This window comes from Plodia interpunctella, chromosome 6 (assembly GCF_027563975.2).
Source record: "Plodia interpunctella isolate USDA-ARS_2022_Savannah chromosome 6, ilPloInte3.2, whole genome shotgun sequence".
NCBI lineage: Eukaryota > Metazoa > Arthropoda > Insecta > Lepidoptera > Pyralidae > Plodia > Plodia interpunctella.
This window is the reverse complement of record NC_071299.1, coordinates 2,264,808-2,741,683: the sequence shown is the minus strand read 5'-3', so window position 1 is coordinate 2,741,683 and position 476,876 is coordinate 2,264,808. Positions and strand designations below refer to the sequence as shown.

General features: G+C 34.5%; 27 protein-coding genes and 1 long non-coding RNA gene across 57 annotated transcripts; 14 read left to right on the top strand and 14 right to left on the bottom strand.

Moving 5' to 3' along the window:
* Positions 1 to 434: 434 nt before the first annotated feature.
* Cpr73D (Cuticular protein 73D) lies at positions 435 to 6,709 on the bottom strand. 2 transcript variants are annotated; one of them, XM_053747121.2, is made up of 8 exons: positions 6,478 to 6,709; positions 4,629 to 4,766; positions 4,031 to 4,212; positions 3,015 to 3,219; positions 2,623 to 2,724; positions 1,989 to 2,170; positions 1,224 to 1,748; positions 435 to 875 (listed from the first exon to the last, which is right to left on the bottom strand). In XM_053747121.2, the coding sequence occupies exons 1-8, from the start codon at positions 6,606 to 6,608 to the stop codon at positions 544 to 546; spliced, it is 1,797 nt and encodes a 598-aa protein (XP_053603096.1). In that variant the 5' UTR covers positions 6,609 to 6,709; the 3' UTR covers positions 435 to 543. The 2 variants fall into 2 exon arrangements, with proteins under 2 accessions (XP_053603096.1, XP_053603098.1); XM_053747123.2 differs by having other exon boundaries at positions 1,647 to 1,748; positions 6,478 to 6,702.
* Positions 6,710 to 13,935: 7,226 nt separating this feature from the next.
* Positions 13,936 to 40,261, bottom strand: Obp73a (Odorant-binding protein 73a). Its single transcript, XM_053746846.2, has 6 exons — positions 40,049 to 40,261; positions 30,805 to 30,898; positions 20,003 to 20,103; positions 19,078 to 19,113; positions 16,622 to 16,772; positions 13,936 to 15,256 (listed from the first exon to the last, which is right to left on the bottom strand). Exons 1-6 carry the CDS (start codon positions 40,130 to 40,132, stop codon positions 15,168 to 15,170), a joined length of 555 nt encoding a protein of 184 aa, XP_053602821.1. The 5' UTR covers positions 40,133 to 40,261; the 3' UTR covers positions 13,936 to 15,167.
* A 711-nt stretch (positions 40,262 to 40,972) lies between these two features.
* Positions 40,973 to 48,450, top strand: LOC128670970 (aminoacylase-1-like). The gene is made up of 9 exons (XM_053747023.1): positions 40,973 to 41,158; positions 41,494 to 41,663; positions 42,968 to 43,139; positions 43,566 to 43,712; positions 45,886 to 45,956; positions 46,319 to 46,429; positions 46,535 to 46,630; positions 46,931 to 47,064; positions 47,827 to 48,450. Exons 1-9 carry the CDS (start codon positions 41,071 to 41,073, stop codon positions 48,029 to 48,031), a joined length of 1,194 nt encoding a protein of 397 aa, XP_053602998.1. The 5' UTR covers positions 40,973 to 41,070; the 3' UTR covers positions 48,032 to 48,450.
* A 1,434-nt stretch (positions 48,451 to 49,884) lies between these two features.
* Positions 49,885 to 77,407, bottom strand: LOC128670966 (facilitated trehalose transporter Tret1-like). 4 transcript variants are annotated; one of them, XM_053747010.1, is made up of 11 exons: positions 71,892 to 71,983; positions 68,222 to 68,281; positions 63,220 to 63,479; positions 62,723 to 62,881; positions 60,626 to 60,765; positions 55,982 to 56,214; positions 55,390 to 55,531; positions 54,766 to 54,892; positions 53,245 to 53,435; positions 52,589 to 52,727; positions 49,885 to 52,127 (listed from the first exon to the last, which is right to left on the bottom strand). In XM_053747010.1, exons 1-11 carry the CDS (start codon positions 71,960 to 71,962, stop codon positions 52,006 to 52,008), a joined length of 1,644 nt encoding a protein of 547 aa, XP_053602985.1. In that variant the 5' UTR covers positions 71,963 to 71,983; the 3' UTR covers positions 49,885 to 52,005. The 4 variants fall into 4 exon arrangements, with proteins under 4 accessions (XP_053602985.1, XP_053602987.1, XP_053602988.1 ...); XM_053747012.2 differs by lacking the exons at positions 68,222 to 68,281; positions 71,892 to 71,983 and adding an exon at positions 77,225 to 77,407; XM_053747013.1 differs by lacking the exons at positions 68,222 to 68,281; positions 71,892 to 71,983 and adding an exon at positions 77,047 to 77,195.
* A 4,482-nt stretch (positions 77,408 to 81,889) lies between these two features.
* Ctns (Cystinosin) lies at positions 81,890 to 123,661 on the bottom strand. Of its 10 annotated transcripts, XM_053747019.1 has the most exons (12): positions 123,473 to 123,661; positions 120,963 to 121,050; positions 119,170 to 119,269; positions 95,704 to 95,829; positions 93,871 to 93,970; positions 93,503 to 93,703; positions 91,853 to 92,093; positions 90,655 to 90,774; positions 89,891 to 90,061; positions 89,335 to 89,555; positions 87,570 to 87,665; positions 85,878 to 87,122 (listed from the first exon to the last, which is right to left on the bottom strand). In XM_053747019.1, the coding sequence occupies exons 4-12, from the start codon at positions 95,807 to 95,809 to the stop codon at positions 87,080 to 87,082; spliced, it is 1,299 nt and encodes a 432-aa protein (XP_053602994.1). In that variant the 5' UTR covers positions 95,810 to 95,829; positions 119,170 to 119,269; positions 120,963 to 121,050; positions 123,473 to 123,661; the 3' UTR covers positions 85,878 to 87,079. The 10 variants fall into 10 exon arrangements, with proteins under 10 accessions (XP_053602990.1, XP_053602994.1, XP_064292103.1 ...); XM_064436033.1 differs by lacking the exon at positions 87,570 to 87,665 and having other exon boundaries at positions 123,473 to 123,659; XM_064436035.1 differs by lacking the exon at positions 87,570 to 87,665 and having other exon boundaries at positions 123,525 to 123,652.
* Positions 107,320 to 109,855, top strand: LOC128670971 (transcription factor Adf-1-like). The gene is made up of 2 exons (XM_053747025.1): positions 107,320 to 107,906; positions 109,207 to 109,855. The coding sequence occupies exons 1-2, from the start codon at positions 107,559 to 107,561 to the stop codon at positions 109,750 to 109,752; spliced, it is 894 nt and encodes a 297-aa protein (XP_053603000.1). The 5' UTR covers positions 107,320 to 107,558; the 3' UTR covers positions 109,753 to 109,855.
* On the bottom strand, positions 108,211 to 110,381 carry LOC128670969 (uncharacterized). Its single transcript, XM_053747022.1, has 2 exons — positions 109,854 to 110,381; positions 108,211 to 109,054 (listed from the first exon to the last, which is right to left on the bottom strand). Exons 1-2 carry the CDS (start codon positions 110,379 to 110,381, stop codon positions 108,236 to 108,238), a joined length of 1,347 nt encoding a protein of 448 aa, XP_053602997.1. The 3' UTR covers positions 108,211 to 108,235.
* Positions 123,662 to 124,214: 553 nt separating the features above from the next.
* On the bottom strand, positions 124,215 to 126,280 carry phr6-4 ((6-4)-photolyase). Its single transcript, XM_053747028.2, has 2 exons — positions 125,886 to 126,280; positions 124,215 to 125,700 (listed from the first exon to the last, which is right to left on the bottom strand). The coding sequence occupies exons 1-2, from the start codon at positions 125,970 to 125,972 to the stop codon at positions 124,285 to 124,287; spliced, it is 1,503 nt and encodes a 500-aa protein (XP_053603003.1). The 5' UTR covers positions 125,973 to 126,280; the 3' UTR covers positions 124,215 to 124,284.
* Positions 126,281 to 127,290: 1,010 nt separating this feature from the next.
* LOC128670650 (uncharacterized protein) lies at positions 127,291 to 132,300 on the top strand. Of its 5 annotated transcripts, none has more exons than XM_053746480.2 (7): positions 127,291 to 127,501; positions 127,862 to 128,045; positions 128,336 to 128,505; positions 128,802 to 128,968; positions 129,458 to 129,577; positions 130,313 to 130,489; positions 131,384 to 132,300. In XM_053746480.2, the coding sequence occupies exons 1-7, from the start codon at positions 127,457 to 127,459 to the stop codon at positions 131,391 to 131,393; spliced, it is 873 nt and encodes a 290-aa protein (XP_053602455.1). In that variant the 5' UTR covers positions 127,291 to 127,456; the 3' UTR covers positions 131,394 to 132,300. The 5 variants fall into 5 exon arrangements, with proteins under 5 accessions (XP_053602455.1, XP_053602452.1, XP_053602456.1 ...); XM_053746477.2 differs by having other exon boundaries at positions 131,257 to 132,300; XM_053746481.2 differs by having other exon boundaries at positions 130,313 to 130,498.
* On the bottom strand, positions 132,292 to 178,736 carry LOC128670649 (uncharacterized protein). 3 transcript variants are annotated; one of them, XM_053746474.1, is made up of 19 exons: positions 178,498 to 178,736; positions 155,876 to 155,932; positions 142,986 to 143,062; positions 142,579 to 142,720; positions 141,094 to 141,225; positions 140,452 to 140,592; positions 140,099 to 140,243; positions 139,562 to 139,737; positions 139,015 to 139,165; positions 138,474 to 138,629; positions 138,097 to 138,288; positions 137,492 to 137,761; positions 137,261 to 137,378; positions 136,565 to 136,751; positions 136,007 to 136,130; positions 135,517 to 135,681; positions 134,919 to 135,039; positions 134,260 to 134,543; positions 132,292 to 133,707 (listed from the first exon to the last, which is right to left on the bottom strand). In XM_053746474.1, exons 4-19 carry the CDS (start codon positions 142,692 to 142,694, stop codon positions 133,450 to 133,452), a joined length of 2,736 nt encoding a protein of 911 aa, XP_053602449.1. In that variant the 5' UTR covers positions 142,695 to 142,720; positions 142,986 to 143,062; positions 155,876 to 155,932; positions 178,498 to 178,736; the 3' UTR covers positions 132,292 to 133,449. The 3 variants fall into 3 exon arrangements, with proteins under 3 accessions (XP_053602449.1, XP_053602450.1, XP_053602451.1); XM_053746475.2 differs by lacking the exon at positions 178,498 to 178,736 and adding an exon at positions 167,191 to 167,256; XM_053746476.1 differs by lacking the exon at positions 155,876 to 155,932.
* Positions 178,737 to 179,706: 970 nt separating this feature from the next.
* LOC128670727 (uncharacterized protein) lies at positions 179,707 to 189,505 on the top strand. The gene is made up of 13 exons (XM_053746671.2): positions 179,707 to 179,876; positions 181,389 to 181,506; positions 182,281 to 182,465; positions 183,237 to 183,299; positions 183,417 to 183,498; positions 184,467 to 184,598; positions 185,752 to 185,892; positions 186,751 to 186,958; positions 187,300 to 187,417; positions 187,511 to 187,604; positions 187,914 to 188,052; positions 188,334 to 188,519; positions 188,939 to 189,505. Exons 1-13 carry the CDS (start codon positions 179,823 to 179,825, stop codon positions 189,339 to 189,341), a joined length of 1,923 nt encoding a protein of 640 aa, XP_053602646.1. The 5' UTR covers positions 179,707 to 179,822; the 3' UTR covers positions 189,342 to 189,505.
* Positions 189,506 to 189,556: 51 nt separating this feature from the next.
* Nf-YB (Nuclear factor Y-box B) lies at positions 189,557 to 192,335 on the bottom strand. Its single transcript, XM_053746672.2, has 6 exons — positions 192,149 to 192,335; positions 191,963 to 192,058; positions 191,536 to 191,666; positions 190,902 to 191,114; positions 190,408 to 190,450; positions 189,557 to 190,278 (listed from the first exon to the last, which is right to left on the bottom strand). Exons 2-6 carry the CDS (start codon positions 192,039 to 192,041, stop codon positions 190,193 to 190,195), a joined length of 552 nt encoding a protein of 183 aa, XP_053602647.1. The 5' UTR covers positions 192,042 to 192,058; positions 192,149 to 192,335; the 3' UTR covers positions 189,557 to 190,192.
* A 914-nt stretch (positions 192,336 to 193,249) lies between these two features.
* On the top strand, positions 193,250 to 221,740 carry pcm (pacman). Of its 4 annotated transcripts, XM_053747099.1 has the most exons (33): positions 193,250 to 193,590; positions 194,120 to 194,346; positions 194,948 to 195,000; positions 195,237 to 195,397; positions 195,512 to 195,676; positions 196,015 to 196,297; positions 196,878 to 197,038; positions 197,344 to 197,448; positions 197,920 to 197,971; positions 198,056 to 198,137; positions 198,419 to 198,611; positions 198,975 to 199,148; positions 199,709 to 199,820; positions 200,180 to 200,358; positions 200,817 to 200,986; positions 201,303 to 201,452; positions 201,594 to 201,661; positions 202,299 to 202,513; positions 202,993 to 203,122; positions 203,498 to 203,625; positions 206,303 to 206,484; positions 206,836 to 207,034; positions 207,663 to 207,922; positions 208,179 to 208,322; positions 209,468 to 209,552; positions 210,051 to 210,119; positions 210,301 to 210,365; positions 211,039 to 211,074; positions 211,634 to 211,727; positions 212,990 to 213,235; positions 213,736 to 213,842; positions 214,841 to 214,937; positions 220,287 to 221,740. In XM_053747099.1, exons 1-33 carry the CDS (start codon positions 193,516 to 193,518, stop codon positions 220,368 to 220,370), a joined length of 4,551 nt encoding a protein of 1,516 aa, XP_053603074.1. In that variant the 5' UTR covers positions 193,250 to 193,515; the 3' UTR covers positions 220,371 to 221,740. The 4 variants fall into 4 exon arrangements, with proteins under 4 accessions (XP_053603074.1, XP_053603077.1, XP_053603078.1 ...); XM_053747102.1 differs by lacking the exon at positions 211,039 to 211,074; XM_053747103.1 differs by lacking the exons at positions 213,736 to 213,842; positions 214,841 to 214,937; positions 220,287 to 221,740 and adding an exon at positions 212,232 to 212,300 and having other exon boundaries at positions 212,990 to 213,110.
* Positions 221,741 to 222,533: 793 nt separating this feature from the next.
* On the top strand, positions 222,534 to 231,622 carry LOC128671023 (maltase A1-like). Of its 5 annotated transcripts, none has more exons than XM_053747105.1 (12): positions 222,534 to 222,663; positions 223,059 to 223,230; positions 223,813 to 223,992; positions 224,950 to 225,113; positions 225,718 to 225,843; positions 227,013 to 227,133; positions 227,643 to 227,974; positions 228,340 to 228,447; positions 229,337 to 229,588; positions 230,121 to 230,218; positions 230,919 to 231,059; positions 231,470 to 231,622. In XM_053747105.1, exons 2-12 carry the CDS (start codon positions 223,086 to 223,088, stop codon positions 231,546 to 231,548), a joined length of 1,746 nt encoding a protein of 581 aa, XP_053603080.1. In that variant the 5' UTR covers positions 222,534 to 222,663; positions 223,059 to 223,085; the 3' UTR covers positions 231,549 to 231,622. The 5 variants fall into 5 exon arrangements, with proteins under 5 accessions (XP_053603080.1, XP_053603084.1, XP_053603082.1 ...); XM_053747107.1 differs by having other exon boundaries at positions 222,549 to 222,663; positions 223,081 to 223,230; XM_053747108.1 differs by having other exon boundaries at positions 222,642 to 222,694; positions 223,081 to 223,230.
* A 419-nt stretch (positions 231,623 to 232,041) lies between these two features.
* PolE4 (DNA polymerase epsilon subunit 4) lies at positions 232,042 to 233,082 on the bottom strand. The gene is made up of 2 exons (XM_053747110.2): positions 232,661 to 233,082; positions 232,042 to 232,541 (listed from the first exon to the last, which is right to left on the bottom strand). Exons 1-2 carry the CDS (start codon positions 232,967 to 232,969, stop codon positions 232,398 to 232,400), a joined length of 453 nt encoding a protein of 150 aa, XP_053603085.1. The 5' UTR covers positions 232,970 to 233,082; the 3' UTR covers positions 232,042 to 232,397.
* An 845-nt stretch (positions 233,083 to 233,927) lies between these two features.
* Positions 233,928 to 268,702, bottom strand: LOC128671062 (ras and EF-hand domain-containing protein-like). Its single transcript, XM_053747182.2, has 4 exons — positions 267,614 to 268,702; positions 240,509 to 240,567; positions 235,968 to 236,168; positions 233,928 to 235,602 (listed from the first exon to the last, which is right to left on the bottom strand). Exons 1-4 carry the CDS (start codon positions 268,422 to 268,424, stop codon positions 235,411 to 235,413), a joined length of 1,263 nt encoding a protein of 420 aa, XP_053603157.1. The 5' UTR covers positions 268,425 to 268,702; the 3' UTR covers positions 233,928 to 235,410.
* A 1,043-nt stretch (positions 268,703 to 269,745) lies between these two features.
* Ns1 (Nucleostemin 1) lies at positions 269,746 to 275,788 on the top strand. The gene is made up of 9 exons (XM_053747181.2): positions 269,746 to 269,916; positions 270,028 to 270,317; positions 271,027 to 271,216; positions 272,251 to 272,475; positions 272,860 to 273,043; positions 273,727 to 273,949; positions 274,228 to 274,335; positions 274,843 to 275,010; positions 275,404 to 275,788. Exons 1-9 carry the CDS (start codon positions 269,898 to 269,900, stop codon positions 275,731 to 275,733), a joined length of 1,737 nt encoding a protein of 578 aa, XP_053603156.1. The 5' UTR covers positions 269,746 to 269,897; the 3' UTR covers positions 275,734 to 275,788.
* A 1,705-nt stretch (positions 275,789 to 277,493) lies between these two features.
* Calr (Calreticulin) lies at positions 277,494 to 284,810 on the top strand. The gene is made up of 7 exons (XM_053747180.1): positions 277,494 to 277,685; positions 277,845 to 277,949; positions 278,203 to 278,438; positions 280,739 to 280,936; positions 281,288 to 281,497; positions 282,846 to 283,190; positions 284,005 to 284,810. The coding sequence occupies exons 1-7, from the start codon at positions 277,598 to 277,600 to the stop codon at positions 284,023 to 284,025; spliced, it is 1,203 nt and encodes a 400-aa protein (XP_053603155.1). The 5' UTR covers positions 277,494 to 277,597; the 3' UTR covers positions 284,026 to 284,810.
* Positions 284,811 to 289,137: 4,327 nt separating this feature from the next.
* Positions 289,138 to 339,549, top strand: LOC128670686 (uncharacterized). Of its 2 annotated transcripts, XM_053746549.1 has the most exons (5): positions 289,138 to 289,273; positions 301,786 to 301,817; positions 310,858 to 310,882; positions 328,499 to 328,568; positions 337,662 to 339,549. In XM_053746549.1, the coding sequence occupies exon 5, from the start codon at positions 337,719 to 337,721 to the stop codon at positions 338,175 to 338,177; it is 459 nt and encodes a 152-aa protein (XP_053602524.1). In that variant the 5' UTR covers positions 289,138 to 289,273; positions 301,786 to 301,817; positions 310,858 to 310,882; positions 328,499 to 328,568; positions 337,662 to 337,718; the 3' UTR covers positions 338,178 to 339,549. The 2 variants fall into 2 exon arrangements, with proteins under 2 accessions (XP_053602524.1, XP_053602525.1); XM_053746550.1 differs by lacking the exon at positions 310,858 to 310,882.
* LOC128670887 (uncharacterized) lies at positions 322,509 to 326,250 on the bottom strand. Its single transcript, XM_053746903.2, has 2 exons — positions 325,990 to 326,250; positions 322,509 to 324,860 (listed from the first exon to the last, which is right to left on the bottom strand). Exon 2 carries the CDS (start codon positions 324,768 to 324,770, stop codon positions 322,509 to 322,511), a length of 2,262 nt encoding a protein of 753 aa, XP_053602878.2. The 5' UTR covers positions 324,771 to 324,860; positions 325,990 to 326,250.
* A 21,730-nt stretch (positions 339,550 to 361,279) lies between the features above and the next one.
* LOC128670493 (uncharacterized) lies at positions 361,280 to 371,968 on the bottom strand. Its single transcript, XR_008404773.1, has 4 exons — positions 371,954 to 371,968; positions 366,779 to 367,249; positions 365,976 to 366,085; positions 361,280 to 365,638 (listed from the first exon to the last, which is right to left on the bottom strand). It is a non-coding gene; the product is annotated as an uncharacterized LOC128670493 (long non-coding RNA).
* Positions 368,853 to 371,072, top strand: LOC128670492 (major heat shock 70 kDa protein Ba-like). The gene has a single exon (XM_053746193.2). The coding sequence runs from the start codon at positions 369,013 to 369,015 to the stop codon at positions 370,909 to 370,911; it is 1,899 nt and encodes a 632-aa protein (XP_053602168.1). The 5' UTR covers positions 368,853 to 369,012; the 3' UTR covers positions 370,912 to 371,072.
* A 381-nt stretch (positions 371,969 to 372,349) lies between the features above and the next one.
* Positions 372,350 to 393,907, top strand: Abcd3 (ATP binding cassette subfamily D member 3). 2 transcript variants are annotated; one of them, XM_053746192.2, is made up of 15 exons: positions 372,350 to 372,580; positions 373,163 to 373,420; positions 374,246 to 374,315; positions 374,961 to 375,058; positions 380,070 to 380,250; positions 382,015 to 382,084; positions 382,514 to 382,608; positions 383,759 to 383,876; positions 385,530 to 385,627; positions 386,423 to 386,603; positions 388,045 to 388,174; positions 388,264 to 388,438; positions 388,917 to 389,090; positions 389,743 to 389,847; positions 390,945 to 393,907. In XM_053746192.2, exons 1-15 carry the CDS (start codon positions 372,474 to 372,476, stop codon positions 391,077 to 391,079), a joined length of 1,995 nt encoding a protein of 664 aa, XP_053602167.1. In that variant the 5' UTR covers positions 372,350 to 372,473; the 3' UTR covers positions 391,080 to 393,907. The 2 variants fall into 2 exon arrangements, with proteins under 2 accessions (XP_053602167.1, XP_053602166.1); XM_053746191.2 differs by having other exon boundaries at positions 386,423 to 386,615.
* A 1,394-nt stretch (positions 393,908 to 395,301) lies between these two features.
* stx (stuxnet) lies at positions 395,302 to 401,085 on the top strand. Its single transcript, XM_053746259.2, has 5 exons — positions 395,302 to 395,676; positions 395,802 to 395,889; positions 396,062 to 397,542; positions 397,768 to 397,855; positions 397,998 to 401,085. The coding sequence occupies exons 1-5, from the start codon at positions 395,477 to 395,479 to the stop codon at positions 398,340 to 398,342; spliced, it is 2,202 nt and encodes a 733-aa protein (XP_053602234.1). The 5' UTR covers positions 395,302 to 395,476; the 3' UTR covers positions 398,343 to 401,085.
* A 436-nt stretch (positions 401,086 to 401,521) lies between these two features.
* On the bottom strand, positions 401,522 to 407,129 carry Sec61alpha (Sec61 alpha subunit). Its single transcript, XM_053746260.1, has 10 exons — positions 406,969 to 407,129; positions 406,760 to 406,827; positions 406,465 to 406,530; positions 405,683 to 405,893; positions 404,576 to 404,737; positions 403,967 to 404,062; positions 403,729 to 403,895; positions 403,040 to 403,180; positions 402,314 to 402,562; positions 401,522 to 402,044 (listed from the first exon to the last, which is right to left on the bottom strand). Exons 1-10 carry the CDS (start codon positions 406,973 to 406,975, stop codon positions 401,781 to 401,783), a joined length of 1,431 nt encoding a protein of 476 aa, XP_053602235.1. The 5' UTR covers positions 406,976 to 407,129; the 3' UTR covers positions 401,522 to 401,780.
* A 1,017-nt stretch (positions 407,130 to 408,146) lies between these two features.
* Tsr1 (Tsr1 ribosome assembly factor) lies at positions 408,147 to 412,908 on the top strand. Its single transcript, XM_053746254.1, has 10 exons — positions 408,147 to 408,350; positions 408,415 to 408,685; positions 408,806 to 409,550; positions 409,873 to 410,193; positions 410,432 to 410,623; positions 410,810 to 411,076; positions 411,371 to 411,460; positions 411,855 to 411,962; positions 412,523 to 412,643; positions 412,730 to 412,908. Exons 1-10 carry the CDS (start codon positions 408,254 to 408,256, stop codon positions 412,885 to 412,887), a joined length of 2,370 nt encoding a protein of 789 aa, XP_053602229.1. The 5' UTR covers positions 408,147 to 408,253; the 3' UTR covers positions 412,888 to 412,908.
* Positions 412,909 to 413,070: 162 nt separating this feature from the next.
* Positions 413,071 to 422,794, bottom strand: LOC128670523 (uncharacterized protein). Its single transcript, XM_053746253.1, has 9 exons — positions 421,045 to 422,794; positions 420,362 to 420,528; positions 420,118 to 420,235; positions 419,430 to 419,583; positions 418,916 to 419,040; positions 418,068 to 418,170; positions 417,464 to 417,565; positions 416,687 to 416,790; positions 413,071 to 416,242 (listed from the first exon to the last, which is right to left on the bottom strand). The coding sequence occupies exons 1-9, from the start codon at positions 422,598 to 422,600 to the stop codon at positions 416,143 to 416,145; spliced, it is 2,529 nt and encodes an 842-aa protein (XP_053602228.1). The 5' UTR covers positions 422,601 to 422,794; the 3' UTR covers positions 413,071 to 416,142.
* Positions 422,795 to 424,509: 1,715 nt separating this feature from the next.
* On the top strand, positions 424,510 to 430,503 carry LOC128670829 (catalase-like). Of its 2 annotated transcripts, none has more exons than XM_053746827.1 (3): positions 424,510 to 424,730; positions 426,032 to 426,238; positions 428,922 to 430,503. In XM_053746827.1, exons 2-3 carry the CDS (start codon positions 426,140 to 426,142, stop codon positions 430,362 to 430,364), a joined length of 1,542 nt encoding a protein of 513 aa, XP_053602802.1. In that variant the 5' UTR covers positions 424,510 to 424,730; positions 426,032 to 426,139; the 3' UTR covers positions 430,365 to 430,503. The 2 variants fall into 2 exon arrangements, with proteins under 2 accessions (XP_053602802.1, XP_053602801.1); XM_053746826.1 differs by having other exon boundaries at positions 424,510 to 424,810.
* The last annotated feature ends 46,373 nt before the right edge of the window (positions 430,504 to 476,876 follow it).

The following is a 476,876-nucleotide window of genomic DNA, read 5'->3' as shown; positions in this document are numbered from 1 at the left end:
CTTGCGTTTGGAAATATTAAAAATAAATTAATTTAACCACACTATCTTTCCTGTTAATATTCACTTATGAAATTGCCAAAAAATCTACCCTTCCAAATTCTTGTTAACTTTGTTACACTCTAACTTTTCATTATTAACCCTATTAATAGTTATTATGGAGTGACGGTGTGTAGGCATGAATGTTAGCACAAACTAACAAATAGCCCGTCTCCTTATAACAGTTACTATTTTGCATTTTGTTAAATTTACAGTCGTGTTGTTCAAATAAATTTGTAAAAAATATATGTTTGTGTTTGTTAATTTCTATCATATTCATGTCCTGTTCTATCACCAATGTGCATGCGTTTTTTAAGTTTGTTATTAGTAAAAAGGTATTGTAATCTCATATGTTTTTAACGTTTTCTAATCAGCCTGTCAAATCAAACGCTTCACAATCTTTACTTAAACCTTTATTCGTTCAATAATTTATGTGTAATAAAGCTTGTATATTTTACAGTAATTGTGATATTACATTTCTATTAGTGCTTTGTACATCAAGTGAGGTTATGTTTTGTCCTTTTCCATCACTTCGGACGGTGTGAGAGGTTGAGAGTCGTACGGATATAGGTCGATGCTTTGTACGTGAGCCCTGACCGATACTCCCGGCGGAACCCCGAAGTAGTCCCTCCCTATGTTTCTAATGATTGTGGTGCCTGGCCTATTGTGGTGTATATTAAATCCTATAGCGAATTGTGGAGTGTTATTGTCGTTTGTTCCGTCATCATAACCGCCGTCGTCATCTTTATTATTCGTCGGCTTGAAAGGCTTTAGTGGCACAATAGGTTTCTTCGTTGGCCTACTAGGCTTGGACGGTCTGGACGGTCGCCATGGTTTGCCTGGAAATTTGTAATATTTCAAAATTCTTATGCTGTGCTGTTTGCGCGTGCTCAGTGCCGAGAGGTGTTGGTGTAATAAAAACCAAATTGGTTGTGAATAATATTTATTGCGTTCAAGCAATTCTTATAATTTGTTTAAATATGCCTATACTAGTGCTCACTTAACCTCAGGGCAAGTCGATTGAGACTTGTGATCTTGCATTTATAATCGCTAGTAAAAAAAGCTTCATTATGTTTTCTTATGAGGTAAAATAAAGCATTTAATTATCCTATGCGACCTTTTAAGTCTGAATAAAATTACAAGATCACTAAAGTCAATCACCTTGCCATCTCCGTATTAGTCATCACCTGGTCCTTTGGTTGGTTTGGCTCCTCCTCCTCCAAATATTTCTTCGTCGACGTAAGTTATGTCACCAGTTCCCAAATCCGGGGTGAATTCTGGAGTTGGATATCCAATTTCTGCACTGTCACCACCCGAGCTACCGCTATTGGCACTCCCACTACCACTAACTGTGCCTCCTGGACCACCACCAAAGGTACCACTGCCGGTACCACTGCCAAAAGTACCGCTATTGGAACCACCGTAATTGTCATTATTTTCGAAGTTATTCCCTGAACTAACAAAGCCACTACCAAAGGTGCTACTTCCACTACTACCACTTCCGAAAGTGCCACTGGAAGGCCGACTACTGAAGGTGCCGTCAGCACCGCCACCGAACCCACTGATCCCACTCCCACTGGACCCGCTGGGACTATTCGAACTGCTTGTACCAGGGGATCCTGAGCTCGGTTTGCTAGGTCCTTCTCTGTCTTTATCTTTTGACGGGAAAGGAGGCGGTTTTACGTGTCCTGATGCCGCTGTGCCTTCGGGGGCTGAAAAAGAAATATCGATGATTTTATTTTCTTGTGTACTGAATTAGTAATGTTTAAATCAAAATCTGTACAACTTTGACTAATTCTAGATCGTTATACCTACTACCATAGCTGGATAGACACAAATACAGAAACGGGGACGACATACTCAGAACAACAAATAAATATCTGTGATCCCAATTACAAATATTTGCCTGTGGGAATCTAACCCTGGAGTTTCATTTGCGATGGTGAACTTACTTTTGAAGACGTCATCACTTCCACTATCGTCTGGCGAGAAGTTGGTGACGGCGGCGGCAGCGTTGACAAAATCTGGGTCGTACGCGCTGGGGATGGTGGGAAATGATGAGGGGATGTAGGGATCCTTGTTGTTCTTGACGATACGGTAGCCGATCCCTGGACCAGCGATGTAGTTAACTGTCCTGTTGGCGAGATAGTAAAAATTGTAGTTAGTAAACGGGTTATTTACGTATGAATATCGACGGAAAAGTAAATTATAGTTTCAGTCTTGTAATTTGTAGCTTAGGAAAAATATTATTAGTATAATTTCTTGACGTGAAAAAGTGTCTTGTAAAGGTCAAATTTCTGAATGTAATTGAATATTGCTGAGTCGTTATTCCGTTGAATGCTTGTTTGTTGCCGTGATCTTTGGTTTTATCAGTTTGTCGACTTTCTTTTCAAGTGTGTTAATTGCATGGATTTAAGTACTTCGTACAAGTACCTACTAATTCCATGGTTAAATGCTAACACTGGTGTCCGAGAAATTGCTTGTTACTATATAGTTTCCATCAACACTAGGTAGGTACCATGACTTTTAATATTCGCGTTATATTTTGAAGGACCTAATAAGGCAAGGAAGATTTATCTTTCTAACCTTTGAATTCCTTTGTCGTCCAAGAAAGTGTAGGATCCTCTGACGTTACCATGTGAGTCGCTGCTTTCAGTCCTTCTCTGGTCTGGACCCGCTGATATAAATCTGCATCATAAAAGTTCATGTATAAGTCTAAATTTAGTTGTATGAAGAACAAAGCTAAAAATAAGAGAAGAGCCACTGATTCAAAGTGCTCGTTGAGCATTTTCTGGGTTACCTAGTTCCTCAGCCGATGAGCTTTTTTTTCACTTCGGCATCCTTAGTAGTCAGACCATTGGCATCTCGTTAAATACTAATTGACTCAAAGTACAACTTGAAATATTACTGCGAAAAGTTTGTCACCACATTCACTCGAATATTATGGATTCCCGATACAACTATGCAGAAATTCCTACCTGTACGATCCATCCAGCCCTCTCTGCACTGCAGTTCGGCCTCGTGGTTTGGTCTCTCCTCGCACCAAGGGTGACCGGTGGAAGGGAGCTCCGATTAGGTTGGGGCTGTCAGGATGAGCAGATGACACGTGAAAACCAGTGTCTCTGCCGGCTATGTAGGACACGTCGTGGCGCTCTCCCACATCGTCCACGTAGGAGTAGTGGCCTGAAGAGAAGAATATTATTACATTAAAACAATTTACACTAAAAATATTAATTGAAATTTAGTCCATGTACCTGGATCAAAGGTTTCCATCACACTAACCGCATTTCCTCTGAATAGCCATGGATATTGTCATGACCATGGCCAAACCTTTATTAATTTATTTTATTGTTATTATGAATAAAAGGAAAAAAATACATAATTTAACTACACGATTCCGCTAATATAGTCATCTAGAGGTGACGTCAATTGGCATTGGAAATGGGCCAAGGACAATCAATATATATGTATGTACATATCAAGTATGTAAACATAAAGGGAGTAAGTACATCTATCATTGGTATGGCGGTCGACGGCGGTAATGGTTATGGTGAGCGGCGCCGGTGATCCTTCATAGTCGTATTCCTCATGGCTGAGGGTCTTGGTCGTTATGTAGAATTAATGGAATGGTTTGCCATTGCCTTCTCCATTTCACACACAAGTTGATAACCAGAGTGCAGATTTCCTCACGATGTTTTCATTCAACGGAAGTGGTGGTCGATTAAAACTACACGAGTCAGATTGATATACAGCTCATGTGATATTAGGGTTCGAACCTACTGACTTTTCAGTCCACAGGCGATCTTAACCATTACACCACCGGTGCTAGCACCGGTGATGTAATATTATTACTACAATTAAGTTTGTGAGTCTTTAGAGACACACAAACTTAATTGTAGTTAATTTAGTCTTTTGTTTCATGTTCTTAATTGTGGTTTATTGTTTTTCTGACAACATATCCACACATACAACTAATTTAACGAATTAGTCATACCTTTGACATCGCCTCTACTGTCAGCATTTTCGTTCTTCGAATACGACCTCGTCTCAAATTTGAAGGCGTAGCTCGGATCTTCATTAGGATCGAAGTAAGGATCATCCTTATTTCCAATGGGACCCCTTGGCCTCTGGTCCAAATCCATCTTTCTGTGTACATTCGGACCTTTCGCTCGGAACCTGAAAGTTAAATGTAACTCATTATAAGCTTTAAAAACAGATACTCAAAAATAAGCTTGAGATTGGCTTTTTGAACACATTTCTAAGTCCATTTGTATTAATTAGGCAATAATCAATGGCTTGGGTTATTGATTATTGCCTATTTAATACATAATAATAAAGCACTAAGTTTGTGTCCATGTTACCCGCGATACAAATAGCCCGTCCCAAATACAGATACGGACACAACACACCCAAGCCGCAGACAAACATTTGTGATGACTATTTAAAATTTTTGTCCGCTCTACAAATTTATTGCATACAGTGACTCCAAAATGGACGCGAACAATTAATTGTTATGAAATGAAATGTAAATTCGGCAGCGTTGTTCCAGCTGTCTCATAAGTACCTACTTATAAACAAAGTGATCCACTTACCCCCTAGGTCCGGCGGTGTAGATGGTCTCCTTGACGGTATCGGTCGCGGGATCCTTGGCGCCGAAGCGACCGCCCACCAGCCCATTGGAGTTCCCATGTGCTAAGTGATAGCTTTGACCGCGGTCTGGATTCGCGTACCTTTAACAATAAGTTTAACGAATATGTTAATGTAGTTAATTAAGATTTTAAATGAAAACATTGTAAGCGTACATACTTTAAGTTAATAAAAAAGTTGGAGCTCTATAAATGTTATGTCAAATAAATAAACTTTAAATGGCTTGAGTAATCAAGCCGCTTCATTATATATCTCTTATCGTTTTCTGAGAATTTCTTTTAAGAAAATATTCTATAGGTATATTCTTAAGGAAATATCAGAAATTTATCAAGTGATAATTTTTAATCTTCTGGCAGGAATTGTCCTACTATTATTAGGTACACATTTTTAATCAGAAGAGATAATTTCTCAAACAAAACAATATGCAAAGAGACAGCACAGAGGAATGTAGCTTATAATTACTAGTAATACTATGTCTATGGAGCTATGTAGGTGCTTAGGTAACATTTACATTTTATTTTGTATAAAATAAAGAAACATTTGACAGCTATGTCCAAGTCAAAAACTACTTTTAAATTTCGAATTTGAGATGAGACCTATGTGTAATATAGGTATTTTAATTTCTTAATTCACATAAAAATATAATAAATTGACAATTCATTTTAAATGACAATGGCAGTTTATAATACAGAACAATATTGTAAATAAATTTAGTAGTAACAATACATTGTTTAATTTATGTAAGAGAAAATATTAGTTTTAAAATGAAAGAAAAGTGTGATCTATTGGATTTCATGATAAATATTTCTACCTACCTCGGACCATAACGATCGATACCGATCCTTATACCTATGAGAATTTTCCGTTTTCATTTTATGAAACAAATAAAGAAAAAGTTTTAAAAAATATAAGTAGGTACCAAATTTTGGAAGAAACTAATATTGATGGAAAATCCGAAAATCGAAGCCGAAAAGGCAACCAGCTCAGTTATATGCAGTGGCGTGAGCCACATCATTGATTTTCTTATGTATACCATATTTTCTTATATATACCATTCTTATGTATAGCGATAATAAATTTTTAGCAAGCGGGTAACAATCTTGAACTTCAAAGAAAAAGTTGGACTCTAGTGCTGTACCTAATAAATAAATAGGCACTACATAGAAAACTTTATTGGATAAAGATCCCGATTTAAATTTAAAAAAAAAAATGAAAATAAAACTAAATAAGTACACAGTCGAAGAATTATTAATTCTAACGTTAATGTTCTTTTCAGTTTTGTATCGAAAGTATTGTACATTAGAAAAACATTATACTTGTAAGGGCTACGTGATGACATAGCCATATGCAATATAGACAAAACTATTTTTTTTTAATTACCCAAACCCATGAAATAACAAAATAAGTTTAAATATACTACTTATTCCTCCACACCGGTTTACCAAAACGAGTGAACTATTTAAAATCAATGATATTTAGGATTTTTTATTTTTTCATTACACGTAACGTTATTGTGAAAAAGCTTTTGATAATTTTCAGATGAGTTTAATTATAAGTATAACTATAATATCCACTAATTTGTATTAGGGCTATAACATTTAAATCTTTTCTACTTTCGTTTATAAAAATATAATTAGATAAAATTATACCTACTTAGGATTTCTTTATGACTACGGTGACAATGTTTATTGGAAGAAATGACACCGATGACATTAGTAAGTGTCTATGTTAATTTACCTCATGTTTACCTCAAAGTACTATTTAGCTCGATAAAACGTAATTTTAGGTAATTACCCGAAATCGAAGGATCCATCCGTGTTCACAGTGTTATAGTCCCCATCACTTGTCCTGGCCTTCCCGGGGATCACTTGAGTCCTGACTAACGCACACACACACACAAACACGGCACAACGAGTCCAGGCCATTTTACACTAAATATCAAACACTATTTCTCATGTCTTACTGTACTACACGCCTGTGTGTTTCGGGCTTGACTGTGCTGTTAAAAAACAAAGGTTCTCTTTATATATGGCGCTAAAAACAGCCATACAGCAGACTCAAAACGCGTGAAAACGGCCGGACGTCATTGTTATTATTATTAGGCTTGTATTCCACTGGCTAAGGAACCTTCGAGCGATAAATTTCTATATTAAAAAACCTACCAATGTTGTGCTGTAATAGGCTTGGTTTTCAATCGTCTTTAATATACAAGTATGTCCCTTCATTCTCTCCTTCTATATATCTACAGTTTGAATACGAATGCGAATGTTACCAAAGCCGAAAGCATTAACACAGTGCCTGCTGCCACAACAGTGTTTCATAAATTAGAACTTCACAGGTCTCTTTCACCATCAAATTATAGTAAAAATATATATAAATAGTACTGTAATGCTAAAAACTATAGTAGCTGATGAGAAGCATCGAAACAAACTTAACAGCGTTGGCCCCTGACTCCCAAGGCGATGTTAGTTGCTATGGATACTAGACCGTACCAGGCCGGAGTGACTGAACCATAAACCACGAAGTTTTAAATAAATATTAATTAGAAACTTAAATACTACCGCTTATTGCAGATATTTTACTGATTACGATCGATGGATTAACTTTTAAGACTAGAGAAACTCTAACTTGGGATACAATTTAATATTAACACACTCTCATAATATATTTCATTGCTTGTAGTGTGCGCAAGCGCAACGCGTGGAGATGCAGCAAGCAGAGATACGAGGGCCGCCACATCCTATGTTCCGACTACCAGGAACACATAGCTAACAGCTGTTATTAACTAAAACGTAATAATTGATGATTGTTCTTACGTCTAATGATGAGTTTGCTCCTATGTAGAGAAGGATTCTACTCACTACACACCCGCGGCAAAAAATGTTTTTTATACAACTGGCATTCATTATTTTAAAGATTTTTCTTTATAATTCATATTACCAATATAAGTATATTAATCTATAGAATAAGTATAAATATTTTTTAATAATCCATATTACCGAAATAATAGTGTAACAAGAGTGTACACTTGTTGAGACTAGCACGGAAGGTACCGTTTAACTCTTTATACAGTTAAGAAAACAACATGCCGAATGACCCTATATGACGGAAAATAAGCATGAGTGTGGTAATTCAGTAGGTATTAGGTATATATTATACAGCCCAACGAACTGGGTTTCTTATTAGTTTATTGTTTTAACCACACGAAATTTCAGCTATACATTAATTAAGTACTACACATAAGTACACAACAAAGCCAAATCGTATTGTAACATCATCATCAATCAGATAAGTACTTTGGGGTTTTGACATGTTGCTACCAGATAAATGGCCCACAAACACTCATAAACTTCACACTAAACGCTAAGCTTATATCTTGGATCCTATGGACACATACACAGAAACGGGCATAAGACTTCCAGAACCACGATAAATATGTACAAATTGTATAATTGCCCGCGCTGGAAATCGAACCCAAGACGTAATAATTGCGGACGGGCGTGGTGACCATTACGCCACGGAGGTCACCAATTAATTTGGGAACAATCCTAGCAATCACGTCGATATCTCGGCTATTCATTACTTCGACTTAATTAATTTTCGCGTCCGGCGTTTGTTCAGCTTCCTTGTACGTCTGTGGATGTACAATGCTGTAATAATCGTCTGATTCTGGCTGGAGACCTTTGTTGCCCCTGTATCCATTGTACAAAGGAGAAGGTAAAACGAGATTGACGTAGCATGGCAAAGTAATTGTGAGACGATAATTATTATTTGGTTGTAAATCTAGGAGCTGTAAATGACACTGAACGTCAAATTACTTGCATACTATATTTTTTTCATATATACTGTTTATAGTAAATATTTTTATCCATATCGTAAAATAGTGATTTAAATTATGATTAAACTATTTGTGTTCGCGGCATCATCGCTCCGTTAGGAATAACGGATAAAAAGTGCTATATACAATTGAAGGTATTTTACCCTCATACCAAATTTCGTTGTAATCTCTAGTCGAATTTTCGTGATTGATCAAAATATATTCACTATCACAGTATCATTGTTTGTTGTTATTTGTTTCTGTTTGTTGTAACTCGTACATAATGCTCGTATTTAGCTTTAAGTCCACCATAAGTAATTTTTTACACAAAAAAAATACCATAAGAAAAATAAAGTTCAGCAACGTAAAATGGAAACGCGCTATCTGAAGCTCGTTCCGGCGCGGTCATCTTGTATTATAGTGTCGAATTGTAGTCACTGGTCTGTGACTTGGACTCCGCCATGCACCTCACAAAAACGATTACTGCCATCAATCACGGGTCAACTTACGCCGGTGATTGCCATATATTTGCATGCGTCCTTCTGCTGAAGACCATTGTTTTCGGAACGATATATTAGTTGTGCATTGCCGAAGATGCGTACTGATAGGAAAGCGGGGGCAGAAACAAGACAATTGTTGTTGAGAGCTACTTACATTTGATAAGTAATATATACACTATGAGCTGTGTCCCACAGCTCCGTTCAATATATATTTTTCCCCAATTTCGTCAAAATCAGCAAAACGGTTTAGCCGCGAAAGCGTGCCTTTCGCATGTTCTTCATTATGGAAGCAAACATTTTTTGTATGGCTTTTTTTCTCTAGTGTATCCTGCGTATTAATAAATACCTTCTAAAGACCTCACATTTCATTTGTGGTCTTTGGTCAGGTTTTTTTATGGTACTAACAAGGCACTATTACAGCTTTGGCACATTTAGTTCAATCCCTAAATAATAAGAAAGACTAGCTTTTATTTAAACAAAATATAGAGTTAAATCACCTAGTGTCTGATTTTACTTTTAGGAATCACACTACGGCCAGTTGAAAGCACCAGTAGTGCGAAAGTAGAATTGGCATCATGACAATAGGCCTTCTCTTTCTTTCACCTAAACCTGACCAAAGTAGAAATATCCTCATTAACACTAATACCGAAACATACGAACCTAATAAATGATGCTCGCAAATTAATGCCTATACTATCCTCTCTCTCATTTGTTCCCGGTTACTTCCTCAGCCGTTGAGTCTAGCTACTATCCTCTATTGCTTCACAAATATATTGCTTTTCTAAAATAAGCAATTTTGACCAAAGACCTTCTGGATACAATTCAATATCAACTACTTGCGCCTCCAGCCGAGCGTGTAGCAGTTAGTTTAACATTGAATGGGGGTAGTATACTTCCAGAGGATGTTGCCAAACCGAATTCTATAGAAATATGATCGTGTGATCAGAAATGATAAATGGTGTTGACCTCTTGTTTTTAAAGTTGTCTTATACTTTGATCCTTTCAAATTTTAACAATAGCGTTTTCAAGGGATACGAGTATCATTAGGCACAATTCAGATTTTATATAGCTGTTAGATTTTGATTTGTTCCTTTCGATTTTAATTAGTCTAAATATATACCTTCCTCTTTTGCTAATAATAATCAAGTAGAATGATATCTTTCTTGTTTATGTATTCATAGCCTCTAGTCAAGTGCATGGAATCACAACGGGTGGGACGTATATGTTCAGTTCATTTATATTTTCTTTGCGGATAACATCATCAGAATATTACTTTTCTTCTTAGAATATTTCAGTCTACCGTTGCATTCATTTTGATTATTGTATGAACTCCAGTTTAATTAACTGTTGACTTTCATTTGGTGTCCTTCAAAATTACACTATCATTTCTATCATCAGCAATTCTGAGATGAGTTTATAATGTGTTTACGCTAGCTACTTAGGTGGTGACCGTTAATTCTTAAGGGAGTGTATGTCCGTATGCTTGAGGTCACAGGGCACAATGGAGTGCCGAAGGGCATCTCTCATCTTCACGGTAGTTGCTCGCGGATGTACCCTACTACTGCTTCTTTCGGTAAGATTTTTGTTAGATCGGTTATTAATATTTTCATATAGCTTTACTGCACACAACACGACATAAAAAGTATAGAAATTCGAGAGAAAACTTAATCTCAACGGCGCATTTCAACGGCCACGTATTTGTTGTATATCTTTTGTACTTAACGCCCACGACACAGGCCTAGTTTCGTGTGGGATTATTTTGACATCATGTAATGTGCATGCGTTCGATAAATATTCTTATTTACCGATTACTATCTCCAGAGAAGAGATGCAAGAACGCTAACAGAGAAAGAATAGGTTAAAAGTGTAATATTTTTATAGCATTGAGCGAAAAAATTCCGATGTATCTGTGGCAGTTTAATTGTCACAGATTGTGAATTAAATTAATAAATCACAGGTAGACTGTGACCCAGGCTTGATATTCATTATTCTAGATTACAATTTCTGGTATAGAATGCACCCGGGGTAACTAGTACCTATGGTACTTTTTAATCTCCTTGTATAATTCCTTCCAGGAAGATGCTATAAAATTAGTTTAACTAACTTTTGTATGTTGTATATGCCTTGAACAAGGTCTGAGACCATCGTCAGCATTAATATACTCCTTATGATGAGTTATTTATGTTGTTAGAATACAATTTTTGTTATTCGCTAAGTACCTAAATTTTCATTCCAATTTGAAGTAAAAACCTTGTTTCAATCCCGGATCTACCAGTTAGGAAAAACCTAAATAAGTACCTAATTAATGTTTTAGAGTTACAATCGCATAGACAATTGAATTCAGCAGGTGCGGAGGTCGTGGGACCGTGGACATGGAGATATCATCGTCAATTTCGTCCTCATTGTGTGTTATGAGTAAGTAGGAAACTCATAATTTACTTCCGAAAGTTCATTACGTGAATATGTTAATTGAGCAATAAATCACAGCCTGGTAGTCATTCTTTTAAAATAAACGTACTTACTATAATAAAGATATCTGATTTATGTGTTCTTCTACTGCGTCCACACCATGACTTGATCTCTGCGACTTCTATAATATGTATTATAGAAGTCAAAGATCAACTTTAGATATTCATTTCTTCTTACAGTAGAAAGAAGTACTTATCAAATTTCTTTTGTATCAAACAAAGCATTCGTTTTTTGTTTGTACCTATTTTCTGTATTTGAATTTTGTCTTTGCTAAGTTTTTATTACAGCAGTCATCCAGGCGATATAGGTACTTATACATAAAGTAGATTTTTACATGCAACGTTTTTAGTATCATCGGTCCCGATAGTTGTTTGTTTGTCTGTAATCGAATCTTGCAAATTAAATTTCACTTGTTCGCTTGTCCTACACAGTTAAAATTTTACACGTTGCGGATTCTTTTGCCATATTGAATGCAACAAAATCTCTCAGGGGACAATAAAAGGTTGTGGCAAAATGTGATTAAAAATGGCATAGGTAAAAGCCTTGTTTTGATATGAACATACAGAGGATAATCTATGGTCATTAGATGAGGTCTACATTTTCATACGAAGATGCTTCCTTACTGCATTGTCTACGATCCACCAAGTACTATACAATTTATATGGAAAATCCTTACGTCCTGACCGAGTTCCGTCAAGCGTGGTATCTAACTTTTAAGGTCAATTAGTACTTTAATTTTTAATTACTTAGGCCACGTGCATTATATTTAGTCTCCCACGAGTTTTTGCTTCCTGTTATAGACATAGGTACTGTCGTTATCCATGTAATATCGCGGTAAAATATTTAAATTGCTTAATTTCTGCTTTAACTGATTATTTAATGTCAGTAATTGAGACATTAAAAGTAGATGTCTTCTCTTTCTCTCTCGGAGCTGTGACGCCCCATTTGCCATAAAATTTGGAATAAATGGCTATGATTTTACAATATTGATGCCTATCAGCTGTTAAGGCTTTAATTCATCCTCTTTTTTCCTTTATCGTCAACAATCATCGTAATTTAAGCGTTTACAATAGCATTTTTTAAGAATTAATCAAATAAATAGCTCGATTATTTAAAAAAATACCTAATATTTAGCATTTTATCATTAAAAATAATCTACCTTAAATTTGAACTCTTATCTGTTGTTTTTATAATTTTGTATACTTACCTATTTTTGTCATCTCATCTGAGAGTTTTTTCGGTTGCTTCCTCCGTAATATTGTACATACCTACCTACATTCTCATTCCTTTTCGAATCTAATTTGTTTAACGCCTAATCACTTCGAATGGCAAACATTATTTAGTGCATCTTTGTAAACTTTAATACGTGACTTGATTGAAAAATAATAAACTCCGGTACAAATTTATCATCTTGAATAAATATTATACATACCTGGTATTTACTACTTCTTTATTATTATAATAGTATTCGATTTAATAATCCCAACTAATATTACAAATGCGAAAGTAAGTTTATTTGTTACTCTTCCCACTAAACAATATTCTTGTACAAGATGGACACAAGTAGGTAGATAGGCTTTTTATTTCTGTGAAATGTTCCGTGGAAAATTTACATGGGCGAAGCCGCGGGTAAAAGCTAGTATCACAGCGAAACTGAAAATGGCAAATTTTCAGTTTTGCTATACACTCAGGTATTTATTTTTTTTTACAATCGGTTGAAGATATCTGAGTTGCAAGATTCCACATAGGGACATAGTGACATTACATTGCAAGTTAAATAAAAGCTTAAAAAATTGTGGATGCATGACGTGCTGCGTGTTCAATGTTTCACGGTAGCCTCCAGATCGTAAGTCTAGATAATGTGTTACTGTAAATATTTTTTACATCTCTCATATTCGGTAAGTAGGTCCTTATTACCCCCAAATGGGGCTTGGAAGTGACCAATTAGCGCTCTAGGGTAATAATGTAGCTAGAAAGGCTCCGGGGCGGTAAGTAATTAAGAAAAACACTTCACTCTTTCAAAAACTTCGCGTACATCTAACCATCATACTGGCAATAGACATCATGCATTCAGCCCAATGACCAAAGAGGTAGCTTCGCTAGTCAGCCTTGTCTTCGTATAAATATAATACCAAGTTATCAATTTTAAATAGGTATCGAACGGCGAAGTTCAATATCATTCCTGAAAAAAAAAGTTCTTTACTTGGTACTTTTTAATGAAAAAATGCGGGAATAGAAAACTTTTACTTTAAATATTGTTTGTTTTGGGGTTTTTTTTTATAATTACGTTTCTTTCTACTTACGTCACAATCGAAATTTAAAGCAGAGTACTAAGCTCGGGTGTAAGCTTCAATTGCACCCTCGAACTATATCCTAAACATCTCGGGCTGCACTTGATGCCTACCAATCTACTATTTATATTTCAGTAGCAGCGGTATGGGGTGTGGTGCACTTAAAATAACAACATTGTAAGGTATTTATACATTTATTAATCTACTTAAAACTACATATTAATCTATCAGTTCGTTAAGATTTCACTAATTTAAGACTTTAATAAGTAGTGGCAGTATAGTTTGTCATTTACAGTAGAGTGTTGACATTTTTGAAAAAAAATAATTTTATTTTTAATCACATATCAATAGGAATTTACGCATATATTTAGCTCTTTTTAATTACACCGATCTTAACATTAAGAGAATACTAATAAAATACAAAACCACCAAAATAATTAAACAAATTAAAACGATTGATATTTTTTGGAAAATCGTGGAAATCGATTAATAACAACCAATTTTGGTAACACGTCTGTAATATCTACAAATTATCATATAATGGTATTAATTGTTAACAATTACTGAGCATCACATATTATGTTAATAGGTATTTACAATTTCTTACATAGAATTCGTCAAAAGGCCGGGGCACACGTGCGCTCTTTGGCAGGAAATTGTAACGCATAATGCCACAGGAGTTCGGTGTGCACAGACCTTTAAAATTATAGTTATTGGTTGGTAACTTATCATAGGGGTATTATAAAATAAGTTGAAAAATAAACTGAATGATTTCAGAAGAATTCGTGAACATACAAAAACAAATTATATAACTTGATTTATTGATAGAATATGAATAGGTACAAATTCTATTTAAACTATTAAACGACGATACGAGCAATTTTAGCACTCCATACAAAATGTGCTTAATTAGTGCGATTATTACTTATTTTCGAGATTTTCGTTTCATTTACGATTGTTACAAATTGGAAAAATATAAATTAACAATTTAGCTTTTTTAGCTTTTTTTTTATGTTAATAGTCGGTTTAAAAGCTATGAGACAAGTTTATTGGTCGATTGACGCAAGTCGATGAGTACACCTATAAAATTAACAAGAAAATATTTCTAAAAAAACAATCGAACTAAGTACATTTGTGCCCATTTACAAATCCACAACCAACGACCTCACATTCCCTTATAACCTAACGCTGATTCCACACTATCGGCAAACATTTCGCCAAACTTTGCCTTTGAATCAACGTACATTGCTGGTTAAAAAAACACATACGAACGAACGCAATGTAAAATTTATGGAAGATATTATGGAAGAGCCACAATGATGGCTATAGGTACCTACACTATCAACGAGTAGTATCGCTGGTTTTTCCTTGCAGTAAAAAAGAAGAAACACAAAGTACAGAATGTAGTCAGAGCCCGGCGCCGCCGCAGTACTCGCCGATGCGGTCCGAGATGCACTCGAAGATGTCGAACGATATGTCGCAGTTGCGTCCATTATCTGAAAAAAAAAGAATATAATATTTAATTACGGTTCCAACAAAATTTTTCAAAGGCTTTAGCGTTGCAATAAAATGGACAATGCCCCAAATTCTGTAAGCAGTACTTAATCTTATGGCCTGTTAGGCCTACTTTGGGCGAGTTTCACCACTTGCTGATAAATTTCTGATAGTCTTTAAGTAACATATCGAACAGATAGCGTTATAGTGATGGATACGGCTAACTAGCCAATAACATCAGGGATACCTAGCAGATTATTTTATCTGTCAGATTAATGATTTTATCAGAAAATTGTGTGACAAGCCCATGATGTTGGTTCGATCTAAATTTTCCTGTATCTTTCTGTTTAGGTTATTTCTAGTAATGCACTTATTTTAAAAAGGACTCGATTTTTATTTTGTTTTAAATTTAAAGTTCTTCTCTGGAAGATATATTTAAAGAATACAAAATTGAAACTTGTTAAATATGACTTGACTTGGTAAATTTAGCTTGCTTTAAACTTTTAGTCCACTCGTTACGCATGTGATCTAATATAGATGTACCAAGCATCGACCTTTCCGTTGCTTAGCGATGTAAATATACGTTATATAATGCATTCAGACATTTTGTAACTTAAATGCGAGCAAGTTTCTATTAATATCTAACTCTGGTTTACAAATAGTTGTAATTAAATATATTTTTGGAACAACTTTTGTTATGGTTATAACATAAATTAGCATTAAAATTTGGCCAGATTCACACTATCACGTGTTTGTGCCACGTGAGTTTAAAGTTAACCAATATATTGTGTAGGAGTCTCTCTCTCGTTTTTGCGTCTGTGTCGCCCAAAGCCCCAGGATTGGCGGAAAAAATGACTGTAAAATTTTGAAGATTTGGCTACGATTTTACGGCCGGCCGCCTGCCTGACGTCAACCCTCTTTGGGAATGCTATTGTTGCCTATCTGCTATGTGTTTATTAGTTGATTCATACGACATGCGGATATGGAGTGGTACTATACTAAGGCAGGACCACAGTCCGCAAAAATTTTGTAGGAGTAATTAATTAAATTAGTAGGAGTTTGGAGGAGGAGGAATTGTGTTGGAACTGATTCTGGAAAATCGCGACCACGTTTGTATGTAGTCCAATCTTCCAGCATATTTTCTATCATATTAATTAAGTACTTTACTGTATGCTTTGTGCTAAAATATTAATTTTTAAGTTATTATTTCAATAAATTATATATTAAATGTTTACCTTACAATATTATCACGCCTCTTTATCGAGGGAAATTACAGAAACTGGCAGAAACTAAGGATTTCCACTTTTAACTGCCTGAGCAAACGGAGTGTAGTTATATTGTACAACTACGTATTATTGTATAATTACCCATGGGTGTAGTCCTAGAGAATTTGTCGTGGTTCCTCATGAGGCACTCCCTGGAAGCTTCCAGAACGGCCATGAAGTACCCGCGTTCGTTGACCCCGTCCGAGTACAGTCCAACCAGACCTTCTAACGTTGGGAACCCAAAACCGTCCACCTGAAATTGGAAAATAAAATATTTTGATTAACTACAAAGTAATTTTATCAACCAATGTCACACTTTGGAACCCACAGTGTAGCTTGGTTTATAACTTCTTCCCGTGTACTCTGAGATTGTAGATTGAGCTCCCTGCAATGGTTTTCCCCATCAGTAGCAGTGCAAGATCATAATTTAATATAGGCAAGATACATTTTGCTAAATGCTCTACGGTAACCTGTGTCGATCGATTTTAGATTTTCATTATTTGTTCTATTTATTTTGACCATCAGGATTGGCTGGTATGAAGAAGGATCGGTTGCGTGTAGTCCGTATATTCATGTGGAATATAAATTAATATTAAAGTAAAAATTAATCAACTATTGCATTAGAGGAAATTTCAAAACGACGTGACATTTCCTTTTTATGTACACATTTTGTAAGAACTGTATTTAATGGAGCATTAAACATTACACACTTGTACAATCTTGTAGAAAAACAAAATATAAAAAAATATTTTTGTAATAATGTAAACCCATTTGTTCTCTGTTTATAGTAATTATGCGTTTTAAACTTTTGTCATTTTTATAAATACTTATGAAAAAAAATATATTGCCTTCGTACATTTTTATAGCAATGTAATCGGTTACGGAGAGACAAGTACTAGTTTTAATAAAATGCACCTTACATTTTTATTACAATGTGTGGGAATGTCGTAAAAAATCAATTAAGTACCTATATAAATATTTTCTCCAACTCAAGTACCTAAATCCACCAAGCTTCGAAGGTAAGCCTATTTAGAAGATTAAGCGTAGTAAGACGCTTTTGAAAATTAAAAAATTCTTAACATATAGTTTGTTTGTCATATCTTTATTAAAAAATGTCATGAAATATGCATAATGGCGGACTTATTACTACTACTATTTTATACTCTACCAGCCAACTGAATATCTGAATGAAGTTATGCCTAACTATACTGAACAAAATTACAAAAATAAAATATAATCAATACTTACATACTTGTGTATAGGTATTCTCGTACTGAATTTTTGACATTAAATTCATTGAATGTAAGCGTTATAACTCAGAATATTCTCATAAAAAATACAAAAGCCGATCAAAGGAGTAAAAGTGAGCGTTGAAATTGACGAATGCCCGTGGGCTGGGGCTATTAATAATAGGTACTCGAAAATAAAATTAATATTACCCCATGTTCGCTCGGTTTTATGACTGTTATAATTCTGTTCAAGAGATTTTTTAACAATCACAAATAGGCGATGGATTTTTCCTTTTTTAATTTACGATTGTACAGGCAACAATTCATCAACGTATTCATCGCATATCCGTCGCTATTACTACCGCTAAGAGGGTCATGTAGGGTAACCTAATTTGCAGGTGACTGTACAACGTTTATATTTAACGAATTGGAGCCATCAGCTCGCGACACTGCAATAAAACATTAAAACTTGATTTTAAATGAATTTCGTTATATACCTGAATAAATAATCGGACATGCGTTTTATGGTTTAGTAGGCCATGTCAGTTAAAAGTAACTAAATGAAATTAATTTGCAAGGGACGGTTACACGGTTTATGGGCGATAAATTTATTGGTTTAGTTTAAACGTACAAATAAACACGACCCTTAAAAAATAGGACTCAAAAGTAAATATTAATTAGTTGGACTGAGAATGTAATTAGTGTTCGTCTATTATACTTCGTCCGGAAAGAAATAATGACCCATAAAGATATATTTAAATAATTTAAACAAGTGTAAAAATTTTAATAATCTTTACTGGCGTTCTCAATTCAGTTCAGTTTCGTTCAACAAATTTTCAAAGTTAGTACATAGTTAGTAATAAAGTTGTATATTGTAAATTTTTGTGATCACCTTTTTAAAACCCTTCAACCCTTCAGGGGAATATAGTCCGCCATATTGTTTTTATAATGACGTTACATGTGCCACCCGGAGTAATGTAATCATAAAATCTAATGATAAGTACCTCATACATCGTTATCTGTTAAGCCATAAAGTACAGGCATACATTCAATTCAAACATGACTACTGAAAAACATAACACTCCTTTTTTAAGCAATTGTGTAAAAATCATGTATAAAGTAGTTACTATTCGTAGAAATTCATCTACTGCCTTATAACCAATATGATCTGGTTTCAGAATTTAGTAAATCAGTAAAGATAAAGAAAATGTCATAAAGTAGATTCCTGGCACGCAATGCTTTGCGTTAAAGTTATAGGTATTATTATGAAATGCATTTTTGAATGCAAAGTTCAATCAACTTTAAATAAATATATAAATGGATACTTACAGCTTTGACTTTTCTGTACACGCACTGCAGCAAGCACTGAAATTGAAAATACACTAGAATTACTAGTAAAAACAGCCACGAAGTCTAAGTGTGAAGTAAACATAAATAAATCTGTTCCAATCTAGCTTTTATCCCTTTTTGAAGATTCGACAGTGATTTTACGCGCGGCCTACCTGACGTCAACCCATGGAGAATATTGTTGTTGACTATCAGATGGATTTATCGGTTGGAATATTACCTTATAAGTACAAGAACAAAAAATTCTAGTAAAAATAGTTCCCTCGCGAGTGCAATTTCTCACTTTCCATGCTCGCTCGCATTAGACCGGCTTTCCCCATCGTGTCGTGTCACACTTGATCAATCACCAACGACCCGCAGTTATATTACGATGCACGAATTATAGACTAATTGCAAATGTTAATTCAAAGATTGTTTTTATTGGACTAGATATGTTTGTCTTTGTCTAGAAAAGAATCTTGAGATTATCTTCATATCATATAATATCATAGATATCTCGTCAAAGAATTAATACCTTTAAGTAGGTATAATTTTGAATAGTGTCCTTTTCTATACCCCTATGCATATTTATTGGGGCGTAAATTCGGTGATTAAATATACTATGATTTAAAATCATTATTGATGAATAATAATTATTACGAAAAATTTAATTGTGATTCCCGCCCTATTATAGGACCACTGCATATCCTTCCGTGGAAGATGTACGAAGCGACTAGTTGTATAAAGTCTTGATATCTGATCAACATTCCCAAAGATGATTGTTAAAGCTATAAAATTACAGACGAATCTTCAAAATTTTAAGAATATTTTTACCACATCTCCGGGCTTCAAGTGTACATGACAATAGCCTGCAATAAGTGGAGATGAGAGAGATCGATATATATATTAAACAATTAAAAAACGTTACTCCAGCTATCCTCTTCTCGTCGTGCGTGAAGGGCACCTCTCGCTTGTTCCTCCTCCGCTGCGCCGGCATCGTGTGCTCCTCTTTGATCACGTCCAGGGCCTCTGAAATATGCAATAGGAAATCGTTTAGGATTTGTCGACCTCCGTGGCCTAATGGTCATCATGCCGGACATTGCTACACTGGAGGATTTCTGGATTTTCCATGTCAAAACGGAAAATTATCATCTGTCAATAGTCTTCTGGGGGCTTAAGATAAATTTAAAAACAACATCGAAGTTCTAAAATAATAAAACTGATCAATTTTGGTAACAGTTCCGTTTATACGGGACGTATGACAGCCTATCTATAACCTACATTAAACGATTATATACATTGCTGATTTATCATTGAGATAAATAAAAAGCACTCATACAAACTAAGCAATGTTTATGCATTCGCGTCGGTATCCTACATAAGACCAAGTCTAGTAAATCTTGTAATCTTATATAATAATTTGTATATATAGGAATGCTACCTGGCAACTAGTGCCACTCTCTGGTTCAACATACTTTCAGCAAGCTATAATGTTACTACGTCAGTCATTAGGACAATGTTACTGGTATTAGCTGTGTGTACTAATTTCAAGGAAGTAAATTCATTGAATGAACTTCAATTTATTCGAGTTGTTGATCGGGCATTCGGACGCATGCGTAAGGGCATCGATGGAATCATTATTTATGCAACTATATGAGTCGCATCACATTATTTGTCTGAATGTGCTTCTAATAGTATTTATTTTGGTTAGTTGCTGAGGTTAAACAACTTACCGCATATTTTGCATTCATTGCGTTAAATAAAACATAATTGTAAATGCTTCAAGGTCGACAAGTATCAATCTGATCACTTCAAGCTGGATATCGTTAAGTAATAAATAATCACGTGACTGTTTCCAAGTATAGACTCTTTTTGTCTCCTTTCTCGGCTGTTGGCAGTTATAAAACCATTTAGTCGTAAGTCGTAGCCGATATAATAAGGGCATACTTACTTATAAAAGAATTTTAAAGAACTTTATTTTTAAATTATTTTATAAGATCCATAAATAAATACCTAAGTATTTTACCACAATTTATTGGGATTCAAATAACTAAAAGTTCTTAAAATGTGACGCATGGTGAAAAAAACGCAGGCTGCATTTCCGAATAATTTAATAAATAGTAGTACCAATAAAAGACGAATGAAAGAAACCCACACGACTCTCAAGCATTCTTTTAGGATGAACCTCCAAAATAAACGACTTAATTTTAAGTTAAATATTTCAGTCATATAATTTTTAATGTATAAATTCCTAGCGCCCCAGGAATCCGTTCACGTGGGAATTAGTATTTTTTCCTTTTTTTATTTCTTATTTTAGAAAAATATTCATATAAAACGACCTGTTTAAAAACAGTAACTTAATAAAAAATATTTCCACCAAAACTACAATACAAAATTCAAAGAATTTGTGGTTAGTTACGAAACGAAGGTTCTATGCGAGTACAGCATAAATTTTATTGAATGGGGTCTTTAGGTCACCAGGAAGACTAATCATACTTACGTATAGCCTTATGACCTAAAGACCAAGTGGGAAATGTGAACTGAGAATATATTATTATAATATCTACAACAAATAATGCAGAAACATCAAACAGCAATAACGCAGTCGTTCGACCTAGTTGGTTCCTAATTATAGTGGTTTATCGAGGGGAAATCGTGGGGACTGAGGTGCGGGGCGGGTGGATCCAATTCTTCCTTGTGGCCACATTTGGTCGCTCCCGTACGGTTTGTTCCCATTGTGTCTCATCGCGATTGGTAACACTAAGCTACACAACGGGAATTTTTCTCCCGAAGTGTCTACAAATCGCGGTGTGACACATTGGGAGCACTAATTTATCGAACCGGAATGTCCCGAGTTCATAGTCAGGCCAGAGTCACTTCGTCTACACTAGTGGTTGTCTGTCTAATCTATATAATCGAGATAGACAATAGTTCAATCGTGCCAACATATTAAGATCAGCAACGTGCGCGTGAGACTCTTAGTTTTGCAGACGATGCGAGCATAGGATGCAGTAACCTCTTTCCCTAAAATACCATAATTTGCCCTGAGAATGTAAAGACTTCGCTTAATAAACTCAAGGCAATACCTGTAAATGTTAACCGGGAGTTCTGTTTTATATCGATTTCAAAATGCGTTTGCAATATAGGAAAGTTGCATCAGTGCAGTGCACTGGAGGATATTGTAACACGATTGCAGCCACTGTCTACATTAATCCCACGATTTTGCATGTTAATTGGTTAAAAAGCTAAACTTTCATCGATAAAAATTGTTACTGAATTGTATTACGCGTAATATGATTATGGTTTTGAATTTGTAATGAATTTGAGTATAGTTTTGATATGTTGTGACTATACATATGTGTAGTCAATGACATTAATTAAATTTACTGGCAAAGAAATGGAAGGCGATGGGGGATACCTTTGTCCAGCAGTGGGACTATAGAAATCAAAAGTAGATAAGTACTTAAGTATTTTTATTAATTCTTACATTGACTTTAAAATATGAACACAAAATCATGTTTGAATAAACGTCAAATGTATTTTACAATAAACTTGCGGCCCGTCCCGCCCTACTTCGCTTCGTTAAAAACATAATACTCGTAAATTATGCACCTAAACCCTCCTCAGAAATATCTATTGGTGATAACCGCATGAAAATCCGTGCAGTAGTTTTTGAGTTCATTGCGAATAGACAGACATACGCGGTAGAGGTATCGTGTATTACAACAACAAAGCCGACCTTGTCCACATTCACGGTACGACATTGAAATTAAACTTGCAATACACACACACAAATATGTTTTAATAAAATGTTTAATACAAGAGCACTATCTAAATAACTATGCCATCTGAGTCTGTCTGTACATACATTCGCGATAAAAACTGAAATACGTGCGTCATTATTATAAAATCGAGATGCACCCTAATTACTTCCGATGTCAAGTGGAAAACATTATATGAAGCCAGCTGTTTCTCCTCCCGCGCAGATTGTAAAAGTCAACCAAGAGAAAAGGGAAAAGACAAACTAAAGATTCTTCCTTAAGTACCTATGACTATTGAATCTAAATTCACCAACGAGCCATAAAATTCAATCGCAAAAGTCATGTCAGATGCCTTTCGATGACTTGAATAAAATCTGTCAATAGTGTTAGCAATTAACACACTTGAAAATAAATCAATAAGGAGCCACACAGCTAAATTTGGTTTTCTAATTTAGCAACTCCAGGCTCAGTCTACCTCGTAGAGATAAAGAAGTGTTACTGTATATGTATAAGATACGCCCTAAAATTGATCCTTTTAATGCAATATCGTAAAAGTGCATAGTCGAATGAGCACTAAACATCGCATGCGCTTCTTATGCAAGTGTTATGCAAGCTCAGGCCGCATATGGGTCAGTGGTGGCGATTGCACTGCGCCCGGCAGCCGGCGATTAGTGCAATTGATGGTTTAAGACGATAATTTTTAATTAACAATTCATTTATTATTGGCTATTAATTAGTCAACGAACACATCAAACGTGAAAATATAATTGCGATCGATACCTACTTTTTTAATGAACAATTATAAGTCTTCTAAAAATGAATGATTTGTAATCACGAATTTATAGCATTCTCCAGAATTTACAATACTTTCTGTATGTAGATGCAATCGGTGATTGTATAGAACAAGTTAATATTTATTAAATATAGTAACTCACATTGAAACAATTAAAATCTTTGCTTTAATATAACATGTTGAAATGTGGTTCTTCTTCGAAATCTTCCCACGTTATGTGTGCATTACGAAAATAAGTTGATGTAGATTTGCCCTTCGCCGTTTTGCCTTGACGTAATGTGAAGGTGATCTTAATACACATTTACTTAAAACAATCGTTTTAAACTAAGTTTGAACGCGCCTATTCATATTAGGATGAATTTCACGAGTATTTATTAAATTGTATCATACACGGTAATCAATTTAATTATCCTATTTTATAAATAGGCAAAGGTACAGGTACCGTGTTGATTTTATAAATGATGAATTAAAAAAAATATTCTTTATTTAAAAAAAATGTCGGACAATAATGAAACGCTACACGCGAAATTCAAGATTCAAACGCTCGTGAAATCCACCCATTAACGGTTATTTATTATCGTCGATTTCGTGATAATTCTCGGTGGCCAACTAGGAAACTAGTCTTCGAAAGAAGTAAGTCTTAACTTTGTTTTACTTCTAACTACGTTTTATACACAACTAATAAAATTCGAAAGTAAACTGTTTGTTACCTCATCATGTCTTATCAATTCAACCAATCTGCTAGAAAATTTACATACGTATAGTTTTAAGTATATAGAAGGACGTAGGTAGGCCATTCATCGCGGAAAAATAATAGTTCCCGCAGGCGGACCCGGGTGCAAAAGCTAGTAATGTATACAGCAAAAAAGAAAGACAAATGTACATTTTTCTATTCGACCTATTATTTCAACGTATGTCAGTACCGTGTGAGAGCATATATATGAACCCTACAATAAACATGACTCACTTATGCAATGATGGCTGGGAACATAACAAAAGCAAGTGAAACAAACAAGCACGTGTACACGCAGAGGTTGATAATAGACATTCGACACGGCCGATTTCCATTCTACCTCTATAGGTACCAATAGCCGAATGTCTACTATGAGCTAAACTACCATAGCAAAAATGATGCCGGCTAAACGACGAAATCTGGTTGTGCTATCCTTAGCAAAACCAGATTTCGTCATTTAGCTGGCATCATTTTTCAGCTTTCATGCAATTCAGCTTTAGATGCAAATTATATATGCTTAAAGTGTGAGTGTGAGTGGAGAAAAAAGTGTGAGCTTTTGTAAGTTTCAAGCGCTGTATGCTTTGCATAGTCAACATACAACGGTGACCACCAATATCAGTATAGTAAATTGGGGCTACATTGTATAAGGAAAAACTGTAATGCTTTATAATGCAATCCTTATCTCGCATAACATTAATAAATAAAATAAATCTGATGGTGGCGTCAGTGTGCCTCAAGGCACCCTTAACTCTGTACTTACTTACTTTACACACACATGTAATATTACCAAAATCCAGTTCGTACCGGAATTTAGGCGGTAAGTCTTTGTGAAAAACTGTCGCAATATGGAATGGCAATAACACAATAATAAGGAAAAATTACGCAACTCAATTATAAACAGATAATAACGGGTAAGGTATTCGGCAAGATGGCTGCGTTAGACCTTTTTTGGGACAGGCCTTTGACCATATGACAGTCCCATTTTGTCTTTCTTTAAATCAAAGTTAAAATTCTGTCATAACAAGATATTTATTACTTTTTTAATACCTATATATATATATATATATGTATGTATACCTCATAATGTGTGGTGACCTAGTAACCTGCAATACAGGTTCCTGATAACTAAAGCAGCAAATGTCTGCGTCGATATTAATATTACCTAACTAACTGTTGTCTGCAGCTTCGCCCACGGTAGCCTATGTTTCACCTCTGATCATTAATTCTAAATTTCGTCAAAGTTGGCCCAGCGGTTTAGCCGTGAAAGCATAAGTGATAGACAGGTTTTCACATTTATATTACCTAATAAATGTTTTATTGAGGAGCAAATAAACATTTATGTTATTACATCACGTAAGGAAGTTGTGAATTCAAAGTTTTAATTTAACATCAAAATGTTCAAAATATAAATAGATACCTAACTATGATGCCTAATTTAAGTACAGCATTTTAGGTGAACAATACTAGAGCACCACCAAACTGATGTATTGCCTCTAAACGTAATTTATCGCAGGACACTGATTTATATAATGTCAATTATTATTTAGTATCAACGAGTTGCTAAGCGAGTTGAGTCATAGTGATCTCACGTAGTACAGTTAATTTTCAACCTTCCTTATAAGTTAAACACAGTCAATACACACTAATGCATCGAGGACAACAGTTTTACTGAATTTTGGAAACTGCCGTTAGTATGTTTGCTTTGAAAAAACTGAGTTTCGAGTGACTTTAACAATGTTTGTTCGAAAATTCTTAAAAGAAGTAAGTACCTACTCACATAGTCAGTTTCAGTTTGGCTTCAGTTTGGCTTTGGTCTTATTATGTAATATATGGTGTCGTCTCTCATCTGAGCATTTTCCCTGTTTCTTCTTCAGTGTTGAAGCCCAGTGACCGCTTTCCTAGCGGAGTCGAGTGTCTAGTTGTCAGACATCAAGCCAGCATCTTCTTGGGTTTGCCCCTTCTGCCAGGGCCAGGCGGGAGCTGCATAGCCAGTCATTGTTTCTTAAATATTTTTCATGTAGAAATTTAAATTCCATATAAACGTTTGAAAACACAGCTCATAAATATGCTCAGACAAAAGACAACAGTTATTTTCTCTACGCATTATTATTCGTTTTGTCCCTAACCAATTAATCGATTTGAAGTTCCTAAAAGTAGTTTGTTTCCTAAAAGTGGGTTTAACATATTCTCAATATCTATTTCAAACACAGTTTACCAGCTTTTTGCAATATTGCCACAGTGTAGCTATTTAGCCCACCGCAGCGCACCATAAAAGGCCAACTGTTTGACCATTTACGTCTAATCTGTGACACTTGCACGCCTCATTCATATCATATCCTGTTTCACATTGCTAAGACTGTTTTGTTTATGTTGTAAGTCAAATAGGACGAGACAGCACCATATGTCCATAAATCCGAAAGTACCATATCTACTTATAACAATAATACATGTCTATCTGTTCATTACACTTTTACGCCTAAAGATACAGTTGATTTGCCTTAGCCATGTTTGTACTAATATGGGATGGGATAGGATACTAACTCAACGATACTAGATAATATGAGCCATGATCTCATAGCAAAGGACAATTTTTGAAAATTTTCTCAAACGGCAAAAGATTGACGGCAAAACACAGATAAAAGTAGAGTAGAGAAAATATATAACAATCAATTATAAGGAAGGAACATTCCCTGCTCGAGTTTAATTTTGATTTGATTTTCCTATCAGTTGTGTTGAAATTATGATGTCCTTCCCAATTAGACAATAAGATCATTGGGAACTTTGGTCTCACAGTAAAACAACGATCTGGTATTGAATCAGTCTTAATTTTAAAACACCCGCATGAAAAAGTCGCGTTAAAGACATATAAAAAGTTGCTTAATCATCAAATTTGTACCAATCCGATTGGACTGTACAGGGGGCTTACCATCATCTCTTAACGCGATCCACTTTACGACTTAATTTTTAATATGAATGCGATTCATTTTAGGTTCCTAAATTGAACTTAGTTGCTTTGGAATCGTTCTGTAAAAGTTGATGGTTGGCCTGCAATAGTATACAGACAGTACATAACTACAGTGGACATCATACAACAACATCGGCGACTCGATCCAAATCACTTTCACCGGTGCGTGACCTTGACAACGTGCGACCCTCCGATCGAGTAACATTCGATTGTACGATGTTTTGTGCATTCGATATCGATAAGATGCAGGTGATATTAAAACAATAATAAAGTTAAGAGATTTTAATTGTAGAAAAATGTTGACGTAGGATTCAGTAAAAGTAAAAAAATATATATTTTATGTTGTGATCATGACATCAAATTAATTTTATGACCTTTACCTAGAAAGGATCTAAAAATATATATCGAAATCTAGTTTTATAAAAAAAAATATAAACAACTGACATTTTCAATGCGCAAAGGAAAAGTAGGCGAATAATAAAATTTATTGCAACAGTTAAAGAAAGTGTAACGGATAAATTATTGTGCATTTGCCTTTGCATTTTAAACAAAGTCAGACGAGTCAAGCTATATGCCACTTTTCGCTTTAAGTAGAGCTTAACTTGATAAATAAATTATGATGTTGCGAACATGTAAATATTTTCTCCTTTTTTGAACGCTAATTTCTGTATTTGTATGATGCATAAGAATTCATATATTTATCTAAGCGATATACAGCCTAGGCGTGTAGACAGATAGGCAACAATAGCATTCCCAGGGAGGGTTGTCGTCAGGCAGGCGGCCGGTTGCAATATGACAGCCGAATCTTCAAAATTTTAAGGTTTTTTTACACTGACCCTTGACCGGGTTCACTGATCTATGTCATATAACAAAATATAGTAACTTCTATTTCTAATTCATTCGTCTTCATAGACGTATTCCCTCATAGCTGAAGGTCGTGGTAATAATGTGGAATGAAACACTAACAACGACTTTCTTGGCACTATTCATCGAGTGGTTTGCCATTGCCTTCTCCATTACATACACAGATTGATAATCAACCATCAACCAGATTGTTGGTTTCCACACGTTGTTTTCCTTCACCGCAAGGTAGTGGTGGTCGATGCAAACTAGTATAAGTACTGTCAGATTGGTATACAAAAAACTTATATGGCACGAGTAGAATTCGAACCTGGGACCTTTTGGTTCACAAGCTTCTTAACCATTACATCACCACTGCTTCGTAATCTATATCATAGACTGGTTACAAATTTTTTTGTCAATCACCATGTTAATTACACCTATAGTGTTTATAAAATGCATCGAACACAATTCTCATGCGCTCGCCATCTTCAATGAGAAAGTCTATTGTAATACTTCATAAGTAGGTCTACAATAAGATGTTAAGTTATATCATGATTGCAATATTACCACAATTTTGTAAGAAGTTTTCACAGCTGTTTGCACCGCTTTTGTTGTTTAATTTGGCAATTTGGTTTGAAAATGGTTATTACTTAATTCAGAGACTCATTTTGTATTAGAAGCATTCAATTTGCATGTTATATAAGGATTTTCAAATTACAATATAAATATAACGCATTATTTTATTTTAGCCATTAATTTTAGTTTAATCTTCATCTTTTCGAATGTGTTCTTACTAACACTGGTGTCAAATTTTTATTTAAGCCGCCTAAAGGCATCTGGCATGCCTTTTAAGACCACCTGCCGACATGGACGTAATAAGTAGCCGTATACAAAGTCATGTGGCATGAGTAGGATTCGAACTTGGGACATATCGACCACAGGTGGATGGTCTTAACCACAGAACCGTTATAATAAAGTTGAAGAAACAACAATACCTACTTACATATTTATTTTTTACAATTTATAACTATACTATTATTATAAAGAGGTAAGCATTTGTGAGTTTGTATGTTTGAGGCGGGTAATCTCCGAAACTACCGAACCGATTTCAAAAATTATTTCACCATTAGAAATGTACATTATCTAAGATTGCTATAGGCTATATTTTATCTCAAAATTCCCACGGGAGCGAAGACCCGGGCAACATCTAGTATTTTATATATACATACGACAACAACATGTGGACAAACAGCCTTAGAGAGTTAAGCAATAATCATAAAATACTACATTACATAAAAATATTATAACTATTGGATACAAGTTTTTATTATAATCAGAATATTAAAATTTGTAATACTTTACAACATTATAAACCGACTCCAGTATTAATCCCTAATGAAACTAAAAATATACAAGTAGTAATTTGTACATTTTATATTTTAATTGTGATGGGATTATATTGTTGTGATAATAGGCTCCTTACAGTCGTATTCCTCATTGCTGACGTACGTGGTTATTAAATGGAATGAAACACACTCAACGATCGAATTTATTAGCAATATTGATGAAGTGATGAACTATTCAACTAGAATACAGATTGTATTCTCACCATGTTTTCTTTACCAGAAGTAATTGGCGGTCTATGTAAAACTACTAAACACGAGCCAGATTGGCATACAAACTTATGTGACACAAGTAGGATTCGAACCTTGGACCCTTCGATCACAGGAGAACGGTCTTAACCGCTGAGCCACCACCGCTTCAATAACGTGATAGATTAGATAATATATTTCGGGTCTTTATAAGTATATATAATATTATCAATTACTGAAGCATTTCGTTGCTCAATTTAACTGCGTGTGATACGTGTTTTTTTTTTGTTTCTACACTATTTCGTTAACTGCTATTAAAGAACTCAAGTTCGTTCAACTCATTAGTTAGGATATAACGTACTTCAGTTTACATGAAATGTAATCAATGTACATTTAGAAATATTCATTCTATATGAAATTTTAAAATATGAAATTATATTGAAATTTATAGAAATATGAAATTTTATTTTCATATATGTTTTTAGTTACCATCTTGTCATGTATGTATAATTAAAAAAATATACGGTACGTGGTACCTATTATAGATTATGATATTACCTATATTATAGCTTATTATATGACCGCCCTATATCTTCCAATGGATATCGTACGAGTGTTAAGAGATTGCCTTGAAAGTTAGACCACACGACGCATGTCATAAAACCTCAGCCGAAACATAAACATGTTTGAAATTTGTTTCTTTATCGGACCCTAGGCTTCGAGGCGTCACAACCTAAAATGACACCTGGAATACGCTGAGATGAGAGAGAACAAGTACAATTTTACAATACACAATATTTTCTTGTTTTTATTTGCTACCTCAGTTACTCGTAAATATTTAACTCGTTGATGTCTTTTCACCTAGAAATTTGCAGCGGTGTTAAAAATTTTAAGTTTCTAATTATTTATTGTAAAATTACGTTATATTATGTATTGTAATTCGGAAAATTATAAAAGAAACTAAGGAAAAGATTTGTTGCTTTCCTAAATTGTGTCGAGATTTTAAGAGCATTATAAATGCTACAAGACGATTTTTGACTTACCTCTAAGAATGGACAATTTAATTTCATCTTGACAGAGTGTAATGACCCTCTCGATCTTCTGTGGAGCTGTGGGTGGGTTTCTGCATCTCTTTTCCTGGAAAAAAAAACGCGAAGTATTAATACAATTTTTTTTGTTTATACATTTTTCTTAATATTCGCAATGAGGGAGTTAAAATTGAGCCTTTTAAGCAAGTCTAGTCTAACCGTTAACTTTTGCTTAAACTTACTTTTGAATAAAGTATATGTAAACGCGATTTGATATTAGATGTAAATCTGACAATGTGGTGCCACATGGCACACTTACTGTGATGCTCTGCGTACCCTGCCACCTGTTGTACATTGAAAGATCTGTTTGACGTCACAGATAATGCTGTATCGGTGTCGTCGAATTGGACCTCACAAATTGGCTACTTGACTGGATACAAAATAAAATGAATATATACTAGGTATTTCAGTAACCAAATACTATTATTAAATGTCATTTTAATTGATCAGTTTATTAATTACGAGGCTCTGTGATTACGATATTTACCATTTTTTGGGTCGCATTTAATTATATTAGAATTGGTTTTCGACTACAAAATCCGTGACGTCACAATACATTATTGTCATACAAGCTAAATATAAAATTTAGTTTTTGGCATAAGAAAAAAATAATCGATTTGTCTAGTTAGAAAGACAATTTAGACGAGTCGACACGCTCAGAAAAACAGAGGTATACCTCGAAGCGCTCAAAACAAAAGTGCGCTTCAAGGAATACCTCGTTTGAAATAATAGGAAAGTACCTCGTTTGAAATAAGTTTGGGATTGTTATAGATATCGAAGTAATGACGAGTTGACAGAAGCTAAATATCTGGATTTCTTAACATTTGGAATTGATCATTGGCCAATCAAAATCTCTGACATACAAAACATTATAATGTTATACAATTATCTTGTTGTTATCTAAATGTCACGCATAAATTTGTGTAATAAAAACCAAGCACCGAGATTAAATCTTCATTGCTCTATTCTAATGTTTTCAAATGATTTTTTATTTATGTAATTATTTCTGAAACAAAACTATAAACTTTAATAACAGGTTTGTATGTGGTAATTATAATATGTAATTTTCATCGAAGTGTTTCAATTCAAACTCAAGATGTTACACTTTACACTACGAGTAATACTTATTCGTATAGTAAATTATGTATACTGCTTAAATAAAATGCAAAATTTTAAATGTTAAATCTATAAAACGAATTATGGCAATTATTTTATTATATCAATAATAAGGTTAACAAATGTATTGACAGTCACACAGAATGTTAATATTATATTAAGCAATAAAGTAATGATATATTACATTTGTAAATCTGATATTCGACTTCTAAGATGATTTTTTGACTATACCAAGCTAACAATTTAGACATATATTTTGTATCCTCACAGAAATCGATAAATGGTTTGATAGAAACCATATAATGATATCTTAATGGGCACGTATTTATCGCTAATAAACAATAGCCATATAGCCGCCATGGGAGATTGGTCAGGGTTGTTACAACATAATTTGACAATACTTTTAAACCTTTTTTAAACAATAGATTTTGATTTTGCGGTTGTTTCTTGGTTAAACCTTCATTATTAGGCGTTATTGCGACATTCAACCTAATTTGACCAACTATCAGATATTTTATTTATCTTGTAAGTTTGTTGTTCTAATAAATTAAGCCGTTGAATGAAATAAGGAATTTTAAATACAAGATACTATTTAAATCAAGTAGCAATGTTAGAGAAGCTTTTTTCGAGAAATGTAATAAACAAATTTATATAAGTATATATTATTTTATAGTAACTCCGTATATTTCCTGTAGGTTTTTTATTTAATTTTTCTTTAAAACGAACAATCAAAACGCAATGAATGAATGATGAATACATTTTACGCCAGAGAAACCATCCGAACAATTGACATGAAATTACAAGGAAAGTAAATAGTTTATTTCCATTTGATATTCAAGGACCTAGAGAAACTACTCAACCGATGTAAGTGCAATAAAAACAAATAACTTTGACCTAGGCCTATAGACAACAGAGCAACCATTACTCAAAGTTACTCATGGCGAAATTTTACTGGTGCTTAAGTTTACTTTCGCAATATGTAATTTACGATACGTTTTGCGAAAAAATTGTAGTTTTTGAAAGAACTGTGACGAACATGTATTTATTTACATAGGTCTTTTGTGTTCTTGACATCTGTATGCAATAATACACATATACATGTCAGCAATGTTTCATTACAATACTATCTCGCAATTTGAATGAAATTATGACTTGGTTATTTTTATGGTAAACTTTAATTATAGTTTTGTAACTTCCTTTTGGTTACATAGCCGTTGGTGACACATAGTTTTACTATTGTTAATAAGTAAGACGTCGTTATTTTTATATAAATGTAAAGAAGTCCAAGTTACACGAGTATATTTTTTAATTTTGTTGGCAAAAACAAATGGGAATATTTTATATAAAAAAGGATTTTAAAGATACAGTCGTAGGAATGGAGAAAGATTTCAAATTCTTACATTTTTCAAAAGCCGCCATGATTCCCACGGGAATAATACCCGCAGCCATAATATAAGGACTTCATAAAACGATGTAAAATTTTAATCATACACAGCTATGAAAATAAAGAGATTTGACCCGTCATAAAATGGAATTGTAAGTACTCTCGATCGAGAGATACAGCGGTGTTAACGCATTAGATATCAGAGAAAGTCATCTTAATCGAGAGATTTCTACTTTATTCACTGGTGCTAGAGCATTTGGACTTGAATGAATGTATTCACATATAAAGTATATTTTTAGTAAAAATTTAAAGATACCTGGTAAAACTTCTTTTAAAAAGATTATTCATATATATATATAATTTATTCAGAAATTACTAATACTACAAGCATTTCTAGCATTACTACTATTTGGTGTTTCGAACGATCACTGCTGAGGAGAAATGCTTAAAGAAACTCATTTAAATAGGGATATAATAATTGTTTTGTATATTATTTCACTCTCTGTTCAGAGGATCTTATGTACCTACGAGTATATGCTCGTCGCTGCTGTTGAAAAATATTAATTTGAGTAGTGTAAACTGTACTTTGAGTGGAAATAAGCCAAAAGTAAAGTTTTCTGTCGATTAATGATTAAAATTCCTATCTAATGAAATGACATTTCTGTAGCTTTTCTACAAATAACTTTTAACTTATTTAACATCTATGAAATACAATCGATATTCCCTATCGTAATCTTTATGTAATGTTTATCGGTACTTATACTAGTTGGATGCGGCTTAGTAAACCTTACCCAAGAGGCAGGGTTCAAACTCGCTTGTGTAAATGATAGGTAAGGTTCATCTTGTGTAAACTGTATTGACATTATACGCTGCTATTGCAAAATATTAATCTTTGTTGAACTTTATACTAAATTCTGTATTTTACAAAAAAACGTACAGTACTAGTTGTTTTCCTTTCGCTGTTAGTTGTTCTACATAATATGCGTTTTATAAGATTATCATTAGGAGCTTAAATAATAATGTTGATCAGTCAAAAGGTGAAATTACTACACATATAAAGCTGTTTTTTTCTTGACAATGCATTATTATGATAAGCATGACCTGATGGTGCAACCAGAATCGCCCCCTGAAGAGGGAACTCCACAATGGTTTAGTTCACGTACATATTTTTTATGACATATGAATTTTGGACATAGTTTGTAGGGAGGGGATTTCCCGAAATTCCCGCGGGAATGTGAAAAAACGATGTTATTATTCGCTTGCGAATTTGCCAACAAAAGCAAGTACAATACAAAGTGCCCTTTTATTCCATGTTCACTTAATTGTTACAGCTTATTGGATATATGAATCAGAACGTTTAAGTTTGACTCATCATGCATCGGTTAGTTACACCAGAACATTATTTTTTAAATATAAAACAGTCTAGTGATCATCAGTGAATCGTAGCATTAAATCGTCACATACCATTGCTTTGTTCGCCTTGTCCTATTTAATGAAAAATATTGATCATGGTCAATAATTAATCAATAAAAACATAAAGCTACATAAATGTAGATATTTTATGCTAACCTACTCTGGCTAGTATAGGAAACAAAATGTTATGGTATGTAGTCTCCATTAAAATTTAAATCCGATTTATGAGTCTTGAGATATCCTACGTAGTATTCGGTGTTTGAAAATAGATAAAGATTAGCGAATATCAACAAAGCTGAATTTTAACGCCTTAACCTCAGTTTTACCGGGCCATTTCATATGGCAGTTCTAATAGTTGTAATTGAGTCACCATGCAGTGGGCAGACTCAACCTTGCCGACCGAACACGCTGTATATGGAGACGTGTAGGCCGCGATGAGGCTATTTGATTTGTCGGCTTGTCCTTAACAGCTATGAGCTCACAATGGCGAAACATCCAACTAAATTCGTTCACACATTGCCTCAGAATCTTCCGTTTCATTTTGAAGAGGTTTAGTCAATCATTTTTAATTATTTTGTATAATCTATTCTTTTTATAAGTCAAATATTTTTTTAGAAATTAGATTTTGCACATTTTCACGCCAAATTTTAAATAATATTATGAAAAATTATTATCAACTGCGTGTAATTCTTTTGAATATGGTACAAGAGTAGTATATCCTGAAATAGCACATAATATGATAGGTACTTTTCATCCCAAAATGTCTATGGGAGCATTTCCAGGGCGCTGATAGTTCATATATCTCACATACTTATACATAATATTATAAATGCGACAGTCTGTCTGTCACGCTTTCACGGCTAAACTTTTGATCTGATTTCAATGAAATTTGGTAAATGACCCAAGGTCAAACATGTACTACGGAATTTCGGGCAACAGCTATTTAAATATAGTTTTTACAAACATGTTTCATGTTGCAAACAATTTATTTATCTTCTATCATATAATATACGATTTTTGCAATTCCTTACGTCAGTGCCTGCAAACCTAGTGGCGTCTTCCTGTAACTCAAATTGTCATTACTATTACGCCTCATAATAAATTGGTTACTCGGTTTGTGCGGTTAAAATATCATTCGTAATCTCCGCACTTGTATAATCGTATGTTAAACTAAGTATTTATTTTAGTTTTATAAGACGTGTCATATAGGAAACCTTTTTCAGCCTATTTTAGTATTTTGACGACCTCGGTGGCGCAGTGGTAAAGTGCTTGCCTCTGAACCGTGAGGTCCCGGGTTCGATCCCGGGTCGGGTCATGATGGAAAATGATCTTTTTCTGATTGACCCGGGTCTATAACACAAGTCTAGAACTTACTTTGGGGTTAGCTCAATCTGTGTGATTTGTCCTGATATATTTATTTTTATTTATTTATTTAGTGAATGTGGAATTAATTATTTGTCAAATGTCGTAAGATATGTTACTCTTTAAGAGCACGCTATAGGCTAAATTGCTTAGCATGAACATCTATAATACCAATATTATTGGTATACTTAATTTGAAAAAAAAATGCAGCTATGTTCAGGACTTAATCTAGTGACCACTCAAAAACACGATTGCAAAAAATTACACTAAGTTTTAAATTAATCTTTTTTTTTTCAGTGGAGATTATCATAGCGTTTTGTTGTGAAGACTATCATGGAACCGAATCGGCTGGATCCAACTAGTTGTGTTCAGAAGTCTAATCTACGCAACTTTATGTGTCATGATTGCACTGGGCTACAAGGATTGAGGACCTCATAAGCTATGTGCTGAAGAAGACCAAATTGACGCTGAAAGTTGCTATCTCGCCATAAAATAAACTTTATAGTTCGGTTTGTAATGGGAGTGCCGGTCCAACATCTCGAGTCTGTCATGAAGGAGGACTTCTGGCCGCAAGAAGTCGTGTACTGGATTGAAAATGTGATTCCTGAGTGAGGTTTAGGTAATTTATCATGGTTTCACCTGAACGGAGCCGAGATGGACCGCTAGTATATACTAACTTAATTTAACTATGAGAGAACACATTAGATATGTTGAAAAGTACTTTTCTTTTTAAAGCTAAGTCGGTATCTCTCATTACGTTGCTTAGCATGTAGATGCAGATGTTTGCGTAAACAAAATTAGCATACACCATAACAAAAGTTACTAGAACACATCACTTTCTCCGTCGTCGTCGTGTAGCGAACCAAGTAGCGCACCAATTGTTGGTGAGGCCTATATCGTAACCGAACCAGCTGGTGGTATTTCCAAGAGCGATCAGATCGCCGAGGCCGCGCTGTTAAAGTTTTTTTTAAATTTTAACAAAGACAAGAATGACAAAGATACGTACGATAAGGGGTAATTTCGTTTGAGTGGCGTAAGTTCCAATTGTTCTTGTGGACACCATCAACCGAAGAAAGCTGCAATACTTTGATCATGTTATGAGTAACACCAAATACAGGATTTTTTATGATCCAGGGCAAAATCCAAGGCAAAAGAATCCTGGTTAAGAAACCTGCGCGACTTGTTCGGCCAAATAAAAAAAAATAGCTATGAAGCTGTCCACCCTCCGATACGAGAGGAATACAAAGAATAAGTATATGATTTCTTTCTCAAGAAAGTTGACCGATCGTTGACAGCGCGGCCGCAGCGGTCGAAACGCTCTAGAAACCACCCTGGTATGGCACCACCGCACTGATTTCTACAAAGCGTTATTGTGTCAAACGATATGGTTTGTTACCTCATAATACCGGTAGTCCTTATTTGTAACTTTTTTGACGTCGCGTCAGAGTGCTAACATTGATTCTATTAAATTGCAAAACTATATATACTTTCAGTAGCAAAACAGACTTTTTAAATGACAACAATTTTTGGTCCAACATTTGACGATGTGGTAAATAAAAGATACTATAAATTGAAACTAGATAAATGTACCCTATCCTACATAACGCTATTTATCTCTGAAAAAAACGCCTAATTCTTGAAAAATAAATTTTAAACAGTTTCAATAAGAATTATCATTTACAAAAATTCCATACTGAAAATAGCAATAATTTTCCAAAATACATTATTAAAGTTTCAATGCAAATTACCTACAAAAGTGCACAGTCCAACGTTTAGTGTGTCGATGTTACACAAAATAATATCAGCAAGGTTACAGTTTTCCTAATACCTCTAGCATTGGAAGTAATTGCATATTCATATACATATGCAGCAATGTATATCTTGCAATACCTAATGAACTAGACGCAGGTCTTACACAGGCCGGGGTCTAGTATCATATGATAATGGGCAACGAACATTTTGTTTGTGTATTTGTTTGTGAAATGCATCTATATATATAACTGTAAGTGGGTAGTCTGTAGATAGGGGAAATTCCCACGGGAGCGAAGCCCCGGGGCGGAGCTAGTACTTTATACTTAGGTCATGTTGTATCTGGCCTAGAATAGCATCACTCCATTCTTCCTGAGAATGTCACAACAGAGAATGGTGCGCATTTTATATCACTGAACATTATGTAAGTAAATCCAGAACATTTCGTCAGGAAATAGGTATTTTAGATTCAGAAATCTTACTTTGTAGAATTTTGCCATGGCCATTAACTGTAATTCTAAGTAACCCCAGTCTCAGTGTCTTCATCTACACCCACATCTTAACCTATGCTAAATTACAGGCTTAAATTAAAATTTCTCCATTAAACATAGCCTCTGGGAAAATATTTTCAAATATAAGAAAGAATAAAATATTGAAAATCTCTGTTATCTTCGCTCGTTTTACTACTTTCGCAGCTGTGACGCCTCAAAGCCGGTTTTGAGGCAATAAAATATGCAAAAATATTTTACTTTATTGCCTTCAATATTTACAACATTTTTTGTTATTAATATAGCATATCTCACCTATTTATTATAGCTGAGTAATGCAAACTTATTTTTTTAATTTATATTAACTAGAGTAACATTACCAGATACGGATACCAGATACGGATACCAGATACGGTCTACGGATTTTACCATTATTAGCCCACAGAAAAAGCTGTGTCGTTTACGCATAATCGAGACACAATAGATAAACAACTGTTTGACCTACGCATTTGCATCGGTCCGTAAGATAGACATACAGTAATAGACGGAAGAGTAGCAACTCAAATTATTATAATACATAACTAAGATTAAGTATGTAGGTAGCTATAACACATAAATATACGTATATCAATCAATATACCACCAAAAGATCACTGGTTGTGTAACAATTGCATAATATTTGCTCCTTCGCTTTGAGTTGGAGGTTGACATGCGCCTCGTAACACGTAATCTCGTCATACAAGTTGTCAAGGCTATAAACTGGAGTACAATATCTTGTGAATTGGCGTGGAACGAAGGAAACACTTCTTTTAATATCGATTGTTTTGACATATCTTTTCATAATCCTACTTAATGCGAAAGTTTGTGAGGTATGTTTGTTACTTTTTCACGCAAAATCTATTGGACCGATTGTTGTAAAATTTGGTACACGGCTAGAATATAACCTGGTATAACAGAGGATACCTTTATCCCGAAATTCTCACTGGACCGAAACCCCGGGGCGCTGCCAGTACTCAATAATTATATTCACAAATAAAACTGCAATGTCTCAAATATGGAGCATTTGTTTTCTCATAACTGCTTTAGAAAATAATAAACATTCATACGACGACCAAGTATTGTTGATAATGATGATGATATAAATAATCCCTAATACTGTATTTTTTAATTTTGGTAATGATTTTCGTAGACTTTTTCTTCTTGACTTTATTCCCACATTCACACATTATTATGTAATGTGAGGTCCGCACCTAGGTTTTACTAATATGTTTATTATACCTGATTTTACTATTTTTTCGGGTAGTTACTTTTTCTATTTTACGCTAAGTGATCATCTATAGCCAAAACTAATAACAGAATTCCTCCATCCATCCGGAAATTATATTAAACAAATATACTTACCTTGATACGAATGCTGTAAAAGTAAAGTTTATATGGTAAAAGGTCTGTTATGTTATAAAGTATCTATCTAATAATTCGTTTAATGGATAATGTAAGTGTACCTAATCGGTTTTATTACCTACGAGTCGAAACTTACGAGACCTTACTTTTACTTTCGTGTCGTTCGTTCTTGATATATTTTTATCGATATTAAAGTTTTGAATGCAATATTTTTTTATGAATTGTTAGATATGTAGTGCAATAATTAATTGAAGTTAAAGTGAATGATATGTAAATAGCAACTCACAGTTTCAGTGGAAATGGCACTGTCGCTCAGCGAAATACCAAAAACGCATAGACAACACAGAAGCGCACTGATTTTGCGAACCATTTTCACACAGCACAAGTAAAATTTAAGAACACAAGATAATTTAAATTTGGAATTTCTTTTTTTTTTTATTCGCAGACAAGGCGTGCGGCAAAGGGTACGCGACCAAGTGCAGTATGGAACACGAGTCGTGAATGTGGCGATTTTTGAAAGGCCCGCGTAGGAGGGTTTCGCGCCGATTTCTGCAGGCACGTTCCGTTTTGCGCGCGTTGATTTCATTAATCGTATTCGCATTTTTTGTGTTTATATTTTTTTATAATGATATATATGGTCATAAACATTATTGGCAATTATGATTGAACAGTGTTTAATTATACTAATGAATTCTTTAAAAGTTTGTAAATGATCATACAGTATGTATTATTTATTTGATTAGGTACAGTTCTTCACTCATTTTAAGAACATGCAATAAAATCAATAAATATAAATATGTAAATATATTAGGACGAATCACACAGATTGAGCTAGCCCCAAAGTACGTTCGAGACTTGTGTTATGGGATATTAACTCAACGATACTATATTTTATAACAAATATATATACAAATAAACATCCAAGACCCGGGCCAATTAGAAAAAGATGATTTTCCATCATGACCCGACCGGGGATCGAACCCAGGACATCTCGGTTCAGTGGCAAGAACCTTACCACACCGAGGTCGTCAATAAGCAATAAAAAAAGATATGAAATAATTTTATTTTACGAAATATACTTAAATTTAGTATAAGTAATTAATATACTAATATATAAACAAAAATACACCTTTTCCCACAGCGTGAATAATGTAAGATAACTAATCAAATGTGTTTAATAACAGAGATAGTCCAAGCACTTAATATATTTATTGTATCTCAGAGTTCGGTCGCGTTAGCACGCACACATCTCTCTTATCAGTAATATCATATGTATTATACACACTAGTGTTTATATTTACATAAATCATGTGTACCAAGTGGATGGATGACCCTGAAATCCAAAGGTTTAGGGAATATTTGAAAATACCCAGTGTGCATCCTGATATCGACTATGGTAAGTTAATGAAATTGTCGCAAAACACAGATTCTTTGCATAGGTACATTTTTTTGTTTTTAAAAATGTATGCAATATATATGTAAATTCGCCGTACTTTGGCGGATTCGGTATACATTGCTGATATTGCGGTAAATGAAAGCACTTATACATACTATGCAATATTCGCGCATTCGCGTCGGCATGTGTCTGAGTTCGGCGAAAGCATGGAGCTGATATTAGACTATTTTCTTGTTTGTTCATTTCCTATTTTCGGTAGGTTTATGCTGTTATACTCTGGTCAACATTGGGTTTTGTATATTTGTAAAAAAAAACGAATTTATATTGTGCCTTAGACGACTGCGTGGCCTTCTTAATGAAGCAAGCGTTAGAGCTCGACCTCCCTATAGCTGTATACGAGGTGGTACCAAGCAAACCAGTGGTGGTGATCACGTGGGCCGGCACGGAACCCAATCTACCTTCCATCCTGCTCAACTCTCATATGGATGTGGTGCCTATTTACGAGGTAATGGAGGAATAATTAGGGTTTAACTCAAAAAGTTCTGGGTTGATATCATCAAGAGAATATGTGTGCTTAGGTACGAAGAAGAACCGATAAAAAAATGCTAGGTAGTTATGATATGGCTACGATATTATTACTGTATTAAAACCAGCCAGTAGGTATCATTAAAAAATAAGCGGGCCTGTGTCGCTATGTGTCATACATCAACAAAAAGAAAAAAAATAAGTATGTCTATAAACCGTAATCACAGTTTTTTCTTAATACTTCGTTGAATGCACCATACGCAACCAATGGTTGTTTACAAAAAAATTTGGACGCACGAACCGCTACTAGGCCGTCTATAGTTTAATTTAAAGGAATTGGGAAATTTCTCGTCAAATATCGAATCTTGAAGGTTTGAATCTTTGGGGTGAAATGTTGTTATAATATGGTTTCGTCTAAAAATGAAACTTAGTTATCTATTTTCTTCGCCTTCAGTTTGTCTTTGTCTCTCATATGATAACACACGGGCGATAAATATAATAAATCATCAAATTGAGACTACTTATATCCAGCTTCATAACATCTAAAAACGCAGTTGAGATACAATAAATACGTACGTACTTATTATATAAATGTAATTCTAAACGCTAAAATATATTAATCTCAATTTTACCCGGAGACTGGGACAGAACGCTTTTGGCATTGTGTTAGACCTAACCTTTGCACCAACTTTGTAAAGAAAATCAAATAAGTACCTAACTAAACATAGTCAACAACACACCTAGGTACATCTTCTTACTAATTAGGATCTATATGACATTGAAAATACCTACGTAAACAAATGTGAAAAATAAATTAAATGTGTTTATTTTCTACAGGTTATTGTGTAACCATAACAAGGTAATATAAAATAATCTATGGATATAATCTAGTCGCTACCAGGCAAATAAGACCACATCAACGTTATCATGACAATAGATATTACGAATGACAACATACACTGTAAATAACTAGCGGCCTGTTCCGACTTCGCTCGGGTAAAATCATTATAAATTAACCTTCCTAAAGGAATCTATGTCTAATAAAATAACTATATATTCAAAAAAAAACAACAAACACAGGCACATAGCCTAACCTTAACAGCTGACAGACAGCAACAGTTATCCTAAAAAGGGTTGAAATCAAGCAGACGGCCGGTAATAAAATAATACCCATCTCTTGGAAATCTGATGAATATTTTTTGCGATCTTTAAACTTGGGGATTTCACAGCTAGTAATGCAACTAATACGCCTAAATTAGCGTGATTAACAAGACCCACTTGTAGGAACATTGGACCCATCCTCCGTTCGCAGCAACCCTCACGGAAGATGGCTTCATCTTCGCCCGGGGGACCCAAGACATGAAGGGCATAGGGATGATGCACCTAGAAGCTGTGAGGAGGCTGAAGAGTGCCGCAGTCAGGCTTAAGAGGACCGTGCATATCAGTTTTGTACCAGGTAATGGTGATTTTTTTGTTACCAGGCCAGGAAGTACCGAACTCCTACCGCCTAAAGCTCCGTACACACCAAAGCTGTAGAACAATTTTGTGGCACGGTTGTATGGAGTTTATACACGTGTGTATGTACACGTTCATCTTTCCATTCAATTTCGTGCGTGGATACGCGTTCGGTGTGCACGGGCCTTAAAACTCCTTCTCTGCACTTTTTCTCCGATACTCTCCAGACTCTTGATTTACAATTATTGATATTATTACTTTTTCTATTGGTAAATAGGATGACTTTATATGATTTAGATTGTTAGAAATTTTAGCGTTCCCTCTCTAAGTACCTAAATCAGGATTTAATATAACGGAGAGGTGGTCAACAACCACCCGACCGTTGTCAGGTAGCTCAATATTGTATATGATTTGAAATCTATTTCAGATGAAGAAATCGGCGGTGTGGTCGGCATGAAGAGTTTTACCGAAACAGAGGATTTTAAGTCATTAAATGTTGGTTTTTGTTTGGATGAGAGCATGCCCTGCGATGACAACGCGATTTATGCGTTCAATGGAGAGAGAACCAATCGAGGTGAGATAATACATATCACTCTCAAAATAGCAAATAACTATTCAAGATGATCAAAAATATTGCTCTTGTATTGCTGTAAGGCGCACATTTCGCACTTAAATAAATCATAAAATTAAAAAGCCATACGTACGTAGTACCCTATTTTTTTTTACTGGCGTGGTAATTATAAATAAATAAATATATATTATGACAAATCACACAGATTGAGCTAGCCCCAAAGTAAGTTCGAGACTTGTGTTATGGGATACTAACTCAACGATACTAATATTTTATAACAAATACATATATAGATAAACATCCAAGACCCGGGCCAATCAGAAAAAGATCATTTTCCATCATGACCCGACCGGGGATCGAACCCGGGACCTCTCGGTTCAGCGGCAAGAACTTTACCACTGCGCCACCGAGGTCGTCAATTATTGTAAAAAGTTTGGCAAATAGAACAATGAAAATAATTATTTCAAACAAGTGATAATGTAGAGTAGGCTCATAACAATTGCGAGATGCATTACAAAGCCACAATCATCGTGCTCTGAAAGTGTTTCATGAAGTGACGTTACCTACAATAATTTTAATTGGTCGAATAGTCAACAAAGGCATCTTAATAATTAACACGAAATGTCACTGAATTCGAAATAAGTAACACAGAAATATTAAGCAACAAAGGCCGGTCCCGGCTTCGCTCGGGTAAAACCATATTAAATTATACTAGCTAGACATCTAAACCTTCCTTAGGAATCGCACTATCTATTAGTGAAAACCATGCAGTCATCCGTCCGGTAGTTTTATGTGACTTAATATGTAACTGTGGGTGACTGTGAGTGAGTTATTCTAACATTCACTGAATAGGTTTATTTTTAAATAATTTCCCCCTTCTTTGTCTTCTTTGTCCCACTTCTGGGCAGGCTGGGCATGTCTCCCCGTCACCTTCCAATCCTGTCTATTCAGAGCAACCTTTCTCCTTCTTTTCAAATGGTCATTCGAAAAGAAGGAGAAAGGTTGCTCTCATATAGCCATTCCATCTCGTCCGTGGTCATCCTCTCGTTCAGTCTTGTAATTCGAATGTTTCTATCTTTATTCGGCTTATCTCAAATAGGGCATGTTTCACTAGATGCTGATAAAGTATCTGATAGTCTACACTATACTATTATGTATAGACTATCAGATACTGGGCTAACTGGGAAATAACTTTAGATTCATCTAGCGGTTACTTCACCTGTCAGGTTACAATATGATATTCTATCAGAAGGTAATGAAACAAGCGAATAGGCTTCTATAGTTTTATTATTATTCTATTTATTCCGATGTCTGTGCAAATGTTTATCATCCAAGTAGGTATCTGTTGCAATCGTCACAGTGCGAGTTAACTGTTTAATTATAGCAGTTAGCCACATTAACAATACGCCATCAGTGTTTCAAAATAAATGAGTTAATTTGGTTTTAACGTGCGAGATATTTCACAAAAGAAAGACACACAAACACATAAACCTTGTCTTCGGTACGTAGATATATGTATATGGTATGTATGGCATATATGGTACCTACGTAGATAGATACAAATAAATTCTTTTGGTAGCTCCTGTTCTAGCGTAGCGTTTTCTAGCGTAGCTTTTGTTTATTTGTATACAGGATTATTTTTTAAGTAACAGCTAAATTTTATCTGTATGCTCAGTAAATAGAATCTTATCTTCTACTTTATCATCTATAATTATAAGGTTTAAAGACATATGTATTCTCAAAAAAGATACAAAAATCACTTACGTGAGAACACTGGTTACATGATTGGGTATTATTAATGTCGCTCGCATAGTTAGACACATACACATACACATACACATTTATTACATTCACTCACTTTTTTTCTGTTCACAAAGTATTAAGTCTACACCGGAGTTAATAATGTTCAACAATGTAAGACTGTGCAAGTTTTGTTTTAAATCCGTGAAATGGGTTAAAAAAAATTATAAAGAGAAAGTAAGTTTGTGTGTAGGTATAGTCTTCGGAAGGTCGGGTCAGTAGGAAGCTACATTATTTCATAATAATTTTTATTTCGATATTTCGACGGGAGCAAAATCTCAGAAAATTAAACAAATAGCTAAACTGTAAGGTTAAACATATTTTAGGACGTAGATTTACATTTCTTATAACAGCGTTTTTCGTATTTTTATTATAGAAATCAAAGTAACCTGCAGAGGGACACCCATGCATGGAGCTGAACTTTTACCAGGCACTGCTGGGGAGAAGGTATGTACTTCAATTAATTGAAAAATAGGAATATCTGCCACGATTTTCCCTAGATACTACAACAAAGAGTTCTTTAAAAATTTCAAATCGAATATTCTAGGTACCTATTCAAATTCAAAATTCTCTATTCAAATTAGATTGATATACTTCATATAATGATGTCAAAAATTATGCATGATTTATTCTGGTAGTGAGTTTGTGGATGATACACATTGTAATTAGTTATGGAAGTAATAAAAATAAAACGGATTAAATTAACGATACAGGTAAAGGCATAGAAACGATTTTATAGATTTTGTATCGCCATTTCTTCTGACATTTGAAACGCAACCATGTGATTGAATTAGGTATTTCCTTTTCAGTTACATTTCATAATAGACAAGTTCATGAAGTTCCGTGAAGAGGAGAGGAAAAAAGTGGCCGCAGGTACACCGCTGGGGGAAGTCACGACTGTTAACTTGACTCAAGTAGAGGTATAGTTTTGTTTAGATTTAAAACATTAATATTACTTAGGTACATTCTACCTACTCGTACAATACTTCACACTTCAAGTGTGTAATTGTGAAATTGTATTCCAGGGTGGAGTGCAAATAAATGTAATACCAGAAAATTTGTCAGTATCGTTTGACATAAGAGTTGCACCAGAAAGGGACCATGACGAATTTGAGGAAATGGTAAGACTAATCAACTCAATTAAAATTCAATTTTGGAACAAAAGAAATTCTTAATTTTAATTTTGAAAGTGATAATGGAAAATCAAAGTCAGGAGAAACTGCGAAATATTTGAATAGGCGCCTTAGTTAAGTTCTTAAAATTATTTTTTTTATGTTCTTCTTCGTAAAACAAACACATGACAACTGAATGACAGATTTTATAGAACTCCTCTAAAGTCACCTAACATGGCTTTTACGAATACCGTTTTTTTTTCATTTAATTTTAAAAGTGCCCATATTTTTTTAATCTCCAACTTTTAGATAACCAGATGGTGTAAGGAGGCAGGAGAGGGGGTCACTTTCGAATATTTTGTCAAGAATCCCTTAGTGAAAAGTACTAGGACAGATGAAAGTGTACCCTTTTGGGCAGCCCTTAAGGAAACTGTTGAACATATGTAAGTTTCTTATAGAAATAATAACTAAGAAAATGAACGAGAATAACAACCTAAATGTAATGAAATCTGAAAGTTATCTATACTCTATACATAGGAAATATTCAAGAAAAAATACCATCCAATCTTATTTATAGTTTTTTAGGTATATTATATGTATGTTCTTTAGAGAAGTATAAAGAAGTTGAGAAGAAGAAGAGAGTTTGTGCAAAAACAGCGTGAAATGATTCATTCAGGGTCGGCAAAACCCCTAGTATTGCAGGCGTACATCATTTGCGGTGACCATTTTTCAACAGTGGGAGTGGAACCACATTACTGCATGCTTAGTAGCAGAAAAAAAATATTTCCAGGGATATCACTTTTTTAAATTTAAAAGATTGTTGCCATTACTTTTCGGTTCTAAGGTTTGACTGGCAAAGAATGCCTCATGGCATTACCAATTATTACCTTTTATTATCTGCAATACAGTATAAATAAATAAAAATATAATCGCAACAGAACAATTTCTCATCAGCTGGGTCATAAATCTGTTTGTTTGCCTGCATCCTACTACTATTATAAATGTAAAAGTTCGTGAGGATGTGTGTATGAATTGTATGTTTTTTACTCTTTCACGCAAAATTTACTGAACGAATTATTATGAAATTTGATACACGTGTAGAATATAACCTGGAATAACACATAGGGCAACCTTTTATCCAGAAATGCCAACGGCAGCCAAGCCCCGGGGCGAAGCTAGTATTAGTATAAAATATATATTACCAGGGGCATAGAACTTCGTTGCATCATCTGCCCGGGAGCAACAGACGCGCGCTACGTGCGCCGCCGGGGTATCCCCGCTATCGGCTTCTCTCCCATCTCCAGCACGCCCATGCTGCTGCACGCTCATGATGAGAGGATACACGTGAAGGTCTTCAAACGAGGGATTGACGTTATGGAGAAGACAGTGTTAGCCGTGGCTAATGTGTAATCTATTTCTAAGTTTCATCGTCATTTGCTCATTGAGACTTGCTTATTATATTTTTTTGTTTAATTGATTTAATGCTATCAAGTACACTGCACCCTCTTACATCACTTCTTTCTGTTTCATCCAAACGCTGGAATAATTTAGTGATAAGTCCGTCTTTGCCCTCATTTATGTTCGAATACTTTGTCATTATTTATGTTTTTCTGTAACTGGTGCAATAATGAGTTCATTTCTCTATTTGCAATTATGCTTATTTACAATATTTTTACTGACGTTACATTCAACTTGAAGAGCTTAATGAATATATGAGCAGAGAACATAATATTCAGCCTTTTCTAGAAACCCAATAAAACGCTATCAATAAAACCCAATAAAAAGCTTTATTATGTGCCATGTGTATTAAATAAACCACTATTGTTTTTCAACATAGTATTTAATTTAACCTGTCGTTCCAATATTGTGACCATGACAAGTGGTGAAGAGACATTGTCTGGCTATCATTAGTAAAATTTAAAAAAACAATTATGTTTAAAAATCACACGTGGATCCGGTGAGGTCTTACCTCAAAATTGGGTAATTACTGAAGTGTTTCTATCCCATGATTTTTTCTGGATAAACAAACTTCTTGGTGTACTTGTTGACGGCAAAGTTGGCATTGAAGGAGCTCTTGACGGGTCGCCCCATAGGTCTTCCCCTCCTGAAGTGTTTCTCAAAAGCCGCCAGGATCTTCAATAGTCGGGATCGTGACAAGCCATCAAACTCCATTCCATTCACCAGTTCTGGAATTTGTAAAAACATTAGGGTGGGTTACATGTACCAGTCAACTTTGACATTAACTTTAACCTTCGCAGAAAGACGTAAAGTACCTACGCTATTTTATCTAATTGACGGCGGCAGATTAAAGCTAACTGATGAACTAAGTTAAATGATGCAACTGACCCTAAATGACAGGTCTTCTAAAATTGTGGTAGATAAAACATCATTTTGCTAAGTCCTGAAAATTCTTATTATATTAAATTGTTCTTATGCTGCATGTAGGTACGCCGTCCATATAGCTCTTTTGTCCATGAATATCTGGCACTATAATTGCTTCCCTACGTTATATAAAGTTAGTCATATTAGTGAGATTGATTTACATATTCACAAAACAAATTATACTCACTAAAATATGATTTTACGTAAAACGGTAGCTATAAAAAGAAGTGCCTTGTTCTTACCCACACTGTTTCTATTGAAGCTAAGTACGTGATGAAACATTAGTAACCAGCAAATACAGAGCACGAACATTTTCGCAAATCACACACTCCGAACGTTAGTCGTTTACTAACATTATTGATTAGGATCATAAGGGCTTATTCCACAAATCAAAATTAATTTTTACAAGCTATATATTATTTAGTTTCATCCGTCTTGTTGTCTGTCTGTAATCGAATCATGCAAGTTAGATTTCTCCCACTTCCATTTGGCCTACAGAGTTGAAATTTCCCACATCGCTTCAGTTTCCATGACAATGCATTATTGTGATAAGCGTGACCAGATAGATGGTGCAGCCCATCGGCTCTAAACGAGGGAACTCCTCAACCGTTTACAGCACGGACGTGGGTTTTTGTTAGCCATTGAATGCCATAAGATCTCTCTGACGACAATAAAAACTTGTAGCAAAAATGTCATTTTCATGAAAAACGTGTTTGACATATTTAATTTCAACCAATAGCGATAATAAACTTATAGCGTCTGATGAGTGACGCATATGTCTCCCTTTATAATATTATATGTTCTAGTTAGTCATTTTAAATAATTTCCTTTTAAAAGTAGACAAGTAGCTGCGGCGAAAGAAAGGTAACAAAAGACGAGCATGTAATTAAATACATTTTAATTACCTAAATCAGATATGTATAACACTTGGCTTTCTACCTGGTAACTATCACAAATGCTTTAAAAAACTACTTACATTAACACTTAAAATTAAATGCTTTGCACGTTTTAATAAACTGGCGATTGATATAAATATGAGCAAATAAACAATTCAAGTTATTTTGAACTTGTGAGATGATAATATTTTGTTTCATAAGGTAAAGCTGGCATAAAAAAATATATATTTCTTAGCAACTTTGAGAAAGTCGATCACTGATATTCTATGTCTATTGTAACAATATTGACAAGTCCATTCTTAGACGATCTACAAAAAATAAATAATGAAAAATTCATAAATACATAAGTACTACCTACTTAAAATTTAAATGTACATACAATTGCAATAATGAAGCAGTGTGTAGATGCCCTAATATCCTATCACACAATTGTGGCTAGGTGATATGAGATTGACTATTAACACGTTATATCAAATGGCACATTTTTGTATTTGACAATATACAGTCTGTAAAGAAATGAATGAAAACGGATTTTTAACGAAGTACATTTTTTGCTATTGCAACACCAAATAGAATAAGAATATAATAGAAGGTTATGATTGGTTGATAAACACGCAGTGTTGCCAGCCAACAAGAGACAGCGCCAACATTAATTTTCTTCACTTTCTTGACGGACTGTATGTTTCTATAAACTACTAAACACTAGCTTTAGCCCGAGGCTTCACCCGCATAGTTACGATATTCTGCAAACGCGTAACAGACATGATTTTCATACAAACTTTCACCCCTCATTATAGCCAATTGGGGGTTTATTCTTGAAAAAAAGTAGCCTATGTTTGAACGGGGTTCTTTAAAATCGGTCTTGTGGTCCAGCCGTGAAAACGTAACAGACAGACTTTTGCATTTACAATATTAGTATGGAAGTATGGATTTCATATATTACACTAAGAACGTATTTTTAATACTTAAAATCCAAAATCTGAATTTATTCTAATATTTATTTCGGTAACATTTTTTTAAAATAGATACCTAATTAAATATCTAAAACTCACTTATTATATTGTTATAGTTGATATATTATCATGATTTTACATTTAAAGGCACTTCGCTTTTATTATTTCCTTGTAATGTTCAAAAAGAAAATATAACTGATATTATCTTAATTATCTATTTACTTACTATTTTGAAAAGTGAGACTAGAAATTACTATTTTGAAAAGCTGAGTCTTATTATATCTAAGTAGAAAACTTGTATATAAGAAGCCTTTTAAATAGCAATCTTTTATTAGCAAATCCTAATTTTATTGACGAAACCTGTTGATCATTAATTTGACGAAGCGTGTGAATATTTGAGTTCTGTGAATTTTTCAATGACGACGTGATGCGGTTTTTTCCATATCATTTGATTAAAACAGTAATTTTATTAAAATGATGTGTAGTTAGGTATACAGACATATTATGAAGACAAACTTAAAATAAAAAGACTAAAAAATTAATAAAAACATAGTGTTTCTAACAAACACTTTGTAAATTAACAACAATGCAGAATCAATTTACATCATAATAATACAATAATGTACTTAATTTATAACAATTTCGTCATATTACACTGAGTGGGTCTTAAACAATTGAAAATAAAGAATTCTCTAACTAAAAAGCAATTTAATAAACCTAATATTTACAAATTAAATTATGCTTAGCATTTCGAAACCCCATTGTAGTGCTGCGCTCCAAAATTATCATAAATAAATGTTTACCAAATCAGTTACTCTACCAAAATCGGTAAAGTTTTAAATCCAAACACGTTTTATGAGACTCTTTTCCCAATCGATCCATTATTTACGTTTAAAACATCCGTTCGATAATTCTAATGCAGATTCTACAAAAAAATCTACAATTTTTACTTTATAATAAATTTTATACACTGGTATTTGAAATTGATTGAATTCTAAAATTTTGTACATATTCCTTTTGCATTTATAATACTGGAATGAGTGATAGAAATTATTTCAACTGTTCTAAAATGCATAAAAAATATTATTTCAATAAAAATATCAGAATTCAACATTTGTATATCGATTCCTAAATTATATATTTATATTAATTCCTAGGCTGTGCTTGTTATACTTTGTTTTTTAAGTGTTTTCGTTCTTCCGCAGAAATAGTCTTCAATCTCCTGTAAAGTCCTTCCTTTAGTCTCTGGCAGGCAGAAGTAGAAGAATATAGTGCCTGGAAAATTATAATTACTATTACACTGAGCCTGTTACATCCTTTAATTACATTTTTCAAGTGAAAACTTCTTTAGCGGCGTTGTGCACTTTTTGTGATGGGTAAAATATGTTAAACTCGCGCCAGGACACGTGACCCTGAACGAAAAATCGTAAGACATCACAAATGCACAACGTTAATATTCAAGTTTTCACTTCTGCCAGCACTTCCGGAGCGCAACCAGTTTTTTTTGGTAAGACGCTACAACACGACATAATGCAATCTAGGGGTTTCTTTACATATGAGAAAAACACCATATAGTTTTGCGATTTATATAAACAGGATTCAAAGAGCCTGCTGTTTTTGGACCCATAAATAGGTAAAAAATTGATTTTATTTTCAAAATAAGTTCTTTTTAAAATAATTAACTCCCAAACATCATAACATCGCATTGTAATTAAAACAAGTACTAAACTACTTACCAAATATAGTAATAGCGCCATATAAAGCGAAGGCACCGTAGAAGTCGATCAAGGATCGCAGTTGCGGGAACGTCTTCACCACGGAGAACACTGACAGATGAGCGGCACACGTCGTCATCCCTCCGATAACACCTCGCACCTTTGATAAAAAATAAGCTTCGATTAAGTATATAAGGTAATTTGTTATTGACAACACAAATTTTATGAGCAGATTTGGTCGATGGAATTGAAAGTTTCCAAAGAAACCTATTATAAAACAAATACATATTAAACCTATTATTATTAACCTATTTTTCGATGTCAATTTTTTGTGTTCTTCTATTCTAGTCAATTTGACTGAACAGCTGATTTGCTGTAGAAAGTCGAAATTTTATATTCTTCTTTGACTTTATATTCCATGTAATGATCATAATGAAAAACAATAGTGTGCTATTAAAGAAATCCAATAATCAAAGAAAACAAGACTGCTTAGTAAGCTGCTTAGGAAGCTCCGATGGAGCAGTCGGTCATTATGACAATACAACTACTGAGATCATAAACAGATACTGGAGAAAGGCAACCAAAACCTGTCACTCTTTAAAGTGTTAAGAGGACCTTTACCAGAAAAGAGACGCCTATATTTGTTAGACGCCCTCAAAAATAAATTTTCCAAGTACCTGCGTAGGGTAGACCTCCCCAATCATGACCCAGGGCACGATGAGGTACCCGATGGTGCAGGAGATCACAAACAGGTAGATGCAGGCGGGGGGCAGCCAGGACAGCGCGGGTTCCTGTTCATTTTCGTGCCACACCTTCACGAAGTACATGTAGACTGCTAACGTCACCATAGTCACAGAACAGCCAACCGCTGCAAATTTTTAATTAGACTAATAAACAATAATACAATTTTTCTTCCATAATTACAGACCACAGTTGAGCAACTGGGTTAGGTATTTGCACATAATCTCATAAGAGCACCGGCAAATGGGTGCATCTCCTGTCCAGAAAGGAAGTAAAAGTACATTAAATAGAAATAAACAACATATATTTTACCCATCAGAATCAGCGGGTATATTGTGTGTAAATGCAGATGCACCTCCCTGAATCCTGGTGGCGTCTGATAAAAGACCAAAGCCTGTGTGTTACCACTCAACAAGTCTCAATCCTAATACTGGCAGTTAAGTCAAGATTTAAGATAAAACAAAATAATTATTGTTAGACTACTAACAATAGCGTTATAATATACTAATAATAGCGTTCGTACAGTTAACGTTACATGCCAAGTCCCAGTCAAGGAATTAAAAACTTGATGGGGTTGGGTCGTTTATTTTAGCTCGGTATCATAATCAAACGAACACTCATTGTAATCCGTTACATATTATCATGGTAAACATAAGAATATTTCAACACAACTAAAGGGAAATTATTATGATTCAATTTGAGTTGTAACTATGTATTCAAAACATGAGGAAATAGAAATGGTTATAAATAGACATTACGAAACAGAATTCACATTATGTGAATTGCGAAATTCAATAGGTACTAAACAAAATATTAATGCTACATTGTCACAAGCAGTAATAACAGTAACATTATTGGTACATTAGCCAACTAATACACCTCACTAATTAAAATGTTGTCATGGTTTATGCATTAAAAATAACGTAAAACTTTTAAATTATCTGCGGTTGTAACCAGAATTTATGGGTTTCTTGACAAATACAGGTACCTAGAGTAATTCTCATTACACGGCATGTTCTTAGACACTACCAATATCTTCAAATGATTTTCTCAATCATTTACTTTACTTGACTAAATATACAAGAGTGAATGATTTATCATCTCTGATCCAGTCAACTTGGCGCAGATTCTAGAGAAGACAAAATGTATAAATACATGATATTCAAAATAAGACTTAACAACTAATTAAAGCTGCTATTTTGGGGATCCAAACAAAGATAGAAAATATAATATTACGAACGATGAAACAACCACACGATTGGCGGCAGCTGCAGCGTACAAATCTAAAAATAGTAGAAGAAGCACATGTTCAGTAGCTGATACAAATAAACTTCTCTTTGCGTATCACGGCAGTTGACAGTGGGAACAGATCAATCATCAGTCAGTGTTTTTCGAAAACCCAACCACCACAATTACTTCTCATTCTCTCACAACTAAACTGAGACAAAGATACTTACAAGACACAAACGTGAGCGGCCGACGTCCGAATCTCCTGCAGAGTACGCAGCCGACGACGGTGAAGATTAAGCGGACAATACCCAGGGATATCGCAAATGTTGTCTTGCTCATCGTTGATCCAGATGCCTGAGAATAGTCACGTTATACGTTATGTAACTGAGAGTAGAGTATTATTATTTAAGTCATTGTGAGCTTTGTGATTCTTAGTAATGCAATTAAAAGCGAATATTGGATAAAGGTTGAATTGCGACATACTTTAAACGATATATGAATAGATAACTATTTATTTTTTTATTCAAATTCAAAATAAGCAAGCGATTTACATTATAATAAAACAGAGGTATCTCAAGAACGTTGCTGGCCTTTCAAGAAGTCGTAAAAGCATTTGTCAATTACCAAGTTGGTACTGTTGGTGTAATAATATTCTAGGTATCTACACAAGTAGCACCTATCTACAATATTATAGGATACTTGGTTCCTTAGCTCAGCAATTCAGCATTAAATAGGAACACCCTCTCGAGTGATGGGAAGCTCCACGAAGAATTAGTTAAGTATTATGCTAAAAAAATTATATGAATACAAAAATATAGATAACGTATAATGTTATAAAAGACAAAACTTACTTGAAATATTTCAATAGCATAGAATGTGATAGTGTTGATGCCACACCACTGGTAGATGAGGAAATACAAGGCCAGGATGAGGAATGGCTTTAAGGCAGAAGGCGCTATCACAGCTTTGAAGATTTCCTTTGGAGACTTCAACCTGATGAAGGAGAAAAATAAGTAAACTAATATGCTATAATTATCCAAATAAGCCACCTCGTCATCGACATAAGCGAAATAGGAAAATAGTTTTTAATCATTACTCGATCGATTTGATTAATTTTTGTGTCTTTTTGAGTAATATGCAAAACGAACAAAAATATATGTGTAAAAGAATGAACCTTAAAATCTTAGTTATAGAGTAGTGTTACTTGGTCGAAAGCATTTTCAGTTAGGAGTCAAGAGTAAGAATCAAACGTTGAAGAAGACAAATATTTCTACTTGCGATCATAGATATTTATCTGTAGTTCTATCGTCGTCTCTATATAGGGCCATTTGGCTGTTTAGTGTTGTCCATTAAAGTGTTTTACAAAAATTAGCCCCAGACGAAATTATAATAATGCCATTTAATTCATACATAATGTCGTCCAGGTTTCTAAAAGTAACTCACGGCTCGACATGATTCTTCTCTTTGAACGTTATCATCCTCTGTATTTCCTCCTGGAGGTCGCACGAGCCTCCCCTCAGCTTAGCAAGGGAGCTCTCGGCCCTCTCCCTCTTGTCTTGCTGCAGGAGGTAGTTGGGAGTCTCCGGGAGGAACATCATGGTCAGGAAGGACAGAATGGGGATGGACGCGCTGATACCAGCCAACACATTCCAAGTGGTCATGCTGCCTATCACGTACTGAAAATAAAATTAACGGATACGATTAGATCCCCTTTGGAAAAAAGGCGGCGGTTAAGTTGCCCGCTTCTTCTTCACCTGCGCCGTGGAAGTCGACAGGATACTTAGTTTTGAGTATTTTTTATGCATTGAGTGAAGAAAATGTTCATAAGTGTAATAATTTTTATATAATGATGATATGTTAAAATTCGTGAGACATGTGTTTCCCGACCATGGTATGGACATGTATGGTGTGGTATAGGACCACACCATATTTAACTGTTGATGTTGTACAGGACGACTAAGGAATTGAGCTTATTGGCAACGACAGCATTCGTAAAAAGAGTTCAGGTTAGGCAACCTAGTGTTTCAACCGTAATACGCGATGATGAGAGAGAAAAACTCGGGTTCGAGATTTCAATTAGATTTTTCCTTACGTGGTTTTCAAAAAATAAACGTTTTTTTCTCATTGTCATATCTAGTTCATACTATGCTCATACTACGCAACACTATGATTTATAATAACAAAACACGGACAGCATTGATTGATGGCTGCTAATAATTCAACAAGTATATAGTCAACCACATGCCAAGATACCCTGCATGGACCTTCTCATGGCGGTAATAAGGGCCAATTTGCAATGAATTTGGGCGGCTCGATTTGCAGTCGACGATGCCTCTTCAGACGATCGTAACATTCCAGTTATCACTGATAAGCGATAATTGAGAGGCATATGTTTGATTTATGTAAAAATAGATCTGTCAAACATGTGTGAAATAAACATGTTGTTCACATCGTTACGTTGCAATTACAATAGAATAGGCAGATGATATAAAAATACGAGTATGTATAATCTTAAAAATATTATGGATAGGGAGAAGAAAACTTTATCCTATCTCAATATGATTTTCTTTAAGACTAAACTTTCAGACTTAATTTTCTTATTATTAAAATTTTATGAGAATATATTTGTGGTGTATTTCGGATGAACCGAAATTCATTTTTCTCCATGCTTCAATGCTATCATTTTTCAGCTTTCAAGAAGCACTTAGAGCCAGGCCCTCCTGAACTCCTAAGAGTGGGTTGCACACGTCAAATTTGACGTTCGCTGTAATCTGCGCACCGCCGTCGTCGTTTAGACAAAACTTGTCAAAGTTGACTGGTAAAACCCACCCTAAATGATGTATAACATGTCAGAAGTAAACATAGCCTGCCGACATGTCACCTCCTCCTAATCACTTTTATCACATCTCCAAATACACGTCACACATCGTGACACAATAATTATAGATATATTTATATTCGCTGTCATAACACAATGTGATAAATCTCGTGCTTATTATCATGTCACACTCGTTATCAATCTTGGACCTGAATATCCTTATGTTGATCACCGTAAACCCAAGATTTCTCTTCTTAAATAGCATCATTTAAAAAGAGAAATTTTGTTCATTCAATGCATGACATCAAAATCATGTCCGTTCAGTTCCATCGTTGGAAACTGACCTTGAATACTAGGTTATATATACATGCCTATCAAGAATACATTGTCATGCGAAAGACGGGAAAAATATGAAATCTATATCAGATGTACGTGAAATTTAATTACTAGATCGACTGGACGTCCTTCGTATTGTACTTTAGCTCATGTAGGTACCGCCCGAAAGCCCGAAGTCATCAAAAGGCACCATCTAGACTCCAGGTGGTACCTTTTGATAACTAATCTCTAGGTCCTAGTGTAGTAGAGGCACCTATACAACTACATAAAACAGTTATTAAGGACACTCAACTTGGATTATGTTATACATGATCTGTGACGTCACGTTGTTTTAATTATGAATGGAAAATTGCCTGTTTGCGCATTGTTTTTGTGAATGGGAACCGTGTAAATACTTAATGCGTGGCAATTTGAATAAAATATAATAGACTATTATATATATAAGTAAATGTTGTGTATGATGATAACCCAGTATTACATTACTAGTTCACCGATACACTCTGTGTTTTGAGGCTAGTCTTGCGATCCTATTTAAATTAAATTTAAAATATGTATTTAGAAAACACATGCTATCTCTACCGCGGTGGAAAATGCAAATTGTAATAATGCATATTTTTTTGATAAAATTTCCATTTCAAGAGAAAACGTTTTCCAAAAATTAAATCATGACGTGGTTCATCACAATTTGATTTGTATAAAACGTCTGATTTTGATGTCCATCGTTTTAGCATTACTGAATTCTAGTTTTTGATTTTTTTATAATATTTTTTTATGAATAAACGGCTAAGTTGAAGAATTTGTCACAAAATGATTTTCATGCACCAATAAACTTTAGTCTGTTCTTGGAAACCAAGTCTTTTATGATGTCAATAAAACAGAAAAACGTATACATTTACGTCCTGCTTCCTCAGAATAGCCACATAATCATTAGATTATGAGAAAATATCAATTAACTTAACACTTAATCTTTAATTACAAGAGTCAGATCACCAACAATTCAAGTCAAGAGTCAAGTCAACATTTAGAGTCTCACTTTATGGTCAAACTTAACTAAACTCACGTTTTGGCGATATGTTAAAAACATTAAAGAAATAAGTCATTAAATCGTGAGTAATAAGTTTACGCTTGACTATAGAAACTCGCCTAAACTAGGTCTGATAAATAAGACCACAGTGACCACACAATTTCGAAATTTAATAAAGCATAGTTAATACCACTAATTCAAGATTACAGCACATAGTATGCAAGCATCGAGGCTATAGCGATATCTAGACTTGACTACAAAGTCTACAAACAAAAATTGGAGGTGAAACTGCGGTACATGTGTATGAATAGGGTAGTTGACAAGGTCAGAGTATTGTAAAAAATATGTATAATCAAGGTAAAATACGAGATTATTTTCCTAAATAATCTAAATGATCCTTCATTACGATCATAGATTGTAACAATGCAGCTGCATCATTAGATCAAGATTCCATTTTCAAAAAGTGCGATGTTATAAAAACAAACTCAGCCATCATAAAAAACTAAAATTTTGTAAAAATTACTGTATTTTATTAGAAAGTTATCACCATAAACTTAATATTTAATGTGGCTGTCGAACAAACATATTTTCGTAAAACAAATTGCTATCAATTTGTAACGTTACTTGTTCCTGTCAATTAATATGGAGCGTTTGGACGAGTCCAAAAATGCGTGATATTATTTTTGTCATATCTCTTTGAAAGCATTGTGATTATTACAGGAATTTTTCATTGGTGATTCTACTAATTTAAGGGTCTTGAATATAGTCATCGAAACAAAAATTTGACAACTAATATAATCAAGTAGTACTTACATGTACAGATTTACTTTAGTTGTTAAGAAATGTTTGTATAAATGTAAATGACGTACCTTGATTGAGTGTTGCAAGTTTTTGTCTATAAAATCATAAGGATGGATATAGGTGTAAAATCATAACAATGCGCGTCGCGTCTGTATGAACGCGATGAACTCAAAAACTACCGGACGGTCTTTGGAATAGATAGTGTGAATCCTGAGGCAGATTTAGGTGTATAATTAATTAAAGTTTTACTCGAGCGAAGCCAGGACGGGCCGCTAGTTTCGTGAATAAAATTCTTTAGGGAAAATGAAAACCTCGTCCAACCTTAACTTTCTAGACTACCTTGGATAAGTATTTTAAGCGTACGGTAACTTATTGGTATTCAATTGAAAAAAAAAACGATGTCAATGTCGGAATATTGGCTACTTTCCAAAGGTTACCCAAAATCTAAGTAGGTACTTTTGATTAAAAATAGGTATATATGGCTTTAAAACAATGTCTGCATAAATTCTTGTTTTGAAGGTTACCTACTCGCTGTAGACACGGTAATTATGTGTGGTGACAACTTGGTGCACCTCACAAATCAATGATCAGTGAAAAAAATAATTTAGTATCCTAAGTATTTCCAAAAAACAATTCACATTTTTGGACGATTTTTTGACTTACCAAAACGCCCCATACTACCTGTACCTTATGATGTCATTGGAAAGAAAATATACTTTCCCATAAAGTTTGTAGGCTAGTTAACTAACCCTCTGAGTTAACTTATTAGTTGAGCGGAAATAAATTTGAGCTGATGATTTGAGTCTTTAATTTATACAAATTGCATATTTTGGAAAACTGACATATTTTGTGTGATCTCCTATTACATAAAACTCTTCTTTTTGTGAAGAACGGTTTTATGCATCTTTTTACATTGAACAGATTAAGATTATTGATAATTATCGAAACAACTGAATTTTCATTCAGTCACGAGGAATTTTTAAGGTTAGGTGAATCATACTTGAATATTATGTCGTAGATATAAACTTTATGTATGGCATGATTTTATGTCTCACATTTCTTTAGCGCTATATCCAGGCAGATTAGTGTTGGAAAAAGAAGTGGGTACCTGGATGAGTACGCCAGTGGAGACGCCTACGGAAGCCAGGGCTCCCAGCATGCCTCTCAGGTGAGGCTGCGATACTTCAGCTGTGTACACCCTGGCTGGAGCGCCCACCATACCCGACCCGAACCCCACCAGGAGTCTGCCTGTAATCAATCAATTTCAAAATTAATTATTATTGAAGTCAAAAATATACTTTAAAACTCCTTAGTTTAGGGGTGCCTTATACCAGTCAACTGCGACCTGACAGAAAAACGCAAAGTACGCCATTTTATATTAACTATGACTGGTGCTAGATACTACTGCCGAAAAGCCTCCAAAGATCCGCTTCTTCTTCAGCTGCGCTTTGAAAGTCGGCAGTAGACATAGATTTTATAAATACATTTTAGACATCTAAGTGATGTACATACCTAAATCATCGTAATTAATTTTCATCGTACTGACTTTGAGTTAAGTGTTTTTTATAGGTAAGTAATCGTCGTATTTTGATACGAGAGGTCGCTAGGACATCGATTGCACTCGGGTGCTAGCTATATGGGCTGTCATACTAATACATTATAATATAATACTTCCCCTGTGAATGAGTATTTATTTAGGCAAAAGTTGGCAATTATATACTAGTTATTCGTTTTGATAGTTCGTGTTTATCAATTTATGTTAGCTTTTATCTAGTTTTCGTGTAAATTATTCTGTGTCACGTTAATTACACCGTTTCACGATCCAACGGTAAATTTTATTTCCTGTACAACAATATTCAATATTGTGTCCAAATTAGTCCATCTTATACATTATTAGCGGCTCGCCTCGGCTTCGCACGGATAAAATATGCATGTTATAAACCTCTGGAAACACTCCGTCTATTAAAAAATTTCGTAGTTTTAAAGAACTAAGCATACATAGGGATAGACAGCGGGAAGCGACTTTGTTTTATACTGTGTAATTATGAACAATTCAGTTAAGCATTTAATTAAAATCATAGTAGTAGAAGCTCTATCTTTAGTTTTTTAGTAGTACCACAGATTATATAATACTTCCAGTTGTAGTAGTAGAACCACGTTATTAGGTTCTTCAAATCAAGCATTTAAAATGTCGAATCATATTTTTTCGTGTAGGGATAATTACGAACTATCTTGGGGATAGTATGAAAACAAAAATGGCGCGAAAAACTTGATGCTACTATCGTATTCTTGACACTAACGCCTCACCGGACTAACAACCGAACTACTGCTAATAGGACGCTCACGCCCATAATGCGGCCAGACCAATAAGATGACGGCTAGATTAATGTTGGCAACAAGGAAATATCGCTCAGATTAGTAGAGTTATTATTAAATTTCGAAATATACCCATTTTCGGATTTACCCCAATGCACTATAGTACCTAGCAGTGCTGCTTATTTTAAAAAAATACTGGTTGTTGATAAATTAGTGCACCTGCACTTAAAGCACATAATGTCCGTGCAATGAGATAAAAGTTGTTTATTTGGCTGACTATCAAAAATATTTATGAAACTGGCAATAGTTTCAGTCTTTTCCCTAGCGCCCACACTTCATATCTAGGATGTTACATTTGATGATAATAACAAATATTATTAGAAACTTCTCGTGTCCTAAAGCAAAAAGCTAGTCTAAATTTAAAACCTTGTTTTAGGGCACACCTTTTAAAACTCTACGTAATGCCAGATTTGCACGATCGGTGAATCTGTATCGTGGTAAATTCGACGTAATACATTGCTGGTTTTTCCTTATGTGGATATAAAAAAACTCATATCGAAACTACACAATGTACGTTGATGCCATATTCGCCTCTTTATTATATAACTAGATGTTGCCCCGGTCTTCGCTTCGCAATTTTGAGATAAAATATAACCTATAGCAATTTTGGATTGTGCCTTTCTAAAAATCAAAGAATTTTTGAAATCGGTTCGATTGTTTCGGAGATTACGTGCCTCAAATATACAAAATCACAAATTCACAAACACAATTTAACAAAATACTATATAGATACTAGATACATTTTATCTCTCTCTCTCTTAAATGTTTTGTCTGTAGGTAAAACTGTAGGTAGATTGAAAACTTTTATACTATTTATCTAGCAACTCACCAACATAGATCATGGGTACATTCTGAGCGACTGCGATGAGGAGCCAGCCGCATATGAGAGGTACCTCTGTGAGGACCAGCGTCAGCTTACGACCGAAGCTGTCCATCATGTAGCCGCTCACGATACAGCCAACGGGCGTGCCCGCTGCGCTCAAACTGGCTGGAATGAAACATATATATAATAATACATACGAAAAGATTAAGAAAAAAATCTGCTCAAAGATGGACTATTTGGCATGCTACTGTAAACACGACTTCTTGCCAATAGATGGCGGTGTTCGTAAAAATCATGATAAATTAATTTGAGTCTTAAATAAATTCTGTCGGCAATAACACACGCGATAAGAGAAAATAATACCTTTTTCAACAATTAGTAACAAGAACTATGTGAAATAACACACAGAAACATAATTCAGACACGATTAAGTATTAACGTTAGCGGAATCGATTCTTGGATGGAATCACAAATTGACGTGGACAAAAAAGTGGAATGAATACCTATCCAACCAGCCTGGTCGTCGTTGATGTGCACCGTGGAATTTGGATCCTTCATCTGTGGCAGAGAAGTGGCTGAGAAACCAAATGCCATGCCAGTGTTGATGGTACCCAGGTTGGCGAGGAAACACGCCAGGACTTGTCTCCAGGCAACCCCTCTCCCCGCCTTGGAATCCTTTTTAAGGGGGGGCTTTTCCGGCGTCTTGGCGATGGTCGCGCCATTGGTTTGACTGCCATTCTTGATGAACGGTGTCGAGTCGTTTCTGGGAAAGATTGTTGAGCTTAGAAATTATGACACATTTTCCATAATTAATTCTCGATAATCGATAATAGTTATATTCTATAGTTATATATATTATAGTTATATTCATATTCTTTTTTCAGATTTTGTCGAAGATTTTAAGAAAATTCACATTCATAAAATATTCTACGGTTAGTAAAAGGTTCTGGATGACGTTCTACAGGTAAAACATTAATGCAGCAGCATTAACAGCAATTATTTGCAAGCTACAAAAATCAACAACCTATACAACACCTAGGTACTTATAACGAAAGAAAACTTTTATATCGATTTATAGATACATAATCACATTAATTAAATCACTAGATAATATATTTTATCAATGCTTTCAATAATATGGCAACACCTCTAAAGTCAAGATAATAAAAGTTCATAAGTTATCTCTTTATTTATTCAATAACACAACACAACATTTGTGCACAGGAGTAGAGAATCGGAACAGAGGCTTTCCATTCTCTGCCTGGCCTAGAATATTAAGCAGCTCACACCATTCCATATAGAAGGTATTCTTGGTAATTTGTATTAATGTATAACCATGTTTGTTAATTTCAACATAAGGTAAAGTCATCCGACGAGTCAAGAATTAATTATCAATACCTACTTACTTAGTTCAGTTTAATTGAAAAACTTTAACATATAATTGTATCTCCATGTGCGTTAATAGTTACCTGACCAAAAAATCTACATACTATTTTAACCAAATCAACGAAACCAAGTCGTGTCTTCATATCTGTTTATATGCAAAAGATTTTGTTTTTTTTTTAGTATATTTAGTACTATTAATATTTTATTTATTTTTATAAAACATTAAAAAATTGCATATTTTTTATAAAATTGATAATTATAAATAATAAGGAAACTCCAGCTCGTCGCCGCTTGGAAAGGTTCCAAGAAGGCTGGCAGCATTACGCCTCTGAACCGCTATGGCAATACGTATATTTAGTTACATCATGTCTTATAATCCATTTCATAACCATGGGAAGTCACAGCGGGTCACCAGTTTATTAATTATTATTAATTAAGGAGCCCTGTAGGTAGACTAACCCAAAACAAGATAAAGCAATATTTTGTCTAGTTTTGTCAATTTCAAATACACCAACGGGCGATAATGACTAAACACTGTTAGCTAGGGTGCTGCCTTTTTATGAATAATCTTATAAGATACCTACCAACCAACCTTGTAACAAGCTGTTTTAATCTAACCTACAAATAAGTAGGTACATAACTTTGTATCATACTTACATCAAGAATCAGTCTTTCGCAATCTTGTTATAATCTTAGATTAATAAAGACCTAAATAATAATCATGTACACTATTTTTATTGTACAGAAATAAATAAATAATTGATGCGTTTAGTGAACCGCCTAAACGCGTGGAGTACGTAGTTGAGGTAGTTTGTAGGGCTGTAAGGTTTCCTTACTCCTTCGAATAACTACTAAATTTCCCTATTGGGCCCATATTAATATAGAACCATAAAAAGCAATTGGAATAATAGTAATGGCTCCCGCAGTGTTACTTAGTTATGTTATAACCGGCACACCCTTATCTTACTTAGGGTGATAAAACTCATATCTATTTAGTAACTAGCTGATGCCCGCAGCGCTGTACATGGCATTAAATAGACTATGTCAATCTCCAACTATCTCCACACCAATAACACCAAGTTCACTTTCACTTCTAGATATCTATTACCTAGTTGGTATGGAAGTACTCGTATCATCTAGACATTTGACATTCTAAAATTATAGTAAAAAAATGCAAAATGAGTTTGAAATTACCATGAAATTTTACATATTCCTCTTGACCCATCAAGTAAAAAGGAAATGCCCTGAGAGAAGAAATCATTGTAATAAATCGAAATAGACATATGTAGGTCGCAGGTCCGACCTCACTTGTACGTAGCCTAAATGGCAATTAGTCTTTAATGTCATTGCTTTGTGATGAATAAATTTAGGGCCCTTTGGCGGACGCTCGGCGTGACACAAAAGAATTTTAATTATTAATGCTATAGTACTTAATAGTCGGATGACGGTCACACCACAAGAACTGAGGCCCTAACCAACCGCCGTCTTTCGTTGTGTTTACGTCCGTCGACGGACAACGACGAGATTGTATAATATTCTACGTATGTCAATGTCAAAACCTATGACTGTATGATTGCCGTGTGATAACGATAAAAAATAAAGTCGCTTATGAGAGTCAGCAGATGGTATTACCTGAAGGGCCATTCAGTAGCTCCTTCATAGCATTTATTCAAATGGGAATCAATTTCTTTTTGTTCCTGTTTACAAGGAAATAGAATATGCTGAAAGTACAATACAGTCCTTTAAAATTTACATAGTTCGTGATAGTTCACATGTCCTATTCATGTACCTACTGTATAGTTCAATGGCAGAGAACTAGAATAAACTCTATCACGTGAATAAGCCGAGAGTAAACAGTCTTGTGCGCATATATTTACATAGTTATTGGGTTAGAGATTAAGTGTATAAAATTGTTGACTTCAGACGTTCACATTTGATACAGAGCATGTTTTAGTTTGACAATCCTTCAATTAAAGATAAAATATGAGAACTGTTTTTTTTTTTTCTTATTTATGTCCTTCATTATATTATATTGATTTAAGTAAAATTTTAAAGGGTATTACTTTTTCTTCCAGAGAATAAAAAAAATAAAATTAACAAAATTCTTATGATGATTAGGTTGGTTAATTTGCTACGAAATAAATAAAATGGTTGTTGTGTTTTTTTTTTCTCAATAAATACCCTTGGAGTTTGCAATGTTTTAGATAAATATGATGATTCATGTGATCAAAGTACACACGCATACGACAATTTTGGCAATTGTCTTACTATTGTCAAAGAAGTCGTTGCGTGCTGCATGCTGCTATTGCCTTCTCCATATCACTAAATCTTCAACTCAAGTACAGATTTCATCATAATGTTTTCCATAAAATTGACGACCATCGTCTACTTAAAGAAAACATCGTGACGCATATTTCCATGGATTTAGTGATGATCTCGAGATAAAATCAATGTCTCCTACGTATTTATGAAAACAGTAAGGGAAAAAAACCGTCGACAACATAATATGGAAATTGTCGTAAAATATGTATGAAAAAGTATGCCAAAGCCACAATTTTATTACACTTGCGGGCACGACACAAACAACATTGTTATGATATTTTAATTCCTTTCACCTTAGGAAAGGACGAGTTTTGTATGCGAAATTATCATTCAGGTAAATTTAGAGTTTGTTTGATAAACAATTACCTACACGAGTATTTTCATTACATGAAAATTTATAACTGTGAAGTGACTGACTGGCTTTGACTACTTGTACGTAGCAGCAGTTGTCGAGTTAAATTGCGTTTATAACAATAAACTTGAAACTTCACATAAAGATGCTGCCATACATACAAGAAAATGGATTCTGCCTAAAGTAGCACTTCGTATACCTATACGTACATTGAAACGTCCTGTACATTATTTATCGAATAAAAAATTGCCGCATCTTCCGATTGTACAAATTAGAAAAGAAAGAGGAAACGACCGAATTGCGTAAACCAATTGACCAAATTGTACGTCAATCGCTAAGAGAATTGAAGTCTATTAAGTATTGGGTAGGTATAGTATAAATCTAAATTTACTAGCCAATAAGAATCTGTGAGACAATATGCATGACTTGATACTGAACACTTAGGTACTTTATTGAAAATAAATTCACAAATTTAATTTTCATTGGTGTGATGAATGTGCATGTAAAATAATCTCCGCTTAGAGCTCCGATTTGGAAGAGCCAGAAAGACTCAAATCTTGAATGCTTGAAAGATGCGAAAATGTAGAAAGGAATAATAGATCAGGAGAGCAGACAATGAATTCTTAGTGAATCATACTTAAGCAGAAATAAGAAATTTTATTTCTTTAACACAGCTAAAACAAAGTTTGCAGTATCATACGGTACCCGCTTATTGGCAATCAGAACACGAATCATTTTCTTTTGTTTTTAAAATAAGCAGCGGTAATTACTATTTAACGAGCGTGACGTCATTCCCAAACAAATGTCATTCGGACGTCAGCGCCAGCTTCCAGATTAAGGGGGCTGGTAATCGCAATCAGGAATACATGCGCAAAACATTTTGATTGTCGTCATGTTAAAAACGCAACTGACTATTAATGGCGCTAATGTACGTACTTATGCCCATGCGTACTGGTTGCCGAAAATGTATTTATGGTTCAAACTGAAATTTGAATTTATGATAGTTTTTGGAACATCATAATATTATATCGATCGCTGGCCTTGGATCCAGTCAAGTCAGTTTGAAAAACGTGACGAGTAAATTGAAAATGTAGAAACGATTCGGATATTTTGATGACGTAGTTTGGAAATTATGATCTAGACAGACAAAAAAACGCGATGCCTCCTTCGGTATATTATTACTTCAGGAAAATAAAGAAATTAGCGTCATTTCGTTTCAAGAACTGAAGCAAACTGTGGAAGTTAATGGGTCATACATGGCCCATGCTCCTTATCCATCCATATGGAAAGCCTGTGCCCCAGCAGTGGGGTCGATTAAATGGCTGTTAACGATGATGATGAAAAAAGAGTAATAGAAATAACTCCATCGACAGCATAACTCTTAATTTTGAAATTGATGATAATGTCATAACAAAACAAAATAATAAAAGCCAAATAAAACTTACTGCGTTGAGCCATAAAAATACGTGTGCGCTGAGGTTTGATCTTGTGCTGTCAAGCAGGACCTGTTAGTTGGTACAATTAATGAAGTTAGTATAAGCAAAAGTATCATTAGTTAAAGAGAGTTGCTTAGAATGAAGCAACTATTGATATGATAGCATTACATGAATTATTTGGGTTAGCAGCCAGCAAATTGAACACAATAAAAAAAATATTGAGTCTACAAAATATTTTTAGATATAAATTTAATATGAAAAGTTTTACTATCACATATAACTTGTATAGTAAATGATGATTGTGATGAATTATTAAAAATGGTTTTGTTATACATATCAACCATGCTTTTTAACTTTTTTGAAAATAATAATGACATGAAAAAAGTCTGGAATCGAACGGGAATTGAACCCGCGCCCCTGTCTATCCTATAATATCCTATAGCTATGGTCTCGATAGCTCTGTGGTCAAGAGCACTGTCCCGGAAAGACAGGGGCGCGGATTCAATTCCCGCTCGATTCCAGATTTTTTTCATCACATTATTATTTTCATAAATGATGAAAAAGTAAATAAAAGTACAATATTGAAAACGGGAGTGATTTGATCTAAAGTTATTACAAGCGCGTGTAAATCCGTTTGTATTGTTACACTGATTCTCTCTCCTCACTTTCTCAGTTGCCATATACTTAGCGTCGGAGCCCAGGTTCAGAGTTCTCTGTTTCCCTACATTGTCATTTCCCATTAGCATGCATATCCTCCTTGACAACATAGAAATCATTTGTGACTTAACAAATTAAAATACAGTGCACTCACGTGTCATCACATCGTCGGGGGCGTCGACTTTTGTCTCGATCTTTTATGCCAGCTCCACACTGTCGTGAACAATGCGTAATTTGTATGAGAGCTTTTATTTACCGCAATAAACTTCAACGACAGTGTGAAGCCGGCATTAGACGATCATTCTCAAGACAAGTACAACTCGGCTCGCGCCGCAGCATAACCTACTTGTCTACCTGGGTCTATTCCACACAATATTTAATCAAATTAATTTGTGACATTTATATTAACATACAGGAGTAGTATCAGTTAATTCCCTAAGTAACTATAGGTATATTTTGTTTACTACAAACAATTCTAATTCCCACCTCGGCAGCAGTATTTGCTTATAGTGTGACAAATTAGTTATCACAGTAAATATCGCGTAAAAGTAAATAAATAATTTATATCGTGGAGTCACGTCCACATCTCGTGATGTTTGCTATCGATTCTCACTTGAACGGCAATAATTGATAGAAGCCACTTAACCGATGGGAGATTTAATATGGTGACGTGTATTACACACAAAATATACCTATTATTCGCACATAAAAGAAAACACAAAAGAGGGGTGTTATAAGTTTAACGTGTCTGTGTATCTGTCTGTTGCATCGTAGCTCCCAAACGGATGGACCGATTTTCGTTTAGTTTTTCTTTGTGCCATAGATAATTTTGTCCCGAGTGTTCTTAGACATGTTTCATGAAAATCGGTTCAGCTGTTCGTTCAAAAGTTGTAGCGAAATTAATATTGAAAGTCGGGGTTTTTTCAATTTATCTAACAAATAAACTTGTTAAGGTTCCGAAGAATGCATGTACTTAATTTCGTCATGTCTGTTGTCTGTAGTGTTAGTTTACTAAGAAGACTGTAATTTTGTGGAACCATGAGAGAAGCTTAGAGAAAGACACTTAACCTGCTTTATGAAAGTCGGCAGTAGACTTAGTTTTAAGTAACTTTTTGACGACCATATTAGTATCATCCTATGTTGAATTAAATATTTTTGACAATAATCGAAAAGAGAGTTTCATAACTCGAAAGCCACAATACAGACACACTACTGCTATAGCAGCAGTGTCGCGTCGAGTACCCGCGCTGTATGGCGAGTTTATTGGGGAATTGAGATTAAATACTGATGTTTAACCATGTCGTCGTCGTGATCTAAGTAATTCGGTATCACAAGTCAGCCTAAACGTCGTCGGGCTGTACTATAATAATGTTACTGTAGGTCTTTTTATAGATCTTTATTTATGATAAAAGTATCATGCTTGTTATTTATTGAACTTTAAATTGTTTTGGATATAAGTAGTCTAGATAACTTCTCTAAGTTCGCATGTTCACACATCTTTGTGGAATGCAATTTAGTTTTAAATTCTTGTTTTGTACCTATATGTTGTTTAGTTATAGTTGTAATCTATTGTATTTGATAATAAAATAAATAAATTATGTACTTATTTTATACTTACGAGTATTAAATCGATTATTAGTATTATTATGTACCTATAATTTATAGTGTTAGGTATTACTCAGAGATTCACGATTTTATTAGTCATGACAAACATCAATATTAAAATGTGTTTTATTATATCTGTATTACATTACAATACGCAACATTAATTTTATCTCACAGTATTGAGATATCAGTCATGTGACTGCAATTAGAAAGTATTTATTATGACAATTTGTCCCTATGTCCGATAAAATAAATTGCAGAGAATACTTTTAGTTCATAAAGGACACAGAAATTTATCTAGATTGACTCTGTTCCAAAGGATGATCATAAAATATTAACCACACATTATTTGCTCCAATAAATAATTTGTAAATAACATTGTTTACTCTAGTGTTGCCGCTCGATAGTCAACTATCGATAGCGTTTACCATAGACTATCGATACCGGTAAGTAGTTATCGAAAGCCGGTTTTTTTTACCTTTTCGGTATTTTCTTATCGATCGCCGTTATTTTTCACTTTATCTACTTAGTGACCGTGACGAATTTGCCAACAAAAATAAGCAGCGAAGTGAGAGCAAATGATACACGGGTAAAAATCACGCTAGAATAGTTACCAACTTTCCGAAGCATATGTTTCCGCCCCAAATAACCTCCCATGGTCGGTACGTAATATGAAGCGTTGACGGCTGATAGCCTGCGACAGCATTCCCAAAGAGTATTGACGTCAGACAGGTGGCCGGTCTGTCTAACTGAATACCTATTCGCATGGTTCAACAACAAAAAAACATTAAAACGCTGCCTATTCAACGTTTTTAACGCAGAGCCTGGACTTTGGGTGTCACAGCCGCGAATGCAAGCGGGAAAATATGAGGAGGAGATGTAAGAGTACCTACAGTAATTAATTGGAATTAAGTAAATACTCTACCGTACAGTACAGTACAATAAAGTAGGAACTAACTCGAATATTCAAAATAAACGAAATATTTAACATTGTGAATTGATGCACTATACGTAGGTATTGCACAATTACTCAAAATTAAAGTGTGACCGATGTGTGATATTAGCGTGATTATATTCATTATCAAAATACGTATACTAAAGATGTTTAACCAATTGATAAGATATCTAGATCGTATATCTACAGTGCAGACTCTAACACGATCAAAAAAATAGGGACATTATGGACTGAAAAAGGTATGAAAATATTGAAAATATGCAACAAATACTGTACTTTTAGCATACTTTAGTATAAAAACATACTCAAATATGGGAAAAGGATATAACACAAAAAGTAAACATACAAATGCGGACTTATCCCATGAAGGGATTTCTGTTCTAGACGTACGGCAAATACGGCAATATCAAAAGCAGGTGCCATTTAATGATGAATTTAATTTACATATTTGTATATTTTTACCTTTTATTTGTCTGTTGCGGCTGACGTATCAACAAAGTTGTATCATCATCATCATCATCACTAGATGCCATAATTATGTGTTAGATGTGCGAAAGTATAAAAAATACTGATAATTAATTTATGATCTAACTCTATCGCCGGCGTGGTATCTAAGTATTACCTATTATTCTTATCAACTAGATACGCGAGTATCCGATGAGATGATCTTTTGATTAAACAATGCCATTATTGACGATAAGACTATAAAGAAAGCCTCTTCAGCTAAAACATGTGTTGTTCCGTTACACATCATTACGTAATGTTAATACTCTTATCCAGTATTAACATTATATACATTATATACTCCGGGGTAGGTAGATCTTAGTTTTGTTCAACTTTGTTAGTAAATTGTATTAAGGGTTCGAAATTGGCCGGAATTGCTTCGAGAAAAGGCTTGTACGGCCGTGCCGCTTTTTTTGCTCGATTTGGCGGAGACACCGCTGTGCCCCCAGATATAATAACTATAAAAATCTTTACAATCCCGTAACTAATTTAAATTAGTACCAAATGGAAATAATGGAGGGAGGCGTTTACCCAGCAGTGGGACACTTAATGGCTCGTAATAAAACAGGTTAAAGCATGTTTATACGGTATAGGAGTATTAGTGTCCACTAAACTAGGATCTAAATTATAATTCTTTGAATAAATAATCAAATAAATGAAGGAATCAATTACAGCATGACACAAAACGTTTCATAGATAAATGTCACTGCTTAAAATCTTAAGTTTAGTAGTAAGTTTACTAAAACTATTTTTGAAGGAAAGGTGAAAGGAAGAAGAGGTCCAGGGAGACCGAGAAAGAGTTTGCGAGCCAACTGAAAGAGAAGGCAGGCGTTGTGTCGTATCGAGACCTTAAAAGCAAAGCCGAGGATAGAGAGGCGTGGCGTATACTCCACCGACAAGAGCATTAGTTCTTAAATAAGAAGAAAAGTTAAAATCAGAACCATCCTGTAGAAATTTAGAATTTAACTACCATTATAGTACAGTTTTAACACCAGTCAAATTTAGAAAATTTGCTCAGTATAATAAATACAGTACAATTAAAAATATCGCTATAGTTAAGTTATAAAATAATAACATTCAACTTTCTGTACTAAAGTTAGGCTCGTATCAGTAGCGCGCGCAATCGGTCAACATTTTATGTGATAATTTTTTTTATCCTTGGAATATATGCATAAATGCACTATTTCATTATCAAAACCAGCTAGTGTTTTAAAAGCCCTTCACTCCTAATGCAATTTCATATTAAAAAGCATTAGCTTTCAAAATTTGTATATCATCTTTATTACCAGCAGTCTTATTATGTTTAAGATAAAATTAAATACCAACTTATAAATATACGTACGAGTACATTTACCTAGTAACAAAGTCGTCTCATTGAAAAAATATCAACAAAAACTTTATCTTAATCAAGTCCGTAGAAGTCAACACATGTAAAGGATTAGCCGTTTAATTTGCATAGAGAAATATTCCACTAGCCTATAGAATAATTTAGTGACATTTCAACACATTTTTGGACTCTACCGGACTTACTTTTTCATGGTAAATATATTAGGTATCTAGATGTTTTAGGTAATAATCCACATTTCTTGTGTTTCTTTTTTATCTAAATCGAATTACCAGAAAATAAATCAAGGTCACTACATAAGTACATTAACACATTTACAAATAAAGTTGCCAGTTAAAATAAAATGCGTCTCCAACATGGAAATAATACTAAGATCGCCGTTGCCGTTAATTATCTTTGTAATTTGCACTTGATTGTGCTTTATTGTGTGCAATAAACTGCAATTAACATTTCCTTACATCTCTCTTATCTCTGCATGTTCCCAATTGCGTTCGGGGTTGTGAAGCCGCGAATCCAATGGTCGGTATATAAACAAACTTAAATTTTTTTGAAATTCGGCTGTGACCGTCCGCCTGCCTGACGTCAACCCTTTTTGGGAATGCTATAGTCGCCTATCAGCTGCCTATGCTGTATGTTCCTTAGACGCCTCGTACGACATTCACGGGGGGATATGGAGTGGTCTACGAGTGGTCCCATTCTAGGGTGAAACCACACGCAACTTTACGTTTTCTTACATAACAGGCCATTTCTAATATTCAACTCATAGGTACATACAGGGAATCCGTGCGGTGCCAATAAATATTGGAAAGATTTCATAATCTATTTCAGGCGCTGCACGTGAGTGCTACATGCTTTCTGTCGGAATGTAAGATGTACTTTTAGCAAGGTCAGTTTTATAGTTGGTTCTAATAATATGTTGTAGCTTTACTACTTCCTTAGAGATAATAAAGCAGAAGTTTAAATTGGATCACTGAGATAGAATCATCGGCAAACTGTTGGCATACCTACGTGAATGGGCCCCTCATGAGCGTTATGTCTATGCTTAGATCTTTAAAACTATACGCAACGAACACGATTTGACGTCAGTGTTAGCAATAACACACTCGATAAGAAGTAAATAAGATATGAAGCTTCCTGACTGATTGAAAAAAAGTGTCTTTCTGATAGCCATATAATAATATGAGCATTGGCTATCCAAAATGTCGAAATTTTCCGGCAGAGCATAGTCGTAGGTAATGGAACAATCGTCATGCTCGACTTGAAATATTACACAATAATTTCAGCATTCAGATTACATGCCTAAATTTAAATTTAATTAACTCTCTTTATATACAGACTCAATGTGATAATTTGTACTAATGTCTCAATTTTGTACAACAATGTATTTAAATCTAAAGATTTTTTTAACGTGATATTTAGCTATTTCTTTTTTCGTAACAAATCATTTGTCATTTTGTGCCTTCAATTCATAACTACGACTGAGTCAATTTTAACCTTTTTGAAACGACTAGTCTATTTACAGTTTTATTTGATTGTTTCAGAAAATTGTATACCTATATTATATTCTAGAGATTATATATATCTCGAGCTATCAACGACAACACAACCATTTGATTTCCCAAAGAAAGCAAAAACAGACATCAACTAAGTGGCCAATCCGTTTTTCATAGCTTCATTGCCACAGGACTTCGTGGTGCAGGCCATCTTATCATAACTAACGTATCATCATAACGGACGTATCGTGAAGCGGACATCATTACCGCCGTGGTTGCAGCCAGACTGGAGTATTGTCGTATTTAAAACAACGAAGATTAGAATAATGCCAGTTACATAAAATAAATACTTGAAAAATGAATGACAAAGGTTGATGACCGACGGCAAATGAGTAGTTTGGCGTCCGCCCAGCCCTTCGCCTTGCTAATCTTGCATGTGGTTGATTTGGTCTGCAGAGGTCGTTATATCTATTAACATTTATATTTTATGACTAATGATATTTATGTACACAACTATTTGAGTAATGATATTGTTTTTAACATGTTAGGATATATTTTCATTCAATATATGCGTATAAGTTGTTAGGATTGTTCCCAATGATTTTATGCAACCATAGTCAACAAAAAAATATTCACGTTTTGTTTTATGAAGATCTAGATTGAGCCTGAATTTACTGTCACATCCAGAAATTACAATCACTATTTTTCTTATGTGCCTTTTTGAGTACCACATACATTAACATTATTTCCATAATCAGTAATGCAATGTCGAGAACAGAATCTATATGACCCCACAGATATTGCTGTATCGGTGGCGTCTTATTGGTCTTCACAAATATGATTCGCCGAGTCGACATGCTGGGAAGAAGAGGAAGAATGTCGAGAATACCTACTTAGGTATTACGTACGTACAGTAGTGCACAAATAAAAATAAGACACCATTAGTGGGTTCATTGTTCTTTTAATCGTTAATCGATAATTGATGATAGCTATATATTTATATAATAAAATAATTTTTATTTAATATCCATAATACAGATATTTCCCCATTCCGCAAGTATGAAATGAAAATGTTTAAGAATGTAGGTATTTAGTTTTAAGTGGAATCGTAAGTACGTTCTATGTTCCAAAAAAATGTTTTGGAAATATACCTACTGCCATTTTAGAATAAAACTAGTAAACACGACATATTTACCTCTAGTAGGTGAATTACACACATACTTAATGTAATTTTATTGTATATTTGGTTGCGTTATCAATGAATACTAACTTCCCACATATTTAAATACAATTGACACTACAATACAGTTGTCGTTGTTTGATAAAACAGAATTACACTTATGGAAAATTCGTTATTTTTTCTATTTACAGTTGCCATGACTGTGATTGAATAATTATAATACTATTGTTAGTACATGCGAATAGTTAATGTAAACACGTGCTTCATTTTTATTATTTTGTTTTTCTTAGCTCCTGACACTTGAGCAAATACTTTAAGCTATAACATATATTGTGTCTTCCTGACACTTCAGCGGACACTATAAGCTATTAGATATATATACGTTTACATTAACTAAGTATTCACATTTTTATTCTAACAATAATAAAATAATGTTATATTGTTATAGATAATAAGTAATAATGAGTAGTAATAATAAAACTGTTACAGCAGTATTGTGTTCGTAAAAATATTAAATATAGATTGATATTTGATTACACGGCCCTGGTCTTGTATGCCATTCAGCAAGTAGGTATGATTTGTAGATACCTATCGAAATACTTATTTAAAAAGTCAAACTTTGTAACTTGTTACTCTTACATGCAAGAACTATGAATCGAATTTATTTATAGCAGTAAGTATTGGAATAGAGTGCAACCTGGCATAACATTTATGACCACACTGACTGTTGAGCTATAATGTTCAGTTTCCACTATTACGAGCTAAGTGACAGGTCCTGGTTCTACTTAGCGTTGTAAATGGGGAATGAAAAACAACAAATTTGTTTTTTTCCGCGATTACAACGTGAAAACAAAGTGAAGTAAACGAAATAAACGCTGCAAGAGCTCAGGATTTATATCTGAAAGAAAATTTTGATAAAACGACCACATATTCTGGTAGCACGGTCAAACGTCCACGCGCACGCCTTATTTCGGTGGTCATAGGAAATATGTCAAAAGTACTAAGTACTTTATAAAAAAAATTAACTTTACTTACTTTATAACAAATCTTAAACATGATATCTAAAATCTGCCGAAAATAAATTACTATACTTACATAATATTATAATGAAACCGCACACGTGTTTACGTGAACTTTTCGCATTTATTATTTAACCATATACTGAATAATTCATAACGAACGGCTTTAGTATAACTTTATTTCTCTATTTAAATAATAAATAATGGGATTTGATAAACCAGTCAATAAAACGCTCTTTATATAAAAAACTTACTTTTGTTCCCCCATTATTCTAATATAAAATTGCACAAAAGTTCACAATATCACAGTTTGAAATACTGACTAATATCACATTATTTTTTTAAATATATTGAAGGCACTAATTTTGTTTTTATTTTTTTAATTACATCCTACCGCGCGCGCGATTCCTGCGTTAGATGCGTTTGAACTGAGTAAGCGAAGAGCCGGCAGTTATCTAAGTATGTCCCTACCATAAAGATTTTCGCGCGCAAAATTTTCTTCACACGCTTATTTCCCTTGTTTGGTTGTAAATTTAATATGACAAAGATCATAAAGCTGTAAAAGGAACTCAACATATTTGATGCCGACATTAAACTTGCACATAAATGACAGGTACCTAAGTGCATATGAATATCGGCATTCATATTCATTTAATTTACATGTGTTTATTTTATGTATCGATGTTTAATAAATATATTTTTATAACTAATGATGAAGAAATATGAGAGGCATAAAGTACAAATGAAACTTATTTTATTTATAATATTTATTTATTGTCAGATGTAAGACATTGTTCCGTGTATGTAAAATTTGTAGACACAGATGTTTCATAAGTGTACCTATTATATAATAAACGTAGACTAGGCCTATTGAAATTAAATCTACTTACAAATGTGTTTTAAAATTCCGACGTTAAGGTCGGAAAATTGAAACTTCAAGTAAGTACACCAATCTTCGTACTTTTGTTCCAACTAATTATAGACATGAACCGATTTTTAGTTAATTACTTCTTTATCGCACGAGCGTTTTATATTGCATGTTGACTGGGTTTTAATCTCTTTTTCGAACAATTTAAAACATTCTCAAGGCCAATAAATAAATATGAAAGTTGCCCTTCTTTCACGTCAAAACGATTGAGGTTTTTTTTGGTGTGAAGACTGAAGATACCACACCATATGATATCTTGAGAGCTGGAATGTTAATAGGATAATTGTATATAATATTGGCCCAGACAAAGCCGCGGGCAATAGCTTGTTTTGAAAAAGCTGAAAGAAACCCATTTTTGAAGATTCGGCTATGATTTTACGATCGGCCACCTGCCTAACGTTAGCACTGTTTGGTAATTTGTCCTGTGCCTTAATTATGTAAATTTGGCACTCTATATATTAATATACTCACTGACTGCCAAATTTACATAATTAAGGCACAGATAATTCTGTGGCCGAGACATTGAACAGTAGCCCTTATCCAAGGCCGGGTAGTGTACATAGAGCACAATTTCGTTTGTTCAGCCAATATAGAGTGACTGTACACACTACACAGATAGTCAATATAATTATAAATGGAAGCAATATTGCCTAAAATCTGTATGTCTATCGGTCACGCTAACACGGCAAAAATTTTAAATAGATACTTATAGATTATAATATAACGTAGATATAATAAACCTAAGCTAATAAATGTAAGCTTTTACATTTGACCGCGGGCAGAGCTACAGGCAACAGCTAATATATTACTATTATTTGTAAATAGTTATCGTTATTTCTAAAAAGATACACCTCACTTAGATTTTATGATTTTTAAATTGTCTTGGGTTCTTACTTACAGAAAATTAAAAAAAAAAGTTTTTCGAACAAAACGATGTGATAAATAAAATTATTGGACACCTATTAGTTATTTCGTTACAGGATTTAAATTTCTAGGAGTATTTGATTATAGTTTGTATTAACTACGTACTTTTCCGAAATTCCCACGAGAGCAAAGCCCCGGGGCGCAGCTAGTTATATGCCAGCTCCACACACTGTCGCCGAACTAAGACACATGCAGTCGCGAATGCGTGAATAATGTCCCACTATTGGACAAAGAAATTACAAAAAAAAATCTTTTCTTTAAAAATAAATTACCAAGTACCCAGCTGTTCCGTAAAACCATCTATTTTTCCTGTTAGAAGCGACACATCTGACTGTACAGTTTGGACAGTGGCCAAGTAGTCATAGTGTCTTATAAATAAAATACTATGTCTCGGTCGTTGTGCCATTTCATCTGTTTGTATACAAAGTCGATCAAAGTCCAAACTTAAATAGACTATTAGTTAAAATGGAATGAAACTACTTAGAAATCTCCTATGATACTAATAGTTAGGCTTAATACATGAATTATAAAGTCAACACTCTAAATCAACAGGACATCTGTTTTATGAACGCTTTCCCGGTTCCATCTTCCGTCATCCATCCAGACATGAAATATCGAAGCCCAGAGTCCGCTTACCTACTTTTTCTTCTCTAGTTCCCGAGGTCTTCGGCGTCCTTAACAGTCAACAAACCATCGGCACTGATAACGGCTCAGAACTTCTTAGATTTGCCCCTTCTATCAAGATTTGCCCTTCTATCAAGATCTGCCGTACATTTTAAGCAATAGGGTAGTCAGATAGGTACTATTTATTTCCGTGTGTCAAAAAATAAAAAAAACATGTGGGGCTTGTATGAAAGTGAAAGCACGTGTGACGTCACAAATTTTGGAGTAAAAAAGCGTTTTAATTATACTTTTATGAGATCAAAAATATACTTAACGTTAGTATACATAAAATTGATCAATTAAAGTGACATTTGATTATCGTGTTTCATTTCATATGTGAATGCATTTATAAGCACACTTTATTTTATACACAGGCAACTATCCTTTTTGTCGCTGCCTCAATTTAAAGCAATATCACCACCGCTTAAAGATGCATGCTAAACAAAAATAACCGGTATAAAAACGGAATACCATGCACGTGCCGTGCACTTTCATGTCATGCAGCAAGATATATCTTTATATTCAAATGCCGAATGCGATAATAGAATTATCAAAACTGTTAGTTGAGATCAAATAACAGAAAAAAGAGATTGCATTCATATCATATGACAATGATGTCACAAAAGTATATTGCGGATAAAAGTCCGTTTATCGTAAGTAAATACGTATATAAGACAAGCCATGGGGTGGCTTCGTGCATTGGTAGTGACTAATTTACTTAATTCATTACTGGACAGGGCATAGTTTAATACCTGACTTTAGATGAGAATCAGTCAATGGCTACATGCGAAGAGCAAACAATGAATGTGTTTTTTTTAATGAATTACTTATTTATGTATCGGCAAGACCAGTGACTATGATCACTACACATCCCAAATGTGCCAATCCAAAAGTGATGAAAAACTCGTGATGAGTAAGATTGTAATTGAATAACAGTTGAATTCAACGATTCAAATCTCGAGTTCTAATAGCCAATAATAGCGTTACTTCCCTAATCATAGGTCTAACTGAACTGAACACACACTTTTGGCTGTTGTAAATGCAGATGTGTTTTAATTGTCGCGAATTTGTTAAGTCAATGTGTTAATTTATCATTATCCTAATTACTTCATGTGAAATTTTGCAGCATATTAGAAAAAAAGTAAAAATCTGCTATTCTTTCAAAGTTCGCTGGATATAATCATAGTCACATGTAGATATTACTATGAGCATATCCAGCGAATTGATACACACATGTCAGTGGTACACAATGTACACTCAACAATTTGTTGATAAGGGGATTATAACGCTATTTAGAGTGCAATAAAGATATATTGTTGACATGAAATGAGATTATTTTCGAGAGTAAATTGTCATTGAATATAGATAAGATTTTTTTTTTGCAAATATTAAGTAGTTACTATTTGATAATTAAACAAATAGTAAATATTTTCACATTACAAAAAAAAAATAAGAATCAAAGTCTATGTTGTCTCTAAAACAGACTTTAATAACGTGCCGGATGCTTTTTTTCGAGTTGTACATTCACTAATTTTGAAAATAATAATGACATTAAAAAAATCTGAACCTGTCAGACTGACGATGACGGTGCTCTTAACCACTGAGATTTCCAGACAAAATTAGTTAAAAAAACATTTGTGACATTTTTAACAAAATCTTTTAAATAATACATATAAATATACCGCAGGTATGTAGAAACATAAAAGCATAATAATTTTCCTTTGCTAAATTTGATTCTACTCATCTACTCAAAATATGCAGCAATATACTAACTCTAATCTATAGGTACTTATTATGTCGATTACATAGTTTAATCCTCAATTTAATATTTTCAACTTTTCTAAATGTAGGTAAGTAATTCAATAAACATGACTGAAAGTTTGTTTATATTCGATGTGTACATGCCAGCGTGAAGATAAACGTTAACCAGAACAACTTCCTACAAACTATATGAGCTGTAAATAATTGAGCCGCAAATAAATAATTTTCCCTGACATCAAGAATATTTTCGAAAGTCGATATGTAAAATTAAATGTACTTAGGTGTATACTTAATATGGGTATATGTATATAGGGTAGTTTCGTGAATTCTTCTTTTCGAGTGTACTATTATTGCTAACACTGGTTTAACACTGGTTTTGGTATTTTATTCAAATTGCCTAGAGGCATACCGACATCGTAAATAAAAATAATCGAAATATGCTTTGATTAAATTGAATACAATAGTATTGACTAAGTATAGACACAGTCTTATTCCAAAACACGGACCATCTTTAATACCAGGACTAAACCCGGTTTAAACCATACACTAAATTAGCGTTGTTGCTTCATTGTGAGACCATATCGAATTTAAAAACAAAAAATCGGAAAATTTCTGTGTTCAATATGCAAAAAAGAAACTATGATTTATGATAATCATGTTAATTTATTAGAAACACTTGTAACACACATAGATACGCCATATGCAAGACAAGCAATTAAATTATGTAGAAAAATAACTTTGATACATAAAATAATTAACTATACATATAAATGTGCTATAAACTACACTATGCCAAAAATAGTAAAACTTGGAACTAAGGCTAAATGCTTTTTAGCGAGATTATTTTTATAACAAATAATGTATATTTCCGCCATGGTTATAGTTCATATTTAGAATATTTTTCGCAATCCAGTTTACGAATTGCACATATCATTTCGAATTAAAAATCTTTCTACCTAATTACGTACAATCAGATGCATTAATTTTATTCACATTGGTTAGTCTACATTGTTGAATATAATACAGTTGTATATATTTATCAATGCACGTGACTATACACAAAATACACAGATATAATAATAATAAAAATGCAAGCCACAAAGGATTTGAAAGTACGCTCTACGAAACAAAGCACGGGCAATATCTGTAACTTTAAATAACACATCGACCACGTTTTTGTTGTCATTAATAACTACGTTTGTGGCACGCACTCCAATTACCATTTTTGTTTTTTTTTTTATAAAGTCGAAAAATCTTACATAGTCTTACATAAATTTTAAACGATTCATTTAAAAGGTAAATTCAAAAGTATATACTTTATACAAAACTCTACCATTGTACTAAAAATAATACCCGACCGAAACTATAGCAATCTTTGTCATTGAAAGATTTTTAGCCGAAACAGAACCTACGGCTCCACAATTGTCTTTTTCACCAAGATTTTTTTATATATTTTTTATTCTGAAGTAAAATAAACTTTCAAACAAATATTCAGTCGGATACTAAAAATAATACTTAAGTTATAATGCGTCATGTTTGATGATGATTTTTTATAATAACTGTAAATTATATTTTTAAAATCCCTTTCAGTAATCAAAACTGTGTAAACATGAACGTCGTCATGTGACGGAAATACTTAAATAATACACATTATCCACCGGTATATACATTAAGTATATTGTATTGTATTAAATAAAGCCCTTATACAAATACACGATATAAGCGAACTAGTTACTGCCCGCGGTTCCGCCCGCAAAAACATATTGCCCATGTCCCTCCTCTCTTCAATTATCTCCACACCAATTCAATTCAATGCTCCATTTTGATATGAAAGACGGTCAAACAAACACATTTTCACGTTTGCAATATTAAGTATGGATGACAGAAATTAGTTATAATTAAAAAAATGGTTACATCATTTATTCACTATATTATATACTCCTTCCGGCACGACACAACTCAACGGCCCAATCAGTTTTACCGTGGGTAATTGTAATTCCCGTCTACACATCTGATTGGGCCATTGAAAAAAAAACATGTAGCTATAGCCCAAAACAATAGTTCGTCTCGTAGTTGTGTACCAGCTTTTGTTAAAAATTCGAAGCCTTCATATAAATTTACACACTGTACAAATGCACAAATAATATTTTAAGCGTTTATCACCACTACGAATTTTCGTATGTTTCAATATCTTGTCCATGAACACTTAAAATCACTTTTTTAATCACTTGCACTTCACTACTGTCATTTACTTTTAGTATTGTTCATAATTATTAATTTATTGCTATGCAGTCTTATAACACTTATCATGTTATACGTAACATTACATAAAGTTGCATGCTTGCAAGTAACATATTACACTCAATTGCATATTACATATATGATTAATGTTATATATTGTTGGCATTGTATCTACCTAAGTACATAATTATATCTTACTATTACTATCCTATACATACTGCGCTGTATAAAACCAAAACTTTTTTTTATCAACTATATAATACTTATATTTGATTTTTAACAGCCGAAATGTCGCAGGACTACAGAAGCGCGAAATAATTCCACGTTTTCAAATACCTGACTGCTTTAGAGGCGGATTAAAAAGAAAAGAAATTTCCTTTTTTCCCTCAAATTACCTTTTTCCAAAGATAATATGGAACATCGTTTTCCACTTCCTGTTTGTTTATATAATTTTATTGAACAAAAAAACAGGAGTTCACCGGCACAATGGTTCGCGCAGTTAAGCCTCTTTCACCATGGTCGGTCATTGGATGGGTGACCTAAAATGTAATAACTAGAGCTCTTCCGTGTTTCGGATGACAAGTTAATCCTTAGAACATGGCCATACTTCTTATCCATCTATAAGGAAGGCCAGTGCCTCAGCAGTGGGTCATTAAAATGGCTGATAACAATGAATTAAACAAAAATGTTCATAATGTAAATAAAATGTATATTCCTTCTTTGTAAGCACCATTTTGTGGCAGTAAATTACTTAAATATGACATTCTGGAATGTATGTATTAACTCAAGGTACTTTATCGCATTTCTGAATAAATAAGGCTTCTTAATCCTCATTAACGGTTTTAGGTCGAGAGACCGGTTTTCGATACCCGTATTTTAAATGCAAACGCTTAAAAATAATACTATCTGAACTCTCTTCTCACTTGTAAATTGGAATGGTTTATCCTGGCTTCCTCAAATCTGATTCTAATACTGAATTTAAAGTCGTTTAATATTATTTTATTTACAATCAGCCTCTATAGATCTCGATGACATATTATTCTTTTCATAATCTGGCCGAAAGACATCTCAATTTATAATGCACACATAGAATTTGCATACAGCTTTCCCGGTAATGTTATGTTTGAGAGATCTCAAAACAAACCACTTTATTGTATCAATATTATCTATGATCTCGAAGTCATAATTTTGGAATAAACTTACTCACAAAATGTTCATATTCACAAATCAGTGATCTAGCCTTTATCAGAGTCCACCTATGTATTCATCTAGAAGGTAGATATTTATTTATTTATTTTCTGGTTTAGTCCTCTATAATTTGATAAAGTTCTAAGTACGAGGCATGCTACGCTGGCGCCCCCTGGTACGGGGTTTCTGAACTCGTCTCTTCGACTTCATCCGGATCATCTGCAGTACTACTGGCCCCGGGCAGGAGAATGTAGCGGGCCTCCCTGTGCGGATAAAAATATATAATGTAGGTATAGTCTGTTTCTAATGTGATCCCGCCCTAGAATAGGACCACCCAATATCGTATACTCCCGTGGATGTCGTGCGAGGCGACCAAGGAACTAAGGAACATATGACCTTAACAACTGATAGGCAATAATAACATTACCATAGAGGTGTGACGTCAGGCAGACGGCCAGTCGTAAAATCACAGCCGAATCTTCAAAATTGTACGGTTTAGTTTTATATGCAGGCACTAGACTTCTCGACTCTAACTGCACTCAAGGATGATACAGAATGAGTTTCTATTGTGATAACTAAGAAAATCAGTCAAAAAAATGGTTCATTTCTATGGAAATATACTATCTCTAATGAATTGCTTTGTGAGAATCGAATTACAGGTATTTTTCATACGTGATATGAATCATTGTATTTTACTGTCTTTCGACAAGGCTAGACATATTATATATTAGATATTTATTACCATACATTACGTATGTACGAATCTTCCATTAATGTCTGCAATACTTACAAAAATGTTTTGTTTTTCACACAGCATCCAAACTATTATCGTCACAGCATTTACACCTAACATAATTCAGTACCTATTTTAATATATTAATACTATATAATACATATATATGTTATTTGTTTTATATTAAGTATATATTTTAAAGTATCTGTGTTACTTTGATTTGCAATGATTTTCTCTGTCGTTCGTATGAAAACATATCGCTGTCTCGATCCAACAATGCTGGCCAGCGAACTTGTTAGAGCGAAAGAGATATATTCGCATACAAACTATATTCTCCTCACTATATTCAGACATTGATCATACTTATCAATTTATGTGCAATTTTTCATCTTATATGTGTACATACATATAAAGTTTAAAGTCTTCTGCGAGATAAATAAGAAATGAGGGAGAAAAATAAAAGACAGCAAAACCAAGATTCGTTTATTAAATACCATAGACAAATGCTTATTCACTAATTATAAACTGGACCTTAAAATATAAATATATTAAAGCTAATAATATGTAAAATCTAATTGCATTATTCAACTAAGTATTTGGAAATGAAAAAGGAGAAAATTATTGGAGATTAGTGGTCATACTTGAGACTAAACTTTAGATTCATTCTGTTTTATGGGTTACTTTGAAATCGAGAAAAGTAAGAGCATTTAAAAATGATCTTTGCTACATATACATGTTAAAGTATGAAATTTGATTAATCGACCTGAATTTTGTACCTACTTTGAAAATAATAAAATACTGTGAAATGTAATCAAAAACAAAAATATATATATTGAAATGCGAGTAACGAGGGTGGAAATCAAAAATGCAGTGATTAATTTATACACATTTTAATATAAAATGTGTTTGTACATCACAGATTTTGAGAAAATGACTTTCGTCATTTACAATATAATTTTAACAATCACGCGTATTGCGTGTTATTTACAATATCGTATCTTTTAAACATAGATTTTTGTACGATACATCAGTCTGGTTAAGCTAGCAATGAACAGAATAAATTAATAAAGGAGAAAGTTTTTTTTATGTACTTACTAAGGCCTGTATCTTTTTTTATAATTTACAAATACTTTAGATTTTTAAGTCATACAAAAGCAGATCGTAATGTCCTCGCATGACAATAACTCCAGTATTTTTTTAACATAGTTATTAACTTTTTAGAATTGGTAAGTACAACACACAAAAGATAAGACAACAGCAAAAAATAGATATATATGGCAAAGAAAATGGCGAGGATCTCTGGCTAATTAAATCTGACTAATACTAAAATAATATGTTAAGTATGCTCTATTGGAACTGGGAAAAAGGGCAATGACCCGTTCTCTCCAACTAAAAATATATATGGTACAAGGTACCAATACGCAAACGAGAGATTATATTAAAAGAAAATTATTATTCCTACTTGTAATGATATTAGCTCAAAAATCCAGCAAGTATAAAATATCAGATTGGAACAATATCTGCATTGTTATTTGAAGCAATCTCTCATGTTATAGAGACGAATCATAACAGGTCATTGACCTTTTTTCGCCATACACAGGAACACACTTTACATTTAAATTTAAAATAAAGTATCTTGATTAAGTTTCTGATAATGCCGCGTGGCCGTCATCACGCCTTCTCGTTGATGTTGTATTTCTTTTCTGACGCATTCCTAAAAAGATAGCTATTCTCAATATGTTTTATTAATGCTAAAATTACCTTTATATATGGCTCAAATTTGAAGAATATTAGGCTAGTTCGCCTGGTGAAGTTGTGCGATATTAAGATTTTGATAAAAAAACAGTTTCGAAAGTTTTCCTGTACTTTTATTTATCAAAACAACGGACGAACTCTGTTCTTGACTCATATTCAATTGGTAATTTTTGCAAAAAGTTTCTCTGGGACCTCTTACGAGATAGTTAAAAGTTACCAAGATTTTATGCAAATTTCACAACTTCACACAACTCCATCCATCCACCCTAATATATGTCATAAAAACACACCAAGAATATAGCAATCAATATATACCTGATATGTTCATACATTATATATATATAGCATATACAGGAAGACAAGTATCCTTACCGACATGAGTTACAAAATAAGGCTAGATACATACCAAGTGCGGATCAAAAAATATTCCCTTTCACCACTGCTCGTCATTTGCGACCCCTCACTATCGTCACTATTGACTATCTTAAATTTCTTCCCCCTTCTGAAATAATCAATCACAAAAAAACATCTATATTATCCATTTTTTTAATTTCCCCCATTCGTCGAAGCGTCGTAGCGTCGAAGCAAAGCGGCGTCTATTTTTCTAGTCTATGGTTATTGCTTTATGGTTGATGGGAAGCGGAGATTATTGCTTGCAACACGGTTGAAAATTGCAAATAATATTGTGCGTTTTTTAATTTTATTAATAGTGTTTTTAAACGGTTTCTGGTGGAATTTCGTCTTAAATCTTCAAATTATATCAATGCTGTGGCATCTCTATTATGTGGCGTCTTCAGATTATCATCTTTTTCTTACTTTTTGTCACATGTACATAAAGTACAAAGGCACATTTTTTACTCTGTGTTACATTTATGTTCTTGTGTTTTTCTGTTTGCCCTTATTATAGAATTTTTCTTTTTCAAGATTAACAGGACTTTAGAACATGCATATTCAGCCAATATATATTTACTATATATGTCAGTACCAATGATGTGCCGTAGACATTTTCATTATCTTTGTTCATTTGTCTATTTTCTTTGGTTCTTCACGGCAGAAATAATAATTTATTTTATAATAACCCAGATCAGTTTCTTAAGCATAATATTCTCCATTGTAAATTTGTCCAATTTGTTTTCTCATATCCACTTGAATTGGATAAACATAAATGTATCATCGATATTTAATTTGTTGTCCAAATAATCATATCCTTAAATTTCATCTTGATCGTTTGTATTTTACGACTTACGAGTATTTGCGTAAAAGTATAAATAGAGAATGAAGCGTTAGTGGAAAATTTTAAGCTATATTAGTTTTGCCCCAAGACACAACACGGAAAAAGAAACAAATATTGGTATATCTAAATTAAGTTTAGAGTAATGATATGATACATAGGTCGTGTCGGAAATATAATTTGTGAGAGTTCTTTTTAATATAAATTTCAATAAAAAATAATAATATGCAATAATATTAAGAAATAAAGCTTCAATTAACTCGTAGTAAAAGTTTTCAGGTCTGTTATTAAAAGTAACATATAAAACCATATTATATGAGCATTTAGATCGATTTTTAAACGATATATTTAACGTGGTATTGTTTGTGTACCCACTACCGTCGATAACATATAATGGTATATAGACACATAGGTTATGTTGTGCTACAAGTAGTAATAGGATCCAAATTAAAAATCGTCAACTCTTTTAAAGAGGATTACAACACATTAAAACTGTCAACAAATTTTCTAGGAATTTAGACGTCATTTTGTATTTCGCATCCTGACTTCAAATAATAATTATATAGTATTTTTTACAATACTATGTAGTACAAATAAACAGGTGTGTGACCAAATGGAATATTATCACTAAAGCCCAGAAATATATCGTGAAGTACCCGTCCTATGACCATTCCTTATTCTCAACTGGTAAGCAGCAACAGCATTCCCAAAAAGAGTTGACGTCAGCCGTACGTAAGGTTTAAGGTTAAATATTTTTTCGCGGCCCGCGTGCTTCGTGACGTCACAGATAACAATGAAACACACAGGAGGAGATTCTATAAATATACCTATCGATTATAAAGATATCTTTACGCCTGAATAAAATCCAACATATTCTTTATTATACACATTTCTCACAAATTGTATCTGCGAACACGAGCTCCCCCCTCGTACCACATACCTGTAGAAGACATAGTGCTGCAGGATGAAGAACACGTCGAAGATCAAGCTGAAGAGCCCGAGGCCGAACTTGGTCGCGTCCCCGAAGAAGGAGACCCAGTCGTGGTAGTTGTAGGCGTTGAGCGCCATCTGCAGCACGGACAGGAAGCCGCCCACGAAGTCCAGGAAGATGTTGCCGATGGACCAGCCCACGGTCGATTTGCGCTTGTAGTTCATGTAGGCCTAGAATCGATGGGTTGTTTACTGTGACTTTTTATGTTAGTGGCGCCCTCATCTGAACAGAGTGATTTATTTATACATTTGCAATATTTTGTCTACACACTCAGTCCGAGATAGTGAACAACTTTTCGTATGGCGGGAAATTAACTAAAAACGTTAACGAAAAAAGCTATGTGCGACAACTATCTCAAATATAGCGTTTAAGTTTTCATTTAGTTTTTTACGATGGTTGAGTTTATTTTTATAATTTTTTTAAAACGTACTTTCCAACCAAATTCATATGTTCGTATAACAATCCAGCAACATTGTTATATTATTATTTTCATATTAAGTTTTACCTGCGGAACGTATTTGATGAGAGTGATGCAGAGTTTGATGTAACTGCAGTAGTAGAGGAAGTCCAGCCAATGCATGACAGAGAACCCGGCCAGCGCCAGCGTCACCGCCACCACTGCACTGAACGCGCCCAGGATCCCTCTAGCGGTGATCGATACTCTTTGATCTTCACGCTGGAATATTGTAACATTCTTTTGTATCGTCGATATACATTACCACGGGCTTCGGAACGCCTCAGACGCGAACGGCTAAGGAAAAGAACAGCGTGTCTCTTTCATGAAGTAAGAGATTTTGATTCAAATTCATAATACAATTCTATAATGTCCCACTGCTGAGCAAATGCATCCCCTTTGCTTCGCCATTAGTCCCTATTCATTGAGTAACTCTTCAAATTCTTATCTATCGCATCTAGATTTTATTTTTCTTCTTTTTTACATATCGATGGGAAAGGCTACACCATTGGATACTAAATATTTTCTTGCAAGAACTGAGCCACTTCGATGGATTCATCAGAAGATAACATCAAGTCAATCCAAGGTGGATTTATTTCGATAAACACAATAGATACATAAACATTACAAAAGTTCTTTAAAATCATTATAAATTGTATAAATTATTTAACATTATAATAGATTAATTTAAACTTGAAAAGTAACAGATCGGTAAACATCAGACAGGGAAAAGTGAAGGAGACTCATATGCAGTGTACCAACCCCACATAAAGTGAGATAAGGGTAGGCGGATGATGAATTTAAAACAAACTCACCTCGTACAGGAAGCACTGTGCGATGGTGATAAGGGTGGCGAAGGCGGCGTGAAGTGAGAAGAACACGTCGTTCAGTTGTACGGGGTTGAGACCGCGGGGGTGGCGGTTGAAATATTCACCCTGAAAAGACGTATAAGTAATACATACTTAAAAGAAACACAAAAAGATAAACATAATTAATTTATATAATATAATTTTGTTTGCGGCTTCGCCCGCGTAATTTCCCACGTGAACAGTAATTTTTCCGGGATAAAGGTACCCTATGTCCTTCTCCATACTTCAAACTATATGTATGCAAAATTTCAAGAAGATTGGTTGAGTAAGTTGAGTTAATTGATTGGTGAACATGAAGAGGTAACAAACAAACGCATTTATAAAATTAGGATATTTTGTATATAGTTTACATAAGAGTAGAAAGCGGAATATTTTAAAACACTCCCATACAGAAGCCCTAGAATTGGTCACTCGACCCCTTGTTCCAGCAGCTAACAGGTAACAATAATATTCCCAAGGAGGGTCTAATTAGGCGGCAGGTTGTAAAATCATAGCTGAATCTTCCAAGGTAAAAAAACAAAAATCATCACATTAACGCCTTATTGTATTGAATTATGAAATACACGAAGCACAAATAGACAATTCCTTAATAAAGATAAAGCTAATCTAACTTGTTCAATAACTAACGTTGACTGATTATATTTAGTTAAACAAGTTACCACATAAATATTGTGTATGAAGATTTATATTACAATTGAAAACTGAGTAATGATAATGACTTCAGTGTTATTCACTGACTTGAGGAAATAACATATTAATTCATCGCACATATTGTACAGTAATTTGGAACTGTAAACAATTAAAGCATGTAATTATTTTAAGAATTAGTTCGAATCGTTAATAACGATTAACTAATTGGTGGAATGAAAAACACATAGAGAAATTAGAATATATGGTTTACGCTTTATAAAATTACAATCATCATCAGGCATTTTTAAGTTAGTGTAGTTTGTACGAGAGCTTTTATTCACAGCAATGAAAAAGATGCAATGCATGCCATATCCGCCAAACTTTAAAGCCGCAAAGCCGGCATTAAAAACTTCAACTACGCGTTCAAAACTTGTTGGTTTATACTGTGATTCGACCGTAACGCCATCTCTCCGTAGTGTTTGTTTGTTTAGTTGGCCTTGTGTCTTAAACATACCTGGATTTCCTTGGAGAAGTACAATCCGCAATTGAAAAGCGAATACATAGTGAAGCCCATGATGTTGAGTGCCAGAAAGTCGAAGTTAAGACCGACTACGCTTTTCCTCTTGAAGTTGATGTAGATTTGAGGGTAGAAAGAGACGGACCACGCCGCGAAGTAGATCCAGCCCATGATGTATGAGATCACGTTTATAGCGTGGGAATGCATCACTGTTATACGTAGGAACACTGTGTCGAGACTGCAATGAACACATAATTTCTTTAAAAACAACTAGAGAAGTTAATCATAACTTTCATTTTGAAAATGTCAACATTTTGTATCATTTATCTTCGTCTTCTGATAAATGTGAATGTGTGGTTTGTACGGATCAGCGTTGCCAATCGTCCCGATTTTTGAGTCCAAAATTTAATGGCCCGCGCGAGACTGCGATTTTTTGGATTTGCAGAGTCACCAAGTAAAAAAAAACACGACATCCCGCATACTTTTGCACAAAGGGTAAATGTATAAATTTCAAATTTTCAAGCTATTTAACTAGTTATATTAATTTGCGTTATTTTTTTCTATTATGTCCTGCGTTTGGTGGATAAATCGCGCTTTTTACTCATTAGGATCAGATCCCACTTTGCCTAAAAAAATTCTGGCAACGCTGGCACGGATGCAAATATTCGATGTTCTTTGACACACAGGGTTTTAATAAAATAATTATTAGGAATTAATCTTAACAAGAAATCTGCCATAGAGCCACTCCATATCCTCCTGTGGATGTCATACCAGGCCGCATTCCCAAAAAGTGTTGATGTCAGGCTAGCGGCCGGTAGTAATCTCAGACCCAAATCTCCAAAATTTATAGGATTAGTATTACGCGGATCCCGGACTCAAGCGCCACAGCCGTAAACCGGGAACACGCGAATATGAGAAAGAGAAAGCTAGACAAAACAACAAATAACAATTCTAACATTTTATTACTTATATTACGATGTACAATTTAGCATTGTGTTTTCAATAAGTAGGCACTTGACAAAGTTTATCGCATTTCATTTACACAAACGATTCGTTTTCCATTCACCGTGGCCAATTGATAAGGCTCAGTAATGGCATTCAGGCGAAACACTAGTACAGAACAAAAGGCAGTAATAACCATTTACATAAACCACACACACTACACGATTCGCTTATGGTTCCCGCAATAAATAAATATATAAGGACAAATCACACAGATTAATTTAGCCCCAAAGTTAGTTTGAGACTTGTGGTATGGGATACTACTCAACAATACTATATTTTATAACGTATAAAGATAAACATCCAAGACCCAGGCCTATTTGAAAAAGATATTTTTTCCTTAATATCTTGAACCGACCGGGGATCGAACCCGGGACCTCCAGTGTAGCAATCCGACATAATGACCATTGAGCTAGAGAAGCAGTGTAAATAAAATCACTCCATCATTAAATGCCATGACAGGCAACAACAGCCTTCCCATAGGTGATTGATGTCGGAGCTAAATCTTTAAAATTAAGCATGTATTTTTTACGATGACCAATCACAGCCAAATCTTTAAAATTGAAGAATATATATTTTCGCTGACCCCAGGCCTAGAGGAACACGCGAGACTATGAAAAAGAAGTAATGCCATGCCGTACTTACTTGACGAAACCACTGGGTGTAACATTGAACGTGACCTCAGAATGACCTGGACTTTTCCCATATGCGCAGATATCATACGAGTTTTGTATGGTCGTGTTCGGTTCTTTGGAACCAGGTATTTCTACAGTTTGTGGCACTAATTGCACGATGTCTGGATGCTGGATCTGAGCTGATATTTGTAGGGTGGTGTTGTATTCTCCACTTTGAACATAAAATAAAATATTATTTATTATATATATATATATATATATATATATAGACAAATCATACAGAATGAGTAGTCATACAGTAACTTCGAAACTTGGAAGTTATGGAATACTAACACAAATAAAAGTAACGAAGTTATTTTTATTTCACTCTAAACTTACATTTGTATCAATTTCATGAGATGCGTCTCATCCACCAACAGTTCTAAATCGGTTGTGTCGAGGTACATTTTTTCGATTTGACTGTGTGCACTGGGAAAATCTGAAATTTAAAAAATCGATGAAATATTATCAAAAGTGGCAAAACTTTTGTTATTTGGACTAAGTGGATATAGTTTTACATGGAACTAGCTTTTGCTCGCGGCTCTGTCTAACCTGTAAGATAGTGGATAAAGAAGTGATATTGTAACCCTATCTCTCTCTATTATAATAGAAATATAGGTCCACTAGTAAAGACATTACACATTACATAGACATTAGACCATCCACACCTTAAATAATGGGAGTCTTGTTTGTATTTAGGGTTAGATTTTTTATTTTATTACCAGCACCTACCACATCGCAAATATTTTGAATGGATGACCTTAAACCTTAAATAAGTTTCTCGTCATGCACGTGTGAATAATTTCTAAATTACATAGAATACTGTATTGTGAAGGCCGACGGAAGACATGAAAAATGACTACATGAATTATAATGAAAAACAGTTAATAACTTAACTAGACTGATCATATTGTAGTCAGAGCTCTGTTTTTGTTATTGCAAATTATGACGCAGAAGAAAGAGCTATTATGAAAACAATAAATGGATAAAATATCAATGCATTATTGCAAATATTTTGCATAGTAATACTGCATATGCAAGGTCAAACACGCAATCACCATAATAATATGTTGATGGAATAAAAGCCAACGTAAGCATTATTGAAAATTTGTTATGAAAGGTTATTAAATTCCATAAATTTACACAGCTAGTCAAATGCGAGATTAATATCTAAACTATAGCTTTGACTCGCGGATTCAAATATGTGAAATTCCTTCGGGAACACTTCTCAGTAATTATAACTATTTATATGAGATCTTTCACAACGATTGGTTTAGTAGATAAAGCGCGAAGAGGTAACGAACATTTATAATATTACAAGTTTATTTGTTAGACAAATTAAAAAAAACCCCGACTTTCAATATTCATTTCGCTACAACTTTTGAACTGCTGAACCGATTTTGATCAAACATATATTAGATATCAAATAAAAAAAACGCATCCAAATCAGTTCACCCGTTGATGAGCTAAGGTGCCACGTACTCAGACTCAGACAGACACACTTAACGGTCAAACTTTTTGCGTCGGGGTTTAAAAATATGATTTTATAGTTGGGAATGAGATTGGAAAATGAATGCCGATCTATATTCAATATGTCTTGCATCATTCTATATTACATGCAATAAAATGGTAAATACCCAGCCCAAAACAGGTACTACATAGAGGCTGACCTCGGCTAGAATATGGGGTCCAATCACAGCTTAAATTTTACGACAATTGGTCACCTCCGTCCGTCTGGGCATTATTATTATGAATTACTATAATGCGTATTATCACACTGTGTCCGCTTTGCGAAACTACGTCGAGTTTATTGTTAAATTTAAAAAGTATACTTCTTTTTGGGATTAAACTTGAAAAATACTGGACGTAAACAAATCTCTGATAGAGAGACATGCGTCTATTGTTATATAGAGAGACATGCGTATATGTTATATTGTTTGTTTGCTTGTTTGTTTGTAATCATAGAAACAAATCAAGAAGGATAGGTACAACAAAGGCGGAGTTATCCCATGAAGGGATCTCTTTTTTGTTTGACACAGTTGAGTACTATGATATATGTTATTTAATAAATTTTCGATTCGTGTATTCACTCAAGCTAAAACTATTTCGGCAAAGTATAGGTTATATACTCGTATATGTATACAATGTTTTTTGACCCATTAGTGCACTTACCTAATAATAACAAGAGGACGATATGTACAAAACAATAGCTTATCCTATGACTAGATGAGGTGCCCACAGCTCCGCTGGGTTTGAATACTGTCCTACCGCGCGCCATTATAGGTACCCTGGTTTTATCTGAAACAAAAACACATCTTAATTAAATGAAAGAATCTTATTTAATTTTTTGTTTAATTTTTCACAACGTGATATTTAATTTTTTTATTACTCTCTCTATCTCTCTCTTTCATCTTTTTGTGATCTCTGTTGTTCGGGCTATGACAAGGTGAAACCCATTATTAATGTAAAAATCATCATCATCAATTAATTAAGAACATTATGTTCTTGTCGGTGGAGCATTTTCCATCTTTATTCTAAATTAAATGGAATGTAATGTAAAAATAAAACATTTTTTTTATTTGGCTAAGATTTTACAATCTGACTGACGACGACCCTCCTTGGAAATTAAATGTATATATTTATGAATTTATAATTTGACAAAAGCTTCACCAATATTTCATAAACACAAACTAAATTTCTAAATGACACTTAATATTTTCTAGAGCCACATACAGCGCACAGCAAATGAGTGATGCGGTAAATAAATATCTAAATAAAAAAGCGTGCTACTATTTACAATTCTTCGATGTAGTCCAGTGATCTAGAAAGAGGAAACTGGTCCTTCGAGCCGGATACGCGTTGACCTATTGACTGATTTGTGAGATGGTCTATTTGCGACACCTTACCACACTGACCACAGACTAGGTATTAATATTACTATCGTGTGGTGAACAAAACAGGCTTACAACACTTTTGTTACTGAAACCAATACTGCGACCACAGGGGAGACGTAAATTATAAAACAATAATATAAACAATGACATAATTTTGGTACATATATCAATAAATTATGCATTAGCTTTAGCTCCAATTTTCACTTGTATATAAACTTAAACGTTTTATTTAATTTATTTGAATAATACGGCGTCAATTTTTATTTCTGATTAATACGATTAAAATCTGATTATTCAAGGCTCCAAATAATTGACAAATTGACAGATATTAAATCTTTCCTTTCCAAAAGCCAACTTCTATCCAACAATATTATTATTAAGATCTACATGTATAGATAAAAATATACTTTGTTATTGACTGTAGACTACGGGCCAGAAGGTGAGCAGGTGCTTGTTGAATGGTGTTCAAAACACATGTTTAATAAATGTAATACTATACTTTTTTACCTACTAGCTACACCCCGCGGTGTTACCCGCGCTTTATTATTCGTTATAATTGTGGAGTTGCATCATCTACATGTTAAAGGGCCTTTGACTAGAAGATTTTTTGACCAAATCCTACGGGACTCGCGTACTTAAGGGATAAAAGTATCCTATTTGCTAATGCAAGATATCAGCTACCTTAATACCAAATTTAAAAAAAATTGGCCCAGCCAACTTTCTCACCTTTATAATATTAGTGGGATTCAAAATACTGATTTTTACTACACTGCAAAAAATTATTTCAGTTAAACATGGCATTATCTAGCTGTCAATAAAAATTCATTCTGGGTAGACCATGTATTTAGTAAGTACTTCGATCTCAGTACCTACTAATTCCATGGGGTAGATAAGTTAGATTGAGTTTAGATATTATTTTGAAGTAAAATAAACATTTTAAATTATCCTCGAAGCAACAAAGAGGCTATCGGTATATCCGTTTGTGACTAAATACGATTGGGAAATGTGACATAAGCGCTTTATATATGATATGAAACAAATGAATAATAAATTTAAAAAATTACCGTCGCAAGTTACGCGAAGAGCTGATACATTTAAGGACGAAGGGCGAACTAACGATATGGTTGCCCACTGGTTGCTAAACAAAGACATACAAATTTCTACGGAACTCCGTACGTGTGCGACTGCACTTGACCGATTTATTAAACTGAAATACACCAATATTCTAAACTTCCCAAGACTGAATAAAGCAAAAGTAAAATATCAACAAAAAAATATATAAACAATAGCATAAAATATACATACATTCACTTCCGAGTACAATCCACACACCACGATATGTAAAATTAATTAAGATTGTGTAAAATGAGTTATTTTATGACCCGGTCAGTTATTAGATGCGGGAGATAACAATAGTACAGACTACAGCACATAAACATCTCCGTATTACAATCGCACAGAGCTCCGTGCAGGGTAACTAAGTATGTAGAGTGAACTGTACCTAACCAATGTTATGAGAACTCTGATTGAAAATTCCTCCATACACGATCATATAATAGCAGTCACGTGCCCTTTTGGAATTTCAGGTATGTGTGAATCCTCTTATATAATAATACCTACACACAGACTCTCATAACCGATTTGGCGCTCAAGTGAGATCAGAATGTGACGGTTCGAAGTACGAGGTCCACAAAAAATCCATACTTCCAAACCAATATTATAAATTCGAAATCTGAATCTGAAATTTGATATGCCACGTAGTTAAAGACCTCCGTTCAAACATAGGCCTCTTTTTTAAATCATCCCCTAAGTGACATTATTATGTGGTGAAAGTTTGTATGAAAATCAAATCGGTTCCGTTTTCGCAGATAAATGGGGCTGGTACTGGGGCGAGGCCGCAGACAAAAGCTAGTGACCTGCTTATACATCCCATCGCTCTGTCACAGACGAACAGAAAATGATATAACCACATATATATCGGGTCCTTCACTATATTTGGTCCGTGGTCCTACTTGAATCATAAACTTGATGGAAAATGTGAGATATATCCGCAAGTAGCTGTAAAAGTCCTCAAGGAACCAGGTTATGGGAGATCGTGGCAAGGTGTAATTATGTAAATTACAGTGTCCAGTAGGCCTTAGGAATATAAACGGCTTTATTATGGACAGGGTAAAGAGGTCTAATTAAGGTTAACTGTAATCAGGGAGTTTTTTTTAAAGAATTTAAAAACTGTTAAGCAGTATTTTTCTGAACTTTTCATTATTCCCATAAGTAGTATTTCTCCGGTAATTTAGTTACTGATTGCAACCGTAGATAAGTACAACTTCAATATAAGCGATACCTGTTGTTTAATTACTAGTTGTACTTGCTAATGACAAGCATACCTAAAGTAGAATGTAACTAATATCGGACGGGTTTCCTCGCGGCCTCTGGGAAACTTTAAAAACATGTCAGAGTGAAAACAAACCGGCCACATGAACGAAAAATGGTCGGAAACTGTTTTTTTTGAAAAGGTCCACATTCTGAATAATTACAATTCTATAATAAAGATATATTCCTTTCTAATCTTTCTTCAATTGCTAACTGATTCACTTCTTGATACTATACGACGAGTTGACTTTTTTCTTGTATTTGACACGTATAACTTATTCTTGGTCTTCCTGGATCCCTTCATGAAAAGCAGTGCATGAGCTCATCTAATTTTAAAATAAATGCTCTGCATTTTAAGATATGCAAATGCACTGCGATCTGCAAACCTTCTTAACAGAAAGCCCCCATATCAGACGACTGTATAAAGATAATTAAAGATGAGTAAGGACTTAGGTTCACTAACGAAGTGGGAGAGGTATTTTTGCCCACCCTCATAAGAACAGTTGTGATAATATTTATGCATCAAAAAAGTCCAGTATTGATCTGGGCCTTTGCCCACCTCCGGCCACATTAACTGGCACAATTGTACAAAAAACTGGTCAATGTATAAGTGGCAAGTGCTACGGGGTCGAGACTAATTATGCAACGGACGTACTAAACGAGGCATCGGAATTTTAATAAAGGGACGTTGTTCTTGCTACGACAACGGCAACTTCATTGGTGAAAGAGTTTGTTGTTTTGGGCGTTCTGATATTCGGTGTATTTGTGGTTAAATCAAGGATGAATTATTAAGAGATAATGTTAGGACGACGTGGCTAATGTAGGGCATTCACCAACTAGGTGGTCTGGAAAAAGTCGCAAGCAGCAGAGGCTGGACGTAGGCTGCTTACAACAGGTCCTATTTGAGATGATTATAACATGTCGAATGGGGGATCTTGCAGCTGATATTGGATGAATTGGATTTCGGTGTCATGTCTCCCCTGACGACTCCCTTATGGAAGCCATCTGGTGTAAGGACGTACAGGTTGAAGGATCACAGTAGTAAGAGATAACGTAGGAGGCTGACCAAAGATCATGCTTAGATCAAAATGTCATGCTTAGATTAGAAAACTAACAAGGTCGATTTTATCTGTTTTTTACAAGTGTGGAAGCTTGAAGTGGAATCTTGCAACTTAATATTGAAGCAGATATCTATGGTCGATTGCGCTGCATTTTATTTTATGTATAAATGATACCAACAACTTTAGAAACATGATGGCTAGTAGCTGGCTAGTAGTTTGTAACTTTGGTAAACATCATTTAATTTAGAATATGAAGCGAAAAAGTGCCTGTGAAGGCCTAATTTCTGAAATGTGCGTGTGCTCTGAGGGCCACTCTCTCGAATTTCTTTGAAAACATGTTCAGGATTTAGTGAAGATTCCCAAAGAATTGTGAAAGTTGGAACCAGATTTTGTGAAAATCAAATAAGGGAATTATGGGCTTTAAAGTTGGACCCTCAATCCGCACATAGAGGATTGAGGGTCCACTTGTACCGGATAAACTAAGGGCACTAAAGAAAAAGTCTTTACGCCAAAATGTAAGATAATGCCAAGCAAAAATTGCGGACACAAGAAATTACAAGAAAAACATTGTATTATTTTCCATACCTGCGTTCAAAATGGACCCTCACGTGGAAAGATTATTACGCTTATAATAACAAAACCATTAACTTCTGGCTACTCTTTGAAACCCTATATTATAGTATATAAATTGTGACATTTTGTGAAAGAAATAACAGATCACGATATCATGTTGGTTAAAAATTATCACCTAGTTAAAATTCGGACCCTCAGTCGTCCACTTTTTGGTTTTCGTTTTGTTTCGCTTAACGTATGATAGCTAACAAAAACACAAAATTGTCTCCTTTTGTGGAAAAAAATGTGCTACAAATACAGTACCATTGGTTAATAAAAACATCTTTTATTGTATAAGAAAATCAATTTTAATTTAGTATGAAAATAATGAAATAGGGTGACAACATTTTGCATAACTTACTAAAAATTATTACTAAAAATAGCTTTTTCAGAATGTTTTTTTTTAAATGTCTAAAATTTGTAATGGAAGCAGCGTTGGACTTCATTTACCCTTTTAAATAATTGATATAATTTGTTAATAATAATAATTACGTTAAAACAACAAATTTTAATTTACACTGAATTGACTATTAATGTATGTGGGTAGGGTGACATTAATTTTGTTTTTGCCCACCTTTAATTTTTAATGTAGGTAGTGTTAATTCTGAGTGATGTTTTTGTGTTACACAATAGTCGCTATTAGTTTAGTAAGCAATATCGTTTATGTGAGTGCATCGGAAGTGATTGGTGATAAGGATTTGTTGCGAGTTCTATGAAACAGTGATAATTACGTTAATGCATTTATAAATATTTAATGTGCAATCGTATCTTTGTACAAGCAAGACACTCGCGTTCAAGGAAATCAAACTTTTGATTTAAAGTAAGTCTGATTTCGATATGTACCTACCTAGTCTTATAATTTAACAACTACTATTAGGTACACACTAATTAAATTTCTCCTAAAGTTGAATATACTGCTATGATATTGATTTTTTTCACGTGTATATCTGACCTACACTGATGTCAGATTTTTCTCGCCCAGCTATCTATAATGTTTTAACGCATAAGTGCCTGTTATAGTGTACTATTGTAATTTACCAGATGTATGATGTCTTTATTATGAAATTTGATTAAAATCTTCTCTAAATTATTGATAACGTATATTTTATTTAATAATATAATAGGGATTTTTCTCAACAGACCTATAACCATGCCAAGAGGACGCATACCATCTGTTCCAATAGAAGAACAAATATCATTATTTACAAAATATATAGCTAATCTGCAAGATGTACACATTAAATATAACAATCCAATATTTTTAAAAATGTCTCAAGAAATTAATGGAAGAATGTCTAGTAAAGCTCTGCACATGTCATTCTTGCGGCATCGCTGTTCTATAAGTACAGAAAACCTGTCCAGCGATGTTATCGACACCAACCCTTCAATAGACACCACAACAACTGCTGATTCTGTGTCTGCTAAAGAGTCGGTCAATAATTCTTCATCATTCTCGTTTGATATTGATGTACATGAGTGGGAAAAAATTAAACCCGTTCGATCTATCAAGAAACGGTGTGATTCTAACCGCTACAGGACTTATTTAACTTTACCTAAATTTAAATGGTCGACAATGCTAAAAGAAAATATTTGGCTGAATTCAAAATTACCGTGCACATGGGTTCTAAAGACGAGCAAAATTTCAAGTGAACAAGTCGTAGTTAAAGGCCACTGTTCTCAGTGCAATGCACAAATCAATGTTAATATTTTTAAAAGGACTCACAATTTTCATACAGCCTCCTGCAGTGTATCGAACTTTTGTCTCGAAAACAAACACAATGTCTTAAAAAAATCTAAGCTGAGCCCGTATAAGCGACAAAAGTTAGCGAAGATATTAAAACACAGACCGGCTATCGCAGTGCACAAAGATTTAGCTTCTGAGCTATTATCTGAGGGACCTGATGATTTAAAAAATGTATCATCTCCACCGGTATTACCAACTATTAGTGCCCTACGGAAAATTAAGTCAGATGAAAGGATTGGCCGGCAATTTCACAATGATGTAGTTTTATCTTTGTTGACTATGTCTCATGACGACAAATACAAAAATTTATTTCGCCAAATTATTACATTTCCAAATTTTACTGTCCACTTTTGGAGCCAACAACAAGTTGATTTCTACAAAGTGTACTGTGAAACAACAAATAGGTCAACAATAACTATTGATGCTACAGGCTCAATTTTTAAAGCAGTTTCTCTTCCAAATGGTGCAACTATTACCAAACGTCTGTTTTTGTACCAAGGACTAATCACGTGCGATAAAAATTTGCGTTCCGTCCCAATTTTTCAGATGGTAACTGATTCTCATAGCCATGTATCTATTTGTAATTGGTTAAGGATCTGGAATTATAGTGTAGATGGGATGAAGCCTCAAGAAGTCATAACTGATGATTGTGCAGCATTAATATCAGCTGTGATCACAACTTTTACTGAATTCACTTCTACTAAAACATACATTGAACATTTATTTTATATTTTGAGTGGAACCAATCTAGAAATGCCACCTGTTTATGTTAGACTCGATACGAGCCACTTCATCAAAACGTTGCACAATTTACCATGTCTACAAGGAATTGACAATGAAATCAAATTATTCTATATTAGATGCATATATTATTTAAAAAAATGTGAAGATTTTGATAATTTGAAAAGTACTATTAAGGACATATTAGACGTGTGCTACAGTAAAAAAATATCTTTTACAAAAAGAAAACTCGACAGCATTTTAAAAAATAAAGACGTTTGTTCTCCACCATTAGATGATAATGAACACACCGAGAGTATAGATTTTGTAATTGAGGAACATGAAGTTAATAACGATTTCTTTTCTTAGTTTGATAAAGAAGTTCTTTTAAAAAAAAAACAATAACGATAATCACGATACTGATGCTAGAGAAGACAATCCATTCTATTTGCCGACAATTGCGGCTACACTGCGTAGGATATTATTCAAACTTCCACTATGGTCTAATATATTAGTTTCTCATTTTAAATCTGACAATCTGACTCCATCGTCTGCGGGTGTGGAAAGCTTTTTTAAAACAATTAAACATTTAATCTTCAAAACTAAAACACAGAAATACAGAATAGATGAATTCATTCAGATTTTTGCACAATATATAGAAGGTGACCTTAAGTCCTCAAAAGTTGACCTAGAAAATGGAGTTACCAATAAAGTTGTGAAGAAAACAGGTGTTAATAGAAGAAAAAGGAAACATTCTCAGAAAAAACAAATTATAAAAAAGGCCAAGTTAGTTAAAGTACTTAATGAGGACTCCGTTTTTTCAGATAAGCCTTCATTAGTTGAAAATTGGAGAGGAGAAGGTACAGATGACGATACAGCTACTAAAATACTTAAACAAATTAAACATATGCAAAACGGTAACTTATGTTCTACTGTTGAAGTTAGTAATAGACAAACAAAAATTATAAATACGTGCGGACTAGATTCAACATTTTTTCTTTTGTGTTTCGGTTATATTCAAAATCAATATATACATGATTTGATTAACATGTTCAGCTCTGAATTAATCTCAATGTACATTAAATGTTTGGCAGGTACAACAATAAGTTACGATCCATACAAAATCCGAGCAGATTTAGCACTCAAACATTACTTTAAAGAATCTTTACTAAAATTAAATAACGACGTCGTTATTGTTGATTGCCAAAGTAATGTGGCAAGTTTTCATGAAACTGTTCTTTTGAATCATTTTTATAGTGCCTTATTTTCAAAACGATGTGTTAACGAGTTTTGTACATCGATTTCAATTGAAAGACAATTTGCTTTCTTACCACTCAATTTGGATATGTTATCCGTTTTTGGGATTGAGTCTTTGGAGGACGCGATTTGTTTTGACGAATCATCGAAGTTATGTCTTCATTGTGGCTCTAACGTATCTGTAAATTACGAATTACACGTTATAATTACAGTTGACTTAAACGGTACCGGTGAGCATTGCTTATTGAATATTCCATATACAATAAGAATAAAATCAAAGGTATATGAACTCATCGGAGCTATTGAATTTGTTCCTCCACCCTTTTCAGATAGTATTGGTCATTACAAATGTCATGTTTTAATAAATAGTAATTTCCAATGTTATGATGATAATAAGAGAAAAATCGAACCAAGTTTATTAATACCGATAACTCTACATTTATTAATCTATGCTGAAATTTAAAAGGGTAAATGAAGTCCAACGCTGCTTCCATTACAAATTTTAGACATTAAAAAAAAAACATTCTGAAAAAGCTATTTTTAGTAATAATGTTTAGTAAGTTATGCAAAATGTTGTCACCCTATTTCATTATTTTCATACTAAATTAAAATTGATTTTCTTATACAATAAAAGATGTTTTTATTAACCAATGGTACTGTATTTGTAGCACATTTTTTTCCACAAAAGGAGACAATTTTGTGTTTTTGTTAGCTATCATACGTTAAGCGAAACAAAACGAAAACCAAAAAGTGGACGACTGAGGGTCCGAATTTTAACTAGGTGATAATTTTTAACCAACATGATATCGTGATCTGTTATTTCTTTCACAAAATGTCACAATTTATATACTATAATATAGGGTTTCAAAGAGTAGCCAGAAGTTAATGGTTTTGTTATTATAAGCGTAATAATCTTTCCACGTGAGGGTCCATTTTGAACGCAGGTATGGAAAATAATACAATGTTTTTCTTGTAATTTCTTGTGTCCGCAATTTTTGCTTGGCATTATCTTACATTTTGGCGTAAAGACTTTTTCTTTAGTGCCCTTAGTTTATCCGGTACAAGTGGACCCTCAATCCTCTATGTGCGGATTGAGGGTCCAACTTTAAAGCCCATAATTCCCTTATTTGATTTTCACAAAATCTGGTTCCAACTTTCACAATTCTTTGGGAATCTTCACTAAATCCTGAACATGTTTTCAAAGAAATTCGAGAGAGTGGCCCTCAGAGCACACGCACATTTTCTGAATAAATGATTTTGATTTTGATGAGAATCAAAAGTCGAAAAAGTTTATTTTTTTACTTATTTAAGCTCATTGAAAACGCATTTATGTTTTTTTTTATTTAAAAAAATGGTATTTTAACGCTATTTTCCATATCTAAAAAGGAAGCAATGAGAAGCTAAAAATACTTTTCTGATGTGACGATAATGACACTGTATCCATTATTTACATAACACAAGCCAAGGAAATAGAACACTGGAGTTATAGTTAAAAATAGTAAATATGAAAATTTATACACGGATAATGTTACTGTCTTGAATTTTATACCTATTGGATAAAATTCAAATGGCTCATTAATATACCTACTGTGTAGAGATGTGGTATTTGGAGAGTGATAAGACATTTTGATAAGAATAAAATAAGGTAGATCACGATGATGTTTGATGATGGTTTCTTCATAACTTATCTAAAAAATGTGGGTGATTTTTTTTTCAAATGCAAATATTTTATTTAGTTATATTATATAAGATCAAATTAATAATAAGTAATTTTTAATCTGTTCAAAAATATTTACATACAAAATTAAAATTTATTTACTGATGGATTACGGACATTCAAGGAATTCGTTTATTGGTTTTTATTATAGGTTTATGCTTGAAAGCTTTCGTTGAAACACTACACAACGCGGGGCGCAACTGGCACTAACAAACAGAAAATATGCAATTGTAACATACCTTTAATAAATATGTCCTTTACAACGACTAAACAAAACCACATGCAACACGACTATGCGTAATTAAATGAATCTAAAAACCGAACCGATGGAATTGGGATTTTCCGTCCTTTTTCCTACAAGTCTTGAGGAAGGTTGCGTCAGAGAATTTATAAACTTCACCGGTAGGTACAGTCAAAGTCATATTTACACTTCCTTATCGACCCGCGTAGCGCGTGCTAACCGAATAATAAACTGGCGATTAAAAAAAGTTACGGCCATAAAACTGATAAGTGCAAGTTGTATTTCAAGTTTTCTACTTCCACTGTACACCTAATATTTCTATAGTGCTTGGCGTGTGGCCCCGCCCTAGAATAGAACCACTCCATACCATCCCGTGGATGTCATACGAGGATAGCCTAGGCAGCTGATAGGCAACTAATAGCATTCCCAAGAAAGGTTGATGTCGGACAGGCGGCCAGTTGTAAAATCACAGCTGGATCTTTAAAGTTAATTTTTAAGCTGATCCCGGTCTTCGCGGTATCAGAGCCTCAGAAGTAAAAGGGAACACGCAGAAATGAGAGAGATTCTGAAGTTATGATGGCAAATTAGCCGTAATTACCACCGCATAGAGGTCTATCTATAAATGGTAGTGCTGCAATTTGTTGATCAATCAGAGGTGAAATTAATTTGCACATGATATTTTTTTAACAAATCAAAATAAAATATACTTTATGCAATTAATTCTTAATAAACCAGCTGATTTCCTGACCGTCCATATCGCAAATAAAAGTAGACACGTCACTAAAAACATTATTACTTCGTAATTATAAAGCGGGAACATTTTTATTTCAGTACAGAATATAAATCAATTAGCCCCTTTTATTGCTGTATTCGTTTAAATTAGTTATAAAAGTAACGAACCCGGTGTATTACAAAACAAGAGTGTTATCGAATGTATGTACACAAGTAACATATACTTTTTACTCAGTTTCCACGTTATTAATTTTACGGGAGTATTTAACAACTAAATAGTTGTTCACAACATTTATTCTTACGCCGATACAATTCGCGATACAATTCGCCAAATTTGGCACATTCGGCATACATTGCTGGTTTTTCATTGCGGTAAATAACAGCTGTCATACAAACTACGCGTTGTTCGTGCAATCGCATCGGCGTTTCACCGAGATCGACGATGGTGTAGCATAAAGCCCCGGATACACTAGGGAACATTTTGTCCCGCAACATGACGCGCAACACAAAATATACGTGACGCTGCAACGTTGCATAGTGTCCCGCAACATGACCCACAACATTGTACGTGACGCGGGGCATGTTGCTTGCTCCCGCCTCGTGAGCGAGCGCATGTGTCCCGCGTCAGTGTTGCGGCATTTGTCACCGAGTATAGTCGCGTACGCAACGTGCCTTTAAAATGTCTGTTGTGTGGGGAAATGATACCGTGCTTTTGCTTATTGAGCTTTACGAAAGTCGTGACTTGTTATGGGATACTTCACACCGTGACTATCGAAATAAAATAAAGAAAAATGATGCATGGGAGGATATTGCCAAGGCGCTTAAATTGCCTAGAAAAGAAATAGAAGCCAAAGTACATACCCTGCGTTCGCAATTTGTCCGAGAAAGGAAGAAAGTGAAATCGTCAAAAACTACTGGCAGTGGACGAGAGGACGTGAAGTCCAGTGCATGGTTTGCGTATGATGCAATGAAATTTTTGCTAAAGGGAGCCACAACGTCTGGAAGCTTGGACACTTTGGACACAAACGTAAGTTATGCTTTTTTATTTCTAATTTATTTATATTTACTAGCGGCCCGCCCCGGCTTCGCACGGGTAGCTAAATTTATACATACTTAATTTATTAATTTAAACTTTCTTCTATTTCTATTTCCTTTTTTCTGCCCATATGATGCTGTATTTTTTTATCTTATCACTTATTTTATTATTATTTCACCTTATCACTACTAATATAATATGTATTATTTACATTAACTAAGATTTGTACACACCTCACCCACAAGACTTCACTTCTAAAAGGATTGACGTTGTTCAATAACATTAAAAGAAAAAATATAGTACAATACTAGTTTATTCATTTAAAAATTATTCTGCCAGGGAACACGTCCTTCTTCACTCATGAAATATTCAGCAAATTTGTTTCTTATTTCCATAGCAGATTCAGGGTAGCGTCGTCCCATAGCATTTAAATTCGACATATTAACAGAGCCAGCTTCTCTGCGCCAAGATCCTTCTAAAATATCGTGATCCACATTTTCAGAATCAAAAGTTCCATGTGGGTTGTACAGTGATCTCGATTGACTATTTCGCCTTAAAAAATTATGGAGGTATATGCACGCCATTACAACAAGTTCAGCATTACAGGGTAGGATGGTTATGGGAGTTCGGAATATACGAAATACAACACCTAAGATACCGAACACATTTTCGACAATTCTTCTAGCTCTTGACAGTCGATAGTTGAAAATGCGTCTTGTTGTACCCACGTCATGATTACCGGGATATGGCTTCATCATGTTTTCTGTCAGTGCAAAGGCGCTGTCTCCTACAAGTACGTAAGGCATATTCGGCCCATCTTGTCGTATTGGGTCTGGAGTCGGCCAGTTGAGTTGGTTATCAGCCAAAGCTTTATAAAAAGCAGTCTCTTGGAATACTCCACTGTCAGAAGATTTTCCTTTAGCACCACAATTTGCATAGATAAAATTGTAATTTGCATCGACAATACCCAATAGGACAATACTAAATTGTTCTTTATAGTTAAAATAGTCACTTCCAGAATTCGAAGGAGCTTGGATCAAAACGTGTTTACCGTCTATAGATCCAACGCAATGCGGAAAATTCCATATATTTTCAAAGCTTCTAGCCTTGGCTTTCCATTCATTTGCAGTAGCTGGGACCTGTAAAGAAATTATTAAACATTAAATACTATTTTTACGTACTAATAATTAAGGATTCATGTCTAACAGATGTTTGAAATAATACAATACGTGTTTTATAGTCTATCCTTATTATAATAATTGATTTAATATTTATATCATTAATTTTTCAGAGTCCACAAAGCCAAAACACGATTTCGTCTCCGGATGAAGATGTCGTTCTACAGTCTCAATCTACCGTTCCAGAATTTCAATCTCCTCATCAACTAGAATCGCAATCTACCATTGATCAAGCAGAGCAACCTACAACCCCTGCACCAACACCTTCATCGTCGCGACCAACTCGCAAGAGGAGCCACCCCAATGAAGATAGATTAGAGGAGGCTTATGAAGTTCTGCATGCTGCTAAAAACAGAATGATGTCCCGAGATGAATTCGATGTTTATGGACAGTACGTAGGAACTGAGTTACGTGCATTAAATGACGAACACAGTGTAATTATGGCTAAATATTATATTAATAATATTTTATTAGATGCACGCTTAGGAAAATACCGTACAATTTATAATAATCAAAGCCAGCCAGTTGTTCAACAGGGCTATAGCACTGCATCCAGTGATATTAGCCCCGAGCCTTCTGAAGAGCATATTATACAAGATATACTTGAAACTATGGATTCCTCGAACACTAATAGCATTGATGGCACTAATACTAATTAATTTACGTTGGTCGCTATATCCATCTCGTACTCTTTAAAATTTATTTTACTGAAGATTAAAATACAATTATAAATAAAATATATGCGTTTTCTTTAACTTACCTTTACACATATCTTCAATTTATTTATCAGTTCTTTACAAACTTCTGGTACTATTTTACGTATCAGTTGTTTTGACACTCGAAAAGTGTACGACAAAGAAGCATAAGAATCTCCAGTCGACAAGTACCTCAATGTAATGGCAAGTCTGATATGAGGACTAATAGCGTTTCGTAATATTGTATCCTGTTTGGCTATGGAAGATGCGATCATTTGCAACAAAGTTTCAAAATCAGATGATGACATGCGAGTAAAATTCACAAACGATCCGTCAGACATTCGGAGATCACTTAGAATATTTACTCTTCTTTCTCGTTGTAATAAGAAATTCCGCATCCACCACCTTCTCTTTCTCTTACGTTTCAACACACTCGATATAATTACTATGTACGCAGCACTAATAGCCACAACCTCCTCGGGCGACATTTCTATAAACACTGAGAAGTGTGGTCGACAAAATGTTCCGCGACATGTATCTCGGCACATTCCACGTAGTTGTTGAGCAACATGTTCCGCAACATGTTGCTCCATTTGTCCCCTAGTGTATCCGTGGCTTTATACTCACAAAACAAACCACGTCTGGAATGTTACAGCCGTCATACGGAAAAAATATGCATCTTGCATTTTCTCATTTAAAAATATCCCAGCAAAATGCACGATTTCAAACATGGTATGTAAAAATGTAATCAATATTCATTTCAATGATAGCAATGAAACAAACAACGCGGACATTTGCTGTTTTACGACAAATAAATTGTAATAACATACATTTATGTATGTACTTTCTAATTAATAGCTACCGACCGTCATTATCTAAATACCTTAAATAATATCACGATTTAATGATTTTTTTTTTCTAATAATGATTGTTTGTGGTTCCTAGTTATTTCTAGCCTCTTTCAAAGAAATTTGTGTGTTGAAAGCCTTATGAAAATTCTGCAAATTAAGTCTCTCGTCTGACCGTTATCCCGGTTCCTTCCTCAGCCGTTGAGCATCAGAGCCTAGGGTCCACTTTCCTACTTTTTTTGTCTCCACTTCGCACGGTCGTTGGCATCCATAGATTTCAGATCATTGCATAAATAAAAATGCACAAATTGTATACATTTTATTTTTTGAGTAGACCTTATCATAAGAGTAGATTCATAAAATCAGATTCAGGTCATGTTGTCTGATAATAACTATAATAATTAACAAATGCAATTGAAAGGGATTATGGACGTCTTAGTTGTACTTTTATAGATACAAATATAAGATTATTTCATTAGTATTACCAAAGACACACAGTAGTTACGTGGGAGTGGAAACCTTAGAACCTTTACAATATACTATTATAATATTTTACAATATATAATATTTTAATACATTGTGATTGTGATTAGTTATTTTAAATAAAGGACATTAAGAGGGAGATCGAGGAAGAGCTATGCAAGCCAACTGAAAGAGAAGGCAGGCGCTGTGTCGTATCGAGACCTTAAAAGCAAAGCCGAGGATAGAGGCGTGGCGTATACTCCACCGACAAGGGCATAGCTCTTAAATAAGAAGAAGAAGAAGAAGTATTCAACTTCAACTAGCGTCCTGGCTTCGTTCAGTTAAAACCATAATAAATTACATACAAACCTTCGTCAGGAATTCCTATTTGTGAAAACCGTATAAAAAACGTTCGATAGTTTTTGAGTTTATCGTGTTCATACAAACAGGGGACTTCTTTGTATAATAATGTAGGGATAAGGATGCGTAAGTTTGGATGTGAGTGAATACGTTTGTTACTCATCTCGCTAAATCTACTGGATGGATTTCAATTAAATTTGTTACACGAGTAGAATATATCCTGGAGCGACGGGGAGCAGCTAGCTAGACTATCCTTCTTGAGTATATGAGATAACAAATATCACTACATAGTATAAAACAAAGTTGCTTCCCGCTGTCTGTCTGTATATGTCCCTATGTATGCATAGATCTTTCAAACTACGCAACGGATTTTGATACGGGTCAACCCCCAAATGATATGGGGGGGTGAGAGTTTGTATGAAAATAATGTCTGTTCCGCTTTCGCAGTGTGTTATAAAACTAAGTAAGAACTGACCGTGTCATCGCAAAGCGGTCACTTTCGCGACATGTTAGGTGCACCTACATTGAGATCTCACATGCCCTTGCTATAGGAGCATTGACCTGTCAGTATTAATTGCTGGAGAAATCACTTGGTCTGCCAGGCTAGTTTAGTAGCGGAGAAAAACTTATGTGCAGGCAAATATCGCCTATACGGTTAGCTTCTAAAACGTCAGCTCATTATTATATTATATTGCAGCTCTATATTTTTTAATGATTCGTCTTTTATGAAACATCTTGTACCTACTTCCACAATACCTATACTATTTACTTGTACTTTGATTTACGGAAAATGTTTTATGATAAAAAAACACTTGTAAAATCATAAAAATATAAATTTCACTTTCTATATATATTTTATGGGATATAAAAAATTATATAACCAAAATATTACTAGTAACGTAAATATAAAATATGCATGAGGCTTACGTATTATGTTTATATTAAATGACAAAATGTTATGCATTTATTATAAGTTGTTTGTATTGGAACAAGGACAAGGACAAAAACTACCTACAAAGTTGCAGGGCCTCCCGTTCTATAGGTTTGGTTTGGAGTTTGGACTACACAAACTATCCTTACTAATAGCCATACTTTTCTATACTAATATTGTAAATGCGAAAGTCTGTCTATCTAGCTGTCTTGATCGAAACCTGCTGTCTCGAAACCGCTGGATCGATTTTGATGAAATTTGGTATGCATGTAGTTATATTAATGCATAACCATGTTTAAACATAGAATACTTTATTTCGAAATTCAACCCCCAAATGATTATAATGGGGGGGTATAAGTTTGTATCAAAATCATGTCTATTGCGCTTTCGCAGAGAAATGGACGCGGGCGAAGACGCGGGCAAAAATAGCTTTTGCCTATAACTAGAAAAGTGAAAAAAAAAAGTAATACATTGTTTAATTTCGCAAATATCCGCAGAATGAGTATACCGTCAACTGACCCCGCTAAATCTGACCCCACGGGACCAATTGCTAGTATCTTTCATATAATTTTCCCAACTGGAACAGTAGAACGTAAAAACTATTTGACATTTAAATGAAAGTAATTTATGGCCTACTTATACTACATAAAAAGAATCACTAACTCTGCACGTGCTGTCTAAGTATATAGACGGACGAAAAAAAGTTTCCTCATTAAATCAATTGAATACAAGAATCAGTACACCCGATAATCGTATGTTAATCAATGCTAATCGATCTATATTCGTAGCTAATCGATTAAAAAACGCTACTTCCCGACAATGAATACTATTGTATCGGCGCATATCGACCAAACCTACTCAAATTGTTCTTCCCATTACCACGATTTATAAATGAAAGATTTCTACTCTACAACTATTCTACGAACGTATTTCCAAAATATAATTGCTGATTTTATGATCCGTATATTTCTTAATATTGATTTTTAAAAATGCTAAATCTATTAGCTAATTATAAGACCGTCGAGTTATTAACCGGTTCGTATTGAGATTTTTGTTTAATTTATGGTGTCTTAATTTGTTACTATTTTTACATACATTGTTCTTAAAATTCGTTAAAGTATAGTCACATTCATGAACATTCTGAAATACCCACGAGAACGAAGTCCCAAGCTAAAGTCACATCTAGTTTAACATATCGATGTAACAGAACTGATTATCAGCTCGGCTAGTTTAAAATAGAATATGATGCTAAAGGAGCAATGAAACTACACAGCAATGATTATCCAAACCCACACGGTTACGTTAATTCGCAAGTTGAAACTAGATATTGTTTAGGAGGTACTGCAAATTGTTTTGAAATCATCGTTGGCTATGCAAACGTTTACAAACACGTATCACATCAGTAGATTCCCTAGGACGTCTAATAGCAACACGATTCGATGCGTCAAGATTAAATGTGAATATTATACTTGTGATAATGCCGTCATCATACGCACTGCGTCGAATAGCACACCGTTGCTCACCTAGAACGCCGTAATAGCGGTTAGTGGCAAAAATATTTAGCAGATTCGGAACATCCGTGAGAGCTGATAGGAAAAAAACAAACTTTCTGAACGAATGGGAACCGCGAAAATTTTGTGTACACAGAGGATTTGAGGATGTTGTGGCTACTTTACTACAACTAAAATAGCATAAACATATTTGTTCTCAGTAGTAAAACATAGTCTTTCCACGATGGTGCCTTTTCTACTTTGTCGTCGAGTATTTTGCCTTCAATTATTCCTATCGAGTATTTATCTCTTGGATTTTCATTAAAATGAATATAACGAATATCCAATATTTACATTGCCGTAATTTGTCCTTAAATATATTTATAACGTAGGCAATTTAGTTTAAACAATTAGACGGTCTATCGACCTCAGGTTGTAGCTTACTATACAAAAACGCCTTTGTATCTATAGCATCAAAGACTATTGAATAAGTTGATGGCAATGACACTACAATTATATCGTAGCATGATCATTTGATTTGCTTGATCGTGCATAGTAAAAAATGACGATTTGTGTTGATCGACGAGAGATGATTGGTTATATAACTATAGTGTTGTCAACCAGTGAAAATTGTAGGTTTAACAAGTCGAAATAGTTTCATGAGTTTTTTTTATCGCCAAGCTAGACATTTTACTAACGAGGGGTCACTACCCGACTGTGATACATTAATTTTACTAACGCAGCAAATCGGTTGGAAGTGTAATCTAAATAACAAGTTAAAAAAAAATATATAACTATTGTTGTACTCATTAAATTTTTGATGTAATGATATATGCTCCATAAATACATAAATAAAACTGCACATTAGTGTTGGAAGTGTAGTGTAGTGTGAACATGGCGGCACTGATATCAATGGCAAAAGTATGGAAATAAATAAGCTATTTCAATCATCACATCAAGTACCACTTATTAATTCCCATTCAGATATTCATAAAATAAATTAAAAACTATATTATATATTTTATATTGTCTTTGTTGTGTTTCTTCTATTACTATCCTCAACAGAGACATAAACGTCCATTAACAACCTTGTATGAGATTCGAAAGTTTTTCTTTGCATGGCTGTAATATATACGATAAACAAAACCACTTGAATTTTCTAGAAAACTTTCACACTATTTTAATATAATAAGACATTTCTTTTCTGTCATCTCATCCCGCATCAAGCTTATCTCATGAGATGAGTTGATTTTATTATTTTTTTATACAAAAGTATTTATTACGTATGTTTATTTATTTGTTAGAGTAATTTTTCATACTTTATCGCGATATTATATAACAGTTTGTTGACAAAACCATATGCACTAGCTCCATATTTTATGTTTAAATTTTTTATCTCAATATTTAACTCATCCCACTTTAAAAAGCGGAATTCAATCTACGCGTTCTATGAATGTATTGTAAATAAGTAATTTTTTCTGGAATCTGGAATATTTATGCGGCTTAATATATAAGTATTTGTCTATAGAATCATAATCTGCTGTGAAAATATTCACGTGAGATTCTAAATAAATCGAATAGTTCATGTTAGCTGCAACATATCGCGGTCAACTTTATTTTTAGCGAAGCATATCTCGCGGGTCATGGACGCAGGGAACATTTTCAAAAATAACTCTCTCTCTCTCGACCTCACGTGTTTCATTCGCGGCTATTCGACCCGAAACTCGGGATCCGTTTAAAAAAAAACATTAAAATTTGTAGATTCGGCTGATTCTTTATATTTATTTATTACCTCGTACGTCATATACGTATTTGAACCACTAATCTATCAAAAAAATATTTTACACTTTACTTACTGACGTCAGGTGACGATGATGTAAAATATCTGTCAGTTTGTCATTGTTGTTTTAGCCTAAAACTGTCAAATTCTGAAAATATATGTATCTCGGATAAGATAACTTTGAGGAATACTAAATTAATTTATAGTACAGTTTGAATATTTTCACCCATGTAATTGTATTGGTATTTTTAATATAAACAACTAACGGCCCGTGCCGGCTTCGTTAGGGTAAAACCTTAATAAATTATACACCTAAACCTTCCTCAGGTGTCACACTATTTGTGAAAAAAAAACCGCATCAAAATCCGTTGCGTAGTTTTAAAGATCTAAGCATACGTAGGGACAGTGACTTTGTTTTATATTATATAATGATGTATGTTTTATATTATATAATGATGTATAAAAGTAATTCAGATGATTGCAACATGCTGTTATAATTGTAATTTTGATTGTCACTTTAGATCTATTTGCGTATGACCATATTATAAAGTACAGTCACCAACACTACAAGCTACCCGCATTGCAAATCCGTCACTTTACTACAGCATAGAGATCCGAGCATGGTAACTTGACGTGCGTTTGACTGTACACAGGTACTTACAACATACAAATTTAAGTATATTAGTCTCCTATGATGATAGTAGGTAAATGGTGCTTACGGTAGGTACAGCAGGTTAAGTTTTAGTAGCAAATAGCCATTCGTTTCTATTCACTCTAAAATACATTTCTCTTATTTCCATAACATAATTATATTTTAGCCATTGGAATTAATGCTTAAATCAACAATTCGACCAAAAAAATCAAATTATCATTTGTTTTAGCAATGTTGACCTTTAAAGACCGGTCTCTAGCTGGACACAGGTCAATGTATCGTTGACACAGCTGACACTGTAATTGAGACTAGAATACAATTTCATACTAGGTTAGACATTTGCAATTTGGCATCGTGTCGGTTTTCAACTGTTATTCCAATTCCAATTTTGTTTTACACAACCTTTTGTATGATACTAATTGTTTTGCACGATCTACTTTTACTATAATATGATATTTTTAACTATGTATTTATTTATTTATGAAGTATGTAAAAAAATCAGAATTCAGGAGAAAACAAAGAATGTGTGGAGAAAGTTAGGGGAGGCTTTTGCCCAGCAGTGGGACTTAAACAGCTAATAAAAAAAAGTATGTATTTTGATTTTCCCAAATTGTCATCATTAAAACATTACGAAATCAATAATAATGATCGATATTAATGTCATATATAATAGCAAGACATTTAATTAATTTTTGTAATGCCACTTGCTTCATATTATTGTTTTTAGTTTCTATAGGCTATATTTTATTTCAAAATTCAGCGGGAGCGAAGCCCCGGGCAACATCTAGTTAAAATATAATGTCTTCGACAAAACAATGAGTGAATAAAAAAATACTTACAATAAAATTAACCGGACCGGTATCACGAGCCACGACCGGCCACAAAAACACAGCAGGAAAAAAAATACTTCCGTAAAATGTCAAAAGGCGGCGGGAAAATATTTTTTTTTTTATAGTAAGGCGCGCACGTCCTCTCAGGCCGCTTGTCGCGGTATGATAACAGTTTTCGAAGGCGATATTGTTATATCAAACCGACTCGATGGCTCGTTTAACCAGGTGGTGAAGTCATTAATCGAGTGACTGTAAGTTTTATCTACAAGCCGGCAGGATAAAATGCAGCGTCATGCATGCCTGATGATTTGTAGTCATCATATACCTACATCACCGTTTCGTAGTCGCAGAATAATGACAGCTAATTTAATTGCCAATATCAGTGAGCTGTGTAGGAATTGAGGTAGGTGGAAATTAATATTTGCATTATCGATAGACATAAAATGCAACGAAAATTAAATTACTTTTCATAAAAAAGAAACTTAATTTGTTTTTGATAATTTATTTTATAAATTTTGAATTTCCCTGTATTTTTTTACGGTTCAAGGGATAAAAGCCTTCACAGCTAACCTGCAATATCAGCATTCCCAACGAGGATTGTCATCAGCCTGGCGTCCTGTCATACAATGACAGCCAAATCATAGAATCTAATTTTTTTTTATGTACTGTATCCCTGATTTCTGTACGTCACAAACAACTGAGAAAACACACTCAGAGAAATAGAACAAAACCGTAAAGAGCAGAAATTTGCCTATAGCCTATCAGCATTAGCAAATACCAAAACAAAATAAAAGTATAACTTAAATATCGTCGATGTACTTACACGTAATATTTAGCGTCATCAATTGTAACAACGACTGCATGTAATATTAAAATATCTCAGAGCGCGTAATATACTATCTAAATCTTAGTTGATATATTAATTCTTGTAAATACGTACTGCGCCTATATTTTAATTCTAGTTTAATTTTATGACAAACATAAATACATGCAAAACAGGCCAGGGTAACCAAATATATAAATGTTCACACATTCCGAATAATTTGTATAGAAAACAAATAAATGTGATATGAAGAGATTACGCGAGTGCACGTTCACATCATGATTAGATATAATTTAATAATGAGTAAGTTCAAGTAATTTATATAAATCAAAGTGAACTTATAATTAAAAAGATTCTATTTTCACACGGAACTATAACAATGAAAAATATGTATCAGTTTACTAAGAAACATATTACTTTTTACTTTCATAATTAAAGGGCGACCAAATACACATTTAATAATTTCATAAAATAAAATAAATATGTTAGATACATATTTATTTTATTTTATTAAATAATTATATATAATATATAAGATTTCTTGGAATAATCAATTATAGGATTTGATTTTAAGTGCTATAAATCAAAAATATTTCAAGAATTGAACAATCTCTCATTTATTAATGAAACAATCATTCAATTGAACCCATATCATGGGGACTGATACACTATAGCTAATTGAATGATGTCATACACCATTACAAGGCGATTTTCATAGTGAAACGTTTCAGAGAACTTCATTGCAAAATCTTACGCAATAATCCCTATTAATATAATACACGTTACGCATAACATGGGTGATATTTTTGAAAAAGAAAACTGGTAACACAAGTTATTTATATACATATTACGTATATTTTGTACAAATTTTATACAGTCCACATCCATATATATATATATATATATATATGGATGTGGACTGTATAAAATTTAATCAAACTGATATAAAATATTTTTGGGATATTATCCAAATCACATAAACTACGTAAAATTAAAAAAAAAAACATTGCATGATAATAATAAAGGAATAGACAGCTCGAGAAGGCTCTTGGACAAGATTCGCATTGTGGGTAGTTTTCTCTCGCTGGAGCCCTGTCGATCATCAGGAGCTTGGGTCTGGGCCCCGCAAACAATTGAGCTACTATTTTTTTAAGAAAACAAAAGTAAAAAACAAAACATTAAAAGTAATAGAAAATAAAACTTACCACTAGCCAGTTGGAAACACCTGAAGCTCAGCCATCGAGGCCAGAACGGTGAATTTTCCTTAGCGACATTTGATACACCTTTTCTCCTATCGCCGACATCCTATGAAAACCAATATACCTACATAAAAATAGATACTTATCATATATGAAGTGAACAGGATATTTATTACTGTTCATATCGATTAATCTTAACAAAAGTCAATTATGACATGATACTTGTATGTACATATTAGTAAATATTGTACGAATTTTCTATTTTATTTGAAATGACGCTGAAATTCATGAACATAACAATTGATAATAATATTATTAACTTCCTTATTACGTATACAATAACGGAATATTATAATGAACTAGCTGCGCCCCGGGGCTTCGCTCCCGTGGGAATTTCCGGATAAACAATGTTATTCCAGGTTATTTTCAACCCGTGTACCAAATACAAATAGTAACGAGTTATATTGTATTAAAATGAAAATGACGAGCTAATCAATCGTAAGTATAAGAAAACCGCGTGTTTATAAAAACAAAAGTGAAACGAAGCAACATATCATTCGTTCCGGCGATTGATGCGTGACGTCACATGCGCGTGAATGATCTCGTAGCTTCATGTAATGATCAACTGTTTATTACAAGGTAATATGCTGTAATACGACTGGTTCACGCGTATACATATAGGACCGTATGTACTATGTACTTTTCTTCTTTTTTAATTACAAAGAATTTGAAAAAGAATATATATTTTTGGTATAGATATTATAATAGGTAGATACCTTGACAAAAGTCTAAAGATACTTTTTAGCCATGAAAATTCCATGATTGCCAACAATAATCCTTAGATTGCCTAACTCATCATCCTACGCGGTTTAGGTACAGCAGGGACATTATGTTCTTGGCACGTGTGATGCAATCAGATATAAAAATATCATTTCTATAAGAAAACTTATCCTACTTTTTATAAAGAAAGATCGTAGTCCGCCCTTGACCTATATATTTGTTTATCTATTTGCCGAAGATATTACCTAATGGCGATGATAAGTTAATAATACATTCATTTGTGTGATAAATAAATAAACGTGCTACGATAATAAGTATCCTCCATGTCCGATAACAATTGATGCAATAGACACCAATGAATCATCACATTTTTAATAGGAAAATAAATCGAAAAGGAAAACGGTGCCTAGGAAATCCGACAGCTATAGGTGTCGATGTGAAGATTTTCTGGGCCATACTTATCCAGTTATTTTTATAGTATAGTGCAAACGAACGAGCATGCCTGATGGTAAGCAAACACCGCAGTCCACGGAGACCGACAACCCATCAACGGTGTATTGTCGACTTTTAGTGAAAGTCATCATCATCATATCGAGTGTGTTATTGCTAACACTGGTGTCAGATCTTATTAAAGTCGCCTAAAGGCATCTGACATGATTTTTAGTAGGTACATACACACTAGGGAAGTAAACTGTCAACCAGTGAGCATGTTTCCTCACGATGTTTTCCTTCACCGGATGCAAGTGGTGGTCTATGAAAACTACTATATCTGAATCAGACTGATATACTGACTCATATGGCACGAGTAGAATACGAACTTGAGACCTTTCGATCCACAGGATTCTTAACGTCGTGCGTCGTATTAACCATATACTTACAGACTCTTTTCTTGAAAGCCCCAAATTGGAAACTATTACGAAGCAATTATTACATAGTTTAGTACAGTACAGGAAGAATTTACGTAAAATCGGACTGTAGTTGAGTTCTCCTGACATTCAAGCGATAAAATTAGTGTTTACCTCAACCTATGCTTTCATAGTGCATATCGCCCTTACTCTGCCTGCTCTTCATAATGCCAATCTGTTCTTCTGGTTCGCCTTGTTTAATCTGAAACAATCAACAGCTTTGTAATTGTAAACCCCAACGAAAAAAGCGTGTACCAAAGTGAGTTTGCGTACCTAGCAAATGCGCCGCTCAAATAATTGTTTAGGTAGGTACCTATCTATTGTGTCTCGATTCTGCGCTAAAGAATTTTGAATCAGATATACTATGTACATAATACCAAATTGAATATGAGAATGTTTATTTATAAAGTGTTTTCTAACAATTGTTATGATTTAATAACAGTGTTCGTTGGCAATCAATATACCTAAACAATGTAGTAGTAGTGCGCGACAAAAGTGTCCAATTTTAATCTATGGTTCGTAGCAAACTTTAATCTTGAAAACTAGTAACTGAATACAAATATCCTTATCACAGTCACTGACCTCTCCAACAACAAGGAAATAGCAGTCGGTTGCGAATATCGAGTGAGTTATCCCATTATCCTATAAAATTAGAGAGTCTACTCACAATTGGACAATTGTGGGATCGTTGAGACACTGTTCATGTTCGACACTATGGGTGGATCAGAGGGAGATCAGTCACGTGGCTCAACCACGTGACTGGACCTTTTTGATATCGGCTTCCGGCTACACACTATCGCCGAACTCAGACCGATGCCGTTGCGAGTGAATGAATAGGTATTGCGTAGTTTGTATGAGATCTTTTATTTACCGCAAGGAATGTGTGCAATGTGCGTCAAAACCGCAAAATTTGGCGAACTGTTTGCCGATATTGTGGAACCGGCGTGAGATCTGCTAGACGTGTACGTGTATATCACGTCTACCCAAGTAGGCTGGGCCTCTTTGCATATCTCATCCCAACCTTTTTTCCATTCATCTTTTTTCCGGCCGTTCATTCAAAAGTTATGAAAAAAATATTGTAGGAACCTTAATGCAGTTTTTAAAGATAACTGTGTCCCAATATTTTGGAACAAAATGGCAGTGACATTCAGACAGAATAAATCCCTAAAAAGTATACATGTGTATAAGTAACAAAGTATAGAAAGAAAATTAACGGTAACTAAGTATACTGGTTTCCACAACCACTGAATTTATAACAATGTCCTAATTATCATTAATTAAAGAATTACTAAAACGCAATAAACTTTTACAATGTCAGTAGCAATACGCAGTTCAAATACAATAGGTTACGTAATACATGTCTTGAACTGATTTGCAATCTTGTTTAGCTGCACAATGCTTTTACTTTGAATAATTTATGGTGATTTTATTCAAAGAAAACAGACTGATAACCCCTATAAGAATGACGTGTATTGAGTTGAGTAGCATGGTATTTTTAGACAATGTTTACGCACCATGTAAATACTTATAGAAAGTACATGTATAAACGAAAGTACTGTGTATGCAAACAAATGTTTGAATAGGTACAATTTACTTTTTGAATTGTGTAGTTCGAAACTGGGAATGAGAAAGGCAGAGAGACATGTGACAAAAATGGTGATTAATGTGAATGTGCTGAGGAAGAAGATAGATGAAACGATAAAAGGACAGCATCAAGAATAATATGCAGTTTTAAAAATTAATGAAGGTATGATAGAAAACACTGAAACCCATTTAAAAGGGATTTTAAAGGGCAAAAGAAGAGTTCAACTTAATGTCTTCACTGCACCTTCAGTCAACAATTATAAGAACAGATTAATAAAAATCTACCAAACTTCAAAACACACACTCCAGCTTAATTAGCTAGGTACTTACTTAATAAAATCTACATGTATCTATAATATTTTTCTTTTTCCTATTAGCTAAGGTTGATGATACTTGCACTGATGGCACTCTTTTCTTAATGTCAAGTGAGATGGGCTCCAATACTGTATGGCTCAGGAACTAACCATAAAAATACTCAGATGAGGAAGAGGTGGCGATTAGAGCTAGTGTTATATTATATCTAAGTACTATGCATGTATTGAGTTGAGTGATTAATGCTTTAGGTATCTAATGGGAGCATAATCTCATGTGGTATGTTATTTTTTGTTCTCATAATCAATTGTATTGAAGAAATTGAAAAAATGTTATGGTGACGTTAGTGTACAGTTTAAAACAAATAGAAGTTAGAAATTATATGGTAGCCAGTGTATGACATCCTAGCGAACAACCCTTTTATTTTACAGTCTCCTTATTTCTTATTTATATATTTATTTATGTTTTATATAAAGTAAGTAAGTATAAAGAATAGTCTATATGTGTAAGTGTGTTATGTTTATCCTTCTTGCACGTCACAACGGAACATTTTATTGAGCAGATTTTTTGTATGAATACTACAGACTAGGCTACTAGTCCGCGGGAAGAACGGCTTGCGCTCAATGTCATCTAAGTAAATAAATGTATTGTTAGACCATTACTTAGTCACTCTACTCTATAACCAAGCGACACTATTCAAAAGATATTTAGAACTTAAACCAACTTACTAATAAACAATGTCCACTTCAGAAAATGTTATTTGGTTGGGAAGTAGTTTACCTATTTTCCTACATCATGATTAGGTCAATCAATTATTATGCTTATATCACAGCAGAGAAAGTAAGTGAAGTAATGTTTTCAATAACAGTGGAAAAAAATCAAATCGTGTACCACCAAAATCACAAAACAAAATAAGGGGGCGGACGGGCGGAGCTACAAATGTCAATGTCACATTGACATCTACGTATTGACAGTTGACGTTTTGAAGTTTTTATTGCATTCAATTTTTATCATTAATAGTTCACTAGGTGCGTTCGATGAAGTTAAATATTATATATCTTAAACTCCGAAAAGACAACCATGGAATTAGTAGCCGAGTACCTACTAATTTCATGAAGACAACATACTATAAACAGAGAAAGCTATAGATTTTGTCATATTTTACGACAGATATAAGAAATTTACAGAACTGTTCTTATATCTGTGCCATGGAATTGGTAGGTTGAACATACGAAGTACTTATTAAATCCATGATATTTTACGGTAAATCTTTTATCTCATTTGAATACGCCAGCTCGTCTTTAGTTTTCTGTTTCGGAACATAAGTATGTTCACACCAAGAAAATTTCAACGGATTTTCATGCAGTTATCTGGAAAAAGTTTTGATAATATAATGTCTTGGCAGTAATGACATTACTGCCAAGACATTACTGCCAACTATTTTGAGCTAATGTACACATGAACAAAAAATATTTTAAACATTATCTTTTATTTGTACTTTTTAATTTTGTTAACATAATTTAAATTAAGTATGGAAATTTTAAGATCTTGGTCTTTTTAGAGATTTCTTCTCCTTATTGGCTTTATATGCTACAGACATTTTTTGCATATTCTCTTTGTGTATTTTGTCATGATCTACAATTCTTTGAGGATACCCCTCACCAATGATACAGTCAGCAGCCTTTTGTACATTTTGAGGTGCTTTCCATGGCTCATAAATATATTCAGTTGGATATTTTTTCAATTCAGGCACATATTTTCTTATATACAAACCTTCTTTGTCAGTTTTCTTACCAAATGCCACTGGACTATATACTCTGAAATATTTATAGAAGAATGCTGAAGCTGACAGCCACATCCAATTCCCAGCATTTAATGACCAATCATAATCCAATAAATAGCCTTCAAATACTTTAGCTCCTTCTTCCCAAGAGATCCATAAATCACCTCTAGTCAGGAAACAGGCAACCATGTGCCGGGCCAAATGATGAATCCAGCCTTCCTCTTTTAGTTGACGCATTATAGCATCCACAAACGGGTATCCGGTCCTGCCTTCTGCCCAAGCCTTCAATTGTTCATCATTGCTAGCCCAAGGTATCTGTGTACACAGTTTGTTTCCAACCATCTTATCAAAATTTTCAGTTCCAGTACCTGCTGTGTAATAAAACTCCCTCCACATTAACTGACCCATAAGAGACACTGGTGGCATTGTATGGGGTATACCATTCTCCACCTCCTTCAACTTGTGATAGAACAGCTTGGAAGACACACATCCGTGGCTTATGTACGGACTCAGAACTGTAGTACTAGGTTCAATACTGTTAGGTGAAGAATTAGGCTTTTCAAATTTACAAACCCACTGTTTTTTTGCCATATACATGTGCAATCTCTTCAGGCCTTCTGTTTCTCCTCCTGGATATTTACATGCGGTCAACATGGATTCATCTATACCCAACTCACTTAACAGAGGTACATTATTGTTATCGCAGTAATCTGAAGGTTTACAATGATCTGATAAACTCTTTGTAATTTCTATTGTATCTTTTACTTGAATTTCCTGGACCAGTGACAAAAATTTTTGGTATGTCAATGGAACACAATCATTATTCTTTTTTAAAACACTTTGTGTATCAAACACTGTATGTTGAACTCGCTTAACTATAAATATATCCTTTTCATTGGCAACCTTTTCTACTATTTCTTCTTCCTTGAGTATTTCTGGATCTATATCAACTTGGGTAGTCAAATATTTGACTTGCCATTCATCAAACAGCTTTGGTAACAATTCTGAAGCTTTTCCTCTCAGAATAAACAAACATGAATTGAGTTTCCGTAAATTGGTATCAAGATCTTGCAAACTTTGTATGAGAAATCTTAGTCTATTTGCTCCAACTTTGCTTGCTATATCAGGGTCCAGGACATAAACTGGTCTCAACAAATATTTTCTGTTTTCAGCCTGAAATTGAAAATAATAATAGTTAGATAAAGATAAATAGATGATAGAAAATGAGATTTGTGTTCCCATATTAGAATAGGACTCCATATACGATAGACGCAACTACAGGTTTTAATACTATATATGTATAATGGATATAATACTGGATGGATACAATACTATTTATAATGTTAAAGTGAACTTACCTCATTGATAGCGTTGCGAAGTGCAAGGTTATCATGGATACGCAAATCTAAACGAAACCAATGTACCACTGATGGTATCTTAGCCATGATTTAGGTACGTTGTATCTTGACTTATATTGTTATTGCGTGAGACCTTCACTCTTCACACGCCACAGAGCGGAACAAAACAAGTAAACTTCGAAAGTCGAAATTATTGAAATGACTCCCAGCAATAACATAGCGAGATAAATAAACACACACTGCGAGCATTAATGCGCCAGATTATTTAGTGAAGTTTTCTTGATCTTTCTTTGATATAGCGTTCCCTTATCCCGTCACTTTAACTTTGCTCTTTTATTTAGCCACGATTTAGCGCCTTGGTGGAATAGTTCGTGGTTCGTCCGTTTGTTTACTTTATTTGACTTTTGTACTATGACATTGACAGCTGGTAATATTCCACATCGAATTTCAAAATTGATCCACAAAAACTAGAATTACCACATGGCTATGATGATAAATGTATTGCTAAAATTGTGAACACTTTTTTGACATCACTACATAGTATATAACAAAGTCGCTTCCCGCTGTCTGTCTGTCCTTATCGCAATAGATTTTGGGGGTTTTTTAAATAGGCAGTGTGATTCCTGGGGAAGGCATATCTATAATTGTCTGTAATTATCTATTACAAATAATAAAACTGTAACTGCTTCTATTCAGTTTATTATTATTGTTAAAATTTTATTCAATTTAGGATGATATACATCACTTATTGACGTCAAAAAAATTACTTAAACTAAGTCTACTGCCGGCTTCCAAAGCGCAAGTGAAGAAGAAGCGGCGCACCAAACTTCACCACAGCCTTTTCTCCAAGAACGTCAATTAACAAATATAGGTTTTATATATATATTAAAAATTAGGAGGACGAATTTACATCATTACTAAAAATGTCAAAATTTGAATAAATAAATAAAATAAAAGTTGTATTTCCAATAAAATTATTGAAAATTGTCACACAAAATATGTATATAAATAAAAAGCTAAATGTACAAAAAGATGTGTTAGTAAACAAACAAGATAGACATATTAGTGATGTTGCAAAATTTACGCACCTATATAATGATATATAATGGTTTGCTTTTTAGAAAAAGATGTGGAGAAATGAATCGTTGCCAAACCTTGTTACCCTGTGTCGCCATAAGAAATATAAGAAAATCACACTAAAATTTCATAATGTTTGCATACATGGAAGAAAATTTTAGTATTAACTAGCCAAGACACCTGCCAAAACATTCACCACCAACTGTCAATATTCGTGCCGCAATGTGTCATGGTTTTTCAGTCAATATAAAGATCTAGTAGTAGTAGTACTGTTCCATTGTCTAAGGATACCTACTTTCGGCGTTTCACTGTTGCTATAGGAACTGTCACTGTCAAAATCACAACATGAAACACAAAATAATATGTGCGATTGTTGAATAGAACTTTCAAATTAATTTTAAGTTTGTATTTATATCAAAATAATGTTTTTTTAGTTCAAAAAAAGATATGATAGTTAGTTAGAAATATTTTCTTGTGCCTAACGTCGATGCAAAATGCCTAAAATTATCGAGTTAACAGTAGAAATAGATATTGAAAGAGTAAGTAGTAAAAGTTTAATTTAGGTTTAATAGCTTGTATTATTTATACACATAAAATATCATATGCCATCATAAAATACACATACACAAGCGAACATGTCGATATAGCTAGAATATGTCTTTCAAAAATAATTGTACATATTAAAACATGAACATGAAAAACCTTGTTGGATGTATTTAAGTATTCATGTTTTTGTATATGCGATGATGCACTTTTATTTAGAAAAATGTGACGTGATAATACAACATTTTTTTATAGAATAGGTACAATTTATATTTTTTACTGTATATTGTGTGACTTGCTCACTCCATTTAAGTAGGTCACTGTGGAACTATAGGAATGCTTATTACATTTTACAGGTATCATGTCCCGGAGTATGGCTGTGTCAAGACGGCCGTGTGTCTCTCACAATATTTGCGTTGGGCACAAGTTACCAAACCTGCCTGTTACCCCCACTTTTTCCGCTGATGTTCAAAGATATATTTTATTTCCGCAAGCGTTTCCAAGAAACATGTGCTTTAAATAATATATGCTGTCTTTTGAGTAAGTTTAATTTTGTTTTTACCATCTCTGATGAATTTTTAAATCTCTCTTCTGTTAATTAAAATGAAAATATGTCTATGAAGGTTAATTTTTTAAATAAATGCTTTGATTTTGACTTCGATAAAAATGTCCCCACTAATATAAAATTCAAAATTATATGTTTTCAAAAAATGACTACATTTCGAGTTTGTCAATTAATTGTACAACAGAATATATGAAATGAGCCCAATATAATTTAAATACTAGCTTAAGTAAAAATATTTAAAACCAAGAAAATATCTTTATTTCAGAAGAAGAAACCATATACTGTGAACTAGTGCAGTGGTGTGATGATTGCGGTGTAACCGACTGTAAGGTCCTGGCGCAGTACTTGGGAGCCCTAAATGATGTCCTGTTCCCTCCAAACATGTGCTCCAATGATGGAGTGGATCTGCTCATGAGGAGATCCAAGGATTTTCCTGTAAATATTAATCTGATATTTTTGATTTTAATTTTTAGCTACTGGTCTATAAGAATCAATTTTGCAAATTTATTATGGTTCTTTGAGTGATTGAGTAAAATAGTTTAGACTTTAGTTTTAGACTAAGCAATGAATTTTTCAAGTGCAAAAGTTTAGTAATTTTTTTTTGGATAATTTTTACCACACAGTACAAAAAATTGTAATTGTAAGTTTTGTCTCTATAAACTTATTTTCATTCTCCTTCAAATAGATGTTTCATAAAATTTATCATTTTTAATCTAAATTTATTTACACAGGGCATACTTTCTCCGAAGATAGAGATAACAACAAAAGTGCGGATAGACGAAATCTGGGATCAGGCAGCAAAAATAAATAATATCAAAGCTATCCCGTGTTCGTGCATTCCACGTGAACTGGAGGCGACCAGACAGAAGCAAGTCTGTCATTCGGCACAGTACCACCGGTAAGTTACTAAGTACATTGTTATATGTAAGTATTTTATGAGCATTTTCAACTTATGTAATGTCAGCAACACATATGTGAGTTTTGTTCTGTCACTTACCGTGTTTTCGTGCAAATAAATGTATTTTATTTCATTTCACTTTCAATTTATACTATTTTCCTATTCATAACTTGGCGGATTAACACAATTGCCATCAGTAGGCAATTTAAATTTTGCCGCTCCTTCTAATGCCCCTTCGCGGATCTGTTGTCTCTCATTTCGGCCTGGCATTATTTAACGAAAGGTCATGACATTCCCGCACCGAAATTCAAATGTAATTTCATAAATATGTAATACAAATAAAAGTATTTGCTGGTAGACAAACTTTTTGGCAGACAATTTTTTTGAGCCAAATTTGCCGCACTAGGCTCCAGCCTACAGGTAAATCTTTAGTGTAGTTTGCCTTTTTTTACGAACGACGGTAGAATATACCTCTTACGTTATATTCAGGTCAAAGTGTTATTCGGGCAGAAGAGACCCGTGTGTAACGCGGTCGCTGTCTCGCTCGCGCTCCTGCTCGCGATCATGTTGCAGCTTCACGCAGGCGCCGGACCCGTGCGCTTGCCCCAAGTGAGTTTACCTTTTACAACTAGCTGCGCCCCGTAGCATCGCTCCCGTGGGAATTTCGGGATAAAAAGTATGTATTACTCCGGGTTATATTCTATCCTTGTAGGTATTACATTTAATAACGATCTGTCTAGTAGATTAATAAATATATAGGGACAAATCACCAAAGTTGAAGAAACTTGTGTAATGGGATACTAACTCCAAAACCCAGGTCGATTTGAAAAGATAATTTTCCATCTTGACTTGACCAAGCCAAGGATCGAATCCAGGACTTCTTGTGTAGCAGTCCGGCTAGATGACCATTAGGCTATAAAGGTCGTCAAAATCAAGAAGAAAATATTGTCTATCTATGAAGAGTAGAAAATAAAATGAAGGCGCTATGCCTATTTCTTTCCCTCTTGGTTGACTGGAAGAGATCCCTATATGGGATAAGTCTGCGGTTGCTAACACTATTTCTGTTTCCTGTGTCTTTGTGTTGTCTCATGCAAAAAAATAAGCATATTAAAGAAACAAACTTGATTATTTATCGACTAATCTTGAATATCTTGGTATTGCAATGGCAAAAAATGTAATAAAAATAATATATAGCTTAATAGTAAATAATAGGCACAAATCACACAGTCGGAGTTAGCCCCAAAGTATGTTCCAAACTTGTCTTATGTCGGTAATAGCCCAAACAGCTATCAGAGGCATACAACACAAATGCCTGTCCAACATATATCAAATGAATGCTTATAGCCCATTGCCGCGTGCACCTCGTTGCCGCTCCCCGCGTCGCTCGCCCAAAAACCGTTGCGGGCGTTCTAGAAGCCGTCAGTTTTGCGTGTACAATGTGCAGACTGAGAATGCGTGGCGAAGCGCCGCTTCCACTCCATTCCCCAGCGAGACCAGCGATCTCGATGACGAATTGATAAGGTTCAAATGGTAGTTTCATTTTTGGTAGTTCATTATTTATTTGGTAGAATATATACTTTTAGTAATAGGTACTCAATTTTTTTTCGGAAGCAGAATCAATTTTATTAAAAGTAATAAATAAAACTGCCATCATAACGCCTCAGTTGTGATATATATAATATAGCTATTTGGAAGCGAGCGATGTAGTTATGTGAAATTGTAGTTAATTTAGGTAGAGGGTACATTTCATATACCTATTTGTAGTTCCTGTTTTGTAGTTTTATAATTGCACAAATTATTGAGTAGTAGGTTCATGATTTTTAGAAAGTATACGAATAGTTATATATATTATATAATTTAGTTTAATTATGGAGCTAATTTTTCATAAATGTCTATTACATCCTTTTCACATAAATGTCTATTACATTTATGTGAAAATGTATACGACGATGTAGATGATCTCGACTGTATGCAGCCATTAAAACCATCATTCCACATATTGGGTCCGCATTGATAGATCATCGCGTACTTTTTATATATGTATGAGGAAGCCAGTGCCTAGCAGTGGGGACATGAAAATAGCTGATGATGAAAATTAGTTTTCATAGACCACCAGTCGCTTTCGGTGAAGGAAAACATCGTGAGGATACGTGCCCATTTCTTGCCTGTTTAGTTCACTTCTGACACCAGGATTGGCAACACTCGACCAGAAAGAGAATACCAGCTTGCAAATAAAGCCAGATTATCAAAAGGGCTACGAAAATGTTTTTTTTTTTTTTTTGCTTTAGATCGAGCACCGAAACTGACAAACCCGACCAGCGTACGTCAGATCCACAGAAGGTGATTCTAGAGAGTCGTTACATTGACGTGGACAAATTCCACGAACACAACACCAAGCGCCCTAAATATTTTCAGAGCCAACTGATGCCATGCGTGTGTGAAATATGCAAGAGATACCACGAATTGTTCCACACTGACGTCCCCAGCTAACAAAGTGTATGTATGAATTTATTTTTGAGTACATATTGTTGACAACAAATTCAACTTTGCGATAATAATGTACAGTCAACAGCACGTCAAGTTACCCTGCATGAACCTCTATGGCGCGGTAATAGCGGCGAGTTTGCAATGAATTTGGATAGGTTGATGTGCTGTTGACTGTACTTATGAAAAAGTCGCGATACATTTGTAACTAGTTACAGTATTTATTGTACGTGTTGTAACGACTTATTGCAAAGTGAAATTTAATGATTTATCTTTCCTTAGTGCTACAGATGTAAAATTGTAAAAAGCTGTGCTATGATCGATTATATATATTTTGATAAATTTATCTCTCGTCTATTTTCAATAATTTTAATATTAACTTTTATAAAGGAAACAAACGACAAAGTAGCAATAAATATACGTTAATTGTTTATACCTCATTTTGATAAATGTACTATTTTCGGTATTTGTATAAATATTTCAGTGAAACATGAATATTTAAATTAGGTATTAGTGTTAATTTGGTCAATAATAACTAAAGTTAATTGTTGGCTAAAAAGTCATGTTATAGTCAAGTAAATCATGTTTCCCCAGAGTTAATTACGTGCACAAGTTAAAATATTAGCCACTACTAGACAAATGTCACGTTTTCTTATTACATTAAATATTTTCTATATTTATGTTATACAAACTATGCAATGTATAGAAAATAGATATATTTTTGTTACATATGAAATGTATTGTGTTCAAATTTAATTTATTATATTTATTGCAATTAATTTAAGTGTATTTGAAATGTTTGTTATACAGTTTTCTTATACTAAAATAAAACCACCACGATAATACAATTATTTCTTTTATTATTCATGATCATAATTATATCCAACATTAGGGTAACTTAACAATAGGTTTTTTTTTCTATATTTAAGTGATATGGCTCCACTTTTATTTCAAACTACACTATACTCTTTTTGATCTTATTTATTAAACTTAAAATACTTTAATGAAAATGTATAATTTTGCTTAAAACCAAAATGAGCATTAGGCCAAGGCAGTGATCTAGTTTGTAATTTCGCGTAATATTTACAAAAATATAAAGGGTTAGTGCTTACGTCACTTTTCTGCAATCAAAAGTGGCGAAAAGAAAAAAAGACATTCTGTAGTCACCACATTCCATTTTAAAATGTGCGTAGAATGAGAAAAATATATTAAGAATTATTAAATAAATTGTGATTTCGAACTTTATTGACTACAATAGGCACCATGGGGCACGAAATTATCTACATTAAATAACTAAGGTATATAATAAGCAAATTATACTTGGATAATTTAAGTTATACAACATTTTCTGTCACATTTTCAAAACAATTATTTAGATATGTGCAGAAAACGGTATATTACATGCAGTACATGCAAAATTTTCTAACATTATCTAAATATACAAATATGCGACTGATAAAATTCATATGGACGGAAGACGTTAATTAAGTCAGCCTTTCGATTCACATTTTTCATTTATAACTATTATTATGATCGTTAATTTTGTACATTCACTCAATCTTAACAAATTTATAATCTCCTAGCTAATTTATTATAAAGAAATATTATGCCATAATTTCCTTACATGCAAAACATTTTTTTTTTCTAAAATGAATATAACATTTTTTTTGTGATTCACATACAAAGGTGTAAATTATAATAAAATATTATACCTACATAAGCATATATCATATGAAAAATAATATTATTTATGTACTCCGGATCTGGACTATAATGGATTAAACTGATATTATGATCTTTACCTCTATCACAATAAAAAAAACTATGCATGCATGGGAAACAGATAATCACATCCTCAAACACAGTTATATTTTTTTTATATTCGAAGATATTGCACGAATAGCGCTCATAGACTTCAACACTATTTTCACAGATTTTTATATTAATTCTTATGCATAGAATTGCATCTAGAAAAAAACATTCTTCTATACAAATACCTATGGTGTATTAGCTGTAATCTTATGACCCTTCATAGCGGCTCGCTCCTTTCTCTTAACATATTTTGTACAGTCGAACACAAAAGCGAACATACCGACTAAAGCAAAGACGCCGTAGAAAATCGCTAGTGCTATGAGGAAAGTTTCCTCATTGGTCTCCCAAATGTTGTTTGATCTCCTGTACTCGAAGTTGGATAATACTTGAGTGCCGTCTGGAGGAGGGCAAGGCGATTGTACTATGATGTCTTGGTATGGTCTCTGAAAATTAATCACTAATTATAATACGCATTTTCTATGTAGATAATATATAGAGCTTCAACCAATCTTTTATTGACGTATCCATTTAGTATCACATTCTATGGAGCGTTTGATAGGGTCTCGCTTTTGATTTTTTTTTAAACCTAGCATTTATACCATGTTTTATTATGGACCAGTTGATTAATTATAACATTATTAATAATGCCCGGGCACTTTGAATATGGACAAGCCATTTCGGGCGAAATAAATTGAACTATTAAATGTATCATATTGCCTGCAAATTATGAATATTATCGAGTGGCTGTTGGACAATAATTTGAGAGATTAATAAGAATCACCCACGTTTACTCGGTTTTTAGGAGTTTGTATTGAATACGGAAACAAATTTTTATTGTAATAAAGGAGGCTTCGCAGGCCAGCTTCAGCCTCGGCGACGAGCGTTAAAACCAGTTGCTCCTAAGCTCGCGGGCCGCCTCACCCCTCTGCGCCTACGCAGGTAGAAATAACACTCGCTACTATCGCCATATACCTCGCTATAGTTTTGAACCTCACCTGCTTATTAGTGCACCGCATCTCCTTGCTAATACTGTTTTTAAGCGCTGTGTCACTCAACTCCCTCTGCAGTAGTTCCGCAATCGTCCACCTAGATGGCGACACATACTCCAGCCACTTGACGTAGTAAGGCAAGTCTTGCTGGTGCAGCATCACTCCGTTCACAAGTGTGCTCAGTAGGAGACATAATCCTGATATCATTGACGCTGTCTTCTCCATCGGTACCACGAATATAGTCGCGCGGCACAACATTTGTATACTTATTAAGTATAGCAGCATATATCCTGAAAATATATGTCAATGTAAGTACCAAGTACCAAGATAGATAACATATCGCGGATAACGGAACGCAGATATTCCGTTACACGCTAAAACGACTCAGTCATAAGGAAGACAACTATGAAAAAAAAGAAGTGTAGCATAATATTCTGTGGTTTACTTTTTTAATTTTCGCTATTGATTATATAAGTAAGAAAGTAATAAAATAGGTGGCGCTAGTGTGCTGGCTAAACCAGTCTTAACACCTATTATATGGTACCTTCATAGCCTATCATATGCAGCCCTTTTTTTACCAATTCGTAAACATTGAGACTGCTCGTTTATATAACGATCTTGCTGATTTAAGATTGTTTCGTTTTAATATTTTAGTTTAGTTTTACCTATATAAATATAGAATCCATCCAAGGAGGCGGCCGACTGTGCGTACAAACCCGACATGGCGTAGCTGGGCACTATAAATGCTAGCCACGTCAACGCTGCAGACCAGAGCTCCACGAATTGCTGCAACAGCACCAAAGATACTATAGCCCTAGTGTTACCAATCGATAGTGTCGATAGTATAGTATATTAGACTATCGATACTATAACCTGTATTGGAAGATGTAAAATTATTGTGAAATAAATGAATATTAGGGCGTGAATGATTTACATCTTTAATGGAAATAGTAAATGACTCTGTTATTGATAAGGTGATATGTTACTGAATGACACCAAAGGTTTTGATTTCCAATGATAATCTAATATTTTAATCGTCTAATTGCTGCTAAAACACAGCTTGTATCTATCGAAGATATAATGAATGAATTAAAAAATATTGAAGTGACCAAAACTCATATAAAGAAAGGACCTTATAAATTACCCGCGACAATACTGGGTCTTAGTGCAGAAGGGAAAAAATATTCCCCACGTCACTACCTATAGTTTGTCTTGCGACCCGCCTGAATGTGAGATTGCAATAACTAATTAAATACAACTTACATCAAACAAAATGAACACAGTCCTCGAATAGAGTCCTACAGCGATGTCTCTCTCCACGTGATGCCGTATCGAGCTGGCTTCTCTTGCACTCAGCCACAGCAGTAGAGGCCATACAGTCAAGCACATCACCGAGTAGTGATAGCCTATTCTGTCGTTTTGGGTTAGCTGCGTGACAGAAACATTTACTTATTTTTAAAAGTTTATCCACACAGATGTACAAGAAAAGGACAGATAGTAAATAGCAAAGGGTACTTCTTATTTCAAATGATATTTCTTCTAGCAGACCCACGAAACGTGAGTTGAAAAGTAAAGCAAACAAGGTGTAACAGAAAAAGATCAACATTGACAATATGATTACTTTATGCGTCTCACTACAAAATAATTTACTTAATTAACGTAAAGATCTACACATACATAAAGAACTTCGTTGTGTTTAATTCCACTTAATGACCACGACTCTCAGCCATGAAGAATACGACGGAACTTATACCTTAGCATCGGTGGCTGGTAAATCCCAAAATATTGTGCCAGTGACGATGGACATGATAGCGGCTATGAGGATGCGGGTGATCACGTTGGACAGTGTTGTCATTAGTGTGAAGACCAGGCACTTTCTGAAACAGAAGAATAGTTCAGTAATAGTCACTCTCTCGGTGGCTTTGTATAGGTTGAAGTCATTGAATTTTGGATGTGACAAATCAAGGATCGCCGCGAAAATACCTAATACCTAACATAATATATACCTACATATACAGTATTTTTTATATTGTTTTCTCTTGAATATTGTGTTTAAAAAGATGAGTAAGATGCAGCGGCGTCATCAAATCGCAACATTTTCTCCCAAAAAAATAATACTTTCTTATCGAGTGTGTATTTTATTAACACTGGTGTTACTATAGGTATTTATTATTTAAGTATAACGATTCTTTAAAAGTGGGAGATTATTTATTGAACCGTTTAGGATATGTACAGAGTTAGAAGAAAGAGACAGACAATAAAAAGGAAAGTAAGTACAAAGTGGGCATTTGAATAACAAAATGATACTAACTCAACGAGAGCAAAGACCTGTACGGCCACGCTCGGCGCGTGGAGGGAGTCGGGCGCGGGGAGCGGCACGGGCGGCGGCGCGTCGGGCGGCGCGTGCGCGGACGCGAACACGCCCGCCAGCGCCTCGATGCGGCCCGACGACTCCAACATGGCCGCCGCTGATAGGTCGTCCAGCGTTACCAGGTCCACTGTAAGGAGAAATAAATATATTTTCTATTTTTGCGCATGATTTTCATCATAAGAGGAAGTACTATAAATAATTCGGGAAGATCTAATCCTGATATTGTTGGAGAGTGTCGATACGCAAACAAGTGGGACTCCTCTTCCGATTTTCTTATAAGCTAACTATTGGTTTAGTGTGCATTCAGTGATGATATTCTTCTTCTTCTTCGTCGAGTCGACGGTTCTAATTGCAACTTGTAACATTATATCTTATTTAGTGATATTAAAATGCATAGGTAGGTAGGTACACCATTTATTCTGCCCTACTAGATGAAAAAAACAACCAGCGGGGTTTAAATTTACTTACTGGCAAAAGGACTTTTTGTTTGTTTGAGGTTGAATTTATGAGAAGTTAAAGGATTCATTGCATGTCTTAATGAAAATTGTAGTTTTGACGATTACAGTTGGTAAAGTAAATTAAGAAAGTAATGTAGTTTTAATACTAAAAATAAGCGTAGTATTATATTGTACTCACGGTAGTAATCTGATGGATTCTTAAATGCTGGACAAGGATAGTCGATTGACGCGAAATATGGCAACATGTCTCTTCTGTACCCGCTGAACATTGTTCTACCCGCCGATATTAATACAACCTTAAAAAAATATTCATTCATAAAAAAAATTGGTCAACGATATAAGTCGATAATAGGTATATCTACTTTTCTTAAGGTAGCCTCGAAAGACGAATGAAAATAAAATATCTCACCTTCGTCAGCATCGCAAAAATTTCGTAAGTCGGTGGATGCAAGGACATAATAACCACTCTCCCAGTGCTGGCCCAGTTCCTCAGGTATTCCACCAGGAAGAATGTGTCGAAGATGTCCATTTCCTTCGTAGGTTGGTCCAGGATCAGCACAGCCATGTCCAGTAACAATTGGCAGGCTACGTTGAGTCTTCTGACTTCGGAGCGGGTCAGTCTCCCTACTATTGTGTCTCTGACTTGCTCGAGGCCTAATTCTTCTATCAATAAATTAATCTGCAATTATTAATGTACTATTAGAGTACTTTCTCATTCCACTTACTCTTTTGTTATCAATTTTATTTTTAGAATATCATGCTACATAAGTTATGTATTTTCTGTAAATGGTGTAATTCAGCGTTCATCTATCTAGACTAGGGTCAATTTGCTTTTGAAAATTCTAAAATGAAAGGAACTGCTTATACGGGCCTATATAGAAGGTATACCGATTTAAATGGATTTGTTATACATGTCACACATGCTTAGGTATACGATTGTTTGCCGTCTCGACTCTCAATTTTTTTTATCTTAATAGCATTTTTAGCTAAACAAACAATATAGAGGTCACTCACTCTATCCCTATCGTCCATCTTGACCTGGCTGTGATGAGTCCTAGGCCTCCGCAACGCCGCGTGGAACCGCAGCGTGTGTTCCACAGTCATAGAAGGGCATAAAGACGTGTCCTTCCTGACGTAAGCTGCCACCTTCCGAAGCGTGGAGGACGCCACTGGCTGACCGTTGAGAACTATGTCGCCGGATAGTTTCTGACAAATAGGAATTCTTTATGAACACATGTTATAGTGACTCATCTTCACACTGAGCCTTCAGCCGGTGTCAAGTTGGGGAACTTTTGCCAGTTCGCACCTTCTTCTTAATCTTCTACTACACGGACAAACGTCAGAACGAAATCATCAGAAGTACTAGGAATGATATAGTTAGTCTACTGTACCTTTCTGACGCCAGCCAAAACATCCAAAAGTCCGGTGGCCTCATGTTGTGATGTTGCTAGAACTGCTAATATTTCTCCCGACTTCACCTCGAAACTCAGCCCTGACACTAACAGAGTCGATTTGTTTTCCGGCGATGTGATTTCTAAACTGTTTACCTGGAACAGGAAAATGGAACTTGAAACAATCTGGTCGTCTGACGTCTCCTCTCATATTTTAATTTTAACACCAGAATCTGCCATTTTCAAGCCTCCATTGGCTCAAAAGTATTTTAGTATTTATACTTGCCCGTTACTCATAAAATAGTTAAAACATTCTTTGAGCTAAAATAATTTCATTAATAATATTTTTTAAATATTTTTTGATGTTTACTCTCTCCATCTCATCTTAGCCTTTTCCAAGTTACTTTCTCTTGCCATAAATCATCGAAGCTCAAGGTATTTATCGCCAGAATTTGTTCCCTATGTAATTTACCGGTTTAAGCAATGCATAACAATACCAGCGCGTTTATCAGCTATGCCAACTGATGATGACCATACTTACATAATAATTAGGATAAATATACGCTGAATGTGTGTATCCGTCCAAGTGGTCTCCCGGCCTGAGCGTGGAGTGCTTCCTGGACTGCGGCGCCGACAGATGGCTACCGGCTTTCGACATGCGGCCGCCGAGGTGGGACGATGGCATTAAATAACTGGAACAAGGCATTAGTGAATAAAGCACTGGTAGAATTGTCACAGAAAGAGGCAACTTTCTATGGGCCAGTAAAACAGAGAACGAGATACCCTATTGCTATTTCTCTAACAAAAATTCTGTGACGATATGCGGGGTGGAAAGCATGGTAAACTCCGTACCGTTGCTCGCTCCCCTAATGTAGTACCTAACAAACCTAACAATGGATGCACGAAAAATGAAATAAGCTCCGCTCCCTTCTGTGGCGTCTGTGCAAAAGTGATCGTCGCTGTTCAAAACTGGTCCAGGCTCCAAGCGTCCCTTTACTACGGTGACCACTTCCGGTGACCACTTCCCATCAGGTAGACGCATGCCTGTTTGCCAACTCAGTAGTATAAACAATATGTGTCTTGCTCACCTGTGATGATCATTATCAGGCACGAAGTCGGCGACACTACTTCTCCTGTTGTAATGGCGGGGTCTGGCGTCGATGCCCAGAAGGTTGGCCTCACTGACTGACTTGTGACGACTACTCGTCCACTCTCCGCGGATGCCAGCCTGCTGCATCGCTACGAGGGGCACTCCTGTACTGGCCTGGGGAAATACATACTAATACTATAAGGAAGACGCTGAACGCGAGCTGCTTTCAATCGATTAGGTGTGGACTTCTTATGGCTGAGGTGATAATGAATGCTTTTATTTGTCCTGAATTGTAACCATGCGTCTACGCTGGCTGCGTACCACAATTCCATAAAAATAATGTCGTCCGTTGTTTTCTTAGGCAAACGAAAAGATGAAGAAGGAGACTGTGACTATCAAGAGGAATATTAAATCCCGTTAATCCATAACATGATGGGAGATGATGAAATTCTTAATGAAGGCCAGTTTTAATTGAAAATGATTAATGTAAAAGATAAATATCTCAATAAACCTACTAGGAACGGGGAGATAGTACCTGATAGGAAGTGTGTAGGTTCTGCATCCTGAAGTCAGGGTCGGAGCGGTACTTGCGACTGTGTTTATAGTTTGTGGTGGTCTCGTTGTCTGAACTGTCGTACCCGGATGAAGTTTCGCGCACGCCTCTGCTTTGTCTATGTATCCTGCAATAATATTCAGGCACCCGTAAATAACTTTTAGGCTCCTTTGAATTGGACCACACCAGTGAATATATACTTATTTTTCTAATGGACATAATTATTTGACAGTTGACAGTTTTTGTTTTATTGTACGTTTACTAGCACTGGCTATTCAGGAACTATAGTTACTAACAAATTATGAAGAAATTTAAAATAAATTATAATATATTACCTAGGCGCCGGTTTCATGCCACTGCCGATGGAGTTTTTCGGCTTGGGCGTGCCGGATCGCTGGGAGCCGTTGTGATTCGGTGGGAAGACGCGCGGCAGCCCAAACTTCAAGTAGGTGTACATGTTCGACCCCAGAGCTGATCTGGAAATAAATGATAACTTTATTTTGATGATATTATCATTTGTACCATTCCGAAGGGTGGACATCATAGATGAGATTTATATTAAGCATTTTTATACAACCCTTGCTGCGCAATGACTACACACACTACAGGCACCAAAGGCTTAAAGTTAGAATTGTCATCCGGCTCGTAGAACCATAAATAATGTACGGTTTGTTACCGTACACTATTATTTGATAGTATGATAGTTTGATAGTCTATTGACAGAAAAGCATCAAATTGGCGTATTTAACACTGATAATTTGGCTGGAAAATAACGATAGTAAAATTAAGAGCGGAAAATCTGATAGAAAATGATACTGAGAACAATTATGAAAAATTGCTAAGAATCGGACGTGATCGTACCTATTGGAAGCGAACGCCGCGATATATTAATTTGTTGGCGCTGTCGAATTGTTGTGATTTGTCAGTTTACGCAAGTTCCTCTGATCTAGATATAGGACGTGCGTAATTGCACTTACTTGGGTCCATATCTCGGATGGGACAGTATGGACTGCACAGTGGTGTCCCGCAGCTGAAAGTTTCCGTATGGGAGCGGGCTCTTGTCGGTGCTACCCAGCGCGCTGTCCGTGAAGTCAGAGTTCAGATTTTGTCTGAAAAAATCATCAGTTTACTCTAATATTTTTTGAAGATTTTAACTTCGTTTCTCCATTCGTAGAAAATTATAATCGAAAAAGTTCAATTCATCGCATCGATTAATCGTAGGTACTTTTTCGATTGTGAATCTGTTTAAAATCTTATAAAAATATTGAGAACATTTAAATTTATATACTTTATATATAAATTCGATCGAACCCCAGGCACCTTAGGTAACTAGGTAATTTGATTGAACAAGGAAGCCACTAAACAGCTATTTTTGATCTCGATAGAAAGATGACTAATATAAAAAATAAAATCAATTTCACATATACTCGCACGCAAGCAAGCATAAGCTGTGTTAACAAACCAACCAGCTTGCCAACCAACTAGCCTGCTACCTCTACGGTTGACTGTAAGAGATCCTTACATGGGATAAGTCCGCCGTTGTACATGTATCTTTCTTGTATCAAATTTAATTTATGTAATAAATAAATAAATACTAAATATATTAGGACAAATCATACAGATTGAGCTAGCCCCAAAGTAAGTTGGAGACTTTTGTTATGGGATACTAACTCAACGATACTATATTGTATAACAAATACATATATAGATAAACATCCAAGACCCGGGCCAATCAGAAAAATATCATTTTCCATCATGACCCGAACGGGGATCGAATCCGGGACCTCTCGGTTCAGAGGCTGCGCCACCGTGGTCGTCAAATTTATTTAGGTCGTTATGTATTTATTTTTAGTGCAATAAAGTTATTACAGACAACCCAGCACATTATTTACCTAACACATCACACTAGTATATTAAGTACAGATATTTGGTTTAATTTATCATCTTTATTTATTGCGTCAACTATTTCACAGCACTACACAAATATTTTCACTGGAGCTTTGTTTAACACTGTCGACTGTGTCAATTTGCACAGGCATGAGATCACAGTGACACACATGACGTCAGTGTACGCCACGCGTGAAGGTCCTCGAAAAAGTTTTTAGGGCATGCGCATGAATGAACGAACAACCACTTGGAAATGGACAACATTTGCTAAGTAGTCTTTCAGAATGTGAACACCACAGGCAGGACTCTGGCAACAACGGTGCGTTGTCGATTTTTTTAGAAACACACTCTTTTCTTGAAAGCCCTACCCCGTTATTCACAAAAAAGTTAAGGAAGCATTCTTTAAGCTAAAATATGATTTGTCACTATCGCACTTTATAACATTTGCTATTGACAAAAAGAGACAAAACATACTAACTTTTTTTATGAATAACAGAGCCAATGTCGAAACTATTAGGGAACATAGCTGAGGGTACGTATAATGTGTAAAATTGGTAAAAGAAGGTAAAATTTACCTGTAAATAGACCAGGCATGGAGATCCTCGGAGTGCATGCCGCGAGGGTCGTGCATGAGGGGGTTGGAGGGCACGGAGTACCGCCGCTCCCCGCCCAGGCCTAGCGACTGCGACATTGTTACTGGCTATACTTGACAGGATCCTGGAACGCGAAAGAAAACATATGTCTAATTATATATATATAATAGCTAGCTTTTGCCCGAGGCTCGCGTGAATTTCCCACGGGAGCAGTTATTTTTTCTGAATGAAAGGTACCATAAATGTCCTCCGTACTCCAAACTGCTTATGCAAATTTCAAGAAGATTGGTTGAGAAGATAAAACGTGTAGAGGTGACAAACTAAACTTACTTTCGCATTTATAATAGGATATGTCGATTATAACTTGTAAATAAACAACTATTTGTTACCTGTGTCATCCCACGACTAGGAAAGTCATCTTTTCCAACCGGCACATCATGATTCAGTATGTGAGCTCCTTGTTCATCTGTAACAATAGAAAATGTTGGTTTATTCATATAGCTAAGGCAGTATTTTAGCAACTTGCACCACTAAATAACATAACAAAGAAGAATTATGCGCGCTGTAATATTTTTCAGTTCACGCAATATTTCCGTACTTTACTATGTAACCATTACTAGGTAATAATTCATCGTACATACATGGCAGTAATGAAGATGAATGGTGGTTAGTGAGAAACATTTGTTTCATAAAAATGTAGATTAGAACAGAAACAGTACTTAGAAAAATTTGAAATCACAATTGTAATTTTTAGAATATTGAGAATTTTAAAATGATCAGACGTTTGTTGAAAATAAGTAATCAGTGCACTGTATGTACGATAATTACATGCATACCTAACTGTAACAGTTCTTACAAAACGTCTAGCATCATATATCATACAGTCAGTACCCTTGCGCCCATAACGGTTTTCATTCAAATAATACAATGCAACATTACGCATTTATTAGCAACAAAGAACTCATTAAAATTACGAATGAGCTATTAAATGTAGGGAAATGTTCGCCGCCTGACACACTGACGCGCTGAGAATGCCTGGCATGCGATCTCGGAAGTTGATACAATCGTCCCACGGTCGCACGCTTGCTGGAGTTAGGTCTAGTTCAAGTCTACGTGGGTGACAGAATAACAGCATCACATGTGTATTTTGCATTGTTATTTCGTATTCAACAAGCAAAAAGTTGTATTTAGTAGCAGGAAGGAAACGTATAACACTAAATTTACCAACCGTTCGCCTGGATTGTAATGATAACTAATATTTTTATTTAATTATTCATTCACAATCGCTTACATGTACAGCATATAAATAGAAGATGTTTACAAAATTTGAAGTCAAATTTTTTTCTTACTATATTTATACTGCTGCACGTATATGAATGCGTATATATGTGTGTACCCATACATGCATGCAAATACACGGGTTCATGATTATATTCTCAGCTTTTAATAGTAGGCTTAGAAGTAAGTATATTAAATTAATTAGCAGTAACGAAATGACAAAGTCGTAATGTATTCGATAATTGCGTGATTACGACATTAATGCATGCGAGACAAACCCGCCGAGCTGGTTTATTGAGGTGAGGGTCTACCAGCGGCTTCCAGGAGCACAAAGACAATAAACCACGCGTTTAATTGACGCAATAGTGAGACTACCGGTTTCAGTTTATTGCAATGTAAACTAGAGACATTTGCTTGGTTTTATAGATAAACTTATTAGTAAATCATCAAACATGTACGTAAATAGGCGCGAGAAGAGAAAGCCAAGTAGCTCATACAGACTGATAATGGAGAAGACCAAGAGTCACGTCATAAAAGAGTGTCGAAAGAATAGCTGAAGATAGGGAGATATAGATCATTTTCACGGAAGCAGTTATTTTTCAGGGATGAAAGATACCAGACTATGTCCTTCTCCATACTCTTAATTATATATATGCGAAATTTCAAGAAGATTGCTTAAGTAGATAGAGCGTGAAGAGGTAACAAACTTACTTTCGCATTTATAATAGTTTGGATTAGGATAGTCATCGAAAAGAACAATGTTCTTAAATTAAAATTTTATGAAGTAAAAGAAGAATGGATCGCCACTTTAAAACGAATCCAGAGGTTATTAGCATTTTTTCCTAGGCTCCACCTTATTGTATGAAAGCGTGAAAGACAGACTTTCGTATTTACAATATTAGTATGCATTATTATAAACCACCATTGACCCCAGTTGAACGAGACATTTTACCACGCTATAATCGACATTGGTCTAGTCGGATGCTGCAGAGACCGCCATGTTACGTCACGTGCCGGACGCAAACGCGACAGTCAATGCAGGACAATCGCACCATCTCATTGTTGCCAAACATGTGTCACCGAGCATTTGTTTAATTGAGTTATGAGGTTGGCTGGACATTATTAGGTTTTGCAATTAAGTGAAAGTAGAAGTTCATTCTTTTTTAGTATTGAAGGATGCCGACGACCGTGCGAAGTGCAGAAGAAAATGTATGTAGGGAAGCGGACCCTGAGTACCGACACTCACAGGCTGAGGAAGTAACCGGGATAATGCTCAGATGAGAGAGAGACTATCTATGTCCATACTTATATTATAAGTATATAAGTCCTTATTCTGTTACGTGATTATTTTTAGTGTGGATTTAAAGCTGAAGCATTCTTCAGCTCTAATGTCATTACATAGGATACTTTCTGCCGATCACAGGCTGATGGTCTTAACCACTGGGCCACCACCGCTTTATATCCTCAAGATTTAAAGCCAATATTAGGATGGATCGATTGAAATTCCAGTCAAGTGAGTCTGACATGAATCGTGGTCGTGGTGCGAGCGGTGGGCGATGCAGGCTTTGTATGCTAATTGATGGCTTGCAGTGCCTACACGAGATTGTCGTGATGTGCCTACATGAATGGCCTAAGGTATAGAGTATTAAGAAGGTCATGGTGTTTTACAAGTACGAGGTGAATCGGCTGTTGACTGGGAAAAAGATTTATCAGCAAGTTAAGCGATGATGGTCGGCGATATAATGAAAAATTTGTCTAGTAGAATATTTAAAAATTAGTTTAGTAAAATAAATCGACTGGACTGATTTCGTTGAAACATTGTACAAATATTTAATATAATCTAGGCTATTTCCTACGGGGTTACGTTAACTTTAGCCCGAAATTTCTACACAAGTTGGATTTACTGGTAGCGCAAATAACATTTAGTTTTGATTTAAGTTTCAAAAATGAGTGAAAGAATTTCGATGAAATTCCTTGAACTCTCTTTGTAATATATGCGTGTTCACGGTTGCATTCGTGGCTTTGACGCCTCGAATCTCGGACCTCATGTACTCTTACTAAAAGCTTAGTTAGAAAACCAAAAGAAACAACCCACAAAATATACAAAAAAAATATTAATCATGATAGTTAAAACCGCTGATCAAACCAATAACAAAGCTATAAACGGCCGTGTTCAATCACCATTGCTGATTGCGGTCTCATTATTTTTAATGCTCATCTCGTATCATTATCGGAACGTAATGGACTTTTCATAGCTACCATTAATCTTAGGAGAATAGCCACCTTGTCATTTTTACTCATAATAGATGTGTATCGAGGTCTGTCACGCAATAATAGGCCTTTCACGCATTTAACTGGGACTTTAAGCAGATATCTTCAACCGAATCGCTGAAATTTTATACATACGTTTAGTTTGGACGATTATGAAGTATTACGATGAAGGAACGACTTCAGTCTTGGAAACTCCTCAACAGCAGTTGAGGAATTTCCACGCACTGACTTGATTTTTTTCTCACACATTGAACGCAATTCGATCTCTCTGACAATAATAAAATCTTGTGTCGAGAATTCCATTGGATGATGAATAATTATATTAGATGAGCATAAACAAATCACGGCCAAAAAACTTAGTGCTTATTTTTGTCAAATCAAATTTACATTTATATAAAAAATTAAACGAAGTAAATAGTGTAAACACTAGAAATAAGCACAAACTTTGTATGAATAGATTCAGGCTTAAAAAGGTTCGGCGGTCTTTCGTGGGTCAAAGTGTAAAATTATTCAATAAACTCCCTGCAGAGGCTATTAATCTGCCAATGAAAAATTTTAAAACTTATGTTAAGAAAAAATTAATGTATAAAGCGTATTACACAATTAACGCCTATTTGACTGATAAAAACGCTTGGATCCTCCCGACAACTTTGCCACTCCACACATGATCTCCTAATTTTTATTTTACTGTTTTTTATTATTTTATTCATAATTTTTATTTTTGTTATAATAATTCATATATACATTTAAATTTTATTTGTAAAACATGTACGTGATTTGTGATCTTCAAGTCTCTGAATTATACTTCTATTTCGACGAATAATATTTGTAATTATGAAGTCATGGGAATCGAGTGTGTCATGCTCATTCAAATGGTCAATCTGGTGGTGGCGTCGTGGGCCGGGTCGTGAGGTTCCCTCTATTATGGTTGAACTACGCGATGGCTGTCCCATGCGTCAACTCGTGAACGGGTGCTGCCAGAGGGAACTGATCATCTCGTTTCTCATATATTTTCATGTGTTTCACATCGATATATATATATATATATATATATATATATATATATATATATATATATATATATATATATATATATATATATATATATATATATATATATATATATATATATATATATATAATATTATAATCAGCACTCGGATCACAATCATAACCTGTTTTGATATACCTTTTGACTATGTACATTATGTACTTTTATATATTATTAGAAAAAAAAACATTGTAAGAAACAATAACGGTAAGCTGATCTGGCATGATAGGGACCAACACTGTTCAAATGAGTTTCTTTCGGCATTTCTTCTCAGCAGTGGTCGTTCCGAAATGCCATTAGTTTGTAGCATGTGAGAAATAACTATAAATAAAAAATGCCTGTGAATGTCTAATTTCTGAATAAATGATTTGAATTTGAATTTCAAATCATTCAAATAGTTATTTACTCGCTGGAACACTTGTACCATTACAACTGATACCAATTTTTCCAATACCTATGTACAATTTATCGTACAATTGGTAATTTACTATACTAATTCATCGAGTAGTTAAATCGCGTCGTGTTGTGCGTGTCATACATATCCTCCAAACAGAATTTTAGCACTTCCATCCAGCTGTTAACAAGCTAAACCTTGTAGAACGCTAAACGATTTATAAATAGTCGTGATAAAATATTTTATTTTATTCCGGTTTATTATTTTTTGTTAATCCTCTGTATAGAAACACAAGCTTTTGACCGCGGCTTCCCCCGCGTGATTTCCCACGGGAGTAGTTATTTTTTCCGGGATGAAAGGTAACCTATGTCCTTCTCCGTACTTCAAACTATATGTATGCAAAATTTCAAGAAGATTGGTTGAGTACCTAGTAAGATATGGGTTTCTTCAAATAGATAGAGTGATTTAATAGGATCGTGTATAGGTATATAACATGCATAATATTACACACGTGCGAAGATAGTCAAATATTATTTAAAGTAGGTATATCTATGCTATTATTATAAAGAGGTAGCCGTTGGATGTTTGAGGCGAATAATCTCCGAAACTACCGAACCGATTTCAAAAATTCTTTCACCTACATTATTCAAGATTGCTATAGGCTACATTTTATCTCAAAATTCCCACGGGAGCGAAGCCCAGGGCAACATCTAGTGTATATACTGCAAGTCCACATAAGTGTGCAGGTGCACATAAGTACGTAAGTGGCTAAGCTCAGGGCTATTTTTACCCTGAGGCATGCGAGCCGGCGCCCGGGGCCGATGACCCGGTCGTCGCCCGGCTATTGTACCCTTGGCCAATTGCTAAATGGACCTCTGAAGTCTCTTTTAGATAACACACGACACGACCATTGTGAGAATTTCTTTGAAAGAATTCTATAAATTAGTCTTTGTTTCAAGTTTCTATAATTTGGAAAATCTTTTTAAATATCTATAAATTATTTTTATCTATAAATTAGTCTTTGTTTCAAGTTTCTATAATTTGGAAAAGCTTTTAAAATAACAATAAGAGTAATTTTTGAGCTTGATTTGAATTTTTGCTTCACTAGACATCTTTGCTTCTCATCAGGCTAGACTTAGATCAAAGGCACTAAATTTTTTTCATATGTATGTTGACGTCATGTAGGTAGTAAGTATGTACAAAAAACATTTTCAACATCATTATATCATTAAAGTATATCTACCTACCTGTAACTGTTACATTGCGAATAACATTTCAACACAAATGCAACAATAAATAAACAAGCTCTTACATCCCGCTTTCTACAACAAAATGTCCACAACGCGAGATAAAGTTGTATACGTTTAGCAGGAACTTTCGATTCAACTGAACATGTACTCTTGGTTTTGTACAGCCTCCTCAGTTTGCCAGAGAACAGAGTTGAGCAAAATGTAGTCATGATTAATTGTTGATCGATTTGATAATATTTTGACCGAATATTCCTATTTTAAATGGCAAAAAGCATACGTACTCTCTTTATCCTCCTTTTTTATTTATTTATTTTTATCTGCTGTTTATTCAAAACTTGTGCTTTACACAGAAATGAGCCGAGGGGTGACCAAATAATTTAATTCAAAGTTAAAGTTTGCTAAATATTATAAATTAAGTTAATATTTAGGTAAAACATATTTTAAAAATGTATTATTTTAGATTAATAAGAAACTATTACACAAAGCACATGCAGCATTATTAAAAATATTAAAGCAGCAGTAACTAATCAAAAGATGTCTAGGGGGAAAAAATACATCTACTCGTATCTGTTCAATCTATTAAATCACAGTTAATTAACATGGTAATTCCATTCATTCATTGAAACAGCTGTATCTCAGGCGTTGAAGCGAATCTAAGGAAATGTAATTACATTAACGATGATTTATGTATTTGTGTATACAAATTAGTTCAGTAGGTTATCGTGAATTTCTCTATATCATCTCTTATTTTCCCGTTGTTTGTAATGTGTGTTGTTTGTAACATATTAATTTTGAAAATTCGGCTGTGATTATGAAATTTTTCGAACTAACCCCGAACTTCCTATCTTAGGGCAAAATATATTGCTAGCAGTTCTTAGGAGACGGAGTCGTCAAAAAAAAAATTGCCAATCGCAATGCTCAAAATACAATTCTTTTATTATCTTTCTGAACGGTCTTTGTAGGTGTTGATATTGTACGAAATTAATACGTGGGTTTTCTATGTCAAGTAAATTATAGCGAATGATTCGCTAATCTTTATTTACAAATTGCAATAGCCAGCTACAGTAAAAGAACAATATATTTTGTATTTTTCATAAATTGATTCGTTGTGCGTTAAATCATTTTGGGCCAAGCAATATTTTACTAAGGTTTACTAAGGACAGCTGAACAATTTCAACTAAAGGGGAAAATACTTCATTATGGTACGTAATCAATTTTCAGTAAAGTAATATTTTTATTATATATACTTATTTGTATTCAAAGTTTAAAAAAATTATGTCCATTTTCGACATCGTGACACAGCGGAAAGTAATATATGTAATCTTTGTCGTTGCGTCGAAGCGTATCAACCGCAGAAGAGCGTAAACATAACCCACTCAGCAAAGGTTAGGTTATAAGAACCGTTACGCTAATTTCTTAGGAACCGCTCACAATCGCTCTGATAACACGCACGTGCAGTGCCACAATGTATTTTTTTTTGCGTTGTTTTTACCTCGTGTGCTAGCCAGTTCTCATCTTAAACGTAGGTATATAGTTTTTCCTGCCAAGAAAATGGGTGTATATTTATGGTAAACGTGTAGCGATTTAGCTAACATTGTACTTACTTTTCATCAGATGAACAGCAAGTTCAGTTATGTTTTCATAAATATGATAATTGCCTACAAATATTGCCTAAATTAAGTAAGTAGAAATGTTGACGAATCTAACAAATATAAAGAATCGAATTAGATATATGAGAACAATATGACAATGATAGAAAAACAATAATTTCTTTGTAACTATCCAATTTTGTCGTGTATTGGCCAGTTGGAAAATTATAGGAAATTAAAACTACATCATTCAGACACGGAATTGTAGTCATTTCTTGCGATTTTCTACTTAACTGTAAGGAAATATCTGTCTTTCAAGTTGATGTTAATGTAAATGTTTGCAGCAATCAATATGTATGGTCATTTGCGAAATATTTTGAGTTATGTATTGAATGTCTATGTAATTTACACGTTACTACGTGCTTTCAATAATATTAATACTAATAAGATTAATTAGAAAATTATTGACAAGAAATCATTTGAGTTAGATGAAATAAAGTTAGTGTGGACACGATAAAGACCGTGAAATACATTTTGAGAAATAGAAAGATAAGAAAAGATAATAGATTTTTAGATTTTATATCTCAATACCAAGAAACATTTCAATAGCCATCAATTTAAATCGTATTTCCCTGTTTGTTGGATAAAATTACGACAACCAGCTATCAAAACCAAATTTAGTATTTCCTTTTCTACAATTCGTGTCAAGGCTCGGGAGTATTAATATCGTCAGCAAATCTAACAACCTTCGACAAATCATTATATGCGATGACTGATGTCTTGGCTCATTGTTTACCGCCCACCGGACATATAATTTAATTTACAACACCAATCACAGGTGGGAATATTTCCCTTTTGTTTCTTTTGTGGTCAGAATCATCATCATCATCATCAGGAACAGTCATGATTTCTCATTCATCATCGGTTATAGTTATTGCTAGTGGCATCATTGATAGTGGCACGTGTTTTTTATCACTCACAATTTATTTTAGGGCACTCTCTCTTACGCTAATGTTAGCGTGTTGTTGTTGTTTTCAAATTGAAATTTTCGCAAAATGAATGACTCAACATTCGGATGTATCTCATTGTTGTATTTGTTTTATTCGTGCCTATATTTTTGCTAACTCTTGGCAACCTCTCTCAGCAACTAAATAAAAAAAAAAAATAAAAAAAAATAATAATAAATAATAAAAACGAAATAAAAAAATTATAACTTATTGGAAATACTTTATTTTCCGTTGTATTATCCAATAGATGTTTATATATCTGAAGACCTTAGTTTAGCCAGGAGTGACTGACATGTACATTACATATTTATTCGGTCTTAGTTACCTGAAATTTGCTATTTTATTATTATATTATTTCTTTCTAGCAATATCAGTTATAGTATTTCTTTCTAGCAATAACAGTTGAGACTCAAATCTTCCATTCGAAAATAAGAGGAATTGGTGATATCATGTCACGGAGGTATGTAAGGTGACCAAGTCACCAAACATCCTGGCACTGGTAATAATTTTATTTATTTATTTAGCTAAATACAATGATACATATTATGTATTTAGTAAAAAAAAAATAGGGACTTACAAAAATTTCTTAGAGAAACAAAATATTATCATCCTAAACAGGTTGTATTATATAGTCTATTCTTTATATATTATATAAGTAGTAAAAAAAAAAACAAATTAAATCAATCAGGAGATCCAGGAGATGAGAGCTGCAAAGAACTCTTTGTTAGTACTTACATTAAATTTACCAAACTTTTTTTTGCATTTCGAGAATTTAGAAAAATAAAATCATATCGTCTGATCTGTCGGATAAAGGAAGTCGGACTATATGGCGGGAGCGAAAAATTCTATGAAATCTGTTTCCTTAAAGTGGGACGTAAAAGTTGCTTCAGAATCAGCGAAATTTATTTAGAAATATGTAAAAAGATGAAACCATCTCGCCCACACATATTTCCTTGGCTTAGTCACGATCTTGACTGGGTCTACGTTTTCACTTTCTGTACTTGCACCATTGTTTACAAGTTAGTAATTATGTAAAGGAGATGTTTATTCTTTGCTCAACGTCTAATAGTCAAGTAAACAAAGTCTAGCGGAGTGTCACCTAATGAATACCACTCACTTCTAAACATTTTCAAAAACTCATGTCTTTAAAATTATGCAGGTAAGCCTTATAATGATTTCAGCTACTGCCTATAGTTCATTATTTTAGCATAAAATATATTAGTTTCTACCTTGCTTACATAATGTACCTATTGCTTCTGGATGATATTAAAGTTATGTGCTTATTTTTTATGTCCTTAATATGATGTCTCTCTGATCTGAGCATTTTTTGAAGTATGAGTATTAGATAAGATTGATGCCTTCAAATGCCTAATATTTTTCTATTAAATCTATTCTATTAGCTTTTGGGCTGAGTGCAGAAAAGACACCAGTCCGTATAAAAATGTTTATTATAATGTCACCTTAACCTCAAAATACTACTATTTAAATGTTAGGTTCATAGACCAAATTCTTAACATTACTATTATTCAGATTGTTGTAAAAGTTTTTACCTGAAATAAAATTATTTATCTTTTTATTGGTTACTACTACTAGAGGCGAATCAACCGAGTTGACTATGGTTTAATTCACAGATTTCTTTCACCGAAACTCCTATTCTGTCCGCTTCATCTTACCGCGTGCTCCAAACTGAGTCGTGATTGCGCAAACTAAAATATTGTTCACGCACCGGGAATGTCGTTATAGCTAGCTAGCCGGACGTGAGCAGGGAAACGACGCTTATGATTCCACAGCATCAAACTGCGCATTTATTGCAAAAGAACCGCTAATACGGCGGCATAAATGTCCATACAAGGTTTGACATGCACTCGGCTCTATTTAAATTTTAAATAATGTTGTAGAGATTCCGGTGCAAGTAGATTTAGATTTTGTTGGAAAGACGTCGTTTTTTTGTTACTTTGTCTATGGTTATTAAATAAAAGTTCTAATTGAAACTTATTTGTTACTTTGTCTATGGTTATTAAACAAGATAAACAGAAAATTAGTTCTTATTGAAACTAGTTGTTAAACTACAACTAAAATTGATGCAATAAACGACCAACATCACCCTATTTATTGAAGTTCAAGTGTGTCAAAGAAATTAGTGTTTTAAAGGGTCATTATTTCAATGAAACATTAATAAAAGCCTTCACATTTATATTTATAGTTACACATTATTTACGAGTAAAAACGCAATCGGTTAATTATACATTTAATCTTATTGTGGTTATTAAATATTTAACCAAAGAATGTAAATTTCACACATTTAAGTGGGCCGAAACGTTATCCATGGTCACAGTTTGGTAGCCACATTAAAAAAGATCAAGCTTGTGGTAAACCGAAAAACTGCGTAAAAATAGATTATTCTATATTTCTGTACGAACTCATTTCCATGCTTTTGCATTTATTTACGCTGTTGACTTTTTATATTTCGTGGCTAAGGCGATAAGTCATATATTTCTGAAAAAATATTTTTTATTTTCAGAAATACATTTCCATGCTTTTCGTACATACAAAATGCAAAGATATACGTGCATTTTAGTCCATATTTATCAATGACGACTCACACAGGGCCTATCATACCTGTTACTCAAAGTACCGCACGCCCAAACCAAATACTGGGTCAGCCAGTTTTTGCCTCTCCGAACAGACAGACTGACTTGACAAGGCTGAGTAAGCATTATTATGCTGGAACGGTTGCAATTCTTCTTGTTTTAGATAGCGATCGCGTTTTTTGAATGATCATTGTGAAGATTTGTACAGTTAACAACAGATATACCCATAGTCATTGCAAAAGATGGACCTCTGTGTTATTAAAAGAAAAGATTTAGATTTGTATTTTTGGTATTTCGTACACATAATACTTACTTGACATGCGTTAAATGTGTTGAAGATTCTACCTATTTTTCGATTGTCAATTTCTTTTTCGATTGTCAATTTCTTTTTCGATTGTCAATTTCTTTTTCGATTGTCAATTTTCAATGTTATCATTGTAAGCGTTTCTAATTTAGCTGGACGATTGCAAAAGGAAGAAGTGTTGAAATATTATTAAAATATAATTAGGGTCTAACTCCAACAATTAATTCATGCAGCGTATTCAACATTACTGTTGCAATTGTTTCCTCACTTTTGGATTAAGTAAATACTGCCAGGAATGTACATTTTAATGCAATTTACTTTCATGGATTTCCGACATTGATCAACGCCGCTTCCTTAATAGCCAAGAGCACGCATTCGACCAACTTACGAATAAATTGATGAAATTAATGTTTTATCTATGTCATATATTAGAGATTATTAGATTAGTAAGGATAATGACTATTATATTAACATGTCCGTGGCCGCTTTCGGCCACAGTAACTAGCTATAATTGTTTCGATTTGCATTTTTAATCCATGTATGTATTTGCCCTAAATATTTTGAGACGAAACGACGTATCAAGAATTCAGGAACCATTAATATAATAGAAAGCTATATAGAGACAGGTGATCTTGCCATCCTTATTACATCATTACAGTTCGTCTATTCTGTATTACTCAAACAAAAATATGAACTAACAAAAATGAACTTTTTTATGCAACGAGCTTCTCTGTTTAGTCTCGATAGTGACAAAAGTTTCCAAAACTCGCACACAACAATGTTGGGATAAGGATTAGTTCTTTTCAAAGGTTATCGATGAAAAAATACCAATGTTTGTTTTCTGAATAATAGTCTGTTGTGTTTGTCAATAATTATCATTCGAGTAAATTTAAATAAATTGACTCAAAAAATAAATTATTTTGTTAGTTAAAAGAGTGGTCAACTACATTTATTTCTAGCGCATATAATTAAATTCCACGCGCATTAACATCGTTGATTCGCTCCAACGAATCGATGATACTAATCGATTGATCATTACCGCAATTCGAGTAACATTACATTCTCACATTCACATTAGATAATGGATCGCGTATTATGGATATAATTATAGGTTCTGAGATTATTGTAGCGATAGAAATTATTTAAGTATTGGTACTATACTATTTGACATAGGAATTATGTTTTAATAAGCAAAGGGCAGGCTCTGCTATCCGCAATACGTGTTCCATCTAATATTCTCATATTTGTAATGTTACTAAAAATGCGTTAATGATCAATCGATTAGTATCATCGATTACTCAAGAAAGACATAGTAAAATTGTTGATGCTGGTGATATATTTAGAAAGCGTTATTAAGTACCGCTTTTCTGATATTGACCTCGTCAAATTAGGTAATACTTGATTTTTTCTGTGGTTAATTCGGCTTGATTTAAATATATGAAGCTTTTTGAAAAGTGTTATTACCGACTTAAACTTACCTAAATTATTTATTTTTAATAATACACAAGATTGGTATAACCTAGATTGATTTTATAAACACTTACCTTGCAACAAATTCACACCGCATTCAACTACCGCTAAAACAGATAGCTAGTGCTTTTCTGAAACAAAAATAATAAAATGTTATGACGAGAGAAAAATAAAAGTTATAATAATTTAATAAAATTGTCTTGTCTTGGTCTAGTTTTCCAATTTTCTGGATAATGTTGTGAAAGCTAATATAACAATCGCTTGCAACGGTCATGAACATAACCTATACTGACTCCATTCTTCACGTACGAGCCGATTTTACGCTAATCCAGAGAAAATACAACAAACGGCGAATTCTTTCTTATACCTTTGTAATAAGACTGAAAATTGATTGGGTTTGGTCATGCAAAATCTGTCGCCAAGTGCATAATACTTAACTTTCTTTCATTATCTATGGAAAGCTGTACATCGGGTAGATGTTGATGCTTATATCACTCGTTATATAAATTATCGTTATATGGAAGAGACGATTCTACAAGTAAGTAGATTTTATTAGTTATATTTTTACTACAACACACTACAAGTGCAGCGCCCCATCGCATCTGTGTATCTAGACGTATGGTACTAAATTAATATTTGTGTCCAGCCATTAGGAGCACGCTCACAGATTGTTCTATTTTCTTTTTATCTACCCTGTCGACGTGTCCCACTGCTGGGAAAAGGCCTCCCCTTCCTTCTTCCATAAATCCCTGTCGAGGGCTGCATGTTGCCACCCCCGCAGGAACCCATCAATATCGACATAACTTTCGAGATTTCCCTCTGTGCCGTTGCCCTTCTGGCATCCATAGGGTAGCCAGTCGTAGCAACTCTCCGGCGGCATAATAAAAAGAAAAAAAAGACTTCGAAGTTTATGAATAGCAAGAATGTGCGATGATCAAATCTTACGATGAAAGCAGTTATATGGTTAACTGTGTCTTTATGGTTAAACTTAACTATGATACTAAGTTATCCAGACAGGTAGTCATTAACTAGGCCTAGGCAAAAGCAGGCTTATCTACTTAGTATCACCGTTCTAAAATTCCAAGTATTCGCCAAGTATGCTTGCATAGCCATAATACTATGGCTAAGCAAGCTCTACCGTACTATAATCAGGTCAGGCCAGCCAATTTGATTTGTCTTGGGAAACAAATTGACGACGACGACGCATACATCCATGATCCCAAGTACATCACTGTCATCACTATATACAGTAAAAAACGCTGTCTCTCGGTCCCTATGTGTGTTTAGATCTTCTCTTTTTTTAATAAGTAGATTGAGTAAATCAAGAGGAAGATTTAGGCGTAAGTATAATTTATTAGTTTTAAACGAGCGAAGCCCGAACGGGTCACTATTATTTTGTATAATATTTATATTATAGTGCATAAAAGAGAAGTGGTGTTAAGATCCGTTTCGTTTTGGCTATTCAGACAATGAAATGAAATCTGACTTTCTAAGTTAACTTCAAGAACCTGTCCCGCATATATTCCAACTTAAACACGTTATGTCAAACAGGTTCCTTGCTTATTTATGTTATTATCTTGTCTGCATTGTGGTAAATATATACTTAACTATTTCTTTGTTATTTGCAATGGTACTTAAGTTATTCTGATTGGTTCTGATTGATTGGTTCTGATTTTAAAATTTGTTTGTTTTTAAGCGTTTTATTATCGTCCTTATAGACGGTATAAGGAAGGTTAGCTCCAGTAGTATGTCTAATAGCTGATGGTATGCTGTGGTATGCTACATTCTCTTCTTATTAGTCATTCACTCTTGACAGAATGGTCGTTATTATAGGTGGGTCTTTTCTGGAATGTTGCTCTTGCGAGGACTCTCCAGTCTATGGCTTTTCTTGAGCATTCTATCCTTAGCTGGACACTGTGTAGCACTTTAAATGAGATCGAGCCATCTGGTATTTGATTAAACACGTGACCGCTTGCCTTCAATATGGCCTTGATTAACTACTGAAAGTGTTATATAATCTGTGCCCTGGATAGACGCTCCATCGCATCTTTGCGTGTCCGAAGAATTTCAGGAATTTATGTTTTAATAAATATCGATGAAAAAATTTCGGTAGGTATTAAAATAATTTCGTTGTTATTATTTTTTTCATCGTCACGAAATCTATGAAATAGACACAGTTGATCTTTCCTTGCAAGTTACAACGATATGTATCAACTAAAACTCATACTTATTAGTCTTAGACTTGTCACTGTGTTGAAACTTTGACAGCTATCGCTTCGAGCACTATCCATCATTGTAAATCTATTGAGTCTGAGTCGACACCATTGTTTCATAATACCATCGATAATTTAGACAGCAAAAGGCAAACTAGTTTGCAATAGTTCCAATAAATGGTCCAGTTGGTAGAACGTGAAAAAATCGAGATAAATTCTTCGCGCACGTCCTTTGTCAAATCAAATAGTTCTTTCTCAGCTGTCGATTACACAATTCCATTTTTTTTTCACATAATCTCGCCAGATTACAGGAAACTCTGAGGACTTCTTTTGAGAACAGATTCTCAATAGGATATGTTTTAAAATCTGCCTTTTTGAAAAGCTGTTATATGAGAATATTATAAGAAAATGCCCGTATCGCATCCGTCTGTCTTTATGAGCGCGATGAACTCAAAAATTCCCGGACGGGTTTTTATACAATTTTTACCAATAGATGATGTGATTACTGAGGAAAGTTTCGGTCCCGAGAGAAGGACGGGCCCTTAGTCAAGGATATATTGTAAGCCAAAATCTGACTTTTTACCATCGTTCTAAATAAATTTGAGAGACAATGACTTTTTCCAACCTTTTCTCAAAGTTCCAGTGGATGCTCCCAACTAAATGTAGTCATAACAGCTTCCGATAATTGCTATATTGCCGCTAACTATGATTTAAGCAATAGAGTAATTGGTTAGAACAGATTGCTCAGTGGAGGAGAACGATTATTATCGAGACTTCAATGATTTACTATGAGAAACAACCATCTATGCAGCTATGAGCTACCAGATATTATATACATAAATATTTATATAATATCTGGTAGGTATTCCATGTTATTACAACCCGTGTATCAAATTTTGATCGAATACCGTCGTTTTGCGTACTCACGTCTTCATTTTACGTTTATAAGAAGCGTGTATAATACAACAATATTAGGACAAGAAGGAAATATAACCTCAAAAGTAGAACAGAATGACACTGAGGAACGAATTATAAAATTACAGTAACGTTCAACGTTCAACCGTAAATTATGTGTGTAAATTTAAGCGTTTTTGAAATTATGTTTAAAATACACTACAATACTACGAAAAAGAAAAAATATATACGTACTGTAAATAGGTACCTATAGTGAGATGTCTTTAGATTTATAGTTACATTATTTCCCGTGGTTTTAAGCACATACCAATGTGATGTGTTTAGATGTATTTTGTATGAACGTTTACAGTACTTGACAGATATAATGTTAACTACGATGTGATTACGAAGATGACACAATTACCATGACCGGGGTTAACCTCGTGATACAATCTCATTCATCATATCTTCGGTCTCACGTTCGTAACATAACACCTGCGCCTGACAGTCATCTAGTGCGTGACCATAGATCAGGGAAATAAGGAGATGCAACTTTTAATCCCACAGAAGACGACAGAATGATGAGAGTTATTCTGTATAGTCTGTCTGTGGCATCGTATAGCAGCCAAACAGCTAAACCGATATCGATCTAGATTTTTATTTTTATCTGACAGAGAATTCTCTGAATTTGGAAAATACAAAAAGTATAATTATCATTTTTGTATTTTCAAAAATGACTTTCTTACTACCGTTGATAAATAATCGCTGTTATAAGATTCAGTTACATAAGGAATAACAAAAGGTAAGATAAAAATTCCTCAAAACGTAGGTATAAGCGTAACCGTAACCTACCCAAACGCAATAACGAATGATAGGTTTACCTTTTTCTGATATGTTTATCTATCTCCTTTTTCTGTTATCGCAAGTGTATAACTGAAACCGAGCTCTCATTATGTTATTAAACCGTAAAATTAAATTGTATTATCGACTGCAATAATTAACATCTTCCGAGGGGCATTTTACATTTTTGCCAAATATTTTTTAAAATAATAGTCTCTTTTCATTTTGCTGTGTTGAATGTTTAAAAAACTATTTTGAAAATAATCTGAATTATATTTGGTATATATCTACAGTTTTTTTCATTTGCCTGCGGTAGGCTATGATTCATTCGGGCTATATCACTGTCCTCGAACAGTTTGCCAAACTTTGCCTGATTCTGTACACATTGCTGGTCAGTCATTGCGGTAAATAAATACACTCATATTAAAATAAATGCACACATTCGCCAAACTTAGACACATGCAAGTGCATGTGTCTAAGTTTGGCTACAGTGTGGAGCTGGCATAATATAATTTAAAAACATGTTCGTCATTTCTTGTAAATTGTATTGTAAGGCTATTTTACCTCTGTCGAAGTTTCCACGATTAGGCAATCCTCATTGTCTACCAATTACAAGAGATAGAGTATTGGCTCAGTATCCGGTTTGCGCTGGTTATAAAAACGAAACAGATAGAAGGCAATTTGCCGAGGGAAGCCGGGGCAAAAAGTGACACTGTTGTGCCGACCTCGTGGGAGACGCGGTTTCTATGCACAGAGTTTGCAAAATTATTATGCAACAGATGTATAACCAGGGAAGAGAAAAAAAAACAACAAATGAAAGCCATAGTTATCTAGTTAGACCTGCTCATCGGACCAGACTAGATATTTCCAAATACATTTTTAGAAGGGTACAATTGGTCCACGGGTAAAACGTTTAGTGGTAGTACTATTATTGTGGAGCATGCTACTAAAAAATTATAAACATAAATCGATAGCAAAAAATTTTTATCAGAAATGTTTTTTTTTCTTAGACGACAGAAATAAGGAAATCAGACTATCAAAACCAGAAGTATATTTAATTTTATTTAAACAGCCCGAAAGAGCCCTAGATCTGCAGATACTGCTTAAAAATAAGATCAAATTCAGGCCCATCACAATCTATCGGGAAGACTAACCTTCACAGCAAAGATTTAGAAAAGGCATCGGGGAAAGGAGCGCGTGTCCGCTTCACACTCTATCGTGTGTCAATTAGCTCTGGAAATCGTTTAGAAACTTCATCCGCCGGTCTTGGCAGAAGTGACAAAACGTGCTGGCTTGATGATATGAGTGTTAATGTTCCGACAAGGATGCCGAAGACCATAAGAAGCAATAGTTCTCCACCAGGATCACGAATCCCCAATGTGGAGAGAAAAAGTAGTAAAGCCGAATCTGGGCTATGCTTTATGGATGACACAAATAGGGATAGAAACGTTTGGGTTCATATCATGATTTTCCGAAATATAAAGGTGCTAACCTTAATATTTCGGAACGAACCCGTTATTTTACGGTAACAAACTATTATTTTTAAACTTCAAGCTTATTACTCGACGACTAACAATGAAATTATGCCGTCATCTTTTGTGTTAGAACTGGCTCCACCACGTCCCACTTTTCATTACAGTTGTTCTAGTATATTGTTGATTGTGTTATTATGTTTAATTGTAATTGTAAGTAACTAATATATTTTCAAGAAAATATCTGAAGTGTTCGCTTTGAAATATTTGCGGTAACCACTGCAGTTGAATACTTTACTTGCAAAGAGTACCTACAAAACAGAATACAAATCAGAGATATATATTATTCGACTTGTTAGCGTCCCACCGCCGGGCAAAAGCCTCCGCTAGCATTGTTCACACGTCTTTTCATTCCAATTCTTATCATATAGATATTCGTAAATCATCAGATCATATCAAAGAGATTTAATTAGCTATATAATTTCGTTTTATATTTGATGAGCTAATGTAGGTAGGTAGTACTAGATACATAAGTTTAGCAGTTGTTCCTTGGGTCCGAAAGGAGCCTCAACATTATCAAAGCAATATAGAATTATGATTGTGTATCGTATTTATTTTTGTTGCCTTGTTCGTCGTAATTAGATTAGTTATTGTGAAGGTTAAATATACCATGTTAGGTATAAATATACCATGATGTGCAAACCCAAAAAAACTAAACTAGCCAATAGGAAAACAACACGTCACAAAATATGCAATCTATTGATCGGACGACCCTCGTAATGCGTTTACCAAGCGTAAAGGTCATTTACACGAATGATTAGACACAGAACATAAAATAAACCGGCTATAGAATTGCACTTTCTATGATCGTGGCTCATTCATGACTTTGTACAGTCAGCTGCACGTGTTATCTTACATATAGGTACGTAACTTAAAGATGCGCAGTGATAGACGGCGATTTATGAATGCTTTAAGGAAGGATGTATTCATAACAATGTGAACATCACTTCTTCGTCAACGATGATATGTATGAATATTCCTTGTTCAGATTTATCCCATAATAGGCATTTCAGTAAGACCACGTACAGATGATTTCTATTCTATTCTATTCGTCTATTGAGAAGGAAATTCCCAGTAGTTCAACTAGTAAGACTACTCGGTAGGAGTACTAGAAACAACCGAAAAGAAAATTACACTGGACAGCTGCAAACATCGATAATTTTAATATTAAGAAAATAACATACCTATATACATTTGTTTGGGATAAAGTTTTTATAAAGTCAAAGTCAAAGTTTCGATTCAGTTCGATTCCATGCCCTCGTCATTTTTAAGTCGATAGATTTTGGTCATTTTGGTATGTGGTTAGCGCGGCCATGTGATTTTGACGCGTAGATTACGAAATATAACACTGGCGGCGAGCCGAATGGATGCCAGAACAACACTTTCTAAATTTACAACGGTTAAAAATACCTAATTAGTATGTTTTAAAAGCTGATTGAGTTTTAAAAAAATATGTTGCATTCGAACCCCCTCCTAAAATCGACTTGCAATCCATCTTCTAAATCGTGACGTTTTCGTTTTTTGCGAGCTCATGCTGCTCTTCTAGCCTTTCCCTGGGACAGCCCAGGGAAAGGCTAAAAGTTTAGGCGACGTAAATGAAATAATATTTTTGACAATATCCATGATGAAACTCAATGATAATAAGGCTAACTGCACAAATCTGAATTATTTTCACAAATATTCACTGGTTCTTTATCTATGATTCATGTTAATTACATACAACATAACACATGGTACAGTCAACAGCACATCAAGTTATCCTGCATGAACCTATGGTACGGTAATGGCGGCGAGTTTGCAATTAATTTGGGTAGGTTGATGTGCTGTTGACTGTACAAGCAACTTATTTACCTTCCTCAGTACCTAATCATACTATATATTGATGAAGACCGTACAAAAATTAATCTGGTAGTTTTTGAGTTTATCGCGTTCATATACAGACACATCGACGTGACAGGGGTACTTCTTTTGATACTATGTAAGGATTTTTATGAAACTTGCCAATTGTAAACTGGTTTCTGCTAATGACACGAATAAGCTAAATCGACTCCAATACTAGGTACCTAACAATTTCCATGAGACGTATAGCGTGACAAACTAGTCTACCTGAAACCGAATACCAGTACATACAAACACACAATTTACCCAGCATATGGACTGCGACTATGGTCTATGACCGTGCGTAACTGTTACTTTTATAACTGTTCCCAAATGGACCGATCACCGTTCAGTTCAGATCACGTAACAGGTAACAGGTATTGTGGACTGATGCAATTTGCATTATAGGGAAACGACCGTGGAAGATTACCATCTCGGCAACTTATCTCTAAAATCTAGTTTACATCACAGACATTTAGTTTACATCAATTTTAATGTCAAAGAATCATGGCATGGATTAATCCAATTCAATGTAAAATGTTGTATTTTATTAAAGCTGGCTCGCAGTTATCTTTTTTGTAGCTTATACTTAAATAGAACTAGACAATTTATTTATTGTATATTGTTACTTTGAAAATTCAATGTGTTTTCTTAGAATTTGCAGGTTTTAATCTGTTACATTTCGGCCCAGCCAAGCAATTCAATCGTTTTCATTTTCAGAAATCGAATAGCTGATTCCAATTTTGAATTATAAAAATAAAATGGATATTAATTTAATTTTTACAGAGACTCTCAGGCAGAGATGCAATAACATACAGCCAACTTCAATGTCACGGCAGAGTTCGAAAGTTGAAAGGGGGACGCTCGATCAGACGACAAGAGCCGCGCACAGGTGAGAGCAAAATAACCTTGATACTGAAGAAAGCAGGCCCGGAACGATCGTAAGATACCAATTAAATGGAATACGAATAGATAGGTACCAAGGAGAAATCACTGAACGTGATTTGAGTTTTCAAACTGGTGATAAAGAGATTCGTTTAAAAAGTTTACTTTTATTTTCCAATTTGAATTTGGAGTGATTTAATTTTATCTCTGATTCTTTGAAAACGATTCCCTTTTTTTATCCACATATGTTATTTTCTTTTTATTTATTTATTTATATTGCCAGTATTTTAAGTTCAATAGATCCTGATAATGTTTTACATTTTACTCGAGAGATCGTGATTAAATTAAATGTTTATTCTGTAATTTTGTAGTACGAGACGATGCCGACGTAATACTAAATTCCGTGATGCCAATAGTCTATAGATCCTTGACATTACAGCTTCGCACTTGACTGTGCGGTAACTGCTTCCTATTGAATAACTAACTAATTTTGTATGTTATGAAGATCACGATGCTTTATATTGTTTTTACTCATATCTATTTACCATTTTGTGGCTATTTAAGAACGAGAATAGAAGTACACCAATATACATTTTAGATAATATCACAAGGAAAAAGAAAACACAAAACTTAGAAATGAAGGTAAATAGAACAGTCCTTGTGTGAGTTTCATTCCACATACCAAAAAGACTTGCGCTAGGATTTAGGAGAATGTTCAATTAAAAAATAACATGTATAAAACCTGCTGTAATCGACAGCCAAAAAAAAATTAAACAAAAGAAGATACAAACTTGTGCGCATTAAACAACACCTAAAACAAAACGTTTTCAAGAGGAATTATTATAGTCTCGGGACCCGAAGAAGGCTCAGAGTCTGGTATATATAATATGCTTATCAATAATTTAACACTATATATACATGTGTATATGTATAGAAAATGTTTAGTAAAACAGACTTACGTGAAAGTCCCAAAGGAGCTTTCTCGGTACGTGAAGCACGTTCGTCCATTACCCTTCATTATATTATAAGTCATTTGCATTTCAATATAATGAAAGTGAGAATATGTACATAATTTGCTATTAATATATTGTGTTCAAATATCATGAAGTCATAAGTTCGTAATATTTATTTTTGTAAATAATAAATTGAAATTTTTGTTTTGTAGAGGCTTTTGTCCGGCACTAAGACACTTAGTCAGATTAAATAAATGAAAATAATATATTTATACAAACAGGTCATTTAACCGCGTTTTCGAATTGTTTTATATTGTTGCTATTAATCTTCTATTAGATATTATTTGGTACCTACAATTATTTTTATATTTTCTCCTATCTATTAATCAATTAAAATATCACCATTAACAGCCATTTAATCGTCCCCACTGCTGGGGTACAGGCCTTCCTTGTGGGATGGACACGGAGCGTATAACCCGCCGATCCGCAGTGGGTACTCCAATGAAAACAGTTAAATTATTTATTAGATAGTCGAATTCCAAAGCTAAGTGTAATAATTCGGAAATTAATATCCTTATAAAGACCAAAACTGTGCGTAAAAGCGAGTACTTCGCATTATCTCAATAATATTACAATCACAAATAACATATATGTCTTATATTAATAGTATGAAATTATACCATTTTCACTTTCACCATAAAACACGCAGATATCGGCATAATAAACTGTCATTCGAAATTAATTACTTGTTATACGCTCAATTAGTTGAGTGTTATTAAGCAAAACTATAACTTTATGTCAATAGTAGCGACCCGTCCCGGCTTCGCTCGGGTTAAAACATAATAAATTATGCAACTAAACCTTCCTCAGCAATCACATTATCTATTGGTGAAAACCGCATGAAAATCTGTGCAGTAGTTTTTGAGTTTATCACAAAGAGACAGACAGACGCGGTAGAGGACTTTGTTTTATAAGATGTAAGGATTCTTAAGATGTATGTGATTTTCCGAAATCAATAATAATATTATCTCAAATTGGAACTTTTTAAGGACTTCATTCGGGTTTTTCGGGACTATTTTTTCCCCCAAGCAAATATACTTATTATTTAAATATTAGACTCAAGTTACATCCAGGAAATGGAAGACCCTCAAAGGCTGAAGAAGAAAAGAATCAAAATCTCTATTACTCACCTATTATTCAAAATTATTATTCCAAGCATACCAATTACAAACTCAACCAACACTAAGGTCGTTATTGAATAATATTGATATCGATGGTCAGGTATGTTTGTATGTCATCACTGACCTCTAAGATGGACACGCATATTTTATTACTGACATCATTCATTTTATTCTGATCCGTTTTTCCGCAAAAGTAAAAAAAAACTATTTTATAAAAAATATTTATTTTTATTTACATTGTACAAAAGCAAATGAAGATTCAACGGCGAACTTCTAAATAATATCTTGCGACCCCAAACAGTACCGCGGGGCACAGCTATGTATTAATTATTATGTAACGATCAGCAAAAATATATATTGATCATCAAATATCAAACCGTATGATTAGAAATCTATACTATTTATTATTATAAACAGGTAAACGTTCGTGAGTTTGTATGATTGAGACGGGTAATCTCCGCAACTACCGAACCGATTTCAAAAATTCTTTCATAATTGGAAAGGTACATCATCCAAGATTGTTATAGGCTAAATTTCATCTCAAATATTCCCACGGGAGCGAAGCCCCGGGCAACATCAAGTAAATAATATTAATACAACAAGCTGTTGAGCATGTCTCGTCTTCATAACCTATATTTTGTTACAACAAAAACAAATAACTGTACCAGCGGTTTTACCGGTTTATTTGACAAGTCATAGAAAATCGGTAATATGGTTTGCTAAGCTGTGTTGTCACCATAAAACGTTAATCTAGTTATAGAACCGTTAGTCGATCATAGACTGGAGATAATAATGTTAGTTTTAGTGATGGCTCCAATAATATAACAAACTAGTGGTCCGCACTGGCTTCACTCGAGTAAAACATTAATAAATTACACACCTAAACCTTCTTCAGGTATCACACTATCGATTACTAAAAACCGCATGAAAATCCGTGCAATAATTTTTGAGTCTATTGCGAACAGACAGATGCAGCAAAGGACTTTGTTTTATAATATATAAGGATTCCTTACCTAATATAAAAAGGGTCCTCTGCCGCGTATCTCTGTTCGCGATAATACCTTCATATATAGCATTTCTTCTTCATAGACAACTAACACCAGCCAAGCTACGGTGGTGGAGTACCGTACGGTCTACACTAATGCTTAATTTTTTCTTCATAAGTATCTATTTGGTCGATTACGATCATATAAATATATATGCGATAGCATCCAAGGTTGCCACATCCGTTGACTGACCGTTAACTCTCCGATCTCGCTCTTAGGAAACTGTCGGAACGTTAGATAGCTCAGATCTCCTTATCTGCGTTTACAATGCTTTATCTTTAACGTGCTTTATTTTTGTTAAGTAATTTTAATTGATTGTTACGTAATATTTGAGATGAGCTGTGATTGTTTTCAATAAATAATCTCAATAGAGAAATCATGTACTTATATAGATATTACGCAAAACCAAAACAAAAACACATATTATTTATATAACTTTTGTGTAACGGAATTGACTAGTCGAGTTTTCGTCGAGGCTCTGTCTGTCCCGTAAGGGGTAAAGACGTAACACTGTAAATAACTGTCTTTGTTATTTACTTTTTCATACTCGGTAAAATCAATTTTAATAATTTTGGTACAGAGAATCGTAAAAAAAAAACCCGGGATGCACTCCGGCAGTGCCGACAGAAATGAAAACTTGAATATTAACGTTGTGCATTTTGACGTCTTACGAATTTTTGGTCACGTGTCCTGCCTGACGCGAGTTTAACATATTTTACCCATCACAAAAAGTGCACAATGCCGCTAAAGAAGTTTTCACTTCAAAAACTTCCACGTCGCCGAAGATATAGGTATTTTTTGCGAACTAGGCATTATTCACTGCATCTACATCGAATTCTTACCTATTATAAATTCTACAGCTAGTATTGTGTATGCCTGTTACCTGTATCGCTTAAATTGCACTATTGTTATCGTCCATTACGCCTGAAAGAGTACCTAACTTTGTTATCGGGTGTGAAGCACACGAAAGAACGCGAAATACTCGTACTAGTACATTGGTATCGAAATAAATAATGTGCAGAAAATGTTATAGTAGTGCTCAACATTTTTTTGCGTTTAGTTCAGAATTTAGATAAAATATTGTAATTTGATATTCTTGGTACAAGTTCTATATTTTTATTGTACATTACAACTCAATGTAATAAAATATCAATAATGTTCAACAAATATTAATTTCAATCTAAATAGTCTTTTTTTTGTAGTTTTCAGCGATATAAACAGCTATAAATAGATACTAGTTATCGATATATATATTCGTGTAACTAAAAATACCTGTATACTTAGTTTGTAAGGCGAAAATTCACCATTCAAGCGTTACTGCTAATGTTAATGGCGGTTCTAGTGTTTTAGGTATAGTCTGCACTTCCACACTTTTTCTCATCCTTACGTGACTTTCGTTCGGAGCTGTAACGTCGCGAAGCCTGGGTTCAGCGTAAAAAAACAAACCTTTTAATACTGAAGAGTCAATTGTGATTTTAAAAACGATCCCCTGGCGTCCACTCTCTTTGGGAATGTTATTATTGGCTATTCACTGTTAAGGCTATGTGCCCCTTAGACGCTTCGTATGACAACTACGGAAGGATATGGAGTGGGCCTATTCAAGATCAGGATTACAAGTTGTACATCCACACTCTCGATATTTCTTCCAACATGTTGTAACTTGGGGTAGTTTCCTAGCTCGTAGCCGCGGCAACCCGAACGGAACGATCCGTATTGTTTAGCTGTATCGGAATTACAATCGCACGCGAATCATCTTGCAGCTTTCGCTTTTATGTTTAAATTAATATTTTTATTATAACATTCTTCTTCTTCCTTACTTGTTCCGGTAATTTCAACTCTCCTCTATTAAAGTCTGGATTTTTATAAATTTTCTACGTTTTGGTCTTGATATATATAGAACGCTTATATTATAACACAGATAGTGTTACAATATAAGCATTCTATATATTTGGTTGTCCGTTGTCTCCTACGTGGCAGCGGCTAGCTGTGTCAATCTACTTTTTTGGAATAGTCTGGACCTACAAAGTATTCTTTGTCTCTTCTCTTTCAAAATTTTTATTTAAGATTTTTCCGATTCTAAACGATATATCTGCGGCTAGTTTTTTTTATAGCGTCAAATTAATCGAACCTTGGGAAAAAATTGTGTAATTTAATTGCAGAAAATCATATTCGAAAGCTACATCTAATAAAAACAGAGTGGGTCACAATTTGCAAAATTTCTTTACAGACGGACGCTCAGACAGGTGAACTAAATAAAGTCTTGTTAAATATAAAATTTATGGCATATTTAACAAGACTAGATATATATATATATATATAGATATATATATATATATAGATATATATATATATAGATATATATATATATAGATATATATATATATATATATATATATATATATATATATATATATATATATATATATATATATATATATATATATATATATATATATATATATATATATATCTAGTCTTGTTAAATATGCCATAAATTTTATATTTAACAAGACTTTATTTAGTTCACCTGTCTGAGCGTCAATGTCAGAAAATCATATTCGAAAGCTACATCTAATAAAAACAGAGTGGGTCACAATTTGCAAAATTTCTTTACAGACGGACGCTCAGACAGGTGAACTAAATAAAGTCTTGTTAAATATAAAATTTATGGCATATTTAACAAGACTAGATATATATATATATATAGATATATATATATATATAGATATATATATATATATATATATATATATATATATATATATATATATATATATATATATTAATTGTACACAATAACGGAAACTTGACTGATTCATTGACTCACGTTTCTGTTGTATAAATACTAACACAAGTAAGTGTTACATTATTTTAGATGATTCAACGATTTTGTTTCCCACGGTGTATTTTATTGTTTATAAATATTTTATTTTATATAACAATCAGTTGCATAATAGTTAATTACATAGGTATTTTAATTCGAATATTGTTTATTTCATCAATTTAAAAAAATATTGTTAATCAATTACATATGCGGAATCAAAATGATTCGCATTTTGTTCAAAGGTTTTTAAATTCGACCTTCTATTGGCAGCCATTACAGCATATTACGTAAGTAAAAACACCTTTTGTGATAAAATATGCTGAACTAACTGCTTACTTAAACTTTCTCATGAGGTCAAGCGGTTTAAAGACCTTTTTATTGTCTTCAAGAGCGACCTGCTGCGTCCATGTATGATTGTAATTTACAACACACATATGGTACCCGTACAAATTTCGGGCTGTTCCACTGACCCCAACCAGACATCTCACCAAGAGAGAAGGCACAATTCGCCTCCTGGACGGCTGCGAAGATAAAGCCAGGAGAGGTGATGGCGGGGAGACGTCAAAAAAATTCTAAAGCATGGCTACCCGTTACCTTGGACTGGACCAAGATAGGTGGAAAAACAAGTGAGTCGTGAACACAAAATCTGTGGGATAATAAAACATGGTAACAATAGTTTTCACGTTTTCAAGGATATGATTTAAGCTATAATTTAAGCTTCCTAATGTATAGGTATGAATATTGTTTTGTTTGTTTAAAAGCCTTTGTATTCGTTACCAAATTGGAGAGATAGATTTTTGGGAAAAAATTTTTTAGTTTTATGATATGATATATTTTTTTATCTTTCTACAAAAAAAATGCAACTTTTTACCTCTGCAAATAAGCCAATAAGGTGGTATATAACTGTTTCCGAATAAACAAATATATATTTGATATCTCAAATTACATGTCGCATTGTTTGGTCAATGTGAGAAGTTTGTTGGTATAGAATGGAGACAAAATTAAGGCTGCAGTTCCACTTTCCACACATATACACTATGTTAGGTTACTAAGGATAGTGTCTAATTTATTGCCATCTTTGTTGTCTTAGGGGGATTGTTGTTATTCTTAGGGTTGCATCTTCGCACCTACGTTACTTCTCGAGTTTTAGTAAAACGATCCACATAGTTTTGTACTTATGTTTGGCACAGTATAGTGACAAAGAGTACGTATGGCCTGTCAGTCACCTTAAGGTACGTATTCGAACACACTGCAATCATGGCATGGCGCCAACCCTTGGCGTTTTATCTCACTACATATACTTCTTATGTGTATAAACCTACTCGATTGTCCCAGTGTGCCCAACAGCTTATTCATACATTATATCGAGTGTGTCCGATAAGTTTGCTACCTCGCACAACTGTTATGTGGAGTCACAGCTTTATAGTGGAATTGTGAGAAAAGTCTGTTTTGGAGTCCGCTAGTCTAACGTGCTAATGGCAGTGACGGATAATGATGGTCCGGTTAGAGTTAACGGACAAAGAGTTTACATGGAATTACAGCGCATTTCATTAGTCTAACGCGCCAGGTAAATTGATAGCCTTATACCTATAAATAAATACGTCTATTCCTGGCGTGTTTCTGGTTTAGATTATAGGTTGTTAGGCGTCACAACCAAAAACGCCAATTCTACTCCAAAGAGTCCAATTAACAAATAAATCTCAAAATTTCTAAAGATTTTCCGAAGACAGCTACGAGGATAGAGTGGTCCTATTGTAGAACAGAAATTACAAGCATTAAACAATGAATGGATTTTTTTTGTAATTTTCCACGATTCCAATATCAAATTAAAAATTAAACCACAAAAAACGACGCCAACACCACACGCGCCGGTTTACTCGGATGATTATTAAAATTCCGTTGGTTCGTTTCTGTAATTGACCAGTCAACCAGAAAACTGGTTCCGTTGGGTCCGCGCCTGCGCAGAATTACCCAATAACATGGGATAGTCACGTTCCGATATTCCAAGGGATCCGTTTCCTGTCCATTGGTGACGCTATACGTGTGTTGTCAAAAATAACAACTTACGTTATTATACATGTGCTTATAAATTACGTCGTGTTTACTTGTAGGGTAATCAAGGCATAGTTCAACAAACTGGGGTTTTTTTGTCAGCCACATTTGATCATCTTGCTTGACGTAAAAAATAGCGATGAGCTGGCAGAGCAAACTGTCTTTCTATACTAAGCATTGAGCATTTATCCGATTTCTTCTTCACCATAGAACGTCGAAGTCCAGGGACTGCTTTCCTACTTTTTCTACACTTCGCATTGGTCTTCTGTATCTTGTTGTAAATTCTTAAACATAACCTTAACATTCCTACGTCTAAGAGGCAGAATATGTTGCACCCTATTGTACCTAATAACATCACTGTATCACCATAATATTCTAAGGAATAAATGACTATCTATCTATGATGTCAGACCATTGGCACGCATATAATCTTTAACAACATCGAGTCAGCACTCTTGGGCTATCAATATACCTATATAAGTCTGTAAATGGTTACAGAGTTATATATTGCTAGCTCAATTTCAATTCCAAGAATATAGGTACTATTCAGTATTTCTTACTCGTCAGTCCGACTCTTGTCTCCCTGTTATCTTTAAGGGATAAAGACGTGGTAGTACTTTATTTACTTGTTCTACTAAATCAAATTTCAAAATTTGAAAGATATGATGTCATGACGATATCCTATTTTATGGTAATCCTCTTTTCTGGGTCGTGTTTAATCACTTGAATCTTAATCTAGTTTTATTTATGAGTTAGCTCACAAAACAAAGTATTATTATATACAGTCAACCGCAAATCTACTTAACTTCCATGAGTCTTTATGCCGTGGCACAAAAGGCGAATTTGCAAAGAATTTAAGTAGCTTGATGTTGACTGAACTAAGTAAACCTCGAGATGCATCAGCGCGATGATGATATCATGTAACACTTTCCGCTTTTGTCACAGCACCAGTGGTTAACATATTTCCTTAATGAATCAACAAGTATCTAATACTATTAGATGAATTTAGGATTTAATATAATTCATAACGTATGAGAAATTGTTCGTATGAGTAGAAAGGTAATTTCCATAGAAGATGGAAAGTATTTCATTGATAGCGAATTACAGCGGACGAAGTCAGTAAATGCACATTAATTAAAGGCCAAAAATATGTAAATATAGAACAATAGATCTTGACATTCAAAGTGTGAATGATTCGAAGTAGGAATTTTCATCGTAACACTAAATTGTTTAAGCAAAACTGAATTTCAAATTAAGTTACAACAATGTTTTACCTTCGAACCGATTGATTACAAACACGTAATCGTTGACCTCAGTGGAAAATATTAATTTCCATGCTAACAATGGAATTACGACACTACATACACCATTAGTTCCTCGCCTTCACGCGTATCGGTATTTGTAGGACGCCTAACATAAGGACAATGTGTGCGCACTAAACGTTACAAAATTTACTACTAGTCTGTCACTTTGGAGGTCTTTTTATGTCACAGAAAACTACCAATAAAAAAAAAGCATTGTGGGACATAAGTAAATAATAAATGAAATATTGTGATGATATATCCCAAACCCATTCAAGAGTATTGAAAATTTAACTGCCAGGTAAAATGAAAAGTATCTGTGAGGTAACTGTAGTATTTGTGTGTTCTTGTATTGGGAAAAATGTTTTAAAAAACCAACTTTTTAATTAAAATTCATTCTCGCTTCATCGCTTGCCATCTAAATTGCCGATAATGCCGGCTAAATCTATTACTATTACATACATCTGTATAAAGCACGAATGTAGTACATCATTGACTAGTGATTATCTTCATAAGCGGTCGAGCAATTCATTATCGTCACAGACAAGTCAACCAGTCGCATGATCACGACCGTAAATCACGACGAACGCATACATTCAAACCACCACCTTATTCTCTCTACACTTTTAATACCAGGAATTGCTTCTTGTTTGAATATGTCATCGTGGGACATGTATTAGACTGGTCTTGGTGCAGAACGTATCTTTCGCATAATGTCATCGTGAAAAATATAGTCACCTCCTCGTAAGGAAATATATATGAACCTACATCTAGATAGCCATTTTCGCAAACCTAAGTGCAGGTATGTTGTTGTCAGGGGGATTGGGTCCGACGACCGTGCGAAGTGAAGAAGAAAAGGTCAAAAGGTCGATGGGCTCCAACTGTTAACAGCTTTGATTGAGAGAGAGAGTGTCACTCTAGCAAACGTTATTTTGATATTGAGAATGAGATTGTGCGATAGTGATCTTGTGTGAAAAAATCATTTTTAATTTATTCAAATTATTCAAAAATATTTGATCTGTCTAGCTTTTTTAGTTCAAAAGCCAGGATTCTACTCACGTAAGAATATAATTATTTAAATTTTATATTATAATTATATTTAGAAGTCTTGTGAAAGTCTTCGGCAATGGAAACCTCATTACATAATTCATTCATATAGTTTTATAGAATATAACAATTGTTAAATAAATGCTTTATGCAATAAAATGGTTTCATTGTTTATTTCATAACGTATTCATATATCACGATTTTCTTTCGACTTGTAACCGCGTGTGATATGTGCCTAGTGCCATTAATACTTATTTAATCCATGCTTCTTCTTTTAGTGTCGTTATGGCTACTTATATAATGTGAGACCATATGTGGCCACTTTTATTGCTTTGTCGTTAGCCTTGTAGAGGTCCTCCATGGTACAGGAAGTGGGCCAGTTAGGGTACGACAGTAAGTGAGCCTGGACTTCACAATAACACAGTAGTAGAATTCGGGGCTAGAGAAGCCCCCACTTCTCCCAGTTTTATTCAATGTCTGCTTTCAAAAACATAAATATTTCTATTCATTTCTATCTAATTTGCTTTACAATCGTAACTTGCATTAAGTTTCACTCGTAATTTGCATGTGCATTGAAGAATGCATGAAATCTCATGTTGCGAAGATGCGTTGCAAATCATAAATACTACACGCATTTACGTAACGCTATAGTAGCGGTACCCTGGGTATGTTCACAAATGTTACATGGATATACTGAAAGATTTATACATTTCTAGACGATATATGAATTGCGAACGAGGATTGGAAGTACAGTGGAGAAGAAGAAGTACGAAAGAAGATGTTGGGCCAGTACGCTTTGCTGCTGTGGAAGCAACCGAGAAAGCGCTCAGAGATGAGAAAGTTGCAACAGAAGTACTTAGCTGGCGAAATATTCATAAAAATGTTCGTTTATCGAAAATCTAATGAAAAAAGACTAATCCATGCTAATAATCCTTATAAGAGAAAAGTTATTTTTGTTTTTTTTTTTGTTTGTAATGAATAAACTCAAAAAGACATTGATGAAATTTGATACAGAGATAGACGAAACCTTCTGGAGTGACATAGGCTACATTTTTTCTCTAGTTATGATATAATTTTGTATGTTCTACTACTAGCTGTCAGTCAAGTTGCTCCAATATTGTGTTATTTAGTTCACTCTTTCGATTTCGAGCGCCAACTTCGAATAATGTACTAACATGCAACGTAATTGGACGTTAAAATTGGAATGTGTCTATTGCATGCTAGTTATATGCTTAATTAGCCAAAAGAATGACAATTCTTCCAATTGTCTGTTGTATTCAAAGCATCTGTTGCAATCTCACGAGATACAGGAGCAAATTCACACATTGTATCTTAGCTTGTATCACCGTACGCGACACAGTTCACAAAGCAGTTCGGCCGAAAAGCGGACAAAGTTCAACGATCAAGTTCAAGACATGGTAATTTTTATATTAGTCATTTTAGAAATGACTTTTTGAGTGTCCTTGAAGTTCTTGACATGGGAGAATGTTGGAAATATTTGCTGTCTCTTGATATTCATGACGTTAAGTTGATGTTAAGTTTTAAAAATGTTATTCCACATCATATTTGGGGCTGCGTAAATATTCGAATACTCATCTCGATGAAATAAATTGTATAAACAGCGGATTTATGTTGTATTTGGCAGGGAAAACTTGCTTTTATTTAGGTTTTTAATATAGTGTAAACAGACCGTGAGGCAATTAGTAGACCAAAAATGTCTGAATTTAAATTGACTTTAATTAGGTACTCGTATAAGCTGAGCAAGGTCAACAGCAAATTCTTTCTGAAGTATGCAATATCGGACAATGACATTGATATTTCAGTAAAAAATGGTTATTTTAAACTTAACCAAATGTTATCTTGAAATGTATTTAAAGTTTTGAAAGTTTTAATGTTTCCTGTACGGAAGTGTAAGTATTACTTTTGTTTTGTTTTGTAATTCTTTCAGAGGAACGAACATCTATCGATTTTTGTTACGATCTAGTTCAGACAAAAGGTCGAGAGGAATCACATTATATCCCATTCGTGTCTTCAAAAACATAAGCGGATTTCATTTCATTTAATTTCACCCACAGAAATAACATGGCAACATTTTATTGGTCTAGTCTACTTAACAAATAATTTCCAATGAAAACTCGGACGCCGCCGCCGGCGCTTTTTAGAACGAGAATGTTGTGAAGTCTGCTTTGCGCAAATAATGAAATATTATGTTCGTTGGTTTGTGTACAGTCTACTGCAAGCCAATTAACTCTTCATGCACCTCTTTGTAAAAGAAATAATGACAAAGTTTCAATGAATTTCGTTAAGTTCATGTGTTGTCGACTTACATTTACAGTTTACACATCACATTACCCTGTAAATTTCGTCAATTGCCTTACTCAATGTTAAACACCTTGAAGAGTTTAACTTCACTATATCTTTGGTAATTTATTCATTTCCGTTCTCTTTCAGCGCGATGTACATAGATAATAATAATGTTTATGCTATTCAAATTCGAAAAGAATATTTTGCAGAATTAAATGTAGATATCGCTGAGTAATATGACATAGTTATAATTATTTGGGATGGATGACCAGCAGAGACGATATCACGTGATCTATTTATGGATGATCTAAAGGCATACGCGAATTTTGTAAAAGATTGTTAAAGATATAAATATGAAGACACGACACGACATCATAAATGAAAAAACTATTAACTTAACAGCAACATTCAGTATTATAATTAAATGTAGTCTACAAAATAACCGCTTAGACAGCTCCTGGTCTAGCCGGTGTTGCCAACCCTATATGGACGGCGGTCGGAGGCTTCGCCTCTGACTCACTCAAACTCAGTTCGTTAACTCTTTGTTTTAACTTTTTGCTACAAAAACCATCTGCAGTGAAGCTATAAAATGAACTTAATCGTAAATTTCGTATGTCAGCTGTGGTCAATTCGAATTGTTTAATGCATGTTTATTGGAAATTCGAATGAAGGCACAGATTTACTAATAAATATGGCCAATACTCAATGGCCCACATCAAGCACTAAACGTGAATTTGGATGGAAAAAAACGAATATTCGTGAAACGAAATACAAACGAAAGACCTGGGAATTGAACTCAAGACCCCTGAAGTCTAACGGGATGTGACACTACGCTACTGAGATCTTAATAATAAAAGGTAGGATGATTCCGATTATAAATTTAATAGCTATACTTATATGTAACAACCGGGAAAATACTGAGATAAACTGGTCAATATCATCGATATTCTTTCCAAAACAATGAAGAGGAAAATAATATTGATGATTTCAAATTCCGACGTGATGAGGAAGATACCGTGTACCTTGAACTTCCAAATATGGCACAAGACGTCTGGAGGAAAATGTTAAATATTTATGACTACATTTTTTATCTGTGGAAAAATGTGTCTGAAGATCGACGGAGTCGAAACTTCGCAAAGACCGACCGAACTAAAAAGTGTCGTATTAATATTTATCACTTTAGTGTTAGTTTTTCATGGCTTTTAGAAGATGTCCATGCAAGGCCCGGGTCTTGGATGTTTATCTATATATGTATTTATTATAAAATATAGTATCGTTGAATTAGTATCCCATAACACAAGTCTCGAACTTACTTTGGGGCTAGCTCAATCTCTTTGCATTCTTCAAATCTTTTCATTATTTTCAATGTTAATTTTCTTTTTTTTTTGTATGTACATCAAACGGTGATGACGGCTTTTGTCTATATATATATATCTTTTGCACTTGATAAACGCCGGAAAACAAAAGCCGATATATGGACAAAACGGTCGCACATAAAACTGGTAAACGCACGATGTTAAACCCATACAAATCAATCATAAGCTTGGAATAACTTAAGCTACGGATATTTTAAGCATATTAATAGTACCGGTGATTAAGTCACGTTCTGTTTGGCACATTAGCTTAGTTAATATAATAATTACAACAATTCCCGTCATCCAGTTTCTTAGACATTTCCAGCGTATCCCAAACTGACCTCAAATAATCACCTACTCAAATACAAGAGCCGTTCCAGTGTCAACTTACATGATAAGCGGCCAACGGGATCCAAAACATGCACTCAATACGCCACTGGTCACTCAAAATCTAACATCATCACTCAAAACACAACAACAACAAAGAACTTCGATTTTTTGGTTAAATTTTAATTAATAATTCGTTTCAGTTCGTTCGTTTTCACTAATATATTTCTTTAGTTGTGAGACTGTTATTCTCACCGCATCGCACGAGTTTGTTCCGGCGTACATAGCCTGAATGAGCAAAGCAGTCACTGACACTGCGCAGGTTCGCCCCTCTCTGTCTACCTGAGCCTACTTCCACCTGGGTAAAAGAGACGACCAATCTTTGGAATGCATGAACATAACGAATTACCTGGTTTGGTTGTCTCGAGTCTATAGGAGAATTTTAAGTGAGGTAGAAAGAGAGAAGGAAACGTTTAGCCTTAGAGAGGTTCACGGTGAGTATATGTGGCAACAGTGCGTAGAAAATGAGGCTTTCATTGTTAAGGCGAAGCTTCTCGTTAACATTATTTTAGTACAACTAACATTAACCACATGAGTAAGAAGTGTATCCAAACTACCACTTCTGAAAGTCCATACTAATATTGTAAATGCGAAAGTCTGTCTGTTCCGCTTTCACGGCTAAACCGCTGGACCGATGTTGATGAAATTTGGTATGCAGGTAGTTAAAGACCCCCGTTCAAGCATAGGCTACTCCTTTTCAAAAATCAACTCCCAAATGACTATAATGTGGGGGTGAAAGTTTGTATGAAAATCATGTTTGATTCAAATTCACGCGAGCGAAGCCGGGGGCAAAAGCTAATTCAGAATAAGATCCCTTTTGATTTAGACGACTACAAATATCAAGCTTTGCAACCATCTATAGCTAATTAATAAAAAATCTAATTGGGCGGACGGACGCTAATTTACGAGTAGATACCATCTAAAATGAGGTAAAATGTTTATGAGTTGTCAAATTTTTTGGGTCTGGATAATCTTGTAGGTATCGTATGCTATCGTTAACGTTGGATTAATTTCGCAAGGTAAATGATGACTTCGCCTTAACTGCGTCATTATTACACTAACAAGCAACAGTAGGTCTTATGTCATTGAAAATAAATCTTATATTTCAATAACATTTTTATTGTTGAGTACAGTTAGACGACTGAAGTTAGCCAGTTGTAAATGTGGCAACGATGCTTAACTACGATGTTTAACGTGAAGTTAACGTTAAATTAGTTTACGTGGACTCTGATAGGGGGAGGGTGTGTCTATAGGAGATGTATATTACTTAATTTTTATTTATTTCTAAGCGTGTTTTTTGCGATATTTTTATAAAGGTTTTTCTGCAAAATGATCGGAACTGACTATACTTTGGAGCTGTGCAACGTTTTTCATTCTGGACAGGTATGTTTTTGATACTATAGGTACTTATTTGTTTATGTACCGCGTAGATTGTAGCATCTAGTGACTGTTTATTTATACTAACGTTGTAATTTATACTAATGTTTATACTTTACAACAATTTACAATGTGAAAGAAAACGAAAGACAATAATTTTTATAAGAGCAAAATATTTTTAGAATTATATGTATTCAGATTTCACAAAACAACGCATAATTATATATTATGTTAAATAACTTTAAACCCACTAAATTTAAATCACACAGTTTGAAGAAAAAAATAGTTTTAATTTGACAACAAAAATTAATTGATATCAAAATATTACTTTGGGAAAAGCAAGTGGCACGTTGAAGTCTTTTATAGGGTGTTCTACGAACTCTTATAAAAGATTACAACTGGTACTCCAAGCACAAAAAATATACTTACTATAAAATCTATACTATTATTATAAAGATGTAAGCGTTTGTGAGTTTGTATGTTTAAGGCGAGTAATCTCCGAAACTACCGAACCGATTTCAAAAATTCTTTCACCATTTGAAAGGTACATTATCTAAGATTGCTGTAGGCTATACTTTGTCTCAAAATTCTCACGGAAGCGAAGCCCCGGGTAACATTTAGTAAAATATATAGTGTAGCTGGTCATGGTCAAGTAAGGAAAAAACATGAAGTTAAAAACATCACATTCCTCTCTTCCCATATCTCATTTCCTCTCTTGACCATACATCCTCTCTTGACATACCTCACAAAATACTCTGGCGTAACACGAAAATGCCATTAACCATTCACATACTTGTAAACGCCAGACGGAAATCATAACACTCGAATTTTGAACAATGTTGAAGCGGGACGATTTTGGTCCAATGGTTAGGACAGGACGGAAGAGAGGTTCCAGGTTCGAATTTTACTTGTGCCGCACGAGTTTGTACACAAATGTTTTACGTATAATAGTCTTAATTGACCTCTACTTGCTTCCAGTGAAAGAAAGCATCGTAAGGAAACCTATACTCAAGTTCATAGTAAAAAAAAACCTTAAAAATTTTACTACCGGCCGTCTGCCTGGTGTCAACCTGGGAATGCTATTATTGCCTCATCATCATATCGAGTGTGTTAATGCTAACACTGGTGTCAGATATTATTCAAGTCGGTAGGTAGTCGCATACACACCACTGAACCAAACTGTTCACCAGTATGCAGGTTTCTTCACGATATCTTCCTTCACCGGAAGCAAGTTGTGGTCTATGAAAATTACTATATATGAGTCAGATTGGTATACAAACTCATACGGCACGAGTAAGATACGAACCTGAGACCTTTCCATCCACAGGCGAGCGTATATGCCTATCAGCTGTCAAGGCTGTGTCTATTAGTCGCCTCTGAAGACATCCACGGGAGAACATAGCGTGGTACTATTCTAGCGGAACCACTTGTTACGTTTAGTTACTTGTATTAGCTCTGAAATATAACACTAAAATTTTGGATAATAGTGAAGTATCTTAGCAACTGACCTGTGGCCAGGTGGAGCCCGGCAGCTTCTTCCAGCGGCTGACGGGCGCGGTGAAGACCGGCGTCATACTCAAGGATGTTTCCTTCACAACACACAGCGGAGAGGTCACCGCTATTCTGGGATCGAAAGGTAAAGTATTTTTATTTTAAAATTTGACGTATGCACTGGGGTTTAAAATAGTTACCATTTGCATGAAATCAGTAGGTACTATTTTAATGACGAATTAACTGACGAAGTACCTATTAATTCCATGACTATTTGTTTTTTTGTTCGTTTTTTCAAGTCAAAACAGAGCATTTAGATTGAGGTGATTTTTGGTGTGGAGATTTTGCTTGCCAGTTAGTGTGATTCATAATTCGAAAGTCTGTTTGTCTGTTCCGCTTTCACGGCTAAACCGCTGGTCCGTTTTTGGTGAAATTGTAGTATGAATTTTTTTTTTCAAAAATCAACCCCCATATGACTATAATGGGGGATGAAATTTTGTGTGAAAATCATGTCTCTTCCGCTTTCACAAAGAAATTAAGCGGGCGAAGCTGCGGGCAACAGATAGTAATATTTGATGCAAAAATTTGGATTTGTGAACATTTTTGCCACTCATATCACGTGTGCAAATTAAATCTACTTAAATCCACTATAGATTTCGATTTCATTATCACGCGTAATGTAGAATAAGCTAAAATAGCACATAGGGTCATTTTTATCCTAAAAATGGAACTGGCGCAAAATATTTTGAATATAAAAACACATAAAACATCAACCATATATCTGCTCTGCTCATTCATTCAACATTTAATAACATCGTTCTTGTCAGTGGAGTTCTTTCATCTCTCTCTATCCTCAGCCATTTTCTTGACCTCCTTGTAATCCTACTGACTACTCACTACCTGCACCTGTTCTATTCAGGTAGCGGAAAAAGGGCTCTTCTGGACGTGATCGCGCGACGCGTCCCATCCAAAGGGCATATACTGCTGGAAGGAGTTCCCTTGGAGGAGGAACAGTTTAACAATACTTGTGCACTAGTGAGGCATTCCACAAGATTACTGCCTGGGCTTAGTGTGCAGCAGACCTTAGCTTTGTCACTTACAAGGGTACATTTATATTTCGTATTTATCTTGTGTACCTAGTTAAAGTTGAAAGGAAAAGACTAATTAATCTGATGTCAGACGTTTCTAAAGGTATTCTTCGAGGGCAACCTCGGGTAGGTACATATGTGATAAACTTATATGTGGTGTTAGGATCTTGCATGGACTGTTTAATAAAATAGGTCGATTTCTGTTATTATTAACATAGTACATTATTATTAATGTATTTTTTTTCAAGTTTTGGGATACAAACGACAGTCTTACTGAGCCACAGTTACCACTTTATAAACCTATTAAAAACTAACTTTGTGTTCCCGGCAACATGCGGCAGACCTAGTATTCTCCTACCTTACGTAAATATTTCCACTTTTATCTAATGATAAACAAATCAAGGATTTCTAAACCGCCAGATAATTATAACGGTCTTTTGGTATAACGACCACTAGATGGCAAAATGGTCCCATGGCGCAAACATTTCCAAATTATAAAAATAACATACAATCATGTAAAACCTAGAAGAGGAAGAATAAAATCTTTCAAATATAGGTACAAGTTTACCTGTATTGAAAATCAGCGCTGTGGCTTCCAGTCATGACACAAAGCTAAGCTGAGATACTTTTCGACATAGACTCCATTAGTTTTTAAGCAAATGTAACTTTTTTACCGAATAAAATATTTCTTTCTTTCTTTTTATTTGCATGTTAACTCCCTTACAAAGCAAAAACTACGTAGTTAGTACCTACTTACGTTGGTTTAATTTAATAACCTCCTCTTTAGCTTTCAGGCTACTTAAAATCATCAAAAGTTAAACAAGTAATGGCTGATCTGGCGCTGTCGCAGGTAATAATAATTTGTTTTCTTTGACATGTAATAACCTTTTAACCTAGATGAAACAAATATATAAATCATGAAAGATGAATTATTTTTACAAAGAACGTATATATTTTTCTTGAACAGGTCGCAAACAAAGATGTCACAAATCTAACTAAGAGCGAATACAGAAGACTGGTTATAGGAACTCACCTTATCCGTGATCCCAGTAAGTCATTCAATAAGTAATTAAAATACTTATTCGTTAATAATGTTACATATTCTTCTTAAATTTTCTATTAACTTTGCGCTTTATATTTTTCTAATTTGCTTCGAGAATCTAATTCGCAACGAACTAACGCACTAGTGGCCATCGTCATACACCTCTGGCCCAGTGACCCCAAAGGGAATCTTGGCCTCCGAAACGAGAGAGCGTCGTAGTCTTCTGTTCTGCGCTATGGTTCGCCAGGATCCAGTCTAATATCGACATCTAATTGGCGCAACTAAGCAGCAAGTAGTGATCGTTGGACTTAAAACGTAGTGCTGAAGTATTTTATGTTACCAGGCTTCCATAGTTACGTGTGACGATAATTAATTGGAAAAAATCCAAGTAGGGATACTAGAGGATAGCTCAGTAAGTCATGTCATGCTCAAGTCAAGTCCATCAACAGGGTAAACCCGACGCTTCACATTAGTAAATTACTCTTTACCACAGGGACTCAATGGTGTACAATGGGACGATCTATCACCCGTCTGGTGTTTGCACTGACGTCTCCCACTAGGAAATAATAAAACACAGAGAGTCAGCGTTATATATATTAACCTTGTCATCTTTTAGGAAGCAAGTAAAGTCTCATTATATTAGTCTTCTTTAATCTATTATATATTTATTAATTGTTCTATAACAACAACATTTACGCTTGTCTGTATGTTTATATATTTCTTCTATATCTTTTTATTTTAATATTTTTTTTTTGTCTAATTATTTAATACTGTTAAGTTTACTGCACCCTCTTAGTTTACTTGTTTCTCTTTCCATCCAAAGGTTGGCTGGAAGAAATTGCATTAGCGATAAGTCCGCCTTTGCACTCATAATGAGTTTGAATATCATGTTGTAACTTATAACTCCTTTGTGAATGGTGCAATAAAGAGTTTATCTATCTATCTGCATCCGACTGCACTTATTCATATTTTCAGTAATCCTGTTGCTCGATGAACCGACATGGGACCTGGATCCCCTGAACACATATTTGGTCATCTCGATCCTGTCCAACGCTGCCAAGAAGTATGGCACGGCGATCATACTCACCATGGAGAAACCTAGATCAGGTAACAATTCAAGTAGAAAAATATCGATACTAATATTATAACTGCAATAGATAGACTAATAGCTTTCACAGCTAAATGCACAATCCGTTGGTCACCGTACATAATTTCAAGAAATTTTGTGCAGTAACGTTTACAAATCACTCAAAAAATTTTGATGACATTTGGTATGCGTATATAGCTCCAGTTCAAATATAGGCTATTTTTTTTCTACTACCAGATACCTGAAAAGAGGGGTGAAGTATATATGACAGATACAGATCAATAAAAGCCTCAGTCATTCATATGAATTAATTTTAACAATTGACTTCGAATGGAAAGTACCAATACATAGTTGTTTAGTGCCAAGGGTACTACTAACATTCACAGAGCTATATAACTAGCGTAATATATTCTAGTTTGGGCCTGTTAAAATATTCATGAACGGACAAATGTGATAGTAATATATAACCCAAACATAACCCCTATGTAAACAATGTCACCTGTACTAATGGCGCCACAATTTTACCCACATCCACACAAAAAGATACGAATATTATAATGCTAATTAAGACTACAAATAATTAAACAAACTCGAGTACTGTCACACAGCTGTGGGTACATATAGTTTTATAGGTATTGTTTTCCATATGACACCCGTTTTATTGTTGGTTTGTTTAATCGGATGTGATGTGGGTCAAAGTGGATTTGTTTGAGTATACTGTTCTGTTTTTATTGTTTTATCTTTTCACATTACGTAAAAACAGATTTTATTAACGGAATTCACAGATATAAGTCTTGTGTTCATGTTTATTTTTTGGATTTTTTTTACATTTATCTAGTTATTTAAACCTTTATTTACCAAAATAATAATATGGTATGGTAGATACAAAACGCGGGCTATGTTAATAGTTTTATCTACCAGTATAGCAAAAAATATAAGATATTAAACCTACGATGTAAGTAATCTACAATATCTCTTTATAACATTTTTAATAATAAATCAAGGGGCTATTCCTTAAAAATATGCTGCACATAAGCTACGAGGAAACAAATACACGGGCACAAAGTGCGTAAATATTATTTTACGTCTTTTAGTTGATACAAGTAATAAAGGTCGATAGGCTCGAGTATCTAAACTGCTCAATTTACCAACAGTTCTGAAATCTTGTTCCAGATGTGTTTCCATTTCTGGACCGCGTGGTGTACCTGTGTTTGGGAGACGTGGTGTACGCTGGTCCTACCAGAAACCTGCTCGACTACTTCAGCAGCATTGGCTTCCCGTGCCCACAACTGGAGAACCCGCTCATGTACTACCGTAAGTTACTTTTATATTAGCTTTTGCCCGCGGCACCAGGCGCGTGATTTCCCACGAGAACCTTTTATCCAGGATGGACCTACTCTTAACTATACGAATGCGAATGATTGGATTCAAGATTTGGTCCTATAGAAGTCCTGACTCCGATGCTTTTTTCCGGAAATAATTGGAAACACTTTCCTAAATGCACAATTCTCTTTAGAGCAAGACACGGGTATATTTTATTGTAGGTAATCCACTTCCCCTGGATATAGAGAAATAAACATTACCACCGAAATCTCAGAGTGATGTAATTTTTAAAGTGGTGGTGGTTTAGAGTGGTGTCACAAAAGACCATATTTCTAGCCTCTGGTCTGGTTGTATTTGGACTACATTCTAAATTTGAAGGCCTAATCCTGAATTTCATTATAGGTTGACTATGACGACGAAGTTAATACTATCATCATGTCATGTGAGTCAAGAGTAGGCGCCTGAAGAGAAATGGCATTTGTATGACACACAACAAACAAATAACAATAGACTAAAGTAAATAAACAAATAAGACAAGAGTATACAAAAGGAATGTGAGTAAAAGATTGTAACGATTCATTACAATCTTTTCTCTGTCAGCACTAATGATAAACTATACATAAATAAAGAATTTTATACCTAAACTATCTAGCTGCTACCCGAGGCTTCGCACCATGGGACTATGGGAATAAAAACCTATGTCACTCATGAAGCTTCCTGCTGGTAAAACGACAAATTGGTGGTAATTCCGATTAACCCTTACTAACTAACAAAACAATCATTCAAACACTTCTTTAAATATTTATAGTTTAAGTGTAGATGTAGATAACAGTAAAATACCTTTTCCAGTGTGCCTATCAACAGTGGACCGTCGTTCTCGAGAACGTTTCATCGAATCAAACCACCAGATAGCGCTACTAGTGGAGAAGTTCAAGCTGGAGGGACAGGGGATCATGCAGGGGAACCTGAACGAGCACAGCCGCATCGTCAACCCGAATAAGATACAATTGAACTATGGGAAACCTGGAGGGTTTAGAGTCATATGGCTGCTGTATGTGTAAGTACGCTTTGGTGACTTTTTACCATACACCTTTAGTCGGGCTGACAAGATCTGATGAAGCCGTCGGCTCTGGCAAGAAAATATTTAGTATCTAAAAAAGCGTTTGTAAATTTGCCATCGATACACAAAATTTTTTTCACACTGAGTCCGGACTTCGCGGCGTTACAGCCCCGAATACAGTCGGAACACGCAAAGATGACAAAGAGAGAGAAGTGACAATCAATAACCAACCAAAACCAAAAGTAGGTAGGTAGGTAGATTGATTGCAGTTGACTGTAATAATGAAAAGTTTGTTATCAATAGATAACAGCACTGATGACAAATCAATGTTGTTGCAGGAGGATGCTGACATCAATATTTAATCTAAAGAAAAACGGGCTAAAACAGATGTTCATGAGATTATTCAGCCTTCCGATCTATTTCTTCATATTGTGGTTGTTTTACAACGAAGCTAAGGTATATTATTATAAAAGTATGGAGATTTTGACGAGTGCCTTACCGAAAAATTATACAGCATATAATATAAAACTGTTATACTTTTTATTGCAGGACTATCAAAGGACTTTTATAACAAAAAGTGGATTGATTTTCAACGCAATGGTCGGCACTTATTTCATTAGTATTATGAACACAATATGTTTATGTGAGTTGATTTACATCATTATTATTTTAATTTCTTGGCATTGTATAAAATTGACCAATTAGAGAGTATATAACGTGGAAAAAATGTTACTTAGTTTTTTTAAGTTATTGTATTGCATATACTGAGCATGTGGCCGTCCGTTATGGCGTCCGGTACGTAGGTCTTTATTGCCGTTGTTCGAGTACAAAACAACGGCATACCTAAGTGCCGGACGCCATAAGGTCCCTTTTGATTTGGACGGACATATTATGAATGTTTAAGTTATGTTAAATAAATCATTCTATATAATACATCCACTTTTTTTCTCAGACGGTCCATATAGAACGAGATACTACCAGGAGTCTCAAGAAGGGTTGTACAGTGGGGCGAGCCTGCTTCTCTCTTGGAATCTCGTCTCACTGCCATTCTCAGTCATCAGCACGTTTGCATCAGCTGCTATTATATACCCGTGAGATATACTTATTAATTACTATTAGCCATTTTTGCGTAACGAAAGCGCTTTGTAAGTGTTCTTTGTGAGTGTCGTGGTTGGAAAACACACGACTCTCTTGACAATATTCTCCATTAATATTGTGGTTTACCATTGCCTTCTCCATTTCACACACGATAATTAATTATCAGCTAAAGTGCAGGTTTCCCCACGATGGTTTCGTTCCCGATACTTCACTATTGTTATATACGCCAAGAAAAAGCGCCTGGGAAGGTCTAATTCTTGAATAATGCTTCTAGGATTCTAGGAGACCTCACAGAAGCATACGACTACGTGTACTTCGCTTTGGTTCTATGGTCCTGTTACGTGTATGCCGAGCAACAGTCGATCGCTATCATGATGTTCGTAAAGAACGGCCTCATAGCAGCCATAGTCAGCATCTACATCACTTGCATCTACGTCATGCTGGCTAGCGGCGTTCTCAGGTATCAATTCTGTATATTACTTTACTCTTTGATATTATCTTTTTTTTTAAGTACTTAGTTGTGTTCTTTTCAAACCTATTTGCCAAGCAGGACAGTGTCAGAAGGGTCGCGTCGCGGTAATCTTGATGAAATTACATTTTGTTTAGTGAATTATTTGGTAAATTCAGTCCTTGGAGAAAAGGCTGCGGTGAAGTTTGTTGCGCTGCTTCTTCTTCACTTGCGCTTTGGAAGTCGACGGTACATTTGGTTTTAAATAATTTCTTGACATCAATAAGTGATGTATATCATCCTAAGTTGAATAAAACACTTTTTTTAAGTAGAATCTAGTAAACTCAAATCTGAAGTTTACCAGATTCTATAAATAACTGGAAACTGTCTACTGTGTCTATAAGAATTTTCAGTAAGTGGTTTCTTTTCAGGTCATACAAAGGTTTCGAAGAATGGCTGTACTATATCACATACGTGACGCACACGCGCTACGCGTCCATTTATATGCACCGCAACATCTTCCAACAACCCATCTTCAACGCGCTCCCTTACAACGACCACGAGAACTGCACATCAATAACTAGCCTTATCCAAACCTCCTCCAGTCTAAACACTAACTCGAATGCGAACTGTAGATACCCGAATGGCAAAGCGTTCTTAGCCGAAAGATTCACGGCCAAAAATTTCGGTGGAGACATGTTTTCGACGGGCGACTTCAATTCAGAATTCAATTTAGGAATCTCATTCGCATTCTCTGTTGGTTTCATCGTCTTGAACAAATTCTTGTATTTGATGCCACTGCCTTCTTACATCACAGATAAGTTTAGAGAGTAATGTTCTTTCATTAATTTTATTAATTAATAATTTTTTCCGTCCAATTTTGGATTTCAATCAAAAGATCGACTAGTTGATTTCTACACTGAAATTAATAAAATATGATCGTGTTTAAAAATATTTATCTATACAAGTTTAAAAATAAAATCATGTTTATTTACAAACGCGTTGTTTTATTACATTTACATTCTTAAGATCTAATAATAAAACTATTATTTTTCTTAGAAACTACTTTTATTACCAAAACTTAATTAGACATGATAAGGACACAGCCTCCAGGTGTCCGCCACTGGTTTTATACAAATTTATGCACGCAGTATTTTTGTGTATTTCGATCTGGTTTATGTTTATTATTATTTAGACCAACGTTTTTTAATCGAATATAGATTTACCAAAAAAAAAATGTTGTGCATGATAAATAGTTTAAGAAAAAATATACATCTGCTATTATGACGCGGGAAGAACTCACGAAACATTATATGTCTTCAAAAATTTAAAAAATGATTTCGACATTTTTTAGAAAAACAAATAGGTAACTTTTTTTTTTCAATCATGACAAAATGATAACGATTGAGATTTATCATTTCAAAAATTAAACAATTGGCTAATACCTTAAATTTTTCACATAAACGATGAATCTTAAATTAACCAACAAGAATTACTACTGAAATATATGGAAGTGGTGGGAAAAATTGACACTAATTGCACTTATGTATTATACAATCGAATCATGATAAAAAAATATTTATATTCGAATATCTGGTAAGGCGCTCAATAATATGTGTGACATTATAGAACACTTGGTACAGTCATTTAAATGTGTTATACATAGCACAGACCAAATACTTGCGTTACGCATAGAACACATAGTCAGCCTCTGCTTGTGCTGCCTCACTCTCTGTTTCTGTGGCATTGGCTGTAGTGCAACAATCCTCCTCTGAAACACATGTGTCAATACAATATCAACATGTTAAATATTGTCAACGAGAGAAGTATTTGCTACAATACACTAGAGAACAAGAATTTAAATACAAAAAAAAGAAAAAAAATTGCTGCCAGTACTTACCACTATACACAACTATGGTTTTGTTTAATTTGTGAAGTGTGACCTGAAACAAAAAAAGGAATATAAATCAGAAACAAGGATTAACCTTTTATTTCAATACATATGGATGCTAACATATAAACCTGATGTAGGTACTAGGTACAGACTTTATTTGTTCATGAATGTGGGTATAAATTACAGCAGTAGCTTGTAGCTTTTTGAGAAATACCATCGAATTTAAAATTTGTCATGAAAAAGTACCTGTAAAGGTCTAATTGCTGGATAAGTATAAGTACCTATTTTCACTTTGAATATCTACATTCATAACAACTTAAATATCAAACTATAACTAAATTTCAACAATCCAGAAGATTCTCTTTTTAACTACATTCAATCTTTGACATTGTCAAAACAGTCTTTCTGGTGAATGCTGGTGCCATAACACAAGAAAATAAGCAGAAGACTTAGCAATCATTAATTACCATAGGTAAATAATACACATATGATACACTTACAGGGGACAGGGCAGTTTCTCTAAACTTCTTCAGGTACAACTTCAAGGGTTCCACATAATTGTCAAAACCCAAGGCGTTCATAGCAAACAGGACATCTTCACCGTTGATTGTTTTCCGTTTCTCCACCTGACATCGGTCGCTAGCTTCACTTGTGACAAATGAAATAAACTCCGATATGCACTCTTGCACACATTCTCGTGCATCTTTTGCTATCTGAAAAGATTTGGGAAAACATAGGTTGAAAGCAATTTTTCTTTGCATGTCAACACTTACCAGTGACACCAAAATTATATTTTCCCAGACAAGTGTTGTGTCACAGCCATGTGGCTGTGTGGCTTAATGTTGTCCACTGACAGAGATGTCTCTGTCAGTGGACAACATTAAGTAATCACAACTTGAAGGCTGGTTGACTGGAAAATATCACTTTATGGGATAAGTCCGTCATTGTATATTTGCCTTTACCACATGTTCATTGTACAATACAAATCTTACAAACCGATTTAAATTCTATGGTCTTGGATCATTTCCACAAAAAATATTCACACACAATATATATTATATATTTTGGGTGAAATGGTCCCAGTATGAGAGAATGGTGCTTCACTAGCATCATAAAAAGTAATAAAAGGTATACCTTTCCATTCTCAGGAATTGCCCGTTTCATAATTTTAGCAATATTGGCAATTGGCAAAAAGCGGTCCTGTTCTCTCAGAGGAACATTCTTGCACACTACACCACAATTTGAATCAGAATTGTTTTCTTCCTCTGAAAATAAATGTTTTATGATTCAAATAATCACTTTTTCTTCAGCCACATGAATTTTCCACAAGAAAAGTATTTTTTGAATGAGAGGAAGAGCGTGAAGAGATAACATCAATTATACAAAATTTATGAACAAAAATACAATGAATGGAAAACATATCATCATGCTCTCAACAAAAACACATTATCATTTTTACCTAATGGAAAAGTCCGATTCTGATCACAAAAAATTCAATATTCCAGCACCTATAGGAAAAACAGATAAAAAACAGTCTGCAAATCAATATTTGGATACGTACCAAAAACGTAAGTGTCACCGTCGACCAAAAAGCTATTATCCAATCTCACCATATCATTTCCTACTTCTTCGCTATCCATTTCGCATTTATTTAATACTGAAAAAACAAAATCAAGTACAGAAATGTGTGAAAAATATAGGTACCTAGGTCCCAAATACAGAATGTGCAAAATTTGATAGTGATTACCTTTGTTATATAGTTTTACTACTATATTTTCGGTATTGTCTTTTTGGATTTATTAAGTAACAAGTACCTAATGAATTAAGTAATAATCTCTATACTTAAGTACAGAAAAAGTAACACAGTTACAATCCTATAATCCACATCAATACAGTCACTCAAACAAAATTCCCTTCACGCAAGCGAAACAAGCGAGCGAATTTGCAAGGAATTTGCAAATGTTGTGTTGTCATTGTCAATGTCAAGTCAAATATCGCAAATGTCAAATCATTTTTTTTTTTGTACTTTTGGATCTCGAGGAATAGCAACGACGACCGCACAGCAAGGTAATAAAAAAAGTTGTGACACTAACTAACTAAATGTGTGGTAACTAAATGTTTTTGTTTTGGTAATGTTCTCATATCTGTGGTTTTGTTTCTTTCTGTCAGTTTTTAAAAGTGCGATAGTGGCAAAAGACATTTTAGTTTAAAATATATTTTATATTTTTTATGAATAACAGGGGTTGGTAAATAAATCCATGCCTTTTTACATAATTTTTTACCCCCGACGCAAAAAGAGGGGTGTTTTATGTTTGACCGCTAAGTATGTCTGTCTGTTTATCTGTCTGTCGTGGCGACTTCAGCAGAGGGGAACGCGCAGGCAAGGCTTATCCTTACTAAATGATCTAAGGTCGTGGCACCGTAGCTCATCAACGGGTGAACCGATTTGGATACGTTTTTTTCATTTGATAGCTATTAAAGTTGTAGCGAAATGAATATTGAAAGTAGGGATTTTTTTATTTGTCTAAGAATAAATAAACTTATTGTATGATTGCTGCTCCAGCGATTCTATGCTCGTGTAAAAATTATCCTATGTCTGTCCTATTCTAGGTTATGTACTATATACTACCTATCTAGGTATTTATGGAATTAGTAGGCACCCGTTATTATGCTATGTATTGTTTCATTGAAATCCGTTTTGTAGATTTTGCACCACCCTCGAACTTGCAAATAGCACGTTGGCAACATATTGACAGCGGATCCAAAAATATATAGCAAGGTATAATGGTTATGTATAATGGTATAAGTGGCAATGGCAATACTGAAACAAGGTATAATATAATGGTATAAGTGGCAATGGCAATACTGAAACACTACATTTCAACTTTCAACCAACAATGTAGGTTGTTGAAAAATCTACATTTTACAGTATTTTCTATGTTTAGTTAGAAAAACCGCATCTTGCCAACCATTAAATATCAGAGATAACGTTTTTGATCACTTACGAACAATAATCATATGCCATAGTGTGTGTATAAGGTTAAACGCGGTTGGGGTCACCGTTGCTCAACGTTCGCAATTTTCCTGCAATATTTGATAATTTTGTAAACTACAATGGGTGTTCCGAAGTTCTTCAGATACACCAGTGAAAGGTATCCTTGCCTAAATGAACTGGTCAAGCAGTATCAGGTAAGATCTGTACCTGTTTTGGTCGTAAATAAGCCGTTTGTCTATTCGCTTTAAGGCTATTGTTTGTTTTTCATGTGTCTGATAAGAAATGATGAATGGATTCGGAAAAATTTATTCAGTACACATAAATAAATAATAATATGATAAGTTAATTGGATATGTTAGCTATGTATCTGTGTGAATAGAAAAGTATTTCAAAGTCAACACACTAACCATATTCTAAATTTTTAAGAAAATACAATACTATAGCAACAAATCTTTACTCAAACTTAATAAATATTATGAAAAATGCAAAAGTCTGTCTGTCACTTAAATTAGATATAGTTAGTGATCCAATCATAGGCTACAGCAAATAGAGATGTGGACAACAGCTAGACATTAATTGTACCATGCCACTGCTAATTTACTCCATATAATTAGTATAGGGGATGTGTCTACCAATCCTTCAAACATGGTCAATAGAAAACATATTGCAAGGCTACATGCTTTGCATATGTTTTCTGACCTTGACAATTTTGAAATTTTCCAGATACCAGACTTTGACAACATGTACCTAGACATGAATGGTATTATCCACAACTGCTCCCATCCCGACGACTCCAACCCCCATTTCCGTATCACAGAGGAGAAGATCTTCCAAGATGTGTTCCACTACATCAGCATCCTGTTCCAAATAATTAAACCGAAGAAATTGTTCTTCATGGCTATTGATGGTGTGGCACCAAGAGCTAAGATGAACCAACAAAGAGGACGAAGGTATTTGCAAACTAAAAAGACATTCTTAGCTTTTACAAATTTAAATCTCCAAACTTTTAAAATAATGTACAAACATAATAAATGTGAATAATAAACATTAGTTAAAAACAGGTCTTTTTTAAAATGTTTATTTTATCTTGAAGAATAAGTTCAAGTACCTACATTGTATTTTTATTAACAGAGATTGGATCAGATTTGACATACTGATTTAAATTCATGTCACACATGCTTTTTAACTTATTTTTGAAAATAATATGGTATTCTGATTTTGAGTTTCCTACTCAATTTAATTTTTTTCATCTCATTATTGTTTTCAAAAATTTGGCAATCTGGGGGTGTTCAACTATTACATAATGCAATTGGGGGGGGGGTCTCGTAAAACGTTATGATGTGTTACAGGGGCGGAAGGGTTTTTCTTGCAAAACATTTATGTTATGTAACATTGTTTTTTAAAATAAAAAATTAGGTTTTATTATTTATATTTCACAGGGAGTCTAGTATAGATTGTATTGTGCTGACAGACTGTCAGTTAGTCATCATCTCCCAAATCATGTTGTAATTAGCCATAGTACCATTTCTATACTATTTCTTTTTTTTATAGATTCAGATCAGCAAGAGAAGCAGAAAAATTAGAGGAAGAAGCTGTAGCAAAAGGTAGCCCTTCAATTATACATTTTAATTCATACAATAAACTAGTGTCTATATGTAAAATTCATCATCACTTACAAAATTTATTTGTACCTTCGTACTATTTATTCATATGCCTATATTTTTTCATAGTTTTTATTTAACTTTACAAGTTATATGAATGGTGCAGCATTATTGTATCTGCCACTTTACACATTGGGGCTCCAAATTGAAAATGTTTTAATATTGTTGTAATTCTGTAGGAGAAACTCTGCCAAAGGAGAAGCGATTTGACAGCAACTGCATCACTCCGGGCACAGTGTTCATGGCCCGTCTCCATGAGCAGCTCAGATATTTTGTCAAGATGAAGATGTCTACAGACCCACTGTGGTCTAAAGTCAAAGTTATACTATCTGGACATGAGGTGAGAACTTTTCTGTACATCCATATAGGTATATCCATACTGATGTTATAAATTTGTAAGTTTCTTTGTCCTTCTTGAGCGGTGGATTGAGATGATTACTGATGTTACTTTCAGACACCGGGTGAAGGCGAACACAAGATAATGGACTACATAAGGTGGGCCCGCTCGCAGCCCGACTACGACCCTAACACCAGGCATTGTTTGTATGGACTGGACGCTGATCTCATCATGCTGGGCATGTGTTCGCATGAGCCTCACTTTGCCTTGCTTAGAGAGGAGGTATGGTATTCTGATTTTGAGAGTCTGAAACAGTTCTCCGACAATTGCTTCGTCTACGAACGATTCGCCGACAGAATGTCTCCTCTATTCTGTCGGCGAATCGTTCGTAGATGAAGGGTTCTGTCGTTCAAACGCCCGATATCGAGACATTCTGTCGATGAAACATTCGTAGACGAAGCAATTGTCGCAGAACCGTTTCAACTCGTTTTTGAATATTCACTTCAAATTCTTTGTGTCAATATGTTCTCTCTAACCTGTAACAATTTATAGCATGAATGCTTCGCCCACACTGCATGTAGCATTCCAATGAATGAGATTGAACTGTAATTTATTTTCAGGTGAAATTCGGTAAAACAACTCAAAGGGCGACCAGCCCCGAAGAGACAAACTTCTACCTTCTCCATCTCACACTCCTACGAGAGTACTTGGAACAAGAGTTCATCAGCATAAAGGACAAGTTGCCGTTCGAATACGACATAGAGAAGATTGTCGATGACTGGGTGTTGATGGGTTTTCTTGTGGGCAATGATTTCATTCCCAACTTGCCCAATATGCACATTAATAACGACGCATTGCCGTTGTTGTACAAGACTTATATGACCGTGCTTCCTACGTTAGATGGTAAGTAGATTTTAGTTAGACGCTTTGTTCCCGTGCACTAGTACTATCTTACATTTTTAGTAATGTCTTTTATTCCTTAGCGAAATGGAAAAAATATATGAATAATACCAGACTAGATACAGAATTTTATTAGAAACTATTATTATTTTCCATTACACAAGATATTCACAGTTGACTAAACCGAAAATGGTGGCCATTATCAAAAAGATTATCATAAATCCGTCAACTGTAACCATATTGTATTATAGATAACTATAATACTTTTATCTAGTATGGCATAATCTGTTAATATTTTTTTACTTTTTCGATAACAAACTAAAGAAGTTGATAAAAATGTGATGCTGGCGCTAGTGTGCGGGGACAAAGCGCCTTGGTCTGAATATATTTCTTTATTTTTGTTTATAAGGAAGCAGGTATGAACCTACCGAAGTCGTAAACATCTATTGTTTCACTTATACAAGAAAGAGAAATGCGTTTTCTAATTTATTTGATAATCAAATGAGGAAAATATGATAATTTCTTCAACTGTAATTTTTATTGCTTGACTTTATAATTAGGAAAAATAACTTTCTTTCATTAGGTTATATAAATGAAGCTGGCGACTTGCACCTAGGTAGGTTTGAGATATTTCTACAGGAGTTAGCTAAAATAGACAAGGAGAAGTTCCAAGACACATACGCCGACTTGAAGTATTTTGAAGCTAAAACAGGCAGGAGGCCTAACGCTCTGGAAAGGAAAGAGGTAATTCGAGTTCCCTATTACATAAATGAGTTGTCCAACAATCGTGTCACAGTAGTGTCACGGAAGATTTTTTTCTTCACAGTCATAAACGTGACACTGTCTCTTTTTTAAATTGTATGTGTGCTATTTCTCAACTTGGACGTTAGCAAAATCGATGGAGCCATAACACAAGAAAAAAGAGTAAATAAAAAAATCTAAATTCATTTCCTGAACAATTTTAAATGTGATTCAAAACATGTTCAAACATAACTATTGTATTTTAAAATACGACTTGTGTAACAATAATGAACATATATCTCTTTCAGTATAAACCAAATAATGATGAAACATTCAACGTGGATGTGAGTGACATAAAGGCTAACCAGCCAGACGATGAGTTGCAGGCTCTAATCAACGCCACACAAGAAATGGTATGTTAATTTTGTACCCCTCAATCATTTTTTATCAATTTCCAAAAAGGGTTAAAATCGGCAGGTATATCGTAAATCCAAAACATCAGCAGCATAGGGATAAAAATTAATGAATTGAGATAACTCGACTTTATCTTATATATTTTTTTAAGCATCAAATCTATTTTACTTCACTTATTTCGTCACTTTTCTGTAAAGCTACAACTTCTTTTTTGAAAGAAATTTACATACAAATACATACATCTTTAATAATCTGAAATGGTAAAAAAAAACCACATAAAACATGAAAAAATGACTGTTTTCTGAAAACAACCTGAAATGTTAAATTTCTCGACAACAATAAACATTTGGACAAATGGGGCTATCATTTTTTTGACAATATCTAACACCTGTTAACTTAAATCGGTTGAGTAACCAGTGATCTGTACATTACTTGTGAATATTAGTCGTCATTGTAGTTTTATTTCGCAGTTTATGGACGATGTAGACGACTGTAATGAAGAATATGAAGAAACTAGTGACGGTAAATTTGTTTGGCTACTTAGTACTAATTTAGTTTTCCTTTTTTTTCTGATTAAAGATTTTATTGATTTCTTTTTTTTTCCAGAGGAAGCAAATTTTGAATCGGAATTCCTTCTTCACAAAAGAGACTATTACATGAATAAACTAGATTATTCAAAGGTTACAGAGTAAGTTTTGACATAATTTTTTCACAAAAACATTTTTCACAATCATATTATCTACCCGTTAATATATGTAGGTTAAAACTTTCCTATGTGAATTTGATTATGTAGCACATGAACAGAGATAAATTTCTATTCACTTGACAATTAAGTTGTCCAGTCGAATGACTAACGATTCCGTCAAAAGTACATTTTTAGACGCGCTATCGCGAATTGCTTCATCGTTTATACCTTATGTCCAATATCATAAAGTTTAACATTCTTTGCATATTTTTATTTTATTTTAGCGAGGTACTAGCAGACCAAGCAGAAGGCTACGTGAGGGCGATCCAATGGAATCTGTCCTATTATTACAAGGGTTGTCCTTCGTGGTGTTGGTTCTACCCCCACCACTACGCGCCCTATATCTCTGACATCAAAGGGTTTAAGGACTTGAAGATTGAGTTTGAGTTGGGTGAACCTTTCAAGCCATTTGAACAGGTACTGCATATTGTTAATAGGGACTTTAGTAGTTCGTAACTGTTCTGTGTTTTTGTGTGTGAAGCGGAGAAGTTATTGCCAAATCATTATTACATATCAATGCCAAAAAAATAATCCATTTTGTATGTAACTATCTTTTGTCTTTATATATCTTTCGTCTTTATTTACCTAGTTTCGCGATGAGGATCCGTTTCCATGGGAATTCTGAGACAAAATGAACCATCACTCTCTTCCTTCCTCAGCAGTTGATCGTCGGAGCCTATGGTCCGCCTTAATTATTTTTTCGTCTCCACTTCGCACGGCCGTCGGCATCCTAAGTTATCAGATATATGATGTCATACAAAACTTATATGTTTTCCGTAGCTTCTAGCAGTTTTGCCAGCGGCCAGTAAGCACTTACTTCCGACGCCCTTCCACGATCTCATGACGGATGAGGAGTCTCCGATAGTGCACTATTATCCGATCAACTTCGAGACTGATCTCAACGGGAAAAGAAACGATTGGGAAGCAGTGGTGCTTATACCCTTTATTGATGAGGTAAGTAGTTGTATTTAAGCATGGTATTAGGGCCGTATTCTTGCATAATCGAAATTATTTCACGACAGAATTATCAATTCTCCCATTAAAAAAAAAAGATTTTAACGAAACAAACCACAATCGAAAAAGGTTGATTCGTTTGTGCGATTGCGTTTGCAGAATCAAATTAAAATTTGTGCAACTGAAAAAAAGAATATTGATTATTCGCGCATGAACTGTTTTCGATTATGTGAAAATCGGGCCTCTGTTCTTTCTAAACATTAGCGATTTGTCGTTTCCAAAAGCAGCTACAAGCTCCAAGTAAATTCGCCTAAATTTCCTTACATAAGTATGAGTAAGATATCAATTATTATAACTGCAAGTAGTGTCCTTCCTCAATCTGATGCCTGGATAGCACGAATAATGTAATATAAATCACTACATAGTATAAAATTAAAGTCACCCTCTGCCTCTTTATATAAGCATTTTTCTTATAAACTACGCAATAAATATTTCACCTTATTTAAATGATTTATTTCCCTAAGGTTATATAGGTATACCATAATAATTTTTGTATGAAGGCAAATCTCCTGTCGGCGATGTCGCCATGCTACCAGCGGCTGACGGACGATGAGATCAAGAGGAACACACACGGGCCCATGTTGGTTTATAACTGGACGAAAACTAGTCAAGGTGAGTCGTTCGTTTTTATTGTCAGAGCCGGCGCCGGTTTCAAAGGCATTTCCTATATATATTTTTAATAAAGTTTTTTTTAACTTTATAGTTTATTTTTTACTGATTTTTTTTTTCATTATCTGAAATCTGAATATTTGATGAAGGACATTGTAAATATGATTTAGGAATTGGATTTTGTTATTAATTTTTTTAGACAGGTGTCGTATAAAGCCTCGATGATTTGCTTCCGTGAAAATCCGAAGAACAAGAAGGTTGTACGTTAAGGTCCTCGACTTATCACTCCTGCCTTATCATACACCCTCGTTCGAATCTGTTACTTTCATCCTTCGGTGTACAAAGTGCTATTGCTTCCATAGGCCCCGCAGCAGCGCCAGAATACTTCCCCACGATACAAGACTGTCACGCGGTGGAGAATCGAGTGTGGCGCGCGGAGCTCGATGTCCCTCTCGATGTGCTGAAGCGAGGCATGCTGCCCAACGCTGATCGATATCTGCTTTACCCTGGCTTCCCCACCATGAGGCATCTTAAGTATACTGTGAGTTGACTTACTAGCTGCGCCCCGGACTTTGCACCCGTGTATCAAATTTCATTTGTTGTTGTGTACACACATACATCCTCACAAACTTTGGGATTTATAATATTAGTAGGATTTTGGGTTGAAGCGAGGCAAGCTGATCAATATATGCTGTACCCCGGCCTCCCCACTATGAGGCATCTTAAATATACTGTGAGTTATATGATGTAACTGTATGATATAAAGGATTTGATGTGTAGAAACGAGGCATACTTTCTAATGCAATAATCAATATCTGCTGTACCCTGGCTTCCACACTATGAGAAATCTTAAATATACATCTCGATCGACTTATCATTTTCAGACTGATAAATATAAATACCACACAAAATAAACGAGGCATGTTGTCTATTTTTTATATTTGTTAATTATTTTACACCTAGTTGTATATAGCAACACTTACACATATTTATTTTCAGACAACCATCAAGAAATGCAAAGTGCAAGTTTTCGACCAACCGTCCCGCAACGAGAACATGATGATACAACTGATACCGGAGCCGTATGTCAATGACCCCGTGGAGACCGTGGCTCAGGAGTTGTTAGGAAAGGTCATCTGGGCGGGGTGGCCGCATCTTACCAAAGCTAAGTAAGTACCTAAGCTATTAATTCATTGATTATAATATATACAGGTTAGTTCACTAGTTTGTATGCGACCACTTGCCAATATATTAGCGACAGCTATTGGTGGCAAGTGAGCAAGTAGCAAGTCGTAAAATTCATGCCAGATGCCTTTTAAAAACTTTTAAAAACGAGACTTTTTTTTACTTTTTGAGATCGATTTTAAAAACTTTGAGATTTACAGGTCGTCGCGACATTTTTGTAATAAAATTGTGTATATTTTTTATTCACCCCTATGGGTAACAGGCGTGGTTATATGTATGTATGTATTTATTATTTTTCAGAGTGATCTCGGTGTCGAATGAAGCCAAGCGTCTCCATTACGTGGACAAGGAGAACAACAACGTAAATGGAGTCGTCTCGTACACTACGGAACAGAACCTAGGCAATCTGCATAAGCAGTGGATTTCTGAACGATCCACCATCTTCGAACAGTGAGTCATTTATCGTCATATATTCAGCGTTATTTCCAAAAAAAAACTTCAGCAACTTTGCAGCCCTATTAATAAATCAATTAATAAATTTCAATTTTACTTTAGAAGAAAATTGGTTTAATGCTTGTTTTTTTTTTTCAGTAATCAAAATCGTCTGGGGATTGAATTAAATGAAGTGAATATAATTATTCATGCTGTAAACCTCAAAGGTAAACCGCTATCCATTTCAGATCATAAAATTTATTTTATTAGACTACCAGTATTCCAATTAATTTATGTCCCCACCGTTGGAGCACTAACCTTTCTTATGGATGGATATAGAGGATGGAACTCTTTATCACGCAATGAATGAAATGGATCAATATTTAGGCGATTTCACCCGGAAATCAAAACGATATAGGTTTTGATTTCCGTTTTGATTCTCGTTGACAACTCAAAAATTTAGCAAGAAGCAAGGAGTGCCGACAGTCTGAAAATCGTAAATACTTATGTAGGTACAGTCAACAGCACGTCAAGCTAGCAAATTCAAATTCATTGCAAACTCGCCGCTATTACCACGACATAGAGGTTCGCGAAGGGTAACTTTAATGTGCTGTGTGTGAAAGAAAGACTTGACTGGTTTTTTTTTCATAATATTACTTCCTACTATAATGTTACAAATGCGAAAGTTTATTAGGATGTATGTGTGTACATATGTTTGTTACTCTTTCACGCAAAATCTACTGGACGATCGTCGGGTAGATTATAACCTGGAAAAACACTTAGGCTACTTTTAATCCCGAAATTCCCACCGGAGCGAAGTCCTTTTGTAATTTTGAAATGGATCACAGCAAATATTGTTTTCAGGTTACAAATACCTAGTCCAAGACAACAGCCGCATAGTCCTAGAGCCGGAATGGTGTTCCGTGCCTTGCGGCTACGCCTACCAAGCCATAGTGAAAGACGTCAAGGAACATGTCCTACAATTAGCTGGGAAATTCTCGACGCCACAGGAGGCCTACCCGCCGGGAGAACCGGTGTTTTTGTTGACGCAGGGACAGTATTATGGATGCCTTGCCACGGTTAGTAAATACTAGTACATTACAGAGTTATGAGATTCACACTGTTTCGTTTGACGGTGTTGTTAAAGATTAAACAGCGTTGTCAAAAAATATGGAAGACGTGATATTATAATTTTATAGTAATTAATATTATTTTCCAAAATTTACTGTACCATGATTTATATATAATATACAGCTCATATGATATACGCTTTGGGAGTGGAAATTATAGACTTCCCGATATCTTTCGTTTCGTTCACACAAGAAAGAGAAATGCGTTAGAAATGCACGAGAACAAACAAGACAGAATGCGATATATCTTTTTATCCATCACCGTAAGGCCTAATCTGCGCTATGTATGGAAGTTTTATGGTAATTTATTACTACCTTTATTCAGTTCATTTCACCCAGTAAATAGTATGGGAATCTTCTATCTCATTTATCTACGCTAGCCAGTCGTGTTCAGTTTTTTTTTGTTGTCTGTGTACACACACATACAGGTCGTAGATTCGGAGTCGATCCGCAGCGGTCGCATCAAGGTGAGCGTGCGCGAGACGGAGGAGGCCGTGCCCAGCGCGCGCGCAGGCGCCGCGTGCTACAGGCCTGCGCAGCGCGCCGCCGCCGCCGCCGGTCTGTATACCTACATACTACTTTCTACTTTCAATTTAACAAAAAATCTAAATTATTTTTCTTCGCAATTTCAACATTATGTACTACAAAGTAATTCAAGAAACGATGGATACCCGCCGTAGTTTAATTGTGTAGCGGGTTGCAACACTCTTTATCACAGATTTCCAAACAAAAATGTGTTAAATTTAAATTTGTGAATTGAATACTATTTGAAATGAAATTTGATTGGTATTTTTAAGAGCTCATAAAATTTATATAATAAATGCAAATTTCAAGCTTCATCAATTATGTCTTTGCGTCTTTCCTTATCCATCAACATCACATTTTATTTATAAGTAGGTAATTATTTTTTCTAAGATACATTTTTGCTTTTAGGTATATCCTCACAACTGCTCTCGCGTTTGACTGGAACTGTCTTAGTTGTGATGGGGGAGGCCAATGACCTTCCAACAGAAAACCAAGCCAAAACCAACATTGGCCTAAATCTCAAGTTCAACAAGAAGGTAAATAGGAATATCTTACTTCATTACATAGCGTATGCTTTATTCATTATATGCGTATGGTGTAGAAAGTAAATGACGGCGCTGTGTGCTGTTGGCTGGCAACACTGGCTTATCAACCAATCTTGACTATTTAATTTGGTATTGCAATGGCAAAAAAAAACAAATTGCGTTTTCTATTCTTTACTAAATTCATAATATTTTTGAAAAATCAAATATAGATAAAATTAAATCAAATACACACTGGAGTGAGCCTCATAGTTGCTCTAGTACATTTGTATTTGATGATTTTGGTATTTTTAACGATAAAATACGGGGCATAAAACGCGGGTAAAATAAAAAACTAGCGTTTTTTTATTTTTTTTTACGTACAGGGGAGTAAAAGAAGCGACCCATATCTTTTTAAAAAAATTCCGACTTTTATTTACAAAGATATAATTTTTTGAAAATTTAATTTATTTTTCCTGAAGTGACGTAACTCTGAGACCAGTTTGTTAACAATGTCAGTGCTTCATTTTGCTTAGTTTCCGGAAAAACAAATATTTGTATGACTGACATATATATCAAACCTACCAAAGAAACCAAAGTTGTAAACGTAAACAAAAGGCGAACGATGGAGCATTAACACAATAAAAATACCTTCTACGAAAGCAAACAACTTCGCGTAAGAGTAAACAAGTAAATAAAAAACTTCCCGTTCTTTTTTAACCAAGGACACCACACTTTCATGTTCATTAACCGATATTAACATAATTTGTTTGGTTATTTTTATCTCATGATGAAGACAGGCGTGTAATTTGTACGCGCCGACGCGACAGCCGAAATCTTCCAAAAGCAGATTTTCTGATGCTTCTGGAATATATGCACAATAATGAAGTGTATTTCTCAAGACCAAAGTCATGTCAACTTGCATTTGATACTGCAATCAAATAAGTCTGGAATTCTTGTCTCGAAATTAATATTATCATTTAATCAAACTAATCCTATTACTTCTGCAAATAATTTTGTCTAGGTGTTGTTTTTTTAATAAATAAAAGTAGCCCATGTTTGAAGTTAAGTTAGCTAAGTTGCTAGACTAGTATTGATAAAGTTTACAATACTAGTCTAGTAACTTAGCCTTACCTAATAAACGTAATGTTCACTTCAGTTGTTTTAATGTAAACAATAACATATAACATGTAGGCATACAATGAAGGTAAATGTGTCAATATACAGACTGTAAGTTCATCCATCTAGACAAAAATGGTGGGAAGCCTTTGTAGTGTAGGAACACTTGATGACTCATAATAGTAACATAGTAGGAAGTGGGTTAGTATGGATATGAAAAAGTTCAACAAAATAATATTTAAAGCTTTTTTATTATGGGTGATCATAAATTGATTAAACCACAAGCACAACAACTGCATGATCAACACAGTCGATCGAAGTTATTATCAAAAAAGTAGAGTTTGGCTTCGAATTATTATTTCTGTGTGTATACAGACTGAACTTTTCAATTGAGTTTGATATTTCCATTGCAAATAGTTATCAACATCTATTCAACCTAAAACAAGATAATTCACTTTAAAAAATAAAATAATTGAGTGGATAGATTAGAGAATGTGACTATTAAATAGTTCAACTGAAAATAACATTGTTCTCTCTCTTCAGAAGAGTGAAATACAATAACATTTTTTAGCTAATATCCGTTATCCTAATGAAGTGGTTTACTTACGTCAATATGATCCTCGTAAATATCCAACTGGCCTTTGGCACATCAGAGCGACCTGCTGCTACACACAGGTTTACGGTTCACGAAAGGAACCTTAAAAAACAACTTGTTTGGTGTCCTCGTCGAACTATTTTTACATGTTGAAAACTTGAAACAAAACACATAATGACGACCTCGGTGGCGCAGTGGTAAAGTTCTTGCCACTGAACCGAGAGGTCCCGGGTTCGATCCCCAGTCGGGTCATGATGGAAAATGATCTTTTTCTTATTGACAGTACATATATATAGATAAACATCCCGGGTCTTGGATGTTTATCTATATATATGTACTTGTTATAAAATGTAGTATCGTTGAGTTAGTATCCCATAACACAAGTCTCGAACTTACTTTGGGGCTAGCTCAATCTGTGTGATTTGTCCTAATATATTTAATATAATATATATTTACTATAGGTAGGTAGATACTTAATCGGTTTCCAAGATTTTTGTGTAGTGTCATTTTGATTTTGATGACGATCGAACAAAACAATTATAATAAATTTACGAAACAATCATAAATGTGCAAAAGGAAGGAGCAGTAAACAATGTGTTTAGGTTATGTTTTCTGTCGTTTGTTGTACATTACGTGACGTTTTATACTTTTTTAGTGGATGGGGTGCAGGCAAAGGAAACATGTCTAATGTGATCGAGCTGTGACGTCACTCATAGTTTTTAGAATTTATTCTTTTTCTCTATATATATAAATTCTCAAATATTTTTTCCGTACTCTACAAGAGAAAATTTAAAACGGTATTTTTATTTTAACCATTTTTTTAGTCGTACTGTTCATTTAGATAACCTCCATCTAGCTCCCGTACAAATTGTTTTTGTCGATGGATACAAAAACAATGCGTGCGGGACTCCAATAAAATATGTTTCGTGTTCGTGGCGTTGAGTGTTATCCAGTTTTTTATTGATATTTCCGACACAGAATCAAGAAGTATCGGGCTACACGCGCCGTTGTAAGACGACAAACGCGTGGCTGTATTCGGACCGCTGCATAGAGCTAGTGAAGGGCTACTGCCGGGAGTTCCCCGACTTGGTGAACACGCTGGCGACCAGCATGGGCAACGATATCTTCTTTGAGGGCGATCTGTTCCCGGGACATGTTGGGTTAGTGGATTTCGTCTTTTTGTTAGCAATTTCTCGTTTTTTAATAACTTGTCTTGGGTATATTGGTTATCGATTGACCGAGGTTATTTTGATGTCCCCTAGCCCCATGCCCCATCTTTTTTAAGTTGACTCGTTTATGATGTTTTCTATATGTATGTATATGTTATAAATACTATTATTGTGTTAATATCCCATAACACAAGTCTCGAACTTACTTTGGGGCTAACTTAATTTATGTAATTTTTCAATGTTATATGCAATATACAGTTTTTCTAGTCTGAGTTCACATTATATATACTGTACTTGTGTTATTGCCTGAACTTAAATTACTTACTTTACTATATTCGACAGAGAAAAGAAGCCCCAAGAAGTGGTCCAATGGATCAAAAGCCAGGCGCAGTTCAGCGCGACGCGGCGCGAGTGCGGCTCCGAGGCGCTGGAGCCCGAGGAGCTGCGCGCGCTGTGCGACGCGCTGCTGCCGCAGCTCCAGCGGCTCCGGGACGCTGAGAAGAAGGTCACGCTGCATGTCAAGTGGACTCTGCTTTATAAGGTGAGAACCGGTGCTCGGACTTGTAAGGTGTGAAACGTGGAGTCGGATTTATAAGGTGAGAAACGTGGAATCGGGTTTATATGGTGAGAAACGTGGAGTCGGATTTATATGGTGAGAAACGTGCAGTCAGATTTATATGGTGAGAAACGTGCAGTCAGATTTATATGGTGAGAAACGTGGAGTCGAATTTATGGAGTGAGAAACGTGAAGTCGGATTTTCACTTTAATATGCCTGTTTGGGATCCTTCCATGTGAGAAATAAAATATTTGGACTGTATAAAAATAATAAAATAATGTATACTAGTATTGCTAGTATCCATTATTTTATTATATACATAAATGTGGCGTCGTTGTATCCAAAGAACAAGTAGCGCAGCGCCGTCCTGACGGGGCTGACGGCGCGACGATATATGTCGCGATGTCCGGCCAATCAGCATTCAGTTCCCTTGCGTCTTGCCCGGCCCTCTGTCACCAGCTGCGTGGGGCGCTCAAACAATGCCAGTTATTTGCATGTGTATACACACCATGTATCAAAATTTAAACAAACACCCTTTCACATTTAAAATATTAGTAGAAGTGCGGTTTGCTTGTCATTAATTATACTGTTTTAACTAAAAAACTTTTCTAGCCGGAGCTCCACGAAGGCAACATCCAACCAGATCCAACAGCGGATTACAAGATGTACGACCGCATCGTTTGCACCGCGAGAAACATTACAGTTCCCCTCGGAGCTAGGGGCACTATCACGGCTATATACAAGCCTTCCAACGTCAATACTGTTCGATTGGCTGACAAGTTGAATGCTGAGCCAACGTACCAAGTGATGTTTGATGAGCCTTTCCCGGGAGCAATGACTGAGGAATTGTTCAAAGAGGCTAGATTTTACAGGTAATTTATATAGTATTATTCCGTTATTTATTTAGCCTATACTTAGTAATATTAAGTGTAAAAGATACATCATAATTGCCCTCGGAGCTAGGGGAACTATCACAGCTATATAAGCCTTCCAACATCAATACTGTGCCAACATACCAAGTGGTGTTTGACGAGCTTTTCCCAGGAGCTAACTGGTGTCTTAGTCTTGAAACGGGACTTCATCCTTTCAATTTATCCCTAAATCGATCTCACAACATCCCCCCCTCAGAATGTTGCCAAGCAACATGCTGAACGTGTCGTACGGGCGCAAGCTGCGGCACCTCGTGCGCCTCGCGAGCGACGATGTGTTCCTGCACGCGCCCGCGCTGCTCCGCCGCGACGACGGACATCACTCGGCGTTCGCGTGCTATAGGTGAGTTCATTAGTTTATTACCAAAATTGATTATTATTAGCATTACAAATGGCCCCACATGGTTAGGTGGTAGGGTAATCTCGGGTAGGGTTGGAGTAGGAATAGGCAAAGGCAGGCAGTTATATAATAAAATAATTAATAAATAAAATACAGACCTGTAAATAAAAAAATATAAACTATAGTACTACAACTAAATCACTGTAAAATTTAGAACACTTTTCCGAAACATATTAAAACACTTACCCTTCAAGGGTCTATAAATATTTAAGATATTTTATTATATATATATATTATTATTATAGCGTACGTGTGGTACGTGCCGATATCGTTATGATAATGAATGAGTCAAAATGTGATTTCAAAATATCAAGTGGAACAATAATTTAAAATTTTGAATTTAGACTGAAAGAAATAAAAAACATGCCAGCGCGCACGCGATATGACTAAAGAGATCATAATCCGTGGCGTTACAAGTTGATACTACGCTCACATTGCAAATACATATAGTAGACTAGATTAGATATGTTATTGTGTACTTTTTGATCGTGTACAGACGGCTGCCAAAGTCCAGTCTACATTTAAAAAAAAACATCAAAAAAATGTTTACTATTTACACGTAGTAGAGACGATCTTGACTAAGAAAAAGGAAATCAGGTTCAGAAATACGACTTGACTTTTGTAGCCGACTGTACTTTATGTACCTCGTAATATTTCGAAATAAAGTATGTAAAACAATAACGGTAAGCCCTACTGGTATGACAAGAATCAACACTGTTTCGTTTCTTTTGTAATTTCTTCTTAGCAGTGGTTGTTAAATGCTAATAATAGTTTGTAGCTGTAAGAAAGGTAATTTCAAATTTGACATGAAAAAAGTGGGTGTGAAATTCACAGGCACTGTCAGACTAGCAAACAGCCTGATAACTTCGTGGGATGATTCCCACAAAAACAAAAATAAAACACTTTAGCTTTACACTAGCAAATTAAGAGTAAATGTCTGTCAAACATACTCTTCATTTCAAATAATCTCAAAAATTCTAATACCTAAATAGCCGTTGAAGCATGTAAATTTTCTTTTAACAACACATTGTTTACAACGAAAATCTAAACTCATGTTTTTGCACATAAATAATGTTTGCCTTCGTCAGTCCCCCCGGAGACGCGAAGACACCAACGAATGAATCTCGCAATGTCCCCGCGACCACGCCCGCTAACTCTAGCGACAGCCCTCAGGTGAGACACATGTCATGTTCGTGTACATTTTGTGCTATGTCATTGTTACGACAGCGCCATCTAGTCGTTTAGATCGTAATAGAATTCCATTAATTGATTAAATCTCGCAAGGAAATAATGTTTGTATTAACACGATACACCGGATGGCGTTGGCGTCACAATTTTTTTTATACTTATAATGTATTTGGACTTTTCACTTTTTGCATTGGATTCATTTCTTTCCTAATTTACAGTCATCAATTGCATTTGCAGTTTTCATGAATAAACAAACTATGTACCATATATATTTTACCACTGGCCTCCTGCCTTACGTCAACTCTCCTTGGGAATGCTATTGTTGTCTAGGCTACGTGTCCCTTAGTCGCCTACGACATCCACAGGTGTATATAGAGTGGTCTTATTTCAAGGACACTGGATGAATCTATGTCGTACCGATTTAGATCGTCAAGGATCGTGCTTAGTATTGTGTAAACAGCAAATTCATTTTCTTTCTTTTAGGATGCCACACATCTTCTAAGGAGCCTTTTGAAAATAAGTGACAGTGACGATTCAAAGAAAAACGGCAAGGTATATACTAATTTTTATTCTGTCGCTCTTGTAATTAAAATCGTTTTCGTATTTCTTTCAAATTATTTATCTGTATTCTAACTTGAATAATCAGTTATAATTTCTACAAACCAATTATGAAGTCTTACAAATATTTTAACATTTTAAAGTTTATTAATTGTTTCATATTATTTTGTATTAGAATGCGTCAGAGCAGAATTGGCGAGTGAAAACTGAACCTACCGTACAAACTCCACAACCTCAAAGGTACGTACATATTTATATTACATATGTAATAGGATCTTATTGGGCCAAGCCAAAGCCTTTGCCAGGCAACGGAATATTAAATAGATTTTACAAAATATATGTAATTCAGGTCTAATATAAGTGAATATAGTAGGTGTGTTTATATTTATAAGTTAAAATATGGTCATATTAGCTATAGGCTATCGAGTATTAAGTTACATCTACACTCCGATACGGTGTGCGAAATAAACAACGAAAACTATAAAGAGTAGAAAATAAATGAGGTGCTGTGTCCTCTTGGCTGGCAACACAGTGAACACACTGTGTTGCCAGCCAATTAAAATCCTATTTAATTCTTACGGTCAAGCTTGTTTGATATGTTTATCAAACAAGCTTGACCGTTTGGTACCTATTTCAATATTAAAAGAACTACAAATCCGTTTGCTATTCTTTATGGACAGACTGAATCGGCAACGGAATTACTGCGTGCGACAAGTAAAACGGAACAGGTTTTCACGTTCCAGCCAGGTCCACAGTTAATTTGAATATATTTTAACGAATAAATATAAAAATATATATTGTTATTTACATTTCATATTCATTATTGAGATTTGATGATATTGTTAATTAGATTGAGTCTTTTAACATAATATAATGAGATAATTTAAAAATATAAAAGGTATGTGTTTTCAAGCGGCCTTGCACATCCGTTTTGGGGACTATTCGCTGGGTAAGGTGATGTCGTGTCGTGAATATTCATCTCATCCATTCTTTTCAGCTTTTTTTTCCTATTTAATTTGGTGCGTTTGCATTATTTTCACTCGCCATTAGATTGGGTAAAAAATATAACGAATAAATACTATTCAAAAGAAACAATACACATTTTATGTGATTTCAGTTGATCGTATTTATTGATTGCTCGATTTACTATTTCAGTTCTCATTAGGAACGCTTTTTGAGTGGGAAATAATCAACGCTTAGACATGACTTTCGCACAAGTGTGACGTAATTTATGTTTTTTTTTTTACATTTACAAAAAAATCTTCACTTTTTGAAGATAACCCATTCTAATTTCAAATTCTCCCATTGGTCGTTACACAGCTGTTTTTGTTTATATTTTTCAATATTTTGAAACATTCACTCATGCAAATACACTTAGCTTTTAATTATACTTAGTTGTAAATGATATCATCCTAAGTTGAATTAATAATTCGGAATTCAATATTAGTGTAATATATAATTATAATTGAGACGTTTATTTGTATGTTCACGTTACCCCGTTTGTACAGACTGCCGCAGCAAAATTGGCGCAAAGAGAACAGTTCTGCACACAAGCCAGGCATCTATCAGAATCCTGCCGAGTGGGCTAATAGCAACTTTAAGGTAAGAATTTTTTAATAAATATCCCAATCCCAACTAATATTATAAATGCGAAAGTAACCTTTGTTTGTTAGTTACCTCTTCACACGCATTATTGACTGGACCGATTGTTATGAAACTTGGTACACGGTTAGAATATAACCTGGAATAACACATAGGGTACTTTTTATCTCTAATTTCCCCGGGACGCAGATAATTTAATATAATACAAATAGACCAAATTAGTAAATACTCAAAGGTGGTTTAAAATGATTAGATTTTTTCTCTGTGTTCTTTATGTATATGCACTTCACACCGTTTGGTCTAATGGAAGCGACTGGCAGCTCTTCGTATAACCTCCGGAAGATAATTCTAAAACCTATTGGCATGTACTTGGAATATAATATGTTTAACTTAAGCTACAGAAAATAGGAAAGATAATTATTTTACATTTCATTAATTTTCTGGTTTTATAGTGAAGTTGCGATGTAAAACCGTCAATAATTCACAAAGTATTGTACATTTCAGATATTGCGCATACTCAGGTTACTGGGTCGCATTATACTTCGTTATTTTTTCAAATGACAACCAAAGAAGGTACTCAAATTGTGGATTGATTGTTGATAATCGCACAATCATTAGATAAAAAACAATCAGAACTATTACGTCAAAAGTTGTAAACCATCGCCATTGTGTGTTATAATCACGCAGAAATTTAAAATCACTATCAATCTAGGTTTGGAAAAAAATAATACTTATTTTCATAGTACATGGCATGGTTTTGGCATGTCTGTGTTTTTAATACTTAAATTTATGTTTTACGTATTCTTATTTAAAAAGGCCACAGTCTCTCTCTTTAGCCCATTGCGGGGCCATTCCTCGAGCGTTTCGAAAGCGGTTGCTGTCATTATATATTTTTTTAATTTCAACAAATACGTTTTACTAATATTTTAAAATAATTATAATCTGTGCTAGTGTAATGTCAATTTTACGAATAATTGATTCTGGAAATGATTTTCTTAACAGGAATTTCCTTGACGGATTGTAATGATAGCGCACGAAACGCTCTAGGAACCAACCCTGTAAAAGCATCCACTAAGGTGGCCTATAAAGGCCCAATTATATTGCGGAATATCATGAATGCAGGTGTGGTAAAAATTAAATTTTCTTATCAACTTAGACAGCAGCATCGCGCCTGATATCCATTTTGTCCATTCATATTGCACAATGTCGACCGTCTAGGGTTCGCCTAATAGTAATGTCAGAATGTACTTATTTATTTCCAGAACCAAATGCCGCACATCCCCCCCTACCCCACATTCGGGCAGCCCTTCCACGGGCCGGGCCCCGCGCAAATCCCGTTCCCCCAGTTCCAAAACCCCCACTTCCAGCGCCACTACAACCAGGACCGGCCTAGATACCAGAACCAGGGCTTTCAACAAAACCAGTTCCAGAATCAACACCAGTTCCCGAAGCATCTGCCCAGTGTGACTGCCGCTAATAATCTGGCGCCCAGTTGGGCTACTGGACAGGTAGGAATGTTTTTTCATACTACCAACCTGAACAGGCATACGGCCTACCTGATGGGCAAATATTTGTATGTGTAATTACAGTTGTGGATATGTTGTACCCATTTCTGTGCTTGTGTCCGTCGCACATACGATACAAGCTTAGTACAAGCTTGCAAAAAAAATGGACAACACAACTGCCAATGCAGTTGAGTGTTGTCCATTTTTTTTTTTGCTATTGTCGCCTACAAAACTATGAGTGTAAAAATAAAATATATATATTAGGACAAATCACACTGATTAAGCTAGCCCCAAAGTAAGTTCGAGACTTGTGCTATGGGATACTAACTCAACGATGCTATATTTTATAACAAATACATATATAGATAAACATCCAAGACCCGAGCCATCATGACCCGACCGGGGATCGAACCCGGGACCTCCCGGTTCAGAGGCAAGCACTTTACCACTGCGCCAGCGAGGTCGTCAATATAAAATATTGTGATGAACCGTTTTATTTTCAGAACAAACCAAATACAAACCAACAGAGTGCCAATCCTAACCCAGTACCAAACAACGGCGAAAAGATAAACAATCCGTTTGTCCCGCTTCAAGTACAGACTAGTCAGAGGTCAGTCACTCTTCTTTTTATTTAATAAACTTTAAACGCGCGGCTTCGCCCGCGTGAATTTTCCACGGGAAATGTACTCCTGAACATATACATGATACATTTTAAGCTTTGTTGAGTACACATGTAACAAACTGAACTGATTATATTGAGCGATTAATTCGTAATCTACTAGTATTATAAAGAAATCTGTCTGTCACGCTTTCACAGCTAAACTGCTGGGCCGATATTGGTTAAATTTAGATTTAATATAATTAATGACCTGAGATCGAAAATTGCTACCGTAAGCGGAGCTACGCGCAACAGCTAGTCTTTCATAATTATCGATTAGATATAAGGTAAATCCATAAACAAAACACTGGCGCCGATTTTAATCTCCATAGATAATATTTCCATTTCCACCACTTCAATAATCAACATTGTCCTACAAACCCTTGAAAGTAGTAAACACTTCAATCTAATACCTTCCGGAGAGGTATCCGATAATAATCACGCACACAATAGTTTTTTGAAAAAGAATTTTTATTTATTGTACAGTCAACAGCACATAATAGCATAGCGAGTTTAAAATTTATCTGGGTAGGTTGATGTGTGACTGTACTGTACATGGTTATATAGTCTTGATTTTTCATTGTCAAAAAAGACCATTGATCGAGTATTACGATGTTTCGACCGCTGCGGCCGCCCTGTCATTACGATCTGTCAATTTTCTTGAGAAAGGAATCATATCCAAAATCAATCATTCATAAAATTTACATTACCACAGTACAGATTATTTATTTTAAAGTCTGATAGTAAAAGTAATTATTGTCTTTGTTAAAATTTGAAAAATTGTAATGACTGCGCAGCCGCAGTGATCCTATATGGGTTACTTTATTACATAATTATTTTAACACCAATTTCTAATCATTATTTTTACATTCTTCTTTTTCTTTCTTAGGTACAGTACCCTAAAAATGTAGGTCGATATTTTTAAATAGGTATGTTTTTTTTTCTTTCAGGAGAAATCAAAATCCCGGCAGTTCTACGGCCAAAAAGGAAGAGACGTCCGCGCCTCAAAATATGTCGAAGCCCCAGCCTGTCAGTTATAACAATGTGGTAATGTTTTATTTTTGTTTTACACTAGCGGACCTTCCTCCGGTATCACATTATCTATAGGTGAAAACCGCATGAAAATCCGTGCAGTCGTTTTTTGAGTTTATCGCAAACAGACAGAAAGATGCGGCAGAGGACTTTTGTTTTATAAAATTAAAAATAAGGATAAAAAATAAGGATAAGGATTACTTGGATTTGAAAAAAAAATGTCACAAGCTTTTTAACTAATACCTTGTGAAAGGAAAAGATCAGGAATCGCGTTGGAATACGACCCCTGTCTTACAGTGATCTTAACCACTGAGCTATCGATACCATGATAATTCGGCCTTACTGCCCGAAAGTAATAGATGTGACAGAAAGTTTGACCTTTAACCTAGGAGTAATAGGTTCCCTTGGTTTTGAGGAGAGATGATTATAAAATTTTAAAAAGCGCTTAATTTCATTTTAGAATGTATCCGGTAGACGGTTACACAGAACGGTTCAGTTCAGTCGAGTGTTCGTTCGTGGCAGGACGCTTATCTCATTGCTTTGTGACTCAATTACCGGTCTTATAGTAAGTGCGTGCTAATTTGAATGGTGCATCAGTGCAATCAAGGTGCAATTTACATAAACATTGTCGGCTACCTTTTTATTGCTACCTGCTTTATGACAAAGCGGAATACGTGCCTAGCTCGCTTCAATCTAATATATTTTATCGTGTTTTGTGTTTACAACAATAATTAACTATGAGCACACGCAAAACTCCATCGCCAAAACATGAAGCCAACCGGCCCAAGAGGAAAACACCGGATTGTCACTGTAATATCCAGGAAATTATGAGTGACTTTCAAAGGAAAATGACCATTTCTTTCAATGAATCACTGGCAACTCAATCTGAACAGTTAAATAGTTCACTAAACATGTTGCGAGATGATGTGAACTCATTTACAGGACAAATTAATGAATTAAATGCTACAATGCACAAAATTATTGAGGATCAATCAACGTTAAAAAAGGAGATCACAGATTTGAGATCATCAGATGATAAAACAAATAAAAAAGTGGACAATATTGAATGTGATATTAATAGCCTTGCGTCTCAAGTTAGTGAACTCACAGACCAATTAAGATTAAAAGAGCAACAAGGACGAATCAACAACTTAGAAATAACCGGCATACCAATTGTCAAGGGCGAAAACCTGTACACCATTGTTGGTAATATTGCGTCTAAGATTGGCATTTCTCTTGAGCCCACAGACATTGATTTCATCCACCGGGTAAGACGTTTCAATAATGCCCAGACAAGTGAGATAAAACCAGCGCGTGATGCTAGTCTCGCACCAAATATTATCGTCCGTTTTACTCAAAGAAAACGCAAGACAGATATGTTGACGGCGGCACGGGCGCGACGCGGACTCACCACTGCAGATGCCGGTTTGGATGGTCCAGCGAGTCCCATCTTCATCAGTGATCATCTTACACCACAAAATAAATTACTTTATAAGCAAGTTCGTAAAATAGCCAAGGAAAAGTTATATAAATATATATGGTTATCAGACTGTAAAATTTTTGTGCGAAAAAGTGATACCTCGCATGCTATTTTGGTGTCCCGTGAATCTGATCTCATCAAAATCAAATGACTATGCCGTCTATTTAATTTCCGGTCGAATGTGTTAAGAATAATAGTTATATTTAATACCCTAAACTCGTTTTGCATTTATTTTTATAGTAAGAAAACATGTACTCGTAATTATTTCTATATAGTCTTAAATTTTATTATTTGTTTCGAATATGCTGGTGGAACAATAAATATATTTAAAATTCGGTAACAATAATATTTCCATTTACTATCAAAACGTGCGGGGCTTACGTACAAAGTCACATGAATTTTTAGGAAATGTTTTGTCAGGAAATTATGACATTATATGCATAAACGAAAGTTGGCTCAATGATAACTTCTATGATTCCGAGTACTTTGATAATAGGTACTCGGTGTATCGATGTGATCGCGACCCAATAGCAAGCGGTATGGATATGGGTGGCGGTGTTGTGATAGCCGTGCGACGCGACCTGCGCCCGGTACACAGGATTGACATGCGTGCGCCGCCGCCGGCAGATGAGGTATGGGTGTCCGTGGCGCTAAGCTCGCCGCCGTACTCGCCTGACCTTCGGCGTCCGTGCGCTGCATCGCCTCGCTACTTACACATTATTTCTACGTATATATCTCACGGACCGAATCATGAGTGTTTGCTTACTTCATTTTATGACAGGGTTATCGATTTTATAAACGCTCATCCAGACGACGTCTTTCTGGTTCTTGGTGATTTTAATGTCACTTTAGCGGATTGGTCACATAATGTAGATAACCAATGCATGGATATACATACCAATAACAATAACTTGGCCTGTATTACCGAGGATTTTTTGAACTTTTCATTGCTTTCCCAATATAATAATCAATTTAATTTAAACAATAGAATGTTAGACTTAGTTTTTAGTAATGAATTATGCACTGTTAACTCTTGTAATTTTCCTTTAGTAAAAGAAGATCCGAATCATAAATCCTTAAATATTATTTTAAACACTAACTTTCTTTCTCCATCTTCCTTAAGTGATGCGAAAAGTAAGAGAAAACTTTTTTTCAAAGCCGATTTCGAGTCTATAAAAATGGAACTCAATGCCATTAATTGGGTAAGTAAGTTCAACACTCTGTCTGACGTTAATTCTATGGTAGATTACTTTTATAGTGTTTTTGACGAATTTATTGAAAAATATGTACCTACTTCTAAATTTAATAGCAAACATAAATTCCCTCCTTGGTACACGCAACCCTTGATAAAATTAGATAAAGAGAAAGAAAAATGTCATAAAAAATGGAAGTGCTTTGGAAATTTGCAAGATTATTATACTTTTTCCATTTTAAGAAAACGTTTTAAAAAATTAGAAAGGTCTTGCTATGATAGGTATATTAAATTCTCAGAAGAAAATATTAGAAAAAACCCTAACTCATTTTGGTCATTTGTAAAATCAAAAAAGAATCATAACGACATTCCAGAAAATATGTTCTATAAAGATGAGTGTTTAACTGATGGAAACAAAATTTGTGACGCATTTAATAATTGTTTTGGTTCTGTTTTTATCTCTTCGAATGGTGTAAGTTCACAAACCACTTTTTCATCTAGATCACAAGATAAAACACATGACACAACTGTTGATATAAGTCACATAAAATTCGAGTTAGAAACCATAGTTTGTGAATTTAAGAAAGTAAATATACACAAAGGGGCCGGGGCCGATAACATCCATCCTGTGCTTATATCAAATTGCGCCGAAGAACTTGCAATTCCAATGTTAATTATTTTTCAAAAATCAATAGATACAGGTGTATTTCCATATAAATGGAAACAATCTTTGATTACGCCTATTCCAAAAAATAGAAACAAAGAACAAATAACTGAATATAGGCCAATCTCAAAATTATCTATTCTAGGCAAAATTTTTGAAAAACTCGTGACTCATCATCTTTCTTTGTCAGTTCGAAATTTTATTGCAGAAGAACAACACGGGTTTTTCAAGGGTCGTTGTGTTGAAAGTAACATGGTAACTTTTACTGACTTTTTATCACAAGCTATGGATAACAATGAACAGGTGGATGTCGTGTATACCGATTTCTCCCGGGCGTTTGATAAATTAAATCATAAACTCCTTATTTTGAAGCTCGAAGAAGCCGGCATACATGGCTGCCTCCTTAGGTGGATTGAATCGTACATCAGTAATAGGAGTCAGGCCGTCTGTATTAAAGGATACTGTTCGCAATTTTTACCTGTGCCTTCCGGGGTCCCACAAGGTTCCCATATTGGGCCCTTGCTTTTCTCCTTATATATAAATGACATAGGACACATATTTAATAACAGTCACCACCTTTTATATGCTGACGATAATAAAATATATAAAATAATTAGGTCTGTGGTTGACTGTAACAGATTACAGGAGGACTTGCTGGCTCTTCAAGACTACTGTACCTCTAATCAGCTTTATCTTAATACAGATAAATGCTATATTATTACCTACTCACGAAAAAGAAATATTGTTAAATACGAATATAAAATAAATAACGAAATTTTGCAGAGAGTAACAGAAATTAGAGATCTAGGTATAATTATGGATTCTGAACTCTCATTTAGGAAACACATTGATTTCGCAATAAAAAAAGCTTTTCAAAAATTAGGCTTTGTATTAAGAATTAGTAAACCATTTAAACAAACCATCACAATGAAAATTTTATACTTTGCATTTGTTCGTTCTATTTTGGACTTTGCGAGTGTTGTATGGAATCCTAATTATAAAGTACACATAGATAGAATCGAAAGAGTACAAAAAAAGTTTATAAAATCTTTAAATTTTCGTGAGTGTACACAATTTGAATCATATAATAAGGCCTTGCTTCATCATAAGTTTCTTTCCTTAAATGACAGGCGAAAAATGTTTGATTTGGTGTTTCTATATAAAATTCTTAATAATTTAATTGATTCTTCAAAACTTCTGAGTAAAATTTCCTTTGTTACTCCTAGGCGTTTACCTGTACGTCCCTCACGTAAAATTCCACTTTTCTCTCCTCCACATTTACACAAAACCTATACTCGTAACTCATTTATACATCGTTCCACCACCATATATAATAAAGAATATAGAAATATAGATCTATTAAATACTACTCTAAAACGATTAAAACTCATTTTTCAATCTAGTTCATAATAACTGATAGTAATATAATTTTATAACAAACTTATAATTATATAACAAACCTAATTAACCTAACACTGTTATGTTCCCAGCAACAGCGGAAAGCTACGCTAAGTTAATTTTATTTACAAATTCCTGCCATGTAATTAACCCTTTTTATTATATAAATATAGCACTTTAGGGCACTATAGGTCTTTAAATTGTACTCATAGTTTATGTAAATTTCTATTTTTGTAAACGACTGTTTGTTGCCTAAATAAAGATAAAAAAAAAAAAAAAAAAAAAAAACAGAAAATGGAGACCAAAAATGAGGCGTCAGGGACGTTATAAGAGTGTAGGACATGCCGGTTATATGGACACGTGACTTATTCAACTATAAATTCTATAAAATGTAATCTATTATGTGCGGGAAATAAAATACTGTTCATATACCACTAATACTATAAATGCGAAAGTTTGGATGTGTGTGAGCATCTGAGAATGTTTTTATTACAATTATGGAACAGATTTTGATGAAATTTAAAACACGATTAGAAAATAGCCGTGACCAAGAATAGTAAAATATTTTTTAACCCGAAATTCTGGCTAGCATGCGCAAATAGTACAAACATAATTTAAATAAACTTACAGGCGCCGCCACAGCAATACCACCCTCGTCCGATGAGGAAGAAGAAGCCAAGAATAGCGGCCAACCTGCCCTTCCAAACAGACTAGTGATCAGATCATAGACAGCTGACCGTGTTGCCAAACTTGTGTGCAAAAGAAAAAAGAAAAATTACGCGTATCGGATCGGAAAACATAGGAAAACTGAATAAAAATTGTAAATTATGTAAATAGTACATTATTGTGTATTTGACAAATGTGATCAATATGTTTTTGTTTATTACTTAATCAATTTATTAAATAAAATGAAAATATTTAAGGTTTGACAATGGAACCAAAACTACATGTACTACTGTACCGGTACTTAGCACCGCTATTGACGCTTCGGTTACCTTTACCTGATCGCCGATTACAAACTGGTTGTAAAAGAAAACCGTTAAAATTAGTATATTCGTAAATTTGATTTTTGTTTGATATCAAATTTGATACCACTATATTGAATGCAATACTAATAAATAGTAATTTTTCCGTATAGATATTCAGCTAATTTCGGTTTGTAGAGTTATCTTTGTCTCGCACATGTAGAAATACTAACGTCACCAGGGTAACGTGCGACAGAGATAATTATACATACCAAATGTCTCTATTATTCAATATTGCTCCGCGAATACGAAATGTGTTTCTGTATACTGGTGTCACATTGTAAATGGTAAGGTTATTGTTTCCGAAAAATGCTGGTGTGTCGAATGTATTATTTCCATTTCACAGTACATAAAATTATGACAAAAGTATACAATAAACATCATAATTTGTGCAATATACATACATATGTAATGACCATAATCTCAACTTCAAAGCGTGTTATTTTTGTACATATCTTAAAATGCAGGCCAGTTGGTAAAGTATTTTACATTTAACGGCTATTTATTTGTAAGAGTGTTGAAATGAATGCGTTCACGTCAATATATAATAATAATAAAGTACAGATAAATTAATTAAATTTATACCAACTGCGCCTGCCGACGTCATATTTTGATTATTAGTTTTATTTACTAAAATATTATGTTTAAGACGATCTATCTCAAAAGTACAAACTATTTTTTTAGTAACTTCAGTATTTAAGACTTAGTGAAAAATCGGCCTGTATGTCTGCAGAGAACAAAAAAGTAATTGAAAATATATGATGCATGTGTAACTCAGTATATATAACTCAGTATTTTTTATATAAAATTGGCCCTGTGTATGAATGCGTTAGGTATATCACACGAGATATATATTATGTCTCCCCGCAGTATATAGTGTCTCTTTTGAACGAGTCTTCTTTTGTTAAAATGTGAAATATTTTTTGAAATAAGTGAAAAGTATATATGTACATGCAAAACTCAGTTACTGATTGTCAATCATTTCTTGGCATGTGAATTTTGAAACAAGTTGTATCTTTAAATCAAGATTATGTGTTAATAAATAGACTTCCGAACCGCTGTCATACTTTTATTTATTAAAAATAAAGGAATCTTTGGCTTCCATGGCTATTCTGATGTCCATGTATTAAAAATAGCACTTAAGTTCTAGATCCCTCTAGAACTGCGATCAAAATAAGCCATTTAAAAAGTTTCTGATTATAAAATCGTAGCTATATATTGGGATGATTTTTTGTGAATAAGAGGGATGAAATATAGTTTATTGTAGTTTAACAACTTAATTTAAAACATCGTGTCAAATTGAACAGTGTGATGAAAATGTGTGTTTTTTAATTTTTTTTCCTTTTTAAAATCATGACATTCTCTTCTTATTTCTGTAATAGTACCCACAAAAGGATTATTGTCTGTGTGTGTCATTTTGATTATTTTCCAGTTGTATTTCGTAGCCAAAAAGATAACTGTTTGAATAGAAATTGCTTTATAAAATTAAAACATAAAATCCATACTTAAGTGTGGATTTTAATAATATAATTGTTATATTTAGCTTTAAGCATGCTATACCTTTTTATGAATAATGGAAATCTATTTAAAATTTCATCAAAATCGGCCCAGCGGTTTTGCAGTGAAAGCATGACAGATAGAATTTCGTCTTTATAATATTATTATTATAAATAAAGTATGTCTTGTCTCTATAATACTTTGTAATATTTGACCTTGACAGAAAAAGCTTAAAATATGCTTTAACCTTTATATGAATAACGGGTTTAGTCAATAACCCAAACTTAGGCTAACGTGGGCGGAGTTGCATACGAAAGCTAGTAAAATATAAAATGTTTTGTGCCGCAGTAGCACAGAATAATATACCACTTATATGACGGCAACAGCGAATACAATTCCCATGATTTATCTGAACACTTCACAACAACTATTTAAATAAAACTCGCGCGTGAATCATCGCCAGTGCAAGTTCCTCTGTTAAATCGGTTAGTGTGTGCTTAAAATTATGAAAAATATGTGCGTTTATTTCTTAGAATCAAATGTCTTTTACAAAATATAAATTTGCTTGAATTGCAATAATATTATATATTTTCTCTTCATAATATTTCATTGGCCATAAAAACTAAAACATCGAGACATGCTTATTACTAAGACGTATTTTAAAATGTTTGTTTGATATAAAAATATCAAATAATTTGTACAATTTTCTACACAATCATTAAAATCCCTTCAGCAAATTTTTTTGAAGACAGACCTATTGTCTTTTTTCAACCTCCAACGCAAAAAGAGAGGTGTTATATACCCAACCTTTAAAATCTTTTAGCAAAATTTTATCATAAGCAAGTTTTACCTATTCTCAGCCAATTGAATAAATTTGTAGCAATCTGTAAAACCACCTTTAGCTACGATGCGTGTAGCGACGTTGTTGGTACTAGCTGTGGCGGCGAGCGCGGCCGCGAGCGACGCGGACTGGTGGCAGACCGCCCTTATCTACCAGATCTATCCGAGGTCCTTCAAGGATAGCGATGGAGATGGAATTGGTGACTTGAACGGTGAGTTTCTGTTGTATTTTTACATATGTATATTTTATCCTGTGATTTTTCACACCTGTGGATAGAGATTTCCACTAGGGATAATAAATTTCCCAGCCTTCATACCATCATTTCCAATTTCTTTTGAGAATAAAATGGGATATTTTACGCCCATCTCTTGCTTCCGACAATTTGACATGCTGTTGAGATCGTTATAATAATTTAAGTGTTTACCCCAACATGATAAAGATTAGGACATATGATTGGTGCCTAATCAGCTGTCAGTAATTTATAGCTTTGAGAAAATTATATATATATATATATATATAATTTTCTCAAAGCTATAATTATATATATATATATATATATATATATATATATATATATATATATATATATATATATATATATATATATATATATATATATATATATATATATATATATATAATTTTCTCAAATATAAAATTTTACGTGAAAGTGTCTGTCGGCAGTGAAAGTCTAGTTACTGAATAAATGATTTTGAATTGTATTGTTTTGAAAGAATACAAATACAATTTTGAATTGTATTGTTTTGATATTCATCCACGAATTCCTCACCAGGCATCACTGAGAAGCTGCCGTACCTCCAGCAGTTGGGCGTGGACGCAATATGGCTGTCTCCTATATACCTATCGCCCATGTACGACTTCGGATACGACATCACAAACTACACGAAAATTGCGCCAGAATACGGCACGATGGAGGACTTTGATAATCTCATGGCGAAGGCTAAGGCTCTAGGTTTGTTCTTCTTCATCTCATCGAGTATGTTATTGCTAACACTGGTGTCAGATTTCATTCACTTCTAAATTCAAATTCAAATTTTAGGATATATTTTATCAGTGAACCAAAAACCATCGGAAAATGTTTTCCTTTCACCTTAGTTATAAAGTATAATTTACTTGTTTGTAGGCTTGTGTCAGTAGGCCGGGTTAGACCCTATGCGTAAGAATCACTTACGTGTAAACGTCTTAAAAGCCTCCCTACTTCTATGTACTGTGAGTTGATTGCATGTGAAGACCTGCAGGAATCTTTACGCCGTTTTTCAGGCATAAATTTGGGTGACTTGATCTGCTGACAGTACGTGTGAAATAAAGAAAAATGTAGGGTTTACAATGAACTGAAATTCCTTACATGCCCATTAGTTTGTTTTACTGTAGATATAGCAAAATTAGTATACATAATGAGGTGCTTCTATAGTGCTTGACCAAGGTCTACATCATTATCACGTTTCCTCTTTACCGGCTCTCAGGTAGATAGTGTGCACACTTCAGATTGAAGATATTGTTTACATCATTATAAGATAGTACAACTACAAGAGCCATATCAGTAATAGTGTATTCCTTTTTATATCTGAAAATCACCATTTTAAATCACGATGTTGTAAAATGTTGATAAATTTTACTTCTTACCGAAAATTTATCGGCCACGCGAGCGAAGTCGCGGGCGTCAGCTAGTAAAAAAAAATATTCCGTTTAGGTTAACAGGCGAAATTTTCAAAATTGAGTACACGCGTAGTACCTATTCCCAATAGTAACAAAGCTTTTATTTAGGTTACACATAAAATCATTTCATGCAGTAAAGCGTTCGTTGGGAGCCGATCCTGAGTGCATCAAGCTTGTGGCAAAAATAATACTTTTGTTATAATACTTGTTTATTATTTATTGCAAATCCATTAATAATTTATGTCTTGTCCAGGCATCCGAGTAGTGTTGGACTACGTGCCAAACCACACGGGCAACGAGAGCGAATGGTTCATCAAGTCTGCGCAGAGAGAGGCCGGCTACGAGAACTATTACATCTGGGCTGATGGAACGCCGGATCCTAATGACGCCAGTACCACTCTACCACCTAACAATTGGGTGAGGGGAATTACAAGTCTTCTAATTAAAAGCGAATGAAAAATGATGGCTTTATGTCGTCAGGGATGATGGTCTGATAACTAAGGTTGCTGGAGACCATGTGAAGTTGAGGAGAAAATGTAAGAAAACGGACCCTGGGCTCCGACGCTCAAGGGTAGAGGAAGTAACCGGGGAAACGCTAGGATGAGAGAGAGCCACGTTTCATACGATATGTCATTAGTACGCTGGCCACCGTTAACTATTTGGTCTTCTGTTCGAGGTCTGCTAGTTTCCACTAGTAGTTCGGTTGATCTAAGTAATTAGGTAATAAGTCGAATGAACTAGTGAGACTTCAGTGGACCACCATCGCTTCTACAAATTTTATACTTATTCATAGTATTATTATGACTATTAATAACTAGTTGCGCCCCGGGACTATTAGGAATTTGGGGATTTTTCCAGGTTATATTTTACTCGTGTCTACCAAATTTCATAACAATCGGTCCAGTAGATTTTGCGTGATAGAGTAACAAACAATACGTCACACATCCTCATAAACTTTCGCATTTATAATATTATATTAGTAGGAAATAGGATAATTACTATGTACTGTAATGTTTGTCAGGTGAGCAATTTCCGCAAAAGCGCGTGGGAATACAGTACTACCCGCGGCCAGTACTACCTACACCAGTTCGCTATCGGACAACCCGACCTCAACTACCGCGAAGCAAAGGTGCAGGAAGAAATGAAGGTATTTATGTATTCAAAACTTTCGATGCAAAAGCAAGTCTTACTTTTGCAGCCGACTGTACAAATGATGGTTAAGACGTAAATGGCGGTTAACTTTAAAAAAGAAAAATATAAAGAAGAAACAGTTTGTAATTCAACAAAGAGCTCCTGATTTTATTGAAATGTGTTCCAAGAGTTGAAAAAACAGTTGAAATCACAGGCAGACAGCATAAGGTTTCATTGTTTTCATGCGTAGTTAATAAAAATTAAAATTTTCCGTTATTGCCAAAAATATAATTTACTACAGACTTCCAAAGCGCAGAATAGAATAAGAATAAGAATATTTATTTGTGAGACATAGGTAGGTACATTAAAAATACAGTTGAAATAAATTAGTAGGTAGTATCACTATGCTCTGTCTTTAAAGACTTACAAATATTGTTAATTATCATTTAACGTGCATCAGTCAAATTTATTTTAAACATTTGTCATTTATAAATTCACCAATGGTGTAGTAACATTTTTGTACTAGGAGAGAAGTCAAGCGTTTCCTGAAGGTTTTAAAATTTTCATTAAATCCCGCGGCAATTTGTTATATAACTTTGGCGCCATACAGATAAAACTATTTCTTTTCATTGCTGTTCTACAAATACGTGCACAAAGTCTGTAGCCCCGTCTTTGTGTATTTTTCCTAGTATTTATAGATGCTAGTGTCGGAAATAGGGACTCATTTGATTTTACAAAACTAGCTACTTCTAATATATATAGTGATGGTAAAGTAAGAATGCTACATTTCCTAAAGCAATCCTGGCAACTATCTGTACTTTTTAAATTCATTATTGCTCTAATGCATCTTTTTTGCTTCGAATATCTATCTAATCAAATCAAAAATCTAAATAATCTAAAAAATAAAAATCTAAATAATCTAAAATAAAAATCTAATCTTCGAATCTCTATCATCGCTTTGAATATTAAATTTTTATTTACTGAGTTTTCCCAAAAAATCAGGCCGTATCTTAATATAGATGACAGATCTTAATATAGAAGGAGAAGAAGCAGCGCAACATACTTCACCGCCGCATTTTCTCCAAGGACGTCAATCAACAAACTAAAAATCATAATACCTAAAATTCATGACCAAGGCCTAATTGTCCTCTTAAGTTTCACAGTAAGCTATTGCTTGTATTTTAGAATGTACTCCGTTTCTGGCTGGACAAAGGCGTGTCTGGTTTCCGTGTGGATGCCATCAACATGATGTACGAAGTCGACCCTAATGATTACGGAGGTGTCTACCCCGATGAGCCCCTCTCAGGTGTGTATCCCAACTCTCTTATATTCGTAACTAGCTGACCGTCCCGGCTTCGCCCGGTTAAAACCATAGTAAATTATACACATAAACCTTCCCCAGGTGTCACACTATTTATTTAAAATACCCGCATCAAAATCCGTTGCGTCGTTTTAAAGATCTAAGCATAGATAGGGACAGACAGGGAAGCGAAGTTGTTTTATACTATGTATGTACTTAGTGACTCATGCATGAGGGTGTCTTAATATTTCTAACTTTTCCATTTTCTTGTTGCAAACTACTTTTTCCTAAAATAACTACTATGTACGTTGATGAGTTTAATTAAAATTTACGATAGCATTGTTGTTACGTCCACCCTACGTCAGTCAGGCGGTTGGTCGTAAAATCACAGCTAAATCTTCAAAATTATTTTTTAACGGATTCGCGGCACCCAATGCAACTAGAAATACGCGAATATTAAGAGCGAGTTATTTAAATACTTTATTTTATTTTCAAGGTATGAATCACTATTTCAGGAGATGAAGACGCAGCCGCAGACGACTACAATTATCTAAGTCACATTTACACCAGAGACTTAAACGAGACATATAATGTCGTATACGACTGGCGTGACCTCCTAGACGAATACTACATGACAGATGGCGAATACAAAATAATGATGACCGAGGCGTACACAGAACTCACTTTGATGATTAGATACTATGGCACGGACACTAGGAATGGCTCTATTCCGTTCAATTTCAGCTTTCTAGAGAATATAAAAAATAATTCCAACGCGAGGGACATGAAGTTGGTTATCGATAAGTGGATGACGTATATGCCTAACGGAAAGACTGCCAATTGGGTTGTAAGTAAGGTCCTATTATTGTTGACCCGGAAAATTTAAAAAAATGTAAAATATTAAAATTTTTCGGTTTCTTCGTCAGCCGTTGAGCGTCGTCGGAGCCCAAGTATTTTCCACACATTTTTCGCACAGTCGTCGGCATCCCTAGTAGATAGACCATTGGCACTCAAATCATCCTTGATGGCATCAAGCCAGCACTTATTGTGTTTGCTCCTACTGCCAGAGCCAGGCGGGAGCGGCATAGCCAGACGTTTGTTCCCTACGTAAAACGGCCTACGGAAGTACGTGGCTGTACCAGCGCAGGCGGCTAATTTTTCCATAACAAAGCAGGTCTAGGACATGAAGAATGATACAATGTGTCGTTTCAGAACGGCAACCACGACCAGAGCCGCGTGGCGTCGCGTCAGGGCAGCGACCGCGTCGACGCCATGAACCTGCTGGCGCTGTTGCTACCCGGCGTCGCACTCACCTACCAGGTCCTACCAATTTAAATGGATTTGTTATACAATGTCACACATGCTTTTAAACTTATTTTTGGAAATACTTAATACTAGCACTGTCCTGGATAGACAGGAGCGCGGGTTCAAATCTCGCTCGATTCCAGAATTTTTTATCTCAATATTATTTTTAAAAACCCTAACCAATTTGCTCTAAAACTCCTTTGAAATCCTCACCATTGTCGCCATTACAATTTAACGGTCGACTGTAGGAATCAGCAGAAGTAGGGGAAGGCTGAAGAAGACAGTGCGTTAGACAGGTTACGACTAAAAACGAAGTAACAGATCAGTTAACATCAGATAGAAGTGGAGGAGACTCACCTGCTGTACCCACTGATAAGGGTAGGCGGATGATGATGTAGAGGTCAGCGTTTGATCAGTATTCTCTAATTCTCTATTAACTCTTCATGTTGCCGCAGTTGCGGAGAAGGTTAGACAGCGGCGACAACTTCGCTTCCGTTAAAGCCATCATCTTATATCATAACGAACTGCTAAGAGCTCTCGAGTTATGGAACTCGAGAGCTCTTAGGAGTCCCTGGTCAGGTCAAGATGGAAAATTATATTTTTCAGAATGAAAAACAAGCCTTGCGCTTTAGAGGTTAACTCAATCTGTGCGATTTGTTATATTTTACCTTACCTACTCACTCGGTGCAAGCATAAAGCTCGGTAATGTCAATAAGTTAAAGCGAAGATTGCTTAATAATATACGTTTATTTTATCTCGTTTTGTCAATATCAAACATTGAAAAGTGCAAGAGTGACAAAATACTCTTCAGCTTAAAGTATGCTTTAACTTTTTTATGACAGGGTTATTATTTATGTCATAAAAATCCTTCCAACACAATTTTTTAACCACAAAGAAAATCCAGGGCGAAGAAATAGGTATGTTAGACGGCGAGGTGACGTGGGAGCAGACCGTGGACCCCCAGGCGTGCAACACGGACGACCCGATCAACTACTGGAAGAAGTCCCGCGACCCCAACCGCACGCCCTACCAGTGGGACAGCTCTGCCCACGCCGGGTTCTCCACCACCACCGGGGACACGTGGCTGCCCGTCGCCAGTAACTACCGCACGTTGAATCTGGCCGCGCAAATGGCCGCTGAGAAGAGCCATTACAAGGTTCGATATTTAAATATTATATTTTTTATATAATTTGAGATTGGAAAATTCTAGTGTTGGTGGCAAGATCCTTTAGTCTTTGCTTTTTGTCGCTGAGCTAGCAAGGCAAGTCGTTTATGATGAGATGACTACCATTGAAAAAGACAGCCTCATTGAAAAAAATCTATATTTAGTTATAAATCTGCTTACGCGCCATCACTGCTCTCGTATGTATGGATAACTTGTTTTTTCTTTTTATTTATAGAATTGTAATATTTTAAACATTCATAACATCAGGTGGAGACTTTGTTATACTAACTCTTGGAGAGTGACTCATCAATATATATAAAAAAAAAAAAAAATTCGTTTATTTTATTTACCACAAAGATACATTGTCAGGACTCTCTAGTAAGCAAATGCTATGCTTGTGTCAGAGAATCCTACTCTTTCTTACCATACATTATTAACACTTGTTGAAAATAATACAAACCTCATACAAGTATTGAAATAATGACGAAAATCATTTATATCTCAAAACTGATTTGATTTGCAGTTCTACAAAGACGTTCTTGCAGTCAGGAAACTGCCAGCTGTTCGTGCTGGTGACTTGGAGACGACGGTTATCTCAGAATCAGTCCTTGTGGTCAGCAGGTAAGTCAAAATCTTGTTAATCTTGGTTTAATTGTGTAGTTAGTCATCATAACAAATTCATCACTATTACCACTACATAGAGATCCATGCAGAATAACTTGAAATTAAATTGATTATACTTTTTGATAGTGGCCGGGGGGAACTGTTATTTTTTTTTGTATAGTTAATTATACATATATATATATATATTCTCCTTTCATCAGCACTTGATCACAATCATAATATATTTCCGAAATGCTAGTAGTTTGTAGCTTTGGTAAACATCATTTAATATAGAATATGACGTGAAAAAGTGCCTGTGAAGGCCTAATTTCTGAATAAATGATTTGATTTTGATATCCTAAGCACGGATTATATTTTCCTACTTGGGACAATATAATCTCACAAATAAAATCACAATAAAGTCACAAATCAAAATTTAATTCAGGCTGATTTACATCTTTTAATTACATCAAATCTACTTGAAGTGCACATGGAATTAAACTTTTGCAGGACACTTAATGGCCAAACTATAATAATTAAACTTGTGTCTCATTTAGTTTAAAATTTACTTCAACTTTAATTTCTTATCCAATTAGTTCATCAATCAGTATTTGTTTCACATTATCCTCGGTTCAACTTGAAACATGTATCATTATTTCTTCAAATTCATGCTCATGATGTCATTAATAAATTTTAACATTCCTATGTATGCCTACAGGTTGTTACCTGGGTACCCAGGTGTGGTGGGCATAGTGAACCTGTCTGACGAAGAATACCATTTGGACCTAACATCCATCAAACTGTTACCTGTTCAGATGCGAGTTGTCGCTTCAGGTGTTGATTGTCCTCATAAAAAAGAGTAAGTAATCCAACAGTTTTTAATACATGATACAGGCTACTGCATAGCCCAATTATAGCTTTTATATAAAATTCCATGGGTAAAGGAACCTTATTGAGGGATTTTGTTTGTTATTTTCATTTTGGTCTGAAGCAGATCACAGAAATATGCATAACTAAAAATCAAGAAGTAAAAAGAATGTTTACTAATGCATAGTCAAGTCACAATGTGAAGACACATTTTTGTGTTATTCCTGTGTTTTAACTAATAATTTGGTTATTATTGATATGAGGAATATCTCCAGATCACCCAAAAAATATGCTTCAATCAACTTTAGATTTTTTAAAAAGGCTGAGATTATTTTGATCCCTGAACACATTATAAGATAGTGTACTTAATGTCATTGCTAATAATGTTTACTCTTTCCACAGTGAATGGATGAGGAAATCCAACATAACTGTGACTGCACACTGTGCCCTGCTGCTGCAAACCGTGAGGAAGTGCTGTTGAGGAATAATTTTCATATATCTTGTTATGATTTTAAAAAGCTGGGAAATTTGACATAAATAAATATTTAAATTATATACTTAATGTTTATTTTTTAGAACTAAATAACTCAGATTGAGCCACAAAAATAAGAAAAAGTTATTTCCATTGAGAAATATCTTACACCTTAAAAATCACTCAACATATCTGTGCCCATAGCCAGTAAAGGCTGATCTCAAGATTTTTTATAGAAAACAACATGTTGTAATGTACAACATTTTTAACAGTTTCCTTTGATTGTCTTATTTGCCTTTCCCTAAAGTACAGTGAACAACAAAATATAGTACTGTATCAACAAAAAAATGGTTCCATATGTGCAAGAGTTGTAAAGCTTACAGGTAACTAATAGGTGCTCGACAAGACACAAAAGTTTGTTAGAAGCTGTGTGTCTGCAAAACTGTTACTGATTGACACAAGATCGGAGTCAATAAATAAATAAATATAAATAAATATATTAGGACAAATCACACAGATTGAGCTAGCCCCAAAGTAAGTTCGAGACTTGTGTTATGGGATACTAACTCAACGATACTATATTTTATAAATAGATACATATATAAATAGACATCCAAGACCCGGGCCAATCAGAAAAAGATCATTTTCCATCATGACCCGACCGGGGATCGAACCCGGGACCTCTCGGTTCAGTGGCAAGAACTTTACCACTGCGCCACCGAGGTCGTCAATCTCACATAAGTATATGAATGAAAAGAAAGAATACCTACCAAATTGATATTCATGATATACCTGCTATTAAAATAATACCACAGTAATTTTCTGACAGTTACACAATCAACTACTCCATTAATTACTTCAGAAGTCCATAGCACCCTCTAAAAAGCACAGACAGTCCACTTTATTTATGATGAGGTCCAAATCCTTCTTAGAAATTACTTTTCTCTTGTTGGTTGATGTATAAGAGTATGTTTCCTTTACTATTGTTTCGAGAAATAATTCCTGGAAAAAACAGTATTTTGGTAGAGAAAGCAGAGACCTATTTTGATCCATAAAAAAATGACTAATTCTATATTTAAAGTCATGTCTTTATGGCGACTTGAATAATTATTGGTACTTACAGTAGCCTTAGTAATAAGAAAAACTGCATCAGCTGATACGACACTGACATCGGGGTCCATTTTAATTAGGCTCTTTATTCGTCCCATTGGTAACCTAGTAGAGCGGACAACCTCTGATTTCGTACTTTGGTTGGGTGGCTTTGTCTCAGTTGGTGCAGCCTCTTCAGAGTTCAAAAGTTCCGAAGCCTGGTCGACAGGAATCTCCATCACATGTGGTTCTATATTTTGTTGTTCACTGTCCATAAAGTTTTCCGTTTCAGTATCTTCTATAATATCTGAAATATCTGTGTAATGCTCCTCTTCAACCATGGTTTTATTGCTATAACAATAGTAGAGCTTGAGTAAATTTATAAAATGAAAGCAATGAAACCAAACAAAATCAAATCTGCGGCTACTACGTCTAGATAGGTATTATTTGACATTAATGTGACATTGACATTTACAAATGATTTTTTCTTATGTATGGCTTTAATGTCTTGTAAGGCAAAGTAATTTATTTATTTGTATTTCATTTATTATAATGGCAACACATGACGTAATAAAAATGGCCAGTGGAACAGGAAAAAAAAACCATAGATCAACAAATAGAAAAATACAACAAACAAAGAATACTAAAGACGACGGGCTAGCGAACTGTGCGTAAAATTGAACTTACTACTATGCTATTAATCGTAGAAAATATAATCAAATAAGTATATTTAGATAATGTAATTAATAGCAGCGACCTTCAATATTTTTCTTTTTATGTAAATATATTTAGATATATTTCTCACTTAATGGTTGACCTTTGATTTTATATGATGGATTTTCGGTACACTTAACCTTATGAATATTCATCCATTATTTGTTGTGCATTATGTACGGAACCGGATATAAGTCTATACTAGCGGGTCTAGCCACTTCCGCTATACACAGTTTAAAAGTTTTTTGTGTGTTGTTAGTCTTCGCTAATATGATTATGCTGCTTAATATTATTACTACTGCAGAGGTTGCTAACTACAGTGAAAGTAGTTTTGAAAATAATAACAAGATGAAAAAAAGGTCCTCGTCTATTCAGGACACAGTTCTTAACACTGAGCTATCGCGACCATACCAGTTCGGCCGAATGAATTCATCTCTTTACTTCTTACGCTGACGAAACCGCATACATACTTACCACGTTTATCTAACATGAAATTATATTTCTTGTTGACTATAGCTGCTAATAAAGAGCTAATTCAAAGAATAGGACATGGAAGATGATGCAGGGATAATAAAAGATGTTTAATTACGATATTATAAAATATAATTATCAGTTCGTGTTGAGTATCAAAACAACATAATAAGTCAATAGTTATATACAGACAGAACCTGAAAAAATCCATTATACATATAACATTACATTAGGCATTATTTAGACTGTACAATTTTTAACACGTTTTAGAATATTTACAAGTGTCATCGACGACATCAACAAAGATTTCTTTTTAAATTGTATTACTAATATCATCCATTCCATACTTAATTCCATCTTTATTTTTTATTGATAAAATGTAATATATTTTGTATCTATTTAAAACGACCCGCAAACACTTCGTGTTGCCGGCTCCACACGGTCGTCGAACAGTTTTCCAAACTTTAGCGGATTCGCTATACATTGCTGGTTTTTCATTGCGATAAATAAAAGAACTCATACTATCTACCCAATGTTCATGTATTCGCGTCGGCAAGTGTGTCTGGGTTCGGCGACAGTGTGGAGCTGACATTAAATTTTTTTGAGATATTTTGTGATAGATATTATCTATTTCTACTAATTCAGTACCTAGTCACTACTTTATTATTGAGACACTTGCGCATTATAATCTCACTCGACAAACATTTTCACTTTTCCCTCCGAAATAAGTATAAGTACATTCTCACTTTAAATGTACCTATCATCAAGATGTAAAAAACGTATACCTACGTATTTCTATAAGGCACTTCCATCTCCAGTGACCATCTCCAATACACGAGTACAGTACACTCTTTAACTGACTATTGTATGTCCGTGACTGAAAATTCAATTGTTAATAAATGAATTGAATTTGTTACATTCACACCACGTATTATTCATATGATCGCATATAACTTTGCTAAAATATCTTATATACAATTGGGCACTATATAAGTACGAAAAACTATTGCCGTTAGACGGAAAATCACAATTTCAAGCGTGTCTAGTCAGCTGTAATGACTACTTCGATAGTATGTAGATGTGGTTACATTTTGAAACGAGTTTTGTCCTGTGACCTTACATTTTGGACAAAGTATTTTTCAAATCACCCAAGAAAGTGCGCGGACACGAGAAAGACTTCAGTACCAGCCTGCATACAGCTCAGTCAATTAAAATAACAATTTAAAGACAGTCTCAGGGTTCAAGATCCTAATAAAGATAACAGTGTGTCAGTGTCGGTGATGTAGCCTTATCAAAACTTTGGTTTCAACTTGTTAACGGTATCTACCAGCGATTTACATTCTGTAATTGCATCTTGAATAAATATATCTAGACTCCTTTAGCTATCCTAAGATCCAAATAGATTTTGTTTTCAACCTTGACCTCTATCACTGAGCGAGTTCCCGATGTCTTTCTCAGCCATAAAGCTTTGGAACCCAGGTCCGCTTTCTTGCTTATCTTCTCCACTACGCACACTCTTCAGTATTCTTCATCCTCAAGCTCAGATCCTTCAAGCCAGGTCTTCAGACCTAAGGATAACTATGTGATAAATAGAGAATTAGCTCATACAGAATAGCTTCTTCCAAAAAGGTTTTCTACTATGTCTCACTGGCAGGCCGGCCAAGATGGCGGCGTCGAAAGCATCTTTCAATTGTTTCCTAGTTTTGGCTGACGTTTCGATGTAGTTGGCGTCGATTTTGGCGGCAAGCGCTCGCGCCTCTGTCTCCGTCACCGGATGCTCACCTCGGGCCTGCGATAACCAAAATAATAAATTAATAAAGAAAATTATAAAGTCTTAAAATCCCAAAACAGAATTAACTCCGATTTATATGATGTCATATTTCATTTTATGCTAATACTTACTGTATACTCATTATCGCAAATACAAATCTTAAATGTTATGTCAGGTAATTATATTAAATATATTACATTTATTTATCAGTAAACATAAATAAATCATTTGAATAAAATACCACCTTCCTTTCAATCCCAGGTACATCACAGAATTGATATGTTTTTAGTGATATTTAGCCAATTTCTATGAGATTTTGATGAGTTTATGGCGTTAAGTCCACCATTAATACATAATTGGTAATTTGTATAAAATTTACTTACTCGCAAAGACTGCAGCACCCGCGGATCCAACGCCAAGTCGCTCTGAGTGCCGACCAGAATTAAAGGTGCGTTCACACCGGCCACAGACTTGGTCCACTTCTCCGCGACAGACCGGAAGGTCTCCGGCCGGACCACGGAGAAGCACAGCATAAGGACGTCAGTACCAGGGTAGCATAGCTCGCGTAGTTTTGACATTGAGTCCTGGAATTGAGAACAATAATTGTTTTCAATATGGATATTTTGTTGATCCGCCTACCCTTTTCCTACTTAAAACTGATCTGTTAGTTTCTTTTTATACTGTCGAACGCAGTCCATCCATCTCCTTTTCGGCCTCCCTCCTTTTTCATTCGATTTCGTATCTTTTACGCTTCTAAAACGTTGCGTTGTTTCTAGTTACTTTTAAATATCCGGACTTAGGCATATACCTAACCAACCGAACTAAATAGCGCCAACTATTTACTGCTAACATGACAAAAATCTAGTCAACCTATATTCTTGGAAGTGGCTTTATGTAAATTTCTCGTTTACTTATTTAAAATTAAAGCTCGTGCTAAAGTAAACCAATATGCTACAGGGGCATCCCCTAGGAACGATAATGATGTTTCAAATATTCTCTGCAAGTGTTCTCAAGGAAACTGAACTGGCTCTCTAGCCCAATTGGAAAAGTGTCTAAATAGCCTCATTTCTTACAAGTCCCAAGTTAAACTAGACCTAGGTCGTGGAGGCAATTTGCATCCGGACGTCGATCAGATCTTGGTTAAAATTATGCAATGAGTAATAAAAAGCGTGAACATTGAGAGAGCGCGGCAGACCCGGCGGCGGCCATGGGTGAAAGTAGCAATTGCCGTCCAGCATCCAACAATTGAAGCATTGCCTAACGTAATATCTGTCGAATTTATTGCGCAACACCTCCCTTCGATTTGAATGCGCCTTATAAAGATGGAGCTTGCCTAACATTGATAGAACATTATTTGAGTGATGAAATTATTCTTGATCATACGTTCTAGTCGTGGGAAATTTTGCGAGGTTTGTTCTTGATAATAAGTGGTTAAAAGATTAAACGGAACAGTATTACTTTTAAGTCAGTAAAATCAATAACTTCATTGAAATCAGCCGCTATACCGTTGTGCTACGCCGTTTACTATTAGGTTGTGATAGTGCATCGACGTAAGTCGAAATTCCATATAGTTTCTGCGTTCTGCGTAGTAAATATTTTTTATGGTCCAGTCAAGGCAAGACACAGGCAAGTATGGAATTTTTTTCCTCTAAGGAAAGAACAGCGCACAGTCTCCACTGATAATTAATTTATGTAATTTTCTCTAGCTAGTAAATGGCTTTGGCAAGATCACTTCATAATTTCACTTTCATATTGTGATATTATATGAAGCTACACAGCTGCAACGTACGCATAATCTAGTTATAGTCTCACGTTTGCAGATTCATTCAATAATGGCCTTTAAAATTAAGACATAAGATTGGAAATAGAGAAGTTTTGAAACGCATGCATCGCAATGAAAGTATTGACCGATGGCCGACGCATACTGATTGCATTTTGAAATATTGCTATACGCACACTGTTTATTATATAAGTGGCTTTCTTGTAGACAAGCTTCCTAGTGTGAACTATGGTTGGAAATAGTTTGTGAACACTACAAAAGTAGCTGACGATTGCTTTTAGAGTCTATTATACATATAATAAATCTTTACACTTGAGATAATAACTTATAACTGGATTATAATAAGTTAAATTAAATACCTACTAAAAACAGGAGAAAGAAAAATTTAACGAAGAAGAATTTTTTTCGTACTCTGAGGAAGAAAAGGATGAAACATCTCATACCATTAAATATCTAATCAATTTCAGAGAAGAAACGAACAAACTTTAATAAATCAAAACCAAATCTTCGTAAAATTGTACAAAGACTGAAATGTCAGTTAGATTAGACTTAAACCATTCCAATCGAATGCCCTTCTAAAATTCCTAACTTCGAAATCGTTATCAAAAGATTAACCAGTAACAGGGAATTAGGACTTGGGTGATAATCCCAGCTTGTTAGCGAACATTACACAACTGAACACACGCTAACGAAGTTGTTTTGTAACTCGGTGAAATGCACGAAATACGAGTAAGTACACAAGTTTATAAGATTAGATCTAATCAGAATGATCTTGTTATTTTCATCTTGGTGTATACTTTTCTCTGTTTAAAGGTCAAGAGCTTTAGATACGTCTCAATGCAATGTACTTCTATAAACATTAAATAAAAAAATTGAAGAAACCCCCGGCTCCTTAGTAGCTGTCATCATCTGCTAGAAAACGGCTGACGGTTTCCAAGCGGCTGAACGCACATTTTCCAAACATAATTAAGAATATTCTCGATTAAATTCTCTTTCAGTTACTAAAAGCTAGATCAAAATAGGTTCAGCCGTTTGATTGCTACTTTGTTACGAACAGACATACGGATACAGAGACATGTTAAAGTTTAACTTTCCCCCACAGCTTTTGTCGCCGGGGCTTAAAAGTGATACTTTTTTTAAAAAATCTCAGGCTGTTATTGATTCAACTACATTAAATGTAAATTGCATTGTAACGTGGGCTTCTCACAAGTTATATCAATTTTGAGTGTCTGTTGTCATCAAAGTTCCGCGAACCCAAGGCAAATCCACACAGATCATATTAAACATTGACTAGATTCCACTTTTTATGCAAGTTATCAAATGTAAAGTTATAGTAATTTTAAAGTAAAAACTTTAAAATTACTAAATGAATGCCTTTAACCTATAACTATCAAGAGGACTAGTTACCTCACAGAACAGTATTACCTACTTAAAGCTACCTCAAAGCTATAGAAGGACAAGATTTTCTATATATTGCTAAATCAGTGATCACTAACAACAGAATAAAGAAAATGACGAATTACGTGTTGATATCAGAAACTGAGCGCAGGATCTATACATAGATAACACGTATATATACAACGAGGACCACGTTTGACATACGAGAGTAGTTAGACCTTAAGGTCTAGCACTCCTATAAAACATTACGCGTGCGAAACTCTCACAGCTGAATGAGCGGAAGCTATTGACAAAAGCATCCCATACACAGCACAATGGAGAGCCAGGTAGAGAAACTATGTGAACACGGACAGCTTTGGACAAAAAACTACCAACGTTTGATCCAACATCCAAATTGCTAACATCAAAATGCACGTGCTGCTTTTTTCGTGTGAATTGGACCACAGGTGGGTAACGTGGGATAGGCAAAATTGAGTTACTTAACTAACCTAAAAACTATAAACCGTGCGAGGAAATTCATGCATCATAGGAAGTTAAGAATATCAATAAAAAATGGTTAGATAATTTTTTTACTACTTTTCCAGCTTTTTTAAAAACTGATACTCTAAAGATTTCTAGACTGTAATAAATCAATTGATTTCCTCAAGAAACATGTACTTTTTGTATTAACTATTTTATTGTCATGATAATAATACCGGCCCTACAGATCTTTATAAGCATAGGTCTAATACGAGTACATACAGAATGACCCAGACCATGCGAAGGGGAGTAGAAAAAACAGTAAAGCGGATTCTGTGGGGACTTCTACTCATTATGGCCGAGAAACGACCTCAGCTAAGACAGTGATAATTATCTTTTTAAAATGAAATATAGGTGTAGTAATAACACATTAACTTTACCACTTATAAGGTATCAACCTGACGATAAAATTAGAAACGACCACTGCCTCACGTGTCAGTGGCTTGCTTCCACGTTTTATAGCAAGTGGATGTGATTAGATTAATTCTAGTGTTTCTAACCACGGTTGCATTCAACGACGCGACAGATCGATTGAAAGAAATTAGTGTTAGACCGGTCAATAGGAATAATAACAACGTTCTACTTTGTTTAAATTACTTGAGAGAATACTTATTGGAAAACGCAATAGTTATCAGGAATATTTGAAAGTAACATTTTTCAACAAAGTATTATTATAATCCGTCCTGTCAATGAGTCTAATGAATGATAGCATACAATGTATCAATTAGAAAATTGACAATTGCAACAAAACATAAATTAACTTCAATGCCATTGCGTACATCACAACAGGCGATGGCTCAGTATCATGTTGAACAAGAAGTCCAGCATTAGTTTTAGTCATCACCATGTCTCCCTCTCTCTTCGCCTAGCCTGGTCCTATTTTATTTGGGATCGGCTCTCCTGCTCATTATTTAGCCATGTACCTACTTCGATTTTGGTCGTCTAACATCTGATTGAACAAAGTCAAAGCATTCGTTCAGAAATTAGACCTTCACAGGCACTTTTCGACGTTAATACTAACACACTATTTCTTTAAAGCATATGTGAAACGACTAGTGCTGATAAGAAATGCGGAAAGAAACTCATTTACATAGTGTTGGTTCCTATCATGCCTGAAGGGCTTAATATTATTGTTTTTTATATAATTTTGTGCTATCTTTAAGACATTGTTTATGACGGACGCGATGTTTGAAGGTCGCCATGATAATATTTAAGATCTATGCTCACCTGTCCAGCAGTATCACAGATTTCCACGCGGACCGGCCTGTCGTCCACGTCCACAGCAACTGGAAACAAATAGACAAATCCATTTAATATTATACAAATTGGCTTCCAGGGGAACGGCTGACCAAAGAGATTCAGAACGTATTCTAAAAATATAGATAACCTTAAACAAGTTCGTTTCCCGTGGTAGACAAGAGATTAGGAATTTCCACTTGCCACAATCGTTGTAAAACTCACTCTTCGTGCTCTCACGCTTCCTCTACTTATTATTCATCACTCTTTTCGTACCCACCGGTAATGGGTGCTCTTATCTAATGGTTTCAGTTGTAATATCAACTAGAAAAGCCCTTCTAACCCAGCCCTAGTTTTACCCATCACGATGTCGGTCTCTCTCTCTTCGCCTTGATCCATTCTCATTTGTTTTGTTTCAGTTGTGTTATAGAAGCCCTGCCAAAGTATTTATACATTTTTAATGGTAAATAGTATAATAAACCTATGTAAGAAAAATCCGCTAGATATCCTGAAGCGTCTCGCCCTGTTTACTGACCACGGCCGGTAATTCAGCGGCACGATGCCACCAACCGCACATCCTGCGTATTGTTACTCAAACCTGACTGACAACGGCTACTGGGTAGTTATATAATCAAATGCTTTAAATTTATTCAATAAGCGAAGAAAAAGTATCATTGATTGACTTTGTTATTGTTCGCCTTAGTGACATACCAACCACTCAAGGGCGCAAATGTCGTATTTGCAAAAAATACCAGAGAAAGACAAAACGATCAAATTGATGCAAATGGTTATTTGAAGAATAGATAATATTGATTTTTTTTAAATGGTATTACATAATAAATGTGAAGATTTACTAAAGATGGAGAGCCATCAAGTCTATTCGATGTGGAATCAAAACAAAATACTTTGCAAAATACATTACATTATATACAAAGTCTGGGTAGATAACTCGTTTTCGCCTGAGCATCGGCAGAATAGACATACCCTAAGTTTAGAATCAGTAAATCAATAGGCAAACTATATCTAAATGGATCAATTAGAAAATACAAAGGAATCTGGAGATATCGAGATCTGACACGAACCAGGATTAAATTCTGCATCATGTGTTGACGCGACAGGAATCTCGTAAACAACGTAGACAATATCCGAATATAACAACCAAAGTAACGGCCATATGTACGACCACGTAGTGGTTATCTCTCTGTGTACGAGTAGGTCCACGGAAATAAAACATATTTTTCGATTACTTTGGACCGATTTAGTCAATTCATATATGCGCGTGTGCATTTGTTTTAAAATATATTTCAAAAAGGCTGGTCAAGGTATCTCGTGACCAAGGGATGTAAACTTCTTTGGCTAAAGCCCAGCATTGCAGCACAAATTAGCAATGCTGCCAGCATTTTGGGCACGTTGTCGCAGAGCAACAACATTGTCTGACCAAAATTTGGACTTTGGACTGTTTTAAAATCGGATAACATCTGTCACGGATAATTTCATCCGTGAACATAGCTGAACGATCCGATAAAACCGCCAGCTGACCACAGACTAAAAAACTATGGTCGAAAACGAAAGTTCGATTTTTTGCGCACGGTTTTTAAGGCTTCGTTACAAGGTTAGTATGATGATGCCATTTGGTTGGCTGTACTCATAGATCAACAAAAAGAAAAAAAAAAGAATGTACTTTTTATGTTTAAACCATGGAACTAGTAGGTACTTCGTACAACGAAGTACTTATTAAATCCATGGTATGAACCAATAACTGTCTTCGTTCGATTTTGAATATTGTGATGTGTGAATCTGTCTTTGCTCTGTCACGGTATTATTAACATAATTTTGTTCTCATTTTTAAAAATAAACAATAATTTGAAAGCCTCAAATCTTTTTTGTACCACAACCACAAGACTATAATTAAACAGTAATTACGACGCTTTAAATTATTTCTTCTTATTACAAACCACAATGACACAACCAGTTCTATGGTTGGATTTGATAAAAATATCCAGTGTCACTTCCCATGAGTCAGTGTGGTCGGAGCATAGTGGCCTCACGACGAAGACATACCTAAATTAAAAAATATACAAATATTCGCAGATGTGATAAATTTCATATCGCGAAGTCCAGGATACACAAGAGCTAGAGTGCTGTTTGTTCGAGATCTAATTATAGTCAACGTATGTGACGTGTGGTTCCCGCCCTATAAGACCACTCAAATACTCCCTTTGTCGTAAAAGGTCAATCGCAAAGAGCGCGGGCAGCCTAACTCAGAGCCGAATCTTCATTTAAAAGTTTATTTTTTACTCGAACTTAAAACAGCCAGCAGGACAGCTGCGCATGTAATCAGGACACGCAGGAATGAGAGAGAGACAATCAGTTTATAATTTTAATTTTCAGCGAAATTCCATGGAAAAAATGGAATTATACGAACAATGCTGTATAAGACCTATATTTGTTAATTGATGTCCTTGGAGAAAAGGCAGCGGTGAAGTTTGTTGCGCCGCTTCTTCTTCTAATAAGAATAAATAATTTTGAATTTGAATGAAAATAAATGAAATAAGCGATAGACCTTTTAGATTTCACTTGTTTTTGAATACGTGTTGCTGATAATGACGATGATATTTATTATTATATTCATACCTAAACCCTGTAGGTGATTGATATATACCTCTGTAATCTAGCTGTTTTACGATGGAGGTAACCGAGGCCTCATTAAGTCATTATTTTGTGAAAAGTAGCCAGATCGTGACACGAGTGGAAGCAGTCTGTTATTTTCAAAATGTTATTTTTTTATGTAGAATGGGCACTCTAAGTAAATCATATGACTTCAGGGTCAGAGTCAGAATCAGGCAACGAGTAAAATAGACTAATATATATTATCCAGCATTCAGTCAAATGGTTTGTATATTTTTAACCCATAATCGAACCTAAAAAATTTACTAGGTACCAATTATTTTTTGCGGATTTACTATATTATTGCAATTACCATTCTATACCATCGTTATTTTGAGTCCATAATCAGCCATGATTACCGCCTAGATGGCGCCACAGTGACCTTCTCATTCCCTACAAAGGAGCTAATTCCGATCAACCTACTTTAGGGAATTGGGACGGTATGTAACCTTCTTTTATTTTCCATCATTTGTGACAATAAATAATAGAATTAGTTGTACATTTCTATTGACAATGCTTGCAATCTGTTTAGATTTAGATACATTTTGTACTGTAAATACCTATTAAATTCTTACCATCAAACCTTAGGTAAAAAAACACATGATATACAATGCGTGAGAGTCACAGCCTACTTGCCCGTCCCGGCTTCGCTTGAATAAAACCTAAATCTTCCTGAGGAATCACATTATCTATTACAAAAGCCGCATCAAAATCCGGTGCGTAGTTTTAAAGATCTAAGCATACATAGGGACAGAGACAGAGGGAAGCTACTTTTTTTAATACTATGTGATGATGATAGTGATTTCATAAGAAAAAGTATAAATATCTTGCGTGTAAAAAGAAATGGCGTACTCGCGGTTATTGAATATTTCATGGTATTTATTGCCGCATGTGACCCATATGTAGATATCTATAATGATAAAGTATTAATTTTTATGACGACACAGATAAAACCGGGTTAAATTACAATGTTTCGGTGAGTAAGGGTATAATTTGCGATTGATATCGCAAGAAACTTGTCGAGAAATCTCAAAATGTTTAATCAGGATGTGAATGCTTTTAAACATAATATAAAGTACTTATATATTATATATTTATATATTTTACTATAAGTATTTATTTATTTACTATTTCGGGCGTTGACTTTTATTATCCATGACATTGCCTAACTATACATGAATTTGCCGAACTTCGACGGATTCAGCATACATTGCTGGTATTTCATTGCGGTAAATAAAATCAGTCATACAAACTACGCAATGTTCATGCATTTCGCCGATAGTGTGAAGCCGGCATTACAGTGTACGCAACTGTCGAATACTTTTCTAATGGATCGTTACTCAAGGTATTTTGCAACTGCCTGTATAATCTGTGGTTTGGCCTATTCATGTTTATGAGTCGGAAATGAACCATAATAAAGAAAATTATTGGTGATAAAGTGAAGCAATTTCCGAGGAAGGGATAGAAGAAATGTATCAAATATCAAGGCTTTTAAAATACCAGTCAACAGCTTAATTGGAAAGGTCGCCGTTTTTATCTTTAGGTGATAATTACTTCATCATTAAAAAATTAAAATAAGTATACCTACATAAGTATTTATAGGTTCCTCTCCTTCAGTGACTTCAATTATAAAAACTATATATAAAAACTGTAATGTAGATTTCAGTAACGTAATTTAGTACAAAAACAGACAAGATTTTTATGTTTCCTTGATATATTGTACAAGATATTCTTGAAAATATAATCTATTTTGTGCATCGAAGTCGACATGCGTATCGATTGAAGTTCGAGAAAAGCAAAAAGATTGAAAAGCAAAAAGACACCTTAACTATTAGTCACATTAAAAAACTTGTAATGAAATACAAGTATATAAACTCCAAATTCACACAAATAAATAACTTTGAAGTGTCGGTCTGTAATTATAAAATCATTATACTTACGTCTACAATATAATTTTATCCTACTAATCCTAGTGCTACTAAAATTATAATAGTTTGTGAGGATTTACATCCTGTATGTATGTTTGTATGTTTATTACTCTTTCAAAATCTACTGGACGGATTGTTGTGAAATTTGGTACACGTGTAGAATATAACCTGGAATAACACATAGGGTACTTTTTATTGCGAAATTACCATGGGAGCGAAGCCCCGGGGCGCAGCTAGTGTGTATAGAAATAAATACTATTAAATACTAAGTATGCTTTAACTTTTTTATGATTGAAGGCTTATTTCTGAACAATATTTTGTACTCTCATCTTCAATTCAATTTAGATCGGTGATGTATGAGAAACCAAAGTACAAAATACTTTAACACAAGGAATGTTGCTCGACCTCAATAGGCTGTAGGACATTGATAATGATAATGCGGTCCTTTCCCTTATCATTGACGCCTTCTATTCATAAACATAGGCAGACAACAGTTATGTAGGTAAATGACGATTTTTAGTCAAATCTTAATCTATTTTTAATGGAAAGTGTAATCTCATTTACTACAATTTTGCATGATTTTTTACAATGATTTGAAAATTAGTTATCAAAATTCATGCCAAAAAGGATTAAATGAAATTATTTAATTAAAGGATTAAATGACTTTTATTGTTTTTTTTTATAACGTTGCAAACATAAAGTTTTTAGTAGCTACCTATCAGTTTATGCATCTTTTTAAACAAAGTGTCGCAGTAAAGATTCAATTACCGTTATAACTCCAGGTCAGAAAGTGGTCACTTTTAGACAATTGCAATCAGAATAATTGCATAGAGACATGCTTCATTTATCTCAAGTGACGGGAGCAGAGGTCGGATACAGTTCGCCCATTCATTCACTGATGCTCAGCTCTCATTGTGCTATGCTGAGGCGTCAATCAACTTGCATTGTAAGTCGTTAAATGCGATTGAGAATTAGAGATATGAATGCTAATATTACCGAAAGGATGCTTAGTAATCCTAATGTAACCTGATCTCCCATGATTCCCGGTTTTGACACGCAAAGTACAGAAAAACCCTTCCTGAATTGATTTGATTTAAACTCACAATAAAGCGGGATATCTGAAAATAACGAATAAACTTCCTATTGGAAGCTACAATTCAAGAAAGCACCACCTACGAAGCAAACTTTTTACGGTGTAAAACGAAGTTTCTGCAAAGATCTTGTGGTGGAACGGTGTGAAACATAAGCTGTAGCGAGTAAAGAAATGAAGGTAGAATAACATTTTTTAGAGGACTAAAAATCTTGGATCTTCTTAAAATTACTTAGTTTATCGTGCATTTTTAAAACGATAACCTATCACAATATCATATCGAGTCCTAACTCATAGATTAAAGGGAAAATGTTTGAATCCTCAAATCCAGAAATCTCATACTAAGTAAACTACGTTACACAAAATTCAGCTCTATAGTCTAGAAAACAATAAGTTCAATTAGAATATTCGTCTCGCATTTCTATTGAGATAGGGACAACCGCACTCTGTATATAAATTAAAAATATAAAAAAGTCTGCTTTCCGCTGCATAATTTTATGAGCTAATTTGGATAATAAAATCGAGTTCATTTCCAAAGAAATTTATGTCATAAAATGTCACTATAAATTAGTATATTGTTATAAGTCATTTTGTAAGATAGTGTGGAAAATTGTGCAGTATTCAAAAAAATTACCATGTATTTATTTAATTGGACATATTATGTTCTTCTTAAATTCAAAGTTTTGTGTTGTCTTTCGGGAGTTATTGTACTTGCGCGTTGTTAAAAAATTATCCTAACAGTATTTTCAGTCATTATTTTTTAACTTGCAACCGCGTTTATAGAGTTCGCGATCTCCTCAGGGCGGTCATTTGTGTGTGCCCATACCCGAGTAACCACAGTAACATCCCACAGATTAAATAAAACGAGCACAATCCCTGACTACCAAATATGGCCGCTCTGATAGATGGTCAGCGCACGCGCAACGCCCTATAATCATTTCCAATTCAATATTATTGTGTTAGAGCTCGATATGGTTATGTTAATTTAATAAATTATGATTTGTAAAAAAATTCAATTCTATAATTTTTATAGAAGCAGGTATTTCTTGAATTTAATAAAAATTTATATAATAAAACAATTTCATCAAAGACCAATTATAGATGCAACTTTAAACATGTATTTTAAGTAAAAATATTAAGTATCTACTTATTAAATTATTAAATTTTAAAAAGGCAAGTAGTGATATAAAACCATTGTGTCTGCTTTCAAACTTCTTCTTGCTAAAATGTTCATCAAAAAACGTTCGTTACAAAACTAGATTACGCAAAATGTACTTAGTTGAATAATTACACTAACGAAGGATAATACCCAGATTTTTATTGGATAATTAATAAAATTGCGATTTAAGCAGTTAATTGATAAACAAAAAATATACTTATTAAATATAATTTTTTTTATTGTTGTATGTTAAAAAATGTAATCTCCGTTCCCCGAAAAAGTAGTTTTAGGTAAGTACATAATACTTACATGATACTTAGCACATCCCTTTTTTCATACAAGACCAAACCAAGTTGTTTACCTTTACACTTTAGTAACAAAAATATGTATTTTACACGGAAAACATGAATCACTATTAGTCACAAATAAATACTAGTCGATGGTCATAACCTTATAAGTGAAACAGACTCATAATCTAGTCTGCGGCGCCAGACATTCTTCAAATGGTTCGATAATTATGTACTTTTGAAAACTTTATTACTTTTAAATATACTGATTAATGATTGTGAAGAGTTTTATGGAAGTTTTAACTTCTGTTTTTATTATATAAGACCGTCTTTTTTATATGAAAGCGCCTTCCTTCTTGTAGAAGATTTTTTTATATTACTAAGGAAATGGGTATTTGACTAACCTGATGGAAAGCGGTCAACGCTACTTATAGACGCCGGTAGTACTAGTCTTTTAGAAAACCTTCATGTTTTAACATAATCTTGATATATTTTTGTGCTTATATGTGTATAAGATAAGCTTTGAGAAACTAAAACATTCCTTAAATACTGTACAAAACCAACATTGAAAAGGGTGGTATTTGTTTTGAGATAGTGTATTCCTTGTTACCATATGCGTTTTTATCGAAAGCCAACCTTGATTGTGCTTATCTGCAAGATAAGATTCGCAACAGTAGACTTTAGATAAACATAAAATATATTTTACCATTTTACCAGTAGGTACGTAAGCTGCATTCAATGCAAAAAAGAATACTTAAATATTCATACTTAAGTACTCTTTTTATAGAGGTACTATAAAATTAGTAATGTTTATAAGCTCGCTCAGAATATGGTGAGAATTTTTATTTTATGTCGGCTCAAAAAAGCTATCAATTTTTGCTAAAATATGTATAATTTGGAAGGATAAAGGGAGATAGTGGTCTTGGAAAACCAAACCAAAAATATTCAACAGCGCTTATAATACTTATGTATACAAAGTTCATACACATACCTACTTCGATATGAAAGGGAAAGTGAATGTGAGTTATCTGCAAATACTCAGGTCCTGTCACGAAGTGATAAAATGGAGATATTGTTGATGGATGGTGAAATGCTAGCAAAGTCTATCATATCAGCGAAAGTGGGTATTACAAAGGGAAAACGTATAAATTCCAACCATTTCGTCCTTGAATATTCATCAAAACAATGATAATGCTTTAATAATAAAATATTACACGAGCGTCCCATACGTCCGACTCGAATATATTACAATTGATATAAAGAATCGAGATAATCGATTCACGGCACGATTGAGATACCCGCGGTATCGTACCATCTGTGGATACCGCCAGACCCTAATACGGCCAACTTATGATCGAAACTCGAATTGCATACCAATCAGCACTAAAACCACAGCTATCTGATGAAAATAAATTGATTGACTGGAAAAAACGCAAATAAATCGAAAAAAACAATCAATTTTCAAATAATCGAAGAATCTGAAGGGTAGTCCAAAAAGAGTTATTTAAAAGAGAATACAAATAAGCAGCGTAAGCAAAGTTTAAATCATCATCGTCATTAGCCATTTTAATCGTCCCCACTCCCCTTGCTGACATAAATTAGATATTCGTACAAAGGGTTTTATTAAGATCAACTTTTAAATAACATATTGTCCGCTCTTCTCAAAAAAATCCAGATAGAAACGATGGAAAAAGGCCTGCGTCATTATTACACAATTCTCTTTTACAAGCCATAATGTAACAGCAATTTTCATAACTGTATTTTCTAAAGTTAAAATATTTCCGTTTCTCTCGTCAGTTGTAAACAAGAACCGGTCCAGGGAAAGGGCACTTGATTTCACATTCATTTCGCATATATTCTGGCATTGGACAGGACACAGTCGGAAATTAGCCTTAATTGCACTTTTATACGACATAACTCTCGCTCTGTACGACTATTGTTTGCAAGTTTATAATTATAATTGTACTTTCAGTTTTCCGACATGTAATGATTCATTATTATAAAAATGATTTATAAACAAATAGCAGTGTTTACGGGTCGATAGACTTACACAGGTCAAACCTCGTGGGACTGACAGCTTCGAATTGAAATCCTGATTTTGAATCAGACAACAATTCAAAAGATAACGTTATTGGCGCCATAGATATTGTAATTATTCTCGACATAGTAATCGGCTTTTGATAACGTAATCAGATCGTGTCGATGGTCGTTTTCGCTTTTTAGCAACCAGTCCAAGATTATTTTATTTTAATTGTGTGTTTGTGTGTGTTTTTGCTGTTTCCAACCCAGAATTTTTTTTTGTTAATCTGTGGTTTCCGAAATGTTTATTTCCTAATTTGTGTTAGTCATGTCGTATCAAACATTTATAGGTACGAAGATTTATTTTCTTTTGACAGAAAATTTGAATAACATATAGTTTCCAGTTGATTTGAAAAAAAATAGGAAGTAAAGAATCTGAAAACTCAACACTTCTTTTTGGGAAATTGTCTAAAAAGATTGGGCGGTTATCAAATCTGATGTCTCGTTTAGCTGTCGTAATCCGAGCTTTATTAAAACCATAAACTTAAATGAGATCACCTTCACAGCTCTTAAGAAAGTAAACACGACGACGTACATTCGGCTGCATGTTAAGTCACCCTGCATGAACCTCTATGCACTGGTAATAGCGGCGAATTTGCCATTCACATTTAATGTTCTGTTAACTGTAAGTTTTGTATACATTTTCTCATTGTTTAAGGAAATATCGTCTTGTATTGCAAATACTGGGAGTTTCCATGGCTAGTGAAATCTTCGCAATTATTGACTGAACAAACGATGTGGATAGTATTGATTTAATAGTTATGTAAAGATGATAAGTACCTACTTAATTAGTTATGTATTTGTATTCAGTAATAGAGACGTATTACAAGAAGTAGAGAAACGAGAAAAATGAAATACATATAGTAACTACGCACCATTTCATTATGAACAAATCGGTGGTCGACCACCGATTTGTAAACTAGTTAACAAGAACAAACAAAAAATATACCAACAACGAATTTACATAGGTACTGATAAGTATAGAAAGAAAGTAATTTGCTAAGTAGATTTGCTACGCGTCAATGAACGTTATCCAGCCGATTAACGTTATTTTTTTGTTAATCACATATATCACAAGTTTATCAATGAGTCCGCTGGATTTTTCCGCCTTATAACTGATAATAACACAGCAAGTTCTGGATGCAGTATTTATTCCCTGAAGGCATACACAAGGACGGTCATTGTCACCCACCTGATACCCACCTACCTGATACCAGTCATACGAGTCGTGTCTAATTCAAATTATCATAAAATAAACTTGATAACACTATTTGAGTTTTTGGGGAAAAGTTGTTTAAACTGAAACGTAATGGCGGCTTTGAGATATTTTTGTGTTGGTAATAATTGGAATTAAATTGTATAAATTAAGAGCTGGTGATAAATTATATGTTTGAACATTGAAAAAAAGTGCAACCATAAACAATATAAGGTCAACATTTTCCTATTCTCATTTCAATAAGTTCATCTTGAACTAAGATAAAAAAAATATGAGAATGTCATCAACACTACTTATTTTTGAAACTGTTGTGATGCCGTGCGAGATTAAGAAAAACAAATGATACCAAAACTCCCACTGTGAGCCACAAAAAAAGGATTTTATTAGTCACAAAAAAAGAACTCCACATTTTATTGGGTGATAGGGTGAAGTGAAACAACCAGGAACACTGCAAGTATATTATCTCGTTTGACACCAGCATCTTCAAAGGCGCTATTTGGCAAAAAGTTTTTAGCTTTATTAATAGGAGCTACGCTACGGTACGTTCGCCACGCAACTTTTTTTATTTCAATGCGACTTTTTTGTTCCATTGCGACTTTTTTGCCGTCGCTTGGCGCCGGCTGGTTGTGCTCTCGGTCTTCCTAAATTGGCAGTGAGTTGCTTAGCGTAATGAGTAATGGGTTAAATAAAGACACCTTTATTCCACAACAGTGGGTGTACCGAAATAAATCCTACTTCACGCGAGATGTTGGATTGTCGCTTGTCGCTAATATAGTGCTGGAATTGTCCTTATTCTTGTCAAAAATAATTATTTTAATTAGTCTTACGAAAACCTACAAACAAAACGCCAGTTTAAAACGGTTTCGTTTTGTTCAAAAACAAATACCTGATTGATACGGATTAGTTTGTACAAAGAGAAATTGAAGAAAAGGCAAAATCTACATTTAAGTTGGTACCTTTTACTATTACTGATGCAGATTTCAGTAACTTTGTATATGATTTTAAAAATATGAAGTGTTACATGTCCAATTATTGAACATTGCGACATGAAAAACAGATGACCAATATTCCGAATTTTTATTACACATAACATAGGTACCTATTCTGAAATACTTATTCCTATGTGTCAAACATATGCCTTTTTAATGTCAAAACCAGTTTAATCAAGCAATACACATTGCCATCGCTTGTGCATCAAGAATGCAAGCCAGCCCGCGGTTTCTTGAATAAAATGAGCGCACGAACCGTCACGCAGTGCTTCCAACAACCGTTATGTACAAACAAACATACACACAGGCCAATCAGACCAAAATAAACTTTACAACCTTGAAATTAGTCATAAATTGGCCGTATCTGTTGGTACAATAAAATGCCTACGAAGCGTTACGATTCGAAGCGATTTATCGATTGGTTTTTCATTTCTTGTTAGATGTGATTAGCATGCTATATTGAACAATTGTTTTTTTATTAAATGTGAATAATTAGTGAGGTGTAAAGGTTTAACGAGCAAGTGCCTTTTTGTAGAGAACACAATTTATTAATCGGTCTGTAGGTCTACCATAAAATTTTCGTATCGTTTTGTTTCTTGAATCTAACTTTAATATAGGTAGGAAAATGATTCACATTAGTATTAAACATAAAAAAGAATTTGCGATGCAGATCTGTTTAACTAGATTGTATGCATTAATGGCGACAGTACAACATAAAATTTATGTACAGTTAAGAGTTAATCCTGCCCTTGCCAATAAGGACTTGGCAGGTGAGTGAGTACTCAATTTAACCGTTTAGACTTATATTTAAATACCGCATTTAATTACTGCCATTACAGTATAAAAAGTAGTTTAATTAGTCTTTTCATTATAGTCTTCCATTTAAATACTGTCCAGGTGGCTGCAACAACCAGATCAGTAAGACACCTGTTAGGGATCTTTTATTCATTCGAATTTTCATCTAGTTGTTAAATCATACATCCAGAACTGGTTCCCTTTGAAACGACGACGTATGTACGTACAGTCGGGGAGAAAAGGAAGAAAAGGATTTTAAATGAGGCGTAAAATTAATACTGTATCGTAATAGTAGATATCACAATGCAGAATTACAATTGAACAATAAAAATATAATTACTTGATTGTAATAAAATGAATTTAAAAACATCCTATATGTTATCTTATTTTTAAATGTTTCACGTTCAAATGATACGCCATGTTCGTCTGTATTTCCGATTTAGAAATTGTAGTGACGTTGAAACATGCTTAGAAAAAATGTTGCGAGCTGAATATGCTTAAAATACAATACTATACTAAAAAAATATATAAATTTGGGCAAGTGTTGAAGCAATTTAACCAGTAAAAAGGAATGTTTTGGCGGGCAGTGCAGAGGACTATATTGAATTACAATGCACTAATCTTAAACAATTTTCCGGTGGAATTCTACAGTCTTTGATGTTTATAACACAATTTCAATTCGACACTTCCTGACTGCGACTGTTACAAAATTGCAAGTGCATTCAAGCTAGTAAAATTATTGTTATTTTAACGGTATTCCAATCACAGTAGGCCCGCGCATTTCCGCTGTTGAAAATGTCACCAATATCGACTGGAATCAGTTAATATTATAAGGTAGAAATTTAACTTAACCTCAAAAACAACTACGTATTTGAGTATTTGTAATTAGTTCTTACTTGTAGGGATAAATGTGACGATAAGTATGTTTTTTAGTGTTTTAATTTTTCATCTGTATGGATTTTCAGAAACAGATTGCAGAATTATGCGTAAAACGACCATACCTTTACTCGTGGAACGTCTCAAATATTCACACATTTTGCAGCTTTATTTCACGCAACTCGCTACGTATGATGTGACAAATACAAACTATAGTGCTCATTGAAAACAGCGTTTTTTTGAAAACAGCAACAACTTTTGTTACTGACAATACCGGTATGTATCGTTAAACACAGGTGCCAGTAGCCACATAATCTTCACGAAAGAAACTTGAAACTTGGTCTTCTGTCTGAAGTTTCTTTGGCAGGAGCTTAATTTCATGCAGATAGGAATCATTATCGCTTAACGTTATTCAAAGACTCCATAATGCTTTTTATGCAGTAATTGCGTTTTTGTTCTGAAAAATGTGCGGTGACCAGTGGTGATATTATACTTAATGAGATGTGATGCAGCTGCTGTGACTGGACTACTATATTTTTTTTTTGTTTTATTGCACCATTTCGCTTGTATTCTAATTTGTATCTACTTGAAATCTATATTACTCCAACGTGTTTTAAAAACATTAAACTTATAAGATACGATATAAAAATAAATCTTAAGGGAAATACCTATTTCTCTTAATATTTTTTTACTAATGGTGAAAAATAATCATGTTATTTTCTTAATATTGTATTTTTCCACCGAACACGAAATATAAGCAGAAAAATCTGTTATTTTACCTCATTTAGCAGAAATCCGTGAAGAAAACTAAAATTTCCATTGTTTGACATGAGTACGTAAGACCTACATGAACAAAAACATTTAACTGTACTTGTTGATGAGACAAAACAAGATTACGTGAGATCTCAAATATTTGCTCATTTACTCGGAAATATTTTTATGTTCGTTTACCTTCAGAAATGATGAATTGGTATTTTCTGTGTAGGTATAGGTATTACTCAGCACTAAAGAGTTTTATTTAGAATATTGTATGTATGTAAACATGATGTAAGTATAAAGTTGTTAATTTTTTATGTTAAAATAATTTTTATGTAATTTTTTTTCTATTGTTTGATATACATCTCACACAAGCGTTTAACTACATTTAAAAAGTCTCAAGAGACTCCGAATTATTCAGCTTTTTTTTATTTAAATAAATTTTAATAATCCATTTTTACATTTACAAAATTTCACTCTTCAGGTTCGTGGTCTTTGACTTTGATTCAAAATACAAAAGTTTTTTCCGCGACTGTACTCAGGGCTTTTTTTTTCCTTTTGTGATCTAAATATATCCTGACGTAATAGAACGGGGTGAGCGCATATGTGCAATGTGTGGTGACAGCTTCACATTATTCTGCTGATATTATAAATGATAACGCATATATATTTTCAGGCGATCTCCTTTGTGAATTATGATTAAAATAATGTTTTTATTTTTAAACATTTCGTCAACTCTTTTCTTTACATGTTATTAGTTATGTTATTTTACTAACTTAACCTTTTTTGCTTTGTCTTGAACTTTTCTTAGCGTGATTCGCTAAGGCGATATTTGTAGAGACCAAAAGGACTACAACTTTAGATATTACAAGTTTTTGCCCTCGACTTCTACTTCTACGTATTTCATAGTAAAATCTCGGTCATTCTTTTATCGCATATTTTGTACATTGGTAAACATATCTGATTCAAATTCGTATTGTTTTTCATCTTTAGTTCAATTTCCTGTTTCCCGCTACGTGTCTCGTTCCGCAACTTGTCCAATCCGCTTCCGGTTTCCTTCCATGTAGGGATCCCGTACCGTTTCATGCATATTGTCCCATCATGTTTGTCGCAATATGTCCCGCCCCGATTCCCACTATTTGCGTCGCCCATTTTCTACCACGTGTCTCCGTCCCATTTCCCGCTAGCTACGTGTCCCACTTCCGCTTTCTGCAACGCATGCCGTCCTATTTTCCACGACGTATCACGTCCCGTTTTTTTTAATAACCACAAATATGTAAATCAAACATTTTACGAGTCTCTCTTCAAAAAACAATGAAGTTTCATATAAATTTTCACCCCTACATAATTTCCCTAGAGATGCAATTTTAAAAGAATAGATTATGCATTATTATATTTTCTTCTTCCTTCTCTTACATTACATTTCAAGTTATTTTTACTTCAAAAATGATGAAAAGTATGATTACCAATTTTCAGCTTTTTATCTTAAAAATTGTATTAAGTCCCATACAATTTTTACCCCCCTTTTGAAGGGGTTATAAATTTACTTAAAACTAAGTCATGTGAAGAAAAAGCAGCTCTGCTCAACATGTATGTGTATAATTGTGGAATTGTGTGTAAATTGTGGAGGGAGAGATAAATTAATTTCAATTCTCAAAGGTAACTACTAGCATTAATCTTCCTTCGCTTCCTAACGTTGTCGTAGTGACAGGAACAAACATTTTTCCACTACACGTTGATGGATGGATGGGTGGCGAAACACGGGAAATCTATCTAGGGCACTGGAACCATATATTTATAGCTATTGTCAGAAATTAGATGGATTTGTTAATGAGTAACTAAGTAATTATTACCAAGGTCTACCTACCTACGTCTATACTTATTTTCTTGCCAGATTGTTCGATCACTTTAGTCTGAAGCACGTCTGACATACGTACTTATTAAAAAAACATTTTAATGTCAAAATCTAGTAAAATTACCTAATCTTCTTAATTAAGTACGTAAGTACTTAACTTAGATATTTAATTAATAAAAGAGAGAGTCAGATGGAAAACAAAATCATGTGACGCACATATTTCGATTCACAGGCTTTGCTTTCTTTCGGTCCCTTTCTCCTACCTGGATACTATATATATAGGTCACGAAATTATTATTCTCTCCATCTGTCTGGCAAATTTTGTCCACGAAAAGATATCCGTCCCTGGCATGGAAGTCGTTGATATGCCGTGTCCATACGCATCCGATGCAACGGCGTCTGCCATCGCTACTATGTTAACTAATATGTCGGGTCGTTGACCTGACTTCGGTCTAGTCTAGACTAGACCTTAGCAAGGTTACAGATAATCCAGATTAAAGATCGTAACTCAATATTTGCGGAGCTAAGCTCATTCAGCTTTATAATCATCGCTAAATATACATGTATGTATATATTTGCTCTCTTCTTTTCCCGTATTAAGGCAAACAAATAATGACACAATAAAATTTATCTTAGAAGTGTTTCTAATAAGTAGATACCTACCAACTAAGACAATTTTTTTCATGGCTTCTAAGCAATCTTCGGTTCTATTCTAATAGAACCGAAGATGTGCGACATAGGAACCAGAGTGATTCAGGGTACGAAAGTAGTACATATACTACTTAGGTATGTAGTGGTCTGTAAAATGATTATCATTCTTAAATGCCATTGTGTAATTAACTCATATTTTAGATAAATGTCTCATATTAATCTGGATCCACAAACTTTCATGGCAACTAAAAATCTTTACGCAACTTTTAGTTGTAGTGAACATTTTGTGAATGATGTGAATGACAAACTTAAACTTGAACTTAAAAGGAGTTTTAACGGACGCCTTGCGCGTGGTGTCAAGTAGGACGGCAATACACCATGTATTGCTGTCTTTTTCTACAATTAGGGATGTCACTAAAGAAAAATAAATATTGTTTTTTTTTATTTTTGTATGGAAAAAAATATTACAAGATATATTTTTTTTTCATTACCATACAACATATATGACCCTCGGGGTATGGCATTGTCACGGCTTTATATACCATTGAACAAACACCTTGTACATAGAAGATATATATCTACTCGTTATGCATTCGACTGCATAAATTCACTCAATTAAAATCTAAAATTAAACTTGTATTTATATGAGGACGGCCTCATCCATCTTCAAGTAAAATACGAAGTAATTAACAACTAGACATGCGATTTTCATTGGTAATCAACATCAGTACGGATTCGCTTAATAGAGCTCATTGACCTCTGCATTAAGCAATTTATCCCATTAAAGAGCACTCGATTGTCGCAATCGGATCGCATCGAGATCGTTCTAGTTGTAAACAATGCTAAAATTGTCTGTGGTTCAGTTTATTGACCTATATATTATATAGGCATTTAATTAATTATCGCAAGGAACGGATTTGATATTAATATCTCTGTCCGTAATTCCGTATCTGTACCATCGTCGCCATGAATGTACGAGCTAAATTTAATGCCCTTACATACTAATTTACTAATGCGCAAGTGTCCCGTTGGCTGTTGGAGATTAAGTAGGTACTTAGTTTTGATAATTAATTATACGAGCGTTAAATTTCCATTATACACACATATTATCACATCTAAGTCCTACAATTTATATTTCTCATATTGCTAAATCAATGTACATTTAAAAGTAACGGATGAGTTAATTAAAATGTTGCTCCAAAACGTACATTATCAAATGAAATGGCAAAACAACATTTTGCAAGTGTAATTATTTCCTACGAGTAACATATTACATGTACGTACAAGCTTGACTCACATTACATAAGTTTTAACGCAATGCAAGAGATCAGAGATAACTAGGTTCATGCAAATAAAGAATACATAAATATTCTAAAAGTACCTGTTACTCAAGGAAAGTAAGTAGACACTAGACAGTGTACTGCACCCGTTTACCAGTTTATATGAAAACAACGAAAGAATACAATGGTGGGAATACAGCTAGGTATAAAAGCATTTCGCAATATAAATAAATCCACTTAAAAAAGATTGAAATAACAATATAGTTTGATGAATCAGTTATTATGGGTAAGTATTGAAATATTGATATAGGCAGTACATTGTCAAATAATATTTAAGTCTTCATTCGTGTAGCATTTATCTAAGGTCATCAAAAAGTTATGATATAGGAGTGATAATAAATAGGCACTAGAAGATAATATACGTGGACGCACAAATATCAAATTGTTGACTCATATTCATAAAAAATCTCAATCATCAGATGTTTCATAAAGACGTAGGATTTAGACTATGCTTTTTAGATACAGTAATTCAAACTAATTGTGTCTAATCTGTATAATGAGGTAGACCGAAAATTAAAACTTATTTAGTACGAGTAATAAATCAATGTGTCTTCGACACCTCGCTGAAAAAGACATGGATTTATGTTTACGAATAAATTGCTATAGAAAAAAGATAAAGACAATTTGTAAACAAAAGACAGCAGCAGAGAAACAATATTATTCAGCGAAGAAAACTTGGTATCAGTAGTTGTCGGACAGTTATCCAGTCACGACAGTCTCAAAGCACGTGTTCCAACGTCCAAACTGGTTTGGCCAGACGAGCTACAGCCGTGCACCAAGTTTGACTCATCGTTTTGACTCCGGGATTTGAATGCTATTGCACTATTGCTGAGTCGATTGGGTCAGCTGGATCTATGTTTAATTCGTGGTGTGTTTAGTTGTGATTTCTATTTTTGTTTTGGTTTATGATAATCTGAGCCTGTGACGCCATTTTCATTCGTTTATTTACACATTGATGTAACTCGAACATTAAGTTCCAAAACTCAATTACAGATTGTCAAATTAATGACAAATTCTACCGAAGAATGAAATTGTCTCATTTTCGAATAGTACTTTTGTTCTGCGCTATAGATTCAGTGCGTCTATTGCTGACCCTCTAGATATAAGTATATTTCGTTACAACAGGTATTATTATAAATTAACATACTGGTATTCAAAGATAACGGTTGCTTTACCCATAGACAAGCCCGCATGCTTTTTATTACGCAATGTATTATGATGGTCGCTCGGGCGCAGCAGGTTATGAGAATAAACGGAATAGACCGATTGACACTCAGTATAAAATATTGCCATATGTAACTAATATTATGATTGCATCAAGTAATTTGTAAACTCCGAGACGAACATTTGTTACAAAGGCGATTGTTAAATATTTTTATAGGTATGAGATTTACTGACTGGTATCGTGGGAAAGAAATGTAAAACAGACTAGTTTGTATATGTATATCATTGTAGTAAAAATAATAACAAAAATCTTTTCGGCATTACTTCCTGAATTCATAAGTACGCTTTCAAAAGTACGTCATTTTTAATATTTCACAGATCTATTTTAACATATTTATTAACATAAAGAGATAGCAATAGCGTTGCGCCTCCAGCTATCATAAAACCAATTTACGAGTATATTCAAATTAGGGATGTCGCCATTTAACTGCATCCTGATTACTTAAAAATACATATCCCCAGACTGCATTCCAGCACCACTCTTTTGATCACATTTCATTACCATATACCATAATTTGCAGACCATAAAAGATTCATCTAATTCCATTTTCTATATAATTCAGTATCAAAATCATATATTTTATAACACAAGCGGCGAGACATATCAATTTCATCACTTAGTATTTAGTTGAATCACAAACCGCCACTCGCACTTTCTACAATCCAAAAGAAATTAGTAATTATATTGAACACGAGAAAGTTGCTAATATCAATCCGTAGACAACAATTTATTTTTTTCTAGGCACTACTTAGCAGAGAAACAAACTTACATTCTTTAATATCGAGTTAGTCACTCGTGCGGATATACCGTGCAATCTTTTGTGGCGTAGTTCTTTTGTTCATATAAGTACTTTTAGTATATTGCATGCTATAGATGAATCATTACGTGCTGATTTAATGTTTGTAATTTAGATGTCTGAAATTAAAACACTTGTTTCACCTACACATATTAAATTGCCTTAAATGATATATAACATGATATAGAGAAGATGAACATTAAAAGTAGGATAGTAGTAGTGTAAGTATTGGGCCAATACAGATAGATACGATGACGATGAGGACAGAAACTCTACCTAAATGAATAAATAGCCCAATGTCTAGTCAGAAAAGTTAAAGCGATCAAAAACACATCGTCTTGCTCGTTGATAAAGCCTTTTGGATCACTAGAAACACCTACTTTACTAACAATGAATATGAGGGTGGACTTTGATTTTTGTGTATACTAAAATGGCGCAATGCTCACGTCTCGAATTTATTTGTAAATTTGTATAGTTTGGCAACAATAAATTGGCAGGCCACATTATGTGCCCACTTTTGCTATTACATTATCGCATTCCATTCCACACAAATCATTACCTAACTACGTTACCTTCTACAAATTTTACAAGCAAGTACTTTTAGTTTTAAATTTTTGTCCGGTCTTAGACATGCTCCAACGGGAATTTCCGATTAAATTTCATAGAGAGTAATCAATATCAAAACTTTCGCACGAGTTTAGCACTCATTGCCATGTCATGGCTCATATCTTAATAATAATTTAACGTATCCAATTTAATTTATTTAGTACAATTTAAAGTTAAATACAATAAATGTTCTGAAACTTGAAACTTATACTTGAAACTCATTCTTGAAGCCCTGAATTGTCTTTCTAAGCAAAAAATCTTATATTTTCACCTTAAGGTAATTCCTGAAATTTACTACTACCACGATTATCATTTCCTTGTTGCGGTGAACCAACCAACCCTGCTGCAATTAACATTCCAGTTCGAAACAGTACTTTAGATTGTATTTTATTTTGTTGTGAGTATCTCCCGCTCCGAATCAAATGCACCGGTCATAATGACGATGGTCCATAAAAAACGGTAAGGTACGACTGAGCCACTGGGACCGGGCGCCTTTTCTAAAAGGTAATCGCTTGGAGGCTCCTTTTTTCTTTTTCGTGGAAGGCATAGACACAAAGAGTTGAGGCAGCTGCCAGAGTACAGCTGGCAGCTAAACGAATAAAATTAAAAAATAAATACACGATTTTTGAGATATTTTTGTCACCTGGCTGGATTTGGTATATTTTTTACGAAAGTAAAAAGAAGGGGTAGGTCGCAGGTTACATTTTAAGGTTCTTATTATTATTAGTTTTAAACACCATTGGTTTTCCTAAACATACGCAATTATAAATGTCTTCATCATCCTCTCCCTAATCAACATATACCGAATAACAATAGGTACGAGAAATCTGATTGTTGAATATAGGTATCTCAAAAAAGGAAGGGCAGTTACTACCATCTTTTATTTAGCATACTTTGTTAATTTGAGTTATTTACATTGTACCTACACTACTTGTAATAGAAGCTAAAATTAGATTATTACAAGTAAGTAGTTGTATTAAATTTAGTAGTCATATCGCTAAATACTGCAATTATGACCCAAACGCTCCACTGTTTTTTATCCAAATTAACAAAGTTAATTAACTTGAAGAAGGAAACGTGATAAGAACCAATTTCATCAACGGTAGATTCAACAAATCACACGAATTAAATATTATCTTGCTGTTTGCTCTAATTAGATTTACGATTAAATTGCATGCTCGTTGAAATATCTAGACTTGAAATCAGAGAAAATAGCGCGGCTTTTTGTAACATAACTCTTGTTATGCTTGTAACAATAAATTGCCATGTCTGGTTTATATTATTCCAAAGGCGTTTTTATTATTTTTATCATTCGTTTGTGAAATGAATTTAAGTGTGCCCTGTGTGTGTGTATGTACAGACATCATAAAAACCTTTAATTTATCGAATCAACCAATGAATATACAAAAGAACTGTTATTTTATTAATAGCCGCGCACCAATATTTCAGTACATTAGTTATTTACTTTATCAATGAAATTTACTGGTTAAGAATTTTAATTGGTGCATTTATCAACGAAACTCTGCGATAATAATGGCGGGGAAGAAAATTAAATAAGTTCGTTTGTGTCAAAATTATCTGGATTAATGGGTCGATGTCGACTTGTGTTAATTTGTGACCTGGATAGATTGCAACACGCTCCAGACGATGTTTATCGGAATATAGGACAATCTGTTGCAATACACAATAAACACAGATTTTAGTTTACTGAGCGTTATTTTAGCAGCAGAATTTGTTATGAAAGAAGTTTTCAACGCCGAGCAGTACGTTTTCGTAACTAATCTTCGTGAATATCGATATAATCTACGGGCGATCTTCGATGTTGAAACCTCAAAGCAATTCGTTCAAACGGAACACTGTTTTTGTAGATTTGAACTCATTATATTTTATTATTTCATAAAAACAATAGTCAAATAAAATACTGCCTATTTATATTCCTACCACATACTGTTAAGCCACAGGCATAACATAGAAGATATAAAAAAAATTCCCACCATAGCTACACGTCTATAGGGTCAAAGACCCTGTTTAATATGTTACCTCAATCTTCCAAGGTAATTAATGTTCTTCGTCGGGATACTGCATACAAAATAGTAATTCCTGATACCATAAACCACGACTCCATTTGGACAGGACCATCATCAATCAAACTGTTTTGAAGTCAAACTCTTAGATTGGTCTCAAAATATTAATTTGAAGATGATAAGTAGTTGAGTTTTTTATGATTTCATTGTCTTAAAAATACCTACCTCCAGACTTACAAAATCTTGAATATTAATTACTTATTTCAAAGTTAGAAAGGTTATTCATTGTAACTCCAGATAAACATATTTGCATGCAACTTGGAGACAGAAAAGACCACGTTACAAGATACACATAAAGTCTTTAAGACTAATCTAAATCTTTCACACCTTGATCCATTATCTAAATCTTCCAGATTCAGACTTTCATAATGTTTAGGTTATTTGTAATTACTAAATTTACAGTGATACCATATATTTACTTAATAATACATTTATTATACGCCTTACTTGAGCAATTTTCAAATTATTCACTCATTAGTTAATAATTTGAAAATTGCTCAAGTAAGGCGTTCATTTCGAATATATCTCATAATATATTTAACAAAATACAGAAGGTTATCTTAATAATGAATGTAGACTGTAGACACGAAACAGTATGAGAAATATGATCAAGTGACTCTTAATTCTACATGGTTTATTTTCAATCACACATATTTTTCCTGACATGAAGCACAAGCAAAGGCGCTTCTTGCTTAGCAAATAAAAAACATTCTACCTGTGCATTATAAAGCAACAAGCGTGGTCTAAGGAGAGAGAGAGAGAGAGAGACCGACAAATCCTAAGGGGATTTGTCGGTACTACGGTAAGAAGCCTCGAAAACAGTGAAAGTAGAGGCGTCTTATATTGTTATCTTATAATACGTCGAAAACCGTAAAATAATATACCAAAGCACTTTTGTCTCCGTGATTCGAAACGAAAGGATAATGACAACCGTAAAGAAGTCAATGCTACACGAGTATAAAGAAATACATAAAGAGGCCGAAATTATCTGTAATAATTAATGTAATTAGCACTCCTTTGTTAGTAAATGAAGGCTACCGTTTAGCATAAATGCGTATTTTAACATTTACAAATAAATGTATGTGGAGTGAAGTGAACTTGGAAGGTTCTGCAAAGTGTAGAATCATCTAATGAAAATTTACTTTATCATACAAAAAATGACATGACTTCACAAAGCTAAGTTCTCCTTAATTTACCTCGAGTTATTCAATAAATATAATATGATGGCAAACTTAACATTATTAGATTTATTTTAATTGTGAATGCAGATACTCATTATTATAGATGACATACAGACGCTGATTTCATTCTCACTGATTCTTATTTTTTCCTTTGCACAGATGGTACCATTTAATGGTCATGAGTCATTACAAATCAGATTTTTTATGTATTCAATTTACACGTATTTTGCTAATAAAATATATTTTCTCCATCAGAATATTCGAGTAACTCTTAACAAACATCGAGAAAGAAAATCTACACCTATATTTATTTGTTACTATATATATTTATTTTTTCTTGAAGTTAAACACATGGGGTATTTGGTTTTGGTTTGCCTTGTCATCATAAGATATTGGTTTTACAAAATCAAAAACAGTGATTTTTAAAAGTACGTACACATAAAACAGACAAATACAATGGAAACATAAAAACAATGCTGCAAATATCCGTCATGGGTTATAATAATTTATTGATAAGTTCGAAAGAGCCATGCTAATTCGAAAGCTGTACATGTACACAAACAAAAGCTTGTACACAAAGAGCTTTCGCCAACTCTATGCATTTGCACGAACAAACTTGCGTTTATGTTCTTGAAAAAGTTACTGCAGTAAGTTTGTATGAGATGCAAATTCTTCGTGTGTCAGTAGGTTGAGCCTTGCAAACTTTTCTGAAAGTTTTTTTCTACTTATTATATTTTCATAGATGTCATCATTTTCTCTTCGAATCCTTCCTTCGACACACTGGGTGGCGCAGTGGTAAGGTTCTTGCCACTGAACCGAGAGGTCCCGGGTTCGATCCCCGGTCGGGTCATGATGGAAAATGATCTTTTTCTGATTGGCCCGGGTCTTGGATGTTTATTTATCTATGTATTTATTATAAAATATAGTATCGTTGAGTTAGTATCCCATAACACAAGTCTCGAACTTACTTTGGGACTAGCTCAATCTGTATGATTTGTCCCAATATATTTATTTATTCCATATCGTCTAAAATTGAGTTAAATTGTTACTAATAATGTTTTGTATTATTCAGATTCTGCTCATTATAAACAATCTTGTTACTGTCTCGATATACTTAAATATTTTTCTATCGGATAATTTTATTTATCGACGGGGATTTTATTCATCCAATGGATGGACCGTAAAACGATGAAGATGTAATAATTTTTATAGCATAGGTTAAACAGATTTACGTCAATGTCTTCTACATATAAGTAAATTGAAAATTTTTCATATACACCTTGCTATTGATAAGACTATCTCTATCGGTTTGCAGTCGCTGTATCGTAGTATGACGAATCTATCGTCGGTCTACAACACTCCAACCAAGCTGTTATCGAAGATAATGGTGTGATACACAAATAGCGCAAGGATGAAACATTTGTGATATAGACATTAGCTCATCAGGAAATATCTGCTTAACTTTTTACAGGAAATATTATCTGGCGTATTCTTGGTTGTATCCGGGACTGTGAAGCCGCGAAGTCATAGGACAGACACAGTAAAAACTATCTAATGAATAAATCTGTGACTGTGTCTAGATGAAAGATGTGAATATTTCTTCAAACTTAAAAACGGTTTTTGATGCAGAATCTAATACAACTATCTACCTAGTAATAATATTTAGCCTAAATTTAATTTTATTTCCTAAAGTATTAGTTCCTAAGAACATTTTCGATGTTTATTCATTATATTTAACTTATAATACCAATGTGGGATAATATAATTCATTTGCTGGTATGATTCGGCCAAAGGAACCCATTCATCCTAGTAAACATTGAAGTGTCACTCTGTTCTTAAAATAGAGTGGTCAGCAACACAATCAATGACTCAGGAGCGGTATTTTTGGACCCAGGTTCGATGCGATGGCACTTCGGTGAACTTTACAATCGGATTCTCATTTGATTAATAACAATAACATTCGTTCATTTTATTTACAAACAGGAAAATATGACATCGAATTGTTTTAACAGACTCGAGTTGGTTCTAGAAAAATGCCAATGAACTGCGAGCTAAATGCTAATAACAAAAATGACAAATTATTTTCAAAGAAACCTGAAAAGACTCAACGAACCTAATCATGGAATTATTTTCTAAACCTTTTTTTTTCGGAGTTTCTCGAGATTTTTGTACAGGTTTTCATTTCATCTTCATTGGATATCAGTTAAGTTGCATAAGTAGATATTTAAAATCGTAATAAATATATCAGATTTTGAACGTTTTAGGAAATATGCTTCAAGCAAAACCAGAGAACATTAGCCTAATAAGAAGGATATCATCGGACCGCTGCCAGCAGAAATGAGAAAGCGTGAACATAATTGAAAAAAATCAGTGACCGCGAAGTTGTTATTTTGTTACATATTATGTTATAGGTAGGTATGTACGAGCTTCTTTGATAACGAAACGTCAGGGACGTTGATCCCTATGCTCCCTAGATTTTACAGTAATTTAAAGTAAGCATGAGCTCGATTACGTTACTTTGTAGATAACATACCTAGGTATTTTAAAATAGCCACGAAAACGACACTATGCTTAAGTATTCACTGGCAGATAGATTAGATAGGTATTCACTCCGTATTTTCCCAGTCCAATCCAAAAAGTTCCAGTCTGGATTTTTTGTGTGTGTAAACCAATCCATATTCACTTTTGTTTGAGAAATAAAATATTGGGAGTTTCTAGTGTACTTACGTAATAATTACCCGTACTTACAGTACCTACCTACCTAGGTAGTTAGCCGTGTATGACATTGAATGTTTTTGTACAACAAAAACATTCAACACGTTATGACACTTGTGACGTAACATTTTTATGATCGGAGATTTGACTCAGCCCTTTAGTAGTGTAAACATGGAGGACAATGGTCACAGAAGCCACAGTCATCCGTTGATTCGTTCTGCCTGCTAAATATGGCGTACTAAGACCGGCTTGTTTATACCAGCTATTCTATTGTCAATGAAAAAGACGGAAGGTACCCAGTATTACATGATTATCTGTGATATATTTAATAAACTATATCACAGATATCTACATTAGGCATTACATAGTCGCTAGGCAGGTAACTGGACTAAGTATCACCATAGACTTTCGAATATAAATAAATAGCTAGTTCCTAGTTTACAATAGTCTCTTGTGCTGTGGGTGCTTGTAGTTCATTTAGGTAGGAAGCTACCTATCTACAGGTTGGTCATACAGGCTGTCCTTTCAGACTTGGTCACTACCTATGTCACTGTGAATTAGTGTATTAAAGTACATTTTCCTGTTGTTTACGTTATCTGCCTCACCTACCTAAATGATGATTTGTATTGCAATTACACTAATTACGTTGTTACCTAATCAGGGTCGTTGCGATAAATCACATGATTTGTAAGGTACGTTTTCTTGCGAAGCAATCGTTTATCAGTTGTTCCCTAATTGTTTCATTATGTTATTGAATCAATTTTATTGCAGAAATGAGATACCTATTTATAACAAACTTACCATTAAATGTGTCGTAAGCAGTCGGCTGATATTCTTCCCGAAACTTGTTCTGTGCATAGGCAGCTATCAAAGAGCTTTTCCCAACTGCTCCATCACCAACCAACACACACTTTATCTTCTCCTTATTGCTACCTTTCACCTTCCTCCTATCTTTAATTTGAAACATCCGATTCAAGGTCCTTTTGCATTTTTTATCTCGTACAGTCCACTCGTTCACTTTATCACAGCAATTTAAGTCTTCCGACACATCGTCACGAACTGCGGTTCGGCCATTCTCCTCGGCCACCTCGGAATAATCGTAATCGTCGTCGTCCCGTCGTGGGATCGGGAATTGGCTCGGACTGTGCACTCCGAACACAAAGGGCCCGTCTCTCTCTGGGACACGGTTAGAAAACCCGTTTACTGGCGTTGCGGGCTTGGCATAGTGCACTGTAGGAGCCCGATACTGGCTCGACAGATACTCGGCCGAAGCGTGAGGGTCGAACTTGAATACTAGTTCCGCTTCTCTGCGGTCCAAACTCAGCTCCGGGGACGTAACTTTGTCTTGAAAGTAACCAACTTTCTCGCGAGCTCGCGACTCTTGCAATCGTTTTTCGAGTTCGACGTTCGATGGTTTCCAGTAATCCGGTCGGTATTCGTAGGGATAATCCGGGACATTCCTAGCCGGAGGCACGGGCCTACGCGGCCCGGTGTCACGGGGAGGAGCGCGTGGAGGCACCACTAGAGGCTTCTGCGCCTCCACTAACAGTGGCCGTCGCGCCGACAGGTTCGCGTTCCTGTTGAACATGATCCCTTCTAAGCTGGGAGACATCTGAACCGTCACAATTGATCACCGATGAGGACGGATGACACTCTGAGTGGTGCGTTAGCGCACATAACTTATTACCGCGTCAATACGGTCGCGGGAAAGTAAATCGTGGTGTAATCAGAAGGCGCACGGACGCGAAGTGTAGCTCGTATGGAGCGCGGAGGGCGACTGGGCCGGCTACGCGGCTTGCCGGGCCGCCGCTCCCCTCAGCAGAGAAATGACCTGTTGCTTCTGTTACCTGTGCAGGTACAAACGACCGTTTCGCGACTTGCAGCTGCTTGCTGTCGAACAAAGCGTCATATCATATGGCGTCGCCGACACCTTCACCTCGTAGGGCTCCATTCACGAAAACGTATCGTGAATGAAGCGCGACGTGGTTTGCTTAACAAACGGCTGCTGAATAACTAATATTTGTTCACCTGAGGCGAGCAAGTTGAGTAGGTGGTACTTGATGGATTCCATTTCTTATGGTGTTATTGCGCGGAATTTTGATAAAAAATATACCTACAATTTTCACAAAAATACGAAAGAAAACTGAGTGATGATAAACGCATCGAACGAATAATAATAGTTTTTTGTTATTCGGAAAAGTTTCCAAAATACAATACCTATCTATCAAAGCGAGCGAACATACATATCAAAGCAAAGCGATTAAAATCCTGGTAGACATAAAAGTGAAGAAAATAGGTACTGAAACTTTATAGGCAAAGTAGGTTTCTTTTTAAAGCATCGGGGTGGTAAAGGTGTACCTAGGTACTAATTTAATAACTTTGTCACTGAAGTAGCTAAATCTGAAATAAAAAAGCAAGCACAAAACTTTTTATGATGTAATTCGGTGAATTTTACTCTTTGATGAATTCAAAATTTTAAAATTAATGAACGCAAATATGTGTTGCCACATGACTAATTACCGCCTGTAACAGTACAGTCAAGAAAGTGAAGAAAACGAATTTTATTAAAAGAAACTAGGTACATGTTTTGATGTGAAGATTAGTTGATAAACAACCAGTGCTGCCAGCCAACAGGAGACATCGCCCTCATTTATTTTCATCACTTTCTTGACAAACGGTAATAAATAACCTCGCCCATACTTCACTTTAGATATATAGAGAAATATAGAATACACTGGAAATTTCTATCGCACTATGACCATGACTTGGACCAAGACGACGACGTCGACGCGACGGGCCCTAGCCCTATAGCCCTTCGCGTCGACGTCGTCGTCTTTAGTTTTCTTTGTGTTTCATAGCGGGCAACATCGACGCAACTGCAATAAGTATTATTGATGTTGACATTGACATCTTGGTATATCATTATCTATCTTGTCAGTGTCAAAAAGTTTATAAACAAAACATTGTGCAAGCAAGGTGCCAGGTGCGAAGTGTGGAGAATATTTTATTATTTCTCTATATATATTATCTTTGTTAAGATTTTGTTGTTTTGTTATTATTAACAGTTTGATTTTCATAATATAGAATGGCAAAATTTAAACTGAGTAAGTACTTATAGCAGTAATTATTGTTACATTTTTGAGGTTATGTCCAACGAGGTTTAAAATTATGGGCAATTAGTTATGTTTTCATATATTTCCTATTTAATCCATCAGAAAAGCAATCGAAGCGACAGCCAGCACGTCTTCGCTACAAAATAGAAAAAAAAGTAAGAGACCACAACCGAAAACTTAAGAAGGAAGCGAAAAAGAACCCTAAATCGAAAAAACCTAAACCTGTGCAGATTCCCAATGTATGTCCTTTTAAAGAAGAAATTTTGAAAGAAGTGGAAGCTGTGAAAAAGCATAAAGAAGAAGAGAGACTAAAGAGAAAGGAGATGGCTAAGTTGGAGAAGCAGAAGAAAATGGAGGAGAAAAAGAACAGCAATGTTAGCATGGATACATTGGTAATAATTTCACTATTATTTAACTTACGAACCATTAAATGCACCGGTCAAACAATTGTGTCTGCGTTCTACACGATTGATGGGTTAAGTGATTTTTTTTGTGACCATGCAAAAAAACACTGTGTAATTCATGATCTTTTTCATTATTATTATTTATTTATTTACTGGTGCACTCAACAGTTTAAAACTTATACATTCTTATGGTAAAAAAAAAAAGAATCAACAGCGTACAATGGCTGGTTGTAAGATTAAAAGTGGGTACACACAGAATGATAAAAATTATTATTCTAACAAGAAAACATGAGTATGACAGTAAATAATATAGTAATGATAATAAAGCGTCAGATGTGAGAATTTAATGCAATTGATGAAATTAAAGAATTAAAAAAAAAAATGCCGAAAGAATTTGCTACAATTGAAGCATTTTTAGGAATTAAATTGCTAAGCATACCATTTTATTCATTTTTGGATTTTCATGCAATTTTAAATACATGTCTCTCTAATATAATAATTTTGATTTAGGCCATTTTTGTTGCTTATTATGGCGTAATCAGTATGACTGGAATACCCTATTTTTTAGATTTGTCTGTGAGATTCTTTGTTCCATAATTTTTAAACTTTGACAGCTATTTATACTCTCTATGTGTGTAGTCATGTTTTTGGAGTAAAACATAGTATTGAATTAATACAAATGTTACATCTATTTTAGGTAGCAAATGCACAGACAAGAGGTAAGGTACATGATGCATTCAAAGCTGATCAAAATCAAACTGAAGACACAGAATTGGGCAAGGACAGAAAACAGGAGAATTCACTGAAGACTTACTACAGGGAATTCAAAAAGGTCATATCTGAAGCTGAGGTCATTTTGGAGGTTGTTGATGCTAGGGATCCATTGGGTAGGTCTAGATTGTGACTCTTATATAAGGCATTATTTTTAAATAATAATAGTAATTTTTAGATGTATAATAATAATAAGAGGTTACTAAAAATGGCAAATATAGTCAACATCATCATCATTTTAGCCTTTTTCTGTGCGCTACTGAGCAAAGCCTCTTTGTCATCGTTCTTTATCTTGTACTTAGATTTATTTATTTTGTCTAAGAAATAGCTAGTTAGTGACCTAACTGGGTTTCAAAACTATCCCAATCTGAACTAATATTATAAATGCGAAGAAAGTTATACGGGTACAAAATAACATATAGGTTACATTTTATCCCCAAATTCCCATGGGAGCGAAGCCCTGGGGCGCAGACAGTTGCTGATAATTAGAGCCACTAATATTCCTCTATTTCGCTTTGTGTGTCTTTGTTTCAGTTGGAATATTGGAGTAATAAAGTACCCTATGTCAGGAATAGTAAAAACCTGCTTGTGAAAGAATTTTAGAAATTGGTTGAGCATTTTAACATTTTACACACAGCATAAGAATTTTTTGAGCTTCTAGATTGCAACTAACCGAAATAATTTTAGACTATTACATTGAAAAGAAAGATCTATTTTTTCATACTGTTACATTTTGTTTTAAATTTGTGATCATATACATTAAAATTATTAATCCTGTCACCGTAATTGACAGAAAACTCTTTACATAAAAAAATTCAAATTACTCCTTCCATTATTTAAAATACCTAATTATAATCACACAAAAATTGCTAAAACATCAGACATATAATCTTGTTGAAATATACCATTATAGAATTTCGATTATTTTTCGCAATAACTCTTTTGTATTATATAGGCATATTTTATCATAAAATATCATTGTCCGACAATCTATTTAAAATACAATAGAGAGTAGAGTTATTGCGATAAATAATCGAAATTCTATAATGGTATATTTCAACAATATTATATGTCTGATGTTTTAGCAATTTTTAATTGAAATATATAATTTTTGCTCACTAGTTCTTGAAATATGTCATAAATCTTTCAGGAACCCGCTGTACACAAGTAGAAGAAGCAGTAAGGGAGTCAGGCAAGCGTCTAGTCCTAGTTTTGAACAAAGCAGATCTTGTCCCCCGCGCGAACCTGACAGCTTGGCTCAAGTACCTCCGCCGAACAGCCCCGGCTGTGCCTTTCAAAGCTTCCACACAAGATCAGCAGCACAACTTGGGAAGGAAGAAGATGAAACATATTGTAAAGGAAAAGGAGATGAAAGGTAAACTTTGTTGAAATCATATAATTTGATTGATGATGTCCTCCGTCCTCATAGTGGCCGCCACGCCACTGCTATTTGGAGGTCTTGGGTTTGATTACCAGCGGGGGCAAATATTTGGACCTGTGATATTTGCCTGCAGTTCTGGTTGTATTTATATACATATATTGGACTTGTGATAGAAGCTTAGTGTGGGCCGTTGAGTTTCATTTATTTTATGAACATAGATTGACTGGTACACTATGTCCCGCCTAAAGTAAAAAATACAATGCAATGTATTTTTTTAAAGATCAAATTCAGTCAATGTATAATCTATAAATAGATATGTCCTCAAACAGACTCATTCTATTTACAAACCGATTATTAATTTTTTGATAATGATTTCAGGTTCATCATGCGTAGGAGCAGAACTATTAATGAGCCTTTTAGGCAACTACTGCCGGAACAAAGGTATAAAGACTTCGATCACGGTGGGTGTGGTCGGTCTCCCCAATGTTGGCAAGAGCTCTATTATAAATAGTCTTAACAGATCAAAAGCGTGTAATGTTGGCAGCACTCCTGGTGTTACAAAGTAAGTTAATTTCCTAATAATTCCTCATCGGAGTAAGTTGGTAGGTGTAAAGTCTAATGTAATTTGTTTCAAGAACATCATTTCGAAAAGAAATGGCTAACAAGAGGTGGCAAAATTAAGTTTACATCAAGTCATCTCTTGACATTCAGTTTTTACAAATGCTAATATCACTAATTGCCTACTATCCAAATAATTAAATAAGATATTTTTTTCGTATTTCCAAAACAAAAAATATATGGAGTGAGGTGTGGTGTGCTTTGACGTCACGATTTTTAAGGGCCGAAATGCATTCCTAATTTACTTTAATGAGAACAAAAATATGGTAAATTACGTATTATTATGTATTTATTTTTTTACCCAGTCAAGTAGCCAATTGAAAGTGATTTTGAGACCAGCCTGACATCAGCTGATTGATTTCAGTATTTTAAACTTATGTGGGTTAGATGCCTTTAAACTTTAATGTAGTTAAATGACGTCATTTTCGACTAATCATTAAAAAAAAACCAAATCATCAAACATTTTCACGCTTTTAACTTGATTTTGAAATAACAATGTGGTGAAAAAATTCTGCAATAGAACAGGAATTGTCTCTTGAAGAGTGCTGTCACAGATAGACAGGGGCGTTGGTTCAGTTAGTTCGATTCCAAATTTTTTACATCTCAAATATTTTTCCTTATTTCCAGACAAATGCAAACGGTCCAGCTAGACTCAAAGATAAAGATTCTGGACAGTCCGGGCATAGTGTTCCACTCTGGTTCGGACACGGACGCGTCCGTCGCGCTAAAGAACGCCGTCAGGGTGGGGAGCCTCAAGGATCCTGCCACCCCAGCTACTGCTATACTGCAGCGGGCTAACAAGCATACTCTGATGGATCTGTACAGTGTTGCGGAATTTAGCAAACCTCAAGTTAGTAAAGATTCCTTGTTTAATTATTCTTAGAAATTGGATTAAACACTTATCTATAAAAAATCCCCCTTTCGTCTAAAATATTTTTTTCTCGTAGTTATAGGTGATTTTTAACTAATTATTTTTAACTAGTTGTTACTGCAGCTCCCCTCGCGATTGTCTATGCTTGACCTTGCTTGAACTATATTTTTTCGGTTATGCATTAAAAGCGTGACACTACTACGTACTTTCACATGTGTTATATTATATTTAATATGGGTTATTGATGTGGATTTTAGGAGTTCTTCGCTTCTCTCGCGTCTCGCATGGGCCGCTTCCGGAAGGGCGGAGTGCCCGACCAGGACGCTGCCGCCAGGATACTGCTCAACGACTGGAACACCGGCAAGGTAGTCTATGATTTATCTTATAATAGACTAGCTAAACCTTCCCCGTGAATGACACTATCTATTGATGTAAACGCATGAAAATCCGTGCAGTAGTTTATGAGTTTATCGTGGACAGACAAACCCGACAGAGAACTTTGTTTTATAATAAGTAAAGATATAAGGATTTATTATATGTTACCCGAAAATACAACATTTTTGCTCTCGATAGGCATCGGCTAAAGGGTATAGCTCGGTTTACCCCTTTGCGAAAACAAAAGCGAAATAGATATCTTTTCAGGCCTGAACAGGCAATAAAATTTTGTGTACTCGGATTTCCAGCTAGACTGAGTGGACCCGCGAGTGATTGTGTCTTCTGCTGCAAACATAAATCAGAGACATAAAACTTCCCAAATGATGGTGTTATAGCTATTTCATATTTCAGTGAATATCTAACATATTATTTTCTATACTTTCGTGAGCCATCCATTGTCATTTTATTTAATTTGTACTTTTAATTTTCTGTTTCAGGTGCGATATTTCACGGAGCCCCCAGAGACGTTGGACACCGACATACACATCGACGCGAAGATCGTGTCGGCCATAGCTCAAGAGTTTGACATCAACTCATTCGAAGCAATGGAGACTGAAGCCATGGGCGAGTTGGACGCGCATAGGAGTGACGTTGAAGCCATTAAGGTAAAAACACTTTCACTGGAATATTTTACCAGTGACCAAGCAAACAGGCATGCGGCCCACTTGATGGGAAGTGGTCACCGCAGGCTATAGAATCCTGCAACACTAGAGGACCAGCTTTTTAAATTTTGACAATTATACACCCATTTTTGCCGCTGTCAGTGAAAAAATAAACCATTAAATTTTGAAGAGAGGCGCTGATCTTATGGTCACCCGCCTGCCCGACCCTCTTTGAGAATGCTGGCTGTCAAAGCTTTCTAATCCTTCATTATCATGTACGACATCAACCGGAGTGGAGGACATGACGTATCCTAAGACATCACACGCTAGTCGCATCAACGTTATAAATCAGAAATTGTCATATTTTTTTGTATTCAAAAAATATTTGCATTACAGATCGCAAGTACGGGACCAGTCAAAGCCATGCTCGAAGACGAAATGCAAGTTGACGGTGAAGAGTCAAGTATACTCCCTAAAACTCTAAACATAAGGTCGAAATTAGACAAAAGCAATCGAGCAAAAGAACGCAGCAAAACTGACCCAGAGATGCTTCTAGAAGGGAACGTCAAACAGAATAAGTTAAGGAAAATGCAATTCAAGAAGGACAAGAAGAATAAAGCGAGGCAAGAAAAGAAAGCGGTAGATTTGGCGGGCGTTCTGGAAAATGTTACTCTAACCAGTTTTAAGAAAGATGATTACGACTTTAAAGAAGACTTTTCCTTGTAGTCTATGATCTTTCCTAGGTTATATTTTAAAATAAATATTTAAAAAATTAAGGTAACGTGACTGGTTTTATTAAGTAGCGATCCTTTGATGCCTAAGTTATAAAGCACATTTTAAGCTAAAACTTTGTTTTGTCTCTTTCTGTCAATTTCAAATACTTTAAGAGTATCGCACTCTCGTATGTACACTCACACTCGCGTCGTGCTTTAATTTATATGACTAACAAAGATAGTTTTCAGATTAGTAATAAATTTCATATAACAAATGGGTACCTAGTATTACTGAGGAAAAAATACCATGGGTACATACAGACACAATAGATAAACAATTGTTTGACTCGCGCATTTGCACCGGTTCGTAAGGTAGACGTAGGATCCAGGGCTTCGGACGCCACAGCTTTCAATGAAGACGGGAACGCGCGAAAATGAGAGGAAGAGAGTGTTGTTAGGTGCAAAGTAATTGGCATGCTAATAAACAGATCTATTTTTACTATGAATCACCAAACAGTTGATTAGTAACGACGCCCTCTTTTGTCAATAGATACTTTAAAAATTACAACTAATTTAATGTGCGAATAAAACTTTCTGCTCTGATACATAATAATTTAATTCACTCAGAACTTCAGAAGCTGAAATTTTAAAATAAGTACCTTTGTTTTCGATTGGTTCGAATATCAACAATGAACCCGTGAAAGTTTCTGATAAAATGAACATAGTATTCTATTTCAAGATTGAAAATATACCTACCGAAAGTAGGTACCTACTTTCGATGTCAGATAACAAACTTACTTCAGATTTTTCAACTGGAAGTAGTAGCCTAGGTACTTCCATTCCTAGAGGAGCCTAGCCTTAGTACAATCGCCATTCACATTAGACACACGCTGCCATAAGACTTCTACTACTACGAGACTTTCGAGACGAACAAATGAAAGTGAATGTTAGTTTACGTTTTGTCGTATCAATCCCGTTCGTTGGATGACATCGTTTGAATAATCGAACCTTGAATTTAGCGATTGCTTCGCCTCAAAAAGCTGATCGCATTTTCTGAAGTGGTAAAATGTTTTTTCTTACAAAACATTTCAGTATAAAAGCGTCTATTTTGTTTATATATATATTTATTATTCTACCGATAAGAGATAACCACGTAATTACCGATTCAACTTTACTTGTTTTTACTGAGATATAATTTTTCCCTGAAAGTATACACTGCACCCACCACGCTTTTCCACGTATTATTTATAGTTACCTCTCCTTCCGACAACTCGTTTTCCGATTTTTTATCTCTTTCTCACGCCTTGTGAAGAGGTGATTGGCCCAAATAATTTAATTCAGTCAGCTAGTAAAATAGCATTATTTGCAGGTTTTATTTTATCTTGTTACAGTGGCAGTATCTCATCAGTAAATAAATATTTTAAATGTCTATTCATATAGGAATAAAATAAAGACACTGTTATATATAAAATCGTCGTAAATTAACAATTCACGTACAACAAAGAAAAAATTGAGTTCAAAACTTCGCGCCTCTTTTCTACGAACTTCATACAGTGTGTTCAATTTCTATTTGTTACCAGCGGGCCAATGACAAGTTTCCATCTGTCTGCGTTATTTAAGTCAAAACGTCAAACCTTCTAATTTTCTATCTCTTTCATTCTTTCATGATTCAATACGACGACAAATTATTGCTATTTCATTCTTTCATTTTAGGTTGAGCCAATGACTTTATAACTATCTCTTTCATTCATAGGAATTTGCTTTGTGAGTAGTTGAAATAGATGATCGGAGTCGCTTGAAGTAATAATAGGGAATTTGCCAATTTTGAAGTTATTCGTGGCCAGTTTACTTGCGAGGGTGGTTGTAGTGAATAAAAAATGAAATCCTTAGTTTTAGCGTTTGTCAGTTTTCTGACAATTTATTCAATAAATTGTGAAATATACTTCGAGGAGAAGTTCCCCGATGGTAAGTATTTTCATTTCAAGTTTCATTGTTAAAACGCATCTCTTACTAATGCGGTTTTGCACCGACCGGCTTGCCGCGTGTGATATCGATTTGTTCCTTTGCCGGTTTATTTTCGGGGTGTATTGTCCTAAGATTTGGAAACTACTTATCTGGTTACAGATTCATGGGAAACAAACTGGGTATACAGCGAGCACCCTGGCAAAGAGTTTGGCAAATTCAAGCTAACTGCTGGAAAGTTCTACAATGATCCTGAGGAAGATAAAGGTGGGTCTCTTGTACACTTCTAATGAATAAGTTAATATTTACTGTACCTACCTATTCAATTTTGTCATACATAGACATGTCACAATAGTTTTAATTTGATTATCATGGTATAAACCGTAAAACAACTGTATTCTCTAAATTCTCCAAGAGATAACGCTCTAAAACTACACAAAAATAATCTGAAAAAAAGTTAATTTATAACACGAAATTACAGAATATTTTTGAAAAAAATTATATTGTCTCTGGGTTACAGGTCTCAAGACCTCAGAGGATGCTCGTTTCTACGCTTTGTCACGCAAATTTAAGCCCTTCAGCAACAAGGGCAAGCCCCTGGTGATCCAATTCACGGTGAAGCACGAGCAGGAGATTGACTGTGGAGGCGGCTATATCAAAGTGTTCGACTGCAAGCTCGACCAGAAAGACATGCACGGAGAGTCCCCATATGAGATTATGTTTGGCCCTGACATCTGTGGACCTGGCACTAAGAAAGTAAGTACATTATGGATATATTTTCTCATGCTAATTTCTTGTTTAGGTATTTTATCTGTGTACATCACAGCACATCCACCTAACCAAATTTATGACTGCAGCTTAAATTCAAATCATTTATTCAGAAAATAAACCTTTACAGGCACTTTCAATTTTTATATTAAATAGTTATTGCCCACGAGCTACAAACTATTGGCATCACTTAAAGTTCAATGAAGTAAATCTTGACATGCCATTGAGTGTGCATAGCTTTGAGATATGATTTTGTTACTATGTATTTTATTTAGCTTCAAAAATCAAACTTATGTAAATAAAAACAAAGAATGACATACAATGCTCATACAAATATAATTGCCAAAATACCTTTGTCAGAAATGGTTATTGTTTATTGTTTGTAAATGAACTTTCTTTTAAAATGACTCATTTAACCTGTAATCATTGACTTATCATAATGACTACCTACTACTAGAGTTAAAATTAACTAAGTACCTATATCGTCGCTCTCAGTTTTCTATATTAACATTTTTTTTTTCTGTAAATAGAAAAAAAAAATGTTTTGTGAAATGTACAAAGTGTTGAAATTAAAACTCCTTAAAAGAAGGAATTTATTGTTACAAGTGAAAACAAACTCATAAACAAATGGCTTACTTAATGCTATATGCATTCTCTCGCAGATAACTAATAAGAGCACAAAAAATATAAAAATATTGTATTCATTTACCATTGCATGTATGTTGATATATATAATAACACGCCAGGTGCTTACATACAGTTCGTGATAGGGTGACCATGTTGATCACTATCTTTGATAATTTTTACGACTCTTTGTCCTTCACAAAACATAGTTAATGATGCCTACAATGATAGAGGAATACAGTCAAATTCCATAACATGAAATGTTTTAATGAATGGTTAGATTTCAATTAAATCATAGACCAAAAAAGAAAAGTGTAATTCATGTGGAAAATTTAGGTGTACATAATTTATTATGGTATAAATCTGACACCAGTGTTAGCAATTGACACACTCGAAAAGAAGGAAGATTTTTTTATGGTTTTGCTAGATCGAAGCTGGGAGGGGCGGCAGCTAGTATTCTAAACATAGGTTTTTTCAGTCAATTTAAACTAGTATACACAGAAATCTACAAAATAAAATTACCAATTCGTCCCTATTGTCGTTGCATATACTTCTATCTTAACATTCGGTTGACTACTAATTCAGTAGATATTGTAGAATTGTCCTAAAAATTTATTACAAACAAAAACCATGCCTACTCAAGGTTATAGGTGATAAATGTAATGTGACAAATGAATGGTACAGAACTAATTTGTCCCACTATTTTCATTTGTTTAAATAAAAATTATTTACACCCCATGTTTTAATGTCTGACTGACGTGGCTATATATATATATATATATATATATATATATATATATATATATATATATATAAAAACCCCGAAAGAAAATCATTTCATCTAAATAAATGGATTTGCTCGCAACTGGCCTTGTACCTATATAATTATCACTTTAGGCTATTAGGGCCCATTTAACTCTATAAAAGTACAGAAATCGGAAGTTATGCAATTATTTTTAATCCATTGATTTCACTTCCATTATGTTAATGTTTCAATGAATATTAGATTACCTTTTAATTGATAAGGGTCATTTAACAATGATCTTAATTACAGTAAGTTATGAAGGTAATTTACTGTACCTACTAGTAACTCACAAAATCCAAATAGGTACCAACACACACTTTTATACATATTTATATAGAAGCCCTTATGTAAATAATTTATTTGATTTATATATATTTTTTATACTTTGCTAATGTTGATCCCTATCGATTGAGAACGATTAAGAAATTTAATGTTTATGTTTAGCCAGATTCGAGTCATATGCGACAGTCTAGCCTCCGTGTAGCCTATTTTCCCTTAAATTTCTGTGACACATTCTCTATTTTTATTTACAGGGGCTAATTCTTAGTTAGTTTACATAGTTTTTAGACTGGTTTCACAAACAAGCGATTGAACAATGTCAGCGTTTCAGATGCGCTTTTTTTGCAGACTCGCGACTTTGAAACCAACCTGTCTTCTAAAATTACGAGATTTTAAGAGGGAATGGTCCCGTTTATTACAGTAGTAGTTTTCGTTCTGAAATGTCATTCGTCCGAAGCTTTTTTGAATAATGCTGATTCTTAAAATTTGACGTGGAAAACTGTGAAGGTTTAATTTATGAATAAATGCATTGACTTTATATACTCCATACTCTAAACCATTCGTCTCTTTTGTTCCAAAGGTCCACGTGATCTTCAGCTACAAAGGCAAGAACCACCTGATCAAGAAGGACATCCGTTGCAAGGATGACGTGTACACACACTTGTACACGTTGATCGTGAAGCCGGACAACACGTATGAGGTGCTCATCGACAACGAGAAGGTGGAATCAGGAGACTTGGAAACCGATTGGGACTTCCTGCCGCCCAAGAAGATCAAGGTACGGATCTGTGCAATACTTGTTTGATATCGGTTTTGAAATCTTGGCTACAATAAGTTATTTTCGTAACTTTCTAAGTCTTTTAGGATACTTTTTCTTACATTTCTTACGTATACATATATATGGTTACAAAATTAATTTATCTGAATTATTTCGTAATAGTAATGACCCTTCATCTTATTAGATACGTACTGGAAATACCTCATCAAGATTAATAATACCATTACAAAATTATTTAAACAGTTTTATTAATTCACGTTGCTACTTTAAATATTACTTATAATATAAATTCTAATAAAGCAACGCAATGTAAAACACTTCAGAATACATTGAAATAAAAACGTATCTCAGGACCCGGAAGCTAAGAAGCCGGAAGACTGGGACGACCGGCCCACGATCCCGGACCCGGAGGACAAGAAGCCCGAGGACTGGGACAAGCCCGAGCACATCCCGGACCCGGACGCCAGCAAGCCGGAGGACTGGGACGACGACATGGACGGCGAGTGGGAGCCGCCCATGATCGACAACCCCGACTACAAGGGGGTTTGGGCTCCCAAGCAGGTAATCTATCTCGCTCGCACATTCTAGCGTTATCTCTGCACACTCGGGGCTGTGACGCCCGCGGCCGGCCTTGGAAATCACCATTAAAACATATTATACTCCCATTTTAAGATGTCATTTTCTGAAATGACTTTTCTAGTTGTCAGTAACTATTCATTCTGGGTGGACATGATTGTGTTCTGTCTTTATACCGTTTTCTAGTAAGACTGTAAAATTTTCAAGACTCGAATCTGCTCCGACTTTAAACTGCTCTTTTATGGTCTTTTTGATTAGGTTTTTTGCTGAATGTTATATAAATGAACATTCTAATGACTATTTTGTGATTAAATAATACCAATTACGATTCTACACCAATCACAAAATAGAAATTAAAGATAAAAAGGTGTCGACTCGTTATAGTAATGAGTCATTACTTTCACTATTTAAAAACGCATCTATCAATTTATATAAAAACAAGAATGCATAGACCGCATACAGCATAGAAATGACGTCACATGACGATAAAATAGGTGCTAATTCGATATATAGACGCGTCGGTTTGTTGACCCATGTAACAGTTACATGTATACTCTAGCTGTTAGATGTCAATGACACTTAGCGACCGGCTGCTATTAACGAGAAAACAATTTTATTGACTTCTGTATTGTTAAACAGTAAATGTAGGTAATACTTAGATTGTATTAGCTTAGATTATATTAGCTTTTTCATGACTTGAGCAAACAATTAGTGGTAGAGTTTAAAATTTTTCCGATATTTAATTTGTTATTTTCAACACCGTATATTTTATATTTATAGTCATACTAATACAAAAAGCTAGACTACTTTATTACTGCTACTTATTTGAATCAATCTAGAAACAAAACCTGTGTATGTAGTCAGGAACTTAATTATGTGAACACAGGCTTTCATATCTATTTATTTTATTTATTAAAGAAACCAACAGCGTTTACAAAAGGATACAATACACATTCTTATTCAATAAAAGGTTTCTCTCACTATTGCAATAATATATGTCGATTGATAAAGGTGAAGAAATAAGTGTGACTATGTAATGACATGATTAATAAATATGTAACCAGCAGAATCCTGTGGAGTGTTAGAAATCTAACTTAATATGGGCACAAAAGTAAGGAATAATCAAATGAAGTTCCACCCCAAAAAAGTGAGCGTTTGCGGAAATCAACCCAGCGGTTTAGCCATAAATGAGTGACAGACAGTCGCATTTATAAAAATAGAGTGACAGATAGACAGTCGCATTTATAAAAATAGTAATGGATATGTAAGGATATGGATTTGCAAAGTGATATGAATTAATCAGTTGGTTGTACATCGTTCAAACATTTTTCAGATCGACAACCCAGCTTACACAGGCCCATGGGTGCACCCCGAGATCGACAACCCAGAGTACACCCCCGATGAGAACCTCTACAAGCGTGACGAACTCTGCGCAGTCGGTCTCGACTTATGGCAAGTCAAGTCCGGAACTATCTTCGACAACTTCCTATTCAGCGATGACATTGAAGCTGCCAAGCAGAGAGGAGAGGCGTTGAAGCAGACTCTAGAGGGTGAGAAGAAGATGAAGAATGCTCAGGATGAAGCGGAGAGGGAGAAGGAGAAGGTTGAGAAGCCTTTGGAAGATGAAGACGATGAGGATCTCGATGATGAGCCCGATGCGGGTGAAGCGGTGCCTGCGGTGAGTTGCTTTGAATTTCTCTTTATTTACCTATTGGTAACTAATTGTAGTCGATATTATTCTTTAAAAAATTGCTGAAATGACATAAAGTACTACTGTAATTAATTTCGTCTGTTAATTATAATACTTACACCGTACTTTTACTACCATTTCATGACACATTTTTGAAAAATAAACTTTTGAACATTGGGGAAACTGATTTTTTGATTGAATCTAGAAACTGTGACATGGAATATGTATTTCAATTAAACATTTGTGTCAACATTTCACCGTAACTAACACAGCAATTCGACAAGGCGTACTATAATTTTCTTTTTAGCAGTTTTAATGGATTTCTTGAAAGTAAAAATTTGCTAGATCTTTTTCAAGTAGTAATTGAAATTCTGAATCTTGCTACAATATATTCTTATATAAGTAACATAATTATATAAGTAACATAACATAAATAACGTAACATTTACAAAATAACACAGAAAATAAACTAGACAAAAGATTTTATTAGATAATATTATAATTTTCTCTTATACAAAATTTTGTCGACACGATGAGAATTCATGATCACTATAAGAATTATTCATTTTAGTAAATTAGTAATAATATATGTAACTATAATAAATAGTAACTTTTTAAAATCAGTCATCTAGTAGAGTATAATTTGTAGACTTTCGTTTTCGCTATTAATTAAAAGAAATTGATTAAAACGCGATGGCGGCTCTAGGGTGCGGGTTGGCCCAATGTTTAACAAGTAAATCATTGCCAAATATAGTGTTGCCTTTTTCAATTTTATCAATAAATTTATTTGTTTTGTTCCCAGGATGATCACGACGAGCTGTAAACTCCATGACGTAGTGCGAGTGTGTGCAGAGACAATAGTACCGAGTGTACCATAGTGCGAGGCGTGCGTGAGCCATCCGATAAATCTTAACTTGTCTGTGCGTTATGCGTTACTGTGTTCAACTCCAGTCTACTTTTGTCTAGCAGTCCGATTCGCAAAAAACAATGCGTGCAAAACATTGAATGTCAATGTCCTTGGCATTTTTCATATCTAAAGGTTTCCTATTTTTTTACATAAATACATTATTATCACGTCTGTATCTCATAGGGGTTGACGGGTACTAAGGATTTCCATTTGCCACGTTCCTGATCCTGTCAAAGCTCGATTGCTTCCTCTATACTCATCACTCCCTTCATGCATGCTCTTCTATCTTTGTTGAATCTGAGTTATTGTGGTATAATTCGTTTGTAAGAATTCAGTGTTTTAATATGGCAAAATTATCGAATTCAGGTCCCAAGTGTTAGGACCGCATCCAATGTTTTCTATTGTTGACTGTGTTGTATGAATGATTTCAATAAGTGATTGCGAATCGGATTGCGCTTAAACATTTAATTTATGAGGGTAGTAGTATGAGGACGTATAGTGTGAAGCGTCCGCGACGTACTGATTCAGTGTATAAATAGAAAAGTTTGTTTGCGGCACTGTGTGCCTGTTCCGGGCCGGTTTACACCGTCAGTGGCCAGCCTAATGTTTGTATGCCGATGTCGGTGTAAAGTGGGACCCGAATTGTGTTTCTCATTTTTATGTTGTGAAATGAGTCTGATTAAAATTAATATATAATTTTATTGATGTCTTTTATTTGAGAATTCTAGGCGTATCCCTACTTTTGATGGTGATTGAGTGTTAGGCATTTTTCAATTGAATCATAGTCGAGGCTTGCGATCTCTAAAGAGCGAGCGTCGAGCTATAATTTAATTGACTGTGACTCAATTTGACTGATTTGGCATTCGATTTTATTTATATTTGATTAGAAATCAAGAAGTAAATAATCAAAAAAGCATTACAGGTACATACGTACGTAAAAATTTTATTGTTTTAATAAATCTGTCAACGTGAGTCGAGCTCGGGCACCGCGGGTTCCGTAAAATCTGTTTTTTTTTTTTAATGTAACAAGTACTTTCATATTATAATTTCATTTTTTCCATGTTTTAGTATCTTAAATACCAAAATATGTGACTTATGACTATATTTTTTGAACGGGTTAGGTATCATTTACAAATTTGTTTAAGTTTTACTTCCATGATTCAAAACAAACCATGACTAGGTACCTACCTACCATCTTATAACTGAATTTTTTATAGGTTTATTTTACCTCTTAAAATTTTAGTAAAAGGAAATATCTCTAACACCTTTATTGTTACACCACCCTTGACAGTTTGTATTTTCAGGGACAATGACTCTTATTCCAAGGACATACGGTTAATAATTATTTGATTTTCGATGTATGGGGTTGTGAATCGTCACGGTACCCTTAATGCGGGGTGATAACATAAAATGTCAACATTTTTATGAATTCCACCCTGATTCGCCTTGGATATCCGGTGTCGAAAGATTCCTTTACGTATTTAGTCAAAATGTAGTAGACCAATGAAAGATTATGCTATTAATATTATTTGTGAGTCTTTGGGTTTGGTTCCTTAGAAAAAGGTCACTTCATATCCTCACGTAGATGTCGTACGAGGCGAATAAGGGACACATAGCCTTGTTAGCTGATAGGCAACAATAGTACCCAAGGTTCCACGCCAAGCCTCCTTGGCAGGCGGCCGGTTATAAAATCACAACCGAATCCACAATCCTGGATGAAATCGGTAACATGCAATGAGAGATATTTTGTATGACTGAAAACATACTAAGTAGGTACCTACCTAATCCCGTCAGTTTACCATTTTTATCTACATAATACCTATAAAATGTGAGACAGTGTTGGTTTAAGTACCTACTTACTTATGTAAGGTACGTAGAATATAACATAATGCATAAATAAAAATAAAATTATAGCAGTCGTACTTGTCTGCTTCTGTATAGGTATTTACCGAAATTATTAAATTCCACTCGAAGAAAAGAGAAACGGTAAAATCTTTCTCATGTACCTATCTGCGATTTTCACCTTTATTTCCTCAAGAATTTGTAATTTGTCGCAAGACGCGGTACTTCAGTTTATTGCCTGTGGGGTGTAAGAAAGAATGCGTCCAAAAGGACAAGGACAGACAGGCGTAACACTGTAAGTACAGAAGGATGAACATTTAACATCTTTTCGCTTGTTGTGAAATACCAAAACATACTATACGAATCCCATTCATATATTATATGGCTAAGACCGAGGTCCGGGATCATGAAAAATAAATAATTCATAATTAATTTGTTTTTGTGTTTGAGTTAAATAGGTTTAAAAAAATAAATTTTAGTACTGCATGCTATCTACCATATAATATGTTATATATATAATAATTATGCTTATAATATACCTTAATCTCTGTCTCTCTCTGATTTCTGTAAAAGGACATGAACCGCAAATATTTCAAATTAAATATTATTCTCCTTTGTTTCGCTGGATGGTTCGTTGATTTATCGATGTACATAAGTAGGTATATCTTCTAGCTAAAGTCAGAAATTATACGTACGTCTGAATTACTGTTTAAGTTTTCTTCTGCGCTACGCTTAGAAAAATGTTTAAAAAAGAAAAATGTATTTTCAAAAAAAATAATTTAAACACAAACTTTTATTGTCGTCGTGCATTGTCATCATTGATCAACATAAAGGAAACTAATTGACAACTGCTTTCAAGATTCCTCTCTCTAACAAACTTAGGTACTGAAAAAAAATAATTGTAAACTTTGAATAAGTTTACATGAGATATTTTTTTTTCAGTACCTACTTATTCTAAAATTACAAGTAGAACACAAATGCGCTTTCTAGCTACCTACACTGTTAGTGTGGTTAGTAGATGTCTACAAAATTTCTCCGACAGTCTAGTTTAATGTAAAGCCCTAAAAATGAATAAATAGATATAAATTTATTTGTATATCTATTACGTTTATGTAAATGTCTGAATGTACCTAAATGCTACTGTAATCCCGGATCGCTAGTCCGTCCATACATATTCCTTCCTAATTTTAATACAATTCTCGTAAACACGTTTTATGCGCCATGGTTCCTGTCTGTAAAAGAAGACATTAGGGATTTTATGCCCTTCCGGGCAATCGGGGGCGGAATCGATTTAGTCATAGTGATACTTATTGATTGGGGCCGGATTCGATTCCTTGTTAACATTTTATTGTATCCTAGGTTAGTTGCTAGGGATCTTTGTGATTTTACTTATGATAACGTTTGTAGTTTTTAATAATTTTTAGGTATAATATATACATTTTTTTTTTAATATTTGGACCTAAGAACATGAGAAAAGGGACTCTGCTAACGGTCGCTGCTGAACTGACGACGACGTCAGGATAAATTGTGGTTCTCTTTTTTATCTACCGTGTTCGTATTATATCTTACTGCTAAATCGGTAGGTATGGGAAACAGTTTCGAATTAGATTCATAACAAATTCACGAAGCACTTAACCCGCGCGTCAGCTATCTACACCAACATGGAAATGACATTTGAGAACAAATCTATGACTATTTAGATTCTTAATGACTATGAATACGACTGTATATGGCCGGGGGTCGTGTTCATTACGTGGAATGAAACACAACTATTGTCTTGGCAATATTAGGTGTGGTATACCTTCTCCATTTCTCACACAAGTTGATAATCACCCAGAGTGCATGTTTCCTCACGATGTTTCCCTTCACCGGAAGCAGGTGGTGGTTATGAAAACATGAGCCAGTTTTGTATACAACTTTATGTGACACATGTAGGATTCGAACCGAAGGACCCTTTGACTCACAAAGTTTGTTAGGTACTCGTAAGATCTTGTATGTAAGAACATGGGAAAGTTACATCGAAAATGTTTTCAATTGAAAATTGACATTGTACCAACATTGTACAAGAGCAATTATCCTGTCCGAAAAGGCGAGCGGCATTCAAAACCTAACTAAATTGCCTCTACTGAGCTCTCAAACAGCGACTGCTCTATTTATCAACAATTCTAAAGCTATTTAGTTCTTGTATGCTAGTTAGTTCAATTTACTTCACCATATGCTTTTTTCAAGCTGCCGAAGTTTCCTCTACTTAGTCTAATCTAAACATACGATATTAATAAAAAAAAAAATGATTAAATTTAATTATAAGAAAAAGATTTAATCTCTTTTAGCCTTTGTCTAGCTTAAGAATAGGCAAGTGAGACGATAACATAGCTCCATGAACTAAGAACGTCTCTAAATGTATTTTCTAAATACCTATTTGGTCCGACACACTCAATTCTATCAATACAACGGACACCACACCCTATTGTAACAAAATTATATTTATCGAGTCCCTCAGTTAATAAAATAAATGGACACCCAATAAGAGTGATCCACGGTTCACCTAAAGGAAAATGTTCCGCATGAGGGCTCGTTGCAGCCTGCAGCATGCAGACAACACTTGTGGAGATTGCTGTATGAGTGAGCGTACCGAGGAATGCATGTGAATGTGATGTGAGCGGTTCGAACAGGATGGTCTACATTGCGGCGTGTAATAGATTTGTACTTATTTTGTTGTATATTCATGCAAGCAGCCTAACATGCTAAGAAGTTTAAGGGGATTCACATTAATTCTCTTAAACGTGTACTATTATTAATATTAATGAAAATAGGAAAGTATCTAACCAAAGGATCATGACAATTTTGATGTTAACCTGTCCTGGTTGAAAAGTTGATCAATAGATCTTCGTGTAAAGAAAACTTTTGAAGAAACGATATACAACATCTATGGGTTGTAGTAACCGCATTAACTAATTAACTATTTTCAATTTGTCATTATTTTAAACCTGGTTTACGAAAATTTCAAGTTATTGTCAAATAAGAGCAAAAAACACACTCTATAGCCTCGTTCATTCAAAACTTGAAATATTTAGTCCGCATAAGAAGCCAGCAATGAACAACAAGGCTAAGTTATTTTCACCAGACACTCACACCATGGTGCGCAGGCGCTAAGCCCCGCCACCTCCGTCCGAGAGGGCCAACCTCAGTGCTCTTTCTACCTCCGTAACGAGAGTACGTTTTTCCCGCCAAAAGTGCCGATTTACAGTTAAATTTTTTTATAACAAAAAAACCGTGCTGTGTTTATTCTATTTATCAATTACACCATTGGATTTCTGTGCCTGTAAGTATTTTGACTTAATTTTACACTTTTTCGTTGAAGGTTCTACTGGAAAGGTGAACGAAGTCGGGTCGGCTAGTGTTGTTTTGTTGCACATTGTTATAGGTAGATCGGTGGAGATTGTGCCTAGAGCAGGAAACCGCATTTTTTAAATTGAATCTTTCGACATCGGCTTCTGATGTCATGCCTAGTATATATGCAATGAATATAACTAAACACTAATAAATAGTAAAAAAACTGCAGCATAACTATAGTCTAAGCTAGAAAGGAAATGAAGTATTATGAATTTACGCGTAATTGTTTCGTATTTTTAATATAAAGATTTTTTCAAAATTTTTTTTCGTAATTTTTTCACGACTTCGACCTTATTTTACACTAAAAACCTATTTAGTAGGTTAACTAATCATTGAAAAATAATTAATTTTGATAACAGTTATCCCCCTATTTCCACCATAACATTAATTTAATGACACGAAGCTCATAAAAGCGTTTAAAACAAGGGTGTCTTATCGGAAGATAAACAACTGAAGTCGTTAATTGAAGGGGGGCAGTCACGTAAACACGGTCTGATAAGGAGTGTATTCACGTGAATAATACCCCTAATTTAAAAAGATCATTAAATAGAAAGGTTAGCAAGGAAACTTTGTTTGGTATTTCAGATAATTATCCGTATAAACTAGACAAGCACGGAAAAATTAAGTTTTTATGTGAAAATGGGTAATCACAAGGATCACGGTGTACATGCGTTAATGTCACGTATGAATAATTCAAAAAGTCACGGGATTTGGGGAAATTTCAAAGAAATATATTTATAAAAACGCTGCACCATACTGTTATTACACATTCATCTGTTATGATTACTACAGTGAATATAATAAATAACACACAGGCAAAATTCGTGTCCTGGCTGACCTCTGAAACCAAGGCGAGCATTAGGTAAATACGTTGATGCAATTTAATTTATATATTATTTAGTGCAAAATTCTCATCTGAGAGTATTCCCGGTTCCTTTCGCCGCCATAGAGAGCTGGAGCCTTGAGCCCACTTTCCATCTCGCACGACACCATATCCAGAAAACTACGCGTACTAATGTAATCAACTTGTCTATTGTTACTTTTACTTTCACACTTATTTAAGCTATTTCCAATGTGCAGAATTTTCGTTACATTATTTCTATTTATATCAGCAAATAATTACAACTATCAATCTTCGTATTGCGCCATCAAGTAATAATCCCAAATCGTAGAAAAATAAAAATAAAACAGGACTGTAAGACTTTACAGCTCAATAAACTGTTTATGTATCCCCTTCAATTGTGCGTATCAAGAATTACTGTCTGTAATAAAAGGCTCCAACGTTTTTATATTCCTTACACGTGATTCGTACAGAGATGATATATACATATAAGTTTATGGAAATACTATCTGCGGCCCGGGGCTTCGCTCTCGTAGACATTTCAGGATAAAAAATATCCTGTGTGTTATTCCAGGATATATTGTACACGTGTACCAATTTTCATAACAATCCGTCCAGTAGATTTTGCGTGAAAGAGTACTTATAAAAACTAAAGCTCTTTCGAGCTTTAGAGTTCGCTCCCGTGGGAATTTCTTCCCACGGGAGCGACGCCCCGAGGCGCAGCTAGTAGTAAAAACAAAGTAGCCTCCCGCAGTCGATTTGTCTCATGTATGCTTAGATCTTTAAAACTACACAACGGATTTAGATGTGGGTTTTTAAAATAGATAATGTGATTCCTGAGGTTTATTGGTATATCATTTATTAAAGTTTTACTCTTGCAGCTGGTAAAACCTCTGGCACTGGTTTTCTTTATATTTAAAGAGGAAAACGACTTTAAATTTAAATATACAAACAATAAAATATCCTAAAACGAATCTGAACTCAGTTTCGTGGGTGTGCGCGACACGTCACATCGCCATAACGGCCAAGGTGATCCTCTCAACTTGTGTACTGCTGCACAATTGCAATTCTTTGTTTAACAATTAGTTCGTTGACACATACAGACGGACTGACAGTCGCTAGTGGTAATCGAGGGACGGGAGGAGAATAGCAATGAGGTGGAAACCGAGTTGCGATGTCCGTGACTGCTGGTCGCAAAATAGGGATGGAAGAGAGGATTCATAACGAAGAAATACATCTGATTTTTCGTTTTTTTTTTAAATATAATTAGATACACAATACTTTACATGAGATTTAAGTCTTCATTCGAATCATGATTTTAAATAAAAACTCGTCAATCATAAAGGAACAAGGTTTTTGCAAACGATATCCTAAACTATATCACTCTAGTGTAAAAGTTCAAAAATAAATTACCTACTTATTTGGGTTTTGGTTTCAGCGTCTAACTCACTTAACTTTGGTGAGATATAAGATGTACATAACTACTTATACTAACAGTATAAACTATGATTTCAAACGATTTATTTGATCTGCTACAGCCTTCTGGAATTGTCGGTGTATTTTCTGCATTAGTCCAATAAAAACAACAAAGAGTAGTTCACTACATTTTATTATATATTAATATATTACATTTATTACAATAGTCACAGATTAAGTTATAATGCAATTACAACTTTAGAAAAAAAAACAAAAAGCGTTGTCGTCATTTCATACATAATATGAATGTAGTGATTTTAAAATGTGTATAAAGTGGCTACAAATGTGTAAAGAAGATTCTATCTATGTGGTTATTCTTCTGTACTGTACATTATTTTGTGTGCGGCCCGTGTCAGTAATACGGATTACTCGTTTTTTTAATTAAAACTTGTTTTCATAATTAACGCCTTGCTTCTGTAGCATTTTAACAGATTTTTTGTGACACTATCTCTCTTTTGGTTTAATATATCTTTTGGTTGAATATGTATATGTATTTATTTTGTAAGATAATATTTTATAGGTTTAATGGTAGATAGTGATATGATTTACTGAAATTCTTGTCCGAAATGGTACCTACCTATAAATAATCTTTATAAAAAAAAATATATTGAGTTCACAATAAACCAAAAATAAGGAATTCTACTTATATATATTATGAATCACTTAAGGCGAAATTAATTTGGTTCTTTGATTTCACTTTATCTGTAAAAGTAAAGTATTGTTGTACAGATTGCAGGGATGGGATATCGTTATCTAATCGCCACTCAATTGAAGGGTTACCGAGATAAACTGAGGAACAAAATATTTGTGATAAAATAATTCGATAACATTTGAGACGCATCAATGTTTGGACACATTGATGCCTTACTTTTAATAAATGTGCTATGACTATGACCAACATTCAAGTTATCATATTTTTAAATAGCCGTTACATCATGATCAATAAATATAATAATGATTAAGATACAAAATATAGGACGTAATAAAAATTATTCATACATTCAAAGTTACGAGCATGGACGTATAAGTAAAAAAAGTTTTTTTACGTCCATAGTTACGAGGAAAATACGTCCCACTGAGGAGAGAAAAATTGAATAAAAAAAATCGTTCATGTAAAATTGGTCTGTTTATCAAATAAAAGCGAATAAATTAGTGACTAATGAAAGAAAAATATCCAATGAAAGGCATGAAGTAAAACTAGGAGGCGGAGGCGGAAGGCACGTTTTTATATAGATTCGACGACAGAATTAATAAATTCTCGACTTAACCCGAAGTAAGTGCCTACAAAAAATTAAGTTCAAAATTAAGAATATAAATATTCTTAATTTTGACCTGGATTAAAATTTTGTAATATAGCTGTTTTAACATAAAAAAATTACAATATAACTTTCTTCTGGCCATAATTCTGCTTTGCAATTGCGACTAAGTATTTAGGTATATTTGACTATGTTGCGAAAAAGGAATAGGTAAAACAAATCAATCTGGATATTGAATTCCAGAATAACTAGGAAAGAACACAGATACAAATAAGAACATTTGTTCTTATATCTGTGGGAAAGAAGTGCAAAAAACAAAAAGACATTCGTTGAATAAACATTTTCTGACATCACAGCGCTTAAATTAGTTTTAAAAAATCGGAAATGTTTATTGCAGTATTTGCAGTACAATCGCCCGCATCTCAAATTATCCCCCCTGCCTTGATTTCCGCGGTTGGTTGGGGCGAATTTTCTATCTATGACTTTCGGCAGATTGAAGTGTCGGCTGTACTACTATGACACGAATCATGGACCGTGGACGTCACATCGAGGGCAAGTTGCAGTATCAGATTTGAAGTAGACAGTGCATTGGTGCAAGCCTTAGCGATGCATTGTTCTATATTTCATAATCTAATAACCACTAATTGTGTTTTTTTGTTGTCTGCACTTGTTTTCTCGTATTGGTCACATAGAAAGCATAGAATTAATCGCTCTGTGAATTTTCTAATTGCCTTTTTATAATTCTCACTTATTTATTAATGACTTATTTATTAATGCCACGTCCCGGCTTTGCTCGAGTAAACAATACTAAAAAAGTAGTACTTAACTTCTAAAGGTTTCGTCTGTCTCTGTGCCAAATGTCGGTCTAAGTTCTAAGTTGTTGAGGCATGGAGGTATTACAAACAAAATTACAAATCTTTTCTCTTTATAGTATTACGGATGGACAATATCAGAATAGTAACTGTTATTGTTGAAAAATAGGTCTTGCCGGGAAAACATACAAACATACTATACAATACAATCGTCAGAAAAAACCGTTACTTAAAAGAAAATATAGCTGATTAATTATTCTCTGAAATAATATGAATACGAAACTATATAGTCTTAAACTATTGCCTAGTCTTTCACTCCAGAGCAGACGTTGGACAGAAGAACAATTTTGACGGAGGACATCAAACTTAGAAATGGAAATTAAACTATTACTTTTTAAATTCCATTTTAACGTATACTTCGCAATATCAATAGCGTAGTGTGATTTTGAACGCAAGTTTTTGAAGTGTGCCTGCGCTGCCTGTAACCGGTTATCGCTGGTTTGTTCGTTAGTTTGAACAACTGCATTTAGACAAGGCTATTATATGATGTTGTTTGCAAACTCTCTTAGTGGATATTGTTTTTTGAAACGTCTTTTTTATTTTTGTTGATTCGACATAGGTACCTATATTTATATAGCTAAATTTATACAAATCACAATACCTATATATGTAAAAGTAACTAGAAAAGTGATACATCTTAGTTATCATTGTTATTTTTTCTATTTGTTATTTGAAGAACATAAACAGTACTTAGATTTGGTTTGAAAAAATTACAAACATACACACAAACTTTCGCATTTATAATATCAGTAGGATTAGTGCGATTGGCGATTTTTGTTGTCACATTATTTAAGTACTCTTACATAAAAGCGTTACGTTGATTATTATGTATGTGAAAAGATATTCGTATTTCATACACAAAGCAGAACGAACAAACTAACGACCACGTCATTTATTTTAATTTGACATATCGTGATACAAACTTTCATGTTGTATGTAAACCTAGTGAAGTATTTGTACACAAATGTTTATGTGTAGACGAGATTACATCAATATGAGACTTTGCAATGATTTTGTTTAGGTTGGATTACAATTTTTACTAATTACGTACCAGCACTTCAAACTACCCAAATTAATTACAAACTCGCCGCTAATACCACACACAGGTTCAAGCAGGCTAGCTTGATGCTGTTCACTGTTCAAGTTATGGAAAATTCTTTAGTAGTACTGGTGGTGAGGTGTCCTCACTTTAAACGACTTGCTAAGAAGTACCATTGGACTTTCATAGACGATTAAACCATAACACGGCCTCAATAATCCAAATTTTGTATAGTTACATGTCGCAAGTCGCAATCTGTTGTATGCCTTTATGTGTGTGCAATTTTCGAACAAGTTCCAGACCAGACCGGCAGTGGTGTATTTAGCTAACAATAGTACCCGATGCAAAATAAATATTAGGCCTCAGATCAACTAAGTAGGCTTTTATCACATAGGCCATCAAGTCAAATCAGATACTTCATTTCGAATATAATAATGAGATGAAAAAAGAAATTTAAAAAATTCAAAGGTCTTGTGTTATAGCAATAAAATGTGACGACACATTTCTTTGAGTTAAAATATACTTTAAGGAGTCGTAAAAAGAAATCAAACAATATAACATTGATTATTTATTGAATGAACTTACAAAAAAACACCTTCAATTCTGCAACAGTAAAATTTTAATCATGGGTTGTCCAAATTGGAAATTTTGTTTGATTTTATTTGAGGGTATTTGATAGGTATGCTGATCGGACGGAATTTCGACAGAAATTTCGATTTGGATATTAATAAAATTTGCATGTTTTTGTAAGTAAATGTAAATAATTTGTAATTATAGTGTTGCTCGTATGCTCGTTGAGAAAGAAATGTTCATGATTAAGTAGCTTTATGTTTCTCTGTAAGTGAATATCTGCATTCTTATGAGAAATAAATTCTTTAAACCTAGAAATTTAATTACCTTTTTCATTATGTGATTGCATTTTGGCATATAGTTTTTGATGATCGATTGAGATGAGAAAAACTACTTACTTTTAGTTGTTTTATTATTTAAATGTTGTTTTGTGAAATTCTTGTAGTGATAAAACTATGAAAGGATAAAAAGAAATGGCCGGAATTATATTTCCCCTGAATATTTTTGAAATGTTTAAAGTTTGCATGAAATTTATTTCTAGCTTTAGGCTTGCGCCTGAGCGCCCTCTGAACTCGGTACCGCACCGTCTAATCCTATGAATTATGATAGCTACACCGCAGTAGACCGGTCTCGCATCAGGCTACGGAGGCCTAACGCGTAAGTTTGCGTTTGGCTTCTACGATTCCAAGGGAGGAGGAAACTCGAGAAACGACTTGGTCGGTTGTGAGTCATCATTGTGACCATAGACGAGATGCATAGACAAAACGAATATACGTATAGAGCATTTGTATTGAAATATGTATGTCGAATTACAAATGATTATTTGAAAAAGACATATATTAAATGAAAATAGATAGTTACATAAGTATCGATTATAGGAGGTACCTATATATCCCACCTTGAGACTGGTGAGAAGACTATGTGTGACGTTGGGTTTAATTTTTTTTAAGTTAACGTGATGTCAAATATACGTTATTGCGTTTTGTAACTACTAAAAACAAATACTAAACGGCTTCAATTGGGACATTTAGATTTAGCTCAAATGTAACTTATATGGGTTATTCCGAACTTTTCACTTCGCAGATTTATCTTGTCCAAAGCACTGCACGCACTTTAAATACTTTAATTGCAGAATGACTCATGCACTTGCGCGTGCTACGCTATGATTCAGGATTGCATCCTGTTTTTTTATTTGCAAATCGATCGCACAGTCATCGCATAGCTGTCGTGTACCTCTTAGTTTTATTTCCTCTGCTGAGTCGGTAGTATTATAAATGCATGTAATCACTATCACAAAAAGCACTTAGTTCAGAGACAATGTGAAGGCTTCCTGGAAAACAAGCAGAATTTTTGATATGGTTCACTTGTGGTTGTGAACTATTATGACAAGTATCTGAATTTTATTTTTTATTCCTCTTGTATTTTTCAGCCATTTAGTTGCATTCGGGACTGTGATATCTCGAACGTGGTCAGCGTAAATATAAACCCAAAAATGTTGATGATTCGACTGTGATTTTACACCTTGAGAATGCTGTTGTTGCCTATCAAGCTATCAAGGCTATGTCCCTTAGTCGCTTCTTACGGCATTCACGGATACGGAGTGGTTCTATTTTAGGGAGGGACGCCACTACTGTTTTTCTTTATTACGATAATTAATATCTTTGTGGCCTAATGGTCATCATGCCGGACTGCTACACTGGAGGTCCCGGGTTCGATCCCCGGTCAGATCAACATGGAAAATGATCATTTTCAGATTGACCTATGGGTCTTGGATGTTTATCTATATATGTATATATTACAGACATATAGTATCGTTGAGTTAGTATCCCATAACACAAGTTTCGAACTTACTCTGGGGCTAACTCAATCTTTGTGGTTTGACCCTATATATATATATATATATATATATTACTACAAAATCATAGCACACATTTTCAAAAGTAGAACAAATATAAACGACCCATTTTCATATAAGGGTCAACACAACATGTGCCCCACAAATAATCACCGAGGAAAGTAGGGGTGTGTCCACACAGTTGAGTGACACGCCACGTCCCTCTACACTTGACCCATTTCTCATGCGATTACTTCCATTTCAATGATATAAAGCGGCCCTTATAGCTAATGGATGCAGTACAATGAACAGCATTATAAAACCAGATGCGGAATAAATAAATTAAGTTTTTAAAAGCAACAAAAAAAAACTAGACTAGCTACTGTATACAGGGTGATTTCTTATAAAATGTACATTATTTTATCTACATGCTCAGTCGATGAACTGAACAACTTTTCGTGTGGGAGCAACGTGGAGCAACCTCGATATCCCAAAAAAAAACATCATTTTCCACAAGTTAGGTATTTAATTTTGTATAGAACAGCTGATTTTTTTTTCGTGATTTCGGAGTTCCTCCCTCATACTAAAAGTTGTTCAGAATCATGGACTGAGCGTAGAAAAATATTCTAAATTCATAAAAAGTCATCTATCTAAAGTAGTCTATCTATCATCTATCCATTGAAAGTTTGTATGAAAATCGTGTCCGTTGCGCTTTCATAGAGATATGCACGCGGGCGAAGCCGCGGGCGAAAGCTAGTCTTGCTATAAATAAATATATAGATACTTATTCTTAGACGTCGTTGCATAGTGTAACAAAGTGTACAGATATGAATCTATGTCGCAAGTTAAGTAATTATAAAAAGGTCATGTATTTGCTCACATATCTGTTTAACCATAAAAATATTCTCATAATAATGTAAATTGACATGACACATGGAAGGTTATGTTGTTATGTAACATTTTACAATATTAATTTCCAAAGAAAAAGTTGGTTAAACCGTAAAAGAACAAATTTGCCGTCAATACTCTGATGGCAGATTAGATAATTGCTGTATTTAATTAAAATAACCGATGCGATTAAGTGTAGAGTCGTTGATCTACGAAGTAATCGACGTATATCGCTAGATCTCAAATAAAGATGGAATTTTAATCCTAAAATTGTTATTTTCTAGTGCCTAATGTGTTGTAAATTTTGAAAAAAGGAAAACTTATAATCCTTGTTTTTATGATGTCAATGTCATATTAAAAAACATTATATTGTAAGGCCTTTCTTTCTTTTCGAGTGTTTTATTGCTAGCACTGGTTATATTGAGTAGATTTTATTCAAATTACCTAAAGGCATTTGAATTACTTTTATGACCTATTTAGGGGCAGAAAAAGTTTGTATGAGCGCGAGTGGTTCATATAGTTGTAGCGAAATATATAAAAAAAGCTTCCTACACTCGATGTAAGAGAACATAATGCCGGCTCCACACTATCCTCGGACAGTTCGTCAAACTTTGGCGGATTCATTGCTAGTGTTTTTAATTGCGGTAAATAAAAGCGCTCATACTACGCTACGCCATTTTCACGCATTCGCGTCGGCGTGTGAAGGACAGATGTCGACGCGAATACATGCGACCATTGTTTAATTTGTATGAGTGCTTTTAGTTACCACAATGAAAATCCAGCAATGTATACCTACCTAATCAGCCAAAGTTTGTCAAACTATTCGACTTCAGTGTGGAACCGGCATAAGCCTTAAGCGTGCCAGTGGCGCACACCGTGCGGTCCGCTCCGGTTTCGTGTTACCGGGCCCGGGTTGCCAGTCCCTGCTCAAGTTTCCGGATCACTTCGATTACCTACCTCTCACTTTCTGCGTTGAGAGAATTAGAGAGATCTCAAGTTGTAGTTTAGTACTAATGCAGATATCTAAGAAGATACTTGCAACAGTGTTTAGTGATGAAAATGAATAAAACAATTAGTAGTTTTCAAATTAAATAATTACAACCTATTTTACGTTAAAATATCTATAGTACCTATTTCACTTAAAACAAAAAAAATGACAGATCAGAACGGAACAAAACAGCTAAATTTGGTGACCTTTTGATTTTTCGTCAATAATAGAAATATTGAATTTTCAACATTGATTTAGTAAGTACTACGGAGTACCAACTAATTCCTTGATTTTCAATTTCCATCAGGGAGACAAACCGGTTTTTAGAATTTCCCGGGTATTTAACCATTAAACATTAATGTAAAATTTAAACTCCTTTTACATTTAAACCCACCGAAACATTCTATTTTATATTTATGGCTCGATTTACATGAAACCTGTATATGGTTACAATAAATAACATAGCGAGAAAACCTGCACACTGGTTGACAGTTTAGTTCGCTAGTGTGTATGAGACTTGACCCTAAATGTCGGTAGGTGGTCGTAAAAGTCATGTCAGACGCCTTTAGGCGATTTGAGTAAAATCTCTGGTGTCAGATTTTATAATATGATAAGCAATAAGACAATAAATAAGAAAAATAAAATGTCATACATGTAAACTTAGGTACCTAATTGGCTTTCAATAAATCAAGTAAGAAAAATCTATTTTAAAATTTATCTCGCAATGAATATCATAAGCTGTTGAATGCACAGTTGAACACTGCATCATTTCAATTTGAAATGTATTCTTATCAGCGTAATAAATCTCGAGTAAGAAGCTTAGTTGAAAATGAAGATTTATGCACAAATATAACATTTGCATAGACTAGAAAAAAAGAAAAAATATCTCGCAGCAAAAATCCATTTGTCTTGATAAGTAAGGAAGTATAGTCAACCACACGTAACGTGAGCCTACATGGACTTTACCCTGTGGTTATAGAGGCGAATATGCTATTATTCGGGTAGGTTTGGCTGCAGTTGCCATGAAAATGATCGAGCTTTAGTCCTCCCTGGGGGCACATTTGCTATGGACTATATCGGCTACACTTGGCTATCTGAGGTGGAATTCTATTGTTAGCAATTTTTATTAATCTTATTATAATACTAGCAGCCCGTCCCGGCTTCTCTTGGGTAAAACCATAAGAAATTATACACATAAACCTTCCTTAGGAATCACACTATCTATTTTAATAAGCCGTATCAAAATCCGTTGTGTATATTTAAAGATCTAAGTATACAGGGACAGACAGCGGGAAGCGAGTATGTTTTATACTATGTAGTAAGAATACATGATATAGCCTTCTTGCGTATATACTCTACAAACATTTATTGTGTCTGCGTTCTCGCCATAATAATTCATGGGCCATTTAACGATTAATTTAAATATGCAGTAGCTATATTTGCATATTTATCTATAGTTATCTATTCATTATGTCTCTGGTTTACATGTTATAGTAGTACGCGTAGTTAAATTTGTTCAAGATCATATTTTATCAAATTATATCAGTGACTCATTTCTATGTACTCATTTAAATATTAAAATGTGAAGCTTTGTTTTCAAATGCAATTTATTCGAAAGTTCAAGAACAGTAGGTGAGTTGTACCGTCAAATTTGACGTTGGTTTTAACCGGCGGCGCGCCGCTAACGTTTAGACAAAATGACGTACTTTGCGTTTTTTTGCGCACTTTAAAGTTAACGTCAAAATTGACGAGCAACGCATCTTTTACAAAATTATCATATCAATATTTTATTGTCGTCAAAGAGATCTTAGATCACAATGCAGAATAGAATACCTTAGGTAAAACATTTAGGATATAGATAAATAGGTTCCTACATAGGATAAAAAATTCTGGGAGGTCAAGTTTTTAATTAACTTATATTGAAAATATACCATGTAAGATATAACTTACAATACTAAATGTCTTGCTAAAAAAAAACTAAGCATTTAATATATCTAGCTAGAGGTTTAAAAATGTTAGCAGAAAACAAAATAATTGTTGATCTTCATGTATGTTCTAGAATACAAGAAGCTTTTTTTAAATAACAAATTGATTAATAGGCATCATTGTCAATGTATATTAGAGCAAAAATTCCATTGTTCTACTACAATCAATCTAGAAAATCAGTTACTTACCAGTCACAATAGCCTACTTTCGCAAACAGATGAGACGTGTGCTATTGACTTAACAATAATGCGGTTAATTTGAATTTATTGTCTATTTACATGTCCATGACAGAGTAATAAAACATTAAAAATCAAACTTTATCACATAAAAAAATAAGTGCGATAATTGAACACTGCGCATAATATCTATACAGAATTTGAATTTCGAACTGAAATGTCTCGAACATGCTGCGGCCAAGTGTGACCGTTTCGCAAACTGTGTGTTAATATTACGTTTCGTTTGAAGCAGTTTTTGTCGTGAAACTTATCGACAATTGCTTAAAATGTAAATCGGTTTGTAAATACGATTTATAATGTTTTATTCTTTTTACACAAATCCATTTATGCATACCGACTTTTTGTGATTTTTTTTTCTTAAATAGAAGGATTATTATATAGTAATAATATTGTTTATAACTTCATTTTAACAACTGTTACATCAATTAATAATAATTTTTTTTTTGCTTTCACAGGTACGGCAGGGATAGGTACAGCATAGTCAAAGGTAAAATTATATAATGGGATATATGTTATAGTTTTATAATGTACTTCTTCTTTTCTGATGAACTAGGGACCCGTCCTGCCTTCGCTCGGGTCATTCCATGTAGCTAGCCTATATTATTCCTGAAAGTTTCGTCTATCTCTATGCCAAATTTCATGAAAATTGGTCCTAAATTTTTGTGTTTATTCATTTATATGTATAAGACTTCAAATGTTCTCTTTTTTGGAATCAATAACTTTCTCATTTTGGCAGTGAGTTGAAGTCTTAAATGGCATAATAAAATATTATTCAATGGTCCTTACTTTAAATTGAAAAATAATCATGATGGAAAACAGGTTTAGAGATCCAATCAGATAATTATATGAGAAGGCTCCCCGAACATCAATCACAAACTGTTTCAACTTTAACTGTTTCAATTTTATTTCGCTTAACTATACTTAGTTACTTCCATTGTTCGAAACTAGTAGTTTGGATGGTTAAGGATTACCATGATTAAATAATACCTACGCATGCGTACCTATGCGAAAATGATACTAAATTTCACTGCACCGTTTTATATAATGTTTTTATTCTATATTCACATAACATAAAACATAATTAGCATAATAACTGCACATCTTAATTATCGATAATGTCGTGTAATTTGGACGAAATTTAAAACAATAGAATTCTACAACAACTAGTAAAAATTCACCGCGATTTTCCAAAATTTCCACGGCCAGGAAGCTCTACGAAAACAGGCAATCGGCTTATTTCAGCTTGCTTAATATGCTTATTTTATCGGAGGTGTACTTTGGGTTATACTAAATATGTTAAACTGTTTGCTATTATACTAATAGCGAACAGTTTAACCTATTTACCTCTCTCCAACTTTCTATCTCCGGGATCCGACCTGTTACTCCCGGAAACAAAACTTATGTAACCTATTACGCTGGGATCAGGTGGGCTTAAGCCTTCCAAAGCACCAAAATATCGATGCTACAGATTCCAACTGTAACACAACGGAATAAGAAACTAATTCTGAAGGTTAAACAGCACCATTAAAATGGTTGTCGAAAAACTTGCAGCAGTTTCATCTAACAGGAAACTGGCTCTTATTCCATTGTGCTTAAGTATTAAAAAGGATTAAAATGGATGGATGGTTTTAGAAAAAGTAGGGCGTCGTGGTCACGGCAAGCACGAATGGTTTTTGTCAGTCGTGACTGAGGGAAGGGCGAAGGTAGAAGTTCAGACGTAATTGTAAGCATTAGACACAATTGCTTGGGTTTCATTGAAATAACGCAGTATCTCTGTGGTAACCATTGTTCTACCCCGCTATTACAGCCGGTTCTTGTTTAAACTCTTCTTTTTAATCAGTAGAATGAATGAAAATTGTTATATGAGAACAAAACGAATATGATATTGGGCAGTTTCATGACAAATTGCTGCTAAATATCCATGTAACCATATTGAGGATCTTATAAATACACAAATCACCCTATAATTTTAATCATGCTCTTTCGTTAGGTCGATTTTCTGTTTGTATCCACAATTCCACATGGATCCATAAATCGCCAGGACCGTTTTATAAAGCTTTTTCGCGAGTTCATTATGGTTTTATAAAGGCCTTATGTAATTGTCAGATTATTGGTACGCATCATCCTTGACAATATTATGTGCGTGTCTGAGGGCCCACTTCTTGAAATTCTATGTAATTATGCTTGGGATTTAGTGAACATTCCAAAAGAATTGTGGAAGTTGGAATTAAACATTTTTAAAAGCATTTTTTTTTCATTAGGTACTTATTGTGAAGTTAGTTATTCGAAATCATTTTCGCCATTAAGGTTACTATAAACTGGTTATTATATTAGTTCAATTACTATTGAAACAGTTCATTACTCCGGTCAAAGTGGGTGCGATGGTATCTTTTCAATAATAGGTAAATTATATGCAATTAGCTACGGGCATTAGCCCCAAACTTAACCAAAATAGAAGGGTCAGTGTGTTCCGAGTTGGTTCAACACGCGGTTCAGATAAATTTAATCCTATTAATGAATTACAGGTGTGCTAGAAATATTTTGAGGCTGATTGTTAAATCTATCAGAATCAAAGCAAGAATTTGTGCTCTATTTTTACCTCTTCATACATAAATAATTACCAGAACGATGAACTCACGTACATATTAGCTCACACACATATTCTAGCATGATAGGGAACAAACCAACACTTTTTAAATGAGTTTCATTTGGCATTCCTTCTCATCAGTGGTTTTTGTAGCATTGGTAAATATTATTTAATTTAGAATATGACGTGAAAAAGTGCATGTGAAGGTTTAATTTCTGAATAAATTATTTAATTTTGACAATGAAATAAAGAATTTATTGATACTCCAATATTTCAACATATAGTCATGTATAGTTTGTGCAAAATTATGTCAAATTAATGTCTATCTATAGACCTTCATAAAAACTAATAAAATAGACCTATCAATGCCATTGTTTATTCAGCCGTTTGAGGCATTTTGATGATTTGGCATAAATTTTCTGGCTGGATCCGGATCAATATGTATTGTTTTTTAATTCTCATATCAATTGTTTTTACGTTTCTATAGCAATATTGTTCATTCTTGATACAGTGACGTCTGCGATGTGCGTCAGTCTGTCACAGACAAAGACACATTCTCGGAGAATTGACATATTTTTGTAATTAATTATTCGTCGGTTATATGATCGTCAGCTGGTGTTATGATAGACACGTGGACACAGATCACATCTCTTCATGACTGACTGACTGACTGAGGGTCGTGGTCATTACGTGGAATGAAACACACACAACGACTTTCTTGCCACTATTAAGGGAGCGGTTTGCCATTGCCTTCTCCATTGCACACACAAGTTTATAATCAACCAGAATGCAGGTTTCCTCACGATGTTTCTTTCAACGGAAGCAAGTGGTGGTCGATGAAAACTACGGTACATGAGTCAGATTGGTATACAAGCTCTGTGGCACGAGTAGGATTCCAACCTGCGGAACCTTTCGGTTTACCACAACGCCACCGCCGCTTCAAAGTAACCAGTATTAGTTGCTTGCTCAGTACTATATTAAAAAAATTGTAAAACAAAAACTTACTTATTCATGTCTTTGAAAACACTGCGATGTCATCTAACAACTAGGTTGTTAATTTCAATGATGCTTCTGAGTTCTATATCGTAGTTAATGCCACACAATTATTGTTGTATTAACACCAATTTAACTCTTGTTTGTATGTAAGTTGTTGTTATTCTAACGACATATAATTGAACTATTTCATACTATAATACTATCCTTAGGGACCATGATCTACACGCGATATTATCACGCAGTAGGAGCGATTACATTATTTTTATGAAGTTCAGAACAACCTACTCAACCAATTTCCGAAATCCTTCACCAGAAGGAATTAATTATTCCTTATATGATATTTGATCCTTTTTATCTGATATTTCCTCGGAAGTGAAGCCCCGGGGCCCGCGAGAAAGCTAGTCTTTACAATTGGCTAGTCTTTGTGATAGAGTATTTATAAATACTCTATCACACTGTTTGTATATAAACTCGAAAACTACCGCTCAGATTTTTTTACGATTTTCACCAATAGATAATGTTATTCCTAAGGAAGGTTAGTGTATAATTTATTATGGTTTTATCCGAGTCGGGATGGGCCAGTACCTTATAAAATATTATGTCGACTAATAAATTAAAGCTAGATTTACGATAACTCTGCACAGACTCACAAATCTAGATTAGAGTCAATTTCTAGAAGGCTTCAGTAACAAAGCCCCCTGCGTGAATAGGATCGTCTTTCCGGCGTCAGCTTGCGGCCGCTATTGTGTGTCGGCCTTGCCTTTCACTGCCTTGGTTGAGAAATTACGACCAAAATTTGGACAGACCAACACACAAATAAAAAGGTGGTGAACAAAAACCTGGCGCCGAAATAGCGATTTAAGTAATGAGATTTTCAAGTTTAGTATCGATTTGGCGATAAAAAAACTGTGACCATCGGGATATAATGTGCCAACAGATTGTGACAATAATTGTTTCTCAGATACTTAACACAGAGTGGGTTGCACTAGTTGACTAGTGACGTTATCTTTAATCTGCGCTGTAATTTAGAGAAAATGCCGTAATTTGCTTTTTTCTGCACAGGTTAATGTTAACGTCAAAGTTGACTGGTGCAACGCACCCTCAGAAGTGAGTATAGAATGAATGTATGTTCCAAGTTAAATGATTTGCTAAATACACACAAAAAAATGATTTAAAAAGAAAAAAAAATACTAATTCGATACGTCCTAATCGAATATGAGTCCTTGCTCATGGTTGAGGGTCACAAGTTTGCCATTGCCTTCTCTATCGGTCTTTATTGTAGCTGATAAATCATCAGCTAGACTGCAGGTCTCGTAATGGTTTCCTTCATGAGAAGCAAGACGGTCGATAAAATATTTACCCATAATAACTATATGAATAACATTGTAAAACAAACTCATGTGATATGAGTAGAATTGAACCTGGGACCTTTCGGTTCTCAGGCCCAATCACCACCACTTCAATTTATAGCTGGGTTAGGACAAATTAGAGATCAGAGCGTCAGTATTGTTATCGTAGGTACAATGTCGTATTTGCTGGGCGGAGAAGCTTTGTTCAGCTTTTTGCCGCCAATTTTTTACTGTTACTCGTGTATTGTCATTATATGTCATGCTTTTCTCATACTACTAACGGGGCATTGGGAAATTCGAACATTTTGGCGGGATAAAAGTAACGATTTATTTTAAAAACTACATGTAGTGCCATAGTTCTAGATACAATTTTACAAAAACTAAAATTATTGCATGAGCGAAAATTGCCCACCGAACGCCTGTGTCCCGTCAACATGTGTTTCAGCTGATTTTCAGGCACCATTTATCATTTTGTATCCAATTGGACCCTTAGGGTGGGTGGCACCAGTACTTTGGCGTTAAATTTATATTAGTTTTTAATAGGTAATTAGTTATTAATAGGTATTTTTTTCTAAACGACAACGGCGCCGGCGCTCTGGATAGGGTAACGTCAAAGGTTGGTGCAATGTACACTCTTATTATTAAATATTTAATTTAAAAAGCTACACAAAGACAACGTACACCTAACTACTTAAAATACATAGGTAGGTATATTTAACTACGAGGAGGAGATATGTAACTGTTATATCTTATATTAGTGTAGGTGCACTCTAGATATATGTTTCATCTTAATATAAAGTTATCGAGTGTTTTGTTGTCGATTTGCAATGTTCGAAGGCCACGTTATGTCAGACGAACCACGTCAGCCTTTCGACGGCGCCAAACTGGTTTTGTTTCGATTTTGCACCACTTAACAATTAACGATTTTATTTTAAATCGATATCCAATCGATAAATTAATCATTGTTTTATGGAACTTTCTCATCTTGATAGCCATATTTATAGCACCGTACCGTTGATTATTTTCGTAGTAAATAAGTAGCTATGTTCTTACTTATTGTCATTCGATTTGTTGTAGCCTCTTCGATTTGCGATGACTATGATTTGGGAGAAAGCTGAAACGTGACAATATTAAAATTATGCTTACGCGGGAGTGTCTATGACAAAAAAAGACTACCTATATCATAGATAGAATGTTTTTCAAGTCGTTCAATGTTCTAATTTAATATTGGTTCGTTAGATATCTAATTTAGGAAAAGCACACTACCTACTTTACCTGGATCATGGGCCTATAAGAAAAAGTTTAAAAAAATGTGATATAACCTAAATTTATCTTGACAAAAGACAAAAAGATGTAATAATAGTAATTCATTATAATTTTTTTATGGCATAATTTGGTAGTTGGTTTGACAAGTCAGAATTTGTTTTGTTGCAAAAAATTGTAAGACGAAACAAAAACATAATAATGGGCCTTCATAAATAAATAGATTGCCCCATTACGTAGTTTTTATGGCGTGTTTATATCTAAGTGTCATTTTTCTCACAACAAACTTGGTAATTTTATACAATTATTAGATTTATTAAACAGCTTCGGTATTCCATGTTTTATACATTCCTTGTAGCATTTCCATCGTAGCCTGTTTGCTTTGTTTTTATTTGAAATAGTTTTCTTTTTACACTTGAATTTCTTAGAGAACCTTCTTTATTTTGATAACAAGATTCGTACTAATTTAATCATCAATAATTAAGTACACAATTTCGAATTTTGAAAATGTTGTGTTGCATTCCTACCACTCTATTTTTTCGAATAAGCTAATAAAGTAAAAAACATTAATAAATCAGTAACAATAAAACGTTAAATACTGTTTAAATGTTTGGTTAGATTAATGATAGACCAGTTAAATAAATAAGAAAGGATACAGAATCTAATAATTGTTCCATAAAAATCGAATCAAACACCAGAACGACCTTAAACTTTTTTTAAATTCAAATATATCCCAAACAGCCAGCACCCGAACCAATGTCAACTCATCCCGCACTTGAACGGGCAGAGACAAAGATCATTACTTTTTTATTGTAATCAGAGCAAGGACATTTTGAGCTGTCTGAGTAATTACAGTGACGCTGGTTTAAAATACACTGCAGTTAGCTGTTCTTGTTAAACCTTTTTTGTCGGCCATCATTATTTGAAAATAAAAAGTGCTTCTTTCCATTAGGTTTTATTGTGTTTTGTTTTTTCGCGAGTATAGTCAAAATTTATTAGTTCAAACACAAAAGTGACCACAACATCTATATTATTAACAATAAAAATTGTTACATCAACTGCGGTTTAATTTGCACAAATAAGTTTTTGTGGACTGTAAAAAACAAGATAATATAGTTTAGAATCTTATCGATTTGTTTGAATGTTTGATCATGATTTCAAGCGAAACCGGTCTGTTAAGGTCGTGATCCGAGCTAGACGGAATGAGAAGCTAAATTCATTTCCTTCTTGCTTTTTAATTGGCTATAACTGGCGTATATTACGGTAACTAACTGTCACTAGCCCTATCAGTTAATTCACACGGTGATAATATCACTAATTTTATACTACGTGGCCATTAAAATAGTTAATTTTTGAAAATAGTTTGTATTTATTCGTGTTCCCGGTTGTGTTCAGCATAAACAATAAACCTTTCGATTTTCAAGAAAATATACCTACTCTCCTCAAAAAAATAACAAATTAAGAAATAATCATATAATGTCCCAACTGATAAAAAAATATTACCTGATATTACGTTTTATTCTGTCTGATTTGACATTTGCTTGACACTGATCAAACTTTTTTTTTACTTAAATGGTAGTGTTAATAGGAATTTATACTAAAAATAGATAACATTAACACTAATATTATGCACTTACTGCCTATCCGACCAATGCAGTCGAAAAGGCCACCCCGAATCGTACCTGACACCAAAAGTGCACATACTTAAGTGCGTCCAGGATATTATTTCAAGTTACACTGTATGTACATCTGTATCTTATTGTTATAGTGTAGTGTGGGAATGCCCTGTTGCGAATTTAGGTTAAACAATCAAAAACTGTTTGTAAACATGCCGGTAAACAATTGCCATGTTTGAATATTGTGTTTCCCCAGCCAGTTTAATAACATTTGATGACTAAATCTTAATCTCTAATTTGTGGAAGTTGATAAGAGGCAATCACACACTAGACTAGGTTGACATTTTCTCATACAAAAATGCAAAAAGTGATATTTTCATTACAAAAATTCTAGTGAACTAGCGGCCTGTTCAGGCTTCGCTCATGGTGAAAACTACACGAAAATCAGTGCAGTATTTTTTTGAGATTATCGCGAGCAGACAGACAGACATGGATGGAAGAGGACTTTGTTTTATACCTAATATGTAACGATAGAAAGGTAATCTTTTGAAAACAATAATTACAAACCTAGTTGTCAAATAATATGTTATGTCACTGTAACTATATTTTATTTTATTTACGAAAAAACGTACCTAACTAAACAAGAGAATATTGCAAAACAAAGAAAAATAAAATACACTTAATCCAGTTTCACAAAATCAATTTGTTTTGGCTTCACGGTTAAAATTCACGTGTTAGACACAGTGAATTTATAATGTCGAAGCTCGCACACGAATGAAGTCATCACCTAAACAAATAAATATTGACTACAAGTATCTACAGTCAACCGAACATTAAGGCATCTAATTTCAATGTAAATTCATTGGTACCACAGTGTCAGGTCTATGCAGGGTAACATGAAATGCAATTATAAGGCCCCTAATTGGCAATTATTAATTACATCTAAAATGTACGTATTGGGGGCGTACACCCTTGTGTTAAAAATTGCTTAGAAGAAGAAGACAGGTTTAAAATTCTTCTGACCGACACAGGTGAAACCACTGGGCACAGAAAACTGTAATCCTAACTAATATTATAAAAGACAAAGTTTGTTTGTTACCTCTTCACGCTTTATCGGCTTTCCAACCTTTTTTAAATTTATTTTGTATTCATGTAGTATGAAGTGTGAAAAGGACATAGGGTACCGTCCAGGAAAAATAAATGTTTCTGAGGAAAATTCACGCGGGCGAAGCCGCAGGAAAAGCTAGTTTGGTATAAAGGTTCCATGGGGAATGTAGAGGAGGACAATGTGCACGGGAACGGGAGAAACGGGATTTTAGAATTTAATATAAACGAAGTTTGAACAAAGTCGCGGGAAAAGCTAGATTGTTTATATTGCACTGATTGTGAGTGTGGGTGGACGAGGCCTCTGCACGTTGCGAGAAATCCTCGGGCCAAAAATAAAGCTGCTAATAAAGCCAAATATGTAACATCTGCCGGTGTTTTAAACCATCTCTGCGATAATTATCGTGCGCTGCAAGAATATCTTTTTTTTTTCATTTTAATTTTTTTAATATGCTAGGTACCTAGATACTGTCAATATTTAAACAAAATTACGCCAATAGATTAAAGCACTTGTGTGGTTGGTAAATATTTTTTTTGCAATTTTTTAACTTCTTTAGTTCTCAATAACTTATTTAGTTCTCAATATTAATGTTTTTCTTTCTCTTTTTACAGAATAAGAGGTGGTGCAATCAATCCAGTAAGTTATTAACATGACCCTTAATACCCTCTGAGAAATTGTATAATCAATAGACGCGTAGCAGGTTTAATTTTATTTTATGTAATCTTCTAGTATAAAGAAGCCGCACATAGCCTTCACAAGGAAGTCAAATAGTGTATGATTAATCTATGTCACCGACATCTATATTACAAACCTAAAAGTTTTACACAATAAGTCTGCAAGATAAAGTCTCAAAACAACATATTTTTTGCCGATAGCCTTAACTCTAAACAGGTTTCGTAATTTGGCAGTTCTGTCTAGTTTTTTAGCAAGTTCAGTGCACACGTTTCTGACCGGTAAAGGATGGGCCGTGGGCGTTTAGAGACATTTAAACAAAATTGTCATTTAAAATTCGTTAATTTTTGCTAAACGTTATCGCAACTTTGCCTAATGCAACGAATTTTTGCCTGTGTAAAATTTCATTCGCCAGGAGGAAGCTACATTATTATATATTATCTACTATGCTCGCTGAGCGGACTTTCGTGTGATATTGCAGATTCGTTAATGGAACATATAACTTTGCCTTATTCGTGGGCGAAAATTAATGATAAAATTGATTGAATTAAATTATATTCAATGACAATCCAAATGTCAGTAATTAATACACTTAAATCCGCCTTTTAATTTAATGTCACTGAATGTTTACGACTGAATTTTAAACATAATAGGTTAATAAAATACATTACGAAGAGAACATCTCCAACTTAGTGGGACTTACACAAAATAAGACAAAATAAGATCTGTCTACTGCGACAGACCTTTGTACTTGAAGATGTCTAAAAGGCCAAGTCAAATAAAATAAGAAAAGTACTTATGTAGTTTTGTGGCAAAGTAAAAAAGGTTGTACTTTTTCCTCCTTTGTATAACGTTCAGGGAAAACCTAAGTTTGCGGCATAAGGAGAAAAGGATTGTCTCATTTTTATTTTTATTTCGTTCTCTGTTTACAAGTTTCTTTTATAAATAACCTCCAAAGCGTAGGCATTTGTTTCTCGTTAAAACTTTTGAAATGTTTTTGTTTTAAAACAAGCCAATACAAAGTACTGATTGAAAATCGTGCTCGGAAACTTCTCCATTCAAGATAACGAAAGATTAATGTTTCTTTTTGATAAATCTAAGACACTGACAAAATTTTGTCTCTGTTGATCGACTAATTTTGCAAGAAATTGTGAATAATTATGATCCGCCGCGCCGTTGGAAGAACTACTTATTTACGTTCGTGCTGTTGAGATAGTCTTTTATATAAAATTGCCAGGAGGCAATTTTATTTATTTGCATCAGTGAAAGGCAGATATTCTAATTTATTTCGAGGGTTAAAGAAAATTAATTTAAGATACACCTTCAATGTATAAGATTTAGATAGGCAACATTAAATAGAGTAAAGCAAAGTTTAACGTAACCATTACAATGCCTACTTTCACTAGTCTAGCTCGCACAAATCTCTCAATTGAGACTATTTTACAGTTAACCCATTTATGCTGGTAACTGGTAACCGCATGACGCCTACGCAGGAACAAATGGAGCCTTAACAGAAACTGTTACCCAACTTATTTAGTTGACAACCCAAAGCCGTGAAAGAAATAAAGATATATTTCTTTCTAGAAAGATAAGTAAATACATTTACTTGTTCAATGTAAAATAACATGCTACGAATTCTTGTGAGGTGTGGTTCCACCCTAGAATAGGATCTTTCCATATCCTCCCGTTGATAAGGCCTAAATAAGGACTGTGTTTACACTGTTCTTCTATTTTGATGCCTATAAGGGATTTATTGGTATCCAGCTTGGAATAAATTGAGTGAACCACCGCTGGTTAGAACGTATAAAATTTGTGCTTATTGATGGAGTCGTGTACGCACGAGTAATCTTAATTCGCCACAGATTAAAAAATAAAATATGCAGAGCTCGCACGTGTGGGCTGGCTCTGTGGAATACTAAATAAACTGTACAACTACGCACAAAAAATAACGCCCAGTAGGTACAGCCAACCGAATGTCAAGAGAACCAGCAAGCTTCTTTATGTAGCGGTGATAGTGGCGAGTTTGCAAAGAATTTGGGCAGGTTGATGTGCTGTTCTCTGTACTCTTAATCCGTTGATTGTAGAAGGATTTCAATTTCGATAAGCCTAATCTTATTTTGAAATGATTTTAACAAAAAAAAATTTGATATATTATTTTAAATAAGTCGCCCTCATAATAATGATTATTTAACTAAATGATTATTTAACTCAAGTATATAAAATCATATTAAAATATAAAATTAATTTTGTGTAAGTGCAAAACTTAATGTTTGTAACTCTCAAATCGTAAAAACTTTCTGATTTTGAAAATAAAATCTTTAGTTGCAGCTAGTTTTATAGTGAGTTTGCTAAACGCAAAATGTATGAATTTATAATGTAATGTGCTCAATAGTCGTTAAATTATGTTTTATTGTGCATTTCTGCACGGGAATAGTAGATTATTAGATAAGGTGGATAGGTTTGGAAGAAATATATTTCCATACATGATACCTAAACATCTTTATATCCGAGTTGGTTAGGATTACCTTCAACCATGTCAAACACTCCTTGAAGTATATAGATCCCTAATACTATCTAAATTTCAAAGGCTTAATAAAAAAGCACATTTTAATAGTAAGGCGAAAAAAACATTAGTGTCATCTTTAATTAGATATTGCGGCATTTTTATTTATACTTTTCATTTTGTGAATTATTGTGTCAATCCAATCACTTTTCAGTAATTAAAAACTTTGGTCCATCATTTTTTTTTTCACATCTTTACCAGCCAACCATTTTATACAGTTCTAAATCGACGATCATAATATAATTCTCATGGTTTCACTAGCTCCTAAATACCTCCAATTTTATTACTTATCTGATGATATGATGTCGCCGATCGAAGCACGCATCTTCTGATCGTACCAGTGTAGTAGCAGATAGTAGCAAATGGCACTAATGTTTAGTAAATCGACGTCAAATACGGAAGCGATTGTGCAACATTACCATAAATAAGTGTACGCTCACTTGATGTCACTGGCTGTACACAATTTATTCTTATTGTATGGTATCAGGTAAAAAACGACAGCCGTATTGGTTATGATATGGAGTTATGGTTGGTTTCTTATGTGGATGGGATGCAATGGAAGGGTGGATTGGTTGCGAGACCAGATTGAGATTAATATCAATAAACTGTAAATATTTACAAAAATAAAATAAACATTTAATGGATAAAGCGTATTATGGATTTAATGGATATTACACAATTCAAACATATTTGACTGATAAAAAAGTATGGATCCTCCCGACAACTTTGCCACTCGAATAAAATATTTTGACATTAAACAACGAAATTGTATTTTTTCATAAGTTGAAAATGTACAAAACTACAAATTCCCTATATACACATATATGCGATGTGGTAAAATACGATACCATTGGCAGATCGTTTATACAAAATACTTCTCAAAATGTATACTTATATACATATAGAGCGTAAGCGTTTTTGTATGCGTTATACGTATGTATATTTGTTAGCCTTTTGCAGTTCCCAGTATTTGATATTTGGTTTTAAGATGGTTACAAAAGCTACATTACATTAGTACCTAATAGATGATGTTTATTTTGTGACTTATCATACACCAAGAAATTTGTAGCAATTTTTACATGCTATACTTTTTAGAAAACAAGAAAATCTGCCTCATGGATTCTCACAAGTGTCGACGCGTTATGATGTGCGATAAATAATGATATGTGATTATTATGCACGCACTCTGGGCTAAGGCTGTGATTGAGGCAAAACGTGTAGCCGCTAGCTAAAGCCAGTGTACACACACAGGGCTCTATTGGATTATTTTATTTTTATTTTCAAAAACTATAATAAAAAAGTTGGTGAATTCCACTGTGTTGGGATTTGATTTGATGATTCATTCTTCGTTCGTACCACTGAGTTTTGTACCACTATTAAATTTCCCCATTTGTCCTAAACAAAGGACCTTTGCTTCCTTTGTCCCGGTGTGAAAATTTTGTGTTTTTTTTGGCACAAGGATTAATCGTGCCTTGCATAGTTGGACAATTTTAGACATTATGAATTTAACGCTCATTCGCGCTAAATTGATTGAGGAGACAACACATTTTAAAAATAAAGTCACTGGAAAACCAGTTGGTGATAGATTACAGAAACTTGAATTTGAAATAAAAGTGCATTTTGTGCAGGTTTATTACTTTTAAAAAATTACAAGTAGCGGACTTAACGCCCTACGGAATTTACTTACATGAAATGTCAACATAAATTTTCTTTTTTATGAAATACGAGTATTGTACCGTTCATTTTATTTTGAAGATTAAAGATAGAATCAAATGCAAACTATACAATTCCTTATGTCTTGACTTCGTTCGACTATCGTGACCATAACAGATCTTTGTTTAATCTCCGTGGTCTATAGATAACGATAAAGTAAACCATCTCCTAATGCTCATGCCTATAATATAATAGCGGAGAAAATCTCCACTGAGTAAACGCATAGACACTTCTTACAGACTTTCACCGTAAGACTTTTTTCCTATTTCTTCACTCCAATCACGATACTGCTTGTGATCTAGATAATGTTTAAAAAGTCTAGTAATTGACTTTCGATACTAGCTTCGCCTACAGTCTTTTGTTTAATCTCTAATCGTAGATCTGTCGTATTGCAATACGCCATTGACTTTGTTCTTTTGTTCTCGATGTAATGGCGGACTAATAAATGAGACTAATTTTCTCACTTGGCGATCATTCTTTGTTTAATTGCCTGGGTAATTCTGTTAATAAAGTCTTTTTGCATGATGTCAAGGGAATTAATAACAACGGTGTCGGAAAATGCTCAAGAAAAACGTTGAATTTTACGTAGATTTTTATTTGTAGGCCTAGCGATTGCTTTATATATTTTATACATAAATTCCACTTACAAGAAATCTGATATTATCAGATTTCTTGTAAGTGCATTAGCACAATTCTAGACACACTTTTGCAAACACTTTTTTTAATTTAAAGCTTATCAGCTCACGTAATTATCTTCATACTTATTTACACTTACCTACTTATGATATTTTCAGTTCATTAATTTATGTGTCGAACAATTATTGATCTCTTAAACATTTTATGCCACACGCTATATTAACTACATTTAATTTACATATATCTAAATTAAATGTACTTAATTGCTTGCTCACGTTCATCCTAGCGTTTTTCGTATTAAGACATGTGCCCACAGAAACATGCAATGAAAATTGTAGAACACAAATATACCACGAACGATCGATAAAGGTCTCAATTTCCTCGCCATAAGGAAGAGAGAGGTGATGACACAGCTCAAAGACACATCCGCCACTTGATTGATCGGTTTTGATACGGTTTCGATCCGCGTTTAGGAGTCGCTCGCCGTGACCAAGCAGTGCCAATTACGTGGCCCACACGATCGCACTGTGATCGGTGATTACCAAATAACGCTCTTGATTGATGTATCTTAGAGATCTTTACCGCAAACACGGTTAGGTTTGTTACCTATAGATAGGTTTATATTAATACTTTTAGTTAGAATAAACTGACAAAAGAAATACCTATTCACGGCAATCGTTCCGAAATGCAAAGTACTAAATTACAAATAAAAATTTGTCATGAAAAGTGTTCGGACTTGTGAATATGGTTTCCTATGTACAGTCTGCCACAGAGAAATCTGACCCTTCCCGCGATTTGAACACCATCTCTTAGGGGGTCAGATTTCTCTGTGGCAGACTGTACGTTTTTAGTTACCTACCTATCTCAAGAGAACCAAAATCCAAAGGGGTACACACAAGTTAGACTAAGGTCAAAGGCACACAAATTTATTATACTAATAAAGAAGTAAAATCATTTTCAGACTCGATTTCATATGATCCTCGATTTAGCACACTTCAAATAGAATACAGATTAAACAGAGCGGAAAGGAAAGTTCTGCAAAGCTGGCTCTAAGCTTCAACGTCAATATCGAATGCATTCTGAATATTTTCCTTGCTCACGATGCAGGAAATAACTTAAACATGGCATCATCTAGCTTCCGTGCAACCTTTGCCAGCTGTATTGGTGCATCTTGCTCACTCTAACGAGTATTTACACATATTTAATTACTCATTACTCAATTCTTTGCATCCTTAATGTAAGTAACAGATAAAGTGTTGATTTTATTCATAATGTATCATAATAACATGGCTCCTGAAAGAAAGACCCCCAATAATGTATATATAATAAAGAAATTTTTCAATAATTTTGACTTCTTACCAAAAATTGTTCGACCACGCGAACGAAGTTGCGGGCATCAGCTAGTATATAATAGAACAATTAACAACAACAATGAACAAGGCCTTTTAAGGGCGCAGCAATTGAAAAGGGGCTGACTTGTCCATAATTACTTAATATTGAATTTCAGTAAATCAATTACTATTCTATTGATTATCAGTTTTTATATTACTATTTGTTGATTATTATATATTTTTATAATTACTACATTCGTCGACTTAGTTTTAAGATGAAACTACATGGTCGATTTTCAGTTACGCATATTTCTTTAATATGCTACTCAAAAACGATTCCAAATGAAAAAAACGTACATATGGTACTTTTAACCACACTTTGAAACATTACAAATAAATAATTTTGCGGTATAAAATAAAATAAATTGATTATAATTTAGATACATACGTCACAAGCAGAGTTCCTTAAACATTCGCGTCTTGCAGATATCGAAGTATAAGTGAATAAAAATATCCTTTACACATGTTTCAGTTAGTGCAAGGTTTTAATTGATTACCATGAATCTATAAAAGACGTAATCTGGTCAAAGTAATATTACTCTGACGTCCTAATTTATTTATACAGCATAAATATTAGGCATAATCTATATAGATTCAAAAGATACAACATGTAAAAATTTAAGTACTTACTTAAGTACTTCTACCATTGAAGATCAAGTGAAGTGATCGAGTGTGACTTAGTATTTATTTACGGTCTCGTGGCGTAAACACGATGACTTTGACTAAAATAAGTACTTACCTACTTTGTTTTTGTAGGTAATTGTTGATTTCAAATTATATAATTTCGCTATTTTTTATATAATTACATAGTATAGCGGGCAAACGAGCATGCAAGTCGCCAGATGGTAAGCAAACACTGCAGCCCATGGACACCATTAGTATAGTAAACAAGTATATAACAATAAAATAATTTGTTTAAGTTTAGTTTACGTTAATATTTAAGAATACCTAAAATGTATTTTTTTTTATAACAGTCATCCATATTATAATCAACCTATAAAAAATATCTGTGACATATATACAACACACTACAACACACATATACAGACACACAGCATCCTTGGTGAACACAATATAAGTTAGTTATGTATAATTTCCCCAAAATGTTTGTTATTGTAATTATGTAAATATTAACACACAGTTGATGATCCAAACTAGGAAGCGACCTTGTGTATTCGGTTGTCCCACGATGCTCAGAAACGTGCAATTTGCAATAAGGTCGCGTAATTTGGTCAAACATATACAGAATTTACGTGTTATATTAATTCGGTGCTCCCAGATCAAATTGCGTATTTATAAAATAAGTTTGAAGGTTAAAAAAATTTACGTACTTAAATTTAGATATTGAAGAAGTTTAGATAAAATTCTCTATCGTGTGCACTACAATGCTCGTCACACATGTTTTTGTGAGAATAATTAAACTAAATTTTAAAAATTCACTCTGTACTTAGTCCCGGAGTTTTAACAACAGCTTTTATCATCTTTGTTTTATTGTTTTTAATTCAATTGTCTTTCCCTGAGTACCTACATGTACTGGGTAGCTCTGCTGGAGAGTATGCTCCGTAGCAGAGCCACAATTAATGTCAATTTCATCTCCTAGAGCACTTACAGCAATAAAGGTACTATGTACGTCTGACGCCATATTGAGATATACTTAATAAGTATGTTTTAAATAAGTTTTGGCTCCGCCGCACAGAGCACTAATGCAGACTTCATCTTTTTCGTCATTTAAATATTTTTTTCTTTTCCCTCATTTTTTATGAATTGTTGTTTTTCACAAATTCGTATTGGATGCTGAGATGACTATAACTATATTTTTGGGTCTTAAAGCGTTCCAGGTGTTTACTGTCAAAATGTTATTTCCAAAAAATAGTCGAGACTATGTAGCTCGTTCCCACGCGTCTATCGCTACATCAGTTTTCGGCATGCCATGTCACAATCAGATGCACTCGGTTCCTACTAGAATTACGTAGTTCATTTCTTTTTCGTGAGAAATGTCTTAACATTAATTTTATAACCCATTCTAGACTTAAGTCCGAGTTTAATTTTTTTGTAATGTCGAAAATTCGAGTACTATTTCGAAAAAATGTTACCTGCCTGCTAATGGACTTACAAAATATATTATTTTATGTTAACCAATAAAATATATCAGGATCTTATCTTAGCACGTCAGATAACCAGATGCATTTCGAAATAAATTGACGTTTCGTTCTAGATCGATTAATGTTACAGCGATAAGTGAGATTAAACTCTTTTAGGTATATTAGAGTGACTTATATATAGAGGGATTCAAGAGGAACGTATATGTGTATTAGGTACTTATTATGTTTGCACGAGAGAAGCCGGGACGGGCCTATAATAAACTTATAAACTTACAATGCATGTAATAAGATTCAAGTTCCACACAATGTAACATCGGTTTCAATTTTCGTTAAACCAACAAAAATATGAGTGCATAAATTTTATGCACGCTTTCGTTTTATGCAAACAGGAAATGTATAAAATTGCAATCTACAAAAGTGGCTCTTTGGCTAAATGATCTACATTATGTATGATTATGTAACATATTGAAAAGTCTCCGGTTAGCAAATTTACGAGATCTGTGTTTCCATTTTTATAGAAATTAATTCGACATGCAAATATAATCGATTGGGTTATATAGATTAGTGTTTTACATTTTCGGATATCGTATAATATTGATACATCTGTATAATTGACGTTATTATTTGTCTTCTCAGTAACAGAAGAAAATCACACCAGTTATTCCTTCTAAGTAGGTAGGTAGTTATGACATTTTGTAAATAGTAAAAACGGTAAAAAAAATGTAAATAAACACAGTATAGCCAGTATTTTTCTATAGCACAGTCGCATCAGTATACATTATGAAAAATTTAGAGTTACTAATGAAATTAACGATACGCCATTTTAATTAAATTACTAACCTTTTAAAACATGACGTGAGACCAGCTAGTTCTTAATAAAAATGATCACATTATCCCTGTAAATTAATTAATAGTAGTTGAGGCATTATGACACCATGGGGCTTCTAATTAGCCATTAGAAAAATTAAACTTATTTATTATTTGCAGACAAGGACATTATTTAGTTATACTAATTAAATTTAAATTTGACAAGGTTGAAAAGAGAAGAGTTTTTTTGATCGCGTATCACTAGACCGATTTCAAATATTCTTATGAGGCTGATAGCCAAATTTTTTACGAATATCTGCTAACAGTATTCCTAACATATATGTAAATCTGGATCAAATTGAATGAAATTACATTACACAATATACAGTGTTTATACAATACCTGCTTAGTTACTGAAAATTCAGGCTTCCTGTTTTATCCACACAGAAGTTACTGGAGTTCAAAATTAGCCTAAATTGCTTAGAGAAAAGGATGGTACCTCCGTGCCGCTTTAATGCTCGACTAGCGGGGGCACTGCCGTGCCCCCAGATACTCTCTTACAATGATCGCCATATTAGTCCCTAGGAGATAAAAATGTGCCCATTTTAACAGTATAAGTAGTAGATTGTGGCGTATTTCCGATTGCTTCCTTAGACGTTGAGCGTCGGAGCCCGAGGTCCGCTTTACTAGTTTTTCGTCTCCATTTCGCCTGGTCGACGGCATGCCTAGTTGTTAGATCATTTGCACGCATATAATCCTCGACGACATCAAGCCAGCATTTCTTCATATCATATAGGAATTTTCTTTTCCTTCTTTTTCAAATATTTTTTGAAACTAACAAGTTTTGAAGTAAAACTGGTTTGCTTCTGTCTCTCATTATACAAACAATTAACATACAATAGAATTTAATATTATCATACAGAAACTGTGAGCAAACAAGCCAGTGGTTTAAACAGTAAATTTTTAACAAAAATACTTTTCGAAAAACTCTCAAGTCTTTTACATATTCAAATGTTTTGACAACTCTGAAATATAATATTTTAAGTTGATAAAAACGCCCACCTGATAACGAAATTAGAGTTTATTTCCATATTGTATATAGGTGACAAAAGTCCACTAGAACTAGTGGGAACAACCCATAAAGGAGAGCATGAGGAGCAACCCATATCATCAACTGGAATAAATCAACCATATTGATCTGCTACCGGCTGTACTTAGTTATTGGTGCAGCATGAAAATGAAAAAAAAGTTGCGTTTACTAATTTTGTACAAAATTTAGATCTGTTGATAGTGCACTCATCTCCATAAGTTCCCGGTTACGTTCAAAACTTCAGCGTAACATTTTAGCTCTCCGTGGGTACTATTTGTTGTCCATCAATTGCCTGGACTATGTGCCCCTTGCTCGCCTCGTACGACATCGTATAAGATGTGTTCGTACGTCGTATATGACGTCAGATAACCAACACCTTGACACTCCAACCCTGGGTTATTATCTACAACAATAAAACTGTAATCGACCACGTAGGAACAGCACTCGTACAGTTAACCTCACTTATCCAACATCCATACAACTATAATTAATACTATAAATGTGAAAGTTTGTGGTTTTTGTGCCGACCGATGGGTCGATTTTGATGAAATTTGGAATAGATATAGTTGACCCGACGACATCAAACATTAAAACATAAAAGTTACATTTGTAGCGAATTTGTTTTTAACTAGCTTTAGCCCGCGGCTTCGCCCGCGTAAATTTCCCACGGGAAAAGTTGAAAGGTACCCTATGTCCTTCTCTATACTTCAAACTACATGTATACAAAATTTAAAAAAGATTGTTTGTGTAGATAGAGCGTGAGATCTCACAAACAAACTTACTTTTGCATTAATAATATTAGTTAGTATTTTTTTAATAAACCGTACTTGGATCTATGACTTTATTCTTTTTTTGTCGATCTATGTTCATATGTGATGATTTACTGGCGAATTTGCAACAAAATCTGGAAGGTTGATCCACATCAACCTTCAAGACGACAGTGTAGGGTGAATCCACCGGTTTACGATCAGTTAGTCGATGTTTCGATTTTAAAACGTCATAACTTGAAAAAATGATGCATTACAAACTAGATATTGTGTTTTATGCATAAAAAAACTTACAAATTATTTAATAAACCCATCTTCATAAATAATTCTATTTATCTATTATTTTTAAATTTACAAATAATCGAAAAGTGTGTTTTTTTTAGTTCACGATCGCTTTTCGTCAGTTTACGTTCAACAGTTTGCGCCTGTTTACGATCATTAAAAACCACTCAAAAAGGAACTCTAGGGCAATGAAATGAAAGTCGAAATCGTATTGTATTATTTATTGAAAAAAAAAGTTATTAATTTTGACAAAATGAACATTTATAGGTCGTTAGAGCTGCTTCAAAATAAGATTTTTCGCGCATTTCTGTGCATTTTAAGTGGAACCAGCGAATGCATACATCGCAGCCTATATTTTTTTCCAAATCATCTTCAACGTCACTAATTAATTCTTCAGCACATTCACTGCATAACAAAGTATCTTTTTTATTAATATTCTTTTTTGATAAAACCTTCTTTTTCTTCTTCTTCTCCTTTTCATCTGCTTTCTTTTTCTTTTCTTCCTCCTTCAATTGTTGTTTAAGCTTTTTCTGTAATTGAATATTTTCTTTTTCTTCATCTTTTTTTTTGTAGTAGTCTCGCCAGGCTTGTGATGAAATTGCGCTTGGCAACTTAACTTGACGGATTACTGTTTTTGGGGATGCCTTTGGCTCTGGGAAATGTAGGTGGTGCTCAAAGACTTCATCGAAGGATAACAGTTTATCAATTATCGGCATTGGTGTCTCATTGTTATTTTCATTGTTATCATTATGAATATCTGCTGTTACGTTCAATGTATAGTATTGGTTTTCATTTTCAGTTATCAATAATTGTGTGGATTGCGCTTGATGAGATATCTCTATCTCATCAAGAGGGATTACTGATATGTTATTTAATGAAATATATGAACCTGGGTCAGGTAAAGTTATATTTTCATTAGAAGCAAGCAAATTCGAATGGTCGAGATCAGTACTTTTGAAAAGTTGTGAAACACCTTGCTCTTCTTTGGTTTCAGTTTCTTCAAAGCTTAAGTTTTCTGGAGTGATGTCTGTTGTCATATTAGTTGTAAGTTGATTTGGTGCTGCAGCTTGAGGATCTTCATCATCTTTTACCATATTTGTTTCAGGTTCGTCAAACATTGCTAACATCTCAATAGGCAGAATGGATGTACTAAGATCTGAGGCCGCAGAATTTCGAGGCGTCTTTGATTTAGAACGCCTATTTTGGAGATATGTTGCTTTAGAAATTTCTATCTCTTTTAAAACGACTTCTGAATCTATATTACGTTCCGACAGTTCATTTTTAATTATTGATATTACTTTCATTGCTGCATCAAACTCTTTTGCAGTCGCTGTAGTTTTCTTATTCGATCTTGAATTTTTCTCTCTTCTCTCTTTCTCTACTCTTAGTTGTGTATCCTTTACACATTTTGTGTAATCAACATTATCTTCATTTACCGGGTATAGGCCACACTTTCTGAACCCATTTCTGATAGCGTCTTTTAGCTCAGTTTGTGACAGGGTATTATTTAAAATGGAGCAAAAATTGAATTTTGTTACAGCTTGGTCTGATTTTTTAACTATATTTTTCCAATTCTGTTTTAGTGGTCTGAATACACTAACATCAGCCGGTTGGAGCATATGAGTACTATTTGGTGGCAATGCGTATAGAATTATATCATTTGCTTCACAAAATTCACTCAAAGCATAAGTCATGTGCGATTTATGTCCATCAATAAATAAGAGAATGGGCTTCTTAACGTTATTTTTTATCAGCCAATCATTATAATCATTGGTGACGTATTCAAAGAATACATCACTTTTCATCCAGCCACTCTCAGAACGACCAAGAACCCATGACTCGGGCATATTGTTGACCAATGCTTTTGGGGGTCTTACATACGGAAAAATTACTAACGGTGGGCACAATTTTCCACTTGCTGAAAATACCAATAAGACCGTTATATTTTCTTTTTCATTATTTTTTTTAATTATGAATAAGTTTTTGTAACCTTTTGGTCCTAAAACTTTGCCACTTTTTGGGCATAGGGAAAACCCTGTTTCATCACCATTGAAGATTCTATCTGGATCTTCAAATATATCCATCGCATCAATAGACATAATGTAATTTCGCAGATCTTTGAACCAATGTCTGATGCGGTTCTCAGTTATGGCAGCTCTTGCATTATTAATACCTTCGGGTTCACGAATGCTTATTTCTGGATGCCGCTTAAGAAATTTTTGATACCAAGTATCTCCTGGCATTCCATATTTAAATGGAGTCTTGATACCAGTTTTTGCTATAATTTTCGATACACTCTCTAGCAGCCCTTGTTTACTTATAGGAAACCCACATTTTGCCATATCCAGAATCCATTTAGTGAGTTTTGCCTCTCCTTCCACTCCTAAGACAGGATTTGGACCAACTTTTGGTTTTTTGTCGATTGCTACTTTACCGCTAAGACGATCATGCACTGTGGCAAATGGCACGCCATAAAATCGACAGGCTTCTCTATAACCCATTATCTTATTTTTTATAGATTCTATGGCATTTGTAAGATCTTCCTCTCTGTATGAAAAAAGACGCCTGTTTGTTTTTTTCGACACACCCACCTAAAGAATAGAAAATGAATATAAATTAGCATCACTTTTGCCAATATTTTACATATAATTCAGTATATTTTGCTTGTGACAATGATATATTGATGTCTTTAGAGCCCTTATGCTCTTGTAAACGGGATATTAATTTTTATGTAAAGAATGGTATGTTCATAGAATTTTTGAAAATATTGATTTTAATGTAATCATCATACCAATTTTTCTCTCCTTTTCGGCTTCATATTTTTAGATTTCGATTTTGGTTCCATCTGCAATAAGCATAAAAATCATGCAATACACACCAAGCATTAAACCCAAGTTAGTGTTATTTGCTATGCGAGAAAGTCAGGAATTGTACTAAAGTGAGTGGGTGCGAAATTCTTGTAACTTTATACAGAATTTCGCAACGTTCAATACGAATTTCCAATAACCGCCTACAAATTAAACGTAAAATTGTTTTAAAAAATAACGATGATCGCTATTCAGTTGAAATACGATCACAAAAAAGGTTTTTTTTTGTAAGAAACAAATAATAGTCAACAACAGACCATTTTCGGATCACCTTGTTTATGTAAGGATCGCGATCCAGTCTGTTTTTGATCGCATGTGTAGCTAGTACTTGCGAGTGGTCGTAAAGTATTCAATTGTCGATCACTAAAAATAATTCTAAACTAAACAAAAATTGTTTCCAAACGGTAACTGACCAGTATACGATCACTTAAAACTGATATTTTCCTATAGAAAAAATAAAATATCGTGAACAGGCTGTTTCTCGATCACTTGGTTTGTCATTAGTAAAAAGCATATAATTTTATGATTATTTTTCATTTTAAGCCGATCGCCATCTGATCTATAAAGTAAACATGTTACGATGGAACAAAGTAAATGTTAATATTCCCGGCAACACCATGCAAGATACTACAAAAGCTCAATAAAGATAAGACCAAAATCGCCCCCTTACGATCACCTGATCGTAAAATAAAAGAAGCTTAGTTTCTCAATGTCTCATGGCGATCACCTTATATTATAGTAAATTATTCACTTTTTTTGTTAAATTTCTACATAAGAAGGAAATATGACTATATTTCAACACCACAAACATAACAGCAAAGCTTAAACTGTATTAAAAACATGTTTTACTCACGATTCAATGTTCACGTCCCACTATTTTTTTCTTAAGATTTGGCGGTAACAACCACGCAAGCGCACTGGATCAATTTCGTCAGCTCACTGATCGAAAAATAACGTATTTGGCTATAGAGACAACAGATACAAATGAAAAGGATAGATGTATCATCCCTTTATATGCAAAATTAACACTTCACGCGCGGTAATACGGTTATTTTAGAGGTTTTTTGTAAAAGTGATCGAGAGCGGGTGGTGATCGGTGAACCGGTCGATTCACCCTACAGCCAATGTCATCATTGGCTGTACACTGTCGTTGGTCACACGACCGTCATCATCATAGTGTTATCTGATCAGTTTTTATAATAATTCATAATCATTGGGCTTAATGGAGCAGTTTCAAGGCCAAGCTGTTAATTGCTACTGCTGCCAAGCTGTTAGGTAGGTGCTTATTTGTTGTGGTGAAATAAAAAATCCACGTGGGCTTGCGTGAGAAAAAAACAATTTTAATTGTTTAATATTTTATTCTACGGGACACATGTCTTACCAGTTTATAGGTAACAATAGCATCCCCAAAGAGGGTTGACGTCAGGCAGGTAGGCGATTGTACAAAAGCTTAGCCACATCTTCAAAAATTATTGGTTGATTGTTTCATTCCTGGCTGATCAAATTATAAAACCTCTACTTCTTTTTATTCTGTGAGTTTTATTATATTTAGTTTGTCTTTAGTTCAACGATTTACCTATTATTTACACTTTAACACACTACTTAGTTCTAATGTTAGTCATCTGAGTGAAAGAAGGCATTATTGTCAATTACTTTACCTATACGATCACAAAGATTTTCTACCACGACATGACCACAGAACTAAAAGTTCATTGACAGCATCACGTCCCATAAAAAATATAACTATGTACCCATTTTGAACTGTGACATAGTCCCAAACGTAGCCATTGTCCCAAGCCCAAGATCACACGTCTCGACGGAACCTTGTCTGTTTGCGCAAGCGCAGCGCTTAAGTAATGCGTTGTTATCCAACCAACCCGTGGGAATCAGCTTGTCATAATGGTGTAATGAAAAGTTCGGTTTCGTTTTCGTTCAAAAACTTAAGTGTAATTAAAATGTTAATTATATCTAACACTATTGGCGAACGGTTCGCCAAATGTGGCGGTTTTGACGTACATATCTGTTTTTTTCCTCGCGGTATAAAATGCTCACTCATACAAACCACGCAATGTCCATTCATTCGCGTCGGCGCGGCGGTTGTCTGAGATCGCGGATACTGTTGAGCCGGCATAAGTATTATACATAGCCCGCTGGTCAGATGACAATATTAGAGTCACGGGAAAGCGAGGGATGAGCCTGGCACAGGACCGTAAGAAGTGTCACGAAAAATGGGGAGCCTAATACCCAGCTGTGGGTTGATGTAGGCTGAACATGATGATGATGACTTGAGTATTTATTTATAGAAACGTCATAAAATGGAGTACGTGCGATTGGTCTGGCAATGAATGTGTTCCGACGGTCTATGGCTGACAAACATACATGGATTACAGTTATAATATGAAACTATTTTGCTTACAAAAGATTTCATTTTATTGATGTATAAGTTAAGACTAATCTTGGCCTATATCAGTTGAAGGTAATGTCATGTATTTATTTAATTACTTCTATATTTATACAACATCTAATAATCTTAATTAACACTTCACTATTTTTATCTACAAACCTAATAAAACTGTAAGTAGGCTATGACCGTATATTCATTTATTATTTTTATTAAAGAAAATTAATTATAAAATAAAAAATTAAATGTTTTAATAAAATAATAAAACATTTTATTTTAAATTTTGTGTCTATCTGTGTGCTTCTTCGCGCATCACGTAAAAACTCCTGGTTGGAATAAAATGCGATTTTCACGGTTATATAGCGGACGGTCTTAAAATACTGTATAAGTTTTATTTCTTCCACTAAATATATAATTCAAAGTTATTACAAACTGTAGCAAGATTCTACATGGTTTCCGAGATTGCACTGCCTTCACGGACAAACTGACAGACGCTGCGGGGAATCCAATTTATCCGCTTTAAACCTTGTTACTTGAAAACCGTTTTCAGATATTTTCGAAGGAACGATGCATTTATTGGTACAGTATTGGCAAGAAACGTAATCGAAATTTCGAAAAAATATGTTAGAGTATTTCTTGCTTAATTTTTATTTATTTTCAAAAGTGGGGTTTCCGCCCTAGAATATTTCGTATCCTTTCGCGGACGACCGACGGCGGCGAGTAAGTGATATAAAAAGGTCGAAACTGGTTTCTGACATTTTTTTTTTCACTTTTAACTAGTTATGAACCAGCAGTTAAGAAGCAGCATCAGCAACCCATAGGAGGGTTGACGTCAGGCGGGTCGTAAAATCGCAGCCGAATCTAAAATGTGTCAAGGTTTATTTTTACGCGTACCGCGACGAGAGAGAGAGAGAGCAATATTTTAAACTAAGTATTGTAACCATATTTTTTCCTGTTTCAGGTCTAAGTCCAAGGCTTTGGACTGCTCGGCGCAGTCCATGAGGCAGTGCATTAGGCGCCTTTTTACATAGGTGTGTATATTTGTATGTATTTACTTTAGTCGATTATGGCATTGGTTACAAATTTATCAACTACAACAACAGTTAAACATTTTAAAGGTGTTTGATGTTTATTTTATCTTACCACCACCATTTCTGTTCAAAGCAACGTCTGTAGGCTTACGGCTATGTACAGGTTAATTATTTTAAAGTCAGATAGTAAAACTAATTCTTGTCTTTGTTAAACTTTTAAAAATTGTAATGACAGCGCGACCGAATACAACAGAAACGCTCTGAGAATCAACTCGTGTAGTTTTGCCAAAGCCCAACTTGTGCAGTTTTTTTTCCAGCAAAGGCGGTCCTGCTTATGCGGTCTGTCTACTTTTTATTCTTATTTTGAATATTTCTTTTTTAAATCTTGAGAAGTGTCTACAATACAATGTACGGAAGTCACAGTAAGACCCCGTTTAGATGAGCCAAGTAGGGCGACGTTCGTTGCATAAACAGTTTTAAAACTAAAGAATAATGTTAAAATGTTGTCATTTTGAATTCTGTTATTATATATTGACCTTGCAAATATTCTAAAGATATACTAATGAGGGAGCCAAAATGAGTTATTTTAAAATAAATACATGTATGTTTACTCATTGATGTTCTTGAAGCCTAAAAAGAAAGAAGAAAGAAAGAAAAAATGTTTATTTGCCATATTACAATTTGGCACACGGGTAGAATATAACCTGAAATAACACATTTTATCCCGAAATTCCCACGGAAGCCCGGAAGCCCGTGGTACATCTAAGTACCTAGTCGATATTTCTGAATCATCTTGGCCATCGAGTCTCTTAATCATTGGCTCTGTCTACCCCGTAGTACCCTGTATGGTTTGTTATGTATTATTATTATATTTGTTTTCATCATTCATGCGAACGACAATGACCATGATACAAAGTCAAATGTATCATTTAAATGAATTAAATGAAACGTGTAGTCATTTAACATTAGGTACAACGTGATCAAGCTCTCATACTACATATATATAGACAGGACAAGGTCCGCAAAACAAGCTTATTTGTAGATACATACATATTCTAACCTTTAACTGTTGGTAGTAATGCCAGTTATGATTGGGAAATTGAGTAAGATTATTACGGATACAATTATTGTGGATTTTGATACTCTTTCGTGAAACACTAATGGACGGCTTTCAATCAAAACACAAGGATATAATAAAATGTGTATATGATATCATGTAGGGTATTATTTATCATATTCTTCAGGAAATTCTTTCAACACTTTTCTTACTTACTTCCTTTAATTCAAAGACATCGTAGCGCTATACATATACACGTTAATATATAGCGCTACTGTCTCATCTCCATGTGCTGCCGGTTGCATTTGTAGCTTTAACGCCCCAAAGCCCACGGTTAACGTAAAAAAATCGCCATTAAATTTGGAAGATTTGGCTATGATTTTACAATCGGCGGCCCGCCTGACCTCAACAAACTCTTTCGGAATGCTATTGTTGCCCATTAGCTGTTAAGGCTTTGTGTCCCTTAGTCGCCTCGTACGACATCCACGGGAGGATGTGGAGTGGTCCTATTGTACGGCGGAACTACACGCCTAAGTAGGTACCTGTATACCTGGCGCTGACTAAGTACTAGGATATAACTAATTCATAAAAAAACGGTTAAAGAACACTTTAATCGAAAGTTTGTTTTGTCGTCATCCCACTTTACAAAATTAGGGGTTGACAGAAAAGAAACAAAACATACTTTAGCTCGCTTTATCTTTTTTATAAATAACAGGAAAGTATATAACAACTTAGCAAGCAACAAAAGATGTTTGTATATACCTACTTATATTCGTTGCTAAATTACATTGCGGTGGATATAAAAATGCAATCACGCAATATCCTGCAGTTGATCACAATAGCAGAAGGCGTAGTGACAACGATCACTTTCATCTGTGAATTCAATTCACAAAGCTATTTGCAATTCTAATTACTCTATTCATTTTTGGCTTTGGCCAAGTTACTACTATTTTAATGCAAGTTTTACTAACTTAGGTTATAAATAATGGATAAAACTCGTGCTGTGTGAATTGATATATGATGACGACCTCGGTGGCGCAGTGGTAAGATACTTGCCACTGAACCGAGAGGTCCCGGGTTCGATCCCCGGTCGGGTCATGATGGAATATGATCTTTTTCTGATTGGCCCGGGTCTTGGATGTTTATCTATATATGTATTTATTATAAAATATAGTATCGTTGAGTTAGTATCCCATAACACAAGTCTCGAACTTACTTTGGGGCTAGCTCAATCTGTGTGATTTGTCCTAATATATTTATTATTATTTTAATTTATTATTTATATAAGTAGGTACGGAACGTATATTTTAGTAGAGATTTTTAGCCCGAAAAATTTACCGGAACTATGCCTAGGTATAGCTGATTTTAATACATACTTATATATACATACTCTTCAATCATAACTTCCACATTATAATCTTAATCTATTTTTCAAAAGCGAGAGGAATTGCCCAAAACGTAAACAATAAATTACATTGTGTCCACGTAGGAAACTCGTATTTTCCATGACGATATCAAGTATAAATTGTATTCGATCGTGCCTTCGCGGTTATCTCCGAGGCTGATCGCGGTCTATTAAATAATTTTAATAATACGTGGACAGAGTGAAGTGTTAAAATGTTTGAAAACAAAAGTTGCCTACTACTGGTGCGCTGTGGTAATTAGGGCGCGACGCGATGTGACGTACAAAATAACTAAAACACAAAAGCACCAGGCGTAATATACTTATTCATATTCATTTTATACCATTGTAGTTTGCACTTTTTAAAATCAAGGATCTTCAAAGCCATCAACAAGTTATTCTATACAGGCATTGGGATTAACTATTCATTATTAATTTCCAATTTTAAAAATTGATCGTTAAAACTAATCGAGAAAAAATATCTTCTACACCATGCTATAATTACGCATATGTTAATATATTCTTTAAAAAAATTTTGCCAAATTTTTTGCCCAAGGATTTGCCATAGTTAGTCGTGTCACAGGTGTTGTAGCTTACAAGAAAAATCCTATAAGGTTCCATAAAAATAATACCGGTAATCTGGTTTGCGAAGGGTTTGCTTAAGTTCTAGAAAGTGGCCATGTCTCCTAATACATATCAAAATATTTTGGAAATCAAGAGTAACAATTTGTTAAAGACTATTTATAATCCACTCATGCTATCCGTCCTTCTGGTATCTTTTATAATAATTTTATTTTACGACAGCGCTCTTGTGGTCTAATTTGCGCGATAAATAACTGTCAGACAGTCATCGCGGGAGTAGCTCATCAGTTTGTGTCTAACCACAGAGTGTAATAATGATAACACTCCATAACAAATGCACTATATAAATTATACGTATGTTAGGTGTCATATTTCTTCATCGTACAACGTCAGGGCATATTAGACAAGCAAATAAAGTAGTTTACGTAAATTGAAAATTCTAATCAAAGTCATACAATCAGTTGGATAGGTACCTTTTGTTTTGGTTAATGAGACATAGAATACCTATGTAATTTGAGGTGAAAATTTGCTTAAGATGGTCTAATCTCTCTCTCTAAATGATTTATTCAGAAATTAGGCCTTCATAGGCACTTTTTCACGTCATATTCTAAATTATGATATTTACCATTTAATTAATATAGCAATTAATATAGCATTTCAAAACGACCACTGCTGAGAAGAAATGCCGAAAGAAACTCATTCAAACAGTATTTATGTTCATTCATTCAGCAATGATCACAATCATAATGTTTCAGTATACCTTTTGACCTAATTGTGTACGTTCAATATATATATATATTAAATTGGTATATATAATATATATAAGTTTTTTTGTTTATAATAAATAAACTTTGATTTGCATGATGACTAGAAGTAACATAACTTTATTCAATAATTTTATTTATTACAATACAACAATTGCATTATCGAAAATTGGAAAATTGCGTTAAGTTTTCCCTACAAATAGGTAATATTTAGATCAGTTCTTTTAACACAACAGCACAACAGTATTAAACAGAGTGTGTCTGTGACAACAACTATGACTATTGTGTCTAAAATAACACTTGGACAAACACAATGTTCGCCCAACTGCTTGTAACAATGATAATGTAAAAACCACAAGGTCGGGTATAACCATTTATGCACAATATTGCAATCAATTTCTTTATTTTTTTATTATTATCAAACTAGCGGCCCATTCCGGCTTCGCCCGGGTAAAACATAATAAATTTTATACCTAAACCATCTTCAGGAATCATATTGAAAAAAATCTATTGAAAAATAAAGCCTTTTCGTAGTTTTAAAGATAAGTTTAAATAGGGCACAGCGGGAAGCAACTTTATTTTATACTATATTAGTGATTTATAATATATTCCTTCCTTTTAGAAGCGCTCTATCTTTTCTGAATACGCCGAAAGTATTTTTGGTATAATGTTCTTTTTCATCTTAGTGTTTTCCCGGTTTCTTTCGCCATTGACCGTCGGAGCCCAGAGTCCGCTTACGTTTCTATAGTCTTCTTCTTGTCGAATAAAAATGGCTATCAATTAAGCTAACAATTCCCAAGCGGCCCGATCTGACGCGATTCTATTGTGGCTTAATTGTTTTTATTATCTCCAGTATCGAAGGGCTCAAATGGTTTCCGACCCCTTAGTAGCTACTCTTATGCCCATTATATAACGTACCTAATCCGACAATATTTAGTTGGCATAAAAGGAACACAAAAAAAACAAACAATTTTTCCCAATTAGAGCCTATCACTAATGAATATTCGCTTAACTTGCAAAATGGTTGGCTTACGAGGTTACAAACTTTGCGTCAATAAAGCCCAATCTGTATACCATCTGTGCTAGCAATTCGTAATAAAACGAAGCAATTAAACGGTTTAATTAATCCGAATCGGTCTCTTTCAATGAATCCACTTTTACATCTACTGGCCTACATACCGACTGGGCCTACATAATAGTAACGATCACAATGCGGTTTGATGGTATTGATTTGTGAAGCGCTTTTCTTCATTTTTATTGACGTTGTAAATTGTATTTTTGTTATTAATGAAAGATTGTGTGTGTTATGATGTGCGATTTGGGTCGATATCGTAATATTTATTCGTTGTTTTCAAAAAGACAGAACGATGATCTTAGATTATCATGTATCTATTGTGTAAGGAAAAAACAATAAGGACATGCTATGAACAAAAACCTTGCAATAGAGCAATGGAGACTATAGTATGACAAAAAAAACCTTTAAAAACTATAAGGTTAGAGAGAGAGAGTAGCTTATTGCCCCTTGAAATGAAATCCACAGTTAAAAAGTGATTTTATCACACTTTATTCTCGTTAAGTCTTGTTAAATGATGGCAAGATAAAAGTTCAGTAGGAAGATAAGTATTGTCTGTAACATATTAATGCAGCATTTGGACACTAAACCAATTTCATTAATTTTCTTTTTGGATATACAAAGAAAACTTATTTATTTGTTTAGTGGAAGCGCCACCAAGCCATCAATTAAGAAAACATATTTAATAGCTATCATTAACAGCCAGCCTGAAATAACATAGATAATATAGCTAAACACACGGAAGTGTGTCGACTGCTGGCTGATTGTCAAATGTGACCGTGTTTGTTTAGGATGTCTGAGCAAACAAACAAACAGAGAACATGTTCCGACATGTGCCATGCTCGTCAACATAGAGGTGCAATGTAAACATAAATTGAGTCGACCCACAGGCAAGATATTTGATGGGTTGTCAGGTTATACCGTTGTAATTGAATTACTGTCTCAATAAACACGAGAAAGTTGGTAGAAATACACATACTAATAATGATGTAAATTATAATTCATACATAGGTATGAATTATCTGAACTAAGATTCTTAATTCAGATTAAAAAAAAAATTTCCACCCCTATCATGTTTATATGAACCAGATTGTTATAGTCACGTAACTCTCAACTCAAAACCGGAGCAATCAATCCAATTTCACAGTTCTCAGTGAAGACCTCTAATTCTTTATTTTAAAATTAGAAACGGCTTAAAAAATAAACAGTCATTGCCTTATGCCACTTTCTTCCATAACCATCCATTTCTATGAGTAAACTATACTGAGACGGATGTAAAACCAAAAATATCGTGTACAGTGACGTCACACGTAAGATGGCCGCCAACAGCTAGTGCAGTGACCTCCTCAATGTTAATGTCAGCTGTTAAACGGTTTACACAATTATCGGCAGTAGATTTACGACGTAACAGTGGCTTCATAGTTGTGAGTAGACGCCCATGTATCGGTTAGAAGTAATCAGTAATCATGTCTTAGGAGGATATTTAAGAGGTTCTTAACTTTAAGGTCTTCTTATTTGGAGAGACATTTATTGCCTTTAGTTATGTGTAGCTAAAATGCTTTCATAGGTCTACACAGTTAGTATCTCTGAAAAGGTAAATATGTACAACAAATGTACTAACTACTATTTGAAATAATGAGATGCTTATTTAAGTATAACTTAAATTTACAAGACTTGCTCACACACACACTCTTGCGCGGGCTTATAAAAGTAGAAAAGTACAGACAGACTCAATATTAAATAAAAAATCTTAAATATCTTAAATCTTAAAGAGTAGTTTTTACTCTTCATCACGACTAGCATGAGAGTGATGAAAAGTCCGAGCACTGGCTTATTTCATTTGGTCGATCATTACTAAAAGAAACTTAAGACCTCTAAAATATTAAGTCATGCTGATAGTAATGGGAACATTTTTTACCATTCAGCGCCAACTTATTGTAACTACTTAAGAACTTAAAATTATCGGGGAAAGTAAAGAAAGTGCCTGTAGCTATTTCGGTAAGTAAAAAAAATCCAAATCAAGTAGACAGATAGAATTTCTATGTACGACAAAGTTTTAGATTTTTTATCGAAAAACTTACCTAGCACACTAACTTGTTGATATAGATACTGGGTAGATCAAAAATTTCCAGACATCTTCTAAGATCAGTCATTCATAATTAAGAGCTATGATGGATAGGAGCTTAAATATATTTTCTAGTAGTTCTAGTAGTTAATTTATGACACATATTGTTTTTTAATTTGTCAATTAAGTACAGAATCTTGCAATTTACTCTTTATTCTACAAACTAATCAATGATCCCATTATCGCATTGCGTTAGGCTCATAGATTAAATAAATATAATTTTATCTTTGGTTAGGCTATATAGGTATTAATATTTATTACATTAACCTATTTAAAAAATCCGATAGGACTAGCATATGATATGTACTTATATTGTTTTTATGTTTATATGCATCCTAAAACGTTAAAATTCGATCTGAAGACGGTAAGGCATTGTTTGGCGCTTGGCAAGAAGTGCAGTCAAGCGGGCTTTATTAAAGCTGAACAATGCAAGCTGCGCCGGCGCACCGCACCGGTGTTGTTATGTAGGTACCAGCGCTGGATGAAAACATATTTGAGCACAGCGGAGCTGAGCGGGATTAAAAAGAAAATTCGAAATGAAAGAAAAGTGTAAATTCGACACTATTATACTATTTTCCATGTTTAGGTCAAAGATTTGTAAATACATGCGCCCAATCGATATAAATAAATGTATAAATTCATATTCTGAAAAACAATTCAAATTGTACTGTCTAGTTGTAACCGAAGCGTTACGTGCATTAATTACGTTAGAGTACAATCTTAATTGGTTTTCTGTTTTTTAAATAATACCTACTTATATCTTATTTCAGAGTGTAAGCCTCCACCAGCAACCTCCAGGGATCTCCCCTATCCCTCGTTACTTGGTTCTGATACTCAATCATTAAATATATTTTAGGTGTATGCAATTTTTTAGGTTTCTCAACGAATTTAAACATGAAAGACCTCATTTTGCTTACATTTGTACGCTATAAATTATAGATTTGTTAATGTAGCCTAAATGGTAGCCTAAATGGCAGCCAAAGACGCGCACTCATTGAACTAGTACTTATATCCTTACGGTTCTTGCGTCCACTAGAGTTACGAGTACCAGTTTAGTTATATATCGATGCTTTTTTCACTCGCCAGTACAAGAATAAGCTGCAAAGGGAAGTAGTTATTGTATTCACTGACAGTGTATCACAGTTACGGTACACAGCGTCTGTTCTTATCGCCACCATTGTATGTAAGAGTGCTAACGAGTCAACATTCACCTGCACCAGCAACTCGAAAATAAAGTGACCACAGTCATGGAAGGAAAGTGCATTTTAGATCGACTTATAGACGAAAGTAGATACTTAAAATTTCTAGACGATTCTCGTAATTGTTTTCTAATTTATTTCCTCCGGCTTCGCTAAAATCCATGGCAGTGATTTCGTAAAGGATGGAAATTCGTAACAGGGAGCCAGGAGGGAAGCCCGCACCAAGATCAGTGGTCAAATCACCAGATATTAGGTACATTATTCTGGTTTCTTCATAATATTTTCCTTCGCTAGGAGCAAGTGATGGCTAACATTACCTTCCAAACCATTTAAAAAGCCCGTTAGATTAATTGATGATATTTTCCTTCACCGGAACCAAACAGTATATTGAAACACCTATAGCTAGAACTTGACCTTATTGATTTAAAGTTTACATATCGGATATCCTTCTATAACTACGTTATTGTAAGCCAGCGGCAGATGTAGACTCGCGTGGCATATCAAGTATTAGACTTTGATTTATTGCTTTTGGAAGCCGGATAGCAACTTTATTGTTAGAATGACAGTCTCACGGTTTCCAATGTCGGCAGAATTTATCTCGCGTGTTAACGACTGGACGGTTGTGAAGAATTGCCGTTCTAACGCGACTGTGATTGTATATTCAGTTTCATTTGTCATCTTTCCGCGATGCTTACTTTCATTTATATCAGCGGTTTTCTGATAGACTTCGTGTTTAGCAGCTCATCAATATTTCTGTTTCCCGTTTTCTCTTGTAGGTAGTTTTAACATACTAAACAAAAGATGTAGCGTTTGAACTTCGTCGTCCATGTCTCACTGATAATAAAGTATGTTTTTCTTATAGACTTAAGAATATTACTCTTCTCATTTCCAGGGTCCACGATGAGGTACCTGTGATCCATATCGGGCGGGAGCGGTGCCACCTTCCACGATGACGTCGGAACGGGCCATTCCCCACCTCCGGGACATCTTCGGTCTCAATCAGCAATACGACGCCAAGAGTTTTGACGACAACGATGACAAAAACAAGAAGACTAAGAAAAATAAGAAGGAGGACTACCGCTCTTACGCCAATGGGGACGTCAAAACACTAGAAAGACACCTCAGTATGAAGAAGACTATAAGGAAAAAGATTATGCGTGATCTTCAGCAGGCGTTCGTTGAAGACCCTAACGAGTTTAAGGTCGAAAATACGAGCCCGGAGAAGCTGAAGGCGGAACTCAGCGCGGAAGCGGTGAAAATCGAGAAGAACGTACGTAAGAATGATCCCACGTTCCTAGACATGCTGAGGGGTGAAACGAGGGGAGAGGAGGCGAGGGAGGAGCAGCCCCCAGCCGAGAAGACAAGCTTCTGGCGACGGCTCACTATGAAGAATAAAAATAAGAGATAAAACTGCTGGACAGCCGTGCGAACACCTTACTCCTTTTCATCTCCTTTCGAATTTGTGTGTTCTATGTCAATTATGGATGTTACATATTTTCTGCAATTCGGTAACCTTTTTAGGTATCGGCTACAATATGACTGACTGATATGTAGCCTATATATCACTTCCGTATAAAATGTATACTGTAAGATTTGTTAATTGACTCTAGTTGTTATATAAGCCAATTATAATGCGCACATTACTCGCTTTTATGAGATTTTTCTCTTAAGTTTTGTTGTAATGGGTGTCAAGTGAGGAATCAATAAATTTAATCGATATGAATATTTTAACACCGGATCAGCTTTAAAAACCAAACGAGGTACCTCTTGTATTTTTTTTATCATCCAATCCATACATTAAGTACTATAATTATGTAATCATTGTTGTCAATGAAGGTACAGAGAGCCCGTATGTACGGAAAAGATCTCACTATAAAAATCTGTTATTATAGGATTTATATCTCTGACGCATGAATATTCAAACGGATTTTTTTACACGAAGCAGTCTGTTCTCAAACCATCTCTCGTCTATAAGTACAGACAGCACGAGTTGAGTTAGTCTTCTTAAATTACTTTCAAAACTGGTCATGAGAATTATTGTTCATTGTATAACTGTGTTTCTGTTCGCCCTCCGTCATGGCCTGTGCTAACCACATCCATGTCTCAAGGAAGGGCTAAATAATTGTACAATGTAAACTTATTCTTGAATGTAGTACCTTGATAATAGAATTGTACACTATATTCTTGGCAAATTTGTATCTATACTAGGTATGTAAAATTTAATTTCGAATCTTATGACATCATGTTGAATCTAGGACATGAACATTTGAAATGAGAGCGACAGAGACAGATGTGTTATTTTAGTTTCATGCTAATTTGACACCAATGATTTACAAAGTATAGTACCTAATAGAAAGCAAGACTGGCTGATCATAATAATTATGAAAAATTGACTCATGGTGGAAATGCTCCAGAAAGTAATTAAAATAGGAATTTTTGCTGGCCCAATAAGTTGTTAATAGGTTTCTAACATAAACAATGTGTGACTTCTTCTTGGCTTGATCCCTTTACGACTAACTTTGAACTTATAATTAAATTTAAAAAAGGTTATACTTAATTAAGCTATAGACTAATACTTGATGGACGGAGTAAGGTGTTAACAATATCGTCGGCCATAAGTTATAAGATAATATCTCGTTCTACATGTGATGTAACGTTAAGTTGACTAAGATAGTTTAAGTACGTAGTAGGCTAATATTGCGCCTGCGTTGTAAGGTAGGCTCGAGGCAATCCTTGTTGTGACAATTTATTACAATTCAATATACATAATTTTACACATTCGTGAAGTGTTTCATTTATCTAGGAATTCTAATTATTTTTGGTGCCAAAAGGAATAAATAAATGATAAGAGATAAGGCGACCACTGTAATATAATACGAAAACCATAGGAAAACCTTACGAACACTGTTTTTAACTCGGAACTTCTCATATGTAAAGGATCTAAAGGTGTCTTTTATATATGTAAGTATATGTTAATAGAGCATAACTAGAGCAAAAGGCAGTTAATAATCTCGACCGGAGACTATTTTTTTGTGTATAATAATATATTTCGAAGAAACAGGTATCTAGTTTGAACTACTAGTCCGATCACTTCAAGTCACTATGGCTCCATCTTCCGTGAATTACTTTTATTAAGTTATCAATATAAAAGCATGCTTTTCTGTTTTGAATGAATACTTACTTTTGTATATGTAAGTACTATACTTACCTTTTCTGATGTACATAGGTGTGACTACTAAAGTTGGTTTGGAAAGCTTGCTCCACACGTGCTCCACACTATCGCGGAAAAATTCGCCGAATTTTGACGGATTCGTCATACATTGCTGGTTTTTCATTGCGATAAATAAAAGCACTCATAAAACTACGCAATGTGCGTGCATTCGCGTCGACATCTGTCTGAGTTCGGCGACAGTAGGCAGTCGTCAACATCTAGTACAGCACGTATTAATATTCTTCGGAACACATACGATAGATGGAGCAGATAGCAGCTTATGCCAGCTACATACTATAGCCGAACTTGACATTTGACGACACGAACGTACATTCCGTAGTTACTATGAGAGCTTTACCGCAATGAAAAATCCAGCAACGCATGTCGAAGCTGCCAAAGTTTGGCGGTATGTGCCTGGTAGTAAGATTGGAAGTAACAAGGGCAACAAAGGGTGCAGTGTATAAGGCTACATTATGCTAAATCTAATCATAAGTAGCCTTATACACAAGGCAACCTATATGTTAACAGCTGGAGAAACGCCTGTGCGTTTTATACTAATTGTACTTAGCTGTAGCGTTTTAATGTCTGACTGTATTTTATACAACAGCCTTAGTTTAACCAAGGTTAAGAAAAAGCTCCAGGTATAAGAATAAGACCCAAGGAATTGAACCTGGTGGCAGTTGATGTTAGACTTAGAACAGTTCATCACTTCAGATTTAATACTGAGGGCGAAGTGCGGGTTTACATTTCCCTTCTATCGAATCGATTCACAGTGAGGCGCAGCGAACCAAATCACATTGCGGTGTGGTTGTCGTTGATACGAGATTGAGATTGGCGCCACAATGTCACACGGTGATTGGTTAGCTGCGTCTTACTGCGAGTCGATGTAAATAGCAAAGTCACACTACGTACACCAGTCAGATATTTTTCGTTTCATTGTATGCACAGTCGTTTAAACTTTTAGAATGGACAACTGATACAGTCAAAAATGGTTACTTATATCCATCTTTATATATATATATATATATATATATATAGGTTAGGTTTAATATGTAGCTATTGTCCATTGAAAACAGCTGAAACGACTGAACACAGGTTTCATTCATGTATTTAAGGGATGCTCTCCAGACGAAAATAAAAACGCAAAAGTAGATATACAAATAAAATAAACTCATTTCAAAATAGGTGAGTATCATATAGTGGAATATTTATTAATTAATCTAGTCGGTAATTTTATTTTCGTCTGTAGTGTGAAATAAAACGACAGAATAAGGTTTTAAAGTAATTTATTTGTTTTGGTTACGAATTTAGTTTCATTTTTAATAATCAAGTGTACTTGTTTGTTAATTAGATATTTTGAAACATGAAAACAAAATAAACAATACTTAAAAGATTTTTACGAACACTATACAGAATAAAGAAACAGAATACATAAATATAGTCAAATTATAGCTGTAGGTCAAAAACTAAAAAACTATTAGGAATTTCTTTCCGAAAATAATTATTTTTCATACTTTATAATTTACTTTTGGCAAGAAATATAGAAAACTAGTTACATTTTTCTAATTGTTTTTGTATAATATTTGAAATATATTTGGGTTCTAAAACAGCAAGTGCATTATGTAGGCTTTTGTAAGTATTGAAATATGTGATGGTTAAAAGTACACTTGACTTTTATAAATTGTAGGTTGATATTAGATTTAATTACATTTGTTAAAATTAATTTTATTATGATTTTTTTTTGTTTTTAATTACATAAATTATTATTGGCATTCTCAAGTATATATGATCGCCATTTCAATAATATTTTTTGTCGTTTATGTGCTAGATTAAAACTTTAATTACTATATTACCTTACATTTTTCGGTCTGGTAAGTCTAGTGCCGGTTCTTTATTTTGTATGAGACCTTGTAATTTACTCTACCTCTTCATATTAATTTATCGCTTACTTCATAATTAGTAAAACTCTTAGCATTTACGCTCATTGAACTTCAATTAATTACACATTGGACACTCATACAACCTAATATATAATTATGTGCATACAACCATTTTTAAGTTTCTTATTTCTACAACTTCACCCTACATATTCATACGCATATTTTATCATATTCGATCCAGTGTAATTGTTCCCTAACGTTAACAAATTTTAGATACTATATTTTGTAGCTCTTTGAAAACTTGATAATATTTTATATTCTAGGTCGTGATTCTTAGTGATATAAATCTTATTAAACCAACTCTACGATGTGAGTCTCAAAATATTTAAAAGAAACACGGCATGGCCACGTGCCCCGCCCCGCACGTGGCTGCATATCACAACCAATATCTATACAACGTCCCACCGTGATAACGAAATAATACTTAATAATATAAAAATCGATGATACGATTACGTTATACGCAAAATATTTTAATTTGGTGTTATTTGCTAAGATAGTATTAGACTACCTTACCCAGTATTTTTATATTGTATTGTGGTGGAAATGCTCCAGAAAGTAATTAAAATAGGACTTTTTGCTGGCCCAATAAGTTGTTAATAGGTTTCTAACATAAACACTGTGTGACTTCTTCTTGGCTTGATCCCTTTACGACTAACGATGATACGATTAAGTTATACGCAAAATATTTTAATTTGGTCTTATTTGCTAAGATAGTATTAGACTACCTAACCCAGTATTTTTATATTGTAGTTACGCCTTCTGTCGTTGTCTGCTAAATTACCAGTTGCATTTTCACTCGTACGCATATTACTATCCTAACGTAAGTATTTCATGTGGTTATCATATTATCTGTCAGACATCTTTAAATTTAGATCCAGCCTTATTATTTCCTAACAATTATATTTTCTACAAACGAATACCATATAATGAAGGTTAACTTTTCAAAAATTCTAATATTTCAATCAATATCTATGACTATAATATATATTAAGTCCGCATTCTGAGTCTTATTGAATCAGTTCGAATATATTAATCTCAAAATATTTTTAATAATTCACGGCATGGCCAGATGCCCCGCCCCGCACGTGGCTGTACGTCACAACCAATATCTATACTACGTCCCACCGTGATAACGAAATAATACTTAATAATATAAAAATCGATGATACGATTACGTATACGATCAATATAGTTTACGTCTTACTTGCTAAGACAAATTTATAATATTAGACTGCCTTACCCTTTCTGTCATTGTCTGCTAATTTACCCTTTGCATTTTCGCTCGTATATCAATTATACATGGAACACTTTTTGGACACTATTTTTATATGCATATTACTATCATATCCAATATCTGTTAGAGATCCTTAAATTTAGATCCAGCCTTATTGTTCCCTAACAGTAACAAATTTCGAATGCTACATTTTATAGGATTAAACTTTTCGAGGATCCAATTTTTTCAATCAATATCCGCTATAACATTTGGAAGGTCCGCACTCGAAAAGTAATATATAAGTATTAAATCATTGCTTGAACATGTACCACGCCTCGCACGTGGCTGCAAGTCACAACCAAATTCAACGTCCCATCGTGATAATCCTAAATACCAAAATTAGATTTCGTTAAACGCTTAACATATTTTGGTTTTATATGCTAACACAAGTTTAACTAGACCATCATACTTAGTATTTTATGTTGCAGTTACGCCTTCAGTCATTTTATGCTAAATAAGCTTTTTTATTTCCACTCATATAAATAACAATCAACTACATATTGGACATTTTTGAACACTATATTACGATCATACTCAATCGTTTTTACAATTCTCCTTTCTACAACGCCATCCCAAACTTTTAACGCATATTAAGTACTATCATATTGTTTGTTTCCCAACAGTAACAATTTCGGAAGCCATATTTTATAGGTTTAGAAAACTTTTCGAATATATATTTCAATCAATAATCATTTTATATTAAGTTCGTATTCTTAAAGTGATATAAAGTCTTATTGAAACAATTATATATTAAAAAAACACGAAATGATCACGTACCCCGCCCCGCACATGGCTGTACGTTACAACTATTATCTATACAACGTCCCACCGTGCTAACCCTAAATACCATGGCACTTAACACTTTATAAATCAGATAAATCATTAAAGTTAGTAATAAAGTTAACGCTAGAATACAATATAATATTTACATTTTATTTTCCTGGTGAGTTACAAAATCAGTTTCTCATTAGCTGTTAGCAAAAATCTATAATATTTCATGTTTGGGAAACCTGCATTCTTAAATCATATGTTATTAATTACGTAATATGAAATAAATCACTAACTCATATTTGAATTACATTTTAAACACTAAGTTTGTATAGGTTAGTCATTGAAATTATTTATGATGTCTGGTTTCATTATTGTGTCTACTTATTTAGTGTTTACTAAATGTGTAATGTACCTAAGTTAGAAATCTAAGTGGATATTGACTGTACTGTACTGTACTGAAATAAATAAGAGTATATATATATGCATAACGCCAAGAAACGCCTATTCTCAGTGCAGGTTTATAGAAGAAGTAATGCAATAGCACGCCACACAAGAATGTGAATTCCTAAAATTGTGTTATAATGCTAGGATAAGTTTCGATGCAAAGCAGTATTTTTTTTTACTTGCCAAATGCCATTTAAGTGCGGCCTCTAAGCATACTTCATATTCTATATCCACGACGACTGTCGATTCATGCTTAACAGTGTGTTATAAAAGGTTAAATAAATGTTATACCAATAGCTGTGTGAATGAAACAATTGCAATTCAAAAATAGAGTCTAGTAGATTGTAATTGCTAAGTAATGTAATGCACAGAAGTAACAAATGCTTCTAATTTTAGTAAATCACGTAACTATATAAACATACGTATTGGAAGCACAAGAACAAAATGCAAGTATACAAGTAATATTGTGATCTATCTCTAGAAGACTGTTGAACACAAAAAAAACCTATGAAGAATAAAAATAAGAGATAAAACTGCTGGACAGCCGTGCGAACACCTTACTCCTTTTCATCTCCTTTCGAATTAATTAAATTAGTTCTATGTCAATTATGAATGTTACATATTTTTTGCAATTCTGTAACCTTTTTAGGTATCGGCTACAATATGACTGACTGATATGTAGCCTATATATCACTTCCGTATAAAATGTATACTGTAAGATTTGTTAATTGACTCTAGTTGTTATATAAGCCAATTATAATGCGCACATTACCCGCTTTTATGAGATTTTTCTCTTAAGGTTTGTTGTAATGGGTGTCAAGTGAGGAATCAATAAATTTAATCGATATGAATATTTTAACACCGGATCAGCTTTAAAAACCAAAGAGGTACCTCTTGTATTTTTTTTATTATCCAATCCATACATTGTAAGTACTATAATTATGTAATCATTGTTGTCAATGAAGGTACAGAGAGCCCGTATGTACGGAAAAGATCTCACTATAAAAATCTGTTATTATAGGATTTATATCTCTGACGCATGAATATTCAAACTGATTTTTTTACACGAAGCAGTCTGTTCTCAAACCATCTCTCGTCTATAAGTACAGACAGCACGAGTTGAGTTAGTCTTCTTAAATTACTTTCAAAACTGGTCATGAGAATTATTGTTCATTGTATAACTGTGTGTTTCTGTTCGCCTTCCGTCATGGCCTGTGCTAACCACATCCATGTCTTAAGGAAGGGCAAAATAATTGTACAATGTAAACTTATTCTTGAATGAATCAATGTGAATTCTATATGCGTACCTTGATAATAGAATTGTACACTATATTCTTGGCAAATTTGTATCTATACTAGGTATGTAAAATTCAATTTCGAATCTTATGACATCATGTTGAATCTAGGACATGAACATTTGAAATGAGAGCGACAGAGACAGATGTGTTATTTTAGTTTCATGCTAATTTGACACCAATGATTTACAAAGTATAGTACCTAATAGAAAGCAAGACTGGCTGATCATAATAATTATGAAAAATTGACTCATGGTGGAAATGCTCCAGAAAGTAATTAAAATAGGAATTTTTGCTGGCCCAATAAGTTGTTAATAAGTTTCTAACATAAACAATGTGTGACTTCTTCTTGGCTTGATCCCTTTACGACTAACTTTGAACTTATAATTAAATTTAAAAAAGGTTATACTTAATTAAGCTATAGACTAATACTTGATGGACGGAGTAAGGTGTTAACAATATCGTCGGCCATAAGTTATAAGATAATATCTCGTTCTACATGTGATGTAACGTTAAGTTGACTAAGATAGTTTAGGTAAGTACGTAGTAGGCTAATATTGCGCCAGCGTTGTAAGGCAGGCTCGAGGCAACTCATCCTTGGAGTTATTCCCGTTCGCCACCCCCAGTATTGCCCCCTCCGGTGGCGACTGGGAATTATTCTAAAAAAATATCCCAGTCGCCACCTCCGGGTGGCAAACGGGAATGTTGGTCAGTAAAAATCCCAGTGGCCACCCCTAATAATAGTTAAAATAAATGCTATATCTTTATATTTTTTGGAATGATTTTAAAATAATTACCGACGTCACAGAATGTTTAAAGTAAATGAATTGTTTAGTTAGGTACCTTTATGTATCTAGATATATATGCATTGAAATTTAGGCAATAGGTACGGTTCACTATAATATTTTTCCTGAAATAGCCGTAAAATATATTTTTGTATGAAATCAATTGGCATACTAATTACTCAGGCTGGTCGTCATTTTATTTTTTGGGATAACGTAACAAAATATGTACTAATAATCTATTGTGCTTTATCTTCATGCCGATGTCCTTTGTTAATATTTCACGTCTTTAAAACCATAAAATAGGAAGCGGCGCGAGCGCCTTGCGCAGCGGCGACCCGCCGATGACACGAGCGCCGAAAAGCCAAAACTATCGTGAGAAAGGATTACTAATCCTTTTGTTTTGCTACTTAAACTCTAGTAGCTCAATTGAAGATGCCGATGTCCTTTGTTTACATTTCACGTCTCGGAATAAACCATAAAATAGGCCGTGTGCTTTGTTTTACCTATAACAAACATGCCGAAAAGCCAAAACAGACACAATAGACAGAAGGTCATAAATCTTTAAAAACACAAAACAGCTTTTTATTGGGCTTGATGGGGATGGTTTTATGAGTGATTCTTGCAAAACTAAACTTTAAGTACAATGCATTTAGATCTAAAATGTAAAACAAGTATCGGCTGGCAATGCGTTGTGGCATTTCTAATCTTATCATTATTAGTGCATTCCTAACCATGTCAGGGTCAAGTACATCGTGTACTACCTCGGGTGAAGTGTCATTAATTTATATTAAAAGAAAACATGGTGTTGTTTTGCTTCACGGTGGCCACCAATATTATGTGAAAAAAAAATACCCAAGTGGACTAAGTGTGTGGGAATGCAGCCAGCGAAAAAAGAAATGCAAAGGAGTTATAAAGATTCGTGTAAGTTTTTCTACTTGTATGCCTATTAATCGTAAGCAATATCTTTTGCTTTGTATTATAAAGAGATTTTTTGTAACGAATAGGATCCGAAACTACTGGATCGATTATAATTTCGTACCCTGATTCCTATACTCTTATTTAATAATCAAATTAAATGTTTAATAAAATCTTTTTTTCTTCGCAGAATAATAATATCGTAAATGAAACGCCGCATTTATGTACTCCAGATTTCCTAAAAAATGAAATTGATGAGCGGCTTTATTCCTGCAAACAAGAAATTATCAAAGGGAATTACCCGGCAGTTCCTCAGTCTTATAATAATATGATTGCAACATTAGAAAACAGCGGATTAGATTTGGTGTGCAAGATACCAACATTCAATAGCGTGAAATCATCCTTGTACAGATTTAGGAATGTACAAGCTGGAGTACAGTGTCTACAGCCGCAGCTAGTAAGAAACGTTGAAGTCCCGAACCAATTCACAATTTTTTTACTAGCTGATTATGCTGATGGTGACAGCCGAATTCTAATTTTCTGCACAGAAAAAGCTAAACTTTCAATTTGCAAAGCGACTGATTTTTACAGTGACGGAACTTTTAAAAGTTGTCCGAAACCTTTTTCGCAGCTATATGTTATACATGCAGATATGGGAAGTACATCAAATAGTACGAATTTAATGCCTATTGTTTACGCTCTTATGAGTGAAAGAAACGTGAAATCGTACTTCATTCTGTTTTCCATGATAAAAGCTCAAATCCCCGGCTGGAATCCGGTTAAATACAAAACTGACTTCGAAAAAGCGCCAATGACTGCTATAAAGAATTTATTTCCGCAAGTTAACACAAAAGGATGCTATTATCACTATAATAAAGCGGTTTGGGAGAAGGCCCGTAAACTTCAAATTACAAAATCAAAAGATGTGAAGAAAATAAGAGAGGTTGCACTAAGTGCAGTTCTACCGTTATTGCCTGCACACGAAATTTCGAACGGCTGGAAGTATATTACTCGCTACAGTACACAAGAGGAGGATTTAAAAAAATTCAGAAAATACTTTGAAGAACAATGGCTGAAGGAAGAATTTATACCAATTTGGTGTGCTTACGGAGAGCAGCATAGGACCACTAACTTCTTGGAAGCTTGGAATCACAAATTAAACCAAGAAATTGGAAAAAAGAACCCTAATATTATTCATTTATTAAATGTATTGGTTAAAGATTCTGCATATTTCAGTGTTTGTGATAACATTAATAAAACCAAAATGACACCTTTTAAAAAAAGAAAGAAAAATAATGTCCTTACTGATCAATTTATTTTGGAAAGTCAGTTAGAGCTGTTACATGGCAATATATCAGTAGGTCATTTTTTAGAAACTGTAAGGCATTAAGGCTTCTTGGCAATGAAAATAAATAAAAAAAGGTAAAAAAAAGCATAAGAGGTATGGTAAATTAAACAAATTATTCATTACTTGATGACGATCAATGAATAACGTAGTCAATTATGGGTACCTAAATAATGATGTTGATTTGTGCCAGTCATAACAAATTACCTAAGTATTTTTTTTAAAGTAGCAAAATATCTAGTTCTAAGTTTTTTTTTTACATATAAAACCCAATTACTGTAAATACTCTGTGATACGAGTACATTAATGACGAATTTAATTGAGAGGACGCATCTGTGATTTTTTCTAATACTGATTAGGGTAGGGTAGAGTCTCGTTATGTCTGTGATTATTTGAAAATACTCATTATGCTTAGTGCATACTTTTAATTTTGTTAAAAATATTTTTTTATTAGGGCAGAGTAATACTTTATTTGTTTTGTATATTTTCTAATAATACTTTTTTTTTCCTATAGAAATGATTGTTGACTTGTTGATGTGATTATTTAGAATTTGTATAAAACTTGTTGATTTTGGAAATGAAAATGTAGATTTAAGAAGGCGGAGAATTGTTTTTTCAAGTATATTTTAAGAAATATTTTATATTCTATTGAAAGTACCTAATTATCTGTGATTTTGGATTTGTGTTTAAAATAGTTGATTTTGAAAATAAAAATACTAAAAAATAATGTTTGTTTAATTTTCTACCAATTTATAAATATTGTAACTCTCTCGTTTGATTAACCCTACGTACTTCTATTTTTTAATCAGAAATTTAATAAAATTAACATTCTTTGTCATTTCAAAAAAAAAATAAAGATAATAGGTAGCATACCTAGTTTTTATGTTAACTATATTTAGGGGTGGCCACTGGGATTTTTACTACCAACAATCCCGCTTGCCCCCGGAGGTGGCGACTGGGATATTTTTTTAGAATAATTCCCAGTCGCCACCGGAGGGGGCAATACTGGGGGTGGCGAACGGGAATAACTCCAATCCTTGTTGTGACAATTTATTACAATTCAATATACATAATTTTACACATTCGTGAAGTGTTTCATTTATCTAGGAATACTAATTGGTTTTGGTGCCAAAAGCAATAAATAAATGATAAGAGATAAGGCGACCACTGTAATATAATACGAAAACCTTACGAGCACTGTTTTTAACTCGGAACTTCTCATATTATGTAAAGGATCTAATGGTGTCTTATATATATGTAAGTATATGTTAATAGAACGTAACTAGAGCAAAAGGCAGTTAATAATCTCGACCGGAGACTATTTTTTTGTGTATAATAATATATTTCGAAGAAACAGGTATCTAGTTTGAACTACTAGTCCGATCACTTCAAGTCACTATGGCTCCATCTTCCGTGAATTACTACTTTTATTAAGTTGTCAATATAAAAGCATGCTTTTGTGTTTTGAATGAATACTTACTTTTGTATATGTAAGTACTATACTTACCTTTTCTGATTTAAGTACATAGGTGTGACTACTAAAGTTGGTTTGGAAAGCTTGCTCCACACGTGCTCCACACTATCGCGGAAAAATTCGCCGAACTTTGACGGATTCGTCATACATTGCTGGTTTTTCATTGCGATAAATAAAAGCACTCATAAAACTACACAATGTGCGTGCATTCGCGTCGACATCTGTCTGAGTTCGGCGACAGTAGGCAGTTGTCAACATCTAGTACAGCACGTATTAATATTCTTCGGAACACATACGATAGATGGAGCGGATAGCAGCTTATGCCAGCTACATACTATAGCCGAACTTGACATTTGACGACACGAACGTACATTCCGTAGTTACTATGAGAGCTTTACCGCAATGAAAAATCCAGCAACGCATGTCGAAGCTGCCAAAGTTTGGCGGTATTTGCCTGGTAGTAAGATTGGAAGTAACAAGGGCAACAAAGGGTGCAGTGTATAAGGCTACATTATGCTAAATCTAATCATAAGTAGCCTTATACACAAGGCAACCTATATGTTAACAGCTGGAGAAACGCCTGTGCGTTTTATACTACTTGTACTTAGCTGTAGCGTTTTAATGTCTGACTGTATTTTATACAATAGCCTTAGTTTAACCAAGGTTAAGAAAAAGCTCCAGGTATAAGACCCAAGGAATTGAACCTGGTGGCAGTTGATGTTAGACTTAGAACAGTTCATCACTTCAGATTTAATACTGAGGGCGAAGTGCGGGTTTACATTTCCCTTCTATCGAATCGATTCACAGTGAGACGCAGCGAACCAAATCACATTGCGGTGTGGTTGTCGTTGATATGAGATTGAGATTGGCGCCACAATGCCACACTGTGATTGGTTAGCTGCATCTTACTGCGAGTCGATGTAAATAGCAAAGTCACACTACGTACACCAGTCAGATATTTTTCGTTTCATTGTATGCACAGTCGTTTAAACTTTTAGAATATGGACAACTGATACAGTCAAAAATGGTTACTTATATCCATCTTTATATATATATAGGTTAGGTTTAATATGTAGCTATTGTCCATTGAAAACAGCTGAAACGACTGAACACAGGTTTCATTCATGTATTTAAGGGATGCTCTCCAGACGAAAATAAAAACGCAAAAGTAGATATACAAATAAAATAAACTCATTTCAAAATAGGTGAGTATCATATAGTGGAATATTTACTAGTCGGTAATTTTATTTTCGTCTGTAGCGTGAAATAAAACGACAGAATAAGGTTTTAAAGTAATTTATTTGTTTTGGTTACGAATTTAGTTTAATTTTTAATAATCAAGTGTACTTGTTTGTTAATTAGATATTTTGAAAGATGAAAACAAAATAAACAATACTTAAAAGATTTTTACGAACACTATACAGAATACATAAATATAGTCAAATTATTAGCTGTAGGTCAAAAACTAAAAAACTATTAGGAATTTCTTTCCGAAAATAATTATTTTTCAAACTTTATAATTTACTTTTGGCAAGAAATATAGAAAACTAGTTACATTTTTCTAATTGTTTTTGTATAATATTTGAAATATATTTGGGTTCTAAAACAGCAAGTGCATTATGTAGGCTTTTGTAAGTATTGAAATATGTGATGGTTAAAAGTACACTTGACTTTTATAAATTGTAGGTTGATATTAGATTTAATTACATTTGTTAAAATTAATTTTATTGTGATTTTTTTTGTTTTTAATTACATAAATTATTATTGGCATTCTCAAGTATATATGATCGCCATTTCTAATAATATTTTTGATTTAAACTTTAATTACTCTATTACCTTACATTTTTCGGTCTGGTAAGTCTAGTGCCGGTTCTTTATTTTGTATGAGACCTTGTAGTTTACTCTACCTCTTCATATTAATTTATCGCTTACTTCATAATTAGTAAAACTCTTAGCATTTACGCTCATTGAACATCAATTAATCACACATTGGACACTCATACAACCTAATATATAATTATGTGCATACAACCATTTTTAAGTTTCTTATTTCTACAACTTTACCCTACATATTCATACGCATATTTTATCATATTCGATTCAGTGTAATTGTTCCCTAACGTTAACAAATTTTAGATACTATATTTTGTAGCTCTTTGAAAACTTAATATTTTATATTCTAGGTCGTGATTCTTAGTGATATAAATCTTATTAAACCAACTCGACGATGTGAGCCTCAAAATATTTAAAATAACCACGGCATGGCCACGTGCCCCGCCCCGCACGTGGCTGCATGTCACAACCAATATCTATACAACGTCCCACCGTGATAACTCATAATACTATAAAATTCGATGATACGATTACGTTATACGCAAAATATTTTAATTTGATCTTATTTGCTAAGATGGTATTAGACTACCTTACCCAGTATTTTTGTATTGTAGTTACGCCTTCTGTCGTTGTCTGCTAAATTATCAGTTGCATTTTCACTCGTACGCATATTACTATCCTAACGTAAGTATTTCATGTGGTTATCATATTATCTGTCAGACATCTTTAAATTTAGATCCAGCCTTATTATTTCCTAACAATTATATTTTCTACAAACGAATACCATATAATGAAGGTTAACTTTTCAATAATTCTAATATTTCAATCAATATCTATCACTATAATATATATTAAGTCCGCATTATGAGTCTTATTGGATCTGTTCGAATATATTAATCTCAAAATATTTTTAATAATTCACGGCATGGCCAGATGCCCCGCCCCGCACGTGGCTGTACGTCACAAACAGTATCTATACTACGTTCCACCGTAATAACGAAATAATACTTAATAATATAAAAATCGATGATACGATTACGTATACGATTTTACGTCTTACTTGCTAAGATAAATTTATAATATCAGACTGCCTTACCCTTTCTGTCATTGTCTGCTATATTACCCTTTGCATTTTCGCTCGTATATCAATTATACATGGAACACTTTTTGGACACTATTTTTATATGCATATTACTATCATATCCAATATCTGTTAGAGATCCTTAAATTTAGATCCAGCCTTATTGTTCCCTAACAGTAACAAATTTCGAATGCTACATTTTATAGGATTAAACTTTTCGAGGATCCAATTTTTTCAATCAATATCCGCTATAACATTTGGAAGGTCCGCACTCGAAAAGTCTTATAAAACCAACTCGACTATATAAGTATTAAATCATTGCTTGAACACGTACCACGCCTCGCACGTGGCTGCAAGTCACAACCAAATTCAACGTCCCATCGTGATAATCCTAAATACCAAAATTAGATTTCGTTAAACGCTTAACATATTTTGGTTTTATATGCTAACACAAGTTTAACTAGACCATCATACTTAGTATTTTATGTTGCAGTTACGCCTTCAGTCATTTTATGCTAAATAAGCTTTTTTATTTCCACTCATATAAATAACAATCAACTACATATTGGACATTTTTGAACACTATATTACGATCATACTCAATCGTTTTTACAATTCTCCTTTCTACAACGCCATCCCAAACTTTTAACGCATATTGAGTACTATCATATTGTTTGTTTCCCAACAGTAACAATTTCGGAAGCCATATTTTGTAGGTTTAGGAAACTTTTCGAATATATATTTCAATCAATAATCATTTTATATTAAGTTCGTATTCTTAAAGTGATATAAAGTCTTATTGAAACAATTATATACAAAAAAAACACGGAATGACCACGTACCCCGCCCCGCACATGGCTGTACGTTACAACTAATATCTATACAACGTCCCACCGTGCTAACCCTAAATACCATGGCACTTAACACTTTATAAATCAGATAAATCATTAAAGTTAGTAATAAAGTTGACGCTAGAATACAATATAATATTTACATTTTATTTTCCTGGTGAGTTACAAAATCAGTTTCTCATTAGCTGTTAGCAAAAATCTATAATATTTCATGTTTGGGAAACCTGCATTCTTAAATCATATGGTATTAATTACGTAATATGAAATAAATCGCTAACTCATATATATTTGAATTACATTTTAAACACTAAGTTTGTATAGGTTAGTCATTGAAATTATTTATGATGTCTGGTTTCATTATTGTGTCTACTTATTTAGTGTTTACTAAATGTGTAATGTACCTAAGTTAGAAATCTAAGTGGATATTGACTGTACTGTACTGTACTGAAATAAATAATAGTATATATATGCATATACGCCAAGAAACGCTTATTCTCAGTGCAGGTTTATAGAAGAAGTAATGCAATAGCACGCCACACAAGAATGTGAATTCCTAAAATTGTGTTATAATGCTAGGATAAGTTTCGATGCAAAGCAGTATTTTTTTTACTTGCCAAATGCCATTTAAGTGCGGCCTCTAAGCATACTTCATATTCTATATCCACGACGACTGTCGATTCATGCTTAACAGTGTGTTATAAAAGGTTAAATAAATGTTATACCAATAGCTGTGTGAATGAAACAATTGCAATTCAAAAATAGAGTCTAGTAGATTGTAATTGCTAAGTAATGTAATGCACAGAAGTAACAAATGCTTCTAATTTTAGTAAATCACGTAACTATACAAACATACGTATTGGAAGCACAAGAACAAAATGCAAGTATACAAGTAACATTGTGATCTATCTCTAGAATCTAGGACTGTTGAACACAAAAAAACCGTAGCATAGAATAAAAACAGAATCTAAAATAAAATTAAGTGTATGAATATATTATTAAACTTACGGGTATAAGACAAACATTTTCGTATTCACAAAACTAAATATAATACTTTTAGGGCAGTATTAAAAATTAGTAGTAGTGGTGAAATTAATAACATAAATAAAACTAGTTAAATAAATGTTACTTATTAAGTGAATTAAAACTGAATTAAGTATCAACAACTTTCTGTAAGTTTCGTAGTCAAATACACACGTATTAAATACATAAATATGTATATAGTATAGCCCTGCATTATTTATTAGTTCGTTAGAGCCGTTTATCGAAAACACAAAATAAAAATTGGAAAATTTTAGATTTTTCACAATTTTATAATAAATTATTGTCTAATAATTTTATCTTAACTTTATACGTTTATTTATTTATTTTAATTAAGATTCTTTAATAAATATTACATTTCCTTATTTTTCAAAACACATCTTGGTCAAGATAACTCAAGTGCTTATTTATAAACGTGATTTCAAAAATGTCATGCAATGCGATGCAATTCCCAAGCATGCTCAGAAACTATTAATACTTATCATCTGTGCCCAAATAAGACTCCCCCAATAAAACAACAAAATACAATGACAGGATACACAAAAAAAGCCTATATAAAGCTTACCTATTCACCTTCCATTGCCAATCAACGCGTTTTATTAAAAAATAAGGTGAAAATTACGATTAGAGGTATACAATCACAATCCCAAGGATCATGCATACAAATGTATTGTACCTATAGGTATTGAAATTGTTCCCAATTTGTAATCAATTCTTTCGAAGTTCTAAATATCGAGTTCAATTTATATATTTGAGCATTTTACTACATCCCTCTCTTAATTAATCGCATTAAATATAACAAATTGTATAATTTATTAACATTTACAGTTAAGTTATTCGAAAATTTACTTCTTCGCAAAATTTGTGTAATATTTTTCCAACATTTAGGATTTTATATTTGAACACTTAGATTAACTCTCAAGCACAACAGTAACAATTTGTCTATGACGCATTTTCCAAAACGTCACCCGTTTGTATTAATTAATTAACCTTCCTAATCATTATAATTTCAATCAAATATATTCAGCCTTTCTTAGTTTCCTGACCTAATACAACTGTGGGTAGTCTGTACCCAATCTTCCTAATTATTTACTTGATATGTTTAGATAATTCAATATCAAACCTTTCTAATGATTATCATGATTTGTTAATAACTACTATAATAACACTCAGCTATTTTGTTTCAACTCATTGTTATATATTATATTCAACCTTCCTAATGAATATCGTAATATGTTTCGCCTATTCTATTTTATATTCCGTATTTCTTATGATTTTACTGATTCACCTTTTTGTAGTATGAATTCCGCCTTCCTAATGAATATTTTAATTTGTTTCACCGTATTTTATTATCTCCTTGTGGTTTTAATTAATTATTATCTCCTCATAATTCTACTGAATAATATTCAAATTTTTTAAATTATACTCATACTACCTAATAGATCACTTATTTAATTATATATATAGTATCATCACGCTAAGTTGCTAACGCTATATTGTAATTTAATCTAACATTTATATAATAATTTATTATTTTTGTATAAGGTACTTAAATATCTAACACTACTGCAACCCGTATTCAATTTTTATAGCGTTATTGATTTTTTATGAGTCTTTAGGTTAAGGTTAATTTTATTTTAATTTTTAATTATCAAAGTCAGCAATAACATAATTAGAAAGCATGGATTCCATACACCTTATAAATAAAACACCTTACATCATTAAACCATACTTTCCGGTATTTTCTATACTTATTTCCAGTCGTCTATGTTACCTAGCAAGAGTTCTATATGTTGGTTACAATACAATCATGTAAGTCTACTTGGTATGGTATTAATATTACCTGAGGGTAAATTCGGATATTATATCCGAATTTAGTAATAGAAAGGTAAAGAAAAAAAATAAGTAACCACCTAAATCTTCAAATATTCTAAAGCAGACTTTGTTGGCTTTTTTTATTTATCTCTTATCACTCTTATCAATAATTTAATATGTATTTCGTAGTAGATTTTATTTTAGTACTGGTTTAATTTAATATTTATTTATTTATTTACCTACTTCTCAATATCACTGAATAATCCTCCTGGTTTTGAATGGACTTATGTTAAATGTCAATTATGTCAATATAAATCACGTCATAATACTGATATTCTTCCACCAATTTCCTAATTTAAAACCTCCTCCTAATTTAACTTTTGTTTTCAAGAATGCTCATACGTATATTTCGTAGCTATTTTGACAATAGCAATATCGGTTCTATCGTGCTTTCAGATATTTAGAAACATTCTTCCACATCTTTGTAAATATGTACATAGCTTCTAGTTTTAGGTTGACCAAATATAATCAATATATTTCCATCTTTATTAAATTTGTAAATATATACATAGCCAAAAATCAAACCAACTGTCAGCAACAACATTTTTAAATCAAGCATGGAATCCCATGCATCTTATAAAGTACACCTACCTATCATAATATGAACTGTAGTGTACGCGCGCATGCGTCAGGCACGTCATTCGGACATTGACTGGATCCGAGTGTGCGTCGGTTGCATTGTGTGTATATGAACCATAACACAGTTTTATAAAAACGATTAGCTTTAAATCATACAGGTAAAATCACATTAATAAGGAACATGCTAATAAGTACAGGCAAGAAATGAGCTAATATTGATATAGTTTTACTATTTCTTACGACCTTGTTAAAATAAAACAATCACATAAAATAAAACCAACACGAAGAGAAAACGAAAGGTATCATCGTACCTATTCCTTTTTAGTTTTAGTAAAAATATGTTTCAGAAAATGAAAAACCGTTGCCAAAAAGCCCAATACGCATAAATATAAATGTTTAAAAAACGTTAATCACAAATATTATTTTATCGTGTTTATTTCCTACAACAACCATGACTTAACCATGCTTAGAACAAAAATAAATTATTAATATATTCGTAGTCTTTTGTAACCAAAAGAAAACAAAAAGCAAAAAATACGTATTTTTTGTATAAGACATTTTTGTAGTACTTCTAGTATTCCTCATGACTTGTTTCCAGCTCTTTGTGTTACACAACGTTCAACCTAAACCTAAAGATTCTCCTAATTCATTTTTGTAACAGATCATCATATAATCATCATCATGGGTTTACTGCATGATTTCGTAAGTCCTTGGAACAAATCATATTTTTTATAATCATATTCTTTATATGTTTAGGTTTTTGTATTCTATATCAATCTGTCTGTCATCCTGTTTTGTCTTATTTGTTTGAACTCTTTGTAACAATATAACCTAGTTAAGCGTTCTCTAAGTTGTTATAATAAAGTATATATATAATATTACGTAAAGAAAATAGTATTTTTCTCGTAGTAAATCCATAATTCGTAGTAGTTTTTATTTTCGTACCGGTTTAGTTTCATATTAATAGTCCTCCTGGTTTTGAATGTATTTATTACTGGCTTGATATTTAATTATGTTAAATGTCATAATTTAAAATTCTTCCACCAATTTCATAATCTAATATCTCCTAATTCAACTTTTGTTTTCAGGAATCCTCATACGTTTCATAGCCATTTTGACAATAGCAATATCGGTTCTATCGTGCTTTCAGATATTTAGAAACATTCTTCCACATCTTTGTAAATATGTACATAGCTTCTAGTTTTAGGTTGACCAAATATAATCAATATATTTCCATCTTTATTAAATTTGTAAACATATACATAGCCAAAAATCAAACCAACTTTCATCACCAGTCAGCAACACTTTTAAATCAAGCATGGATTCCATGCACCTTATAAATAAGTTACACCTACTTAACATTATTTAATCGTATGAACCATAACTAAAATCTGAAACACCATTTAAAAAAAAACAATCACATAAAATAAAACCAACACGAAGAGAAAACGAAAGGTATCATCGTTCCTATTCCTTTTTAGTTTTAGTAAAAATATGTTTTAGAAAATGAAAAACCGTTGGTATCATTCCGCACAAGCCCAATACGCATAGATATAAATGTTTAAAAAACGTTAATCACGAATATTATTTTATCGTGTTTATTTCCTACAACAACCATGACTTAACCATGCTTAGAACAAAAATAAATTATTAATATATTCGTAGGCTTTTGTAACCAAAAGAAAACAAAAAGCAAATTCTCAATGGGATATGCAGTAATATTATGTTGTCGAAAAATACGTATTTTTTGTATAAGACATTTTTGTAGTACTTCTAGTATTCCTCATGACTTGTTTCCAGCTCTTTGTGTTACACAACGTTCAACCTAAACCTAAAGATTCTCCTAATTCATTTTTGTAACAGATCATCATATAATCATCATCATGGGTTTACTGCATGATTTCGTAAGTCCTTGGAACAAATCATATTTTTTATAATCATATTCTTTATATGTTTAGGTTTTTGTATTCTATATCAATCTGTCTGTCATCCTGTTTTGTCTTTTTTGTTTGAACTCTTTGTAACAATATAACCTAGTTAAGCGTTCTCTAAGTTGTTATAATAAAGTATATATATAATATTACGTAAAGAAAATAGTATTTTTCTCGTAGTAAATCCATAATTCGTAGTAGTTTTTATTTTCGTACCGGTTTAGTTTCATATTTATTTATTTATTTATCCATATCACATAAATAGTCCTCCTGGTTTTGAATGTATTTATTACTGGCTTGATATTGAATTATGTTAATGTCATAATTTAAAATTCATCCACCAATTTCATAATCTAATATCTCCTAATTCAACTTTTGTTTTCAGGAATCCTCATACGTTTCGTAGTCATTTTTACAATAGCAATATCGGTTCTATCGTGCTTTCAGATATTTAGAAACATTCTTCCACATCTTTGTAAATATGTACATAGCTTCTAGTTTTAGGTTGATCAAATATAATCAATATACTTCCATTTTTATTAAATTTGTAAACATATACATAGCCAAAAATCAAACCAACTTTAATCACCAAAGTCAGCAACATTTTTAAATCAAGCATGGATTCCATGCACCTTATAAATAAGTTACACCTACTTAACATTATTCAATCGTATGAACCATAACTAAAATCTGAAACACCATTTAAAAAAAAACAATCACATAAAATAAAACCAACACGAAGAGAAAACGAAAGGTATCATCGTTCCTATTCCTTTTTAGTTTTAGTAAAAATGTTTTGGAAAATAAAACCGTTGGTATTATTCCGCACAAGCCCAATACGCATAGATATAAATGTTTAAAAAACGTTAATCACAAATATTATTTTATCGTGTTTATTTCCTACAACAACCATAACTTAACCATGGTTAGTACAAAAATAAATTATTAATATATTCGTAGTCTTTCGTAACCAAAAGAAAACAAAAAGCAAATTCACAATGGGATATGCAGAAATATATGTTGTCGGAAAATACGTATTTTTTGTATAGGATATTTTAGTCGTACTTCTAGTATTTCTCCTTGTTTCCAGCTCTTTGTGTTACACAACGTTCAATCTAAACCTAAAGATTCTCCTAATTCGTCTTTTTCTTTATATGTAAAAACCTAAGTTTTTGTATTCTATATCAATCTGTCTGTCATCCTAATGTTTTGTCTTTTTTGTTTGAACTCTTTGTAACAATAAAAATAATCTTCTAATTTTTAGACACCGTGTATTCCTTATTCAGCCTTTCTTGTTTGCAACATTTTCCTGATTCATTTGGCTCATAGTATTTTCAATATAACCTAGTTATGCGTTCTCCAAGTTGTTATCTTGCTTTAACTTTTGTTTTTAGAAATTATCATACGTTGTTTCATAGCCATTTTTACTATTGTAAAATAGAATTGTATTGAATAGATTATCAGTTCAATCCTGCTTTCGGATATTTACAAACATTTTTTCTACATCTTTGCAAATATGTAAATTTAATGAATTTGTAAATTTATACATATTATTTGGGATAAGGTTGATTTTATTTCAACTTTTAACCACCAAAGTCAGCAACAACATTTTTGAATGAGGCATGGTTAGATACCTAAAATTATTAAGTCGTACTTTCCGGTATTTTCTGTACCTATTTACACAATAACGTTACCTAAGGATTTTGTTTGTTCCAATAAAATCACGTAGGTATATTTATATAATTTCGAAATCTACCATCAAAGGTTCAATTTCCGTTATATAAATATTAAATATTTCTTATGTACTCCTATTAATATTTTAGATACGCATTTCATTGTAGTTAATTTTCGTACCGGTTTAGTTTAATATTTCTCAATATCACTAAATAGTCCACCTGGTTTTGAATGGATTTATTACTGGCTTGATAGGTATTTAATTATGTTAACATGTCATAATTTAAAATTCTTCCACCAATATCATAATCTAATATCTCATAATTCAACTTTTGTTTTCAGGAACCCTCATACGTTTCATAGCCATTTTTACAATAGCAATATCGGTTCTATCGTGCTTTCAGATATTTAGAAACATTCTTCCACATCTTTGTAAATATGTACATAGCTTCTAGTTTTAGGTTCATCAAATATAATCAATATATTTCCATCTTTATTAAATTTGTAAATGTATACATAGCCAAAAATCAAACCAACTTTAATCACCAAAGTAAGCAACAACATTTTAAAACGAAGCTCGAATCCCATGTCCCTTAGAAAATAAGACACCTAATGATTGAATCATACTTTCCGGTCTTTTCTTGTTTTATTTCCAGTCTTCAACATTACCTGGTACGAGTTCTATAAATTGTAATGGACTCATTAATATTTCATTATTATTTGTATGTTATTGTTCAGATATTCACAAACATCTTTGCCACTTTTTCATATATCAAACCGAAGTATTCCTACCTATAATTATAATTATTGTTTGTTTAGTTAATACACTTAACTATTCCAATAATTAAACTTATTACTACATATAGTCACGATTGTTGTAATTTTATTTTCTTTATATATTTTAGGATTATTTCTCTTTCAAAATAATTCCTGTATTTATGTAAACTTTGCAACTACAAACTCATATGCATCGTCTGTACCAATAAATCATCCCATCAAAGCACGAGTGTAACAAACCAGCCTTGTTATTTACAGATTGCGATTTACACGATTGAAAAGGTTTTTACATGTCCCAAAGCCAGTCATACGAACCATAAACTAAAACCAGAAACACATTAGTTCCCCGATAAATAATCATACAGGTAAAGGATCATGCTTTTAAGTGCTGACAACAAATATACTAATATTATGTTTTTACAATTTCCTACGACATTACTAAAAGCAATCACATAACATTAATACTAACAAAAAGGTACTTATTGTATCTATTCCTTTTTAGTTTTAGTAAAACTATATTTTAGGGCATGAAAAACCGTTAATGTCTTTCCGCAGAAGCCCAATACGCATATGTTGTAAATTTTATGGTGCTTATATATAAATAAAAAGTTTATTTACTGCAATTAACCATGAATTAACCATGCTTTAAAGAGCAAAAATAAATTATTTCTCTTTTTGTAAGCAAAAGAAAATAAAAGGCAAAATTACAATTTATGGATATGCAAAGACATGTTGTCGAAGAATATGTATTTTTTGTATTAGAATTTTTTGTCTTCAGATATGAAATTGAAAAACAAAAAAAGCATTGTGTTACCTAACCACATACTAGAGAAATTGTTAGTAACGCAAGAAGCTGAAACATTACGAACAAACAAAACTTGGAAGGGGGGAGTTTCTCGGTAATTCCATGAAAAGGCTAAAATATTGACATTAATATTAATTTTATGTTCAAATGAACAAAATCACAATCAAATCAAACACTTAAGCGGTAAGTATCTGAACAAAAAATGGCAATTTAGAATTCCAACTCCTAGCAGATAGCAAAAAACACATTTATATGCACATTATCCACTTATTATAACGCATACTAATTCTATTTATTATCACTACATACTTCAAAGTCGCTCCCCGCTGTCTGTAACTACGCAACGTGTTTTGATGCCGGTTTTTAATAAATTAGTGATTCTAGAGGAAGCTTTAGGTGTATCAATAATTTATTATGGTTTCACCATAGCCTGCTAGTTATATTAATATACCCAATTTTGTTATATATTTTTCTACATTTTCTAGTCTTCAACCAAAAAGGTTCGTCTTATATTACTCCAATGAATCTGCACGTGCCGACCACTAATAATTCCGCACACACCGTAAACATACATTGTGGGCTAATCCAATCTGTGTGATAGTCTAGTAGTTGTATTCTTATTTTTTATCTTCTACTCAAGTCACCCTACGTCCACTAAAATCCATCTTGGAGATCCATTGATCTTTTTGCACTTTGTCCAATTCACATTTTTTGTCCTTTTCACATTTTTTGTCCTTTTTTACTATCAGTACCAGTGGGTGTACCTAGTTATTTAAAAAAATATATCTTCGGTATATATTGCTATGTTACGAAAACTTCATGGACAATTTAACTAGTTGCTAACCTAAGAATCCGGCACTAGACATTTTGTTTATATTGTACCTACCTAAGTAGGCATTACCTATAGGTTTCTATCTTTCAAATTAAATGTATGAATTAAATTTATTTTCATGATTTTATGATTATTATCAACCCACTAGACTTGATATTTATTATTATAGTATTTTTCACGCATTTAGTCAAATTATAAATTTTATTTTATTTTGGTTTATTAATTTTAATTGAATATTTTAGCAAAACTTTTAGATAATGATTTAGTGAATCTACCAGCGTTTCGGAGAGACCACTGCTGAGAAGAAACGCCGAAAGAAACTCAGTTCAGTATTGGTCTTTTGTTATCAGAAATATCAAACCAATGTCTAGTGGATGTTTGCAATTATAGTAATTTGACGAAGTTTATAATCTAAAAATGTACTAGGTAAATGTACAACGCAGTAATTTCAAAAAACAAAATGGCTATATAATTTTCTACCTCTTAAATAATTGTTTCAAAAAAATTACAATATCTAGTCTCATTCTTCTTTCTTTCCTCCATTAAACAATGACCATTCTAAAAATGATTACTTACACTACATGCTTATTATACATATTTACTTTAAATTAGGTACTATCTAATTACCATAATAATAAATAAGCCGTAAATAAGTCAATAACTTAAGTTCACACTGAAATCCTATATATAGGTAAATCTGATTTGTCGCACCTACAATACATTGAAACAATGTTACGCTTTTGGTCCCTTTACAGGCACTTTATACCTATTATAACATCCTACCGGAAGATTGTACCGTTAACAATTTAATCTAAAATTGCCTAACACTATTGTTACCTTTTTTCAAAATTACTTACTGCATCTATTTCCGTTACTGTCTCGACCTCGGCTCGTTTCAAATAGAATCTGGCTCTCGAATCTTCGAAACTATAGAAATTCGTTCGATTGTGTTTGGGCTGTGTACAGCCACTAACACAAGTAGATAGGCGCTAAGTCTCGTAATAAAATACTGTAAATATTAGTAAACTCTGTACTCAGGTACATTTAAAATTTTTCCCAAAATTTAAAATTTTAAAACTATCGGTTCTGTCTGGAGGAGTTTCCTCAGAATATTCGAAGAATTAATTCGTTTACAACAATAATTACGGGACTTAGGCTCCGAGATATAGGATAAATAAATGTTTCATTTTCAGTAGCAAATGTAGCCATATCATGAGTGATCTTTGAGAAAAGTTGAAGTCTTGCCATCTGGTTATTTTTTTTCAATTCAAGAAAAATGACCATAGATAGAAAACCCATAAAATAAAATTGTGCTGTAAGTGTAAATTTGATTTTATTAGACTCCCCAATAATATTAATTTTTCGAAATAGGCAGCAACTTCAAAATCTCGTAGAGACAGTTTCAATGTTAATTTTCTTCAACCGATGTATATTTTTGAATCTGTGTAAAATTATCACTAGCTGACTCATTTGACTCACCAAATAATGATGAAGTCATTGCTCCATGTATTTTAAGATTGTTGCAAATATGATGAAATCTTTGAGTTGGTCCATAGATGACGTCGTTCACGATTACTCATTATTTCGCGACAGATGAAAATATGACGAAATCTTTAATTTGGTCCATTAAAGAAGTTGATGAAGTCAATTACTATAAGACGAAATTTTCCATCTGCTCCAATAAACAATTAGATGAAATCAATCGTAATTTTGTGGTGACTGTTGAAAAAATCATGCAAAGTTTATTTTTAAAACAATCTGAAAAGGGTCTAGGGATATTGTAAGTAAATACCAAAAATACCACGGCAGTAGTTAAAATGTAATATTTTTAAATTTTACAAACACGAGGCTAAGCTATTAAATTAACACCATTTAGGTGGTAGATAGATAGGAAAATTATTTGAAATTATTACAGGATATATATTCATTAGATTAGAAAAGTTTAATTCTTATAGGGGAATTAAAATATTCTACCTTCATATAAAAGTTAATTATAACTACATATACTTATTTACTGTTTCATACATATCTTTAACTGGCAATAAACTTTTTTTTTTCTTTGACTCGAAATTATTTTGAGGAACGAAATCTGGAACCTGCCTGGACCCTCAACGCCAACGATAGGTAAAACAAATGATCTGAAAATCAAATATCAATGCAATCACGTACTTCAAGTATTTTGAAATTGGATAGGTTTAATTCTATTATATTCCGTATATACGTAATTACTTAGTTTTTTTTTATGGGCGCAAGCGTGTCTATCAAAACGAATCCCATTTTATTTGGTCTTTTCAAAATTGCAATTACTATATTTTTCAGTCAGATGTTAAATTTTTCAAATAATTTAGATTTATGACTGAAAATATCTAAGATTAAAATATCTATATTTTATTCTAGGTATCTATATTTTATTGTAGTTAAGTAAAATAGACGGAATAATTCAAATATTTTTGTTAGAAGTCTTGGATTACCTACCAAGAATAGACACGGAACTACATGTAGTCTGAAGCAAAAATTTTGTAGATGCCGAGGTCGTCACGAGTTTAAAACGAGTACAAAACCATCGATCGGTAGGTAACGCTTTCCTGAAAAATTAGCACAGTAGAATTATGATAAAAACAAATGAAAACAAATATAATAATATAATAAATATAAAATATAAAATAAATTAGAACTTAATTGGGTCAAAGTATTGGTTTGGTTAGGTTAGGTAGGTGTATAAAATTAATTTGTAAAAAATAGATAAAATATAACATTGTGAGAGCGTTGGTTTGTGGTAGGTACTGTGTGTGTGGTGTGTGTACTGAGACGTAACAGATTCCTACCTATGTATTATCTAGGTATTACTTCCATTCAACGTCATCGAACACATGAAAAATATTTATATACCTACCTACTAAGTTTGTTTTATAGGGTATCTACGTCTCAACTTTCATCCTAAATTCGAGATATGTCGTACACATACCTACCTACTTACTACCCTACTATTCTTACATATTAAGTACCTATTAGATCTTAAACTAAACGCAGATAAAATCTAACTCTCTAAGTATTATATTTAATCATGTCAATAACTTAATTGAAATTGTAAACCCCGTGATATAATCACTTATTATATTTTATATATGTACTAAGACAAAATATCAGAGGCGTAAATCCCTGAAGATAAATATGTACCTATCGACAAGGTCAGTTCTGCTAGGTAGGTACGTCACAATTTTCCTACACGTATGAATTTACTCTAAAATACACTACCTGTTCTAAAATTAACTACGTACCTTTACGTATTTTCATTCCTTGTTCAAATTCCTTTCTTTACACATCGTACTTATCGGATGTCGACTACATTATTCTCAATTAGACAACTGCGTAATTCATAAACCATGGCGAAAACGTCGCCATTTTGTTTTCCTTATCTCGGCCGTAATTGATATTTCATCTGCAATTTCAGGCTCGTTCTGGCACAGTTAACCGTTTTTCCTTTATTTTCACACATTTTAACTATTCGTTTTGCACTTTCTTCCATAAATATAGTATTTCCTAATTTTATTATTATTATTTTTTATACAATGAAATAGACCTGCACGACAGACCTAAGATATATGAAATGTTCCCCGGCCCTCGTGTATTCGCCTTTATATAGCCTACGCATCGTCATCATTCTAGAATTTTCCATAACGGTTGGAAGCGAGAAAGATCTATAGGAGTCAGATCTACTTATTAACTGGTGTAGAGCAGGACAAAACTATCTACAACAAAAGAATATTGTAAGTGTATCTCGTTCTATTACATGAAGAGCCATGTATAGAGCTGTCTCATTTTGGCACCCCGGTAAACATAGCGTCACCTGGCAAATATACAATGGCTCTCAAACAAAATAACGTAAAATAAATATGCACTATACACTCAAACCTAATATTATAAATGCGAAAGTAAGTTTCTTTGTTTGTTTAACTTTTGATTTAACTGCTTAACCGATCTTGTTGAAATTTTGCATACACTTAGTTTGAAGTACGGAGAAGGACAAAAGGGTATCTTTCATCCCGGATAAAGAAATATTCCCGAGGAATATTCACGCGGGCAAACTACGGACAAAAGCTAGTAATTTTATAATGAATGAAAAATATAACTAAAATATTATATGTACAGTGTTACAAAATACTTATATACAAAATAATTATATGCATACGAAGTGGTCCCTCGGGTAGATTCTTTATCCGAAGTTTCAGTAATAAGAAACATGGACTTTTTGGATTGAACCGTGGATTTTTAGGCGAAAACTGGGCATTATAGAGACTTTTATCTTATATGGGACAACGTTTCTGAAAATTCTCGGAAAGTGTTGGATAGTTTCTAAGAATAGAGAATTCTCAAACGGCAATTACTAATCTCAAACAATAGCTTACTTTGTGTACTTAAAACTTCAAAACATTAAATCAAATGTAGATATTAAAAAATATATAGATGATTGATATATATATACTACATAAAATAACTTATGTTATTATTATAAGAACTATTGGCATGACTCATAATATTTTATTTCGTAGTTTCATGTACATATATACATGTGTATATAGGTAGTTTCCAATGTTTATTTTCCGTTCTATTCTATTCCGTTCCATTCTATTATACTTTTTAAATTTCAATATTCTCAATTTTTGGAAGATTAAACTTTGGGAAACATTGGGCTGGTAGATTGTAGAACATTCGAGAGACTTATTAGAATTAAAAGAGATAACCATATCGCTATCACTTTCTTCAATCATTAATATTGTCGAAGGTTCCAGAATAGTACTCCAGGTTAATGTTGCCACCTTTTAAAAACATATTTCCCTAAAAGTAATATCCGAATTCGTAACTATTCGTCTTCTTGTAACAGTGGACTAAATATAAATAAATAACGCAACTTATTTTAATGCATGTGTTTGTATAAAATATGCTGCATAACAAAAATGTGTGCATATTTTTGTACACCTATTTGGCGCAAAATTCAAAACAGTTGTCGATATAAATACTAGCAAAAGCTACTATAATCACGTTTAAAGAATTATTTTAAAAAAAGAACTTATTATATTTTTTTGTCTCCGTAAATTTAGGTAAATTTAGGCAATGAATATAAAAAAAATACGGTTTGTCAGAACAATATTAGGTATAAGTTTCCCCAATTAAAGGGAATCTTTTTCTATGTGGAAACTTTACACTTCACTTCTCTTTCAAACACAGCTATACGTGTCCTTGTCTTTGACGATATGTATCATTTATTGGCGTAAATAAATGTCATTCTGGAACGTTCCACCACTCGTAACATCTCATTGGTCCCATCTCGGGCATTCGAGAGCGTTCTATGCGTTTATTGGCTAGCGGGCTCGAGATATAAAAGCAGCCGGAGAGCGCGCCAAAGCATTCAGTATTTGAAAACAAGTGACGAAGTAATAATCGGTGGAAACACCAAAACAAGCTATCTTTACGAAGGAGTTTAAGTGAAACGAAACAAAGCAAGAAGAAAAAAATGCCAGCTATTGGAATTGATCTTGGAACAACATATTCCTGTGTTGGAGTTTGGCAACATGGAAATGTGGAGATCATCGCAAACGATCAAGGAAACCGAACAACACCATCATACGTCGCATTTACCGACACAGAGCGACTAATTGGGGACGCAGCTAAAAATCAGGTTGCTCTAAACCCTAGCAACACCGTTTTTGATGCAAAACGTTTAATTGGACGAAAATATGACGACCCAAAAATCCAACAAGATATGCAACACTGGCCGTTTAAAGTCTTTAATGACTGCGGCAAACCAAAAATACAAGTGGAGTTTAAAGGTGAAACAAAGAGGTTTGCACCAGAAGAAATCAGCAGTATGGTGTTGACGAAGATGAAAGAGACTGCTGAGGCGTACCTTGGAACATCAGTACGTGACGCCGTTATCACCGTTCCTGCCTATTTCAACGACTCACAGCGACAAGCAACGAAGGATGCAGGAGCAATAGCCGGGTTAAATGTTCTTCGAATTATCAATGAACCCACAGCGGCAGCTCTAGCCTATGGCTTGGATAAAAACTTGAAAGGAGAACGCAACGTGTTAATATTTGACTTAGGTGGAGGAACATTTGATGTATCTATTCTAACTATCGATGAAGGCTCATTGTTTGAAGTGAAAGCTACTGCAGGTGATACACATTTGGGAGGTGAAGACTTTGACAATAGACTGGTAAATCACCTGGCTGATGAATTTAAACGCAAGTATAAGAAAGATTTGAAAACCAATCCACGCGCACTCCGTAGATTGCGAACTTCTGCGGAAAGAGCTAAGCGTACGTTGTCTTCAAGCACGGAAGCTACTATAGAAATAGATGCACTACACGAAGGTTTGGACTTCTACACGAGAGTATCTCGCGCTCGCTTTGAAGAACTCAACTCAGACCTTTTCCGGGGAACTTTGGAACCTGTGGAAAAAGCCCTTAAGGATGCAAAATTGGATAAGAGTTCTATTCACGACGTTGTCCTGGTCGGCGGCTCTACCCGTATTCCGAAGATACAAAGTATGCTGCAAAACTTCTTCTGCGGCAAGAAATTGAACTTATCGATCAATCCAGACGAAGCCGTCGCTTATGGAGCCGCAGTACAAGCAGCCATTCTTAGTGGTGAACAGCACAGTAAGATTCAAGATGTTCTGCTAGTTGATGTGACACCGCTGTCATTAGGAATAGAAACTGCTGGAGGAGTGATGACTAAAATTATTGAGAGGAATGCCAAAATCCCCTGCAAACAATCACAAACCTTTACTACATATTCAGATAATCAACCTGCTGTCACTATTCAAGTTTATGAAGGAGAACGCGCCATGACAAAGGACAACAACCTATTGGGGAGATTCGACCTCACAGGTATACCACCAGCTCCTCGTGGAGTACCAAAAATAGATGTAACATTCGACCTAGATGCCAATGGTATACTCAACGTATCTGCGAAAGAGAACAGCACTGGTCGAAGCAAGAACATAGTGATCAAGAACGACAAGGGCCGTCTATCACAAGCTGAAATTGATAGGATGGTATCTGAGGCCGAACATTACAAGGAAGAAGACGAGAGACAACGAGAAAGAGTTTCGGCGCGAAATCAGTTGGAGTCATATGTCTTCAACGTGAAACAGGCTCTGGATGATGCTGGAGACAAACTCAATGAACAAGACAAAGAAACAGCACGTCGCGAATGTGACAACGCCATAAAATGGATCGATAATAACACCTTAGCGGATAAAGAAGAATATGAACACAAACTAAAGGAACTTCAAAGAATATGCATGCCATACATGAGCAAAATGCATGGAGCTAGTCCAGGAGCCGGGTCCGAATACCAGCAGCAATCACAACATTCAGGGCCCACAGTAGAAGAAGTAGATTAAATGATTGTGGAGCAAACGCACCATACAATATGATCTCTAATCCCACCAAAGATGGTTCCTTCCTAGTAACAAATTGTTAATGATAAGTGTATTTTAGAATTAAGTAGTTACACCAACAAATGATCATCATGCTGCAAAAATAAATAGTTTAATTAAAAAAACATATTGTGTTTCATTTTTAATTATTTATTAGATAATTAACATTTTCAAAATAACAAATATATTTGAATAATTCAAGATTTATTTTCATATCTTAAAGTCTAAACACATATTAGAAATAAGACTCTATAAAATAGAATAGGATAAAAAATTTGGTAGGTGTAAACCTAGTTCATGGAGATTGGGAATAAAATCTTGATTTGTTGAAATATTTATTATTATGTCAATGTTAATTAATGTGAAATTATAAACATTTTGAACCTGAAACTTCTCAAGTCAAGTGTATATTACCCATCATGCACGCACACACAGCACATTAGTGGACAAACAGAGAATTCGGCTTTTTAGATTATTTGTTTGTATTCTATACCTATTACTCTAGGTATAGAAGAATCAAATCTCATAATACACTATGAATTGGTACCTAGTAAATAACAACATACATAGCCCATTCTTGACATATTACTGAAGAAAATGGGCATCTGGGTATGCTGCTTGATGACTACTTGTAAAGAATGACGAGATAGATGAGATACCCAGTACTACCACGTTTATAAGTAACCTCGGCATTGTTCGACGGCGCAGAATAGCACAACCGACCGCCGACTCTGGCTGAATGAAAACATTAGTGAAATAACAAACTTATTGCTACTACATAAGATTTTAAATCCAAAAACAACAGGAGTCGTGCTATCTTGCTTATAATAATTGTACAATATTACACTTGAGGGCAACTCCAGACATGGCGCGTACGCATTAACGAATAGCGATTGTCGCAGATGCAAAAAAAAATATTTTTGCGCAGGTACCTCGGTGTAACTTATAAAAGTGGTAGTACTGTACATTAGATGAACATCACTGTTTTTAAAAACAAAGGACTTACTTTTGACTTGTTTTGGTTTGTTAATAAGCGCCACTTCTTTTTTTTTTTCTTCACTTACACAACAGGCGTGTAAACACTTGCATAGGTATCATATTTCAAATTTTTGTTTAAAAACAAAAGACACAGTTGAATCATTTCACTAAACCCTAACATTATATATTATCTTGGTTACAGTCAAGAAAAAAGAAAAATGTCATTCCTATTCATTCTTTGTTTGCCATTCGTTCATTACACTTCATAATCTTTATCTATTGTCAGATTTCTCATTGGCCCCTGAAATATATATCTATCTCTCTTTGTTGTACGATTAAAATTAACATACATCTCACTCTACTCTACACTCAGTCAGACATTTTCATTGTCATTCATGTCATTGAGGTGTCATTCTTATAGTTAGTACAAGATTTGTAGTTCTTTGCAATGCAGTGTTGTGATTGTGACGAAAGGCATTGTGTGTAGTGAAGTATACGCGTTATGCTAATGTGCTAATCTGTTTATTTAGAATAATAATTTCTTTATAATGGCGCCGAATTTTAGTAGATTAACTCAACGGACAGATGTGAAAATTGCACTAGCTGCCTCAGCAGCTCTTAGTGCATGGTATATTAGGAATTATCTAAAGTCAAGGTATTCTTATTGATATATTATTTTTCCCTCATATTAATTAATAAATTATTCTAATTGTTCATATAAAATATATTTCGTGTATCTATTTAACCAGATTCTACGTTTTTTCCTCATAACCTTTCACTTAGCAAGTCATTTAATATTGTTTTAGCCTGGTTTCTTTTAAATACATCACACACTAAAACTGTTTATATTTTAGGAAAATATTTTTAAAAATATCAGCTGTTTCCTAATATTGTAGAGTTAATAAAAGTATTTTTAAACATATTTGTTTTTGGAAAGGAGTGCTATGCCTTTTTATTCTTTGTTATCTCATATACATGCTGATAAAAATGTTTCGACAGACTTGTCTTCTTTATATTTTTGTCTTTTTTAGCTAGAATTATTATTATAAAAAGTAAATAAAAGTCTTACTTTGGTTATTGGTAATCACACCAAATCTTCACAAGATGTGATGAATTTTATTAATGTGAATTCAAAAATTTTCAATAACTTTCTAAAGCTTATTAAGCTACTTTTGAAGTACTCATAGTTATCTCATAAAATTGAAACATATTTCCATAAATGTACATTTCTTTTTAGCAAAAGCAAAAATGTTTCAAGAGGTCCAAGATTGTCTCCGGAAGAACAAATACAATATATGATAAAAGAAAAAGACAAAAAAGCACCAAAGGCAAAGGTTGATGCACAGTTCTGGGCAGAACTGAAAGTGCTATGGAAGATTATGTTCCCAGGACTTTGGTCCAAGGAGAGCGGTCTGATGGTGCTGATTGCTATCTCGCTGATCTCAAGATCCATGTGCGACTTGTGGCTCATTCAGCATACCACCTTGATTGAGGGGTGAGTAGCAAGTTACAGCTTTTGCGTGTATGTGAAGTTAAAATATTGGGTGTCCAATTTTTACTACAATTTTATCCAACATCTCCTGGGCTCATTCTTATCCAAGCTCTTAGTTTGGCACTAAGTTGTACACAAAGTAACTATAATGTACGTATTTTAAAATACTGCTTAATTACCATATTCAGTATTGTATGCTAACATATGTAAGAACATACATTGACTATGCAGTGTCATCGCCATCATATCGATAATGTACATGTGTAGTAATTTGAATTTTAAACACTCGTTATTTAAATAACAGTTCTGAAAATTCATATATTCTCCTTTCATAGTCATGGACAGTTATTATTGTCTACAATCTTTTTACCTATCTGTATTTTTTTACTATTCAACATGAAATGTACATATACATATAAATCCATACAACCTATTTATATTTCCATACAGATTTTGGTTTATATTTTTTGAAATATGATACAACAAATTAGCTGCTTCAGCATTTTAATTTGTAAATGTCAGTCTACACTCAGTCATCAACAAAAAAAAAGAAAATTGTGGATGAGAACAAAGTGGAAAGATTAATTAGGCCTAACATAGGGACCTAACTGGAAAAAAATGGGTTTGGGCACAGACTAATGAAGATATTTGAAGGAGGGCTTTGCCAAAAGGCATATATTACTGTAAAGATAAATTATAGTCAAAACATCTCAAAGTTAACTATGAGCTCAAAAATAAAAAGACATTATTATATTGAGTGAGAAGAACTCTTCACATTTAAAATAACTGCAGACTAAACAAGAATTTCAACTTAATATTTTATTACAGATCCATTATCACAATGAATCTACCCGATTTCAAGAAATTCCTAACTCAATTATTCATTGCTATGCCCATGGTAAGTAAAATATCAATAATGTGAGGTATACCTCAAAGCTCACCTTTAGTTGCACACACAATAGAAATTAAAACTAGGTATTCCTTTTCAATTTTTTCAAAAAATATTTGAGGAATAGGGAATATCTCATTTGTTGCTCAATTTTTGTATGTAGTTTAAAACAATAGGCTGTTGATCTTGTCAGTGACCTTGAAGAAATAGGCAACTCTTTGCTCTATTTATAAATTACTAGGTACTAATTATGAGATATTATGTTTGATACATCACATGTATGCATTTTCACGTGTTATTATGATTGGTGATTACACTGATTACGATAATAATTTATCAAATCTATGGATATTAGATAAGTGTAGCAACAATGTCACAGTATCAACAAAAACAACTGATGTCAATGATTTGAATTTTCTGAAATTTATTTCATATGCATTTCCATGTTTCGAAAGCCCTATACTAATAACATTATCAATTTCTCTTTAATTGTAACATTTTCACGGCTGGACAGATTTTAATGAAGTTTATTATTATAATATATATTATTAATTTAAAGATCCGTGCTCGTGTGGTTCCGCCCTTGAATATGACCACTCCATATCTGCTTTGCTCAATATACTATACATCTTCAAATAATCTTATTATTTACAGATATCGTTAGTAAATAACGTTTTGAAATGGAGCATAGGAGAGGCCAAACTGAGAATCAGGACCAATCTCACAGTACACATGTACCAACAATATCTAAAGTGAGTAGCTTACTTCTTTCTTATCCGATTAGTCACACCCCAACAAGCGTAGTGCCGTTCAATTTTCAAGAATGAATGGCGATGTTCTCGGAAATACCCGTCGAATTTGGGAAATTACCGGAAGTTTTTAAGATATCTCTATGAACAGAGATTCTCTTGGCAGCAATCACTAATCAATCAAATCAATTGTTTGTTACCTTTTCACGTGTTTATGCTGATAACACAAACGAGCGAATACTCTATTTTTTGGCATTGGTGGACCGCCCGAGCGGAGATAGCTAATCCAGTAGATAGGCAGGTAATCCTCAACCTTGGCGGTCCACTGGCTGACTTTCTATGGCGAGCCATTGATTGACCGCCGATTTAAAGATCTAAGAATACATACATACGTACAGACATACAGCGGGAAGAGTCTTTGTTTTATTTTGTACTACCTATGTAGTGAGAAGTACATGTAATATTTATTATGCGTGTTCAGTAAATGTGACCTTATGAAAGTGTGAATTTAATTTAACATGTATTTTATTGTAGCTATTTATGAGGATCGTAAATTGTGTAATATTTCTATTGTTACGTGATGTCATGTAAGTTCATAGTTATGACTGGAAGTATATTTAGAAAAACCTCTTTATCATATACTACTTTAATTTATTCTTATCCTCATCTTGTCGTCGTATTCTTCTTGGCTGAGGATCGTGATCGTCATGAAACACGATTTTTTTGCCAATACTAGTGGTTTGCCATTGCCTTCTCCATTTCAGAACTCGCTGATAAACTACTACTTAGAAGGTTTCTTCACGATGTTTTCCATCACCACGTGGCACCAGATTTCGAACCTGAGACCTTTCGCTCGACAACTAGGAACATGGTGTGGCCGATTCTTACCAAATTTAATGCGCTTTATGTAAACTCGAATTTACATCTATACATTCATCGCCTTGGTTAATGAAATTTCCAATTCAAAAGGACTCGACAAAGACTAAAATTGTACGTGTAAAGTCGATAGCACATCAAACTAATCAAGTTCATTAGATATTCGCCATTATTAGCTTAGCATAAAAGTCCATGCAGCAACTGGATATTAGTCATTAGATTGGGCCTGAAAAGAACAAAGCATGTGAATGACATTTGGCATTGTTTTTGTCTCACCGCTTTGCGAATTGTTCTTGTCTTCACTTTTAAATGCTGTAAAAACAAAGAAAATAATTCATCGAATCGAATCTGAGATGTAATTATATGCATATACATGTAATTATTATAATTTATTCTATAGTACTTTCTTTTTTGTGTCGGTTAAATCAAATCAATAACGACATATAACAAACCAAAAGACAAATAAAATTATGTCAATAATTAGGATCGATTTGTTTCGACGATATCACGAGAAATCGCGTTACCTTTTTTAATCGCTAATGATTTTGATATATTGATCTAGCAAACTATGAAACTCACGAACAATCGTGTAAAAGCCTTCGGCCAGGGGTCCGATTCTCACGCAATCAAGAACAAAACCAAATTCACAATCAATCGATTCGTTCGATTGAACTTTTTATTTTTAAACCTTCCAACGAAAATTGATGAAATTAACTTAGATTGCCTAAACATCAGGACTCAGATCATGTCCGTTCAAACGTCATTATATCGCGAATAGGCCATCTTTATAAGATATTAGCGGCTTCGTTCGTGTAAAAACATGATAAATCATACTCTTAAACCTTCCTCAGGAATCACTCTATCTATTGGTGAAAACCGCATGAAAATGTTTGTGAGTTTATCGCGAACAGACAGACGCGGTAGAGGACTTGTTTTATAATACGTAAGGATATCTACGTCTTTATATATATTTAAAAATATATATTTTTTAAATCTATTCGTTCTAGTGTAGTACCTGACAGCATTTAGAGTTTGCTAGATTAGTCTAATCGACACTTGTAAAACGCAACATCAGACAGATAAACTGTAGACTATGTAAACTATACGTTTATTAATTACTAGATGTTCCCCGGGGCTTCGCTAAGCCTATAGCAATATTGAATAATGTATCTTTCTAATGGTGAAAGAATTTTTGAAATCAGTTCGGTAGTTTCGGAGATTATCCGCCTCAAACATACAAACGCTTACCTCTTTATAATAATAGTATATTGTACTCGTATATATAGATCTACACCGTGACTCATAAGGCCGTGAAACATGTTCTGAGTTCTGTTTACAAACTATTGGCCGTGTCAAAGAAAGCGACTTAACTTTTATTACGGGTCTTAGGAGAAAACTCGTCTTAGTCGGTACAATCAACAGCAAACTATACGGAGACCTTGTGCGGTGGTAACAGGGGCGAATTTGCATTGAATTTGGATACGCTGACGTGATGTGGTTGCGATTCACTGCGGGGTGTGAAATATTTACTTATGCTGAGCCCTTGTCTGCCTGTTATGGCGAAGTTGCTATGTTTGTTGCTACAGACTAATTATTGCTGTCTTTCGCTTGCAATGAAAACGATAAACAGCAACGGTTCGCAGCTACGCGAAGCCTATCGTGAGAGGCTTCGTGGTAAGTGTCGACGCAGCATGAGCCATGTTTTTTCATACAAATGGGTATGAATAGCTGTGAAGTTTGTTGGGTTGCTTCATCTTCACCTGCGCTTTGGAAGTTGGGGTTTTAAGTAATTTTTTGACGTCAATAAGTGATGTATATCATCCTAAGTTGTATATATAAATTTGAATTTAAAACGCATTGTCATGGAAACTGAATCTGCTTGGAACACTCTGTAGAACAAGCGGAAGTAGGTGAAATTTAACTTTCATTTCTACTAATTGTTCACTTATTTCTGCACCCCGAGTAATTATTTTCAAAAAATACGTGTGCGTTTTATGCACAGTTAGCGCCATATCTACTTTAGAAATCGCCGGTGAATATTAGACTTTCTGACTAAATCTTACATTAATCGTGTAATACCCTAACGTGTTAATCCAAAATATTATAGTTACAAGCGGGCACAGGCCACTATATGTATATTATAATCATAATAAGATAATCGAAAGTGCCAGAGTCCAAAGTCTACTCTTCGAACTTTGGACCAAACGGACCAACTGCTGATATAGTGACAAAGTTAAATATAATAAATAGCTGTAATGTATAACTTTTTGGTGCCGAGCAAGATTTATCTTATCTTTTAAGTAATTATATATACATATATGTATATAAATTGTTTACAAAACAGTAATAGTCTTTGATGTAATAAACATTTCAGTACCTAATAATCGTCATAATGACAAGTAATAAATAAATTATGTTTCGCGTGAACTTAAGGATTTTATAAGTTTTACGTGTCCGTGCTGTATGTCTGCTTGGTTTTTTTATTCAAACTACCAACAACAACTATTTGAACTACAAATAATAAATTATTCACCTAAACCTTCCTCTTTAATCACACTATCAATTAGTGAAAACCATACAAAAATCCGTCCGATAGTTTCTGAGCTTATCGCGTACAGACAGACGCTTTTTTCATAATATGTAAGGATAATAAGATCAAAAACAAAAAATTAAGGAATCGATCGGGAATCGAACCTACTAACGTGCTTAACCTTGACACGGCATTTTTTGTTGTTTGTAAGGTGATATTTGTAAAAATCCAAGGTCGCACAAAGATAATCTATTTATCTACTTGTTATTGGCTATCAACACTTGGTAACTGACCATATGAGGGTTCGATTAACATATGCGATAAGCGAAAGCTCAAAGTCCAGTTCGCGATCTTTGGACTGGGCAGATTAACGATTGTAAAATATAGGTATATACCTAGTTAAATTTTTACAGTTGCAATTAAAACGTAAAATCATCAGATGACTCAACATGCAGTTGAAATGGTAATTGAAATTTAAAAAAACTTCTTTATTTGCTGGAAAAATATCCCACTATTTATACAATACAATAAAATAAAATATAAAAAAATGAAATACATGTAATCATTACTATTGCTGTCACAATATAATTGACATTATTAAAATAATAGGATTTTTATCTGTATATGTATTTGTTATAAAATATAGTATCTTTGAGTTAGTATCCCATAACACGAGTCTCGAACTTACTTTGGGGCTTGCTCAATATGTTTGTAATAAGCATTGATTTTGCTGTACCTATCATGAGTAACATAACATGAGTATACACTCATGTTTACACTTGCAACATTTTGTTATTTATTTACAAATTTATTTAAAAATCAATGAAATGTTTGTTTTACACATTAGTACTTATTTATAAACTGCGCGCGATGAGACGAAATAGTTCTGATTCAATTCGCGTAATATAATTCGGTTACACAATATGTGATGTGATAATGCGATGATTAACTATTCGATTTATTACAATATATATTGAAAAACGTGGAATTATTTTCGGGAAATTAAATTCGATGTAAAAAAAACTGTATTCTAATAGGCAGGGTTGTCTTGTCGTCAATCAATTATTTAGCACCTGTGTGTTTATTATTTACAGTTCAACAAAGACAATATTATGATATGATTAACTGCGTAGGTATATCACAGTTTAGGTTACGTATACGTTTCATACATCAATGATATTCGTAACATCAGCTGCCGAAATGCATAGAAACTTATTTTACTACTAAATAGGCAAGCGGCCCACGTTATGTGGTAACCGCCCTGAGCGCCTGCAACACGCGCGTTATCGGCAACCCTTATAGGACCGTCCATCTATGATCGAGAAGTCCCAAGATTCGTCCCCCAAGAGTTTGTATAACCAATCTGACTCATGCATGTATAGTTTTCATAGACCACTTACATCCAATGAAAGAAAACGTCGTGTGATTGTGCAGGCACAATCGTAAACACATTAGCTCACTAGTGTGTATCCCACTACTTGCCACTAGATCCTAGGTAGTAAACGTAATGTCAGATGCCTGATAACTTGAATAAAATATGACATCATTGTTAGCAATGACACACTCCTTAAAAAAAAGAATAGGACAAAAATATAAATCCTTTTTCAGAGGCTTCACGTACTATCAAGTGACGAACCTGGACAACCGGATAGCGAACGCAGACCAAGTGTTAACGACGGACATAGACAAGTTCTGCGAGACAATCATAGACCTGTACAGCAATATCAGCAAACCACTACTGGACATCGCAATATACCTCTACAGACTGATGACAAACCTCGGCGCTTCTGTAAGTACACGAGGTTTTATAATCTACTACCTTTTTTTCTGTGGCGATGGTGGTCTAATGTTGAAGACCAGGGGTATAACACGCGCGTTGTCGACCCTAAATGAAACCTTTCCCCAACACGTACATCAGCTGTTTATCTTAAGACCAGTGTTGAAAGGGTGGTGGTCCAATGGTTAAGACTCCCGCCGAGGAACCGAAAGGTCCCAAGTTCAAATCCTACTCGTGCCACATGAATTTGTATACCAATCTGAGTCATGTACAGTATTTTCATCGACCATCGCTTCCGTTGAAGGAAGACATCGAGAGGTGTGACTGATCTGCACTCGATATTTATCATCATGTGTGTTAAAATGAAAAAGCAATGTCAAACAACTTCATTAATATTGCCAAGAAAGTCGTTGTGTGCGTTTTCTATGTAATGACGTAGACCATCAGCCATGAGGAACACGACTGTAAGAATGGACCTTATATCAAACCCTGCCTTTTATTTTATTTATTCAATTACAAAGACCAGTACAAAGTTACAGCCTAAAGCCATATACATTGTACAAAACCTAACGAGGTTTAAACGGCCATCCAATGCACTACAATTTCGCCATTTGCTATTAAAAATACAGTAAATCTATTATTATCACTCAACTTGTAGATGTCGCCACAGTTTTCTTCAAATCAACCACAATAATTACTACTGTCTGACTAGTTCTTAATAGCTTAATGATTCTGGTAGTTCGCAGTTGAAATCTGACACACTAGTGGAATCTGTGGAAGTAGTTACAGCTACGTTACATTACAAACCGCAAAATATTTGTCATATTACGCTGCATTTATTGGACTATTTAGGTATCCCTATTCCCTAGCCACAAGAGTAGCTATTATATGGACATAATACCATTGGGGGTCAGATGTTTATACCTTAATTTAATATAAAAACATTCAGGATTCGAACGAAGTGCTTAGATGTTTACAAGGAAACCAGACGGCGGATAACTAACGCATCTTGTGGGTTCATAATTCAAGCCAATATTTGCTATTCAAGGTCGTCAAATTGAGAGCGTTCGGAGGATATTGAACTTTATCTAATGAGAAAAAGAATCACTTTGTATTGTAGACGACTACCAGCACAGATTCCGGTTTATTAGCGTGCAAATAAATGTTATGAAGTCGATTAGGTCTTACTGTTCGTAATAGTACTGTTACGTCACAGTTGCTTGACCTTTGGTCTTCAACAACTAGTTTGTCTCATATGTGGTCTTTTTTGTATTTTTCCAGAATATTTTGGAAGGAATTTTATTTTTTCCTTTTAACATCAAAATCAAAAATTTAATTTAGGTACATACCTACCTACATAAAAATAAAATCAAATGTTTTATAATAAACAATGTAGGATGTCGAATATTTATTCTTCAGTAGAATCTTCATAATACAATGTACCTAATCCTGTAATACAATGGATTTGTTTGTAATTTTTTTGTTTACTTTTGTTTTTATTCAACGATTTATTTTTCTTTTACAAATGATGTGACGACACTAGCTTGTCTCAAATACTCATCGCGATTTTTTATTGTTACGTCGTGCTAAGTCGCAATACTCGATGAAAGGATCTTACCGTCTTCATAAATATTTGATTAACACTGAATTTAATTTTAAATAGATAGAATATCACGTCTTTTAATAGCTTTCGAAGTAGAGATGATTACTTCACATAAATAGAATATGTAATATGTATATTCTTTATATTGCTCATCTATATTCTTTCTCTTACAGACACCCGGGATCATGGTTGCATACTTAGTAGTTTCAGGAATCTTCCTAACCTTCCTCAGAAGGCCAACAGGTACCTAATGAATCTATTAATAAAGCTAAGATGTGATGTTATTAATTTTGAAGCGCCAATCTATAGAATCACACACACACACATCAATACACAACCCCTTTATGAGTTCCTTCTCGACTATTTTTTTTTCATAGCCTGTGTCCCACTGCGGGGCAAAGGCCTAACCTAATAACGTGGGCAACATTAATAGATAATATTTTTGCTATGGCGACGCTAGCTTTTTATAACATCATGTGTTACGTAAAATATTAAACAAAAAGTTGTATTTTTAACATTTTTTTTATTTAATTACGTAAACGTTACGTAGGTACGTTTCTGTTTTACGTCAAAGACAGAAAACGTTTGTCTTTTAAATCGTATGATTTTAGAAAGATGGAAATTAAAATTTGGTCAAAATTAAGTAAATTGTTTTACTTTCTCCTTTTTCAGCTAAAATGACAGTTCAAGAGCAGAAGCTCGAAGGTGAATTCAGATACGTAAACGCCAGGCTAATCACTAATTCAGAGGAAATTGCATTCTACCAGGTGAGCGACTTTATATTTGCGATATTAATATACGTGTGTGCTGTCTTTCACGATTTTAGAATGAAATTATAATGTTGCTTATTCATTATATTTGAACTTTGAATAATGAAGAATGAATACATGGAAATACGGTGTTGCTTGTAAAGCACTAGAACAGAATTAGAAAGCGGGCTTCATTTACTGACAAACGATATTGTTTATGATATTAGCTCTTGTCCTCAGAGTTTATTGGTGTACGCCAATATTGGACTAGATGCATTTATCTACCATACAATATTTCTGGTGTATTCTAGGTGATGCTTACTGCTCCATATTCTTCTTTGGATGTCGTACGAGGCGACTAAGGAATACATAGCCTTGACATACTATACATACCTACATAGAAAAGATACGCTTTTTTTTTGTTTCTGTTTTTTAACTGCTCGGCCGATTTTGATGAAGTTTGGAGGACGAAAGAGGTAGACGAAAAGGCCGTTAGTTCGTTTATAAAATAATGATATTATGAATGAAAGTAAATTTGATACCACAAGAGCTAGTTTAAATCGTTAAACTTGTTGGTTTGCGACCGTAATGTTATTGAATATAAATACTTATTAAAAATTCAAATTTCAAACGCCATGAAAATAACTTGACATTCAAACTGTAAAATAGAGACATCACAAACATCACTAGAGAAAAATAAAGTAATTATGCCTGCTTACATAATGAATACAATCCTTAATTATTAAGTAAAAATAGATCTATCATATGCGAAGGAATTCACTGATTGTCAATGTTTCTTCGTCAATCTTTCATGACATGTTAATGAATAACATTTTTTGTAGAAAGTTGACTGTCTCCATATACACAGACTTACTTTTGCCGCGGGCGGAACCGCGGGCAATAGCTAGTATTCAGTAGCTAGTAATCGTTGGTTTGTTATAAGTTCACAACAAGAAATCAAAAAATCTAACTTTGAAATGCAATAAGTTATTTTTGCATTCATAATATCGGCATCCTTCATGCGCGTGATACTAATTTTAATATATTATGATTGATCCGCAATGCCAATGTCGTCTGGTACACATATCAGTCAATATTTTATTTATTTCCATTAATAGTATTTAAAAAAGTCATTGTTAGTTTAAAAATATGTCTTTTTTAATTCCAGGGCAACCATAGAGAACAGCTGACTCTTCTCGCCAGCTTCTACAAGCTAACGCGGCATCTGCGCAAATTCCTACATTTCAAAGTCATCATGGGCTTCATAGACAATATCGTCGCTAAGTGTAAGTATAATAACGATATTTCCGCTTCATCAAACACACTTATCTTTGAAAATGGCCGTCTTGCATGGCCGTTATATGAAGTAATGTGATTATCTCTGGCAAGCCAAACGCGTACTGGACATACACTATCGGCTCAAAGTTCGGGACATTTTGGCGTACATTGCTGGTTTTTCCTTGCGATTATAAAAAGCTTACTTACTAGCTACGCAATGTATGTAAGTACATTGATTCGCATTCGCATCCATCCGAGTTCGCCGATGATTAATTTCTGATTTATAAATTCAACAACAGGTTTTGTACAAAATCCATGCTAATTTGATTAGTTAAGTCCAATAAAACACCTCATAATAACATTATTAACTAATCAATTACCTAATTTTAAGGATAATAATGTTTTAAATATTTTAGTATTAACCATCTATACACATACGACCTCTACTATAGATTTCTATATATATATACATATAAATACACAGGCACTTTCACGTAAAATTTTATATTATATAGTAATTTCTCACAAGCTACAAATTACTGGCATTTCGGTACGACCACTGCTGAGAAGAAATCCCGAAAGAAACTCATTTGAACAGTGTTTATTGTTTCTTACAAATATAAGCCACCAGCGTATGCCTTATTTGATGTATTAAAAAATATATGCATAATTTTTTATATACAGAAGTTTACCCTCTACGGGTTATCATTTCATACGTGTTGGCCCTCGTTATCAATGATAACATTATTTCCATTTACATATCATCGCACGCCATATAAAACACACGTCTAAAGAAACGTGTGTTTACATAAATGACATAAATTGTAATTTGGTCACACCAACGACCCACAATGAACAATCTAAATCTAAACTAATATTTGTTTGTAATAGATAAAAAACATAGCGATTTTGTCTAATACTTGTTTAAGCTAATAAAAAAAATACTTTTCTCGATACTATCTTATCGTTACATATTATAAAACAAAGTCCTCTGCCGCGTCTGTCTGTCTGTTCGCAGTAAACTCAACAACTACTGCACGGATTTTCATGCGGTTTTCACCAAAAGATAGTGTGGTTCCTGAGGAAGGTTTAATTGTATAATTTATTATTTTTTTACCCGCGCGAAGCAGCGACTGGCTGCTTGTATTCAATAAAGAATTTAAAAAAAAATAATAATAATCTTTATTTTTCTTCTCTCACATAGAATTACATATTTAAAAAATAAGGAATAAGGTGAACTATGCAATTACAAAATAATGATCTTATGTGAGAGACTGGTGTCTGTACTAGGAAAACCTGTTTTCCAGCTTACCAGCCTCTCCTACTCTGAACCAGGTGTATACAACGACCGCTTATACGAGGAAACGCTTATACTAGTTTAGGTACATACCTACTGTGGAGAAAAACAAAAATGTAAGAATTACTAATGACGTATGAAATAAAATAAGTAATAAGAAAAATATGTCACACGAACAAATTTGCAGTTCAATTTTAGATACAGAGACAGTGTCACGTCTATATTATTTACGGAGTAGACGCAGTCAAGATGCCCAGCGACGAGCATAGAGGGTGTTATATAAGGTCTGTGTTACATTGGTTTATTGTCTCGAATATTTAAATCTCGAATAGTCAAGCATCAAATTCTTATATTTTGTCTTCAGATGTGGCGATCACCGTTGGTTTCTACGCGGTGTCTAGACCTTTCTTCGCTGTGGACCACAACTTGCTCACCACTGGAACGGACAATGACAGGTTTAAGGTAAATCTTGTACTATCCGTATCCCTACTTCCATACTAATATTACAAAGGTAAGAGATTTATTTTTATTTTGTAATGGATAACCTAAAAAACTACTGGATCAATTTGGATGATATTTGGCACATAGAAACATTCAGAAGTAACATAGGCTACTTTTTTATGATTTTGCCCGAGCGTCTAGTGGTCTATTGTCACACGTACGAATATACGATATGAATTTTGTATAACTAAGTTTTACATAGATAACAGTCGGTCTTTTACGAATAAGTAAGTACAAAACACTAAGGAAGAAGCACAACTAGCTGCGCCCCGGGGCTTCGCTCCCGTGGGAATTTCGGGATAAAAAGTACCCTATGTGTTATACCAGGTTATATTCAACCCGTGTACCAAATTTCGTAACAATCCGGCAATAGATTTTGTGTGAAAGAATAACAAATATACGGAGTGGTTCTCAGAGCGTTTCGACTGCTGCGGTCGCGAAAAATTTTAATGACATTTTTTCAAATTTTAGCAAAGACAATAATTAGTTCTACTATCAGACTTTAAAATCATTAATCTGTAAATCAATTTTGTGTATTATTGATTTTGGACATGACTCCTTCCTCGAGAAAATTGCCGGATTGACGGATCGTAATGACAGCGCGGCCGCAGCGGTCGAAACGCTCTAAGAATCATCCCGCAATAATATCGGTAGGACGTACAGCTAAATAATTCGAAATAGTTTTTTTAGCTGATTCATTTTGAATATATATTTTCAAGTGTAAGTATATTACGAATTTTTCTTTCACCGCCACAGCACTACTACACATACGGGCGGATGATGATAAAAATGGCGGAGGGCATAGGTCGCCTGGTGCTGTCGGGGCGCGAGATGAACAAGCTGGCCGGACTGACCGCGCGCGTGGCGCAGCTGCGCCTCGTGCTGCGCGACGTGCAGCGCGGCGCTTACACCAGGACTATGCTCGACAGCACCAACAGTAATGGCGACGGTGACAATTTCAATATTTCACTATGTCGCTCCCGTGGGAATTTCGGGATAAAATGTGTTATTCTACCCGTGTACCAAATTTCTATCCGTCCAGTTGATTTTGCGTGAAAATGTAACAAACATACATCCTCACACACTTTCGTATTTATATTATTAGTAGGTTGAAGATATTTGTTTCCGTGATCATTTGAGCGGCGTTGGACCTTGATGGCGCAGTGATCGATCATTAGACTTAAATTAGTAGACGTAAATTAATAAATTTCTTGTGTCATACTTTCTAGCGATGAACTTGAGTGTATTTCAAAAATGTACGAAATAGTACGCTAAAAAAGTCGCCCGAGACTTTCGTACACCACGACATCGCTTCCATCCAAAACATGTCTCTAACTTCAACTTTTGTTTTGATCACTTTTTTTTGTCTCGACTGACGACTGTCGATTGTGAACTTTCTTACGGATAGTTATTACTACCTAGCAGTGGCGAAACCTCCATCCACGATTCCTGCCGGCTTACCTTGACAGATTCTAATATATATATATATTTTATTATTAACAATAATAGCTTACCCCCGCGGTCTACTCTTAGAAAAATCCTTACTAGTTACTATAGGTATGTAAGTCGACGAACGATCGCATTACCTACCTTAGTAATATTAAAAACGAGCCTATGTAAAACGACAATTTTATCGTGAGCCACATAATTACATTGCGCGCTTTCTAAAGACATTCTATAATATCGTAATACTAAATACGCAATGCATTTGAAATCGCGCAAACGCACACACAAGATCTTACTTTCGCGCCTCGGTCACGACAACCCGCCTATGTTTTTGGGAATTTTAAGAATTAGGTTGAATGAAATTCACACACACATGCTTAATACCACTACATAGAACCAATCGTCGATATACGGCGACCTATAACCCGATCTCAAATCGCCTCCCAATCTTTTTGTAGCAGGTATTAAGAATTTGATTGGCTTGGCAATTATTAACCAATCAGAGCGATTCTGCCTAGCGTCCTGTCAAAATCAGTCACACTCATTAGTTAACGCGCGCATTTGCATTGCACAGGTTTTTTATGCTAATTTATTTGTTGTGATTTGTGTTGTTTGATTGTGAAACCTAAAAAATCGAAAATAGTGAAATTTTACTTGCCAAGAGTGTATTGTGCGTAGTGTTTCTATAAAGGTTTATTTGTTTTTATTGTTTTTTGTCGTCACATAGGTCGTAGTACGTATATGAGAAATTTACGCGTTATCCGTGTTTTTGGTCCGGCTTTACCTCTATTTTTTTTTCACGCCACGCCACTGGTACCTAGATATTTTTTTTAGGTTTGATTAGGTCAGAACCAGATTGGGATGCTTGCCCCACCCTGCCCCGCCGTGGCTACGCCCCATGCATATAAAAAGAATCGAGTGATGGTTCCCAGGTCCAGCGGCCATCTTATCCCCGGGCGCGGGACGCATCATCTACCAGGACAAGGTGATCAAGTTCGACCGCGTGCCGCTCGTCACTCCCAACGGAGATGTGCTCATCAAGGAGCTCAGCTTCCAAGTCAAGTGAGCATTCATAAAATAAATTAGTAAAGCTCTTCGAGTTTGAAGAACCATGGCTTTGTTCTATTTTCTTATCCCTATTTTCTTCGTAGATCCGGAATAAATGTGCTAGTGTGCGGACCCAATGGTTGCGGAAAATCTTCCCTGTTCCGGCAGCTCGGGGAGCTGTGGCCGATATTCGGCGGGACCCTGACGAAACCACCCAAAGGGAAACTCTTCTATGTACCGCAGAGGCCGTATATGACTTTGGGAACTCTGAGAGATCAGGTCAGAATAAAATGTTTTTTCTGCTTTTACGCATCAATGTGCAAATGGTGCGGAAACAGCGTTCTGAACATGATCACTGGTAGGCTTGACTGCCTATATGTCAAGCATTCATGCGCCATTTCGGGGGGAGTGGTGTGGGAATGCCCCCTTAAGCTCTTAATTTTAATTATATAGTCTACTAACACAGTTTATAAGCACTTTTGCTCACAACTTCGAATTTGAGTAAAAATCTGTTTCCCGTGGGAGTTTCAGGAAATACTTTCAGAAAAGATATTTCTCGAAACATTCTTGGAATCATTCAAAGTTACGGAAACTTTCGATATTTTTTACCATGAAATATAATAAATAATCACACAGATTGAGCTAGCCCCAAAGTAAGTTCGAGACTTGTGTTATGGGATACTAACTCAACGGTTACTATATTTAATAACAAATACATGATAATTTTCCATCATGACCCGACCGGTGTGCGCCGCAGGTGATCTACCCGCACACGCGCGAGGAGATGTCACGGCGCGGCCGCGCGGACGCAGAGCTCGGCGCGCTGCTCGACATCGTGCAGCTCGGGCCGCTCGTGGCGCGCCCGCGCGGCTGGGACGCTGTGGAGGACTGGATGGACGTGCTCTCCGGGGGAGAGAAGCAGAGGATTGCCGTGAGTCATGTCTGATGCCTTTAGGCGACTTGATAATTAACAGTGTACTTAATAATAACACTCGATAACAAAGATGAAAGTAGTAGAAATATTAGTTTTTATGTTATACTTGGAAATACGAAACGCATTTAAATTTACAAATTTTAGATTGTAAAATCAAAGGTTTTTTTTTTATTAAAAAAAAGTATTCGCGATATAGCAGAGATTTATTTTTTATACGAAATGTAAAGGTGAATCATTTATTTCATGTTATTTTATGATTAGCTTGTCGAAGTTTGCATAAAAGTCATTTTAATACAGTTGCCAATATCGATAAAAAATCAGTAACTAATTTGCGATTAGTCAATATGCAACTGAATAAAAAATTATCTCTGATTAGACTTGTTGACAAGCCTAATTTGTAATTAAAATATTTAATATCTTTTATTGTAATAATAATAGCAATAGAAAGGTTAACGGGACTTAGCACAAATCTTTTTTATTTAACGTAGCTAACATTTCAACAATACAATTACTTACAATCGTTGAATCGTCAGCTGCATATATGAGTAGCTACATAGCTACCGTTTGAACACAGGTTCAAAGCATGAAAGTTATAAACACCAAGTTAATTTACAATAGTCATGGTACAGTGTGTGGTTGGTATGTGCAGATGGCGCGCCTGTTCTACCACGCGCCACAGTTCGCGATTCTGGACGAATGCACCAGCGCCGTCTCCGTCGACGTCGAGGGCCACATGTACCAGTACTGCAGACAGGTACTGATTTCATTTATTTACTAGCGGCCGATACCAGCTTCGCTCGGGTAAAAACACAATAAATTATACACCTGAGCCTTCCTCAGGAATCACGCTATCTTTTGGTGAAAACCGCATGAAAATCCGTGCCGTCGTTTTTGAGTTTATCGCGAACAGACAGACAGACGGGGCAGAAGACTTTGTTTTATAATATGTATTGATTTAAAAACATTATTCTACAAAATTACAAAAAAATAATATGTACGAAAGGTATGGCATTCTCTACCAGTCAACCATAAGACCAAACAGAGATAGGTGATGTAGTGTAACTATAAACAAAAGAAAAAAAAAATTACTCAATTTAAAATAAGATAAAAACGAAAAAAAAAAAATGTGTATATAATAAATATGTGTCTATATGACATAAACTAAACCATGTGTCTGATCACCACTGTTATGCCAGCTCCACAATATTTTCGAACAGTTTGCCAAACTTTGGAGGATTCTGTATTCATTGCTGGGTTTTCAATATATACCGATAATAATATATTAAATAAAAACTCTCATACTAACTACGCAATGTTCACGCATTCGCGTCGGCATGTGTGAGTTCGGCGACAGCGTGGTGCTGTCATTAGATGGTGCTTATGATAAACAGGAATATAGATTTTAAAAAAATCCTTTTTGATAACTAGTCGTGAAACAATAATTTTTTGTAGCTAGTTTAAAAAAAGAGATGTGAAAATTGGCCTATACTTTGTAAAATATAACTATGACAGATGTCAAGAAAGTAATACATCTGTCTCTGTCGCTCTCATTTTAATGTATCGGTTCATCCCGCTGTCACATGACTCAATAAAGTATAATTAGACTTTTTAGTTTCTTTTTTAGTGGACGTTTAATGTGTAATCTGCCTTCGGCAATTTGTATAACGCTTCGTGTTTATAAAATGCCGAAGCGAAATCATACAAATTGCCTGCGACATGTATAACACATCGAAGAAAAAGAAATGCCTTTAGCATTAAGTCCACGTTTTGTCTTTTTACAAATTGTATTTCGTGCAATAAAATTTAAATAAATAAACAAATGATCTGAGCAATGTTTCCATATTTCGTTAGATGGGCATCTCACTATTCACCGTGTCCCACCGCAAGTCCCTGTGGAAGCACCACGACCACTATCTACAAATGGACGGACGCGGCGGCTACGTCTTCGAAGAGATCGACCAAGACACACAGGAGTTCGGTTCCTGATTCGGCACATTATATTCTATTGTAACTTGTTAGTCCACATTTGTAAACTAAAAGTTTTAAAAAGTGGAAATTCGTGTTATTAATAGTGTTCAAGTGGAATTAATTCTTCCGAAGTTACCGAACAGCGAAAAAAATGTCTTCTTGTAACGTAGTTAGGTAAGTTTGGTTACGAAAGTGGATGAAGGGCTTCGCTAATCTTATTTAAAGGTTTAAGTATACTTTAAACTAAAGTATGTTTCGTCACGTTCTGACAATATCAAATATTGTAAAGTGCGATAGTGACAAAACGTACTTTAGGTTAAAGTATGATTTGTGTTTTTAAAAAATAACAGCCTACTAGCTTTTCCTAGCAGAAAGTATCTTGTCTGTTTTCACACAAACTTTTGCCTATAATTGACCTTAGATGTTCCACTACCTTCATGTAAATTTTCATCGAAATTGCTCCAGCAGTTTGGCTGTGCAGACAGTCTTTTCCAGAGTCATGTACTTTTTATTTTAAAACCCAAACAGTCAAAACATGAATAAATGTGTCAAATTTAATAAATGCTTCTGACTGCGATAAACGCCCAGTTTTCTGTAATAATATGCGTTTAAATTATGAACATAATGTTGTACGAACGTGTTTGAGTAAAAAATCTGTGTACAACCAGAGATGGGTATACTCCCGGGCTCAAACTGGCCGTAAACGTTCTTGCCCGGGTGTAAGCCCATCTATGTATACGTGCTGATATTGCAGTCGCATTCGGTAGGGGCGCGAATTTGCGCATATTTTTGCATAACATAGCATTCAAAATTTATTCGTGAAGCTATATAGGTTTTCATTTGATTGTTTACATGCACTTCCGCTTTAAAGTAAGATTCTTTGTGTGTATGATAGCCCTTTTCTATATAGAAATAATAATAGAGTTTCAGTTACCCTGAAATTCTCTAGGTTATTTATGTAATACGAGCATTTCTAAAATAAAACATTATCAAATCTATCAATTAACAGACTACTAATTCATACTCAATTTACACTTTGTGTATTACGAGTATTATTTTTAATTCCACAGGAGTAGTATAAAATATCAGATGCCTTTAGGTAACTTATAAAATCTGACACCAGTGTTAGCATAAGAAATGACTCGCTCGATAAAAAAGAAAGAATGTATGTATGTCAGCCAATCAGATAGTTATGAGGTTATTCTAATTGTTGGATATGAAAATCCTTACGGTGTAATTAGGACATATTTTCAACATTAAATATATTCTTGATATCATACTCAAGTTTTTCTAGTTTATAAGTAGACCAATAAATTATTTATCAATCAACAATACTATGTACTTATCAAACAATACCTACATTTTAACATTTTGTGATCACTAAATGTACAAAATATTTATATGAGAATCCATATTCTGATGAAATACGTTTATTATGGAAACTGTTTCAAGTTTATTTTATTTTATATAGAAATTCAACGTTTTATGTAAGATGTGATAATTTATTATACTCGGCAAAATGCTAATTAATAACAATTATTTACGGTACAGTGCATAGCACTTCTTCCATTTTGTTTGCGTAATATTATATCTATAAAATTTTAATATATTTCTAAATATATGTCATATAAATTAATAGAATATGACTCAAAAATTAAATGTAATTTGATTTTTATATAATTTAATAATAATTTTCTAACATTGTTCTTTATTTTAAATTCTTATTTGACAAACTATGCATAGCATTTTTTTCATTCTCTGCTAAGTAATTTGAATGTTACCCTAACTTGTAATATGTCACAAAACTAATGACAATTATTGTAAAAAACAAGTAAATTATACCTTAGAATAACGTGTAACATGAATAACATAAGTTAGTATTATATGATTACATTACTAAATGTACCATTAGCTCGACAAGATATAACTAATATACATTCGGTGTATTTATTTATTTAAAGTCTGTCTATTATGAGTTGAAAATAAAGAGACTGGCTACTCTAGTTGTTTATAATCCAATATTGATCGTCCCATTTGGTATTGCATCAAAAAATATAGTTGTTAAAACTCCGCGTAACTCTTTATAGACAGCTTCAGTAACTCTCTTTATAGACAGCTACTGTCAATCCAAAACTGGTAAATAAAAAAATATGGAAAGATTCAAGATATAGCAATATTTATTACATCAAGCTTCGTAAATACTAATTTATGTTATCAATTTAGCGATAACAAACACGTATGTACAGAATGACAAGGATATTTGACCCGGGCGGTGATCAAAATGAGAAACTTTAAAAAGTTGTTTTTGTAGTATATTTTATTTATTTTTGTCAAAATTAATCTACATTAACGACCCTCTCACCGGTATATATTTCCTTGTCGATCATTAATTAATTTGCCTTCACTTTCGTCTGCGATTAACCTATGCCGCACCTGTTATTTTGTTTAACGGCATCGATATACTTAGGCATCGGCCTTAGGTTGCCGTCGTATTGATTCCATAATAGCAAATGTATTGCCGCCCGCTGTGCCTATGTTGGACCTTGGGTCATTAACTATATCTATTCTAAATTTTATCGAAATCGGCCCATTCATTTAGTGAAAACGTGACAAAAAGCTTTCGCATTTAAGTATAGAAGGATGGATTTCTAAACGCATTGGAAAGTTATGTCGTGGCTGCTTTGTTATCTCGTTCTTCAAAGAGCTGTTTTTTTCTTCTAAATTCTGATATGATGACAAGTGAGAGAATGAGAGATGGAACCAGGCGTGTCTACCGTTTGCTTACACAGTAGACTATTTATAGACCATTTTGATATCTTGTAGACAAACGGAAGTACCGTTGCAATCGTGTGGAAATATCAGAAGGACTGACAATAATGTGGCACTATAAATCGATAGCCCTAAGTCGTTGTTGTCAACTACTGTAGCGGCAAAAGAAATGACACTTCGTACCGCAGATGTACCAATGCGTGTAGAAACCTCAACTTTTGCCTTCGAAATTTTAGAAAATTACTACTCATTAGAAAAATTATTATTTTAAGGTGTATCGCATACGAAATTGAAAATCTTTACGATATGATGTTATGTATACAATTTTATTGTAATATTTGTATGGTTACAATGCTGTGATAGTCATTGGTTTGTTGTTTATTGTGTGGTTGGTGCTGGGTAAATAAAGGTTGAGGATATGTTGTTGTTTCCTTTACTCTTGAGTGATTTTAGAACTGTTGTCCTAAAAAATAAGGAAATACGTCATTAAGCAGACAAAGCACCGTAGAAATATCGTCCACTGCGCTTTGCAGTAAGGCATCAGTTTTAAATGTTATTGAAAGCGCGCCACTAATATCCTTTTTACCCTAAGACACCACCAATGCCCTTAGGCTTTTTACGGCTGCGTGGCACTATCAATTCTATAAAAAAATATATTTCCGGCAGATATGACGACCTCCGTTGGCCTAATGGTCATCACGCCGGACGGCTACACTGAAGGTCTCTGGTTCGATCCCCGATCAGGTGATGGTGGTGAATAATCTTTTTCAGATGGACCCCCGGGTCCATCTGAAAAAGATTATTTGATGATCTTGGATGTTTATCTATAATGTATATTAGTATCCCATAACACAAGTTTCCAACCTACCTACTTGGGGCTAACTCAATCTGTGTGATTTGTCTATATATTTATTAGATATTGTATGTGGCTACGAAGAAAGGGACAGAACTTAGGTACACTCCAACAAAACCGAATACGCCTGCTTTGAAAATAAATACCTACTTAGATACAAACTTGAAGGAGGTGGTCTTCCAGCTATACTATACTTGCTACATTATATTTTGGATGCTTTTGTAGCAGTGCATGTGTGTCTTACACAGAACTTTGTGGTGTCCTATTAAAACTCCACTACACTACAACACTCGCACAAGTATAAAATTGAAAGTTCGAAATTCGCGCTCAAAGCAGCTTTCTTTCCGCCGTGACGTAAGCAATATTAAAATGACATTAATAATTCATTTCACACATTGTTTCTTGTAAGTCTTATAACATCATCTATGTTATGAAGTATTCTTATCATAATTAAACTTATTTCTATAATATTTATTCTCATTTAATAAATTTGGTATTTCAAAGTTGAAACTTGAATACATTATGTCTTCGGACAATCATTCAAATATGAATTAAAATTGAGAACGGAACGTTTATGTACAGCGCTTCGCATCAGCTGGCTGTTGTAAAAAAATTAACGGGATATCGCGAAGGAGACTGGTCACACCGACGACGGCCACATCAAAATCTGGGGGTCTGGCGTGTGACCCTGTTATTTCTATCCAGCAATAAAATAGCTGTGTAATCTAAGATAAGCCTTGTACCATTAAAAACGTGATATATTGTAAATTCTAGTGTTATTTATGTGGAAAATATGGAACGTGCTACAGGAACAGAAGTGTACGGGTGTGGCTCGCCCCAAACTACGGACATAACGCTGAATATACAAACGACAACTGGTGGTAACTTTTCAATCAGTTTGAACGGTAAAAATACAGTGGAGCACCTCAAGAAACTAGTTTCGAAGAAGTTGAAAGTGTCTAAAGATCGGATATGCCTACTGCATCGCGAAAGGTGAGTGCAAGATTAGACGCCAAGCTTCTATTGTCAAACATCGCGGAAATAAGTTGCGTCGATACGATGACGCATCCGCGTCCTTTGACTCTGCTATTTATTAACTTGAGGTTTTGTCTTCGCAGACAACTGCGGGATGGTACTCTGGAAGAGAACGGTCTGCTGGACGGCTCACGCGTCATTCTGCTGCCAAGCGTCGAGACAGGCCTCCTGGTAAGTTGCTACTTCGAATTTCGAAATCAACACCTCGCGATAATCACGTGTTTCTCAACAAAGTGAAACTAATCATTGTCATTTATCTCAAATAGAAATGTGTATTAATTATATTGACTAAATGACTAATTAGAATTTCACTTCTTTAAATTTGTAATTATATTGTTTTCAGAGTCAAAGACCCGAAAATTCTGTGATGCAAGCACTAGAGTCCCTTAATGACACACAGGTTAATGACTTTCTGAGTGGTAAATCACCTTTGAATTTGACCATGAGGTTAGGTGACCACATGATGTTGATTCAACTTCGTTTGTCAACACTTGATTCTATTGCCTCGAGCACCTCCCGATCCATTCGCACTTCTACACCCACAAAGACCTCGGCCTCCACTACTCGTTCTAAATGTGACAGGGAATCCCCCAGCCCTCAGAACACCCCACAAAAACCTACAGACAATGATGACACTGAGGAAACTGAGAAAGCTAAGCCAGAGCAACAGACACATGTTTTACAAAAACAAGATTTGGAAATGCTACAAAATGCCTTTGAATTATACAAATCAATGGCTGAAGAGAAATATGCTGAAAAATCTGAAAGTAGTCCAGAAAAGGATGAGTCCATGGACACAACCAACTGCACCCTTTCTGATCTATCAGACACATCATTAGAAAATGAGCAATCTCCAATCAAATCATTATCTAATTTGGTGTCTAGTCCTATAGATGTATCTACCTCTGAGGGCAGGGATACTGCCCTTGTCAACACTGTAAAAAATAATTTGATAGATTTGTTATCACAGAATAAGTTAGGTAATGAAGAGATTCCTTCCACAAGTGCCATTTGTGACAAAGCATGTTCCACATCCTCCCACACCCCTGATAGCTCATTTAGTGATGACAGTGATAACTTCACTGATCAAAGTTCATTCTTAGCTGAAAGTACTATTGATGAATACCCTATGGAGAATCTCTTTAATAGTGCAGTAGATAAAGGTCTATTTGAAGAACATGATGAATCTATGATGGATCGGGAGATATCAAACTTGGCTACCACTAGCCATGGAACGCAAGAGACCACAGGAGCTTTACCTTCCTTCCAAAGTATAAATGAGCCATTGAAAAATAAACGATTCCAATATCTGCTGCACAAGACTTCTAAATTCAAGCATCCAATTGGACAAAATAAGCAAAAAGCATTTATGCAGTCTGTGGTTAATAAACATAAGAAAAGGATGCAGAATAGACAAGAGAGTAGTTTAGTTCAACCTTCCACATCAAGGATAGAGCCATATATAACAAATTCAAGGAAACTCATCCTCCAACCAAGCAGTGGGCAGGCTGAAGATAATGCTACTCCTTCTACTTCTAAACAGATTCCATTCAGAGCTCCTGAGACTCCAAAGAAGCCACAGAGGGCTTCCCCTACTCCGCCTGTAGATACTAAAGCTCTCATAGAAGCATCTAAGAATTTAACACAGAAGCTTAAGAAGCTGTCAAAAGAAGTGTTGACAAATAAGATTGATCTCAGAGCCGCTGAGGAGACAGTGCGCACGAAGATTGGTCCCGGGGCTGTGATAGAATCCATGAAGCATCATGGCAAAGGAATATATTCGGGAACCTTTTCAGGCACATTGAATCCTGCACTTCAAGATAGGTATGTGGTTTAATATTTTTGTTTTTATACCAATCTTTACAAATAACAAGAGTTCTTTTGATATTCTAGTCTGTCTGGATATGTAGCTCAATTACAAAAAGATTTGAGCTATATTTGAGGCATAAGAGGAAGGAAGTGAGGAGGGAAGTGTTTAAAATGAGTAAAGTACCATTTGTTAATTATGTCAAAAGTTTCTCTATTTAATATGTTCTTGTTCAATTTCAGATATGGCCGACCAAAGAGGGACATTTCCACTATCATCCACATATTAAATGACTTATTGTGTGCAGCACCTCCCATTGCTTTGTCACAGGTAAATATTTATTACTTCTTTAATTATATTTATTGTTGACTGGATTTTTGAGATTAACATTAATTTGTAAGTAACTCTTCTAACGTCTTCTAAAGTCATATATCAGAATCAGGGGGTTTCATCGAATGATGTTACATTTCAGAAGGAGTCCAAGCGCACATGCTCAACAAACACAGAACCGGAGCAAAACAAATGCTTGGGGTGTGCGGCGCCCCCGTGCCGCTGCAGCGGCCGTGCGCCGGCGCCTTGCCCCGCGTGCGCGGGCGCGGCCGCGGCCTGCGGCGCCTGCAGCACGGCCAGCGCGCTGGCGATGGAGAACTCCAAGACCAAGTGCAAGCTGGAGCAGCTGCGGCTCGTGATGCAGCAGAAGAAGCAGCGGCGCGAGGCGCGGAAGCTGAAGACTTTGCCTTACAATTTGCCGTCGAAAACATTGGCCGCTTCGGACAAACCCGCCCCCGTCCCGGAGGAGATCGAGACGGTTGCTTAACACGCGATATTGAGTTAATCACCCGACGCTCCCGTTGTCGCTTTTTATGGAAATTTAAAATTCTCAGTGTTTCACTTCGCTGTGACGGCGTCGCGCTGCCGCGTTCGTTTGCATCGAGACGTCTCCCGCTGTAGGCTTTGTATTGTTAGACTAAAGCCCTCCGAAATAGTTTTAAACCTAAACTGAGTATATTATCCGAATATAAATTGTATTTGAAAAGGTTTTAGTTTAGGTCTAATATCGTTTTATGGAGGGGTGTGGATGTTTGGACTCAAACCTGCCTGCATTTGGAGACCGTGCGTATCTGAGTACTGAATCACGTATTGTGGCTATACATTTCAGAATAACGGTGTCAAGTTCGCATTCGCAATGTTGACTCCAGTCTACTTTCAGCTTTCAGTACGTGCTTTAAGCGAATATATGCAAATGCTTATTGTTTTGCGTCAACTTAGGAAATAATGGGTACTTTCTCTATAACCTTGTCTAATTTCAGAATTGTGATGAGGAGTATGTATTCTATTGTTTATCTAGACTATGTATGCTTAGAAACGTATGAATGTTACTCAGTTTTGCACGCGGGCTCGGCCGATAACGTTCTAAATTATCATTTCGACTAAGAGCAGATGATAGAAGTAATAGTCGTAGCGGTATTATTTTAAGTGCTATTATACGCATGTACAAATGATAAAGATTGATAATTAGCAAAATCACTATAGCGTTATAGTTATGTAAGTCTTCAGATAGTTGCCTGGCGCGCCTTAAAATTGGTTTTTGTTGTTATTTTTTAGATTATATTTTATTATATTATTGGTTCAGTCTTCTTTTTAGATACTTTGCATATTATGTAGCTTAATTTTTGTCAATTAATAGACCTTTCGAAATTTTAGCCCACGTATATTAAGTTGACTAACTATACTGATACTGCGCATTTGAAAGCCTTTCCAACCAGTTTCCTAAAAAATGTTTCTTTGCATTTTAAAATGTGTACAACTTTATACGTATAATGAGTCAATAGCTTGTACTAAGGGACCAACCCTGCTAGAAAAGCGATACGAAAACAGCTGACATTTCAACATCATAGGTACACATTGATTTCATACTAACAATTTTTTTACACCATAATTATATTTTATTACACTTTTTCTGAAAACACTGTATATATCCTCAATTTTTGAGATACCTAGATTAATTGGCACTGTTGTTTTAAACTATTTTCATTGTTTTTTTCTTCTTCTTTTCCAATTTGTTGTTAAATTTAATAAATGTTTTTCATTGCACAGATATTTCGTTTAGTTTTTTAATTAGGTGCATAGTAAAGAAAAAAAATCGTATTAATGCAGTCGACGCCAATTTGTATTAAATATACACAAGATGATCCTACAGAAAAAATATATATATATAGAAGCACTAGTATAGATTTAGCTTTGTATATAACTATTATGCGAAATATAATAGTGGAAATGCTTATTGACGATTTCATCTATCGATTTATAACATTTTACTGTTGAATTAGCAACGATATAGGTTTGTGAAGTATTCTTGGATCACTAAATTATAATCACTATAATCCTCAGACTAAATTTGAATGTATTGAATCACAGGAATTTAAGTTAACAAAATATATTATTTAGCTTATGATATCGATGAATTTCTAACAACTATCATTGACAAAGTCGAGGACGCGTATGAATTGCGTTATCATTGTTAGATAACAAAAGTGTTATCATAATATTATTTTTTATGTTAAACACAAATGAAAGTATGAGCTATGTCGAGTTTTGTACTAATACATAAAAGTAGACACTTATGTACGAATATTCAAAAACAATTTTAGCAAATACATCTCAAGTTTTTTGGTGTTTACTTCTCGATACATTGAGTGAGAAAAGAAATAGCACGAGTGATGCGATATCGTAACTCATTTTTGTGTATATTCGGCATTTATGTATTCATAACTTTATATGACTACCAGGTGTTACATAGTTGAATGAATTTATTAAAATAGACTAAACAAGCACGTCCACTTAGACCTTAGGGTGCGGGAGTTGGATAAGGGTAGTAAATGTAAGTCTTCCGTTGAATGCTGCAATATACCTGACACCCCTTTCCCACTTTGGTAAGGGACCTACCATCAGTTTGTCTTCGAATAACAAAGCAATAATGATTCCTCGCGAGTACTACTTAAAGAAAGTGCCTATTTGAACTTATGCCCACTATTTCAACACCACGATAATGAAAATATTCATTGGCTACTTTGTATCAACTTAATTTTGGAATAGTGGAAATAAGTATTCGTAATGTAAGGTGCAGATAGATTGTGCCATTTATCAGTAAGCTCAAATTATTGTACATTATAAAGCATGGCATCTTCGAATAGTTCAAGCGGGCCGATCAGTCGACACAATGTTTTGTGGACATGGTCGAAAGACTGATCGTACCACCTATCGAGAAGCCACTTCTTTTTATTGACCCATTCTATTTTCTGTTCGATCTCTTACCACGCTGGTTCATAAGATCTCAAGTATTTACGTTATATCAAACTTTCCAGTAATTTTTATTTACAGCTAATACTGGACCTTCTCTAACATGACGCACGCAGATATTGTATGTATATAAATTTGTTACCAATCGTTTATTTAGTCGTGAGACGTTTTGTTATAAGGTTTTGAGGGGAACTTGTGAATTGTTTTTGTCCTTGTATTTGCATGTCTAGTGAGGAGAATAAAGTTAAATAACAAAACTATTTCCTGGTTTCACTCATAAAACTTAAATTTATGTAGGAAAATAAAAGTTAATGTGTTTACAAATAAGAAAAACATTTATTGAAAAATGTTAACTTCATAATTACTGGTCGTGTCATGTGTGGCGACGTGTTGCTATCACATAATTCTTTCTGATATCACTCGCCTTCTGAACGTAATATGTGCTTTCTCATTCTGATATGCATTGAACGACATACAACACATTATATATACAAATAAACCTGCTTTAACAATGTCTTTTACAATATAACTAATCCAACACGAACTTAAATATAAAATTAAGTTTTGTAAGACTAATCTTAACAAAGTTGGATTTCAATACAGCTTAACAACTAAAACAACAAGATATAAAAATTAAATTTAGGAATTTGCTCGAAAGGAATTTCAATAGCGGAACATCGACAAAAACAACGTGTGTACTTCTCGTAAATTATTTTATTATAAAGTTTCATCTCATATAAATAAGCATATAACCCACACACGCGTACCCACGCACACAACACTATACGGCGCGGGAAACGCTGCGTTCGAGAATATTCGCTAAGAAATATAAAAAAAAAATTGAAACGAAAACGTCGCAGCGTTTCCCGATCCGGGACTAAATTACTTTTCACGCATTGCCCAAGATTGGAGAGAGTGGCAAAATTAGGCAACGCGTAATTACTTTATGTCTTATTTAGAATAGTAGCGTGCTCATGCCGCCCATTTCGGCTTGTTCTTTGACGAAGATCTCGAAGTACTGGTAGATGATGGTGACGGCCAGGAGGATTCCGGTGCCCGAGCCGATGGCTCCGAGGAAATCTGCTAACACTGACAAGGCTCCGATGCAGAGGCCGCCGAAGGCAGCCGCGGTGGGAATATATCTGTTCAGTTCGTGTATCATGGAGTTATCCCTGTGACCTCTCATGACCATTTGTTGCTCTTTCAGTTGTTTCGCGACCTGCAACAGATTGCCGTGATATAATCGTGTTCACTTTCGTCGGTGAAAGTGGATCAGTTGGTACTTTCGATCATGAAATTCGTTGTCGGTTGGAGATCGATTTCGTGGTCGATTGATTCAGTTTCATTACGGCTCTCTTAACTTTCCAATAACATTTTCTTAACTTTTCAATACGAAAAATAATAGGCAACATTCATCGAAATTAATCCTACGGTAACAATTTTCGCAACATAATATGACAGACAAAAGTAGTAAAAAAAAGCACTGACATCCTTAGCAGAGGAGCCAGAGACGTCGATCCAGGTCTTGGAGAAGAAGGCGCAGGAGCCCAGCATGAAGACGATGTAGAGTAGGGCGTGCAGCGGATCCTGGGCGATGTGCGCGAGCGACTCCGGGGGGCTGAAGTAGTAGCAGAGCCCGGCCACCGGATACGCGCGCGCGGGCCCGCCGCCGCCCACGTCCGCCCACACGCCCAGCAGGTTCACTAGGAAGTTGCCGCTGAATTTCACCGCTAACATCTGATCGTTACATTACGATTTGATTAATTGTAGCTCGTTTGGACAAAAAATTGGTATCGGAAGGGGATTAAAAAAATTAATATTATCTTTGTTAGATACTCATTTTTTCAATATTCGATACATATTTTGTTGAACATACTCGAATCATTAATGTAAGAAAATTGAGTAGAAGCACAAATAAGTTAAGTCTTAAGCTCCAAACACAATTAAAAATTTTAGGATAATCAAATTATTTATTTCTTTTTTTTTGTTTTTGAAAATAATAATGAGATGAAAAAATCCTAGAATCGAGCGGGAATTGAACCCGCGTCCCTGTCCCTATCCGGGACTCTTGACCACTGCGCCATCGCGACATGCCAATTCAGCTGAAATAATTCATCTCTACGTCTTATGCCGACGTACAGTATTTTCATTAGAATATTTTATTATATATTTCCTTTACGACCAGATAAAATAAACTACATTAAAAATACTAACCTGAGAAATGACATAAAGATTGGAAACCAGTGCAGACTGTAGAATGATGGGAATGTTGGAGGTGTAGAATAATTTGATGGGGTATGAAGAGTACTGGCCGCGGTACCGTGCCGACTTGATGGGCAGGTCCACGCGGAAGCCCTGAGAATAATATTGTGGTAAATATATGTTATTTTTAAGATTAATTATTTATGCTATTGAATTGGAACGTTTGATTATAGTAAATTAGTTGAATTTATATATTAATGGTTACAGTGGCAGAAGGGTAAAATGGGTTTTGTAGGTTAGATGCAATTTTGATGAAAGAAATGTCAAATTATTAAAAGATTGATAGGGCAGCATTTATATTTAACTAGTTTTTATTCCCTGGCAATCTGATAATATTTTTTTTCTTCAAGGGGAATGAAAAGAAATAACAAGCTAAACATAGAAAAGGATCCGGTGTGTCAACTTGTTAAATGCTAATTATATAGACATAGATGTCACGTAAAGGGGTTAAAGCATTTTCCGTTCGAAAAGGGGTGGAGTCATAGTAAACCTCTTTTCTCCTCCACTTCGTTGGTTTTAGTCTCGCTATATTATTATTTGAAAAATGGCCTGTTTGTTTTTACTTTTGACTAAAATTTCATCATATTGTATATTTACGAATATAAAAATAGTTTTAGTACAACGCGGGCAAATAGGCGTACCTGGAAGTAGATGACGATGGCGAAGACGAGCACGGTGGCGAGCAGGTTCATGAGGTTGGGCAGGTTCTGGCGGTAGAAAGCCTCGCGCAGCGCGCGCGTCTTGTCCGCGCGCGTCGCCAGCAGGTGGAACAGCGCTATCACTGCGCCCTCGAACTCCGTGCCGCGACCTGCGTAAGGTGGGGACCATATTCAATTTGTAATTAATTCTAAAAACCGACAACGCGAAATAATATCTTACCAGTATTGACGGTAGCAGGAGAGAATGCCTTCCAGACGATAGTTTCACAGATATTTGTAGCGATGAACAGAGAAATACCGGATCCAAGACCATATCCTGAAAATAATTAAATAGTTAAATTACTGAAAAATCTAGTTTATTTTGAAAATCTTCTTCCTTTTATTAGGATTTTCCTTCCAATTTATTAGGATATATACGACTAAAGGTACGAAAGTAATATCAACTGCCTTTAGATATAACAATAACAAACAATTAAAAATATCAATTCATAATTTTTTTAAAATTTTTGTCTTTCAGTCAGCCATCACACAAAAACTACTGAATAGAATTTGACGCGGTTTACAGTTGTGTAGCCTATGGTGTAACTTAAAATCCGGTATAAGTTTCATCGCGAAACATTGCTTAGAACCCCAGATATTGACAAATATAAGATACCAGCGGATGCACATAAAAATGCAGGCAAAGCCGCGGGTAATAGCTAGTGTTTAAATAATGGGCTCCTGTTGTTTTATGATAAGGACTCTCTCATCTTCGCGTGTTCCTTGTTGCTTTCTAGGCTATAACGTCTATTCAACTTTTTGGGGCTGGGTGTTAACACTAAAAACCAACCTTTTTGCAGAAGCTCGTCGAGCAGCAGCACGATGAGACCGGCCACGAACAACTGGATGATGATGAGCAGACACACGCCCGCTCCGATCTCACTGGGCTCCCCGTACATGCCCGTCATGACGTACACGATGGCCTGGCCCACTGTTATCACCATGCCGAATACTGAAAGTGAAAAATTCGGATTAATCTATCAGTAGTCATTTAGTTCAATATAAGACTACCTGACAACACTGTTTCCCTTGAGCTCATCTACATACCAGTGGACCATGCATAATATATGGACACATCTTATTTCTGTGATATATTTACTTATTATATGTAGGTAGATTTATTGTAACTGTCAGTCACGAAATAAACGCATGTGAACGGAGTTTGTTTTCACTTCTTCCCGGATTCCTTATTGGCGCCGAGGAAGGGAAGGAACAGTATGACCTACATGGTAACCAAAGACCACATTTTCAAGTTAAGAAAAATGTGAGGAAATCTGTACTTGAATTCATGATTTAATCACTTGTGATTTTATAAATCTGGTATTTAGTTGATAAGCAGGCGGAGGGAGAATGTGACTTGCCCTCTTCATTAGAAGGCATGGACTAAAAAGTAGATATATGAATATGTGAAATGACTTTGTATATTTCTTATTGAATGCAAAAATTGGCAAATTGCCAGAGTAGATTTAAATTGGCAATGTGCCTTCATTACCAAGGATATCTAGGCAAAATTTTAACCAAGTACATTTTAACAAGAAAAATAGACTGGGCCACAATTTGGATTACACCAAAAACAACTTTTTGGTGTAATCCAAAACTGATTAAAAGTTCTAATATGAAATAGTGACAAAAATTATTTCATATTTGAAATCAGTACTATATTCATTCTATCTTGGTTATTTATTGGATGAGATACACTAGTGCCTTTGTACTTAGTATCATATTTGTGAGTTTTATATTCACTATGTTATGTTATGTACATAAAATATTTGAACAACAAATATTAGGCCAAAATTACCCATAAGAAATCAATTAGTTTAAAAAAAAGAAAAGAATATCTGTTGGATATATATCCAGCCAGTATTATTCTTGTAATATGAGAACTACGTAGACTTACATTTCTGAGCTCCATTGAACAAAGCTCTGTCCTTTGGAGTGTCACCAACTTCAATTATTTTTGCTCCGGCTAAGAGCTGCATGATGAGGCCTGATGTGACGATGGGGGAGATACCGAGTTCCATGAGTGTTCCTCTATTTGAAGCCAGGATCACACGGATCCAGTAGAAGGGATCTGCACTGTCCGATGACATTATACCAAATAGGGGGATCTGAAAGGTTAGATTATCTTTTTATAATTGGTGATAAATCTTAAGTTTAAAGTAAATGTAACATTAATAGTGAGATATTCATTAAAGTTTGTGTTGTGGTTAAGATATATAGCAGGAGAGAAAAAGAATTACTGTTTTTTTTATTCTTCGACACTTTTGTAATATATAACTTGGAGTACCCATATTAGGTATTTAAAATCAGCTTAATAAACAAAATGTTTTGTTTTGGATTATTAATATATTCAGCTTAGGATTCCTAATATGTCATATCAGTCATTTTATTCAATTCATTCAATATTTGCAAACTACCCTCAACTACATTGAAATTAGTAAACATTCATTGGAACTATAATATTATAATAATTAAGTAAATATACCACATTACCGAATTCATTTGGGTACCTAATTGGAATCCAACAATGCAGACCACACTTAATTAAATCTAAACAAACCTTATTAATGCTAAGGTTAGCTTGTAATTATATTCATATAAAATGAATAGAATTACAAGCTAACCTTAGCATATGGGACCAAGATAATAAATTTTGTGTATGTGGCAAAATTGACTTACCTGACAACATACTAAGAAAATAAATAGGGTGATAGCTGTCCATAATACTTTCTCCCGAAATTGGATCTGAAAAGAACAGTTTTAAGTCAGAAACAGTTCACAAAGCCAAATAATCTCAAGTACAGTTACTTATTCCAAATCCATTTTAGGTGGGGTTATAATTACTTTCACTACATATTTATGGATGAAATTAATGAAAATACGATTCAGAACGATAAATAATGTAATACAAACACTGAATTTTCTAATAAATGCGGGTCAAAATGGAAATATTGTAAAAAATTTAGTGACTTACCTTTCTCTCAGGTTTTGCTATCTCTGGCAATATACTGCAAAACGGCTTTATAACTTCGAGGAATTTTACTGTAAACACGGAAAATATAACGTGAAATTATATGTTTAACACATAACATTGGGTTTTAAGGACAGAAACACATAAAATATAACAAATACGTGTCGTCGGGATTATCACTATTTTTATATATAAACATGAAGGATACTCACTTCCCATTTTGATTTATTGCGATTTAACTATCCTAACTAAATTATCAACTGATCAATTCGACTAAAACCATTCAACTTTTGTTCATTAGTAACACTCCAATAGGACTTTTAGCGAGAAAGAGCCTGCGCAACGCCGCCAACGAGCTGTCTGCTAATGACACGTCCACAACGTCATGTCACGTGACCTGTGATGTTGGCGTTCATAATGTTGCCAGTATCCTTCAAAATTAATTTGATGCATTCTTGATTAAATTATTTTATGAATATTTGTTTATGATGATTGATGATTGATTCCCATGATTTCATTCTCGTCATATACAAATGTGAAAGTAGGTGACATTTTTACTTAGTTTCACCTGTCCCGTCTGCCCATCTTTTTATTTTTTGTTAATATACACCATACATTTTTAATAGGGAGTACTACTGCGCATTTGTGCCGCCAGAGTGCAGCACTCTATGGTAGGTAAACAAAAGCATTGCCGCCTTTTGCTTTTGAAAACATTTTACAGTGCTTTATTACTACTTTCATTATGTAAGCATTCGTTTGTGAAAATATACAAAAATGTAGTATATTCAGGTGCCGATATATTGGGAAAAATCGTTTTACATAAGATAAAAAAACTTCGAAAACTATGGAATACGCCTCACGCTGTAAAATTTTCGAGCCAGTAAACGGTCGACAAAAAGCTCGGAACACTTCAAACGAGAAGACTTATTAACTATTCACACGAGAAGACTTATTAAAATATGGACTTCATACAGGTAAGATTTTCAGTCAAAATCAAGTTTGTATCAGTTTATGACCACAGTTGACCAAATAAGGGAGAACAAATAATAGCCTAAAATAGTGTTATTTTTTTTCAGGATAATCCACTAAATCCTTCCTTTTTCCTTTAAACTCGCACCACGTTTGCGAAGAAGGTATTTTAGTCGTAAATCTTCAAAAATATTGAAAATTGGCGCTTTTTGCCTCTATTGCCAATGTTTGTGTACCTTAGTTGTACCAGTAGCGCTATCTGCGCCGGGCTTTGAGTAATATGCCCTTCACTTTTTTTTTGGCTTGATGAAATGTGCGATTTGACATGTCTGCGAGTTCACTAAAGTTGTTCATTGGCGAATGGTGAGTTGAAAAATAAAAATCTGCCAGTTGAGCTGTCAATGTCAATATCATTCGCTGTCATGAACTACGACTATGTCCTAAGGATTAGGTCGGCGAGGTTGAACATGTGCGATTTTATTTGTAAATAAATGGGAATATTCATTGTTATTTTGAAAATAATTAAAAATGCAGCAAGCGCATCGTCCTGGTCAACTAAAGCAGAGTAATAAAGCTCACAAGTCTCGCCATCGTTCTAAGCGCGGAATTGCTGCGGCTGTGAAAGGTTAAGTCGCAACTATTTATGATCTTGTTGTAATTTTATGTTCCTACAATGTTATAATTTACAGGCAAGGTTAATGTGAAGGAGTTTGTCCGTCGTAATCGTCATGTGCTTAAGAAAGATGAGCGTCGGCACCAAGCGCTACAGCTTCGTAAAAATAAGCGGGAGGAAGTTTTGGCTAAGAAGCGCGCCCTCGGAGGCAGCCGTTATCCGCCGTTTTTGGTGTGCGTTGTTCCTTTGAATGCTCAGTTGGATGTGCAGTCAGCTTTAGTTATTCTGAAGACTTGTTCTGAAGGTGCTGTAGTGACACAGTCAGAGAATGGCATTCTTCATATTGGGTCAGTAATAGTTCTATCAAAACTTATAAAATCAAAAGGTATCTGAGATATATAACTACTGAATACATGCAACATGATTTGCTATAGCTTAATTTTTTTATTATTTTGTGCTTTTTGCAGTTTACCAAACTTCAAACAGCGCTTCTCATTCATATGCCCTGAAATTGACAATGAATTTGCTTTACTGGATGCCCTCAAAATTGCCGACACAGTCCTCTACGTCAGTTCAGCCCTGGATGAACCTGTTGATGAATGGGGAGAGAAGGTTCTAGCCCTTTCGATGGCTCAGGGCATGCCAACCCCAGTTGTGGTAGCCATGGATATTGAAGGAGTTCATCCTAAAAAGAGAACATCTGAAAAACAAAATGTCCAAAAGCTCATATCCAAATGGTTGCCAGAAGAGAAGGTATTGCAATTGGATAAAAGTTCTGATGGTTTGAATGTTTTACGTAGAATTGGTAACCAGAAACGTAACATCCTTCACCATAGAGAAAAGAGGCCATACCTTTTAGCTGAAGAGGTTCAATATATCCCTGATACTGAGGGGGAAAGTGGGACCTTAAAAATTAGTGGTTACTTACGGGGAATGCCATTAAATGTTAATGGATTGATTCATATAACTGGGTTAGGAGATTTCCAAATGTCAAGAATTGATGGTCTTGAAGATCCTCATCCATTGAGCTCAGGTAAAGAGAATGTTAAGTCCGGGGTTGATGCCATGGATGCTGAAAATGTGAAGGTGTCTGTGCTGCAAGTAGCAGATCCTGCTAAGCAAGAAACTTTGGCATCTGAAAATATTCCTGACCCGATGGATGCTGAACAAACTTGGCCTACTGAGGAAGAAATAGAACAGGCAAACTTAGAGGTAAAGTGGTAAAGCGTTATTTATTTTGTAAAGATTGTTTTTTAAATGCAATCATTCAGAAGCTAGCTTTTCACAGGCATCTTTTCACATCTTTGTAAATTTTATGACATTTTTTCAAAGGGGAAATTAGCTAATTAGAAGGGGAAATTATTAGTAGCATTTAGAATAACCATTGCTGAGAAGAAATGCCAAAATAAACTTATTTACCACCATAGTGAAAAAAATATGGCGTCCAATCTTCTGCGTGTGTGGATGCTCTGTCTGTTATGTTCTACTCTCTCTAACTGTCCTATATTTTAATGAATTTCTTCATATTTTCAAGACTAAGAAAAAGAAGATCAAAGTGAAAGTGCCTAAAGGTTGGTCAGACTACCAGGCCGCATGGATTGTAGAATCTGACGCCGAAGGAGAAGGCTCTGACGGCAGTGACAATGATGAGGAAGAAAACGAAGACTTCATGTCCTGTGAGGAAGATAACTCAGATGCCGAAGGCGGTGAAGAAGATAATGACTTTGAATCGGTGACAGAGTCAGAAGTGGGGATCAGTGATGAGAGATACGATGCGACGATCGACGCCCAGGAAGAGCAGGAGATGCTGCAAAAGCTAGCTGCCGCAAAGGAGGACCAGCAGTTTCCTGATGAGGTATTTAGCTTTATTTGCATATGGATTGATCAGTTACGTTCTGTTTACAGCAAGTTTTAACAAACAAGAAAAGACTTCATATTAGTAGTCGTTCCCAAAAATGACTTGTTGAGCTTGTTTTTATCAATTTATAGCATATTTTTAAGAATACTCTCCCAGAGAGACTACAAGACTGACCAGTCTTGTGTATAGACTATAGTTTCAATATTTTAATGAAAAATATTCTATATCCTAATAGGTGGACACCCCTCGAGACATGTCAGCGAGGGAACGCTTCACGCGGTTCCGGGGACTGGAGTCGTTCAGGACCTCGCCCTGGGACCCCAAGGAGAACCTGCCCGCTGACTACGCCCGCATCTTCCAGTTCGAGAACTATGAGAGGACTCGCAGGAGGATATTCAAAGAGAATGATGAGAGTCTTGTTAATATGGTAAGGAGAAGTTGGACACACATACAGTACTACCACATTTGGCCAAACTACTTGGTAGCTTTAGTCAATGTCAGCTTTGAAATCTCCTATTGCCTTCATGTGGCACACCATTATGTCACTAAAAAGATCTTTTGCATAAGAGCCAGGTGTCCAACATTTGAAACTATTGTCTTTTTCTCCTTCCAGTACGGTTTCTACGTAACAATACACGTGAAAGACGTCCGTCAGGACCTCTGGAACGCCTTCCACACCTCAAACTCTACCTCACCACTGGCAGTATTTGGGCTCCTGCCACACGAACACAAGATGTCACTCATGAACGTAGTTCTGAAGAGGACCGGAGTGAGTGAGGAACCGATCAAGAGTAAGGAGAGGCTGATATTCCAAGTTGGGTATCGGAGGTTTATTGTCAACCCGATATTCAGTCAGCATACAAATGGGAGTAAACATAAGGTGAGAGAATATTTATATATGTAATGTAATAACGGCAATTAAAATGATCCACCCATCCAAAAACCATCAGACAACCTCTTTACCCATTGTACTATAAAAAATGTCCCCTGTGGACATTGACAAGCAAGGTACTTCCTGTGGCGACTTACTGGTCTAACTAATTTGTCAACTATTTCGACTTAATAGAAGAATATAATAACACCAATTAGATAAATGCCATCCATACTATATGGTTGACTGGAGTGTTCAGTTGGAGGAGTGCCCTCAATTCATTCTCCATTATATATATTTCAGTACGAGAGGTTCTTCCAGCCGGGTTCGACGTGCGTCGCTTCGTTCTTTGCTCCGATCCAGTTCAGTCCTTCATCAGTCCTCTGTTTTAAGGTATTACTATTTACAGCACTTTAACGCTGGCGCAGACTTAAGGCAAATGCAGCATGCATGCATGCGCTAGGAGTATAAAATTGTACGCATGCGAGCACGCGTACGCAACACAGCCAGAAACACGGACTACTATGCATACGTGCTGTATACGCATTTGATCTGCACTGGCCACTCTTTTGAGACATTTACAGAGACACTAATCATCTTATTCACAAAAAAGTTTAAGCCAAAGTATATTTTGTCACTATCACACTTAACAATATTTGACATTGACAGAATGAGACAAAACATACTCTAGCTTGATACTTCAAGCTAGAGTATGTTTTGTGTCATTATGTCTGCTCTAACTTTTTTTATGACGAGAGGGTGTGTGATATAAAATGTATTATTCCAGGAGAAAAGAAACACAAAACTGCAGTTGTTGGCCTCAGGAGTACTGTTGTCGTGCAACCCGGACAGGCTCATTGTGAAGAGAATCGTTCTCTCCGGACACCCTTACAAGGTCACTTTTGTGTTATATAAACATTACGGCTAAACACCGAAGTGCGGTTACATCTAGGTTTAGTCAGCTAAAACTAGGGCTACTTTTAGCCTACTTACGTTCGGCTAAACCTGGGTGCAGCCGGCTTTGTTGGTTACACCTAGGTGTATCGTTGGTTAGACCTGTTTTCCTATCGAGAAACCAAAAATAACGCGCGGGATTTGCGCCAGTTTTAACAAACCTTCACATGTTTTTTAATCAGAAAATAAAAATATTTTCTGATATTATCCGAAATAAATCAGACAAACATAAGTCTGATTTATGATGACCTCGGTGGCGCAGTGGTAAAGGGCTTGCCTCTGAACCGAGAGGTCCCGGGTTTGATCCCCGGTCGGGTCATGATGGAAAATGATCTTTTTCTGATTGACCCGGGTCTTGGATACTTATATATATTTGTTATAAAATATAGTATCGTTGAGTTAGTATACCATAACACAAGTCTCGAATTTACTTTGGGGCTAGCTCAATCTGTGTGATTTGTCCTAATACATTTATTTTATGTTTTATATTGTTTGCGGCAGGTACACAAGAGGTCTGCTGTGATACGTTTCATGTTCTTTAACAGAGAAGACGTTGCATATTTCAAGCCGTGCAAACTCAGGACGAAATATGGACGCACCGGACACATAAAGGAACCATTGGGTAATGCTTACTATTTACTTTATTGTGATTTTGTCCCATTGATGGAACTACGAGCGAAAACTGTTTCTGATTTCATTATTTTTCAGGTACTCACGGCCATATGAAATGCGTGTTCGACACGCAGCTGAGATCCCAAGACACTGTGCTTCTCAATCTGTACAAGCGAATGTTCCCAAAGTGGACGTACGAGAACTGTATCGTGACAGACAGAGACAACAAGAGCGCGGATGTGATGGAGTCGTAGGAATAAACTTTATAAATCAGACCGGGGTTTTGTTTTATCTATCCTAATTTCTGACGGATGATTTGACGTTAATCATGTATCTTATTGAAGTATAGATGTAGTTTGCATCTTAAACTACGAATTTAAAGTGTTCTATATTTAAATATATGTCGAAATCTCTTAGGTCGAAAATAACACAAAAAGTACAGAATAATGTTTCCACATCTTTATTGACACATGAAGCGCGAAGGCCTACGCACAGTGAACTTAGACAGCAATCTCTCGTCACTAGCCTAACATTAAATCGATAATCTCTTGAAGGCAGTGATATAACCACATGTAGTATCATATTACCTATATACAGGTTGTTACAAAACACCGATACACGCAACAACTACACGCTAGTTAATGAAACTGAACGATTTTTCGTATGGGAGCAACCCTGAAATTGTAAAAATAAAATGTGCTGTTCCATACAAAATCTTTGATAAAAATGTCATCAGGGTTGCACCCATACGAATACTGGTTTTACATAATACTGAAACATACGAAATGGTAAGGTACTTTGGGTAGATCTTTTATGCAAAGTTAGGTTTTCGTATAGGTTAAAGTGGACACGACTGACAACTACATTTTAGTGTTAATATTAAGTTGAAACTTATAGGTAAAGATTCGTATGTATACATATAGGTATTTGTAACACCTGTATATTTTCGAAAACAAAAAAAAAGTTGATCTTCAGGCGCGATATCGCCGACTAGTATCAGTCTCATAAAGACCATTTTAAGGCAGTCGCGTATTAGTTATCCCATCTCGGGATTTAGACGAGTATTTAAAATTGTTTTGTTACAAAACTACATGTGATTACTTATGTTGCAGAAAACAATGTAATGTGATGTTGGCATAAAATTTATACTGTTTATTGACATCTAATAACAATAAAAAAATATGCTTCGAATATAAGGTATACTTAGGAACACTGATTATGTAAGTCAGATTTTGTTAGTGAAAATAATCTTTTTGATCTCAACCATAAACATTTAGCTTATCTTTTAACTCCATAAAGTTTTCTGCAACTGTTAATAATTAATATAAACAATACTAATAGATCACTATCCATTACAAAATAATGAATGCAAAGACATTGTACTATTTGGTGTGATTAGACAGTTTTACAAAGTTTACACTTTACATAGAATTCCGTCGATGGAGTATTCAAATGCCAAATAAGCAGAGCCTGCTGCTTTTTGTCAAAAATAACCTTAACACAATAGTGTTAAAGTTTGATTTTCATTATAATCATTAAAATTCGAGTGATCTTTATCTAAAATGAAATATTCAAACGATGGAAGGCAAGCTTTAAACACCTATTTAGCATAGCTACAAAATGGTAGTCACAATACTAAATGAATTTTCTGTTATGGCAACACTAGTATGCATTAACTGATTATATGAATGTGGCTATAGATTATTTAGTAAGTAAAACAGTTTCGTTTTAGTAACGATTTTGGAATTGCATTGTTAATCGATTATTATTTTTTGAACTTGTACATTTAGTATGTGACTTTTAATAAATCTACTGGATCTATTTATAAAACAAAACAGTCTTCAAGATGTTACTTGTCCAGCAGATTTTTTATTCCGATTAAAATACTAAATTAATAAATCCGGCATCAGAACTCAATTAGAGATTAAAAATTAAATGCAAATCAATTTTTTCATCATATTTTGTGATCCTAAAACGAAACTTGACTATCTATCACAAACTTAAAAAATAAAAAATATTATTATTATATAAAAGTATAACGAAAATTAATATTGTTAGTTGAAAGGCTTCATCTAGCCGATCGTCATGAGTCTAACCTAATAGGTACGTCAGCAATCCAAAACCTAGCTTACTTTCTTTCATACTTTCCTTCGAGTGTCTTCTAAAATAAACAGATTTGCTAATATAGTGCACTCCAAGTTGATGTCAACATAGTACATTGACCTATTTTGCTTCTATCAAATTACGAATATGACAATAATTTTAAATTAATAATTTACTTAAAAAATTAAAACATAATTATTATATGCAGGAGCGAGACGGCTATAGAGTCAACGGCCTTTATTGACACCACATAGCAGCTGGTATAGTTTGTTTTATTTGGGATATAAATCTATTAATATATTTTGCAAGGCATATTTTCACAGAATTTTTGCTATTGACATATCAGTCGCTTCAGAACTCTTAATTATTTCAGTAATCTAATATTTTTTAAGTTCGAGTGTAGTTTGCCAGATACATACTGTTTTGGCACAGTTTGGATTTTAATTAAATGTTACCTAATTACTGAAATCCAATTTTGAAAATAAACTGAGTTTTTATATTAATATATTTTAATTAAAATATAGATGAAGTTTCTTTAAAATATCAATTGCATATAACATTAAAATATTTGATCATAAAATATCACGTTACTAATAAAAATTAAAGAAAAGTAACTGGCAGCGTATAGAAAATAAAAAACTATTAATATACAAAATACACTGAACATTTCAAACGTATACACTTCCGAACTAAAAAGAGATCTAAAGCCACTGACACACTGCAGAGTTGCTTCGGGTTTGTTCAAACATACAGCAAACATAGACAAACATTTGCCTAGACACCTTCTGATAACTAAGGATATTGAAACGGATATGACAAAAAATCCCTGGGGTCGCGCAAAAAAAAAAAGATTTTATAAATAATAAAAAGATTAATATTTCGACGATTTGGTTTTGTTTTATGACCTCTTCGGGAGACGATCTTTGAAAATACTGTTGTGACCTATTAGTGGCTTAAATATCCCTTCGTCATATGATATTGTAGAGTTTGAAAATCTTAATTTTTAAATTGAATCCCTGTTTATCTATAATATGTATAGTTGAGTTAGTATCCCGTAACACAAGTGTCGAACTTAATTTGGGGCTAACTCAATCTGTGTGATTTGTCCCTATATACCGATAATATTATAAAGGCTAAAGTTTATGAGTATGTTTGATACTTCTTCACGTTCATACATACACATATAGTATAGGTTTTATCTCGAAAGTACGTGCTTCACGGATTTGGTTAAAAAGTCTGATAGTCAATAGTGCTTTATAAAGTAGATTGCGCTACGGTGAATAAAACCGTAAGTATTTAAAAAAAAATAATTACACGGATTACACCGCGGGCTGCAACTAGTATCTATTTGAATGCGGTGTCTGGACACATGTATGTCTATGGAGAGCAAACATTTGTACACAAGTTTAAGCTTTAGGTTTCTTGTTGCGGCGTTTGCGGTCGTCGGGGGCGGAGCCCGACTTGCTGTACAGGTTGTTGAGGAACTCCTCTAGGTTCGGGTCGTGGCTACAACATATTACCACAGTTTAATGTTGGCTTATGTTTTTGCTTAGTGTTTACTTGATGTCGTCAAGAATGATATGCGTGCTAATGCTTGACAACTAGGTACGTCGATGACCGTTCGACGAGACGAGAAGTGGGAAAGCGAACCTTGGAGCTGCTGTTGAGCCCTGAAGCTCGCATTATTGAAATATGTATTCTATCATTATATATCCTACTAACATTGTAAATGCGAAAGTTTGTCAGGTTGTTATGAAATTTGGTACGTGGGCAGAATATAACCTGAAATAACACAAACGGTACTTTTTATCCCGAAATTCCCACGAGAGCGAAGCCCTTGGGCGAAGATTGGTTAAGTAGATAGAGCGTAAAGAGTTAATAAACAAACTTTTACTTTCGCCTTTTCATGAGTTAGGATTAGGATTGGGAAAATAAATAAAGGTATGTTACCCAGTGTTGGGCGTGGGCTCTCGATCATGCGTGGCCTTGTTGCCCAGCACGATGCGGTACTGCACCACGTGACAATCTGGCCGTAGCTGCTTCAGGTTCTTTTTCTGAATAAAAACAATTGTTTGTTCACACAATGACGATTTCCTTTATGTTGCCTGATGGCACCGTAATGAAAATACGTTTTCAAACTGTTTTTATGCCGGCTCCACGCTGTCGTCGAGTAGTTCGCCAAACTTTGCCGGATTAAGTATACGTTGCTGGTTTTTTATAGAGGTATATACGAGCAATCATATTAACTACGCAATGTTCACGCATCACGTGTCGGCATGTGTGAGTGCCGACACGTGATGCGTATTATAATAATATTATAGATTTAGGTGAAGGCCAAACATTATTGCGTTTTAATGTAGGATATCGACATCTATGATTTTACATACTCGAACTATATAATATTTTGAAGAATACACAATAATGATTTTCAACACACAACCAAGGGTGATTTTCAGAGCGTTTCGATCGCGTTTTCATTACGATTCTTGATATGAATCTTCAATCATACCTAAAACAATAATTCATAAAATTGTCATTACAGTACATATTAACTATTTTAAAGTCAAATAATTAAACGAATACTCTTGGCTTTGTTAAAATTTGAAAAATTGTAATGACAGCGCGGGCGCATCGGTCGAAACGCTCTGAGAACACCCCAAAATGCAAAATTACAGAACTTAAAACGAAACAATTGTTTTATTTTAAGGTAATAAGGTTGACAATCACCTGGCAGCTGGCCCACTGCGTGATCTGGTAGACAGCTCCGTCCATACACGCGTAGTACATCACTAGGAGCCCTATCATGCTTGATTCCGCCCAAATGTCGCCCTAAACGGCAAGATAATAAGGTTAATTTTACTATAATGTTTTAAGGATAGTTTTCTAAGCAAGGGAAATGTATTTTATAATTGTATTAGCGGCCGATCCCGGCTTCGCTTGGGTAAAAACATAATAAATGATATGCCAAAAGCTTTCAGGAATCACGCTATATATTTTTGAAAACCGCCTGGAAATCAGTGCAGTAGTTTTTGAGTTTATCACTAACAGCCAGACAGACGCGGCAGAGGATTTTATTTTATAAGGTATGTATAAGGAGCTAAGCTTTAAAACGTCCCTTTCAAAGTTCTGTTTTTTTTTTCATAATCCATACATATTATAAAACAAAGTCCTCTACTGTGTCTGTCTGTCTGTTCACGAAAAAATAAAAAACGACCGATTTTCATGCGGTTTTCACCAATAGATTGATTAAGGTTTAAGGGTATAATTAATTATGGAAAGTGTAATGAATAATGAAGTTTGTTTAGGTAAACACACGGCTGGACGACCTCACCTCTTTAGCGGAGTGCCTGATCTTGCACTGCGCGCAGTAGCGCGCGGCGTAGCACGGCCGCGTCGTCAGCGCGCGCTTGTGGCGCCGTCCGCAGTTCGTGCATCTGACGATGTCACCACAATACAATCTAGCCGACTCGCAGTGAGACGCAGCTAACCAATCACAGTGCGTCATTGTGACGCAACGACAACTGTACCACGATGTGATTGGTTCGCTGCGTCTCACTTCGAATAAATTCGATGTTAAGAAGTGAAACGTAAACCCGCACTTCGCCCTCTGTAGTGGGACACTAGTGGCGTTGGACCACATTTGGCCGACTACATTACTTTGCAGTAAAAGAAACCTATTAAATTAAGCAAGCCAAATACTTCAACAGGAAATGATGGCCAGCTGACGTGCCAGGTCTACGTTTAGGTCTGTGACCTATCTAGTTTTGTATAGAAAATGCATAGAAAGGTTTTTGTGGATATTTCCTTGAAGATTGTCTTCGAGGATATTTTGGAAAAGACATGTTTTCTTTCCGTGGACAGATTTTCATGAAATCGATTGTTTTCTTCTTGTTTTTGTGGTGTTTAATGTAAAAAGTGTATGTGTGTGTTCACAATAAATAACTATTCTCTTCTACGAAAATCTGTATAATAATAATTTTTGTTATTGTGAAAATTGTAAAAAGAAATCTGAGAATTATAAATATTCAGACTACTTTATCAATAAGCGTTCATCGACCGTTTTCGAACTTTCAGAACCAGATCGCTAGTTGTGACACACGTGATGGACAGACCTGACGAATCGATAATTCCCGTTTTTTTTTGCAAATCGGCTAATCTAATCTAAAAACAAGGCAATACCTGATGGTGTTGGCGGCAAATTCCATCTTATCATGAAGTTGTGCCAACAGCTGACTGAGTTCGCTCCACGCCGCCTCCACGTGTCTCGACTCCACTGCGCGACGCTCGTACGCTTCTCGGCGCTCCTATATTAGACGATAGAAGCATAGTATATAGATACAAATACAAGCTCTACTTAGACAACCTGTTAATTATACTGCGGTATATACATGAACGATAAGGACACTTGACCAATTTAAACAGTTTCATTTGTAAAATGGCTATAAAGAAGTGTAAGCGACTCTTTCACTGAGCCAGATATATTTTTGTTTATTCTTATTGCACAATAGAACCGGCTAGCCCAGACACCTGTCTCGTGATCTTTACATTGAGTCAAACTTACTGCTACGATTGTGTGTCGTGTAACAAAGAACGTACTTTTAAGAATTTAAACTAGCCGCCGAAGGGAATCATCGACATTTTGGTCCTTCGAGCCGGATGATCGAGATTTTTGACGCTTTAAAATAGTACGTACCGGCTCTCCGATGAGTTCGAAGGCATGCTGCAATATTTTGAAAGCTTCCTCAGCTCCAGGCTGTTGGTTCTTGTCAGGATGCACTAGGAACGCTTGTCTTCTGTAATACCGTTTTATTTCCTCGTCTGTGCAGGTCACGCTCACGCCGAGAATACTGGAAAATTAACAAAAACTTAGATAACAGAGAGTTGAAACAACGTTTATATACATTTTTCTTCAATACATCAAGATATGAATAACAGGGCTATGTTATTCATAAAATATAAAAAGCATTTCAAGCTAAAGTATGTTTTGTCACTATCGCACCTTACAAAACTTGGCATTGACAGAACGAGACAAAAGATATTTTAACTTAAATTATTATTATTTATTTAATGAAAAACAGGCTAGTTCTAATATCACTGACAAATTATTTTAACAAAAACTTATTTTAGTCTAGGATAGATCAAAAGTTCTAAGGGGAGAATGTTGAGGAGTCTTGAGCCATTCCTGGGTCTACCATCAAGTCATGCTTATCGTAATAATGCATTGTCATCAAATACAAAATTTCAGTTCAATTGGTTATAGACATTTGCTTCAAACTTGAGTGGCAAGATTCCACACGAGACAGGGACATATGCGACACACATAGTTACATTGCAAGTTAAATAAAGCTTGTAAAAGACAAAAAGACACTAAACAAACATACCTGTATGGATCTTTTCCCTTACACGCTAGCAGCCGCTTCATCGCCTCTTCCCCAGTCGCAGGCAGTGGTATGTTTGCGTTTAGTTTTGTTGAGTCATTGCCCAACTCTGCTTCTGATTCTAAAATTAATAAGAATCTGGTTCTGGTATTTTGCATTGTGATAATATTAAAAATAGAAGTTTATAATAATTAAAATTATTCAAACTCCATAATAAGAGACCATAAAAAAGAAAACAATTACTGACCTGTCTTAAACCACTTGAGTTTCCTCCAGAAGGCAAACCTGGTGTGTCCTAACTTCCTGTCGATGTACAGCAGGTACTTGTTCTCCTTCATCTTCATCAGCCAGTCCTTGCTGCTGCGCCACACTGCTTGGGAACTCACGTAGGTCTGTGTGAACACTGAGGTGCATCTGTAAGCAGGGGTTTTATGTTCAGGTTATGACAACATTAGGTTATTATTGTTAACTAGATGTTGCCCGGGGCTTCGCTCCCGTGGGAATTTTGAGATAAAATATGGCCTATAGCAATCTTGGATAATGTACCTTTCTAATTGTGAAAGAATTTTTGAAATCGGTATGGTAGTTTCGGAGATTAACCACCTCAAACATACAAATTCACAAACACTTACCTCTTTATAATAATAGTATAGATTACTTGTTGGGATGCCAGCGCAAGCACTGGTCTCTAATAATTCTGTATTTTTACCCATTTTTGGAGAATCCTATTCAAAATAATTGGCTAAAGTGACATTGAAAATAAATTTTAAAAATCACAGTGCCTGCCACAATTCATTTTAGTTTTATCTTACAAATCTTAGTACTTTTAAGTGGGAATTATTTGAATATTTGTACTCGTTTTAAAGTTTAAAACACTAGTTAGTGATTAATATCCAGTTTTGAAGATTAAAACATAAGTAAATTACTTACAAATCAAAAGAAAGATGTAGACTCATATGGCAAATGTCCGACAGGAGATATGCAAACCACACTAGAGCCTTCCAGGAGGCCCCTCCCCAATGCTCCACATAATTCTGAGCCAGGCCCAAGTACCCAGGCTTATTTCTCCGCACTTTCGATTGACCAGCTTTTTTCTTATCTACTGCAGGCTTGCTTATCTTATGGTAGCTACGATTCTCCTTTTTCTTCTTAGCTTTAGCCGCGTCTCCTTGGTTCTCTTGAAAAATAAACTCTGATTGGTCCTCTTCTTCGATTTTGAACTCATCCTCAATAACAGCTTTATTCGGTTTTGCTTTATCTTTTTTCTCTTTTTTTGGCTTCTCCTGATTTTCAATGAATACAAACTGACTTTCACTATTGTGTTCATAGCTTCCGTCCTCTTCGTTGGTGATGTCATCCAAGGAAGACCATTTTCGAGAGATGTTACCACGCTTGTTCTTTGATTTCTTATTCGGTTTTTGTGGCTTTTCTGTATCGTCAGTGTTGATGTCACCTGATTCACTGCCTGATGAAATTGTACTTGAATGATGATGCTTCTTGTCATTTTTATGTTTGGTTTCATCATTATGTTTGATATTCATGGGTGGCTTATCAGGCTTTGAGTTAGACTTATTGTTGGAAGGCTTGGTCTCAACATTTAGTGCTTTTGCCTTCTGTGTTACCTCAGTTGGAGATATATTCTTAGTATTTTTGGCCAATACATCTGAATAAGTAGGGCGCATTGGCTTTACTTCAGCCACTATGCGCTTTTTAGTACTGGTATCAGCTAGAGGACTATTTTCATTTCTCTTCGGAGAATTATCAACCTTTATTCCCGACTTAGGTTCCATCGCTGAGTTTGAAAGCATATTCAAGGATGGGGCGTCAGGGTGGTTCAAAGGATAGTTTTGACCAAATGGTGAATATGTACCAGTGGAATTAGGTTCCAGATTCCCTAACAAGTCCTTGAGAAAGTTTGATGTTGGGATATTATTTGCTGCATTTGAATCTGGGCAATAATTGTTTGGCATCATTGGTGGAGGCATGTGTACATTATTATTAGTAGAGTATTCTTGGTTCATTGTGTAAAGGGGGGAAGACTGTGGTGGTAAGGGCATCTCGCGGAGTCCTTGGTTATGGTTGAAGAGCTCGTATTGTCCAGCCATGGGAACTATGCGCGGCTGCCCATTCTCGTCGTAATGTACATACACTTTCAGCGACTGTCCATCGCCCCAGTTGAGCGTGGCGTTGCTGTAGTTCTGCCGGTTGACGTGAGGAACATTCTGCATATTGTTAAAAGTCAGCTTTTCGTCTTTGTTCGGTACAGAATCGCCAGCTAACACGTTATACGGCATCTTGCTTGTATACATATCGTTACTGAAATTTGCATTGACATACATACTGTTTTCATTCATAATATTCGAGTTTGACGAGATAGGAGCTTGTTTTCTTTCATTTAAACTACCAGATGCACATTTTTCGGCGTTTTCCGCACCGTAATTCCAAGCATCATTGTATCTTGGATCATCCTTCGGCGACCTTGGCATTTTTGGTTAGGTTTCTTGATCCACTGACAACATTTAAACTGGATGCTTGGGAATAAACCTCATTGATACAACTCAGTAATTTCGCATTTTACGTTAATAAGATCAAAATTCAGAGATAAACAACTAAAACGTGGAAATAAAATTTATTGACGATTTGACGCGTATTTGACGTTTTTATTATTATGAGCGAGCGAACACAGACGTCACAGACTACATATCTATTTGTCAATTTGTCCGAAACGGAACGTTTTAGTACAATTAAATAAATAAATAAAATAAAATAAATAAATATATTAGGACAAATCACACAGATTGAGCTAGCCCCAAAGTAAGTTCGAGACTTGTGTTATGGGATACTAACTCAACGATACTATATTTTATAACAAATACATATATAGATAAACATCCAAGACCCGGGCCAATCAGAAAAAGATCATTTTCCATCATGACCCGACCGGGGATCGAACCCGGGACCTCTCGGTTCAGTGGCAAGAATCTTACCACTGCGCCACCGAGGTCGTCAAAATAGAAAAATAATTAAAGAATAGGTACCTAGGTAGGTTACTATTTTTTTTCGTAAGTAGTGCTTCCTGCGGCTTCAATTTATAATTATTACAAATATATAAAATCATTTACATACATTTGGTTCAATAACAATGGAATACTGAATATAAAAAAAAAATACGTTCCATTTTGTGTGTTTTATTTTGTTTGTTTCTACTGTTTATCTGACAGACGCTGAAGAAGCATGATGTTTTTATCGTGTCGTTTTTGTGAAAGAAAGAAAAACTTTATTCTGCTAAACTGGGTTAAACACATTTACATATTATGCTTAAGTGCTATGCTATGTGCTATGTTAGATTTATTGAAAAAACCTACAGCTGCAAGGACAGTCTCATGCCGACCTAGTTCTTTTTAAAATTAATAAAAATAAAATTTCTATAATGTGTTGCTTTGTTTGCGCTAGGGGCCCACAGAGAAGCCTGGCGTCAGCGTAAAAAAAAACAATTTTTTGAGGATTCGGATGCGACTTTACAACCGGCCGCCTGCCTGTCGTCAACCCTCCTTGGGAATAAACCGTATTTTCTCTTCTCTACCACGAATGTAACAATAATATAAACTCGCATCTTAGGTATCAGTTCCGTCCTCTAAAAAATATGGCCTATATTCTACAGTCGGCTCTCAATTAGATCATCAACTGCATAAACATTTTTGACTATCAAACTTTTCGACCAAATCCTAAAGGAATCCTATAATTTCGGGATAAAAAGTATCCTATGTATCCAAGGATCAGAAACCTCAATAGCAAATTTCATAAAAATTGACCGCGCCGTTTTAGCGTTTAGATATATATAGGTATAGAATAACATACCTAACATACAAACTTTCACCTAACTAACATAACATTTAGTGTGTATTGTAATGTTTCATAACATTTAGTGTGATGGGATAGGATAATAATACTTAATATAATATTATTCTTAGTTCTGTATATTTCTGCAATAATGATCATGTCTGTACGCAGTGGCGTAGCGTGCCCTGTATCAAAATTATTTAGGGGTGTCCACTTGAAAGTTTAAAGATTTGTCACAATTATGATTTATTGGAAAAAAAGCTTTCATTATTTTTGTTATTTCTACAGTGGAAACTCTATACAGAAAACCTATGGCAGTTTTTTTATCTTTTTTCCCGGGAAGCACAAGATTAAGTGTCAGTGTGTATAACATTTCACTAATTTTTGCTTACACACGTTGGGGGCCCCTGTAGCCCGGGGCCCAGTACCATTGACGGCTGATATGGCGGTATCTACACCCCTGTTTGTATCAAAACGGAAAACATTTGGGCAATATTTAGTTTATTCACCGCCAACCACAATTTAAAGTAGGTAGGTACTTACTTAACACCCATTATGTGGTCGTAATTTCAACTCGTGCGTCCCCGGCCTAAAATAAAATCATTAAAAAACTATACAACTCTTACTTAGGTCAACTGACTGACTGTAAGCCAGTAGACTGTGACGAGCGTTGGTTAGAAAAGCAGCATTTTATTATAAACTGCAAGATTTGATATTCGATAACAGTTGAGATTTTTAACGGTGATTTAATAAACTCGATTATCTGCCGCATTAAGGTAAAGGTAATATGTAATTGATTAATTAAAGGTTTCCTACTGGATTCATGGTGCATCTGTACTAATTGGATTTTAACATAGTAAGTAATTATATTTTATGCTTCTTTAAAATTAAGCACGCTATAGTATTCGTTGCAAGTTCTTGGGGATGGAAATATCAAAAAGCCTATTTAGTTGGTCATCCAAATTTTGTTTGGTAAATTTGAGAAAATCATCCTTTATAATAAAAATTGTATCAATTGCGAATGTCGTCTGCGTGGACTTTTTGAAAGTTTCTTATAACAAAGTAGTGCCTATGTAACTTCTAATCTTTTAGAGGTTATTTTTGGCGACTTCCTCTCATCTGAGCGTGTTTCCGGTTTTTTCTCAGCCGTTGAGCGTCGAAGCTCAGTGTCCGCTTTCCTACTCTTTCGTGACCACTTCACACGGTCGTCGGCATCCATGGTTGTCAGACCATTAGCACGCATATTATGACGACATCAAGGCAACATTTCTTAGGTTTGCCCCTTCTGCCAGGGCCAGGCGGGAGCGGCATAGCCAGACATTTGTTTCCCACGTAATTTGCCGGTCTAATACGCAAGACGCGGCCGTACCAGCGCAGGCGGCACTCCTGGTTTTTTCGGAACTGTAGTGTACATACATACATATTATTTTCTATTTCCAGTCTAATGGTACAGCTGTATATTAGATTAAGTATATATAAAAAAAGATTTGAAAGAAATACCTAAGTGCATATTTTACCTCAATAAAATATTTAATTTGTCTTTATACATACCTAACCTAATTATGAACGATCAATAAAACTCTAGTTTCGTAGTTAATTTTAAATTCTTGTTAAAGATTTTGCTTGTATATGTGTAAGATCCGTGGGAAACCAATATCGTAAGATAGGGGACAATAAAATATAATACTCGTTGTATTGCACAATTAAACAAACAATAAGATACAGAAACGTTATAAAGTGTAATATAAAAGGGCAAAAACTATAAAAATTGATAAAGATTTCATTGCTTTTGTATACGAAGGTATCTAAAGGAAATCTTGTATAGAACTAAAAAAAGGAGATGTGGCCCGCGACTAAGTTCGTGGCGACACTCTCCTGATCTCTAATTATCACAGCAAAGTCCAACTCAACCAATACAATAGTAAGGAATAATGAGATGGAAATAGTGTATCTTTTATCATCGAAAAAATCACTATTCCTGCGTTAAATGAACGCAAAATATAGTGTTAATAAATCATTATTAGTGTTAATAATATTTTGCAATAGTGTTATTGAATGAATATAAAATGACTTTCAGGTAAACTGTAATATACACTCGGCTGAGAAAACCCTGCCTTGACTCACAAGGTCACCACCAGAAGTATTTAACAGTTGTTTGGTATGGTAGTGTAACAGAGCTAGCAAGATGTTGATTGTGCTGGTCGCGTGTCTAGCGGTGGTTGCTGCGAAGCTGCAGAATGATCCTGCTGGACAGCAGATAGTCATATTTAAGCAGAAAACTGAGGTATGTTTTAATTATTGTTGTTTACGTGGTGGTGGTCCAGTGGTTGAGACGCCTGTGATCGAAAAGTCCCAGGTTCGAATCTTACTCGTGCTACATGAGTTCGTATACCAATCTGATTCATCTAGTTTTCATAAGCCATCTCATGCTTCTAGTGAAGGAAATCGTCGTGAGGAAATTCACGATCTCGTCTCCAGCCACTAAATGAGTGGAAGATATTCGTAACAGTCATATCATATGCCTTTTGGAGACTTAAATAAAATCGAAAACCAGTTTTAACGCAATAAATAAGAAATAATTATTGTTGGACAAAAGTCTGACTATGTCTTGTTTTGTTTATCAGCTACTGTGCGCAATGTGTGCTTTAATTTATCATTAGGGGTAATGCAGAGGAAGTACAATATCACCAAATTAACTCAATTCTTTTTTCATTCGACGTGACGTGAATGAAAAATATTTTTGCGAGTGATGGAAACGTCATTATGTTATTTTAACTCGGCTGTATTATGGTGTCGTTTTATGGAGAATGCTTAAATATGTATGTGTAGTGTATGTGACTACCTGCCGCTATATGGCGGTGGGTACTCATGTTAGATGCCTTTAGGCGACTTGTATAAAATCTGACACCAGTGTTAGCAATAACACCCGATATGATGATGATGACCCCCAAATCGTAGTCTTTTCGTAGTGTCCTTTCCTTTATAACGACGTTATTGAGTGGAAAATGATATTTTTAAGGGAAATGAACTTATCAAGGTGATTTCACAATAAACTACGTATAAACATTGTTTGTATAGGTGTGTCCATTTTCACACTTCATACTACATGTATACAAAATTTCAATACAAAATTTCATTAGAGATTCTTGAGTAGATAGAGCGTGAAGAGTAACAAACAAACTTACTTTCGCATTTGTAATATTAGTTAAGACGATGTCTCAGTCTAATAATAATTGATTTTATATTGAGAACAGTAAGCGTTTCTTTTATCAGTTCATATTTGTTACTCTCTCTCTCTCTCATAATGGTGTGTGTTCCTTATTGCGTACTCTGCTGCGACGCCTAAAGCCTTTAGTCCACGTAAAAATAAACGTACCTACGTAACATAAAAATACTGCCTGACATCAGGCAGTATTTTTACGTTACTTTTATTTTTAAACAATCCTCAACTCTCTAATCAAGCGAAAATCAGTTCTCAAAATTTTCGAAAATGTATGAGAATGATCAGAAAATATTCACCGAAATTCCCGAGAACTTTCTCAGATCATTTCTGGGGGTTCTCAAGGCAGGACAGAGAATCTTCGAGAATGGAGACATAGTGGCTGGAGAGAGATGGTGTAGGATAGTCTAGTCTCCCCCCGACGGGTTCCCATCTTGTCGCGATGGTGGGGCTTAGTAACCGGGGGGGCTGGTCTGACACAACCAGCCACCCCGGAGAACCAAGAGGAACCCAAGGCCAGAGACTTTGGTGGGTGCTCTGGGCCTGTTGGACGGTCCCCTCGGTAGTACTGCCATTGGCTGGTGACCCGCCACCAGCCTTTGGATGTGGAAACTAGAGGGGACCAGAGGTGGGGTCGCGGGGGTTTGTCCTCCGCGACCACAGCGCGGCCGTGGCGCTGAACACGGTGCGGTGTGGCCGCAGAGGAAGAGGAGAGTCGGTATGTCTCTCGACGATCCCCCCTGTCCTCTGTGGCCGAAGGATGGCTGCCTCTGTATCGGGCGCAATGTGTGGGTGTCACCTGCCTATCACCTCTTGCACCCGTACAGGGCAGACTTGGGTGCCCTGTGGCACCCAGGATTTTGGTGTGTGTGTCCTGTGTGTGTTGTGTTGGTCCTGAAGGGACCAGCGGTCGGTGATGCCCGCTCCCCTCGTCAGCTTTCTGACTGGTGTGCGGAGTGGGCTTGATGGTCCGCGCCACGCTCGCGTGGCGTAAGGGGCGGATGGTTAGCACTTGTGCTTGCTGCCCGCCCAGGTCGGGGCCGAAAGGGCGGCCGGGGGGGCGTCGCGGTGAAATGCCCCAGGGGTTTAGTGGGTAGGCTGGGCCGACTAGCGGCCCAGGAGTCCCACACTCAGTGCGTAACAAGCATTCCCCTGGGTAAACAAAAAAAAAAAGGATAGTCTAGTCTGGTGTAGGATGGTCCTACACGCCTCTACTTAGATATACAATGTAAGATTAATTAGATATTACTAGGAGTATAATATTTTAGAAACCTAAGTCTAGTCGAGGCCCAGGGATGTTCAGTCCAGTGACCGTAACGAAAGATTATCGATATAAACATAGGTTATACATAATATTATCTTCCGCTAACTAAGTATATTGCGTAACATTTTAATAACGATAAATATCTAATAATTTTTAATAGGCTTTAAAAATACTTGTAATAGTGAAATTACGTGTAATTTTGAAATAATTTCACAAAACTGAAATGTAGTAATTGAATCTTATAAAATTATATTCACAAATTACTTAAAATCCATTCTTCTAGTCAGTTATTTTCCGAATGTATAAAACTGAGTAAATAATTACGTTATATATTTATCATTCTGTATTATAAGCCAAGACATATACAATTTCTTTTAATGTTGAACAAACTCAGATAATCTGTAATTGTAACATGTGAATTCATGATTGCAACATATTTATTTCCGATTGTTTATTAAACATTTAAATTATTTTGGTTTTCAGGAACCAATTGGTATAATGACCACCAGCGCGGGCGCACCTATCGACACCATCGACGCAACGGTTACACTAAATTCACCGCTGATCTTCAACGAATATTTTATGGATTCCCTGACTCATCTAGTCCGAGAGCGAATCCCCGAACGGCTAGTCCACGCGAAGGCTGGAGGCGCGTTTGGCTACTTCGAAGTAACCCACGACATAACCAGCATATGTAAGGCAAAACTCTTCAGCCAAGTTGGAAAACGTACTCCAATTGCTGCCAGATTTTCTCCAGTGGTTGTAGAAAGAGGGGGCATTGACACTTCGCGAGACGCGAGAGGATTTGCTTTGAAATTCTACACAGAAGACGGAAATTTCGATATAGTAGGCTTCAATACTCCCATGTATGTTTACAAAGACCCTTTACTATTCGCCACATTCGTGAGAGCACAGAAGAGAAACCCAGCAACGAATCTAATTGACGGAAATATGTTATGGGACTTTTTGACCTTGCGATCTGAAAGTCTCCACATGTTCATGTTGGTGTTTGGCGACCGTGGTATTCCTGACGGCTACCGCCATATGCCTGGATTTGGCATACACACATTCCAAGTTGTCAATGACTTTGGCGACAAACACTTCGTTCGTTTCCATTTCATACCAGAGGCAGGCATAAAGAATTTGCGATCAGAACAAGCGAGAAAAATTGCCGGAGTAGACCCAGATTACGCAACACGAGATTTATACAATGCTATTGGTAATGGGAACTTCCCTAGTTGGAAAGTTAGCATTCAAGTGCTCACGCAAGAAGAAGTAGAGAGTGCTGGGTTTGACGTATTTGACGTGACTAAAGTTTTGCCACTAAACAGATACCCATTAAGACCTTTAGGAAGATTTGTGTTGAACAAGAATCCTATAAATTACTTCGCAGAAATAGAGCAGTTAGCATTCAATCCAGCGAATCTCGTTCCGGGGATATTGGGAGGTCCAGACAAGGTATTCGAAGCACGTCGTCTAGCATACAGAGACGCTCAGTATTACCGACTAGGATCAAACTTCAATAAAATACCAGTAAATTGCCCTATTCAGACGAAACCTTTAATTTATAATCGTGATGGCGTTGCGCCTGTGAAGGATAATGAAAGAGACACACCGAACTATTACCCTAATACATTCAACGGTCCTGTGCCTTACAAAGAAAAGTACAGAGCATCGTTAATCCAGATTTATCAGGATGATCCTAATAATTTTGAACAAGCTAGAGACTTGTATGACAATGAGATGACTACAGATGAACGAAGTAGATTGGTCGAGAATATTCTCTACAGTCTGGGAGGTGCGGCGACATTCTTACAAGATAGGGCTGTCAAACTCTTTACAATAATCCATCCTAACTTGGGGCACAGGATAGCAGAAGGATTGGCAGTGAACCGAACAATAACTAAGTTCGACTGGGACGATTAAGTTTACTGTAATATTTCATACAGCTGCAAAATTCCAAAAGATTTGATGTGATGTACTTATTTTTAGAAAAATATTAAGGAAATTAACACTGACATATTTATTGTTGCAAATGTGTAGTATAGAATATTAAAATGAAAAATAGTTTATGTGGCGTACTTACTGAACCCCGTCTATAGTTACACGCATCCGCGTCCGTACGCGAATGCATGAAAATTGCGTAGTTAGTATAAATGCTGTAATTTAACGCAATGTAAAACCAGCAATGTATACCGAATCGGCCAAAGTTTGGCAAACTGTTCGACGACAGTGTAGAGCCGGCTTTAGCTGATAACACAGTAGATAAAGCAGACTAAAAAACAGATTTGGCTTGATGTTTACGTTATCACACAAAACTTATTTGAATAAATAAATTTATTCGTCCCAAACATAAAATTGTCATCAAGAAACCGTAATTGTCAGTCGACCGCATGCCAAGTTACCCTGCATAGATTTCTATGCCGCGGTAATAAGGGCGAGTTTGCAATGAATATATAATATAAATTATTATGCTGTTAACTGTACAAAAATACAAATGTAAATAATACAGTTAATGTTCAAAACGCCTTTACAATTTCAATACGCAAATATTTCGTTTTCGATCGCTATCATAATAACAAATCAAAGTGACGTGCCAAAGAAAAATATATTCCTTCAATAAATACTACGAAAATTATTTCTTGCATGCAATTTCCTTCAAATAATAAGATTTATTTCAAGTGAATTACATTCCATTGGTCTCCAATTCTCCAGCGAAAATTGCTCATTGTATTTGGACTTGTTTTGACGTATTGTAAATAGAAAACGCCTATGGAATGCCAGCGCGTATTTCAATAACTTTATGAATCACTAGTTGCGCCCTGGGGCTTCGCCCCCGCGGGAATTTCTGGATAAAAAGTCCCCTATGTGTTATTCCAGGTTATATTCTACTAGTGTACCAAATTTCATAACAATCAGTCCAGTACATTTTGCATGGAAGAGTAACAAATATGCATATAAAATATACAAACTTTCGCATTTATAATGTCATTAGGATAGGATAAAATGCTGAGACTAGAAAAATACATGCTCATATTCTTTATTCTCTTATATCTACTGAAAATAAGGGTGTTTTAGGTCTATATACGTTAGCATGGATCTAAAAATTTTGATTAACTGTTTATATGTAGATGGAAGTAAATAAGATAGTATGTATTACATAGAAAATACTTCAACGCGTTAAGACATACATTTTGTGATTGTATATATACATCTCAAGACGATGAAATAAAATGATATACGTTGTAGATCGTAAAGTCAGGATTTGTCCATTACTGAATCTTAAGTAGAATTTACAGCTAGCTTTAGGATGATTCCCAACTCACAACGAAGCAGGGTCGTCAACTGTTTAAATAGGTTACAAGAATACAAATTCTACTAACAAATTATGGTCTAACAAATAAATAATTATATAATTATTATTTTTTGATATTCATGTATTAAAACGTGTCATGTACTAATTCTTCTCTTATCTACATTTTGTAGACGTTTTTGCTTTATTGATGACCTTATTGTTATTAATTCCATGAGAAAAACAACATTTCAGTATAACCCAAAGGTTGACTATTAGATAATGCTTTTAGCATGAAGTATTTCAATATTTTTACAAATTGTATTTGTGTGCAATAAAGCTTAAATAAGTAAAAAATGTTTGTCAATCCTGAAAATAATAAGTTGTTATTAGACAAGCTTGCGCCAAGTAAGTTGTGACAGCCCTGACAGAAGTTCAAATTGCAACCGATTTATTCGGTATTTCACCAGAAGGCCTACCACGAAACACACAAACACGTAGCACGTTGCTAACGTTCACATGCTATCATTTTTTCCTACATCGTGCACCACGGAATAATAAACTTCACATCGTGAACAGTCAACAGCACATCAAGTTACCATGCATTCAACTTCTATGGCGCGATGAGTTTGCAATGAATTTGGGTAGGTTGACGTGCTGTTGACTGTACGTATCGTGTAAAAATAAAAATAAAAATAAAATTAAAAATATAAGAAAGTCTCTGAAGTCGCGGGCATAATGGCACGATTTCACAACAGCTAAGAATTAAGAACATTCTCGATCGAATTCTCTTTCAAATAAAAAAAAAAAACTAGATTGAAATAGGTTCAACCGTTTGGCTGCTACATGCATGCATACAGATACACAGACACGTTAAATTAATAACTCTCCTCCGTCTTCGGGGATTAAAAAAAAGCATGTGTGGACGCAACTAAGGGACGCAAAGACGTGCTACGTGTTTAATGTTTCATGGTTTACTGGGGCTAGTAAACGTTCAGCTCAAAGTAAGCTGAAAAGTTATGCCGTGTTTATTTGATACAGAATTGCTTTTGAAAGGTTTATGCCTCGATATTTCAACTGTATTCAATTCATAGATGTATATTCAAACTGAACCTCAGTTTGAAATAAATATATTAATTCTTGTTGCTCGTTCTTTCAATGACTTTTGATACTTAAAGTCTGTATTTCAAACGCTCTGGCACGTTGATTATATAATGTATAGTCTCAATGATAGTTGTATTAAACAAAAGTCATCGAAAGACGACGAGTGGTGAGACGCAGGTAACCAATACATTGCGGTGTATTTTTCGCCGCGTCACAACACCGCTCTGTGATTGGTTAGCTGTGTAGTATTGGATGAGAAATTAATCTCGTTGTCCTGTCACTTGTTATCGGTGAGGTAAAAATCCTGAATAGCGTTTTATGTAAGCGACAGGAGCACTCACAAAGAGAGTTGATACAGGGGGGTGGCCACAAATATAAAATTATAGTCTTACGCCGTTATTCATAAAATATTCGTAATATATTTTGCCAAGTTTCAGGGTTTCTTGACGCCACAACCTGCGAAAATGAGAGAGAAGTAGTTTCTAAAAATTGAAAAATTCTACGTCAAAGTCTAACACACGATACCGATGTATCTAATTGCCACTTTCACGTACTAGATACAATTAACTGCTCGTTTCATTTGCTACCCGATTCGTGGTTAAAAGCCAAAGGTCACCAATTATAAAGTCTAGAAATCGATAGCTAAGAATATAGTTACGTAGCAATCACATTATAATAAATAGTACTATGGGTATTAACTATGAACATTTTATAGGGAGTGGTATTTCAGCTAGCCATACAGATTATATTATAAATACTATACTATTATTATAAATACATACTTTTATGTTCAGTAGATTGTAAATAAAGGTAAGATGGCGGTTTTCATGTAGGCTAATTTGATGTCAGTGTCTTTTTTTATTTTAGATGGTAAGTATAAAGTTAACAAGTTATACGCTAAGTATGGATCGGTGTTTATATTTATGTAGATGATCGGAATCCAAACGACGGTGGGGAGGACGAGTTGAATAGAAGAATCTAGTTGATTTTTACTTTAATCCTGTAACTAACACAAATTAAAGTGATGCCATAGTGTTCCTTAAGCATTAATTTTTATTTATTTATTTATTTATTTATTTATTTTTTTATTTTATTATTTCATTAAAATCGTTTATCCTACTACCTACTTACTAATATTATAAATGCGAAAGTTTGTCAGGATGTATTGTTTGTAACTCGTTCACGCAAAATCTTATGGACGGATTGTTGTGAAATTTGGTGCACGGTCAAAATATAACCTGGAATAACACATAGAGTACTTTGTATACCGAAATTCCCAAGGTAACTAATTTATAACATTACCACAAGATGCCGTTATTTGACTCTTATTATCAATCCAGAGATCTTATACAAATCTTTGGACAAAAAAATCGCAATATGATTTTATATCACACTTCACTTTTCCCTTCGAGCCTTGTTAGTTCCATACTAATTTTATAGGTAAAAAATAAGCAAGGCATAGCACGCATTCAGTTAATAAATGCTAAAAACGCCTAGTAATACAAGAAATTCATGAAATAGAGTATATTTTACGACTTATTAACTAGCCATGCCTCTGGGCTTTACTTTCATGAGAAATTTATATTTTGGAGGGATCTTATTCCCTATAAACGTTAGTTTTTATTCAAGGGAAAAAATATCAGCTCATGCATGTAATCTTTCTTATAATTTTCGCGTGTTTTATTGCGTTCGTGTTGAATTTGGATTCGGGTCTGTGATGCCCCAAAGCCTGGGGTCAGATGAAAACTACTACACATGAGTCAGATGTATACGAGTACAAACTCATGTGACACGAACATGGAACCTTTCGGTTCACAGGCGGGCGTCTTAACCACAGCTTCTTATTACTCTACTTTATTTGTACCTATAGACAAATTAAAAAAACCCCGACTTTCAATAGTCATTTCGCTACTACTTTTGAACGGCTGAACCGATTTTGAACAAACATATCTAAAAAATTAGCTATCGAATAATAAAAACCGCATCCAAATCGGTTTACATATTTTATTTTATTTATTTATTCAAATTTTGACATTTTTAATAATGATGTAAATTTGTCCTCCTAATTTTTAATATATATATAAGACCTATATTTGTTAATTGACGTCCTTGGAGAAAAGGCTGCGGTGAAGTTTGTTGCGCCGCTTCTTCTTCACTTGCGCTTTGGAAGCCGGCAGTAGACTTAGTTTAAGTAATTTTTTTGACGTCAATAAGTGATGTATATCATCCTAAATTGAATAAAGAATTTTGAATTTGAATTTGGTTTATCCGTGGATAAGCTACGGTGCCACGTACACAGACAGACACCCTTAACGGTTAAACTTATAACACCCCTCTTTTTGCGTCGGGGGTTAAAAAATGGAAATATGACAAGTTAATCAAATGTTAGTTTTCTCTGCCATTTCAGTTCATATAGACAGAGAGGCGCGACAGAAGAGATTCTTTATAATTATAATATGTACGGATGTTTTAATTAAGTACCTGGTCCAAGCTAATCATTATCAGGTGAAGTTTTCCAGTGACCACTGCAATTATTCTAATCCTAACTAATATTATAAACGCGAAAGTAAGTTTGTTTGTTACTTGTTCACGCTTTATCTACTTAACCAATTTTCTTAAAATTTACCGTTATTTGTACCGTTCATGCCGGAAAAAAAATGGAATTTCACGCGGACGAAGCTGCGAGCAAAAGCTAGTGACTTTTAACAATAAACAGCCTCGTGGTGAAGCTTGTCACAGCACAGTATTGACTGAACCATTCTACTAAAAGTATAAGTACAAATTCGTGGGAATAATTTGTGGTAGGTAGATTACGCAGGTTATGTTTACGTGTACTTCCTGTGGGTTTGTGTTGTAACTTTGCAATACAATGTTATGTAATTAATAATAACTCGGTAAGACGCTATGTGAAATGGAAAATCAATAGTAATTATAATCACGCACGCTCTAGTGGTGTGGAGGTGAGAACTTCTATTCTATTTTCGAGTTGGCTCGCGACATCACAGTGATTGTGCTTTTATTTTTTAGTCTTTCTGCTCGGTTTCATTTCACACGGCCTCACGTGGCCTAATGGTCACCATGCCGGACTGTTACACTGGAGGTCCTGGGTTCGAACCCCGGTCGGGTCAAGATGGAAAATGATCTATTTACAAGCTTTTATTTAACTTGCAATGTAACTATGTCACCATGTCCCTATGTCTCGGGTTGAATCTTGCAACTCAATTTAGAAATAGAAATTTTTCAACCGATTTTGAGCTGAAATTTTGTACACACGTTTAGTTTGGATGACAATGCAATATTGTGATAAGCATGAGCTGATATGGTGCACCCAGGAACAGCTCCAAACGTGGGAACTCTTCAACGGTACAATATGATCTTTCTGACAATATTAAAGGCTTGTGTTTAAAATAATAGAAGAATAATAAATAGAAGGTGGTGGTGTAATGGTTAAGACGCCCGTCTGTGGATCGAAAGGTCGCAGGTTCGAATCCTACCACATGAGTTTGTATACCAATCTGACTGATGTGTAGTAGTTTTCATCGATCACCACTTGCTTCCGGTGAAGGAAAACATCGGGAGGAAACCTGCACACTGGTTGATTATTAACTTGTGTGTGAAATGGAGAAGGCAATGGCAAACCACTCCATTACTAATGCCAATAAAGTTGTTATGTGCGTTTAATTCCACGTAATGATCACGACCTCAGCAATGAGGAAAACGACTATGAAGAAGTGTCTAAAATGGCATTTTTGTATTGTCCTGGGTCTTGGATGTTATTAACATCAACAAGCTTTTATTTAACACGCTAACACGAATATATTAATATTCGTGTTAGCTTGTAGAATTAAAATGGAGGTAACAGTCTCAAACATACACGATCAAAGTTGTATAACAGAACTAGTCGCTAATTACCAGGGAAGTGCACACTATCGGTCTTTGCGAAATTCTGTCTCGAAGGCGCGAAGCAGACGAGTGGAATAAATGGTAGGTGACACCGATTACGTTCCTCTTGCGACTGTTGACTTGTTTCCTATACGAGAAATAATAGTTAAAAACATATTTCAGTCCTTGCAAAAAATAATAGCGAGGGGCGAATGGCAAGAGATACTGTTATCGGAACTTTATATCTAAATATGAAAAATAACGAATTAATCTCATTCATTCAACACCAATAATATTTTACAACAAATCATAAAAAATAAAGTAAAATAAAAATGAAAAATATAAACTAAAATTTTATCAAAAATGCCGCTCCGAATAGTACCCGGATAAAAAGTGCCCACTATGCTTGCAGCATTCCCTCTCTGAATAGCTATGGACAACCTTTGAACCAGGTAATGCCCAGAACGGTAGTCATAACAAAAAAATTATAATATTAAATGTTGGCCCCATGCCCCATTTGTAGCTATTATTATTATTATCGTTAACGTGTTTTAGGGAAATTTGTGTAAATGCTTAAATTACTTTCAATATTTTTAATTTTTTGTACTTAATTATCTTTAATTCAAAGATTTAAGCCTCAAACATTGTTTTGAATGTATGTCAGACATCAGCTATTTCAATATCCACAGCTGGGATATAGTTTCAAATTTTTTTAATAAAATTTTTAATTACACGTATTAAAATGAGGTAGTCATCCTCACCTGATGTCCTTAAAAAAATACCTACTTGTACTATTTATTTAACATAAATTGGTTCGAATCAATGAACCCAAAGAGAACAAACTGAAATCGGACAGTATGCTAATCACTCCGGTATATTATATCGAATTACAAATTACGACTAAAATCTTTGTCGGCGCCAATTTAGGCCCGATATCAATATGTTATGTAATTTGATGCGAAATGTCAAATTGTAGAAAAGGATAATATGTCCCTAAAAGTAATCAAGCGATACGTGACACTTATTGATTTTTTATAGGTTTCTTGAGTTGTCACAACAAGGACAAAACATGCCTCTTGTTAATTCTACTGTAACTATGAATGTAACATATCACTATGGACTTCGAAAATAATATCATATATATCGAAAAAAATATGGTAGGTATATTATTATTTTTAATCTATACTTCCATATTTATATGATACTAGTTTTGCCCGCGGCCTTGCACGCGTTTAATTCGCGCGTTCGCTAATAACTTATTACTGTCAATGTCTCGGGGTTTAAGCAACGTAACGTGATGAAACCAATACCTTAGTTAGACCACCCGCTATACAACTGTGAAAACCGCATCGAATTCCATTAAGTAGCGTGATGCGCGAACAAACATACAGACAGAGTGAGACAGACAGACAAAAATTCTAAAAAATGTTGGTCACCATAGGCTTTTATAAAATAACTATGGTGACCTAGTGGACTAGATCTCCATAGTTATTTTTCTTTAATATCTTCCATGTACAGATATAGCTTACTTACAGTTTCATTTTACGTATAGATGCTTCTATTAGTCCTATAAAAATTACGCTGACGAAGTCGCAGGTAAACATGTAGTGAGCGCGTTTGATCAAAGTGAAAAACATTTATTGCAAAATCTATTGTTGCCAGAGAGATCTTTATTGCATTCAGTGCGTGACAAAAAGTCATGCCCGGTGCAGTAAACTGTTGAGTTGCCTCGTCGGGAGCCATTCCTGGGTGCACCATCAGGATAATAACAATGCATTGTCATTCAAACTAAAGGTGTGTACAAAATTTCAGCTCAACCGGTCGAAGGATTACGCAAGATTCCACCCTAAACAGGGACACATATATTATAGGATATAATAAAACTGTAAAGATTTACTTCGATAATTATTTAGAGGTCCTGGTATTTTCGAATGCAAAACTTGCCAAAATATTATAAACAAAATAATTTTATTCGAGTTCAACTTAATAATGTATATGATATCATGAAAATTCTTTCATTTAATTATTATTTAACGACACAAATAAATTACATTTTAATACATCATAAAATATTTATTCAAAGTAACGTGGCTTATTTATATTCCACTAGCATTATGTACCTAAATAATTTTATCACTTAGGGTGGGATGCACTGTCAACTTTGACTTTAGCCAGTGCGCCGCAAACGTATAGACAAAATGGTGTATTTTACGTTTTTATGCGCACGTTAAAGTTAATTTAAAAGTTGATGGCGCAGCTGCAGGTCCCTTAAACTTTCTTTCGACTATATTTGGCAATGTTAAGAAATATTCAAGTTATAACGTTAAATTTTATCAGGATATGGTATATAGTAATTTTATATCGTTTCGGTATCGTACCGTTTCGGATAACATATGTTTTAAATATCAAAAACAAGCCGACACATATCAAGTAGCACTTTCCCAGGCCACTAAAAACATTTTAACGAAAAGCCTATTGTTACATAAAGGACCATTTCTGAGCCACTGTTATATAAATAAGAGATTAATTGATCTTTGTTAATGATTCCGAAGCTGAATTTAACCTTATTACCATTTAACAGAGTTCATTTTTGTAGCGAATGCAAGGAGGAAGTTTAACACGGTCAAATAGATGTGTTAGGTTATGTGCTTAGAGTAACGATAAGATCTAGAGCTTTATGATTATGACAAATATAGAGGTTGGGGATAGCGCCAATGAAAGTTAATGGTAACTTATTTATTGTAGGCTGAACAGAAATAAATTTATTACATTTATCGTCATTGCATTGTTTTGGATGGGGATTACATACTTAATATGAATATATTTATATTTATTATATAATATAATATATTAAAATATTTTCTGTTGAATTAAGATGAATTAATGATGGCTAAAAATTCAATTAGAATTCTTTAATTTTTAACATCATTTATAGATTGTGTTGTGTATTAGCATTTTCAAACAAAACTAAATTATTCTTTCGAATATTCGTATTGAATAACAGTTCATCATCGGCAGAAACAAATTTCTTCCTCCAATTTTTTTAGTAACTCGATAACTATTTCAGATTTTCCTTCCTCGCGCTCTATAATAGACAATCAAGCTGCACTAACTTGGTTTAGTGTTATCGGTGAGTAGATCAGTTTTATTCGTTATGTGTTGATCTTATTTGGTGTATATTCGTGAGTTGATTGAACTGTTTGGATTAAGTGTTCTTATATACTTATTTCCGGCCAAATAATGTAGGTACTCAATCGATCAACACTAACTTATTATAACTTAGTACGTCGATATTATTAAGTTGCGACAAACTATTGCGAACTGATGACGTCTGGAATTCTCTCCCCGATATTTCCCCCGATATTTCTCTTCCAGAATACTATAATTTATGGATCTTCAAGACAAGAGTGAAATACGTTTTTTGAACTTGCGTGTTATTTTCCCTGTAGGGTGTAAACACGCAAATAAAATTGAGTGCGTTGGACCTCAATCTAGTCACAGGTCCAACATATATTTCTTTTATCTATGGGTGGACCCATTATTGGATGCATTGGAATGCATTCAATAATTTTCATTGAAAAAAAGATGTCTGTTCAAAGCCTTTCATAGAAATTACATTAAACATAAATATTTATCACTCGACGCCTTCGATACGCTAAAGTAGTCGTATTAACTTACAGCAGATATAACAGATAGTTTCCATCTCTTGTGTTACATATCGGATTCAGCTTTCTAGTGAAAATGTAGTGTTTGTGGCAGGGTTGTGCAACGCTGCGGAAGGCTGGAGTACGGTCGGCAGATAAATTGTAACAATTCAGTTTCAATAGAAGAGAAATGGAAAAACAAGGAAGAAGAATTCTGTGGGCGAAGTGCGGGTGAAATGCTATCACTTCTCATCATCGAATCGATTCGAAATGAGACACAGCGAACCAATCACATTGCGCGATTGTGACGCAACGACAACCACATTGCAATGTCATTGGTTCCCTACGTGACACTTCGAATAGATTCGATAGTGAGAAGTGAAATTGCAAACCTGCACTTCGCCCTCTGTTGTTAATATTACAGATTTTTTGGTTGATATCAACCAAAAATCTCATTAATCTGAGCGTATTCCCGGGAGCTTAGGGTATACATAAACATATCTTTACTTGGCCAAAACAGAAAAATAAAAACAGAAATACTAATAAAATTGAATCCATTTGGTAACAGCCGCTGTTACCGGTTGGAAAAAAATAGGTTAGTCTGTTTCTTAGTGGTCGCTTGCCAACTGGATGGAAGGGAGCTTAAAGTTTTATTGTATTTAACAGGCAGTAAGGCAAAATTTATGGTCTAGAATCTCACTAATCTAACATTGCGATATCTGCTTTTCTACTTTTTCTTCTGCACTTTACACGGTCTTCAGAATCCTGTAGTCAGACCACTGGCAAGTATATTCTTCTCGACAACGTCAAGCCTTTTAGGTTTGCCCTTTCAGCCATGCCCGCAGGCTCCAGCGACAGGGTCGAATTGGCCAGCCATTTTTTCCGTAATTTGTCGGTAATATCCAGAAATATGTCGAAATATTAAGCTTCGTAGTGCCTATTGAGTTGCAGACGAGTAGGTATCTTTCCCGTTTCATCAACCATTGATTTCCGTACGTGAATTTGCGGAAGCTGTAAAACCGCAACTAAGTAAAATCCTAGTTGCCACTTATTTCGAAAATGATATATTCTTCGGGAATATTTAGTATAAAAAGATGTTGCTATAATAAATATAGACTTGTAATATATAGGTATAAGTTTGCGCAGATAACTTAGATACTTAGGTACTTAAAAACACAAATGTACTCGTAATAGCAATATGCAATTGTGTGTCTATCTGTACAAGTCATAAAGGGATCCACGACTATTGTTGGCTGGGCGACACACGATTTATGAGCACCATCACGCCCATTGCGAATGAGATCGCCGATATGAGCTTTATTGTTATACATTTAATGACTTATATCGAGTAATTAAAACGCAAAGACGCAATTGAAATGCGGACACTCACGGCAAGACATTGGCTCATATTAAAAAGAAAATCGAGGCGAATGGAGGGGCTTCGGAAACAAACAATACTTCTTAATTCTTAAATATAAATATTTTTTATTATTTATTTTATTTTATAAATTCGGATGACCATCAGCTTAATACACAATTTAACTATTAAATATTTTGGAGCCAATAATACAGGCTTTCATACATAATAATGATTTGTCTTCTCCATTTAGCATCATTATCAGCTCAGTCTCAAGAGGGCCACTGTTGGAGCTAGGTCTTCCCCAAATGCTTCCTTAGCTTGATTGGATTGAAATTCTAAATTACAATTTACACAGTGGTAAAATAATTAACACTATGTATAGTGTTAATTAATTAAAGTGTTCCTTGACCGGAAGCAAAGGGTGGTCTACAAAAACTACTATTACAAATACTTATGACCATTGTTGGGATTTAATAGGATTTATATATTTACATAAAAAAATGTAATTGTAATAATAGTAAATGTAAGTATTTTTTCAAAATATTACATCACACACGTTTAAAAAATCTGTCAGCGAATGCCAGTTTTAGCACGCATTCCCAGAGGCGTAATAAAGGCGTGGTTACAACGACACACGTAAATCTTGCTATGAATGGACAAAGAAAGTGCAAGTGCTATTGTCGAGTTTCGACATGAACTATTGTTTTACAGGGAAATTAGAAAACTTGGGTGATTAACCAATACGGGAATTGAAAGCGCGGTTATTTCGGTTTTGAATTAAGAATAAGATCAATATCAACCAATCACAACAAGGACTGTTGTAATTGAATGCAGCGACAGTGGCGCAAGTGTAGATGTAGGTCGAAGTTAAAGAAGCTGATGTATGTACGCATGGGCGCGATTTTTTTAATGTCCGGCCATAGTAACCATAATGGCGCCAACTAGTTATGTAAAGAATAAGCCGGAACAGACGATGTCCTAATGGTGGGGTAAATAAAATAAAAAATGAAAAATAGAAGAATATTTTTTTCCGTTTTATCTGTTTGTCCTAATGGTTAAGTAACCATTAGGACAAACAGGAAAAAAATATTCTTGAATTATATTAATGAAAAAGCGTTCTCTCCCAGGTGGGAGAGAACGCTTTTAGCATTAAGTTCACCATTTTGTTTATAAGTTTGTTTTTACTTGGAACAATAAAGTTTAATACATAAATAAATTAGTAAATAAAATAAAAAATAAAACATATTATCTCTATAATCCGCAACATGCTACGTCATTTAAAAATAGAATTCCAACAATCCACAGCATGTTCCGTCCTATAACTAAGGTTTCGTCAAAATATATTTAAATTAATTAACCTAAAGACTATCTATAGCTTAGGTGCAAGTGCAAGTATCAATGTAATAGTTTTCCTCTATAGTAAACGTGAGGATCAAATTACGTGCATTTAGCTTATGGTGAAGTGGTGAAAGGGCAACCGTCGACACGGGGGTCAGTGGGGTCATTCTGCAATTTTCAAATTAAATTGCATGTATAGTTTTATGGTATTACTATATACCGGAAATGGATTATCAAAAATAGGTTCTCTTTCTCTCTCAATTTCAATTTAGTAAATATATGATTAATGTGAAGAGAGATTCCTACCTAATTAATGAGGAGGTGGTACTTAATAATAACAATTATATCTTTGTATGTTATGAGAAGGGAGGAAAATAATATTGTAAGAACGGTTGGATTTGAAATTGAATGGGAAATGAAGTAGGGGCAGGCCGAAGAAGAGGTGGATTGAGTGCATTACGTAGGATATGGCTAAAAAGGAAGTAACAGATCGGCTAACATCAGACAGGGAGAAGTGGAGGAGACTAACATGCTGTACCGATCCCACATAGAGTGGGATAAGGGTAGGCTGATGATGATGATATTTTTGTATCTTCCCACAAATATTACAATGGCTAAAGCATATAAACTACATCGACATTGTGGAACATTGGTTTCTAATTTAAAATAAGCCTGTATTTTAGGACGGAGACCTTCTCTCCGCCCTAAGAATAGTCACAGAAAAGTCGAAAATAGGCGATAAAACGTTAGGTAGTTATAAATTATCATTGGGACAAATAGTAACGTACAGTAATGATTTGTTATAATATAAAAGACATTAACGATTGCAGATCCTTTGAAACATATTCTCATAAAAGCAATTTTTACAAAGCAATTTGATACAATTCCAACGCTGAAGCTAGCGGGAAAAAAAGATTAAAAAAAAGGATTAGAATAGATTTTAATTTATAAATTTTTTTTTTTTGGTACCTAACATTTGAGTGCTTTGTAAAGCCTGTTACAGAATGGACCAAGTCAAATGGCTCGTGCGTGCTATAATGCTTTTTGTTTGGCTCATTACGCCGCTTATGCTCGGTAATCTCCACACACTGCTTCCAACCGGCGATGGTTACCTAACTGGATAGATCTAGACGGATTCGACTGGATCTAGTTGAATCTCCTTTTGTTCTTGTTATTACATATAATAGGATCACTCCATATCTACGTACGAGGCGACTAAAGGAATAAATTTGAAAGCCTTGATAGCCGATGGGCAACAATAGCATTCCCAAAGAGTTTACGTCAGGTAGGCGGCCGGTCGTACAAACATAATAAAATTAAAAAAAATGTGAGAACGAATACCGGAACTGAGTATAGGGCTAGGGCGCCGCTGCATAACATAATATTTTTTTAGCTAATGTTACAGTACAAGTTTCTCCACAGTCTCTATAAATTGATTTGACAAATTTGAGTTACTGTAGCTTTATTATAACCTTAACCGAATTGAGTCCTATGTAGGTATGTTTTTCTATGACTGTCAAGCAGAAGGTTTTCCAAACGAGCACTAATAATAGCCACTAAATTTACAATACTCTACTTTTGGTTCTACGTTTGGAATTTATTATTTTTTACGAAACGAGAAATTATCCAAACGACACTAAACTCATGAAATCGCTTACTTTTAAGACGTAAATACCAAGTTACGTGTAATAACGTACATACAAGTAACAGTTTTAACTTTTTTCACACTTGAGTCTTTGTTTTCGTTTTAAAAAGTAAGTACATCCTAATACCCACTTCTCTAATTAACTTAAAAACCAGAGCGTGTGATTAAAAATTACACAATTACATATATAAGTTAATTCAACGAAAACTCGAAAGTTTTCCCTTCAGTCTAAACAAAAGACTGTTAATTACTATTTCCTGGTCGCAGATTGGGTTTATTGCATGAAAACTTATTCTGTGAATAACTGTTCCGATCGTAACCCACTTCCACAATAGTCCACTACTAATTATTCTACTAATACTATATATAAAGTTTGTAAGGATCTTTGTATGTATGATTGTTTGTTACTCTTTCACACAAAATCTACTGGAGTGATTGTTATGAAATTTGGTACGCGGGTAGAATATAACCTGGAATACATAGGGTACTTTTTGTCACAAAATTTTCCACGGGAGTGATGACCCGAGGCGCAGCTAGTAATTCATAATAACACAAGTAAGTATCTGACTTGCTAAATCTCACGGTAGTTTGGGGATAAAAATAAAATAAATTAGTGGACAATACTCAACGGCCCACGCTATGCACAAAACTTGTATCGGGGGTCCGATGGACACAAACACAGAAAAGGGCACAACACATCCAAAACCGTATAGTGCCATTACCGCTTATGTTAACAATTATTGACTTTCATATTTCCCATCAGGTCGACTATTTTTTAACCCCCGACGCAAAAAGAGGGCTGTTATAAGCTTGACCGCTAAGTGTGTCTATCTGTGTACGTGGCACCATAGTTCATTAACCGTGATGAACGTGAACCGATTTGGATGCGGATTTTTTTGTTTGATAGCTAGATTTTGTGCGGTGGTTCTTAGATATGTTTGATCAAAATCGATTCAACCGTTCAAAAGTTGTAGCGAAATTAATATTGAATGTCAGGGTTTTTTTGATTTGTCTAACAAACAAACTTGTTGGCTATATAACTTCTCTGCCACTTTTATTCGGTAAGAAGACTATAATTTCAAAATTGTACTATTTAAACCAACCAAAAGGTTTATAAAATTAATAACAAACTTTTTAACTAAAATGCCGAAGCGGTGGTGGTGTAATAGTTAAGACACCCGACTGTGGATCGAAAGGTCTCAGGTTCGTGCCTTATGAGTGTAATCCTACTCGTGCCATATGAGTTTGTATACCAATCTGACTCATATAATATAGTAGTTTTTACAGACCACCACTTGCTTTCGGTGAAGAAAAACATCGTGTGGAAACCTGCACACTGGTGGACAGTTCAGTTCACTTGTGTGTATGCAACTAACTGCCAATAGAAGGCGGTAAGTAGTCTTAAAAGTCATGTCAGCTGCCTTTAGGCGACTTGGATAAAATCTGACACCAGTGTTAGCAATAACACACTCGATATGATGATTATAGGTAGATAGGTTTACTATTCAGACTGTCTGCATATTTTCCCTAGAAGTGACGTAACTTCCCAAGATATAGTTCAATTTTTGTGGAATGTATTACACACATACGTTTTCTGACCATAGATTAATTATGAGATAGCATGTCTCCGTCTCTGACACAATACATAGCTTATGTAACAATGAGAGTTTATGGTTAGGTCAGTGGTGCACTGGAGTCAAGATGGCCGACTAGAGAGTAAATACTTCTATGTACTTTATACTTCATATAATATATACCTTTTTATTTTATCTGAAATATGTTAGTGTATTAAACGGCATCTGATATTTGTTCACGCTTTATCCGCTTAAGTCTTCTTGAAATTTTTGCTATATGTAGTGTGAAGTATGGAGAAGGACCTGTCATTTCGGAAAAAAATAAATGTCCCGTGGGAAATTCACTCGGGCGAAGTCGCGGTCAAAGTAGCATATAATAGTTCAATTAGTAAAGTGGACATGAAGAAGATGAATGGTCTCATTCATCCATACACCATAAAAGTACTACAGTTCACAAGAGTTATGACGAGTGATTTGGGTTAATAACCATGTGTTTGTTTAACATGAAGCCAATTGAATGATTTATTATAATCGTGAGTCTGATAGTCACATGAAAATACATTCATCCACTAATATTAAAGAGGAAAGATTTGTATTTTTGTTTATAAACTCAAAAACTAATTTGAATGGTCAATTAAGAGCCTATTTTGATGAAATGTGGCACAGAGATAGGCGAAACCTTCGGGAGTGATACTACTACTTTTTATTGTGGTTTTACCGGAGCGAAGACGGGGCACGGGTTTCTTCTGCACTTCGCACGGTCTTCGATATCTTCTTCATAGTCGTATTCCTCATGGCTGAGGGTCGTGGTCATTACGTGGAATGAAACACACACAACAACTTTCTTGGCATATATAATGGAGTGGTTTGCCATTGCCTTCTCCATTTCACACACAAGTTAATAATAATCAACCAGTGTGCAGGTTTCCTCCCGATGTTTTCCTTCACCGGAAGCAAGTGGTGGACGATGAAAACTACTACACATGATTCAGATTGGTATACAAACTCATGTGGCACGAGTAGGATTCGAACCTGGGATCTTTCCATTACACCACCACCGCTTCGATATCACTAGTGGTCAAACCACAGATAACATGTGTTACTTATTCAATTTATATTGAATATATAAAAAAAAGATTGTGGTAGTCGTTTTTGAGTTTCAAATCGATTAAGACAGTTTCAAAACGTGAGATTACATTTAATTTTTAATTACGGGTTAATATCCGTTTATTTTCCTCATTGGTGTCGTGGTTTATAATATGTTCACAAAAATAAAGAAATGCTTTTAATTACTTCATCGGCAAACGTACAAGACTCGAATGTTTCCCTGACATAACTAGACTGAATACAGAGATGAAAAGTATAGGAAAGATGTGACAATAATCCAACTACAAAAGTTGGTTTTGTTCATGAGAAAATTCAAATCAAAGTTAATGCGAACAGCGTGAAACGGAGAAGAAAACGGAGTAGAAAAGTGGATTCTGGGCTCGACGCTCTGTGGCGAAGGAAGCCGGAAAATAGCACCGATGAGAGAGAGAGGTTGCAAATCAAAGTCATTTACGTTTGTTAGTAGCTTGTTCTAAGTTACTACATACGTGGTCAATGAAATAATACCTAAGTGCAATAATAATGCATTAATAGCGTATCTTAAAGTGTGTCCATCATAGACAAGATAGTATCACAGCATACATCGGATTAGGTTGCTTCCACACTTCCTCTGCGTATGTGATGCAATGTACCCATTTCCCATAGTACAAAATACAGTAACGACAGAAGCGACACAAATCAAATAATTCTTTCAAAAAGGGTTGCACTCCGGGAGTGCCGGCAGATGTGGAAACTAGAATATTAACGTTGTGCATTTTTGACGTTTTACGAATTTTCGTGACGTCTTACGAATTTTCGTGTCCTGACGCGAGTTTAACGTTTTTACCCATAACAAAAAATGCATAACGCCGCTAAAGAAGTTTTGTATTTAAAAAATTGTGTAATTATCTCACTTGTCCACTTTTTTTAACTATCTCCACACACACTTTAATTAATATTACTCCGTTTCGACGATAAAGAAGGACAATCAAACACACTTCTTTCACCATTAGAAAGGTACATTATCCAAGATTGTTATAGGCTATATTTTATCTCCAAATTCTTGTAACACAATTTAGAATCATATATCTTTTATCGATACAACTGATTTTTTTTACACACATTTAGTTTGGATTGGACACATTAATATGATTAGCATTACCGGATGGTGTAACCAGGCGTGGCTCCCAACGAGGCAACTCCTCAACGGTTTATTGCACGGACATCATTTTTTTGCCACGCATTGCATTGCAATAAGATCTCTCTAACTGACAATAAATTATTCCAACGGGAGCGAAGCCCCGGGCAACATCTAGTATCTAATATTCTGTATTATAAATATTTTACATTCATACGCTGTGAACGTAAGGATTATCCAGCATTTCCTCTTTTTATCTCAGTTAAGTAACGTTTAATAAAACAATGAAGCATTGTGATCTTAAACAAGGTTTATCTCAACATTCCATTGTCCCAAAACTGGGTGAAAATGGCGAGAAGATGCAATAAGCAGCTGTGACATGACATCGTACAATTAAAATTATGTAATCCATCGAATATGTTCCGATGTAATTGTGATTTGTTCTGAGTGCTGGTTTGACGTAAAAATAGAAACGAATAAAAATAGGAAAGCGGACCCTGGGCTCCGACGATCAATGGCTTTGGAGGCAACCGGGAAATCGCTCAGATTACAGAGAGAGTAATTGTGATTTGTTCGTACTCATCCAATGACAGCACATCTATAATAATAAAAATAAATAATAAAAATGTTTATTGCCATAAAAGATTACATGTTACAGATTGTTTGTATCGAAACTAACACGAAAGAATCTAAGCAAGAAAGAGAACATGCAAGTCCGATTGTTATTAAAAAAGGTTCCCACACTAGGCTTAGCCTGTCTCGTGGATAACCTTATAATTAGAATTCACAACAAGAGTTGATGCGGACTAAAACGAACATGATGACAAGTTCGGCATATTAAAATAGCATGCAATACAAATTTACGAGAAAGGAAAATCTAATTCTGTAGTTTTTTCCATAATTATCCAATTTATAATGTTCCTTACTCATCATCATCATATTGATGATTATGTCATCATATTGTTATTGCTAACACTGGTGTCAGCAATAACAAATTTTATTTACGCCGCTTAAAAGCATCTGATATGACTTTTACGACTACTTAACGCCATCTAGTGGCAGGTAGTCGCATATACATTAGGGAACTAAACTGTCCAACAGTGTGCAGGTTTCCACACGATGTTTTCCTTCACCGGAAGCAAGTGGTGGAAAACTATATATATATGAGTTAGATTGGCACGAGATGGCACGGGTTAGAATACGAAACTGAGAACTTTCGATCCACAGGCGGACATCTTATTCACCACCGATTGCAATTTATGTAGCTATACTTTGATTTTGGTACTATGTGTTTCATTTTCGAATTTAAATAATGCAATAGAATGAGTATGGAATACTAGTTTCGGATGACTGAAGAAATCGAATGAGACGACATCGGACTATTATGGAACAAACAGACAACGTACGATCAACAGCGTAACAATTTACTCTTTATGATTTTATGCGCCTGTAATAGGGATGAATTTGCAGTGGACTGAGGGCGAATTACGAGTTTGCGAGTCAATTGGAAATGAAACGCAGCGAACCAATCACATTGCGACGTGGTTGTCGTTGCGTCATAATGTCGCACTGTGATTGGTTGGCTGCGTCTCACTGCGAATCGACTCGATGGTGAGATGTAAATAGCAAAGTTGAATTATAAATTAATTTGCTGACAGTATAAATTAATTTTGAGACTGAAACTGAACTGGTTTAATAAATTGAATCTAATCAAAGTTATGTCAGAAGAATAGATTATTATAAATGATTTGGTTTACCCAATAATCTTAACAAGATGCTTGTTACCTAATATTTAAATATATTTTAGTGATTACTTCCTTCTGTGCGTGTCGAAGACAAATCTGAAGACACTACACTACTGGCTACCAAGTCGTATCTTGCTAGAACCGAGCTACTTCAGTGGCTTTATCAGAACCTGCCATTAAGTCGGCAAATACAAGCACTCGGATCAGGTGAGCTGATGAGCAATATGACTTTGTCATCGGTAAGTATATGTATATGGCGTAAATTTTTCAACCTGAGAGCTTACTCTCATCTCTTAACGCGTTCCACTTTACGATCATCGATCTGATTTTTAGTATGAATGCGATTCCTTTCAGGTTCCTTAATTGAACTGAGTTTGCATTGGAATCGTTCCGTAATAGTCGATGGTAGGCCTGCTGTTATTGAACTTGCAATGTATGTAAGTATGTATGTTAGATCCCACATCTTGTAACTCAATTTTGAAACATATATCTTTAATCGATACAGCTGATTTTTTTACACACATTTAGTTTGGATGATAATGCATTAATATGATTTGCATTACCGGATGGTGTAACCAGGCGTGGCTCCCAACGAGGCATCTCGTCAAAGGTTTACTGCAAGGACATGATTGTTTTGCCACGCATTGCAATAAGATCTCTCTAACTGACAACAATAAAAGCTTGTGTCGAAAATTTCATTTTTGTAAAAAAAACTTTATAAAAAATATGTTACCCTTAAGAGTGACATAACATTTTTGCCGTGGGCAAATACTGTAGCAATAACGTATCTATTTAATAATAATATAGTCATTGGAATAATGATTATGCTTAACATCATAATTCATAAAGTATGATTCATTCAAAACTAACTTAGGTATGCGGTTAACCAACCCGGCTATTACGAGGCCATTATATCAAATTATACTTATCCGATCAACGAATACATTTTAAATGATTTTATTATGTGCGAGCAAGCTTCCCAAGTCTTATTTGAAAGTTAACGATTATTTATCAGTCAACATATAAATAATCGTTAATATTTTTTATACATTTATATAAGTACAACATCTATACGTGTTAAATGGATCTGGGTTGTAAGATTGTCTGGTTGTAAGATTGTCTGGTTGTAAGATTGTCTGGTTGTAAGATTGTCTGGTTGTAAGATTGTCTGGTTGTAAGATTGTCTGGTTGTAAGATTGTCTGGTTGTAAGATAAATTGTGTTTTCATGCGATGGCCAAGTCGATCTATTTATTTTTATTAATAAAAGATTTTTAATATTGATGTGATAATAACTTGCGTAATAACTTGAGACAGAAGGTCCCCAAGTAGGGACTAAATAAATTAATCGACTTGGTATTACATGGATCTCACAACTTTTTACGGTAGAAAAACTGAGCTGCGAGACTTGGGTTTTTACAGAATGTTTTTGATGGCATTTGTTATACATGTCACACATGTTTTTTTTAATTATTTTTGAAAATTTGTATTCAACTACACATATATATGTTGGACTTATATAAATATATAAAAAATATACTATTACTTCTATTAAAAGGCGTAAATATATTTTTACAAATTTCTTACTGTCTCTAATCTGAGCGTTTTACCGGTTTCTTCCTCAGCCGTTGAGAGTCGGAGTTCAGAGTCCGCTTTCCAACGTCTCCACTTCGCACGGTCGTCGGCATCCCCAGTTGTGAGACCATTGACACGCATCATCTTGACGACATATATATGTAGATACCGGGATCCAAAAATAAAAAGCTTATAGCTTTGTTATGTTTAAACCTTACGCCATCTTATCTTCTAAGCTCTATCTCTCTCTAACCTTATCTCTCTCTCTCTTCCTAATGTTGCCATCCTACATATAAATATTTTTACAAATAGGTATACATTATTTAAGGTAATTTTTCTATTAATTATTTAATAATAGCGTATAATAAATATTAAAATAGCTTGCTCGAAAGATGAAAATCATTATAGATTTTTTTAAATCGAATATTATTGATTTCCAATTTATTCAAGATCATTTATGAAAGATTTGGAGATTCGTCACCGTGCCGACCTCAAAAACCTAATTTCTAATGAGCGTTTATTGATTTAAACGACATTTAACAAACCGTAAAATTATTAAGTTTTATCAAGGCCATTGTATTTTTAAAGTGGTCTGTAGATTAAAATTGGTTTTTTATTCCATTTTGAGATCTGCCTTCGTAAATAAATCAGAAAACTCTTAGTAACAAATCCTGTATCTGTGTCCTATATATCCCATTCTAATTATATCCAAACTAATATTATAAATGTGAAAGTTTGTTTATTTGTTTGTTACCTCTTCACATGTATGTGTGTGTACAGATACATCCTCACAAACTTTTGGATTTATAATATTAATAAGATAAGAATAATTTTAATAACATTAGAACCATTCCTTCTTCGACAAAATTTGAATGATGATAATGACTGCCTAAAATACCCCCCAGTGTTAATTTTTATCAGAGAAATAAATAAATTGTATTTTATTCTACCACTTACTTCAAAGTGCGTGTCGTCGCACATTCACACACCGACTCCCGCGCAGGCAGTATCCAGGTTAATAACTATGCGAAATCAGAAGGAGAAACTGAGACCAATCGGAAATATTGGCGCGCATGGGAAACGGCCGTGGGCCACTTGTACTCAAGGCCTTTTAAAAACTTCGAGATATCTATCTATCTACCTTATAGAGGTATAAAGACGAAATACATTCATCACGTAATTTAGAATAGGTACCACTAACCAGGAAAACTACAAAATTAGGCACTATAGTAGATTGTTACTAGGAGATATCCGCTAAGAAAGGACTTTTAAGAAATTCCAGTCCTAAGGGGGTGAAATAAAATATTGCAACCTCTAATTCAATCTTTACTTCGATTTATTTTTGCATTGGCATTCTAATGCAGGTGAAGCCGCGGACAAAAGTGAATGTGTGTATAAATGAAATATATGTTTTTAAAATATAATCATAATAATTCTTTTTTTGCCAGATCGTAAAATCCATAAATTGTTAGTAGAATTCTTAACCTATGTTGGTAAGCAACAGTCCATGTATTTTAGAACGAATTGAGTCACTGTATCGAGATTCATGTGCGTGACACATGAATCTCAACCCATGTGTCTCATTATCATTATCAAAATAGAAAGGAGATTAGAGATAGAGGTACTATTTTCAGCGAGTGAGTAATAAAGGGAGTTTTTAATTAAAATCTTACCAACTTCTTGAGATGAAAATTATATGCAAACCAAATAATTTAGCATGTACACGATATATGATAGTACACATCTAAAATGGACTGTAACCTGTAAATTGCGCTTGTAAAATTAAGTACGTAGTATTATTCAACCAATAAAAGCAAGCCATTTAAAAATTAAATACCAAACATTCATCATGTCCAATAAGCGCATAACACGCGGACAGACAAGCAATCATTTCTCCAAATTATATCCAGGTCTGACTATGACTGTCCTAGGTGAACGACAAATCCGGCAAGGCAGCGCGATGAGGCAACATCAGATCCGAAAGAATTGCTTTCTAATCCGGGCTCTTTCACGGTTGCTACATCACGTTTTTCTTAAAAAAAAGTATAAAATCTGATTGATAGATAAGCTAACACTGCATTTTAGTCAAGTAGCTTAAAGACATCTGTCATGATTTTTGTGTGTACCGCAATCTAGTGGCAACTGGCAACTAGTTGCACATACTAGCGTATCCTTTATTACAGCTCGATTCACCCCTTTTGTCTGTGCGTCGCGCGCATCTCATCGTATCCTACAGCATTCCGTCGTTCAGTAAGGACGTCGGGTGAGGATATATCGACATAATCTGCAACCCAACGCCCGAGGGCTTGTTATACTATTACAGTTTCAGCGTTATAGTCAATTATGTACTTTAGAAACTCATTACAAGTGACCGAGTTAGTCATTCGAACATTTTGATGTAACGACTCTAGTTTTTTTTTATTTGATATCAATTTGTAATAGAATAGATTTGGTGAATTAATATATGTATTTATAACAGGATGACATAAAAATAAAGTGGTAAAATTCTTCTTATTGTAGTACCTCTCAATTACTAGTTGGCCGTTTATCGGGTAACAATATTTTTCAGGTGCGATTTAAGACATAAATTAAAATTTATTTATTATTCCTCTAAGAGTTCCGCTACAAGGGCACTTCGATGTAAGTAGTTTGTTTTGAAAATAATAATAATAAGCCCGCAGGGCAGCTTGTGGCGAGCTGTCGGGGAGTAGCGACCCCACGGACCTGAGTGCTCCCAGGGGAGGCCCCTGTTCCTCACCTCCGCCTTCCTTCCCCAAGGTCGGAGTGGAAACCGAGAGGTAACAGGACCCCTACATAAAATTCTTCAAATCGTACTTACCTAGTCTGTTAGGTTTCTCAATCACGCATATTATTACAATTTGTTTTCAATTTTACATAATATGTTGAAAAATAAGGAATCATTTACGACGAGGACGAGGGTTGAGCCCAGCAGTGAGTTATAGCTAAAAAAATTTACAGCAACTAAACGTAAGTCGTGTCCTAAATTTATTGTATATAATTTTTTAACGTTGCGCATTTTGCAACAAAATAATGCAGTTACTTATGTATAGTCGTCCGCATGTCAATCTACTTTGCCTGGATATATATACCGCGGTAAAAACGGCGAGTTTGCAATGAATCTGGGAAGCTTATTGTTCTGTTGACTGTACTAGTAGGTATTGTATATTCGTAACCGTAGCTGTAATAAAACCAATAGTTTGTAATAACTATCGCGCACAGAAATCTCATCAAAAATATTAATGATGTAACTAAAAACAATTTATCATAAATAACATGACATACATACATGCTTTAGGCTGTTTACATACATATTTATAGATACACGTAGAAAGAATGTCTCATTCTGACGACATGTGGCTCATGTAGTCGGCCTTGTGAAGGCTATATGATGATTTGACATTGATGTACACATTTAGGTCACTTTCTGTCTCTCTCTGAAGCCATTTGAGCGTGTTATGGTCGATTCTCAACTGTGACGTCTAAAGGATTCGCCCATTTTTTTACCTTTTGCCTGAGAAGGGTACAAAAAACTAGTACAAAAGAAAATATATGTGGCCGTCCAAATCAAAAGGGACCTTATGGCGCACGGCACTTACTAACCGTTGTTGTTGTATACGAACAACGGCAATAAAGACCTAAGTGCCAGCCGCCATAAGGTCCCTTTTGATTTGGACTATTGATCCTCATACACTAAATCCAAACTTTCGCGGGATCGTAATCCAACCAATAACTACTAGCTTTTGCCCGCGGCTTCGCCCGCGTGTTTTTCCCACGGGAACATTTATTTTTCCGGGATGAATAATACCATATGTCCTTCTCCATACTTTAAACTACATGTGTGCAAATTTTCAAGATGAAAGATTGGGCAGAAAGAGTGTGATGAGGTAACAAATAAACAAACTTACTTTTGCGATTGGTTGAGCAGATGAAGTGTGATAAGGTAACAAATAAACTTACTTTCGCATTTATAATATTAGTTACGATTAAGAAAAAAATATGTTTTGTTTATAATTTAACTATTTCCTTTTTTATTCTATTCGTAATCTGATGCCGAATGTTCTTAATTTTTGAGACATAAAAATAATTAAATTGCATATTTTATATATATAATGATCCGTTAATATTACAGGAAAACATAAAACGAAAGCTTTTGCACTGCAACAGCCTACTTAAACTTACAAGTTACCACTGTCATTCCACATTAAACCTTATATTATATAACATTCGACTGCTATTTACACAATAATTGTTATTTATTCTAATTAAAAAGTAATGTAAACGATAAACGTAATTGTATTGGCGAACGTTTGGGCGTTATCGACAGAACTGATTATTATTACAAGCCTATTAGATAACACATAACTGTTGGTTATGATCGCGATCATCGACGTACATTGCTGGATTTTATTAGAGCTATATACAAATGCAAGGAAAAGCTAAGCAATGTACCTAGATTGGCCACGATCACGGGCGAGGAGAGCTTACTTTTACGAAAAATAGTCGCATACACACCTAAAAAGTAAGATACAACTTAAAACAAGATACATAAAAAAAACAGTCAACTTGTGTGTAGCTCCTTACTCCATCTGAAGCATGTGGTGCATTGTTTCGAGTCACATATTATATTAGTAAAGGAGTTAAATTGGTATAATTATAACAACTTATGCACTTAACGCCGACCCCCAAATAATGTGAAGAGGCAAGATAAGAAGAACTCGTATGGTAGTAGTAGCATTCGAACCTGAGACATTTCGGTCACAATACAAAACAATTATAAAAATAAATTATGTGAGAACCAAATAAACATTTTTAAAATAAACATAGACATTTATTGGTCTCGACCATTAGCATATATATCTTCAAACATATTGAAAGTTTCACTCTCAATATAGGGATATAATATTATTGAGAAAGTGGACACGAGCTGTGCCAACCTGTTAGCGATTTTTGATACCTAATGCCTGGTTACAACGGGCTTAGTAGCTTTCGGTCAAGTTAATAAACCATCCCAGTTATTCATAAAAAAGATGAGGCATATTTTAAGCTAAGCTATATTTTATCTCGTTCTGTCAATGCTTTATTTTGTATAGTGGGATAGTAATAAAATACATACTTTAGCTGAAAGTACGCTTTATCTTTTTATGAATAACCATCCTATGTTTTTTACGAGGCGCTCGACCCCGAAATAATGTTTTAAAGTAAAAATAAATTTTATATTTTTCACACCAAAAAAAATATTTTATCTACCTAACCTATGGAATTTCTACCTAGATAGTAAGTTAAGTATACAAACAAGTAAATAAATATCCAGCTGAAAAGTTTTATTTTTAACTAGATGTTGCCCGGGGCTTCGCTCCCGTGGTAATTTTGAGTTAAAATGTCTATTAGCAATCTTGGATAATGTACCTTTCTCATGGTGAAAGAATTTTTGAAATCGGTTCACTAGTTTCGGAGATTACCCGCCTCAAACATACAAACTCAGAAACTCACAAACGCTTACCTCCATATAGTAATATAATAGTATAGATTGTCGTTTGAAATACAGAAATGTGATTTTTTTTGTTCATATATTAAGAATCTATTAAAAAATATATGTTACTGTTGAGTCTAGCTTGCCTCATGTGAACTAGCCTTAGCAGTTTTTGCATACCCATGAGATATTAAATTATCGCTAATAATTTTGTTGCTATGTCAATTTGTAGGCAATTTTGAATTAATGTTTAGTTATTACATAGTTTTTTGACTACAAATATAGCCTATAATAAATGCCTACACACTTATTACAGTATAGTCACATATTATCTAATTCTTTGGTTAAATCTTTATGTAATTTTGTAGGAGTATTAGCAATGGAATGTTACAAGTAAAATTAAGATTTATGTGAACCTACTGAATTATATCGAACTTACTATCCTATCCCCATTAGTCTTTTAAAGGTTGATTAAAAAAAAAGTAGCCTATGTTGGAACGGGGATTTTTAACTACATTAAATATGATCAAATATGCAAAAAACGCGGGCAAGACTTATTAAATTAGTAAATTGGAGAATTTTCTCAACTATTGTTGTAATATTAAGCTTACATTTCTTGTAATATTAAGTAATATTAAGCATATATTACAATAACAATTAACAATATCTTGTAATATTAAGCATACATTTCTACAAAGAGAAGACCATTAGCCCGTTCAAGTATTTTATATCTCAGATAAAAGGTTCATCCTATAACTCAAACTACATATATGCAAAATTTCAAGAAGATTGGTCCAGTAGATAGAGCGTGAAGAGGTAACAAATAAACAAACATAATTTCGCATTTATAATATTAGTTAGAATTCGTAAGGTCATTATGAAATGTGTCCCCATAACATTTGAGATAATGACGTGCACGTTGCACATGTCGACTATGTAGACGATTGTAATGACGATACGTGGTGGTACCCATTACTTTCTATTAATTTGATCGTCAATACGATTCAAAAGTTAAGACAGAGTGCACGCAACTAATTATTAAAAATCCGAGCTGCAAGTCTACGATCTACGTTTAGTTCTTGGTTCATTCTAGGAATAAATTCTTCGCTTATGAACTGTTCGCCGAAAAAATCGTTAACCCTATCACAGTTAGTTCTATACAGTTTATATTTTTATAAGAAATAAAAAAAATGCGATTAACATCATTTCCAGGATATACTTAATAGTTAATTAATGAAGTTATACGAATAGACTTTCGGGATTAATACACTATAACATTTAAATAATACATATACGTTATATAAATGTTAAAAAACGAAGTATCTACAAACAAAAATATAATACCTACATAGCGTTACACATTCCAACCATCAACTTTTACAGAACGATTCCAATGCAACTAAGTACAATTTAGGAATCTAAGATGAATCGCATTCATACAAAAAATTAAGTTGATGGTAAGAATTTGCGATGCAGTTCAGTTTAGATCGTAAAGTGGATCGCGTTAAGAGATGATGGAAGCCCCCTGTTCTGTTCTCCACGGAGCTATTCGTGACAAATTTTTATATTTCACATCAAAATGGCGTCTTTGCTTTTTCAATTTATTTGACATGCATTTGCTTTATCGATATTTGTCATGCGTGGATAAATAACATTATTCGTTTGCGTAATTGATTAATCATATATATTTGTATGTAGGTTGGTTTGTTCCTAATTGTTCACTTTGAATGCGTTTCCGCTGAGCGTTTGAAAGTGTAAACAAAAACAATGTCTGTATGATTCGGATGTTAATAAATTAACGATGTTTTTTTTTAATAATGATAGTTCATTATATTTGACATTAAATTATCATAACATTTATGTCATAATTGTTTAGTTATCACAATAAAAACTAAATAAATTCTTCTGTGCTAGAAAAGAGCTGCCGATTTTCAAATGGCTGAATGTACATTTTCCAAACTTAGCTAAGAAAACTCTCGATTAAATTTACTTTCAATATAAAAAAAAAAAACTAGATCAAAATCCGTTCAGCCGTCTGGTTGCTTCCCATGCCACGGACAGACATATACAGACATGTTAAATTTATAACTCGTTTTGTCGTCGAAGGTTAAAATTATAATAAGTGTGACCTACAATTAAATATAATATTTAAGCAGCTTTTCATATCTATTGAAGCAGTGTAATTACGTCACAAATCCACGGAAGCGTCACTAGTCACATGAATTCATCAAAACCCAATTAAAATAATTGTATGACAGTTGTAAGCGTTATGTATGTCACGTCAACATTTGACGTACATTGATTAGTTTTATGTAATGTTAATGTATTGTTCAATTTTGAGCCCGCAATGTACGTGGCCGCATCGTGTAAAGTTGGCTTTAGGAGTCATGCGTACGCGCGACATTTTGTACAGCTTTATGCAATGGATTGGAGCTAATATATCTTAATTTGACAATCCCAATATTGTTCGGCCCCGTGCATTTATCACAGAATGAATGTTAAACTTGTTTCCGCTTCGTTCTTTTTGTGCGTGTGGCCACGTAAACTACGATTTATTGATCGAGTTTTCTAACATCTGTTCATTTCTCTCTAATCATGTGAGAAAAATATAAAAAGAGTTTTGTTAGTAAGTGAAACAGATAGTAGACTTAAGATACCTTGCGATTGTGGTAGTTGTGTGTGTGTGCCTTTCTTTCAGTAGGTTGTAAAGTCGAACGATCGGTACATTCAGTTGTTTAGAGATTTTGAAACTCATGACAAACTGTAGGGGGTTTCTAGATAGTGCTAGGTGGCGACAAGGATTATTATAAAATAAATAAATATATTAGGACAAATCACACAGATTGAGCTAGCCCCAAAGTAAGTTCGAGACTTGTGTTATGGGATACTAACTCAACGATTCTATATTTTATAGCAAATACATATATAGATAAATATCCAAGACCCGGGCAAATCAGAAAAAGATCATTTTCCATCATGACCCGACCGGGGATCGAACCCGGGACCTCTCGGTTCAGAGGGAAGCACTTTACCACTGCGCCACCGATGTCGTCACGTCGTATTGTAACGTAAATAAAATATAAACTTACTTAAGTATAAATTAGTGGCACTATTGTCATTGTCACTAAATTCATTGTATTTTACCTCTGCTCTGGTTTCAACAAGCGCGTTTTGTGGCCACAATCCCCATACCGCACATGACCCGCGGAACAAAGCGTAGCGAAAGGTAATAACGTAATATGCAATTTGTCAATGCGCCATATTGCAAACCATTTGCTAATAACTCATCCGATTTAACGTGGCCTGTCAATTGTCTTAAAACCTATTCGATTATGCGACTTATAAGAAGGTATTTCACATCGCGAGAGCTCTATTTAAATTGGTTGGTATGATATTGACAAGTGTCGATGTTGAGTTGCTGACGCCTCGTACCGTCAACTCGTGCACAATACTAGCTGTCAGTAAGCTAGCTAATTAAATGTAAACATTTAGTGCTTATATATTAAGCATTCAGAATGCAATGAGGGTTTTAGAAATTGCATAATTTGATTATATTTAAAAACACGTCGTAATATTTTGTTTAGACATGTCAAAACTTTATTTAAAGAATCGTCTTGTGATCGATACCTTTTATAAAAGCTTAGCTAATTTAGTAGGATAAATATTAGTACGTAATAATAATGAATATTTTGCAAATGAGTACTTAAAAGGTTGATGTTAACTACTAATTGACGGGAAGACGTCATTTTACTTCATCTGCAGGTGCTATATTTTTATAATAGTCTGGTGCTTTTTTAAAAGGTGCTTTTCAAAGACAAAACGTAAAGAAGGTTGAATAGACGGAAATCGAGTTCAGTGCCACATTGACAATGTTGTATTATGGTCTACCAGACCTTTTCACCTATAAGCTCTTCTCCCTACCACAAAAAGACGTTATTTAGGTACAATGTAGTTTTTAATGGCAAGCAAAACTCATTTAGGTGGTTTCGTATTACCTGCTTTAAAGTTATCCATAGATAAAATAAATAATGTTTTATTTTCTTTTATCTATGTAGTTACCTATATGGATTTAGAAAACTGTTTCCTTAATCTAACAAAAAAAAAATGTTAACATTAAATTCTTGAATCAACTTTGTATGGTTCAAAATATGTGAAGACTGCACTTTTAATTTCAGTTTCTCATGGGACCACAATTGTGTATAATTTATGCATAATTTGAGCTGTAGGCATAATACATGGACTGTATTGTCTGAAGTAAACCATCTTTATTTTACTGCTAAAACTTGCTAAAACTACCTCTCTCCTCCGTAGCGCAGTGGTAAAAGTGCTTGCCTCTGAACCGAGAGGTCCCGGGTTCGATTCCCGGTCGGGTCATGATGGAGAATGATTTTTTTCTGATTGGCCCTGGTCTTGGATGTTTATCTATATATGTATTTGTTATAAAATATAGTATCGTTGAGTTAGTATCCCATAACACAAGTCTCGAAGTTACTTTGGGGTAACTCAATCTGTGTGATTTGTCCTAATATATTTATTTATTTATTTCTAGACCAACCGGCAATGCAGATGTGATGCCCCTCTGGTATTGCAGTGTTTCTGAGTTGTGGCGATCACTTTACGTCAACTGATCAGATTCCTCGTTTTTCGTCCTATTTTTATTATGGAAATTGGCAGCTAAAATGTAACGGAAGTCACTATTTGACTTAATATTGCAATGAAATGTTGCAATTGAATAATGATTGTCGGACATATATAAGCAGTCGGAATAATTATTAATAATTTCACACATATATGCAGAAGTAGTACATTATACATGTAATAACATTGAGCAATATCAATAACATTAAATATTTAAACGTAGGGGTCGGATTTATAACCTCAATTTTTAAATACAGTAGAAAAACTTGTTACAAAACAAACGTAAGATTGATTGATTTGAGATTCATTGTAGTAGGTCGCACTTTGCATTTAATTAGGTTTTTGAGTAAACACAACCTTTCACTGATTAGTTTTATCTTTATTTGGAGGTGCGAAAAATTACGTAACATTTGTGTCTTTAGCTTTGTAGACTTTGCAAGTTGAAAACGTAGGTGTAGTTTTATAATATGTTTTCAACAAAGCCTTTGCGTATGAATGTTTCAGTTGTATGTAAATGGGGTAAAATAGAATGTGTATGTGTTGGGGTAAAACGAGTATGTGTATGGGGGTAAATACGAACGCGTATATATAGGGGTAAAATCTAATGTTGATTTATATTTGAAGATTTAAATTAGAAATCATTTGACTTCCCGAATTCTGTGAAAATCGAATGCACTATTTATTTTTATTATTTATTTAATTTGATTTTATTTATTTACTAGCTTTTCCCGCGGCTTCGTCCGCGTTTATTATGTGCGTCTGTTCATAAATTATGTTTGTCAATATCTCGGGTTCTAAGAAACGTATTGCGATGAAACCTATATCAGATTTTATATTAGAGCATCTGCTACACAACTTTGAAAACCTCATCAAATTCCATCCAGTAGTTTTTGCGTGATGTACGCAAAAATATAGGTACAGACAGATGGGCAAAAATTAAAAAAAAAAAAATGTTTTGGCTTCCTTTAGTCCCTAGATTAATTTTCTGTAATATCTCCTATGTACAGACGTAGCCTACTTACATTTTTATTATATGTATAGATGTATCAAACATTAGTATGTTTGATACATCTATACATATAATATTGATATAATATTGATACATCTATACATATACATAGTTCAGTTTAGTAACTGAACTATGATCGGTTTACTAACGGATGGTTTTATTTAGGTCAATCTCACACTGCACCTGCCGTCTCTATATAGAAATTGTTGTAATTGGCATTTCATCTGACATAACACCCACATAACGACAGTACCATCAACCATCAACACAGTTTTGACGCACGCGATTTGCTAATCTGTTATAATTGATGTGAATGTAAGGCCTTCTCACATTAGGCAGCCATAACTCCTACTAAAGATCATACTAACACCTCAAAAATTGTTCAAAAAAATAAAGATGTTGTTTTTTTTTTAAATAATGTATTCGACACTTGCCACAACAAAATGCAATTTTTGATGATCTTGTTTCATTCAACGTATGACAAAAAATCATGTTCGTACCATAAACCGTTGAGGTGATCCCTCGTTGGGAGCCGATGGTAAGAGGTTAGGTCTTGCTTATAATGCATTAATATAATAAATAACGCCATGTATAAAATGTCATGATCGCGCTATTAACCGTTGAGGATTCCCTCGTCAGGAGTCGATCCCGGGTGCACCATCAAGTCATGCATATCAAAACCTCAAAACTAAACATTTATACCAAATTTTTTAATGATAGCTTCTTCAAAATTGAGTTGCCAGATTCCACCCAAACGTAGTTACCCTTATACATATACATACGTATATTATGTATATTCAGGACAAATGGCAATTCATACATTGTATGTAAAATAAAGGCTTATAATAAAAAAAAACCCCTCATAATGAAGTCATTTCCTAGACCCTCAGGGAATGACGATAGGTTATATGACGAGAAATATATTGGTCTGTTACTTATGATATAATATAATAGGTGATTATAAACTACGTTAGATTAATGTGGGATATTAAAAGATTTGGGTTAACTGTGGAATAAACACGACAACACGTCGTAACTGTTGATGCAAGTTACATTAGCAATTTATAAATGAAACTGAATAACATTTGTTGCTAAAACAATAACTCAAGATCAGAGAATAGATATAAATTTTATCATCAATATTGAAGTTCGAGATTATCAATACTTCATAATTGGTATTAAAGAGAAAATATTTATATTTTTGTTTGTAACGGATATGCTCAAAAATTACTGGGCCGATTTTCATGAATTTTACAGAGGCACAGAGATAGACGAAACCCTCTGGAGTGACATAGGAAACTTTTTTATTATGGTTTACCCGAGCGAAGCCGGGACAGGCCTCTATTTAGTGATATTGTTTGTTTTCATGAATGATGAAAATCATGATTTTATTTAATGATATATATATATATATATATATATATATATATATATATATATATATATATATATATATATATATATATATATATATATATATATATATATATATATATATATATATATATATATATATATATATACTAGTAACTATACCTAGTTTGTATATGTATAACAAATGTAAAATTGTAACTTTATGTTTTTTTTGCCGAATAAAGTTTTTTCTTTCTTTTTTTCTATACGTGACTAAATCTATCTATATATTTATATATAAATGTGTAGGGACACATAATCTCGCGTTCATACATGAGTGTATAATTGCGTAATGCCTTTTATTCAGTCATTGTTAAGTACTAATGCACGCAATTGACATTAAGTCATAGAAAGCCCATAAAGATGAGGACTTTGGCCCAAAGGTCTCTCCTAAGGCGGTCTTATGTAATAAATATATCACTGCTAATATATGTACCATAATATCTTTCTTCACTTCAGAAATGCTCGTGTTGTTTCCATAATATTTATACTTCAACATTTACTTGTGGCACATGTGGTTGTATGAAGTGTGACATGCGTGTGGTTCCCGCCTTAAATCCTATAAGTAGCCTAGAGACACATTATACCATTTTGCTGGAGATAATAAAGACAATTGAATTGATCGGGCGTGAGCTGAGAGGTTAAGTATAGGTAAACATATAGGTTTATAGCCTGCCAAATCTATTTTTACTGTAATTTGTAACTTTGCAAGCTAAAATAGATTAACTATTACTGACCTACATTTGAAAACTGTGGTGGTCTAATGGTTAATATTAGTAAAAGATGTATGTAATTACTTTTTTACAGAATCGATATGACTGTAGATTGAATATTACGCAAAAAAAAGAATGTGAAACGTAACAATATGGGAAAATGCTGTTGTGCCAAATTTATACCAAAGTATTTATGTTAGGCAAAACATAATTATGCTAAATATCGTATAAAATCAAAATCAAAAAAAAAATCAAAATATTGTAGCCTGATTGCATATTGTTTTTTAAATACATTCGAACTGATGAACTAACATAATTTGGTTTTGTCACAATTAATTATCAAAAAAACAAATCATGACATGAACTATTTGACTATTTTTTTTATTGTAAATAACTTAGAAAATATATACCTACATATGGCTAATAACACTTGGCTATATTATGTAAAAATAATGAATCCAAACTTGAACAAGTTAACTATCATAAAATGTATATCGGACCAATACAGTCTTGACATGACCCGACCGTAATATTTTACAGTCGATCGGCTTCGATCAAAATGTGTAATAGAAATAACTTATTACCTATACGCGGCGCGCGCGCATGTATAAATCATTAATCATAATAATCGCTAGCCATTTGCGTTATGTCATTGTTATGAGCATCTCCGAGAAATGTTAAACTGTTCAGTGGTTCCCAAACTTACTCTCAAAGTCGTAGGAAGATCCTTGCTTTCTCAAAATCATAAGCAATCGAGTTTTGATTCCAGTTCTAATTTTAAAAGAAAAATATCGCTGTTTTCATCATCTGTTCTCTATCAATCGAGGATACCGCACTAAAGATGATGAAGAAGTTTAATAAAAAATCGCTATGTATTAATCACAAATAAGATTCGACTGATTAATAGACAAAAAAAATGGTTGCTCAAATCTCATGACAAAATTTATAAAATGTAATTTCACAAGGTGATGAAAGATGTTTTCTATTTTTTTTTTGCAGATAATATTAAATGTATTCTGACAGATAATATTAAATGTATTCTGACATATAATATTAAATGTATACTGACTTTGGGCCCGTGCTGATTGCGAACCACTGGCCCTGTAGAAGATAAATCGGTAACTTGTAATGAGGTGTTACGAAGCGATTATACGGAAAATGTGTCTCTGTGTCTCTTACAATGTAAATCTCGTGTTATTAGGTATACTCTGAGAAACAGTTGGAATCATTATTTGAATTTATAATAGCTTTTAGCTACAAGTTGAGACATTGAAAAGGGACGACTTTGTGAAATCTAAATATAGAACGGTTCTCAAGACTATTTTATTTCCATACTATCCATACTTAATATTATAAATGCGAAAACCTTTCTGTCTATTTGTCTGTTCGCTTTCACGGCTAAACCGATGGACTCATTTTGATAAAATTTGGTAGTTTGGTTTGCATTGTAGATAAAGAAAAAATCAAATGATTTGTTTTTGTCAAAAAGAATTTTGACAAAACTAAATCATGACATTAAATTATTTTGAAAATATTATTTTATTGACGGAGCGAACGAAGCCTACAAGTCAACTTGGGGCAAAAATACATTTTTGTATGTATGTTTGTTTGTAGCGTGATAACTTTGGTCTGATATCGATGAAATTTAAAAGGTATGTAGGATCTATCAATAGAATTTTTAAGTTCGTGGGGCATCAAAATCGGTTAAGTTGTTTATGAAATATTCACAAATTTTGTAAAAACTCATCAAAAATTTATTGTGTTCGCGAGGTCTAAGTTCGCGGCGAACAACTAGTTTTTGTAAATAACATAAATATAAATAACACGTGGCTTTATATAAAACAAACGTTGAGACGATTACCTCGAGCATTCAATCAACATTCTCTAAAACTTTTAAAGAAAGGGCTTATTGAGGTTCTATAGTGACAACAATACCGACTAGTTTTATTTACATTGCCATTAGCACTGCAGGTAGGTGGTACAATAGCCTGCATTACCGTGACCTCTATGCGGTTGTTATAGAGGTGCATTTGCCTTGATTTGTTATGCTGATTTGCAGCTGACTGTATACATTATGGGCCAGTGTACTCTGCCTTCTAAGCAGTTGGAATAAAGGTCATTTTGTAATTATTTTGGTAGGATGTGTTCATTGTCGGTCTATGGGTTAGTGTGCCCGCAACCCATTTGGAACACAAATATTAACTTGACCTGAGGATGGTCGTTCATAAATTTTATTTGATTTCAATTGTTGGGGTTTTTCATTCATATTTACAATTGAACCTAGAGATACAAGATAATATGCTTGTGTAATAATTTTGAGGCGTTTTTACTAATTAAATTTTATTTTAAGTTTTTAATATAAGTAGTATTTTTTTTATTTTGTATAAGTGTTATAAAATAAGGTACGAAAATTCCAAAAATAAAATTTGAATGAAATGTCTCTTAACCTGTTTTTTTTCCCGTTTTGTTTCTTGAAGTAATGATAGAACCAAAAATTGTTTTTTTCACGAAAATAGCTATTCACAATTGTTTATACCAAGAAGAGAGCATGCGAATCATAGATAAAAGAAATATATGCATATACATATATTATTGTGCACTACGAAAGGTGCACAATACCTTTTTTTAAATATATCCCATATTAAAAAAAAAGAATTTAATGTAATTTGAACTGAATGCTCTTTAAAAAAATTTTTGATAAAATTTAAATAATTGAAAAAAAACAAAAAGGGAGTCAAATTTTCTACACAAGGGTGTTGAGGCCTATACCTCGTTACATTGCTTCGGCACAATTGGACGCTGAGTGAGCGTCTTGAGCTTCAGGCTTCATCGGTCACCAGGACCTTTCATCGTCAATGCGTCGCATTGGAATTCATTTCTTTGCAAGCACAGTAGACCCCACCCTATCTACTGCACATTGCTTTGCGGATGCAAGTTGAATGGCTGCACCCGAGATCCACCATCTCATTGCGTAGAAACGGACTCCCTGACTATGCATCACCGAAAATTTCTAATATACTCAGCAGGGGAAAAAATTCCGCTTGCGCGATTTAGAATTCGAACGCTGAATGGCCAGTTTTGCTGATATTAGGCTAATTATGTTTAAATATCATATTTGTAATTGCCTTACCAAATGTGATTAGGAAAAGTACAATGTTAAACGTTCAGTAATTAAGGAGATTTTGGACGAATTTGTTAATTTTGACAGTGCACTGAGGGGTGCGGGGAAGGGTGCATTCTTCTGTCTCTCTCGCTCTTAGGGTGGATTCGGGTCCAGCATTGATAAGCCGTTATTGGGAGTCAGCGCAGGCGACGCAGGCAGCGCGTAAGTACCTACATACAATGGAAGAGCGATTAGCAGTTTCGCGAAAAAAAAATACAATAGTTCTTAGTAAAATCAGACAACGACCTACCGAAATCACGGTAACTAAAATAATTTTAATGCGTTGAAAGGAGTGTAGACATTTTATCATGAAATCATGTAACATGTATTTACACTGTTACTGATCTGACATTAAAGAAAGATTGTAATAAAAGTCACTTGCAAAATATTTGTGTTGTATATTGTATGTATATGCAGTGACTTAATAAAGTTCAATTTAAATGACAATAAATAGCTGATGATAGATATATCCATGTAGACAGAGACTCTTTGAAACCTTAACATTCACTAATAAATTTATATATTGAGCTAGATCGATTTGTAAAGAAAGGTAGAGTTATATACAATTCACATCCAAAATCTTTGTGTTGAACATTGTAAGTAACATATATTTAGCTAAGTAATATAGGTATAGTCCAATTTAAATGATAATAAACGGCTGACGATACATATGTCCAGAGAGATAGAGTTTACTCTACAAACTCTTAACATCTAAATAAATTAATGTATTGAACTAGATTTATGTGTAGTCGCAGACGCGATTGTGCGCCTGATTCGATACGCAGTCAAACGTCCCGGCAAGGCAAACCGCATTTAACTCGATCACTATGGTATCCACGACTTACCTATGTTAAAGCGATAAATATTACAAAATTTAATTTTATATCAATGGTACAGTTGCGCTGTTGCAGGTGTACCTTGGGCTCCGAGGCTCTATGGCTGAGGAAGAACCGGGATAATGTTCAGATAATAGAGAGAGAGATACAGTTCAATCATCCATACTAATATTAGTATACTTTCCATACTAAAGCGAAAGTGTGGCTGTTCCCTTATCTGTCTTTCTGTCTGTTTCGCATTCACGGCTAAACCGTTAGACCGATTTTGATACAATTTGGTATGTATGTAGGCTATCTGGTATGTACGCAAAGGCAATTTGGTATGTATGTAAAAATCCACACCCAAAACAAATTATTATTATTATTAATCATATTACAATAGGGGTGGAAAGTATGTACCTATAAAAATTATATCACTTCTGCTTTCATAGAGAAATTTACGCAGGCGAATCTGCGGGCAAAAACTAGTACTTCTGTAAAACTAATTTAGTGCTTAAACTTGGTCACCTTACGACAAGTGTCGCGAAGGTTTTGTAGGTCGCCGCTCTACCTGCCCTCAAGTGTGTCTACTAACAAACTAGTCTATTTATAGAACCTTAAAGTATATTAATGTACTGTCCTTTCATTTTAGTTATTTTAGGCGTTAAAAATCTATAATAAACAATAACAATACATACTTTACCAATTATAAGTTTTCACCCAAATAATTAGTTAAAGCAGTACCTATATCCTAGTGGAAATATACTATTTATGTGTTATTTTTCTCATTCGCACGCAACTCAATACCTACTGAACGACTTCGCTTGGAAAATTATCAAGAAAGTACTTAGGGTTTATTGCCCTGAATTTTTTATGATATGTGCGCAGCTATAAGTAGCGCATAATCCTATCACATCCCACTGTTATTATTATTACAAAGGCGAAAGTTTGTGAGTATGTTTATTACTTCTTTACACATAAATGACTAGACCAAAATTTGATGTTGTGGTAGCTGATACGTTGGATGAAAATATAGTGTATATTTTATCCCGAAAGTATGTAATTCCCGTAGGATTTGGTCAAAAAGTCTGATAGTTAAAGGGCGCTTTTTAAGTATTGTTTTTGAATAATTACGCGGGTAACACCGCGTTGTGCAGTTATTAAGGTAGTTAACCTGAAAAGTTTATTTTTGTGTGCTGAACTACCGCTCCGTTGAAAAATTCTGTGTATGATGTGGCCAGAAATTTTTAAAATTTGGAAAAAAGATTGAAACTTCTTTGTGTACAAAAAAAAATAGACATTTGTGTTTCAATATGCTTACCTTCCAACGATACCTTTATATTTCTTATATCTATGAACGATACGAAACATAGATAAAATAAACATATTTCTTTTATCGAAACTAACAAAACCGTGATAAGAAATTTAATATTTCCTTCTATGTTTATATCAAGGCAAATTTGAATACGTAAATTAATGACTAAGTATTTTACTTAGCACAGAGACGCTATATTCATTGAACGAATTCCTAATATGTACCCGCATAAACTTTATACCATAACGTGAAGAAAGTAGGCTCAATTTTACGGTCAATACTAAAATTTACGCTCATCAATATGATAAGAAACTCTTTAGATTTCAATGATATTATTGAGCAGTAAAACACTGAACGTGACTTATCATTAATTTCATCAACTTAAAATAATCAGGTTAATAGGCCTAGAACTGAGGTTTTACGGTGGGATGTATTAAAGGTTGAATGGCTCGACTATTTAAGGAGTATATGCGTGCATTGGTCTGACTAAGGATGCCTAAAGATCTTGCGAAGAGGAGAAGATAAAGTAGGAAAGCCCGGACTCTGGCTTCCGACGCTTAACGGAGGGGGAAGACTTCCTTACAAGAATACAAACTTATAATTAAGTAGCTTCCTCCCGGGGCTTCGCTCCCGTGGTAATTTTGGGATAAAAGTATTCTAGGTTTATATTCTACCCGTGTACCAAACTTCATAACAATCGGTCCAGTAGATTTTGCGTGAAAGAGAAACAAACATACATACATAAATTCCTCACAAACTTTCGCATTTACAATATTAGTAGGATAGGATATTATATTACTATTCATTTTCACCGAGTACCAATCGATGGTAATTTTGTTATAGATACCAGATATAGGAAACGCAATGTTGTTAAATGATTTATTGTCCGTTACCGCGCTAAATATCCTTACCATTACCAGTCAAAGTGACAATTGTGAGATATCTCAATCACAAAGCATGTCGCCGTCACTGGGCTACTGGGTTTTCACCAGGAAGACTGGCATAAATCAAGTGCACGTCTTGATTGACAGCGGAATGCGTTGCGGATGTGTCATGATGTGTGGACATGTTTTTTATTCCAAATTTTGAATTTATATTTTGAATTATATCAATAAGATGTAATTTTTTTATCACTGCGCCATCAGTTGATACAGAATAAAAACTCGATATCGATGACGCTAACCTAACCCATCACACATAAATCATCTATTGTAACTTACTTTTATAGATGAAATTAAAACTAACAATCAAATAATAATTTGAAAGAATAAAAAAAATTGTTTATTATGTAACTTATAATAATATGTAAGGATACAAGCGGCGGCGTAATCCGCGTCCGCTACACGCTGGTACTAAGGACGCGTGTAGACAATGTAACTTTCGCTGGTTCGCGCTGAAACAATATCGGCGCGTCATAATTCAGCGCAATCTGGTGCATTACTCGGCTTGACTGGCAGCGGGCGCCGCGCCTTGTGAACTGACCCCCTACTATTTGTCGCTTTCGATGAAAATCTTTCGATGATGGTTAAGACGCGCCTGTGAACCAAGTTTTCTTGATTTTTAGTTAATCTGACTTTGCAAAGACTTTTGACTTACATAAGGGGTATATTAAAATATTTTTTTTTTCTCTGCATCACCTATTGGTTGACTAGTAGAAAAAGCATCAGGCTTTAATTCCGTCTTTCACATGTTTTTGTAATGTTTTAATAACCGGAGAGCATGCATGAAGATAGTGATGAGTACAGAGGAAGCGAGTGAGATTTGTCAGGATGTGATGGAAATGCCGAGTCTCTGCCTACTAATGGGAAACAAACGTGGCAATCTATATGATTATATGAATAAGACTTTTCCACTTTCCGCTCCTCTATATCACTCCATCTGTTGAAAGCTCTAGTTTGCTCTCCAACCTACGCAATCATGCCATAATATTTTTTCTAATATCTTTTAATCATAATTCTTAGTGGCCAGTTCTGTTAATTCTGTCCACTCTTCGAGCGATTGTATAAGATTCTGTTCCCATGAGGCGAGAGTACCAGCCTTCGCATCCTATAATGTTAAAAAAAATATTTTAATCATCTCTTAGTGGCCAGTTCTTAGTCATAAGACCAAGGTCCATTTGTTAATTGACGTATTTGGATAAAAGGCTGCGGTGAAGTTTGTTGTGCCGCTTCTTTACCTGCGCTTTTGGAAGTCGGCAGTAGACTTAGATCAGGTAATTTATTTTGACGCCAATTAAAGTGATGTACTCGTATATGAACCAACATTGAATAAAGAATTTTGATTTTTTAAAATAATAATAGTTACTCTTCTAGTGACTGTAGTAAGGACTATTGGATCCTGTTCCCATGAGGCGAGAGTACCAGCCACAGTTCAAGTCGTGACCGCATTGGCTGACCTTTGTCAACCATCATAGAGTAAGATAAACCTAGAACCGAATGATCATTCTACCTATCTTTATTGCCGATTTTACTACTATCAGTAGGAAACACTTGATGTATGACAGTCTGATATAGTTTCGACTGACAAATTGTTGACGTTTTACCTATCTGTGTATTGATTTCTGGAGATATATTTATTACGTTTCAGGTTGATATAGTATTTTGTAACACCTATTTCTGACTCACCAGTTTCAATAAGAAATTACATAGTAAGGTATTGGAAAAATCTTTGTAACTGAATTTATGTAAAATGATCAGTTAAATAGCTTTAATTACCATTTGACATAAAGCATGAGCTATAGTTTCCTTGCATTTACTTTTAGTGTCAATGCATTGTGAATAGTTCAAAATACCGATATCTAGTAGCGCTTATGTTAAAATTTTAACTAGCTTTGTTCGAAGGCTTATTCTCATGAGAATTTTTGAATAAAACGTACCCAGTATCAGTACTATTACAGGTTATATTCTACCCGTGTATCAAATAGGTATCATTAAACCCATCTATTAACAAACATCCATTCATACATAATATCCAAACATTGACAATATTAGTAAGATAATTAAAAGCGCAAAATTTTCATCCATTACGATATTGATAGTCTATGGTCAGTTAACGAACAATATCGGAACTAAGTATTCGCCTCGCATTTTGTTCCAAACCATTCACAACAAATGAATTAGCTTGCCCTATTGTGAAACTAGGGTTACAGTTATGTTATGATACGCCTTTAATAAATATTGTGATTGCTATTGAATTTAAATTTATTTCCCCACTAGGTTTTACCCGCGGCTTCTCCCTCGTGGTTTTCTCTGCGAAAGCGGAACAGACATAATTTTCTTACAAATGTTCACCCCCATTTGGGAGTTATTTTTTTTAAGTAGTAGGTTAATTTGTAATAAAATATTTATTTTTTAATAATTTACATTAATTTTTAAATGTAGTTAAAAAATGATTTTATATACTAATACAAAGTTATTATAACTTATATTAATACACATACAAATTAACTTATATTAATACACATACAAATATTTAATGGCAGAAATAATGACATGTAAGCTTTACTTTACATATTGAAAAAAACTGTGTCTAATAGCTTTCATTATATTTTTTTTCGCGGCAGTCCCATCGAACGAGTCGATGTCGAAGTCTCGTTCGATGATGATGATGATTCCCAATCGGGAGTCATCATAATCTCAGCCACAAAAAGTCCACTGCTTGACATAACCAGAATTGAAAATATCTCATAGGAGCTGGGGCAGGTAAGTCGTGTAAAGGTTGGTACTTATATATAATATTTGTAATATAATGTAACTAACCGAATCTAATTCAGTTATGGCGATCTACCTAGGCCAGACAGACAGCCTGCTTATTTAGTGGCATAATATATAGTATTTGGACTATGTCTCGGGGAAAGCTGCTAAAGCGCTAACAAATAAACGTGTTTCTGATATAATATTATAAATAAATATTACTGTGTACAGATGTACAGTGAGCAGCGCATCAAACTATTCATTATCACTGCAAATTCGCCACTGTTACCATCACATACGTGCGCCGTAATGCATCTTTGAGTGCGGTTGACTTTATTCGTGTATCTGTTTATTTCAGCTATCATCGTTAAATTTAAATTGTGATTAAGGTATGTTAGAAATGTGAGAGTTAACTAAATTGTTTCTACAAATGTTACTCAAAGATCATGGGGAGAAAAGTGGACTTTTCCCCCGAAATTTTCAACAGTTTTCTCACGGGAGCAATGTTAGGAATTAAAATTATAATAAAAATAACATTATGCTTAAGCCTAACGTCGAAAGAAAATTATCAAGATTTTTTTACGCGTAAATTAAACGTAAATTTAACTCTGTGTGATAGTATAATGTGTTTTCTGATTAAATTTATGACTGTTTTGTTTAGTGTTTACATTTCAATTATATCAAAGTATGCGACGCGATGATTATCTTTTGAATGGCATCTTTGCAAATATGTATACAATTTTTAAAGCATGTATTGACAAAAACAAACATTATATAAATAAACAGAGTATTTCTGCATCAATTATTTTGATAGAATAGCGCCTCATTAAATACCTATAGGTGAATATTATGAACAGCTTTATCAACACGACCCGTTCAGCATTCTACCAGCTTCAAACGAGGACTGTTGGTATTTAAACAAGGACTTGCTATCAGATTCAGATATGGCGTTAATAAACTTGTCACATGTTTTAGATTACATCGCGTTTTTAGGTCAAACAGCTCATTTTAGACGGAATTAGCTTGGTTAGAAAGCAAATTGTGTGCTATAGGAATTGGTGTGTTTGGCAAAGCATCGTTGGAACAAAGCATTGCACTATGATATATGAAAATATCTGAATAAGATGTTCTGTATAGCAAAAATTACAGTATGAAATTTAGCAGAGACGTAGGGAACACGTGTAGAATGATATGTCTCACATCTATGCGCTGTACAAAATCGAACGTACTTTAACTCGTATTGGACCAAGTTTTGAACAGCAGTGATCACAAACTTTTAAATTTATCCGCATCAAGAAGTGATTGGCACAAATCTTAGTCGAAGGCTGCATGTTGTCACCCCCATAACAATAAAAATAACGCCATATGAATTATGTTCAAGTTTTTTTTGGGTGTTTGTTCGTAATGCCTGCTACATACGATCACCGAACTCGGACAGAAACCGACGCGAATGCATGAACATTGTGTTGTTTGTATGAGTAATAAATTAAAAACCAACAATGTATACTGAATCCGCCAAAGTTTGGCAAACTGTTCGACGACAGTGTGGAGCCGGCATTACGAATTTTGAGTATTTCTTGCAATGGTAGAGACACAAGAGTTTAGTTCAAGAAAACTTAATTAATGTTCAGATCTTTCAATAGATGGCGTTAGTAGTATCAGAAACTTCGGACATAATTTTATTTTAGTATGATCTCATTCATTCATCAAAGGTTTTGTTCAATTGGTTGGTCAATGGTTTTACTAATTACAAGCTCTTGTTTAATTTGCAATATGTTTAGGGCGGAATCTTGCAACTCAAGTGTGAAGATATCTTCAACCGATTAATCTAAAATGTTGTACACACGTTTAGTTTGGATGACAATGCATTATGATAAACACGACCTGATGGTGCATCCAGGAACGGCTCCAGACATGGGAGCTCCATGACGTCAAACCAACTTCGTTAATTCCAATATTCTAGTTTATTGTTGATTGTAAATACCAGCCAGGTTATCAGTTGACCCGGCGGCGTCCAGTTGAGCGACGGAACGCTGTAAGACGCCATGGGTGTATGTTCCTAGTAAACTCCAGTCATTTTCTTTGCTTAAGGAAAAATGTGTTGCTTCTTGACAACAAAAGCACGACAAAAGCGGCACGGTACGCACCTCGCGGCGCGGCGCAGGATTCTTCTCGCACCGCGTTACGCTGCCGTGCCACTTTTGTCGCTCAGCTAGGACAAACTACGTAAATGTTAGCCGTGTGACCGAGGGAAGGGACCGTGCGAAATCCGGCACATTTCGTCATTTCGGCTCCTACGGACTAAGAATATAAGTGAACGCAAATTGTTGTTGCGTCAAATTGGACCATTTTACCATTTTATTTATTTTATCGTGTTTTGTCTTTGTATTCGTTTCGACATAGTGACTGAAATATTCGTTATACGGAAGACCTGACATGCTACCATCAATATGAATGGGTCAACAATCGATTACCAGAACCCACAAGAAAACTTCGAAAGGATAAAGTTTTATCCTGAATGGTGTGAGTGGTGGGACCATAGCCTGTGCATCAGGAAGTACCTTATCTGGCTTCTGTATTGTAGTTATCATACATCATTTGCTTTCAGTAAAGGAAAACATCGTGAGTAAACCTGCTCATTGTTGGACTGTTTATTAATAGATCTTTTTATTTTATTTTAGAAAGGAGTATTTCTTGTTAGTTCCAAACAACAGTATGAAAAAGTTATAATAATCTTGGAATACTATCATCGAAAAATTCTAGCACGATATAAAATTTAAATTAATTTCTTTTCTACATGAATGGATA

What these genes read in the sequence shown, in the direction of transcription:
- Cpr73D (XM_053747121.2), bottom strand. Translation starts at nt 6,608, where the DNA reads ATGGCCTGGACTCGTTGTGCCGTGTTTGTGTGTGTGTGTGCGTTAGTC. An exon ending in TACACCGCCGGACCTAGGGG is followed by an intron (nt 4,213 to 4,628) that starts GTAAGTGGATCA and finishes TTTAACTTTCAG; the next exon opens with GTTCCGAGCGAAAGGTCCGA. An exon ending in GGGCTGGATGGATCGTACAG is followed by an intron (nt 2,725 to 3,014) that starts GTAGGAATTTCT and finishes TTTATGATGCAG; the next exon opens with ATTTATATCAGCGGGTCCAG.
- Obp73a (XM_053746846.2), bottom strand. Translation starts at nt 40,132, where the DNA reads ATGGTTCGCAAAATCAGTGCGCTTCTGTGTTGTCTATGCGTTTTTGGT. An exon ending in TAAATTGTCCATTCTTAGAG is followed by an intron (nt 20,104 to 30,804) that starts GTAAGTCAAAAA and finishes TGCATATTTCAG; the next exon opens with AGGCCCTGGACGTGATCAAA. An exon ending in CTCTAGGACTACACCCATGG is followed by an intron (nt 15,257 to 16,621) that starts GTAATTATACAA and finishes TTTTTTTTTCAG; the next exon opens with ATAATGGACGCAACTGCGAC.
- LOC128670970 (XM_053747023.1), top strand. Translation starts at nt 41,071, where the DNA reads ATGTGTACCAAGTGGATGGATGACCCTGAAATCCAAAGGTTTAGGGAA. An exon ending in GCATATCAGTTTTGTACCAG is followed by an intron (nt 43,140 to 43,565) that starts GTAATGGTGATT and finishes AATCTATTTCAG; the next exon opens with ATGAAGAAATCGGCGGTGTG. An exon ending in AAGGAAACTGTTGAACATAT is followed by an intron (nt 47,065 to 47,826) that starts GTAAGTTTCTTA and finishes ATATATTACCAG; the next exon opens with GGGCATAGAACTTCGTTGCA.
- LOC128670966 (XM_053747010.1), bottom strand. Translation starts at nt 71,962, where the DNA reads ATGGCATCTAGTGATGATGATGATGATGATACAACTTTGTTGATACGT. An exon ending in CCGCAACAGACAAATAAAAG is followed by an intron (nt 68,282 to 71,891) that starts GTAAAAATATAC and finishes ACCAACTAACAG; the next exon opens with GTCCTGCTTGACAGCACAAG. An exon ending in GCCGCTCACGTTTGTGTCTT is followed by an intron (nt 53,436 to 54,765) that starts GTAAGTATCTTT and finishes AAAAATTTGCAG; the next exon opens with CGGTTGGCTGTTCTGTGACT.
- Ctns (XM_053747014.1), bottom strand. Translation starts at nt 97,577, where the DNA reads ATGTCTTTGTTTAGCAACCAGTGGGCAACCATATCGTTAGTTCGCCCT. An exon ending in TCTTCGCGTAACTTGCGACG is followed by an intron (nt 95,830 to 97,489) that starts GTAATTTTTTAA and finishes TTTTTGTTTCAG; the next exon opens with ATAAAACCAGGGTACCTATA. An exon ending in CGTCCTCTTGTTATTATTAG is followed by an intron (nt 93,971 to 95,703) that starts GTAAGTGCACTA and finishes TTTAAATTTCAG; the next exon opens with ATTTTCCCAGTGCACACAGT.
- LOC128670971 (XM_053747025.1), top strand. Translation starts at nt 107,559, where the DNA reads ATGTCTGTTGTGTGGGGAAATGATACCGTGCTTTTGCTTATTGAGCTT. An exon ending in TGGACACTTTGGACACAAAC is followed by an intron (nt 107,907 to 109,206) that starts GTAAGTTATGCT and finishes TTAATTTTTCAG; the next exon opens with AGTCCACAAAGCCAAAACAC.
- LOC128670969 (XM_053747022.1), bottom strand. Translation starts at nt 110,381, where the DNA reads ATGGAGCAACATGTTGCGGAACATGTTGCTCAACAACTACGTGGAATG. An exon ending in AATTGAAGATATGTGTAAAG is followed by an intron (nt 109,055 to 109,853) that starts GTAAGTTAAAGA and finishes ATTTCTTTACAG; the next exon opens with GTCCCAGCTACTGCAAATGA.
- phr6-4 (XM_053747028.2), bottom strand. Translation starts at nt 125,972, where the DNA reads ATGGCTAAGATACCATCAGTGGTACATTGGTTTCGTTTAGATTTGCGT. An exon ending in TTCGCAACGCTATCAATGAG is followed by an intron (nt 125,701 to 125,885) that starts GTAAGTTCACTT and finishes TTTCAATTTCAG; the next exon opens with GCTGAAAACAGAAAATATTT.
- LOC128670650 (XM_053746477.2), top strand. Translation starts at nt 127,457, where the DNA reads ATGCCTAAAATTATCGAGTTAACAGTAGAAATAGATATTGAAAGA. An exon ending in TAATATATGCTGTCTTTTGA is followed by an intron (nt 128,046 to 128,335) that starts GTAAGTTTAATT and finishes TCTTTATTTCAG; the next exon opens with AAGAAGAAACCATATACTGT. An exon ending in CTCGATGACGAATTGATAAG is followed by an intron (nt 130,490 to 131,256) that starts GTTCAAATGGTA and finishes TTTTTGCTTTAG; the next exon opens with ATCGAGCACCGAAACTGACA.
- LOC128670649 (XM_053746474.1), bottom strand. Translation starts at nt 142,694, where the DNA reads ATGTCGCAGTCGCTAGGCCTGGGCGGGGAGCGGCGGTACTCCGTGCCC. An exon ending in AGATGGACGATAGGGATAGA is followed by an intron (nt 137,762 to 138,096) that starts GTGAGTGACCTC and finishes TAATAATTGCAG; the next exon opens with ATTAATTTATTGATAGAAGA. An exon ending in CTGTGTTCATTTTGTTTGAT is followed by an intron (nt 135,040 to 135,516) that starts GTAAGTTGTATT and finishes GTGCTGTTGCAG; the next exon opens with CAATTCGTGGAGCTCTGGTC.
- LOC128670727 (XM_053746671.2), top strand. Translation starts at nt 179,823, where the DNA reads ATGATCGGAACTGACTATACTTTGGAGCTGTGCAACGTTTTTCATTCT. An exon ending in TAGCTTTGTCACTTACAAGG is followed by an intron (nt 182,466 to 183,236) that starts GTACATTTATAT and finishes CCTCCTCTTTAG; the next exon opens with CTTTCAGGCTACTTAAAATC. An exon ending in TATGAACACAATATGTTTAT is followed by an intron (nt 187,605 to 187,913) that starts GTGAGTTGATTT and finishes TTTTTTTCTCAG; the next exon opens with ACGGTCCATATAGAACGAGA.
- Nf-YB (XM_053746672.2), bottom strand. Translation starts at nt 192,041, where the DNA reads ATGGATAGCGAAGAAGTAGGAAATGATATGGTGAGATTGGATAATAGC. An exon ending in CAATTCCTGAGAATGGAAAG is followed by an intron (nt 191,115 to 191,535) that starts GTATACCTTTTA and finishes AAATCTTTTCAG; the next exon opens with ATAGCAAAAGATGCACGAGA. An exon ending in AACCATAGTTGTGTATAGTG is followed by an intron (nt 190,279 to 190,407) that starts GTAAGTACTGGC and finishes CATGTGTTTCAG; the next exon opens with AGGAGGATTGTTGCACTACA.
- pcm (XM_053747099.1), top strand. Translation starts at nt 193,516, where the DNA reads ATGGGTGTTCCGAAGTTCTTCAGATACACCAGTGAAAGGTATCCTTGC. An exon ending in CCGCATCTTACCAAAGCTAA is followed by an intron (nt 200,987 to 201,302) that starts GTAAGTACCTAA and finishes ATTATTTTTCAG; the next exon opens with AGTGATCTCGGTGTCGAATG. An exon ending in CGATCCACCATCTTCGAACA is followed by an intron (nt 201,453 to 201,593) that starts GTGAGTCATTTA and finishes TTTTTTTTTCAG; the next exon opens with TAATCAAAATCGTCTGGGGA.
- LOC128671023 (XM_053747105.1), top strand. Translation starts at nt 223,086, where the DNA reads ATGCGTGTAGCGACGTTGTTGGTACTAGCTGTGGCGGCGAGCGCGGCC. An exon ending in TGGAATTGGTGACTTGAACG is followed by an intron (nt 223,231 to 223,812) that starts GTGAGTTTCTGT and finishes ATTCCTCACCAG; the next exon opens with GCATCACTGAGAAGCTGCCG. An exon ending in GAAAGACTGCCAATTGGGTT is followed by an intron (nt 227,975 to 228,339) that starts GTAAGTAAGGTC and finishes GTGTCGTTTCAG; the next exon opens with AACGGCAACCACGACCAGAG.
- PolE4 (XM_053747110.2), bottom strand. Translation starts at nt 232,969, where the DNA reads ATGGTTGAAGAGGAGCATTACACAGATATTTCAGATATTATAGAAGAT. An exon ending in TTCTTATTACTAAGGCTACT is followed by an intron (nt 232,542 to 232,660) that starts GTAAGTACCAAT and finishes TGTTTTTTCCAG; the next exon opens with GAATTATTTCTCGAAACAAT.
- LOC128671062 (XM_053747182.2), bottom strand. Translation starts at nt 268,424, where the DNA reads ATGTCTCCCAGCTTAGAAGGGATCATGTTCAACAGGAACGCGAACCTG. An exon ending in TCTGTGATACTGCTGGACAG is followed by an intron (nt 236,169 to 240,508) that starts GTGAGCATAGAT and finishes TCTCAATTCCAG; the next exon opens with GACTCAATGTCAAAACTACG. An exon ending in GGGTGCTGCAGTCTTTGCGA is followed by an intron (nt 235,603 to 235,967) that starts GTAAGTAAATTT and finishes TGGTTATCGCAG; the next exon opens with GCCCGAGGTGAGCATCCGGT.
- Ns1 (XM_053747181.2), top strand. An exon ending in AAAGGAAAAGGAGATGAAAG is followed by an intron (nt 272,476 to 272,859) that starts GTAAACTTTGTT and finishes TAATGATTTCAG; the next exon opens with GTTCATCATGCGTAGGAGCA. An exon ending in CGGAATTTAGCAAACCTCAA is followed by an intron (nt 273,950 to 274,227) that starts GTTAGTAAAGAT and finishes TGTGGATTTTAG; the next exon opens with GAGTTCTTCGCTTCTCTCGC.
- Calr (XM_053747180.1), top strand. Translation starts at nt 277,598, where the DNA reads ATGAAATCCTTAGTTTTAGCGTTTGTCAGTTTTCTGACAATTTATTCA. An exon ending in CGAGGAGAAGTTCCCCGATG is followed by an intron (nt 277,686 to 277,844) that starts GTAAGTATTTTC and finishes ATCTGGTTACAG; the next exon opens with ATTCATGGGAAACAAACTGG. An exon ending in TGCCGCCCAAGAAGATCAAG is followed by an intron (nt 280,937 to 281,287) that starts GTACGGATCTGT and finishes AACGTATCTCAG; the next exon opens with GACCCGGAAGCTAAGAAGCC.
- LOC128670887 (XM_053746903.2), bottom strand. Translation starts at nt 324,770, where the DNA reads ATGGGTTATAGAGAAGCCTGTCGATTTTATGGCGTGCCATTTGCCACA.
- LOC128670686 (XM_053746550.1), top strand. Translation starts at nt 337,719, where the DNA reads ATGACGTCGGAACGGGCCATTCCCCACCTCCGGGACATCTTCGGTCTC.
- LOC128670492 (XM_053746193.2), top strand. Translation starts at nt 369,013, where the DNA reads ATGCCAGCTATTGGAATTGATCTTGGAACAACATATTCCTGTGTTGGA.
- Abcd3 (XM_053746191.2), top strand. Translation starts at nt 372,474, where the DNA reads ATGGCGCCGAATTTTAGTAGATTAACTCAACGGACAGATGTGAAAATT. An exon ending in TATTCATTGCTATGCCCATG is followed by an intron (nt 374,316 to 374,960) that starts GTAAGTAAAATA and finishes TATTATTTACAG; the next exon opens with ATATCGTTAGTAAATAACGT. An exon ending in CACCAACAGTAATGGCGACG is followed by an intron (nt 386,616 to 388,044) that starts GTGACAATTTCA and finishes GATGGTTCCCAG; the next exon opens with GTCCAGCGGCCATCTTATCC.
- stx (XM_053746259.2), top strand. Translation starts at nt 395,477, where the DNA reads ATGGAACGTGCTACAGGAACAGAAGTGTACGGGTGTGGCTCGCCCCAA. An exon ending in TGCCTACTGCATCGCGAAAG is followed by an intron (nt 395,677 to 395,801) that starts GTGAGTGCAAGA and finishes TTGTCTTCGCAG; the next exon opens with ACAACTGCGGGATGGTACTC. An exon ending in AATCCTGCACTTCAAGATAG is followed by an intron (nt 397,543 to 397,767) that starts GTATGTGGTTTA and finishes GTTCAATTTCAG; the next exon opens with ATATGGCCGACCAAAGAGGG.
- Sec61alpha (XM_053746260.1), bottom strand. An exon ending in CCATCGTCATCTACTTCCAG is followed by an intron (nt 403,181 to 403,728) that starts GTACGCCTATTT and finishes TATTATTCTCAG; the next exon opens with GGCTTCCGCGTGGACCTGCC. An exon ending in ATCTTTATGTCATTTCTCAG is followed by an intron (nt 402,563 to 403,039) that starts GTTAGTATTTTT and finishes TGTAACGATCAG; the next exon opens with ATGTTAGCGGTGAAATTCAG.
- Tsr1 (XM_053746254.1), top strand. Translation starts at nt 408,254, where the DNA reads ATGCAGCAAGCGCATCGTCCTGGTCAACTAAAGCAGAGTAATAAAGCT. An exon ending in ACCAGCAGTTTCCTGATGAG is followed by an intron (nt 410,194 to 410,431) that starts GTATTTAGCTTT and finishes ATATCCTAATAG; the next exon opens with GTGGACACCCCTCGAGACAT. An exon ending in TCTCCGGACACCCTTACAAG is followed by an intron (nt 411,963 to 412,522) that starts GTCACTTTTGTG and finishes TGTTTGCGGCAG; the next exon opens with GTACACAAGAGGTCTGCTGT.
- LOC128670523 (XM_053746253.1), bottom strand. Translation starts at nt 422,600, where the DNA reads ATGCCAAGGTCGCCGAAGGATGATCCAAGATACAATGATGCTTGGAAT. An exon ending in ACTCAAGTGGTTTAAGACAG is followed by an intron (nt 420,236 to 420,361) that starts GTCAGTAATTGT and finishes TATTAATTTTAG; the next exon opens with AATCAGAAGCAGAGTTGGGC. An exon ending in TCGAACTCATCGGAGAGCCG is followed by an intron (nt 419,041 to 419,429) that starts GTACGTACTATT and finishes CGTCTAATATAG; the next exon opens with GAGCGCCGAGAAGCGTACGA.
- LOC128670829 (XM_053746827.1), top strand. Translation starts at nt 426,140, where the DNA reads ATGTTGATTGTGCTGGTCGCGTGTCTAGCGGTGGTTGCTGCGAAGCTG. An exon ending in TATTTAAGCAGAAAACTGAG is followed by an intron (nt 426,239 to 428,921) that starts GTATGTTTTAAT and finishes TTTGGTTTTCAG; the next exon opens with GAACCAATTGGTATAATGAC.